This window comes from Phalacrocorax carbo, chromosome 8 (genome assembly GCF_963921805.1).
Source record: "Phalacrocorax carbo chromosome 8, bPhaCar2.1, whole genome shotgun sequence".
Lineage (NCBI taxonomy): Eukaryota > Metazoa > Chordata > Aves > Suliformes > Phalacrocoracidae > Phalacrocorax > Phalacrocorax carbo.
In genome coordinates, this window is record NC_087520.1 from 21,170,318 (window position 1) to 21,714,634 (window position 544,317).

Below are 544,317 nucleotides of genomic sequence, written 5' to 3' on the forward strand. Positions count from 1 at the left end.
CTGAACTGATGTGACTGAGGAGAAATTTCTATACGGTATCACCAAAAATTGAAAGAGCTTCCTAGCAGATAACTGCAAAGCAGATAAACAAGTTTGTGGCTGAAATTTCTATAACACACTGCTCACTTGGCAATATTTATCTCTCCAGCCAAACCTTCTTCAGAATGGCTCTTTTGAATGGATGCCACATTGTCCATACAGGGCATCAAGAAATAAAATTGCTGCTTCTTTCAATAAGGAAATACAATAAAAGTTTGGGAATAATGGAATTAAGTATTAGAGGGGACTTATGTTATTTAATGCCTTCTTGCTTTGGAGGCAATGTAAAATGGAAAATATCAGCTGAAAACTTGGGAGGACATTATCTAAGCTGTAGTTCTTTATAATGCACACATCTGCATTTAAGTGCTACTGCTGCATTTTCTCACAGTACTGATTTTCAAAAATAAGCTCCACCCTCTTGCCCTGAAATCAGATTTTCAGAAACACCCAACCAACTTTTGAAAACGAGTTATAGACCTTGTCTTTGATAGCTCTGAAAATTCCTGCTTTGTATTGCTAGTTTCTGAAGTTGCTTTTACATATGCCTATGAGCACAATTATTTTTCTTTTAACGTGGATATATTATCTCCTTTAATACCCAGCATATGAGGCATGATTGTGTAAAAGTTTTTGTGCATATGCAGGAGAGGCAGGATTCCTTTCTCCGGCTTCTGAAGTCTGGGACACAGAGATCTGCAACTAAGCCTGTTTGGCAGGAATGAGGCAACCTCAAAAGAGGAAAAAGTTGTTTTCTTTTTGCTGACTTTCTGATGAGCTTTCTCTTATGGTCAACAGTACCTTTTTTGAATAATAGAATCTTCAAAAAAAGAGACTGTATTTGAAAAGAATGTTTGTAAAGTATGCGTGACAACTAATCATAGAATGATAGAATAGTTAAGGTTGGAAAAGACCCTTAAGATCACCGAGTCCAACCGCTAACCTAATCCTTCCTAATTAAGAGCATTGGAACAGCTCTCTAATGCAGTCTCTTCCTATCATATAAAGGGCAGGTTTTCTTTAACGTTGGATGAGATTAAGCAACCACAGGGAGGATGCGAGTCATATAGGCTGTCTATGAAAAACCAAGAGGGGCTTTTCCCCTAGTCAACACAAGGTTGCAAGAGGAAAACACCATCAGTGGGCTGTTGTAACACCCCTTTCCCAATAAAGAGAAATATTTCCCAAATACTTTTGCTGGCTTGCGATTGCAGTACTCACAAATAGAAGATAGGCTCAAAACATTTGGGGATAAAAGTGCCAAATTCTACTAACTGCATGCTGGATTTTATAGTGCTGTCTTACCTCTGGTTTGTTTCTTGTCTAAGATATGTCTTTTAACAAGGAAGTTCACCTCCTCTATAAGAATGCCTACATATTCCCACTGTAGTATGATATGTATAAAATAATACGAAAGTATAGGCCTGCCTCGGAGGGCTTGATACAGATAAGTATACAGTAGTTCATCTCTAGTATGCTGAACCACCTGAATATCTTGAAATCTGTGCTGGGAAAGGACTCGGCATCATTCTTTCTGTCTTTTATGACCCAATATGCCTTTCAGCTATTCTCCCAACAAAAGGAATAAATAATTATCCTGTTTCTCCCTAGTTTCAAAATGTGTTCACATCCCCTGGATACCTTATGTTATGGATACAGGCAAGGGCTACTTACCAAAGCGTAGGCTAAATCATGAGCACGTTTTGACTTCGCAGAAGATGTCTAGGGCAGAAATGTAGCACTAATGTTAACAGTGGTGACAGTTTCATTCACTAATGAAATGCAGCAATAAAAGAATAAATGAGGCTTTCAAACCATGAACAGTGGCTTTAGGTTTTATGAGGTATAATTAATGGCTGTATATTGTAATAAATACATTCCTGTTGTGTTTATCATATATGCAGATTCCTCTTTTTAAGACAGGGTAGTCAACAGCTTTTCACACAGTATCTTTTTCAGAGTACCATTACAAAACAGGCAAAATGTGTATCTTTTCCAAGAATAGCATGATGCACTCAGTTAATAGAAATTGGGTGTTTTAAACCATATGCAAATGGCAAAGAAAATATTGTTTAATGACATTGTCCCTCTGAACTTCCTGATGATAAAAGTTATCAAATTGCATCCCAGCCTCTACAGAGAGTATGTCAGACCCGCTTTTGTTGCAAAGAGAATCTGATTTTTCAAGAGCTTCCTGATGACAGTGTGAATGATACCATTTTAATTTGCAACGTATTGTTCACTTCACACTTTCATCAAACATCAGAAATCTTGAAACCTTTCTTAGACATATTCTTCCATAGTTTTATGCGAGAGGTGCAAAGGTTTTCACACTTCGTTTATTGCTTCACATTTCAGAAATTTTGACACGAGCTTGTGAAATAATGTGAGTACTGCCTCTAACCTCCTGTGCTAACACCAGTTTACACATTTCTTATCTCAAATCTTAAAGGGCTGTCTAGCTGACATGTTTCTGTATGGCTAAGTTACCTTTGCTATAAATAGATAGTAGTTTAATCATTTATATGTTGCTTGTCTTGTTTTTTCCAAATGCAGAAGTTCAGGAATTGAGATACCTAGACATGTTTTAGCTTTTTGCCTGTCTCTTGAGACCATAGTGGCTCTACTGGAAGGTCAGAGAAGAGTGACACATGTTTGGACTGTGGGAAGGAGTGCCCTTCCTAAAAGTAAGAATAAGATAAGTAATGATTCATTATAATTTCCTATAAAGGAATATATATCTGTGGTTGTGGGAACCTTGGGGGGCATCTAAATAAGGAGGGAGAAGACTTCTCCTAGGCTAGATTGTCCAATGTTTTCTCCCTGGAAAACCACGTGGGAGTTACAGATGGGAAAAATGTGTGTGCCCTGATGAGAGCTGCCCTCAGTACATCTGTCAGTAATGGAACAGAAAGAAAGAGGGAAAATAGTTTCTTGAAACTGAGGCTTTTTAAACTGTTGAGTAGGACTCCATGGGAATGATGGTAGTAGCATTAATTGACTGCAACTGCACAAAAGACTGGACAATGAGATGCTAAAATCTTACGCTGCTATCATTATATAGCAATAGAGGGAAATTGTCGTCGATATTCCTCTGTATGACTTCCTCCAGGCTCCCTCCCACTAACTGAGCTTTGTCGTTTTAAGGACATAGAGGGGTTCTTTTTATCCCTAGTTTCCAAGTCAGACAAGTGCTGAGCTGAAGCACAGCCACATGTTTTCCCTGTATTTCTCATTATGTTGCACCATGAGCAGTTGCAGTGTAACTGAGAATAACACATCTTTCTGCAGCCATGGCTGGTGTTTCTCTGGTGTTTCTGACCTCGTCCTGTGCAAAGTCTCAATATCCCAGTCAGAAATAAAGCAGACCACTGGAACACGCTGATTCCTTTTAAAGGAAAGCATTTCTGAAGCAGCTGTCAAAGGGGAGCTTAGGCAAAACAGCAATAGCTTTAATGTGCCAGCACTGGGATTAGCAGTAGTTGTAATCTCTATGCTGAAATGGAGGAGATGGCAAATCCCAAAAGTAATGTTGTTGGAAATGCCTGCATCACCTTGATCTTTCCCTTTCAGTATGTGTGTTGCTGTAGCTTCACTAGCTGGATGGAGGAAAACCAGTCACTTCAGTAAATGTATGTTGAAAAAAATCACACTTCCTGGGTTTTTTCAGTATTTCTGTAAAAACATAAATGAGTGTGCCCATGTAAGATATTCTAGAATTGCAGAAAAATGATTTTATGAAGCTCTTTTAGAAAGATTGGGACAGATGCATTAGATTATATTGCTAGAGGAATGCAATATTTTTTATGGATTTCCTACCATACAGAAAGCAACTTGTATAACACATCAAAGTGCCAGTAAGTAGGAATATTCCTGTAAGCAGTTGGCTGAATTATATAAAATTGTTATTTTACAGAAGGACACATCTTTGAGTTCTTTATTCTTTCCTGATTCCTAACATTGATGGCAAGTTTAGGCTCCTTCTTATTCTTACTGATCTGAGATAATTATTATATTTGCTTCTGCTATCTTTTCATTACCAGCACTGAAATTCATATCAAGAAAGCCATTAGCTTGCTGATTTGGTTATTCATCCAGCTACATAATTTCCTCCCAGTATAACAGTTGCTTTGTTTTGTATGGTTTATGTTATGAAGTCTCTACATCTCCTGTGACACATTTAATTGCACGGAGGCACCACTTGGCCTCTCTCTTCATGGGTATGGCACTGTTTATGACCACTGCCTTTCAAAGAAAGCCATGAGGAGAGGGGTGATTTCCAAACTGAATAAAACTAAGTTATTCTGTCATTGATTTATACACTAAGTGAATAGTTAAAGATGGGGTGGGGAGAGGCCCTATCTTGAATGTTGGACTTGCCTAATTGTGATTTGTGAAGCTGTAGAAAAAGTTTCCCAGGGGAAGTTGTGGAAGACATGCTACTATTTATGTGTAAAGATGCCTTAATTAATCTTGTCTTCTTTCATTTTTAGTAATATGCCTGAAAATATGGGGTTTTTTATTTGTAATTTCTAAGGACTTTCAGCCTATCTTGATGTACCTCAGACACAGAAAGAAAGTGGTCCTCTGGCAGGTTGTGTGTAACTCATATATGTAGCTCTGTTATGGGTAACTTATATATATAACGTGATTAAAGACATATGTAGTACAGTGTGTATCTAAGCCACTAAAGACAACCATTCTTCTATTCACTGTTCAGACCTTAATTTATGATGTCGCCAAAATCAGCTAGAGAGCTTACTGCTCAGAACAAGGTGGCAAAATTGTCCAGCCTTTAACTAGCAAACATGAGCTGCATTGTTTCACCATAGCATTTTCACTGAGTGATGTCTGTGCCTTTTTTTGGTAACTACCAACAACTGAATTGTCTTTTCATTGTAAAATCTTTCAGCACCACAGACTAAAAATTATACTGTAAGGAAGTGCTGGCTTTAAGATAGTTTGTGTTGAATATCATTTTGATTTGAGTCAAAGTACTCATTCATTTGGGCATTGGCAGAGTAGCTAACATGGACTACAGGAGGTCCTGTCTATGGATTAAAAGACAAGTTTATTCAGTTCTGCATGAAGCCATTCAGAGCTTTTTGTTGTGTGTGTTTATGTAACATTCAGATGACTGATTTTCCTCAGTAAACAAGCACCAAGTGCACTAAATCCAGACACAAGGAAGTCTGTCAACATGTCTGCTGTCCTTCCAGTCCTTTCTCATCTTAGGACTTTAAATCTGGTAACTTATGAAGATCTTATGGTTCCTGAAATCCAAGACTTCTAAAAACATTGTCTGTTATAGCTGGGAAGCTATAGAAGGCTTTCCTTCAGTTCTCCAAGCCAGTACTTCATATTTCTTATTGTGTCTAGGTGTCTTTTTCCTAGCTCTTCACATGCAATAAAACAGAATAAACTAAATGCCATTACATCATGCTAAGAGACAGCTGCTTGTTGGTGTCTTCTCCCAGGGTTCTCACTAGTCATAAAGGAAGCCTTAATTTTCCTCCCCTGCCTATCAGCATAACGCTCCCATACACAATGCTCGAGGATCACCAAGGAACACAGCACAAAAGCAGAGTGAAGGAGAGCCTGATGCTCAGGTTTAGGTTCAACACACCTTCATCTGTACCATTGGATCCTGCAGACCTGCTACTTTTATTGACACTCAGCAAGCTCTGGAGATCAGTCTGGTTAGTTACCTTGCTGCTGACTGTCCTTGTGGTCCTACATGAACTTGACCTTCATGGATCAAAAATACATTACTATTTTTTTTAAGTACATATAAGCCCATTATCACAATGGTAGATGCTTTACCTTGCAGTTGCTCATCTTTCAACAGGTGAGTAAAATTTTTGCAAACACAGCAAAGGCATCTAGAAACAAGAAATAAATGCTGAAATTCCAGTCTGTGGAGCACAGCACAAGTAACGGCAAGTTCTGTTAAAAACTCCTTTCACTTGCTTGTTGTGGTATTTACCTTCCCTTGCCTCTTCCCAGCAATTCATAGTTTCAACATTCAGTGTCAGGATAACGTGACATTAAGTCTAGATTCATTAAGTATTGGGACTTAAACTTGTATCAACCGAGCCAGTATTTCCAAGTTTCTGATAGGCATAAATTATCCATTCTTGACATTGTAGAGGATCCCCAGGCACTGCTGAGCAACCCGAACTCTGCATTCAAAGTTTTTGAGCAGCTAGTGAGTAATAGTGCACAAACAAAACTTGTTTGCCGATGAAACAACACACTTCAGATGTGTTAGTGAAATTTAGTGCAGTATATTTTTCCCCTTCCAAGACTCAAACACATACATATTTTTAAATATGATTAAGTTTTTTTTCAAATGAAGTCATATACTGCAGACAGTAAAAGGTAGGCTTTTTGGAAGAGGAAGCTGGAAACCATAGAGAAACAAAGGATTCACTGGTAATAAAGGTATAAATAATTTCAAAGGTTTAATGTATTTGAAATGTGTTTATTTAGACTTGTAGAAACTCATACAGATATTCTCAATCTTTCAAAAACAGTTGCTGTTAAACAAAGTTTAACCCAATTCTTCAATTAATTCATCTAAATAACTATTGTCAAAGTTTAAATAATATTTTTTCCTCTATATTTCCCACAGTCTGAGGGAAGTGGGTTCAGTTCACATGTCTTGTTTAGTGGAACTTGAAGTAGCACCAGTGGCCAGTGCCTTTTTTTTGTTTGCTTTTTCACATTTAGTGCCTTGTTGTTGTAAGGCAGCTCCCAGTCCTCTAACTCCTGCTGTTGGATTGAGATTTTGCTGCATTTAGACTGAACATAATAGCATATACACCTGCACTGCTAGAGCCTAAGCATCTTGCACACTGGATCACAGTTACAGCTGCAGATGTGTGAACAAGTCAGAAGACAAGTGTTCAATGATAATAGGATTAGTATTGGGAGATTTAATTCCTTTATCTCTCCAACCAATAAAACATCCATTGTTTTACTGTTGGCTGGCATTTTCCATTCAAATCAGATTTCTGTGGAGACTTTGGAAAACTGTTACCTGAGTGTAAATGAGATTAAGCTGATGCTGCAGTTCTTTATTATCTGAGCTATTAAGATTCAACACCTGAACTGGTCCCTTGGTAAGTAAGTGTGAATAGAGAAAGTATTGTAAGAAAGTCAGACATTTGAAGAAAAATGTCTGAATAGATTTGGTGGCAGTTTATGACTGAGGAAAATGATACAGAATTTGTGACAGAAAAGCCATTGTTCACCTCTGTTAAATTGGCTTTATCTATATTAGTTTGTTGTTATAACACACAGAAAATAGATTTGGGATTTTTTTTCCCCTGAGATAGAAATAGATTTTTCCATATTGAAGATTCTGTTCTACCTTTTATTCTGTGCATTTTCTGCAGAAAGTGCTGAGCTTGAGGACTGAACACGTAATGCATTGAAATAGGAGTATTGTTTGCTGTTTTAAACCTCTGCTAGCAAGACATGAAGTGAATTTTCTACCAGAATGGAATTGGTTTTCAGTCCCTGTCGTGCATTTGTCTTTCAGCCTGACATCCCTGCTGTGAATGGCTTTGTCTGTTGACTCTGCTTTGCACCGTTGGCGGCGACTAGGAGCTCGGAGTCCTGCCCAGTCTCTATCAGAATCGACACCACTGCTGTTTTCTGTCAGAGACAAACCAAAACTCAACTTAAACAAATGGAGGATTGTGTTTCCCAACAATGGAAGACAGTGGAAAGACTGGAAACAAGCTTCTACATTTTATTCTGGAAACAGGATACAGACCACAAAATACACGTGGTTCACTTTTTTGCCCCAAAATCTTTTTGAGCAGTTTCACAGGTAATAAAAGTCATTCAATGATACATGAGATTTAAGAACTCTCTCTGAATCAGTGATATTTGTGGGTGATGGAGAAGGGCTGCTTTTCTAGTTGCCACATTAGTAAAATTTAATTCATGAGAAGTTGTAACTAAATGTCACTCAATTCATGCTGATGTGGGGGTTTAAAGCAAGTAAACACTAGGTATTCTTACCAAATACTACGGCCAGCTTCCTTATTTGAATGTGGGAACAGTTTTCTATGTAAAAATGTCAAGTCCTTATTTAAAAATCCCTCTGTTTATGTGTTGAATAAACCTCTATTTTTTAAGAACATGAAAAAACATTCACTGGATGTGCTGAGACACTTGTGAAATTCTGTAGATTTCAGAGGCTCATAGTTTAATTTTGGTACTTTTTTTAATGGCATGCAAGTGAGTTTGCCGACTTATAAACAGTATTTATGTATATGCAAGTGCTAGGTCAGGTTTCTTTCCAACTGCTGGTTTGAAATTATGTACACACACACACACATCCCCCAGCATAACGAATCATGTCAATAGATGCCCAGGGAAATATCATGTTCTGATAAATGATAAATGAAAGTTGAATATCCATCTCTAGCTTTGAAATTTTCATTCTGTATATTAGATTTACACATTCATAGTTTGACCTTCCATCTGTGGAATCCTTCATGGAGTCCTGATGGGAACAATTCCGTAATTCTGAGCATGTGTACCCATTCTGTTACACTGGTTTGTTTTTTAAGGTTTTTTTGGCCTTTTGTTCAATTTGCGCTTATTTTCAAGACAGAGACAGTGGGAGATCATTAAAGACATTTTAGCTCCTAAAGATAAAAGGTGTTTGCAATATGTGGAAAAATTGAGGTAGCTATAATGTTATGAAAATGTATCTCACAGGCTCTTCTAAAGAAAAGATTAACATCTCAGTTAAGCAACTGATTAATTCATTCTGGGAAAGGAAGAGGAGGGTAGACGAGTGAAATCATTAATGCTCCTTTGATAGAAAATGGGGGGTGTTCATTAACAAAAGGACACATGCTGATTTCTGACTACTTTTAATTTATTTTATGTCTTTCAGGCTGGGTAATCTTTATTTCTTCTTTCTGGTGGTTCTGAACTTGTTCCCACGAGTGGAAGTCTTCCACAGGGAGATTACTATGCTGCCACTGATTGTGGTGTTGTTTGCCAGTATGATTAAGGATGCTGTTGAAGAATATAGAAAATACCAATTTGATAAGACAATAAACTTCTCTAAAACCAGGGTATATGACAAGTAAGTAAGCTAAATCAATTATTTTTCCTTGTATCTGATGTGGTGGATATTGCTCATCTGGTTTTGCAGTAATTCCCTCACTGAGCCTTTGGAGTACATAAGTTTGGAAAAGCTGTTATAAAAGAGTTTTGTACTTCCTTTAAAAATGCCTCATTTATCTCACTTAAGTCATCCTGGTATCACTGAAGTTTTGTTTCATGTCACAGCAGTGTGTGCTGATATACAGGTTTTTATTCCAAGTTTCCAAACCAGCCTGCCAACACACACAACATCCTCTGTAGGTAGGAGGAAAAATGAAACTTATCCAAGTCTGGAAAGGATTACTGTGGCTGTTTAACAATTGGAGCAATGCCTTTCAGATGTTTCACACTAAAACCATTAATACAAAAATTAATCACCAACTACTTTCAAGGTGAAGAATAACCAGGAACTGAAAAAAATTTGTAGGACTTCCAATAAACACAGGTGATCATTACAGCACAGTTTCGCTTTGGAGATGGTACAAGACCTGCAGTAAGCTGTGATGTTTGCTCAGTACTGACTCAGAAGGAAGAAATATTTTCATGTGCAATTCTTATTGCAACATTTCAATTTCATCAGAGTTTCTTGTCCAAGTGCTAACTTGACTTGAGACTACTTAGCTTGTCACTACATAATCCAGTAGACAAGAGTTTTCATGTAAAAGAAGTTTAAATGTTTGGGTCTCTTCCTTTTTTCATCTCTCCTTAAGCCCAGGCCATAGAGGAACAATTACTGTGGTTTGTACATATCTCATTAGCTCTCTTGGAAATTAGCCCTCATCTGTGCTACATACCTCTGTGTCAGAGGCACAGGACCAATGGGGAAGAAGAAATGAGAGGCTGAAGGAGGTTACTGTGAAGAGTGGGATGCTTTGTGTGTCCAGAAGCAGGAGTTCTATCAGAGGAGAAGGGTCAGCCTGAGGGGCAATCTAGATAAACTGCTCTTCAGTTGCCCATGTCTATGTAGAATTCTGACAAATACCAAATCATGGGATTGCTTGATTTTGGGGGATGGGGTTTGTTTGTTTTGTTAATAATCCATGTTATGGGCACGGAAACAAATAGTAGATAGAAGAAGTAAAAGAGATAAATACTGTCTCTACTGAGGCTTGGAGCAATCCTCTGTTGACATCCGGGATGCAGAGCTCTGCCCATTACCTTTGAACTTCCTGGCACCTCCCAGGCTTACAACATGATTCAGAAACTCATAGAACGAACTGTGAAAATTTCGTGTATCTTCTTAGCTTTGTCGCTGCTCTGTGTTAAAACGGAGACACTTTGTGTGAGCTGATAGTTGATGCTAGGGAAATGTTCTGAATGTGGCCTCCAGGCGTATGTTAGCAGGAATAACAAAACATTCAGGATGCTTTTGTCATATGTGAGGTGCAGCCTCCCCAGCAGGCTCTAGGACCCGGTGCAGCTGAGTCAGAGTGATACCTGTCCCTAGGTAGGTGGAGGCTGGAGTCGAAGGAGAGGCAGCCCTGGGCTTCGGACACGTTAACTCTCTCTCCACCACTTGGGATTGTATCTGGATTATTGAACTCTCTTAACTTCATTGGTTTCCAACTTGAGCTTACTTTCTGAGAGGAAAACAAAATGTCAAGGAAAAGTGTTCCAGGCTGCTTCTCTAGAATGATATGGAAAAAGCATTTTTTCAAGGAAAATTGCTGCCGATGCGGTGCTCCAGACAATGAAATCCAAAATGAAGAGCTGGAGAAGAGAGGAAAAGTAAAGAAAAGAAAGAAGAAAAATGAAAATAAAAGAGTGATTATCTCCAATTTGCGCTTTGGAAGTAAGAAGTGGGAAGAAAATCCAAACAGCTACTATGACTCCAATAAAATTAAGACCACAAAATATACCATCCTGACTTTCCTCCCTAAAAATATCTATGAGCAGTTTCACCGCTTTGCCAATATTTATTTTGTGGCCATTGCACTGCTGAATTTTGTGCCAGTGGTGAATGCTTTCCAACCAGAAATTTCTGTGATCCCAATTTGTGTTATAATGGCCCTTACAGCTATTAAAGATGCTTGGGAGGACTTTCAGCGGTATAAATTAGACAAAGAAATCAATCATATGGGATGCTACATTTACAGCCGGTGAGTTTCTACAGCTTTTATTACAAAAAAGAAAAAGTTGTCTTGAGATCTTTGATCAATGACGAGGCTTTTTGTTTAAAAAAAAAAACCTGCTGGAAAAATCACAGTGATTAAGTAAAACGGATAAAAGTCATGGTGACTACATAACACCTGTTATTTGTTCTGATACAGGGAAAGAAATTTCTTTTTTTATTTAAATCTCTTTTTCAGACTAGGAAGGTAAGTTTGAGTTTCATGGTATTGAGGTGGCCTCTTAAACGTGGAGTGCAGTGAAAACAGGTGCTTAAGTAGCTACTGAGCACCTGGATTTCTAAGGAATTTTCAAGAAGGCTTCATTCTATCAGTGTGAGGTAGCACAGAACAAGATCTGTCATGGGACCTATTTGCATTCTTAGATGCCAAGAAACTTCTTAAAAATATAGTCCTTTGAACTACCTTTAATTTTATACTCCATGTTGTAGACTAGCTTTCAGTTATATTTCTTCTACTAGCCTGTATGTAAAATAAAACTGTAAAAATGCAGTTTAAAAATGGGAGATAGTAATATATACCTCTGTTCAGTCATCTCTAAATAAATTAACTACATGTGTCTGTGCTCACTTCTTCAAAACATTTCATGACCTCTTGCTTTTAGGACTTTCAGAAGTTTGAAAATTATGTTTTATTGTATCAAACCTGTTCTCTCAGCAAAGCAGAAAATGAATTCTCCCTGTTAAAATATCACCTCTGGAAGCCAGAAGAGAAGAGCAAAACTTTCCATCTCCATGAATGTTGCTTGTCATCCCTCAAATTAATCAACAGTGCTTACTATAACGTACTCTTCCACAAGCAAGATCTTGCAGAACTCTGGTTTTTATTACCCAGTGCTGTCATTTCTGTTTGTTTCTCTTGCATGTGATTGCCAGATTTTTATTCTTTTATCCTGCTGGTTAAAAAGGAAAACATTTTTAAAAAGGAAAAAAATAGACTTGCTTTGGGGGGAGCTAAACTTATCCCCACATGCAGATAATGACTTGTCAGAAACAAAATCACATGTCTCTCCTTGCCAGCTTGTCTAAAAAAGCAGATATTTTACAAGTTTCTTAACATTGTTCATTTAAGATTGCTTCTCTTTTCCACCATGAAGATTGTCAATAATTGTAGCTCTATGGGTAGGGTGGCAAAATTGCTTCTTCTGACTACCTTTGAGATTGCAGTTTAGGTCTTTTTAATCTTTTCAGTGTTGCATTAATCCATGAGGCAATTGATTATTTGTTAACACTTGTTAAAACCAGTATGAAAGAGAACAGGGGGTACAGTAGATACTAATGAATGGATGTGCACAGGAATCTTATTTAGTTCCTCTTTACATAAAGCAACAATGTTAATTTAGATCTGAAAGCCTTTTACCATGGGAACATGAGAAGTGTGGAATACATTAAAAATTGTTTTGTATAAGAGAAAAATGTCCATCACGGAATTGCAACATACGTACAGACCTACAGTCAAGTTATAGCCAAGAGTACTTTCTTATCCAGAAACTTGACACAGGCCTGACTTAAAATGGGTTATCCCATCCCATAAAAAAAAGACTTTGATCTATGAATAATTCTTGTTTAGAATCTTGTCTTTCACCAAAGTTTTATGGCCCAAAAAGGTGACGTAAAGGAAAAGAAAATGAGGGCTTCAGACTGTAGTATTCGTCCTGTCTGGAAAAATCAAGGGTAATTACAGTTGCCATCAGATCAGTAACTACAGCTTATTATATCATGAATAATTTTAATCAGGCTTCTGTAGCGCTTCAGGAAGCTGATATTTCTTGTTCTTCTTCCTTGCTTGCAAGCTTGCTTGTTCTTGCTAGCTGCAAAGTCATGGAAGAGCATGATGTCTTCAATTTTTTTCCTTATGAATCATCTGCTTTGGGTAATTTTTTAGCATAGGTGAAGGTATTTTTTAAGACACTGCAGATTTTTCTAATCTTGTGGCAGCAAAGAATTCTTTTTAATAGAGCAACTGATCTTCCATCCTAAAATGAAAAATTACTTAGATTTTAAGAGTTAATCTTGGACAGTGAAGAGCTAATCTTCCTTATTTCAGATTTCAATAACAGAACCTCTGGTTCCTGTTCCAAAAGAAATACCAAGCAGAAGAATCTTTTCCGAATGCTGAATGTTCTTCAAAACTTTCTTGAAGACTAGGGGAAATGCATTGACTTTCCCTTGCACAGAGCAAGGGAAATTGAATTTAAATAGGTTGCCCTGTAAACACATTTCTTCTAATTTTCTTTTCACAGAGATCAGCTGGAATGAGTAATCTAGTCTCTTAGTTAAATGAAGGAAAAGAAACCTCAAGTAGTGTATTTAAAGAATTTTTAATAGAGAAAATGAGAGACAATAGGTATCAAAGTGTCTTGGGGAGATGCAATAACTTAGATCTGATGTTTGATTGTGGAGATTTTAATTTCTGAACAAAAACTTCTGGAGTCATAATAGTTGTATACAAACAGTTGTGCTGTCAGAATGAATCATGCAACACCAGGCCAACAAAAAATTCCATTGTAAATGGTACAGACCTATGTTTAGTTGCCTCATTTCTCCTAGTATTCTTTAAAATATACTTTGTCTGCTTTTAAACTTTCCAAGAAATAGGGCTTCCATTACTACAAAATGTGATTGTCAAAGCATTTTCTATTATATTATGCTTTACTCTCCCTCTTTAATTACATTCAAATTCCTCAAGTGACCTGGTTTCATGCAACCCTAATTAATTATTCTTCATCCATAACATTTAATTATAATCTTCAAATATGCGTGGTTCTTATTGTGTTCATTTTGCTACGCCCAGACACCTTGTGGTCAAGATCTGTATATAGATCACTCTTTTCATCTTTCTTGTCAGTCAGCCCCTCCAAACCTACTTTGGTTACTTTTCTCTGAACTCTCTCCAGTTTGTCATTAACTTACTAACAACAGGGACCAGCACTGAATGTCATATACAAACCTGTAAGTGAATGTCAACCCAACAGTTGCTAAAAGCTATTATTTAATTTTCTTGATCTTCTATGATGTTCAAGGAACCACGTGATATGTAATTAATGTATGGCCTGGATCTGATATGCCCCTAGGATTAAGCTATAACAGGCTGTAAATACTCCATAGCATCCAGACAGGTTTTTACATCAATTTCACACTTCTGGAAGATGTAACCTAAATTTTTCCCAGTGTCTCAACAGACACTCAGCTACAAACGCAAGGACTGTGCACAGTGCAAGATGGCAGAGCAATACACTTGACTGAATGCATGTACCTCAGGTAGCAGCAGCCATAAAAACATTGTCTGAGGTATTCGGATTGAGTTTAGGTGCTTAAAATTAAGCAAATTTCTGAGACAGTGACTCAGAGAAGCCTGGTTTATATGCTTTGAATCATCCTGTGGAGCTGTCAGACAGCTAAGTCAGTCAACAGGCACCCTAAATGAGGTAGCCTGATTACTCTTTCAACAGAAAGTTCTTCTGTGATGCTTTCAAACCCTGTGATTTTCAGGTAGTTCCTACAAGCATTGATCTGCTCTTCCTCTGTAGGTCCACCAATTGTGACGTGAAAAAGTCGGGCTGGCCTTCACTGTGATTCTTTATCTGCTGAGTGTAAGGTTTTAGAACATTTAAAGATTTCTGCATCGGCACTAACTCTGGGTTAGTCCTAGAGCAGTGATATGGAAATAAGGAGAAAACAAAGGGTTCATCTCTGTGTTGCACGAAGTCAGACTGCAACAACTAAAAAGCTGTAAATGGCTTAAGCTAGCCTTACTGGTTTGAAAGTGAATTAAACTATTTCAGTCAATTGAATTTTTGTACTTCAGTGTTGTAATTTATGAGGCAAATATTGGATTCATTGTTTCGGAAATCTCTATGACAGCAATATACATCTGCTTGTCTACAGGTTACTGTATGTATAGTGTACTTTAATACTTAATATTTTCTTAGAATTGGGGTAACTGGGTAGTGAAGATGAAGGCTGCCTTTCTGTTTCAACCTCCTTCATATGCTGTGATCAGCTGGACCTGGTGAAGGGAGGAGAGATTGCATCTCCCCTGGATGCTCCCCATCTCTGGGAGAGCAGTAAGGGTTGGCCAGGAACGCAATGGCTACCAGAAGTCTGTGGCATCTGGAAGATGGCAGAGAAGGGCAGGGAGCATACCTGAAAAGAGGAATTAACCTACTGTCACATCTCAGAGGTGAAGAGAAAAAAAAGACAACTTTTCTCTGGACCCAGGAAACATCATATACAGCTCATTCAACCCAGGGTGAACCTGAAATTTTGTAGAATAGAAGGGAGGAGGAGAGGACAATACCATCCTGCCAAGGGCACAGTAAGAAAAAAAGAGATTTGTTGCCAATGCTTTCATTTAAAGTCTTGTTCAGCAGCACTGAGTTTTTACTTGTTAAAGAGCCTTTTCTTTCTGCTTTATTAGTTTTGTTTTCTAACAAAGCATAACTTTAAAGACTAGGAGCCTGCTGGAGGCTTCAGTGGGTTCATTTTGTACACCAAGAAAGAGAGACTCGAAAGACTGTGGCCCACTTGACATCCAACCACGTTCTCTCAGGCCAAATTGCAATCAATTTTCCTGGACATAGCAATATCAAGGCCTCAGTGGTGCCTCCTCTGAATGGTGCATGAATTTCATCACTGGAGGCTGAAGGTCTCCTGAAGACCTCCCACTCTTGCATGGCTGAATGTGCATTCCTATGGCAGCCACAAAGCATGAACTTTGATCAGTTGAAACATGAATTACATCTTATAAAAGTAGCAATATGAATAAGTTACAATGACTGCAGGATTATTATGTGCTATGGTATTATTGCAACTCAATACCCATCAGGAGAGAACCAAATGCTTCTCCCTTGCTTAATGTCAAGCACGACTATATTTTTCCCTGTGTGGAACTATCACTGGCAGTAGGCATCCTCTGCTCTGTCTGCTCTGTCACCCACATAACTTTTGTATGTAGTTCAGGTGCTATGGAAATTTTGTACCTAGCTTAACTATGGATACCTGAATTAACAGTGGATTTTACTTCAGGCACAAACAATGCCTTCTTTTTGTGCAGCTGAGGCATTCTTCAGACTTCCAATAAGCTGAGAAAATGGCCTAAACCAACAGTACACTTGGGTTTGTTATGTCACCATGCAACTGCTTGAAATCAGTGGTACCAAAATTGTAAAAATGTGAACTTATGGTGAGCATGCCGGTTGTGTGGTGAAGAAATATGTGACATGCTGAACTGATAAATGCAAAAGAAAAATGTCAAGCTTTCAACACTCAGCTGGTCCAGGCAGCACCTGAAAGTCAGAGCAGTGAGCTTGCAGTTCTTGTCAGTCTGTGTATTGCTACAGTGAGGACCCTTGGTCTCTGTGGAAGAAAATCCATAAATACGTTACTAATGCTACCACCAAAGCAATGTGTATTGGTTTATCAGAGCTTTCTTCAAGATCTATTACCTGCCAAGACATTTAAAGCTGCTTCACAGAAAAGGTGCAATGGTTTAGCAGACAGCAGCGGAAGCTAATGACTAAAGACAAAGGGCAAATAAATGAGAACCTATGGCTCTGGCTCAGAGACCTGCAGAATCATGACCTCATGGCATTAGGTTCCATCCTAACTGTCTGAATTTTTAAAATACTATTAAAACCTAGAGACAAGCAGGTTTCTACCATGTGACCTGTAGCAAAAAAGGTCACCTAGGCTGTGGCTTCCAGAAACTTGATAAGTTAATGGGAGTCCTTAGAAACTAATCCTAATGATTAGCCGTCATTAAGTAACCGATCTCAAAGTTACCTGTTCGTTCCAGCTGGTGGCAGGCAGAATCGGAGCCACAGTTTTTTGTTCAAGACAGTTTAAAAAAAAAAAATTTCCTAAATACAATAATCAATAACTTACAAAATGAACCCAGTAAAGTCTAAGTAAATGTGTTCTCAAAATACTTTTTATTTATATTTTATTTTATTTCTGCATTTGGTACAGGTCATTATAAAATCAAGACAGAGCAAGTTAAGAAGCAAGTTAAAAGAAATCCAAAATCTTGTATATGGGCATATAACACATTTATAAAGTTCTGATACTTACTCAAAGTCTACATAAACCTGAAATGATTACAGAAGTTGAATATAGGTGTCTTTTATGATTGAGAGAATAACTTCCTTGTTAGGATGCTGTAGACATTTTTAGCACATAAAAAGGTAGAATCTGTTGCCAGCATTAAGGAATTTCAAATGCCAAACCGGTATAATTAAAGATGTAATTTATTAGACTCTAAAGAAATTTCACTGCCATTATCTTTGAAAGATGCTCATTGCTGTCTTAAAGTTTTATTCAAACACTAGGTGAGAGTTTGGGGTTATGGGGAAAGGCTGCTTGCCAATGAGGTCTTGCTACAGGACCAACCAGTGCAAAATTACATCACTCCTTGAAGCTACTGGGCTGACATCTACATCACAAAACCAACCTTCCTAGCCACTGTACTAGTAACGTGGCAGACGCCAGTGATGGATTGGCTCAGACAATATCTCTAGCTCAGAAATACTTCAGCTAAGTTGTGCTGTACTCTCACCTATGGAGAGGTTTCAGAATCAGTTCCTTTCCAGTCAAGTGGCTTCCTCAAGTCCTAAATCTGAATCTGTCAGATTTTCAAAGTTTTAAGGTAGTGTCTCCTAACCATGAGGTCATGGCCATAAAGTGGTCTTTGAAAACATTTTGTGAAGTTTTTTCCATGTAAAACCCAGTATAATATTTGATAGCATAAAAACGTGTGGGATTTTTGCTTGCAGGACTAGACTGTAAAAGGTAGGTAGCTGTGTGATTCTACCTGTTGTCTGTGTAGAACTGAGAATCTCAGAATATAAAGTAGGTGATCCTTGAGGGGGGGGCATTTTCAGATATAACCTTCTTGTGAATTTACGTATGATAAAGTAAAAATATTTGGTTTTGTCTATTCGTGACACTGATATTATTTTCTTCTAAGTGTTATAACCTAGTGGCACTTTAGGGGATGAAAGGTAGAGCAACCTATGTCTTTACTTCAAAATGCAAAGGATCCTGAGATGGAACTTGCAATAATTCAAGGAAATAATACTCACTGATCTCATTGGTTGATAAGGTACCCCTGGGTAGTAAAGTTTTCTGAAGATCTTTCTCTAAGACAATCTAGGACCCATAGACATGCTGTGGAGTACACATGAAAAATTACTTTTATTTAATCCCCTCTAAGGAACAGAACAATAATTTTTATTTGCTCCAGTTCGCCATCCCTTTGACCCAGTTTTTGTTTGAAATTTACCTTTGGTGAATCCAAGAATGTGAAATGGAATTGTTGACACAAATGCAATAATTTATTCACACTCCCCCACAATCTCCAGCCATAACAGGATTTTTTTATTACTCTTTCTTCCCAGAAATGACTTCATAAAATCTGTTTAGTTCAGGCCTTCAGGTCAGATATGATGAGTCCAATAGAAAATTCTGGCAGACTTCACTTTGACTGTTCAGAGCTGCCTCTTTTTGTCTGCACTGTCCTCTGATGGGCATTATCATGCTACCTATTATCCTGGGACAGCAAGGGAACACTTTTTAAGTGTGCTGATAAATTGCCTGGTAAAGGAGAGAATGTACTGAGAAACTTTTATCTTAGATCATGTCATTGATGTATCACAGCCCTGATGCCATGTGCTATAAGAATCAGATTTCCAGCTTTCCAGCTGTTGAAAATCACCACATCTTGTTTATTTTATTGGATAAATGTGTTTGCCCTTTTTACATGTTTCTCATCAGACCATCTTAGATTTATGAAGCTCCTCTGTTTATTTAACACCCAGAGCTTGTGCTATGAACTTTAATCACTGAACAGAAAATGGGCAGTGTTCCCAGTTACAGGAAATGCTAAAAGGAAACTGCTTCATTTGAAAAATCTTGCTAGGCAACTGGGCCAGTGCTGCTGGGGGTGCACAGGTTCCTTGTGAAGTACTTTTCTTCCTTTCATCCATTGGTAATTCTCTACAAAGCTGTAGAAAACCTTTGTACTGTGGGAAATTGTTAATCTTACAGCTCCAGCTGAATAGTTCTTTCAGGGAAAGAAAATGTGTTTCTTTACCAAATTCAATGCTTGTTGGGAGAGAGGGACAGTTTGTTCAGCTGAACGCAGGTTTGGGATTCTACCAACTCCTGAACTCTAGACCCTGTGCTAAGTAAGACTTTTCCTCTGATCTGAAAGAGGTCATTTGGCTTTTCTGACTCCCTGTCTCCTCTGTAATTAGTGAATGGGCAGAACCTGAAGCTTTATGTGTAATGTATGTTTCATAGGGAATTATTGAAAAAAAAATTTACAAATCTGTGATTTCTGTGGATTATTTTTGTTAACCTGGTTTCTTTTGGCTGATGTGGGAGACAGCCAGCTGGGCAAGGCCCTTCTGTAGCATTTTGTAAGCAGAAAAATTCAGAAGTGTGTTCTATAAACTTCAGAATTGTGCAAGAGTTGATGTACAGAGAGGTAGGATTGCCCTGCAGAAGTAATTGCAAATAGGTAATGTGACGTGTATAACAAAGCATTGTCATAGCAAACATTATATGCAAACTATACACGTCATCCAAATGTCTAGGACAGAAAGACGAGCCATCTGCTTGCTTTAAACTGCTTCTGTACTCTCATTTTTATGTTTTAAACAAACAAATTAACAAATGTCAAACCCAGAAAGTGTTTGACATGGGAAGGACTCATAGTTACTCAGTTGATTTGCTATATTAACATTAGAATCTACTTCGTAGAGCAATACTCAACATCTACTTACTTAAATACTTTTCAAGTAGAAATTGATCTGGGTTTTTTTTAAATGCACAGCAACATCAAATTAACTTAGAACAAACCTCTGTTCTTCAGTGGGGTCTTTTATATCTGTTGCTGAGCAAAAGAAAAAAGGACATGCAGATAAGTAGAGTCAGACAGAAGAAGAAAGAAGAATGAAAATTTCAGGAATTAAAAATTAATGTAAGAAGGAAAAATTATTGCTACAATACCATTATTTAGTAAGTGCCTCACATCTAACATGAAAGGGATTTAAATAGTTAGGTTGTGGGAGGATTTGGGTGTTATTTTTTGAATAAAAAGTGGTTACCACTGGGAAATGGACAGAATTTAACTGTGTGCATAAACTTTGCAGGAAGCTGTTATTTCCATTGTTTTACAGAGAACGGTATCAGCCAAGTGCAAGGGATTGCCTGACAGCATTGTGGCTGGCTCTCTTTTACAGGAGACCAGAAAATTAGGTTAGCAGGAAGTAGCCTTTAGCCTGACTCTGCAGCAATGCTTGGATGTGTGCTTTGAACTGTAGCAAAACATGTTATCTCTTATATCCTGGTCCCCTTCTCATGATACAAACACTTAATTGAAAGGCAGTATTCTTCAGGCAATAGATGAGGATGATTAAAAACTTAAACAAAAATGAGACTCTGAGTCATTACACAAAGCCTTTTACTGTCCATCTGGAAAAGTATCATGAGCATTTTCCCTCCTACAGAGTAAGACATAAGATGATTTAATTATTCATGTTGAAAAAATAATTTCCTTTCAAAGCATTAGAGGAACTGGGCCATTGTTGCCCATGCAGTTTTCTTATTAACTAATTTTAAACCTTATTGTGCAGTTTTCAGTCTGTTTAGTTGATTAAGAGCAGTTGAAGGATCAATTATTGACAAGATAATGTCAAAAAAGGTTTGTTATTTCCTGAACCATTGAGCACAAGTTTGGAGATGAAATAGTAATTTCTTTTCCTTGAACCCCATCTCTCTTGTTTGGCTGTGTTTTAGGTTTGGGTTTGTTTCTCTTTGGGTTGTTTTTGGTTTATTTTTAATTTAGAAGCTCTTTGTTTCTTATCTTAATTTTTTCCACGAAACTTGGGCTTTAGATGCATTTTCTGGCTTAACGTTAAGAGCTCATTTGTCTGCTGTTCTACCTCTTGAAGTTCTTTCTGTGGGCTAAGCTCAAAATTTGTAATTACCTTTTGAGAGTTATAAACCAGAGAGGCCAGAAACAAGTGTAGCTGAGATAGCAGTTAGTTTCTTTCAGGATCTATATGTTGTTGTTGGAAAGTGTCTAAGAAACAGTCACATAGTCAAAAACAATTAATTTTTTTTGGTGAAATGTCTAAATTTCTTGAATAAGATACTTTAAAACACCTGTGTTAGTCAGAACAACTCTCTGTCCTTCGCTGTGGAGACTATAGGATTGATGCTAAAATGAAAAAGGACTTTTGTTACAGTCTCTTTTTTACTCCAGGTAAAGATTTTATCTGAATGTGATATATGATAAAGTGATTCTGTGAAAGTATCTAAATCATTAAGTTCTAGCTGTTTTGCTGTGCCTTTTAAAAAGAAATCTAGTGATGTGCCACCACCCCCCATTTTATATTTTTGAAGCCCCACTAACCAGGAGGCCTGCCTTCCTAATGTCACTAGTCACCTTTGATATGTTTTTAATGTAACAGGGAAGAACATGCTTATGTTGAGAGATGCTGGAAAGATGTCCGAGTGGGGGATTTTGTGCAGCTGCAGTGTAACGAGACCATCCCAGCTGATATCCTACTGCTGTACTCCTCTGATCAGAACGGGATCTGTCACTTGGAAACTGCCAACCTTGATGGGGAGACCAACCTTAAACAACGACAAGTCATGATGGGGTTCTCCAGCCAGGTGAGTCTGCTGAAAAAGCAGCCCGTGCAGTGCAGTGTTAGTCTGGGCGCATTCCTACACCAGCTCCAGCCATGAAGTGCACCAGTTCCAAAGGGCTGGTTGTGCTGATACAGCTCTGAAAGCGTCTTGCTGTTGGAGCTAACACGCTGTACAGAAAGCAGCAGTTTGTCCTAAAAGATTTTTTTTTTTTAATTCTGGCACAGGGGTGGCTCTATAAAAAGGCTGACTATCTCAGGCAGTAGCTGTTTGCAGCAAACTGCATCAGCGCATGCTTAAGCAACAACACAGAGTATCACCGTTCAGGACTGCAGCAAATCTTTCCTGTGTATAAGCCATCCATACCCCACAGGTTGTCACAGGGCACAGCACTTCCCAAAGCAAAGCCACTACTACTGAGTGAATTATTTCTGCATAGAAATTGGAAGACAGCTCATAACCTCTCTTCCAAACTGGCTGCAGGCTTCCTTATGGGTTTTGCTTCCCAGTTGCAGCTGACATACCATTGCTCATTTGCTAAGCAGGTACACGTATGGCAGTTCAACTGGAAATTGTTCTAAGGCATGCTAAGTTGTAATGAAATAATGGAATCTTTTCTAGGAATATAATAAGCAATTGAATAGGAACTCAAGGTAAATTAAAATGCAGAAGGTAAGTAAAACTGATATGTTTGATATCAGTTTGATTGTTAGCAGAGATTCAGGTTGAATGCTTAAAATCACTACTTTTTTTCCATAGGCCATAAAATTTCCTTTTTACAAACACTTTACCAGTATATTCTCTTGATTCTTGTTTGAGAAACCTGAAGCAAACAAGAAAATATGTCTTAAGGAGAGTTGTTCTTGTTACATTTTGTGCTGGGTTTGGCTGGGGTAGAGTTAATTTTATCCACAGTAGCTAGTATGGGGCTGTGTTTTGGATTTGTGCTGGAAACAGTGTTGATAACCCAGGGATGTCTTCGGTCCTGCTGAGCAGGGCTTACACAGAGCCAAGGCCTTTCCTGCCCCTCACCCCACCCCACCCACGAGGGGCTGGGGGGCACAAGGGATTGGGAGGGGACACAGCCAGGACAGCTGACCCCAGCTGACCCAAGGGGTGTCCCACACCATATGGTGTCACGCTCAGCATATAGAGCTGGGGAAGAAGGAGGATGAAGGGGGATGTTTGGAGTGATGGCGTTTGTCTTCCCAAGTCACCGTTACGTGTGATGGAGCCCTGCTTTCCTGGAGACGGCTGAACGCCCGCCTGCCCGTGGGAAGGAGTGAATGGATTCCTTGTCTTGCTTTGCTGGTGTGCACAGCTGTTGCTTTCCCTATTAAACTATCTCCACCCATGAGTCTTCTCACTTTTACTCTTCTGATTCTCTCCCCCATCCCACCGCAGAGGAAGTGAGTGAGCAGCTGGGTGGGGCTGAGTTGCTGCTGGGGTCAAACCGTGACACATTTTTAAGTGTCTTTTCAAACACAGCAGGGCAGTTTTTCAAATAACACAGAACGCGTTTAAGGAGTTGTAGCATGTGAAGAGGAATATTTTGTTCCACTGGAATCACTCCAGCAGACAGGAAATCCAAAAGCCTCCCAGGTAATTCTAGGAATTACATCCATTTATTTAGCCATAGTAGCAGTGCCATTAGGAAGAACTTTTGGGTTATTGGTGGGTGCCAGTGAGCAACTAGATTTATTAAATAAAAGTGCTCCGTTTCCACGGCTAGTTATGGTAAGGTACGGTACTCCAGTGTTACTTGCTCTTTGTTCAAATAGAAATCACTCTGCAAGCACAATTAAGGGCTTTCTCAGGTTGTAGATGTCATAGTATACAGCATACATTTTTCAGTGCTTTCCAATGATTATTAGGGAGAGGGTTTTTTCCCTGAGAAACACTGAAAATTTTTAATATGTAGAGATTTAGCAAAAACAATAAAATGCTTACTTAAATAGAAATAAATGTTGCATTTTTGTCACATAGTCATCGTTTACACATTAGGTTTTATATTTTTGCTTTTAGAGGAAAACAGAGTGCTCTACTATCATACAAAATGCAAACTTTTGCCTCAGTCATTTTTATGAGGAAGTCTGTCTTTAAATCAGAAAATTCCTGCATGCCAAATTATGCTTCAGACTGACTATTCATGGTTATTTCCTTTAGACTTTGAGTTGTTGTTTAGATAAGCTGTATGCCCGGAAGTGTTTATACTTATGAAGTCTGGTTATACTGGCAGAGTGAAATGCAGGACTGACCATGGTGACAGCCAGTGCTCAGGAAGGTCTGAGCTTAAATAGTCAACAACTGTATTACCCCATTATTTTAATGTATTAGTGTAAACAAAATAGTGTGCTAAATATCAGATGTACAGGTTTTAGTGTGCCACCTTCTTCCTTGTTCTTTGAGCTTTCTTTAGTCGTGTGAATTATGTGCTGCATAATACTTACTCAGATTTAATTGTGTCTATAAAGTGTGACTCTTTAAGGAGGGAGGAAATATGTATGAACTGGGATTAGGTCTTTGGTTTAGGATATGCTTAGGAATATTGAATTCACCTACCTGTAAAAGACTGAGGAAGGATTTTTTTTTTTCCTTTCATGCCATTTTCTAACTTGAGTTTTCAAATGTAAAATTCTTGTCATCAAAAGAAAAAAAATTTGAGAAAAGCATCATCCTTCTCTATCCCTAATAGGAAGCTTATTAGGTTTCTTCATTAGTAATGACCCCTCCAGGTGCCTTTTGCATCTTCCTGTTCTCCTGCTGTACAAATATTTCTAATACAACCAAATATGTACTGATTTTCCTGTTGAGTTTACTGAGTTGAACAAGATTCAGTGAAGGTAAACGGTATCTCTTAAAAGAGATTCTAAAAATATTGAGCCACAAGGGTCAGAAGCTATACAAAATGCCCATATATTCATCAAGCTTTTTTATTTCTTCCAACCTTTTTTATTAGATCAGATTGTCTACTTGCTTGTACTTAGATATTATATATATTTTTTTAAAAAAATGTATTCCTCAGGGAAAAAGAAAAGAATAGGAGAGAGAAAATAGTGGAAGAATTAAAGCACAATGAACAAAAAATTGAGACTTGAGGACTGGCGGTGTAAAGAATTCCTCTTTCAGTCTGGCAAAGATTTTGTGAATTCCAATGATCTCTGGAAGTCTCTTGCTGTAGAAAAAGGGGTAGGGAGGCCCAGCAGAAGACTTGATTTCTAGCTTTTCTAATGGGAGGAGTTTGGATTAAAGTGAGTTTCCGTTCTTTTAAAGATTTTATGGCACAACAATAATGATTCTCTTTCCCATTTCTCACATCCTTTTTTTATTACATTTTCTTAATCTAAACTCAGTGTCTTGTGTTTTCAGTTAAGGAAAAGGCACCACTTACAGCAGTCAGGTACCTCTCATGCTATCTGCTTTCCAGACTGTCCAAAACCCAAGCCTGTTCCCTTGAACACAGGGGAAATCAAGCAAAATTGTGCGTCTTAGTTCAGCTCCAAGCAATTTTTGAGTGACCACTTAGCCTGAAAGTGCTTGTTTCTCCCACCAGTTTGGACTTTTCCAAGTCTTTTCCAAGTCTTTTCCAAGTCTCTTTTCCAAGCCTTCCCTCTTTTGGTTGTGTGTGTTTGTTCATTATGGGTTTGGAGGTGTTTTTTGCTATTAGTCTTGCGCTTAGTCTTATTTGAATGAGATACATTGATTCAAATGTGTTGGCTCTTATTTTATGATTATGCCATCCTGGCCAGTAATATAATTCTTGTAACATATTTCAAAGTCCTGAAAAAACCTGAAATTGTTTTTGTTTGAGCTTGCTTTTGGTCGAAGGCTGTTTTGGTTTCATAAATAATTCGAACTGTTTGTTACATTCATTTTAAATGAAGACGGATGTTTTCACTAATTGGCATCTGTGATGTCTTGTCCAATACACAGCATTATTTTTCACTTAATTTAAGCAGTTGTTAATCTAAGAGGTGAAATTCTCAGATCTTTACTCAGCCCCTCTGGAGCTTTGCTTCAGGCTGAATGAGCTAAACTCCCTCTGCCTCTCATTGCAGGCCAAGTGCTCCAGTCCCCAACTGATGGCCTATATTTAGCTGCTGTTATTGTTTAACATTTCAAGTACTCATTGTATTTGACACTCATTCTTAGTGTGTTTCCTCTTGCAGAATACTTTCTTTGAACCCGAATTTTTCCAAAGCACCATCATCTGTGAAGTGCCTAACAATGATCTCAATAAATTCAAAGGGTACATGTAAGTATTTGTTATCCATTAATGTGTTTCATATCTGAGCTTTAATATTCCTCTTGCAGGAACTGGATGAAAGGAATGCATTTTGCAGAAATTGATGGATGTCACTGTTATCTATTTCTGGATTCAGAAGTCAATATAAGATGTAGACTGGAATCTGTGCTTTGAGGCAAGGCAGGACCAAGGCTTGACACTGAATTTGCACTGTTCTCACAAGGTTTCAACTCTCTTCAGAATTCAGACATAAGCTTGTTTACCTCTGACCTGAGGGTTAGGCTAGGCTAGATTTTAAATCTAAATCCTTCCTAATGTTTAAAGATATTCAGCTGTATGGCTTTCGTTTCTTTATACTTATGGCCACAGGGAAAAGATATCCAGGACCTAACAAACAAATGTGATGTTCTTTTTACCACTAGAAAAAGCAAGCAAGCAAGAAAAATCCTACTGAATCAATGCATTAAACTAGTATTAAAAGTGCCTTTTTTTCTTTTTCCAGTGTAAACCTATACATGTGAGGAAAAAGCCATATCTTCTGCTCCTTATGTTCTTTCCTCATTAAGTAATGCTGGCACAGGCATAACAGGGAAATCTATACTAGCAAATTCAGCAGATTTAAGCCCATTCCCTAGCTACAAGGGCAATTTGTGTGGCATGGCTCACATCCTAAAATTCTCTTACCCTCTAGTACTGGGCAGCTGGTTCCCAAGGCCCTCTTCACAGCTGTTATTGGTCTATGCTGATTCCCACACCATACCAGAGTATTGTCCCAAATACCTGCTGCTCCAGACCGAATGCATCATGCCCCACGTTATGCAAATATTTAACTGTATGAATGTGCCAGCATCCCTGCCCATGGCCCAGCTTTGTTAAGTTTACTAGTAGCTAAACTAGGAGTTAATGTCTCTGCAAGAACACAGTGAGTGTGTTGCACCTGGAGTAGCTGCAGATGGCCAAATCCTCCAACATGAGTAAATCAGTGTTCTTCCCCATTAGCACTGATTTTGCTTAATCTGGTCCTGAGAATTTATGCTCTGTAAGAATGATGCCTTTAATAGCAATGCTATTTCTCCTCTACTGTGAGATCTTAAAAGGGAAAAAGAGGTCAAGTTTGTATTGATTGCTGGCTCTGGTTGCTGGCTTTGAGGACCACTGGGTATAATCTAAATTGAAGCAATCCTTCCAATTAGCCTGCTGTAATATGGCACAAGAGCACTGACATTATAGAAATGTAGGTGATATGTCACAAGAGAACACACACAAAAATACTCACCCAGGACTGGCTTCAAAATCTTCAAATCTCTCTTGATAGTCTGTAACAGAAATCTCTTTTGGAAATGCCTATTCTCTTACCTGCTTGGTGGAATATGGAATTAGCTGCCTTTCTCTCCCTGCCTCAGGGGCAGATGAAAGAATTTGCCAGTGAAAATTATTTACTAACAGTTAGTGGAGTTTCTGTCTTTGTTCTTTGAGCTATTTTGTAAACACAGATTACTGGGAGCAGGTTACATTTTTCTCCAGGAACCCTTAATAAATTATTGAGGCTCTATTGCCTTCCTGTAAAATGGTAGAAGTACTCCCTCTGCTAAAAATTATAAGAAAGAACTTAGTAGCATCCATCTGACATTCCTTCCCACAGCAAATTCTGCTCAAGGGGATGCAAGAAGGCTTCTATTAAATGAGTTCACCAAAGATGAATCTAGATTCCCAGAAAAACAGTTTTCTGACATTATTTTTTACAATTCTACCAGCTGTAGGCTGTTGGCACCTAAACCTTTTCACTTGTCTAGTTTGATGTCATGTAATCATGTGCAGCTGCACACAGACATAGGTCTGTACTTAGCTCTGAGGTAGCACCTAACTTTGCCCTTGATTTAAGTGATGCTGTAGTTTACTGGTAAATATCAAGTAGAAAGTAGCAAAAGATACATATCCTAGAAAAAAAAGTCTTTTCTTATGCTGATATTTGCATAACAAAACCAGATGGAGTGACTGAAGTGAAAAATCTCAGCTTTGGTAAGGTCTCAGGAGGAGCCTACCAGAGTATATAATAAAAACTGAGAGCAAAATTAGTTTTCTGCTTTCATTTTCAGAGGCAAGAAACAAATTGCCTGCCTGATGGAGCACTGACACCTTATAACCTCCATTAAGTTTTCATTGCTCTGTTCTGCTAGCAGAAGAATCTGGGGTGTGATAGGACATCTTCAGCCAGGATGAAAAGTCTTCCATCCAGTGTGAGAGTGAGGAAAAGACCCTCAGCCTAGAGACTGTTCAAACAAACGGAGGTTCACAAAGATGAGAAGTCCTTTAGTGGCTGAGAAAGAGACAGAGGCTCTTGCAGGGCTCAGGTGTATTCATCTGAACCTCTACCAGCAGGGGAACCCTGCTCAGCTTTCTAAAAGAATTTAATCCGAATGAAGTTGTATAAAGTATCTTGGCTTTATTTATAACATACTGAATCTGCCAGATAAGGTAGCAAGTGAAAGCTAACCTTGCTTCATATTGACATCATGATATGCACACCATGCACGTGGTCTTTAGGATACTTAGACTTCTCTGTAACTTCTTACTGGAGTCTTTACTGCAGCTGAGGGAAATACAAGTGAAATAGGGCCTTCACAGCTCCTTGATTTCGACTTGAAACTGGCATGCACATAAAAATTTTGTTTAATGCTATATTAGAACAGTAAAAGGCATTGCTTGATTTCATTTTCTTTCTTTTAGGGAGCAGCCAAATCATGAACGGGTTGGTTTTAACATTGAAAGTCTCTTGCTTCGTGGATGTACAATCAGAAATACTGAGGTTGCAATAGGAATTGTTATATATGCAGGTAATATGTACTTTCTATCTAGGTAAACACAGAATTTCTCTGTAAATATCCTTGAGTAAATATGTGTGGTCTAATATTGCACCAAAATTTGATATTTTGTTTTAAGAACTGGTTGTTCATGGGAAAATTACGTAACTTTTTGAAATAAAGGTATTACTTATCCATCTCCAAAGCCAGCAAGTCCTGCTCTTGGTCTCTGGCAAGTGACACTGTCCTTGTGCATGTCAAATACCTTGCTATCTTTGCAATCTCTTGCAAAAATATCTAGACAGGTAAAAAATTGCTAAGATGAGTTTAACTCTCAGCTCTGCAGCTCTTATTATAATACTAATTCCATTCAGCACAAAATCTACATGGCTGCCCTAAGGGAGGTCTCACTGGCTTCTCAGTGTAGAAACTGATGCAGCTGAAGATCTAGCCAGCAAAAAGAAAAATATTCACAAAGCTAAGTTGTGCCAGTGCCAGCACGTAGGAGGCAGCGAGAACAGCAGCTGGAGGGGACAGATGAGGCAGCAGCAGCACAGGTTTCTCCCGACATAGACATAGCGTGTCCATGCAACCATGAATTTCATGCAGCATAGATGTGAACCAAGCAAGACAGTGTCAGTGCCCAGACTAAATGCAGTAGTGCCAGGTTCAGGAGCAGGTCTGCTCATCTTTTACCTGTGGAGTGTTACCACTGCTTTTGCTCAGTGAACACGATTTATCACTGGCTTTGCCAGCTGTGCCCTATTCTGCTTCAGATAGAGTGTATCAGCTACCCTCTTTATTTGTAGATCAAATAAAAGTAAATTTAAACACAACAATTAATCCCATTATTGGTTATTTTTATCTTTCCAGTAATGTCACCTCTTTTGTGTCTAATCAGCAGCAAGGGGTTCAAGGGGTTCAACTTTGCAAGAGTCACTTATCTTAGATAAATCTCCATAATCCAGGTTATTTTACGTGACAACTGACTGCTTTATTTCACTCCTGCAGAAATGGATTTGAAATGACTATAGCTCCCATATGTTTCCAAAGTAGCCTTCATTTTGTGGGTCTTTCTTTGCCTGCCTTTCTGAATACCTGTAGGGGAATAGACAGGGATCGGCGACCGGAAGATTACGGGATGTGCCGGAAAGATAGACTCCTCCCCATAGGAGTGGCAGGAACAGGAACCGCAAGAGCTATATAAGCGTGTGACGCAGCTAAATAGACGGACATTTTGCATCCATCATATTGATGTCTGTGCATCACTGTCCCCAGGGTGGGTAGAGCCCTGTGTCCCGGAGGTATGCGGCCCAAGATAAGTTCTCCCGTAGAAGCATACAGCTACAAATACCACATGTAAGGATAGTGCCTACCAGACAGAGGAGGAGAACCAGAGCCAGCTCATCACTTGTTTTTTTGGAAGTAATTACTCTACAAAAAATCCTAAGGATCATCTTCTATAGAATTGGAATAACTTGTCTTCCCTTCTCCTGATAGAATTCCTATTTTTATTCCCTTTAGTCAAATTTCCCAGTATGTTCCTTTGACCACTAGCACAGATCCTAATGTGGATCTCTGTTACTGTTGCTTAAGCTGCTAGTAGCAAAGGTTGGAGTTTTAAAGTCATTCTCAAGATACGGTGTCTTTGATCTGAGTAAGTCTTCAATTAAGTTTCCAACTGACATCTTATTGTTAATGTCAGTATAAAAGTTTATTCTTTTTCTTCTAAAATTAGGCTCACTTGAGCCAGTATCAGCTTAATTTCTAGGGTTCTTTGACACTGATTATACTCTGGCTTTTAATCATGGTCTGTGACTTTTCCAGAAAAATCAAGAACAGTCACATAAGATGGCAGAGTCTCCATTTTTATAACTCTATTACTCCTCAAACTTACTTTCTAACAGAAGCCTTTGTGAAGAGTACAGCCACCACTTAATGTGATTGCTTAGCCTGTGCAGTTCTCATCTGACCCAAATATGGTTATACTTTTCATGACTACTCAAAGGATTCTACACAAAGCAATAGTGGTAATGCACAAAAACTTCATTGCAGAGTGACAGCCGACATAGTTTTCTCATTTTCATAGGACAGCAGCAAGAATTATATGCTTTTCAAATAATAAAGTACCAGAATTAAGTTTTAGATAAGCCCATCAGCGTCCATAAATAGAGAGACAAGGTACTAGTCGGGTGGTAGGTGAGGTGCTGTGTTGCACAGCGAAAGAAGGTGTGAGGATTAGAGGAGAACAAAGTAGCTTATTCCTCTCGTTTCTGATATTCTATTTCTTGCAAGGTGATAGCTGTATTACAGATGTGTCCTTTTCTTGTTGGTCAGCTGAAGTGGAAGGGAATGGTAGAGCTGATAGTTGGAAAGAGATCTCTTCCCATTTTCTTCCTGAAATAAATCCATCAACATTTCCTTGAGGATTTGCTGTGAGGGATTAGAGGTTTTTGTCATGTTTTGTTTTCATCATAAAACATTCCACTGAGCCTGACATAAAAGTGAGGAATAAGATTTGCACAGCTGCCGGAGGAACAGACATGCCGGCAGCAGTACCCTCTTCTTCTGTGTAGCTTAGTAGGTTAGAGCATTTGTTCACCAAAGGGAAGGCTTGGGTTTTTTTCTCAGTTCTGCCTGTATGGCAGTGAACATATATCTCCTGCTTCACAAGTTGTACCCTGAATACCTGACTGTGTGAAACAAGCGGGTACATACGTAAAAAAGAGTTGGAAAGGAAGGAGCACTGGTAGAATAAGGTGGTCCCACCGACATAGCTCCAGGTTGTGTAAATAATTACATATTCATTGGAACAGGAAGCCAAGAGTCTCAGCTCTCAGGTGAATGTCCTGAACATAAGGCTGGAGAGTAACTTTCTTGCTCTCTGCCTCAATTAATAATCTTTGATGTAAACCTGGAATGAATCCAGCAGGTGTGATTGAATCACACCTAACTTCCAGCTTTTGGTTCGAATCACTTCCCTAGAGAAAGTCAAAAGGTAGCTTGGAAAAACAGACCCTCACACACTTCATGCACATGCAAATGAAAACTAAATATGAGTCTGCAAGTCTGGATTTTCAGAGAAAAGGACTGTAGGAATAAACATAAAAGCTACCATTTAATATAGCAACAGATGGTACCCAGATATCTCAACTGTGGAACCACAGTTTAGATAACATTAATAGAATAGAAAAAGCAATTTCTTCTTGTCTTCTTACAGCACTCCTCTTTTCCATTACAAATATGCCAGCTCAATTCTAATTCAGGAAGTTTTAAGGGTTTGGAGGGTTTTTTATTTCTTGTCCTACTGTTTTGTTAGCACTTTACAACCACATAGTGAAAAACTAAGTAACTTTAGTGTCTTTCACTGCAGGATCTGACATGTTGGATTTTATTTAAGTTAATACAAGAAATGTGCCTAGTGGCTTCTAAATAGCTGTCGAAAAATATTCAAATATAGGTTTCGGTAATCTGTATAGCACCTAATCAAGTTGTTTGTAAAATTTGAAATATAATATTATAGGTATTTTCCTTTAAATATCAAGGACATTTGGCTTTTGAATATTTATAAAAACCTTGTGATCCTGCCGAATCTGCTGTCTTTGGGAAAGTAAAATGTATATAACAGATGAAATCTCTAATGTAATGGAGGTCTTTCATAAACCTGTATATTTAGTCTCTGAAATATTCTGCTATTCAGTCAAATGAGAATATGGGCAGTAAAATTACTGAATGAAACTAGAGGCAAATTAACATTACCCATGAGCATCCTGCTCTCATTTTGTGAGAGAAATACTTAAAAAAAACCCCAAAAACCTACAAAAAACACATAAGCATGATGATACCCATTTATGTTTTGAAGGACATGAAACTAAGGCCATGCTAAATAACAATGGTCCTCGTTACAAGCGCAGCAAGATAGAGCGACGGATCAACATGGATATTTTCTTATGTGTGGGACTCCTGTTCGTGATGTGTCTTGTTGGAGCCATAGGTATGAAGCACTGACAAAAATCTTCTGTTTCATTGCTTTTTTTCTAAACAATGGTTAAAATTGATCTTATAGACGTGAGTGATATCAGATCTAGAGCTGAGTGCTCTTGGGGTCTTTAGGCTCTTTAGGTTTTCCAATAGACAAGTTAAAATAGCAAATGTGAGCTGTTTGGATAGAAAAAAACTCAGCCATGGCTATAAATATTTCAGATAAGGCCCATCTCCACTGTAGTAAAGTGCACGTAAAGCAAGCAAGTGAAAGCCATTGGGTTAATGCATTATAGGAATCAGTACTTGCTAACTGAGGTGTGCTTCTTGAGTAGACGTTTGTTCCTTGCACATAACAACAAAAGTAAAATGATGCAGCTTTACCTTCATTTCAGTAACATCTTCCTCTGTTCAGGGGTGATGTCAGCCCAGAACACCTGATTTGTAACTCATGAGAATCATATGACTAATTCAGCCAGTTTACAACCTCCACAGCTACCTTCCTTCTCAAAAGCCCCTTTACAGGAGGCTGTGAGATGGGTTAATTGCTGAGGCAGGAACAGACTGCCTAAGAGGGCCTTGCAGCACCTCCCTTCATGTGAGCACGCTTGAATGTGGTAACCAGGGTTAGCTGACTAGAGTTTGCTAGATTGCTAACCTCAGAAACACCACCTTCACTGCACCTATTTACCTTCCAGCTCTGACTGCGACCTGTCCCAGGCAGGTCAGGTTTAACAGCATCTCCTAACCCCTAGGAAAGGGCCAAATTTGTAGCCCACTGACTTTTGAATGGGTCACTACTTTAAAGAGATAACAGAGGCTCCCATGAGCGCTTTGTGTCCAAAGCCCCCTTTCTTTTTAATTGATTCCATCTGGGTAATAACTTGCTTAGTACTACTGCTCTGAATTAGTTTTGTAGCAACAAAGTCAAATGATGTGGCCCTGTCAAGTTTTCCTGAACCTGCCCTGTGACACACCAGCCAGGCATCGGTGTAATACCATTTAAGTGAGGGCCAGCCAAAAAGATGAACAATTGAACTGGCTTAATCGCTTTTTTAATTTTGCTGCTTCATGTTGCAGTGGGCTTTTTTGGCACAGAAACGGGATTTCAGTTTGACAACTGAGCTCTGTGTGAGGGATAGAGAGAGACTCTATTTTCACTATTCCCTGGCTTCTGTCATGTAGATTTAAAGACTTGTCTTTGTCTGCTGTGTAGGGATCCTTGAGTAATAAAGTCCTTGGGGTTTAAGTGGTCTCAGATGAAAAAATCAGCATTTAAAAAACAATTTACCTACAATGGTTAAAAAAAATTAACATGTTCATAGTCTAAGTGAAACATATAAAACAGTAACAAGTCCATTAGCTTTCACCCTCTCAAAATGTCCCATAGCTCTACCATGAGTGGTTGCTTTGCAACCTTGCCTGAATGTAGGGTTCTAGGAAGAAATATCATGGGTGGATCAGTTACCAGTATTTTTCTTGTACACAGTGAAAAATTGGGGTAAGAAGTGGCTTGTAGAGCATAGTTGTCCTTGTTCATACGTGACTGTGGTCTCCAGCAGCCAGAAAGTATTGCTGAAATAATTTGAATTCCTTTGGCAGCATTTTAGTAGGCAGATGCTGCGAAGCAACGGCTTGCTTAATTGGTGCTAATAGAAGTTTATCAGAGCTGGATACGAGAAGTGGGCTAATAGAGGTTTTTGGCAGGTAAAAGGCATCTGAAACTGAGTTGCTTGTCCTAGCTCTGTGTGAAGTTTCTGATGCTGTAAATTTAGTAACATACTTGAGCAAAATTTTTCAGTAAGGGCAGTATGAAAGGTGGTAAAGTAATTGTGATGGGATATTCGTAAGTCCTGAACCGGAGGCTTCCTTGTAGTAGTATGATGATATCTACTGATATTTAAGACACAGGGGAAGAAGCAGTTTTGAGGTATGACTTAATTGAGGGGAACGTAAAAATAAGCTGCTTAGACTGAATTATAGGGGGTTTGTCAACTCTAACAAAGACAGATGGAAATCAAGAATGGTCAGGAAGGATAAGAAAGATTTCAGTTTGTCTGTATAAAGGCTATAAGGCTTCTTTCTATTAGAAAGAGGAATGGGATTCTTCAGCACTGAGGATTTTTGAAGATAGGTGGTAGAGATGGAGCCCTCCAGCAGCAAGACACAGGGCTGAGGCAGTCCTATGCAGCAAGACATAGGCCAGCAAGACAGTTCGGGCAGACCTAAGAGCCCTGGGAGACAGCTGCTAAAGGAGAGGTGACTAAAAATATCCATGACCGCTCCTTTCTTACTAGCATATCAGTTATATACGTGTGCTACAGAGCTCTGCATATACTTTGCATTCTCTAATAGATTTACAGCATTGCTTGGGGACTTGCTTTGGAAATGTTCTCTCTTTTTAATTATCACAGCTGTCCATATCGGCAAATTTCAGAAGCTTTGTCAATCACCTTCTTGCTCAGTGTATTTCAATATTGTATATAATTCCTACAGGGCATGGCATTTGGACTGGGAACTTCTCAGAGCATCCATCTTATGATGTCCCAGATGAAAATGGCAATTTTCTGTCTCCGGTTCTTGCCGGTTTCTACATGTTCTTGACAATGATAATCCTGTTGCAGGTAAAAGTCAAAAACCTCTCTGTTACCTCCAAGGAAGAAGCTATTCAAAACTGTGTATAATCACTAATGAACAATTAATATCAAATAATAGCTGTGCAGTACCTTCTTAATCCTATTTGAAAATTTTGCTAGGAGTGTTTCAAATCAACGAAGTATGAAATAATATATCAACTTTTTGCATTATTTTCTAACTGCAGATTTTTCATTCTTGCTGTTGAAACCCCGCAAGGATATAGATAGGAAGGAAGTGTATTATACCTTTAAATAACTCCAGAATTTCTAGCATATGCAATGAAGAGGTTGTTAACATCCACATGTCAGCTATTTTTTTTTTTCTGCCTAAGTCCAAAACTCCAAAATAAGAATGTAACTTAATATCTCAGGAAAACAGTGAAACAAAAATTGTCATTTTTGCCAGTGGGGAATAATAACTAGGTATGGTGCAGCTGGTTTAGGAAAGAAGCTGAATTAGAAGTAGGATGCTCATCTATCTGAGTCTGATTAAGGCTAATCGGGAGAGAACATTTTATGGGATGGGGGAAAAGAAATCACATTTGTTTTTCAGATTTCTTGGTGTAACTGCTGAGACTTAGGTGGACAGAATTTCTTTAATATAAGTGAAATGTGAAGATAACTTTCAGAGCTGCTCAGAGATTCCTTAGGGGGATTATTCTTCATTACTGAAACAGAGCATTTGTGCATCTTAAGAATTCATTATTATTTCGGGTCAGGGAAGCTAGTGGGTGGGAAGCAATTGCTTGTGAAACTTTTTTACACTAAGAGTTAGTCTGTGCTAGTGCACCCATTCGGAATTTCAGGAGGGTAAGAGCAAATATGCTCCTCAGTCCAGAAAATGTTCTTTGTAAGAGCATCTTCTGAAAGACCCAGGAATCTTGTCTTAAATTTGCCACTTAAATTTGTCCCTGTTTATCCATTGCTGTGGTGTGCCAGTTTCCCCCCCCGAACTATTATTGTTCAGTCCTATAATATGTCTCTAGAAGAACTTTTTCTCTGAAAATTGTTAGTATACCTGTGCCAGGACATTGCTGACAGAAAGCAATAAGACGCGCCTCACCCCTCACTGAGAACTTAATCTCTCTTTCAGGTTTTAATCCCCATTTCTCTTTATGTGTCCATTGAGCTAGTAAAGTTAGGCCAAATCTTCTTAATTCACAATGACATTGACCTGTATGATGAAGAAGCAGATTTGACCATACAATGCCGCGCCCTAAATATTACTGAAGATCTTGGACAAATCCAGTATATTTTCTCAGACAAAACAGGGACACTAACAGAAAACAAAATGGTATTCCGACGCTGTACTGTCGATGGAATTGAGTTTTCACATCAGGAAAATGGTGAGACACACTTTTTTATACTTGCTTTTCTCTCTGAGCAACTAAACATTATTAATTTAAATATTAATATTTAAATCTACTGAGCCCTCTGACTCGATGTAGAGCTTTGTGGATTTGTCTCCATTTTGTGAGAGACCCCTGTTATGGTTATGAAGATTCATGAAAGTGAAGGTGTTTTAAATGATTCAGAAGCCAAATGGGAAATGTTTTCAGGTTCACTCTGCAGGCATCTCAGGCTTTGCCATGCATTCAATACCCACTCAAGAGTGCAAAGAGAACATTTTCCCTTTCATTTCTAAATGAATGCCAGCCAACTTTTTATAAGCTCACTAGCGGAGCTTAGCTAGTAACTAAACTCAGTGGGTCCAAAGGTAATTACCGTAGTCTTCTGTGTGATATGAAAGGTATAGCTACACACTTTCTTGGGTCGACCCTAGCTGCGGTCTGGATCTGAAATCTCTTGACATTCGGTGCTCTGAACCTGGGGGTTTGATTCAGGCCCATTCTTGGTCACTACTTTCTCTCTCTGCATAGTGCGAAGGATTTTATTAAGCTGGCAAGCAGCTGCCAAAAAGATGTTTGTGGTCTGTGAATGAAAACATTAGCAAATCTGTGAATTACCGCATTTCACTCTCCAGATCCAGTCAACAACAAAGTGCAGCTAAAGAGACCAAGCATTACCAGAAGTCCATAAAAGTGACTTATCACTTTGCAAACACATTTTTGTTTTCTTGCCATAATAAACATTGGAGAGTGGGAGTTGCCAGACACTGAAGTGGATAGGAAAGGTTTTCTGGTACTGGCTTTTGAGATATTTTGGCTTTGGTTTAGTTTGTTTGGTTTTTTAACCAGCTAAGGAATTCCTCTTGAGCAATGGAAAAACCAGAATAAGGGGTAAGGTTTTCGTTTCTCTTTTTACAGCCAAGCGCCTGGAAACCCACAAAGAGTTGGATTTAGCTGACGAGGACTTTGCAAAACTTCAACGCTTCACTCTTCCTCCCACTAATATTGAGAGACCAGCCACTTATAAGCAGAGGACCATGAGACCTTTAAGGAGGTGCCAGAGTGCTAGAGCTCATTTTCAGGGGCATACAAGGAACAGGTCACTCGGTCGTCGGGACAGCAACCAGTCTCAGGTGGCATTCAGCAGTACCATTGTGAGTATGAGCAGACTGAGCTAACACATTTTAAGGAGTCCTTCTCTTACATTTTGGGTTGGGAAGCCAACAGGTGGACAGGAGAAATCCAAGCCCTGATGGAGCTGAGAGGGGGAAGAGGAAGACAAAGCACTGGGGTCTGTGCTTAGAGCGTGCAGGCTGCAGTTGGAGGGGAGCTAGGTAAGGGTTTGGATATCTGGGTCCTTGTATCAAAGACTCCAGCAGAAGAGTGGGGGCACACAGGTGAGTTTTTGTGATGGTTAACTGATGGGAGGAGGAGGCATGAATTTGGGGTCCAAGGATTGAGGCTGTGGTTCCTCACAGAAAGAGGCACTTTGCACAAAGGGGAATGAGCTTTTTGTATTGTTCTGGTACACTAAAATGCCAGGGAAAGTGAGGTGGGGATTCTGGGCTGGGATCATGCAAGAGGAGCTAGAGGCATGAGCCTAAGGCTTAGCTTTTCAGAAACAGGAACTGCAGGTCCTCCTACAAGATGATGGTCAGGTAGAGGGTATGGGTTTGAAGTCTCAGTTTGATTATAGCTCAGAAAGCCAAAAACTACTTCTGCTATTAACACTGCAACATACCATCTCTGTTAAACAAAGCTCAGCCACCCCTGCACTGTGCATGCAAAACTGCCAAACAGTGCCCTTGAGAGCAGTTCTAGCAGTTGTTAGTGTGTCAAGAGATAAATGTTGCATTTCTCAAGGAAAAAAAAAAAAAGCAGCACTTCTCACAAAGATAATATAATTTAAGCCAAAAAGGCTTATCAGAATAAGGTCTTAAACCCTGTAAGATCCTGAACTCTGCAAGATGCTGAAGAGCCTTGTCCCCCATCAGTAGCTAGGTGGCTTCTGCCTCACCTCAACTGCTGGCTTGAAAGTACATGTCTTCATTGCAATTCTAGGAAAATCTTAGACTCAGCTTAATTTTAGATCTGAAACTTCCCAAAATCTAACACAGCCTAATAGAGTCAGACTATTCTTTTCTCCTTGAAAGTTTTTTAACAGAAAGGCTTTTATGGACTCTAGGAGAAGGTCGAACACTTTCAAAATTAAAATTCCAGTTAAAATTAAATGCCTGGAAAACCCTTCCAAATCTTGCTTTAAAAAAAAAAATAAAATCTAATAAATAGAGAATTCTCAGAACTTTATTTTCTGCAGTTGTTGTTCTTGGCAAAGTAGTTTAAGTGCATTATAAGATCCTACTTACTTCATTCAGTTCCTCTGTCATGTAGTATATATCAGTCAGTACTCCTCCTGCTCTTGGAATACGGGGGGTTTGTCAGTTGTTATCCTAGCATTTTCCAGCCCAGTCCTCATGGGATGTTAAGAACCTCTCTGTGGGTTCTTGATAACTCATGGGTCATGACTTTTGAAGTGTGATAAAGGAATTTCTTGCCAGTGTATTTCCCTAGTTATGTTTTTTACCGCCAGGCCTCTTAGCTTTCTTCTATAAATAAACTGCCATGTTATTTTTTCTTCCCACTGCAAAAGCAATATCTGAGGAACTGGTATCACACATCTCCTTTGTAGAGGAAGATTAAGCTGCTGTCATGGAAATAACCAGCCTCAGCTGCTAATAGGTGTCGCTTTATCTGGATAAATCATTTAACCTCTATGACAAATAGGAAGATGTAGTAAAAAATGGAGATGCTTAGGTATTGCCCAGAGGCTGTCCTGTATGTTGATATCCTTCAAAGGATGCATAGTAGTATCTTTCTTTACCAGCTGAGCCCATTCCCTATTAATAAAATGGGGACAGTAAAATTGTCTGTGTCTCTCTGGTTCCTGCCCCTTGGAACTTACATAACCTTGTCTGATGCATTTGTACTTTGCTACAGATCTGGAGTGTCTTGAGTACTCCAGTTATACAGATAGTCTTGTGGGCCTGAGTGCATCTCAGTAGTCAAAGTTTCTCATGAAAAATTAATCTTTGAGCAATGTACGACACAAAGATTGCTATTTGACTTGATTAATTTAAGGCTTGCAGAACCCTTCTGGATAAATGGCTCTGTTAAAATAAAAGTATTGAAGAATTTAGTGGCAGTCAGTTATTGTCAAACATAGTCCTCATTACAAAATCGTGAGACTTGGCTTCTTCAGATCAACAAAATGCAAAAGGAAAAAAAAACTTCTTTAGATAATAAACAAAGTAAAGTCCAAAGGCCAGTAGCTGGCATTGTGAAAGTTGTTGTTGGCTTTTTTCTTAATATATGTCAAGTTTCCAAGGATTGATGTGCCAGCTGCATGAAACTACTCATGAAAACTGGTAGCCTCAGGTAATAGTAAAATTGAAGAACTTTGCACTGTTGAGAAGACACAGTGGTTTTTGGTTAAGGGTTATCACAGCATCTGTTATGAGCACCTGCTTGTCAGACCCGATGCCAATAAAAGCATTTTCAAGAAGAGGGCTGTTAATGTAATATGATCCTACAAAATGTAAAGAGTTTAACTGGAAAGTAACTGTACCAAACAAAAGATAATAATTTGCAAATGTCAAATTTATCTGTGAACAGTTTTCAAAGGCAAATTTTCTACACAGTGATCACAAAATTTACTTACTTCCAATCAGCCCTACATGAATCGGTGATAAGCAGGTCGCATATGGTGTTTTAGCACTGGAACAGGATGCCCAGAGAGGTGTGGAGTCTCCTTCTCTGCAAGTATTCAAACCCCACCTGGATGCGTTCCTGCACGCCCTGCTCTAGGTGTCCCTGCTCAAGCAGGGGGGTTGGACAAGATGATCTCCAGAGGTCCCTTCCAACTCCTACCATTCTGTGATTCTGTGATTTTAAGTGCATTCATGCAATTTGTAATTGATTGTGCCTGCCAATAAGCATGTTTGAACTTTGTCTCAGTATTCTGAGCGGCTCTGCAATTAGGAAGCTCTGCAGCTACAGAATGTGTTTCAGCTTGCCTGTTTGTGAGAGTGTTCTCTGCTTGACAAGTTTTGATGTTTTGCTGAAATCCAAGAAGCTTTTATCAATTAACATGTTCATCTCAGAGCATCTCTTGGATAGAGATGAGGTTGATGGGTTTTTCATGGCATTTGATAAGGTTAATTAAACTGGAGCCTGTGGATCCTAGAAGAATAACTAAATAGCATTGGTTGTCTTTTCTGGAGTAAAAGTAATGTAGGTATGATGCAGACCCTAACTCCTAGGGCTTACGCTCTAGTTTTGCCCTTTCCAATATTTTTGCCCATAGTCTTCATGATCCATGGTAGTTTGTGGAGCCTCCTTATGTACAGTTCATGCAGTTCATTGGAAATGATGAATCCTATGTCCAGTTACAGCTTCCAAAAATTCAGTGGCAAAGTCTATTGAGTGGGAAGCAGATTGACCAGGCCTGGAAAATGGAAAAGCAAATTCTTAGCTTATTGTCAGCAACCACATCTCTTGATAACCTTACTAAACATAAAGAGATAGAGATCCCCCTATTAACAGTTACACTTGGAAAATTAGAGACTGAGCTGAACAGATCTGTTTGAACACAAATTCAAGCTATTCCAAAAACTTATAACTGTGATTTTCTGCCAAGTCTATAGTGCTTATATTGATACCATAAAAATGTGCAAAGTCTGTGTATGTCTTAGGCTTTATGTGGAACGGAAAGGAAGAAAGAACAGTGTAGTCTTTACTTCAGAAATCTCCCAGGATAAATACAGTGACTGATTTATTCTTTTCATAAACATTTATGAGAAATCCAGAGGGAGACAGGCGTCATGGAATGGTTGAGGTGGGAAGGGACCTCCAGAGGTCGTCTGGTCCAAGTGCACCACTCACCTACAGCCAGTTACCCAGGACCGTGACCCGAGGGCTTTTTAATATCTCTGAGGGTGGTGGCTCAACAACCTCTCTGGGCAACCTGTGGCAGTGCTCTGTCACCCTCACAGTGAGGGTGATGTTCAGAGGGATCTTTCTGTGTTTCAGTTTGTACCCATTGCCTCTTGTCCTGTCACTGGACACCACTGAAAGAGCCTGGCTCTGTCCTTTTTGCAACTCCATTCAGGTATTTATATACATTAAGAAGATCCTCCCTCAGTTTTCTCTTGTCTGAGATACGCAGCTGTGGCTCTCTCAGACTTTCCTCATGTGAGAGATGCTCCAGTCCCTTAATTATATTTGTAGCCCGTCATTGGACTTTCTCCAGTATGTCCATGTCTCTCTTGTACTGAGGAGCCCAGAACTGGACACAGTACTCCAGGTGTGGTCTCACCAGTGCTGAGCAGAAGGGTAGGATCACCTCCATTGACCTGATCGTGACCACCCCCTGGGCCTGGCCATTCAGCCAGTTTTCAGTCCCCCTCACTGCCTGCTTATCAACAGCTTGTCTATGAGGATCTTACAGGGGACAATGTCAAAGGCCTTACTGAAGTCCAGGTAGAAAACATCCACTGCTTATGGACGTGTCCATATCTAAGGTATCTAATGCAATTGGAAAAAGAGCAGACTTACCTGTTCTTTCACACCTCCTGTGAAAACAGAAACTTATTTTCATCCTGCTTCTCTAGTCCTCTGGAGAGACAGCCTTCAGCCCAACTAGAGGACACCATCTCCTTTTAGAACCTAGAAGGTGGCATTGGCCAACTTACTGGTTTCTTTGGGTACCGCAAAAGGAGGCAATGCTGGTATACTTTATTAGTTTTGTTCCTTGTGGCTGCTGCAATTTCTCAGAGAGAAAAATAAAATAATGTATTATAAAACAAGAGAGCTATGGTTGACAGAAGGACTTAAGGGAACTTTAAAAGAGTAGGAAAAATATAAAATTGTAAGCAGATTTGGAACAAGAAAGAGCATTAACATTTACTCTGTCTACCTTTATGTGTTCTTAAGAATTAAGATTGTGACTGCATGTTTCCTTCTAGATATAATAATTCCAGTAAATAGTGCCTTGCTAATAAAATCATTTAATGAAGATTTCAATTGTCTTATTGTCATCAGGTTTTAGTGCCATCAAGTAGGAGAAATGCTATCAAATTGATGAGGAAATCTTAAAAACTGAATGGCATTAACCATTTTATAACATGAGTATTTTTACTAACAAAATTGCTAACATTGAAAAGGTGGTACGTTAAACTGATCATCATAATTAGTGCTGTTTTCTTTCATTTCTTTTTTTTTGCTTTTGTCTGTTTTTATATATGCTCAGGCTGGTCAATGAACAGACTTGTTTGCCTGAATTTTTGTCTCCTGAAGTTCCATAAAGCTGGAAATTCAGGTCAGCCTTGTTTTCACTAAATGTGGAAAAGAAAATGAGAAAAACTTTTCCGATAAATATTGATTTTTTTATTGTTTTTAAAACCTGTCTCTGCAGCCATAGTTGACCTGACAGTTTTCCATTTTTCCAGCAGAAAATTTTGAGTTCAGAAAGTTTCTGCTGAAGTGGAATACCTACTAGTGCGTTGTCATTTTTGGCATGAACTAGAGGCAGATATTGAGGTCATAGATGCAAAATAAATTGGGTAGGATGATGATGGATAGGAGAAGCTGAGATCCCTGTGTAATAATTCGTGGTTCCTGAGGTTCATTCTAATTGTGGCAATCCATGAGGAAGTTATATGAATAAGTGAGCAAACAGTCAATGAGTTGCTAGTCATTCATGTTTTGAACTTAATATAATTCCCAGCGTGACTGTTTTGAGAGTTGTGTCTGCACATGTGTTCTTCGCTGGAATTGTCCAGCTAAGCTATTTGGGATTACTACATGTAGCAAGCACAGTATAGGCCACAAACGCATGGTTATCTACAGTAGCTGCCTGTGGCGGGACAGTGTTGTGGAAGGGTTTCTAAAGAATGGCAGTTTTAACTTTTCAGCCTCTGATTCCTTTTAAGAGATCTGAGAAGATATCTAAAATAATCACGCTTGTCTTGGGTATGTATCAGTTTGCTAGAGAAAGGGCTGCATCTATACTTTAAACATTTCCCCATATGTGAAACAAAAAAGCATGAAAACACTGAGCCAGAGGAACCAGAGCCTCCTGCAGCAAAGAAAGTGCAGAACCTTGTTCCATCTTGGGATTTCAGTTGAGCTCTGTGCTGCAAAATGAGCAATAGATTTATTTGCAATTATTAGGATGATTTAAGAACCGCTATTCACAGTAGCAAGCAGGAGTTACAATGCAACATATTCAGCTCAGCACAACACAGCCATGAAGGTGGTTGGTTGACTTCTGTTGCATATTTACGGAATTTAGGAAAACTGTGCCAGATTGAAGGGGAGAGGGTAATAGCTGAGATGAACTAGAAAGCAGCTATATTACTTTGGCAGTTCCTTAAAGAAGGCATCCAAAACTGTTGGCTCACAGGAAGGTGTCTTTTAAATTTGGAAGCTCTTGTTAAATAAGGCCCTGAATTAAATCCAAACCAGACTCTGCTAACATGAAATTTCCATTAAAAGTAACACTCCCACAGACCTACATCAGATTAAATTGTAGGCAAGTGACATTGTTAAGTAGTTTGGCTTGCAAATTTAGGTTTGATTAGAAAGAGTGTGGTAGTAAAATTACAGTAACATATCAGGAACAAATGAAGTATGTAAGTATGTATTTATTTATTGTAAAAACTGAAAAAGAAGAGTTTGAGACGGCTTCTCTTTCTGGGTGAAAACCAAAATTACTCCGGAAACAAAAAGCGATACGGCTGTAACTAAGCCATAAGAACAACATAGTCTCTGTTGAAATAACAATCAGTTCCCACACTGAAATGGGAGATCCCAAATCCACTTCCATCTGGAACACCCTTTAATTTCAGTACTCAGCAGTTTCAAAGTTTGGAGATACAGTATAGATTATTCTTGATTTCTAGTAGATCTCGAAAGTAATAAAATTCTGAAATCATCTTCTATTTCAAGATTAATTTCCTTCTATTTTTCTAGTTCTGCAGCTTTTAGAAATGTATCTTTTTTTTCCTAGATGTTAAGTACAAAAGGCATTTACCTTTTGTAATTCTAGGTGTGAATTCAATAAGAGGAAAGAGGAAACTATCAAGTTGATAGTTCCTCCTTGGGGACAAGGGTAAATGGGAATAATCCTCATTAAGTAATTTCTCTTCCAGGAAAAAGATGTGACTCCTGATAACCGGCTGCTGAGGCGAGTGAGAGAAGCTGCCCTCCAGACTGAAACTCTTTCTTCTTTTATACATACAAAGACTTCCACAACCCTTACTGACTTTTTTCTTGCCCTAGCCATCTGTAATACAGTCCTGGTCTCCACAGCTACCGAGCCAAGACAAAGGGTAATCTAACATTAAGTATATGAGGAAAATTTAATAAGTTTCCATTTAACAACATAAAGCATTGTTCAGTGAAACCTGAAATAGTGAACAATAGTTTCCTTAGGAGTTCTTCTCTAATTCTTTTACCTTTTGTGTAATATCTACTGTTTCACTGCCTGTGTATACCCCTCCTAACATGTCTTTTTATGTTTGATAAATAGCTATGGCTGCCACAGCATCTGCACTTATTCTTTTAGATTTTATATTATATATACTGGGTTTTCTCTGATCTCCCAGTCCATTGACAAAACTATGATTCCATCTCTGCTTCAGAGGTGGAGAGACAGATAACCATCAAATTTGGATACCGACCCACCTATGACTCCTCTACTGAATTCCCCCACCACAGTTAAATGGGGAAAAAAAAAAAGTTGCTTTTCTAATTATAATCATTTAGATGCAGAAGAATATACTGAGGTTTTGAACAGTATCTTTAGTTCACGTTTATTTATTTTTAACCATAAGTTTTCTCATGTTTCTAGGTCACAGTCCCACCATCAATAAAACCTTCAGGAATCACCCTGGAGAAGATTCATCAGATGTTTCAACGGCTAAAATTAGCAAGCCTTAGTCAGTCTTTTTCATCATCTCAGTCTAGTTCAGACCTAGGCGCTAGCTTCAGTGCAAAGAACACTGAGGAGCATCTTGCTGCGCTGGATTGCTGTGACAATGATGATGTCTGCTGTGCTAGCAGTAGAGGCGATGAGTTCCAGGGCAAGTGCAGCACAGATATTGGTAGTGCTTCCTTGGATGAGGTTTTTAAATCCGTGACTAGCAGCTCGTTGCCAACAGACTTCTGTTATGAGGCTGAGAGCCCAGATGAGGCAGCACTTGTCTATGCTGCCCAGGCATATAATTTTACTTTAGTGTCCCGAACTCCTGAACAGGTGACTGTAAGGTTGCCACAAGGTACACTCATGACTTTCAATATTCTCTACACTTTGGGATTTGACTCAGTAAGGAAAAGGATGTCTGTAGTGGTGAGACACCCTTTAACCAAGGAGATTGTTGTCTACACAAAAGGAGCTGACTCTGTTATAATGGATTTGCTGGAAGACTCTGCCAAAGGTAATTAGCCAGTGAGCTGTTTCTGTTGTGTCTCCTATAAGGAAGCATAAGAAATTTGCAGTAGTCTTTTCTGCAAGAAATATTATATTTAGGCACTAGAAATATAAAGAAAAAAAAGAATAAGCTTTCTCCACTGTTATCCTTGCAGATCAGAACTAAGGTATATTTAACCTGAGTAGTTCTTAGAATAGGGAATGGTCTAATTAAAATTCACTGGCTCCACTAACCCACATGGATTGTGTACTCTGCAATAATACTGTCATAAGGGCCTGACCATTGTATTTCAGCTTGTCAGCAAGAGTGCTATAACATTAACAAACAAACAGAAAAATACAAGTAATGTTATCTTACAGGAAACAAGGATTTTTTGCAAGCTTTCAGCTTATGCACAGCCAACACTTTTGAGCTTTTAAAGGAATTGCTATTATACTGGAATCCAGTTTTCTCTAATGCCCACTCTTTTTTAATCTTAGGCCATTAGGTCTGAAATGACCTGTGCTTAAAATACAGAATCTTTTCCTTGTATTTCACAGATGACATTAGTGCAGAGAAGAGAATGAAAAGAATAAAAGAAAAAACACAAAAGCATCTGGACTGCTATGCCCGTGATGGCCTACGAACTCTGTGCATAGCTAAGAAGGTAGGAGGACATTAGCCTAATATTTTTTACAGCTTTGCTCTGTACATGTCAATAGATTTTTCTGTGATTACAATTCTTTCTGCTTCAGAGAACAAGCCAGATACAGCCCCTCTTTTTGTCCCTCTATTTGATTGCTCTGCAGTCTTTTTTTCCTTTTTTCCTCAGTGTGAGCAGATGATGGATTTTTGGTCAGCTTCAGAACATCCATTTCTGTTTCTCTTATGGTAACTCTAGCTGACCTTCTATACTCTGATTCCAAGCAAGAAATAAAGAGTCTGCAGGGGAGCCAAACTTTTTCCAGTTTTGCTTGGCATTCAGCTTTCAAAAATCTTGCCCTCAGCCTGGGTTAGTACATTTTAGCTTGATACTTTAATACAGAAGTTGTCTATGTGCAGCAAATAGGTCATATTCAAGCTCTGGAGAAATGCAGAGCAGCCCTCAGCAACTGTTTCTTCCAGTTCAGAGTTCCAGCTAAGGGATGTGTGATCAAGAGTTTCTCTAGGTGGTGTTTTTAAGTCTCAGCTGTGGGCCATTTATACAAACAGGGAGGCAGGTCTATTTTTCTCATTACTACCAGTTCTTGTAGCCTTCTCTTGGAAAAGTTTGTGTTATTTTAAAGGCAACACAGTACTTTACCAGCCTGGATAGGAGTTAAGTCTCTGTGATGCAGAATGTTAGCATTCTCTTATTTAAATTTAAAATGAGCTCTGTTTAAATTGTGTTTTGCAGGTCTTGAATGAAGATGACTTTCAAAAATGGGCCAATTTTCGTCGGGAGGCAGAAGCTGCAATTGACAACAGAGATGAGTTGTTAATGGAGACGGCACAGCATCTGGAGACCAAACTCACCTTGCTGGGTAGCTAAAGATAAGAATCATTGTGTGAAGTATCACTTGCTCTCCTGTGATATTCTTGGCTATCAGACAGACAACAGCTTATACTAATTTATACCAAAAAGTCTTCTTCTGAGATTTGGAAATCTCAGGGCTAAGGGTATACAACCCAATGACGGTGTCTGAATAAGTTTTCATGTATTTTGAGCAGCAGTAACTTTGAAAAAGTGTACTGAAGCTATCCTGTGCCAGGAGCAAAGAACATGTACATCAGCTGTTGCTGTTCCTCAGCTGACACGGTAGATAATGAACTTCCCATAATTCATTCATGTGCCTGTGATAAACATATAAAATACTATAAATTAACTTCAGTTTTGAGGACAAATTCTAAGGTAATTTTGGTAAACTGGTTTTGGTAATTAAACTGATAAAATACGGTAACTTAGACCAATGTCCACACAAGCATTTTCGGTAGTGAATTCCTGCTGGTTTTGCATTGTCATGTTTACTTTCTGCACTTTGCAAAAGGATACTTCTATTTAAAACTTACATTCATTGGCACTTGTGCATTATCCATCGCCATTGTATCTAATAACACTGCTCTGGTAAACTGCAAAGCACTTCAGTGCTTTCTTTTCTGTTTTGTTTCTAAACATTTTGTTCTTTAAGACTTTGATTTTTGGAGTTCTCCAAGTCTCATCTTTTTGTGACTACAATCTGTGCTCATACTTCATTATCCTGAATTTCTGTGATTGCAAGCTATTAGCATTATGGCTTCTCATAATCTCTGCAGTGATTTAAAAAATTAGGGTCATAACAGTAAATGTCATAAGCAGAAGCACTTAAGAGGCAATGTAGATCTTGTCAGAATCTGTTACCTTTGCCAACTCTTAAGGCTTTGTGTGCTTTCATATTTTATTTCACAAGAAGTGTTCTTTTAGCTTAAATTAATATCTGTCTTTAATGTATCACAGTTACAGCATCTTCAAACTGACCTCTAGTGGAAGGGATAAGAAAAGGAGTGTTCTAACATTCAGATGATGATTTACCATCAGGATGAGCGTTGGCATCTGCTTCTAAGTTTTCAAAAAAGAAAACTTACTGTATTGCTGCTTCTCCCTTTGATGGGTGAAGCATCTAACTGGCTGGTAGGGATAGCATTCATTTAAATAGTCAAAGTTCATATTCTCTGGTTGCTTTGATGGGACTTAATGCGATACTTTAAAAATGCATATGGTGTAATTCCTCTGCCAGTACAGTGTCATTTTGGATTATTAAGAAGAAATGAAATGCGTTGTTCTAGCAATGAGTGAAAAGAAGAGCCAGAACTTGATTGCTGACACATTCAGATCTTAATCCAAATGCAGATCCTGTGTCTGTGTGTTAATGTGCTGAACACTACCTTGGCTCAGCTCTTGAGAAATTCAGGATCACGACTGGAAGTCAAAGACCTTTTCTTAAAAAAGAAAATAGCAACATGATTTCGAAAAGAAAGAAAACTAGTTAACTAATTCTTTTCCTGTTTGCCCAGGAGCAACAGGGATTGAAGATCGGCTGCAAGATGGAGTGCCTGATGCTATTGCAGCTCTTCGAGAAGCTGGGATACAAATCTGGGTCTTGACAGGAGACAAACAGGAAACAGCAGTAAACATTGCATATTCCTGTAAACTCCTGAACCAGAGAGACACTCTCTTCACCATTAACACTGCAAATAAAGTAAGTACAGAGAGATGGAGAGACTTTGCTATCTTTCCCTTTCTTTGTGTCTTGCAGCTTGGCACTGTTTTGCTTTAGGCTGTGTTCAACACAAGAAAGCAGCCAACCAAAACCCCGCAGAGCACCAACAGCCAGAAACTCTTTAGACCACATGTAACAGGATTAAATGGAACACAGGACAGTTATGTAGAGTTTTATTCAATTAAAATACAATTAATTTTCCAAATGAAAATATTAATTTTAAAAACTTCCTGAATAGTGAGGTTTAGAATGGTAATATGCAGTTTAAGTGCCTGGTTCCTTAATAATATTGATATCTGGCTTTTCACCTTGCAAAGGAAATGTCAGTTACAATGTTATTTTAACTCCAGGTGACATCTGTAGGAAGATATTTAGAAAGTATTGTATGAATCAGTCTGGATTTAATTAAATTCAGAACTTTCCATTCACATGTTCCCTAACAGGGTTAGGCTTAATCAGAAATTCATTAGTGAACAATGTAATCCAGTATCTTTTTGTGTAAGCAGCCATCTTGCAAACCTAAATATAGTTCTTGTGGGCTGGTTAAACATACAGTCACTTTCTTGACATTCCATGGTGGCGCACGTACTGGTGTGCACAGATAATCCCTGAATTTCCATGGGCAGTAAGAAGGTCAGGCAGTCGGCAAAGCAAAGACACCCCAACATGAGGATAATCACTTCAAGGGTGCATCTGTCAGCTCCTGTGACTCACTAAACTACAGTGAACAGTCTGTGGTGCAATCAATGGCTATTCCTGAAACCATCTGAATGGCAGAGAGAAAATAGAGTCCTAACTTTCAAAGAGGGTAAATGCCATGAAGGATGGTGAAAGTAAAAGGCTTTAGAAAAGCAACCTTGGCTTTTGCAGATTGTGAAGGAAAACCGTGCCTTGCTTTCAGAAAGCAGGATGGCCGCTGCTACACACAGCCTAGCATCTCATCCCTCTGGGCATCCTGGTGGGACAGACAGCTTTGTGAGATGGGTTTAGGGGAGAGTAAGTTCAGGCTTTATGGCTAAACCAGACCCATTTGCTAAGAAGTCAGCCCTGACCATTTCTAAAGCCTAAAAACAGGGTCCAAAATGCCAGCTGTGCTGACGCCTTCTTTATTTTCTTGCTAGTGCCCTGTTACTTCCCATATAGCCCCGAGGTGCCCCAGGCAGCAGCCACTGCCCTTTTCCCAGTGTGCTGCTCTGTCCTTTTTACGCAGCGTACGCTTGTGGCCCACAGTGAGGCGAGCCTTTCCACAGGTAGAGAGGCAGCTGAGGAGGGGAGGCAGGGCTTCTTTCTGTGACTAGGCAAGTCGCTGGTCTCAGTTGCCTCAGTTTTACTCGCCACAGATGGGGGGTTACAAATACAAGCTTGCCTTTCTCTCTAAAGCTTTTGTGAGGATTAATTAAATATAGTTAAAATACTGGTTTTCTTGTGATAGGCAATTGTATAGAGCAGTCAGATGGCCTACTTTCTAACTGCTTTTGTCTGCAGTTAGTAGTTCTCCAAACAAGAATAAAATCCTATGCAAATGTCTCTCTCTCTCTTAATGTCACGGAAATAGGGAAACATGCAAAGATGATATGGAATTTGGCACAGAATACATTCCTTGCTTCAATGTGTAATTTCATTTGATACGCATATCTGCTTTAAAAGAAGGCAGAAGGAATATATTTAGGGTGGAAATTAAAAGACAGTTTCCGTCAGAGAAGTGATGCTGCAGGCAGGACCACCCTGGCTTCAGGAAACACAGGCCTGTGCTGTTACCCACAGCACCCTCTATGGCCCTTGATCCAGACTCAGATGCAAGCTGCGCACACGTGGGTGCTTGTGTGAATACATGTGGTTCAGTGGGCACTGGAGTTGTTCCACCATAACATTTAGCTCCCTCCTTTCAAAATTAAGCTGAGGACACTGCTTCTGAAAGTGTCTCCCAATGGCAGCAGTGGGGGAAAACAAATAATGCATACAAAGCTTTTAACCCATTAATTTTGCTAAAGTTAACCTGTCAACTGGCTTCTGTAGGAAGGGACTTTCATTCCCCCGTGAGCCCAGCAGCTTAATCAAACACTAAAAATTTAATATCTTCCAGGAAATAGCAACACAAGTAGGGAGTTTGGGGGATTGATTTAAAAAGGCAAGCCAAGACAAACCAGGAATTTCCACTACAATTTGTGGTTTGTTCACAGAAAGATGATGCTGCTTTGATATTTTTTAGAGGTTTTCAATATGCAGGCTAGATGCAGCTTTTTATTAGATGTCAGAGGTACATTTGATTCCAAAGCCTCCCACTTAAGTGTAATTTAAATCTTGCAAACATCCTACACATGTACCTTATGCAACATAAAGTGAAAATAACATTTTAGAACTGAATCATCACTCAATAAAGCTGACAGAAAACGTAGAAAGGGGAGTGATTAGCTCCTCAGGTATTCAGTGCCATGCCACTGAACAAGGACTTTTAGTACTAACAGGCAGCAAAATAACTTTTAGATCATTCCGGGTTTTCTGTGATAGTGGTGTGCCAATTTAAGACATCTGTATGGGAAAGGTAATAGTGCTCCCCTTAAATCTGTTTGTATCTGATACTAAGTCAATTCCAGTTGTTTGCATTTGAAGGGGGACTTCGGTCCAAAATGAGGAAAATTTGCTAAGAGGGAAAGACTTACTTTGTGTTTGAGGAAGAGTGCTGAAAAATATGAAGCTTTATTTCTGCCTTTAACTGTGACACACACCTGATTTGTGACCTGGAAAAGGCCAAACTGTCAAAGTTACTGGGTAGTTTTGAAAATCTGAATCTCTTGTTTCTCTACTGCAGTTTATTTCTGAGGAAAGTAAATGCTGCAATACCTCACATCATTCATATCAGAACTAGATTTTTTAAATCTCCTTTAGAAAAAAAAAAGGATCTTTTTTATATTTCTGTACTCTCAGCACTGCAAATACAAATATGTCCTCCTGATGTGAAGATTATTTTCCTTCCTTTTAAAATAATTTCTTACTACAGTTAACTATCTGATAAGATGCACAGAGTTTTCACTGAAGGATTTGATGACATCATTGAAATAATCTCCAATCTTATGAATTAGTGCATTTCTCAGACAGTTTTCCCTAATGTTTATCCGATAGGCTTAAACCCACTGGCATGACTATACAAACACACACTTTGTAAGCTCTGTGCTGTAAAGGGAAATGGAGATAACTATTTCTAGAACTATTTCTGTTTTCTCACAGGAAACATGTGAATCTCTCTTGAATTTAACCTTGGAAGAGGTGAGGAAGAATTATGAAGTTGAAAAACCACAGAGGAAATTTTTTGGCATTATTCCAACATCTTTCTCAGCCTCTGAGGCCCCCAGTCCCGAGTTTGGACTGGTGATTGATGGACAGACGCTGAACGTCATCTTCCAGGGGGGCCTGGAGGAGAAGTTCCTGGCACTGACGAAGCACTGCCGCTCGGTGTTGTGCTGTCGTTCCACCCCTCTTCAGAAGAGCATGGTGGTCAAGCTTGTCCGGAGGCAGCTTAAAGTGATGACCCTGTCAATAGGTATCTCCATTCTGAATCTCAGAGGAGAAAGGGGGAAGTGGGTTCTTTCTTTGTGAGTTATGGAAATATATGGAATATATCGTATGAGCTATTTCTTGTGCCTCAGATAGATACAGTGGGGAAAATAGCATTGAATACTCTTTCCTGATCAAAAACCATATCAAAGTCTTTCTTCATCTTTCACTGAGCAAATCTGGCCCCTGTTTGAACAAGATGAAGGCACTTCAAATTCAGAATCTCCCAGCAGTCCCTTTCATGCACACCAGTACAGACATATGTGTGCATTCCCTCCAGCATGCCCTCACTTTGGGCATGGAAAGCAGTCAATAGTAGTCACTTTTGTCTTTCCATAAAGCCCTTTTCCTGTCAGATTTTCCCAACTGGTGAAAACAGAATTATCCCCAGAGTGGTATTAAGCACTGACTCATTTGCTTTTTACCTCTGAATAATGTGAAATGCTTTGAGTTTCCTGCTCCACTTTTGGTAAGTGATCCCACTAAAATCCTTGCAGAATTGTTTTTTATGACTTGAAACTAAAAAATATGCCCCTGTGGACTGAACGGAAAGGGAAGAGTCTGATGTGTTTTAAAATTTCTTGCTTTGCCGAGTTCAAAATATAAGCTTTCAGCCTTCTGCTTCATTTATTTTGCATTACCAGCTAACCTAATTCCCAATCTCCACATTGAAGGCAACAACCATGGCTGTTCTTTCCATGGAAATTTGGTAATGTATTTAACATATTGCTGCAAGTTGAAATGAGCAGAATAACTTCTGAAATTGGCTTGCTACTTTGTCAACTGCAATCCAATTTGTCAGATAATTTGGAGAATTCAGTGAAGTAAGGTGCTGCAAAGCATGTTGCTGAGCATACGAGTTCGCCAAGAAGAAGTATCCAAAACAATGCAGATGTAGATGGTGTTGGGCTGTCCACGCCACCACCCAATATCAGGCTTAGTCCTGGTGGATCCAGGTCTCACGGGAAGGAGGATGTTCCAACCAAGATCAGAGCCTAGAGGTCGTGATTGCTTGATGCTGAGTATCATTTACCCTAATAAAGATGCATGGCAGTACAGAATAGCCTTTGTTTATCAGCATAGCTGGTTTTTTTTTTTTTCTTGTTCTAATATAAGCATTTTGTATTAAGCACCTTTTCTTGCACCTTTATTGTTCCCTCCTGTTTTCCCATTCTAGGTGATGGTGCAAACGATGTAAGTATGATTCAAGCAGCTGATGTTGGAATTGGAATATCTGGCCAAGAAGGCATGCAGGTATTCCTTCAGTTTATTTCCTTTCCTCTTCTGCCACGTGGTCTCTTGCTGCTTAATAAGTTTCATCTTGAGTGTCATCTTAAAAATGCAAGTTGACATCATAACCATTGTTAATATGCAGTTTGTAATTATGGGTCCAGACAAAAAAAGAGTGTTTTGAGCCAACAATTAGCATGCATGGACAATCATGTGTTTGCTCATAAGCCTGGAAAATTAGCAGATGCCTGTCCAGTGTTAGGTTAGCATCTGGTTTCTGAATCATCTCTGCTATAGCATTTCCAGGTTTTGTTGATTCCCTTGCGGTGTTTTCTGCCCCAAATTCTTTCCCACACATCCCCCTTCCTCATTCTCATAAGATGGAGAGTTCTGCAGAGGTAGAAACTTCCAACTCTTTTCTCAAGGTGATTTTTTTTTTTCTACAATATTCAATAGTAGGAAATCATTTCAATGTCCATGTTCAAATTTTGTCATATTGGGTAGGAAAAAGATATATTGTAAATTAACTTCTATTCTTTTTACCAAAGGCTGTGATGGCTAGTGACTTTGCAATATCCCGATTTAAGCATCTTAAAAAACTGCTTCTTGTCCATGGACATTGGTGTTATGCTCGCCTGGCAAAGATGGTGATTTACTTTTTCTACAAAAATGTGGTAAGATTATTAAAATTCCTGAAGTTTCCATCCTAGCAAGGGTTAAGTCCAGGGCTGGGGTTTTGGTTTGGTTTGGTTTTTTACAGGTTATACTGTCTTACTTTTTATAAAGCTACTGTTCCTGTTTCTTCACTTTGCAAGTTTATAGTATGCTACCCCCTTCTTAGTAATGTGCTGCATGAAGCATTGAGGAAAATATAGGTTCTAAATATATTTTGAAATAGCATTATTGCAGAGGGAAAAAGGACTCAAGGCTTAGTGACTTTTATACAGTAGTTCAAGAAATTCTATTAATAATACCCATGAGCCTCAAAATAAAATTTGCATAAGGAAGAGCAGATTATTAGTGTTAGAATATAGAAGATAACTCTGCACTAAGAACTGGTTGCCAGTGAAACCTCTGAATTTTTGCATTTAATTTGATAGGAACCACTTGTAAGTAATGATGAAGTCATATCTGGCATTTTTATTAAAAATTTAATGTATATGCAAATGAGCTGTGCATTGAAGAATAATGTAAAGTGGAAAAACCTGATAGCAATACAGTTTCTACAAGACTGTGCAAACAAGTCCATTTGACATGAAATACACTCTGAGCATGAAAGATTATTTACTTTGAATTCTAAGTATCTGTATTTATTTTTTTATTAATTTTGAATAAGTATTACTTCTTATCAGTGTTAAAATTTGCAGTGGAAATTAAACCTTTTTATTTTTCTTGATTGGGCATCCTTTTAGAGTTCAAAGCGTATTTATTTGCAATGAGAAACAGCTCTCCAGACCAGGATGCTGCTGTTGTATTATCTCCCCAGTGCCATTAGGGAGCAGGAGGCCTTTGATTCTGCAGGGACAAGCAGTTTGGAAAAGGATTTTAAAATCTGGTGCTCAGGGCTGTGAACAGTTTACTTAATTATTCTCTGATATTTTCTTAAAGAAACCTAATGGCTTTTAAAAAGCTATGTCACAGTGGATTGGTGTGAAGTAGACCCTTAAGATATACTGCTTTATGGAATAAAGTGCAGAGCTCTCTACTGATGGTACCTTTAACCAAATTAATGTATTCTTGAGACACTCTGTTAATAACCAATGTACCACATAAACCTTGTAGGTGGAACTATGAGAAACATAGTCCATCTATGCATCACAAGCCAAAGGGTCCAGATCAGCTGTAATAGTACAGAGGAGCGTGGGTAAAGGAAGAGGACATAAAGGCGCGGCCACAAGAAAGGTGCAGCTTCATGACTCCCACAACCTAAAGAGAAATGGAATCGCATCAGCACGAAGGATATGCTTCTGTGCGTGTGGGGAGCCACAGTTCAGCTTGTAACAGGATGCTGTGCTTGTATTTGCTTCTCCACAGAGCTACGTCAACCTGCTCTTCTGGTACCAGTTTTTCTGTGGGTTCTCAGGCAGCACAATGATAGATTACTGGCAGATGATTTTTTTCAACCTCTTGTTCACCTCAACACCCCCTCTTCTCTTTGGAGTCCTGGATAGAGATGTTTCTGCAGACACACTTCTAGCTTTGCCCGAGTTGTACAAGAATGGACAAAATTCAGAGGTATGTCTTGATTGCTGAAATAACTGCTCGATAAGCCAACGGACCACAGGGTTTTTGGTTTTGTGAGGAGCGAAGGAAGAGTTTAGACTGACTTGGAACTAAACGATGCATTTATGGTTTCTAGTTTACTGATGTCCACTAAAAGAACACATAATCATAGCTGTCAGAAGAACTCGTGAAGAACATATGACTGAAGTTGCTTCATGGAAGTGAGGCTGGGTGTTTGGTCATAGTTGGGAGATGTAAATGGGAAGGTTTATTCTGCCATTAAATATATGGAACAATCCAGTTTGGTACCAGCATGCTGTATTGTAATAAGTAAAGCGATGTGCTGGTGAACCAGCCCTGTGTTTGGTGTTTCTGATCAGAAGAAAAGATGATGGAGTAAATATGTGTGTGTGTATGCATATATGTAGACACCGTGTATAGAGAAAATTTCTCAGTGACAGCATAGGGAGAAATAAATAAAACAGGATGAGAAATGTAATGAATGAGGGTAAAATAGATTAGCTGGTCCCTGATTAAACTCTACTCAGATTTGGTGCTTTGAACAGTCTCAACCTACTGAAGAAGAAGAGCTTCTTAAAAAGATTACAGCAAAAAGTGACAAGAAAATGCAAACCCTTAAATCAATAAACAATCTGACATTTCTTTTCTACTCTGAGGTTCGGAAATATACCTGTTAATACATAAAGGATTTTGTCACAGTTCATTGTCTAGGCTGTTCCCGGCATAAACTGTTTCATTTATTTACTTCTTTTATTTCAAATAGTCAGTATTGGTAACCCTCAGAAAATATGCATGAAATATGTTTTTACCTCAAATTGCCTGTCAGGTTTAGAGAACCCATCTGACCTCTGTATGTTTGTGAGGAGCACACATATACAGACATACATACCTGGTTTTGCACATACATACAGTACAGTAGCACTTATTCCCAAATTGTCTTAACATTTTTAATAGCAAATTATGAAAATGTTAATGAGCAACATTTAAAGTGGCCTTAGTTTTAAATCACAAAATTGCAGGGTACTTAGGAATTCTTCTCTCTCCTCCTTTTTCTCCTACTTTCATTATCCTGGACTGTGATTTTTAGCACTGATGAACACTGGTGGTTCACACCGTGTTTAACAATGTTTTGGAAAACCTAGGCAAGGGAGTGCAGGATTTGAGGATTCTCTGTAGGACTTTCCATCCCTTTACTTAGGAGCTCTTGGACCTCACATAAATGTGAACTATATGTTCTTTACCATTTTGAAGAGGTCATTGTTGCTTTGGCATTTTGTTTGCATTGAAACAACAGGAGCCCAGCCTTCTGCAACTCCAATATTGTGCTCCACTCCACAGGAGCTGTGGTCCCACAGGTCACTAGATAAATTTAAATATAACAAGTAACTAAATTAAAATGGCCCCATAGAGATGTTTTGAAGGAAGGAACCTTAACAGAAAGGATTTTTCACAATTCTATAGCTCTAGGAAGATCTTCATTTGAAAAAGAATTTGAGGAATGGGGTCTTTTGGAGGGGGATGGGGCATTCATGACACTGAGATTTTAAGACCCTTAATTAACTGGCTAATCTTCGTAAGGTCTGTCTTTAGTTAACACAGAGAAAACGCCTGTTCAGAGATAAGCCTTTGGTCCAAATCAGCTGTTCAGGAGGCATTTACTCACGAAGGGAGACCAGTTAGCTATAATCAGTAGTCTAAATGGAAGAAAAACAGCAATTAAGTCTGCAGAACAGACTAGAGATGTGTGTCCCATCATAATGACCGTTATCTGTAAATTCCTGCAGATATACAAGCCGTCAACTTTTATTATTACAATGTTGGATGCCTTCTATCAGAGCCTCATTTGCTTCTTTGTACCCTATTTGGTAAGTACTGGGGTCATTAATGTTCTCATTATCCTATCCTTGTTAAAAAAAATAGAAAAATTCACTTCTGAATAGTCAGGGCTCACCACAGTCTTCCTGCCTGTTTTCCAGACGTACAAGGACTCTGACATAGATGTGTTTTCCTTTGGAAACCCCATCAATACCATCTCCCTCCTGACCATTCTCTTGCACCAGGCTCTAGAAATGAAAACGTGGGTATGTGTTTGACCTATCCTGTTCACGTGACTATTTTTCTTTTCTGAACATAGCAAACAGTGTAGACATGGCATTGTCTTTCAGAGTAATTTTCCTGAATTCTGGGTCACAAGTAACAGATGCACTGAGATTTCACAATGTGCCAGAATTCATTATTAGCCTCAGGATAATACCTTTACGTGCACAGCGACCTAATGTGCTTCTACTGTGCCTTTGGACAGGACAGTACAAAACTTTTACATACTTCAATATAAGTGGATATGTTTCTTAAAGGACACTAGTCACTGTCACTGTTGTTTATTTCCAGGTATTTCTCCTACTGCACTTTTCAGCAACGTGGACTATTGGATGCATTCTTTCCATCTGCCTTGTCTTACACCCCTGTCTTACACCCTCCTGTCAGGGTCTCACAAGCATCACCATCATTTCCTGTAATTCTGATTACAGACCCTGTTCCAGTTGGTAACGATGATTGGCAGTGTGGTGTTTTACCTCGTCTTCTCTCTGATCTACAATGCTGCCTGCGTGGTCTGCAACCCTCCCACCAACCCCTATTGGATTATGGAGAAACAGCTTTCAGATCCCACCTTCTATTTGCTGTGTCTAATTACCCCAGTCATTGCACTCTTGCCAAGGTTTGAATGATGCACTCTTCCTCACAGTTTTTATTTTGTGGATTTGTAGGCATTTGAGTGAAATAACACTAACAATGTGTATAGATATGTATGTTGGGCACATGTGTTGCACAGGGATAAGTGGTCAGTGTGGAAGTCAGATGCCTGGGTTCAACTTTCCAGTTCACAAAACATTAATTTATTCAGCTATATAACCCTAGGTAAGTCACTATATACCTACTGCTTTTGTTTTCCCATCAGGAAAATCTTTCTTGAGTGCTTCAAACTCTACCAGTACAAATCTGCTATACAGTTGTTCAATATTATAAACACAATGTTGTTGAGCTGATCAAGACTAGAAAGCAAGTCTTTGAAATATTCCTATAAGCTTTGAGAGTTACAAAAAGTATTCTGTTTCTTAAATACTCTTCAGTGGGTAAAAAGCTGGCTGGATGGCCGAGCACAGAGAGTTGTGGTGAATGGAGCTAAATCCAGTTGGCGGCCAGTCACAAGTGGCATTCCCCAGGGCTCAGGTTTGGGGCCAGTCTTGTTTAATGTCTTTATCAATGATCTGGATGAGGGGAGCAAGTGCACCCTCAGTAAGTTTCCACACGAAACCAAGTTGGGCAGGAGTGTTGATCTGCTTGAGGGTAGGAAGGCTCTGCAGAGGGACCTGGACAGGCTGGATCAATGGGCCGATGCCAGTTGTATGAGATTTAACAAAACCAAGTGCTGGGTCCTGCACTTGAGTCACAACAACCCCATGCAACGCTACAGGCTTGGAGAAGAGTGGCTGGAGAGCTGCCCGGTAGAGAAGGACCTGGGGATGTTGGCTGACAGCCAGATGAACATGAGCCAGCAGTGTGCTCAGGTGGCCAAGGCAGCCAACAGCATCCTGGCTTGTATCAGGAACAGTGTGGCCAGCAGGAGCAGGGCAGTGATCGTGCCCCTGTACTGGGCACTGGTGAGGGCGCACCTTGAATATTGTGCTCTGTTTTGGGCCCCTCACTACAAGAAGGACACTGAGTTGCTGGAGCGTGTCCAGAGAAGGGTGATGAGGCTGGTGAAGGGTCTGGAGAGCAAGTCTTAGGAGGAGCAGCTGAGGGAGCTGGGGTTGTTTAGCCTGGAGAAGAGGAGGCTGAGGGGAGACCTTATCACTGTCTACAACTACCTGAAAGGAGGTTGTAGTGAGGTGGGTGTTGGTCTCTTCTGCCAGGTCACTAGCTATAAAGCGAGAGGAAACAGCTTCAAGCTGCATCAGGTGAGGTTTGGATTGGATATTAGGAAAAATTTCTTTACTGAAAGAGTGTTCAGGCATTGGAACTGGCTGCCCAGAGAGGTGGTGGAGCCACCACCCCCAGAGGTATTTAAAAGATGTGTAGACATGGCACTTCAGGGCATGGTTTAGAAGGCATGGTGGTGTTGGGTTGATGGTTGGACTTGATGATCCTAGAGGTCTTTTCCAACCTTAATGATTCTATGATTCTACATTACAGTGCATTACTAAGCCAAATTTTAAGAACATGTTTCTATATGAAATAATTTTCTGCATCCAGAATTTTAGTTTTACTCTGTGTGACAAATCAGGTATGTTAAAGATAGCTTCAACTGAGGCTGAATAATATTTGCAGAGGGATAATTATTTTGGTAGCTTGCTGAAAAAAATTGTTTGATAAACTTAATGATTCTGTTCCTATATATGTATATGGTAACCTCACTACTTTTGGTGCTTAATAGCTTAATCTGTAAGTAGACATGCTTTGTCTGAGTTGCACCACTTATTTAAAATCTTTATTTGTGCCTGGACAATGAAAGAAACGGGTTTGTCTGACTGCCTTGTCAGACTCCTTCTCATCTTAATTGTCCTGAAGTAGTGCAGAATAGTGGTATTGCAAGAATCAGGAAAATATTTTCAGTATCTGATTTTGTAAGTGCTTTAAGACATTAGAATCTGAGCCTTAGATTTGTCTAAAAAGGAACCTGTCAAGACTAGATAATATTTTTCTTCACATTGGTATTATTTCCCCATTTGAGTTGAGATGCTCTTACGATTTCATGTTACATTATATAACTTCAGGTCAGGACAAACAACATATAGTTCAGTAAGGTCTCATGTCTTCTAGGCAGGGCATCCTTTTCCAGTCTGTTTTGCTCCTGTTGTGATTTTTGTTTTCCTATCAGCCCTCATTGACAGTGTCATTTTTGACCCTGAGCTTTCTACTGAGAGCTACATCAAACACATGGTTACAGAATCCGTATCCCTGTCTTGGGAATTCAGCAAGGTTAAGAGCATTGCTGCCTCAGCAGGATACTGAACTTACAGATTTGTATCTTGATGTCTTCAAAGTTGGAGACATGCAGTTCCTTCACGTAGGTACCCCGGATTATTTTCTGCAGAGTTTTCAGTTCACAAAATATCCAGCCCCCAGTTTCTGCTACAACTTAAGCTGTGCCAGCATATTACAGCAGTGGTGAAACCACCCTTTGTTAAAACGCACCTAATTTTAAGTTTCATTTGGTTTATCTCACCATGCTGCCTGCTCCCTATCTCCTCCAGAAACCAGTTGGAACCTTGAGATTCTGGTTTCTTCCTAAGAGGTTTTGTTCTAATCCTTGCTCTCCTTGGTTCTTCTTTTTGCTACTGCCTTCTGTGCTAGCTGACATTTCTGAAACACTGCAGGCACTTTGCGGGGCGGGGGGCTGTCTGTGCCCTGCCTGTGTGCAGGCTTTTCCTAGACTACTGACTGGCCATACTTTGCAGTGCATCCTCTATGCATCTGCAGCTCAAAACTGCCTCTGTTTTGGGACATGAATGGCACAGTGTCAGGTACTAAACCCCTTGAGGCTGAGAAGAGGAAAGGGGTCTGAATTCCATGTATGTTCATTGGCAAGGGAAGGCACTGTGTCTCTTGGAGGATTTCAACATATGAACGGGATATATTTCTGCAACTGTGGAGGGCAGACTGCAGTTTGCCAGGAAGTCCTGCAAAGGCCCAACAGGTGATTGGGTCTTGCACCCTGCACGGCTTTGGGAAGGGCAGGAGCAAGTGAAAGCAGTTCATGGGATGGAAGACATAGTTCTCTTCCTCTTCTCTGTCCTCCTGTCTCATCCACCTGCAACTTGCACAGAACATGCAGAGAGTGACTTGAGGGGAAAGTCAAAGGACAATATGACCCACAGCAGATCTACAGAGATGGACATGGGTTCTCTGTAGTTGTGCTCTTACCTGCCCAACCATAACTAGCAACTGCATGGTTCCCAGACCTGAGATGCTATGAGATTGACAGCCTGAGCACCTGCACAGTAAATATGTGTTTATCCACTCCTACTTGTGCAGATAGGCCTGAGAAATCCATTGCCTTAAAAACCCTCTCTGTACTTAGTCTAGCTTGTTAGGCTTTTTAATCTTGTAATACTTATTTATGCATACATTTAGCAGCAGGATGTGAAGAGAGCAGCTTTCTTAATGCAATTTCAAAGAGTCCCCATGTTTGTTTTCAAATGCATTTTGAGGCCATCTATGTAAAAGTCAAATCCTATTAGAAAGATGCTTTGAAAGAGACTTTGGTTTTCAGACAAAACTGACATGACTTGAAGAGAGGACGTGTGCTCTCTCACTGCACACAATATATAGTTATACAAGTTCTCCATCCTGCAAAGAGCAGGGTAGGACACATGGTTTTTACTGCTTCCTGAGCAAACCCACATGCTGAGGTTTTTAAATTTCTGGTTTTATGTTATCTATTAAATTAAGATCCCTTCTTTAGCCTGTTTTAGCAGTATAAATAGAATCTCAATCTCCTCAAATACTACATCTCTTGTTGAGATTCTGTTTATGTTTCTTGCACTGTTCAGCAATCGAGTGGTTCCGTTATAATTTATTTAGTATTTATATACATGTAGTTGACCCTATACAGGTCACGATAAGTGTATAGTTACATGTCACATTAAGATTCAGGAGTCAACTTTCATCTACTAGGAATAAGGTGTCTACCAGATGCCTGTAGAGCAATGGAAAATTAGCAACTGGATTTGTGTTATGTGATGCAGATTGTGGAAGGAACCCTCTGGTAAGACAATCCATTCTCTTCCTCTTTCATCAGGTTCTTTATTTTTGCTCTACGAGGAACCTTTGGAGCATCTCTGATTCTGAAAGCACAGCAACTAGATAAACTTCCTAAAGAGCAAAAGGATCTTGAAATCCAGAAATTGAGATTAAGAAAACAAACTACTTCTGGTGCACCTGTAGCATCATCTGCATCTAACGATGACCTTGACCAAAACGCCAGCCACTTATGTGCGTCACCATTTTTACATCCAGCAGCAGCAGCTGGGTCTCATGGGGACACAGAAAGTCAGGGACTTTCTGCCTCTGAAGTGAATCCTCCCAGGAAACGGACACCTGAAGAAGGCTACTATTTCTTTAATAGGTGGGCAGAGGAAGAATATACTGCTACAGACTCTTCAACAAGACCTTGCTCTGGCCATTACCCCCTGGTACCCAGCAGGGTAACGACTCCTGGACAGGACGGTGGCAAACTGACTAAAGATAATGCTAAAAATTTTAACCACGGAAGCCATCAGCGATCTGCAAGTGCAGTAACGCTCTGAAGAAACCTTCAGAAATGGGATCCATGGCCCATGTAGAGAAGGATACCATAGGGAAAATAAAAAGTCTATTTATACTTAACCATGATGCTCACTACAAAAGGAGAGAGAGGCATGTGGAGTAGTGCAATAACATCTCTAATATGCAGCTTTTCCTGAGTGCATATATAGTTGGGTTTGTCATTACATGACTTCTTGATCTTCCTCTCACTAGAGGTGATGCTTACTTGAGCATCACACAGTTGCTGAGAAATATACAATTTCTTTCATCAGGGAATATTTTTTTCTTTCACAGTAATGGGGAATAATTGCACTAGTGATGTTTCAATGTTATTATGCAATTGAGGTAGTAGAAAGGGAATCCATTCTGTATTAAGCCAAGTACTCTAGATTTTATTATCAAAGTCTTAAAAAGACCTTACTAACTTAAAAATTACAGTTCTGCCTGGAAAAAAATGTTACCTCCTGGTACTAAATGCAGAATAACAGCATCAGGAAGAGACTACAGAATGTTCCAGTTTTTAATACACGGACTTCATACACATAACAGTACCAGGTCTATAGTCTGATGTCCCTGAACACTAAGGTCAGTATTGTTATGCAGGTAGTGCTTTGACCTGATACTGTTAAGAAAAGGACAAATGAGTTTATGAAGTAGAAGAATGCAAATACTCAACTACAAGAACTGACAGGATAACTCAGGGATAAGTGGAGTCTACTTTTTCATACCAACAGGAGTAGAAAAATATAACAAGTCAAATTCAAGGATTTATGTTCTAGAATTTTGAAGTTGTCCCTGCTTTTTCACCTAGAAATTCAGTTTCTTCCTTCCATTCTCTAGATTATTATGTAGTGTTGCTACATTCAATCAGGTATAAATCATGCTCCTCCCCACAGTTGGTTACATTCAGCAGTTGATGGAGATCTCGATAATGGAGATTTTGACAAACAATATATGAAGGTCATTAATCACGTTGCAGTAAGTACATGGTGTAGAATGACCAAAATATGCATAATAGATTCATCCTTTGCAGTATCTCAAGGCAACAAGATGCAGAAAAAGAAACCCATTAAACATCACCATCATTACTACCTATTGCAATGCAATGAAAGGTGACTGGTATTTCTTATAGAAATGTTGACTAGTAAGACCATTTTCCAAATTTTTCTTCACAATGTGGGGTGAAATCTTAACTATGTTTTAAATTTAAGCCATCTGAACTTCTGTGAATCTACTGGTGGTTCTGATTTAAGTAGGGTTTTAGCCTTATTTATACATGCTATATTAATTTAGCTATTTACTACCTATCACAAAGTGTGATCTGTTTAATAACGTATTTAGCAAATACTAATTTAAATTCTTTGTGTTATAATAATTACTGTAACCAGTGTCTTCAAGATGTTACTTTAAAGCAACTCAGGCAAAATTGAGTAGCGTATCTGCCACTGGGATTTCTTGATCTCTCTTGAGCCACAGCAAGAGCACACATAGAACTGTACTTGTTAAAGTATTAATTGTCAGCTGTAAAGCAATTCAGAAAGAGATTTTTTGCATGATGTACAAAATGAAGGTAATTAGGCATAGCTGATGTTAATGGAGTGTGAGATTGCTCAAATGTTTGCTCACTAGCTGGGAATGGACCTTGGGTGACAAGACTTAAGATCAAACCTTTACAATTCACATCCATGTTTTTACGTTAAATGGTCCATTTACTTTGAACTTAAAGAAGGTGCCAATTTCTTATACATTTTATTACAATATGTGAAGTGTTTTTATAGTAATAAATGTAATATGGTCACAACTCGGTGTGTTGTTGAGAGGACAAAAACAGAGGCAGAGGAGTGATTCTCCTGTTGTCATCCATGAGTAGCAAACTCATGTTTTCAGGGACCACCCCTCTATTAGTAGGCCACACTATAGGAATGCTTATCACAAAAACTAGATAACAAATATGTCTGAATGTGCAAGGGGACTGAACATATATGGAAAAGAGCCAGGAGGGTTATGTTTAAGCAAATCTGGAAGATGTGTAGATGTTCCTGAATTCAAAGCCAAGAATTAATTTCCTGTTTTCTCATCACAGCTTCTGCAAAACCATTCTACCATGCACTTTGCCCTGACAGCTGGATCCTTAGGTTCAGAAATGGCATATAGTTAAGGGAGTGTCGTTTTAAGAAGGGGAATAAAGGGGACTTGCTTATGATCTCCAGCAAAATAACCCCTAAAAGCTCTATAATGATGGAGTCCCTGCTACATCAGGGGATGAAAGAAGTGGAAGACAGTGCATCTTTAAGTAGCTTCTAGGCTGTAACCAAAAATAGTTACGTCAGTTAAAAGAAAGAAAGAATCCAAATTTGCATGGCTGCCTTAAATAATTCTAAAGCTAGACCTACAACCTGTTAATTCTGTTGTGTGGTAGATGATAACAAAATGGTCCAATAGATTCTTTTACCTGGAGAGTTTGCAAAATAGAGGAAAAGCATCCCTGATCCTTGAGGAGAGAGATTAAACAACCAGAAACAAAAAGCAGCATCAGGCAGGACCTGGCCTCTGCATCCCAGCTGGGTCTGCACCTTTATAAAGCTCTCCCCTGATCGCCCTCCTCCTGGGTGACAATGCTACCATCCCTTCTCCAGAGCAGGTGCTGCCATAGTTCAGGACCTATATTCACTGCTAAACAGTGTGATCTTTTCTGTGCTCCTGGGTAAGCAGTGATCATGAACCATCTCATGTTAAAAAGATGGTGAACAGGAATTTCCCTTTGATCATGAGGTAAATTAGCTAAGATTATCAGTCCCTTTGGGAAGTAGGATCTAGAGTTAAAAAACATTATTTTTTCCAGTGAAAGTAAACTTACAGTAAGAAAGGAAGCCCACCAATGAATTTATTTACAAGAGGGGAAGTGTGTTTACTAAATGGGTAATTCAGAACTAACTGGATTTTCAAGATAGCTTTCTTTTTAATTTCAAGACATATTTAATAATACGGTCAAGATACATGTTCCATTAGTTCCAATGTGAATGCTTCACAACAGAACAGGGGTCTCACTTTTTAATGTATCTTCTGGTGATATTCAATATTTCATACATTTGGACTATAAAACACTGAAATTAATGTTTTTTGTGAAATTACTGGAATCTTTTTATTTTGATCTATGATATTATAATAATAATGGTACTGCATATGCGTATGCTATACAGAGCTATTACCTACATGTCAAACGGAAGGTGGCATCTCATACAGAGGTGAACAGGAGCTGACTTACCAGGTCTGTTGGCTGAGTAACAGGTGCAATCCTGGGCTGCTTGCACTGGTCAGAGAAGAGCCATCCTTCATGTTCTCAATAGGAACAAATTGATTGGGATTTTTTTAAAATACAAGGTGCGGGAAATGCATACACACATCTACATTTTGTTTGTGTCTGTCTTCACACAGCACAGTGGAGATGTGGTCTTTGGGAGTTATAGCTGTCTATCTGTTATCTGTTATAGATCTGTTATATCTGCTTGATATCAGCAATAACTGTTCCGTCTAGACTCCAGAATTATTCAGTTGGGATAAAGGGAGGAATTCAGTTTGTTCTCTTTTCTTATATATCTCAGAAATACAAAATTAGGTTTTAAACTATGTAGATAGGTGCGCATCATGCTCCAACACAGAAACCACTTTTCCCAAGGATGAATTGCATATATGTTGCCACTTCATTGGCTGATGCTGCGATGTTTAATTCATTTGTTTGATTGCATTTTGAGGTGGTGTGCGAGTACAGAGCTATTTGCTTTAGGGGTAAGGTGACTGCAGGCAGGATGTAGCATGATTAGGTACTTGTAAGCAGAACTGATGAGTAAAAATATAAACGTGGAGACAAGAGACTCTTGAAGATAATCATCACAGAAGGTGGGATTTAGAGAGCTGACCAAATAACACTGAAGATCTATAAAGTACTTTTGACATTGCCAGTGATTGGAACTTGCTGCAAATGTCAGTACACGAGACAACTGTGAACAGAACTTGCTGCCCAGGTTTTTAACACCTGATTATTCTCAGATACATAAACAAGACTGAGATTGAATGGAGTCTGAATCATTATTTTTCCAAAAATATCACAGCACCAGCCATCCACCATCCCCACTGCAGCTACTGAAGTACACTCCCACCTCTAGGCATACTTTGCAGGTTTCTTTCCATATTAGTGCCCAAAGAACTTGTGTGGCTATTGTGTTTTTCAGCAGGAGAACAGGCTCTATAAATGACCATCACTATAACTGAAAGGTCAAGTCTTGGCTCCACAGAAACTGAATTTTGACCTTGACTTCACAGAAACCAGGTCATTAGCTGCTGCTTTCTTATTGCCATAGGTTCAAAGCTGAATCAAAATCTTTATGGGACTGGGGAGGGGGAGCAGTTTAACACATCATTGATGCCAACCATGGGGGCTATTTCTCTGCACAGTTTATTGCCCTCATCATGCAGGTGGCACAACAGCCACGGATAATCTCTTCATCTGCTTCAGACAACCCCAACATGAAACTTGTCAGAGCTCTTGGTTATGCTTTCAGTTGTTCCAATCTTGTTCTCCATTTCACCTGCAGTCCCTGTAAGAGTTTGAAGCCAGCCAGAATGCAAAGCTGGGCTCTGAAGTTGAATGGAGGGGTTTAATAGCTGCTATGCTTGTGGTACCATGGGCTATTCCTGTGGGTCAGCAGATACTTTAGTCTTCCCGGGCATCATACTTTGCATGAGATAGTGGACATCCAAAGAACCTCAAATGGAAAGAAAGTATTATTCCCAAACACTGAAAAATATTTAAAATAAGTAGCAAATATATTGGAAGATTACTCCAAACACAGCTGGGGCCTTCCTTTTTTATGCTGGTCTTCCTCCCTGTTTTGCTAACATTGTTCTGTTTAACCCCAAACAGATCCTCTAGGGAACTCCTGTACATTTATTGGGTTTATTCAAAAAAGGACAAACATAAATCAGTAGGCTGCAGGCAGGTCAGTAGAGCTTATTATAAATCAGCTAGATTCAGCTGAAATTTTATTAGAGCCTATCTGTTCTGTTAATACTTTAATTCTAAAGTCTTTTGCTAGGAAGAAAAAACACCTATATATGCTCAATCTGAATGGTTCCTCTTTCACAATGCTTAGGCAGGTTGTGGCCAGCAATGTCATGGTCTAAATCAAGATTTGAAGAGGCGAGCAGGTTCTTCATTCTGTTACTGTGTATACAGGATAGAGTAGGAGGTGGCCTAGTAAGTACCAAGACCGGGAGTGCACTGTAATCATAAAGGAAGAACATGAACATGTCCAAGACCTTCTGAAGATTTCCAAACAAAATTCTTAAACTACTTTCAAGTAGTGTTCAGATGTCACTCGGGGCTTCAAATGTCTATCTAGCATGTTTTGAGTAAAATGAATAAAGTATGCATCCATGTATGTTCTCAGGTAAGTGTGGAGGACTGTGAAGAATGGCTCCGCACTTGTAGTAGGCTAAAACGATCTTGCTTTTAATCGTGTTTTGAGAGGAAGTAATGCTGTAAAGATTCAAGTACGATTTCTCAAAAATTTTGAATGTATATAAATTATGGGAATCTGTTCTTAAGATCCTTTGCTCCTTTTCATAATCTTCAATTTCACAGTAAGAAGGGAATATAGTCCAGAGACATCAAAGAGCCAGAATTGTGCTTGCAGCTATTAGTTCTCAGATAAAAAAAAAAATAAAAAATTTACAGCCCAAAGAAATCTAACTCTCCAGCACCTTTCAATAAAGGAGTCCAAGCACACTCCAAATAAATATTTTAAATCCCAATACTGATTTGGAAGGCCTCTTATTTAAAAGAAATATTCTGGCACCACATGTGCATTTGACTTGCATTCATTTAAAATTTATACTGAACTGCAGTTTCTTGAGATTACTCCACATAACTGGTTATTTGTGATATAGTTTCACAGAAATGTAAGACAGTAGAGCATCTCAAGAGACAATATGGTCCCTTTGCAGTAAGAAGTTACAGACAATCTACATCAACTATAAAAGAAAAAGAAAACAAACCTGCAAGAAATGAGATTAGCACTTCAGTGGGGCTTGCTTGAAAAGACCCTGCTTACTGGACTTTTGAAGATTCATCTACTATCCATCACTGAAATAAAGCTTTTCTTCTACTGTATAGAAATGTATCACAATAATGGTATGGATCTAGAGCAAGCTCATATGCTGTGATAAATGACAAGACTTCCATGGTGTTCAAAGCATTATCAGAATCCATTTCATACCTCATCTGTTATTATAAGCATAAAATGTGCAAATGTTCTCCACTGCTGTAAATGTCAGCATGCTGGGGGCAAATGCTTTGATTTTCTATCAGCAAATAATCTTAAATTATATAGTGTTTAATCACGCTTAGTGAGAGTGATGAACTTTAAAGAACAAGTTTCTTTCAAACCACTCCATCTTCAGTTCTCCTGGAAATGGACATCATCATTTATAAAACCCTGAAGATAACACCCCAGCCTCGCAGCTTCATGGTGGTTCAAGGCTGATGGTAGAGCACTAAAATACAAAACCATTTAGACATCAACATTATTTTGATTGAGGCAATCAGGTATTTAAGCATAGAATTTGAAAGTTAACTTTCAAAATCAGAACCCTCATATATAATAATTCCAACATCTTTTGGGACAGTGAAGTTATTTGCATTTATAGCAGAGTCTACGTTACCTGGTATGACACAACCTCAAAACTGTTAATTCCTAAATAAAGTAGTTGCATTTACCAGGCCAGATTGTACGTGGTTGGAAGGTAGGAGTGCTCCGCTGGAGTAACTGGAGGTCTGTGGCTTTGTATGTGTGGAGCATCTCACCTACACTCGCCTCCTGCTCTTTCTGAAAGGAAAGGTGCAGTTAAAGGTATGGGTGCAATACATAGAGGGCACTTTTACAGGGGGTAAGAGAATATAAATCTTCAAATCCCAAAGACATAGTGAAAGGTAATACCGCTAGTATCTTAGCAACCAGAGAAATTAAAAGACAAGCTGTAAAGGGAAATCAGCTACAGCCCATCTTTAGGATGAGAGCTGTAGGATCTCTGTTTTATATTTATTGTGTGTTTCTGAAACTGGGTTTTTAATCACAGTGCCTGGAAATAGATTATTGTTTTGTTGGAGGGCTTCGTCATTTTTGGTTTCTGCTGAGGGGAGATACATTTTTTACATTTGGATCAGTAATCACTAATTTATTAAAGCAATTTCATTAGCACATACTAGACTTGAAGGGCAGGCTGGAAGCAGCAGTAGAATTCTCTTTTGAAAGAAGGGGTGGAGGGAGCGTCCCGCCACCTGCTGGGGCCGATGGCAAAGCCTCCGCTGTGTTCAATGGCACGGAGAGGTCCTGTGTGTACTAAGAAACAGGAAAGTCTTTGATATTTTCACTTTTTTCTAATTAAATTGGCTCCAGTCACTACCCTGCAGTCTAGATTTTCTGGATTTCTGTGTCACCCCCAGTATATGGAAATTAATAATTTTCTTCTAAATCAACTGAAATAGAAACATATATTTCATAGGAGTCGTGGTTTATGGCAAAAGTGTTATCACTATGCAGAATTAATATGAGATCTGTCCACTTTCAAAACATCACCTTTCCATCCAATGCTTTTGGTATAAAAATGCAGAAATCTTGAAGCAAAATAGAATTTGCAGAGTTAGTCAAATACTAAGATAATAGCTATATATAAATGTCAGTACATTAAAGCTTTGTTGCTTTTTTTATTGTAAGAGTTTCAGCACCTATTGCTTGCTATATTTCCTATCATCATTAACCTTCATGATAATAGCCACAAACATCAAAAGTTTAAAAACTATTTTGTTGAAAGTATGTCCTTAGATATTCTGTATTTGTTACATATATTAATGTTTTATTCTCATACTGGGAAGTTACAATCACCTTAAAAAAAGCAGAAAATAGGTTAAGGTGCAAATTAGTTGTGTTGATAAAAAGCAGATAGAGTAAACGGTTTACGGGAAAACCTCTGTTTTGCAATTTATTTAGATCTGCTGTTCAATAATAAATGAAAATACTTTTAAAGGTTGATAAGGGATAGGAGATTATTCAGACTCCCCTATATGCTCACATTCAAAAAATATTTTGTCTGCTTAATACTGTTCATCTAGCTCTAATCAATTGTTTGTCAGCATTGAAAAGGCTGTTTCAGCTCACAAAAGGCAAACAGAATTTATTACTAAAGTACTGTTATTAGTTTGTGTATAGTTCTTTCTTTGTTAAGCCACTAATAGTTCAACTCTGCTAAATAATCAGATATTTGGGAAGTGGAAAGTGAACAATTTGCCTGTATTTCTGAAAATGAAACTATACATAAGTGGTTTTAAACAACTTTCAGTAAGACTTCAGTTCTATGTATTGAAACTCTACCTGTCACCAATAGCAAGATCTTATAGGTCTTGTTACTTACTGAACATCCATCCCTCTCCAGGCCTTTTGGGGCCTTTTGTTTTGTTACGTGACTTGGAGCTTACTCAAGGGCATTTTTTAATTAGTATCTTGAGGTTAAGAAGTCACTTGCTGGCTACTCAGGCTTTCCTGAACCAGGCCCTAGGGGTGGTCTTCCCTCAGTGCAGAGGTCCCAGGGTCAGAAAGATCAGGTGCCAGTAACAAAATGGCTAATGCTAAAACAGAAGGAAACTAGACTTTGGGAAGTGTGTGTTTTTCCAGACCTAACTGTGCAACAGATCATTTAATAGTTTCTCCCTCTGCAACAACATTCTTAAACAAGAACAAAATACCCTAACACAACCAGGGTTGCCAGCTGACATCCCCAAAGTGGGGTCTGGCTGTGGGCAGCTCTCGTATAGGAAAATAAACTGCTGCTTCAGGGTTCATCTGTTGCTGGTGCCACTCCGTAAAGCTGACAGAGATAAATACCTTCCAGAAACTGGGGAGCAGTCTCTCTGTGGGTGCTCTCCTAGTCCGTAAGTGGAAATAATAATCTTTTGCCCTATCTGGTACAAGTGTTACGAGAATAAGCATGCTTTAGGTCATCAGTGGCTGGGATGCTGTCAGAAGTGGGGGAGTTGGAAGAGAGGAGGAAATGTTGGTGCCATATGTAGAGAGAACCCAGATCAGATTCATCAGGAGAAATCCCTGCTATTGTACAGTGGTTCCTTGCAACCTTACAGGAACTAACAGCAATTATTTCAAAGAGATATCTGAACAGATTCATGAAGTGCAAGTTTTAAGCTTTATTAATTTCAATAGTTAACACCTCAGAAAATAAATCGCAATTAGCCTCTTGTGCAAGTACAAATATTTATCATTACTACTTTGTGTCCTGCCAGTCTACCAGCTGATATCCATGGCATTCAAATTCCTTTAAGTCTTGCCAGTCAATATTAATGAGACACTAAATACTCAGATTACACCTGTCCACTAGAGTAAATTGACTAGTTTATTGTCTTCACAGTCTTTTGAAGAGTGATAAGCACCAGCTTTGAACAAATTCCTGGAGAAGTTTTCTTGATTATAGCCTTTGAATCTGTTCTGGGAGGTGGCTGACAGCTGTCCTTTCTGGTTTGGAAACAATCAAATTAGACTGCTAACAGATGATGCTAGCCAGAGAAAAAGCTATGCGATGAAATAGCAGGTGATGTCTCGATCCCTTTATTTGAAATGTAAGGCAAAGATTGGCAGGAGAAATTAGTAGGAGAGATAATGCTGTGATAATACCTGGAGACCCCTTAATAGCAGAGGGTTTGCTGCTCAGTATTACTTGAGATGTTCCTAATATAGAAGACAAAATTTTCATTTGAAATAATTCTCCTGAGTTTCCACTTAAGGCAACAGCAAGTAAGCAAGGGGCATAATTCAAACTAGTGTGATCTGGCACTCCTGCGGATGCTCCTCTCTCTTCCAGGGAATCTGTGAAGAGTCCTGTTTTTCAGGTATGAAGTAATGAGCATTTGGGGTGGCAACCTCAGCCCTGTCATGAAAGGTACTAAAGGTCTTTTTCTTCTGGAATCGGCTGTGAAAGGAGATGTCCATTAATTGAGGGTTTGAATTGTAAAATAATGAGAAATATTTCCTGTCCTTTTTAGTACTGTCCAGGTGCCTTATTTTTTTCCCCAGCAAGAATGACTTCCTGAAGGTTTCTGCTGCACCCACAAACACAGATTTTTTTTCCGTGCTCGTCTACGCTGGGAACAATCCCACGCTTTCCAGAAAGGGAATTCTCATCAGGCAGCTGGATGGGCAGCAGCAGTGTTACAAAGGGTTTCACCTTGGCCAGAAGCTAGGTGCTTTTATTTTTGTGTGTGTATACATATATATATACATATGTAACATCTATATATTTATATAATGAATGGATAGAAAAAAAAAAGGCTGCATAAGGAGGTTTGATAACCCCAAATAAATGTCAGATAAGCCATGCTGAGCCCACAGCACAGTTTCTCTGGACTCACACTCAGCTACAACCTTCTCCATGAGCACTGAGAGAGCCCTGCTGCTTCCCAAGCCAGGGCCTGCCAGAGGGGAGGGAAAACAAGGTAGGAACTTCAAAGGTGGCCTTGCAGTGGCCATAAACAAGGGATCCTTTTTTGTGAACATAGGTGTTCTCAGAGGGAAAGATGCTACCAAGTTTTGCACCTTGCTCTAAATTTTTACAGGTTTCTCTTTCTGGGTCACTGTTGCTTGCATGGATGCAGTCCAACTTTATATAAGCTTTGTGAAATGAGCTCTCTCCTCATTAATTTTTCACTTGCAATCCCCATCCATTTCTTTTCCTTTGCCTTCTGTTTCTTCTGCTTGGATGTTTTCCTTCTGCTTCTTATTTCTGAAGGAGATATCTAGACATGAAAAGCAAGAATAGAACAGAGATGAGCTAATTAGCAGCTGCTTTAAACTATAGTTTACCCTGCACAGGAACACATCTCAAATCAACACCAATTTGGATCACAAAAATGTTGGTAGAGAGAACAAGGCCAAAGCCTTGAAAGCCCATTGACAGCCCCTTTTCAAACTCACAATTTTGCTGCACAGGAGCCCCACTGAGAGACATTTCCCAGCTCCATAGGTTCCTGCTTGCAGGAAAATTGTTAGAAACACATTTCTCACCAATTCCATGTAAGTGGAAATACCCTGTGAACACTCTAAGTCAATGTAGCATCGTTACTATTTCAAAACAGGGAGGAAAGAAATCAGGAAATGTTTTAAGAAAAAAAAGAAGAGAAGAAAGACAATTATGTAAAAAAAATAAAAGGGTGTTTGCTGTTTTTATCCTCTTTGTCTGCCATAAAGCTCTAATATTAGCTTATTATGTTTCCAGCTACTGGGAAGGAGCCAGAAAAAAAAAAATGCTTGTTCTGATTAAGGATCTGTATTGTCAGAACTGACTCCTGTGTCCTGGGTTCACAAGTACATCCATACACACGTATGTCCCTGGTTTGGATGCAAGACTTCGGCTCTACTGTACGCGTGGGTTTTCAACTAGTCTTCATGAGTGTGAAGGAGTGGTACATAGACAACGCATTCTTCAGATCAGTTGTACTCCGTTTCAGAGCAGGCAGGAAAACAAGAAATAAGCTACATCTTTGATAAATGCAATTCAGGTTAGAAGTTGTGAAAATGTTTTTTTTCTGGATCAGTCTATGAATATTGTTGCTTATGCAAATACATGGCTTTGCTCTGATTTCCATGAAAGCAACATGGAAAGATTTGCATTGACTTTATGAACTAGTTTAGTTATGAGCTAAATCATAACTGATGAAAAGTGTAATTTGAGCATGTTTGCAGTTCATAACAAGCCTACAACGATATGCAAAAAAAAAAAAGAAAGCCTTTATCAAAATGAAAGCAGGATGTTTGGTTGAAGTCAGTGCATCAACATTAGGAGCTCTCATTTGTTCATCAGACTGAGGTATGACAGTGTCACCTAGCAACTTTTGAAAGGCATTCATATTTGACTGTGCTGAACTCTATAGAAAAACCTATAAATAAATTAATTTACAAATTAGTACTTTTTGTGAGTGTCAAAGGCATCACATTTACATTAAAAAATTAACACTATACAGGTGGAAAGGAACCAAAATATCATTTCCATCCTGGCAGTTAAGCAGTGGGAGGTTTTAAACTGAGTAATCATGAAATATTGTAACCCTGGGAAGCAAAGTTGTGCATTTCCAATATCCCTGCTTCGAAATATATATACATGCATACCCATAAGAATTATATATATATATATATGTATGCAGGTATCTATGTATGCTATTTTAGATAAATTCCATGGTTTTCCAGCTACTTAGGTTAACAAAGGAGAAAGATTAATCCATTAAGTTTTGCCCATACTCTTTAATACCTCCTAATACATACAATTCCTTATTCTTCAGTAAGTTCATAGCCTCCCCTGCCCTGTCAGCCCACCTGAAGATCGAGGCAGGGAGCACCATGGTGGTCTGTAGTGTTAAAATTCAGTAACATCCTCTTGACTGACTGCTGCCAGAGCTGCCTGGATGGAGCAGATAATTCTCTGTATATGGAAGAGCTTAGCCAAAATTAACAGGTGTGAAGATCAGCAGAACTTAGGCTGATTTTGGCTGCTGGATCAGCTGTGGTGGGGATCATGTCAACCAGCCAGTCTCTTTGGTCTCTGAATTAAAATTAGGAAAAGGCAGAATTAATAAAAGGTAAATTAGGCCTAATAATTTGTAAGGGGGAGTCTTGAGTAGTCCAACATCAGAGGGGCAGGGTCTAGGCTCTCCGCTGCACAGCTGACAAGATGAAGTGTCCTTTGCGGTGATTTTCTAGGTTGGGTTTGAATTATTAAAATCTTTCACAGAAATAAAAAAAATTAGACAGGGAACTTTCCTAAGAATTATCAGACATGTAATGCCTGAGTGCATTTGCTAAAAGTAATGGAAAGAGAAGTTGCAAATACTCTAGAAAAAGAGACAAGGAGGTACGTATTGCATTGCATTGTCTGGCTATTTGTGATATTTTCTCTTTACCTACATGGCCTCTGTGGGTGAATTAGTTGGTCCCTGCATGTGCACTCACCATTGCAGTTACTGGTTGTCTCAGTTTACGCTTCCAGCCACTCATTGCCCTCCAGGTCACACAAAGGGACTTCAACAAGGTGGGGGAAAGAGCAGGTGCTAATGGGATCCGCCTGCAGGCTTGTCTGAACAGGCTAATCCAAAATAAGTCTAAGCAGCCTAACAGTGCTTTAAATGAAATCTGACCCTGGAAAAGAGGAATCAGTTTGTGTTCAAAAAAATAAAAAGTTTAATAGCAGCAAGACTGGAAAAAACATTTTACAGGGATTAATTAATGGCTGTATTACAAAACCTGCCCTTTCTGTTTTCCTCCTGTGACCCTTGGGCTTAACCTGTGCTGAAACTGAGAATCGGCAGCCAGGTTGGATACCTGGCTGTTTGAACGCAGAACAGCTCCTCTGGGCTCAGCAGGACCTGTCATTTCTGCCCTTTGTAGGCACAAGTGAGACTTTTGCTGCTTTTTTTTTTTTTTTTTTTTTTGCCATAAATGCATCCCCAGGTTGATAGAGGGGCAAACGACTCCCACGTGCTCCCTTCCTTGGCGTGGTGCTGGTTAGCCAATGGAGAGGGGGAAGGTTAGCCAGGCAGGGCAGCCCAATGCCTACCTACATACCAAAAGCCAGACAAGCACCAGCTTTATTTCTGTTAGATTTAATTTCTTGATCCTTAAGGACACCTTATTTGTACATCTAAGGGTCAGGCAGGTATCACTGGCTATTTGGGCACCAACCAACTTCTTTTCTGTGCATGGATAAACACAGGTCCCAGTCACACATGGTTTTTCCTTCCTGCCCAAGTATAAGAGGAAAAGGCTCCCAATTTCCTGGACAAAGCTGCCAGTGGTGACAGCCAGAAAGTCTGGCCCTGAAGGACACAGGACAAATCATATTAAAATAACATAGTGAGACTTTCTTCTGCTTCTGGGAGGACTCTGGTTTCTTCAGCCTCCAAAAGAACCGATGGCAGCTGGATGACCTAAAAGCCTGGCTGGCAGTCAGGCAGCCTTTAGTGCTTACTGACCCAGGACAAACAGATGTTTTGTTAAACATCATTGGTACAGCCAGTCCTCTTTCAGCGACCTGAAATAAATGTCAAATTTTATGATTTCTGCTCCAGCCTTTGGAGGTTGATGGCACTGGGCTCATACTGCTCATGCAGGGAGGAGACCATCTCGCCCATGCCCCACTCTGCACGGCCCCAGGGAGCCTCAGGATCAGAAGAGAAAGGAGCAAGAAAAAGAAAGGACGGACTGAAGAGCCGATTCCTCAGCAGGAGAACAACATGCTGTGTTTTACGGTGTAGTTGTGGGATGTGGTACTCTGATGTGCCCCAGTAGGTAAGCATGGGCTGTGTTGAATGCAGCTGGGAGAGCGAGCTCAAGCTCGCAGCAGGACTTTTTCAGAGCAAGCTGCCTCTGACAGCAGCTTGAGGAATCACAAAAAAAGTCACTGGCTGCTCATGCCCAGGCTCACTGTGCAGGAGTAACGTGGCTTTACACACACATGTAAACCCCCCAGGCTGCTCCGCGGTTCCTCCCTTCCGCAGGAAGGGCTGGCAGGATCAGGCTTGTAGGGCAGCAGATTTTACTCCCAGATTCACTCAACAAACTTAATTGAGGATACTGACTATTCCATGAGTGTTATATCAGTTTCATTTCTGTCTTCGTCAGTCTTTCTTACCTCAGCTGAGTGTTGAGCAGAGCTGAGACACCAAGTTCAGCACAGAGCTGCAGGTTTGCAGGGCATGCTGGCGTGCGGGCGCTCCTGCGTGCCAGGCCTGCAAAGTGGGGTAAAGGTGGCAGTGTCTATGGCTGTCTCATACAAGAAAAAAGCACTGTTGCTAACACAGTGGTTAAATATGATTTTTTTTTTTCACCTAAGGAAAATATATTATGTGCCACAAGGACTGACACCGATGTATACACACCTATTTATGCTGCAAAGTTCCCATAGCTTCACAAAAAAAAAATTTTATTGAGCAGTTTTTCTCTTCATTGCCTATATAACAAACATATATAAAGACTGATGGTAATTAAAAACTATCTAATTCTGGCATTGCTACTCCACAGGCTAGGATGAAACCAAACCAGATCAGAGAGGCAGTTCATGCTCACCATGATGCTTTCTCTCTCCCTGTTCTGTCCTCAGCTCCCTTCCAGACGCAGGATATTCTTCATTAGAGAGAATGAGCAACTCATTTTGTCCTAAAGTCAGCGAGCAATGCAGATTGCAGTGCAAAGAACTGAACAGCAAAAGCCTTGCTGCCTCAAAACAGAGTGCAATAAAGGGTGAAGTTCCCCAGAGGTGTTGAGGTTTTTCTGTTATCTTTTTGTGCTCTCTGTAGGCAGGAGCAGCCTGGGACGGAGCAGAGGGCACCAGAACAAAGTGGTTTGCGACAGCCAGTAACAGAGGGCTCCCCTTGGGATGGCCAAGAGCACAACATGGGATCCAACAAAAGAAACAGTGAAAAGCACTGTTTGTTTGATTTTTTTTTTCTGACTAATTAATCACTGGGGGAATCTATCTGTATGGCATTTGATCTGGCTTTCCAGAGTTTTCTGTGCCACCTCCTATCTGTAATAGAGAGTATCTCTTCCCTGAGTTTTTTCTTAAGTAAGCTTTCCCTTTCTCTTCACCCCTCCTTTCACTGACAAAATAAAATAGTCTTCTACTTTTTTTATCACTACATTTCTCCACAGCTACTGGAGAAAAGTGACGTTGAAGCAAAGCTGTAACTCCAATGGAAGTTTTGATTTCTTCATCAAAGGGAGGCTCCAATTCAGGAAACAAATGGCTTCATTTTGGAGGAAAAGAGTTTGATTTGTTTTATAAATACTTCACAACCCATAGGCTGATGAGGTGATGACCTTCAGTTTAATATTTTCTCTCAAGGTTATGTCATAGCACCAGGTGATTTCATCTCATCAACAGAAGAGGCAAGTGTGCAGAGACATTACAGAATTGATAAAATCATCGCTGGTGGGTGGAAAACCAGGGGAACACCCTGAAATACGCCTACCTGACTGCACAGTGAGGTACCTCTGTGAGCTGATGTGCACCAGCTGTGCGGTGGGAATGGAGGTGGCTGGAAGGCAAAGAAAGCCTGACCTGCCTTTGTCACCAGGCGTTGTGTGCACAACAGCAACAGAAAATCAGTTTCTGTTCTAAATGCCTACAAACTCTTTCTATTAATCAAATCAATGTAAATTATGTAATTCAGATGACTGGCAGCTGTAATGGGCTGTATGAAGATACTCTGCCAGCTTAAGTAGAATTGGGAACACAATGAACTCTCAGAGCTGGAGAAACATCTCACAGCTGAGGTTAAAAGCACAGGGAGCTGACAAATCCCCATTGAGTACCTCTGGACTAACAGTGGTGGGGTGGTTAACGGGTCTTTACAAAGAAGCCTTGCTATTGATGCATCTCCACTTCTGCTCCCTCAAAGCAGGGCTGTACTTGTAGCCATCTAGTGGCTCATATCAATTCGTGATCCCTGATAAAGTTGGCTGCAGTGGTGAAAAAGGCTACTCCCTTGCATGCCAGATAAATCCATCACCTAAAATTAAGCATATGTGGTCTGGAGGGTCCTGCCTGCAAGCTTACTCACAGTGTGTCTGCTAACATGCTGACATTGCATTTCCATCCAGAGTTACAGATAGAATCATCATAGAATCATTAAGGTTGGAAAAGGCCTCTAGGATCATCAAGTCCAACCGTCAACCCAACACCACAGTGTCTCCTAAACCATGCCCTGAATCAGGCATCAGATTGCGTGCTGGAGTTGCAGTCAGGTAACACAGCAGTGGAGGAGAGTCGCCAGTGAAAATCCCCAGAGAAGGAGTTTCTCCTCGCAGCTATTCCTGCTCTTACATACACGCCTGTCTGATTCCTCTCTGGGCAAAGGCACACACACTGATTTAAGCTGCCAATGACGACAATCAAGGTCATCCTTTGACTTTTACTTGAAATGGGCTATGTGCGCTTTAAGCTATTTATAACCCACACAGAGGTATTCCTCTGCTTAATCAGTCTCCTGAGGGTGAGTCACACTGTGGATGGGTTGAGCTTCTACCAGGCACCAGAGGAAGAGCAGCTACTCTGGCTCCCATGTCCCTCCACCTCGCTGCCCATGCACCTTGAGGCATAGGAGTAAAGGTCTTCTGGAAGCACTGCACCTCCCAGGCAGGAGCAACCACCACCAGGGTTTAACACCAGGGCAGATGGAGGTGGAGGTGGCTGTTTAAGGCATTGGCTGAGGTGGGAGATGAGGCAGGCAGGACTGAATGCAACACCAGCTCAAAAGAAAGGTGAATACAGCTGTATGCTGTAAGCAATCCTTTTGTCCTTGCAGAGAGGACTCCCACTGTGTTCTGCATTTGGTAACTTCTGGGGATGAAAAACTGTGGGAAAACAGTATTTTATGCCAGAGAGTAATTGCTTCTTTAGCCACTGTCCTCACCATGTACCATGAAGTGCAGAGATGAAGTCTGTTCCCTGGGCCACTCAGGGCAGTGACTGTGATCCCCTGAAGTCTTGTTTTACTCAAATCTTTTTGACTCAAGGACCATCCAAGGGGTGCGTCTTCAATTCTAACATCCCAATATTGAGTTCAAGTGAAATGTCAGCCTGTATTTTACAGACCTCATACACGGTGCAAGGACACACAGCACAGTTTCCCAGGGGCTCTGCAACGGAGTAAGAAAAACACTTTAAAGGCAAGAAATTATATTGAGTTCTCGTACTCCAAATTAGATTAGCATTTTCATGTTGTTTAATTAGTTAGTTGCAGGGGGGTTTGTACACCAGTTTATAATGTTGGGAAAGTGTATTTTATGGCACTGCACATACTACAAACAATAAATAGTGAAATGTAGATGTTGCCACTAATTGCAATATTTTAAGTGAAGAGGAAAACACTCTGCTTTGCTTTTCATTAGGTTTATTACAAGCAGACAGAAAAATAAAAATGTACTTCTTTTAAGTAAATCCCATCTGCAATATATTTCTATACCATGCCCAAAATATAGATATATTTCTACATCTAGTGCAGAATACTTCTGCAGGCCGCTATGCTCCTGCGTTATTTTCTTTATGGTGGAAATCCTCTCAGTACAGTGAAGGTAACTGTACCTTCACTGGCAATGGTTGTATTGCAGAGTGGTTCTGACATGAAGCTGCCCCCAGCCTGTTTCAATCGACCTCTCAGGCCTGTTTCAGGCTAGAGGTGCTCTTGGCCTGACAGCGGGAGTGCTCAGCAAATGTCTGCCTGTATGCCCCGTCTGTATGTCACTCGGCACTCTTGGACAAGCAGTGAGACTGGCACACTGTGGGCTGGAGACAGAACTATATAATGACTTGCTGAACCATGCACATGCAAGTTCTATCATTACCTGAGTGGCGTGAAAGCAGTAAACACTGCAGGAAGCAAGCCAAAAACACCCATTGCCTCTTTACAGCTAGCGTCTCAGCACAACCAGGGATTTTCTTCCTTTTGTGAAAAAAAAAAAGATAAGTCCAAGTGAAATAACCCCTAAGACTAGCTAATATACTTTTTCTGTTCCCATTTGGTGTTTCCAAAGTACAAAAGATGCCACTGTAAATGCCTAACGCCTGAGGAATTAGGCCACATTTGTCACTGTTTACTGATGTATAATTTGCATACACAAGTTTACTTCCAGCAGCAGGGTTACAACAAATGTAAAGTAAGAGGCTTAGTTTGGTGTCAGACCGTTGCGAGAGTTATTTATGCCCTGGGACCAGCGGCTGGCAGACGGGCATCACTGTTGGGAGGAGGACGAGCCAGCTCCCAGGCACTCCTGGCATCAGGTCTTCTCATTAACAGAAGCCTTTAAGCTCAGCCCAAGGGCAGAAAATCAGGACATGCTGCATTCGTGACAGCTGAACCACCCCTCAGTCGAAGAGGGTGGGACCTTCCCCCTTTCACTGAGGCAGTTTAAGCCTCTCAGAAACATCTAGTCAAAAAGATGTTGCTGCAGTACAACCCGCAGCAGCTTTTCTGCTCTAATGGGATTCCCCACCTCGCCCTCACCAACTAGTCAAGCAGGCACTGACACCTTCCTCTCTGGTTTAATGTGAGTGGTACTTATCAAAAGGAAAACTGCTGCAAAGGAGCCTCCTCAACTCCACACCCCACCCCCACCCCCCCATTTGCAATGCAACAGGAAATCAAAAATTAATAAAATTACCCATCACTGCTTTTTTTAGTGGGGAATTTTAAATCTAAACTCTCGTATCCACTATTCCTTCCAGACCGAGTTTAAAGCACGCCCAAAGGCTAAAGCCATGCCTGAAGCCACCTTCAGGTGGTGACAGACTGATGGGCTCCATGTTCCTGCACATGAACGTCAGGCACTATGGGGAAGGGAGGCATGTGGCTGTCATCATCTCCTCTTATTGCAGTTGTACTATTGGTTCATTTCTAAATCAAGCAGAATCAAAACCTGGAAATTTAGGGGAAAAAATGTTTATTTCGTCTTTTGCTTTCTTTTCTCCTTAGTTTTTGTTCTTAGGGAAGGAGATGGGGAATGGGAGGGAATTAGTTTGTTGTACTTTCACATAGAGTAAACCATTTTAATTTGCTTTAACCAGCTGCCTCTGAAATCTTGGGGGTGGTTGCAATGCTTGGGAGCACTGAGCTTTCACTCAGCACGGCAGAGGCACATGTGGACATTTCTCCTCCCCTGGTCCCCCCACCTCCAAGACATGGGCAGCCACATGCCAAGCCCAAGCACCCCAACTAGTCCCAGTGCCAGCACGAGGTCCCGCGTGTGGAGCCACGAGCTCCGCTGGCGAGCTCCGGTGTGGGCACGCGGGGACCCAGCCTTCAGCACCACTCACCCAGTACCAGCTTCTCCTGGAGGTCAGCCCTCCCAAATTGCCACGCAGCAACCTGCACACAAAATAATTAGCTTACGGATACTTTCTTTTTTCTTTTTAAGAAATCTCATAGTATTCTAGGTAGCCCTACTTGTCTCGAATTATTAATTTTGCGCCAGTTAAACGAAAGCTGATAAAACAGAAACTGCTGTAAGACCCAGAAAAAAAATAGGTTATGTAACCTCTTTTTTATTTATTTAGCAGAATATCAAAGTTGTTTCTTATCATTCTTCAGGTACATTGTGCTCAGGAATAAATTAAACTGTCTATTCAACAAAAAGGAGACCTGCTTTTTCTACTGCTAATTTTCTCTCTCTTTCTCAATTCTCAGTCTATTATTAGGGAAAAAAATAACAAGCTTAGCTGAAGCCAGAGGAGCCCTTCCAGCTTTGCGCAGTCACACCATGCCATTACTTCACGTAATCCAAGTGGTCCATCTATTGGTCTGTGACCGATATGACAAGCACCAAAGTCAAAAGTACAATGATGTTTTTCTTTACATAATTACTTGCTGATGTTGACAAATGGAGTGACAGCTGTGCCCTTTTTAGGGCAAGATTTGTGCAGAAATCAAAGTCATGTAAATAATTTCCCTGGATGTGGGTTTTTTCCCCTCTCCTGCTCCTCGCTGCTCTGCACCCAGAGCCCCGGCTGCGTGCCGAGCTCCTGGGGAGCAGCCGCGCTGGCGGGAGCTGCAGATGGGCCCCGCTCTCCTGGGTGCCAGATCCTGCTCCCGACGGTTTCTGCCATGCCTTGAATTGCTTCCACTGCGAAGATGATTGGGTTGAGGTTTTTTTAATAAATTGTGATGGGAAGAGCAGACAGAGACCTCTACACCCCAAAACTGAGAGGGGGCAAGGAAGGAGGACAAGGGGGAGGGTAGCTGGAGCGAGAGAGATACCTCTTGCAAAATACAGTGGGGCTTTAGGTTTTATGGGTTACGGCCCCTTCCAGATTTACCTTCTCCAGCACCGAGCCTGGCCAGCACAGCAAGGTGAGCAGCATCCAGCAACCTCTGGCTGTCATTTGCAGGCAAATCTTGGTGCTCCCATGGGGCTGGGTCTCTGCTGGAAACATCTGGCAAGGCAAAACAGATACTGTCGGGGAGTGGGGTTTGGGGTTCAGGCAAGAGGTCACCCGGGGCCACAGGCTGAGCAGTCTGCCCTCCCTTCTCCACTTCCCCTGGTCCCACCACACCCCTGAGCCACTGGTGGCTGGTGCATAAGAACACTGTCAGTTCCCCACCACACGTGACAAGCATAAAAGTACAAAAAAACCCTAAGAAAAAAGACCTCCGCTCCTTAAAGAGTTCCTGGAAAGCAGGGCAGGGGTTCCAGAAACCATGCTGCAATTCTGGGGGTGGCAGCGGCATGGGCAAAGGTGACTTGCTCAAGGTCACCAACCCAACAGTCACTGGTGGTTGCAGCCACTACAAATTTAATGTAATGTCTACCTCTTCTGGAGTCATTTTACTGCTTCATTTTACCCAGAGGGTGACAGTGTCTTGAGCCACCTACACAGGCATGAGGAGGAGCCAGGCGCTCCTTAGGGGCAGGTTGCTGGGTCATACGGTTTCCTAAGCACACAAGGATGGTGATGCCCACGGTTTTGGCTAACACCAAAGAGCGCAGCAAAGCAAGTCAATCAGAGAAGGAAAGGGCAGCAGGGTGTATGGGCACGTGTGGGTGTACGGGCATGTGTGCGTGCATGTACACATATGGGAGGGTGGTGAATCATCTCCCTGTGCATGCTGTGAAGGGCAGGTCTATCCCATGATCAATATCAATCCTTTCTTTTTTTTTTTTTTTTTTACAAATGGCAACAAAACTGTGAACACAGGTAAGTAGGTCTATCCCGTGACATTGCACTGCACTGCAAATATGTAAGTGCTAAAATAACTAAGAAGAACCTGACCCAGCAAATAGATGAGCAATTCCTGAAAGGCACCAAGGTTCAGCTCCTGTGCTAATGCATTAATTGTCTATGTTAATCTCAATTAGGCACAAAAGTCTATACTTATTAAAATTGTCAGCTTTCTATTTTATGTGTGTAAGGACAAGAAAGCAGCCAAGTAAATGTGTGAGAGACACTGCTGAGGGAAAGCACAAAGTACACGGGGACAAAAGACTTTTTGTCTCTTTTTTTTATTATTTTAAAAAGGCTAGTGTGGCATCAGGGCTCCTGAGTATGACAAGAACCTTTCTGCCATTGCGTGCCATCATGCTAGTCAAGAAACAGCAGAGATAAGGTGCCATGCAGGTCTCACCAACCTGCCACCTCCAGGTCATCGGTCCAACAGTAAGCTGGAGGAAAGGTGGTGTGTAATGGTGAGAGCAGGGGAATGAAGAGAAACTGAAGCAGGGAGGGGGGACCTGGAGCACAAGGCAGGTGGCAAAAATAAAGCCAAATTGCTAAGGAAGGAAAGGAGGCATGGGAGAGGCCTGTTGTTTCTCAGCCCGAGCTAAATGATACCAGGAAATTTTACCCAGTGTATAGCAATGAAACTTTAGAGGTCAGAAACATTTTCTCTATGTGTCTGTAGGTGTTTACGTGTGCTTTGGTGCATCAATGCAGCTGGAACTGGCACTAACAGGTAGTGATTTGTTTCATCTTATTTTCACTATGACTTTCTTGTCCTACTTCTTCTGCTTCACACCTGCTGGTCTGAAAATGGCAGTTCACCAGTGCAGATTTCACCATCAGCTTTGGTAGTTATCACGTTTGTGCTTATATAAAGGCTATAAAAGACTTCAGTTCTGTTTAAATCAAAAATAAGATCAATCCTTTCTTTTCTTTTCTTTTTTTTTTTTTTACAAATGGCAACAAAGCTGTGAACACAGGTAGGAAAATAATTGATGCATTCTAAGAAACTGTCAGGTGTGAAAAATGTTGACAGCTCAACAACCCTATTAATGCTAGGAGAAGGTGTTAGACAGCAGATTTATGTAGCAGCACCAACACAGCATAAGATATATATGACTGAAATTAAGACAACAAAATTCTGTGCAACTACTCCACAGTTTTTTCTTCTAGAAGCAGCGCTGCAACACATGATCTGAAACCCAGCAGCTGATGGGGGATATGTGGGAGGTCCACCTAGACAGAGACCCTCATCAGTAATAAGTACCCCCTGGGCATTCCCACAGCACTATCGGGACCACAGCTGCAGGAGGCAATAAAAGGGCAGAGCTATCTTTTTGCCCTTCCTCCACATCTCTGTTGCTAGCTCATTTGCTCAGTAGATGAGATAGAGGTTTAAATTTTTTCCCCAATTCAGGAGCTTCCCGTCTCCTGCCTTAGGCACTCTGTCCTGCCCAGAGGCTGGTCTAGGTGCCGACAACACTGAGGGGAGAGTCAGTGCCCTTCTCCCCTGTTACCAGCCATGCATATGGTTGGCCAGGTCCATACCCTCCCTTTGCATCATCCCAAAGACAGGTGGGTCCCTGTAGCCACGCTCCTTTGTGAAGCTGACCGTGAATACTCCCAAAAAACCTGGTCCTATTTGTTTTCCAGTATTTGTAACCAGTCTTGAAGAGCTGAGGGCACTTTTCAAATACTAGCTATGCTATTTTGGTGCCCCCACAGGAGTTGGTTTCAGTGATTTCCTCTTTCCCGCTCCCCACCCCTCAACACTGTGCAGTGTCCTGCCCTGAGCAGGTCCAGGAAAAAGACCCCCTTTTTCCATTCAGCTGTGGGTAAGGCCACTGAAGGGTATCTGCCGTGTTTGTCTTTGAAAAGACCACAACAGACCATTGTTCAAAGCACCTTGACAAAAAACCAAATGTTTCTATAATAGCCTGAGTTTTTTTGTCTTAATCAAAACCAAAACAAAACCCCTGAAATGCATCAATTTCCCATTAGAACTGGAAATGCTCTGACATCCTACAATATTGCCTTTGCATTTCACTGTTCTGCTGGCATTTCAGAAGTTTCAAATGAAAAATTAGCTTTCAAAAAGTAGGATCTTCTTGATTAGAAAAACTTGTTGAAACTGTAATGGAAAGATCAGAACAACTTCATTAGTCTTCATTAAATAAAATAAATGTTATTTCTATTCCCTTCACATACAATCATATATTACAACTATTAATATTGCAGAGATGTTTCTTTTGTCCCAGAATTTAATGTATAAAGCTGCAAACTTCCTTGCATGAAAAACAACTTACGAACACTAGAATGATGCGCAGTTCATCTTTTTTACATTCATTAATTTTCTGTAAATAGAGCACAGTCGCTTTGCATTGTTTGCGCTAATGGAAAGCTCAGAGCAGTTTACCCTGTTACTACTTATCATTTATTTGGGTGATAATTTTAAAAAGCTTTTAAATTAAAATGATAAAGATGGTTAGGGGGAAAGATATAGCCTTTCAGAATGATTCAAGTATGATAGATTATCCCAGCAAAAAAGATAGTTCTCATTTAAGAGACATGCCAGGGCTGGCTGCACATCTCAAGCAATTTTTCAAGCCCCCCACCTCGTGTTAGGCATCTTGCCCAAAGCCATTTTGGAGCATAATTGCACCAGCCTCCTGCTCATTCCCCCCGCCAGGGGCTCAGCCTCATCCAACCAGTCCCTGGGCACCTGCCAACACGCCAGGGTGGCTTTGCCCTGGTGCCTGGGCTGTGACAAGTGACCCACCGCGACTCTGCTCCGCGGCTTGGGGTGACCGGCAGCCGCCACCAGTGAGGGGCTGGTGACACTTATGACTGAACCCACCATAGCCTTCGGCCTCACCAGGTCCCCGGCCACTGCTCAGAGCAGGAATCAGGGCAGTAGGAGTTGGCACAAGGTATAGCTCCTGGCATATTTGGTCCCGTATTTGCACCCCCTGTGCACACTGTCCAATACGCATGTTCTCATCGTGAAAAATACCCATATTTGTGATGGGGACGCTCTAACCAACATACTTGAGGGAAGGAGGGTCCCCTGGTCCCTTGGCTGGCACCATTCTGCAGCACTCAACCAGACAGACACCTTCCAACCCTAGATTTAATACCTTTTCCCCCCTAGATTTTATAATTATGAAACAACAAACAATACTTTTGAAATTCAAGATCTAGTTGCATTCCCATTGGTCCTTGGAGCCCTCCACCCCCTGAACCAACGCAGCAGAGCAAGCCAGGCAGGGTGCCCACACTGCCCTGAGCCAGGGAGAGGACACTGCCAGTGGGGGCTGTAGTGCTGGGTGTCACCCAGCAATCTTGGGGTTTGCGCCAGGCTGTTAAAAGGAGACAATCAGCTTCACAGTGAGCTGTGCCCTTGAGTAAAGTCAGCCTGGAGAAAGTAAGTGACTGCCTCTGGTAGCTGAATAATGATGGTCCATTATAAGGCAGAAGGTGTGGTCAGCATTCCTGACCCCAGCAGCTTTCCAGGTACTCTCTCCTGGTGTTGTGGAGCTAACGTGTAGCTGAGGGAGCTCACTGATTATACCCAAAATACCTCTGTTCCCCCTATCAGCCTTATGAGCTTACCAAGTCTCCCAGCTCTGCACCCTGTTTGCATCAGGTGTCCGTGGGAGATTTTCAGCCATGCAGTGCTGGCAACATAAAAGCAATTGTGACACAGGCTGTGTGAGTGCCCTTCTGGGAATTGCTCCTCAGCTGAGGTTTACAGAAATTAAAAAAACAAAAGAGACATATCAGCCCAGGCACTTTTTGAAGAGGGAAGGTTGCTTAAACTACTGGAAGTAGTGATGGCATGAGTCAGTTCAGCACACGGCAAGGCAGGGGAGCATGTTTTGCCGTGGGCAGGAGCAAAGCTGTACAGGTTGGTCTAACCTAGATTAGAAATACTTTTGTTTGTTTGTTTGGAGATGAGTGTGACAGACAGTAGCAGGTTTGGCATGTTGACTCTCCTACTAGCATCTCCCTCTGTTCCTACAAGGGCTTCGGTTGCCCGCCAGAGCAATTTGGGGTGGGTAGGAAAACCTGGCCAGCTCTGGGGAATGATTTAATTTCCCCTCACTAATCTGGTTAGGGGCCCTGAGACAAGGAGGATGAGCAAAAGCAGGAACAACTAGAATAGTTGCCCATAGAGGCAGCTTACCTGTTTCTGCTGACTTTGGAAGGAGCCTAAAAGCCTGGTTGTTTAACTTAGACACAGAATATGGGGGTCTAAAAAAAATAAATAAAAAGCAGCCAATATTCCCATTCTCCAAGACCTCCCCATGTATATACATCAGAAAACAAGCTGCCTGTGTTAGCGCATCCTTGCTACTAGATTCAAATCAGGTGCCTTCACTCAAGATGCAGAAGTGAGGACCCCTGCCAGCCCTCTTCTGACTTGCAGCCTCCTCACCTGAGGCTGATGGAGCAGAACTGCAGTGTACGGATGGCCACACACAGAGGAAAGTAAGTCCAAAACATCATTGCATTTAATTTGGGTCTTATGCCTCTCTCAGTATACTTTACTTATTCATTTTTCCAAGCATTTCCTGCCCATTAACAGGGACACCTTGCTCTGATAAAGCCAGCCAGATCACTCATCTAAATTTATGTCAGCTATCCATCAGCATTTGTTATCTTATTACCATGCTTATATTATTATTGCAGCTTAGCCTGGCAATTACTTACTAACAAAAAAAAAAAACAATTCCAGCAGACAACCCAAACAAGTCTCATTTAACAAAATATCTTCTGTTTTCCTTTTTTGCCCACTAATACATGCAAGACTGCTGTAATTTCCTCTGGGTAATAGGATTGTTTTGACTAAGCTTCTCAGGCCTGTATTTCCCTGCTTGCATTTTTGCAAAATTTAATAATAAACATTTTTTTACAATATTAATCCAGACAGTAGCGTGTTCCCTTTTCATCTCTAGATGCTGGGAGAAGAGGTAGGCTTTTGCTAACCTGAAACAAGTAACACCAAACAGCGCACAGGCAGCTGAGGAAGATTCTTTATACTTACATTAGCTTCCAAAGACATGGGTCATTGCAGCATCTGGATGCTGAGAATGCCTCCATGCATCGTGTAACCAGGGAGGCACCACAGTAAACTGTAAACCTAATGTAAATTTACCGTACAGCCATTTTGCAAACCATTATTCTGTGAGCTGGGCAGAGAGAGAGAAATGGGTTGCTATGCCTCTTTTTTTTTTCAGAAAACACCACACTGCCCTCAGAGTAAGGACAAGTCAGAGTTCAGTATCCAATATTTCTAAATCCAACCCCTTTTACTCCTCATTTCAGCAGATTTAATAGTGTACTTCCTCAGAAAAAAATGCAGAAGATACTTCCCAGGTAAGATAGTTAAGAAAGAATCAAATATTATTTGGTATTGGTTGTAAATTGAGCACTTAGGAGTGGGTTTTCCTTTCAGTATCAGATTTGGGGAATGCCATACGGCATATAAAGTGATTAAGGCTCTAAAGTGTGCACTTAAGGCCCACCCATATGAAGTTCTTGAGAATTTTGCAATGAATGGGAGAATAGGGCCTTTCATAATATAAGTAGACTATATCATGCACCGTGATAAGCTCCACAGCAAAAAAGCTGTCCAGGCATTTGCACCCCTTGGAGCCCTGAAGCCCCCTGAAGCGCAAAGGGCGCCGTCTCCTGCCCGCGCAGGCAGAGTGGGGGGACGACGTGGTGCAGGCAGAGCCGGGGGACGATGCACAGATAGCCAAACACTCTGAGTTAAGCAGTGCGATCTCCCCAGCACCCACCTTCTGCAGCCTGACAGCCTCCCAGCATGACTGTTTGCTTTATACACAGAGCGTTTGTCATTCTGGTTTTATGCTTTTTAAAATTTAGTGCGAACGACTTCATTCCAGGAGCTCCGCTCTCACACAGTCATGTCCTGCTTGCTTTCTTTTCATGGACAGCTTATAAATTCCTGAAAATAAGGAATTTTAATGGGAATGCTGATTCAGCCTGAACTTTGCTGTACCAGGACAGAGCACATTGAAAAGATAACATAAAAGGACTTTACAAACTCCATCTCTGTATGCCTGATGATTTTCTCTAGGGAACAACCTGGCACGTTATCTGACAATACCCATCCAGAGAAGCTTTCGGTTTGCCTGTGTGCTGTGCATGCTAATGAGGTCTGGAATAAACAATCCATGCAGCAAAGTGATGTATTATTTATGCACCATCACATCCATCTATATAGAAAATTGGCCCTAAATTAAAAAAGCAGGTATCAGTATTGCCTACGTGCTGGCTCCTGGGGAGAAACTTGAGGGAAGAAGGGAAAATTTCAGTAATAAGGGCTCTTTTCCTCCTATCGATGTAAACAAACAGCTTGTGCCACTGGAGCAATGTTTATGTTAGTAAATACCCTGAGGTGTTTCACAAAATCAATCCACAGAAAAAAAAATTGCCGAAGATAATAAAAATTCAGCAACTCCTCAACTCAAGCCCAGGCCTTGCTGCATGTTTGGGGCTGGGGTGAGGACAGCAATGGGTCAACTCTTTTAATTTTTCAGAGCACAGCTCATGAAACCATATCCTCCAAGCCCTGAACACCACACTGGTTACAGCTTGGTTCAATCAAATTCAAGGACAGGAGAAATTGCAGGAGGGAAAGCAAGTGGAATTGGCTGCAAGCTGCAAGAATACGTGTTTAGAGAGAACTTCTGCAGCAGAGTGAACTGGGAGGGGACCACTCATACAGAAACCAAATGACTTGGCAGGTAATTTTCCATCCTCCTCCTGTGGTTGCTTATTCTCATTGCAGCACAGCCAGGCCAGGGCATGGCAGCCTGGGAGGAAATGTCATCCCCGGCTCTGCCACCTCGAGCAGCCTCGTGCCTTGCAGCGGCTGTGATATAGAGGATAGAATTATGATTTCACTGTAAAACCAAGCAGGGTAAAGCCTTGCTTCAGTATAAGACCAGGCAGTGAATAAAGCAAGGGGATGTCTGTGATGATGGTAATTTGTGAGGCTATTATGCACCTCAGCCACCTGGTCTAGTAAAAGCAAGCAAAGGAGTCGGCTACCCTTAATTTTAACATGCAGAAAAATCCAGGCTTTGCTATAATTTTCACCTAAAGCTCACAGCGTTCCTGCAGCAGTGACATACTGTTCTTACTCCACCATCTTTCTTGTCCCCTCCCTTCTGAGCATTCAGGGCTACAGGCACGCTGGCTCCCAAGGGATGGGACTGAGCTCTAATCACTCTGTAGCTCAGTCAAACACAAATCTCTATATTTTCCTCTAGCTGCTCTTTAACTTTGCTGTCTGCTTCAAAAATCACAGTAAAGTCAAACCTCCACAGTGCAGAAAGGTTGGGCAAGTCATCAATGGCTAAGAATGACCCTGAGATCACTCTGACCTGAAGCTGCTGCTGGGTGCCCATATTTCATGATGCTCGTGGTGCCAGGAAGAGCCATGAAAATCCTAACACTCCATCCCCCAAGTCCAAACAGCCCTGCAATCCTACAGACTCTTTAAACATTGGGCTTACCACTAGTGATGTCCATGAAACTTCCTGAGCAGGTGGTCTATATATGGTATAAAACTCAGGTTAGATATTCCTGGGGGTCTGATGCAACAAACACCTGTGCCACTGGAAAGAGTTGGAAGAGAGCAGAGTGGTATGAAACAGCACTGAAGAGACTAAGTCTCCTCTGACCAAGAGGTGCCGGTGCCTCTGGAGAGCCAGCTTGGACAACTGCACCCGTTTTTGCTTGGTGCACTTCCAACTCTGTAAATCTCTGAAGGTTTCTGATCACACCCATCCTTATGAGGTTTTCAGTTAGGACATGACAAAAGGCAAGGCTGGTGCTGTTTCCAGTGGTGTTTGAAACCCCATGAGAACTCATGCCCACCAGAACTCTCTTATTACCAAACCTGGTCAGAAAACATATACTGGAGAAGAAGGGGGGTGGGGGTGAAGGTGTTGTGTTAAGGAGAAATGATCAAAACTTTCTTTTCAAACCTCAAACATGTTTTTTGTACCAGTTATGAAGATTGAAGCTGGCTTTTGTTCTATTGATTGAAAAAGGGAATGATGGGTGAAACTCGGTGGAAAGGACAGGAGTTTTTTACAGAGGTGCTCAGGTATGATTGATTCATATCACTGAGATTTAGAAGGCTAAAGAAAACCCATACAAAGGATAGGGAGGGTTTTTTAGATCTCAGACACCATCAAGGCCACAAATGCACTACTGCTTTTTGAACATGAAAAACCCACACATTGTAAGGAGCCTTTGGACTCCAGCATTTTTAGCTGAACTACTTCTACGATAGATTTTAGGTGTCCCCTCGCATTATCTGTCCCTCATTTCATCATCCTTTTCACTATAAGTTAAGAAACATAAGAAGTGGGAGACTCACAGCTTAGTATCCTGCTACTCGCTGCTCTTTGTAACATCTTCTGGGTATATTTATTCATTTAGAAAGAAACATAAAGAGACTTTTGATAGTCAGGAAAATCTAGAAAACATTCCCTGCAGTTACACAGTCCTGATCCTTAGGCCAGGTTTGTGCCAATGACTGACCAGTTCCTGACAGTCTATCAGTGTACTGGTTTGGACTGGGATAGAGTTAATTTTATCCACAGTAGCTAGTATGGGGCTGTGTTTTGCATTTCTGCTGGAAACAGTGTTGATAACCCAGGGATGTCTTCGGTCCTGCTGAGCAGGGCTTACACAGAGCCAAGGCCTTTCCTGCCCCTCACCCCACCCCACCCACGAGGGGCTGGGAGGCACAAGGGGTTGGGAGGGGACACAGCTGGGACAGCTGACCCCAGCTGACCCAAGGGGTGTCCCACACCATATGGTGTCACGCTCAGCATACAGAGCTGGGGAAGGAGGAGGAAGGGACGGACGTTGGGAGTGATGGCGTTTGTCTTCCCAAGTCACTGTTAGGTTTGATGGAGCCCTGCTTTCCTGGAGATGGCTGAACGCCTGCCTGCCCGTGGGAAGGACTGAATGAATTCCTTGTCTTGCTTTGCTTGCGTACACAGCTTCTGCTTAACCTATTAGGCTGTCTTTATCTCAGCCCATGAGTTTTCTCACTTTTACTCTTCTGATTCTCTCCCCCATCCCATTGGTGGGGGGAGTGAGTGAGCAGCTGGGTGGGGCTGAGTTGCCCCTGGGGTTAATCCACAACAATCAGCAATCAGATATGAGTCCTAACCAGATCCAGATCCTGATCACCAGCTCCAATTTTAAATTCAAATGTCCCGCAGGCTCACACCTTTATTTTTACTTTTCTTATGTGAGTGCCTTTCACTTTTGACCTAGTGTATATATCAATAAACCAGAGTTTTTCTTGGGTAGTCATTTCCCCAGCACCCTGCTAGACTCTTGTACCCACCTACATCAGCAACTGGTCCAGCAAAATCCACACTGCAGCACTGCGGCTGAGTGCCAGCAATAGCAGACATTGGCCCCCAGTGTTTGTTGATCAGCTATAGCAGGGCTGTGCAAAGGCTGCCTTTTCTTTTGGTAAGTTTTTGCAACTAGCCAAGTTTTAGGACCAGTTTGATTTTCTGCAGGTCTGCTATTTGGCTGGTCTTCCTGCCCCTCCCTTTGCCTCCTGAAGTTTTGTGCTAAAACGAGTCATACTGGGAAGCAAAAATGTTTCATAACAAGTTTGCCTAGGACTGGATTCACAAATGAGTTACACAGACAGTTCAAAAGCTATTGGTCCCTAAAACCCAGTAATTAAACCCAGTTTACAGTAAGGTGCAATTCTTGGACAAGTGAGATTAGCTGGCCTAGCTATTAGGCTGTAATCTGAAAACTGTGTTCTAGGAAAGCTGAGTGATGTTTCCACAGGAGTAATTTCTAGTGGTGACTCTTAAGTTTACCATGGCTGATCATACTGATTTCTCACAGGATTCAATGCCTCCACCACTGAGGATCCCAAAGCATTTCCCTGGTTTTTCTAAGGGGATAATAATAGCAGAACCCACTGGCCAACAGGCAATGCCACGGGCAGTGGCTTGCTACTTTTGATCCTCTCTCCAAACCAGCTCCCCTCAGATGATTGCTAACTTCCCCATTGCTCACTTTCTTTAAACTACATCCCTCAACATCAATAAAAAATCCTTGACATACGAATGCGATAAAGCTAATGACTCCAGCAAATGCCTGAGAATATGTTGATTTCCTCAGTCTCTAATAATAAAATTAAAACCTACAAGGGTTTCGTCCTTTCCAGCACATTTAGACTGTATTTCTTTTCCTATTACCTTGGCTAAGATACAAGGTGGATGATATTTAATTCAGCTAATAAGAAATCAAAAGGGGGTTGTTTTCCTGTTGCTGGCAGTCTGGGAACCACTGCAGCGCCGTGGGGAGAGCTTTCCTCTTTCTGCATCTCTGGAGAAATGCCCATGCCACAGACCCTCCGGCAGCCTCTGCTCTCCCTTTGCCAACCCCGCAGCGCTGCAGGAGCCTTTTGGGGGGGTACAGCCCCTTTGCAGGTAGGCAGCACACACCTGAAAAGGAATCACAGCCTTCCCCAAAATCTTCTGGAGAATCTAGGGAGGGGCAGCACCTGCACAGACCCCAGGGGGATGCTCGCCTCCCTGTTCCCCAAGGATACCCATCAGCCTGCCCATGCGCTTGCAGCCACTGTCAGCATCCCCCAGGAGCTCAGATCTTTCACTTCAATACTCACTTGCAGTATCTACCAGCTCTGACTATTTAAAGCAATCAGAGATTTACATCAGGAGATTTAAATATAGAAGTAATTTTGTGTAAACTCTTGCCTTTATTGCAGCTCGGAAGGGAGATGGGAGGGAAAAGCCTTTCTTTTTTTAGACTTGGCAGGAAACAAGCAGTTAAATAAGTGAATATTATAAAATGAAAATCTTAAAGTGATTACAAATATGAAAGGAGTGAATACCAAATTGAAACAGCCGTTTAATCAAGATAAAGTACAGAAATCCAGCAATTGGCCTCTTTCCATGATGCTGTAGAGCTGCACAAAGGAGGCAGCTTACTGTAGCATTACCAATCTCAGTTGCTCGCTGCTGACTGCCGATACCCCAAAGTCTTCCAACCTTTGCAGCTTTTCACATGCAAAATCCCTTCCTTATGGATCACTCTTGATGTAAAGTGGCTTTAATTATTCAAGAACTGAAATAAAGATGAAAAAGTAATTGCATTTTAATTGCTCTAATAATGGCAGGAAGCTGCACTGTGACTTAAAGACTGTAAGGTGAAGATTAAGACTGTTTTAAGATGCCTTTCCTTCAAACACTACTTCTTTGTATTTTGTGCCAGTCCTCCCTCTTTCCCTCACCCCATTATCAGTCACACTGGGTTTATTCTTAAACTCCTGAGATGGTTTGGTCTGTTAGACAGCAGTATCTACAAATTGGAGCTCTTTACCATAAGGATTTTTAAGGTTGAGGGATTTCCTTGCAATGTGCCAATACCAGACTTCTCAGGTTGAGATATTTGCTTACCCCAAGCATCTACAGTCTAGGCAATAACAGCCCTTTGGAGATGGGTGATGGCAGTGGGAGGTTGCAGCGATGAAGTTATATCGTGGGGAAATTATTGTTTAAGGGGCAGCTCCTGCTGCCTGACAGACAGCATGCCTCTGGAAGCCCCTGCCAGGAGGAAGCTTGTGTTGTTTTCCCGTTATGTGCAATCAGCACAAAAAAACCCCAGGATTTTGGAATGGGAAGGGAGGGCATTAAATACGGTTTGTTTTCTCCTCGCTATACGTTATGCTAAAGCGTAGGTGGGAACAAATCCCTTCAGCCAGCCACAGCAGTGGGAAGCAACCTCACCAGACAGCTTTTGGCAAGGAAGATTCAAGGCTTGACTGAAGATTAACAGCACTTTGGAAATTAGTGTGAAAGGTATTGCTCAATACCCATGTATCACCTCTGAATGTCTCAGTTATCACAAAGACATTTTCTCCTTCTGCATGAGGAAGCTTTCTGGTTTTGTTGCCATCTCTGTCACAACAGGAGCTTTAATTCCTCACACCAGCTTCCCACCGCAGGCCAGAGGGCTCTCTCCTACACACAGTTCCTCCTGTGACTGCACCACCCAGCACTATCCAGTCAGACAGAATAAGCTCAGGAAAGGAAAAGACGCAGGTGGAATATAGAGTGAGGCTACTGACTTGGCGTGCCAGGCACGGGCTGGAGTCAGCTCCAGATGTGAGCTGAACAATAACGAAAACCTTACACTTTCTCACCTTTTAGAGTACATGGAGAGATGTCCAAACAATTGCTTTCAGTGAATGATTTCAGGCAGTCATTACCTTCACAGAGAGAGAATAACACACATAAATACACCGGCGAGTCCATTGTGAGCAGAAAAAGGTTATCAAAACAATTTTTAAGAAACAATCTAATGTATGGGGGGAAGCGAACTTCATTCTCTGCCCCTCTCCCTCTCCCTCTTGCTATTCCTATTCTTTCTTTCAATGCTTATGATGCTCATTACAAGTTTGGTACTGATGGAGGTTACGCAGCATTTTCATATGCAGTCCAAAGAGAAGCCTTGGGGCTAGGAAGATGTTATTATTGGGGTAGTTTATTTTTGCTGGAAGAATCATTAATTCAAATTGCAAATCAAAATAGAAGCAAATTCCTCTAGTTATTAATTAACTAATTGTTCATTTAAATTGAAGTGAAAATATTGGCTGTGCCTCAGCAGGCCCCTCCTCTGTGGGTATTAGACTGCTGCAGGTTGGACAGACCCAGTTCCCACCAGGAGCAAAGCAAGAAGAGAACAGTAAATCCTTTCCAGTCCCCCCAGGTGTCCAGGAGACTTATGACCCTGGTGGTGCTCTTACCTGCACGGGCTGAGCCAAATCCTCAGTGCAAAACTCAACGTGAGGAACAGCACAACAGGTTGCTGTGGGATGAGATGAAGCTTACTGAGAAAAGATTTTGCTAAGTTAAAAGCAAGAGTAAAGTAAATACTATAGACATTCTTCAGCCCTGTGTAATGGGAATACCACCATAGGAAAGGCTGAACTGCAATTTGCATTCAAAAGTAGGAAGAAATTACTCTAGTTCGCATTTCAGTGAATGAAATTCATCTAATGAATTAGCATATGTTGCTGTGAGACAATTTCCAGTGCCAGAGGAAACCAAATTTTGGGCATATATCTTTAAAAATAAAATATTTTCTGTTTTTTTCAGAAATACTCTCAGATGTTCCTTCTTTAAAACATTGCCTCTCTTCCTCACACACCATCAGGTAGTCCTGCCCAGGGAAACCCCCAGATTCCTGTTGCAATATGGAAATTTTGTGCAGCCTCTTAACTTCTTTCTGAGCAGGGGTAAGACCGATGAAGCTGTTTGTGGGCATGTCAACAGGAATGTGCAGTTGCCCTGAGGAAAGGGGCTGGTGGGCCAGGCCAGGAGGAGGAGGGGCAGCAGCCATACAGGGGGAGCTGAAGCCCACCATGAGCAGAGGGGTTGACTGCCACATCCAGAAATGCCACCATGCTTATCCCCAGGAGGCCTGGTGCCCCTGCAAGGCAGTGATGCTTTATGCATAAAGCATTCCATAATGCTATTTATCTGGTGTACCTCCAAACTCCTCAGTAAGGAGCCAACCAGCACAGCGCCCTGGCAGCGTGGGATGCTGTGAGCTGCTCCACACTGTGAGGACCCAAAGCTGGTCCCTCCCTCCTACCCTGCTGCAGCTTCATGTTCTGCTCCTTGCAGCATAATTTTGGGACACTTGGCAGGGTTTGAATCCCACTACTAATTGGATACATCAGACCTGAATATAGCACTCAATAGACCAGAGGAAATAGGGGGGATGGTTCCAATGGCCACATGATCTCGAAAGCCCAATCCATGTCAGTGCTTCTATGTCAGATTTAGCACCCCCACAAGAAACACCTCTGCCACTGATTTAAATATGTTTTGATCACAGGCAAGATTTCCCCCTCTGCATACAGCTTAGACCCTATGGCTGACCAGAGCAACTCTGCTGGGCTGCAAAGATAAAGGTAAAACATGGCCATGTGCTGTGAGAGCCCCTGAAGTATTCTTCCTAATGCCCTTAAATGACAAACCACCTCTAGAAATTGCAACATTTTCAGGGTCACCTCAAAAAGGGGTGCTGGCACGATCTGGCACAGCTGCAAAACTGGATTTAGTCTCACAAAAACAAGCTTTCGCCCAAGGTACTTGTACTTCCTGCTCCTTCTTCAAATACAAATAAAATAAATACCTTATCATTACCATTAAAAATTCAGCACCGGTATAGTTTAGGCCATCAAACCTATTATGAGCAAAGTGCTAACATATTTTAAAGTAATGAACCAAGCACAGTATCTAACAGCGCAGCCATTGCATTGTTCTTGGCAAGTGTGGTAGAAGGATGAAATTATATTTGTGACAAGGGACATCACTCGATTTGAATATCAGCTCTATTAAACAGAAAATAGCGAATGCATCAGCTCTACAACACCTCTGATAGCATGCTGAGGAAAGTATTTGGTAGGGTCAGTAGGTAAAAACTGAGCAGAATAATCCTCCTCATTGCTGCCTTCACAGGAAGCTCCAGAAGTAATATGCATTTACAGGGAAATTTAACAGAGGCTATGGAGATTTATTCCGTGAGAGTTTTCCTTTCTTCCATGGTAGCTGTTTGGGTTTTCTTTTCAGTTTCAGATTATGAAAATGATTATTCAAAGGGGGAAATAGCATCGTGCAGATGCCACTGTGCAAACAGTAACTTTTGGAGGAGTAAAACATTATCATCAGAAAACGTGGCAATTAGATTTACAAGTGAGCAGACGGGAAAATGTGACAGCGAGAATAAAGACTAGCTCTCACGGGGTGAAGCCACCTGTAGCGCTGACATGGGCTGATTGTGCAGCCACTGCAGAGCCTCCTGCTGCACTCAGCGGCCTGTGCGCAGTCTCTGCCATTTGCAGAGGATGCAGTGGTCTGTAGCAGGGTAACCACACCAGATATGAAGTTAGCCCCAGTTTCCCCTTGGCTAAAGCTTCCTGCAGGCTATACAAAGCCTGCTCTGCTAAAGGATAGTTCAAAAGGCTGTATGTACACCAACATGCCCTAAATTCAGCTCGACCATCTTAAGAGACAATTATGTCTCTTTCTAGAGTCTTCTTCACCTCATCAGGTTTCCACTTCTAAGGCAGGGACCCTTTGAAACCCGGTTCCAATCTCAGCCTCTGCTGGTGACCCTACTGTAGAGTTCCCACAATGGCCTAAGGCCATATTATAACCAGTCCACAGACAATTTCAGTGAAGGCATAGGGGGCAATGGTTTTAAGAGAGCATCAACAAACTGCCAGTGGCCTCATTAAGCAGGGGGCACCTCAGTCCCCAGATGCACAGGGAGCAGCACATGGGCCACTATCAAAACCTGGGACACAGCACAGGCTGCTGCTGCGGGGCTTGCAGTTGGATGAGCCTCACTGCCCTGGAAAAGGAAGAGGCAGAGAGCAGGGAGGTTAATTAGTTCATACTTTTAATTATTTTGCATTCCTAATAGATGCTACAGATATAGCCCTGGAGTCTCGCTTATTGACAAGGTAAATTTATTACATGTCAAACGGGCAGGATATGCTTTCCCAGCCAGCTATGCCCACGTGCGCACAGAGTTACCACAAACTGTGTCTAACTAGGAGAAGGTACTTCAGCCTCCAAGGTTCATCCCCTCCTTTTCAGACTGACCATTAATCCAGTCTCAGACAGGCTGCTTTACACTGGACCATGATGTGCTCTATGTGTGCTTCCTTGCCTGTGTGTGTGCACTGTTGGGGTTTCTTGTTATGGCTGGAAGCAGTCATGGCTGGGTCTGACACCTTTTCTTCCTTTCTGCTCCCTCTTTGCAAAGGAGGGAAGGAGATGTTCACCGACTGTGGTGACCTGGCCTCAGGCAGAAATGCTGGTGGGCAGGAGCTGATCCCAAGCTGATGCCAAGTATCCCCCCAGGTCCTGCCAGCATCCCCCTTCCCACACTGCGCTGCCAATGCCAGCGCTGCTCCTGCCACTGTGAGACCGCAGCTCCACAGTTTTGGCCCTGATTGCCATCCTCCCAAAGCACAAGCACTTGCTTAGTTTAGAGCATGAGAGACATTTGACTGAACATAAAGAGATGCACATAAATCTGAAATTAATCCTTTCAACAAATGCCTGCAGGAACAAGCTTCTGCTTGACAGTCAGCAGGGCCTGAGGAGGCAGGCTCTGACACCCCTGACACTGTCACACACCCCCATCAGAGTTGTACCACAAAAGAATAGAGTTTATCCCCAGAAGTTAGCAGTCACCACACCAAAATGTCTCCCACATTTCCCAGTGGCCAAGGGATCGTGGTTTCTTGCAGGTTAGCCAGTGGTGCCCTGGATCGGTATTTTAGCACCAGGCAGCTGCCCCCTTCACATCATTGAGGGAGGTTAGAAATCCAACGTCAAGTGAAGAATGGTATTTCTGTTTCTTCTTGCTGTGTGAGGGGAAAGGGGAAGAGAAAGAAGAGGTGAGAGAATCAGACCTGAATGTTTCCAACAATAATTAATGGCAAATCTCAGCGGCACACACAGAGGGCTCTGTGGCATCCATGCAGAGGGGCTTGTTTGAGCCAGAAAGCTGGCCTCCAAGACTGTTGCATCAGCTGGGAATATTGATGTGATTAACAATTATTTGATTTGGAAATCAATGCAAAGGAGATGGTTTGCTTGCTTTGTCCAATTTAGTCCATGAAATACTGGCTTCAATACAGGGAGAATTTCAGCCGAAGCAGGAAGGGGATTTTGAGGATGGGTGGAATGGGGTGTGTTTGTTATTTTGTCAGACATTCGTCTGGATTCTAGCTGGTAAAAACTTGAGCATTCAATCAAATGTTTTATGTGTGTCTATAATAATCTGAACAAAGGAACAGCTGACAGCTCACGATCATTTAAAGATAGAGCAATTTCTATTTAGCAATCTTGTGGCTGCATTTTCTGTATCTACGTGCAAGGCTTCCTAATTGTTATGTGGGTTTTGTTGCAGTTTGGCTGCAAATGAAACACTATGAATTTACAGGAAACCCAACACAAACACTAAGTCTTCAAGAGGAATATTGAGAAGCCATTTTCCTGGGTCGCAGAGCAAAGAGGCTGCATACGCACAGCTATTAAAGGTTGCCAGGTATAAACTGTTGGGCTTATATTCTAACCTTAGAAGGAGTGATAATTCATCACAGATAATTTGTATTAGAAAAGAGAGAAGCATTTTTTAAACTTTAGTCACATTAAATTGTCTCTTCCACTTTAGCTCCAGGGAGCTGCTTCCACCAATAACTCCTAGGAGTGCTGCAAGAATCCCTGGGTGAAATTTTTGTGGTGTGTGCTGGGAAACAAACTAGTAAGTAACTGATAAATGGTCTCTCCTAACATGAATATGTTTTTGAAATATGTGAAAAGTTCAGCGATGAAATCCCAGACTCCATCTGAGGGTCTCATTCTGCCACATTAATTTTTCTGAGTAGCCACTTGCTCCACAGCAACTGCTGTAAAATCAACACAAGGAAGAGCAGTAAATGACACACCAGAGCTGAAAGCTTGTCATCTTACTGTTGCCCTTGAGAAAACTATCCTCCTTAAAATCAGGAGCTTTGTCAGTTATGGTGTAATTATTTCATCACTCACTGTGGGAAACTGAGGTTTTGTCCCCCCTGCCATCCCACAGATTACTCAGATTCCCACGAAATGCTTGGTCTCTTCTCCACTTAGTTACTTTGGAGCTGCAAGAGTCTCCCTGGCTTGAGCCAAGATTAGATGTCCAACATTCAGTCAGTTTCTGAGCAAGGAAAGGTGATGAAATAAAACAGCCCGACAGCCTGTTCTGTGCTGGTCCTTCCCCAGCCCGCCAGCAGCACAGGCTGGGAGAGCTGAAGGACGTGGGCTGTACCAGGCAACTCTTTTTACAGCAGGCAGAGTTGGCTGCTGATTCCCTTCCTCCCTCACAGCTTCCAAGGCAGTGCCTCTCCTTGGGTACAAATGGTGGTGATGGAGGCTGTTTGCTCTGCTGCTGGAGGCTGTGTGAGTTCTGCTGGGCAGGGCACTGAGAACTGGCTTACTCAGCGGTGCAGAAAGAAGCAGGACTGCCTGTGGGGCTTTACTGGAGTCACCAATACCTTGGATACCCTCTGCTCACAAATATCCTGGGTTTGACCTTATCCCTTTGCCATCCTTAGGACCAGCTTCTCCATAGTAGCTGTTCTCCTTAAAGACTAGAACTTCAGCCTCCTCAGAAAGTCCTCACCTTTCTGATCCAGTCTTGACCCGCTGGGAACAAAGTACATCCCTTTGACACAGGAAATCACGTCTGCAATGTTACCACCACAATTTTGGCATGTCCGTGCAGGCCTGGGCTCCTTTGACGGAGGAGTCCCACCAGCTGAAGATACTTCAGTGCCTTGAAGTAATGAACTTCAGTGCCTTGAAGACCGCCGCAGCTCTACTTTCTGTGCCAGGACACGTTTCCCCTTCAAACAGCTCAGGAAAGTTGAAATAGCTACAGACCAAAGGAAGTGCCAAAATAACAGCTTATCGAAGAAGCTCTGCTGCTTAGAACAGATTAACATATTTTACATACAAAAGCACAGAACAGAAACATCAAGTTACTCTATATTTAAACACTGGGAAATACCAACATAATCCAAAGAAACGCAGGAGAACAATCTTGCAGTGGAAAATGCCATCAGCAGTGAGGCTGAGCCCAGACTGCAGTGGTTAGCAAGCTAAAATGATTACAGCAGTTTGGGCTGTGATCACCTCAGACCTTAGAGGTTTCTCACTAACCTTTTTTCTACAACTAAATTCCTCCCACTGTAGACAATTTGAGTAGTGATTCAATTCACTGCAGTCTCCTCTGTGAGTCATTACTGAAGCAACTCTTAAACAAAGGTTAAGCATTTTAAACAAATGGCTCTACCTTTCGAGGTGGGATGCAAACCCCAGTTGGTCCCAACTAGACATTCAGACAAAAGGGACTTCAATTCTCAGCAGTGAGGTCAGTCTACATCCACTGATGCATTTTTATTTCAGCAATTCAGAGCTATTCTTCAGCATCATTGTGCAACTTTTCAGCGAGGGTCCTTATCTCTCTGTCTTATATTTGTAATATTTATTCACACAAAACAGACCTAGCTGATTTGGACAGCGGCCATAGCTTTCCAGATCCAAAACACACCCCTACCATTAATTAATTGGAGTAATTCTGCAGTACTGGCAGCAGAGACAGCTATACTCTCTCTCCTGTGCACAGAGAAGGAACATTTTTGGTGCTTCTGCGCGTTGTGGAAAGGCGACTCTACCCACGGGAGGGCAGTGCCGGGTGCATTGTTTCTATTTCTGTAATACGCTCGCCTAGCAAAGCACCTCAAGAGCTGCCTCTTCCTCTTTTATTTCACCAGTGTGGATGGAGAGCGGCAGACGCACAGTCCCAGCCCTCACAGCACTCCATACCTCCATGGTGACAGGGTCTTTCAGCCTCTGCATCCAACCTGAGCCAGCTAAAAGCTTTCTTTTGCCACATTACTGCCCCCAAAAATCTGCACCCCTAAGGACGCTCCGCACTGGGTCTGGGCTCAGATTACAGCCCTGGAGGCAATCAGCTCTGCAGCTCAGTATTAAGCTCAGCAGCTATCTAGGAGTCTACACAGGCCCAGCTGCACTTAATTCCAACACCATTTGATGATAATACCACCTCTGCCTGTAACGCAATAGCTGAGCGATAACCAAACTTTGTGTGTGTGTGAGATAAACACTATGCAGGCTCTTGGCTTGCCTATTAAGGTGTTTGCCCTGTTGTTCTTACCGACACCAGCACTGCTGACAAAAAGCAAGCAATGCATTTTAATAAATCTGGAGAGCTCTGTTTGGTTTCCCAAGTAGCTCTGCAGACAGCTTGAAGAAAGGAAGCTACACGTTCCTGCAAACCAGGCTTCTTCGGGGAAGGGGAAGGAGAAGCAGCAAATGTTTCTGAGATTCACATGAGTGAGCGTCTGTGCAAACAGACAATCCCTGAAGCAAAGGCAACCGCAGAGCTATTTTGATTAAACAAGCCTGGGATCACTGAATTTCTTCTCATGCTGAGTCCAGGAAAGGAATGGGACGAATTCCCAGTGCCAGGCAGTGGAAGTAATGGTTTTGAGACCACCCCTTTACTGACTTTACCCCTCATTCCACTACCACCTGTAAATTCTTTGCTAAAACTAATTCTCTTAAAGCAAAACACTTTGTCTCTCATAATTCCTACCTATAGAATCAAACAGCAAAGGTTCATTCTCTGTTCCCCCCCCAAAATGCCTGGAGAGACACTCAGTGACCTGCTGCCCCAGATGCCCAACCTCCAGTTTGCACCCCTTTCCCTTCCCTTAACCAAGAGCCTTATTTTTCTGAAAACTAGGGCTGCATCGACGGGCATCCCGACCCAGACTACACGGGGTTTGCCATAGCACCCGGGTTTGCCGGCGCGGGGCGGGATGGTGCAGTGCAGCGGGTCGCGGTGTGGCGTGGTGCAGAGGGGTCCGGGGGAAAGCGGGGCCATGCGGAGGGGCGCGGGGTGGAGGGATGCGGCGGCATGCGGGGCAGAGGGGTGCAGAGGGGTGCGGATAGGTGTGGGGCAGAGTGGAGGGGTGCGGGAGGGTGCGAAGGGGTGGGGGGTGATGCGGTATGGAGGGGCGCGGAGGTATGCGGAGCGGCGCGGTGCCCCCGGCCCCGGCCGGGCTCTGGGAGCCGCTGCGCGCTGCGGCCGCCGCACGGCGGGCTTTGCTGCTCCGATCCTGCCCCGGAGGCGCGGAGCCGCCCCGGCGCCGCCCCGCGGAGCCGCCAGCGGGCGGAACGCCCCGCGGTGCGCGCCCCGGGAGCCCCGCGCCCCGGGAGCCCCGCGCCCCGCGCCCCGGGAGCCCCGCGCCCCGGGAGCCCCGCGCCCCGCGCCCCGCGAGCCCCGCGCCCCGGGAGCCCCGCGCCCCGGGAGCCCCGCGCCCCGGGAGCCCCGCGGCCCGCCCCGGCGGCGGGAGGCAGAGCTCGGGAGGCTCCTATAAACATTTGGTCCGCTCAAACAAATATGCACGGTTTTGCAGTTTCTCAGCCAATTGCGAGGAGTCTGCGTCAGAGGACTAGGCTTTATCGCAAGATTTCTTGTGATAGACCCCCTCAAAAGGCGTCTACGCCACAGGGTTTTATTTAACCACAAGTTCAGAGCACTTCCCCCCGCCCCAAGGGTGCGAGCTGCAAGATTAAGGGGAAGGAGAGAAATCCCTGAAGGAAAGTAAAATCAAAGAGTAGAGCTTGCCCTGTGTCTAGCCAGGATGAAGTAAAGAAACTTTAAACACTGAGAAAATTACGGAGACTAATTTCAAAGTTACGGACCCACCAGATTTAGCTGGAGAGCTCCTATGAAATGATGGAGACTAGAGGGCCTTAAAACCCTTAATCTATTAAATTAGAGAAGGACTAGATAGGTTGGAAACATCACACTGTATCTGAATAAAGGAAGCCGGATGGGTGACAGGCAAATTTTAAAAGCCTCCTCTAAATCACAGAATGGTAGGGGTTGGAAGGGACCTCTGGAGATCATCTCATCTTGTATGTTTTTTTCAACATAAGGTATCCCACAAGAGGTTCTCCTGGCAGCTCCACCAGCCATTGGTGCAACAGGTCGGAGCAATGCCAGCAGCCACGAGCCACTCCAGCAGCAGCGGCACAACCCAGTGAGTGCTGAGGAGGTGCAGTGATTCAGTGTTTCCTTCAGTTTTTGAAAACAGCTTTCAGAAGTGCTAGCTCATGTGTTTAATTGGTTAAATCCTTCAAGTTGTGAGCTGTTGTTAGAATTTGTTTCTGTGTTTTGAGGAGCGGGGGAAAAAAGCCTCCTCCTTTTTTAAAGTGGGAAACTACAGAACAAAACAAACATTGTTGGTTCCTTTCCAAATTGCATTTTTCATACCAGTGTAGTTTTGCAGCTAAAAGCACTGAATTGCTGAAAAGAGTTAGATCTATCTACATCTTCTCATCATAAAAAGTGACTGAGAAAATTCCCATTAAAATTAAATCTAAGCAAAGGTGGATTGCCAGATGCAAGTTATATAGGGTAGATGTCCTACAGAAGCAAATTTTCCCAGCATCGTTCCCTGTCTTTGGCCTTCTAATTGTGTTCACTTTCTCCAACTGCAGAAAGAAGCCAATTTGTCTTTAAAACAGACCAACAAAACAGAAGAACATAACAAGGTACGCTGTGGCTTCTAACGTAACCTCTTGGCTGCCTCTATGCAAACTGAAGATAATATTTTTTTCTTAAGTCAGAAAGATTCGGCTCACGGTACGACTGCCTCAGTACAACATCCCGAAGTAGACAGTTTTAACGCTGTTTCAGTCCAGTAGTTTGGCGCTGGTCCTGCCGTACGGCTGGCAAGGCAGCGAAGCCCTGTGTGTGCGTGCTGCATGTGGCACGTTCCAAAAAGGTAGAGCAGCTTTAATCCTCCGGCCTGAGCAAGTTATTCTCTGCGTAAGATCCAGTGGAAGAGAGGACGGACATGACTGGATGACATCTCTGCGGCTCTGTACCCCCAGCCTCTTCCATGCTGCGCTGGTTTATAAAAGACCTCGCTGGTACTTTGCAAAGGACAGGCACACCTCAACTCACCTCATGCCTGCACGTTTGCCTCCGTGACAAAGGCATGCAGAGCCGGACGAATCCTGTGATATGTGGTTGTACTGTGATAGGGAATTTTTACAACAAAACTGCTGAAGCCTAGATCCAGCCCTGAACCCAAGCCCTGCATCTCACTGGTGTCTATTAATGCCTCTCAGCACATTGCATGGTCTAGACTAGAGGATTCCTTAAGATCCCACCCAGTCTTATTTTCTTTGATCCTTCTAATTTCTTATTGAACCAGAAAATTCCCATTCTAACAGGGATATGATTCCAGCGCCTTTTTCAGCTTTTCCAATCTCTGTTAGAGCTTCATAACCCTGAATAAGGTGTAGCTGGTTTAGCACAGTCAATGGGCTGCAAAGCTTCATCATTTAATTTAATCTCTTTTGCAGTAGCACAGTTCCCCTTCTAGAGCCCTGCCTAATAGGCATGTATTCTGTGTCCTGCCTGGTCTGATCACAGCAACAGATGTGGCATGTGGATTAGGCACTGGACGTCCATTGTGCAGGGAGGAGGGTGGAGACGATGTCAGCGATCCGAAATGCAGAATGGGAGGGCTAGGGGGTGTTGAATGTTTCACATGCTTCGCATGTTTTCTCTTAGATGTATTGTGACAAAGGTGATCAGTTAAACTCTTTTTTTCTACAGATTAGAATAAAGAAACTCAAAAATCCTCTTTGGATACCTTGATAACACCTCCTCAGCTGGCTCATTATAACCTATTGCAAGGTATTTCACTGTATGGGTCAGGAATAACCCTTGGTACAGACAAAAGTTGGCAGTGCCCAGTTTTAAACACTGTGCTAGCTAAGGAATGTGCCTGTCCACACCTCAGGCATCTTCCAGTGCAAACCAGTAGCTCCAAACCTGCCCAGGCAAAAAAAAAAAAACCAAACCCAAAAAAAAACCACAAAAAACCAGCTAGAGGCAGCTAGAGGCCAAAAACCCCATCACTAGGAGCAAAGTTCCCCACCTCAGTGCTGGGAGCTTCCTCGCAAAAAGCCCTTGCTGTTACAGCTGTAATTACATAAATCCCTTCGATGTGTTTGTGTCAAAACCATTGACCAAGAAACAGTATTAATTAGACCTAATCCACACTTCGGAGGCACCAGAACATATCATCACGACTCGAGGGGGTTTAGGGCAGCAGAGTGTATGTCTCAGCAAGGCTTCCTTAATTTTATCCTCATGATTTTGAAGGTGTGAATGCACAGAGAGAAAGAAGAGGGAAGCAAACAAAAGAAAAATAGCAGCTTTGCAAATTTAACCCTTCTGAGGTGCAGTGAGCACACAGAGTTGTCTGTGAGGTTAAAACCTACTGTGACTGTACCTAGACAAACTGAGTATTCCCTGAAAGTTGTGCCTTTGAGAAGAAACACTGAGATATCATGGAGGTACTAAATAATCTAACTGCAAACACATCTATTTGCTTGTCTTGGAGCAGGCAGACATCTGGCAACTGCATGGGCAAAGGGCTAGATAAACCACCTGGGTTATTTACTGTAGGAAGGCAAAGGCTGAGATCCCTGGCAATGCTCCAGCCCCGAGAGCCTGATCCCAACACAACTGGATGCCCTGTACCTCCACCGTGCTGCTACAAAACCAGCCGTCTGCTGGAGAGAGCAGGAGGCCAGGCACAGGCAGAAGGAGCAGGCATTTGGAGGGTGCCCCAGGTCTTAGGCTCTGAAGAGTTAAAGCAACCAGGGGAAACTTAAAGAAAAACAATAATAAAAAAAAAAAACATACAAAAAGATCTAAGCAGCAGCTCTCACAACAAAAATGCAGCTCCAAAATTAATGAGATTTTGATAAACCCCCCCTTTAAAAATTGAATATTTCCATTTTAAAATGTACAAATACTAAAATCTTCATAAATATCCTACTAAGAAACTTCTGCTGCTGTTTTAGAGTTTCAATTGAAATACAGTGCATGAAGGTTGCCATAGCTACAAGCAAATTTTTAAATAACTTTTTCATCACAGCAGCTGCAGCATCACACAGAAACGAAGGTGAAGTGGGGAAGCTGGAAGGAGTCCGACCAACTTCAAGCTCCTAATCAAGTGACTCTGAGATTTTCACAAACACAGCTTAGAAACTTTTAATGCACTTTCTGCTTTTTAAAGGAAATACTGCCCTTTGGTTTTGGCAGCACCCCAGCAAACGCTGTCAGTTCTGTATGAGATCTCAGTCAAGAGAAGAGCTTTGTTTTCGTGCTGGAAAAGATAAAAATTTCCACTGCTGAGCCCCTACCATGGTGCAAGTGCCTGGGCACTGAAGGATGTGCTGTGGCCTCGGGTCTGCTCTGAAGGGCTTTCTGCGTGAACCGGTGGATTGGCAGCAACGTGCCTAACGATGCCACAAGAGGCACAGATTTCTTTACCCAGGAAAAGCTCTTCCTTGCCTGAGCTTGCACAGAAGAACATGGAAAGGAGGAAATGTGAAAAACAAGTGGAGCTGTAAAATGTTAGCAGAAGGCTTTTGAAGCTGTGATTTAGGTGGTCCTGCCCCCGATGGTGTTTGGCGATTCGTGGGCATCAGGAGGCGTTTTCCTCTCCTGTAAGATCTCTCCCTGGCAGGAACAGACTGAGCAACAGCACAAGCAGAAAATGGACAATTCTATGCTGTGGGCATCTGTTCAGAGGAGGGCTAGGGTATGGATAGCACTGACAGCCTCCTTTATACTCAAGCCTTTCAACCAGTGATATTAACTATGGCAAAATTCCTAGAAAACTTCAAATAGATTCATTTTGTGTCCTCAGCCAAGTATGTCCCTGTGTCCCAGTCTATCAAATGAGAATAAATAAAGAATAAAATTTCTCACAGGAAAACCAAGAGATTTAACTCCAGCACAATAGTAATTGAATTGCTATCTATAGAAAGTGGAAACGCTTGGCTGGGTTCAGGGTTTTTTTCTAAACAACAAATTAATGATCATTATTTAATACTTTATTATGAATCTGAAAGAATCATCCCAGTGATTATTATTTTTGTACAAATTGGTTCATTTATCTGTGACCTGCTTCTAAGAGGTACCTCCACAGCCCAGTGGAAGTGCTGCCTGGTGCTTCGGCGGCAACACATGAAGGCTGGTGGTGCCCTGCCATCACCTGTACAACAGTGGCGTTTACAGGCAAGCAACAGATATTAAGCCACCCAGACAAATCTTCTGGGCAATGTATTTTTATTTCAAATCTGATTTTAAATTTTCCTTCACATCTTGAAATGAAACAGCTTCCTGTCGCAATGACTCTATGTTTGTTTGTTCCAAAAATCAATATGCTTTTCAACAGGCAGTAGATAAAATTTTTGCGGGGTAAAAGAGAGAGGAAAACAAAGAGGGGGAAAGTCAGAGAAAACCTTCAAAAAATAGAAAAATGAAATTTTAAAAAATCCTTTCTTGGCATAGTCTTCTAACAAATTACATTCTTTGACTAATTCCAAGTACCCAAGGAAGTGTTCAAGGCCAGGCTGAATGCGGCTTTGAGCAATCTGGTCTAGTGGAAGGTGCCCCTGCCCGTGGCAGGGGGTTGGAACTAGATGATCTTTAGTGTCCCTTCCAACCCAAACCACTCTATGATTCTATGATCCATAAGTGCTGAGGTGGTGTAAGTCCTATGTTTAGCACAGAAAAGATTTTTAAAAAAGGTAAAAAGTCCCTCCTTTTAGAAACTAGATACTTAATGGCAGCCAGAAACCTCTCAGCGAGATAACAGCACAGCCTGCTGCAGCTGGCTTTGCCCAACGCTCCCCTCCAGGTCAGCAGTGAGTGGTCAGAAAATGGAAAATAAGGATGAGCACCAGAAAGATAACCTAGCAAATGTCTTTCGTAACAACTTTAACTTAATGTGAATTTTAGAAGTGTCTCTTTGCCAGTGCAAAAGTAGGCTAGCACAGTAGAGAGAAGGAGGGATGACAGTGAACAGAGATTTCTACGCTTGAGTGCATGTACCCTGTCAAAGGGCCAGACCTTTCAGGATATCTTTAGGTACCAGCTTTTCTGATGTAGAGTTTTTTTAAAGGAAAGAAACAGAAGATTGAAAAAAGCACAACCTGCTGTATGGTTGGGCTGCCAGAAGAACAGATTGTGAGTCACTGAAAACTAGTGACCTTAGTCAGCATATTGCGACTCCATAGCTTTTAAGCCCTGCTGTTTCTTTCCCAAGGCAGATGAGAGGCTTGTCAAAGCTGTAGCTTCCATATATACACATGCACGGTCACGCTCACATTAAAATGCTATTTCTCTCAACTGTGCAGACATCAGGATTACTGAACCTGGCATAAACTCATCATTTTCCTGGAAGTAAAAAGGGTTGCTAGCCAAAGAGACGAGCTACAGTCGGCAACAGCTATCTTGTCTTGGGGTACCAAAGGGCAGCAGCGCAGAGCCATCGCTAGAGGAGTGTGCAATGCGCAGCCGCTCATTTGAAAAGGCCTGAGATCATTTGCTGAGAATAAACGCCTCTCTGCAGCCTGCGCTAACACCTCTCATCAGCATTCACTGGACAAGGCACAGTATAAAGAAGAAATGCAGAGGCTTAAAGAGATGATGATGGATGGGAGGCAGCAAAAGGGAGCAGTGCTTAATGCCACAGGGCACTTTTCTCACCTTACCTGCAATGCAAAACATGCGAACACCTACAGACCTGTTACTGCTGCAGCAGCTCCTCTCTCTCTGTCTGCCTCTGTCTGATCCCCTCTCTATGTTGCTTCACCATTTGCTTCCATTCTGCTTTTGAAGTAGTGCACAAGCCCCTCCAGCACTCATGAAGTTTGTTTTTTCCACCAGATTCAAGCACTATCTTGAAGCAGGGAGAAAACAGTCCTGGGGGATGAGCTAGGAAAAAAAAAAGGAAAGAGAAAGGAAAACAAAAAATTAAATCCCACAATACACAGGGGAGAAAAGCCAAAAAACCACAAGGGAGCTGCCCTGAGAGAGGCAGGGAGGGATCAAGGACCAAGTGGTGGGGACAGAACACCAGCCAAGGGAAGGGGAGGCAGTAAACCTCACAAAGAGCAGCTGTGGGTGACAGCGGGGCATGCTCATATCAGAAGAAGGAGGGTGTAGGTGTTTGTCCTCATTTGTTTGTTGTGAATAGTAAGCAGAAATCCACAAGTGAAGAGTAACAAGCGTGCAACAGAGTTCAGGGCTGCTTCTCCATTTTAAGTGTTTGGACTCTCAGTTTATTCATCTGCAAAATGTGTGTATAGCCTTGCTGGTCTGCCAGAGCTGTGCCGGGGGATTCAGCCCGTTGACTTATTCAGAACAAAATAGAGTAAGATCTGTGAATAAGCACCAGGAGATGGCATAGATCAGCTTGAAAAAGATATAAAGGTGGTATATCTTTTTAACAGGTGCTTTACTTGCCCAAAATCAAGTTTCAAATCTACAGCAGCACAAACAAATACAGCTGAATTCACCTGAACAATTCTGCCGAGAGGAAAAAAAGTACAATGAAAGATCAGTATTTCTCTCCAAAATGAAACATTTAGAGGACCAGATTAGAGAGATCAGTTTTGTAAGTCAAGGGACAGGAGACAATGAGAAAACCCTTCAGAAGCGATGATGTCATCAGAGTTGTGATGCTTTCACTTCTGGTGCTTGTGCACAACGCTGGTGAATTCAGTAAGGATTTGTATCAGTTAATAACACATAACATGTCGTACATCTGACAGAGCTTCGGGAAATCAGTCACTGAGTCGCTTCACCTTCAGCACCGTGGCACCGCATTACCTCGGTGTGCTGAGAGACGTGTATCCCCGTGCAGGTTGGCTGGGGTGTGAGCTGCAGGCTCGGGCATCCTGAGGGCTGCCCTGGTTACAGTGAAGTAGAACACATGTGTACTGTGAGGCAGCATAATTAGACAGACAGAAGGTACATTGGTTTGAAACCGCATGTGAAAAATACTTTCTATTCTTCTGGAAAGACACAGCACTGTCAGTAGGACAGTCTGGGACATGAAAACTTATCTGGTTTGAAGATCCCAAGAATACCCAAAAAGAAGATGCCTTGTCAGCCAGGGCAAGCAAGGTTCGAAAGTAACTACAGTAGCCTGTAGCAAAGGAAGAACACACTGAATGGCCAGTCACTGTGGGGCTGAAAGGCAGGCTTGCTTCTGCTTTCAAAATAGCTAATAATTTCAATCTGTTCTCTCTGACCCAGCAGCAACTGTAGAGCATAGAAAACACCTGGGCAGCTCTGAGAGAAAAAAAACAAACTCTGGGAACAGCTTTCCTTCACCATTTTTCACATGAACAGATATGATCAGAACATATACTTGCTCAGGACAGACATACCAACTCCTTTTTCATTACACATGGGCTGTGCGGCTGTTTTCCTATGTGCAGGCCCATCATTCATGGAGAGCTGATGCTCAAGAGCTAGACAGAAGTTTCACGACTTTCACCTAGACACAGGCAGTCCATTGGGGGAGTGACACTGGGGGAGGTTCAGCGCCATGGAGACATAGCTACCGATTATTCGGTAGCGATATCCCATTTGCAGTTCACCAAAGGTGGCGATCTGGTATGGGAATTTGTAGGGAGTGAGGAATCACACTCTGGGGGTACACATGCGCGGCTTTGGCCCGCCATGGGAACCCCCTCACCCTTCCTGCAAGTACGATCGCAGGTGCAAGCTATTGTCAGAGTAACAACAGCCCTGCATCTGTTCCCTCACTTACACGATGGTGACTTGTTCGCCCCTCCATGTTTTTAACTACTTAAGCTTAATTTGAGGTAACAACAATAGTGCTATAATTAGTTCATGACTCACTGTAGACTTTTGAGGGAAAAAAAGCATTACTTACACCACATTTTGAGGACTGCCCTGAGAGAGATGAGACTGCAAAGACCTCTGTACCAAAGATCATCTCGATTTAATCAGTGGCCGTGTGTGGTTACCACCATACACACATGGTCTTCACTGCTGCAGCACTGCCTGGAGGCTGGGCTTCATAGTGAAGGAAGTCGATGAAGATTTGCACCTTCAGCCATCTAATATCCACCACGCCGCCTGCATTAGACATCCTGTAAAACTGTTCTGTCTCTTTCTCTTCTTTTGCAGATTTTGCTAACTCTGACATCACCTCTTTCTGACAGGGATGATAGACAAAATGAAAGTAATGAAACTTCAATACTGTCCTTTGCTTTGTGTGTTTCTCCCTCTTGTTTAATGGATATTCCAGCAGCAGGAGCTGGTGGAAGTGGTGAGCTCTTCCAAGAACTATAATTTCTAGACTGGTGAGCACAATACATTTTAGAAAGCCACAAAAACTCTTCAAACCTGAGAATACAAATTTATATGAAAAGCACATCAGTATGAAGGTACGTCTGTATCCACAGGCAACAGTGATTATATCTGATTATTTTTTGTGTAAATACATTTTCAGAATAAAAGGCTCATGACAGTTTTAAGCTACTTAGCTGAACACGCTGCTCTTGCACCTGTGGGATTTTAATATTTCTATGCTTTTAAGAGCATTGCACCACAGGGATAAGATCAGTGCGTGATTCCCTTTACTGAGTTGGAAAAATGCAATTTAGGAAGGTGTTATTATTGCAAGAAAGAGGTGGAAAGCTCATTGGTAATGACAACTCTTTACATACTTCAAGACCAAATATTATGTTCCTGATGCCTGAACAAAAAATTTGAACATAGATCCTCCAAGAAGAAAAACATCAGCCTGTGACTGGAATGAATCCCCCTATAAGGGGATGCTTGTGCTGCCGAGCCTTCGAACAGCACACAGATTGCCATTGCTGATTACACTATAGAAGCTCCCTAATCCAAACACTCTGGGAGCACATTACCATCTTCAGGAAAGCAAATCTGTGTTTATGTAAGGGTGCTGGTGGCTGGTGCAAATGCATATTCTCTACAGTCACGACTGAGATTTTGTTTTTTCTGAAAATGAGTATTTGGCATAAGACAAAGCGAAATAAACTGTAACTGTATAGCAGCGGTACCAAGCAGAGGAGGTTACAGCGGATTATCAGTCGGCAAACTTGGCGTTCAGGCCAGGGAGGCCCAGGGTTTCATTGGTCTAGTGCAGCTCACCACAGCTGCCGTTAGGAGCACTGCACCACTTTGCAGTATTTGGGGACCGTTGTTCAATCAACATCTCAGGGATTTATATGTAACCTTGATAAAACCAAGAGGAAAGAACAGAGTGAATTAAACAGTGAGCAGCAACACGGAGCCTATCAGATAAGAAAAGATTCAATCACTATATAGATATTTAACATGAGAAAGCCTGGCCTTTGCTGTGAAACCTCCCTGCTAAAATGATTCACATCAGTTATTCTTTCTGTCCTCCTTGCTGCTATCACCATCCAGAAGGCACAGCGAATGATCAAGTTCTTCTTTGATCTCCTGTGTGTGTGAAGACGGAAATATCCAAGCTGAAGAACTGAGCCCCATGGGTCTGACAGCAGATTCAATTACAACCCATGGAATTCAGTTCTCAAAGCTGAGAATACATTCATCATGCAACATTCATTTTAAGGCTGTCCTGACGCACAGTGGTATCTCATACTCCTGCTTGCTCTCTCCAGTGCCTGGCCTTCTTCCAGGTGCTGTAAAACACAAGAGTGAAACCTTCACTGCAGCCAAAGCAACTCCACCCAGGCTGTAGGTCAGCTGCAGAATAATGGCTCAAGGACATATATATATTGCAAAATAGGCTATTTTATATTTTTTGTTGGCACCAGAAGCGGCTGCATGCATAGACAGAGTGTGCCCTAACACACAGCAGAATTCTTAGTAATAAAAAATGAAATTTATAGAGAAGGAGTATAACGGTATCACATTTTGCACTTTTGTGGAAGCCTCTGACAAATTCAGAGAGGTACATTATAAATTTCCTTCCCTTTTTTTTTCAATATGACGACACAGACTCAGAGGTGAAATCTTCCAGAGTCACACAGCAATCTTTATTAACAAAATAATCCATCCAGAAGCTCAAAAAAAGAAATCTGGCACTGGTGCAGCCCTTCAGAGTCGTCCGAGTCTGGGTGGCAAAAAGGCAAGCAGAAGCCTTCAGCGGTATAGCTGCACTGTTGTGCCCTGGCACAGCTTTGTCTGACGTGACAGCCTCATCCCAGTGTGACAATCTCACCCAAAGGCAGGAATTTTGGACTACAGAGAAATATTGTTCAAACACACTGAAGATCAAAGCTGACATCTCAGAGAGGAAACATCTCATCACATCTGACAAAGCTAAAAGAGGTCACAAGTTTCATTAAACTTCATACCCCAAACCTGGAATTTTTGAGAAAAATAGATTGGATAAGATGTTGAATGATATATTCACCTGGCAATTAGATGTTATGTCTGCATAGCACTATGTATAAACAGTGCTGGTTTAGTTATCACAAAACATAATTTCAGATTTATTTGGAACATTTTATACATATTTCTTTATGTTCCAGTGAGATGAAGCATCACAAAAAATCCCTTTGGGTTCAATGAAAATAAATATTTGGTCTATAATAAAAAATTTGGAGGTCAAAGGGATTTCAGATTAAATGTTTTAGCCTTAAAAACTAAATTTAAGTTAGTTTACTTAACAGAATGATTCAAAGAATGATTTCGTTTTAGTATTGCTTTTCTTAAATTACAAATAAGTATAATTTTTTTAAGTAAAGTTGTTGAGTGAAAATTAAAAAGCATAAAGGAGTTTCCAGCTTTTCTCTGAGAAAGTAGTTTGGGTCAAAGCTGCAAAATATTTCCAATTTTTTCACTAGATAAAGCCCAACTTATTCCAACCAAAAGTTTGCCCAGTCCTGGCAGGAATTGAAAGCCCCCCCCAGTAAAGCTCACCAGTCAAGCTGAAGACAGGGGTACCGGTGACTGTGCAGCCAGCACTGCGTGGATGTGAAAACCTTATTCTTTGTACAGCTTGTCCTGAAGCAATTTTCTAAATCATGTAATTTAACTAGGAACCCACCCTTAAATTTATCTCTAAAACCTTCATCTGAAATGAATGACAAATGCCGGAGAAAATTGCAGTGAATGATTCTTGATAACACCCAGTGCCACTTTTCAGCTAAATTAGTGACACACGCAGCCAAATCAGCAGCGGCTCAGCGCAGAGCGCGTTGTCTGGCAGGATATCCAGCAGCTCCGCTGCTGCGGTATCCAACAGCGTGCCCATGCCTTTATGGCTGTAATTGCTTTCTTAGGCTGTTGAGCTAGTCATCCAAACAACAGAAATTAAAAATATGCTTCTTTAACTATTTCTCTTGCTGGGAGGGAAACCTCTGAACAAACATTTTTGCAAAGTAGCCGTCTGGTGGTACCCAAGGCCAAGTTCTGTCCCACCCATCTGTCACTTGACTCCGTCAGACTTCTATTACAGGAAAGAAAAAACAAATTAACAAAAGTCACTTCTTAAGGTCCTCAAATAATACGCAACTGTATCTGCAACTCTGAAATAAGATCCCACAGCAATAAATCTTGCTTGTCTAATTTTTTTCTGATCAGAAATACTGGAGTACTGCTGCTAAGATGATCATGGTTGACATTAAGCAAGCCATTTGCCAGCAGCCTGGCCCTTCTGCAGTAATTACTCTTCGAATCTCAAGCAGGAAAGAAAAATCAAACAATCATCAAGGAAAACATGATATGGTAAAACAGAGAAAGGGTCAGAAAGAACAAAGGATGGAAGTGCCCACCCCTTGGGACATTCCGCTCACCTGTGTTAAGTGCATGGCATTTCTATAGAGTACCTGGGACTAGCTGGCAGTACCTGGATACCAGCATGGTCAGATGTGCAGCTGGGGACACCTAATTTTGGCACTCGTTAGCATTGCACAATCGGGCACACTAATGAGAGGGGAAAATATTAAATTCCCCTCCACAAAACACAGTAAATGGACCTGCAGTAGCTCTAAGGTAGCTAGCTACCCAGGCCAGATGGGCAGATTGGGGTGCAGCGTAGGGTGCTCCCCAGCCCCAGGCTGATGGGAAGCTAAACCCACCTCTCCCTCTTCCTTGGTGAGCACCTGCAGAGCTGCCACCTTCCAGGGAGATGAGCATGGAGAGCAGACATCCCCGAGACAGGGACACAGATGGATATGCTTCAAGTTTACTATCTCAGACTTGGGAACCTGCAGCACCCCCTAGGGCAGGCAGCTCTGCTCCCTCCCAAAGCCCTGGGATGGACCTGTCCCAAAGGTCTCCCCAGGGAGGAGAGCACAGCTGAGTCTCTACCAGCACAGCCAGTGTTTTAATGAAATCCCTAAAGGGCAGGAATGGGCTGGTACATCCTCATAATTCCACAGTCATTTTCAAGGTAAGTTGGCTTCAGTGGATTTTTTACTAAATAGGAGAAAAGGTCAAACTCTCTCTCAATTTGCCTGCTGAATTTAATATCATTATAGTGCATTACTTCCTTCTGGTCTTAAAAAACCATGATGCCAGTTTCAGCCGCATTCTGCTTTGACCCTTTATCAACTTCACGTGTGCCATCCTCTCTCCTTTCAGTGTCGTTCCCAAAGTGTCCCCCTCCCTCTGAGAACACATTTATTCAAGGATTAAATTCATGCATTTGCAAACAAGAAGACAGCCCATAAAATTATATTGTTCTTCCTTTGCAAGAGCAGTGAGGAGGTGAGTCTTTTCAACAGGCCATAAATCTACTTTTTGAAGAAACATTATTTTTTCCTATTCCACCAAGGTCACTTAGTACCTCATAGCTTGGAGAACTTATTACACCAGCATTAACTATTCCTACAGGACAGACACTTAATAGGCAATCATCATATAAAGATTTACTGTTACAACAAAAGGCAAACCTTTTCAGAGTGACTAAGTAATGTTAAGTGCCTGAAGACTATTCTTCCATAAGTTTCCTTTTGAATTAAATATGTTTTAAAAGGAAAAGAACATAAAGATCCTAAAGTCATCAAGTTAATGGAATGTGTAAATTCTCTGCATTTTCCTTATCATCCCCTACTTTTTGCTCTATGTTGCCATTACTACCTTTCTTCTTAATACAACATCTACGTTTGTCTGAACATACAACCAAAGAGTGAGATTTTAATGCTTCTTAACCAGTCAATGATCTGCAGCTTCACATGATATCCAGATACTATTCAAATGAGCTCATCATGGGTGGTAATTAATTAGCACCGATGGGGAACTTGAAATAAAATATGTATATGGTCACATTTCATTAGGAGCATAATGTATCTTCTTCACCCTTACTTAGTTAAATACATTTTCCCCACAGCTAGTGGAAAAATACATATCTCTCAGCTACACTAACATCTGGTTAGTTGAAACAAGAAGGCAAACTGGAAGATGAAGTCATTCTAGAGATCTTGAGATTTAAAAAAATCCAAAAACTCACAGCCAGAAAGGACCACAGTGACACCGGAGGCAGCCATACACTCGAACTCAGCAGAAGCTCTCAGGTTAAGACTGGCCGGCTGTGTCGCAGGGTGTGAGAGCTGAGGGTTTCAGAAGCGGGGCCGTGGGCTGCATGCTCTGAGAACTTGCCGAGCAGATCTCATCCATCCCCTGTGACAGCACTGCCAGGTGCAGCTGCAGACCGGCCCTGCACCACCTGTGCGTTTGCTGGTAAGGCACTGGGCAGCGAGGAACTTCTGCTCAGTGTGATGAACCCAGACCTCAACATTTAAAACCCAGACCATCAACCATCAACCTTTAAAACCATTACTTGACCTTTCTGGTCTTTTCCATTTAAAAATCCCCATTTCTTTGACTTTCCCGCATTTCTTGAACTGTTCCGCAGAGGAAGTGTCCCCACATACGCCAGCCAGGCCAGCTACTTGCCCTGTCCCCCTTGCTTTCCACAGTAATTGAAATTTCTCCCCCGACTCACTCCTCTATAGGAGCTGCATGGCATGCTGGGCCTGCCTTGTCCTCACTCAGGGTTACACCACACCACACCAAAAACAGTCAAGCCCTCTACAGATCAGGTCTTATCGCACTCCTACCCACAGCAGAACAGCTCTTCTCATGAATTAAGGAGAAGCAAGGAATTCTTGACACCATTGCTTAGGTACAAGGCAAGCACTGCCAATCTCTTAACACACCTTAAATATTGTTAAACCCTTTCACTAAAGCTAGTATGCATGTTTACAGGCAAAGAGTGCTTAAAGCTATTAATCTTTCTGTAGTCTATAAAAATCATGTTCACCACTGAAAAATCCAAGACCAAAGTTTAGGTGCAAGCTTAAAGAAAAAGCAACCCAAGCTTTGCTCTTGAGCTAAACTGCCAGTCTCCAACAGTCCACATCAGCCATAGATACCTCAGGGCTAAGCACACCCTGCTCCAAGTCACTACATCAGTGATGACTATCAGCAGTGTCAGACAAGGAACTGCCTGTAGGTATTTTCTCTCCTAAACCCTTCAAGATGTCAAATGCATCACGTCCATAGAGCCTTCAGCCTAGCAGCTACACAACAGACAATCTCATTGTCCGTCCCCCGCCCAAAAATAGTATTTTTTTTAAAAAAGTGGAATGGTTAAATTGTATTTGGAAACAAAAAAAAAAAAAAATCACATCTCATGATGAATCCGTATCAGCCCAAGCACGTATGTTGGGCCTGGCAGAAGCAAGTGCATTTGTTCCCAATATGCTTTGTGAAACTCCCAGTTATTTCCTGGATGCGTTTTTAATTTTCAGTGGGAGTTATATTTCTACTGCCAATGTCTATGTCACGAATAACAAACATTCAATTTCCTCTCCTGTAGAATTATTCCACTCTGCTTATCTGGAGGTTCAATTCTGTTCTCTCCATTTTAATCACATTTTCCAACAACACAGTACTTTGTGCAACAGGCCGTTTTCCTTCATGAAATATAAAAATGGTTGCATATTCCATTTCATTTTTTGGCCTAAAACTTACTGATGGTTTTTGCTTTTTTTCACTAACTTAAAGAAAATACATACCAGGCATAAATCTCTAGGAAAAAAATATATTTACACCCAGTTGGCCATCTATATACATAGCAGCTGATTAAAAGCGTAATATGGAAAATTGCATAATGAAAAAGTTATTTCATATTTTTTAAAAGTTCCGGCCATCAACAACAACAATAAAGACTTCTAATACTAAGCATTATTGTTAGTAATCTCTACAGCATATCCTTACAGTATAGTTACAATATAATAGAGTTTCAGTTATACTCAGAGTGAGCCATAATATGTCACAGCCCTGCAGACAATTTCAGCAAGTTTTTATATGGAAAAATACAAACATTTATGGGCTCCATAATTTTTTTAATACATATTCCCAGATGACAGGATGAAATACAGTGTAGAGGACTGTAAACAGTCTAAAACACATATTTTGCACGTTGACACAACTGCAGTAGCAGCTGTATTAACAGTGCCCAGGTGTTGTAAGAAACAGGAGGGATGGCTGGAAAGCCAGTTTTCAGCATGCTACTAAGGGTAATGAGAACTGAGAAGTTAAAAGCCCTTGCAACTCCGTGAAACTCCATCTCTCTCTCTCCTTTATAATTTCAGCAACAAATTTTTACTTTAAATGAACAAGAATTTTCATGCCAGCTGACTAATAATGAGGATGAAGTAAAAGGCCTACCTCTTCGGTATCTGATCAGCGTCCCCACGGCAGGTGTTGGAGGCGACACGCATGTGCTGTCTCCCAGCCTGTGAAAAGGCAGGCAGGGTGGTAAGATCAACTGTTCATCTGTATCAATTCCTGGTAAATATAGTGGAACGAGGTGAGCTCAAAATGACTGGTCAATTCGTATCTTTCAGATGTGATCTAAACACCCAAAAATATAGGAAAAGGGGAAAAAGTAAACGGGAGGGAGTAGATGGGAATTTCTTGTTCCCTTCCAATTTCCACATTTTCAATAATTCAAAAGAACTGGCAATGTTTCCGCTGCTGGAAGTACACAGACATTTACAGTATTTGTCACTGCATAACTCCTATACTATATATCACTAACACAACAGTTAGGCTCTGTATAAGCAGTTAAAAACCAAACAGGCAAACATCAATTAATCACCTTTTTGTAATCCTCCCATTATTTAAAAAAAAGAATGGGATGATCACACAGCAAGGAGTTTATTTGGAAAAGCACATTGTAATAAATAACTATAATGTTAGTAATCCATTAGAAGCCAGAGGTTTGGTTTGGATTTTTTTTTTCTTCAACCAGGTTCAATATGTAAATCCTTGAAATATAAAAGATTGCTGTCTTTATATTTTATATTGTAACTATATTGTAATTATTGAAAATAAAGTACTCTGTGAACAGCAAGCAAACTTTCAATACAACCATGGACTGTTTCAGTATTAATTCACTGAAATAAACCAGTGTAATATTCGAATAATGAAACAGCTCAAGGTCTGTGGAAACTGGCCGTAGTTAATTTAGACAAAGGTATATGACGGTTAATAGAGTAGTTTGAGAGCAATCGATTGTAACCCAGTTAAGGCACCCTAACCACTGCAAGCTATTTAGACAACATTACTCAGCCTGTGGGCTGTGGACCACTGCTGTCAGGCACTAGAAACCGGTCTATGAACAATCTCATTTAGAAGATTAAAAAATGCACGTCTATCCCCACACTCTTGGCAGAAAAGCACGAGTGCTGGCAGGCAGAGTCGGGAGCCAGTTTCTGGATGCTGCCAGAGACTGCCTGCAGGTGCAGACGGCTCCTTTTTGGGCATGTGGAATGGTCCAAGAATTTTGTTTCAAATGGGCTCCATTAGAAAAGGCTGAGAAACGCTGACACAGCCAGCCTGCGGGGACCTGATGCTGCCTTCCTCTGGGATACACTCCCCTCCGGTTCAGGATTTTAACCTTGTTTCCCCTGAGCTCACCGGATCTGATTTTAAAGAAAATAATTTTAGGTGTTACTTAGACTCAACATAATGACATCTAGAATATTTAGTCAAGTATGTTGACTACAACTAATGATTACAGTGAAGAGTAAAGACGGTCTTTGATGCATGCACAAACTTTTAACAGAAGATTGCCAGAGTTGCCAGTAGGGACTTGGATATCCAGTATCCACCAAAGGATTAAATGCAGCTTTGAATCATTTTATTCAGACTTCTCCTTAACAAATCCTCCCAGGAAGGTCACAGGTAGCCATCGACATATTTGAAACCTCTTTCTTGCAAAAGGGTCCCCATCGCAACCTCAGGCCCTTGTCCTGCCGTCATGGCAATCCTCAAACCCCAACTACCCCCGGGAGCTCCAGGCCTTGCTATCCAACAACACAACTGTGGATCCCTGTCCCCAAAGCAAGCTGAGATGGAGTATGGATACCTGAAATGCTGCAGAAGAGAGTAGCTGAAGCTCATGACATTAGGGAATTGGTTCAAAAATCACATACAGAATCTATTTCAATAATAAAAATTTACTTTTCTCCTTTCTTTTTTAATTATGGGAAAAGGTGGAGAATGTATTTAATTTGACCAACACAAAGACATAAAAGTATACATTTTTATCATCAAAATAATTCACATTGTTACCACCATTCCTCACAGAAAATAAAAATAATGGTTTGCACCAAAGCTGTGGCAATTAGCACTTTTCCCATCCACTAGCCAAGCATAAGAAAAATAAGGCAAAAGAAAAGCATCATTTAGCTGAACCTGGAATGATTTTTTTTTAAATTATTTTCTGAAGACAAAATACATTCATTTTAGGTACATTACAAGGTATTTTTTGGCCTAAAACAAACAAAAAAAAATCTTTCTTCTTTGCTATTATTATTGCATGAGGGCAATTAAGAAAAATAAAACAGTATTTTTAAAGAAAAAAATAAGGTTTAATTCTGAAAATGTTACAATATTTTTACTTTTTGATTATTTACCTGATACTATTTGTTGCACTCAGTTGAGCAGTCTAAACAATTTAAGTTCGTTCAAAACTGCATTTTTCAGCAAGCAAACTATTCCGAAAAAGTAGAGAGTAACTGCCTGTCCCTAATCAGCTTAATAGATGGAAGGATGGGAGCTGCCTTATCCTGCAGGCTCCAGAAGCCCATCTCTGCACCTCTCCAACCCAACGAGGAATTTGTTGGCAATTCCATCACGGAAAATTGTGGCACTTCCTCCATCCCTTTTTTCCGTACTGTAAAACAAACTTCTGGATGCCCGGATAAGCTCAGAGCACAAAGAGGAAAAAAGCCATAAATCACCTTCAAAAAAGTAAAGGATCAATGTGAAAGAAAACCAGGTATAGGCAGTCAAACCCCTCAGCTGCAATCAAACATTGTACTTTCAAAATCAGCAGCATTTGATGGGGAGAAAGAAAAAAAGTACATATATCAACTAACTCACATCCTCTCCCTGATTAAATAGTTGTTATTTACGTGGGTTAAGATACATCTTTAAAAGCAAAAATGAATACACATAAATCATAGTGCAAAGAAAAAATGAATGCACATAACGCTACCAACACCCCTTGTTGCTGAATTGCCATTGGATTCAGAATAAAGTCATAACAGCACTGGAAGGACAACAGCAAAAAAATTGCTGCCCAGTGAAGAGAAGCATTAGAAAATGTGCAGCTTCCCTGATACAACAGTATTTAAAAGTCATTCTAAATTTCTCATCGCTTTTGCATAGATATAACTCAAAATGACTTTAAACACTTGATCTTGATTCTGCTGCTGTTTACAAAGCATAAACCTATCAAAGCTGACAGAATTACTCTCGTTTAAAGCTGGAGGAATTGAGGAAGAATTTGGCATTTTGATTCAATCTTTAATGTGCAATTTACCTTTCACGTATACAAAGCATACTGGCTTTCAGGCAGAAAATAAGCATGTAATAAATCAGCTTACATTGTTTTCAGCTCTTACTCACAGTGGAATCCCCAAAATTCATTTTATTTTATCTTTTTTCCACTCTTCAGCTTTTTCTCTTTCATTTTCTTTCCTCCTCTTCAATCACCACAGGTTTGCATTTCTCATTTTCTATTTTACATCACTCCGCTTTGTTCTCTACAATGGAAAGACAGACAGACAGACAGCAGGGAGAGAGATACAGCCAGTCCAAGGTAACAATCTCGGACACCCACATTCTGGAGGATCTGTTTCTCTCTCAAAAACATTTTAACTTTATAAAGGGAAGGGAATCAAAACTCATTTGCATACGGGTTCATTCCATCTCTTCAGCTCACATGTTTATAGCTCTGGAAAGTCCCTTTCTGATTCCCTGGCTGATAAAGAGCCAGGAAAGTAATGCAACAGCGGGGAGAGGTGAGAACCGTTTTGCTGACCTTGCAAGTGGGGCTTAAATGAAGCGCTCCATTCGCCTTGCTCGGAGGACCCAACTGGGGGGTTTGGATGCTTTTTATCCTTTAGATTTCAAGGCTCAGACCATGCACTTAGAGCTAAAGACTCAAGTCAGAGAAACCCCCACTCTTGCGCAGGAGGAAGCTCTGGTCAGGCGCTCGATACTTCAGCTTCCTGTCTGTACACTCCGCGGTCTAATCTGGGGAAATCCTGAAAACATTATCAGATGCCTGATAAGCTCTTTAGCTTTCAAGTACATAGTGATTCAGTTTCAGTCAAAACCTCATTTGAATACAGTTTTAAAATCTAAATAAAAAGCGAGACCCTAATGGTAGTCTATCATCGCTGGTATCCAAAATAACGTGACTGATGTTTAAAACTGGCATAAACAAATCTACTTTTCCATACCTGCATCAGGATGCTCAGTGTCTGTAATCTGAATTTATTAAAAAGGAGTGGAATTATGTGTCTGGTTAATTAAATGCCTCTATTTATCCACAAATAAATAACGCAGCAGAAGCAACAGCACGGATTGCTTACTCCATCCCAACGTTGCTCACCGCTGACTTGAGGCAGATTGTTTCTGAGAGATGGGGATAGCTTGAAACTCTGGTGCCCACTCATCCCACGGGTTTCTCTGGTGAAGCTGGCAAGTCTGGCAATCCTTGTTTTGTTCAACCTAGACACTCATTTACCAGGCAAACCCAGTTCACAGCTATTCATCACAGGCTAACAGCAGGGTCTGCTCTTTGATCTGTGGATTTAGCCCTGGAAGAGTAAATCTCCACCACTACAGTCTGAACCCCAACATTTTCCAGTTCAGATGGGTACCAAATCAGGATTTGCCCACACAAAATCACTCCCACTCCACTGGTCTCCTTCATCTCATTCAGGCCAGGGAGCTTTTCTAGGATACATGCCAGGAGGTTCTCCTTCACACACAACTGCTGAAGATGTTGGAGAAACTCACTCCATGTACAAATCTGGAAGCAACTGGGAACGTTTTCCCAGGTATTGCAGGTCTGCAAGCAGTAAGGGCTTAATCTGCTTTCCACTCCCAGAGCATAAAACGTATCAAATGCTTTTCATGAGAGCTCTGATGTTTTCTGCTGCACTCACCCTAAGGTTTACCACAAAAACAAGCCCTTGTATGGACCAGCTACTTTGAAGAAGAGGAAAATTGGAAAGATATTTATTGTTAATAACCACATTCCTCTGAGTCAGTATAAAGGCTCGGGTTGTCCATACTCGGGGCAAAAGTATGAACCATCTTTCATTGCATCCCAAGATCTAGTTTACAGATCTCCAACTAAGCTAATACACAAGATATATTTCACAAGAACAGAGGTTCAGATGCAAAACTGAACACATCATTTTAATACCCATGTTAAACTATATAACAAGAGTAATAAAGAGATGCTGCCATGGGTCAAGTTTGGGCACGGAGGAGCAAAGACCCTAGTGATACTTATCAGTAGGGATGCTTAAATGAATTTGCCTCACTCATTGCACAGGAGGAGAGGAACAGTCATATTTCAGGCTGGGATTCGGCTGTATTTGCAGCGCTCACTGGTACAACTTTCAAAATGCATCATTGCTCCAGCCCCAGGTTTAAAAACCTCTTTGTAAAAGACACTGAACTAAATTAATCTGTACCCTGCTGACCTTGCTTGGTCATCCTTGCTAGTTCTTTAAGTAGAGATTATTCAAGTTTCCTGGGTCCCAAAAGGCAGGTTTCATTATGTGCATGTGCCACAGCTGGGTAACCTAAAGCAGAAAGTAACTAAACACAACCCAAGTCCCGTGGTGAGAGAATCCCATTTTTCAGTCCTCAGCACATCTTCCAAGCAAAAACAGAAAAGTGTTCAGTAAAGGCTAAACATTTACACAGGCCTTTAGAAAGGAAAGATGACAGGACAGGTTCTCCACTTTGCTTTGTGAAACAAAAGCAAAGACCAAAGTGGGAAAAAAAAAGAAAGCTTATACACAGTGACTGATAAGGGAAGTGACAGACAATATACTGTGCACTGCTCTTGACAGCTGACATCAGTCAGGATGGTTACTATCATCTTAGCATCTCATCTGGAAAGTTTTGACTAACTGAATTTGGTTTTTGACAGGAAGTCTAGATCTCACCCTAATTCAGTGGCTGGAATTTCTTGAGGCCATATTATGCTGGGCCAAACAAGGTAATTCTACAGCCCTGAGTGCAGCACTCTCAGACACACAATGCATGGTCATGCAGTGCTTTCTAAAGGCATTAAATCACAGCCCAGGTGCCAGTAGGTAGCTCCAGCTTCTCTGTTTATTTATTGCTGTTCACTGTATTCGGTACAAATATAAAGGGCTGGCTTCCTTCTCTCACTGGGAGGAAGGTCCTCCCAGAAGGAAGGATCTCTCCCAAGCTAGTTAAAAATCTTTACAGCAGTACAAAACATGCAGGCATCAGAGATAAATCAGGTCCTGTATATAAAATGTCTTTCACAAAAATATAGTCTTCAGAAAACACAGCAGACATAGTTACTTCCTGCATGATTTCATAAATCTTCCGTCATGCTTATAGTATTTCTTTGTGAGACAACACCACAAGTTACAAATTCCAAGAGAAGCTGGAGCTTGGGCCCATTGAAAATGTGGCAAAAGCCACATTACTTTTGAAGAAACTGCAATTTCTCCCTCAATACTGTTAAAAGCAAACTTTCACTTGGTTTCCTTTGAGAGATGAGCTCTGTGGGTCTTTTTCTACGATAGAGCCTTATAAAAAAAAAAAAAAGTAATTTTCTACTTTTGTGCATCCAGTTGTCAGGTTTCTTTAAGCTGAATTGACTTACAAATTTTATGAGGTCTCCTACTGATTTCTGTCTCATTGCTTTAATATCCAATACAACTGATTCAAGAGATTAGGCTGACAGAGAAACCTAGGAAATTCTTTATAAATCATGCACCTTTCAGAGACCACTTTGCACATTTACAAAGGCTACGGTCATATCACAAGCCAGGTGGGATTTGATTAGCCAATTCTTATTTTGCACTGTGATAGAGGTATAAATTAGGACACAGTGCTCCCACCTCTCATGCAAGAAGTGAAGAGCTGTGTCAGGCGTGCTTGGGAAGCAGAGTTGAGAGGGGATGGTAAACAGCCTTTCTGTGTACTCCTGGTGACCTGTGCGGCCTCCAAAAGCCATAGAGCTCTGCTCATGGACAGGGCTCACAAAAGAAGGAGGAACGTGCCAAGACAGGACTGCTTCAGCTACCATCCATGACATGTTTTTCTAAACTGGGAAGCATTCCCAGTAGGAAATGCCTGCAGAGGTTCATACAGAGGCATTAACCTTCCCCCCAGAGTCTGTTTGTGTACGTGAGAGCATGTACATGCACATAGTTCCTATCCTAAAGGAAGAATTTTGCTCCATAGTTACGCAGAGGGCTTGGATGCTACCAGAACAGCCCGCAACCCCTGCAGCTTTGTTCAGGGTACTGCAGGGTACTGCACAACAGCCAGATTACAGTCCTCGTGTCTTAAACCCTGCCGGAGTTATTCTAGTCAGGTTTATGATTCTCTTGATTATTTTGCTGTGGTAGGCTTTCACATCTGTGAAAGCAAGACTGTGAGAGCCAGCACAATGCAGTCAGACCCCACACAAACTACCGTGCACCCACAGATCTGCTGCTGCACCTCAGCGCTGGCCTGCAGCACCTCTGCTGCCTCGATCCTGCCTGAAAGCTTCCACCTGCCATAAGCCCTGGCCTTGTGTGCACCCTGCACTTGTGACAAGCAGCTCTCACTAAGATGAATGCAGCATTTCAATTGATAAAAAACAAAATCTACTGCTGCCCTATCAGCCAGCTTGTGTGAAAAGAAATGATGCAAAGCAGTATCAGGCAGCACAGTACCAGTTCTGTAACAAGCTTCATAGATGGCTTCACTGGATGCTCTGCAGTCAGAAGTTAAAGAAAACAGGAAGGTTTCAAATGTGTTACGAGGGCAGGAAGTGAGTCAGCCCTGAGCAGGAGGGACAGTAAACAGCAACCCCTTCCACTGCAGACACCCAGCCACAGGACATGGACACGGACGTCCAGAACTGGAGAGAGTCAACCTGAGAGCAGAGAGCACCAGCAGGGCAGGAACAGAGAGGAAAGGAGATCATTCCTTCTTCACCAACCACAGCCCAATGGAGAGAAGATTTTCTCCCTGCAGAGGACTGTCTTCTAAGCAGCTGTCCTTCTCCTTGTAGAAGCAGCCTAACCACCAAACCACCAGCTCATCCTCTCCCTGGCCAGGTACACCGAAGCCTCTTGCACAATTCTGCTCAGAAGGAGTGGCCGAGAAGAGCCCTCCAGAATAACTCGGCTGGGATCGGGATTTCAAGTCCCCTTGAGCATCTTGAAATTTGAACACCGGCCTCTCATGCACTCAGATGAGTACTGTGCTATTGGAAATAGAAACACCAACACCTCCTCCCTCAGTTGCCATCCTATTCTGCCTGCATCCTACATGAGAAGAAATTGCTCTGAAAACGCTGTCACATCAGCCTCCACGGAACAAGGAGGCCAAGGAACATCTTAGCAAGGCTTAGGCATAAATGAGACTCTAGCTGCTTGCCTAGAAACAGATGCTTATCAGAGAATTCACGTGGAGTAAACAGAGGAGCCATAAGCCATCAGTGCTACCGCAGCTCAGCAGCATTATGGCAGAAGTTCTGAGGATCTGCATTTTGGGGATAGGTACAATACAGGCCAGGTCCTTTTGTAGGTGTACCTCCAGGCACACAAATTAGATCTAAAAATAGAACCTGGGTTCTGAAGTCACACAGGCAGATTTAAAAATTATACTCTAGATATTTGACGGTATTACCCATCACACAATGTTGCATTCCCAATTGCAGTACCAGAAAATAACTCAGCCCCTCAGCCTGGAAAGTCACACAAGCACAGAGACCCTCGACTGGTAACAAATACCCACCACCCTTTGCAGGCTCCTAAATAGGGCAAAACAGTTAAAGAATAAGCTGTTCCACAGGTACTGCCTTAGGTTCCTAATATGTTGGCCTCTGTTTCAAGCATACCACTGAAGCTATTAGGAAGACAAATAATTTTTTGCTCTCTGTATTAATCGGAAAAATAGAATGCTGGTTCCAACTGAAAAAAAAAATGAAAAATCTGGAGGACAGACAGAACTGTCTGAGTGCCGGCACTAGCAAAGGTCCTTGCTCCTCTGCTTCTTCCGAGAATACTCTATAAAGCAGCAAACCACTGCAGCAACAGACTTAAGAGTCACAGCATGGTCACATACACCAGGTTGGGGAACTAGGACACAACTGAAGTAGAATATGACCTTCCTCGAGGCAATTAGATTGCAATGCAAAGCATTTCCAGATCCTTCCTAGTTTCAAAAGAAACTCAGAATAAGGCGTGGGAAGATGGGCACAGAAGAACAAAACACTTCAAAGGAAGATTTACTAACACTGAAAGAAGCTGTTGAGAACTTCTTATCTGAAAAAAAAAGGCTGGGGCAAGACTGGGTAGAAGGTAAAAAGCAAAATCCAGTGCCTGGTTGCAACTTGCAAGTTTTGAACATCTTCCAGTGGAACAATTATTCTTAGAAAATTGCTGTGCTGTTGGAAGCAATTTCCCACAGGAATGCTTCCATTTTCATTTTGATTTTATTTTTTTTTTCTCTCACGCAGGCTTTGATAGGTCAGCACACTTGTGGAACCAGGGGACATTGCATTTGCAAAAAAAAGTTTCATTCCTAAGTTTTAGAGTAAGATTTTGTAAGTCAGTTTTGGAATTAGAAGTCTTGCTTTCATAGAATGGGAAACTTTGACAATTTAAAATACCTAAAAAGAATTTATAAGCTCCTTCGCAAAATCCAGGAGATGAAACATAATAGGTTCTACTCCAAACAAAGGATCATGCAGCTGCTAAAAACAGCTCTCAATGGTTGTGTATTTTTTAAGAAGGAAGGCAATAGGCAAGGACCAGGCAATACCTAAACAGCCTTAGGAAGAAAATGGTATAGACAAAGCTTTCAAAGTGAATAGAGGTTCAGAGCAAAGAACCCATCACTCACTGTTTGCTGCTGGATATGTTTAGATGAACAGAACTTGGTACATTTCCTGAAAATAAATAGAATCCCTCAAAGAATCACAACTTACTTCTCATGCCTGGAGTTTCCACAAACTGTAGGTTGCAGAGAACCCCAACCCTGGCTAATCAGATTTTTAAAAGGAGGTTGCTACCATGCAGTGCAAAACCCTCTGAACAGGGTTTCCCAGGTTCTGGCAACATCTTTTATTTGATTAAGGAACAAGATGATAGATTAGCTAAACATGATGTTAGTTTATTGATCCCTGAAGCTGGAATGGTTTTGCTCACCTGACTTACAGAAAACTGAAGCCAAACAACAACTGATTCAAGCTTGGTTTTGTTGGTTTTCTTTTTTTTTTTTTGGTTTAGTTTGGGTTTTTTCTCTTGTTCCAAAACTGAGTCATAGAGACTTTGCAGAACGTGTACTGGAATAACAGCCAAAGAAAATATTCCTGTTGAGGAAACAGTTCTGCTGAAGGCTGATATCCCCTGATGGGGACATCCCAGCACAGACGGTGTTTGTGCTTGCTGAGTTCTGCCACACACCACAGCCCGTCCCTCTCGAGCAGAATGATTTACTGGTGCATGGAGCAGCTGTTTTATCACCACCCTGCAGAAGTACTTGCTGCTGCTCTCCAGACCCCACCAGGGACCTGTTCACAAGGACTTCTCACACCTGCCCAAGCTGCTTCGGAAGGAAGGCTGGCCACATTATTCACCCCACGGGCTGGAGAACCCTATATTGCTCTGGAGAGCAGCAAGGGCCTGCAGGGCCCTGTGGTTGCAATTTCCCTGCAACAGTCCCATGGACATCCCTTGCTGCAGGGACAGGCACATGTTGCACTGGTGTCTCTGTGGATAGCTGGGAGTTTACCAGAGAAGGAATAACAGGAATTGGACTTCATGTCCCCAGGAACTCTGCTCACTCTCCCCTGTGCTCCTGCTGAGGCACAGCTCATCTTCTCTCCATCTTCCGAGGTGTATGCTCATTCTGCAGCTGGAAAACAACACTGTGGGAAATGTGAACATTTCCAGGGATTTTTTTCTTAAACCCACTAGTATCCAGTATGCCAGCTGGCTATTTATGGAAGATTAACAGCAGCATCTTGCTTGGATGTCAGAAGAAATTTGAGGAGCAGCAGTGGAGAGAAAAGTGACAGAGAAATAGTAAAAGGCACTCTCCAGTGTTGCACAGCAATCACACTGTCACAGTTCACAAGAAAATACCATTGTCTGCGTTTTGAAGAAAGGGTCAACCTGTGCTCTTCGGGAAGAAAAGTGTGTATGTTTCAGAATCAAGGAGAATTCTCCTTCATACTGGGATCCATGTCACACACACAGAGTGCTGTGGCCATAGAAAGAAATGGCAACAGGAAACACAGGGACCCCTGCTGAGGGCTGTGGCTGCACGGCTGGCAAAGTGCATGGAGCAGCAATGTATGCAGAGGCCATGAGGCGCTGCCCCTGCCCTGCCTCTCTCAGCACTGGTCCCTACACTGCAGCTGCATCCCACAGTGGGGCTGGGGGCCCCTGTAGCAAGGGGATTTTAGGAAAAGCTAGTTTCTGCCCTCCTTTTCCTGCTCTCCAACAGCAGGCCCTCCCTCTACTGGCTCAGCTTGCAGGGAACAGCTGGCTGACAGCCAGGAAAACCCTGGCTGCCAAAAGCCTCATCCTCCCCACATCCCCACCTGCTCATCCCTGGGCTTGCTACAGGGATGCCACTTCCCATCCCCAGCTCCTTTAGCTCCCTTTACCCCTCCTCACACAAAGAGCTGTCAGTCATGTCCTTACCCCTCTCCTCTTGTATTTTCACAGCACCCACACTGAAGCCCCTCAGATGCCATTACTGAGGTCTCTGGATCCTTCCACAGCTGTCCTGTTTGATCAGTGACAGTGATAACACCCTCTCTCACCACTGAAATGTTATCCTCAGGTAACCCAAATCATGTCGTCTGCCTTTTGTCCTCATCCTTCAGAGCTCCCATCCTACCCTTTCCATTTTTACTCAGGGTTGGGCTCTGCCATCCACTGGGCACTCATTCGCATGGCAACACAGCAAGTTCAACACCTCACCAAACAGCAAACACCCTGCCGGTGACTCCGGCATCAATGCGTTTATTCATGACATTATAGGAATTATGAACAATTATCTTGGCAATATGTACAGACATGTCCATATTTAAATTCTTATTACCTCCTCTATTCACAGATGAAGCCTGGACTTATGCAACACCGAGCTCAGGATCATCACTGCAACAAGAAGGGCCCGGCTTTCCCCACAGGCAGCAGTCTGGCAGGAAGGGTCTTTCCTCCTCCTTCATGCCACCCCAGCAAAAGGCCACCCATGCAGAAGGGACGAGGTCGGTCTCTCCTGCCAGCATCAGGAGCTCCCACCTCATGGCTGTGGTGAGGACAGCCCAGTTCTCCCAGTTCCACCTCCCCAGTCTGGCCACTTCTCAGGTATGGCGAGGGGCTGCGTGTGCCAGTCGTAGTACAGCCCCTCACGTTGGTGTGGTGACATCCAGTTCTGCCTCCACTCATGAAGATCACCCCATGGGCTGTCCTGCCATACATGCAGTACCAAACCTGAGAATTTTAATCAATTTGCAAGCCACGGCAGGCAACAGGGGAAAAGGCACTGGGAAAACATCAGCTCCCACCAATACTGCTTAGCCTCACTCGCTCTGCAGAGACTGTGTGCAGCAGTTTGATTTTTGAGATCTACTACTTTTGCTACTTTGTGAAGGCCAGGGCTAAAGGTAGAGTTCCCAAGGCAGTGCTACAGCACAATTCAGAAGAATTCAAAATCCCACACAAGTGCAACACACCTCACAGGTACTGATAGTGCTAAGGCTGCAGTCCCAGAAGAAATACCCTGGAGCCACACTGCTGCTGGTGCAGCCCCCCAGCTTCTCCCAGCTCCATGCAGTATCAGGATGCCTCAGCCAGGAACTGTGATAAGGCAGGTGCTGCCCGGCACACAGGCTCTCCCTAGAGAGCTGGCAGCTGCCTCTCTGCCAGCACTAACCATCAGGCAAAAAGGCCAGACAGCGCAGGCTCCACAACAAGGGAGAAGAGCCAGGGCACTGTGGTGTGTAAGCCATGACGCTCAACAGGTCTAGAGCAAGGCAAAAAGGAGCTTGGATGTGTCCACATAAACTGCATTTATACCCCCTCCTGACTGCAGCACTTTTAAAATTCCTGACTGTTTTTACTCAGTGCTGTCTGAAAGTTTTGCTCACAGAATTTTTGTCTGAATTAGGAAAGAGCAGAAGATGCAGGATCCAGTCTCCAGGAAACACTGGAGCAGATGTCACAGGGTTATTGAGCACTCACATGAAGGTAGGGCTGAGCTGAGGCTGCAGTGCTGTAAAAGGCTGGATTTACAGTATGCACCCCAAGGGTCATTTTAAATTATGCTGTTGGTTTACCTGTGGACTGCTGGACAGAGGAAATGAGGTTACACTTACCTTCAGAGCTGCCCCAACAATGCTTTTTTTTTTTCCTGCAGGACCTTTTCTCAAGTTGGAAATATACTCTTTCCACTAAGAAAGGCCATCTGACAGTTCAGCTCCAAAAAAAGATGTTTTCACCAAGGACGCTCATGGTTCATTGTGAAAATGAAACTGAATGCCTGAATGTAAAAGGTTCTCTTCTAAATGTTTAAATGGCTCAGAAAACTATCTGTTTACCAGGGATTTTCCCTAAGAGTTATTTTGGGATTAAATATTTTCCTCAAGAAGCTACCACAGTTCTGAGCTGAAGCATGAGTGCCATCTAAACTGGGCACTGCTGCCAGAACATGTCTCAGTGGTAGGAAAATGTAATAGAGGTTTTTCTCAGGTCAGAAATGAGTGTTTTCTGGGACATTCTTTGGCTGTTTTAAGATCTATGAAGCTTACTGTGAGGGTTTTGGCTGGGATAGAGTTAATTTTTTCTACATTAGCTAGTATGGGGCTGTGTTTTGGATCTGTGCTGGAAACAGTGTTGATAACCCAGGGATGTCTTCATTCCTGCTGAGCAGGGCTTACACAGAGCCAAGGCCTTTCATGCCCCTCACCTCACCCCACCCGCAAGGGGCTGGGGGGCACAAGGGGTTGGAAAGGGACATGACCAGGACCAGCTGACCCCAACTGACCCAAGGAGTGTCCCACATCACATGGTGTCACGCTCAGCATATAGAGCTGGGGAGGAAGGGAGGGACGTTTGGAGTGATGGCATTTGTCTTCCCAAGTCACCGTTACACATGATGGAGCCCTACCTGCCCATAGGAAGGACTGAATGAATTCCTTGTCTTGCTTTGCTTGCGTACACAGCTTCTGCTTAACCTATTAGGCTGTCTTTATCTCAGCCCATGAGTTTTCTCACTTTTACTCTTCTGATTCTCTCCCCCATCCCATTGGTGGGGGGAGTGAGTGAGCAGCTGTGTAGGGCTGAGTTGCCAGCTGAGGTCAAACAACAGGTTCTTTTCAGCACCCAACACAGGGCTTGAAGCATTCAAGATAATGACAGATTTGTTGGGAATGTGCCAGATCAAATTTATAGTTATTGCTGTTTAGCTATTAATCAGCAGACTTCTGTGCTTGCCATGGGGCTTGCTTGCCACACTGTATATCAAAATCTAGTGCTTGTTAGCAGCTGCTTTTTGCTTTCACTACTTGCTGTACTGCTGTCCTGCTTATCTTACTGTGCTGTGCCTGGGAACATTTTGATAACAGCAAGGCCATGTGCCTGGGCTGGCAGACAGCCAGGGCATCGCTGATGTTTCTGTGCTGCTGTACTAGACAGGCTGAAACTCCAGTGTGAATTTGAGTCGCAGGGACTGTGACCTGTGGATGAGTCCACATGGGAGCAGAACACCCTGAAGCATCTGTGGCCATGCATAAGTCCACACCAAAGCAGGTACATCTTGAAACATCTGTGGCCATGGTTATGTCTGCTGCAGCAGGTATAGCTCTGAAGGAATTGTGGCACAAGGGCAAGTCCACACTGGAGAAGGTACACCTCAGTGTCTGTGACAGCTGTGGATAATTCTATGCTGCAGCAGGTCCACCTTGAAGCACCAGTGCCTGTGCATGAGGTTGTGTTGGAGCATCTCAAAGCCTGTGGCCATGGTTAAGCCCACAATGGAGGTACTCCCCTGGAGGGACTGCAGCCATGGGTAAGGACATGTTGGAGGAGGTTTACTTCTGAAGAGACTGTGGCTGTGGGTAAGGCCACACTGGAGCTAGAAGTTGAATTTGAGATACAAGAGAAATACAAAAATATGTCTCCGCAGACTTGTCTATCACCCTGCATTGTTCTGGCTAGTCTTTGAATCTTCAGTGTCCCATGGATAAAAAGCTTTCCTTCCTCTTTTTCAAATCCCTTTGTGTATAGCTACACCAATCATTATGCCATCTCAAAGGCAGCATCTCTAATTCCGCTTTAAGTAAATGAAAAATTACACAAGAAAAAAAATCTCCATCACCAAAACAGTACTTCTATCTTAGTCGATCTTAGAGGTCCTCAGCAACTCTTTAGGTAAGTTTAGCATCTCAGTGATATCCTTACAGACTGGATCTTAGACCTTTTTCAGGGCTATGTCATTACTAGTCATGATGAGATCAAAGTCTGATCCTATTCCTGGTTTAAGCTTTTCCAAAGATAGTATTTGGGATGGGTTCAGGTTACTTCAGACAGTGATATCAAACAGAGGACACCCCTGATGTATGCCCTTAAGCAAATAATTTAGATCTGCAGGAAAAATACTGCCTTGGAACAGTTTTTAAAGCAAATATGTATTATAGTCTCCAAGCTCTCCCCTCTTATATAGTCTTTACATGTTCTACCTGTGTGTAATCATCTCTGTTTTGTCCCTTGACTAATAGAAAGGGAAATCAATTCTACTGGAACCTCTAGCAATTCACTTAAACTGGCTATGTAATACAGAGGTACTTACAAGGTGCTTTTACCCATTGGCTACACATTTTGAGCCAAAGTGCTCAAAGGAAGTCCAGCCTGAGCCACTGAAGACCTCCAAAGGCTCCACCCTCCACACAGCTTATGGAAATAATTTGGCTACAAAAAACCAAACACAGTATCTAGAGCTAGAAGTATGCTTTCAGCTCCGTGAACCTCCCTCAGAGATTACCTCACCTGTTAGAAAAGCATAAAACACACCAGTAAGTTGTTTGCACACTCCTTTTTTCCTCCTGGCATTCTTCATAATCTGACTGCAAGAAAATACACATTAGGACCCTTTTATAACTTTACCTTCTAATTTTGTAGCTCATTCAGGCACAATGGGCCCACCATGCTTTTAACTTCTCCCAAACTGCAGTTAGAAGTAAATTTATCAATTATGCTTTTCTCATATGCTTTGCAAAATTATATGCAAACATGCTTGCACAGTCAGATCCCAACACCAGTTACTAAACATATACAGTTTACGGAAACAATATATAACTTCATTATAGATACATTGATCTGATCAGTGTCCACATCTCTTGGAGCACAGTGAGTACCACTTTGGGGCTAAAGGGACATTATTGCATTTCTGTACAGTAGTCTGCAAACACTAATAAAACTACAGTGCAACTACAAGTTACCAGATTCATGTCATTGCTAAGCCTAGAGAGACCAATTGCCTTCAGCTTCTCATTTTTGTTCTTTTTAAAAAAAGAAAGATAAAAATGCCCTTGGCTTATACACTATTCCCTGTAGTCACAGGGTAAAGGCACACTGAATTCCTTGGTGCTGACTCTTATCCTCCTTTTCACGTTAATGAAGCAATGAAACCCATTACAGATGCCTGCGCTGTGCGTGAGGTACCAAAGGCAAACATCACGCTAGAGCTGTCAGGTTGCAGGAGTGAGAAGCTGTAAGACTTGCTGTTACCATGGTGCCACCCGCTGCCAGAACATTACAAATAGGATGAATTATCTGATGTGCACTGGGTAATTTTACTCAGCCTGCTAAGAGATTATTTTTATATGAATCTCCAAGTTCTCCTTATAGAAATTCAAGTAAGGAATTGAAAAGATTCTCATAGCCAGAACTATCTGTGAGCCTATCTGTCAAAGAAGATTCTTTACAGAGTGATAACCCACTAAAAAAGTACCTGCTCTGTGTACTTGGGTACAATCCAGACTTCCCAATCACAGTACACAGTTACACTGACCTCTTAAGCCTCATTCAAACCGAGAACGAGCTGCCAAGCATTTGTTTTTGTCACAGCCATACATTTAAAATCCCAAATATCTCAGATCTTTGCAGGAAGCGTAAACTAATCAAGCAAGGAAACCAAAACGTTACAAACAGTTTTAAACAGGATTTTTGTTGTGCTGCGTAGTGCTCAGACACTGTTTTGAACTCAAGCTGCATCTATTCCTGACAATACCCCAAGAGAAAAATAGAACTGTATAAATGCAGCATAAGTTATATCAACATTAAAACAGTAAGGAAGTTGATTGTTCAGTCACCAGCAGAAGTCAGTGTTTAACACCTAACTGAAACAGCATGAACCAGTGTGAGATTCCCAGCAACCAGGCTCCCTGCATCTCAGGAAGCCAGCACTTCACGGGCTGACACCAGCTAGTTTTGCAGCTCTGATGCTAAGACAGTTGAAATTTTCTGACTAGCAGAGTGTGCTTTTGTGACTGATCTCCTCAAGCGACAGCAAACAGGAAGCTCAATCCACAGACTGAGTCTCACAGCCTAGTTCTTGTGCAAGTCACAGGAACAGGTATTTCCCTTTAACCCCAGCCAGCTGAGTTGGAACATACATGAAATAGGGAAAATAAAAGCCAGCTGAAACAAATGGATCTTTCTGACAAAGATTTATAAAGTAAAGCTTTGTAGAAGTAAAAACTTGGACCTCCATTAACCAGAAATCCCAATGAGACCAAAAGCCCCAGAAGATTTATACTACCATACGAAATAAGATTATCCCCAGTCACCTAAAATTTGGTGCTGAGAATTAACATCAAACCAAAACTGGTATGAACTTCATTCATCTGCTAGAGAGACTTCTTAACTGTGGGTTTTGTCATAGATGTTTGAAATTGGACATTAGCATTTATTTTTAATCTTTTAAGCCAAAAAGGATCATGGCCAACATTATAAAAAGCTAATCAATCTTTAGACTAATATTTAGTAATATTAGTTAGCTGTGGTGGTAGTATAAAGAAAGCTTTTTGCATTGTGTTGCTGAAATCATATTTATCCCCCATACACAAGACTCTAGCAACACTCCTGTTTTGGCTCAGAGACAGCCTACATGACAAAATGTACCTTTTTGATCTCAACTATTTACAGATAGTCTTGAAAACCTTGCCTGCTTCTTACTTTGACTGTGTTTCTTGCCAGCAGCTCTAAAAGACAGTATTGGTAGAAAATCAGGTGAAACACCCAAAAAAGGATCCTACAGAAAATGCTCCTCTGCAGCCAAAACACTTTTCACGTAGTTTTACAAAAAAAAAAGTGGGTGTGGGTGACAGAAAGGACACAAAACCTATGACTTTCCTAGACTTTGAAGGGATTTAATAATTTAAGTAAAATAAGATTACATGAGTGTGAATTCATTTAGTTTATTCTAGCATTACCACCTTATGGTCTATACTGCACCAGCATTCATTCTTGTGCAGACAGATGAGCAATATTCCCAAACCTGACTCACGCTGTACTTTCTACTCACCCGTTCCACTGTCCCTACAAGTAACAAGTTTTGGGGCTTCAAGATCAAAGTCTATCAGTACCAAGAAGCCTATCTGAACCATTTAATTATCACCTTTACAAACATTATACAAATGCTTGTCCATTTTGGTATGAAATCCTACAACTGGCAAGCACATTTGAGATGTATATATACCTGCACACATGTCAAAACATGTGGACATGGCACAAAAAGTTTCTTTCTGGAAGTTCACATAATAGATCTGGATACTTGATCACAGTGAATATTTCAAATCAACAAAAAAGATTTTACCATGATAAACATCCATAACTTATACAAAGCACTAGGTCTCTCTCCAGACAAGATGTCTGTCTGTACATACAAAGAGTTACAACCTACATTTGTGTTGATGTAGTGTCATATCATATGGTATCTTATACCATGTTATCTGGTGCTTTGCATTCCAATGACTGTTTTTACCTGTGTGGCTGCATAACAAGCAGCCACATGATGGCACTGTGTAACCAGTTTCTGTGCCTTAGTTACAGGCATTTTTCTGTAAAATTGGGCTTGGACTGTCTTCTCACAGCGCATTTGAATCAGTGAAGACAAAGAGTCAAAGGAAGATGCATTTTGTCCCTTTCTTTTATAGCCACTACTGCTTAACTCCTGTGCCTGGTAGATTATACCCATCAAACTTCAGTCTCAGCTGAGATGACCAAGTTATTTCATAATCAAAAACTATTAAAATGCAATTAAGGATCTGCCAAAACCTGAAATCTCTACACAAATTAAGAATTTGCTGTTTAGTCTGATGTTCCTTTTAATTGTTTGAATTTTCAAACCAGAGACAAAAAACAAGATAAAGACTAGCTATTGTATAATTCATTTCAATTTTTATAGTTTGGCTGATACCCTGACAACTTTGAGGAAGAAACAGAATGAATGCCTATTTTCACTTCATCGGATGTCTGATAACGCAGAAACAGCAACAGCAAATTTCTAGTCCTAACAGACTGAAGGTCAGAATTTGCAAAAGGACTATTCCCAAAAGGTCCATCTACCTCTTGATGAGTGAAAAGCATTAAAGAAACAAAACATGTCTTGAGGAAACATCCCAAACTAGGAAACAGTGAAAATGGGTATTCTCTGCTCATGCTGTTACCCTCTTCAAGACTTCATTACTTACATCATCATAGCAAGACAAAAGCATTCCCTTCAGCACCTGCAAATCAGACCACCTACTGGAAAACACAAGGGCTCCTTTGCCACCTGCATTTTTAGGCTTCCTAGAAACAGCACAAAAGGAGTATGGTTGTACATTCACATCTCGTCTTCACATGACATCAGGCTGCAGCTGTGGTACACCTCCGAGAAGCAGAACTGTGGGATGCTGCACTGACCTACACCAAGTTAACCCCATCCCTTAGCTAGAGCATCTTCATCTTTCAGTCAACCTGCAATCAAAGCATATTTCTTGTACTCCAGACACTGCTGTAAATGTGAGCTGAAAAGCTGGTCTTGCCTCTGCTTGCGGTTACGTAGTGCCATAGCGTACTAAGGCTAAATCTGGCATGGCAGTTCTTCCTGTTCAGAGCTCACGTGGATCACAGAAGCACAGAAAGCCCTTCTACCTTACTATATGACCAGAGTACAGGCACAGCATCATGATTCATATTAAAGATGAGCTAAAAGCTGAAGGCAGCTCAGACTGCTGTAATCTGACTAGATCAGTGTACTGCCCAGGAACTATAAAAACAGTTTAACTTAAGTGAAAGCTGACCACCTCTACAACTGACTTGTCTTATGCAATGAGGAACAGGAGTTGAGGCCATTACAATGCAAGACAAGATTATCAAACCTGTGTGCTTGTGACTTGAAGGATGGCATTCCACCAGGCTTTCCTCACAGAGGACGGACAGTACCCAGCAGTGAGAGCCACATAATGCTGTGACAGTTAAAAGCAGCCATCTACAGCTGCATAAGAAGCCAACATATACCATCATAGACAACCACTGTGAAGAGCAAATAAGTTCAAGAAAGGAAAGATACCAGAAGAGCCTTAGCTCTAGTACTTAATTTACACTAGTATACAGATTAGTTTTATCCATTAAACATGCAAGGGTTTAAAGTTTGATGAACAGTGAGATCAGAAGGGCCTCTTAACCCATCATAACCACAGTCTTATCAGCAGGTACTAACTCCTGGATATGCTTCACAACAGTGAATTATAGTCTTGCTTAGAAGCTTATCCAGGCTCTGTTTTAATTGCTTGTCAGATAGCCTGTTTTTCAAAGCACTATTTTACAGCCTGCATCTTTGATCTACTGAAAATAGACAACTCTAGTATTATATAATTAGATTAGCCTTTATTAAAATACAGAACTATACGAAATTTGAGCTCAGAAGCTTCAGAAAATGCATTAAAAGTCATAATTTGGAGGTGGCATGTCAATGATCTCATCCAGGGTAGCAAGGAAGTCAGCAGTTGATTGTATCAAGTCTGAAAGTTAGAAATAGAGCAAATCAGTTTCTCATGAAATTCAGAATTTATACTCTCCAACATAAGCTAGCTCCTAGTGGATTAGCCTAAGCTCTTGAATGACTAAGGGAAATATTGTTTGATTGTACAAGCCAGTTCTACCTAACTGATCAGTTAGCAATACACTGCAAGAGGTTGCTCAGCAGCATCACTTTGAGACCACTACCTGTAGTACTAGGGTTGACCAGTTAAATTCAGCTTGACTATACACCAAAAGCTGTTTGATATTAGTGTGCCATCCTGGTAATTATGACAGCAGTGGCAGTTCACCACTACAACCAGCTAGCTTCCCTCCCAAACCATTAATGAGCACTATATGTACTGAAACTCATGCTAAATTTCCACTTACTGGACTCCCATGAAATCTCTTCGATCTTCACAGGTGAAGGAACCATGTTCACACATCTGTCATATGTCTTTTCAAATACCATGAGGGGAACGCCACGCAAGTTGATATTGCTTACTTCATGCTCTTCAGGAAGATCAAAACTGTCAAAGTCTGTTTGAGAAAGACACTGCAGTTTACCAACAGTGTACAGTAGCAGTAGCCTGGGAAGCTGCAAGTTGTCCTAGATTAAATGAAGTGGGAGCAGGTCCAAAACAACACAACCCAACAGTCCCTCTTATGGCCTATTTATTTGCAGTTACACTTTAGTTGCCCATAAATTCCCACACACTAACACTTATCAAAAGACTAGACTACATAACTGTTAATATAAAGCAGGAGCTAATATTAACGTCTTTCTGATCACTGTACTAAGTCAGCTTCATCAAGCACAGCATATATGTTTCACCAGCACTGAAGCAGTCTTTTTACACACTCACTTCCACATGAACTGGATGGCTTAAGGACGCGTGCTGAAGGACTGAGACAACGTAGCCCACTGCAGATATTTTAAGAACAGCTTGAGAAGTTCCCTATTCAACTATTATATCATACAGCAGTCTCTTCAGTTACAAATTACCATCTTGGCATACACTCTTGAGATAGCTCTACTCTTCAGTGCTGCATAAGTATTCCTTAGAATACTTGTCTACTGGTTGCCCTTTAACAAATTAAGGGGCTACAACATGGTTACCTGGAAATAGTTTCCTGCAATCATAATAATGGACTCAGACCACTATCTATCTGGGGCACAGCTACTGCAGTTAGAAATATGTAAATAAGAGAAAGAGGGCATTTCAGAAGTAGCAAGCCCCCTTACATTTAAGAAAGGACTCTACAGAAATACAACACTAGCTTCTTTGCCACAATAGCTCAGCCAAAGCCTTATAACAATGTAACTCATGAAAGCCTGATGGTTCATTTTAATAATTACACCAATTGTCTTACCTCGAGGATCAAAAGGAAACATATTTTCTATTTCTGGCCAGTCTTCTTCAGCAACTGCGTTACAGCTTTCCAATCCAGCAGTATTTTCAGTAACCTTAAAAGGAAAAAGTCACATTATTTGGGCTAATGTGGTTTCTTACTGTAGTAGTTTTGCACTGGCTTTCCTGTGCTATACAGGTCTCCAGACAAGAACGCAGTCCTCAGTTATGCCTAAATTCTTAATACCTTCAACACAAATAAGCCAGAGATGGGCAAATGCTTCGGTTGAGTTGGTATAGTGCAGTACTATATATGGTGGCAGCAAATCACTGTACTAGAACATTTAGGCTCATCATGTTAAACTCCTCACACTTAACATGTAAATAAGACATTAACTCAGACTCTTTTCTCTAGAGCCACTTCTTTGCCATTAGGTATGCCCCAAGCTGTTGTACTCCTTGTGCCTATGCAGGCACACTGGTTTTGGCTAGGATAGTTATTTTTCTTCCTAGTAGCTCATATGATGCCATGTTTTGGATTTATGCTGGAAACAGCATTGATAACCCAGGGATGTTTTTGTTCCTGCTGAGCAGGGCTTGTACAGAGCCAAGGCCTTTCCTGCCCCTCACTCCACACCACCCACGAGGGGCTGGGGGGACAGAAGGGGTTGGGAGAGGACACAGCCAGGACAACTGACCCCAATTGACCCATATGGCATCATGCTCAGCAATGAAAACTGGGTGGGAAGTTTGCCAGGGCTGCCATTGCTCAGGGACTGGCAAGGCATCAGTCTACTGGTAATAAGAAATCAGTTTTGGTTTACTTTGATATTTTTAATTATTGCCTTAATCTCAACCCATAAGTTTTCTCACTTTTACCTCTCCAGTTCTCTCCCTTATCCCACTGAGGGGGGCTTAGCTGCCTGCCAGGGTTAAACAACAACAGGAGGTAAACAATGCTTTTCATTCCCCAAGTATGTTGTACTCACTTTGTTTGCAGCACAAGACTGATTTTTCTGTCTTATCTTTTCCATCTTGCTCGTGACTTCTTCAGTTCTATTCACATTTCCAAGAGCCTTTCTGACAGAGTGAGATGCGGCTGGAGATGTACTGACTTTTTTTTTAGGAAGTGGAGTGTTAACTTGTGTTCTTTCAGATAAGACTTTTGCTGGGAGAGGGCGGGGGAAGGAAAAAAGCAAGCTTTAGCACCATATAAACCCTAAAGTTTGCTTCAGTAAGTGCATGTGCTGGAAAACTAGTTGTCATAAAAATCATTGTTCACCATTTGCAAGTCAGGAACATCAACCCCATCTATGACAAACAAACAGTTATTTTAATTTTTTTTAGTAACTGATAAGCTTAGCAGAATTAGATACATAGATATAAAAATAGAAAATTATTACTGCTCAAAACAACAAAATACATTTATGCACTTCCCTTGATCCCCTGCTGGCTTAGAGCAGCATATACGCACAAGATCCTGTAGGGAATCTTAGCTGATTCTTAGTAGCACCAACTTCTCCATTCTCCTTATCAATAAAGATTAGCGTTGCCATCTTCAGGTTGATAGGACCACTGTGGAAAGTCTGTAAAAGAAAAAAGGGAATAATTCTTGACATTTATTCCACCACAGAACACTGTAAACAAACCACATTAAAGACTACATACCTGCCATGTGCTGGTCCCTCAAGGAGGGAGAACAAACCCATACTTCACACAATTTCCTAGTAGTTTAGCTACAAACCCTTAAGCCTGACAGCATTTTTAATAGGTTCATAGTCCTAAAGGAGCTTGTATGCACTGGGGAAAGTAGCAAGATCTCACTAACAATGATACACAGAAAGATCTAATACCTTTGATTTGCTTTGTCACTTCTTTATAGTGTTTAATTGTTTCCTCAGTACAAGAGGAGAATACATCTCCTAACTTAGCAATCCAGTCCTTAGCTCAGCTGGTAGCACCTCAGCAGCCAAAAGGCATGCCAGTTATTTTACCAGCAGAGCCATCTTTTCACCAGAAAAACTATTAGAGGACATCCTACATAAACAGATCAGTACTGCTTTTCAGCCCCATCTGAGACCAGAGCCCTCCCTTGCACCGTTAAGCGCAGGCAGGCAGCTCCCACCTGGAGCTTGCCACTGCCATCGCAGAAGCGGGCTAGTAATTCCTTCTTCAAGAGGACGCTGGGGAAAAACCGCTTCGAACTGGCATAGCTTGAAGTCAGAGAGAACCCCACAGCCGTAGATCCCCACGCTTTCCCTATTTGAGCCGCCCTCCGCTCACAGATTCAGAGGCCCCCGCACCCGGCTGGGCCCATGGCCCCAGCGGCCCTCCCGCCCGGCCACGCGTGCCCAGCCGGGAGCTCACCTCGGGAACCGCCGGCAGCTCCGACCGCACGAGAGGGCAGCTAAGGAAGGGCAGCCGAACCAGAACCACCCCGCCTGAAAGAGACCCACCACAGTACCTCAACCGCCGGCACGTTTTAAACCGTCTCCGCATCGCCCATTGGCCGTTTCGACCAACGCTCGCAGCCGATTGGCTCAGCGGCGCCGCTTCCGCCCCGCCTCGCCCGCCCCCCGCGGCTCCACACCGCGTTGCGATGGTGACTGCGTGGCACCGCCCCTGGCTGTGCGAGGTTCCTGGTGGGGCGGGCCTCTGGGCGGGGCCGCGGTGCATTGTGGGGCGGCGGCGGTTGTGGCGGCGACGGCGGCCTAGCCGGTACCGGGGCGGCGGCGATACGGGGAGCCGGGTGGGAGCGGGGCGACGCTTGGGCTTGGGCTTGGGCTTGGGCGGGCGCAGAGCAGCCGTCTGGGGCTTAGAGGGGGTACCCGCCCCCACGCGGGCCGGGCCCAGGCCCTGGCGGGGCGCTGCGGCCTCGCCTCCGGGGCACGGGAAGGCCCCGGCCTGTGCGTCGTGCGGGGCTCGGGGGGGGCCTTGCGGCAGCTCCGGCCTGTCCGCCGGTCCCCCCCGCCTGTGGGCGCCCGGGGACTGACAGCTCCCCCGCGCAAGCGGGGCCGAGCCCCCGGCCCCCCGCGCGGGCGGGGAGGCCCGACGGTGCGTGTCGTGGAGCTGCGGGCAGCACCGCTGCTCTTCCCTGTCGCGCGGCTTGGAGAAGAGAAATTGCGATAAAATAGGGTTTGGTTCTTTTCCCACACCAGCAGTTATTTCTGTGAAAAGACACACGTCAAGAGCGTGTAATACAGCGTTACTGATTTAACTTAATGATACAAAACCATGTTGAAGAACTGTGCTGTCAAATGGTGTTGATCTGTGAGGCTTTTTATCTTTTTTTCTAATTTCTGTTACAGAGGAAAAACCACAATGGCATCAGGGACAGTAATGAACACCACTTCTGCGGGAGGATCCAATGATGTGAACCTGGAGGAACCGAAGAAGATGACAAGGGAAGACTGGAGAAAAAAGAAGGAATTAGAAGAACAAAGGAAACTAGGAAATGCACCTGCTGAGGTGGATGAAGAAGGAAAGTAAGTTTTTGTTCTAAGGCTACTGGTTAAAAGTGTCTTTTTTCTGGTTGTGATTGCACAATAATCGCAGGGGTAATGTGCAATTTCTGTGTGATTCATTGTAGAATTAAACAGTTGAACTTTGTGAATTTGCTTGTGTAACATTCTAGTCATCCTCAGAAAACAGATGTTTTCCAAAAAAATGTAGGTTCAGTGTTTAGCTACTGTGATGTCCTGATGGTGCTGCTAAAAAGTCCAATCTGTGCAGCTGCTTACAAGTGGTGCTTTAAAAGCAACTAAAACTTAGTTCTGGGGAACTTTACTGCATACCGTTTCCATTCCCGCTCTCTTGCTTCTACAAGGCTCATTGTTTCTGAGAGGATAAATGTTACTATTTTTGTGCTCAGTAATGTTGCATAGAATAAGGTATTTGATTTGGAGTCAGGATTTTAGGTGAATTAAATGGTGACAAAATTTCAATGAAAGTTTGCATTTATCTGGTTAAATTAGAGCTTATTTTGCAACGCACTGCAACAACATTATTTTATTATCACTTCTAAAGAACTGAATTTAACGTGAGAGTTGTTTGTTTTGCTAAGTTGTTGTGGTATTTTTCCCTATGCCATGTATTTATTATACAACGTCTTTTACAGAGATATCAATCCTCATATTCCTCAGTACATATCCTCAGTACCATGGTACATAGATCCTTCTAAAAGACCTACACTAAAGCATCAGAGACCTCAGCCAGAGAAGCAGAAACAGTATAGTTCCTCTGGAGAATGGTACAAACGAGGAGTTCAGGAGGTATGCAAAATATTTTTGTCATAAAATAAAGATCAGGTTTGCTTTTGCGAGGAGATGAGAAAAGAAGCATTGACTCCCTATAAAGACATAACTCTGGTTCCATGTTTTTGAGAGGCAAAGGAGCTGGGAATTCTTACTCAGCAGGCAAGTCAGTGTTTGGTAATAATCAAAGTATGTGTTCTGGTTTTAGGTGTATCAAAAAATTAATTAGTTGTTGGGAACACGCATATGAATCTTGCACAAGTTTGTACAACGCTCTTTTTTTGTTGTTGTTTAGCATGCTGTAGCAACTAGATATCGTAAAGGAGCTTGCGAGAACTGTGGGGCATTGACACACAAAAAGAAAGACTGCATGGAGGTAAACTTGACTTTTGTTGGAGTTTTAATGGTTTTGAAAACAGCGTGAGTTCCAATCTTAGTGAAAAATAGCTATAGATAAAGCTGTTTTACAAAAGGTCACAAGTATTGAAAGGTGGCTTGAAAATTTCTAAAGAAATTGTTATGTAGGAAAAATGAAAGGAAAAAATGCTGCTATTCAGGGTTTTGCTCATCAATTCTGTTTGTGATAACTGCTGTAATAATAGGTGAAAATGTTTAGCTCTTCATGTTAATTTGCTTTAATTCAAGTGCTGCTGTGCCTGTCTTTCTGTTTCATGTCAGCTAGAAGGCATCCCCAGAAGGTGTGGTTTAATTGCTCTCTTAATTGTGGAAAATAGAGTTAGAAATTGATGGGGGTTGGAGTCAGTTGCACCACTTTAAAATACAGAAGTGAACTACTTGTGTTTATTTACAATTGACAGGCTTTTAGTGCTGAATTTAACTGGCTTTAGAAGAGCTTGACTGATGCTGTTTTTAAAGGGATATCTGAGTGAGTAACATATTTTAGTTTAATGGACTGATCCAACCATTTTTTTTCCTTTCAGAGACCCAGGAAAGTTGGAGCAAAATACACAGGCATGAATATTGCACCAGATGAACATGTGCAGCCTCAGCTGATGTTTGATTATGATGGAAAGAGAGACCGTTGGAATGGTTATAACCCAGAAGAGCACATGAAGATTGTAGAGGAATATTCCAAGGTTGATTTGGTACGTAGGTCTGCGATTTACTGGGGAAAGCTTCAGCATTTGGCTTGGCTGGGAGGAGGAATGTTTATGTGCACTGTTAATGTTAGAGTTTGTGCTGTATTCGTCATGCAAAAGCGAGGTGGATTCTGTGTTTGATAGCAATCTTCGTTTAAACTGAAAATTCAGATCAAACTGGCAACTGAGTATAGGTCTGCGCAACAAATTAAGCATCTCTCCAGATTGCTTACTTTTTAATAGACAACCTTAGAATTTATTACCCAAGATGCAGGTAGAATTGCTGGCAAGAAAGGAATTTATTATCTGGCTGTATTAAAGCTCATAAGTCTGTATCTATTTTGTAAACTCATTCATGTTATTTTACTTATGAATCATTTTTGTTACCATGATGGAGCAGCGAACTATTTGTACATGTCTCTGTGCAGATCAGCACCTTGCTGTTGCAGTTAACTTTCTATCTGTATGCACCAAATTCATGTGGATGCTATTAACTTTTGGGGGGCGGGGGGGGGGGGAAAGAGTTCACTACCTTGGCTGGATGTTAGGCCAGTTCCAAACAGTAGTTAGGTGCCTAACTAACTCCCTTCAGTGCTGGGTGCTCAATATTTTCCTATAGTGCATAGGAAATCTAGTGCTAAATGTGATCTAATCAGCGTGTATAAATGTCTCATGCAAGTGTTTAAAGGCAGAGCCAGATTCTTCTCAGTAGTATCTAGTGACAGGATAAGAAGCATTGGGCACAAATTGAAATACAAGAAGTTCTTTTTAAACATGAGAAGAGAGTGTTCTCCTGTAAGGGTGATCAAACAGTGGAACAGCGTGACCGGTAAGGCTGGGGAGTCTCCATTCTTGCAGTAGTCAAAACCTGCATAGGCACAGTCCTGCGCAGCCTGTTGTAGGCAAGTCTGCTTTGAGCAGGAGGATTGTCCTTGGTGGTCTCCAGAGGTACCTCCAGCATCAACTGTTCTGTGGTTCTGTGAGGTCAAACACATATAAATATGCACTATAAGCTACTTCAGAATTTCACTTTAGATGCCAGACTTGGGTGCTTTCTGGGTCAAACATAAATGCTTGCAGCATCGGTCATGAAGTACCATAAGCACTGATGTTCCTAAGTCGATTATGAGGACACAATAACAAAACTTGTTTGTTCTTAAACAATATTGAACTAAAATAAGCTCTCTCTTTCTTAAATTAGTATGCACATAGTAATGGTATAGCTTCATAAGCTCTAGTAAACGGTTTTATTTAACAGTATAATATAAAATAGTAAAATGGCTAGTGTATATGTAGCTTCCTTTTCTTGAAGCTCAAAAAACAATATGGTAAAGCACAGGAGTAGAGGAGAGAAGCTCTAGGCTGCTGATTTTTTACAAGCACCCAGAGAATTGAAACCTCATATTTAAGTAATAAGGAATACATTTTAAATGATACCAGTCACAAGAGATGCTTATGGTAAGTATTACTACCACTTACTATTAAAAAGAAATATTAAAACAAATGCATTTTCACAACATGCAGGCCAAACGTACGCTGAAAGCCCAGAAGCTTCAGGAAGAGTTAGCATCAGGAAAGCTGGAGCAAGTGGTAAGTAAACTAAACCCTAATTATATTTGTTTAGGCTGAATAAAAATGCCACAGGTTACTTCTTCTCTCTGATGCTTTTATTCTCTGTGTAGGGTCTGCTATTTTTTTAATGCCCCTCAGTAATTTAAAGATTTTCCTAGCACCAGCAGATCTTGTGCCATATTCAAGAATTCGAAGCTGCTGCTTTCAAATGAGAGTGGCTTTGTTTTCCCCTTGTGAGCAGAAATTTTGTGTGATTATTTTTCTTGCTAAAACTAATGACATGGATTTTTTGGTCAGAAAAACTTGTTTGCCATGTAGTAGTTTTGTTTATGTACTGGAGTGTTATTTTATATTTCAAGATTATTATGTCTGAGTAATGTTGAGGTAATGACTATTATGTGGCTGTAGATTGTTTTAGTAATGCTTAGTATAAATTTTAATAGGAAGGTATTTTCTCTCTCTTAGAACCAAACTTCTTTCCTCTTCAGTTGTTGCTATGACTATTTGCAGTGTCTCTGGTTATTTGAAGGCTGAACATATGTATTTCCCTCTGGCATGTAACTGCAGAGTTTGCATCTTCCACTAACTTCTACAAGCTCCTCTTGGAAAATTCTAATTTTGAAATGTATTTCTGATAATATTCCAAGTTTATAAAATGGGGGAAAAGTAGAGACTACTGCTGGTCAGAACGTAGGGATATTTTAGTCAATATGGTAAGAAACAAAACACTAAGCAAGAGTGCGTACAACTGGGCCTCCGTTTTCCAGAGGTTTGCATTTTGTCACTAGGTGGCAGAGTGAACTTAATCTGTAACCCAGCATAAACTGCGACGTTCTGACCTTCCCGATAGAAAAGATTCTTTCTCTTTTTGATGCCTGTTTTCACAACAAGGCAAAGCTGTTGGTTTCATATACTTAGTCCGTACAAAATGGAGCTAAGAAAAGTATGTTTTAAACATAAGAACTGTCTCTGGTGGAGGGGACTGAGACTGATCCCACTTTGCATTTGCATAGTCAGTGCTGGCCAATTTGCTGGTCAGTCTTCCAGGACTCACCATTGTTTCCATCTTTACTGCTGCAAGTATTCTCAAGTTAGAGGCTAAGCAGGTTAAAAAAATAAATTCTGGATATGTTTCTCCAGATTAAATTATGGCTTCTGATTCATGCTCTGTATTTCTGTCAGTCCTAACTAAATACTTGCATATGCATATCTTTTTTTTTTTTAAGCTTTTAGAGTTGAATTTTGGTTATATTAGATAGGAAATATTCTAGTTAAACCATTAGTCTCTAAAGGCATAGCAAGCTCTAAAAAAACAGTGACAGTTCTAGAATTTGCTCTTCTTGCAAAGGCTTGGAAATTTAGTTGGGAATACTGTGAAAAGATCTCCAACATGCATCTGTAATAGAGACACTTATAAGCTCTTTCCCAGAACATTCAAAATATAGCAGTCTTTGTGCATTCTGTGCCACAGGTAAATTGTATTTTATATCCAGCATCAAAGCTCTGCGTTGATTGCTCTTTATCTCCCTGCCATCTTTCCTCTCTCCACTATCTTGTCTTCTCTGCTGATGTGCTCTTTGTTTACTGCAGAACTCCCCAAGACACCAGTGGGGAGAAGAGGAACCAAATTCACAGACAGTAAGATGATTACCCACTGCATCACACCATGGGCAGAAAAAAGGGCCTGTAGTTAGTGGAACAGTGAAACAAGGGTGGCATAAGGGTTTCAATGTTGGGTTCCTGCCACTGGCTGCCTATTCTTTTGGACAGAGGTTGCCAGGTTTCATAGAGGGGTTTTTGGTTTTAACTCCTGTGTGTTGTCAAACCTTAGAAATGTAAGCAAATAACTAGTTTTTAATATATGGTGTATTTTGCCGAAGATAACTTCTCTTAATATCATCACAGTTAATGTTTTTGTAACTGTTTCCACATGAGGAAGTGAAAATCCTCTAACAAGAGTATTTCTGAAACCTGTTGAATGTTAGATTTTTTTACTGTTGGAATTTTTAATGAAACTACTAAAGAGAGATTCTTATACTTGTCTCTAGAGCTAATGTCCTCTTTTATTTAGATGTTTCCTATCTCTTCTCAGGAAAGAGATCATAACAGTGAAGATGAAGATGAAGATAAATATGCAGATGACATTGATATGCCTGGGCAGAACTTTGACTCTAAAAGACGTATCACAGTTCGAAACTTACGTATTCGGGAAGATATTGCAAAAGTGAGTAAAGAATTCTTTGCAGAGGTTCTTTTGGATTCATGAGAGTTAATTTCAGAAAATTGTACGCTCAATTATTAATGAGTTTGCGTATGGGTCTTGGAGTTTGGAGGTTAAGGTCTGTTCCTACTCATGTTATGACCTTGTCACAGTCATCCTTTTACACAGATACACCTTTTTAAAATGTCTAAGCTGGGGGATACAGTAGTAACTTCAGTTCTTTTAAAATCATAAATACCTAGTATCTTGTATGCTGTTTTCTTTCCCTAGTACCTGAGGAATCTAGATCCAAACTCTGCTTATTATGATCCCAAAACAAGAGCAATGAGGGAGAACCCATATGCCAATACAGGCAAGAATCCAGATGAGTAAGTTAAAACAGGGTCATGCTTGTGTATCCAACAAAACTCTGTTAAAAATGAGATTAATCGTTTTGTATTTTCTTTTACCTGTATGTTCTTTTACTAATTAATCTCTAGTCAGCTATGGATAGAAGTAGTAGTAATCATGGAAAAAAAATGTTTTATTTAGCAGCACTCTTTGTTTTAGTATATAGAGTGGTGTTTTTGTAATACTGGCCCTAAATCTTCAGGGATATGTGGACCACAGGGATATGTGTAATGATCTGTACAAGGATTAGAACACTCTACTGTATCTAGAGGTGACACCTATGAATAGTAATGATGTTTATGTAAAGTATTTCAGTAACCAAATCTTAAACTTCATCCTGTGTTCGTTTGGAGGTGTTCAGCACTGGAGACTAGCATGGAGTATCCATGGTACCTAACTCAATGCCTGAATTAGGAGCAAAAGCTCCTCATATATTAATGGAGTCTGCATGGAAAAGGTCTGAAAGCTTTGGCATTGTCTAGATAGACAACTTAATTAAAGAATGCCATAGGCTGACTTTTGGCTGCACGTAAGGCTGTCTCACTTAAAACCCGAGTCAAGCACCTGAGCTGTGACCCTGCCATGACCTGTGTAGTGCTGTGGACATACAGAGCAGACAGGCTGTGAGCAGAAACATTTATTTAGAGTACAGTAATTGGATTGGCTCACTGCCTGAAATAGAGTGGCAGTGGCTAAATGCTAGCAAATAATGCTCTTTCCACCTCTCCTTGCCCCCAGCTAGAATAATGCCAGTCCGTTCTTTTTTTGAAGATGCAGATGCTTTCACTTTCCTCCAGACCCATAATTTGACCTTTGTTGAATCTGTTGTTTCTGCTACAGCATTGCAGACTGTAAATTTTTTAGAGTGGGAGATGAAAAGCCTGGAAAATTGGATTGTTAACATTATTTGATTGTCAACCTGCGTTTTGTGTACTCATTGTGAATCTCTTCAAGGGGTGTGCAAAAGGTAACTGAGAGCTGTTGCCAGGCTTTAACCCAGTAAAATACGCTTGGTCTGGGCACGAAGAGAGATTCACAAAAAGCTGTAAATCGCTATGCTAGAGTATCACCTACCATTCATACATGTTTATCGTGCAATTAGGTCCATGCTTGACTCATGGCACTTGGTTTCCCAGACAAAGCTCTAGGTGTCTGTCATAAGATGTTTCCATATAAACATAGGCATCATGTATTTTGAGTTGCTGTCTCATACTTTCATGACTCTATGCAAAGCCTAGACTTTCATTTCACATATTGAGTTGTATGCTCCCTCCTCTCCCTCCATTCTTAACTCCCAGGGCACAAAGGAGAATTTTTATTTTCCTGTTGGTGTACTGTGGTTTTATTTAAGAGGAAATCATGTTATTTGTATGCTAAGGATCTTATTGTTCTTTTCTGCAGAGTTGGTTATGCAGGTGACAACTTTGTTCGCTACACTGGAGATACCATTTCAATGGCACAGACTCAGCGTAAGTGGGCTTGGGTTTGGTTTGGTTTTTTTTAAGGAAATGGTCTTAAAGACTTAAGTTAACAATGCTTCTTTCTTGTAAAAGAGAAATAAATCTTTTTAGATTGAGGCTTTCTTTTGAATTACTACAGAATTAAAAATGGTAATTTGAATGTCAGTTTTAGAATAAATATTGAGTGAAACCTCTTGTGTACGCAGTGTTTGCTTGGGAGGCTTATGACAAAGGCTCTGAAGTTCATCTTCAAGCAGACCCTACAAAATTAGAGCTACTTTATAAATCCTTCAAAGTGAAAAAGGAAGATTTCAAGGCACAGCAGAAAGAAAGCATCCTAGAGAAGGTAATAGACATTTGGTTTTATTTAATAAGAATTCTGTTGAATCTGAAGTCTGGGTCTTGGGGAACAAATAAGATTACTAATGCTATGTGAAAATGTATCAGTTGTTCTCAGCATCTTAGATTTAGGAAAAGATTTTTATGTCTATACACAGTATCGCATGAATTGGATTCATTATGTTTTTTAATATAGGAACCTTTGAAGATCTGCTGGCATTTCTTTGGATTATTGGGAGCTCTTCCCTTAGCTGTCAGAATTTCTCCAGTGAAAAATCTGACAGCAGTGTGTAGGAGGAGCGGGGATTTAGATTTTTTTTATTTTTTTTAAATAATACAAGTGGTTGAAAAATTCTTTTGCTGTTTAAAAGTGGTATCTTTTGTAAAATACCCAAGTAACTGTCTCCCAAAATTATTTTTAAATTTTTCTTTTCTCTTAAATGTGAAAATCAGAATTTTTGGACTCTAGTTTTGTGTGCAATCTTCTAGATAAATATCTGTCTTGTATTTTGCTACTGGTTTCTTGGACAACTGATAAAGAACAAAATAACCCATTTAGGTTCTAGCCTTGTCAGCGTTCAAGTTTGGAGGTGGACAGGAAGTACTGCTCTGGTTATACTGGAGCTTTTGGGGAAATGTATGTTTAACTACATAAAAAAGTGGGTTTCTTGCAAAATTATTATATGTCATTTCTATATGTATTTTAGTATGGAGGACAAGAACACCTAGATGCCCCGCCAGCTGAACTGCTGTTAGCTCAAACAGAAGATTACGTGGAGTACTCTAGACATGGAACAGTCATCAAAGGACAAGAGAAAGCTATTGCTTGCTCTAAATATGAAGAGGATGTAAAGATCAACAACCATACAGTAAGCCTTAGCTTATGTAAAAATTATTTAAAATGTATATTTCTTCCCATTGGAAGGGAATGAGGCATGGTAGGGTACAGTACAACATGACACAGCAGATAAATTTCTCCTGTCTCAAAACTCTGTCATCTCCTGACACTCCCTTTTCTACTAAGGAGGAATGTCAAGTTGTCGTGGTTGCATTGTGAATGGGAGGCATTGCGGTGGCAATCTTAAACTGAAGGGGAAGTCATTGTGTTTCTCTTCGACTTTGAATATGAGTTGACCACATCCTGTTGCTTTTCTCTTTTTTGAAACTGTACCTGTAAAGCTAATGTAAAGTTGCAAAAGTATTTCTCATAACTTTCCCTTCTGGACAATAGAATCATAGAATCATTAAGGTTGGAAAAGGCCTCTAAGATCATCAGATCCAACCGTCAAGCAATCCAACCAGATTGTTTGACTAATTTACTTACTAGGATATAACCTCAAGAAAAAATTGCAGCCTGCCTCTTACGGGAGTATCATTGTGGACATAACTGCTATGGTGTTTTCTTTTGCAGTGCATTTGGGGTTCATATTGGAAGGATGGCAAGTGGGGTTACAAATGCTGCCACTCGTTTGTCAAGTACTCATACTGTACAGGAGAAGCTGGGAAAGAAATTGCTGTAAGTATTGTCTTATTTAGTCACTTGGAAAGAGCTAAAAAACATTCATCTTCCCACCTAAGTTTTAGACTGTTTTGGTTTTGGCGGTTTGTGGTTTTTTGGGTTTTTTTTTTTTTGTCCTTGCCCTTGCAACTGTGCTTAGTAAATGGGTATCCTTCCTCTTGTCTTTTGTATAGAATGCTGAAGCAAGCTTACTGGAAGAGCAACCCAGGGAGGAAGAACACATAACAAAACCCAAAACACTGATGGAGGTAGGTTGTTTCCCTTTCTCGGGAAGGCATATATTTTTCCTCAGCATTTTAAGAGGTGGAAAGATACGGTAACTACAAAATTATGTAAGTCATGATGAGTCTGAAAATTATTAGACTGCATTATTAGATCATTAACATCTCCACTGAGAACTAAGCTCTCAAATAGCATTAATAGACGCTTGGGATTTAATGGCTTGAAGATTAGTAATGTTTGCACAAGTTGAATCTTTAACAGTAGCCGGTTTTCCACCTTACAGATCCACCAAGAGAAACAGAAAGAGAAGAAAAAGAAGAAGCACAAGAAGAGCTCAAATTCAGATAGCGAGGGTGAAGAGAAAAAGAAGCAAGAAAAACTTAAAAAGGTACATTATACTCTTCAGTGGTTTTGTGGCAAAAAGATCTTGAAATACGTTTTACAGCAACGTCAGTTTTATGAAGCCTGTAATGCAGTATTCTGTGGGATGTTCTTTGATGCTAATTTTGAGCTAAAGCAAATTTAAAATGCTGTTAGATGTTCTAAATTACATTCCCTTTTTCTAAGGTAAACATGCAATAAATACTTCATTTTGGAAGGCTTAGTTTAGAAGATTTAGAATGCTTCCTTTCTAGGCACCCATTACAGCTGTAGATCTATAGAAGACATTGCAGAATACAATTATTTGGGTATTGACGAAGGATGGAGAGATCAAAGGCACTGCCAAAGCTTAACTTAGCCCTTTTTATCCCAGACTTGGGCCCAGACTCATAGCTGATGCAATAAATCCATCCACCAAGCCATCTACTGACTGCTGCTGAGCAGCTCTTCCACAAGCATGGCAGCCTGCCTCTAGATATTCAGAGTGTGAAACTAATGTTGAACTATGGTTAATCAAAGCATTGTACAAATGCAGCTTCTTTTCAGTAGCAAGAAGGAGCAACAGTAGTAGTTTGAGGAATTGGATAACATGTATTTCAAAAAACCTTGGGGGGGAAAAAAAACCAAACCAACAAACAAACCCAAACCCCTAAGATGACATGCTTGCTTATCTGCTTTTGTACTTGCTGGGTCATGATTACATTTTACGTAAAGCCAAGGAGTTTCTTACTTTATTTGGATAATTGGAAAGAGATTAAAGTATCTTGTTTGCTAAATATCATATTACCATCATTTTATGTTAAACACTAAAAAACGAGCATGAAATGAAGTGTGCTGGAGGTGGGCCAGGCAGATGTGTACCGCTTATTCCAACATTCTGCCTGCTGCTTGTTCATTATACTAGAATCTAATGCAAACTTTTGTTGTTTTTTATTGCTTAACTTTCATTGTGGGTTGTCTGTTCGTTTTTTTTTTTTTCTTTGCTTTCATTTCAGGCACTAAATGCAGAAGAGGCTCGTCTTCTCCATGTTAAAGAAATCATGCAGTTAGATGAGAGGAAGAGACCGTACAACAGCCTATATGAAACCAGGGAGCCAACAGAAGAGGAAATGGAAGCCTACAGAATGAAACGTCAGAGACCTGATGATCCCATGGCCTCTTTTCTTGGACAGTAGTAATGGTGAAAATTATTCCAATACACAAGACTTTTTTTTCATACCTGTTTCCAACTTTATAGACACTTGCTTACCTTTCACATGTCTTAATAATTGCCAGACATAGCAGAGACCTTTTTTGCACCAAAGAAGTTGGTGAAAACTTCTTTCAACAGATATAAACTGTCCAATACTTACAGCAATTTTATACGTGTGTGTGTATATACATATACAGTCACAAATATATATATACAGACACACATGTGTATATATAAAATTCTATGTATATATAGAATATGTACGCCTACTCTGTAAATTCTTTATTGGGAAAGATCTGATGCTGGCTGGGATTCTAGGTTTGTTTTGGCCAGCTGATGTATCCACAGAATCATGATACACTCAGTAAAACTGACTACTCAAATGGTCAGCAGGTGTCACAACACAGAACAACAATTGTTGGGAAAAAAATTTCATACAGCTACTGAAGCCTCCTGTTTGTAAAGAGAGTTGCCTGTCACATGGCTTTAAAAGGAGAAATATCTTCTTTGTTGACAACTTTGTAGTAAGTATTTTGGAAATGTAAAGATTGTTTGCTTTGTACAGTTTTGGTTAAATTAATATAAAGATCTTAAATGCTGTCCAGCCTTTTTAATTAAGAGGGTAGAAGCTGACTGTAGAGCATTTAAATTCTAATTTTGTTTCTGCAAATGTGAACATAGAAATTTCAGCTGCAAAGATGTGAGTTCTTTGGTTTTCTGTTTGGTAACAGTATTCATCTTACCCTTCTAACTTCCAGAGTCCTGTTACATGGTGTAATTCTAAGCGTCAGGCTCTAATACCTTGTGATAATGTGAAGCAACATCTGCTTTGTGTTTGGCAATATTAGTTCCTTAAAGTGGGATTTTTCCCCTTTAATAGATACTCCCCTTTTAATAGATATTAAAAGCTGAAGAAATGGGTGAAAAACTTCACAGCATGACTTTAGAGTTGGAAGCCTTGAGAATTATTTCTATTATGGCTTAAACTGTCTTATTAAACATGGCTCTTATAACTGCATTTAATGTGGTTATATTAATGGTAGGACAAGGAAGACTCTGTAATCCTGGCTTTTCCTCTTAAAATTAGGAACCTGATTACAGTTTCCACCTTGTAAAAAATGAAGGAAGTTAAAGTTACTGGAAGAAAATGAAACAGTAGGTTACACCTGTAACATGCTGTACCTGTAATTTCCACCTGTAAAGCTGGTTTCCTCCAAATCTGCTTCCCCTTTATTTTTGTTACAGAAATACTAATTCTGAATGCAGACTTTATTTTGTAAGATTTATAAATCTGACTGTGGACTTTTATTTATAAAATTTGATTTTAAAATCCTCCTAGCACTTGCAAAAAAATGTAACCAACTAGTGAGATCAAAGATCAGGGGTAGAATTGTTAATATAACCAAGTATCAGGAAGGAAAAGCTTTAAAGAGTAGAAATCATCTTTTGCAGAAATTGCTTTTATGTTTTCACAAATTATGTGGATTTAGACAGATGGAGGGGGAAAAATATTAGGGATATAGTTTTCATTCCGCTTATACTAGTGACTCATGTTCTAGATTTCCACATCAGCTCGCCTCTTGACCTTTCTAGGTTATGGATAATTTCAAGGGAAAACTGCTCTTCTCCAGAAGCAATTACATACCATAAACATACATTCAAGTGTCATGTGTGTGATTTCACAGCCACTTTGAGGATTGAGTCTTTTAATTTAGCATACAGAAATGCTAATAATGGGAATCCTGCATTAGCCAGCAATGTAGTTCTGTATTAAAACTGTGTGTGATATTCTCACTGATGATCAGGATTTTAGGTTGAGCATTTACTGTGGTCCAGAGATCCTCTGGTATGACCTGAACACAAACTGTCCCTGGGTGACTTTTCTGAATTAGCTGAACTGTAAACTATGATTCTTCTCAGGGCTGTAACACCTGGTGTTCTGGCCAGCATACCTCCAGCTGCAGAGATACCAACTGCTGTTGTCTTGGTCAGTGCCAGGTTCAGTTTGGGGGATGATGAGGTGTCAGAATGGTCCTTGAGCTATTTAGATACCTTTCTAAAAGTAGCTAGAGACTTGAGGAGGCAATTTAGACATAACACTGAAAAGAGCAATTTAGAATGAAGAACAAATAATTCACCAGTCTAGGCAGCCTGTAAAGTTCAGATTTAAACTCTTGTTTAGTGAGTATTTTTCTTATATTCAAGAGAAAAATGGGGAGAGAATTAAGGGTACGTGTATTTTAGAAGCCAATATAACGTGCTCTCAGTGCTACAGAGAGAGATGTTTATTACAAGTGAACTCACTGAATTCCACCTTAAGCACGCTCATGTGGATGGATTTCCTTTTCCATACCTGAAGACAGGACTGCAGCTTACTTGTCCGCATGCCCTGTCTCGCTCTGCTGAGAGAGTGCCGATGGGGAAGATGGACCGGTTTCCTCTGGTGAAGCAGAAAGGCAGCTCCAGGGGAAAAAGCAATTAGTAGTGTTTTATTCAAAATGCAGTTCCTTGAGCTTGTGAATGATGCAGAGTAGATCTTGTCTGGATCAGTCTCAACTGTTAAAGGACAAATAAAGCTTAAAACATGTTGTCCTATTTATATCATAAAGGTTAAATGTTAAAGAACATTGTGGATCTGATCATGAGGATTAATTTTCCTCCATCTGCTTCCCCTCGGATTTGGCATGCAATATGACTGTGCATATCCAAAGACTGCTTCCTACTGCACAAGAAGAATTTTTCCTTTCTAAAATGCGTTTGAAACAAGTTTATAGGCTAGCTTGGACAAAAATGAACGTGCAGTGAAAATGAGCGTACTCCAGCTGAAGTTGAGAATTGTTTCTTGCACACACCAAGACAGAGCAAGGCGAGAGGAAATTCCTTAGCCCTGTAACAGACTAGTCAAATTCTCAAATCATAATGCAAGACAGACCTTCCCAGCACAGTCAGGGCAGCTTTCGCTGAATCTTGCCCTTGGCAAAGCTGAAAAATTATTTTCTCCCTTCTCAGCAATCACTTTGCCTCGTTTTTCATCCTGTTGCAGATGGGTTTTCTGAGGCGTACTGAGTCTGCAAAGCGTGCACTAGCCGGCTGAGTCGAAGAAGTTTGCATTTTTAAAACATGTAGATTAAAACATTCCCCTTTATTATTTTTTTTGTTGAGAAGTTTAGCGTCCTGTGTTATCTTTCAAGGCATGCCAGAAGGTAGTTCTTTTACTGTCTCCACATTTCTTTGTAATTGGATCTTTATGGCGTTCCTGAGTGGGTTAATGAAAAAGATGCACTGTTCGACATGAGCCTAATTGGTTTAGGCTGTTGAGATCAGAAAAAAGCAGGGATGATAGCAACTAGTTAAGGATGAAACAGAGTTCAACTTTCAGGAAAAAGGAAAAACAGAAGAGGCAGGATTTTCTGTGCTCACTAGTGCCTGGTGCAACCCAATAACTGCACTTTCCCATACCGCTTTTGGGTCTAACTTTACTCTGTTCAGGCCAAAACACCATGGTCTGAACCACGTCCAGGCAACTCCTCACTGTTCTGATAGCACTCCCGTTTGCATTCATTTTGCTGGATGCAACAAAGAAGGAGACAGAAATATCATTCTAACTTAAACTAGTTATTTTATGTGAGACAAATTTGTTCACATCTCTTAGGTGACACAACCAGAAACCCACTGGGGTAGTAGGTAGTGATGATTTTTTGCTACTGCAGAACATATTTCAGACCTTGGTGGAACGGAGAAAAAAAAATCCACTTTGCCTAAGAAAACCTTGCTCAGCGGTCGGATTAACAAACCCAACATTTCTAAGCTACAAAGTCTTAAAAGTAAGTTCAGTAGTTTCAAAGCATTTTAGAAACAGCCTCCACCCAGCCACTCGCCCGCGCTGCGTTTGGATCTAAGCGCAGTCCTTGGCCCGTTGCTCTATAACCTCGCCCCACATCTCTTAAGAGAGGGACGTTTTTTCAGACGCATTTACTTCCGTAGCACATTTGCACAATTATTTGTTCCTGATTTTTAACATAAAGCTAACAACTACAAATTTGGCTCCAACACCACCTCACAGCAGAGTTTTAACCCGTTGCTGCTCTTTACCCACAAGCTGCTCTGAGGCATGCTAGCAGTGCATCGGGGAGGCGGGTGCTGGAGCGCGAGGCCTGAGGCTGAAGTCGCCTGCTGTAGTGCCCTGTTAGCAAGGCGGCCGTCACAGGGGCATGGGTGAAGGAGAGTTCCCTCGCGATCACACCGCTCCTGGCTCTGCTCCCCTCTGCTGGGAAGGGGTTATGCCGTCAGCTGCAGGGCTGCATCAGACCTGGGCCGAGGGAAGAAAACAATGCCTTCAGCTGGCTTCTGGTTTTGCTTGGCTGTCCCTTCTTGCTTTAACAAGTCTAATGCTGGGCGTGTGCAGAACCAAAAGCACTGGGCTCCAGGTTTTAACACCAGCGAGGCAGCACAGCCCCGCAGTATATTCTGCCAGTACACTAATATTTTGTCAGTATTTTAGGAATAGCTAAAAGACCATTTTTAGCAAATTATCAATTCTCTGAGAAAAGAAAAGCCAGCTCTAGTGCAAAATTCCCTGCTTGGAAAGTGGCAGTAGGAGAGGGGATTTTACCTGTACCTATCGCTGTCTGCACAGGCTGTCACTGCTTGCACGCAATGGAAGTAGTTTTTCACAGGGGCCGCTGCTTTGCCCTGAGGGATAGCAGCACTGGACCATGACAGGGCAGTGACATCGGTTGCTGGCTTGCCTGGCTTTGGCAAACGCTGCCCATCTCCCCAGGTACTGGGACCGCTGCTGCTGCTACAGACTCCAGAAATGGGGCTGGAGTTCTTGTATTTTGGGAAATACAGGCATTTTCAGAAGAGTCTTTTCTTGTCTAACTATGTTATTAGATACCTAGGCAGGAGCCAATTGTAGCAAGTCAAAAAGATTGCTGAATATCACCTTGAATTAGGAGGTGCATGAGACAAAAGAAAAATTCCCAACCTTAACATGTCTTCTGTGCTTGCAGTGGCTCAGTGGTGCTTGGGCTGGCTTCCACTTCCCTCTTCCTAAAATAAGCTGTATTTATTTTTATCTTAATGGGTTAGGACTGCAGTTCCTAAGCAGAGCTAATGGTCTCGAGGGCATCCTTTAAATTTAAACAGAGATTTGACTCATTTTTATGGGGGCTTTTGGAGAGGGACAATCACTCTCTAAAGACTGCTCGCAGACTTCCAAACTCCTTTAAGGCAGGGCAATAACAATAACTCAACTCACCAGTCCACACTAAGCCAGGAGGCCTGTTGGGTAGAAAAACGCTTTTTCCATCCCATTAGTATCTCCCAAAAAAACCCCCAAAGCACCTACACTCGTTTTTGAAGAGAGGTACGCTTCCATTGCCATTGCCCAGTGCGATGAGAAGGCTGTATTTTCATCTGCCTCCAGCCTCTGGGTGAACTGCAGCTATTTTGGCATTTGCTGAGTCATTTTATTTGGTTACAAAGTCGTTGCTGCAGGGTTGGTATCCATAAGAGTAAAACACCATAGCACACAGAAAGCAAACGGGAAAATCCTTCCTCAGTGAGACGCAGTCCTGTCCTGCCATCCTGGGGTGGGAGCTGGCGGCCACTCACCTTTAGGCACCCGCGTTTGCACGTGCACGGGAGACAGCGGAACTACACTTGCACTTCTTACTCGGTAGGTACTGGGTGATGCACCTTCCCTTGCCACGCAAGCCGTGCGTTCCCCCAACAAGCTTTGTCTTAAGGATATGAAGCCACAGCACGTTGTGGGACCAGTACCCAGCCCGGGCGAGGCAGCACCTCCTGGGATGGCACGGGAACTACAAGGGCCAGCACGGGCAGGACAGCTTTGCTGCGGAGGAGGAACCACGGCAGCAGGCCCCAGCAGCCCATTCACGGTGGGGACCTGTACCCCCTGTCCTACACATATCCCATGGGGGTCTGCCGAGGTGGACGTCAGCCCAAGCCGGCTCCCCACACTGCAGCAATGAGCCACCTTCCCCATAATCAATGGTGAAAATCACATCAGACACAGCAGGAGGCTTTTGCTAAAAAGCAGCACAGATGGGACATGATCCCTTGTAACGGATCCCTGCAATGTCTAGCTGAAAAAAATGAACTGAGAACTGAGTCTCAGAGCTGCTCTGTTTCACTGTGAATGGGCAGTTTATTTGTTTAACAAAGTGTGCTGCCAAACATGTTCCCCAGCAGAGCTGTCTGGGACCCTGGGTGAGCTCGGCTCAGTGTTGCAGCAGAGACATATTTTCCATCTGCCTGGCAGGAGCTTCCCAGCACTGCCTCTCCTCATGCTTCCAAACTAGGTCAGGCTCTCACTGCCTTCAACACGCCATGGATCTGGGCACAAAATCACCAGTAACTGCAGCTTCCCCAATCACACCTTGAATTGCCTGTCAGGACTGCTGTTTTCAAGCATCATTTCATCCCTTGCCCATTTCATACCCATTCCAAAGCCCCGGTGCCTCAGCACTGCTGCCATGGGGCATGTTCAGGATAAGCATAAGGGCTTTTTCTTCTCACCACCTTTAGTGTCTGAGGAAACAACTTGTGGCTTCCCAGGCCAACCCGACAGGCACCCTCACAAAGCCCATGGGAAGTTTTCATCTGGTTTCATAGGAAACCTGAGGCAGGACTCGTGCATGTGCCTTGAGCCTTTTGGCTGGCTCCAGCCCCACACCTGGGCAGGAGAGGCTGTCCAAGAGAACTGGGCTCCAACAAACTTTATGGAAACAGGCAAAAAGTGAGGATTCATATTCGACTGATTACCAGAGCTGCCCCAGCGGAGAGCAGCTCTCCGAGCCTGTGTCTGGGGGTGTGCCCACCTGCACTCACCCCAATGCTTGATGGTTGCACTTGATGATCTTAGAGGTCTTTTCCAACCTAATGATTCTATGATTCTATACATGGGGGCAGTGGGGTGCAGGCAGCTCCCCATAGACATGCCATAGCTCTGCAGCCATATGGCAGCTTTTCTAAAACAGCCCCTATCCCATTGAAATTTAAGGTGATTGCGTGGGTTTGGGGAGGGGGATTGTTCTCCTGGAGATTGCTCAGTGGCAGGGAACATCAGGAAGTGGGGACACTGGCTCTGAAGGAGTTCTGTGGGACCATCAAAACAGCACGAAAACAGCCCTGTGCTTCCTTGGCCAAACACTCCCAACCCTCCCAGGAGCAGCTGAACTGATTACAGCTCACAAAGCAAACTGTATACATATTTCATTTTTACATTTTCCATTCCCACCATGTTCCAACAGCAAGTGCAGGGGAAAGCATAAAAAAAACACCCACAACAGCTCCAGTAAGGATGAAGTCTGGCAGAGTAAGGAATACTTCCAGCATACTCCCAATGAGCAGATAATCTGCACTGAACAGAAAATATTTGCTGGCTGGAGAGCAACAGGGCAGGATCTGGAGCTGTGCCACTGAGCACACACCTGTCCCAGGCCCCGTGCAGGATCCTGACCAGGGCAGAGCAGGAACCACGCACCCACAACCAGGAGCCGCAGGCTGCAGCCAGGAGGACCCACGACCCACTCTGCATGGGTGATGATGGCCCCAGGGCTATTGTTGCCCTCCCGGCAGGGTGGAGGGTCCCCCATAACCTTCCATGCTGCCAGCCCAGGCACCCATGGGGCCAGGCTCTATGCATAGGTCATCTCACAGCTCCTGTTTAGACTCTGCCCATTGCTCCCTTAAAAAGACAATTCTGGTTCATACCAACTCCAGCAGCATCACAGAGCATCCTGCAAAGTGGGGAGGGAGGGAGGGAGGGAGCGAGGGAGGGAGCGAGGGAGGGAGCGAGGGAAGGGGTGGGCAGGAGGGGGGTGGGGTCAGGAAACTCTTGAACCTCCCATTTCATTCATCTCTCTGCACCTCACAGGTGCTGTCAGGGAAGGACTGTCAATTTTGAGAGTGTAAGGCATTTGCAAATTCTGTGTTTAATGGGCTGGGATAAGCCGGGACGTCACCACTGCTCAGAGCTGTAACACCATGACTTGCTGCCACAGAGAAACAAGGGACAGGGATTTACTGCGACTCAACAATTCTGGGTTGGCAGAGCTAAAGCTGAACTCCAGCTTCAGCCACTGCTTCTAGCGTTACTGCCTTACCTTAAGCAATTGCTAAGGGGTTTGTAATTACTTTGCAAGCTTAAAACAAAATCCCAACCCTTTCCAAATACAGAAGCGTTCCTGCCCTGCCATCCCTATGGTGTTTTGTCTCACACATCCACTTGAAGCAGCGCTGAGGTACATGCAGTTTCCTCTCAAAATTCACATTTGCAAAGCCGCTGCTTCAGGATGATGTCCTTTAATTCAAGCCTGGAGAGATCAGCCATTACTTGTTTGTCTAAATTGTTTTAGAAGCGAGTTTCCACTCTTAGGACAAGATTTGCTTCCCTTGCTAAATGCTCCAGAATCAAGTGTTAAAGTTGTTCCCTAGTTTGATCTGTGTTGCTGTCTGCTTACAAATTCTGCTTGCGCAGGCAGCAGCTACAGCAGAGAGGGGCAGAATCGGTCAGAAATGACCCGGGCAACTCCTGAGCCTTTCATACAAGACTACAAGGGAGAGAGAGAAAGGGAAAAGCTCCCCAAGCATCAAGAGCTTTCCAGCCATATGTGCGTAAAATTTTCTTCCCATGCCACGTGACAAAGGAAGAGGAGCAGACCCATTACACAATAATAAAAATATGCCTTTGGCAATGTTGAGCCAAAACCTGGAGCTGCTGCGGGAAGCTAGCAATCCGCACAAACAGGAGTAAAACACTAACAAAAAGAAAGACTGAAGTCAATATTGCACACCCCTCAGAAGGATGCTGTTGTGGCAGGACGGGGCTTCAGATTTGTGCGTGACAGCGATCTGCAGCAAAACATCTGCTTAAAATTGTGTAGGTTTCCAGTGCCTGTCAAGATCTCCCTGAAGAGACCAGTCGCGGTAAGTAGATTCACTTTTCCTTTTTTTTTCCCTCTCTCCTCTTAACCTTTACTTCAAAAACTTACCAAATAAGGTCTAAATCATTGAGCACTCATGTTTCCAATGCCTGCACAGGAATCCATAAAGGCAACAGTCACCAGTTAAAAGAAATACCCCAGGAAGAAAACACCCCTCTGACTTTTGCTGGGAGCACCCACCTCATACGGCCAAAACCACAGCCTCTCCCTTCGCCCTGGTACCAACTGGCAGCTTCGGTAATGGGCCGTTAGCTCCGGGCTAGGAAAGGATTGCCACAGGTATCCCTGGCTGCCTAAAGCTGAGATGGTGATGCAGGTTCAGGCACAGAAAATGCATCACTCTCCTTTACTTCCTTTGACATTGCTTTTTGCTATAGCAGATAACAGATCAAACCCATATCTGGTATAACTACTTCACTGGCTTATATCAGAAATTAAATACATTCATTTCAGCTGCTGTAACTGGCGGCACACCTTTTTTTATCTAAATCAGCCTGTGCACTCAAGGGCTCCTTGTGCTTCCACCCCGGCGATGCCACAGGGCAACCACCAGAGCTGAGAATTGGGCTCACAGGGATAATGATTATTCTGAAGACTAATTAAGATACCTTGAGGTACACTGGAAAATGTGAAGCAGGAAGATAGCTGTATTGTTTAAGCAAGCCTTGTGTATTTAAGGAAACAGAGTAGAAAGTCACAGTTGTTTGTTTGCTGCTGGGTCCCCTCTCAGGCTACCAGACCATCCTGCTTCTGCCTCCCTCTGAGCAGCAATTCCCCCCAGACTCTCTCCGCTTCTCTCCCCTGCTGCACTTTTCATCCCTGTGGGCAAGAACAGGCCACCACCCCATGGCACAGGGTGGTGTTCCTGGCCAAAAATCACTGTCTGGCCACTGCCCATGCCACCAAACCGCCCCACCCCTGGCAAACCCTCAGGGATTTTCCTTCTGTTGGGATTTCAGCCCAGCTGCCCTGTAAGCACCAGAAAGTATAAGTGATCCTTTTCGCCTGGGGCTCACTCTTACAGGCAAAATCTTTTCTTACAGGAACACCTTTTTAATGCACATAGATCTGTAGAGTTGGTCTAGTTTTGTAACTGTGAAGTGGCTCAGGAAGCTGACCTGCAGCAGGGCTGGGATGAGGGTGGTCGCACAGGGGCTTCCAGGAGCCACATGGAGCAGCGATGTTGTGGCAGTCAAAGCTATAGGGGAGACATGGCAAGAGATGCATCCCCGCCAAGTTCCTGCCTGCGAGGCCCCTCTGGCAGCAGCAAGTCCATCCCACGCTGCAGCAGCCAGCAGAAATGGGAGCTGCAGGTCAGCTCTGAGTCCTGCAAGGAGCCCTGTGGGGCCACAGATCCTAGGGACAGAGGCTCTTGGGTGACAGGGATATGCGCTGTAGCTCCAGTGACAAGTAGCGTGTACAGAAAAGCTATTAGAGAGCGTGGGCTTGCAGTTCCCCTGCACAGATGCACCATGTGCTACAGAAGCTCATGGGATGCTCAGGTTTCAGTGTGGAGGGGCCGGGTTCAAATCCTGCTGAGCATACAAGTGTCTGCTTCAAACGGGCTGGTTAGGGCAGCTGGGGAGACGGGCAGCCCACCCACTGCTGGAATTTCACGGTCCTGAGGAAAGCTAAGCCCCCATCTCCCTTCCCCAGCCACCGCAGCAGGGACAGCGGGGCACGGGGCAGCCTCTGCCAAGGGCCCGAGCTCCAGCAGGAAGAGAAGGACCCACTGAACAACAAGAGATGACAACAAAACATCCTAAAACAGAAAAGGGGTGTCATGTAAAGGCCATGCGGCAGAGTCAGAACATCCCTTTTCAGACATATGCTTGTTTTGAGTCATTCGTTACATTTTATTACAAAATTACAGTGAAGGTTCCTAAACGTGGCTCGTTAGGAAGAGAGAAGTAAATGTTCGGCTCTGCATGTACCACACTGGCAAATCAGAGAGCTTCTGCCTTTGTTGCTTTATTTGCCCTGAGTGATTTTCTATAAAGGTGAACTCCAGACCTAAAATTCAGGAGTGAACATTTTCCAAAACTGTCCCCTTCCTGGTTTGCTTCCTGACAAGTATTCCCCAAAATTACTCAGTGGGAATCCATAGCACAGTTTTACAGACTACATTGATCCCATTGATTCAGCTGAAGGACACAGGGAATCGTTGTGTCAAACCCACCTGTCTGAGCCTCATCCTTCCACCTCAGGGCAGACACGTGCAGCATGTTTTGGAGCCTCTCTCCTCTCTCTCTGGGTGGAGGTTTGACCAGCTATGATCAGAGCATGAAGTCTCAGCCAGAACTTACCTAGCGTCTGGGAGCTCAAAGGGTCTTTTCTCCAAGACCCTTTATCTCAGAGCAACTCAGTGCTGCCCTTGTCCATCACGTGCCCACCACGAGCTGCATCATCTCCCAAGCCCAAGGGTTTGGTCTTCTTCAACCAAGCACCCTAGAAAGCACCATTGCTGCTAAATATTTCAGAAGACATCATTTCAGAGTGATTCAATGTATGGGATATTCTTAAGTGTTGGGAAGAAAAGCATTTCTGTGTGCATGAGATCTTGCCCACCACCAACAGGCTGTCACCAAGGGAGAGGCACTCTACCCGTGAAGGGCCGGAGCACCTCTGCTCTGGCCCAAGCTTGGCACAAAAATGCTTTATAACCTCAAGCTAGTCCAGGCGCTGCCCCAGGGCAGAAGCTGGGGCATGGCAGCCCTAAGGCCTGGCAGCTATGCCTATGTTGTGGACACCTGAAATAGCTTAAGTGAAGCTAGTCCACTTTCTTTTCCCGTGCTGAAATCAGTGCCTGACACTGGTGTGCTCTCCTTGGGTGCTGAGGATCTGAACATTTGCATTTCAGTGGCAGGCACAAACTGCAGCCACTACCCTGTCCCCACGCTCGGTCAGATGACAGAGGATCTCCTCTCCTCCCTAAGCAGACCTCCACCACCAGTCAGATCTCGTGACCCCCTGGGCACAGGGCACACTCCCACACAACAGGCATTGGCCATGGCCAAAAGGTCTCCAAAACCCTATTAATAAAGACATTAATTAAAGTGTCATTAGAAATGTAAGACTTCAGCATGGCCAAAACCGAGCTCGAAACCGAGCTGTATGGCCTCCAGTGCCAGGCCTGCTGCCTGTACTGCGGAGAGGAAAGATGCTGATCTGTTTCCAATTTGCTTTTTTGGAGCTCATCATGTGTTCTACATAGAGGAGCAATTTTCCTTTTAAGGTGGAACAGCATGAGGTTTGTTTTCTTTCAGAGAGGTTTCTTTAAGAGGTTATTTATAGATCCTCTTGTAAATGTGACTGCGCTTTGCATCCCACACACACTGCTGTGATGTAGGATGAAATGTTCTTGTGGAGTCATTAATTAACACTGACTTGGGAGCTGCACCAGAGCGTGGCTCTTCCCTGTCTATCCAAGTATTGATACTACAAACCTCCCAGCCACTTTTTATCCCATCAGGTCAACTACCTGGGACATCTGAAGGCAATAGAAGTAGTTATGGTAACATACCCTAAGAGAAGGAGCTGCCCTCCTGCCCTGTGCTCCCTCTTGCCTGTTACTTCTCTACATGAAGCAGTCCCAGCTTTTTTCCAGGTTATGCTCCAGCAATGACATTTTCCCTTGTCACAACTTGTTAGTGTCATCCACCTCCAGACGCCTCTCACTTCTGCCCCATTTGAGGTGGTTACTGAGAAGCAAGGGTGTAGCTTTCCTTGGGATCTCCCCAATCCACAGGCATTTGAACATTTTGTTTCCTTTTCCGTGAACTGAGAAGCTTTTATTCAACTGTCCACATTATTACTGGTTGGTGATTTCCATCTCACAGGCCATTAAACTGACACCTTTCACCAGCAGCAAACAAACTTAGGTATAAGAAAAGCAAAAGAGAGCTGAAGAACAAAATGTCTTAGCAGCCAAATCCAGCCCGGATATCTGTTTTGCATTTCCCACTCCTCTGCATGTTCTTAATTACACATATCGCAGAACTGGGGGGCTCCCACTCAGCATTAATATGTAGCATATTGCCTGCTGGATTTGGGGCATGTAATATGCATTTCCACCCCCTTCAGGAGCTGATACTAGGGTGAGAGCGCTAAGGCCAACATGAAAATTATACAGTATTTTAAGCATCTTATTTCCAGTGCAGGAGTTAAACATAACACTGTGGATATGCTAAAGCCTCCGCTATTTAACTTAATGCCAAGCAGGACCTTGCCTGACCAAAAGGCCTCAAAAGATTGAAAGGTCTGGGATATCTCAGCTCATCTTCTACTGCATCTGTGTTTAACTACAAATTTGCTTCAGCACCAAATCTTGAAGAAATATGTGACAGGCAGCTTCCTTACTTTTCATTCCTCGCTTATATTCTGTATTTTGTTAGCAGGACTTTGGGATACGATAAGAAAACCCATGCAAATGGATGATTCTTGTAAAATATTTAACCCCTTACCGTCAGGGGTAGCTGTAGGAAGGGAAAAGACTGAATTTTATAGGAGTCTTTTCCATCAAATAAAAGTGTACACCTCTTAGCCCAGGGACAGAAGTTGTATCAGAGTGACATGCAGCTAATTCCCTAAAAACAAACAAACAAACAAAAATCCTTTGGCTTTAACTTGATCTCTCCTAATCAAAGAGCTACCAAGCAAACAGTGAACCAGCTGCACATTTGTATGGGGCAGTTTTAGGATTTGTGTCTCATTTCTCCAAGAGCTACTCCAGCTACAGGAGCTGAAAGAAAGAAATTGGGGCAGGGGATGCCTTTCATCCCCCCACCAGCTTGTTCCCATATTCATACAACTGGAAAAGAGCCTGATTCCATCAGCGTCTCTCCTCAGCCCATGGTCAGTGCCCACTAGGGAGCACCAGCTCTGCCAGGGAACTGGTAGCCATGGCCACAACCTCTCACCAGCAGAGCAAAGGGAGGAGAAACTCCTCAGCCCAGGCATGGGGAGGCCGCCTGTTCTGGGGAGGGGATGGAGGAGGGCCTTTACCCATGAGTAGTGAGAAACTGATACCATAGAGGAAATTACCTTTTTTTTACTATATCTGTAACCACATGCAGAACCCAAATTCTACTTTAAGTGCTTCTAATCCCCCGAGTCTTGGGTGGGTCACACATGAAGATGGGCTTTTGTAAATCAGCCTGGTTTTGAGCATCTTCTCTAAGCTGCTGATGCATCTGAGCATTCAGGCACAGTGGAGTTACCCAGGAGCTGCACATAGAGCACGGCTATTTGCAAACAGCTCTATGCACAGACATCCAGAGGGGTATTTTACTGTACAATAACTGCTCTGTATCATTAACAGGTTCATGGGAATAGCTTTATTCCAGAAATTATTTCCTATCGCTATGTCCCCATCCATGAGCAGAGTGAGACAAGCCCAGGAGGCTCAGCCTCCCCATATGCATGAAGGCAGAGCCTGGGATGCTCCAAAAAATCCCTTGGCATTTGATGTACTTAAAGCAATGGCTTACTTTCCAGAGCCAGGAGACAAACAGCTGGGGTTTTAACAGTTACCTTCCTTCCCAAGGTTAACGTTAGTAACAAACATAAAGACTGAGCTACTACCCCTACAGAGAAGGGTAGGTCAGCAAGGCAAGGGGTTAGAAAACCACTGGTGAAGGCTGCAGTGGGGCCAGTCATAGCTGCGGGGGTGGCTGCACCCCAACACTGAGCCAGAGACTTGGTGGGTGATTTGGCTGCAGGGTGTGCAATGCCATGCAGCCAAGCTGTGATGAGGAACAGGATGTTCTCCACTAGTGAAGAGGCTCAACTCATACTGTCAGGCAAAAGACAGTAAGGACTGCCTTGGACCAAAGCCTCCGCAAGCCCCTCTTCTGAATTCAGCCCTGCATCACACAATGGGTTTTGCAACCCAGCCACAGAGCAGGTGTTACTGGGGAAGGTCACACCAAAACCCTTCTCCTTCCTCCACTCTGCTAGCCCCGAGTGGCTGCATTCTGCACCCCTCTGCCATTGCTACTTGTGTTTCGGGGGAAAGGAGGTCCAGGGAAAAAATACAAAACAAGGGACGGCCACAGATATGGATTTAGAGAAGAGCAAGTTTGAAAAAAAAATTGGTCAGACTTGGAAAACTCCATAAGCCAAATCCTTGAATTCACGTCACACTGAAACAAACAGCTCTCCCACTCTGCCAAAAAAAGCCCAATTATCTCCCATTTTCATGCAAGTCTCTACAACACACTGTCCTGGTGGAAGGGACGCAGCCGTTCCCACACATGCTGGCTATCACACATAACAGCCACGTCCCATCTCCTTTTTACAGGCTGTGCCATGATCTCTGCTGTCCTCCTCCTCTGGACTGTGCCCTGTGTGGCAAACCACATCCTCGGGGGCTTTGCCAAGGGAGTGCTGCAGGAAGGTCCCCAGCTGGCATGCAGCCTGCCAGGACCCCCTGGGCCACCCGGCCCCCCCGGTGCCCCTGGGGCTCCAGGAACAGTCGGCAGGATGGGCTTCCCAGGGAAAGATGGCAAGGATGGCAAGGATGGGGATAAAGGCGAGCATGGTGATGAAGGTAAGAGAAAAGCACTTATTAACACAACAAGAGTAAGATGTAAAAGCAGTAGCGTGACGGCCCAGTTAACAGCAACCTGTCGCCCCAGATCTGAGCCCCAAGACAGGCAACATATCATAGGAAACTCTTCCAGAAATTTCCACTCTCCTGCCTCCAACATCTCACACTTGTCAGCCTCTGCCAGGGGGTTCAGACTTGCATTATTGCCGGTAGCTTCTTAATGCTGTATGCAGTTCCTACTGGCTTCCTTTTGTTACAAAGTGAGATTTGCCCTGCTCTGATATATGCTCTCTAGATGAAACAGTGATGGTCTCTGAAGAAGTCCGGTGAAAAAATTAAGTACTTGCTCCCTGGAGCGCTCTAGCTGGGTGAGAGGCACTGCTCTGGCTGTGCTCAATCTACATCAAAGCAAACAACAACCCTTCTTTAATCCTGAGGTGGGGCTCTCCTTTAGACCCAGCCTTACAGTCAGTAAGCATCAGGACCAGCTACAGTGAGAAAACAGTCATTTCCTATTGCCACACCAGAGTGCACTCCTGATTCAGCCTAACACAAGCATGCCAAAGCTGCATCTTATGCTCTTATCCCGCCCCCAAAACAGGGAATGTGGACAATATGTTTCCACCCACAGCTACACTTAAATCTAGTCTTGCTACAGCAGGTCAAGAAACAGGGTACAAATCCCCGTGAATTTGTCTTACATCAGACACTACTGCAATCTGCACTAATCAGCAGCTTCAGCATCACTGTGGCAGCCCAACTTGTTTCCCATCTCAAGGCAATCCCTGCACCGAGTACCTTCTGGTTCATCCCCCAGCTAGGCTGGGCTTTTTACTACACTTAGAATTTTTTTATTTTTTAAACAACAGTTTCATGTTAAATGTAAAAAGTAAAAAACAAAAAGGAACAGGAGATTAAAAGTACTCCATCTGCTCAAAGCTAGGTTCCCAAAGCTTCACAAACTTGTCCTACTCCTGAAAACCCCAAACATTTAAAGCTTGTTCTTGGCTAGCTTTACAGTTAATTACTCCTTTTTCTCAAGTGAGCCAGATAATTGAACCAGCCTTTTGGTCCTTAAAAAGGACAGACCATCCTGTCACTGAGTCCCACTGTTATCACACCAACTACCTACCTAATGTGGTTAGTCAGTCCTGACAGACGTCCAGCCCCAGGTGGTATTTGATCAGGATTCTCACTAGCAAGGTTTTCCTCCTAAATGAAAATATACTGCTGCTACAATACAAACCCTTTCCACTTGCCAGGTCATCTCTTTGTCCGAAAAATTTACAAGGTTATTTATCTTCTAGGTCCACAAGGCAGAACAGGAAACCCCGGCAAGCCAGGACCAAAGGGGAAAGCAGGAGCTATTGGCAAGGCAGGCCCACGAGGGCCCAAGGGTTTAAAAGGTAATCCTGGAAAAAACGGTGCACCAGGAAAGAAAGGGCCCAAAGGGAGCAAGGGTGAGACCGGGATGCCAGGACCCTGCACCTGTAATGCCAACAAAGCCAAATCTGCATTCTCCGTGGCAGTCTCAAAGAGCTACCCAAGGGAAAGGCTGCCCATCAAATTTGACAGGATCCTGATGAATGAGGGAGGACATTACAATGTTTCCAGTGGGAAATTTATATGCAGCATCCCAGGTATTTACTACTTCACTTATGATATCACTTTGGCAAACAAACATTTGGCCATTGGCTTGGTCCACAATGGGCAGTACCGGATCAAGACTTTTGATGCCAACACTGGGAACCATGATGTTGCCTCTGGATCAACCATCCTTTCCCTGAAGCAGGAGGATGAAGTATGGCTGCAGATCTTTTACTCGGAACAAAATGGGCTCTTTTATGATCCCTATTGGACAGACAGCTTATTTACTGGCTTTCTGATATATCCTGATCAAGATTACCTCAATGAAATATAGGATGAGAAACTAGTCTGTGGGAAAAAATAGGAAATGCATGAGACCTCAGACCAGCAAAGGGTAGCCTGTACATGGACATGTGTGGGATTATCATACGATTCCACATTTTTGGCACTAACAGCCTTTATCAGCTATTTCAACATTTACTTGATGTCAGCAACTAGACCACAGGGTACCAGGACTCGCCTTTAAGCAGCCTCATGAATCTCTCAATCTCAAAGCCACCCATTACGTTTTCCATTATTATTCCAACACACCATGGACATGTAACTCAAATATTGGTGCAGAGTGCTTTATTATATTGTTATTATAAAGCATGGAGACCAACAACCATTTCCTGAAAGCTGAGCTCAGAAGTGCCATTGATGCTGGAGATTGTACCACTGTGCCTCCTCCCTCTACATCCCATAACATAATAGTAATAATCCTTGTTAATACAGTTACACTTTACCAGCTACTTAAGAGTCAGGAAATTGTCAGCTAAAGTTATAAAAGTAAAAGTAGCTTTCAGCCTCTTCAAAGAAGTACTAATAAGCAAAGGCATCCCGCCTAAATAGGAAGCGACATGAAAAGGAGAGCTCATTTTTAAGGTTACTGGTGAGGCTCCTCGTAAGACACGAGCTGTTGCACTGAGCACCACTGGTGTTTCTCAGGTTTCAGCCTCAATATGCTGGCGCTGGAGCCCTGCATCTGGTTTCAGACAAGCATTGGTAAACTGTGACCAGAGCCTAAACTGGATTCCACAACCCAAATACCTGTAGGCCTCCGAGCCACAGTGGAGGATAAACTTTGCAGATCTCAACTTTGCAGAGAAGTCTCAACTGTCAAAGACAGCATGAACCTTCACTCCAGAAACAGATTCATTAATAATCACCTTCCTTCATCCGTGCCAGCTTTCGCTGGAAGAAGATACATGTGGTGCTGTGGAGATCCTCCTCAAGGGCTTAATGCTACAGCTAGACCCTATCTTACTGCTGCTTTCCTTTTTTGATGTTGTAAATCAAATATTACAGATGTGCCAAAAATCGATGCTTTGGTTCTAAACTGAAGGGAAAAAAAACCAGAAATGTCAAAAGCTGAACTTTTGCTCAGCTGAGCTTTTTGCTTTTGCTAAGCTTAGCAATTTTTTTTCCTCCTCTGTATCAGCTAATACTGGGACATGCTCCAAAATAGCTTTATAGCAGAACTCTGCTCTGGTAATAGTGAGCAGCCACTCAGTCTGGCTGCCTTGCCCCAGGCTGTCCAACACCCCTGTAGCAGAGTCCGCTCCCTCTCTGTAGCCAGAGGGAGAGAGTCTCTTCCTTGCTATCAGAGGCACCATCTTAGTTTCCAGTCATGTTTCTCTTCTTTATCACTTGGTGAAAACTCTCATGAACTCCCAGCTCCTCTAATCCTCATATTTGGGCACTGAAGGGATATCCCATAAGAAAAAAAGGGTTGGGTTTTTTTTAAATCTTACTTCTACAAGTCAAAATATTTGCATGATTTTCATGAACTACAGGAATTATGTTATATCTTACAAGAATCTTCAAATACATTTGATAAAATAAAGCTGAACAAAAGTACTGCTGCAATAGTCTTAGTATTTATAAAAGTGGTTTCACAGAAGGTATTTCAAAGCTGTGTTACAGATTCCACAGGCACTGTTGAGTTTAGCAATGGATTTTGTAGGGGCTGGTGCCACAGGAGTATTTCACCCCTCCCAGCCCAGCAAGCTGGGAAGCGCACAGAGTTTTCTGTGCAAGAAAACCTTCAAGGTAGAAGAACAGGATCCGTTCCCCCGAAGCTGTTCGCCTAGATGGCAGGTGTCCTCTCCCTGACAGTGGTTGCTCAGATAATACATTTCTCTTTCCAAAGCTCCCTCATTTAGGGGGTCCTGGGGTGCATTTGCAGGCAGCTTCCCAAAGGCAGCAGCAGTTCGAGAGCTGCATTTCTCCCTCAGTGCCAAGCCCCACGCTCCCACCATGAGAGCCCAGGAGCCCCGCAGGGGCAAGAACCACTTTTTGCCTGGGCTGAGTTGCACAGACGTCTCTACCCAGACACAGGTTCCCCAGCAACTGTACATGTTAGGGGCAGCTCAAGGGAGGTGGTGGGACACGTGGGAGGATGTTGCCTCTCCACAACAGCACCCAAAAGGGAAATTACATAGTATAGCTTTAATTAATCCAGTAGCCTACTACTGCTAAAGACAAAGACAAAACTTCCCTCCTCAGTTCTTTCCCCTTGAATCTGTGCAATACCCATTCCCAAAAGTGGGTATTTTCAGGGTGGTGGGGTTTTATCCCATTTTTATTGTTTGGATATTATTTGTAGTCAAGTTAGTTCTCCACTTTATTATTTTTATGAGCTGAACCCACTTGGCACCAGGCAGGTACCAGAGCTGAGAGGGGATGGGAGAGCACCACAGGGAATAAGCCTCAGAAGAGGAAGGTGGAGGTGAAGCAGCCATGAGCAATTAGATCAGCTCAGCCACTCCCATCTTCCCTCATCATCTCCATAGAAGGCCCCAGCAGGGACTGTTTCCTCCCAGTATCAGCCTTCTCAGGGGCACATGAGCTGGTTTCCCCAGATGAGAAACAAGGGAAGTTATTAACTGTCTGGCAAAGCATCCTTTTTATTCTGGTGAAAAGGAAAACCTACAAATGAGTCTTTTAAGTCTGGAATATCAAAATGCAAATTATAAAGGGAACCACCGACCCCCACTGAACGCGCAGTGTGGTAGTGCTTGCTTTCAGCCAGGGGCTACGAGGACCTTCCCACAGGAGTGGCACAGGACCACGGGCTCCAGCCTGCTCCCATCCACCCTTGGGACCTGCCCCAGCCACCCCACCAGGTCACAGTGCTGCCCTCTGCACTGCACAGCTCAAACCTCAGCCATGGGCATTGCTGCCATCCAGGACTCGAAGCAATGGAAAACACAAATTAATAAAATATAGCAGGCAAGAGGGAGAGGAACAGCTTCTACAGATTGTTTAACCTCCACTGGGCTGAAGCCATTTAAAGATACCACGTATCATAAGTATTTCTGAGAAAGAGGCATGAGCATTTGAAATGATGCATGCGGGTTCCTCTTGCACAGGTTCCTCTGAAAAGGATTAATTTCCTCTTATGATGCCTTAAGAGCGACTTGCATGCTGAACAAAATGTCTCCACTCAACTCAATCCTGCAGAAGGGATCATGTCAAGCAGATGTGGACTCCCCTCCTCTCCTGGTGAGGCAGGAGGAGGGAGGGATGGGCAGCTGCCAAGATACAAGTGTGTCTGGGTCACTACAGGGCCAATTGTGGAAATATTAAAAATGGGGGAAAACCCCACACAAAACTCAAAATGACTGGGTCAGGCTTTGGAGAATTTAAAACAAACAAACAAACAAACCCCCCCACCCCCCCAAAAAAAAAACCAAAACCAAAAAACAAAACCCAACATATTCTGGCTGCTCCTGCATCTTCAGACTGCGTTTTGGTTTGTGCTGCCATTGCCTTTCAGCCAAGCAGTTATTTACTTTGTTTTTAAACTGAGATTTACATAAAGTGTCTTTATTCCAGAAACAGAACGTTTCTGGAAAACCACCAGATAAAGAGCTCTGGTTTTCCCAGCCAAGCTGTCTCAAGAGAGCACCACTCCCATGCAGGCTGCTCGCCCCAGCCCAGGCAGCTGCCTGCACCTCTGGCACGGTGGGAGAAGAGCTGGGAATAGTGGTAGCTGAGCAAGCACATGGGCAGGTGTCATCAGGGAGGCAGGAGGAACGTCCTGACTGAATGGGATGCCATCCATATCTGCCACCCTCATGCAAGATGTGTTACACCGCAGCATCCTCCTTCACCACAAGTCTCAGAGCTGCCCTTTGCACCATGTTTTGGCATAAGCGAGTCCCTCCTGCACATCCAGCATGCCAGGGTAGGGAGGCAGGGAAAGGCAGGAGCACCCACCTTCAGTGTTCGCTTAACAACAGAGAAAAGGCTCAGCTGGTTCAGCTTGTAGCTCTTCAAAGACCAGCATGAACCTGACTGTGAACACACAGGCCTGCCTGGGTCCCCTCCAAGGGTTTCCTCCACCACAGGAGCTTGCCTTCACTCCCACATCCACCCCTAATGCCATGCAGCAGCACACTCCCAGCTCAGCTGTGAAGCTGAACTGTGATTTCACACTGAGCACCCTGTGCTAACATCAGCAGGGTGGGAAGCACACAGCACTGGATGAGCCCAAGGACAACTCCTCCTGCCTGGTTCTGCTTGTGACCCCTTAAGTCAGCTTCCCAAAGCCCTTTTCCTCCCCTTCAGGGCTGGTAAACCAGGACCTCTACATTGGGGGTTTTGAGGTGGTTTTTTTGTTTGTTTGATTTTTAAACCCATACATTTCAATGCTAACAATGAAAAAAAAAAAAAGAAAAATATTTTCACTGTGGAAAATTAACATTAACCATGGACTCAAGGTACATGGAGTGTCTGGAAAGTAATGATGTGTGTCACAGCTGGAAACAAAGGGAAGGTGCCAGAGCAAGGCAGCACCTCCCCTGTGCAGCCCTGGCCATGTATTGCTGAGCCTCAGCACTTGCTGTCTGGGCAGATTAATGCCTTCAAGTCTTGATTGTGTCTTCCTTCTGGGGAGCTAAGGAGGATCCAGGTGCATTTAGAAGTCACCCTGGTTTGCCCTGCTCCCCAGGTGAGCCCACCCTCAGTTACACCAGTTGGCACTCAGCACCCCAATGCTAAAAAAAAGAAGAAAAAAAAGGGAGGGGGGAAGTATCTTTTTTCTGTTTTTCCAGATTTTGTCAATTCTGCCTCACTAAGTAGCGCCATGTCAATAAAGACTATGTTATGGCAGGCCCATGGTAACATTACACAGCCACAGCCCTGGGGGCCACAAGGCTGCTGGCACCTCTCTGCACCGTCCCTGCTGTCCCGGCTCCTGCAGGCATAGCGCTACTCCTGGCCCCTTCCCATTGCCAAGGACCATTTCTACACTTGAAACAAACTAGGTCCAACAGTAGAAACTGCAGAGGACAACACAAGCCCATGACCTGCAGGTCCCCATGCCCCACTCCCCCTGTAACGGCCTTGTCATTCCTCCCTGCACTTTTCAGGGACGGTGTGCAGGAGAGGTTGTGTCCTCTGGGTACTTGATGGGCAGGTTGAGAAGCAAAAGACCTCTATGAGTAAGAGTATGTTCACAGAGATTTGATTTCCACATAAATCACTGGCTGAGAGGAGGAATAAGGAAATGAGTACTCAGATGATGAAGGAGCGGGGATGAGGAGATGGTGTGCTTGAAGGGGAAATTCAAGGGGGCTGGCTTGTGCATCGTGCCAGTTGCAGGCACGAAGATCAGATATTCTAGGCTGCTGGGCAGCAACAGTCCCACCAGCCTCCCCCAGGGCCTCTCAGTGCCCCAAGGCAAGGCACAAGCATCCCAATTCAACCCACTGAGCATCAGCAGAAATCTGGGAATTGCAACCATTTAAAAGCTTTCAAATACAACAGGGTCTTCAAGCTACATAGAAGCGCAACAGTATTTTCCTCAGACTCTAGAGCACTACCTGTAATGGTGTTCTTCCCTTGCACTGTCACAAGCTTAGTCTCACATGGATAGACACCCAACAGCAGCTTGCTGGATTAAAGCCCTTCATACCAGCTGGGCTTAATAATCACAGCTCCTAAGGGCAGTCCTAATCCCATAACATTGTCTTTAAAAGAAAAAAAAAAAAAGTCATTCATAGCTTGCTTCTACCAAGAGCAGAGGAAAGCAGGTTGCAGCTCTCTGAACCCCCGAGCTCCACATAGAAAGGGGCAGCCAGCTCTCATTTCTGCCCACTGCAAGGGCACAGAGCTCCCATACCTCTCATCACTTTACTAATGGTTCTGTGTTAAACCCAATCCAGCTAAGTCAGTGAAGCAAGGGCACCACTCCACACATCTTACAGGATCTTCCCCTGTGTGGTTTGTTGTTTTTTTTTTTTCTGGATCAGGCCCTCACTGCTCAGCCCCACTGGTGCTGGCTTGTCCTAGGAGCAGGGCAAGCCAGTTTTGGGCACAACTCCACAAATCACATCACCCTAGTTTAACACTGCTGAAGGAAGAGGCACTGCTTACCTCTTGCTGCCTGGGGCTGTGCCTTCTCACTGCTTGCTTTGTACTGGCTTCAGATCCTTCCACAAACCAATATCACTCTCTAAAATCACAGAAAACTAAACTGGTAGAAAAACTAGGTTCAGTAAGGTATATCATATAACAAAAAAGCATGAGGAGTGACAGAGGAAGCACACAGACAGGGCAGTAGAAGCTATAGATAGACACAGAGAGCCAGATTTGATAAAGCCCATCTTTCTCATCAGCAGGAAACTATTACACTGTGTAAAAGCACTCAGATTGGCTTAAATTAGCACTCAAGCTGTTGCTAAGGCAGTCTAACTTTGGGATCCTGGTGAAATAGGAGGCACCTGGGTAGTACCAAGCTGGGCTGCTCACCTGGGGCGGGGGAGCCCTGAGGGGATGCTTGGCCCTTGCAGGTACCAGGTGGTCCCTGTTTGCACTGGCCTCCTTGCTCCTCTCCTCCTCCAGCAGCAGGTGAGGTTGAGGGATAAAGAAGCAGTTTCTTGATGCCTTCCTGACACACAGCCTCCCTGGTGTGAGCAGATGCTGCCTGTGCTATACCTGAAACTTGACTAAGAAGTCAACTTTTTCCACCTGGGCTCAACCAGGAGTGGCCCAGCTCCTTGCTGATACAGGTACAGCCTCCCCTGGCACTAGGTGCCATCTCTTTATCACCATATCCCCACTGCATTTCTTCTCCAGCTGAACCCTTTGGGCTGGCAATAACATACATGTTGCTTGAGCTGCTTTTTGGTCACTTTGTGGTTGGCATCCTTAGTTATTTTCAGCTAGCTTTAGTTGCCTGAAAGCAGTTTTATTGCCCCAGTACTTGGAATGGTAGCACTAGTGCTAAAGATGTTAACTTGCTTAGTTAAGCTGCTTTTTAAGGGAAAACCCCCTCGACGTTAACAATTTCATTGACTTACAAACTCAACTTACGTCAGTGAAGTTTTACTGTGCTTTACCCAACCATGACTTGTTAATGATGAAAGAGTAACAAAAAACCTCTCAAAGTTAATATAAACTCTATGCAAACCTAATTTGGGAATCCCCATGGTATTTTACTTTTATCTCTCTCAGTCTGTTTTTTAAAACACTTGAAAAATAAATCAACACAGTTCTGTTACAGCTAAAGCCTATATTTTAAGTCAAACTTTGCCCATTATGAGGACTTGAATGATCCCATTTGGATGGAAAATGATGTACTGTAGCTGCAGTCCATTTTTACAAGATCAGCAAGTTAATGATAAGGCCTGTGGGTTGTTTGTTTGACTATCAGACATAACAGTACTGATTCCCTGGGTATGTACATGGCCTTGCTGGCACTCCCTCCTTCAAAATAAAGCAATTCTAAGGTTCAAGGCTATGTCTGAGCTCTTATCAGGTCCAGAATTGCTGCTCTTTCTAATTTGTTACTGTGAATATTTTATGATATCAAAGACAGTGTTGGCTGAGGTTTTTTTAAAACAGGGCAGTCAATCTGAGCCCTACTAACAGCCCTGCTACAGAAAGGAGAACCTTATTCATTGTTACTTTCCATTTTTAATATCAATGTAGTTACTGAAGGAAACTTTTGATAAATCATGCTTCATTTATTTTCAAATGGAACAAGTGAAACACATGGACTGTATTCTGGAAAAATAAAATTGTTTGTCTGCAAAATTAAAACCAACATTACATGCAACAGTTTTCTATTTTGCATGGAATCTCAAGATTTTTTAAAATAATTGAGATTTTAAAAATAGAAGAGTTTTAAATCAATAGATGCTATGGACATGAGTTTCTGAAAATCTGTATCACCCTCATTATTGAAACTACTTCAAAGAACTGATACTCTTTCTTTCAAATAACACTATTGGCTTGATTTACACTGTAAAAAATAGAGAATTATCTTGATATGTATATAAAAACTGTTATAGAAAATGTATATATTATCATATGAGCCATGAACAGGCTACTTGTAAAGAAATTCTCAAATTTGTCATTCAACAAAATCCTTAAGCACGTGCTCAGTTCTAAGCAAAAAGATGAGCTAGTTCTTCCTAAGACACCTAAGTACCTTGTTTAAGGGATAACGTGATGTACTTAAAACAGGTGAAAATTGTTTCCAAGTGATGGACACTTGGTGGCAGCTTTTATCTGTAGGCTTAATAGCTGTTGCCACTTAACTTCACTGCTTCTATTTTATAGCAGGGGACGAGCCAGCAAACATGGACTATAAACAACTGGGGCATGTTTTCCCCAGAAGATTTGGTCAACAACTTCCTTTGATCACAAAAATATTTTCCCAGAAACACTAAAATCAACACAAATATTTATTTTGACTGAAGCAGGCAGATTATTTTTGTTCCTTTCCTTTAGGAAACCAACCGAGGAACAAACATTTTGTGAGGTTCTTTTGCGAATCCAAGTGCATATGACAGGAAATTTTAAAAAAAAAAAAAAAAAAAAAAAAAAAAAAACACCCCACCTATTTCTAAAAATGAGGTTTAGTTCTTTAAATGGAAAAGTTGTTACTAAGCCTGATAAACTTTCTCATTAAAATTCTTCATTCTTAATGGATCAACAGTGTGATTTGGATATAAACCAGGTTGCATGGTGATTTTTTGGCTCCTGGAATCGCTGAGGTGGAGTGCTAAGAAAGACTTGTTGAAAGATTTCAGTTCAATCTGGCAAAATATCCGCTCGACTATAAACATGGCCCTCAGAGGCCTGGGAATAAAGCTATGTGCTGCCTGACCATTTCTTGTGCCCTTTGGGTATCAAACATGGAAAGGATGGGGGTCCTTGGGCTCCCAGGACACCCAGCCTGGGAGCTTTAGCTGGGCTGAGCTCTGATGGCAAGGCATGAATCTCTGTGGCAGCACATCAGGGTCCTGCCGTGGCTGGTGCTGTGCACTGCTGTGTGACAAAGATGGGACCTAGCCCAAAGACACCAGGTGTGGGTTATGCCGGAGGTATGGAGAACGGCAGAAAGCGCATCCTCTGGTAAGCCCCAGCTCACTGTCAGCACGGACAGACTTGTTTTCTGGCACTGTGAGAGGGAAACCCTGATGCGTGGCCTGAAAGGGAGATGTGCGCCTGCCAAACCTCATGCTCGACGTAAGCAGGCACTTCTTCTACCTGTGGGTTTCTGGTAGCTTAAGATAAGACATCCTGTATTGGGAATCGTAAACCAAGGAGAAATTCAAGCTCTTGTTTTAATAGCCCGGACGTCTATTGAGCCTTCATTACTGGGAGAAGCTTTAGATTTCATTTTCTCCAGCAATTCTGCTCCCACTAGCCTTGCCAGCCCAGCTAGGAAGACAACGAAAGGCAGTGGAGCCCAGGCAGCCGCACCCGGGGGTTGCTGTTTTGCCCCGACGCCCCCTCGTTGGGCAGCTGCTGGAAGGGGTGTCCCCCATTCCCATCCCAGTCGCACCCATCCCGCGGGGCTGGGGCTGCAGGGAGTGCGCAGGGGTGCTGCAGCTGGAGGGGAGGGGGATACGGGGGGCGCAGGTGCTGCCAGCTGGTCATGAGCGCCAGTTAGCCCGGGAGCCGCCCCGCGGACGGGGGAGCAGCCTCCCGCCGCCGGGGGGGTCCGCGGGGGCGACCCGCGGAGGGGGGGCTGCGGCAGCGCCTTAAAGGTAGTAAATAAAGTGGTGGGTTGCGTCGGTGGTTGGGGGGGAGTGGGGGGGTGTTAGTGCTGCGGGGGGGCGGGCGGAAACGGCCGCGGGGCTTGGCGGACCGGCCCGGTTCGTTCCCCCACCCCCACCCCCCCGGCCGCTTTCCCAGACCTTTGTCTGGATGGGAAGAAGGATGGAGGAGCAGTGGTGGAAAGGGGAGCTGGCAGCAGACGTCCACCAGACCCTGAGGATGAAGGTTGGGTCCCACTTTGTTCCTTTCCTTTCCCCTCCTCGCCTTCCTCCCCTGCAGAGGCGGCCGGCGGAGGGAGGGCTTCCTAATGCTCGGGCTGGGGCTGGGGCAGCCCGCCTCGGGCAGGTCCCAAAGTAGAGGTCTTCCCTGTACGCTGCCTTCTGAGCGAGATTTGTTCAAAGCCAAACCTGTGAAAGCTGCGACCTAAAAACACCTGCCTGTAGCTTTTCGGTAGCTTTAATTTAGCCGGGGTGGCGATGAGGACGACTCGTTGCGCTAGATGCTGAGAGGATGCTGATCCGCGAAAAATCAGCCTGTTACAGTATCTGGAGAAATAGCGCCGCTGCTTTTCCAACATATAAATGCTAAAGTTGCAGTAAGAGATAGGACCCTGCGCCCTGGCAGACTGTAGAGGAGCTGGAGGATGTACAGACGCAGCTTGGAATGGCTTTTCTAGAAGTCAGCTTATCGTTTACCAATAAAATGTCCTGCATTAAGCAAAATAGTCCGGCCGCTGCCTGACAAACTGGCACGCCAGGTGGGCCGCCAGCTGCTCCCCGCCTTCCCCGGGCAGCCTCCCGGCTCCGGAGAAGCTCTAAATGCAGTTCGTTGGGTAACAAGAGAGAGCCCTCAAGAAACAGTAACACCCTGTGCTTGATGCAGCTTTTGTAACTTAAAAGTTACAGCTGGCGAAGTTAATGCTTTGGATGTTCTGTTCCCTTTGTTTTCTTCACAGGCCTTTAGCAATAAATTGTGTCAGGTGAGGTAATGGTTATTGGGTGTCTGCGAGGGGGTTGGTTTGCTTTTGTGTCCTCTAGCTGAGGCAGGTCCTCCTGGCCTTGTGCTGGGGGGAATGGCTGAGGGAATCCTACTGCCAGGGTCTTGAAAGGTGGGGAGAAGCTTTGGTTTGTTTATTCATTTATTTATTTTAAGTGTATCCGCTACCCTTTAATTGGCTATTTCATTCTTCAGCCTGCTTTCTGGATGCATCTGACAGCCCTAGATTGCTAAAACTTCTTTGTCTATGGCTGTTAATCTAGGCCAGCTGAAAAGACAAGAACTGTTTGAATTCAAAGAACCTGCAAAGAGAGAGAAGTGTCTGGGCTGCTCTGCTTTTGCTGCTCTGAGGAAGGTCCACAATTCTTTGTGCTTGGACAATTTTAATCCTAATTCTGCCCACCTTGCAAGAATGGCTTTTCTTTTTGAAGGAAGCACTATGTGAGAATCCGGAGTGCAAGTAGATCAAGCAAAAATAATCACAGTCCCTAAAACTACTTTGGTTCCTTTTCTTTGGTTTGTGGTTTTTGTTTTTTTTTTTTTTTTTTCCCCTCCCCAAGTAATATTCTGCAGAAACAACTCTTAAGTGTATTGCTATGGTTTGGTTTTTTTCATGACTAAAATGTCGGAATTTAACATAGAAAGTTGTGGAACTCCTTAAAAGGATCCTTCAGCAAAGTTTGGGAAGATCAGTAGTTCTGAGGTACTGAAGCCAGTTTTGGGGATGCCTACGGCTGTTGTGTAGAACAAAATAAGCTTCAGTAGCGGCATCCCGCTATAGTGTAGCACGATAGTGCATTATTAGTGTATTAGCATGTTAATACTAGAATACAGAAAATTCAGGCAATGGTACCCTCAAGCCTAAATGACCTCTTTGGTTTAAGACACTTGCTGAAGAGTCCTAGTCTGGAACATTGTGTGTCTCTGGTCTTGGGTGAGAAAAGACAGGTCTTAGTTTCAGCACATGAACCTGACAGGAAAGTCACTTAAAGATGCTTGTCAAGGACGTTGAAATGCATGTTGTAGGCTGTCCCACTTTTTTCTGAAGAACACGCTTAAAGTCTGAATTTCAGGTGATGAATAAAATGTCCCTTTTAAATAACGTAAGCCTTTTCCTAAAACACCTGAAGGACCATTAGAAACACTTTTTGCTTGTCCCCCAAAATAATTTAGACACACAAATCTAGGAGATGTATATACCTACTATGAAACAACCCAGGTTTTATGTTAACAACAGGAAAAAATGTTATGCCATTCCTCCCATCCCCCCAGCTGGATCTGGGAGTTGTTCTTAACCCCATTGAAAGTTGGTGTCCTTTGTGGCAGGCTGATGGGTATGTTCTGCACGAGAGCAGATACTGAATGCCTGTGGTGTACCTGGCTTCTAATTTGGAGAGGGCTGAAAGGCGCTGAGAGGCTTTGTGACTTCCCAAAGGCCCTAGCTCAATACGGAGGAAATCAATAGCCCCTGAATTGTCTGACCAGTAAAATATCTGTGCTGTGATTATTGGGATGTAGTGTTCAGCTTAGCAGGACTGTATTGTGTTAGTTATTGAGTGTGCTGACCTAGTGGAGCAAAATGCTTGAATTCCAAAAGTGTTACATGCATCCTTAGACTTTAAATGAGAGGTTAAAGTATTCCCCTGGATTAGGGCAGAACATTAAACCTGTTGCAAAACTGAGCCAGGAAGAAAAATCAAAATTGGAACATACTGTGTGTTTGTACTAGGAGAGTCTATCACACACCAAGCCAAGAAAAGTGCTGTGTGTTTGTGCTGATGTTTTCTGGTGCTTCAACTCCTCCTGCAGTGGCCCTACATTACTGATAATGGAAAGGTGCTGGTCGTGCCAGGCAGCTGACTTGGATGTCAAAAATGAGACCTCTCTCAGTGCTCTCTCTACTTCAACAGTCCTAAATACTCTGCAAGGGTGGAAAGCTGAGTAACAATTCAGTGTTGGGTTTTCTGTTTGTTTGGTTTTTAGAGTTGAGGAAATACTTTACTTTAGAAGGCAGTCCGAGTGTCCCAGAAACAAGTGACATCTGCTTGCTATTCTTCCCCCATTTTTGTGCTTATGTTGGGCTGTTTCCTTCCAGGATATGTTAATTTCCTGTGATTAATGAGAACTACTAGATCTGCCTGCATTTCCCTTTTTATTTGTCTCTTGTATGGCTTCTCAGAGCAGGGCCAAATTTTACTGGACTTGTTTGCAAATTTAAAAGGTTAATAATTGTAACTTGATCTTTTTTAAGGCAGTCTAGATTACTGTCTGCAGTTACTTTCAGCCATGTGAGGAGAGCTGATTCTCTCTCTGCTGAAAGCAAACAGCTCTTCTCTGTTAAACTGGTAAAAATGCCTGATGAATTTCCTCTAGTGAAAGCTCCTCCACACCTGCCTCCCACCTCATCTTGCTTTAAAGATTTTAATGAGGAAATGCTGTTTACCACCATGATGTGTTTCATTCTACTTTGACACGCAACATTTCCCTCAGCTTTGTCCATGCTGTCAGCTTGGACTAGTCTCTGAAGCAGCAATGTAATCCCTACAGGGTTTGTTGTGAAGGGCCTTTTTCTTCACTGGTCTTTGAGTACTGTCACCATAAATGCATTTCTTGCAGTTTAAAAGCATCCTGTCAGAAGTAGTGCAGGTCCTGTTATTAATTTTTTTCAAGAAAAACTTCAGTAAAAACACCTCCTCTTTCTCGTCTCCCTGCACCCAGCATGAGTCCCTTCGTTTTCTGTAGTTCTGCCAAAGCATCTGGTTTACTTGACCTGTTGGTAGTGTGAAGGTCTGAATGTAACAGGTACCGTTTATCTTTTAGCCTGTAAGACCACTCTTGTCCTTGTTATTTTAAAAACTGGTCATCCCCTTGGCGCTTAGTTAACTAAATGGTATGTTTTGTATGTTCAGATCTGACTGGCACAGCCTGAAATTCAGGTTGGTGCAGACTAGACAGTTACACACACACTGAACGGAGGGAAGGTGTTAGGGTATTGCTTAGGTGGGGCTTCTGGTTTTTGTTTTTAAAAATCTAGATGAGAACTTCAGGGGTCCCAGATACCCGCATCCAGTTTTGGGCTCTTTCCCATTTAATTTAACAGGAGGATAAAATATTAACCTTTCACTCTGTACCTTTCCAGTTTGAATCAGCTGTAAAAAAAGTAGGTATAATGGGCATTGAGGTGTATTAATATCAGGTTTTTTATCCAAGACTGGAAGCCCAGCAACAAAAGCGTAATTTGTTCACTTGACAAAAAAATAACCACACACAAAAATCTCTAGCTTTCACACCTCAGCAACAGCAGCATTACTGGTTGCTAGCTGTAGTTTGTTATAGATGGCAGCATGTGCACGGAGCTGAAAGGAACAGGTGTCCTAATAAAGTACATGGTTATTCATGATCTTGCTTTTTCCTTAAAGTTGGAATTTTGATTCTCACACTCCTTTCTCTGATCCTTCTCAGATTAGCTGCTGAACCTCTCAGTACTTTGAAGTGTGTAAGAAGGTCTTAATGAAATGCTTGATAAAATACCACAGCGGAATGTGTGAAGTAATGGATTTTCAAGCACAATACTAGTTCAACTTTCCCGCAAATTTCAAATGCCTGGGAGTGTTGTGAGGATGCTGAAGGGCAGAGTGGATTCAAGCACAAAATGCTTTTGCATACAGTTGAAATACTGAAATACTGTCTTGGTCTGCCCTGTTTTTTTTTGTATGACATTTCAGTAGTACGCCTGGACCTTAATTTACGTGTCTAAGCCCAGATCTCAAGGAATGGACCCTACCCATATCTGTAGATATTTTGAAAGACAAAGGTGAGTGGTAGGGGAAATGCATGAAGGGCACTGAACCGTCATTTGAGGTGGCCTTTATTCTAGGTAAATGGAGGTAAAATTATTGAAGGTGCTGCTGTTCTTTGAAAGAGTAAGTAAAACAACCCAGTGTAAGCTGAAGTCATTGAGTAGGTTGGAACTTGAGGTTCTGTTTTTATGTGACTGGAGTTCTGGCCTTTGTGGGAGCTGCACATGAATTTGCTGCTTCTTTTGAGTGTGCAGGAGCAGTGGTAACGGTGGAGAAAAATCTTAATTTATGGTGTTTCATTTGTGCATTGGTGGAATCATAAATCGGTAAGGGTAGCTAGCTGTTGCTCTGTCCACCTGATTGGTCACTGTTGAATGATGGGGAAAATAAAGGATATATTGCCCATGTAGCCTTCCTTGTTAGAATGTGTCTGGATCTTACATTTTCACTGGAAATAATGAGAGGAACTGTCTGACATGCTTTTTGAAATGTGGTTCTGTCAGATTTGTCTCGTACTCATACATACTGAATCCAGACATGCGAGACTGGCATTTCTCCTAGGACCTGGTTAAGACTTGCCTAAAAGAACTGAAGGTTCCTTAAATAATGGAAAACACTGTAACTTTCAAGGCTGAGAGATATGGTTACAGCAGGGCTGAAAAGAGGGGTAATAGATGATGCAGTGAATCCTAGACCATCCCTTATTGCTGTGTCACCTAACAATTATAAGTGTTGGTGTCTCTCTGTTATAAGACAGTGTGGCTCATGCTTGCACAGACAAAGCAACTGTGACTGTTTCAGAGACTTTCACTAAGCATCTCCGCTCTGCGAGGACACCTGTTCTGCTGGCCGTACCCTAAGAGCACTGCCTTGTCGTATATCTTTGCCCTGCCCTTTGAGTTTGCATGGCCAGCTCAAAAGATTAGTAAAAGCCAAATTAATCAGCTGTACTCCACTATCAGATTGTTCACAAACATGCTAACTCTTAACCTTTCTGATCGATTAATTAAACTGCAGCCAGCTGCCTAAGCACAGAAACACCTAGCAGTAAGTCTTGCGTGAGTCGTTTTGTTATGGGAAGGCATAGTGCTGCAGTCTGTGCAGGGCAGGAGGATTGTTTTTGTGTGGGAGAGAGAATAATGTGACACTAGTTGCAGAATTAAAATGGTAGCATGCTACCTAGCCTACCGCAAAGCAGCATGCGGAGTGCCCTGAATTTTCAAGCTCCTATTGAAAAAAAAATAGTGTATTATAAATTTTTCTTTGTATAACGGCTTCTTGCCTGCCTAAATAGAAGTTAGTTTTTAGTGGTTTCTCACGTGTGGTGCAGTAATAATATCTAGGAGATCAGTTTGGCACCTTTCTTCCACAGCTGGAAGATTGGTTAGAACACAAAACAGGAAGGAGTTTGTCCCTTTCAAAGAACAACTGTTAATAGCCTGCTAGATAAGCTTTCCCTTTATTTTTCATCTACGGGCATTTCTTTTTCCTGTTCTAATGGCAACAAGTTTGCAGTATTCTTACAACAGGAATTCTTAAGAATCTGTTGAGGTCACTTACATACTATTTTTCCAGAACATGCAACATACAGAGAGCCAAATGATTGCCAGAGTTACCATGGTTTTTACTACTTTTCTAACTTAAATACTTAGTAGACTTTTCCCTTTTTTAATGTATTTTAAATTTTAATGCTTTAGATAGGCATCACACAAGTGGTATCTTGGGTTTACATTCTTTCACATTGGATTAAGAAGAATCATGAAGATTTTGTTGAAACTTTAGTTGTATACCTTCACTGGGTAACTTTATTGATCGGCTGGAACTGTTTTTCAGACTTTGGGTTAGAAGCAGTGGTCAAGGTCTGTGAGCTGCCGTGGTAGCAGGGGCCATGTGATGGATCCTATTTACATATCCAGAAACAGAAGTAGATAGTATGATTAAAGAAGGATAATAATGAGAGAAATATGAAGCTCATAGTAGTAAATGGAACTTGCATCTGCATAGGCAAGCATTGTAACAGCTGTTTCAAGATGAATGGGCTTTACCGTTACCAAGTAGCTCCGGTTTGGTGTTTCTTTTTGCTCCAGAAGTGAGAAGGTAAGTTATCTGCCTCTCTGTAGAGGGTGTGGCGCTCTGGAGATGCCAGTGTGCAGCAGCTGGGTATCTTGCAACTGAGATGGCTGGTGCCAAGAGAGGAGGGCAGTAAGAAACACCAGGGCTGTTACGGGGACTCAGGAGATGTTGCATGTTTGACCCGTGGGACAGAATGGATCCCTACTGAAGTCCAAGTGCTCTGACATGGTTTAAAACCAGATTCAGTTAGCATCTCCCTGAATTTCAGAACCAGAGGCATATTTGCTACAGCATTTCATTTTCCTTGTCAAAAAGCCTGTGAGTTCTTTTAAAGTACCTTGATGAATTCCATGGTTGTTCCGAGAACTGATCATTATTAATGTGACTTATTACCATAATGTCACATCACTTGCTAACTTCTTCTACTGCTAAGTTTTTTCTCCTGACTGCTTGTCAGTTCATTACTGGCTTTATATCAGTGGGAGAACAGTTTTTCTGAAAAGAAATTGGACAGAAAGAACGTGTGTGTGTGTAATTTCTTGCTGTGTTGAGCACCAAACCATCTGATGTCGTACTCTGATGAAGAGAAATGCTGGGCAGACTGGCCTGCACCAGCTGCTGCTTCAAGGGAGCTGGAGGAATCTATCCTGTTTTGTTCCTCTCAACTTCAGTGGCTGTCTGGCTAATTCAGTTCAAATGGGCAGTGAAAGCCTAACCTTCATGTGGTTGCTCCAAAGCTTTAGTTTAAGTCTTGTTTGCCTAGTATCTCCTTTAGGGGTGGATTCTGCAGTGCATCTACTCAGCCTAGTTACAAAACCATCCGAAGCAGAGATGAACTCTTCTCTCCTGAGCTCAGGAGAGAAAGGGTGCCAGCTGAAGTGGTCAGGTGGTGAGCTGGGTCTCTGCAGTGAAGGAATGGCTGATGTGTTGAGTCTGGCTGTCTTTCAGATGTGATTGCTGAGGAAGACTTGTCATCTTTAACACCATTTTAAAATGTTTATGCTGATTCCCTTCTTTTAGAAGGTCAGGTCTTGAAGCTGGTAGGAGGTGGCAGCTTAAAAACTGTCTTTGCCCTTAAGACTGACTTGCAGTCCAAGCTTTACTTTTCAGGTTTTGAGATTAAGTGGTGATCCCTTTAAATGCCATGCTCTGCCTTTCTGGAGACTTTCTGTGGAGAGACACCCATCAATATGGTGAGCAAAGATTGTTAAGTAATTTCCGAGACACCTGTGAACCTCTTACCTGCTGCCAATTTTAGCATTTCAATGTGGCAATTGCTCGGCAGTCCAAAGCAAAGCTGTTGAAGGCAATACAAATGAACAGGTCAAAGATAACCAGAAGCAGCATATGAAAGGGCACGTCCCAGTTTCCTCTCTGTTTCTTTACTGGAGACAGAGGAAAAAATTAAGCAATGGAAAAAATTTATTTTATTCTTGGTCCCCAAAAGTCTGGCTTTTTCCATATTGCTTGTATTTGCTGATCCTGCACTGGCATTCCCAAAGCAGCAAAGATGCTTTTTTACTTAAAAGGAATAATTTTTTTTTCTCGATGAACTTATGCTAAAGAACACTGTGGGGGGTTGATGGAAAGGGGTACATACCCACAGCCGTGTTGATAACTGTAAGTCAGCTATTCAGCTCTTGCATTATTACACTGTTACCACTTGCTTTCCTTTAAAAGAAAATCTCATTTAAGACAGATCTGTCAGTGTAAAAGCAGTCCTAGTGAACTACTTATTAGCTGCTTCATGCTATGAGGTGCAGGGTAAGGCTCTTACTTATACCCTGGATCAGTTAATACCAAGGAACCAGATCTTGTGAGAAACCCCAGCACGTGGCTCTGTTCCTTCTAATGTTAATCCTGAAGTTGAACCTTGTCGTGCTGTTAAGTCTCATTATATGGAAGCCCATGTGGGTGTTTTGGTGCACAAAAAGAGAATGCCTTTCACTTATGCCCTTTACTAGTAACCAATTTTTCTAAATATAATTATATAAAAAAAAGCAGATGTTTTATTGGGAGTAACTGTCTGTGTTAAACAAGCAGCAGAATAATCCTGTTGGCTTCAATTCAGTGCTTTGGCTGATCTTTGAATTTTCTAGCGTGGTGGGCTGGGTAGGGGCTGTTCTGGCCTCTGAGCATCTGAGGTTCAGATGCAAGTCTCTGGATCTCTGCTTTCATTCTGAGCCTCTAGTGCTCACCCACTGAACTGTAACATTTAGACATGTCAGATTTTTTGACTAGTTGTATAACTGGAGTTACTGTTTATTTCTGGCACTTGTTATTGGCCTAAAAAGCAAATTTCATATTAAATATATATGCTGACCTCAGAGTATGTAGAGAGCATCGTTTTTCTGGGACACATAACTGTTGAAATGGGAAGGACATTTCACAAAATAAAACTTGAAGCTCCTACCAGTCACCTAGCAGAACAAAATATTTCAGAGGTAGAATTGCCACTTGATTGTACAACAGCATGGACTTTGTATAGACATGTTAAATAATGCCGTTATTTTAACTGATGTAAGCACTGAACTTGAAACCATTTCTGACAGAATGCTGGATACCTTAGGAACTCCTGCTCTGAACCTGTGTATGTCAGTTGTACTGACAGATTGAAATCTCTGTACATAAGGCAATCAAAAAATCAAATTTATGGGAGTTTTCTGGGTATAAAACAATGGGGGGGGGAACATGTTCCATTGTCTCCCTGCTTTATAAATTGTTACTGGTGGGAGATTTCTTTATAATCCCCCAGTGAAGGCTGTCCCAGGTTTCAGAGGGCTGTTTGCTTGTCCACAGTGTGCGTCTGTTCAGTCCAGAATGTGTGTTTTTCACTGACTTCTTAAAGAAGGCCTGGAAAGCAATCATCCGTAACAACACTCGGCGTGCTGTCTTTGTTAGCTGCTTCTCCAGTTCTGGAGCCTCCCTGGCTTCCAGGTATCTGTGCCCCTCTGAGCCTGATTGTGTAGCTTTTTTTTTCTGAGAGCTGAACCTCCTCGTGACATGTCTCCTTCCAGGCAATGAAAAGAGTGTGGGGAGCCACCGTGCTGGCTGTGCAAGGTGTTGCCTCTTCCTTCTCTAAACAGGGTAGCCCCTGCAGATCCTTCCTCTGAATCCTGATTTATTTAATAGAATTAACTGCTTTATGTACTGCTTTCTATTCTGCTATAAAACATGTCTATCTTGCAGCACTGTACTACTTCTAATTTATTGTCAAATACTTATACGTCATTTTTGTGAATTACGGAGAGATACACCTCGGTAAAATGTTTAGGTTGTGGTTTTTTTTTTAAAATCCATGCCTATCAAATATATTCAGCCCTTTTTGATTTGATTTTAGTCCAGCCATGGTAACTGCATTAGTATATGACCATGTCTAAAATGACAAAGCATCAACTTTTAGGTGGCATTAGTTGGTGGGTGTTCCCAAGGAACTTCTCTCCTTCCTGTAACTACTTTTTACATAGTGACTACAGACTTGCACTTAAAACCCTTGCATGTGAAGATCTAGCATAGGTAGATCAAAAATTTACATCATCCTGCTTTTAAAATGAGAAAGGGGCAATATCAGAAAAATGTCTTTTGCCCTTCTTGCCTATGAAACTCTGTTAAAACCTGACTTAACAGTTCAGTTTGGGTAAACAAAATTAAAAACGAGTCCTTCAGGAACAATTTTCATGGCCAAGAAGTTTGGTGTTCTGTAGAAAGCAACAGCAAGTTGTTCCTTGGTTAAACTGCAGTTTGCAGTGTTTGCCCAGGTGTTTAAGGCTTGTGAGGAAAGTGTGTGGATGACCGAAGTTAACTGACTGTCAAAACACGCAGTAATCCAGCCCTGATTTCTGTATCAATCATAGTGCTGTAGGCACTAAGTGTTTGCCATAGCAGGTGGTGGCTGTTCGTTTGGGATTCCGAACACTGAAATTATTTGTTTCAGTACCTCTTTCCTCCCTTTTTTTTTTTTCCCCCCCTTAGGAACTTAAGTTGCCTATGTATAAGGCTCAGTCACCACAGATTGGGATGCGCCGATACTTCATTGATCTCTTGACTGTCCTCAGCAACCACTTTAATCTCTGCCCTACGGCCCGGCATCTCGCTATCTATTTATTGGACCTCTTTATGGATCGCTATGATATCCCTGTCAAGCAACTGCACATCATTTCATTTGCCTGTCTTCTCCTAGCAAGTAAGTTGGCTGCTGTCTGTTAAGGCTTTTTTTTTTTCTGAACAGATGGTTGTTTTCCTTGTACAGCATGTGCTATTTTCTCTTTGTTAATTTTCCACTGACTTAAGGTAAGGCCTACTGAAGTCCAAGTCAAGACATAAAGCAGTCTGTTAATAAACTCTGTTCGACTGCATATGCTGGCATCAACGTGCAGGGAAAGTTTTGGCAACTGAAGCTGGGTCAGTGGAAGGGCACAATGAAGATCAGGGAGTGATGGGGTGGGAAGGAAGTGGCAAGACTGGGAGAGGTTAGTTCCAAGGAAGAGTTGGTAGTAGGGAGCAACGTCTGGGTAACATTCAGCCTCTCCTGGAGAGCAGTCCTTGGACAAGCTGTGCCTCTGTTCACTGGGCATAATCAGTTCCTTGCAAAGTGGAAGTTTCTTATACAGGGGCGAAAGGAAAGTTTGCTTCTCAAGGCACTTGGTGGATGTGTTGACGATACTGGAATGCATATTGCTTGTTCTGGGCTCCTATCAAATAGCTAGGCAATACTGAAGTTTCAGTATTGGCATCCATTTAGCAAATGATCTTGAACATTTGTCATTAGTGCTTTCTTGATCTTCTCTGCAGCCAGGGCTGTGCAAGTAGAGGAAAGCGAGACTGGTGCCTCAAGGAATTGCAGTCTACCCTTGCAGACTTCTGAACTCTGTTTCTAGGTTACAGAGAAACTAGCCTGCCATATGAGAGCCATGCAGAGCAATGTGCTATTGTGGACAACAAAAGTAATGCAAACTCTAGCATTAATGGCTGAAAAGTGCACATAGTCGTATTGGTTAAGGTAAAAAACACTATGGAGACCCAGAAGCTATTGAGGAAAGAAGGTGATACTAAACGTTTACCCCTCAGGACATGAGTTTGCTTCTGCTTTTCCTTGCTGGTTGTGTCTGAAGATCTTAATCTGCAGAGATAATGGTAAAATAATAAAAAGCCCAATACACTTAGTGTATTTAAGTAATGCTGTCTGTCTGACTCCAGAGAAGACAGTGAACTACATAGAGCAGTTACTGGTATTGCAAAAAAGGCCAATATTAAAATCAGAACAAAGAAGAATATAAGTGGTTGCTGTAGGTGTGGTCTTAAGGCAGCCTAAGTGACTCGGATATCACAGTTCTGCTGACATGAACCTTTGGTGAGCTCCTTCAGATTGGCAGAAAACAATCCTAGCTGAGGAAGTGTTTTCTTTATTTACCAGAGAGGTATTTTTCTGAGAGGCTGGACAAGCTTCAGGCTGGTGTAATGGAGGGGAGAGGGGCTAGGGCTGATTTGTAAATTGTTATGAAACCATTAATTTCAAACACATCAGACTGAAGTACCAAGTTCAGGAGGCCTGGAGGCTGATGCCTGCTCAGAGGTGTGCTCCTTCAGCTTTCAGAGCATCTCTCTTTCTTTTTTTGGGTAACCTCATAACTACAAAATGCCTTGCAACATTGCTAGCTTTTTGGAGTTAGGTTTTTTTCCCAAGTGCGTGGATGAGTGTTACCTCCAGGGAAAGAGAATAGAATTTTCTTTACTTGAAAGCGTCAGGTTTATCCATTCTCCTCCTCCAATTTTCCCCAGCATAAAACTGATGCTTCAACAATTCTTCTAAAACTTTTCATTTGGATTTAGAGGAAGATTTTATAGCTATAGTTTGTTTCCAGTGCTATGCAGGTAGGATGAAAACGGTACCCTCAAACTTTGTATGAATTGTCAGAGTTGGTATACTGGTAAGACTTCGGGTGGAAGCTCACTCTATGAGTCAGGAGAGCTGGGCTGCTGACTTCTGTAGCTTCTAGGACTTAAAAAGAAGCAAAAAAGCTTTCAAGATTCTCATTATGTAAATAGCTGAAGTAAAATGCAACTTTAGGCTACCTGTATGCAACTGTGAAGGAAAAGGAAATTCACAAGTAGTCCTATGATAACACTAGAGGGAAATGCTTTGCAACTTCTGCCTGTTTTTTTTTTTTTTTTTTAAAAAAAAAACAAACCACAAAACGAACAAAAAAATCCAGTTCTTAAAAGAGCAAGCCTAAGTCTAGTGAGCTAATGAGTATGAGAATCTTTATAAATTAACACTAGAGTAATGCAGTAGCATGTGCATATCCTGATCTGGAATTAAATTATCCCTTAGAGGAAGGGGAAAGGTCTAGTACTGTAAAGGCAGCTTTCCTACCAATGTGTAGAAACAAAACACTGAAAGCTGAACCAAAGAAGCTTTGGGCAAAATTAATGCCTAATTAACTTGTATAGATAGGGTTTAAAATGCAAGGGCTCAGTTTGGAGACTTTTGGGAGCATAATAAGCTTTGTTTACTGTCTGGGCCTTCTTAATGTGCAATAAGGATGCTCTTTTTTTGGTATGTGTAGTTCAAAGTGATGCAAGTCAAGTCAGGGGAAGGAACTTTATAGTAAGTGGGATTCTTGTGTTTAGTTTGTTACTTTCAAAATTATATAAATGGAAGAAAACTTGTACTGTGATTTGTTTTGTAGTAAAAGATTCTGAGTAAGTCAGAATTATTGACCTGAAGTCATCTTGAAAGTTCTCATTGTAGCAAAGAAGAATAAAATTGGTCACTTGCCTGTTACTGCAAATGCAGTCATTAGAGCTTCCCGCAAAGCATTACTGTAGCAAGTTGCATGTTTTTTCAGCCGAGGATTGCAGCAAAAGTGCTCTTCAGTCTGTGTTGCAAGATGCTTGTACTTTTAAAAAATTATATACCTTTACTGTAGAGAGCAAAAAAATCTTTTTAAAATAGTTATGGTGTTTACATCATACCAAGATGAATGTTCAATACAGAATGTCCACAATAATTGTTATAAACACATCTGGAGAAACTCTGGGTTTTCTTCCTGATTGCTTTCTTAGAATAGAGTGAGAAATTAAGGGTAGTTCATAGGCCACAAGCAAGACGAGGTGTAGTTAGAGGCAAGATTACTTATTGCCACTAATTACGGTAAGCGTGGATTTTATTGTGCCCCTCCCACCCCCAAAGAGAAGCATTTAGACACTAGTTTTGAAATGGAAGCAACAAACTCCTAAGCTAAATGCAAGTTGAGGGCGATTTTTAAGCTCAGAAATTGTTGTAAGCTTGTATTTAGTTTTGAAGTTTGCTTCGATCTCAGGTCGAAAGGATCTCAAACCTGTCCTTTTTTTTTTTTTTTTCATTGTCATCACATATTTTCAACAGCACACAACAGCAGTGCTCTCACAGCATTTCACTAGATGCCCTTTAATTAGCTGGAGCTAATGTCTCTTGCTGTATTCTAGAAATGCATTTTGACTGGTTGTTCTGTTTCCCCAGACAGGGAAACTGGATGGTGATTGTGCTTCCCACTTTGGTAATAATTGTGAAAGATACGAGGGAGTGAGAAGATAATCCTGTTCCAAATTGGACTAGCAGCCAAGTAATGTTCAGCCTGGACTTGCTGCAGTTGAGAGGAATGTGGGTGTGTGTCCCTCAAATCAGCTAGTCGTTCACTAGCTGGAAGATGTATGTTCCTTTTGCACTGTATGCGCAGTGTGATAATTGGAAAAGGCCTCTGGAAATTCCTGCCAGATAGTTTAGCTCCTTGGAACATCTATAAAAGATTTGAAGTTTACTAATATCATCAATGGTTATTATTTCCTCTGAATCCATTCTGGAAAATAATGGTAAAAATTGTTCATATTAATCTAGAGGTGAACTGAAGGCTGTTGTGGGAGGGAAGGAAAAATTGCTGGAAAAATTGAGTCAGATACTTTAGGAATGTGTTTAGAATAGTCTGTCCCTTTCACTTGCATTAAGGGAACTTTAACTTAAATCAGAATTATAAACTAAACATGATTTTGTAACACAAAAACCTGGTCCACATGGATGTTTTGGCTAGCTAGGTACACAGTTAGAAGACAGAGGACCTCCTTTTGAGGTCCAGCTGTGGTAATACAAGAGGTCATAGGGTTCCGCTACTGCAAGATCATTAGTGATGTCCAGTGGTTTTAATTGCTCAAGACAATCCGTCCGTCCCTTGTCTTGAAGCAGGCTAGTGATTGCTCAGGTTGACTGCTGTTAGGTCAGGGAGATGCTGGCTTTTGGTGAGAAGCAATGCTGGGCAGCTGGGAATTGTGGCTTTCAGGCAAGCCAGCTGGATCTGGGCAGGCCAGTTACCAGTACACCTGCAGAGAAGTCAGGATTGCTGTCTCTGCACCAGGCTATGGGCAGATGCTCGCTTTGCAAACAGATATTACTACTTTTTTCCCCCCAAAGTGCCCCAGTGCTTTGAGTAAGCTCTGATTTTTCTCTAGACAAACGTCAGCTGGCTGATGGTTTCAGTAAGTGTAATAATCTGTTTTAACCAACATTTTGCCTGAAGGGAATTGAGGAACTTTCAGTTCACCCCACCTGGCAGCTGAGAAAGCAGCCCCTTATGGAGGAGCACTGTTGAGCAGCAGCAGGTTGTAATGTTTTAAACTGCATCTTCATCAGGCAATTTACTGCAGAAGATGACTGTGATGTTTTAAGGTGCTCTAGCCCTAAGTGCCCTGTTAGAAAAAGCGATTGTGTAAAGATATCCCCTCTGCTTTAGTGCTACTTGGCTCAAATTGCCTGCTGAAAGCTGTGCAAACCATCTGCCCCGAAGTAGATGAGTTGGACTGACACAATCCATTCAGATGGTCCAGCTGCAGGAGCCGTGAACTCCGGGGAGAGAGCAAGCACCTGGGCAGTAAGTCTTAAACTGCTGCCAACTGTTTCTTTGGTGAGTTCTGTAACTGTGGTATACAGGGGCTGTACTGCTGTGGTGTATTGGCATCGTTAAAGCAGTGCAGCTTTTGCTTGTTGCTGTAAAATCCTGGCTGGGTCTTAAAAGCTGCTCCTTTCTTCCCTGAAGAGCTAATCCTCCTCAGTAGCAGGTGCTTCAGTACCTGATAAAAGCAACATCTCTCTCTGTCTCAGCCATTCAGTGGCATTGAATGTTCCAGCAATTCTAGTTCTTATGGCCTCTCTTCCTCAAGAGGGTCTGCTGCTATGGAGACATAACAGTTTTCAATTTTGAGTATTGTTTTAAGCAAAGCTAGCTTACTGTTCCGCATGTCCAGCGCTGCATTGCTTCACAGAGTACTTGGTGGTTTTCCTGGCTTTATTTTGCCCAGTTCCTTAATCAGCCAGTGGATTCTCAGCAGCTGCCTTAACTCAGGACAATAAAAGAAATTAGAGCAAGAAAAGATGCCTGTGCTAAATGGGCTGCGTTTAGGGCACGGATAGTCCTTTATCACCTAATTCCCCACTGACTGCGTGGAGCCCTTGTCAGACATCAGGCAGCTTTTCTGACTGTGCTTTGTGATCTGTTCCTCATTTGTTGTCCCACTTTCACGAGCAGGTAACTGTTCTGGCAAGGGCAGCTGAGGTACTTATTTTCAATGACAGATAATAGTGGGTGTCAGTCTGGATATAGATTAGTGCAAAACTTAGCCTGTAGTCTTACTTTTTTTAAGTTTCCCTGTTGCTGTAACATGTACAGAATATTTTCCTTAGTAATTAAACTTTACTATAGTAAGGTATGAAAAACTCAGGTGCCTTGAGCAAAGTGGTTTGCATGGGTGTGAGGTATTGTACAGACAGGTGAAAAATCCCTGACTGCTCACTTTGCAGGACACTGCAGGAAAAGGAATTAAGCAGGCTGTCTCTAAAATAGCCTTTTTCTTGCCTTGCTTAGAGGACAATTGGAAGCTGTGTTTGCATCTGGGGGTGGCATGGGAGAGTCTCATAACTCTGTTGTACCACCTTCTGCAACAATGTAGGAATAAAGAGAAGTAGTCCTTCAGCTGTGTAAGCAGCCATAGGTCTTGTCTTTATGCTGAGTTAGATGGTCTTGAGTGGTCTATCCTTTTGGATTGATTTTAATTTTTTATGGGACAAAAAGTGCTTACATTTTAATGACTCTCTAAATTGATAGTCCTTTATGTTCCTTGGTCTTCTCAAGGACTCTGAAAATGTAATGAAACTGCCTACGTGTCCTGTTTTTGTTTTGCTACCCACGCAACACCCGAGGAGGATCATCTACCCAACCGCCAGTAATCAGTCTGTGTGCTGCGTAGCTAGGTGTACTTAGTGACTTGTGCCTCCCACGGCGGATGAATCAGTTCTTCAGGGCACTTCTGATAGCAGTGATGCTCCTCTGAGACCTTTAGTTTTTTGTAGTGAAAAGCTGGTATGGATTGATAGGCTGTTTAAATAACGTGACAAATGTACCCTTTGTAACTTAAGCCTGTTCCCCGTGACAACAGGATTTACCCCGGCTTTCATTCATAGCACAAATGTGAATGTGTGACATGAAAAGCACTCACCTTGTTTTTCTGGGGGAGCATCTGTTTGTAGAATTCAGTGTGGAACAGAACGTGATCTAAAGTAACTTGGAAAATCTTTGCATCATTAATTACAGTAACACTACACACTCCTAAACATGTTCCATGCTGCCCCATTTACTTAGATTTTACAAAAAAGTTAGTCACAAATGTAAACATGCATTACATGTTCATCTTATTTTATTCATCCTATTGACCTCAGTAGGCCTCCTTGCATAAAAATTTGCAGCATCTAGATACTTCTTAAATTAAGCGTTCCTTTAAAGGCTTATGATTCTGTTACCTCAAGACAAAACTGTTTTTGAGGGCAATAGTGACAACTAAATGGTTTTATCAGTAACAGGAGCTCAGAATACAACAGCAAACTTTTAATTTGAGGTGTCTGCAGTGGCATTTCAAAAGCATGCAAATGACTCGTACACAATCCACATGAACATCAGACTGCAGACTCCAGGTGGTAATGTAGCTGAAACAGCTTTGTTTTTCTTCCCAAAGTGTAATGTTGATTAAACCAGTCAGTGTTATTTGTTTGGTCAATATTAGACTTGCAACTGTCTTCTCTCAGCCCTTCATGTTCTTGCTGCAGTTGTTTTGGAGGTCCTGGTTCAGCATGAATATGCTGTGCAGAGAATCTCAGTTTCTGGTGTAACTGAAGGAACAAAAATAGGAAAGATATCAGAATATACTATTAAATTAGGGAAATGGAAAAGGACACACTGCATTTTAAAGCCATTTTCAACCTATTATTTCCCAGCTTGCCTCTGATCTCTTTGGTCTGATAGAATGAACTCACTTTTGCCATTTTCTCCAGATTTCAATTTAAAAATAGGTGGGAAGTGCTTGGTAAACATGGAAGCAAAGTATTACTTAGGTCAAGGAGGAATTGGGAAAGGAAATATGATCAAGTTGCTTGTATGCTGCTTTGAAAAGTAGTTAATATTCAAATTTCACAGTTTATGTGAAGCAGAACTCCTGAACTGATTTCTCTCCCCCCATTTCTAACTCAGTTTTGGAGTCTGTCTTCAACTTAACTAGCTACCTTTATACTCAGTGTCTCCAATCTGCTGCAGTGTGTTGACACCAGAGGGAAATTTTTCATAGTGAGGATGGTCACCATTGGAATAATCTCCCCAGGGAAGTGGTTGACTCGGCCACGTTGGACACCTTCAAGAGTCGTCTGGGCAGGGTGCTGGGCCATCTTGTCTAGACTGCGCTCTTCCTAGGAAGGTTGGACTAGATGATCCCTGAGGTCCCTTCCAACCTGTGATTCTATGAACTAGTGTGTTGAAAAGTGGAAGGGGGGGAATTAATAAAAAACTAGTAATCTAAATTACTAGATTTTAGCTATTGTCTGTTATTTTTAACTCTAAAAGAAAAACAGTCTTGATCGAGTCAAACAGCTTTGCCCTATGTCACTACTGTGCTGATAGTCTGCTCTCCAGACTATAGTCTGGCCTTTTGAAATTCCCATGGTTGAGTGGGAAGAAAGAAGGAACTAGAACTTACGGAAGCCAGAATGACAGATCTTGTCCTTAGTTTCCTGGTCATGCAGCATACTCCTTAAATTTCTGTATCAGGCTGTGATATCTATCACCTTGTGGGGAAAAAACAAAGGGTTAACTTTTTTCTCTCAAATGTAATTTTTCTTAAACAGTTCTTAATTCAGGTGCCTTTCACTGTCAGCATGCTTACAATCCTTTCCTGTTCTGCTTCATATGATGGATGAATTTTGTTTTTCACTGTTACCATAATGCTCTTTTATAGTGAGGTGGCTGCTATATTACCTTTTAATGCATTTCATATCCATGATACGTGAACAGGCTCAAAGATGGAAAATCCGTTTTTAAATGTGTTAAAAAGACACTTAAGCTGCTAGTACAGAGAGGATTGTCAGATTTTAATACGCTGGAGACACTTTGGATGGAATTGTTATCCTAAATGGATAGCAAGATCTTACTTCCTTTTAAAATAATTTTCTAGTGCAGTACTCCTTTTAATTGTCTTCTAGACTTGATGAGAATACTCTGAGGCTGTATGACATGCTAATATCTTGTCAATTGGTCTGTGTTGGTAAAGGAGGACTCTTAGAGGCAATGGAAGGACAACTGAAGCAAGAATCAATTGTGGCATATATGGCCTCAAGAACAAAGAGGGAAAACTACTACAGAGTACTTCTAAGTAGCTATGGGTTTGGATTTTGCAGCAGGGATGTTCTTTAAGATGTACTGGAAACATTTCTGGTGACTGTTGCTAGCTCTTGAACAGGGAGTGGCTGGTAGATAAGTCACTTTTGGCTTGGTAAACCAACAGCATAAATTTTAGAAGACTTAATTGCTTTCTTAAGTTTGCAGTAAAGTAACTCTGTTGCATTATTATTGATAGCTCTAACCCTGGGAATCAAATCTGGTATTGGATGCTTTTTATGAAAGAAGGGTGAATAGAGGGAGATCATGTTTTTCTGTACAAAATGACAGCACTTTATAGCTACTTGTGAAAACTAGTCATTCTAAAGACTACTGCTGTTTCACTGTGCTGGTAAAGACAATTTAGAAACTTGTACAGCTTTGCTCAGCTATCTTGTCTCTGAAAATGTATTCTCTGTCCTAACCCCATAGGAATTATTTATGTTAATCACTTGGTTACAGTATACTTCTCCTAGCCTTTCAGTGACCTTTGCTAATGAGGCCCTCCAAGACAGGAAGGAACAAAGAGAAATTCTGAATTAGCAAGGGCAAAGGTGATGTTGCCCGAGGGTTTTTAATGTCTTCCTTTTTGTAGCATGTGCATTTAGCTTCTATACCCAAAGGAACATTTTTTTCCTCAATATTGGATCTTCCTTTGCCATATCTTCTCCACAGTACTTGCTTTCTTCACACTTGACTGAATGCCCTTCAGCAAACTGCTTCCAGTTATTGTCAGAAAAACTATCTGTAATCCTAAGGAGTTTATAATCTTGGGTAATATGTTGACCAGTCTGTTAGCTTCTTTCCTATTTGTGTCACTGTACTTCCCATCCTTCTTTAAAAAGCACCTTTTATCTTTAGGCTTCCCAGTTTTGGAGTGTTCTTTGGCTTTTGGACACCCAATCATAATGATAAACCTTATCTGAACACAATCTCTTCTGGCAGGTAAATTTGAAGAAAAAGAAGATCAAGTTCCAAAGTTGGAGCACTTAAATAACCTGGCATACATGTGCAGTGTGAATGTGGTATTGAACAAGAAAGACTTGCTTAGAATGGAAGTGCTGCTTTTGGAAAGCTTCAACTGGAACCTCTGTCTACCAACACCAGCACACTACGTTGACTACTACCTCTCTGCGTCCATTGGTGAGAATGACCTTCACAATGGTTGGCCGATCACCTCACTGACCAAAGTCAAAGCTTTTCTGGAGAAATATGTGTATTACTTCCTCAGTTTCTCAGTACAAGGTAAGAGGTTTTATAGTAGAATGATCTTCTGTTGGGCAAAAGACAAAAATCTGAACAAGATAACTGTGCAATCTGTATTATGACAAATCTTAAAGCCCTTATCTGTGCAGAATAGTTTCTCTTTGCAGTTATTTCAGATAGCAAATGGTACGGTGTCCTTTCCTTGTGCATAAATCTCTTGTCTCCCTTCAGAAGAATCTAGGGGTTTGAGATCAGTTTTTTTTTTTTCTTCAGCTTAGAACACTAATTGGAGAGACTGTCAGAAATGGGGTCTAATGTTTGATCTGCCAAATAGTATGAATTACTGCTAGCCGCAGACATGCTATTACATAGTTCAATGTATGAATCTTTTTAAACGGTATTTTTTTAGAGGGTCTGTGTGCTGCAAGACATGATGTATTTGGAATGACAGGACTTTCAGCGATTCGATTTGCAGCATCACTGCCAATATCTGCCCATGTGAGAGGCAATGAACTGCAGCATCCTCATAAGCTGGTTTCAGTACTAAAGTATTGACAACCACACACGTATTTACATAACTTTGGTTCAGCTGAGACCAGTCTACAAATTTCAGCACACTCTGTTTCATGGCTCTTTCTGAAATGAAACCATAGTGAAAGTAGTTACAAACAAGTAGGACAAAGGTCTTCAGGAAAGCTTTATCCAGTTTTTAGGAGACTTTTTCTGGTCATGAGTTAATAATCTGAGATGTGTGGAACAAAGCTGAAGATTTAATTTTGTCCTTTTCTGCCGTGTATACAGTAATAAGCTCACTGCAGTGATTAGTAAGAGTATAATCCTTGGTTTTTTTTCCTTTTGTAGATCACACTTTCCTCCATTTTCGTCCATCTCTGATTGCTGCAGCTTGTGTGTGCACCTCGCGTATCTGTATGCAGATTTCTCCTGCCTGGACCACACAGCTTGAATTGTTAACATGTTATTCCTGGGAACATCTTGCCCAATGCATTGGAATGATGCTCATGTAAGATCAGAAAAAATGTAACCTGCTTGTGCTCTTAAGAAGATGTTAATACTCTTTCTTTTTTTAGAATTTTTTAAAAGTAATTGTTTAGCTATAATTGAGTACAGTGTTACACAGGTAATCTCTATCTTCAGTTTGGGGAGAGGAATGAACGGGAAAAATCAGGTCACTTTGCAAATATTGTTAAATACAGTATTTAGTAATGTGGAATGGAGCACACAATTCAGTGTTCATTATGTTTTCTTGTACTGGTTGTCTATGTGATTGGATGGAAGCCTTTTTCCCTTTGTTTTCTCATTGTACCTGCAATATACTTGCTGCAGAGAGACACTAGCGTATCTCTAACATCAAGAATACAGTAGGGAGACATTTCAGAACTATTCTTTGTTTTTTCTCCAGTAAAGGGCACGAGTGCGATGCATCGCTACTGGTCTGGTGTGTGAGCACATACAGTCCTAACAGAAAAATTGAAAAGTTTATAGAATGATTTAGGCTGGGAGATGGTGGGCCTTGGAGATAACTTCTGAACTGCTACTTAAAGCAGGATCAACTGAAGTTAAATCAGACTGCTTAGGGTGTTGTCTAGTCAAGTTTTGACTACCTCCAAGGATGGAGACTTCCAAACCTCTCTGGACAACTTGTTCTGATGCGTCGTCATTCTCATGATAATCAGAAGTGTGAAAATGCTTCTTCCTAATATGTAACAGGAATTTCCTTTGTTCCATTGTAGCTATGCACTGCAATACTCTGCAAATACTTACACGGACTATTTTAAAATGTCCGTGTTGTGGACTTAAGGTTCCAAGATAACCAGTCCATCAGTAAAAACATACTTGTGATGCAAAATGATCCTTAAACCTGTTGCTAGTGTGTGAAGATTGCAGCAGGATAATTAGGAATTAATTTTGAAAGCAACTGAGGATTACCATATGCAGCTAGGGCCAAAAAGCTGATCAGGTAGCCTGACTGGTGAAATCTTTGGGTTATATGCAAGCTCTGAGAGCCTCTGTCTTTGTTAAATCTTACTTATAATTTGTTTCAGATATTATGAGAATGACATCAAAGAAGCCGGTAACATAAAAAAGCAAGTAACAATTCAACATCAAGAACAGGAAGCAGTGGGAAATCTGAGCCATCAAGCTGCTGCTCAAGGTCTCTTCCAGTGTTCTAGTTATCACCCTTTAGCCCAGCATTCAGCTAGTCTTGCCCAGTTCCCGTTGCCAGTGCAAGATTTGTGCTCTGCTTATCGTGACTCCTTACAGGCCCGCAGGCCCAGCGGTCTGCTTGCTGGGAGCACTGACAGCTTGCTGCACTCCTGCACAGCTCTTCATTCCAGCCTTCGCCCATCTGCCCAGACTCTGCCCATCCAAACGCCCGCTGCTGTGCAGCTGGGCCTAGGAACGGAGACTGGACACTGCATTTCCATGGCTTTTGGCAGTAGTTACTTCAGTGGTCATCACTCATATGCAGCTGGGTGTTTTGATGGATAAATATTGATGTGAGGGAAAAGGTCATATGAACAGAGCTGAAGAAGAAACTGTGTGTGTGATACAAGACGTGTATCTGCATGAAAGCCTCAAAGGAGCAGAATCCTTATGACTCCCTCATTCAGAGGGTGTTGATCTGATCCACTGATCACTGGAACCTGGGTGCCTTTCTGCCAAGGGTTGTACCTTTGGCTCTTAATGAGGGAGAGAAATAGAAATTCATTAATACACCTCACTCAATGTCACTTTGAGAGGCATCTGCATAGAAACCCTGTGGAGGTTACTTCCTTCTAGACTTCAGTTAGTGACTTGTTGGAGCTGGCTGAAGAGTTATTTCAGGCTGGAGCGTTTGTTGAATTTCTGGCCAAGTAGCAACGCACCTAGAGGATGTTGCTGGAAAACATGGAGCACACTCCTCCTGTCCCAGTGATGTGTCACTTGAACAGTGGCAGCTTATACTACTGGAAGCTTCTACTAAAATATACCAGAATTGGTATCTGTTAAATGTAGATTTCGTTTATGCAGAAATCTGTGTAGAACACTTTCCATTTTCTTTGAGCAGGAGTGATAGTTCAGGAGCAAGAATTAAAGGCAAACAAGGGCCAGAAGACTATAAAATAATTTTTTACTTAAAATACTCTTGGAATCTAAACGTGGTGCTGCTGAGTGGGACATCGCTCTGCCTTTGGTATTTAGAAACAAAACCAAAACCTTAAATCATGTCTTAATATTTAATATGCTGCTGCTTTTGAGACTGGAGATTCTTTTTAGTAAAATTGTTCATGAGCTTTATCAGGGGTTTAAGGTTACTTGAAGAAATCCTCTTGGAAAAATTCTTGAAAGTTTCACTGCCTTCAGTTATTTCATCTTTTGGGCTCAGTGACTTGTGGCAGTAGTTCAGGCTCAGGACAGAGGAACTGGTATTAATGGGGTGAAGACAGGGAACTGGTTAACTTCACTGTGAAACTGGAGCTTGATTGCAGTGCTAGACAATGCTGACTTAGTTTCTTAAATACCTTATTATCATTCTCTTGGAAAATGTAGCTGGTAAATTGAAGATATTGTTGCTTCCCTGCAATGAGACACACACCTACTGCCACATATCCAAAGGCCTCTTTTTTTTCAACTGAAGCCAGAAATGATTCAAAAAAACTGGATAGGCTTTTTAATGTTAATGCAGATATTTAGAAGAAAGGGACTTCTGTGAGTGTGAAACTTCAGTTTTAATATATGCAACCACTATTGTAAGTTTCTTGGTTTGTCCCTTCTCTGAAGGTTCTCAGGACAGCAATACAAGTAATGTGCAATATGCTTTTACTGACTTGGGGCAATATTTTCAAGTTGCATGTTGCAGTGCTGTTTTAAATTATATTTTTAGAGAATTGTTTTTAACGGTGTTCTAGGGTGGAGGGGAAAAAACTAGCCTGCATGCTAATGCGTTTGTGTAACTGTCTTTTGAATGCAACTTTGGGTATCAGGTTAATTTCTTCCATTCTGCAGGCTAGAGGAATCTTCTTGGTTTACTTTTTAAAATGCAAACTGTACATGAAAAGGCAGTACTCCTCAGAAATTAGTCTAGAAGTTCGGAGAACTTTGTTCATCTTTTATTCTCTTGGCTTTGTATTTATGTTAAACTTTATTTCCAGAAGACTTTAGTGTATCTTATGTCATTCAACAGACAGAACAACACACGTGGCAGTACTGTTCTGTGGTTTTCCTTTGTTTATCATTACCCTTATAACTTGCATCACGTGCAGTGTGATACTTTGGATCGCCATCCTGCTTAATTGTGAAAACACTTGCTAAATTCCCAATGAAAGTTTCCAGTAAAGAATACACAGCTGGAGTACCCTCTTTTTTTTTTTTTAAAAGCGGTTTTTCCTTAGCTTTTAAGAGCTAACAAAGAATATATGTCTATACCTTAAAAATACTTGACCTGAGCACTTGTAATGTTTTACGGAACAGAATAGTGGTAGGATGAATGTGATGGAAAGGCCTTACCATACAATAAATTGTGAAGGAGTAGGCAGATCAGGAACTTAGTCATTGCACAAGAAATTAGGTCCTATTCCAATAAGTTATTTATGTATATAAGGAGGTACAAAGTGGGATGAGGCAATGGCTGAAGAAACAAGAAGAAAACGCACAGAGGCAAGGTAGGGACGTAATATAAGACCGGATTGTTCCAGCTCAGGTGGCCACTGTGTCTTGGAGACTTGAAAGGCTGAACAGGAGGATGTGGTTTTATGTTTACTCTTTCTTCTGGTGACTGTACCTTCTAAGGAGGAACTGTTCACCGAGTTCTAGGTTCTGTTTGCGTCATTGTATCTGGGGTGGAGTTGGGACAGATTAAGTCCAACAGCAAACCTGAAAAGTAAAAGATTTATGGGAATCCGAGTTGGTCTAATACAGCTTCAAGGGACAGTTCTCTCCAGAACACTTTAAATGTTGGTGGCAATTCCACACATTTAATTTTCAAGTCAACACTTTTTCCCGTGCCTAACTTTTTTCTTTTGTGAAAACATACCTCCTCAGGAAAAGCAAACATAGAAGAGTTCAGCCAACCTAAAGACACTTTTCTGAAGACTCTTTGCCACAATTAGTTTTGGAGGGAGTTGCAGAGGTGCATACAAAGCTGAATTAATTTTTAAACAAATGGATGCAAAACTTCCCACCTTGCGCTTGTGCTGTTTGATGCTGTCAGTTGCAGCATATTCATTCATAGATCAGAATCTCTACATGATGATTAACTCGTATTTCCCTGGCAGACTTTGAAGAAGGAAAGGCTGCTGCAAAAGAAAATGCAGTGAAACACGGCTAGGAATACAAAATGGGGTACAGCAGTAGTTACCCCCTTACATGGGAAGATGTTGCAGATGTAACCAAACAAATGAGAAAGCCGACATTAAAATGAAAAAACTGTATTGGTGAGTCCTGACAAGAGCTGCAGGTGTTTTATTAATAAACAGATGTTTCGTAATAAAATTTAGTTTAGTGCTATTTTTTACTGAGATGTCCAGATACTAGCAAATGTGGGTCAAACACTGATGGATTCTTAGTGGTAATTTTGTGCAAGTTTTTTTCCTTTTGTCTTTTTTAAGGGGTGTTTATTTTGCTCTCTGTACTACCTTTCCAAGACAAGCCTAAATGATGTCCTCCAGTTGAAAAGACGGTAACGCTTTTCTTCCCCCGTGTGAAAGCACCCCTTACATGCTTTCTAGAGAGCCTATGTAGAAATCCCACCCTTCCTTTCAAAGCATTGTTGTCTATGTAATGGAGAGTTACTTGATCACATGTGGAATGTGAAAACAAAATGTGCTAGTTGTACAACACTAAATGTAGTTGCTTCTAGAACTGGGATTAGTGGTGGCTGGTTTCATTTTGTTTTCAAAGCAGGGAATTGCCAGGTACTAGCATCATCTTCAGAACACATTCTTGTGGGTGTGAATGGCTCAGACAAAACACCACCATCCCTTAGTTCTAGAACAAACTGTAGTTTCATGTAACGCTTGCCCAGTGTTTACTTGTGCCTATCTCTGCACGTCATTCTGTGTAGTCCGTTAAACATTGAATATGACGTGCACATTCTAAACCCAAATGTTCTAAGATGGCACGCTACTAATTGCAGAGGAGTGTACTAGCTGACTTGAAATGAAATGAGGAGTAAGCCTGAAGAGATCCCTTATTACTTCTCAGTATGACCTTGTATAACTGAAGAGGCTGAATTTCAACATCTGTTAAACAGGCAGATCTCTTGCAATTATCAAAAGAATGTTTCAAGATTGAGCGGGTTTCAGATTTGACTTGTGTTTCTCTAATTATAGTTCAGCATTATGCTTTGTCTTGGGAACAGAGTAAGTAAAATATTGCGCAATATCTGGTCATAAGATGTGTGAAGCCTGTCTTGGGTAAACTGATAGAGCCTGGATGAACCATTGTTGCAGCTGGAAAGCATACTAATCTCTGAGGAAAAACATAAAGAGTAATTTCAAGCCTTTTTTTATGTAAGATACCTGAAATGATTGGCATTATCAGTCATGTACATAGGCCTATCAGAAAATGAACTCTTGTGTGCACAAGACACGTGCCCTGGCTAGTTACTGATTAGCTTGTGAGGGGCAAGCAGCTAGGTGGATCCAGAAGGCAGGACAGCTGGAAAAAGGAGTCTGAAAGGGAAAAGCTTTGTGGACTGGGTATTGGCCAGAAGTTATTTGGAACAGTGAATCCAAAAACTGTTACACTTAATTTCTACTGTGTTCAGGAAAACAGGTTTTCACATGTACTCTATGCAAGTAACAGGATTGCATTGAGAATGTAAGACATTCCAAGTTTTCCTACAGGAGTCCGTCTGTAAAACCTTAAACCTCTAAGAATTTTGGTCGAGAGGAGATACTGATGAGGATGAGAAAACCATGATAGCTGTATGAAAGGATATTTTTCTCATGAATGATAAACTGACTTGCTCTTGTTTTCAAGCTCCTAAATTTCTGCCCTCCAACCAGCAATAGGGCAAAGACTTTCATCAGGTCTTGCATTTTGATGTATGCTTTGGGCAGAATATTGTCCTTGTCTCTAGACAGAAGCTGAACAGAGCTTCTATTAAGTAGGTGGTAGACAACATTTGAATATGCCAAGTATGTATCACATCCTGAAATACTTAGACTAAAGCAGCATCCGTCAGTGCTTTGTTGCATCTTCTGGTTTTTTGTATTCTGATTTTCTGAGTATTTGTCAGATCTTTAGGAATGGGGTAAGCATTAGTGTTGAGGGTAATGTTACCCTGAAAAACAATTCTTCATGTGTGTAATACAAAGAAAGAGAGAGAGAAAGACAATCAGCACTCTTTTTATTTGTATTGTTTGTTTTTCAGTGCATTGGAAGAGACTGGCTTTACTGCCTTAAGCAATCCTTTTGCTGGTCCTTTTGTAGACTACACCAGAAGTAGTAGAAATCTGGAATAAAGAACAAATCAAAAATTTGGTTGAGAAGTATAATTGGAGCTTCAGTGTCACAAATGAAGAGACCTGCTGACTGGCTCACAGAACCTGCGCTTTGTTATAAGACATATCTAGAAAACAAACTGAATGTCCTTGTCTACTCTTAAATACACAGCACAAAAATACTCTTACAAAAACAAGCACAACTTCTAAACAGGGGTTTAGGGATAACTTAAATGTATCCTGCGTTAGGGGTGGCGTTACCAGGGTTTTAGACAAGTGAGATAATTGTTCTCCAAAAACAATGAATGATTGACACTGCTGCTTTCAGGGAGGGTGAGACCTTTCTTGATTCACAGAATAACTTCTGGTTAGTCTCTGCTGAAGATGCACTTGGGTGTATGTAGCTGGCATAGACATAAGTCAATTCAGGAAAAGTTTTGAGACTTAGAAATAATGATACTTGACAATCCTATTTGTTTTGCAAGTTTTACTCTAGTATTGTAGTTTCAGTAATCTTCCAAAACTATGTTGCCATTTTATTGATAAAATGGGGTGCTACTTGAAATCCAACCTCTTCTGTTTTGTGGTGTGTTCATGGGTTTTGGTTTTGTTTGGTTCCCTCCCCCCCTCCCCCCCCCTTTGGTTAAGACTAAGGAAAAGGGTTCTGCAGAAATTCTGTGAGGACTTGCAGCTATGTAGTTTTCTAAGAATGAAAAAGTAAATAACTAAAGCGTGTTAGTAGTAGGTAAAAAGTTTTTAATATATTTTTCTATTTTTGAGGCATAGGCACAGTGAATGCAGTCAAAGATATGGGAAGTTGGGAAGATTCCAATTTTACAGCTATAAAACTGCATGTCTGTGCCTAAGATGCAAGATCTACATTTCAAATCTCTCAAAAATATATGATGAAAAGTTTGTTCATTGAATTCTTGGATTGAACCCACACAAAATTGTAGAAGATTATCTAGAGTGAAGGAGAAAGTTATTTAATAGTTTTGTTTTACTTTTAGATAAAGATTTTTTTCTAAATGCAAAATTTTAAGCCTGCTGCTCTAGAGGCTTGGGTTTGGTTTGTTTGTTTTATAAACTAATTTGGATATTTGAGAACTCACCTCTACTAGCTTTCCTCCAGAAATCTCTGCAGTATGATGATAATTGGGAAAATCAGCTACTATTTTCCCATCTTCCATTTTAACCGTTGCCTGTAATAGAGAAAGGTTTAACGTCTCCTGGGGTTACTGGCATTTATATTATCAGATACACTGTAAACATCTGTACACCTGATGCTTAAAATTTCTACTTTTTAAAAAGTAAAGTTCTCTATTACATGTGCAGCTTCATGAACAAGACTAAAATCCTTGTGCTTTAGTTCTTAAATATTCACAATTTAAATGGAAAAATGTTCATCTACTGATACATGCAAGTTCCATATCTACACAATAAATCAGGTTATATTCCTTCATAGCTCTAAAATGATCTGACTACAAACGATGCTTCTCATTCAGTCCTCAATGTTTTATGTGGTTCTCTTGTTTTGACGGTGAAGTAAAAGGCATGATAGTATGAGTTAATTTTGAAGTAGCATTCTCAGATCCCAATAATCTGCCCCCAATCAGCACAAAAGCCACTGTGGACAAGTGATGTGAATCTTTACTCTAGATCCTGAGTTTCACATCTCTGATTACACTAGAATTCATCTCACTCATTTAAGTACAGGTGAACATGGCTGCACAGCCTGCAGTCACACCTTTATACTATAACACGTGCCAACTGCTATGAGAGCTGCTTCTGTATGGAAATAGTATGTGGGATGGTACTCTGAAGATCACAAGTACTACAGCAGCTCAGCTGACTGCCAAAACTAGATACATAGTTCCATCACAAAATCAGTCTTGTCTGTGTAACTAGTCGGACTTGCCTATGCTTTTAGTGAAAAAGACAGATGAGACCGTCATATTTAGAGGAGAAAAATGTAACTTGCAAAATGAAGAGATGTGTGGATGTTTTTTACCAGATACAAGGAAACCACTTTACTGGTTTATGTATTGTTTAGTGACACTATACTAAAAGGCAGTGGTTTCTCTGCTGAGACTCATTTGATCTGCCTCCATCTTTGGCTACTTAATAGGCTTTGGACTGCTGAGGTGCACAGGGCCAAAAAGAAGAGAATGAAATTTGTAATATTTCAGAATTAAGTTTGCAATAAAATGACCAAGTAGAATTGTGTCTTATTCTGTTAGGGTTCTCGAAGTCAGACACATGGGTTTTTTCCCTCTCATAAGCAGAAAGGTATGACTGAAAAAGCATCCTGGAAATCATGTGATGCTATTGGTTTTCTCAGTTTGTCATAGCTCCCTGATGCAATTGCTGGTTTTCCTGTCTCTTCAGTGTATACAAAGCATTTATTCAGTAATCTATTGTAGGGCTCTGGACACCTCACAAATGCAGAGTTCAGCTGTCCCAAAGTGTCTTATACATTTCTCATATATGTAAAGGGTTAAGGTAAGCGAAACAACTGTTTTACAGCAGGCTTTGTATCAAGATTTTGTCCATGACAGGAGCAGATCATTATTGTGTAATCTTCCTTCTTGCTAGGGGCTGCTTAAGTTGCAAGTTGCTCTGTACTTCCAACAAGGAGGATACAGAGATATTTCTGCCCCCCCCCCCCCCCCCCCCCCCTCCTTCATTTCACACAGTCTCTTAAGACTCGGGCACAGGTGACTTCAAAAGGTGAGCACTGCTGACAGGCATGGGAAGAGCCAGGGACCATAGCACTCCCCTCAGAGTGCGCTGCAGTTGCTGTATGGGGCTGGACAATGACACAGCTGCCAGCCAGTGCTTCAGGGTTTTAATGAGCATTACGTTTGCTTGAGCTGCAACACCAGTAGGTGCTTGACACTCTACCCTTGCTCTTTATTAGTGTGTACATATTAGTATGTACAGCTGAAGTTCCATCTCTTTAAAATCAGGTTTAGGTATCAAGAAATGAAGGAAAAAATTATGTTTCTAAGCTATGACAGATGGAAAAAAAACCAAAACCACACTTTCAAGGACATATTCCTTATACAGACTTGATTTTCACCCTAAATTTAAAAACTACAACAGCATAGAACTGAAGAGCTAGATTAATTTACCTTGAACTTTTTACCACCCATTGTCTCCATGTCTGCTTCCTTGCCAATTGTGAATGTGTTGGTCGTGGTGTGGCCTCCTGGGAAATGCTGTGTCCAGGTAAAGTCATTTCCATTCTGTACCACCTCAGTGATTATTTTGCAATCCCTTCCCTTTTCAATCTTGTCACTGGGGAGACCTTAATCAATAGAAACACACAGTTTATCAAATCTAATAGCCTAACAGTTGTATTTGAGTTGAAGCATGCTAATGGTATGCGTGGTCTCAGACGCTGGTGTCTGAGTATCTGATTTGTTTTGGTTTTTTCTTTTTTTTTTTTACAGCCATATCAAAGCTCTGAGTTTAAATTGCTGCTATAAATGAAGATATAGAATAATCAATGCATTTGATAAAATAATAAGTTTTAGCCTTGCATTCTTTCCCCTGAGAAATTATACACAGAATAAATGTACAGATACAAAGTATATATAAATATTCCCCTGCTTAAGCTACACATGCAGGTGCCTTTGCTATATAGCTGCACATATCTATTTGCTATTGCTTTTTAAACAAATGAACACAAGCACTGACTTTATGCACACAGATCATAGTGTCCCTAAAAGATTTTACAGGGTAATCTGAAACAGGTTTGCACGGTCTTCTGAAAGCACTCACAGAAACCTGTTCCTGTATAAGATTTTTGACAAGCATTTTCATGCTGCATTTATATTCCTCATTGATGAACGCTAAGGACAGAAAAAGTGATCTTCGTGATACTGCGCTCATCTTGGCCCTTCATTCTGCTGCCACTGAAAAGGAATACTACTGTAAACCAGGACTATTTCCTGGGGCTGACAGTTGTTCTTGTAAGAATGAGAACTGAATCTCCTTGCTGAGGTGCAGAGCAATCCTACCAGTCTCAGCCCCTGTTGATCTCAGCACATTTCAGTAAAAAAAACCCCTCTTTTTAAAAACTAATTTATAACCTTTAAGACATACTTACCAATCTTCTTCACAAATTCGTCATAGTTCTCATCGCCTTCAAATTCATATTTGCCTGTGAATGCCATGTTGCCCTGGTGATGTGGCTAGTAGAGCAGAATGGCAGCTGGAACAAAAGAATGGTTAAGTGCAGATGGCTTGAGGCCCTTGTTTTTATAAACCAGCTCAAGCTGTTCAGCCCACCTATATACACACACCCCTTGGAAATATACTTTTATGATCTGTATGAGTCACTAGCAGGGATGCCATTGACCTGTATGAAAAACCAGGGTTATAATTCAACTATACATCCTTGACAATAATCTGGAGATCAGCAGAAATCAAGGACAAAAGTTTGGCTTTGATTTTAGTGCATACTTAAGAGAAGTGGTATATTTTTACTTTGAAGATTCCACTGATTTTGCAGTCAGGATGGAATAATGGTAAAATATATTATAATGAAATAGGGAGAAAAACGGTTTCAAAGCAGTGTCCTGAGATCACAGCCTTGCTCTGTTTGGAAGCATACCCTATATTAGTTAAAATATGAAAATAAGAAACAAGCTGCTCGGATTCCTAAGTAATTTTGGTAGGATATGGGCAACGACAAGATTCTGGGTAAATTATTGCACCTGTCTTACCTTTTTTCTGTGTGGAGATAAGAACTATGAAATATTTTATACTACTTGAATATATAGTACATGAGATGATTAGTCCATGGCACCATGTTCCCCCATCTTATCTAATATCAGACGACAAACAGTGTTTCATATTGCTTAGCAAATGTGCACAAAAAAGTACAAAAATTAGACTTATTTTGGAAAAGCATAGCTTTGATATATTTTACATATGATATATGTAAAATAACCATATGTTAAAAGCCAGGGAGTCTGCTGGGTAATTTAGGATGTATACAGGAGAGGTATATGCCTAATTAATCCAGTGCCACACAGAGATAGCAGGGTAGGAAATTCCCAGCTGCTATGTATTGGTATAGCTCCACTGGCTGATGATAGACCAACAACTTTTAATCTGAACAAAAACATTCCTAGGATTTATGTGAAAATGGTATCATAGATTGGAATGTCATTTTATTTCATAAAAGTAATAAATTTGGGAAGGAACTGAAAATCTACTTTCCGCTTGCTTTTATAAAAGCCTAGAGAAGCTGATCAGAAGAGCAGGACTATATCCTGGGTGATTAAAAACATGAAAAACAAAGGTCCACTAAACTTCACTACTGCTCCCCTTGGTATACTTTCAAATCAATGTGTTCTATGTAACCATTTCTGTATTTCTAATTAATAGACTTATTTGTACTCCACTCTGTTAGAGAATGAGACCAGTAATGATATGAAACTTCAGTAAAATGTTAAATATCATAAATCATGGTACATTACTGTAAAACTATACAAATATGAAGCATTGCTACATCTAACAGTTTTATTACCAATAACACTGTCTCAGAGTTCACGCAGTCACTTACACACTCCCTCAGCCTGTGCTCTAAATCCTGCATGTTGGAGAGCATAGTGTAGTTTGCAAGCTGTTCGACTGCCTTGAGAAAGAATGGTGCCTTCTACAGGTCCTCTCTTGCATGGTCACGTATGGGCTGTGTCGATGTAGCCTCACAGATTCAAGATTGGATGTAGATTATGTTTGCCAGCACTAAGCTCAAGAAGAGCTAGAAATAAGACAGCCTGTTTTGTGACATACAAAACAACAGTTTTCAACTGTTTTGTCACAGCATACCAGTGTGCACAACAACTCCTTGAATTTGTGGGGTGGGGGTGGGGGGGGTGTGTGCGTGTTAAGGTTTTATTAAACTTAAATATATTTGCTATATACACATATATGTCTAATGGCATAATATTTGTCAGGGTATGTTGCAACTGAATGAAAACAATCCTCTCTAATTTGCATTAATTTTTTATTTCACTCACTAAGCTTTCTTCTTTTATGCAAAGCCTCTGCTGTCTGTAAGTTACACAGCCTCAGGTATATAAGGTTTGAATAGGAAAACATTTCCTGTCTTAGGAAAATTTTTGCACTTTCAACACTTTTCCTTACAGGGGAAAAATGAGAGGGATTCCAGAATAACACACTGTCTGATGGGTGAAAAGTCTGAATCAGGTGAGAAGGGGATTTCTAATGGAAAATAATTTTCTGACCGGAAAAAGCTTCAGAAAATTCCAAGTCAGTTTTGTGAGAGATTATACCTGTGGACTGGAAAAGATCTTACCTAATGTTTATTAGTTGGAAATTTATATTATGTTTGGGTTTTCTTTAGCTACTTCCTCTTCTGAAGTCTGCGAGAAACTAACTTTAAAATCTTACATCTTCTTGTAAAAGAAAACATAAAACTTTCAAGTGGAGATGTAGTTTTTGAAGTTGACAACAATCCTTTTAAAACTTTTGGGTTTTTTGGCTGTATGTTCTTGGCAGGAAAGCGGTTTTCTAGAACAGATGCAGAAAGTGAACAAGAGTGAAGCATAACAAAAACACGGTCAATTTGTAAAATAAAAATGGAACAAATGTCCTAGGAATTACTGCCTTCCCACCCCTAACTCTACTCTCCCCATATTTACTCAGCTTAAATTGTACCATGCTGTGCAGTAGATGACTATATTGTGCTGGAGTTCATGACGCCACAAAAGCTATACCATCTGCTGTCTGCATGCAATTAAAAGGATGTTTCCACACTTGAAATAGAAGAGAGCCGTATACCTTCCCTCTGTGAACATTCTCCGTGTCCCGTGATTAGCATTCAAAACACAGGGGTGGGGGAGAAAAGTATGAAACTGGGGCATTCTGTTTCAATTACAAATACATAAGATTCAGAGAAGGAGGAGAAACTTGTTTCACTGCCAGCGTTTCCTCTGCACTTTCTATTTAAAAGTGTCTGTAAAATTATTCTGACTGTCCCACAATTAAATTTTTTTAAATTAAAATTCCTTCAGCTTAATCCCAAGATTGCTGAACTCAGTGACCAATTATGCAGGAGCAGACAACTGAAAAGGAAACTTTATCAGTTGGACCCGGATGCTTAGGCCCTATCTATATAAAGAAAAACACAGCATTAGCATGGAAATCAATGAAGTGGTTACACATACATAGCAGCCTCAGTTCTTTTTCCTATGGTAAAGCTAAGTAGATACCAGCTAAGCTACAACAGTGTAAATACTATGCCATTAACAGAAGCAAAACCCCTAGTAATTTCAGCCATATACAGGTTAGAAAAGAATACCATTTAGAGGGAAGTATCATCGAGCATATTTCATACATGAGAAGGCTGAAACACAGAGAAAAAGTGACCTATCAGGGCTTATGATATAGTGAATAATGATGCAGCCAGTAAGAAATCTGAAGTCCAGGCATTAACCCAGTGTCCAGAGGACGGCACATTAATTTAAACATTCTTATAATAAACAAGCCCTTAGAAGCAAATAACGAGAGCTGTGAGCAACCAATTACTTCCAACAGTCATCCCGGGAGTTTTACCCTTCCTCCACTGATGGGCTGTGAGACTCTTCACAGCTGCCTAGCTAGCACAACTGGCTGAGCAAGTCCCTAGCTAAGATTCTTGCCGTCTCCATGTGGCTCTGTGTATACCGAGAGATAAGCAGTGCCCAGCCCCAGCTGCGCTTTTGGGGAGTGGGTGACTGTCCTCAGGCCAGATGCGCACTGAAGGCCTCAGTCTTGCTCTAGGCTCTCTGTTCCAGAGAGACATGCACAACCCTGTGAAGAAGGTAAATGAACTCAAGCCATAAACTCTTCTGTTAACATAAAACTTATTGAGGGACAATACCACGAGCACAGTAACACCACATGGACCTTGGAAGATAGATCAAACTGGATAAGAAAAATGCCACAGTTCTGTGAAACAGGAAAAAGCTAATCAGATTGTATGAACAGTACTTGAGCTTTTATGTTCTCTCTCTCTCTCTCTGAAGATCAGATTATATTGATAGCTTTCTTGTGATGTGATATAAAAATGCTTACATCTACACAACTGTACAATACTAGGAGCTTGCCTGCAGCAGGAATGTGGTGGGCATAGAGCCAGTGTGTAGGACAGTAAATTACCAATGAATAACTATGTGACTGGGTGGGTCACTCTTGCTACACACTAAGTATGAGTTTATTCACCTCCAAGGAGTTGTACCCTATGCTGTACTGGAGAGCTCCAGGACAGGTTACACACAAAGTCAGTATTAATAAACGTGCTTGCTCTGCCTGGTCACTCAGGATCAGAATCAGCTTAGAACAAGTCTTCAACAAGCACGCCATCATCTGCACCTGTCTGTGCAGAGGAGTTCTTCATGTGCCTTGTGAATTTGCACCCATGTTTCTGCTCACTTATTCTGAAATAAATCCTTATTTTCATTCTTGTTTTGCTATAAATTATAATGAAATTCAATAGCGTATTGGAGAATGACAACTTCCGTTAAGCAGTCTTCCAAATACTAAGTCATGACAGCATTTATTCCAAGAATAAAGGCATGGAGGACCTCTGACTTTACTGACATTACAGTCACTTGCACAATTGCTAAGGTTAGTCATCCAAGTCCCTATCTCCTCAGGTTCAGCTAAAACCAGTATCCATTTAATGACCTTACACTTTGCATTCACCATATCCATGATTTTCCTGCCTCTTCAGAGCTGAGTGTGTGATGTTGCTTTTGCATACCTTTACAGCAGTGCTTCACCCTTAGTGGGCTGGGCACTGACATAAACGGTGCAAAGCACTCCAGAATTATCCAGAAAAAAAACAGAGACTCAATTAAACCAAAATCATCTATGTCTATCTATACATGCATTTTAAATGTGTTACGTGCACTTATTTTGTTCCAGCTACTACAATGTAGAGCCTGCACACTGCTGCAAACAACCCTGGTTATGGTATACTGCTTAACAGAACTCAGTTCAAATCCAACTGAATTAACAGCTATAACTGAGACCAGTGGAATAATAAAAGATATTTCCCTGGCACAAGGTGAGAATCATAACAGAGAAAGGCAAAAAAAAGCTTCAGGTGTAAAAGCTGAAAACAGCTTTCAGAAAGTGGCTATTATCTTCAGTGTACTTGGCACCGACTATCATTTTCAGTGGAGAAAGATGCAGCCGTTTTTTCGTAGGTCCAAGAAAACATCATGATTCTCTAGGCGACCGTGTCTGCCACCTGGTGGCCAGCTGCCAGGGCCCGGGTGCCGGGCGGCGGGTCCCGCACTGAGCCCCGACCCCACCCCGCAGCCCCTGACTGCAGCCAGAGCACGCCGGGGTCTGCAGCCAGCCCCGGGACACAGCGGAATCTCCAAATGGATCCCCTCATTCTCTAACTGCAAAAATATTCCTCCCTGAGCTGGTTATAATTGGCTCGGTAAGAGTCATATTAAGTGTATCATTTATATTTATATAATATATAAAAATATATCAGTATTTATACAAGCAACTACCTTCATATGTTTCATTTTGAGACATAGTTCTAAATAAAGATAATTAATTTCCTAAGCATTCCTTTATGACATCACTCAAATTTCATACGCTATTAGCCTTTCCTTAAACACAAATACATTTGTATTGCTAACTTGGCCACTGACAACACACAGGACTGGTCCATACAGATTTAATTAAACGTTATAGATCAGAGGCCAAATGCTGGGCCCCTGAATTCAGTGGGAATCATCTGCAGCTGAGCTAACACTTCAGCACAATTTAATGAATCTAACTTTATGTGCAAATGCTATTTGTGGCAGACTGGCATTTGTGGAACCCACAGAGCGGATTCGGCTGCCACAGCAAAACACCAGAGAGGGTGTGCATGCTTCGCTGGAGCAGCGCTGTCTTTAGGCAGAATGCAAGGAAATGGCATAACCTTACCCTGTGAGGTCAAAGGTGAGCGGGCGTTTTACATGGAATTTGTCTCACTGAGTGGGAAAAAAACCCCACACAACCCAAACCCATGCATTCACAGTTGTGCTTATCTAACTTTGAAACCTGAGTCACTGCTCTAACATCAACACATAGTAAATCTCATATTTGAACGTATAATGTCAGGACCATGGGCAGGAATCAAACTGCTAGTTACAATGAGGAGTTAAGCAGAAAAGCTCAACGCTGTATTTGAATTTATCAGAATGACGTGAGTTGTAACTGTGTGGCTGTTGTAGGCAGTAAAACTCTTGTGGAAGCTTATACCCAAAGGAAAAGTTCATCTAAAGCAAGCAGTTAATTCCCTCTGTCTCCCAAGTCAGCTACCTCTGATATGCAAACCAGCTGAGTCTTCAAATGCTGAAGGGACAGAGGCAACTCTCAGGAACCAAATCAAAGGCCTTGGAAATTTTTACTCTCAGAATTTACTTGCCACAAAGTCATAAATATAATGCTTTTGCATTCTTTTTGTCATGTCAGAGTCACCCTGCCCTTGAATGTCTCCCAGTGTGCTTTCAAGTTTATTAACCTTTCAGATGTGTTGTATAAGGCCAACTGAGATACACTCAAAGACGAAATGGAGATAAGGAAAGTAATTCCATTACTGAATGAGCTATGCTGAGTGACTATCTTTGAAGTGCTTTTAAAACTGGAATGCAACTGAACAAGGAGTACAGATTCAAAATAAAAGTAGGAACTCCCCAGTGGAAAGAAAGTTACACTTAATGATTCTTTCAGAATGAAACTTGATCGGGAAAGCTTGTAAATTCTTAAAACAGCTGTATTCGGCAATTACTCAGCAACCCTCCATAGTAAATGGCTGCTGATTATTAATTCCTTCGGTATTCAGAGTAATCATTCAGAATGAATTCAGAATGAACTCATCTGGTGTTAAGTTAATGTGTAATTTCATGGGACTCCTATTATAATGTTGCCTTATTAAGTATCCATTTAGTAGAGTACTAGGTGTTACTATTCTAAACCCATAAGCAGTAGAAAAGTAGTTACCAACAAGATGTGGCTGAATTATTGAAAAGGCGAAGTTTGCTCAGAGTCCAAGTTTTTAACAGAAATGCACCGGCCAGCTCTACAGGGCTTTTACAGGGGACACAGTAGACTCTGACCTTGCCCCAGACGTGACAATCTGATGGGTAGCACCTGCCTAACAAAAACAGGAAAGAAAGGATCCTACCAGATGCTCAGAGATAGAAACATTTGCAGAGGAGGAAGACACAGACCTTCCAAAAATTCAGTATTTCTGGGACTCCCTAAAAGATTTGATTAGTTCCTGCCAAAACACTCTATCAGGAAAACCTTTAGTCTGTTTGGATTTCCGGAAAGGTAGTTCCCAGAGGGCAAGATAGCCAAGTGATTCATTCAAGCTGTAAAAGCTGGCATAGCTTCTGTAAGAAGCGTTTGGGCCTGCTGCCCCTGAGGAGTGTTCCCAATCCCCGAGTGCTGCCTCAATGGGACTGCTGAGGTCTGTTTTGAGCAACTGAAAAGACAGAAAACTAAATCTAAGAAAAAAAGAAGTGCTTAGTTTTTCAGGTGGTTTCATCAGTTTTCAACTGATTTGGTTCTCTGGACTGCCTCAATTGCTTGGTCATGCACTGCCAGGGCAACAGGAGGTACAAGAGAGAGGGGGGGAAGATGAATGGCACCATCATCATCATCAACATGCAGCCCTTTCATTGGCCTAGCGGTGACTGCAAACTGCACGGCAGCTGAGAGCAGCCTGAGAATATGACAGCACTGCTTACATTGCCCAAGTGATTCCAGGCTGCTCTTGAGCCACCTCCTGCTTTGTGCTGGCACAACCATTTACACAGCAGTGCAGCAACTGGAGTGAGGGGCTGATTTGAATTAAAAATACCAAAGGTAAAATGAAAAGGTATTTTTCAGCTGGATCAGTGCTCTGATCCAGTCCTTCATATGATCACACAAACAGCTGTACTGGCATAATGCAAGTATTGGCATGGAGAAGGGAACAAGTAGCTGGTGGAATATCAGCACAAGGTGGCTATACCACTGAAAAATGCTTGCTGTAATCATGATTTGAATTATAACTTTATGATCTGTATTAAAAGAATAAAGAAGTCTGAACTGATAATTGCAAACAAGGTTCTGGAGAGGAAAAGCAGAATTATGCTCATGCTAATTGAGCTAGCGATGTGTTCACTGAACAGGTTTACTGAACAAATTTTCTTCAAGCTGAAGGCTCAGTATAAATTCTCTGAACTCATTATTTCCTATTGTCTCTTCAGAGCCCATCACCCAAGTAAATCAAATCAGCCCTTCTGGCCTCAGAAGCACCAAAACAAAGAATTGGGAGGGAAACCTCTGTTAGCATTTCAGTCTCTCCTAGAATTGATAGCACTCTCTACAATTTTGTGTCTTTGTTACTCTAGCAGGCAGTTTACTCCCTGGTATGTAAAAATCTTCTTTTAATTCCCAGTTTAAATTAATGCATGGTTATTCAAAGCCTGTTTGTACTTGTGCCAGCACTGCCTCTTCTTTTAAGTAGAACTTCTTTCTCTGAGTTTACTCCAAAGTGCTTTAGAGAGCAGTTACATCCTCTTTTTTGCTAGGGTAAATAAATTGGGTTAAGCCATGCCAAACTCTGTTAGACACTTCTGAAGTGACAGACTTTCTCCTCCTCTTATCATCCAAGTATTCCTCTTCACTTACTCCAATTTCAGATAATCTTTTTAGAACAGAGGTGACCAGAACCTATAACATTTTCCAGCTCAACAAGTTTCACTGATACACTCCCCACCTTTTAAACTAAGATCATTAAGAGACATACTAAAATGTTTTGGTTTTACTGTAAGACTGATACCAGCAACTTCTGGTGAATCTAATTTTTCTTTTCTTTCTTCAGGATTCTTCCCTTTAATTAGTTATACTAATGTTATCAGCTGCATCCAATTCAGTGGTAATGGAGACTCACCGCAGAAACGGGAAGCTATCTTGATGTCTAAGGTTTAGTAACGAGTACAACAGAAAACTTGAAGATTTTTGTTATGCCACTTCTGACTCATGTAATCTGAAAGTGCACAGTAAAACTAATTTTGGCTACTATTGATTTGGGTCACACAAACTGCTTCGATTTCTTTGAAACTTGGGACTTGAATCTTTGGACTAAGAGCCACTATGGAACATGTTGAACCTCAATAGTTTTAGTCTAATACAGACAACTTTTAAAAAGTTGCTAAAATGAAAGATATAATTCAACCTTCTCTGCAAAGTCTTCTGGTAAATGCAAAGTGAGTTAAAGATCCTACCTCTATATATTTCTTTGTTCCATATAATTATACTACAAGTTCCGTAACAGAAAGTAACTATAGTTCTAACAAAGTTAGTAACTGACATCCCTAAAGATAAGAATCATTACAACTACTCTTTTGGACTCTTCTGACCAAAACCCAATAGCCATCTCCCCTCTATCTACATAGTTCATGTGATGTGTTGTAAAGATTTTATTACTTGATAGTATCTATATGATTGTACTTGCTGACACATGAGAACAACTTAGCTCCAAATGGGAGCTTATCTTCAAGGTAATCTAGCCTAATTTGGAGACTTCCGTCACACGGCCATGGGCTTCTAAGCAATCCTCAGTCACCACCAAGAGGGGGGAAAAAAGGTGCATACCAGTATAAAATGAATGTGCACTGTATCTGCATTTAAAATCAGTGGGAACTAGTAGCAGGGAGGGTAACTGAAGGCAATAGGCTGTCACCACCCCACAGCAGTACCACCACCAAGAAAAAAAAAAAATCAAATTCTTTCTTAGCTACAAGGTATTTGGAAGGTATCATGCTCTGGGAGCCTCCTCTCTACAGCTATACTTACCTACAAAATTTGCATGGTAATATATTCAAATTAGGCTTAGAAGACAACAGAATGAACATGGGATGAAACCAGGACTCAGTGTTTCAGGAACTTATTCTGTTTCTGCAGTATAAACAGGAGATCTGCATGGACCCTGGTGGAAGAAGGCCTCTCGTGGTAGCTGGACAACTTGCTGAAATCAGTCCTAGAGCTTGCATTTTCATATGCACTGAGCTGGCTTGCATATTTTACAGTTATTCCTACTTCTCACATACCTCTTTCTCCAGTGCCCTATGATTGCATTCTAGCAGGCAGCATTAACCCCACTCTAATAACCACAGAATGCTTTCTACACCTAAAAAACTAAGCAACTGATGGTTTAGTGTACACAATGTTGATTTAGGCTTTCTTTGAGAAATGCTGCACAGAGCTTGGCTTTAACTAAGTCTACTAAAGTCAATAAAGAACAATATGTAACAGCATGTTTTAACTTGTTCTTTCTGTAGGAATTCTGCTAAGAGCTGCTCTATTTCTTCCCAAACAAATAATGTAATAAAACAATAAATCAGTTTTAAGTGCTATCTGCTATACAGAAGAGAGAGGTTTTCAAAATCTACAGAGATATAAGGAACACTGAAAATGAAAAGTTCTTTTAAAAAGGAAATTATAGCCAAATTATTTGCCTTTCTCAATTTTACTTGCGTTATTGGCTTACTAAGCATAGGCTACTGGATTGTAGCCCAGCGATAATAAGGAAGGAAATGGTGGTCTTCTGACAACAAACATTACTTATTAAAAGACTACCATTTAGTCTTGCAAGACAATGTAATTTGTTGTATTAATTAGGAATCTAACAGGAATTGGAGGTGTTCAGGATTTTGCAGAACTTTGTATCGTATTTGTTTAACACAAAAAGTTTTCTCACATTGGTAAGGAGTAATTTAAAAAAAGATCACATTTTGAAGCACAGGGGCATACGATTTTTCCACTTGTCTGTTTCTGCCTTATACTGTTTAAAGAAAAACTCATTAGTTTTAAGTACTCTTTCAAGGAAGCAAAAAATATATTAAGAGCTTGTGTCTTTTCCTTGTTTTCCTTTATTTTAAGGAATCAATGTGCTGAAAGAGAGTGACAGCAGACCAGAGAGGCATGTAAGGCTCTCAGATAACCCCAGCGCTATGTCTAGTCTAAATTGCCTCTGTATCCATGGCCAACCTAGTTTTATCGAATGTATAACTAAAGATGCCTCCTTAGAAAATATTTCTAACTTGCAGTGTAGATGCCAAATTACATTATCTCTGTTCAACATGCAAGCTTGTACATAGCTTATGTATAAAAAAGGTTTATATTTTTGGTTGGAATATTTTTTTACATACTATGCTGCTTCTGGATTTGTTTTTTAATCAAAGTTAATGCTGGAAGAAACACAGATATTTATTTTTAATTTGCTATAAAACGAACACATTTTTAAAATATTTGAAATGTTTGCTTCCAAATCCACTAGTGCATTATATACAAGTGCCTTTTAATAATTGTACCTTGATAGCAGTCCTACTCCCTTCACCTTTTCCCTCTATTCAGAGCATTTTCTTCAATATATTGCCGTTTACTCCATGATACCTATGATGAAAATGGCAGGCGAGCAACAGGTGCTGAGCAAGGGTTAACTTTCAGCTTCAGTAACAGTATTCCCCATTTAGAAATACAGACATGTGTTTCACAGGTCTCAAAAGAAAACTCTCTAGGTCATTCCAATAAATTGAAATACATCTTTTGATTTTGAAACAGACTGTTTCTACTGAAAATGCCAACATAATGTTTTCTTCTTTCCAACATAGATGACATTAAAAAAATAAATCTGGGTGTTTTTTTCTTAATATACTGCAATTTCATAAATTCCTTATTTTCATACATCTGTAACGTCAACATCTCTGTATCTGGATCATCAATGGTTACTGAAGCAAATACACAAAGCTGCAGAGCTAAAGAAAGGCCAAATTCCCCACTTGGCCTGCCAGGGGAACTCCTTCTACTGCAAGGGTTACTCAGAGTTCAGTATGCATGGAATAAACACAGCGTACTTTATTATGCATCCTGCTTTCCAGACTGCTGCTCCCCAGCCCTCCATCATTAAAGCAATAGTACTGTACTTCAAATACATATTATGTAGTTTGCTCCAGGTCATACGAGATGGAATTAATAACCAGAAGTCCTGATTCACTGCTGTCTGCTAAAACACTAGACATCCCTCCATCTTTTAGATATAACGGTTTCTCCAGCACATTGCCCAGTTATCTCCACAGATTTTCCTGAAATGTATTAACCTCCATCTATTGCACTTGTAAAATCCCACTGCTTTATTTGTGCACGTAAACCCCATGCACAGTTAAATTCTGCTATTCCAAATGATAACCTCAGCTGCAGTTCCTGAATCTCTGTTAAGGGGAACATTAAATTTAGATACTACTTTTTTTTTTTTTGAAGGCTCATCTGTTTTGCAGTTGACTTTTCCATATATTTTAAAATCATGTTTACTAGTTCCCTCCCATCTCCTTCATTCTCTCAGGCTTTTCCTCTTCCTCTTCTCCTGCAGCTCACCTGAAGAGAAGAGTTAGATGGAACAGACAGCTATCTGGTGATGGTGATAAGCTATTTGCTACACCCATAAACCAAACAAGCAAAGATTTTGTCTCAAAGAATGTCAAAGGCAGACAAGAGAAGCCAGTATTTGAGTGACTTTTTCTTATGTTATTGCAGTGTTTATAACGTGCTGCACCGAGAATACTGATGCAGGTTAATTGTGCAAGAACAGAAAGAGTTTGAAAATATGCGATGCAGAGGAGGATGCATTTATTTTCTTGAAATATGGGAAAAGTCAGTCTTCTTTGCATATAAGTACTTCTGGGGCTTCAGCTGTGCTTTGATGTGTATGATACAGAGTCATATCTCACTGCATATCTTATAACAATCTGAAATTGTTTGTATTTCCTTAGATACATTTAACAGGAGAAATATACTTATGTAGCAGAGAAAATACATATATATCATATGCCATTTCTTCACCACCTCCAAAACAAGCAGATCTTTGCATCTGCTTGTTCTATTAACTACTTTTATTACATCTAGCCCATAATGTCCCTCTTCCAATGGTTTTATTTGTTCTTGGGTTGGCCAGCAGTAAATTTGCTGTTAGTAAGTGAACAACACTGATGTATACTGGGAAAATTAGACTATATTGTTAACAGCTGTGATTTTATCTTAAACTCTGGAATAAGCCATATTTCTCTTAAAGCTTCCTTCTGGAATCAGAAGGAAAATCTGCAAAACACTTCAAAATCTGAACTTCCACTTGGAAATTTCTTTACTTCCTAGTACCAAACAACAGCTGTTTTCCTCCTGAATGATGAGAAAGCAGCAGGGAACAAAAAGCTAAACGGTGACAAGTTTTTAATTTTTAAGCCTCCTTCTTAACCTAAACTTGCATTTTTGAATGGCTCAGTTTGGCAACATATACCGATCACTTAACATTCTCAGGATGCTTAAAAATATGGATGTTTAGTTCAGTGACTGTATAGTGTGCCAATTTCCCGAAATTCTGGTTCCTCAGGCAGAAAATGCTATGACAAAATTTGCACAAAGTTTAAAAGCCAGTTGCATCCACCATGAATGCAGGATTCTAGTGCCCAGGATTATCCTTGTGACTCCCCTGGTGAGCATGCTGAGGTGGTTCTAAAACCAGTCTGAATTTCTGTGACTTTCTCCAGAGTAGGCATGGACTTTTCAGAGCAGCCTCTGAAAATAAGGTAGAGGCATCCGTGTCATAAGCCATGCTGCCATCTAGTGATAAAGCTTCAATTCTGCTTCTTAGCTGAATAAATGTTCAAGTATGCCACAGATGGACTTCTGTGCCAAAATCTGTGGCTTATAAGACTAGCTGCGGCTTAAGAGACAGGAGATTTGAAGAAACCAAAATACTTCAGCTCTTTCTGCATGATACCAGATCTTTTGTCCTATTTGCAAAATTCGAGACATAAGCAGATTATTAAATATATTGATTGAAAATGCTACACCGTGTTTGTTTAACAGCAAGTCTTCCACCCACCTGCAAAACTCTTTTTGCTAGAAGCACCTGATGAGATTCTGTAAACAAGCCACTATTATCTTTGCTTGAGTTTACTCACAAAAGGGGTCTGTTTGGCATCAGGTTGCCAAGGACTGCCTTGCCATACAATGTTACCTTGGTTCAAGGTGGGCTTTTGCTTTCATTGTGCTTGTTTTTTTCATTTTGCTTCTCAGTAGAATGTAGAATCCTTCATGCAGGGTAACCCATAAGAATGATTCCTGCATGCAAAGACAGGATGACAGCAAGATCAGGCTTTATCATAAAAATCCCTCTCAACTTGCTAATGCAGAGAGAAGGGTGACAAGGGCATTCTTGTATTGATTTGAACTGCAAGGTCTGTCTCTGAGGATTGAAATATAAATTTCTTCAGCCCTTTGTGATTATTAATCGCTAGTTCTTTACAGTTCTAGTACACTTTTCTCTTGAAGCTATCAATATCCTTCACAAATAATATGTTGCAAAGGCCAGAGGAGTTAGGCTAGCACTTTTCTCAAGGTCAAAGAGTGATGTCTGTGGGTCCACTACCGCTTAGCACACCTGAAAATTAGCTCTCACCTGATTGTTGAGTTTCTGTTGTGATGTGTCATGATTATGGGACCGTATTCATGGGTATGCAGGATATAAACGGCTATCCTGTTGTATTCTGGATGCTGTAAAAACAGGCAGGCTGAGACAATTGTTTGAAGAGAAATAAATATCATTTATCCTGCTCTATTCATCTTCTTTGAATGTTAGGCTTATGCAAGTTGGTGATGCTTTACATACTAATATTAACTATTTAATTACTTTCATTTTGGCAGATGGGACAGGGAAGAAACAAACATGCTGAAACAGAGAAAAGAAGATGGGAAAGAAGGCTAACATAGAGAAAAAAGTAGAGCTAATACAAAACAGGAGCAGGTCTCCCACTAAGCAATACTGGAATTGGAAATAAAACACTTCATAATTAACAGCAACTAAAGCTATACTTAAAAGGATTAAATCTCTGGTTTGCCTAAATTTTTCTGCCTAGCTGTCCTCTTGCCACCTGTGGAAATACTATACTTGAGGGTATGATACATGAGGAGAGGCTGAAAGAACTGGGTCTCTTCAGCTTGGAGAAATGAAGACAAAAAGGAGATTTACTTCATTCCACAACCACCTCATTGGAGGAAAGAGAGAAGGTAGAGTCAGGCACTTCTCAGAGGCACGGTGATAAGAGGAGGAAGAAGAGACACAACTGGGAACGTGAGAAATTCTATTAGCTATTATGTTTTTGGGTTTGGTTTGGGTTTGGTTTTTTGTTTGTTTGTTTTTTTAAAAAAAATCATGAGGCTGGTGAAATACTGGAACAGGTAGCCAGGGATGTTATGGAACCTTCATCCTTGGCACTGGTCAAGACTCAAGTAGAGATGGCCCTGACCATCTGAACTTCAAGGCAACATGCCTTTAACTAGACATGTCTAGAGTGGGGGGTGGGACTAGATGACCTCTGGAGGTCTCTTCCAACCTAAATTACGAGCCTATGACAATATATAATCTACCCTTCCTACTTTGGCCACTAAGCCAAATTTAAAATGTCCTTTCGCCACAAATGAGACTCACAACATAGTAGGAAAATACAAGCATGAAATAGATTGCGCTTCTTTGCCCCACCTCCCTCAAAAATTATACTTTGCACAAACCTGGAAAATAATTTTCAAATGTTTTAAACCACTTACAAAGTTAATTCCTTTACCAAGGGTTCAAAATAGTGCCAAACACCTTGATTTTTTTTCTTTACTACTATGCAAATGAACTTTGACAAAGTTAGTTTGCCAAAACTCTTTTCTTACTAGAAAATGCAGTAATTAAATAATGACTTAATAACAGTAATTTGGTAAGATTATAAAATTAATGCCAACTTTTGAAAATACCACAGAAATTTTTTTAAAGTATTGGAAATCTTAAAAAAGTATCCAAAAGACCATCCTCATTCGAAATATAAAAATGTTTTTCTGCAGAGGGACATCATCCCCTGAGATCATTTGTCTCAAAAGTCCTAATCTTTGTGAAAAGATGATTCACTATAAAAATACAACTCCACTGTTGTACAATGCCTTAAAGTTATTGCTATCTCCAGGGACAAGCATAGAACAACAACAAAAAAAAGTAAAATTTTGCTAATCACACATGCATGGACTGTGATACAAATTCTGAGTGCATAATATGGATTTTAAAGCCAATCTATTGGCTTTAGCCTATCTATTCTAAAAGGAATCTATTGGTTTCCACTGTTGATTTAAAAAACATCGATCTGCATTTCCATATAGCTTTTTCTACAAGTGATTTGTACTCTTCGGCCCAGTTTATACCTTGGTTTTGTGGGGTTTTTCATCTGCACTGTTGCCACACAGTGTTACTACTTGTAACCCAAGTGGCACTAGGAGCTCTTTGGCCAGAGGCATTTAGACCTTTTGTGCCCCAAATCTTCACAGCTGCATCACTGCCTCCAGCTTCCTCTCCTAGAAGAAACGTACATCGGATTATTGTTACATACTGCTATTCCTGTGCTTTCAACAAAGGCTGATCAGAGGGCTAGACAGAAGATCCATTTTCCCTCCCTTCTTCAGGCTCCTCAAAGCTGAAAAGTAGTTTGCTCAGAAAAGATGTATGGACTGTGCAGGTCCCTGCCTAGAGGAGTAATTCTTGCAGAGAAGCCAGAATCACTAGGGTGGCTATCAGCCACTGAGTGATGTTCACAAGCGTGGAAGCAGCAGGAGAGGTTTTTGTCCAGACCGTGTAATTAGGGACTGACGGAGAGCAGAAATGTAGACCGGTATGGGGAGCTGTGGTGAGAGGTTTCATGTCTCTCTATTCCTGATGAATTGATTTATATGGGGTCATCACAGCATAAAAAGTCAGAAAGAGAAATGGCTTGAACCAGCTTCATAGCATCTTGCTGCTGTGCACTGGGTAAGCTTACAAGCAGGAGACAGGCAAGCTGAGAACACAACCACTGTGGGTCCCCTCTGCTCAGTCGCTGGTAACTGGAATCACAACTAACTGAAATAGCAGTGAGCAGTGAAATCTTTTCAGTATTAATTTTCAGTCTTCTGTTTGAGAAAGAATCCTTCTCCCTCAACAACAGTATTTTTTTAAAGGTTTGCTTTTGTCTGGTCAGTGCCTTCTCTTTTAAGTCATTGTGACCTACATACAGACATGATCCAAATAAAAAATTAAAGAGAAAGAGAGCTTTATGTGACCAGAGCCAGCTCTGGAATTCCTGTGGCTTCTGTATTATTTTTTCACACAGAGTCAGATATGAGTTTATATAATTTTTGTTTGGTTGGGTTTTGTCTTCACTATCATAATGAATGTTTAAATATCTCTCCTCAAAAAAATCTAGAGTTTGCTGACTGAAGGTGACACTGATGGACACACCCTTGTAGCATTGTTATCCTGATATTAAACAAACAAAAAAAACCCCAAACAAACAAACAAAAAAGAGGCAAAAAAGCCCAGAGTTATGCCTCTGAATAAAACTCAGGACTGAGGCGAAGTTACTGTGAGTTCACACATTACAACTGAGCCACAGTTACTGATACATGGGTTCCCCTAGCTGCTTGCCAACATGCAGTACAACATGTTAGCTTAAATCATTTTCACCAAGACACTTTGATGAGGTTTGGATGGCACAAGAATTACTCTAGGGATATGGAATCCAACCCCTGCTATAACTTACATTTAAATCGAGATTGGTAGGATCATTACTACCTGATGACTGTTCATTAAGCCTGGGTGAGATAAATTTGGTAGACAGTTCAACTCCCAGTGGCTGGAGACTTGCTGCAAACTGACTTCATAGCACAAAGGTCTATTCCATTTGGAATAATTCAGGCTGTGAAGTGATCTCTGCCTGGATCACTGGCTGGAAGCAGAGCGGTACTGCTGTTCCAAAACATCCAATTCACTACCACAGCTGGCAGCATTCTGACAAACAAAAAAATAACCAAGAACTGGACTGCCCTGAAGGATCCTTTGCTTTGTGATTTGTCCCTCCAGGTCAGGGCTGTATCTCACCAGTAGAGCAAGGGACACTGTCAGTGCTCATGATACACCTGCACTCTGCGTATAGACGAAGAAGTGCAGATCCCACTGCTGCCAGTCTGTCACCTTTCACCAGCCCTACATTACTCAGCAGTTAGCAGAGAGAAACAACATGCATCTCAGCATAGTGAAGGAGAAGCAGCTGGCTAGGGGATGAAGGAATAGAAAGAAGCAATTATACTATTATGGCTATCAAACAAGCCCACATCACTCTTACTTGTGCTTGGGGGTGCAAGGCCAGCTCATATCTACCTTGCTGCTGATTGTTTTTTTGACAGAAATTGCTCCCTAAACAGTCATGTTCAGTGATTATTTGTCTCCTTCCTTCTTCCTCTGATTACAGCCAGACTGGGATATCCCTGATCCGCATAGAAATGAATATTTTAAAAGTCAGTGCTGTTCTCAAAGGGGCTTGTGCACCATTAGGTCTTCAGATTTACTGCACTAGCAAAGAACAGTGTAGTAACGAGGCAGCAGCAATAGGCTACAAATGAGGAGAAAAGAGCTAAAAGAAAAGGATTTTGTCCTGTAAAATACCTGATGGTTATTTAAAATTATCATTGAGGTTCTGCCTTTATAGAAGGAATTCTCACCAAATTCTGTAGCCACACTCATAGAGCCAATTCTATATTTTAGTAACTCTTCTTGATCCTTGGCTCAGCACGTACACTGTATTTTTCCTATGATTGTGAACAGCCGGGAAGCACTACTATCAAAAAATAAAGCATATTTAAAGATGACTTATGATGTGTTACTCTGTTATATCAAGTTCTCCCATTTTCTAGGCCTCTCCATGAGAAGTTTTCCCACAGCTAACAGCAGTTTGTGCAAAATCATAACTATTCCCTGTGGTATATGACAGTAGCACAGATTTTCCCAGAACTATTGAGAAAGCACAGTTATTAATTGCAATCTGTGTAACCCAGGCCAATAGAGTTGGCAACAAGAATGCTAATGAATGCAAGGAATTTTGTTCTCTCTGTGTAAGACGTGTCACAGACTCATAACCTGCCTTCAGAGTTTTAAGCTCACTGCCTATTTCCATGTCGTTAATTATCCTAGTCTCCCCTCAAAAGAATGTTGAAGTCCAAGCCACAGCTCAAACCTACCCCCTTCTGGGTGTATTGCTTTACAATAACTCAGAAACAATCGCGTAACATAAGGATCAGTACATTTTTCCTCCCCATTCAGAGCTGTCATACCTCTCTTCTGGCCATTCACCAGCTCTGCTAACAGAAGAGCCCTGAAATCCAGTTATATTCAACCTTGACTCACTGGGTGGACCTTGTCTCCCATTGAACCACGTAAAGCTTTGTGGTTGCTTTATGCTTGTAATGACTGTCTCCACTTGCTTAGCTCTCTGAATTGACTCATTTTTTCCATCATTTGGGAGTGATTCAAGAGCTTATTCTGGCTTGACCAGATCTGACTCACCCTGGGTGACTTCAGAAATTAGAATCAAATTGAGATTTGTGTAGAAAAAGCAAAATTATAGTCAAATTGTAACTACAGTCTCTCTACTGATGTGACAAAGAATTCCTGGCCTCCAATCTGAATGGAGAAGCAGTATTTATCTGGTCTATCGCTAGTCCAAGCTTGCATCGGTCAGCGAATTTTATTTTATTCTGAGGGAAAAATATAATGAGTATGATGAATCACTTTATGCCATAGAGGAAAAAACCCTTACAATTACAAAAATGTCACTGTACCAGAGAGAAAAAATTAAGAAACCCATTCATACATACAAACCCATCATGAAAAACCAGATAAATAGTATCAAATTTCCCCAGTTACAATGGATTAAAACAGACATCAGTGTTTTGAACTATAAAATACTACTTTGTTTTAATAGAGTGGCTTACACAAGCATTTAAAACTTTAATATTTCACACATAAGGCAATTGCAAAGTCTTTTCTATGCCTGCAAGTACAGGGTAGGCCACAGTATGAAATATGCATAAAGAGACACTGCCAGGTGAAAAACACTGGGCAAAATTCCAAGGGCTTTACTGTGTACTTGTGCAGCTCTTTGCTGGGCAAACTCCTGCTGAAATCAATGGGAATTTTGCCTGAGCAGAGAACAAGGAACGCAATACTCAAAAACAAGCAAATAAGTATTACAAAAAAGCTGGATTATTCAGAATTTAAAAAAAAATAATCCTACAATATTAAAGTCTAATGTACTACTTATGATTATACAGTTAGTGAGACTTATGCAATCTTTAGGCTTAGGCTGTGAAAATAAGTGTTTGCGTTTTTTCTGATTAGCTCCATTCTGTTCAACATTTGGTAAGATGTTACTATTGTGTGCGAGCTATCAACATTTCATAGAATCATAGAATGGTCTGGATTGGTTTCCTATTAAAAAAAAATAATAAAAATCTCCATTTAAAAAAAATAGTAATGGCTTGGATTTATGTTTGGAAAACCTTACATGCAAATCTTAAAGGAGCAGAATTTGACATGTCTACAATTTGATTGCAGCACCTCATCAGCTAAGGGTGTCAATGCCAAATGACTGCTGTCTTTACTCGTTTCAAGGACCTTAAGAACTTCCTAACTTTTTGCATGAGGACAACCTTTTAGGAAAAAAGGAGTTACTTAGAGTAACGCTAAAGTTTAGTCAGGTAGTTTTGCTTCTGGAGCCATCAGTAGTTTAGACATCTGACCTAAAATAACTGTAACTGTCTGTCTTTTTTTCTGAGAGAGACTCGGTGAAAGTAATTGGATAGCACAAGGCAACTGAATAAATACATCAATCATGTTATAACAAAAATGTATCAAATCTGAAGTTGCTCCTAAATGCCTCTTCCCCAAAGTTATGGGGGATGCTTTGTGATAACTGATAATATTCCAATTATTGAATTTTAAACAATACTAATTTTTACGTCTTTAATTCTTCATCTCAGAGAGAATAAGAGATTTTCTCCTTCCTTCTTCTGTTCCTTCCCCTGCACTGCTAAGGTATTTGGCTGCTTTAGCTTTTATGCAGAATGCTAATTGCAACTACTCCATTTTTGTTAAGAGATAGCAGGATTTAATTCTGTTAATTCTTTTGGAACAGAGACCCTTACACTGCATTGCATTCTATGATTCACCATACCTTATTTACTACAGAAATGTGTCACTTGACAGGATACACCATGAAATTCAAGTTGCATTTCAGAACATATTTGTCATTCAAATGGATGCCAAAGCAGGACAAACTGACCACATCCAGACATATACTAGATTGAAGTACAAGAACTAGTGATGGAACCTTCAGTAAATGTAACATCTAACCAACACAGTAATTAGTGACAGGGGGTGAAAGTAAATACTAAATGCCAGTGGTGCTCCAACATTAATTATCCAGACTGTAGACCTCAAAAACACAAAGAATGAGCCTTGTATGAAGTGCAGATTGCTTGGTAGCTGTGTTGCAGTTTTAAATCACTCAGTCTTTCCCCCATAATAAATAGAATGACATTGTACACTTCATTTGTTTTTCTAACAGTTTTCCCTCTCGTTTTATTCCATTAGTTAGGCTGAGCCTAAATAGAGGAATCCTATAATCTTGCAAAAAAGCAGTCATTAATATGTCCTTCCTTTTCAGAATTAAGTATCTCTATTGTGGTTTAATTTCTATATTTTTCAAACTACTATAAACTATGCTGGGAAAAAATGCATTTTTAATTCTGTTCTCAATGTTTTGCAGCCTGACTATGCCTACTAGAAGCATGAAGAAAAACCACCACACTTTTAACCAACCATTCCAATGAGTAGAAATAAATTTAGGCTGGTAAAGGTATCTTTTCCTAGTAGAGTATGTACTATTCAGTAAGGTGGTTTTAGCTGTAGTGAGGAAGGAGCTCCATCTGTTAACATAAAATGTGCCATACAGCTACATCAGCATATTCTTGGTACTGCAAACTTGGCCCTTATTCTGTGATAAGCCTCCACATGGGGAATTAGATTAGGACAATTATAGAGAAATGCAGCATAGTTACACCAACGTATTTCCTCATAAGGGTGGTGAAACAGTTGTTGAAGGCTTGCATTTTTCTTTTTATTATTTGCTAAGGGATGGGGAGAGTTTCTGTCGGACAACTCCAGAAGAGAATTTGTGTTATAAAAGGTACTAATACTGCATGGTCCTTCATATGTAATTCAAGATCAGCTATTACACAGTGAAACAACACAGTATGTTTAAATATTTTGCACTATTTTCATGCATTCTACTACCATGTAAGAACCTGTAGTACCTACTGAGCACCCCCATTCAAGTTGCCTTCCCTAAGGTGGGCATATTACTTTACTTCACAACTTCTTCTCTAGTATTTGAAACAGCCAGTAACAAAAAACTAAACTGTGGTGACATAGAGCATTTGCCTAGAAAATACAATGTTATGTGCCTTAATGACATCATTAAAACTCCTGGCCTGTAGATACTGCAAGATACTTTGTAGAAAATACCATTCAGCTTCAGTAGACTGCACACTAAGAGGGGATATTAACCAGTCAGAAAAAGACAGGGCTTTGGTACACGGTAAAAATGCAAGTGTTCCCGATAACTCCAACAAGATAAAAATTGGGTTTTTGCAGCTTTAGAATTCACTTGACCAATGGAAGAATTGCAATTGCAAAAATATGAACAACCCCACTCCAGCTTTCTGACAGAGGCACATTCAAAAAGTCCTGAACTGAGCCTTGCTGTCAGACTCCATGGGCTGTGCACAGCTCTGGAGAACTGTGTGACCTGGGTAAAAACATTCTGTAAGACAACACAGCCTTCCTGCTTAGATCTTTGTAATGCCCACCTCTATAATGCAACACTTCAAATTTCACTGACATGCTCTGAAACCCTGCTCAATGTCCCAGAATTGCCTGTCAAAACTTTTCACAGATTCCTGCTAACAAAACAACCCTCTGAATATAAACAAGAATCCAGTTCTGCACATTACGCTTTGGCAAAACTTCCATTGACTTCAATTGTCAGGTAGAACACAGACAATAATCATGACAAGCAACAAATGCAGGAGCTCAAAGGCATGATCCAGCCATCTTATCTTATGGAATGCAGTTAAAAATTAACAAACAATGTTTTGCAAATTATCAGGATTAGTTCTAATTACACTCATTTTCTGCCTTTAGAGTTGCCAGCAGATAGATACGCAGAAGTCATGGCTAAACACAGGCTGAATGACACAGTGACAGAGATGTTGTTATACCTTGGCATTTGTAACTTTATGGACTTATCTGTGACAGGACCAAGGAAAAGGATTTCTTAGAGTTTCCTTTTTGAATGTGTCACTCCCCAGTCTACATTCCCAAAACTTTTGGACAAGCAACGTTTACCATCTTGCAGATTTTTCCACTGATCACCATGTGTCCTTATCATTGACAGGATAATCAAGTCTTTTATGTTAATCATCTCTGACCTGGTTTTGTGGACCAGCTGCTGAGCACTTACGCTGACATAACAAACCACAGCGGTTTATTGATTACAGTATCAGAACCACAGCCTATTTTGATTTGGGGATGATGGAATGTTATTTCTATGGCTATAAGGCTTGAGTTAAAGGGACTCTCTGAATGAGGGCAACAATTTCCCAACCACTGACAATCAAGCACACCCTTGAAAGATAACAGAGCAAGCTCTTAGCTTGAAGGATTCTTTCTCTTGATGTGCAAACCAATTGCAGATAGCGCTTCCTCAGAGTTAGAAGTTACACGACAGACAGCCTCGCAAAAGCAATTGAAAAGTGGCCTGACTTTATCAAAGGAAGGGAATTGCCAAGGACCATGCTGGGTATCGCTGATGAGCTCTGACAGGAAGGCAGGCTAAGCCTGAATATTCCATAAATTGATCCTACCTGGAATTAGATTAGGTAACGGTAAGAAAACAAGCATATCAGATAAACATAAAGTACAGGTGATACACTTGCTTTTCCTTGTTTTGAAATACCCTTAGCACAACAGGTTCTACAACTTAAGGTCCACAAGAAAACAGAACATGAGACACTGCCAAGAATAAAGATCTTTAAGAAAACAACATGGTATATTGAAAAGAGCTAAATGGTTTAAGATCTAGAAAGAATTAGAGTGGTCAGAAGTGCAGATATCTTAGTATTTGGGATCTAATGTTCACACTGTCATGTCACTGTGTTAATGACTGAAGTTTGCAGTCTTGTGGCCAGGCTGTGTCTTTTAAGTGTTCTTACTTCAGAGAGCGCTGAAAGTCACTGCATGCCAAGCATATTTTGCTGTCAATGTGCAGGGGAATGTTTGTGTCCTGAAAGCAGTACAGCATTTTCTCCCTTGCATACTTAATGTTCATAGGGTTTTAGCAGAGAAAGGTCTCTACAACTTTAGGCTAACCAAGCCCAGTCAGACAGTGGCACAAATCCAGACTTGCATGTGACATCACAGTGTTATAGCACAGCTATCCCTTATTAGTTGAAGGAAGGTATTTCCCACCTGAAACTCCAAGTATCACACATTTCTTGATGTGAATTAAAAGCTGCTCAGCACATGGCAGAGAAATGAAGAGATTTTGTGAGATTAACTTCACTGTTAAAGATAAGGTGGGATGACAGCACTCCGCTCCAGCTGCTGAACACTATATGCACACCCCCAGGCTACTGACAAGATGGCAACAACATCCTCTCCTTGGCTAGTCCTTATTTTGGGGGAGGAGTGAAAGGGGGAGAAGGACCTTAATTTGAATTGCTAAAATTTTGTACTGTCTTCCAAAGAAAATAAGGACATAAGGACACAACTACTCTCCCCTTCCAGCCCCCTTCCCAAAAGGCTGATGGAGAGCATCTGTAGTTTATTTCCCTATATATTCCCCCTCAATATCTGTGATATTTTAAAACTAATAATAAACGTGTCAGTTTTATTAAACACTAGGGACAATTCATTATTTTTATCAAGAATGCAAAAATACACAGACTAGACAGAGACACATACAGTCTGAGCTACATTTTCAAGATCAGAAGAGCTGAAAATACTTGTGCACAATGACAGCATTTCTTGATTTGGTAAACCATGCACATCAGATGAGGCCTGAGGAAATAAAAGGGTGGATAAAAGGAAACTCTGTGGAAAGACAGAAAGAAAGAGAAATAGGTACACTAAGAAGGAACGAGAACAAATCTTCTAGCAAAATGTTACAAAAACCCCAAGAAAAATCCAGGGGGAAAAAAAGGCCTGGCATTGAAAATTGCTAACTGCAAGTTTTTATTCTAATTTTAGTCAGAGAACAGCATCTGATATAGAGAAGAAACATGCACATCAGGCACAGAGACATTAGCATACACAAATGGGCCATGACCTCTCCAACTGTTGTTAGTGCTCTTATGCGTGCATGTGCGTGTGTGTGCAGACACCATGAGGGACAAATTAATCCTCAGTGTAATCGGATTAAAAAAATCAGTGGAATTATATCAGTAATGGATATTCCCTTGAATATCATCTCTATATTGTTGGATTACATGGTGTGGGAAGAATCCTGCTCTGAGTAGCTTTCCCCTCCCCCCCAACATGAGAACTGCAGACCTCAATATCAGCTGGGATTTTTTTTTTGTTGATTTTTTTTGTTTGTTTGGTTGGTTGTTTTTTTTTGTTTGGTTGGCTTTTTGTTTCGTTGGCTGTTTTTAACTGAGAGCTTAACCAGCTGGCATGGCTAAGCTGTGTGCTACAGCTTTCAGCACTTCTGTGTGGCCTTTTTAAGTGAGGTAGAAAGGCTTGAAAAACTTGGATACCTTGTCATTTACCCCACAGCCCTCCCCTTTGAATAGTTTTGAAACTGTATCACAAGAGAGGCAGAAAGAACCAAGTTAGTGTGGAATCCTGGGCTCCACAGTGTCTCCGTTTTACGACTTTCAAAACATCAGATAGATACTAGATAGCAAACTCAAATCAAGATCCAATTACAAGCCATACATACAATTACAAGCCATTCATAGTTATGAATGGCACGTGGACAAGGTGGCAAGGATGTGAGACAAGAGTTACTCACTCTTACTCAGGTAAACTGTGAAGTCAAGGTGACTTCAAGAGGGACTGCAAAATATAAGCCCACTTTTGAAACCTACCTAGAGAACCCCAATACAAATGTGTTCTATTTTGTTGACCTTACTGGAGTGATTTGTAGCCAATCTACACATAATTGTTTCACGTAAGGCAACGCCTAGCTGGAAAGCACATGTGCCTTCATGGGCCATTTTACCAACATATACCCAATTGGTCATGTAAACCAATTAGCAAGAAAGCTGAATGTGTCAATAACTCTTAATTTAAGGAGAGAAATTAATTTGTAATTTATGGAATAACTAGATGCATCTGAAAGGCTAATTATCTGGTTACTGTGTCTTTGTCAAGGATAACATTTAGCACTTACACATCACATTCCATCCTCAAGTTATTTTTAAACATTCACTTTAATTAAACCACATTACACTTGTGTGAATGAAAAGTTATTGTCCATATTTCACAGCCAGCAAAGCCGAGGCTACAAATAAGTGACCAAGAGAAGGACACAGTGTCAGAGATGTGTTGGCAGCTGCTTGCTTCAGCTGGGAAGTACAATGGTTTCAAATGATTACTAGTCAATCTTGTTTCCTCTATTGTCCCATCTTCTTAAGCTCTGTCAACACAAAAACCTAAATGAGAACAGGCTATGCAGGATTCCCATTTCTGTAAGTAATTAAGGTCAGTATTTTACCTTTCCTGTTATTCCTATTTGACATGCGATTTATCCCCAGAGACCACAGGTAAGGAAAAGGCACACCTCAACAGCTTTAAATTCTCTTAATCTTGGGGTCAACAGAGCTTGTCTACAGATGTAGAACAACCTCAGAAACACTACTGTTTCCCCAACTAAAGAACAAAACAGTTGCTTTGACATATTATTTTAGGTAAAAGAGACTTTTGTAATTTGCTCAGAAGATTTCTATGAGAAATTCTAAATTAATTACCATGCTAACTTACCTAGACTTGAGCTTAGGCCTCCCAGTTTATCCTAGCTCCAGTGATGTCACCAGTGCATTACAGGCGATCAATAGCACACGTGTTTCAACCCACAACCTGCACCAAACCAACTAATTCTTGAATATAGCCATTAATTTGAGATGAGTGTTTTTGCAAGGAGGCAGTCAGGGATCAGGAGAGGAACAACACTACAGTTATCATCTGGGCTGGAGGATAAAACACAACACACTTATGTGTGATACAAATAGTCTTCCTGGTACTGCAGGAAAAGCCGCCTAGTTATTTGGATTACAGTGGTAGGTAAAGGTTACAACCAGGGTTGGGCCCAATTGTTCTGTGCTCCATACAAACATACAGAGAGACCTCCGTGCACCTTTCAATCTGCATTTTTGAAAGTACTTTAACTGGAGGGAAATTTTAAAAATAAAACAAACAAAACCCCAAACCAAACAAAAAACCCCCTTGGACAATATACTGCCCATATAAACATTTCCATACGTGTCAAATAAGAGTGAGACGCATTTGTGGAGCAGCCCTTGAGCTTAAGGGACACATGCTGTACATTAGTGAGTAAAGGAGCAAAGCCACCACCCACTTGTGCTGGGCACTTCCATGGAAAATAGGAGTTATTAAGGTTCTTGTAATTCATACACAAGTACATAGAAAATACTGCAGAAAAGACAGGACTGAGGAACAATAAAACAAAGACTGGTGCATAAGTTTCTTCTCATTCAGATAGTGGTAATATTAACTACCTAGCATGTTCCTAGAAATATGGGAACAAGCGAACAGTCAGAAAAAAAAACAAGCAAACAAACCTGGAAAGTACTCAGAAGTCCCAACAGGCTCTTTTACTTCAAATGCCACTCCTGCCTTAGGCATTTTTTTGTCCTTTGAACTTTTGAAGCACTACACATAAAAGTTACTTCTTATAAAGATGCTGCAGTAACCAGGAGATTTCTTGACTTGAATCAAGCAAGAAACAATTCCCAGAATAATTTCCAGGACAAGGTTTGGAAGGTCATACTGTTGGGAACAACTTTACAGTATGAAAGCTTGGATATCTATTTATACTGAACTTATTGCTGGGGTAAATCAACTCATAGTTACAGGTACCTGATCCTAAAAAGCACACATGTATCTGTAATTTTATCTTTTGTGCATTTAACATCTGAAAAAATATTTTAATTTCACAGTCTTGCAAAGCAAATCATCTGTACATCCACAAAAGCAGTTTCTTTACAGCACTCGCGTGTAAATTGATCTGTCCACACGTTGAGATGGATGCAGCTGCATGTTTGCCCTGCTTTCCTGAACTGGGCAATGGTTGGGCATAGAGCAATGTCAATCCACAACCTATTAGGCATGTTAATATCCAACTGCCTTGGCAGGAAAAGAGCTGTCCCCCTGCAAGGCCATTAATTACCGTAGCTTCATAGGCTAAGCTAATGTGACGCCATCTGAGCATGTCTATATAGAAACGCTCTGTCAACAACCACCTCCTGATGGGCTCTGTGTCCTGAAGAAGAGGCATCTTTTCAGATGCAGACAGTTATCAGAAAGGAAAGAGACTGTGATCTTCAACTCACTTTCTGTAATCATGCAATGTTCATGATCTTGGTATATGGCAAAGAGTTCTAGGCTGAATTCAGATCCGTCATGAGACACATACTCCCATGTAAAATTTTCCTGCTGTGATGTTGCTACAGCTATCCACTGATCATTTTGCTTTGATCTTAGCTCTTAACTGAAGGCCAGTGGACAAGTCTGTGTGGCAGAATGAATCAAGTATAAATTTAAAGACGATCATCTTACTCTTCCCTCCTCCTTTCTCTCTCTCTTTAAAAGAATGTAGATTATGTAAGTCAGCATTCTGTAAAGCAGTTTAAGAGCCAGTGATTGTAACAAGCAATTTAAGTGCCAGCTCATCACAAAGTTTAAAGGAGAAAAGATAATTACAAATAGCACTAAAAATTAAAAAGAATTGTATAAAGGGGACAGTGTGAATAAACAGCTCAAGAACTAAGCAAAAGAACTAAATATACTTGAGACACCTTGGTCAAATTATTTTCATTTAGAAAAAGATTATCTTGTTCAATGATTTTCCTGTATATTATTCATAGATGGCTAAGAGAAATATTTATGACAAAAGGAACAAGACAGAACAAAAGCCTAGATTAAATAAGAGCTATTAATGAGGAAGAGGTACAACTGCAGAAATAAAAGGATTCCATTTAATTGTCAAAAACAAACTGGGTCTTTGAGGCTCAGCAGACATGAACTGAAGTCAGCAATTTCAGAGAGCTGCTCGTACTAAGGCCTGCTGAGCAGCTGCCTCCAGCAGTTACCAGAACATGGTGCTGTGTACACCGCTGTCAGTGATTTGCCGTGTGATTATGGAGGAAAAACAGTTCTAAATTTTCAAAATTACCATTTGCTTTGGACATGGAGGATTTCAACAACTGATTCAAGGCTTATTTTCAAAGGCCCTAAACACCTATAAAGACACTCCATTAAATGGGTTTAATTCCTACCCTGAAGGAAGGAGGTATTTGTCCATCACACCTTTTAATATACTTTGTATTTTGATGTCAGTGCTTTAAGAGGGATATCAAAACATTTCTTATCTGCTGTGAACCCAATGCACTAACATTTATTAAGGGGAAATAACTAGAGAATTTATTCATTTGCTTTTTCATATAACAAAAAAACCAACACATCTTTAGAGGAAGGCGTATCCTGTTTCAGTCAGCAAACAAGAACGTTGCGTATAATTTAAAGGTAAATGTTCATGTATTTTAGACTAACTACATAATACCATACATAGCAGTGCATATCTTCAACACTAAAAACAATTTTGGGGAAAGGTTTAGGAATGGCACAGAATATCCTAAGAAACATTTCAACAGTACTTTCACTTAGTGTAATTTGGTCCCTTCCAAACAAAAACATTTTAAAATGGTTATGATCAAACACAAACACTTTCCAGCAGCTTACCAGATTTAATCTAGTCAGCTGAAGAACTTCATTAGACATTGTATCTTAGTCCTCCTCTGTCACGAAATGAATAATAGCAGCTTACACGGCAGTAAAATACATCCCTTTCTGAGGACTTGTAGAAGGACTTTCTCATGTAGAAGAGAAACAATGTTGAAAGTAATGGTGTTCTACTTCACGTTGGAAAGGGCTCATATCAGCTGACAGAGTAACTTACACTGGGCAATGTGTTAAAGCAGTGCTACTTAATTATATGCCCATATAATTTACAAGCCAGGTTACAAGTCCTAGATGAATTACGTAGTATATGGGCTTAGTAAAAGAAAGAAACGGAAATCAACAGGGGCAAGTAAAACTCTCAATCTTCTTTTCAACTTGCTTATCAAGGAGGTTTTTTTCCCACCTTAGTTCAGCCATAAGACAAAAGAAAACTTCTTCAATACTCAGTCTTATATCAGCTATGAAAGAAAAAACAAAGTGACAGTTACGTCCTTCTGAAAACATTTTCTTTCCACTTCCATATGAGTGATTTCCCTCCCCTCCCCTCCCAGTATGCAACATTAAGTAATTGACTGATTACTATTTTCTCACAAAATCAAACATAATCCAACTTGTGAGTAACGGTTCTGGCTGCCCTGTCCATATAGGACACTTTTTGTCCCTATCTTTGCCCCTTTATTATTATTATTAAACACAGATTTCAATATAGATGTACTCCAGATTTCAAGAGGACAGCAAACCTTCTAGATATTTCTTTACCTGCAGCAGCACAGCCTTCTTCTTAGCAACAATGAAAAGAATTACTTAACACCTAATCGACACTCTGCAAACAACTGATATTAAATCAAAATAGTCAGTGAAGAATCCTAAATGACAGATATGACATCAGATATTTTAAAGTAAGAGTAATGCAATAATGTGCTGAATCCTCTGTTAAATAATAAGCTTTAGTACTTGTAATTGGAAGTCTAATGTTTCAAGCCAAATACCAACTATTATTTGATTATTGCTTTTTCCAGGTACCCTGACATCCAATACAACTTCTTCTCCCAAAACATAGGTGACCACGAGTAAAGAGTAAACACTGTTTTCAGAGGTGCTGCCCAAATACTTCCAGCTCCCATTTTCTCATGCAAAGAAATACAGTTGCTGTGCTCACCCCATAAGAAAATCAAGTTGGATGTGGTCCGATAGAGACAACCGAACCTACAAATTATTAAAAAACTATTGATGAGTTAAAAGGAATTTGAAATACTTGGTTTACCTGGAAATTTCCAGGAAATACCTGTATACTATACCTTCTTGCTGTTCCTCTATATGAGACTTCTAATACTCGTCTTTCACAGTTCTAACGTTTTAAATTCATATTTAAAACATCTCTGCCACATATTTGACTAATACTTATTGACTTGTTTATTTGCCACAAACATTCCAAGAAGCTTTGTCACAAACAACATTCTTAGGCAAAGGAGACTGAACAGGTATTAGTGGACCAAGATGATGTATTCATAGATAAAATAATTGTATCTTAATTTAAAAGCAAGCAAACAAACAAACCACAAAGAAAAGACAGTAGTTGCATGGGTAAGAACAGAAGTGTCAGGCAATGCCAAAGGTAAGTTTCACACACATTTTTTTTCCTTTACTGTATATTTGTTTAGATGGTAATTAAGAACTTGGTTGCATTTTTCAATACCATATCCCTAATTTTTCATACCTTTAGCTATACAAATTCATCCATTTCCAAGGAGATATTCTGAAACTCACTTACATAGAAAATATTCATAAGATATATTGCATTACTTGAAATATAATTTGTAATCATTTAATTGTGCTGCAATTTAATTTTGCCAACTGGAATGATTGAAATTTAGAGATACAGAGTGTTTGGCTTTTGATAAATTAACCATTCTTTCATTTCCCTTTATTTCCTTAATACTTTTCAGACGGAAATCTAGAAATCTAGATATCTCTCCCATAAGTCTCCCAAAGCAATGAGAACTATAGTTTAGAATGTCAATTCTTACACAACCTTAGTTACAAATAGCCCCTTTCACCCTAAAGAATATCTAAATGTCCATGCATAACACACAGAATTCATTAAATTAGACATTCTTGACTGAAACTCAGGAGCTAAGAAAGGAAGACATAGATCCTAAGAAGCTGATTTATATTGGTCAAGGTATAAGGCAACATCAAATCTTGCAGAACCTGCTCTTTTTACAAATAAATCTATGGGTGATTCAGAAATATCCTGGTGATTCTAAAAAACATCATTATCGTGGCTTGATGCAGTACCTGCCAAAAAAATAGAAGAGGACTTGATAGCAGGGAATTAAAGCCAAAAAGAAGCTTCTAAACTTTTGCCTCAGATGGGAAAGTTGCTAAACTCCAACCCTGTTCCAGAGCAGAACTTAATGCATTTCACCTGCAACTTAATACCTAAGACTACTGCATTCAATTTAACCAGGGCAGTGCGGGGGTGCCCAACACAAAGACCACACCACCACAGAAAAGCAAATATCTAAGTCGTCAAGACTGATATACTAACTCTTCGGAAAAGTACCGGGAGAATTTCACTTGTTTGTGTTATAAGTCAAAGACACTACCTCCAGGAACACTCCAAGGGCTACCCCCCAATCCCTATTCTGGAACAGTTTCCTTGAAGGAATGATTTTCTTAATTCGTGGACAATTACTTTGAAAATATAGAGAGACAAAAGTGAGTTTATTCCTAGAACGGATCTTCAGGTTCAAAGAGAGCCACTCAGAAGATGAAACCTCAAGCTAAGGCTACATAACATACCGGTATTAGCAATGACTGCCCTTACAACAACTCCTGCAATTGTTTCTTCTGCTATGCAACGTAAAAGAAGTAACTCCGTAAGCAATTACAACTGGCACAACTGCAGGACTCTCCACGCCGACAGCTGTGGCACCAATAAGCATCAAGCACCTCTACTGGTGCTAGGGCAGCTTGAAGAGATTAAGCCACAGCAGCAAGGGTATCTGCGAAGGACAGTCACAGTTAAAAACCGCACTATGAACACAACAAGTCGTATGGCGCGGCCTCGCTTTGGAAAACCTTATTCAATCAGAACAGAGTATCCATAAAGGGAATTGTTCTGTGATAGTTTCTGTAAGCAAATTCTTCCACTCTGTGAGCCATTATTAAGTGTGGGTTGCTAATTTAGCACTGAATCAGGGAAAGACTGTTAATGCCCCAAGTAGTAAATCACTTGAGTATTCTGTAGGGATCTCCTAACCAAATCCAGGTGTAAGGGCCAGCCCTGCTTGCCATATCAGGACCATATTTCAATGAGTAACTGACAAGTGCTGTGCTGTAAACTTCACTGCAAAACATATAAATAAAGAATGAAAAAAGACTTGTACTCAGAAAGTTTTTGCTTTAACCTGCAACTCAAGGGGTAAAGATCTAGAGAATACAGAACAGGTACCTATTAACTAATTACCAGTAGAATGTCAAAGGAGGTGGTATCATCACAGATCATTAAGTAGGAAAGGAGCTGGAATCTAACAACCACAGATGAGATCTTTAAAAGATTGACAGTGTAAATTCTTAAATTAACATGGGAGACAAAAGTAAGGAACCTCTCTGCTAAATTAAGCTTTCAGCAACCCTATGGATTCTGAAGGCCATGACTGTGTTTCAGAGCAGTAAGTTATACCTAAAGATAAAGGAGTCTGAAGGGCTACAGCAGAATTTCACAACTAAATATCTGCACAAGACACCACTAAAAGTTTGAAGGGACACAGTTGCTTTCCCACCCCCTACCAAACCTAGGGAGCTTGATTAGAAATATTTAGACACTTTGAGAATATGTATGACTTTCCTATAAATTTATCATCTTGAAACTGAAATATAAGGTTTCACTGGCAAAAAAAAATGCAATTGTGAATGGATATGTGATCAAGGTGCAAAACAGCAGCCAGGTATGTTAGAAAGGAGCATATACAAATATTCATAACAAGGCAGAAAAATTACAATATGTACATTACAGTTAAGTCACAAAATTAGAAATAACTGACTATATCCAAATACACAAAGATTTTAATTCCCACAGGAAAGAACACCTCTGTATAGGCTACTTGAAGCAAATGGTTGCTTTTGCATTATTTTTTTTTTTACAACCTTATTTTTATGATAAAACACTGTGAGACTCCAGCTAAAAGATCACCTAAAACTTGATTAATAATATATCCTACTCTGCTCACTACAAATCATAGACAGGGAGATCTTTAAAGAGGCAGAAATAAAGAAAAAATAATTTAACATCTGAAGGAAAAGAGTTTTCAGTTTTCCTAGATCTTAAGTTCAGTAACACAGTCCCTAAGCGTGCTGCTCTTGGCACTAATAGCATCATCCAAAAAGAATACACTAGCTACAGTTCTGCTCTTTGCAAAACACAGAAAATGCAAAACACATTCTTTTAGAACAAGAAAGTTAAAATTTTCTAAAGCCATCAAGGAAAATTAATAAAAAATTGTTGAGGAAGAACATTTCTGTAAGTAACACTCAAGTCTGTTTGAAGAATGTATACAAATTATTTGATTTCTGAATGAAGTCAGAAATTGCATTACATTTCATGTGAGTCCTGAAAACATAAATATTGTTTTAGCTACAAAATTATTCAGAGAGCCAAAGGCCTTTATGCTTTCAAAAATATTTAGCCTTAGCAGTCAAAATTAAGACAAAATGAAGCTAGATGCCTCAACAGATTGGTCACATACTGTCCAGACACTTGTTAACATTTGTAGAACCTCTTGAGAATACAGCAGTACAGGTGATAATCACAATTTCAGTTTGAACTGTGAAACTAGAGTACCTGTACACTCAAATGGACAGATGGTCTTCTGAGATCACTTTAGAGCTAGCTTAGCATGCCTATCATGAGGTTTGTAGCTCCAGCAAGAAGGAACTGGAGTATTTCATAGCTGACTCAGACATAAGGCAGCTCATGTGCTGCCAGTGTGGTGTCGTAGCTTAAGAGCCTCTTGCAGGCCCACCAATACACCTCTGGGCCACAGCACTAGAGAGGCTGAATTGTCCTGACAATGCTTTTGAAAAGGACACCTTGCAAACTCTGCTCTTTGATGTCTTGGTCACATTTTAGACTAATTTTGATTTACCACGTCCCCAAGACTCAATAAAATTGATTGATCTAGCTGGGCACTACAAAATTGGATCATATAACTGAATGAATTCATTCTACACTCACAACTTTGAATACTGATAATACATAACTGTGGAAGATGACTAGCGTGTACATGTGTGGGAAAAGGACTGGCACTTGATTAACTAAGAATTAGTTATAATCAGTAAGTTACCCATTTAATAACAATGATCATGGGTTGAGAAATACTATAGGCCTAGTTTTTAGAGCATGATGAATTTATTTACACTAAAATAATATTCTTATTTATATAATTCATTTTTAATAAGTTACATGTATTCATGCAAAACTAGAGATAAGGCTTTAGATGCCAAAACATGAAACAATAATAGTATTAGCAATTTTGCATCTTCAAAGTTGTTTTATTTTATCTGAAAGGAAAAACATGTGGAGATAATGTGGACCAGTACTGACAGATGTACACAGTTCAGAGGACAGCAGAAATCGATCAGATTACAAGATAAGACATGAAGTAGTTTCAGACTCACAATTCTTTAAAATTAGAAAATAAGTGTGAGGTATGTCAGCAGTGAGCTAATGCCAGTGCTTCACCCCAAGGACTCACTTAGAGTTGCAATTTTTTTTAAGCAACCCCAACTATGGTAATTAATTTATATCAATTCTCCATATGGACATTTGATAGAGACCCAATCGTTGACTTCATTTCTTATTCACAAGAAATTTAGCATATAATTAACTTTTCAAATTGCAGTGTAGACTTTTGGGGCATGTGTGCATGCAGTGAGATTTTATAAATCCTTTAATGATCATTCATAAACCTAACAAAATGAGGTCTAAATTCTTATGGCTACAAAAATCAGTTACCAAACATTACAGGAATGACCAATTATTTTCTCCTCCTATACTGAGTTTCCGTAACAAACCAGTAATGAAGTTTCAAAACAGCTTAAATGTAATTAACAATTGTTTTAAGAGCACTACTTTCCTAACTTGTTATAAGAAGCAGTAAGCCTGCAGCATACAATCAAGACCCAATCTTTACTTGCCGTTTGTTTGCTTATGTTCCTCTGCATTACTTACATACATTGCCTTTAATTGTTTACACTTTTTCTTTTTAAACAGGAGAGCATTGAAAACAATAGCAGATCATGCCTTGCAAACATGAATAATGTTAAAATGGATTTATTAACATGGCATAAAACACATAAACCCTGACTCATGGAGGTTTTTGTGAGACCCTCAGCCCTTCCTCAGGGTCACAGGAGCAGTCAAAGAAATCTGTTGCCACTATGATTCAGACTGACGCAGGGATAAAAGTATGATGTTTCCTGTAGTACACTATTTCTTGGCATCATTGCTGAAGAGCCAGCAAAGACTGGAGCTACAGGATGTAAGTAAACCACAATCCCTTTAATGTGTGGAGTCACAGTCTCAGCAAGGCTGTTAGAACTCCAAATTGTAAATGTCTAATCTAAAATTCTTACACCCCAGTCTAGATATTAGGAAAAATATCTACTATCCTACCAAGACACTATAAACAGTCCCTATAAATCCACACACTTGTTTAGAGCTTCCATATGCCTATGCTAAGGCAGATCAGTTGTGGCATGAACAGGCGTAGTAAACTTGTCCATATCCAGCTAGCTGGGATACCAGGAACACCACAAATTCCAGCTACAAGGCAATTACCAGGGCGCAGCCTGTTCTGGAGACTGTTATCACAGGTTCACTGTTATTGGTACTTAAATTAGCTTTGAGGAAGCTGAATTTTTGTAACTATGCTGCAGTTATGCACTTTGGCTTCACTGCAACCCTGATGATACTGTGTTTATATATACTGTTCCATTACAACCTTGCTTCTTGTGTTGGCTCTTTCTTGGTTGTGCACTTCTACGAAACTTGATGCCCAGAGAATTATGTTACTGTTAAACATCATCTTCAGCTACACGCACCTTAACCCAACGCGCTTAGAACTAAAACACACATACATGCTGTGACTATTCAGTGACTTCCAGATTTCTATTCATAGTTAGTGCAACACACTCTGGTCATGGCAGAACAAATCAGTATCACTAACACTGAGCAGCGCAGGCCTTTAAACAGCCAAGTCTGCCAGACCCGATCCTCACCATGTCCCAGCTTCCGCACACACAGTCCTTTCACCCATGTATACCCATGCACACAGATACAACCATATCTACTTCTTACAGGCATCACGCAACCACATCACATCCGTTCACTCACTCAGCCCAAACTTAATAAAACTTCTTCAGTTGCCTGGCCTGCCAACATGCTGTTAACACATCTTCATAGAGCCTTGCATTTTTCCTGCCTTCAAATCAACCATTGCATTCCCTCCAATTGTATCCATTCCTCTCTTGAATTCATTGTTTCTTCTTTCCAGTTCTGTCCTTTCTGCCACTTGCTGAACACACGGAGACTTGTTTTAATCTACAGCAAGTGTGTTAGTGCAATTTGTTTCATTAAATTAATTAATTTTATCTTGGCAGTTTCTAAAGGTCCCAGGATGGAAACAAGGCCCCAACTATGCCAATCACTATGCAAACCAGCCACAAAAAGACAAACACTATCCTGAAGAGATTACAGGCTAGATTTAAAATAAACAAAGTAAATAGTGATCAAAGGAATTTGGGATAGAAAAAAATTATATAGCGAGCACTATTTTCTTAAACTTACAAGTTTCATCCTGTATCTACATGCCTACTGTTAGCATGTTTTCATTTAAGGGTTACTTATGGTATCCTATTTGTTGGCCATTAGGGTGATATATAAATGTCCTTGTTTACGTCTGTTTAAAAGCACCTTTCAACATGCAAATCATACTGCAAAAAAGCTGTTTACATTCTATTTTAAGACCCCCCCTAGTAGTTTAAACTGCTTGGGTCAAGCATATAATCTCCTCTTTTTATCTCAATGAAACAATTCAGAGCGTTAACAAGCCACACACCCAGGTTTGTTTCCCAGGTTTAGCATAAGGATTGCAGGGGGTGGGGGGACTCCAGTAGATGTGAAAGATGACAGTTAGCATTTTAATGGTAACTGTCTGCCACGAGCAACACCTTCTGAAAAGCAAGGTGGATTTCAGTAAGCATTGACCTCGCTGAAGTTTTGCAGGAGGAAATCTTCCATTTTACACCCATCCTCTACATAAGGCTGAACTTAACATAACAAAAAGCCTGCTGGGCTGAGCTATTGGATCTTAATGCCCCATCAGCTCAAGGGCTGAGCAGTCTCTTTGTATTAGTTGGCAATTTCTTGTAGGCTCAGAATTTACTGCCATCCTTGTACACCCTGGCACAGCAGCACCAGAGAAATTAATTGTGACTAACTGAACTGACCGGCTAGCACAATTAAAATCACCAACCGTACAAAGTATCTACACAAGCCATGCTGTTTTATAGCAAGGACCATGACAGTTCTGGCCTGCCCTGTGCGAAAGCTGTCCAGCAACTTTGCTTTTGCAAACGTCTATTGGAGTGCAAGTGTTTGAAGGTTTTCAAGTATAGTACTATGCCTCCTGAGTAAAAAAAGTAACAAATAATTTTAAAAATAGAATATATGACAATACATATCCCTGTACCCTGCCAGCCCTTCTAGTTAATGTGATGCCTTTTCCTCACAATCCTTGGGATGAACAAGCAGATTACTGCTAGTGTAAGGCAGTAATAAGAAAAACAGTATTTGAATAGATGATCATACCTCTAATGTGCAGAACAGTCCTGCGCACACAGAGTATGGTTTGGTCTACTGTCAAAATACAGTTGGAGTACCTCCAAGCACAGTGAAATTCTTTGCATAGGAGAGCAATGTGAAAACAGTTCTGGTGTTACGTATGAACTATCTTCACTAATATGTTTCTTTAATCTGTCCTAGGACTCATCTGAATAAGGTAAAGTTTCTGGGAAACAACTCTTCATTTTCTACATATTAATGTTGTCATAATCGCACAGAACAACAATAATGAGAGGAAAGAACAGCAGAGTCCTCCTTCCGCTCCTACAACCATTTCTCTTATGCCATTTCTCTTAGGCTTCTTCAAGATGAGAACTGTTTACAAACCCTTTGCAACTTCTGTGAACCTTCCAGAGCCACATGTGCATTCCCCTTAGCAGAACATACAGGAAAAACCCTGAAGTCTCAGAAGCAAATTGAACAGGGATAGCTTTGAAATTAAGGTAAGTCACTAGCAAGACCAATCTTCTCATTATTCTGCAGAATTCTGTCAAAGAACGTGTACAGCCTGAGGGGCGCCTAGACAATTGCCATCTTTCAAAGCATTATGGCCTCAAGATACGGAATACAGATCTTTTAGAAATATGGCCTAACAAAATTGTTTCAAAATTATTTAGGAAGTAATAGTAATGGTAGGTAGTTTTCAAAAAGCTTACCAAATCTGATTTCTTTTAAGCCACAGATCATACGCTGAATCCATCTGCTGTTTCTCTGCGCTACAGACTGACAAAGCTGCAAGCATGGCTGGAAAGAAATAAATTTGTAATTCAGTATCTACTACTCCTTCCCCCAATAAACACATTCTATTCTACCCACCCACACTACCAAACCACTGATCTAGCAGATACAGTCGTAAAGCATACAAAAATTTATTAAGCAGTTTCTTCTTTAGCAAGCACTGTCTTCTTTAGCAATTTCTTTCAGCTATAGTTCTAATGTATGTCTCCAGAAACGTGTCTAGCTGCTCCTCCTGATGTTCCCATATGTTCCTTACACACTTTACACCACCGAAAGTGCAAACATTATGTTCACCAGGCAAAGTAAACCATTATCAGATACAAAAGGAAGAGTCTTTCTGTCTGTTATGCAAGTCAAACCACTATGATCAGGACAACAGAGTAGGTTAATCATGCTATTATTACTTACTAAAATCCTACAGCTAGCAGCTTGCAAGATCATGTTTTGCTTGCATAGAATTATACATAGCTTTTTTGCTGTTACAGGAGATGATCTATTCCATGTCCTCATTTATTATTTCTGAAAAAAAAAAAAAATTCTTTACATTACTGCAGTCCTTTAACTACATACAACTCACTTTTCCTACAATGAGGAAAAAAAAGATGAGTGTAGTACCAGGCCTCAGATCTGATCAAGGATCTTTTTTCCTCACACTTCGTGCAAAAATTTCGTTAGTTCTTCATGCCCATTATTTTTAAGTTTTTTTAGCTGACAGCCCGGGGTGTACCTCTGTTTCTATTGAAAGCATACAGTTGGTAGTAACTTTGAAGCCTTCCAGTAAGTCACTAATGTGAAAGAAAAGGAATACTTTATTTCTGATGCAAATCTTATCGATTTGACTTACTACTTTTCAGAAAATCCCCTTTGTTGCTGCACAATATATATTTCTTATAACAGCACTAGGAATAAAGCCATTAATGCCCTAAGACCACTTTTCTCTGTCTACATTCGCTCCTGCTCTTCTTTCTCACCCATCCTTCCTCCTAACAAATCCCTCCTTTCTACAAAGGACTCGGCTTCCCAAAATGTGAAATCACGCATACAACGGGCTAAACCCTTTCTTTTTTCCTTAGTTTTTGTTTAGGAAATACAAGATTTCCTACCTGGGGAAAAAAAAACAAAACCGCCCCAGGGTAGGAACTGTTGATCCCACAGGAAAAAGATGCCCGATTCAGAACACCTTGCGGGGAAACACTTTTTCTCCCCTTTTCAGCACTTCACCTTTACCCGATGCACCCAGTTAATGGTACTTAATATTTCAAAGCGTTGATTTGCTTCACAAAGGACACCGGGCCCTCTGCCTTCCCCACGTTTCCCCTCCGCTCCCGCCGGGCCCCCACGCACGGGGGCAGGTAGCGCCCCAGACCCGCAGCACCCGCCGCCTCCACCCGCGGGGCGGCGGGCGCGGCGCTGCACAAGCTGGAAGGCGCAGACCGCAGCGGCCTGTCCCCCCTGGCCTCGGGGGCGCCACTCGAGGGCGAGCTATGGCTATGGCTATGGCTATGGACATACTGGCCGGCCGGCCTCCCACCCTCGCCATCTTCCCATACGCCCTCTCCTGGCCGCCCACAACACGCATGCCGGCCGCCGCGCGCCACCTTGCCTCGCGCCCCTCCTGACGGATGTTCTGCGCCGCCAATTACCAGCCTCCCGAGGGAGCGGCTCCTCCTTCCACCAATGAGGCGGCGGGGCAGCCCTAGAAGCCCAACCCCTCTATCCCGTAACGGCCTGTGAAGCACTAAGCCACACCCCTTCTTCCTCTTTCCGACTCTTCATTGAATGAAGTCCTCGGTGGCCAACGACAAGTTCCCGCTAGGCTCAACGGACTGCTCTGCTCTCCAGTAGAAGTAGAAAGCTGCCCTACGCTCACCAATGGGCTGCCGGCTGCCAGCCTAGGGGGCGGGTCCTCCCTCCCAGGCGGGCGGGGAAGGCCGTGGTTATCGATCCCGCTGCTGGAGGGAGGCGGCGGTGAAGCAGCAGAGAAAATGGCGGCCATGGCTGCGGAGGCGGCGGCGACTGCAGCGGTGCCGGGCGACGGGGGGGCCGGCGAGGCTGAGCCCGAGATGGAGCCTATCCCGGGCAGCGAGGCCGGCGCCGACCCCCTCCCCGCCGTCACCGAGGCGGTGGAGTCGGTAGTGCCGGACGGGGAGGAGGCCGACGGGGGGAAGGTTGCTCCCGGCGAGGCCGAGGAGCCGCCGCCCGTGCAGCGCGCCCGGAGCCCCGCCGGTACTCGCGAGCCAGAGGCCGAGCGGGCGGAGAAGCCACCGCCCTCACCGCCCTCCGCGCCGGTGGCGGGCTCGCCCCAAGCCGAGCAGCGGGGAGCGCCCAGCCCGCAGCCCCGGGAGGAGCCGCAGCCCTGCCCGCCGCCCGCGGGGCACCCCCAACTTCCCGAGGAGGAGCCGCAGCCCTGCCCGCCGGCTACTGGGGGCTCCGCGGAGCCGGAGCCCGGGGAGGAGCCGTCCCGGCCGGAGGAGGAGGAGCCGGATGCTGCCGATGCCGCCGCTGTCGAGCCCGAGCCCCCGGTGCCCGCGGCTCCGGCCGGGGGGGAGGCGGAGGCTCCGCTGCTGCCCGGCTCCGAGGTGCGGGTCACCCTGGATCACATCATCGAGGACGCCCTGGTGGTCTCGTTCCGGCTGGGAGAGAAGCTTTTTTCCGGGGTCCTGATGGACCTCTCTAAAAGGTGAGACGCACGGGGCAGCCGTCCCGAGCCCCCGCCCGCCCGGGGCCGGGGTCCGTCCCCGCCGAAGACCACCTGGGCTCGGGGAGTGGCCCCGGCAGGGCCCGGGGGGCGGTGGCGGGCCTTCCTTCGCCCCGGGAAGGCCCTGGGTCTGCTCGAGGGCACCGGGGCTCTGCACCCGCCTTCACTCCTGGGGAGCGGCAGCAGCGGCTCACGGGCATCTTCATCCTCCTTCTCCCTTCTAGCCGCGGGGGCGAGTGTGGCCGCCCATTCGGCGCTGCTGCCCTTAACAAGAGCAGTCCCGAGTGGGAGCGAGGGCGTGGGAGAGCCGGGAGAGGGGCGAGGGCATGGGCGCGTCCCTCCGGCTCGGGTGGGATTCACGCCGGGCCCCCAGCATCCATCTCTGCCAGGGAAAAAGGACCTGAGCTACGGATGTTGGCCTTTAGTCCAGGTTTTGTACAAGCGTGCAGACCCAGAGATCTGGTTTTCCTGTGGGCTTGTGTCACACATTGCCTAGGTAACCTTATTTTTCAGTATATACTCTTTCAGAGTAATGTTTTTCAAGCCAGGTTATTACAGTCCTGAAGTACCGTTATTAGTACTGATTGCTCCTTGTATGCAACGAATGGGGTGAAGCTTAATGGTTCTTACATTCCCTTTTGGGCGGGGGCGAGCTGTTACGTATCACAAAATAACTTAAAGCCTTATCAGACCGTGAGGTTTGGGGTTTGCTTTTTTTCATTGCCTCCCTACAGGAAGGCATCTTGGGAGGCCAGAAGTCATCAGTGATACTGTATGTCTTATAAACAATCCAACTACTATTTACAGGTGAAATACCTCTTCATCATAGTGTTTGTTTTCTAGACATATAAGAACTAGGCAAGTGCATGAGAGAAAAGTGAAATTTGGCTAGGGTTATTGCTTAAAATAATAGGTATGCAAAAGATGCAGGTTTTTCCCCCCCCAAAAAATTAAGCTGCATGTGTGGTCATATATCTTTTATCACTCCCTTTTACATTAGTAGCTATTTCATAACTTCCTATAATATCAGTATTATCGATGCTTTCCAAGGTATGAGGGACCCGCACTTTTGTCCTCAGCCTAGCTTCTTGGTTGGTTTTTGAAACAGAAGGCGTTTTCTGAAACCGACGTTACGGATAATGTCATGGAAGTAAGTTCTAAATTCGTGGGTTGTGGTTTGAAACGCAGTGTTATCAGTCTGTCTTTTGAAGGCAAGTATGGGATCTGCAAACTGTTCTTATTTCTAACGTGAAATATTAAACGTCTCAAAGCAGGCCAGAAGGCGTTACAACTCGAGGTGCAATGCTAGCTAACATCGATTCTTTTATAGGTCTGAAGTTACACCAGCAAAATGATGCTGCTGCCCCGGTGAGCAGGGTGACAAAGCATGTGCTTTTGGACTTCTAGGGTTCTGTATGTGTGAAGAAGGAAAATATCAGCTTCTCCCTTACTCCTGAAAGAGATCACATCTTACTAAACACACCCTGACCACAGACATCCCCTCGTTTGCCTGAGGTTTTCTTGTGCACTGAAGATGCTTCTGTCATGCAGGAGTTCTACTGCAGCCCTTTGCAGTAAAGGTCATCTGTAACAGGCAAACTGCTGCTTTTGAGTCCTGGCTTCAGTGGAAGCATGCATCTCAATTCCCCTGCTTTTAAGCACAGGCCCTGGGGCAGTAAGAACTGTGGAAAAGTGATATGTGAAGGCTTGTGCTGTTACTCCCAGATTTTCTTAGGCAGTGGAACAACTCATTGCTTTCTCTCCTTTCATGTGATCCTGGACTTCTTCAGAGGTGCTTTTTACATGGGAATCCAGAAAGTGAAATTTAAATTCTAAAAGCCAGGCTCTTGGGAGTGCCGGGACAAGAAGAATTGAGTTTCTAGACATAAGGTCTCTAATATTTGGCCAGTGACAAGTATTTGTAGGTGAATAGGAGTCTCTGTTCAAGTGTCTCAGAGCAGGAAATGCAGTGGTAATCCAACTCTAGAACTAGTCCAAGAACTTGCCATCTGTAAGAAATTGAAGCATTATTAGAAAACAGGTGTTACAAGAATGCCCAAGATTTAAATCTTGTTCTAGACTTCGGTGGTAAGTGACACTGGGATTTCTAGTATGGAAGATGGGTGGTTACTGAAAGCTGTCACCACTAGCTCATTCAAGTGCATGGGAATAATATTATAAATGTCCCTAATGCAAAGGGGATCAATATCTTAAGACTGCTAGTTCTTGGAAAATAAAAGTGAAATTTTCTATTAGAGCTTACTCATTCAATAGCTTCAAAAAGTGGCTGATGCATTCACTGCATGTACTAATACGGTTTTCATCGTATATTTAGAAAAGAACAATTCCTAGACCTTTTTGGGTCTTAATTTCTGCTTTCCACTCCAGGGCAATGAAGGTACCACTTCATACAGTACTAAGAGTGAGTTTTAGTGACTCTTTTAAATACCTGTCCACTGGACTCTTTAGTCTTCTCAAGTCATGTTCTGAATTACTTGAACTTCAAGGTGAAAGAAAAGCAAAAATTTCCCTATATATTTCTGGTTTTAAAGTTGGGGTTTTTTTATCTTTTGGTTGGTCTTGGTTTTCTTTTTTCCTAATTGTTTTCATTGTTGAAATGATGCACGGACATTGCATTTTATTCTTGTGGACTTTGATATTAAGTCAGTGGTGTCTGTATTAAAGGCCTGATTTCCCTTTCCTCTCCTACATTCTGTAAATAGGATGCCCATTTAGGAGCTTATAACACAAGAACACAAGCACCTCAATGTTCAGTGGACTTTATTCCTACGTTTATTTGAGGTAAGGAAGTATTTTCTCTGCCTGTACTAATGGCAGTCTTGTGTACCTGTCAGCAGCTGCACAGGAGGTTTTGAAAATCAGTAGAAAATAGGAACCCACGTCTATTGAGTCCCAAATCAACTTCTTATGCAGTAAATCATCATTTAAAGAGGGACATATCCCCCTTTGGATAGTCTGAAGGCTTATTACACAAAGTAAGAATGTGATCCTACTGTTTTACTTTATTACTACTGTTGCCATTACCCTTTAAGTGCCTTATTGCATGCTAAGGTAAGGTTCTCTTTCGAGTTTCTTGGTGTATACCTGATGGAATTGTGCTGATAGGAGAGACGGGCAATGCAGCCAACCATCAGGCAGGGAGAAGAAGGCAACCCTGTCTTATTTTGTCAAGAGTGGACAGTGGAATGCTTCATGCACAACTCTAGTTAATTTTCCATGCCATTGTACAAATTGTCATTGAAAACTACTCCTTAGGTATGGGCCTTAAAGAGGGCTTGTAAGTTTGCCTCTATCCAGCATTTGACTGTGTTTGCTTAGGGTCTGTGAGATGTTAATGCCACCTGCTGGCTCAAAATTAGCGGAAATCTTACTCTGCACCTGGAGGAAGTAGAGAGTAAGGAAATACCTGACGAATGTAGCATTTGTAAATCTTAAAATGTAGGATTAACAAGTCCTGGTTTTAGTCTGCTTTTCTGGAGAGAGGATAACTATTTCTGCTTTTTTCCCCCTTCCCAAAAATTAGGGGAAGGAGGGGGATTAAATTTGTTTTGTTGTTTTGCTAACAGTCAGGACTTGGACTTTCTATTGCTTTATCATTTGGCTAAAATTTTTCTTCTAATCCTACAGATGTGATGGATGCGTGTCTTCCTAGTTCCTTTTTCTCTAAGCTGTTTCTGTTCCAACTTGTATGTGATCATAATAGTTCTTGAGGGGGAAAAGGGGAGGAAAAAGTTCTTTTGCGACCTAAAAGCCTTAGATATCCAAAAGATGCCCAGTGTATTGCTAGTAGGCAGGTTTGGTTGTGGAAGATACCTTAACTGGGGTTTGTGGGTGATGAGGCAAGACTTCCTGCAGCAAGGTATGCATGAACTATGTGATCAAATCCTCCTCATTCTAGTAGCAGTTTTCAGTGGCAGCATTCTTCCTTGGTGACTCTTGAATCCTACCTTTCTCCCATTTTATTCATTGAACTTTCTACTGCAAAAGAATAAGGATAAATAATAAACTGTTGTGTCTATTCCCTAGTTTGTGTTGTCTTAATCTGCAGAACATCCATTAGATTTTTAAGTCATTTACATTAGCACTTCTTGAAACTTGCAGTCTGTGCACGCTCGCATTTTGTTGGTATAAACTGCACAGGGTAAATCTAGTGTGTTGTAACTATATGCACCAAGAAAGGTGGGCGAGGGGGGGAAAGGTACTCCCAAGTTGAGAAATTCATGATCTGCTGACACAAAAAGGAAACAGCAGAAGTTTTGCTTGAAAAAATGTGGCACGTTTCCCCAGCTCTTAAGTTCTCTTCTACTAATAATTTAATAAATAGGGACAACATTTGGACATTTGGTCGTCCTTGTTTGGGGAAGGTTTAAGTTCTGTAGAAGTACTGATGTTCTCTAATATGTTTTCAACAGTAAAGAAATGTCTGTTACTCAGGGTTGTGTGTGGGTTGTGTCTTGGTTTTGTGGTATGTTTGGGTTTTTTTTTTTTTAAACTTGCACTCAGTTTGCAAGGTGTTCCTACAATTCATCACCTGTTCTTTTGTTCTCTGTTGTTGTTTCTCAGATGTGTAAAGGAGTGTGGTGAAATTCTAACATTTAAGCAACAGCCATAATGCTTTTTTGATATTTGCTTTTATCTCTGGAACACTGGAGGCATAGGTGTGATGTGAGTGTGTGTGTGGTTAAGAGAGTAAATTACATATCCTTTGCATGTGACTCACAGAGATTATATTGAATGGGATAGTGTAAAATTTAGCCTGACTTAGAGGATAGGGTTGGATTAGAAGTCCTTGTGATATTGCTTTCAACCTAAATTTTTCTATGGTTTCGTAATGTTTCATCTTCTATATGAAAATAGGTTCCCTTGTGTGTCTATCTACATCCAAAACTTCATTGAGGGTTATTTGTTGTCACTTTTCAAATGCTTTCTGAAAGGCTTACTCATCTCTAAGTTTCTACTTGGAAAGTGAAAGTGGCTAACAAAACTGGACTAGCTTTTAGGATTTTGCTTGTGTAGGTATAAAGCATGTTAAAGCTGCTGCTTATACTGTAAACACTTGCCAGTCTGCTGCTGATATTGAGCTTGAGCAAGGAGTGTCCCTTTTCCCTTTCTCAAACCATTAAACCCTAATCTGTCTGGTACATAGGGCATCTGTGGATTGTGCCTCAAACTTTCCTACAGTAGTTGTAGTCTGCACCTGTTCTTGGTTGGACTGTGATGCAACAGATGATGGTTAAATTGTCCTCTTTTCTTAGGCTATGCTTTTCTGTGTTCCAATGGCATGGCTTGCCTTTGCTTTCTAAGTGTAGCTTGACTTGGCTTGGTGTTGAGAGACGGTGGAGGTGAAATTTTCAGTATGCTTTAAATATGGTTTGTTTTTTATTTACAGTGTTATGGGACTGGTGAATCCTGTCCATCTTGACACATAATTGGCTTTAAGTTCATCCATTAAATGGTATCATTCTCTTCCATGTGTATTGAGTCTGACTGTTATGAGGATGATCTTGAAGTGTGTATTCAAGGTATTTTATCTTAATGATAACTTTTTTGCAATTGTGTAACACTTCCAAATATATCAGCAAAGCATTTACTTCAAAATGCAACTGACACTTGAAACTAGTAATGCCAACAGATGTAAAAATTAAAAGATAATTTCAGTTTGAACAGACCTTCAGCTTTATAAATGTGCGAGTAAAATTGTGATAGTTAGTGGGAAGTCTAAACTTAAAGCGTTCTGTCTTTTAAAGTTTACTTTTATATCCTTGATTGAACTCCAAGTCACAGAAGACTGAAGGAAAATCTGTGAATCCACTTGTAAATCCTTTCCAATGAAAAGGTGAGGGAGGGGTACCTTACCACTTCTGTGGGGGGAAAGCAGGGATTAGGGCACCACCTGCCTACTCTTCAGGTTTATCAACTTAGAGATTCTTCTCTCTCTACCATGGATAAATTATTCAAAGTCTGGTTCAGCATCCTTACTATGTAGACTTTAGTGATTCAGTTCCTGGAAGCTGAAGTCCTTCAAAAAGCTTCTGACTTCATGGCGAGGTGTGCTGTAAGCTAATACAGCCTTTGGTATATTTGCATATTGTTTGATAACCATTAGTGGCCTTCCACTGGGGCAGTGATTGTAGTAGGAGAGCCAGATAACAGTGGTTAGGAATGATTAAAATCGGCTGCTGCCTTGGAGGCTCCTAACCAGCTTTCTTGATGTTCTTTCAAACTCAATTCTACACCTACCCTGCTCTTGTCTTTCCTCTGCTTTGAAAGTGTGCCAGAAACAAGAGCTTGGATTTTAGGCAAGTGCACCTGCTTGAAAAACACTGAGCTTAACATTGGTTAGTAAAAATCTTTGAGTATGTAAGCTTCCTGGTAGTTTGCTTAGATGTGGATTGTCACATGTTACTTAATTTGAACTATCATATCTTTAGCCAAATTTGCCTTGGTGCCAAGAGTTTGTGGTGGTGAGGCAACATCTATTCTTGCTGGTGTGTTATTTCCAAAGGGTCACTGATACTGAGGTCCTTTGCCATATTTTTAGAGATCTAAATGAAAAATGCATTTTCTAGTCTGTTTAGCCTAGTGTTACATTGCTCAGGAGGTGAATAAACCATTGGGTTGATAGTCTGGCTCTGTGTATGCTTTTTTTCCAGTAAGGTGCCTGCCCCTTGAAGTAATGTGTTCCATATCACACTTTATCACACCAAGTAAATTGTATATTAAAAATAGGTTATTGCATAATCTGTGTTTTGAATACAGGCTATTTTGAGGAGTTCTGAAATAGTTTGTGTTCCAATAGCTATGATCTAATTGTATATCACATTGAATATTATAGTTTAAACCCTCAGATACATGCATGGAATACATATACTTGGCTCAACATTATTTCAGCATATTATACTCTTGGCATTCAGAGACTTTGAACTTCTATCTACACAATAAAAGTTCAGTCAGTTGTTGCTTGTCTTGGCTTTTGCAAAACACTGAGGGTGATACTGAGTACAAGAGCAATGCATAAAAAGGCAATCGGAGATTACTGTAGTCTGATTTAGTGACAAAGATGAGTTTTGATCATCATTTACAACAGGCTTGATTGAACAGTTATCACAACATGGGAAGTTACCGTGCTCTTATGTTTATTCAGTGTGTTCACAGACAAATATGACATACTTCTGATCTGGTTTGGTGGGTTTTCTCCTTTGGCTCTTCCTGGCAGAGCAAGGTGCTTTTTCATTTTTGTTTCCTTTAATAGAGAAGTGAAAGTTAGACATTGGAGGCTAAAGATGAGAGCTTAAGACTTTATAGTAATGTAAAAACACTTTGCCCCAGGATGTATTGTTTAGATGTTTAAGTATATACAATTATGAATTTCAATGGGATTTGTTCCTCATGTGTATTTTTAAAACAATACTCTTAACTGTGCTGTTTTGCATACAAATTGAATAGTATTATGTGTTCATTGTAGTAATTCTGCTGTAGAACTCAGATTTGAAAAAAGTGTTTTTACTTTGCTTGAAGTACTTAAGTTTACATATCTGTAATACAAATCTATGTGGCTTTAAGTGACAGCCTTCCAGGTTTGATAGCCAAACAAGCTTTTACATAATTACAAAATACTCCATGGTTACCTATTCATTAACTTGCAGTTGACAAACTGTGGAAATCAAACCTGGCTGGTTTTACCATATTTCTGTCTCTGCATACCCTAGTCAGTCGAAAGCTCTTCTCAGTCTGAAGATCGCTGGACTGCCGGAATTGCTCTGATCTACCCCATTAGTCCCTTATTTAAATATAGCTCCTGATATTCCTGTTGCTCTTTGTCTTTAATGCATATTGAATTGATTTGTATAGCAGAAATATTATTGGATCCTACTGATTGTTCTGGTGACTTACAAAACTTATTGGAGGTTTCTTAAAATGGGTCTCAACCGTCCTGTCTTTTAGAGGTGCCTTTTCAAAGCAAAAAAGAGCCAGGACACGATTACAGGAGAGGAAGCTGGTAACATGGAAAACTGGTTCTAATTTCCAATAGGTATGAAGCAGCAGTGTGCTATTTTCCAGAACTGCCTTAAATTAGGTTGAAATACCTATTTCTTACTTTGGTTTTCCTAACACTTGAATTTTAGATCCCCGAGCAATGAACCCTCCTATTCCTTCAAGTGATAGTCTGAGGTAGGACTATATTATGTTGTTCATGAGTATGCTGTGCAATGAACAGCTGGAACTGATGCACAAATGTTGGGGGTTTTGTGTGTTTTTTTTTTTTTTAAGCAAACAGAAATTGGAGTATGTCTTTCCAAGAATAGCCTTTTCTGGAGGGAAGTAATATTATAGTAGGGACAGGTGACACTACAATTCTTTATAGAACTTAAACATGCAACATGTGACAAACAATATATAGGTAGTAGTCTCACTGTTGTAGCATAACTGAAACAATCTCTTTTAAGAGGTGATCTTCTACTGCCCAGTCATTGACTGACATGTGGATCAGTAGATGTCATGATACAGCTGAGTTATGTTGCCTGGATTTTTTTAACCTTTTTTTATATGGTAGCCTTTCAGTCCATCTTAGTCTCTGTAGTAGATGAACTAAGTGCTAGCTTTCACAACTTTTATGTCTAACCTACGTACACATGGCACTCCTAGCTATTTCAGACCTGTAGTTGGTGTAACAGAAATTATTGTGATTGTATGAGAAACAATTGTCTTCAAGGTCCACCAACCAGGCATATGAAAATAGGGCTTGAAATTCTGCTATATGCAGTAAATACTCGTGGTGGTCACTGTTGAACTAACTAGATGCTATGTCACGCCTTGTCTTGAATAGGTTTAAGATCACATTTTCATTCTGCTTCTTCTCATAAGAAAAATAGGCCATTCTGTGTTTTGCCTTCACTGTCTCCTGCATCATTTAATGTTTCATTCCTAGGTTTTTCTGCTATTATTCTCTCTGCTTTTCATACCATTCTTCCAAGTTGCATAACTGGAGAACTTCATTCACCAAGGAGGAAACAAGGATCATCTGAAAACTGAATGTTTATAGACGCAACCTGCTATTGGATGAGGCCAAAGACAAGACACTGTACGCTCAACTCTTGGAAGTAATATTCAGTCTCTGGGCTTACAAAATTTCTCGTACTGCAGGTGGTCTATGTCTTGACTAGTCATATCTTTATGTATTGACACATCATTTACAGGAATAGTGTCTTCATTTATTATTATGTAACTGGCACTACACAGTATCCATGAATATTCTCTAATACTACAATTCATTAATTTTTAGGTAGATGGAGCAGATTCTGTTTCATCTGTTAAATCAGTAACTTTTGTGAGCCAGACTCTCTCTTCAGAGATTGTCTGGATTAGTTTTGTGTCTTACTAAACCAGGTTTGCATCTTAGATAAAAATTCCACTTTGGCTGTCCTGTTCTTCAGCTGTTTGACCTGTGTGTTATGCAGGTGCTTGAAGGAAAAGATAGCCTGAGATGTAGAATTAATCTGCAATGCCTTTATGGTATCAGTCATATGTTAAGCTTTCTGTTAGGCTTTTGTATGCATTTGGAGTGCTAATCGTGCTGACTTTGCTTGTGAGGCAGTAGAATGAAAACCTAGGAAAAGAGAGATGAAGTACTTAGGTTCTCCAGAAGGATCCCATTTCTGTGCAGTCATCTTTATGTACTTCTTCCCTGTTCACTGCTAATAATGCTTAGTTTCCTAACATGGAGAAGAAAGGCTTGTGCATTGAACTATGGAAATGTCTCATGAAGGGCTAGGAAATGCATTTCCTGAGATAGTGAAAGGAGTTGTAAGGGATGTTCTTCTGCATGGATTTTGCTCATTTGATAGCACAATCCTGTCTAGTTTTACTTTTGTGGTGTTTGGGATTGAAAGTTGCGCAGCAGAGATCTTGCCCTGTCTTGTTCTCAACTCTTAGTGAATTAACTTTTTCCCAAATCCTGTAATCTTTATCAGGTGGTGAATGAAAGATGGGATCTGGATCTTACTGCTCTTAAAGAAGCTGAAGTTCTTGATGCAAGTAATGTTGAAAATACTGCTAACTTAAGTATTATCAGGTGATAGTTTCTTTTAAAGCCCTACTTGGAATTGCATACCTTACTCGTAATCCTTCGTGGAAGGGAGAGTGTGTGTGGCAAAGCAACTCCTTTACACCAGGTGGACTTCTGGGACTTCAGGGAGCCTAAAACTTAGTAATGTGTGAGTCTCTTGTGGTTCAATGTCAGAATGTAGGCTGGAGAAATGCCTGTATCAGCTGCTAAGTGTTTATAATTCACTGCAGCCTTCACTGCTGTGGTAGACTGCGTGTAGTTGTGCTGCTCATTTCTGGAGGGACATGTGGAATTTAACTGGAGTGGGTCCAAACCTCAGAAATGAACTTCTGTGGGGTGGTGGGATATTTTGCAGTAAAGAGCGCTCACCAGCCCACAGATAAGGACAGAACTAGTCTAGCTGCCCACCTGGGCTGCTGCCTCTGTCTCCAGAGTTCAGAGGTATGAATGTAACAGCACCTAGGTGTAGGGTAACAGCAGTGCCCATGCTGATACCAAACTACATTGTCACGTATTCAACTTCCCTTTGTTTTTATGATGACAAAATTGTTTGGTAGCCCCTTGCTTAGGTTGTCTGATGTTTCTGTTCTCCTTTGTAATGAAGTGCAAACAGGGTGGATAACTTAACCTAGGATGGGTTGTTTGCTACAATTGCAACTTTCAAGTGTAAAAAGAGGCTTAATATATAAGCAAAAGGACAAACAAGTGATGGCTTATTTTGGTGACAGTGTAAAGAATCTGCTACAGGTATGATGATGTCTTTTCAAAACCAGTTTTGGAGAAATAAAGCCAACAGGTAGGCACTTGTATAAACTGCATGCTTCTTGAAGGAGCATGAATGGCAAATATACAGGTATTCAGCATTTATCTTTAGTTGAGAGGCAACCGTAGACTGTAAATATACTTCATAGCAATCAGTTAAGAGGATGTTGTGGTTGAGCAGCTGGAGTGCAACACGAACTAGTGTTAACCTGAGGACAAACCTGGGGTACTTACTTCATTCTCCTGTCACCTGGGGTGGGATAAACGTAATGGCATTTGTTTAGCGATTCAAAATGGATGCTTTGGCAGTTGAATTACAACCTTGCCTATCCTGGTGTTACTGTGTTATGGTCTATCTATTAAAATACCATATTATATAAGCCAAACAGTAGTGTGTGTTTGGGAGCTGGAGTCAGGCAGAGCTCAAGAGCAGTGAGCAGCCTAGTGACAGCTCTGTGCAAGGCTGGTACCTCAGCTGGGAGATTGTGGAGTGGAACAGAAGGAAGGTTAAACAAGCTTTTATAATCCCTCCTGCCCTGTTCTGGGGATTGAAAGATACATTGTTGTAAAACAGATGTATTTAGTATTTGATTTTCTCTCTGGAGAAGGCAAGCATAATTCTGTGCAAACTGATAAAATGTTTCCCTTAGCAGAACCCTTTGTAGAAAGTGTTAGTTATGCGTTAGGCACCGTGCTACTTCTGTTACTGTAGGAAAGTTGAGCTAATGCCCAAGTCATACTGGGATTTTTCATTCTCGTCTTTCAGAGCTGATAAGGGTGGTGAGAAGTCCTGTGTGTGCTAAATGGGGCAGAAAAGAGATCTAGAGCTGTCTGGAGAAAAGTAGGCAAAGGTTTAAAACCTTGTTTGCTGGCAGAACAGGGAGGAATGGTTTGTACTGTGTTGAAATAAGGGTAGTTTTGCTGGAAGAGACTCAAACTAATAGGTTAGCAAGTTTTGGGCTGTAATGCATCAGATCATGGAATCACAGAATGGTTTGGGTTGGAAAAGACTTTAAAGATCATCTAGTTCCAACCCCCTGCCATGGGCAGGATCACCTTCCACTAGACCAGGTTGCTCAAAGCCCCACCCAATCTGGCCTTGAACACTTCCAGGGATGGGGCATCCACAGCTTCTGTGGGCAACCTGTTCCGGTGCCTCACCACCCTCCTAGTGAAGAACATCTTCCTTATCTATAATCTAAATCTACCCTCTTTCAGTGTGAAGCCATCGCCCCTTGTCCTGTCGCTACATGCCCTGGTAAAAAGTCCCTCTCCAGCTTTCTTGTAGGTCCCCTTCAGGTACTGGAAAGCTGCTGTAAAGTCTCCCCAGACCCTTCTCTTCTCCATAACAACCCCAGCTCTCTCAGCCTGTCCTCACAGGAGAGGTGCTCCAGCCCTTGAATCATATTTGTGGCCCTCCTGAACTCGCTCCAGCAGGTCTGTGTCCTTCTTATGTTGGGGGCTCCAGAGCTGAACGCAGCACTGCAGGTGGGGTCTCACAAGAGCAGAGAAGAAGGGCAGAATCCCCTCCCTTGACCTGCTGCCCATGCTTCTTTTGATGCCACCCAGGATACAGTTGGCCTTCTGGGCTGCAAGTGCACATTGCTGGGTCATGTTGAGCTTCTCATCAACCAACACCCCCAAGCCCTTTTCCTCAGGGCTGCTCTCAATCCTTTCTCCACCCAGCCTGTATTTGTGCTTGATGATCAAGTGCTAATCTGCTGTGGATGAAGAATGGTGATACTCTCTGTTCAATGCAAGTATTTATGCAGTGCCTGTTTGCCTTGATTAAATCTGAAACATATTCGGCCTTTTGTGCTATGCTAAAAATAGAAAAATTTTGTAAAAGTTGCTGAAGATGCCTTCTTAACATGAGTTGGCTTAGTATGGAAACTAATCTTGGATAGATTTGGAGTTGATGGGATGAGTGTGTAGTTTGTTTATAAGCATTTTCTAAAAGTACTAAGTTAATTCTTTTACTGCTGCCTCTAGGCGATGTTTTTTGTTACATTTTTCAGGGCATCTTGTTGATGAAAGAGAAACTGGTAATAAGTGAAGCTGTGTATTTTATGTTCTCTACTGACTTGGTTTTGGTGTCCTGCTTTTTCAAAGCTTACTGTAAAGCTAGGTATGAAGCTTCAATTTTCCTGGCACTCATGTCCATAATATGGACAGGTTTTCAAATGTTTTTTTAATAAATGCAGCAAAAGATCCCTCAAAACCTTTAATTTTTTTTCTCTTTAAGGTTTGGACCCCATGGAATCCCTGTGACCATATTTCCTAAAAGGGAATATAAGGATAAACCTGAAGCCATGCAGCTCCAAAGTAAACCATTCCAAGACGAGGCACAGGTGAAGTGTGAATCTAATGCTGCAGTCCCTGATGACTCTTCTCTCACACAGCCATCAGAACCTAGCATAGCTAAAAGCCTATGGACTTCTAAACCACCTCCTCTCTTTCATGAGGGAGCGCCATACCCTCCTCCTTTGTTTATCAGGGACACATACAACCAGTCAATACCTCAGCCTCCGCCCCGGAAAATTAAGCGGCCCAAGCGTAAAATGTACAGGGAGGAACCCACTTCTATCATGAATGCTATCAAACTACGACCCCGGCAGGTCTTATGTGACAAGTGCAAAAACAGTGTTGTTGCTGAAAAAAAGGAAATAAAAAAAGGTGGCAATGCAAGTGACTCTTCAAAATATGAGGATAATAAAAAACGAAGAAATGAGAGTGTGACTACTGTGAATAAAAAACTTAAGACTGACCATAAAGTGGATGGAAAAAGCCAAAATGAAAGCCAGAAAAGGAATGCTGTGGTCAAGGTTTCAAATATTGCCCACAGCAGAAGCAGAGTAGTTAAAGTTTCCGCACAAGCAAATACTTCAAAAGCGCAGTTAAATACGAAAAAAGTTCTGCAGAGCAAAAACATGGATCATGCAAAAGCTCGGGAAGTCTTGAAAATGGCCAAAGAAAAGGCACAAAAGAAGCAGAGTGCAACCTCCTCTTCCAAAAATGCACATTCAAAGGTCCACTTCACACGGCGTCTTCAGAACACCAGCTCAGGTTCTCTCCCACCCCGATTGCGTTTAAAGCCACAAAGGTATCGGAATGAAGAAAATGACTCTTCTCTCAAGACAGGACTTGAGAAAATACGGAGTGGCAAGATGGCAACTAAGCCCCAGTCTCGCTGCTCCTCCACCCGCTCAGCAGGTGAGGCCCCTTCAGAAAATCAGAGCCCCTCAGAAGGCCCTGAAGAGGCGAGCAGTGAGGTTCAGGACACAAGTGAAGTGCATGTAACTGTTGATCAGGATGACCACCAGACATTGGGCAAGAGAGGCAGCAAAAGCAATATAACGGTTTACATGACCCTTAATCAAAAGAAATCTGACTCTTCCAGTGCATCAGTTTGTAGTAGTGATAGCACAGATGATTTGAAATCTACCAACTCTGAGTGTAGCTCTACTGAAAGCTTTGATTTTCCTCCAGGCAGCATGCATGCACCTTCCTCCTCCTCCTCCTCTTCAAAGGAAGAGAAAAAGCTCAGTAATTCCTTGAAAACAGAAGTCTTTTCCAAAAACGTCTCTAAATGTGTCACACCAGATGGCAGGACCGTATGTGTAGGGGACATTGTTTGGGCCAAGATTTATGGCTTCCCTTGGTGGCCAGCCCGTATTCTTACCATAACTGTGAGCCGGAAAGATAACGGCCTTTTAGTTCGACAGGAGGCTCGTATCTCGTGGTTTGGCTCCACAACAACATCTTTTCTTGCTCTTGCACAACTATCCCCCTTTTTAGAAAGCTTCCAGTTGCGCTTTAATAAGAAGAGAAAGGGTCTTTACCGCAAGGCCGTCACAGAGGCAGCTAAGGCTGCTAAGCAGCTGACTCCCGAAGTTCGGGCCCTGCTGACACAGTTTGAAACGTGAACATGGAAAGTAAGGTAGGCAAGAAATCTGGAGGCTCCACAAAATTCCTAGCCTAGTTAGAGAACTACCATGAAGGACTTGCCAAGTCAGAAGTTGCACTCGGTTGACTGCTCTTTTTATACTAAAGTTGTTCCATTTGTAGCAGTTTCTTGACGGTTAAACAAATTGAACATGCAATCAAAATTAGCCTAAAGTGAGAACTTCAGTATTTTTCAAGTAAGAATTTTTTTTAAAGAGAAAAAACTCCTCAAACACCCGATGCATAGGAGCCATAGCCTCAGCTGAAAGGCAGCTTATTTGCAGGGAATTTTTTAGTAGTTTCTACCCAGTATATAACTAGTTGCTGTGTGGCAAAGGGTTAACACAAGGAATGAAAGTAGTACCTGTGACTTTTTTTTTTTAGGTGGCCCATCAGGGAAGTGTAGAGATGTCAGCCTTGTCTAAATGGTCTTTAAAGATGATTTTAAATAGTCTCTAATGCATTTAGTCTGGCCAGTGCAAATCGGCTCAAAGCGTGCTTCACCATCTTAAGGAGGCATGCCCCAATCCACATAGGCCAGTTTAAACAGCATTAGAAAAATTGCTGAAACTTTTAGGGAAGAAGAATTCATGTAACTTAAAGACCAGATTAAATGGGGTTTTACTGTAGTGACCACTTAAACACTCAGCCTTTCTATGCACATGGGGGCACAAATATAACACTTCAGGGTCTGAGAAGCTGAGAGGGATGCCTGTAGCTCTAAGACAAAGCTGAGAAGTTGCTCAGTATTTGGGATCAAGGGCTGTTAATGCTGCATAGGTGTGAACCATAACTTCTGGTCTTTCTTCCTGAGGAAATCTTTCAGGCCATTTGCCTGGAGGTTTAGATTAAGAGAGGCTTTGTTTTGAATGTGTAAATAATTGATTGCTGAAATTGGTCAGATTTTCTCCTGACTGGTTGTTCCTAAATTCTTAGGATACGTCCTAGTAAATTACACTTTGTGAATTGTCAGATGTGTAATTGTTGCGTTTTGGATGTATCTAACTTCATTTTTTTTAATATTTCCGTTTAAGGTATCTGTTTGCAGGTCAGAAAATGAGAATATGTAATTGTGTAATGCTCTGAAATGTAAAAAAAACAAACTGTAAATAAAATTGACTAAATCTGAATTATTTGTGTGTGTTTCTCAAAAAGCTTTGAAAAAATCCAGGATGTTAGAGTACTTCATATGTATGCCGTATTTAGAGGACACCCTTTTAAAAAGTAAATTGTCCTTTTTCACCCATTCTTAAAGATAACTGCTCGATGTAAAGTACTATGGGTATACTTCAGTCTTAATTTTGAGACGAAGCAATTATCTGTCCCTCTTGTTTCAAAACTAGCTCTGTAGAGGGCTTTCTGTAAAGTTTATCAAATTTCTCCCTTAATTAGATTTTGTTTCATATAGTTGAATGAAGACTGGATAATGTCACTTATACAGTGGGGAAATGCTTTCAGTTTTCTCCATCTATCAAAACCTAATCAGACCCACTCTCCACTGCTACTTCAGCTTTTCTTGCATGTCTTTTGCTCAATGTTGGGGCATTTTCATGCAACTGACTTCACTTTTCCCCCCCCCCCCGCTTCTAGTTCTGGTCCTTACCTGACCATGTGAATTACTGTCTCTTCTCCAGCCCACTCCTGTTTCAGCCTTGCAATGCCTTGTGAAGAATCTCTCACCGTTCATCCCAAAGCAGTTTTCATCCTGTTTTTTTCATAATTGCCCATGTAGGCAATCATGACAGATGGAAAAATTTAAGCTTAGACTGAAATTAGATTTCAAACAGACATGAAAATGGGGGTAAAGATTTAATCATCAAACCCTAAAAATGTTTTTAACTTAAATTTTGTATGTTCATGATACTGTCTGGTCTTTCCAAAGCATTCAGTTTCTTTTTACCTTTTTAAATTATTCTGTTCTGCCCGCAGAACCATTGGAAGTCTAAAGTGTAAAATACATGGCTGTTCAAATTTTCCTCATGTTTACAGTCACCTCTGCAGGTGCTAATTAAGCTTCCAAATATACGAGCTTTACCGTTGCATTCTAACAGTTACCAAAAAAAACCCGCACTGGTCAATGCTTTTTGAATGTGATAAACACACAAATTTCCTAATGTGAAAAAAAAAATTTGAAAAAAATTCCTGTTTCACTTCTGTATATTCTTTCCTGCAAACAGAAAACTATTTAAGTAAATAAGCCATACTTTGTTACTAAAGCAGACTGCTTTTTTGAAGTCAGGAACCCATACAATGTGGTTTAGATGTCTACACTAGTTCCTTGAGGTTCAGAAGCTCAAGTGAACTTCTTCTAAGTTAGTTGTTCTGAGCCAAGTAGTGGTGACATCAGTATTTATATTGTTAATTTTTCTATAAAAGACCTGGAAGCTTTGTACTCTTAGATCTTAATTTATATAAAGGTAGAATAGTACTAAAGCATAGTCAGTTTGCTCAGGTGTTCACTGGTAAGATGCAAAAGCAAAAAGTACGAGAGGGGTTTCTTTAGATTGCTTTGTTCAAAAGAACTGTTTATGAAAGGCAATTAAAGCATCTTAGTTTTGGTTTGTAGTTGATCAATCTTTTAAGAAGTTGTTCCTAAGTTTTATAGCGAATGTGCATTATCACTTCCGACTCAACAGGTCTCAACAAATACTGTTATTTTTTTGCACCACCACGTTACATCCGGTTGAAAAGATCCTATTCATACTTGTCCATGATTTTTCTTTCACTCTGAAGTAGCCAACACTCAGGATATAGCAGAGCTTACAGTTCTGGGCTGTAAATGCTGGGCTTAATGTAAAATCTGGTTACAGCAAGTAACCTTGGTTACGGCAGTATGGATGCTGCACGTAGATTAGCTTTGAAGACTTGGAAAGAGTGTAGTGCTGGTTTAGCTACAAACTGCAAGCCCCCCCTCCACTTCTATGTGTTTACCTACTCCCAGCAATGCCTACGCTTTTGAGTGTGGACCACTGTTTTTGCACTGTTGCTGCAGCTCAGAGATCTACTATCTCTGAGCTAGCGCGACAGTTTAAATGACTTATCAAATAACTCATGACAGGAGGACGCCTGTGCAGTGCCGGCATAGTGCATCTGTGTAATTAAGCTGTGCAAGTGTTGCAAGCAACCTGTGTCTTGAAGACAAACATCAGTAGAAAGAGTGACTGTTAGTTTTCTATCAGCTTAACAGAATAAATTGTAAATTATGTCTTTTTGAATTAATGAAATTCCTCAGTGTAGTTGTTGAATATGTATGGTCTCTCAATTTAGGGGGGAAAATGTGACAGGTGAGGATGACTTTCCAGTACAAACCTACTTTCCCTTTGAAGATTTTTAGCTTCAGTTAAAATGCTTTGGGAGAGAGTAGTTAGTCCAAAACTTAAAGATTTCTTTTAACAGGAGTATTTGAAGGTGTGATCGCTTCATGAGTGAAGCTAGAAGCAAATGTGAAATGCTTGTATGTCTCTGAAGTGACGTTCTGCAGGAAGTTGGACAAATATTTGTTACTTTTCTAATCAGAGTTGTAATTTAATGTCAACACTTAAATGAGATAATTATCTCTGATTATATGGTATTTTCTTGTAGGCAGTGCTATCTTTAGTTTGAAACCTACATAACTAACAGCTACCTCACTAGGAGGGGTGTGTTTAGTGGGGGTGATTTAGGCCAACTTTGCAAGGCTGAGAAGACTTATTTTTTTCAGCAAGTTGTGATTAGATTTAAGAGATAGCACATCAGTGGAAGTGAGGAATGGGGTAAGAGTTGCTTTTTGCATTGCTAGCTTTAGGTTTGCTTCTAGTCAACTCTTTTAAGTCCTGAAACTGATTTCCATTCATGTCTTCTATAAGTTCTTGCTAAAGTTGTCAGAGTAGCATAGGAACATAAATTTTGGGAAATAAATCTTAGTAGCTAACCAACCATAGCATTATCATCTGTCCTCATGCATGTTCTGTGATGTACAGTGAAAAGACAGAGCTGCCTGCTTGGCTGAAGAATTCTGGAAAAAAGGAGTCTGACAATCAGTGAAAGGCTATTTCAGTTAATCTCCTTCTTTATAACTGTATTCTAATAAATGCCTACAGGAATAAGCAAATTCAGTCAATGCAGTGGGATCACTACCTAACTTGTGGATAAAGACTGTGAGCTGGAAGTTGAGTGAGCTTGTTATGATTGAAAGGGCAGTAAGATGGCAGTATTTTGTGTCGTAAGCCATTTGGTAAAAGTGTAGGTATACTATTTAAAAACAAACTTGAAAGTGATCTTACAGTACAGAGTTTATAGTGGTTAAAGGCTGAAGTGCTTTCCGTTCTTATTTTCAGTTTACTTTTTGAGGGTATAAATAGAAAGGTCATAGGGAACTGGAAGAAAAAGAGGGGAACTTGGTGTATTGAGCTAGATGTGGTACTGGAAAGAGAACTAGGAGTTGGCTGTTGGAGAATAATATATTACTCTGCACGTTCAGGAGAAGGGAATAGTGCTCTCCAATTTTAGAGAGCTTGTAGGAGAATTTTGGTGAGATGTATGTCATTGTCCCACAGTCAACTGTTGGAACTTCGTCTAGAATCTACTTCACACTTGTGGAAATGGAGTGACTTCCTACAGGATTTTGTCAGTTTAAGCTGTGCTTACATTAAGTTTGTGCGTCTTTCTGTTTTTTTAAAGATAGGATAAAGTAGTATACCTTCTGGGGATGTAGACAGGCTATACTTGCAATAACATAATAAAATTATCCCTACACATAAAGTATCAGTAACAACAGAGGTTTTGCATAACTAACTTCCTTAAAGCTTCTTCTGACGTGACCGTAGTGATCAGAGATCATGCACGTTTAACATCAGGACAGGTCAAGGCCTGTAGCATTGAAAGCTCTTGTAGTAGCTGCCAAGCTACCTAGAGATCCATTGCATCCAAGTGTGTGAGATGTGGATTTCGTATTCAGCTTCAAATTATTCTTAATCTGCAATGGGAAGAACCTCTGTTTTGATACATGTCCATAACAATTATGATGGCAAGTTCCTATTCAACATTTAAAATACCCCAACTACCGTTCTTTGTGACAACTTTGTATTTTAGTTTGAATAGTTCCCTCCTATGGTGTTATCCTGTCAATGTATTTATAGGGTGTGGCCATTGGACTAGATAAGATGAGATCCCCTTGTAAGATGGCTTTTCTATTCCCTGCTCATTTTACTGGCATTTGCATGCACCTGTTCTAGTTTGAACTCGTCTTTCTCTGACGGCAAGACCTGTTTATGGTAATTTAGATGGGGTTTTGCTAAACTCTTATTGAACAGCTGTGGTTCTTCCCTAAGCCAGAAATATCTCTGATTATTGGGTTTTAATTGTTAGATCCTAATAGCAGCTTAGTTTCCTATGATTTGCTCATACATTTCTGTCTTTCTTCTGTAATACTTGGGATGTGTGTACCAATCCAGACTGTAAGTTAGATTAATTTATGAATTTTTTCTTAAACTGTGACACAACTGCCCTTCTGTGAACACAAGGCGGTTCCCAGGTATGGCTGTGGAGACAGTGATTTGGTGACTCGCTTGCTATCATGCTTTTCTCCTGCACAGTCGTCTTGTTGCTACCAGATTTGGCAGCTGGGGATGAGTCTCCCCAGGGCAGCACTGGCAAGCTCAGTGCCAGGTAACACCTGATGAAGGAAACTTAGATCCATGGCTCCATTTTTTTTTCCCCAAGAAAAAGCAATCAATATTCTTGGCATGGAGTAGGATAAGCAGCAGTGTGGAAAATTAATGTCATTGGTAAGACCAGGGCTTTTATACCTTAGAAGACCTGAGCCATCTTGGACATCCAACAGGCAGAAAAATGGCAGTAAGAGGTGGTCTTGTGGGCCTGGATAACCTTCCCAGGTAGTGTCTGTATGCACGGGGCTGAAAACTGTGATTTCCTGTGCTTGTACTGATGGAGATGTACAGTCTTTGATCTTCTCTACCTACCTACCTGTGGTCCGAGGGGATTATCGTAACAACACAAGCTGCAGGTGTAAGTTGGCACAGGAATCAAATCCGGGTCCCCTGTTGCAAGTTTGAATTCAGGTTTTGCTTGTTCAGTGTGTGAAGACAAATGGATATTTGGGATTTATTTGGGCTACGTGTTTGAGAAGTTGTTTTCAGAATCAGGACCCATGCATATTTTGAACAACTGTAATGCAGTTTCTATGCCAATGATTTTATTCCTTCGTCCAGAGAAGGAATAAAGGACTACTGGAACTGAGGATATTCAAGGTTTGCAAATACCTGCAGGATAGGTGCAGAGGCAAAGGGGAAACAAACTACTGTTTAGTTGCAACTAGGAGAAGAAGTAATCTTAGAATTACAGGACAGGGACTTAAGATTAGGCACTAGAATATTTATTCCAGTTGTTATAGTGAAACTCTGGGTATGGTTTGGAGAGTTGCATAGTTTTAATAATTACTGGTTTTTAAAAACAATAGATTAGACCAGCCTCTGTTAGGAATGGGTTAAATTCATCCTGCATTTGGGTATGGTGTGGAAAAGGTGATCCTGACCCTACCACAGCTCTGTTTTCTGTAATTTTGTTATTAACAATTCTGATTTTGGAAACCAGTATCTTTGTAGAAATATGCATATAACAAAGGATTCTGCCTCATGCGTCCTGTTTACAGTCATGCAGGAATCACGCTAGATGTAATGGAAGTGTGGCCTTCTAACAATAGAGTCTTAGCTTCCACGTGTGGTACAACTGCACTACATTTCCTGCCAGGGGCCTTTTCTCTGCAAAATAATGTTTCGATGACATCGTATATATAACAAGTCAACTTTAAATTAGGGTTGCTTTGTTTTGTTTGTGTGTTTTTTTTTTTAATATAGGTAGAGGTCAGTTTTCATGTTTGCTTAGTAATGGTTTTGATGTCAAATATACAATATGAATAAAAAATATTCTTGTACATGCCAGCCATGTGCTATGAATCTGTGATTTGGAAGGCATGCTGTGTTTGCACTAGCTTGTTACCATCACTAAAAGATTCTGTAACAGAAATGCAGCATAGTTCTGGTGACAGAATTGTCCTTGCCGGTTTTTAATATGTGCATAAAGGGGAAGAGGGTATTTGCTTTGTCAGTAAAGTAAGCAGATACAATTCCAAGCAAATATTTACTTAAATGCCCATTTTGCATCATTCTTTATTTAGTAATGTTTAGGATTTTTGTTTGGCTTTACAAAATGCTAGTGTTGAATTGTACTTCTGCAGTGGTTCCGAACTTTAAAGCATGTTGTGCCAGTTTTTGGTGATTAGTAGCTCTGGTGAAAAGGAACTAAATCCATAAAAACTGGATATTTTCAAATAAGTTTAGGGTTAGAACCTCAAGCTGCTCTGTACAACCTGATAAAATGCTTCAGCTGACACATAGGTATCTGTATGAATGGCATTTCATAAATAATTGTGGACTGTTTCATGTAACCTGGTTCTTTAGTCATCTAAAACTGAAGTAATCTCGATACTGATTTTAGTAAGGGGCATATTGTGTCAGCTTTTCAAAGTTGTCACCACTAAAATCAGCCCTAAAATCAGATACTAATTCATCCAAGAGCATAGGTGAATGTGATAAGGAACACGTCCTAGTACTAGGAATGGTCTAGTTATCTGCGCTTGCCTGTTGGTGGCACGTGTGGAACCTCCAGTGGAAGGTGACTGACGACAAAGTTGGGTTCTTTGGGCTGTCCGTAGTGGTCAGTTAGTAGGTACAGATTGTGATTCTGACACACAAACTTTTTTTGTTTTGGTAAAAATATCAAGAAATATGTTTGCCAGGGGTTGTAATAACAAGTGGTTGAAGTCTAAGCAATAGGAGAAGGAAATTATTATCAGGTTACTCTTACTGGTTTTGTGATGCTTATTTAACTTGGATGTCGTGAAAGACATTGAGAATGTGTTTGTGAAAGCTCCCAAATCACCCCTGATTCTCAAGTCCTTCGAGAAAAACAAGAGAGGGAAGGCTTAGTACTAAAAATAGCTCCCCCCTTTACCTTTGCTCCCAAAATAAGAAAAAAAGCAAACCTCTTCCTGTATTTTTGCTAGGGAAAATAGCAAACAACAATAACAACAAGAAACCAAGAAAACCAAACCAAAAACAAAACAACCCCAACCAAAAAAAAAAAACCAAACTGCAAACCCAAACCCATATCATAGCTGAAGGTTTTGAGCATTGAATACTTTTTGGTTGTAATATCACATTAGCAATATTTGTTTGTTTTCAGGGGAAAAAAAAAGCCTTTCCTTGAGATTTTTCAAGTGTGGAGGGATTTAGGGACCTAATCTCTTCTGATACATTGGTATGAAAAAGCTGGGTTTGCCCATGTTTTAGAAATCCTTGATAATGTGTTATACATTTCAGGGAATTAGGCATGTAAACCAAAGAATGTGCTACTGCTCTTGGTTTTCGGTGTAGTTGAGGCCCTGTTGTTGAAGATTGTTGTGGGCTATAGAGGAATGCAATGGTTCTGCTTGCTTTTTAGTAATTAGTTTTCTGGAAAAGAAGCCTATTTTAACTCTTCCTAACCAGTTAAAATTTAAATCTGAGGCAGTAAAATAACATGTGCTGTTTCTTCTGTTACGTAGTTTTGCATATAGACAAAGTGTTAGTCGCCAAAAGAAGTTGCATATATATTACTGTTATGATTTTTGAATTTGGGCTCTCTACTTTGAGCTCTGTATCTTCTCCTTCCCAGTGTGTGATGGGAGATACTGCTGGTTTTACTTTCCTTGTCCTTCCGGGTTGCCTCTTCTTCCTCTTGATGGGTGCCTGTTGCCTTTCTGCTTTTCCTTTGAAGAGAAAAACAAATACTTTCAAAGGCAGTGCTTCCCTTTAGTCCTGAGTGAATACACAGGATCCTGGAAATTTTCATATTAAAAAAATCAGAATCCACATTACAGTGCTGACTCCCAGGAAAACAGCTGCCTAAAATGCAGTTGGGTGGGGCAGATGTTCAGGACATCAGTGCTGGAAGGCCCTAAGCCTTGTCAGTGCTTGTCTTTAACATATGTGCTTACATTTATTACTGGTGGTAATTTTTATATTGATCCATAGTCTCCAGCAGTTGAATGAAACTGCTTCAAAAGAGAGTCCAGACTGCTGTGAGCATACTGTACGTCGCTGAGAGCCGTACCCTTGGAACTAGACTTTGCTACCACTGACCTGCAAATCGGGGATTTCACGATGCGGTGATTTGAACTCACTGAACGATTGATAAAACAGACAGCTTGCTGCATTCGCAAGGGTTGGGGAGTTTAATGACATGGATATTGAGCCGGCACAGGCAGCTTGCAAGTGTAGGAGCCCTGTCTGTCTGCGAGGACCCAGGGACACTTCGTCCTTTGTGGCAACTCCGCTCTTTGTACGTTTTGTTCTCTGGGTTGCTAGTCGCTGCTCCGCATGGTTCACACCAGGGAAATCCACAGGGTAAGAAACATTCCTCCACAATACAAAGAGAATAAGATATGTGGCTGCACCTGTGTGGCTGTATTTTTCAGCCTCTGTATCTGAGAAGCCCAATCTTGTATACTCCTGCCTTAAACTGTTTCTATACAAAACACTGCCATTGATCCACATAAACCAATGTAAAACCAACTGCATTTTAACTGGGCCAGTCAGACATCCCCTAAACAGTTTTCATACCAATCCTTGGTTTTTCCTCAGTGGTCTGGGCTAAGTCCACATGCTGCACTCTGAAGTCACCTTCGCTGTGACAATAGGAAGGTTCCCACAAAAAATATTTTGTATTCATTAATTTTGCCAAACGCGCAGGTAACAAGCATATGGTCAGTACAGGCTGGAATAGTGAGATTCTGCAATAGTTAGAAACACTCTTGAAATTAATGAACCTAAATTTTTTTAATCTACGTTTTACCCTGGATTTTTGCCTCCAAATCATAACGTCCAGGAAAGCAACTGGTCCATTTGCTCTTTCACCTTCTGTTGTCTCAGTTTTCTTCCATCCTATAATCACTTCAACAAAGATTATAATGCCACCGGCAAGAAGGCTTTGAATTTCAGTTTAAAGACTGTGAGCGACCAAATGGGAATGATTTTTATAATACTTGTAATAAAGACTGAGAAGCAAAATACGAAGAAACCCTAATATACTCCACAACTGTGAGTCATCTGCTTCTCTTTTAAGCAAATTTAATTGCTATAATAAAGAAATTCTTGATAGCATAACAACTGTAGTCTACATGCACAGTTTTGTGTGAAGGTACAAAGCCAAAAGAAGGCCCAATCTCATTTTTATGGTTTTTTACCAGGAGAGGAAAACTGGTGTCTCATCTGAGTTGTGTCCTAAAACAGGGAAGAACAGCTGGCGGCTTTCACATTTTAGAAAGCAAGACAAAGCTAGGGCATGGGAGAAAATGATGATTAACTGGATTTGGCTACTGGTTGTACTGCTGCAATGGCAAGTCATCTGCCTTGCTGTCACACTTGTTTGCACTTCTCAGTATGTGAAAAAATCTGCTTTATCACAGGCTGCATTGCACAATGGATGTAAAATGCTGTCAATATTGACTAGATAGCGCCCCAAGTTTCCTTTTTTAACTCTAAAATACAGAAAGGTCACCGTCACCATGAATTATAATCCACTGCTGCGGTTTCTGCTTATTCTCAGTAGTTACTTTGCCCAGCAAAATTTCATGGTATCACTCTGGCTTTGAGCACCAAGTTCTTCAGTGGGCAGTAATTGTTCACATAGGTGTCTGTATAGGTAGATACTTTGTTTTGCTGTCTGCTAGTCTGTTTGCTAGATGATGTGTAATTTCCCATTAATTCTGCTGGGGAAGTCCAGTTAAAGCTCAAAAAAAGTTGATATCTGATTTTTCTGAGTTTTTAACATCTTTTCACGGTATGCTGTTGTCTGGAAGGCCAAAGTAGCACACCCATTAAGAATTCAGGCAGGCACGGAGGTTAATTGTTTTGTTTTTTAAACCATTGTCAGTCCTTTATTCCTGTTAACTGGATTTTTTCCACCATAGGTCTCCACAAATGGCAGCATTTTACATCAGACTGGCAAGTCCTGCTGCTCCCTTATGGTGTCTGACAGACCACTGTGGATTCAGACTGGGGGCACTGAAGTTGTCAGTGAAATGGGCAGGTCTGTCTGGTTTAAGCCCTGCCTTAAGTGAAGGGCGTGCTATGCTGTCAACTAATCGTATGCAAAGCAGGTTAGGATAGAGGTAATGAGCTCCCTGTTATTTTATTTCTCTCTTCTGTTTGAACGCTTCAGATACAGCTGTTCTCCCTGAGCTAACCTGATGTCAGGATTGATGCATATTTTATTGAAAAGATCCACACTAAGTTTCTCTTTAGGCTTGCTTCTTGAAGTTTGCCTTATATGATCAGATTAAATAACTTGACAGGTATAATGTAAAGGTAAAAACCAATAAAGATAAAGGCTTTTGTCTCCTAAACGAGCGATCCTCAAACATTTTTGCTATGTGGATCACATCTTAGTAGGATCTACCTGGTGCACAGTTCATCTGCTGCCTGTGATTATAGGCATGGCTTCCTGCCTTTGCTGATGTGTAAAAGTAAAATCAGGAAAAAATTTAGTAACATTTTAGTCTTAAAAGAGGTTCAGTACCTAAAACAAGGAAGAGAATTGAAAGCATGAGCAGCAAGATCTCAGTGAAAAACTCGCAGGTGACCTATGGACCAGAGTTAGGGAGCCACTCTTCTAGGAAATGAAGTTGGTTTTATTTTTTTTTTCCTCCTTTCCAAAGCCCTGATCTGAGGAAGTAACGTTTAACAAGTGTGCTTAACGTTCAGTGCATGCCTAAGTCCGTAAGGAAATTTAAAGCACATGTTTAAAGCCAAGCAGATAGTGAACATTATTGGGAATTCTACCCCGAATATGTATTTATTACTTAGAACTGTCATGGACAGACATGGCTCTTGTATCTTTTGTTGACATGGAGAGGAGATAAGGCAGTGGGGAGAATGTACAGTTGCTGTAAAGGGAGCTTGATTTACATGCAGAAGTCATGATTCTTACTTTACTAATGTTAAAAGGTTTGATCCAGTACTATACCATTGCATTAGGTCTGGGATTAGGTATTCGATATGCATTGGCTTCAGGTTTTATAAACTGAGATTTGCTGCTGGTGAAACAGAAGACTGGACTGTAAGAGGATAAGACTAGTAGTTTCTGGAGTCACTAGGGATGGTGTGTAAACATCAGCGCGAGAAGCAAAGCTTCTGGTGCTCACTAAGGGCCTTCTGGAATCTCTCAATGGTAAGAATGGAAAAGAGCACTGTAGGAACTGACTTGGTCAGGAACACGAGTGCCAGGTTTGGAAGGATCAGACTTTTCCAAGTACTGATTCTGAAAATCACTGCTACTGCATGGATTGCTACGTTGGTAGATGAGGTGTGAAAAGTAAAACTGCCTGCCATCAGAATGAGGGAACACCTGCCTTAAAGCCAACTGGCTGTTTCCTTAGATCTAGTAGTAGTTGTACACATGTTGAACCAAATTCTTGTTTAGTTTATTCCTTTGTAGATCGCAGAAGTTTGCTGGCTAGTAATAGCATCACTGAGGCTTGAATGTGGCACTGTGGGTGTTTGGACGTACTGGCTGAACTGTCATCTAACCTTTTATGAGAATTTTGCTGTCTCTGAGTGGAGTCTGGTTCTTTGATGTACTATAAAAGCTTCTCTTTGCAAGTATCCATGGATACATGATGTTAATTTAATATTAATTTTATTTTGGAGAATTTCCTATTGGTCATATTCTTTAATACCTGATATTGGTTGTTTTGCAGCCCAGAATACTGTGGTGTTTAGTTACCTGCACCAACAGTAAGTACTGTTGAATACAGTGGAACTCTGTCCAGCATCTTTCTCCTCGTAGAGGCTCTGCAGGTCTGTCTCATGCATCTTGGAGTGGACCATAGCTAAAATAGGTTCTGAGTATCACACCCGAACGAGGACCTATTGGGTATTGCAACGAATGCCTGCTAGTCTACTGTCAGCATGTAACAGCTCAGTGCATCTTTGCCTGGATCTGTTAATTTTTATCATTAATCCTCATTGCTGCTTTTTCAACTTTCCCAAAATTTCATTCCTATTTTAATTCTACTACATTGTAGGGGATATGAAATGAATTATTTTTCTGTGTTTTATGTTGTCCTTTAGTGGCACAGTGAGCAACTGTGCAATTGAGAAACTCCATAGTTCTCTTGTGGTAGGACTGTTTTCACACATTTCTCTCTCCTACTTCTCTTTTTTTTTTTTTAATATTTCTTTTGGATATCATTCACAAGACATGTCTCTTTAGAAAAGAACTTTAGGATTTCCCTGCCCATGCTATGAGTCTCTCTCTTTAAATTCAGTTGTGTTATTCACAGTGCTGTTGCCAGTCCTGGAAAATGTATATGTACCTCTCAAATAAGCCTAGCAGTCAGAAGCTCAGCAGAATGGTAAAAGATAAAAGGAGTCCGCAAGACTGGCCTGGTCTTGTTGGAACCTCTTTTGTTCTCTGGTATGTTTTCTGAGCGAAGGTGTTGGAGCAGATGATCTCCAGAGGTGTCCTCCATCGTAGTTTATTCCAGAACAATGTTTCCTCCACACTACGCAAGAGACAGGTCAGTGCAGGCTGCCCTGGTCCTGCACTGCCCAAAATGGTTACTGCCTGGTGGTGGTCACACGCGGTGCTTGTTACTTGGGCTGCTTCTATCTGCTTTATCATCATTTTATTCCAGTTCTATGGAACAAATGGGAAAACATAAGCAGTAATGGAAAAGAAACACAATTAGCAGCTTTGTATTTCAGTGCTCTTGTGTGCACTTAGCTCTTGCACTTGGAATGGCATTACGGTGTCAGACTTAGCTTTGTATTGTGAACTACACATCATCCTATAGACTTCGTATATTAATTTCCCTCCTCTGTTAGCTGTCTTTAAAAATTGAAATTCTCTCTGGATGCTGAAATGGGATGAGATAGGACAGATTGGTAGGGTAGCTTTGCTTAAAACTCCAGTCAACTGAGGAATTCGGTCACATGTGTATGTCTCGTGATAATGGAAATTTTTTTTGTCTTCTGCGCACAATGCACAAAGCAGGTGAAGTGGTAACCTTTCTGGCCACCTCAGATTTTGCTTACTTACTTTTGCAATATCTATTGGAAGCCATTTAACCGTTTTCCCTTTCTCTCCCCTTTTCAGCTCAGAGACACTAGTCAACTGCTGTTTTTATGGAACCTCACTACACTGCCACGAAGAGCACCAGCTCATCAGGACTGAAAGAAATCTGAGACTGAGTTGTCCTATTTTTCCTCTGATATCTTCACCAAGTAGGAACATTTTTTGAAGGGGAAAGGGGGTAAAGATGTTAAAGCTCCCCCTCACACCCCGTTAGGGTATCTGTACCTAATGTACATTTTCTTTAAAATTTAAAAAGATGTTAGGAAATATTTTATAAAACTTTTTTGCAATAAATGACGCATGAAATTATTAAAGACTATATGACACTTACATGCAATGAACCACTTGAATTATTAGTATGAAGAATCACTGCAAATAACTGGGTTTTTTTGTAATGTGACAGTCACGTTTGTATGTTTTGATAGGTGCCAGTGATGGAGCCAATTGCCTGGGAAGCTGACTGTAACTTTTGAGCTTTTATTTTAATTCTTAACTTTAGCATTGCAATTTTCCATTCTATGAGGCTTAGTTAGTATTTAGTGCAGGTGTTAGCAGAGCTGTGATCTGTGATCAAAAGCATGTCCGAAACCAATTGTATTGTAAAATATGAACAGTCCTGCTATGCGAGACCAATATTTCCCACAGAGGTGATGGAAAGGACAGTGACCACAAACTCCATGTACCTCTGTATTGTGGGAAAGCTCCTTCTGTGTGAATATGGTTGCATTTTATTTACGCTATTGTAACACTTAGGGAATCGAGAATTGCTGAATAATGATAAGAAGGGCTACAACGCAGAGAGCAGCGTTTTGCTTATAATACTGTAACAAGATGGGAATCATGAATGGAGAGTGATTAAGTGGAATGGCATTTCTATTTCAAATCATGGGTTAATTTTTCCTTTTGACATAAATATTTTTCAGATAGGTAACTAGTAGAGCAAAGGTTTTATTAGTGTTTCCGATGGTTGTTGACCTGAGTTGCATTGACTTCTTTGAATAGCTGTAAATCAAAAAAAGAAGCTTAGTGGGGTTTATCCATTTTATTCCCCTTCCCCAAAGGTGTTTGATAAGACTTATTTCAGTGGAGCTTGTGAATGCTGGACACGCTGCTGAAGTATTGAGTTATTAAATATTAATTTATTCGTCACTAATTATTTGACATGTGCACATTTTCTCAGCAGTATCGTTTCTGACAAAGTTCTTAGCAGGGGATTTATTATATAACCTGGGAAGATAAATATTTGTTTTGAAGAAATGCAAATGTGCACATAATCTACTAAAAGTCAAATTTTTGTTTCTATAGAAGTGAAAAGACTTGTAGTAAACTCTTTTCCTCCTTACTAATATCCTGATTTGATTGGAGAAAATAGAGTGTCTTCGTCTAGTTCATTTAAAACAGAGATATCTTTCTGAGGGGTGTCTGTATCGGCACAGCCTGCATGTACAGAGCCTGAATTAATCACATATATTTTGAAATTAGGACACCTCTATCGTTTGGCTTGGATATTGGCACCAGGTTTACACTTGTTAAACAATTGGAGAAGTGAGAGACTGGGACAGACACCCAAATCCAGGACACGAGTATCAGCAAGGCAGTTCATGCTTCATGTTGGTTCAGTTTCTATTTTTCCGAGGTAAATTTTGAGTATAAAGCCAGAACTTGAATGCTTACTGCCTCCTTCTTAAAAAATAGCTGAATAATGCTGTACGGTAGGTTCAAATTTCATAACAAGCTACCCTTTTTTTTTTTTTTTTCTTTTTTTTTTTTTTGAGATTAATGTCTCTTCTACCATGCTTTTCCTTTTCACTAGTCAAAGAGGATCAGCCGTCTGGTCCCGTCCATGGCCTGAGATTTGACTGCAAATCAGAAAAATTAAGACATCTGTTTTGAGGAAAGGGGAAGCGATTTGATGCCGTGTTTGTGCTACCCTTTCACCTCCAGAGACCAAACCCTGATTGTATTGATAATAAATGAGGGTCTTGGCCTAATAATTTACATTTGTATATACACACACACGCACACACACAAACCCACAGAAAAAAAACCTGAAATAACAAAACCCCACAAAACCAAACAAAAAAGAAGCCACCAAACAACATGGCACAAAACAGTTTCTGCTCAGGAAAAAGGCCCAGGACTGTAATAGCAGGGTGATTGCACATTGGATTGAAAACTGATTGATGTTGTAAGTAGAAGCCAGTAGTGCCTGCCTGTGTGACATCTGACTCTTAACCAGTGCTCGTATTCTCTCACCTTCGTGAGCACTTGTGCACAGCAGCTGAAATACAAAAAATACACTTAAGAGAGATGCAGGTCTCTGCATTGGAGAATATGGGTATATAAGCAAATAGCATAAAAATAGACAAGGTAGCTAACTGTATTTGCGTTTGTTTTCACAGAAAGTATTGCAGCCATTTTGTTTGAAACCAGATTTTCATTTTGAAATGAAATTGTCAGGGAAATTCTAATGATAGAGAATTACAGTAATGTATTGCTTTTCACTTTTTTGCTTTAGTTGCTTAATATTTAAGCTTTGCTCCGTGCTACCTTCTTGTCTGTATATTGAATGGTCATTATGCCTCTTTCATTTTGTAGACTTGAATGAGGAAAATATGATTCACCCTTTAAGGTTTGCTGAGAAGTAAATGATAAAGAATGTTGTGTAACATTTATTCAAATAAAGCCTTGATTTTTTTCAGTGCTCTTTTAAAGGGAAATATGTTGAACAATGTTTTGATGTCATAACTTCCTTGTTTTATCAGTCCTTGACCCAAAAGCCTTTGTTAATTTTTTTTTTTTCTGAATTAAACAAAAGATTAAACAGAGATTACTAGTCCACTGATGGAAGTCTATCAACTGGACAAGTCTCTAACCAACCTTACCTTTCACCACAGTGGCTAAAAAAGGTACCAAGTCATGCTCTACCAGCTGGATGCTTCCCACAAGCGATAGGAAAAAACTTTTATTTTTCTTGTGTAATTAGCAAGAAAAGATTATGTGTGCATGGTAGAGACAGATGCAGAGAAGCCCTGATGGCTCTGTTCCATGGCTGCGACCAAGACACCTGAGTCCCAGTTAAAAGAGGAAGGTGGATGTCATGGGAAGAGGTTGCTGCCCTTGCAGATGCGATCCCGGCACAGTCGGTGAGTGACGAGTGAGCTGCAGAGCTGGGGGCCAGCCCAGGGCTCCCCCAGCTGTGCTGGGCAGAGCGAATTGCACTGCCAGCAGATGAACTCCATGCTGGTGCAGCAGCGGCAAGGCACAAAGCAGCTGAAACACTGAAAAGGTGCTGGGCCTTTGAATACCTGCGTGCTGCCTGCTGATCTTTGGCTGGTTTTTACTGCGATACTAACAGCTGCGGACAAGCCTGTCCATTGCAGGTAAGTGTGACTGTGTATTTCTCCATTAGGGAAGAAGTGCCTTGCACTGGTGCCCCATAGCAGGAGGAGCGAGTTGTGCTGTGACAGCTAACACCGGTACTGGAGCTCTCCACTGCAGGCACTGCGGTCAAAGGAGGGCCACGGCAGCAAGTATTTTTTCAGATGGCAGAATCTAGAGTTCTACTCTCCCATTAATAGAAGGTAGCATTTATATAGATTTTTTTTCACTTGCATTTTTATTATTTTTATTGCTGTAAAGAAAAGATATCCTAATTTTAGTTGAGATCCTAGGTTAAATAAAAAATAAGCTGCTCCGGCAAACTTGATTTCTAGGAAGTTCTTACGTCAAGGAAGCTTTTTTTTTTATGGCGCACGGTGTGCCAGGAACTAGCAGGTAATACAAAGGTACTAACCCTTTTGTAAGTAAGGTGTTTTGCTGCAGTGACCTATTGTCAATAGTCAGAAGTCTTTCCCAAAAATCAAATTAACTTCTGGAGTGCAGGGATTGTGCGCATGTACACCGTCTGTAGGGACTGAGCCTATGGCCTCTGTGATGCTTTTGAAACCAGTTGGTGCCTCCTGTAACGGTGAGCGAACATCCACATCTGTCTGTTGCTTGGAGCAGAGCTCCAGCATGTGTGTTTTTCTTTTCCTTCACAGGGTTGTTCCTTATTCTGTCCAGATTACAGAAACTCCCATCCTCTTTCTCTCGTTATTCATTCATCCTTGCAGCAGTTCCTCTTGAATTGGTTATCCTCATTAGGCTGTGGTGGAGAGGGGAAATCCTGCTGAAATGTAATTGCTCACTAATGGTTTTTCCTTTGTGACATTGTGTTGGTAGCGTCTCGCTGTGGGAGTCTGCTGGATTTGCTGCGTGACTGTGAAGCCCACAAGAGAGGTTAGCCAGACAGATTTCAGAGTTCTGCAATTACTCCATTGATTAATCTTCACTCCAGTAGTTCGGTGACAAAAGTATAAAAGTAACCCAGCCCTCAGCGATGAAGCCAGTCCTACACAATGCCGCTCAGTAATAGTGTTTACTGCTGCCCTGAAGCATCAAAAGGGTGATACTTAATGAGGGCAAAAGTGCACGGAGCAGCTGCTCAGTGCAGCTCCTGGCGCAGGGGGGTTTTGTGATAGCTTGCCAGCTAAAATGAGGGGTCAGTACAGAGAAATAAGATTTCCTTTAGGGTGAGACCAATGGGCAAATTTCGTAAGGAAATCGGGTAGATCGGTAACAGAGTGATGATGTAGTAAATGCAGACACTGTCACGTATTCATTATTTTTAAGCATTATGTGGTGAGGAGTGCAGTGGGAGGATGCAAGCAGTCACCTGCCTGAAGCCTCATCTGTGGCTGAGGAAATCAGGCGAGGGATACTCTTCCACTGCCTTTGTGATCCCTGGGCTGACGTCCCTGACTGACAGTGCCCTCCAAGGCTGCCAGGAGTGCAAGGGGCTGCCGAGATTTGCATGGTGAGGTCCTTTTTGTGCTTTTGCACTTTCTGGAAAGCTGAGAACGTCGCTAGGCTGGAATGATTCCCTGACACGTGAGGTGTGCTTGTGTGCTGCGAGGGGCACCCATAGTGCAGCAGAGAACCCAAGCCGTTTTGAAAAGCAGCTCATCCCTCTGCCCAGTCAAAGGTAAAGCAATGCTGGAATTGCCAAACACTAATGAGCGTGCAAAGAGCAGCGGGACGCAGCAGCACCAGCCGGCCTCTACACGACCGCTGGGGCAGAAACAAGCTGATGCGCATGCAGCCTGGGTATCAACCACCGCTCACCATCGGTTTTTCCTCTCTTGCTCACTTGTCCTTGCTCAAGTCTTCATAGGTGGATTTGTCGTTCTCCCTCTTCACACAGGGAGGGTGAGTGGAGTCAGGGCTTTCTGAAGGCAGCGCGCAGCGAGCTTCAGCGTGTGCTGGGCGGCAGTAGGGAAAGGATCACATTGTTTGCTGGTTCATACAGTGCTGGCTGCTGATTTTTATTCTCCTGCAGCCTGTTTTTATGATTCTGCTCCTGCTTTTCCCCTGAGTGTTTCTGTGGTCTTTGTTTTTACTCCCTTGCTGGGTTTGGAGTGCAAGCTGTGGATACTCTGTGCTGGGCAGGCTGGACACCCCTGTGGAAGTTTTTGGGCTGTTCTGAGTTTGGGGTGAATATTCAGAGCCCAGGAGGGGTGGTTCTAATTTTGAAATCCAGGTTTTCAGCTAAGAGCTCCACATCTTAAGAGCTACGGGACTGGAATTTCCAAATGTGGTTGTCTTGGTCATTAAATATTACTGAGGCTGTGCCTGCTAGAGGGCTCGTTCAAACACTGAACTGCTCTGAGCCATCAGAGGAAGGGACTGGGAGCTCCAGACTGTGAAATGGTGAATACTGGACCACGCTAAATATACGATCCCAGAAATACTAATAGGGCACAGATAGACCCAGATAAATCTCTCATGATTCACTCAGTTTGCTCTGTTTGCCTTTGGAAAGGCAACACTGCGAATGTGCTGTGAGAACAGGGGCTGGGGTAGTCGTACATCATACGCCTTTTCATTAATACTGCAAAATCATATCAGAAGCCATTGGTTGCCTCTTGGCTTAATAAACTTGCTGCTGGCTGCAAGTACTGTGGCATCAGCTGCATTTGAGCTTGGAGCAGGGATGTACAAGTACATTGGGGCACAGAGAGAACTGTCGCTTCAAGGGCAGGTTGGGGGCTATAGCTGTAGGCAGTAAATCTGTCTGCTTCCAGCCTCCTCCCTTCCCAAAATTTCCAAATACTGAAATTTTTCCTTCCTCAGGTAGAAAAGTGCCCCACGATAGAGGCCATAGCCAAACAAGGTAATGGAAATGTGTCAGTCTTCACTGAGATAAAGAAGGATGCAGTTGTCAGAAGCTGTGCTCAAATGCAATTAGGCAAGCAGAGCACACAGCCCCACGGCCTCTCCAGGGGCCTGTTTTGCCGCTTGGCACTCACCTGCACCACTCCAGGAATACACTTAGGAAGCTATTCCAGCAGCCAGGCACAAAGCTACCACCTAGACTAGATAATACCATTTCCCCCCCTCTTCCTGACATCTCACTTTACCAAGGCGTCAGTCAGCAGGGAGGGCGTTGCTCAGGAACACCGCCCGCGCCCCTGCGCTTGGGGCTGGACCGGGCCTGGGGCCGCATTTCACATGCCAGAGTTAGAAATGGAACAGAAAAACCTGCCCGACAATGCGTGTTTATCTGAGATGAACGGGCACGACTAATGCTGAGCACCTGTGGCTGGTGGAGGGTCACGTTCTCGGTCAGTGGCTGTGGGGGACCCGCACTTGTGCACCCAGAGACCAGCATCCACCCAGTCATGGCAGGGAGCTGACAGATGCGGTGCAGGCAGTACTGGGAGCCAGGACCAGAATAATGGTCTCAGTCAGGCCAGGAAAGGCAAACCTATTTCTGCTGTGTCCGCTTAAGGAATCCTGGCTTTGTAAATCATCTCGGGAACTGGCAGATGAGAATCGGGCAGGTCTGAGGACTCCACGCTGGAGTCGTAGCTGCAGATGGTGAGGTATCCAACTGGAGCGATTACCACTGAACATGCAGAATCAGAAAAAGCATGGTTTATTTTAGTTTTCAGTTGGTTTAGAACCTTTAATCTATAAAGGACTTTGCTTTGTCAGGGTAGGCTGTAATGACTCTGGCTTAATGCCACAGCAGCCAAGAGCCTGACAATTTACTGTGGTGCGGCAGACAAACAGGCTAACCAGAGCCTCTGCTGATAAAAGGTACTCCCCAGCAATTACATCCTTCTGAGCGGGAGGCTGCACAGGTTTAAGAAAAATTAAGCTGCTGAACAAGAAAATGCTGGGATTCTTCCAAACAGGGGAAGCTTGTGAATGAGTAACGTTTTAATGCTGCACATTAAATGAGCCCCTACGCATCTTTACCTACGGTTAAAAAGAGGTGGCACTTCGATATAATTGGTTCTTGGCTGCAGCAGCCGGCAACAGAGCTTGGCCGTTGCAATAATCCCTTGGGAATAACACAGCTAATTAAAGCCTGGGAACTGGTGACCAGCACCTTCTCCTTTCTCTCTGGCTCTGTGCTAATCAGAGGTAGCTAGATCTCAGGGAAGTTTTGTGCTGAAATGTGCTAACCAAGGAAGGAAGGATTTGGCATCAAAGCTGGTGCTTTATCAAATCCTAAATATCCCAATGCAATGAGCTGAGAGAGCTTTCAGATCCTGGCTTAACAGCTGGGCGGGAGGGGATCAGCAGCCCTGTGCTTACGGTAAGTCATGGGCATGATGTATGTTGGTCCCAAGGCCTCTTTTCCAAGTATTGCCTCCTGCTGCCATACTTGGGGCTGGTGTTTTGGGAGACAGATCTTATGATGTGAATGGAGAGCTGCTTTTTTTTTTCTTTCAAGACATGCTAAATCCCCCGAACCTTTGGTGAGGATGAGGGTGTTCAGCTCCTCTGAAGGCCAGGCCTTGGGACTGTCACAGTCAGAATCCAGAATTAGCTGGCAAAGCCTGCTTTCACCCAAGCAGCTTTTCCCAGAAGCTTTGTGCTGCCAGGGGTTTGGCAGAGCCCCTGTGGGTCAGGGCACCAATGTTTTATGCCCCCTTGAGGGGGCCCTGCAAGCTGAGCTCATTTTGTGGACCTGATTTTATTCTTTTCTTTTCTGGGGGAACCAATGGACTTTGTTTTACTGGGTACTCCTGATTTGGAACGGGTTGGGCTGTCGCGCATTTTATAGCTGTGCTGGGCGCGGTGCAGCCGAGCTGCCTGCCGTTCTGCCACTGAGAGTTCATTGCTTGATGGAGCCGGGTTAATTTGCTAGTGGAGATGCTGGTGCTTGAGGAGACCTGGGAGAAAGGGGAGGAGAAGGAGCGAGAGGCGAGACGGGAGGCGCTGCCGGGACGCTGGGTGGTGGCCGTGGAGTGCGCAGCTGGCACAGCTGGGCTGGGCTCTGCGGGCGGCAGCTGCAGCTGAGGGAGACCACCCATGGTTGGGGTTTAATGCTGGGGCTCGAGGGGAGGCCAGAGCGCACGGAGGTGGGCAGCAGCATGGCTGCACCACAGACGCGGGGGGAAAGGGACAGATCCGGCACAGCTCCTTGTTGAGGAGTCAAAAGGCGGGAGTGGGTGGGAAGGAGCAAGGTGGTGGCAGGAAGAGGGGACGGGGCCTCACATGCTGCCAAGGGCAGCAAAAGGGCTTCCACTGCATGGTGACAGAAATGACCCTGGGTTCGTTCTTCTGCCAGCTTGGGCACAATGCTCTGTCAGGTTTGCTCACGAGAGTATGTGGCAAGATGAGGCAGGATGAGTGTTCAGCGGAGAAACCTTCTCAGGGCACCCCGCCTCCTGCTGCAGCACAGCAATGTCAAATAAAACAAGATTTTGACACAGTGTGTGGAGCCCAGCTCTGGTAGATAGCTGTGCTTTGCTGAGGAGACTGAGACAAGGCTTTTTCTGGGGATAAGCGAACGTTTGCTTGCTCGGGAACCTGTTGGACAGACCTTAAAGCTTTATGAAACTTCCATTTTGGAATCCCTGGCGGTTGCCCACCGCCAAGCACGGTGCTGCAGAAATGCAAGCTGCAGCTACAAGGCTGGGGGCGTTACAGAGACCCGCAAGGGTCTGCTGCCAGGGATAACCACAGGAAGAAGAATGGATTCAATGACAGAGTATAGGATGCTACAGGGACCCTGTAAAGTTACTTATAAAACCTCATTGGATTCTTCCAGTCCCTTGAATAAATGAAGACAGGCTGGAAATGGCTGTACACCACTGCACACCTTGGGTTTACAGCATGGAGGGCTCCATCGTAGGGAAGGTTGTCCTGAGTGGGCCAACTGCTGTGTGTGAGCCCTGCTGGGGCAGCTAACCTGCCGGATTTTCAGTAATTCAGGTTTTGTGCTAACCCAGACACCCACCCTGACCCTTCTCCGTCCAGGTTTGATTCAGGAGGCGGAGCTGGCTTAAGTGGCGGCAGAGAAGTGGAGGGTGAAGATGGCTCTCTTGAGTATCCCGCTCCCATCACACATGAAGAGGAAGAGGTAACAAAAGTGCTATAATCTGAAATTTAGCATTGTGAATAACCTGTACAGAATTATCAGAGAGCACATAGCTGTTTCCAGTTCCTCATTCTTACTCCTAATATTCCTGTACCATAAGAATGTTTGCATAGTCTCACAACTTAGAAGAAATAATTCTATAAGCTTTAGAATATGGTAATGCAGTGGAATGACTTAAATGACTAGACTGGCAATTACTGGGTGTCGCCTATTCAGGAAGCGTAGAGTAAGTAGAGGAAGAAGCAGCAGCAATTTTAAATACTGTAGACTAAAAGGGCTACTGAGCATGTACCAATGAGCGTGAGGATTAAGCTCCGGGAACAGGAGTAATGGGCCCACCAGAAAAGAGGTGAGAGGCTTTTCAAGCACCCTTGTAACAGAAAGATAAACTGCTGGAGCCATGCTGGGCACGCTGCGTTTCCCACCATTATTTCTAGAAAGGCTTTCTAATACAAGATCCTTGGATGTTATTTTGAGCCACACTATAATGTCTAGAGACAAAAATCAGTGTACTGGAAGTTGTTGGTTGAAGACCAACAGTCTGGGTTTACCCCCAGGTCTATGCACATCTACCCACATGTAAATGTACGTGTAATTTCCTTTTCTACCCCTGCTTTAAAAAAACCTAAAACTAGAAGGAAAAAATTGAGTAAACTTGACTAGAAACAAGAAGATTAAAACCAAAATGTAAATTTCTAACATGCTAGACAAAAAACATATAAATTAAAAACCCCCTATTATATTGAGGTAATCTTTGGCTGTACAGCCAGGAAGCTCAACAGTGATATGAAGGCAAAAATTAAAAAATAAAACCAATGCATATGGGAAGATAAAACAGGTAGTTGCTATAAACTTGATGTAAGAAAATACAATCTTGATAAGGAAAGCTTAAAAAAGGACTGACTAACAAAGATAAGGATGATACAAGAGAAATTTTAATCTTTTAGGACCAAAACAGTGCTCAAAATGCGGTGGTGGCCTGTTACTGACCATAAAAGTACTGGTGTTTGGTACTTCTCAATTTGAAGCAAGTGGGATGATGTATTTACCGCTCTCTTAGTGCCCAGGTAGAACAGCAGCAGGGCAGAAAAGAAGCCTGCGTATTTCACCCAAACCAGCCAACGGGCTCACCCGCTTCACCTTTAATGTCTGCTGGGTACAGGGACTGGTCAGTGGAGCAAGAGGGCAAAGATGACAACCTGGGCAAATCGAGGCTTGTTAATCTGACATCAGGCACAGGAATCTGAAAACAGGACCAGCAATCCATTAAGAAGGAATTAAAGCAAACATGCAATTAAAATCCATCCAAAATAGACCTCGCCATTCAACCATGCTTAGTAAGTCTAATTACAAAAACAGGCCACTTGGCGTGGCAGTCTGCAGCAGAGGCAATATTTACGGATTACTATCTCCAATATAAAATAAATGATGCACACGTGGATTAAGACTGTCTCCCTGACACATCTCAGTTTGCCACTGTCCTTCAAACCTGGTTTTCCTGTTCACGTGTTCACATTTCCTGTGAGATTCTGCTTGAATCACTGCCAGACCTCCTACTAGTTGACACTTTCACCAGTAACTGAGAAGCAAATCTAAAGTGACTCCTGAAAATGCTGGTAAGAAACAGCACAATGGGAAAGCACATGGGAAAACAGATACTGCTCACTAAGCCAGGCCTGCCAAGCAAAGCGTGACTTAATTTTGCATTTAGCTGTGTTAGCACAAGTAACAAAACTTCCACAGCTGCAGGAACAGGGAGGCTGTGTCTCTACCTATCCCAGAAAATGCTGAGGGGAGATCTAAAACTTAGTTCATCCATTGCCATAGGGGTTAAGACAGCCTTTGAGGGTATAAGGAAGGAAGGAGTATGAATATCACGCCTTCTGTACAGAGGAGAAGGGAGATAAAGCTCAGTGTCAGTTCTGATGTCCCTAGATGTCAAAAATGGAAAGTCTGAGACACAAACATTATGAAAATGCTGGAGAGAATTCTTTGCAGGGAGGGACTGAAAGCAGCCCTGTCTCTTCAGCTTCTGGAGAAGCCCAGCAGGTCCCTCCGTGACTGCAAACACATTCAGGGAGAAAAGACCAGGTACTAAATGTTTTTTATTTGGCAGCCAAAGTAAGAAGGAACAAAGGCGGGGAGCTGAGGGCAGACAACTCAAAGCGGAGAGAAGGCGCATGCTTGTTACAGTAAGGGTGAGTAACTACTGGAACCAGTTAGCAAGGCACTTGTTGGTTTAAGAGCTCTTCTGTTTAAAAGATTATGTTTCATAAAACATTTTTTTCTTATTAGAGGGTGTAAGCCCAACACGTGTGACTCAGAACACCCCGGCACTGTGGTGGAGTTGTGGCCAATTACAACAGGCGGAAGCACCGATTACCTTTCTGGTGGCAGCTGCGATGACTAGTTTAGACATAAAAAACCCAACCCAAACCCTTAAAAGTAAAAAGCAAAATAAATGCAATTGGTCAGGATTTGGACAATGCAAAAGGAGTTCTTTCAGGCAATTAATTGCAATTTTTACCTGGAGGGGAACTTTCTGTAATGGCAGATAACACATTCCAGAGGTTTCTGTTCTAGCTGGAGAATGGCAATTGGAGTAGGTATGACGTGTGGATTTGGGCCCTCAGTAATGGTGAGCCCCATCTCCAGGGTCACTAACTGGCCTCTCTCACACAATGCAATTAAAATATAAACACAAGTGTGAAAAGCAAATCAGCTGCAATTCTCCAGCTTCATTTGTTCTTCCTTTCATTTTAAAACTACAGGTACATACATATCAAGCATCCAGCCGGGAGGCCGCGTGCTTATTTGATGATGTGTTTGCACAGCAGGTAGTAATTTCACAAGTTTTGCTGTATTTTCCAGGATAAGTTAACCAGCCTCCACCCAAGATGGCGTATTTGCAGCCTTCCAGCCCTTTACAGATGTGAAGCAGGAACAGAAGGGAAGGAAGAAAATTTCTCACTGACCTCATTTGTAAAACGAGTAGCAGGGGTTGCTAAAAGCCACTGCTTCCAACTTTGCCATACACTGGTAAATGACATATATGCACACAATGTGTATCGTAGGTAATAACAATATATAGAAAATGTAAAGTATTCATAGTAGCTTCAAAGTGGTTCTGCTCACATACGTTCTAAGGGTGCATATGAATGCTGCAGGTGAGCGAAACCTGGGTCACAGACTTAAGCTGCTTCCCACTCGGTGATGCAGGACTGGTGCTAGCCTTGGTAAAGGAGACAAAAGCCTGGCTGAACTCCTTTCCCCACCCTCCAGCCCCTGTGGAAAGTCAGCTACTGTAACTGCGGAGCCAGCGGACTGCCTGGCTCCAGGGGCAGACACACTGTACTGCTTTCCAGGGCCAGCCACTTTTTCCACTTTCAGGCAGCACAGAGCTTGCAACGGTGAGAACTGACACCTCCACCCAGCCCGTGCTCAACTAGGAGCTCTAGAGAAGCACGATCCAGACGTATTCGAGTGCCTCAGTTTGGGCACAAGCCAAGCTTATGACCTTCAGCCCCGGACAGCTGCTTTGAGGCAGCTTGGACACTTTTGCTCTGTAGCATTCCAGGTTTCAGGAAAGATGAACATTTACACTAGTCCCAACACTCTGCCCAACCGAATAAGCCTTCCCTGAGTCTGAAATGCTCAGTTCAAAAAGCAGAGCGGTTTTACAGCTAATTAGCTTATCTGGACCTGCCAGGCTCCTGGGCATGAGCACACCTCTCTCAGCAGCCTCCCTCACACCCCCATGGCCCTGGTGAGCTCAGCCCTCTTCCTGGGCACTGCAGCCTGACACACCCAGGCACCAGCCGGCAAACCCTGCTCCAGCGGTGCTGCAGCTGCTCTGAGGAGCAAAATCTTTCTTTAAAACCTCCCATCCATGCACCTACCCCTTTACCCAAACTTCATTAGTAAAGGAAATTGAGCCTTGCACATTAGAAACTTTACTCCAGTAAAGCATGGCATAGTTACAGTTTCAGCACATGGAAATCTTAGAAGCTATTTGCTGTTACTTAGTTAAGTGACATGTTAATTATGCAGAAAATTAAAGGCTGCACAGGCCTCACTGCAAATGAGGGCTCCTCTCCCTTTTGACAATGACATTTTAATTCCCAGAGACTTGAATACACACTCACTGCAGGCTTAAGATTGTAGTTACCTGTTTGTTTGTAAACTAAGTCAAAACTAAAAATGGAGCACGACAGAGTTAAACAACACTAGGAAAAACCCCTCCACAGCTGCAGAGACAAAACCAAAAATAAAGCACCAAGAACACCTTAGCCTGAGAAGCTATTCCTTTCAGGCATAACAGCATAAGAACTGGAGCAATAAAATTTCAGTCCTGAAGTCCACGCACAGAGACTTCCTGAAATAAATTTAAGATGACAATGAATAGCCAACTAACAGCCATCATTAACTATTTAATTAATAATGTGTTGAAATCTGTATGGAGACAACTGAAAAATCTGCCTCCAATGTAAACATTTTAGCATTGATACACAAAACAGTCAGTAGTAACTACAAAAGACACCCCTCCTCCAAACTCTGAATGAACTGCTGCAACAGTACCTATATGTATACACGCACACTTCAAAAAGCCTTCAAGGTCTAGTGCATTACAAAGATATTTTGCAATCAACTTTAACACCACTTACTTGTTTGCCATTATGGATATCCGTAATATGAATGAATCTCAGACAAGCAAGTTTAACTTTATGATACTATTACAAAGTGTGTGTGTGTGTGTGTGTGTGTGTGTGTGTATACACACACACACAGGCAAAGTTTCCTTGTTACTTTCAGGAGAAATTAATAAAAAGTAAACAAACTGTGATGTAAGAGTGGCCTGAGGTTAATTTCCTGATAATGCTATAAGACAAAAAAAAAATCAAATACTTCAAATTAATATCTTGCAAGTATCTTCTTTGTGCGTGGCTATAAGCACTTTTAAAAACAATACCACCATGGGAAGGACTCAAATAAGGCAAAAACTTCACAAACCAAGCTGACAGAATTACCAAGCCTTTATTATAAAGAAAAATTATTCCACAGAAGAGGCTGGCTTACTTCCATGCATGCTGTCACTCATATCCACCTGCTGAGTGCGGAGAAGTGCTTCTGCTAGATTCATTAATTCCCCAAGACACCATCAGGCTTTGTTCTTGGCTACAGGTGCGTGAGCATTTTGATTCAACTGAATTGCTTGCTAGAGTTTTGCTGCCAGCATTGAATGGGTCAAAATAATGAACGTGGACTGTTGGACATCAAAACACCACAAGGGAAGAAAAAAAACTGGAAGAAAAATCACGTACTGCACACTTATCACTGAATAGTCAAAAGACCTGCTTTACATCCACATTGTAAATAATTTCACAAGGAGGGAAATGAATATGCTTGAGTCTTATCTTCACATGGGGAGTGTGAAGAATGTTTGCTGAATCCTTTTATTTGTACGTGCAAGCACACGGTCACGAAGCCTGAAAGCCAGCAGAACTAGATTGAATTAATGCTATCTATTGTTGTTTGGATTTTGAACAAAATTGATGGAGTATGAACCAGTTGATGAATCCTGTTTTATCTGGAAATTTTCTGTTGACAGACCAAAGGGGCGGAGAACCAAATTCCCAAGATCCTTCAGTTTGCCTACAATGAAAAGGAGAGATAATGCATTAAGTATTAAGCAAAGGGAAAACTCCCATTGAATTATGCCCAACTATGTAGTCCAGCTCTACTAATTTAAGGTAAATACTCTGGAATTCTCTGCAGTTTGTTGAATATTTAGGCTCTTACATTAATTTAAAGAGTCCCAATTGTCCCAGTAGTTATTGTTAACTTTGGGGTTGAAAACAGATCACCGGGCTGGTTCTGAGTGGTTTGTCAGGCCGCCCTGACGAAGAGCCAGTGGCTGCAGGCAGTCACAGCTATGCGGTTACAGCTATACAGAAGCACCTCATTTCCTCAGTTATAAACTCTTGTACCTCAAGAGCTTAACAGCTCACAGCAAAGCACTGGTCTCCTCTATACTTGCACATGGATATAACCCCCATAGCTGCCAACACCCAGCTTTCTAACACAAAGTTTTCAGTTCTGGCCATTTTTGATGCAGCAACAGCTCTATGAACAATCAACAAACCAGCCAGTTTCCTTCACTACCAAAAGAAACCATGAAAGCCAAAGTTCAAACTGCTCATTTGTCATTATTAAAAATCCCTTTCTAAATGTGTATATTGATACAAGAAAAAAAAACCTGAAACAAATTCATCCTTGCAATTGTGTTTGCAAAGTAAGCAGTTCCAGCTGAAGCATACAACTTTACAGCCATTTTTCCTGCAAAAAATCTCAGCATGATGTCACGTGGCATGACATCATTAACTTAATTTCAAAACTACAGCTCTCCAGGACTAACTTACTACTGCTAAGAGCTCTAAGCAACTATTACTTAACAAGCATTGTTAAATATACATCAGGTATGACAGTTAATAAAATCTAAAGGCTTCCACCAACTTATATGCATCATACATTCTTTCGGACTCTAGAAGCACAGGTAACAACTTCAGTGTTGGCTGACCAGAAGCTAAGCCCCTGGCATGATAAGACAAGAGAGGAAGATGGTCCGTTTTCCAAGAAAAACATTCTTTTCCTCCTGGCTTCAGTGCAGAATCGTTTCCCAAAGAACAAACAGAAGTTTTGACGATTGAAGCCTACCCTAGGTTTGCATCCACAGGCAAACACCACCTTTCAAAATGCCTTCTACCTTTACTAGATCTTCCAGGGAATGGATTTTGTTTGCTGGGAGTTTTGTGCATGCACACGGTGGGGAAAAGTGACAGCAACAATAGCTGGCACACAGAAAATCCAGTGAAGCAACTGAAGTAGTAACAACCACTTAACTAAAACATGCAAATGCCACACCTATTCCTACTTGCATGTGCGTGCTTTCCACAAGCCATCTTAAGTCATGAGAAACATCTATTATTCCAGTCACCTTCACCTTTATTTCTACTTCTAAACTAACCTATTAGAATCCAACTGCAAGGTCACATGAACACTTACCATTTCATTTCTTTGCTTTCCCTAAGTTCTCTTGTTTGCAATTTTTTTTTTCCCCATGTGGATTAACAGATGAGGTGGTTGAGTGATCTGGCGAGTCACTCCAGTGAGTGGCTCAGCTACGATTAGTTTCTTTGTACTAGTTTCTTTGTGGTTTTTGGTTGTTTTTTTTTTAAGCTACACCCTGTTTAAGCTGAGGTTAACTATTAAGTTATAATTTTATACTGTATCCTCAAAGCATTTTGGTTGTAAAAGTATCAAGATGTTCATAGCATCTTTATGACTGGGATGAATAGTTGCTATTTTACTTCTAGACAAACATTTGGTCATTGCTTAGCTTCAAGTTTGCGTGAGAAGTGTCTTTGTGGAAGAATCCTGGCATAGTCTGGCATTGCTAGAGCCAGTTGTAAACAGTTCACAAGTTATCCAGGCACTGCAGCTGGCTCAGGAGCAGGCAGACGAGTCTGACTGTTTCAGGAAACTGTGAAAGGTCTTTTCTAATTGGCGTTAGCATGGTGGCTCTTTTCCGGTCATACTAGAGCCAATAAACACAGAACAACTGCCTCGGTATTCTTGCCTGTAGCTAGGCCAGCTCTTTGGAAAAGCTAAAGACTAAATGATATACTTAATACTTTATTCTTCATCTCACTGGGATTGAATAATTAAAACAATACAGTCATAGGTCACCTTCCTGTTCTATCACTTAAATCCACGTACAGCAATGCCTTTTGGTGCAGCCACATTTAATAAATTGTTAATGAAGCCGAAGAAAGCCTAGCCTTTTCCGGGAACTCAAGCCCAAAGCACTGCTCCTGCTGTCTTGGTGCACATAAACCCATCATTGTAGGGAAGCGCTATTTCCTCCTCCCCCACTCTCCTTTCATCCCTAAATTAAGATCTGTAGTTAAGTCCAACCACCCCCTCCCCCCAAAGAAAAGCTCTCTTGAAACAGAGGCTGTGCTTGAAGGGAGGAAAAAGGCATGTGGAGCTGTGACTCAGCTGCAGAGTTCTCAAACGCTCATTTGTCCCTGAGCAGGGTCACATTCTCCTCTCCCATATTTTCATAGATCTTGTTCTTTGTATTTGAGAGAGCCTATGTCTACTTTTCACCTGGAACTCGAGGATGTTAAGTTTCTTCAGCAGAGCAATATTCAGAGGTTAGCAAGAAAATTAACCAGTAAAAATCAATTTAGGGCTCAGAAGTCTGTGATTCATTACTCACCTAAACTGCAGCAAAAGGCAGATGCACAAAAAGATTCCCCACGATTTACATTAAGACAGAACAGCCAAAATTAATTGCAATAATTCTACTGTAGTTGCTAGTTTTAATGTGGTGTTTAGAAGTTGAAAAGCTATATACTGTTTGTGTTAAGAGTTGTTTTTGGGTAAAAGACAAATTTCCTGATGAGATCTCATCTTTGTATAACTTTCTGTATTACCAACAACATTTCTTGAGCAATTAGAAGAGCGAGGGCAAATCCTTTTCCCTTCCCTAAATGGTAAGTGAGGATTGAACTAAAAGTAACTGTATTAGCTCTGGTTTGAACTATTTAAAGTGACATCGCCATATGCCCCATACTGGGGCATAGCAGCTTAGTTGTAAATACAACATGCCCTTCACTATCAAAGGAAAAAAAAAAACCACACCAAAACCAAACCCAAACCCCAAACTAATTCTTTGGGCACTAAGCCTAATAAGTATCTTTGCTGATCTCAGAGCTGGAAACATCTCTTACTGGCAGAAAGGCCCAGATGACATGCTCTGATAGGCCTTCCTGTGAATCACACTGATAAGTACATTTCACTATTTTCTGGAATGCCATTCTTATTTATACCTTACACTGAAAGTCCCAATAGTTTTTAATTAGATTTGATGAACTCTGTGTGTCTAAGATGGCTTACACAGATGGGCATATGTTCCACCCCATTTTTTAATATCTATACACTTGGCTCCCGTCACCATGCAGAACACTGTGGTGTGTCACAGCCCCCAGGCTGCTGAACCTTGCTAAAACTATTCCAAACTTCCCCTCTTCTCACACCCTCTCCCCAAAGGAGCTGGTCCTAGTTATCACAATAATTGTTGTTTTTCTAAACAAGACTAGCTTGTTGCACAACAGCTGAAAATCTTTGGCTTTAAAGCCAGAGGAGAAATAAAAAAGAACACAGAAAATGGTCATTATGTGTTCACATCCTGGGCATCTCACTAAGGCAGAGGGCACTTGTGTTATGAAAATCTAACGAGTAAGAGCCATATGGATTTTAAAATCTACTTTCAAAGTGTGCTATAAGTTAAGCTTTTATTAATGTGAAACTCAGAGGTTAGTGCCTCCTGAGCAAACTTCAGTGACAGCACTAACCTGCACAGGCTGAATGGAAAATATGGAAATAATTTAAATACAAATGTCAGCTTTGGAAAAGTTAGGCCCTTGCAGAACACAGAGCCGAAGTGGGCTTGGTTTGGCAACAAAACATGTTTTCTCTAGCGACATCAACTCCATTAATCACATGCACTACCACTTGCACACAAGAATTCATAGTTAGGTAGTCTGGAAGAAAAATCCAGCCAAGAATGTGTACTCTGATTTATTTACACACAATCGCTTAAGAAGTGGTTTCAGCTTCTAACAAACTATGTGGTAATGAGCTGTAGCACTGGAAAACAGGAACCACACTTGGGACAGGAGGAAGATGCACTCCATTTCTTTTGGTTTGTTTGTACACAGCTCCAGTTTTCATGGCAGTGTTAGTGAACTGCGTATACCAGGGCTCAGTTTCTGCTGAAAGAATAAAAGCCTAGAAAAACAATGTTACTGGCCGATTCACGGACTTAGAAGAATTCAATCCAGTATCCAAACTTCAAAGGAGCCAAAGCATGGAGTGTGACGTTCTTTCTGAAGATTTTGTTGGTGATTAATTTTAGTGACAGTGCTCCTGAACCAGGTCTAGCCTGGAACTATGAGGATGCATCTGACTTGCTCTCCTGGACCAAAAAATAATCTAGGTACACCCAGACACCCTGTGAGAAGGCGAGAGGGTGAATCCTTGCACACCTGGCACTGTTTAACCAGTAGTCAGATAATCTCCTCACCGATTACCACAAGCAGTTGTCTATTCTGACACAGCACTCAGTTGGTAAAAGCATTAACAAAGTTCTTGAAAAAGAAAAGTTGAAACAGCTTAAAACAAATGTACTGTACAACAAAAACAATCCAAAGAAATCCCTTAACCACTGTGCTATATCAGGGCTGTCTTCTCTCACTCCTTCCAGAACTCCTATGTACTCCCCCTTCTTCAGTTGTAATGGTTTTTCCTTGACCTCAGACAGAACAGCAGCGTTTTGTAAACCCTGGGAGGTATTTCCTTCCCAGGCCTTCATCGTTAACATCCATGACATCACTGTTATCCCTCTTAACAAGATACGGGGATTTTTATAACACCTGAAAAATTAGCTGAGTTACTGCCCATATTCCCAACTTAAATTGTTCTATTAAGAGAACATATTATAGAAAAAATCCTCAGTTTGTATTACACTAGTGATCACAAGTAGTGCTAAAAATAAAATACCACTTACCTGATTGACACTATATAATTTTAACAATACATGTGACAATTTATATGAATCCTGTCACACGCAAAGGTGGTGGATGAACATAGGGCTGTATGCTGTACTGCCCCACTCTTAGTTTCGTTTCCCAGGCTGCTTACAACAGTAAGCATCAGCACATCTCCTTGAATACATGTAACATCATCAAGACTGGATTCCTTTCTCAAGAATCCCAATAAAAATGGCTTGAACCTGTTTCCCAAAACACCAGCTCAGTTCTGAAATCCTAACTGCTGCTGGATTAACACTTTTTAAAAAGATCACATCTAGTCTGAAATCTAGGCAAAAATTAGAGTATAGAACTAGGTTCGTAACAGCAGTTTATAAAGCTGGATTTGTTTCAGTGTAGTCCCTTGTGATTAGCGAGGCCCTTTAGACATTGGTAACAATAGTACAAAAGGAGAGTTCAAAAAAGATCAGGAATTGTTTTCATATTATTTTGTGTTGAAACCCATCCCATGTCCTACAAATGGGCACAGTCCTTCTGGAGATTTTCAGCATTTGTCATTTATTTTTAGCATTACCACACTTAACCTTCTTTATTTACGGCTTGTTCCAAGTACAATGGTGGAAACAGGATCTGATGATGTAAAGCTCTAAAGAGCCTCACTGCAACTTTACTAGGTCAAAACAGGCACAAAGCAAGAGCTAATCAGACTCCCTGCACAGCAAGGAAAAATCAGCTTCAGCATAAGCCCTTGAAACAGTCTCTTCCTCCCAAATATTAAAAAAAATTAGTCTTACAGTATGCAAGACAGGCGCAGTTTATTTAACCTAATTCTCTGCAGAGTATCAAAACACTCTTCCCCTTTCCCATCCTAAACCCTCAAGGCCTACTTGTCTTAAAATAGCATTTCATCTACTACTTGATATACCTAGAATGAGTAAACAGGTAACTATTGAAAGCTATTTCTGACACAGGTTAGGTACAGTTAATCTTATACTGTCATCTGTCCTTGCTCTTTCGTGTGGATTTTCTAAACAGTACAAATGAAAAGATTATGTAAAAATAAAAACTCATTTAAAAAAACACCAATATGTCAGGATTAACAAACCCCATTAACCAGGAGACAGCAGACCATATTGACAGCAGTCTCTTTTTGAGTAGAAGGTTCCCCCCAAAACTGTTAGTTTAACCATGACATTGTGAGCGGTGCAAGGAAGCGCTTTGTACTTAAGATTACACATGAAAGTCTTGCTTGGGCAATCTTACTTAAGTAGTTGTCCTTTTGAAATACATCAATCCAGTTAAGATATTAGCCAAGCAATACCATACAACATGATGATGGAGGCACATACAATCAAGTGAGTTATTTTAAGTTATCTTTCTACGAAGAAGTAGAGTCAATAGTATCCTTTGGTATGGAACAGTAAAACATCAAGAGACAACAAGCTAAGCGGTTAGGAAATCTAATTCCACTCCTAGCAAGGCCAGATGCCTGCTTGTAATGCTAGGTAGGTCTAATTCAGCCTCCACACAAACAAGGTAAACATGAAGACTTGGAGGTCTATAGGTTGGAAGTGCTACAAAAAGAACCAAATTTACTTCTTCAGACACAACATCAAACATGCTCAGTTACGACATAAAGGTTTAGTGCAACCCCTGTTTTATCCCTTTCATGGGAATGTTTCCTTTGAAGGTTGACTTGCAGAGAGAAAGGGCAGAGCAGTTGGTCTGTTTCAAACCATTTTCCCCTGCTTTTACATGCATTGACATTAAACTCCTTTAGAAGGTCTAGAGTATTTCTGTCTTTAAATTTCAACTAACAGCCTTTTCTGTACGGGATAATTATTTGGCTAGAACTTACTGTAGGTGAAACCAAGCAATAGAGAACTACGAAGAAATCGGGAGTGTTTTTAACACAGAAAAAGTATTTCCTTCAAGATTTACCTTCTTTAAATTTTATACAAGAGATTCTACTCATGCATTTTTATTTTTCTAGTAGACTATGAAGATTATTATGCAGATTATATGTACACGCTACTTACCTAACATTTCTTTCTTTAATTTTTCATTCCGCTCTTCAATTTGTGTAGGTAATCGCTGTGGAGAGAAATAAAAATTGGAATCAGACCAATGCTGTAGTTTAAGCTTATGAAATTTTCATACACATTCCCAGGATACACTGTTTCTGGCTTAAATGGAATCCTTATGTCAAACCACACTTTCATATTATTTTGGAAACCTGTAATTCATCTTATGACATCACTTCACATAAACAGTAAGTCAGGACTTGTAAGTGCAGGTTTCGTACAGGCATACATTTTTACTGCTGCAAAACAGGTCTGATATGTTTGCTTGGGATTTTAACTGAAAAGCTTATGGAGTTTGAGACTTACAATTACAGTGTATTTTAGCCCTACCTCCTCTGCTGCATGCATTAAATTTGGTAAGAGCATTGAGAAGACTAAGCAAGCACAGCACTTGATTTCTGAACATGAACTCAGGTGAACTGAAGTTCAGACGAACTGAAGAAAACATCCACGAAGTCAGTTCTCAGTGACATCACACTTCAGGGAAATCAGCACTGTCTTCTCGATACAAATATTTTATCAGAAGATCACTGAATTAACTGTCCATGAACTTCAGGACATAGTTTAATGAGCAGCATCTTATGACGCAATATATGGCACAGTTTTAAGGAGGACAGGGTGTTACAAATGAGGGCCTCCATTTGGCAATTGATCACAGGGAGGGAACTCCAACAGTTCATACCAAGCAAGGTGCTAGCCCAGGTAACAGTTCGTTCATGTGCTGCTTCCCTCCTGAGAACTGGCACCAGTGTTAAAACCTGTTGCGCCATCACAAACTTATCACATGTTTCTAATGAGCATTAGGTAACTGCATGATCTATGCATTCCCAATGATTTGAGATTCCCAACGGTGTTTTGCTATATGACTGTCATGATCACTTTTAATTAGTTAACAACTAGATTTACCATTACATTATTTAAATTTTGCATTTTGTATACATAAGTTAAATACAATATTAAAACAAAATATATTGTTAATTAGTCACTTTTTATACATATTTTTCAGAAGTACTCTTTCAAGCTTTTATACTATGCTTATTACTGTAAAATTCCAGCAGTTCTGCATGCAATTATATGCATAACTATGGTGTCTCCTCTTGTGGAGGTCATAGCAAGTAAGACAGATCTGCTGTAATGGTGCTATCAGTAAATTAATTACAGTTGCAGACTATGGCAACAGGTGTGGAATTCACCCGATACACTTCCCTTGTGGTAATTGGCTTCTCAACACAGTTAAAGAATTAATTTCCTAATCTTGTTCCTTCCTGTCATTTGCAGCTCCAGTCATCATGGAGAGGTTTGTCATCATCGAGGGGTTTGTCATCCTGATATCATCGCTACAGTGAAATAAGATGTTCACCTCAAGAAAAAGCCCATCGACAAGGCTGCCTGACTATTCCTCTCCTCTTAAATGCAGGATATGCTGGTGAACACAGGCAAATACAGTTCATGTCTGATAGTGATGGGTGGATAGAGAGGTGGTATACCACAGAAAAAAAAAAAAAGAAGAAAAACTAGTACTAAGGAATACAGTGCAGATATATATGGATGGCTAAGCTTGAAACCAGTCCAGGCCCTGCGTCACCACCAGTGAGCCAGATGTAATTAGCCTAGTCAGACCTCATCTGACTCCTGCTGACCCAGAGGGGCTTATTAAGTTGGGTGCAGATCTGGACCTAAGCTGCCTGCATGAAAACATGTGTGGATATCCCCAGGCTCTAAATTCCGTTTGCATTGTGGCTGCGAGATTTGCTGAGTGTTGGATGAGTTGGGCATATATAGCATGTCTCACACTGGACATCAGGCTTTAGCAGGAAATGAAGACACAAATCCTTGATCTGAAATACATAGTCCATGTTTTGTCTGTCTGAATACCACTGTTCCAAAGACTCGGCATTTCTCATTCCAGAAATGTGTTTGCAGGGTTAGTTATCTACAGAAAGGTGTCTGTAAGGGCAGCTATTTATCTGGTGTCTGTGATACTTACCTCAAAGTACACTTTCTTTTGGTAAATAAGTTTATCTGGCCTGCCAATCCCTCAAAAAGTGCATTGGAGCTAAAATTCACATAAACACACCCACTAAAAACAAAACCTAAAGATTGATACCATATAATTAAACACTTTCTAGGAAAGCATCAATAGGCATTATTTGACCACAAAACAATTTCAAACGGTTTAATTTGGCACTGAATATGTCAAAAGTAACTAAAGTGTTCTTTACTAATCTACTAGGATTTAAAAAGCTCTAGCACTGTCCTCCTAAAATATAAACAGTGCTGAAATTTTAGAGCAGCTACCAAATCAGGAGTCAAAGCAAAGAACTACTGTGTATTTAATATTCTTAAGCTGTCATTTAACAAGATCATGACATTCCCTAAAGCAGCATGTGAAATATTTTCTACATACAGGAAGGAGAAAGATTTGCTCTATCAGTGAATGAAGCTAATTTGCAGGTTTTCTTGATGTATCATTTTCATTACCACTGAGTGGGAAAAAATGCTGCGTATTTCTGCAAAGAACAATGGACTTCACCTTACAATAAAGCAAAGCTTCTTAGTCTTCTACATACTAGATACGTTAGCCACATATGTGGAGTCACCATTACAGTTGGAACTGGGTTTTTTTAAATTATGAAATGTAGAGGTTTACTATGAATATTTTAAAAAGTGAAAAATTAAGGAAACAATGAAAGTTTTACAGGAGGAGAGTTTTCGGCTTCAGTCTCAAAAGATTGCTTCTACCCTGAAACTTGACAAAGAACAGGACCACTCGGAGCAGAATGTCCTAAATCCCACTACAGGATAAATTGGGGGCATTTTGTACAAAGTGTTCTGAACCACATGTGAGCCTAAACCCTCTGCCTAGTAAAATGAGGTCAAGGAGCAGAAGGTATATGAAACAGTCAACCTCTGTACTTCCTAGGTACAAAAATTAAGAATAAATTACTGATCGTTCTAAAACACGCCTGAAAGATGGCCAGGAAGAACAGCAGCACTGTTTGTGGTTCTCTTCTAGTCCAAATATCCACTGGTTACTAAGCAAGGGCTCTTTTGTGAGGCTATTCGAGGCATACTCACTGAAAGAACCACTCACTGTGGTTTTGCAAGAGGTGTAAAGGACAGTATCTATACTTTCAGGGGGTTTCGATCAGCCAAAATATATGTATTTTAAACTCCTTAGATTCTGTACCAACTACTGACAGTGTTCCCAAGTATTACTCTGTGGAGTCCTGACTGGTAGTTCATAAAAATCTGTCTGATCTTTGCAGTTGTACTTTGTATGATGAGCTGCTGAAAATGTACTCCTTATACCGTATTTTACCAAGTAACTCGCTAGATTACAGTAGGCCTCACTGTGGACATAATCTAATGCTAAAAGACTACAAGCTACAGAAACTAAACGCCATCGTTTCCTTTAGAGATGTCAGCAGACTCCTTGGCTGAATTCCTGGATCAAATAAGCCCTAGTCTCAGCTAGTAGCCTATAAACAAGGCCAACACAAATGGTCTTTTCTAGACTGTGATGGACCCATCACATTCACTACCCATGCAGTAATGATGTTTGACAAGCTTGTAATTTATTAAGCCATTGCCAAGAGCTAGGTGATAAAGTGCTCTTCTGCTCTCCACCAGACGCATGCAACAAGCATCAGGGGGTCATTCCACAGTAAACTGACCTTGTCAGTGGGTGTTGCTGAAAGGGATGGCCCTGAGTCCTGCACTGCCTTGACCATGTTTTCTTTCCTTCTCACTAGCATTTGCAGTAGGACTTGTCTGACTGCAAAAAGCCAAGGCAATATAGAAGTATTTACTTTGGGGCTTTTTGGTTGCTGGCTTTTTTTTTTTTTTTGCTTGCTCGTTGCTGGTTTTGCCTTTAGCAGAGTTAGTCAACTGCCAGACTCATATATAGAGCCAGCCATCCCCTAGGGTCAGGCACGAGCTAGTACCAGTGCTAGCACAAGGAAAGCAACTGGACAGCTTTGTAAGCAGCAGGCAGTGAGTAGATCAGTGTTGCTGCTTTGTGAAATCATACCCTTACAGGAGTTACACAGGCGGAATATTTTTCTGCCATCAGTGCAACTGATCCAGTCCCAAAGGAAGTAATTTCAGGCAAGGCTTCTTGTCTAATATGCTATAAAAGCAGTTTCTAATCTGTCACTTACAACACCATAGTACGGAAAGGGGGGTGGGGGGGCAGGGAAATCACTACTAATGATTTATCTTCCCAAATGGAGAGTTTAAACCGTTAAACCTAAGCCTTTCAAAAAATATTTCTGCATCAACATACCCAAAGTGGTTTTAGAGATAATTTTGCAGGTGAAGCAAATTATTTTTTTTCCTTTATGGAGCAGAATACGTTGCAGGTTCACTGATGAGAAGCTGAACTAAAACAACGCCTTTGAAAATTTAACCAGATATAAATAAAGTCAAGTACTGGCATATGGATTTGGGTGCCCAACGAAGAATTACATTTTAAAACTGTACCCATTTACCTCAAAAGGGAAGCAAAGAATAGTTCAGCTGTTGTTTTCCCTGCAGAAGATGGTCAGCTCTTTCCAGGCTCTCTGGTGCTTGCAAACAATTCACTACGATGACCTGAAGCTCCAACTTTTTATCAAAGCGACCACCACTGTACTTTTTGTAGTGGCTACCTTTGATTAGCGCATGTTACTTCAAAACCACAGGCTGTCTGGCTACCTTTCTACCACATTTGTCCTTTCAACACAGCCTTCATAACCTCTTTTCAAAAAGAAGAGCAGCAAGCAGCCTGTAAGAGGAGCTTTCTGCACAAAATAAATTTCCCTTCTTGTTACCCTTGTGAAAAGACCCTCTGAACTTGTCAAACCCACAGCTATTTTCCACGCTGAGCATTAACATACTAAATATCACTAGAAAAATCACTTCCTGCTGGAATTTTACACAAAGAGTGACTTAAAACCTCAAATCAGCAGGCTGTGGCAGTGACTAAATCCCCATTGAGTAAGGATTACTTACAAGTTAGATCGGGGTTTCAGGAAGTGGTAGGGGCTTAGCTTTTTTCATCCAAGCTGACACATCCTAAAGGCCAAGGAAACTTTTAAAGCATTTCCTTATGCTTACAGAGATATGGCAAAGATTCTGCATTAATTGTTTAATCCTGAAGTATTTGTAATTTGATTGAAAGTGGACAGTGGAACAGAGTACTAAGCTGCAGAATTCCTTTTTTTTCCCCCCCGCCAAAAATGAAGTAACTGACTGAATCAGGAAAGTGCTGTTACGCTACAAGGTGCCTTTTTCTTCAAGTGAAAGGCTAAGTTTTTGAAGATTAATAGCAGACTTCAGTCACGATTCGTAAAATAACTTCGTAAAATAAAAGTGGCCAATACACACACAAGGCATAGCAAAGAACAAGAACAGAAAACAGCTAAATCAAGAAACAAAAGTATCAGCATTTCAAAGTAGCTACAAACATAAGATAAAGACTGATAGATTCCTGTCTCTGCCATTCTCAAAGTGATATAAGGAAGTCACCAAAAAAGTAATTATTTTATAATTATGCCATAAAGGAATTTGTCTGCAAGTTTACCAATTAGAAAAATAATTCTACTGAACGAAAACTAGACTCCCACTAATTAAACAGCTAGCAAGAACTGTAGTATAGGGTGCTTGCATTTCAATCTCCAAATTGAAGATCCTTATTGAAATGGTGGCTCCTAAAATGCAGCAGTGGTTCAGGCAACCTTTTCTAGGACATGCATAAATAAAATTAACAGCCTCTATCAGAAAACTAGAACAAAGTGTATGTGTGTGTGTGTGCACACGCTATTCAACAGCTAAACATGTAATTACACGTTAACAGCTTTACCAAGACAACTATGCTTTATGGACCTGAGACTTGTCATAGAAGTTGTGGCAGTGCATGTAATCTTCCTTACATAAAACCAGATGAGAAGACCACTACACTTTCAGACTAAGAAGCAAAAAGTTATCACCACTACATATGAAGCTGTCTGCATAAAGAGCATTGAATATTTAGAATAGGAAAGACAAGAGCTTGGTTTAAATTTAGGCCAAAGGATACTGAAAGGGCTTACCATGCAGGCTTCTCTGGCTTGATGAACTGAGGGGTCTTTTTCTAGGACTGCCTTATAATCTTCCAGAGCTTCATCTAGCTTTTCTGTTTTCTCATATAGTTCTGCTCTCCTCAGCAAAGCTCTAATATAGTTAGGATCTAATTCCACTGCTACAAAACAAAAACAAAACACAGTATTTTACTTGAAACATTTCTACACCCCTCAAATGACTTAAGTGTATATTAAATTCTTAATAGTTATCTTTATAACGTAGCTTAGAATCAAGCAGAGTCAGTTTAAAAGCCAAGTCATAATTCAGGAAGGCATATATCTGCCTGTGAAAATCTAATGCAAATGATGATACTCCTTTAATGTCACTATCACAGATACAACTGATTAATAATGCACAAACATTTAATTTTGCTATGCTATATATGCAGAGATTCTAAGTGACACCTCAGAAATTTTAAGGACCTGTAAGGCATTTTTGAGCTTTTGTATATTTAATAAGTGTATATTATTAGATTACAGCTAAAGTTAAATATACCTAAAGATACACATAGCAGGGAAAATAAGCATTTCCCTGCTTATCTCGGTTCAAGTTGAGCCAAACTCCCAGGGAACTACTGTTGTTCTTCTGAATTTAATATCAAGCAGTCAAAATTGGATTGGGAATCCACAAACGGTTATATTAGCCCTACAAGTTAGCAAAGGGACATACTGACATACTGACAAAATTTAAGCTTTTTTTCCTTTCCTCATTCCCTTGGCAACCATGACCACGTTTACGATGCAGTTAGGACTGAATGCTAAACTTAACAGCAACCTGCACATAGTAATTTCTCAAGTATTTCTTCATACATTTTTCATCACAGAAAGAGGGAGTATAAAAGACTACCCATTTTATAATTACTAACCCATTAAAATGGTTCTCGGGACAATTAAATCTAGGATTATCTACCTAAATATTCTAGTGTATTTCATCTACAAGGACAAAGACAATGCTACAGTCAGCACGTTGCAGGTTAGTGTGAATTGCTCTGCTGTGCTCCAAGTGTTGCATTGCAGTTTGTAAGCCAAGTCCCTGGGGAGCATCAAGCGATGGTAGGTTTAAGTCTCACTGCTGCAAAGCAGACTGATTCCCTTTCAGCCACGACAAAATTAGCAGAAGTGTTTTTCAAAATGCACCACCACAACAAAACAAACCCCTAAAGTGACAGAGACCAGCAAGAATTTCTTACCTTCCAGAATACTTCTAGCAAGTACAAACTCCTATTTACTGTACAAGCAGCACTGGCATGCAGCCATTGGATTAGTTTTCTGACTGGTAATTTAGACTTTTTTCCCCAGCTGTCATGGGGAGTTTAACAAATATTCGAGCATGGGTGAGTGGGTGGAAGCAATAAAGCAATGCACAGCTGAAATGATTTCACCAGAAGTTGCAGAGAAAAAACTATGCCAGACAAGAACAGGAGAACATAAGCCCTTGTGACAAAGCAAAAGCCTGGCATAAAAGGGACTTGATAATGCTTTTAATTCTATAAGGCCTCATGGTTCTTTGGAATCTAGGATTAAACCAAGATTTGGGGGGGAATGGCAGGTGGAAGTGGGTTTAAAGTAGTAGGTTTAAGGAAACAGCTTCCATAATAAAAAGACTTTCCTATTAAACAAGTACAAACAGCAGCCTTAATGCCGTAAGAGAACAGAAAGTAAATTATTACAGACAGGAAAAGTTTGATAGACATTTTACAAAATAAATAATACAAATAATATAAATAATTCTAGTTTCAGATGTCTTCCACCACAGCTTTTCTACAAATTCTTTAAAGACCCTTATGCCCAAATTTACAGTTCTGTAGTAAGGCATTAACTGGTGTAATTTACGTTTAAAGATCAGGCACAAGAGCAGCACACAGGGAAAAAAGCCATACCTTTGCTGCAGTCACTTAGGGCAGCTTCCATCTTGTCCTAGAACAGAAAACAGTTTTGTTATATTTAAGTCATATTTCTTGGGAAACAGATTATTTACACTTGCAAGCAAAAAGTTTTGTCTGGCATTCCAAGGAACTGGGATGTTCATGCAATCAAGGCTTTTCACACCATTGCTTCTGATGTAAAGCTCTTTACCAGTGATTAGCTTCCTCCCTGTGAAGGCTGCCAGTGTTCAAATTGCATGGCTGCCCCACTAATCAGTCTGCACTGAACAGCAAGCTACGCTCAAAAGGCTGAGTCACATCTGCAGGTCTTGGCTTAACTGAGCTACAGCTTTTCTACCTTTGTCAAATAATTAAGGAGTTGGAATAGATAGTTCCCAAGTATCCCAAATAAATTATTGTCTGTACAAGCTAAGACATTTGGAAAGCAGATACTGCTATTAGTCCTAATGCAGCTTTCTTTACAAGGGACAATGCATAAGAGTTCCAGAAGTGGTAGGGACACGATTTTAAGCGCACCCAGACAACCATAGTTAGAAGATGAGAGCCAGGTGATCTGCTTACAATAAAACAAGAAAAAAAAACCCAAGAGGCCTGAGAGAGAAATCCTATTTTCATTGAAACCAAAAGGGCCAAATAAATCAATCAATCAGGCTGTTATGTGCTTGTACTGTTGATCAAAGTAGGAGTAATCTTTCTACACCCAAGGAACTATTTTCTCCTCCATAAAACAGTAGCTGTCTCAGAGGAATGCCTCACAAGCTTTTACTGTAGTGCAAATGGGTGCAGCAGGTATGGAATAACAAACTTAATGGGGAATTTATTAATAATATGAATCTATTTTCAGAGTAATATATTGGTCTGTCAGTTCCACTGACCTATACTGGTAAGATACACTAGTTAGTGCATAGTTCTTCTTTCATCTTGGGCTCCTTTGGGGACTACTGGATTAGTTTCCCAATGCTATGACTAGTTAACATCTGTATTATGAGGAGATTTTTCAGTTTACAGCTTTCATACTTGAAAGCTTCCAGCATCTGTTATTACAGGTTTTATTCCATTTTTTTCCTTGTCTGCTCAAACAATTCAGTAGCCCAACAGCAAGTTAGATAATTCTAGCCAAAAAAAGAATAGTTTATGCTGAGTAAGAATTTATTTATTTATGCCTAAATATGGCAGAGCTGCATCTGTCTCAACACTAGAGGAAAACTGCAAGAAAGTCTGCTTTTCAGGAAGGTAAACTGAGGATATGAATTACTGTGCTATTTTTCTTTAATAATTTAATCTTAAAAACAAAGGCAAAATAGAAAGTAACTTCCCCTGAATTCTTAGTATCTCCTCTTTCTAAAGAAGTGAAGGTTTATGTTCAGACAGATTGTGTTCTATGCCTTCCCTGCTACCTAAGTGTATTGCTGATTCTGGTAACATCTGGGCATCTGCCCCTGGTCAAGGAATAGAAAATATATGAAGAAAGCTGTAGCCATTCTATCCAGACCATGCCCTACTATATAGGTCTGTCCCACCATACAGCAACTGCAAAGGAAGTAGACTAACTGAATTAATGAATAAAGCCATGGTCAGGAAGTCCTGCTTATGCCTCAAAGCATTTGAGCCAATTAAATGATAAGTATATGACAATCCAGGCTTTTAGGAAAAAAACCACTACCTAGCTCCAATTCTATACAACCCAATATATGGTCTGCATTCACTAAACATGCTTAGAGACATCTGTTCCTCATGAACTTTAAATTTCATTAGAATGAAAGAAAAATTAGTGTTTTAAACATAATGCAGCAGAGCCACTTTGAACAGCTGTTCCAACTGCAACTTGCAGGTTTGTATTCATCCTCAATAAAACTAAGTGTACCAGCATTTCTACTGGGAGCATGACAGACTGGGCAAGCTGCAAAACGTGCAAACAGCTTTATTCCTTTGCCCTCCTTTATGCAACCCTAATGACTTAGTTATTGCATTTGTCATGTAATCAATACATGGTGTTTCATAAAATAAAAAGAATATTCACCTGTTTCATTTTTGCAGCAGCTCTATTTGAAAATAAAACAGCCCTATCTTTTTGGAAGCAAGCCGGACAAATCTGCAGAGCCTTCGTGTAAGAGTCTTCTGCCTCTCCATAGTCTGCAGATGCAAGAGCAGAAAAACCAAAACATAGTATTTATTTCAAATGCCAGTACAGTCAGTGAACCACACGGCTAAGATTTCTTTGGAAACATTTCTCAATATATGATGCAAAATTAAACCAGAATCAGTAGCTGCACTCAAAGTACATTACTGAGTAGCACATAGACCAATCAAAATTGTTTTAAAATCAACACCCTTGTAAAAGCAGAAATACAGTCCTGCGCTTAATGCATGATGTGCATGTAATTCTCATCCCTGAAATTGTACCTGAGTACTAGCCTTAGAGGTACAATCTCTTTAGATCAAGAGTATCCTGATCTGAAAGGAAGCATGTGCTGAAACATATCACTGCACTGATACCTGTTCAAAGCAGCTATGGAGGTATTTTATTTGCTGCATCATTTTCAATGACTGACTTAAAGGTCAGTCACCACAAACCCATTATCACCTGAAGGTCATCCATCATCAAGTCTGGTCTAAAGCAAGGAGCAGTAGTAAATCACATGGGATTATCAAGTTATTCATTTTCTAATAAAGGTAGGGCCTTTTCACTCTTGACTCTATACTGACTCTGAACAAAGCACTCCCTGCCAGCTGACAAGTGCATCATCCTCAAAAGAGAGCAATTCTTTCTGTGCACATTAGCTGGTGACCATCCAGGTGCTCAAAGCACAGGCACATTGAAAAGGTCTGCCAAAGAATTTGTCAAGAAGCAGCTATGGATGAGACCTCACAAGATGATTCAGCTGACATTACAGGTTTGCTGCTTTCACGATCCCAGCAGTTCACTTCTGCCTGCTCTGGTGCTTGCCTGAATTGGTAAATCATTCCCCAGGAATCTTGCTCTCTTAACACACAATAAGAGACCTCCAACAGGAAGGCCACTGTCTGGTTATCATGGTACACTCCTGGAAAGGGGAAGTTACTTGTTTGTGTCCCTGCTGACTGAAGAAAGTATGAATCTGCATATCCTGGTTTCTTTGTGAATCCTCTAGCCACCAGAACATTAAATGAAAGGTGGGTGTCAAAATCACTTCCCCCTTCGTGTTTTTTAATTAAAAGCATTAGAACAGTTTTTTATTACTGACCTCAACCCTGCTGTTATGTATTAACTATGCTCAGAATGTGTCCAGTTCTGGCATAAGCTAGAAATCTACATACATCTAGTTGTTTGGGTTTTTTTTAACACATATGTGTATGTGTACATGTACATCTCTCTATATACACACATACATGTCTTTACATCTCTTGATACACATATACACATATGTATAGATATGTACATGTAAGTGCATATAGATGTACATATACATGTGTATATGTATATATAGATGTCTGTATATATACACATACACACACAAATATATTCTATAACAGATAGAGTCAGTGGATAGAAACAAACATGCAACTGTACAAAGGTATGAGAGAGCTACTGACCCACTGAGTCCTGCATCAATTTTAAGTGCACGCATTAGCAAAACTCAGAGCCACGTGGAAGCCTTTTTTTATTAGCAAAAGAAACCCTGGCACTTGGAAGGCAGTCAATTCTGTATCACGTTCTTGGATTTAAACACTTAGCTTTCATGAGAATCCTGCTTTAGTAATCCAAGTCTTTGTGATTTAAACTTAACTCTTAAGGAGGTCTGCTATCTCCGTTGCTCTCTAGAGCTGGATGAAAAATGATATAAATGATAAATCCGACAATGATAGGTGTGAGCTCTTCCTGTGGGTTATCTGCAACATCATCATGATGTCTAAGTGTTAATTTAAGATCCTGGAAGATCCATATGGTGTTAAAAGATTACCAACCCACCTCCTTTCTTGAACTGCTCATTTCCTTTCTCCTTCAGTGTTGTGCTCTCCTTTCTTCTTTTCTACAAAAGAAAAGACAGTGTCTCAAAGTATTTAATTCAAATGAACAAGTAGGTCAGCTGCAGTTCCAAATAAAGTATGAATGGAAATCAGAATAAAATATAACCTAAAGAATTTTAACTAATACCAAGATCACTTGCTTGTAGTCATCGTGACATGATATACTTTGTGTCCATGAACCACCAGAGTATAACAACAATGCAGTTAAACAAGCTTCAGTTCATGGACAATAGTATGCAGAAAGAGCATTCACAGTGAATTACATGGTTTAAAGTAATATGTTAACTTTTTACCTGGCTTTTTGCTTATCCTTTCCAACTCAGTTTAATTTCATCAGTGCAGGTCAGCGACACAGAATATATTTTAGATGTAAAGCCTCAAAAGTTTTGCTTAAAATAAATCTATCTCAGAAATCCAGAGTTACTTTCAGAGATGTACGAAGCATATTGAGCCCTGGAAACAGGTCCATGGATAATACTGCCCTGAAAGATTTCTTATGCAGAGAGTGACTAAACCATCAGATCCAGACACAGGAAGATTGTTCAGTTATACAGTGAAAATCACACATTCTGAGCAGAGTTGTGTTTTCAACCATGAATATCTTAACAGTACTCTTGGCACAAGTGAAGTTGACATGAATGCTCTTAGCCCTTGACACAGAAAACACAGGATGTCATCAAGCCATCTCTTCAACCTAGTTACTGTGGAAGCCTTCACATGCAGGCATACCTCACACAAGTAAAAACAAAGCATTCTAAGTAAGACAGTAACATCAAGAAGCAATGCTCATGTTCATAAATCATTTCTATGGTAGAAGAATGATCATTTGACCATGGATTTTGCCCCCAACACACATGCAAACACAAGGACTTAAATCAAGGTATCTATAAATTACAGATCATTGAGCAATTAAGAAGCCAACACTAGGAGAAGGAACAGTTTCCTTTCCTGCAGACTGTGTAAATCAAGGATTAATGCAATTATCAATATCGCACAGAACATCTCCTTGGAAACAGCTAAATATAGTACTCTTTGTGGAGCGCTGCACCATCTCACAGCTATGCCAAGTATCTGACAAACAATACCAAATCAGAGGTTCTCTCCTCTCGCTTTTATTGGTTTTGGAAAGTAATTTACCCGATCGTTGTCACCATCTTAGTAGATCACAATGCTCTGATAACTAAGCTCAGGGGAATGGCATTCAGTTGTCACACAGTAAAATATAATCTGACCCTTTCCATACATGCCTAGATCACTAAATTTTTTCTTATCACCTGTTAAATATATTTTCTAATATTCATTGCTCCTCACATTAAAAAAAAACCCAACATATTGGTCAGACAAAACATGCACCACTATTTAGAAATTGGATTTCCTGCAGCATGAACTGAAACCTACACAAGTCCTTCCACAACCTCACCTACACCAAGGTACACAAGGTTAGAGCTTTCTAAACACGAGCGTACAAACGTATCTGAGCACTTAAGGTACAAGCTGCATTAAAAGCACAAATTCCTTGTATATATGCAGCATTCTGCTGTTCAGCACAGGGAGTACGTAACTGCATTTGAAGGCTGGACCCAAACTTTTGAAGTGCTGCACAGAATAGCTCCAGCGAGGTCACTGCCACATGCGCAGTTGGCCCTCCAAAGAGATTTCCAAAACATCTTGAACGCATATAGAGTGGAAGATAGCACAACAGAAGTGATTTTCATATCAGTGAACAAAGCAGCCAGGTTTCAGCACAGAGCAGGTTTGGAGATGATGATCCTACTGGAAAACATGAAAGACCTACATAGACAACCCTCACTCAAGATAAGAAATCCTTGAAACACTAGCCCTACTGACTTCATTGCTCATGACCTATTTAGAACTGGCCTTTAACCACCATTAACTGATTCACTGTTGCATAAGGGAAGAGTTACAACTTTACAATAATGAAAGAATTTTATTTCATATAAAATGAGAACTGCAGCATGCTCACAGTACTCCTTATGCAGTAACCCTAAACTTGAGGAATACTGAATGAAAAGCTTTACCTGTATTATCATTATTTTGTTTCATTTTACTAAAATTATTACAAAATAGTACAATAGTACATGTTTACTCCAGTTAAGTATTAAATACTGTTAGAAAAAGTGATTTGCAGCAAGAAGGCTTCAGGAGAAAAAACTTTTTTTTTTTAATATAAAGCAAGAGGAACAAAAAAATCCAATTCTTCAGTCGTGGGATTCCTTCTCAGGTAGCCAAGAGGATTGTGACCTACAGCCTCAACAGCACAGAAGAAAGACCAAGGTGGTTGTACAGCCATGGTCACTGGGGAAACACAGGCAGATGAAAGTTCTGAGCAACTGAAGAGTGTCAGGACTCTCACGCTGTGAAGCTTATGATTCATACAACTCTCCTCCTCCAAAAGCTTGTTCCTTGGTATGTCCTCTTGCCTGAGAATCAAACTGCACGAACTTGAAGGATAGAGGACTATTAGTCACACAACTGTTACAGACACACAACTGTCAGCGGCAGTCTTGTGGTCACTGCTGACTACTTGACCAGAAAAGGTGCTGTTTAAGCATGTTTCAGAAGCCGGCAATATCACTAGGAACACTGTACATGGTTTTTGCAGCTTCCTGGAAAGCAGCAATGCAGTCCTGGTTCAAAACCAGGATTTCTGTTATAGCTTGACCAACATTTTCAACGTATCCCTGTATTATGGGTTTCAGACTGTCCTTGAAGTTCCAAACTGTACAAGTTTTTGCAGTATTTTTCAAAAAGGTAAGTGTGAGGGGTACCTCATGCATCATTCCGGATTGGCATCTGAAGTACAGCCCACAAGCGATACATAGTAGCAGACTATCCCTAAAAGCAAATTCCTCTGGCTTTCCCACAAAATGTAAAACCACATGTATTAGCACATCACATCCTAGATGTACTGCCCTTTAAAGCACACTACATATTTGTGAAATAAACAAATAGTTTTTTTCCTCCATATACACATTTCTTTAACAGAAAATCCTAACACAAAAGCAGTGGAAAGTCAACTATTTTGGTTGAATTTACATTTAACCTGAAATGACTGCTCCGATGGATGCTGTCAGAATCCATCTTCTATTAAAATTCAGGGTAAAAAAAGCCACAAACAACCAATAACTAAAGCGCTGTTGGAAGACCTAACCTCTTCACTCAGTACGCTGCATTTCCCGCTTCTATGTATAATTGCAAATTGACTGATCATCAGTTTACTGTGATCATATCAGCCCAGAATGAAACAATTGCAAGTGACTTGTCCTTGGGACAAATTTCGCACAATGTCATTTCAGTGTCCCAACCCACTTGTTTTTCAGCAAAAGATTTAAGTAGCTGCAGGGCAGGCTACCCTTTCCTCAGTGAGGGAAGTAGGTCAGACTGAACTCCTAGAATGCTCTACCTAAGGAAAAGATATCTTGACCCACTATGTTCCCTGAGACTGCTCATATATAACACTGGAATCATGCACAACTTCCAACTTACACTCCATTGTGATTTTCTGTTATTCAAAGTCAGCAAAATCATAATAAAATATGCAAAAACCAAGCCTTAGCACAAAGATGACAAATTCTGAGTGGCAGGCATTAGTTTTTGATATACAAAGTAAAAAAATTATTTTTTAAAGTCCAGAAGAAATAACTACATTTTAACTTGTAATATGATTCTTAAAGGATCCAATTAGAAGTTTTTACAAATTTTGATACTGATTTACAATTGTCCATATTCTGAAGACGTTAGGATCTTAACATAAACCTGCCTGGCAAGCAAGAGGTGATCATCTGAAGTAATGAAAAAAGACAGCTTGGCCTTCTGACAATGAAGTACAACGATCCAAAAGAGAGGCCATCAAGCAGTCTCTGGACTTCAGCTACTCTGCCAAAAAACTCAGGGTTTAAAATAAATGCATTAAAGCATTATTCTAGTGTTAGAGAAGAAAGCAACCTACGCATTTTTTCTGTTTGTTTTGGAAGTAACCGATATAATAAAAGCACTGGAAGTGAAATCCTTAAATATAGCTGGTGAGAGCTGAAGGGCAAACACCCTCAGCTTGTACTGCTTCCAACTATGCTTCCTCTGGCTGTTTCTATGCATTTGATTTGATCAATTGATTTAACTTTGCTAGGGAACTGTTCTTGGCTCCAGTTTTGTCATGAGCAGCAAATGCATACTCTCTTCTCCATAAGACTATTTATAGTGTGACAATGCACATCTGCATATCATGTACCCTTTTGTAAGTTCACCAGATAGGAGTCAATTTAAAATTACTGGGCTTCAAAGGGTGCACAATCACTGGGAATTTTAACAGATAAGGAATATAATTTTTCAGCTTCAGATACCAATTCTATTTCTAAGTCACCCATTAGTAGTCATCTGCTTCCCCCTGCAGTTTTGTGAAGCTATTGCTGTGTCATGCATTCAATAATTTGAATTTCAATTTAAGGCTGTAGTCACTCAAAAAAATCTTTTTCCAAATCTCGCTAGAGTTGTCACTTGAAAACTGTGCCAAATCTGCCCTCTACCCTCAAAAGGCAGAGTAATAAGTAAGCATTGCCAGACTCTGGCCAATCTCTGCTCACTGTAACTGGGTGGCAAAAACCCATTAGTCTTCCTACTGCCAAATCACCACCTACTCCTGAAATTGTGAGCAGCACTCCCAGAGACAATAGGTCACATCCATTCTTGACAGTGTCAGTTACCGTGCCAGACTAACTGTGACTATTCCTGAGTGACAATACATGCCATTCAGCCGCTCCTGTTCCAGAGGCCAGAGCCTCAGGCAGGGAAGAGGAGTTGTCCACTTAATCCATCACCACAGTAAATCGAAAAGGTCTCAATTTGACAGCATCAGCATCTTCCAGAGAAATGCAAAAATGAGTAAAGAGTAAAATCAGAAAGCAGCACTGAAAGATAGATGAAGGTATACTTTTTCACTCTATTGAATTGCCATCCAGCAAAAGACTTTAAGTTTAAAAATGTAACTCAAAGACCTACAAATCACACAGGGAGATTATAACTCCAGATTTTATCCAGGTTGTTCTCACCAGCACTTGGAATTAATTACTCTAGCAGATACAAAATACTTTTCAAACATCCTTCTCCAAGCTTTGATTAACTCAGAAAATAAAACAGGATGTTTTGTTCTATTTTGCAAGCCATTGGACAAGGCAGTTTTAGTCTAGCAATCCATCTTGTTCTCCAAGTTGACCAAAACAATAGCGTATTCAGTATTGGTGCTGTACAGTACACAGGATTCAGGCTATTAAAGTAGGTCATTTGACTAAGGGGATCACCGCTTATTATATTTCACAAGATTGCACTGTACCACCTTCAAAACTCTACTGTCTTGCAAGTTTTATTGCCATACAAAGTAATTTTGAACACTGATGAGAACTATTAACAAAAGATATATTCCTTATTGGTATTTGTCAGTAAGAAGTTGTACTGCTGTGCAGTCAGTTGGATTGTCTCATGTACTAATAATCTGGGGTTTTTTTGTCCAAGCACATAATTCTTTTTCGAAAAAGTTCAAGACCATCTGCAAGTGATCAACACCTGAGGACTGCTCCAAAATATTACTTGCTTTGTTGTACCCTACCTTCCAATTTGTACCTTAGCTTTTATCCTGTAAATACTATAGGAAGAGCAGCAACTTTAGTAAGGTTACTATACTGTATCAGACAGACGGAACCAGGAAAACACCAAATGCTAAAATTAATGATCACACCTGAGAAGCCATCTCAGAAAAATCCCAGATGTGTTCTACAGCCCCTGGAAAAGCAAATTCTATACAGAAACTGTAATTTATGAAAGAACAATGGGATCAACCTGAAGCATGGGGAAGGAGGGGTGGGGGTGGGGGAGCAGCTTAAAGGAAATATCTTCATTAAGACAATGTTTTCTAACACATCCTAGAACTTCTGGAGAAAACAGGGAACAAAAAATTTAAAAATTAAGAAAAAAAGAAGCTGTACTGTTTAGCCCAGAAATGAAAAAATCTCACGTATGACTCAAAAATACTATTTCTCAATGATCAGTTTCACTTAATTCTTACAGAGTTGCTAACAAAACACTAATCAAGAATCTCCTCTACCAGAGCTGTGGTCCCTGTCTTGCCGACACATTTCCTATTGTTAAAATAGAAGTTGAGCATGATCACAGCCAGCTTTAGTTCTAATGCACATGCAACAGCCCAAAGAAGGGAAATGCTTTTGAGGAATATTAAATATTTATTCTGGGTCCTTAGAGCAGCTAGAAGGGCATGTTCTATATCCAAAATAAGGGCTTACTAGGCCAGGTGCTTAAGTCCTTGCCAGACAAGGCCCATAGAACAAGACAACATCTGTCATGATGGAAGAGCATGAGGGATTCAGAATCTTGCTGCTGGATAAACTCGTAATTAATGGGTGTCCCTCCAGAAGAGGACTGGGTCAGACTGAAACAATTACCGTGTAACAGCTGTTGGGTGTCTTCTGATTAATTCTGCAGACTAGACCAACGTCAAAGCCATCACTGTCAGTGACAACTAACCAGAAAAATCTGTTTGTAATGCATCAAAAGCAATTTACTGCTTAGTGCCTCTGCTGAGGCAGCAATCAGCATGCTTTTGAAACAACAAAAATCTTATAAAGTCAATTTTGTTTCAGGCTGCGTAATTCTTGAAAAGCTCAGAGATGCAAGTCCAGGCTATATGCTACAGCTGTTTTAAGAATACTTCTTGCAGGTTTGTGTCTTAATATACTGCCAAGTTCTTATTTTACTTCATTGTGCAGAGATAACTTCTTACGGTATCAGTACTGGAAGTAATTCCTGTTGCTTAAAATCAGAAGTCTCACTGTATGGGGCTCTCGAAATATACCCGAGACAAAATACACAACCACTTGCTTCTTCACTTTGATCTCTGCAGCAGCTTCTGTGGGGGTGAGAATGCCTGCTCAGACCTGCTACCATGAAAGCTGGCACATAGGATACGCGTAAATACACAGAGCAAGGTCTAGAGTCTGTCTCTGCATTTCCAGAATAAATCAGAGATTCTCTTTTCTACAGCCTAGTTATTGGAGAACATCACTCAAAAAAAAAAGCTGCTAAAACATAACAATGGGCTTAGTTTAAAAGAAAACCCCAGAACTATTAAGGTGTAGCTCCATAAATTTTATTTGAGCAGGGCTAACATCCGTCTCTCCTTATGACTTGAGTACAGAGTTTACAGTTGGTGCCACAATCACAGTTCATGGGAAGTTTTTCTTATTTAGGCAAGTAGTCTAATTGAAGAAAATCCATCTACCCCTGTACGTCATCACAAGGCTGCCATTTGATGTCTACTTTTACCAGCACTGCCCTTGATCTAAAAATACAGCATTATTTTTCATCTGAAATCTTCCCCCTAATTGGTTCACTGCACATTCACACACAGAGGTGTGCCAGCACAATGAAGGAGGCAGCAGGGGGCTGAGAATAACTGATCAAGGACTGCCGAAGTAGCAAACACAGCACTTGCTGCTGGGTGTCTGGGCACAACCTACGCAGCCAAATAAACATGTTCTGAATATTTCTGCCTCATTTTCTCCAGCAGCAAAAAAAAATCATCATGTTGCCCTTCTTAAAAATGACCTTCTGAGTAACTGGAAGGAGGTTTAAAGTGTTTGGAAAACTCTGAATAAATGGATGTACAGCAGCTGTTTTCAGACTATTTTTTTTTCTCTTAAAGCTGCATCACATAATAGATTCTTTTCCTAATCAAAGTATATAGAACATTTAACTTTAAAAATTAAAATAAAGTTTGTAGCCATCAGTTCCAAATACTTAGAGGAAAGTTGCAGTAGCAATTCAGAAGTGACCCATGCCCATGGTTTTACTACACAGAGAACGTAAGGTGATGCAGGGTAAGATCATGCAAATAAGCTACTTCAAGAGTTATAACAACTGCTGTAAGCCTCTAATTCATCTCTAGTTTCTGGATTTCTCAAGCTTTGCTTATAAGAGATGCCAACATTATTTTGTTAGAGAAAAAAATAGCTGTATTTTAACAACTATTCTATAATCCACTCAGAAAGCTCTCTATGGAACATAAACAAAGCTCACGATACAAGTATTGCCCATCTAATATTTACGACAATACTAAGAGATACAATCCCACTGTTCCATGAGGTATAATGATAAACCAAGCTGAAAGGCATAATTACCCAATACCACTGGAAATAAACCAACACAAAGATAACTGCAGCTGCCTCCATACTTTCTCTAAGGAAATCTTTCCAGCTTTAAACAGTGATTATTTTGTACTCCATTGTACCTTTTAGTGGAGTTCCACAAAGCTGAATGCAAATAGTCAACATTCATGATTCTTTTGCTCACTTTACAGAAGGCACAAATGGATGCACAAAATTCAATTATTACCTAACATTACAACAGAAGCAAGAGCAGCGCAAAAACTAAGACACCCAATTTCCAGACCTGCTGCTCTTTCCAGAGTTTAATTCTACGACATAATTTTCCCCCAGCTTTTAGCACTTCATCTATGAAACTCTCAAGCTGCCTTCAAGTTATAGGCTGCTGCAGAAGCCTCATCATGACTCATGATGACAATGTTCCTTGGTGCACAAGCAATAAAAACAAGTAGAAAAAAGGGACTGTTTTGTCTAAGCTGAGAAAGACACAAGGGCACCATGAAAATGTTTTTTCTGTGTAGCAAGTAGGTTAAGAGAAGTTATTATTGCCCTCTGTTCAGCACCTGAGAGAATGCATTTGGAAAGTGCCCAGTTTCAGCATCCCCTCTGTACCAAAAAAACCCCAAAACTCAAACCAGACATCGACTCCCCAGAGGGAGTCCAGCAGAGGGCCCCCAAGACACTCAGGACCCTGAAGACCATGTCCTAAGCAAGCAGAGTTTGTTCAGCCTTAGAGAAAGGTGGCTCAGGGGAGACCTCATTACCAGAGAAAACGTAGATAGACTCTTCCTGAAGGTATGCAGAAGAGCCAGCAGTCACAGGTGCAAAGGAGATTCTAATTAAACAGGAGGAAAAAACTTTCCACCATGAGGGTAACTAAACACTCTAACAGGGGCCCGGAGAGGCTGTGCGATCTCCATGCTCCAAGACTTTTTGTGGCTCTGGGCAGGCTGATCTGTTCTATGTAACTTTGAGCAGGGCTTTGGACTAGATGACCTCTCCAGAGGCCCTTTTGGGACAAAGGATGCACCAAATAACCTCTTGAGACTCCCCCTCACCCACATTATTCCTTATTAGATCTCAAAGTATTACAACTGGTAAGCATTGTTATGCCATTTTACAAATGTCAAAACTGAGAGACACAGAGAGAGAGATGAAGTGATTTCCACAAGGTGAAGCAGCAAACAAATGTTACCTTTAGTCTCATTCCTACTTCAAGGAGATTATGTTCCGTGTTCCACTTCCCTGCTCATCTCATTATTGCCTTTCCACCTCAAGGAACATCTACCTTAACATGACATCTGTAGTAAAGATGAAAAACTACCTTTTTGGCTTCACTGATATATTTTGGTCAGAAATCCCACCCTACCAGCAAGGGAACTATTTGAGCCACAACTTGATTAAGTTTCTCTATACTGGTTTGTAACTACCAATAAGGATGTTTGGTTGCCTCTGGCACCTTAGCTCTGCATGTTTCTGCCCCTCATCCTCCATTTACAGCAGCTGGCATTAAGACCATGGCACAGGCAAGTTACTGCCAAGTCCCTCCCTTCTTCCAATATTTTTGGGATATGTATAGCCAGCATTTATTTACTTGAACAACACAGACACGGCTAGCCAACAGTTAAGAAAGCATGGCCCAGCTTTACCAAATCAGCTGAATTAGAAAAGATCAGCCTGCCTGTGTAAAAGAGAAATAAGCCCCTATCAAGTCACTGAAACATTAATAATATTTTAAGTACTTTTAAAAAAAATTAAATTTGACCCTTCATCTCTTCTTTTTCATCAAGTGCCTCACTTTAGAGTACTTATCTACTACAGTAGTAATTTTTTCTACTGCTCCTGTTGATTTGGGAGTTTCCAGAATAAAAACTATACAGCTATGCAATACACTATCTTCCCTTATGAAGAAATGCTTTCCCACGATGCTGCCTACTTTCTCTTGTCAGCTGCCATTCCTTACTCTGCTCTCTCCCTTCCTCTCTGTAATCAGTTACTCAATGTTACCCATGATCCAAATTAAGCAGTTAGCCTTTCAGTAAGGACTCTATTTCTTTTATTAAAATAACATCCAATTCATGCCTATAGGACTACCAAATAAAGTTTGCTGAAGTCTTCCCTTCACATCTTTCCCCCAACTGCCAAAGAATACCATAGAACTTTTCATCACAATTTTCAGTACAAGTAAGTATTCGTTTGGATAATTTAATCAGATTTTAAGAGGCTGGATCAGTTCTTTGAAACATGATCTGTTTAAGAGGCTGAGCTATATAACTTTTCAAAAATAGAGTGTTCAAATCAACAACAACAAAAAATTACAAGAGTTGTACGTTGGGACACATAGTTTAATATCTTTACTTAGTAGCTTATAGGGGAGTAAAGTTGAAGAAAATTGGGGGGATCCAGAAATCAGTAGAAAGCCTTCCACCATTTGCTATGAGAATATAATTACCAGTAGAAATCACTGTATGACTTAAATGAACAGAGTCTAATCCTGAAAGTGATTTAATAAGTTTTCTCAAAATTAGAAAAAAATAAAGTTCTATCTTTTTTTCTAACTACTTGATGACAACAATATGCCAGAACCCTGAAAACTAACTGCTGTCACATGACACCACTGAGTATCAAAAAAACCTGGTTCACACAGACTTACAAGGGAGTAAACACTGTTACAGAGGCTGTTGGACTTCCCCCAAGACCTTTTTGTTACTCCCTCCAATATTATCCAGTTTGTTACTCAAACATTTTGTCCAATGTAACCACACTGAAAGTAAACAAAACCACACGTCTAATCTATAGGGATACTTTCAAATGTAATCCCAATTAGTCGTATTACATAAACTAGCCTTTCAGACATGAAATGTGCCCCGAGTTTTGGAAAAGCACCTTGCAGCTAATCAGGTGGAAACAATGAATCCATACAACTAAATAACAAGAAAAAGGGAGATTTTTGTTTCTTATAATCTGAGCCACAGTAACTTTACACAGTGGTGAAGGCACACAAAAATCTGCAATGGAATGTGATCATCAAGGAAAGCTAACAAAAATATTTGTTACCTAAAAGGAGAAATTAAGAATAGTAAAACGAGACACATTAAGAGAGTTTTAAATACCCATTATCATGACAGCCACAGACCATTCAGAAACACGGCACTGAAAATGTATCTTTTTACATTCAACATTGGATTACCTGTTTTTCTTCCTCTGGCATATCTTTTTCTAGTTCTAGTAAATATTCTTCATCCAGTTCTGTCTGCCTCCTTGAGCTATTCTCATCATTCTGTAAATTCCCTTCATCATCCAGCACAGGCTCTTTTGCCTCAAAGGAGTCATGACAGTCATGGAAACACTCATCTGCTGTTGTGGGATCTTTGGCTGAAGATGGTGCACGTCCACTCTCAGTAGTTTTGGGATTCTGTGCATCTTTGGGGCCAGTCTCCAAAGACTTCGGATCAGAAAGCTTTAAGTGACCAAGTAATTCTTCAGGTGGACTTGCTTCTTTAAACTCTTCCATGTTGGACTCCTTGGAGGGGTTAGTTTTTTAGAAATGAGAAGGAAACAACCCTCGATAAGTATGATATAAATGCCTTGTCAGCAAACGAATCTCTAGAGTACTTAAAAGTACTCCTGGCATCACCTGAGGGAAACTATTACACCTCACGGGGATGGGGGAAAAGCAGAGAAAGCAACTCAAACATGCTGCTTCTACAGGCTACCCCGGGACGTGGGCCCAGCGCACTGTTCCCATAAACGAGTCAGCCCACAAGCTCCCGCTCCCACGGCCTGCGGGGCACGGCACCAAGCGGCTGCAACATGCCCTGCGCAGCGGGACTGGAGCCACGTACACTCGCGTGCCCGCAGGCCCGGGCACCCCTCGCCCACTCCGGCCCCTGCCGGCCGGCTAGCCCGCCGCCCCCCGGGCCCCGCTCGCACCCCCGGGTCACCCCCGGCCCGGGCCGGGCCCAGCCAGGCCCCAGGCGGCCGTTCTCGGCTCTGACAGCGCAGCCCTATCCCGCCCCCGAGATAAGGGGCCGGACGCCCCAAAACAACACCGCCGCCGCCACCGTCGTCTCCCCACCAGCCCAGAGCGGCCCCGCCGGCCGCCGCCCCTCACCCCGCACCCCGCAGCCGCTTCCTGCCGCCCACAGCCAATCGGGGGAGGCCGCGCGCGGGCCGACGGGAGTTGCAGTCTCGCGAGGGCGCGGGGCGGGGGCGGGGGCGGGGCGAGGCGAGGGCGGGGCTGGGCGGTGAGTGGGGCGGGAAGGGGTGCTGGGGAGGGAGAGCGGGAGGTGCTTCGGCCTCTGTCCCCGCGAGGGTGCCCTTGCACAGCCCTTCCGCACGCCTGGAAGCGGGTCTCTTGTGGCTCTTTGGGCTCAGTGCAAGGTCAGACGTTGCCCCTGTGGTAGCTTTGGGGCAGGCTCGTGTTACCTGGGCGGGGTAGCTCCGAGGGTGCTGGGAGGCTGGGGCTGCTGCCCCAGGCGCTGCTCGAGCGACCAGGTGCAAGGAGAGCGAGGGGAAGGCCCTGGGGCCGTGGAGCCCTGCTCCAGTTCTCCCCATGCGCCGTAGGGGCGCAGCTCTGGCTCGCCAGGAAGCAGTTTAGGGGTGGGGGGGTCTGTGGTAAGTGCAGCACAGGGCACAGCTAGGGATGGTGCAGGTGGACAGTGGGAGAAGTGCTGTCTTGGGCAAGCACCACCTGGCTTGAAAAGATAAATCAGGATGAAAATGTGATCAGCTGAGGGAAAAACCTGATAAGATACCAGAGGAAAGTCTTGGTAGGTGGGCAAAAGGAGGAGTTGTGTCAGCAATGTTGGTTCAGGTTCTGTTGCCTGCACTACTTTAGCCTACTGGTTTGTTTATTTAGCAAGTAACTGTTTATGGTGTGTGATAGCTGTGTCACTTCTAAGCTGCCATGAGTTGGCTGTCTCCAGTATGGAGACAGTTTTGGTTTTTCTATTTTAGTGACATGTGAAAAGTGAGTTCTATTTAATTAAACACTGGAATAAAACTCCCTTTCTTCTTGTTTTGTATGCACTCCTTGTGTACCCCACAAATGTTAATCCCCAAATTTTGATACAGACCTGAATTTTCAGAAGTTTTGAAGTCAAAGGCATATGAAGAAATGCCTTTTTTAATGGAAAATCACTGCACCAAGTCCTGAGGCAGTTAAGGTCTATTCTTACGAGGTTTTTCCTTGCTCTAAAGAGTTTTTCAGTAAGCAAGTCCTGATGAAAGATAAAGTTAAAAATGTTCCTCTAAATGAGTCTTCGATGCTCTAATTTAAGAAACCCCTTTCCAATATCAAAACCCAACAACAACCAAAAAGCCCCTGCACTATATATGCTGCTCCAGATTTGGGTCAGGTGAAATCTGTTCTGTTCAGCAGGATGTGTCAAGGATTATCCTTGGAGAACATGGGCTGTTAGAAACAGAAGGTAATCGATCTTTTATTGAAAGGGTGATTCTCCCCCTTCTTGCCTCTCATCCTGTGGGGAAACGTGCTGACTGTTAAGGCTGTATCAGCTCTTTTGGAGTTACCAGCCACCATTTGAAAACACCAAGACAGTATTATATCAGGCAGAACTCTGTCTGTGGGCTGAAGTGTATCTATTCCACGTGAAGGTGTGGAGGAGGCGTGTCCTTAGAAATATTTTGAGATGCATCCTGTCTTCTGAAGTACTTCTAACTGACATCACCAGGCTTTGATTCAAGCCTGAAGAGCCTGTGGGATGTCTGGCGTTTTAAAGTTGGGGTAGAAATTGAAGATTTGGATGCCAGATTCATTTTTGGTCTTAATTTGTTTGATCACTGCTTCTAAATGAACATTTCTGATGATGGAGTCTGTTGTTGCCAGAGACGAATGTGGGTATTGAGGAGAGATTGGAACACCTTCAGTAAGTTGGCAAGAGCACGGCTAGTTACAGTGAAAGCAAACAGGAGCTCTATGACTGGTTCTTCTTCCTCTCTCTCTGGATAAAAAAAGTAGATTCAGCATTCTGCAGCATCCCAGCTGCAATGATTTAGCCCTCAAAAATGTGCCTTTCTGCTGTTCTGCTAGCACTGTGTAATTTATTCTGACTTACAGAAAATATTTCTGAACCTTCATGTTGTCATGTCATTTGAAAAGGGAGAAGGAAATTACAGCTGTGGTACAAAATCAATCCATGCAGTTTTGAATTTGCTGAAATGCTATTTAAATCTCCTCTGGCTCTGCAAAGAGCACAGGGGTTTGGATAAGTTACGGTGTTTCATCCCCAGGAGGAATTGAACTGGCAAGAATAATACTGGACATCAGGGGTCAGCAACCCATCCAGGGTGGTGTGCTAGCCTTTATTTTCCAAAACTTTTCCAAAAGTGAGTTTATTTGCCAGCAAAAACTCTACAGGAATTAGATCTGCTCAGAAGTTTTGAGCTGCTGCTCGTCAGTGGCAAGATACTACCTTGCCTCCACGTGAGGCAAGGGTGTCTAGCTCTCACACAGCTCCAAACTTAGTGGGAGCCAGGACTAGGAATGTTTGCTTTTCAGTAATGCCATGGTTCCCAATTCTCGTCCCTGGCCAGCCCTGTTGAACACCATCCAAAATCCATCTGCTGCCTTTGGCTCCTATCCTATGGGGTTACTATTCCAAAATGAATAACACTTTTTACTTATAATCACTTTTTAAAATGGAGTTGATGAAACATACCATCTTATTGACTTCATAGGAGAAAGTGTGAGAAAAATTAGCAAATTTTACAATGTAAGTTTTATGCCTGTGCCTTCTCTGATCTGGAGACACTCTGGGGCTCCCTGACTTTATAACTGGAGTCTATTCAGCATTTTGTTTCTCCTAACACAACATAGGGGAAAAGATGCAAATTCCCAGAACCCCAGTTCCCTGCTCTCATTTAAGGGTGATTATGCCCTTATGAATCTTTACCTTAGATCTAGCAAGAAGGGCAAGGATTTCCCATGGTCCCACTTTATTGAAGATGAGGATGTCCCCAGGTGTCCTTTTTAGCAGAGTGACCTTTAAGCCTCATGGCTGCTCTTTAGGATTGTTGGTTCCCCCTGAGCAAGCTGCAGTTCAGTGAAAGTCTCTGAATCTCTCTCCTGTGGAAGACCTCCTCAGTGCACTACAAAGTAAAATCCAAAAGGCTTCGCTGTAGTCAGGGAACAGACACCCTCCAGGAGAACCAGAGGCTCTGCCCACCCTCAGGGGATCAGCCCTCCAGCTGGCAAATGCAGAGGCAGAGACTTTCCAACCCCTCATGAGGTGTCAGCACAACACGTATGACTTCTGTCTTTCAGGTTCCCAAGCACTGACTTACTGTTTGTATGTCTCACTTTCTCTTCTTTACACTGTAACTTTCATTATGGCAGTTCATGGGTTATTTTATGTTTGGAAAATACAAGAGCAAGTTGTCTTCTAGTATTTTCAAACATATACATCTTCATAAGAAACACCCTGGAGGTTATAGGGCCACGGCCAGTTTTTACCACTAAATCTTACTTGTTCAAACACAGAACGTGTTATTGCTTTACTCAGTCTTTTAGAACCTCGAAGTCATTGCTGTAAATGGAAGTGTAGGAACAGCTGAATATTGTATATATACAAAAAATGAAAACCCGGTATTGTGGGATATCTGGAAAGCCAAGGACATGTAGTGAACAATCCAGACTCAGACTATGTGGACTTGATCTGCCTGTAAAGAAGAAGGCCTCAAGGATGTCGCAGAGGTCAACTGCGGTTTTAGAGGCATGAAGCAAGCAGGAAAAGGGGAAGTAACCACTGACTAGTGGAACTAAAAGCAGGATATGGGCAGATCAAGCTGTACGTGTGGATTAAGGGTATAAACGAATCAGAATATAGCTAACAGCGCGTGGCCAAACACAGCTAACCAATTAACAATAGACTTGTGCGTGATAAGGTGGTTAAAGAGCTATATTAACCGTGATGTGTCTGCAATACATTGACATCTGCTTGATCATATTGATCGTGTGCTGTGTCCGTGACTTCCGCGTCGACAAGTGGCGCCCGAACAGGGACCCTCAGACCGGAGTTGGATTTTCTGACGGAACCGAAGACGGAGGGTGCGGAAGCCGGCCGTAGGTGAGTGCTGCCCCAGCACTCGGGAAGACACTAGCGCAAGAGATTAGGTCTCGCCCTGATCAGGCGGGCGGCCGGGGAGGAAATGGGGCCCACCATGAAAAAAGAAGAGTCAGCGGTGGTTAAGCTCCTCCAACATATCCTCTCAATGAGAGGGCTGAGTTATGACTCGTCTACCCTGAAGGCTTTGCTGTTTTGGGCAAAGGGAAAGGACTTGTTCCCCACAGTTGGAGCCACCTTTGATGTTCAACATGGGAAAAAATAGGGGCAGAGCTGTGGGAAGAAATAAGTAAAGGATCCAGGGAGGCGAGCAAATTCTCCACAGTGTGGAGATTGATTAATGAAACATTGAAAAGCATGAGGGGTGAACAGCAAGCCAAGGTGTCTGCATTTGCGGCTTTGACTCCAGTTGGCGGGTCTGCCTCTGCAACCAGCATGCTGTTCTTGGGTCCAACGATCCCTGCCGCAACCCCAGCTCGCGCTGCGGCGTTGGTCCGAATCCCAGCGGGAACTGCAGCCACAGTCCCCACCGCCACGCATGTACCGGCACCAGAGAAAAAAGCTGCAGAAGATTTTCTACCACCACCAGATGCGCCACAGTCGGACAGCCCTCAGATTTATGATGATGCCGATCCACCATCCTGACCCTCTTCACCGGCGTCGACCACTTCACTTTATCCTCCCTTGCCACCTTCTTCTCCACCATCACTTTGCGAAGAGGAGGAGGAGAGAGCAAACGGTTTGGGGGATGCACAATTGCAGGAATTGGTAAAAAGGCTGGAAACTTTAGAGGCTTGCCTAGGGGCGCTGCCGGAAAAGTCACCAGCCTCTCTGTCTGTGCCATGCCCCGGACCATCGGGGCCTAACCCATTCGTCCCAAATGAAACACCGGGTAGGACCAGTGCTCTTGCACCAACTCCAGCGCCGCCAGCGTCGGCGGTATTTTGGCAAGGGTTGCTAGCAGGGGGGGCCGGGGACCCATCCATGCAATGGAAAGGGGTGATTTGAGATGCCATGATGGAAGGGCAGTTTTTGCCAATGGCATTTCCAGTTGTAGTAGATAATAATGGGAGAGGGGTGTGGGAAGCGTTGGATTGGAATATATTGAAGGAGGCCAAAAGTGCTGTTACTCAATATGGGTTAAAATCACCATATACTCAGTCCGTGTTACAACACATTTTTTCTTCACAGTTATTAACTCCTTATGACTCTAGGATGATTGTCTGGATGCTGCTGCCACCCTCGCAGCAGCTACAATTTTTCCAGCATTGGCAGACTGCCTGCGGTAAGGCAGCTTCGACACCTCGACAGCAGGGTGATCCTCTGTTTGGTGTACAGGCTCAGATGCTAATGGGAGCAGGGCCTTTTATGCGACCTGATTGGCAGGCACAATTTGCTACCAAGGTGTTGCAATTGAGCCAAGAGTTAGCGTATAAAGCTCTTACTAACGTGCATGATGAGAATACCAGACCTGCCTTTACCGCGGTAAAGCGGGGGCCCACAGAGTCGTATGGGAAGTTTATCGATCACTTGCATGCTGCAATTATGGCTCACCCGGATATGGACAAGAGCATGAAAGTAAAATTCCTAGATATGCTCGCTTTTGATAATACTAATGAAAAGACTAAAAGAACACTTAGCGTGTTGCCGAGGGGATCCAACACAGGACAGTTGTTGGAGGCCGCTAAGCAAATGTTAGAACAAGAAAAAGCTACAGTTATGGCCGCAACTGTGGGTGCGGCAGTTAAGCCATTGGTCTCAAAAAAGCAGGGAGGAAAACAGGACAAGAAGTGCTTTAATTGCGGAAAGCTAGGTCATTTTAAGAAAGAATGTAGGAGTCCAGTTAGCGCTGAGGGGCGAGGAAACAAGTGGTGTACAAATTGCAAGAAAGGCAACCATGACACTCAGGAATGTCGGAGATCGGGAAACAAGGCACCGAGCGCGCCGCACCCGCGCGTGACGACACAAGTGCAGAGTGCTTGGACCGCTGCGCCACTGCCACATCGGCAGCGCCGGAGTGGGCCTGGCAACAGCAGTAGACATGACTTTAACAACATCAGAGGTTCAGTTAATTGATTCAGACCAACAAGGACCGTTAGGGCATGGGCTAAGTGCATTGCTTATAGGCCGTTCCTCAATGTCTCAAAAAGGTATATTTATAGTACCAGGGCTCATTGATGCAGATTGCTGTGGAACCATAAAAATTATGGTATACACCCTAATGCCACCGCTCACCATACCAGCACAATCAAAGATAGCTCAATTTTGCACATGTGTTCCTAAGGCACAATCGGTCATGCATGGCCATGGAGGTTTTGGGTCCACCGGTGTGCTAAATGTGTTATTAGCGATCGATATCGCCAGGGGAAAACCAGAAGAAAAGGTGACAATTACACACCAAAATGGGCAATCCTTGGTGCTGTCGATGCTAATTGATACAGGGGCAGATGTAACCATCATCCCCACAACAAAGTGGCCCTATAACTGGCCATTGGCACCAGCAGCTACCAGTGTGGTGGGGGTTGGAGGTGCACAGTGCACAATGATCAGTAAATCTCCAGTGTCATTTAGCTTTGAAGATGGTACGACAGTTACCACAAGGCCATATGTAATGCACCTGTCTATAGCTCTCGTAGGTCAAGACATATTGTCCCAAATGGGAGCCCAGCTTGTAACCCAGCATTTTTAGGAGCGGCCACGGTTAAGCAGCCCATTTTAAAACTCACCTGGACCACGATGACACCAGTGTGGGTAGACCAGTGGCCGCTAAAGCAGGAGAGGCTGCAAATTTTACAGGACTTAGTAAACGAACAATTAGAAGCCGGTCATATCGTGCCTTCTACAAGCCCTTGGGACGCTCCCGTTTTTACCATTCCAAAAAAATCCGGAAGATGGCGACTACTGCACGATTTATGAGCAGTGAACGCTGTTATGGAGGACATGGGGGCACTACAGCCAGGATTACCTTCCCCTGTAATGATCCCTGAGAACTGGGATTTGCTTATCATTGATTTAAAAGATTGTTTCTTTACTATTCCCTTGCATCCGGAAGATGCAGAAAAATTTGCATTTACGGTACCGGCAATTAACAAACAAGAGCCGGCGAAAAGGTATCAATGGGTGGTGTTACCTCAGGGCATGAAGTACTCACCTACATTGTGTCAAAATTTTGTGGCATGGGCTCTACAGCCATTCCGAAAGCAACATCCATCCTTACTAATTTTTCACTATATGGATGACATATTGATTGCTGGTGAGAAGATAGATTCGGAAGGAACATTACAAAAGTTAGTAAAAACCTGAGTGCCCAAAGGGCTTAAAATAGCCCCGGAAAAGGTGCAGCGCCGAGGTCCATGGCAGTATTTGGGCTGGACAATTACCGGAAGTACAGTCCGACCACAGACAATTGAACTTAAAACAGACATTAAGACCCTCTCAGATGTTCAAAAGTTGATGAGAGATATTCAGTTGGTAAGAGATGTTAGTGGAATCACTAATGATGATTTAGTCCCATTAATGCCCCTATTAGGAACCACGACCGAAGCCTACGAACAACGAAGCCTATCACTGGAACAGAAACAGGCGTTAGAACAGATTGTGGAAAAAATTCTAACAGCTACTCTACAGAGAAAAATTACTACTTTGCCTTTGCAGTTTTTGATTGTTAATTCGTCGCCCAAACAAAAGCATTTAGTAGGACTCATAATGCAATTAGATGAACAGCACATCAATATTTTGGAATGGGTGTTCTTTTCTTATCAACCCAAAAATACAGTTTGTACACGGGTTGAGCTGTTAGCTAACATAATTGTTAAAGGCAGAAGAAGGATTTTGGAGTTATCAGGACAAGAGCCCGCAACGATGTTTATACCTATAGCACAGAGCTATTTGGATTGGCTCTTAGCAACCTCAGAGACAATCCAACTCGCTCTTGCCAAGTATCCAGGTACGGTTACTAATAATTATCCATCAGCCAAAATTTTATCACTATTGCAAAACCAGGAATTTGAGGAAATCCCTCACAGGTCAGAAGTACCAGGGGAAGGACTCACAGTATTCACCAATGCTGAAGAGAATCAAAACGAGCTGCTATTGCTTGGCACAGCAACAACCAGTGGCATCATCAGCTTCTTACGGGCCACGCCACAGACTCTTTGCAGACACTCGAACTGAGAGCAGTGTTGAGGGTTTTTCAACGCTGGCCTGACGACCCTTTAAATGTAGTCTCAGACTCACTCTATGTGGTGGGAACAGTACAGTGCTTGGAACGCGCTATGATCAGAACTCTAAAAAATAACACCTTGTATATGTTATTGATGCAGCTTTTGTTTTTCTTGAATCAACGCAGAAAACCCTATTTTGTGACACACATTCGCAGCCATCAGTTTGATCAAGGCTTGTCTGTCGGAAACAACGTAGCAGACAAACTAGTTGCTACTGCTTGGAAAAATCACAATGTCAACCTGTTTGAGCAGGCCCGTTTGTCTCATGAATTTTTACATCAATCTGCAAAGGTGTTAGCGAAACAGTTTAACTTAAAGCTGTCAGATGCGTGAGGCATCGTGCAACCGTGTCCTGCTTGCCAAAAACTGGGATTTGGTCTAGGTCTTGGGGTAAATCCTCAGGGCTTAGGAGCCTTGCAATTATGGCAAATGGACGTCACTCATATTACAGAATTTGGTCGTCAAAAGTATGTGCATGTCAGCATGGATACTTATTCACATGCGTTGTGGGCCACTGCTCAAACAGGAGAATCAGCCAAACACGTTGTGAGGCATATGCATGCGGCCGTTGCTGCTTTAGGAACTCCTCAGGAAATAAAAACGGATAATGTCCCTGCATATATTTCACAAACATTCAAACGCTTTTGCCAATTGTGGGGCGTTTGCAGAGTAACTGGCATACCCCACCCCCCTACAGGACAGGCCATTGTGGAACGTGCGCGTGCTACCTTGAAATCGCTGTTGCAAAAACAAAAGGGGGGAGAACTGGCTCCTTCTGAACGTCTTGCAAAAGCGATTTACGTTCTAAACTATTTGAGGCTCACAGGAGACCACGACTCTCCTCCAATTGTAGTTCACCATCTGTCATTGCAATCTGGACTACAAAAAGCTGACTCGGTAAAAGTACAGTATTGAGATTTAAAAACTGGGGAATGGAAGGGTCCCGCAGAAGTAAAAATGACCGGTCAAGGTTATGTTTGTGTTTTGACAGATGAAGGTCCACGGCGGGTGCCTAGCCGCTGGGTGAAACCATGGAGAGAAGATCCGGGACATCAACGGTCGTTGCCTTGATGCATTTCCTCCTATCACTCCTCTCCATTGTTGATCTCGGCCGCTTGTGGATTTCGGTGCAACCACGTCAAAATGTCTGGGTGACGCTTGCAAATAATATGGGACAGAGTTCGTTGTGTCTAGCTGCGGCAAATGCGGGCAACCCATTTACGACATGCCTGGTAGTGATTCTGATAGGTGATCGGGAGTGGGAGCGCCTTGCCAGAGTCTTCCTGTCCCAGGTTTAGTAAATGATTCAAAGACAGCAGTTGATAATTGGATGGCTGGATCCCATACTTACCAATAGCTCCATTAGAACCTCAAGAGATAGATATATTAGGAAGTGTTACAGCACATGCTTGTTTGTATTTTAATTATACTGGGAAAAATCGAACCACAATAATACAGTCACTATCTCCAATGTTACAGGTATTTAACAATGATTCCTTATGGTGTAATTACATGACAAGAAACTTATCGCATTCCAGCAACGCCCCCCTGCAGTTACCCGCAGGGACGTTTTTACTCTGTGGTGATAGGGCTTGGCCTGCCATCCCATCACACACGGTTGGGGGCCCTTGCACATTGGGTCATCTTACCTTATTGACCCCAAACACTTCAATGATTCTGAATATTACAAAACAGTACAAGAGGTTGAGAAGAAGCATCGACAAATATTCGGAAGGATGTAATTCAGATTTAGATTTCTGGCAAGCAGATAAGACAGTCATAGCTGCATTTTTAGCCCCAGGCGTAGCTGCAGCACAGAGCCTTGCCACGCTTAACAAACTAGGACGCTGGCTAGCGAAACAGAACAATGCCACAACGCTAGCGCTTAGTGGGCTTTTAACTGAAGTAGATTCGGTACGGCATGCGACTTTACAAAATCGTGCAGCCCTAGATTTCTTGTTATTAGCCCAAGGTCATGGGTGTGAGGAGTTAGAAGGTATGTGTTGTATGAACCTTACAGATAGCTCCAATTCAATTTACCAGCAACTAGATTGACTTAAGAAGCTAACCAATGAGTTAAAAAACTAGCTCTCTAGGTCTTGATTCATGGTTGACTGGGTTAGGTATCTCAGGATGGGTAAGAGATTTAATTACCCACGGGCTTGTGTTATTATTAGGATTATTATTAACTGTGCTACTATTAGGATGTGTCTTTAAGTGTTTCATGAAAGCAGTAGAGCGCATGATGACTGGAGTCTGGATTGCTCAAAAACAAAAAGGGGGATTTGTGGGATATCTGGAAAGCCAAGGACATGTAGTGAACAATCCAGACTCAGACTATGTGGACTTGATCTGCCTGTAAAGAAGAAGGCCTCAAGGATGTCGCAGAGGTCAACTGCGGTTTTAGAGGCATGAAGCAAGCAGGAAAAGGGGAAGTAACCACTGACTAGTGGAACTAAAAGCAGGATATGGGCAGATCAAGCTGTACATGTGGATTAAGGGTATAAACGAATCAGAATATAGCTAACAGCGCGTGGCCAAACACAGCTAACCAATTAACAATAGACTTGTGCGTGATAAGGTGGTTAAAGAGCTATATTAACCGTGATGTGTCTGCAATACATTGACATCTGCTTGATCATATTGATCGTGTGCTGTGTCCGTGACTTCCGCATCGACACGGTATCATTTGTTTAATCCTCTTGGTGATAAGGGATTTTTCAGAGCCCTGATATTTGTTTAAGTGGACACCTGTTGAAAAAATCAAGACCATATAATCCTGAATAAGTAGATATGTGTGGATAAGAGTTCAGTGATAGAAGTCTTGGCTTGTATCATTGAGATTTACTCTGTGTTTTGAATGGGCTGACCTCTCTGGGTAAGCACGCAGCAGAATCCAGGGTCACCGAGTACCTCAGGTGGAGCACTTTAATACTACAGCACTTTTATTGAGCCACGCATAAGCTGAAGAGGTAAAGTCAGAGAAAGAATCTCTACCTCAGGACTTTCCTCCAACAAGAAATTCTTTACCCTGGCAATTTTTTTCCTGTTTCTTCCCGAACCCACAGCGTGATGATGGTGGTATTATCTGTCATGATCAACAGGCTCAAGTACAAGGGCATGTGCCAAAATAAAAGCTGGGGGAAGGAAAGAATGTTGTGTAGGCTCTAGCTTTTTCAGTAGTGCTGAGAGAAACATAGAGAGGACCAATGTGAAAGAAGATTTATATTCTTTTGTTCTCATATGGAAGTTTCCTACTACATTGTATACAGATAGCTTTTTCTTACCACTTTTGAGATAAACTTAGACTTTGCCTACCTTTTATAACTATTAATACTCCCCTGATGAACATTTCATGTATATATATGGCAGGAATATGTGGATTTTCCCATATAACTTTGAGATGATCCTAAACTTGTTTAGCCTCACAGACTATTCTGGTTTCATACAATATTAAAGTGTTAAGGTATTTCAAATCTGAGCCTGAAGGGACGTTTAAATTTTGCCAGCAGACGGAACCAAAACCCTGGGTTCAAACAGCCAGAGACTAACAGGATATGCATTTGAATTTCACAGTCTTTAGACATTCTTAAATACTAATATTTGCAGCAGAAGATTCACAAGGTAGAGCCAATGTGAGGCCCACAAACCAAGCAATGTGTATGCATGCTTGTTTTTCACAGAACATCTAAGCTTTGCAGGAGGAGCACAGCAGGACTAGAGCAAATTGGGGTTATGAATTCTGCATATGAAAAGGATCTTGCCTCTCTAACCTGTTTCGGGCTTGCTCTGTTGCCCACCTGAGTGCAGCTCCTCTCAATTACATGCTGCACTGGGATCCCTTGGCTGGACCCTCTATTTTTACCCAGTCATGAAAGCAGGAGTCTTTGTTGTTGGGTGAAAATGGCTGATTTACACTCAAGCTTAGAAAATATCTGTTGCTGGTAACTCCTGATGTATTTTAAAAGTATGCATTCCTTGAGAAAAAATCAGGCTTATGCTGCTTAAGACAGGACTAATGTAAATGAACAGGCATAGAACAAGCATTTGTGGGTGTTGAGGTGCTTCAAGCTACGCTGGGTGCAGTACTCGTACCACACCAACTGTTGCACTCACAGTTAGGGCGCAGACAGGCGGACTGGCATGCGCTGCAGCTGAGTGCAATTTGTACTGCTGCTAAAACTTGGCATTCTGGAAAATAGCTTCTCTTTTTTTTTTATTATTGTTATGGTAAACTCAGGTGTTTTGCACAAGAGGTGAATGCTTTTAGAAATGAAGACTGAATTAAAGAGTTTCTACTAAAAGAATACATGTTATATCTGGAAGCTTTCAGTCACAGGAAGTGGTGCTTTTCACAGCTTTCTGTTTTTTTATAGGTTCCAGTCCCAAGTTGCCTGAACGGCATTCTCTCTTTTTTAAGATAAGATAGAACAAAACTTAAAGACACGTGAATTTCTATGGAAACCAAATTGCCACTTTATGTACTTTAAGGAGAGGATTTTTAAAGGCATCTGCAGGATTTAAGTAGTTGCCTTCTTCCTCTGTAAGCTTGCCAATCAGCTTTACTTCATGAATTTTACTGTAAAAAAGAAAGTTTTGACAAAACAAACTGAGCTTTGGGAACTCATCACTCCTGGAAGAGACTTAATTGAAACTGAAGATTGGTTATCTAAGTTCTTTTGCTGCCTTAGGAAAAAGTCCTCCTGATTTACTATTACAGAGGCTGAATTTGTAGCGTGTAAAATCCAGGGAACTCTTAGCTGGATTAAAGTATTTGTGAATCTCATCCGGAATAGAAATCCAATAGATGGCGATGTTGTATTTTCAAAGCTGGGCCCCCATTCCTTTCCTTTTAAAACTCATCCAGTTCTTACTGAAGTCGGGGCTGAACCTCCCCTGTCCTACAACAGTGCAAGACTGGACTTTAAGCTAGCTGGAAAAAGAGAGGTGAACTGTTCCATCCAGCCAGAATTACTTCAGGCTCCAGAGCATATGCTAAATTTACTTTTTGGGACAGCTTTTTTTGATCTTCACAGTGAAGAAACCAAAGATCAACAAATCAAACAAATTAAAAATAATTACCATTTTCCAGAGGTCATATAAAGTTCAGGTTCTTTGCTAGAATTAAACATTTGCACACGAGTCTCAGTGGAATCAAATTATTTTGCTTCCCAAGGAACATTTTAAAGGAAATTGTGAAATAGGCAATTAAAGACTTTTTAATCGCAGCTATAAATTAAAGTTTTACTACGTCTGCTTTTTAGGTTGACTTATTAAAGAAATCGTGAAGGTTTCTTATTAATTTTGACCATCCATTCCCTTTTTCTCCATGTCTTGGCTGGAGTCCTATAAAGATTATGGGAGTTACGAGATAGGGAGTGTGTTCTTCATTAGTCAAGCTAATATATTTTGACATAAGAAATTTCCACTAATACCACCATATTTCCTTTCCCTGTCACCTTCCACTTACCTGAGTGCCCCTATCCCAGTATTTTTTCAAGTCTTCCATTGTCTTCATCAGTTTGACTCAAGTTCACAGTGTATAAAATAAGGGTCTAACCTTTTAATTAAGACTATTCTTTGCCTAAATCACTGTTGCCATATTTTGTAAATGAATTTGTCTTGTTTGAGCTCAAAACTATACCAGTTCACATCATTATTGTGTCTAAAGCAGGTTATGCCATACTGAAGTCACTAATTCATCTGGCGGGATCATGTGCCCCACCAGTGACTTTCATTTGCGGCATGCTGCTTCTCACGGTGGTTTCAGACTCACACCCTCAATGATGCCAATGGAAAAGCAAAGTCACCAAGACACACTTGTAATCTCTGTGGAGTTCACTGGTCACAGGAATAAATAAAAAATGCAACTTTAGCATTATGCCAGTGCTTGAGTAAAATCAGCAATAAGCGTATCATTGTCAATGACTAAAAAGCAGAAAAATTTGTTTCAGATTACCCTTCTTAGATCTGTGTACTCAAATTTGAATGTGCTATTCCTAAAATTATGGACGTTCTAGGAGAAAAAGTCAAAGCATAGATCACAACTGAGTATAAATTGGACCTAATGTTATGCTTTTACAGCCTGTCCTATCGGGCAAATGGGAGCATGTGGCTTAGCTGCTTCTGGGCTACAAGTGTGCTGACGAGCTAGTCAGCAGGTACAGGCTCAGTAGCCAGCAGGCTTTGAAATTGGTCAAGGGACAGACTTATAAAGGTCTTCTCCTGAGAGGAGGCGCTAATTTGGGTCCCTTCCCTCTATTCATCCAGAAAATTTTATAACACAGAATTGATTATCTTTCTTAATTTAACTTCTTGTTCAGTTTGGTAGAAATCAGTTCAAAGGCTAATAAGAGGATAGGGAAGGAACCTGACGGATGGACAGACAGAATAATTCTGTGAGCCTCATTTCTTTATATTACCCAGGTAAAGATTCATGCAAGTTAATGAGCAATATGTTATTTGCAAACTTTTCTATACATTCATATATTCATCTACACTTAATGGTGAAAGCAGCTTTGCATAATATATTGGAATAAGGTCTCTGTTCCTGACTCCAGAATTTTCTATTAATAGGCTAAACCACATCTATTTTTACATCTAGATTTCATTCTCTCTTTCCCAGAAAATGTTACACACTGTCCAATATATATGAACTTTGTTGATGCCTTTCAAACGTCATGCTTGTTCTCAGCCGGCTGGCACAAATATCTCTACACAGGCAGGAGAATGGAGTAAAAAATTTCCTTATGCTTTACCACAGAAAGCATGGTTAATGATGCTTTGATTACTATGTGTTCAGAGAGAAATTTCTCTTCCATTTCATAGACAAACCAATAATTACACATCCCAAGAGAATAATGAGGGAGTTTAGAGCTGTTTGCCTGTGTAAGTATACAAACCTAAAATAGTAAGTAATGGAGAGAGAGTGCTTAAGAAGATATATAATTTCTGTCTGTTTATAATGTCAGCTGAGCAGATGGCTCCAGTGAGCCGCTTATATGTAAAATACCTGTTCCCCTTTCTTCTGTGAGCCTTTGGAGGTTTTCTTTTATACTTAACATACTTGCAGAATGCTCTACATAGGTCTGCTAGAAAGTGTTAAACTCTTGTAAAACCAGTATATGGAAAAATAGTTGATAAAATAAAAAATATGCCTGCATAAATAAGGGTTATCTAGCGTGATAATGAAGACAACAAGTTACTGTTGTCTATGGATTGTGTGCAATGCATGGAAAGAGTTGAGTGTTTGACAATGGGATCTAACACAGACTACCTGGGAGAACCTAAGCTGAAGGCTGCCTGCTGGCATGTACTAGGGCATTGCTGGGAGGACAGAAGGCATCCTGAAACCCTGCCTTGTCCAAGGACCTTGCTGGATGCTGCAGGAAGGTATCTCCAAATACTTGGGATCCACAGCCTCAATATATCTGCTGCGAGTAGGCAATTTCAACTGTTCTTTGGAAGGTAGAGTAAAGCTCACTCTTTTCAAAAAAACAGAAGAGGCCCAACAGTTTCAGATGGCAATTGGCAAAGCAGTCATTCTGTAAGAGGGACTCGTGGGTTCAATTTTCTCTTTACTCAGGGAATTGCCTTAAACCCTGGAGAAAAAAGTTTTGCTGGATGTTCCCTGTAGAAGCCATGCCACTATATAGCTGGGACCGCAAGATGCCTTGTGCAAGGGGGAGGGAATGTCATGCACAGTGCTGTGCATGGCCATCTGAAAGGAAGGAGTACTGTTCTCGCTCCTTGCACTGTCTCTGCCGATTATTATACAGCCTGGAGGTGAAACATAGAAACAGTTGTTAAGGCAGAGGCTGGAATTTTCCTAAGTTAGTGCCCTGACCAGTGTGTTACTGCTTCAGGTGTTTTTACTGATATTGGGAATCATGACTTACCTTTTGCACAAATAACATGCTTCACAAGGAAGGTAACTAGGACCCCTTCCCATCCCAGAAAGTCATAGTGGGTGGAAACGTCTTCTGGTTCCATTAAAGTGACTTAAACTAGCATGATGTGTCTTCATATTATGAAGTATTTCCTTTTGGCCCCTTAGGATGAAAGTGGTGTTTCTTTGTGTGATACATCATCCCGGCGATGCCATGTTCTGCGCTGCGAAGTGTGTGAGCCATAGAATTGCCAGCAAGGTTTGGAAAAAAGGTAAGCATACCTGTTGTTGAATGTATCAAACCAGGATCCAGTTTATTCTTGTGGGAATGAGCTGGTTAGTCTGTGGCCACTAACAGGAATAAGCAGTTGTTAGTACACCAATACTTTCATACCATAGCTGCTGTGGATTATCATCTGCTGTGTGGTGCAATTTTATGCTCATTTGTATCAGGTAAAAGTCAAGCACAGAGAGCACAGAGAGCAGAGAGAGCAGAGAGAATGTCTATTGAATAGAAAGTTGCTATTTTTATGTTTTCCAAACTAGAACTGCAGTTTATGATATTAATGTCCCCTCTTCTCTCCCTGTCATATTTGGAAAGATAATAGGAAACTGCATTTCCAACGAGTAAAGAATGTTTCTAGAGTCTCAGTCTCATTCAGCTGGATTGATTTTACCATAACTCTTTTCAAAAATATGAAGTACTTGTGATAGCTGAGTGCATTGAAGCCTAATGGGTTTAATTTATGTGCAGCTGGGCTGTAACAATACTCTGTGAGCCATTACAGCTGTGCTTCTCAACTGAATAGCTTTGTACGAGCCCCTGGTTAGCGATTAAGCTCCACACAGTAGCTTAACCTGGAGAAGTTTGCAGTGTTTTATGAACACCTTCTGTGCTAAATGGCAGCAACTCCTCTTTGGAGGCAAATCTATTTGCCCACAAAGTGGGTGCATCAGAACGTCTGTTAATATGCACCAAAAATAAGCATGACGGAGTATAGTTGCATCTGGTAGGCCACTGCTGTGTGCCAGTCGCCATTGCGCTAGATTATGGGTATTCTGCTTGCCAAATTAAGTTTGGCTGTGCTAAAAAAATGGGCTAATATGGGCTTGTCCCACAAGGTTTGATGATGATGCCCTGACCCAAATAGTTTTTCCTTTAAAGGAAAACATTGCAACAAATGAAGGACTTACAAAGGGAAGAGGGTGATTTGTGTGGCCTCATTTGGGCTGGCTTTGCCTGGTGGAGGTTGCAGAAGATTCCAGTAATAAAAATGAAGACATTTAGAATAGATTTGTCCTGGAGAAGTCAAGTAGCCTTGCAAGGGTTTCATATTTTAAGGTGGCATATCAGACTTTCTCCTCTGTAATCTTTGCGGTCCCTCCTTCAGATCCATGTATTTTCTTTTTCATTTTCACAATCAGTTTTATTGCCCGGACCTTTATTGAAGCTGTAGCTGGAGATGAAGTAGGTGTCATTGGCAGCTTATGAGCAGATATGACATGACTCTTTTGAGGTCTTAAGTAGTTCAGCATATTTGAATGGACAGGACACCACTGATACAGTGTGGCTTAGTATAGGAACAGGCTGTACGGGACCCTACAAAAATGGGGGTTCATGAGATGGAAAGTAAAAAGCTTAGAAGAAGAGCAGTTGTTTATTTGTTTCTGGGAAGTCCTGTAATATCATGCGTGGCTATGGAGAGCCTGGCAGGGCAAGATATGTGCATGACCTGGGAAAAAACTTGGAGAAGAGAAATGTATCTTGCAGAAGTATTAGGAATCCTTCCCTCTTATATTTGTTACAGTTACAAGTTGTAGGCGCTCCAGTCTTAAAATTTAATTGGGTAGTGATTAAGAAAGAGACACAGTTTGTTAAAATGGTTATCTGAAGTAAAAATCAAGTGTTGCCTGAATTTGTTCTCACTTCTTTCTATTATTCCTGTTTGCTGTGATGGAGCCTACAGTTTGTCATTCCTTCATCTGTCTGATGCTAGGGATTGTATGAGACAATCCCTTAGGATGTGGCCTAATGAATATGCTAACTAAAATGGGCCTGATACAAATATCTGTCTTAGAAATGGCACAGTATATTTGTTTTGATTGCCTGTGATTGTTTCCAACTTCTTGTTTTCCAACGTGGTGAATAAACTTTTTTCCCCTTCTCATTTTCCCTAGTATCAGAAATCCCGAAGCAGAAATTCTCTTAGTTTCCTGTTTCCTTGGCAAGGCAGCATAACCTAATCATGTCCTGAGGGAGGTTGCCCTTAACATGCTTGCAGGACATGGGCTCAAGGAAAGGGAAGCATTACAGGGTAGAGATCCTGTGGCTCTTGAGCCACCTATGTTTTGCATGCAGTTCAAATGTGCCTCCCACGCTAGGCAGGACACAGGAAGAGCAGCAGTGCTGGGCCTGGCTGTGAGAGAATGCAAGATGGCAGGGGTGGAAGAGTCCGTGTTGCTGTCCCTGCAGAGTCCAGCAGCCTTCCCAGCTCAAATGCACAGAAGAGCAATATAACTCTTAGGGAAAAATATTACTGTCTGCCTGTGGAATGCCTCCTCTTCTCCACTCTTTAAGGCTTATGGGACATGTGTCTTGGGGTTTTTGGCTCTCTGAGGATTTTAGTATACGATTTGTAAGGTTAGAGGCACTGGGTATTCCATATGGCATGGACTAGCATGATGTTAATGCATATCTTCTCCTCCTGATCAGTTACAATGTTCAGAGAAAGCTGGTTTTTTCAGTACTGGAATGGCTGAAATTCCCTTTTCATAGATTTAAAAAAAACCCAACAAAACAGTAAGGGAACTTTCCTTGCAGTTTTTGTAAAAATATACAAAGATGATAAGTACTCATAGGTCATTTCAGTATGGGATAAAAGCTTATCTGATCTCATAGGGAGTTAGAGAATTACATCATTGTTTGAAAAGCTTAAATGATAATCAGAGATCACACAGTCTTTGTTAGGACTAGAAACTAATTAAAAGAATGATCAGTCTCTGAGAGCTACATAGTTAAAGGCTCTGGAGTGATGGAATGCTATTTATTCAGAAATTTTGCAGTATCACTTGGAAATTCTCAAATATGGATAACATTACTTGCATTTACTTCACACTATACAAGTTGTGTGTGACTCAAAATGTAGCTGAAGTGTGCTGTCAGGTGGTTAAACAGATTTATTTCCAATTAACAGTAATTTTGAAGAAGCTTTACAATACCCAAAAGTGTTTGACAGACTACTCTATGTTCCCTCCAAAAATGATAACAATAGGTTAGAAATGCAGTTCTCTGCCATTTAGAGGCCCAAAGAGAATAGCTTCATGCTAGTATATCACAGCTAGATAGAATATTCTGTATGGCAACCTCAATCTATGAGCATGAAGAGTTTGTTTATCTGTTTTATAATACTTTTAAATTTTATAAGCATTGTTCTTTTAAGAGGAAATTACAGCCTTCCCCACAATCAAAATGGAATTATTAAAAGAGGAGATTGGCCATAACTTCAAGCAGGATAAGACTCGAAATATACTTCTGTGGTTCTCACTGTAACATATGACCATGGGAAGACCTTGGAACATGACTTTCCTATCATTGCTTACTGAGCTGGGGGATATTTCATCTAACCACAAGCCACATCCATCCCTGTCAACTTAATGAGAATACACATTTGAGGAAACAAAAGGAAATGGCCCTCCCTTGGGACCTGGCGTTGTTAAATTGTCCGTAAGTGTTTTTAGTACATCTGTTTATGGTTCATTCTCTGTTTCAAGCTTTTAAAAAAAAGTCTCAAAAATTCCTAATAAGGAAAGTCTTGGTTGAAGGAAGGAGTAAATACCAATTTTCATGGTTTGTACTATTTCATGTAAAAACCCCGGTCATTAGTTTCATGATTCTCTTAATCACAAGAGAGAAAACAACTTCCAAACATGACCTAAAATGTCCTAGAAGATACTCTCAGGAATTCTGTTACAGAACTGTATGACTGAGCTGAAAAATATTAATGACAGTGAAACTTACACTACACCATTGTTTTGACCCTTTCTCTTCTTATGTGAGTGGCAAAGTACAAACCTCTATACGAGCAATAATATTTTCAAAGTATGCTGAAAGAACCAGGGGCTCAGCATGTTTGTCCTAGGGCTGGTTTTTGGCCTCCAGCGGTCAATGCTCTTTTGTGCTGTGTCCACGACACTGTTTATGAGGTATTTGGGGTGATTTATGAGTGTTGCCTTTAGAAATCAGATCCTCTGGTAGCCTGTATGTTTACAGGACACTTACTAATGTGCTGAAATGTAGATTGTGAGCTCTCATCATTGCTGGTATTTTCAAACTTTCAAAAAAGAACATGAAGGATGGAGGAGTTACATATGCTGGTGATAAGGGAATCACAGAAGGGAAGTAACTGCAGAGATATTCAAGAGCACCCTCGGAGTTACAATGGCACACTTAGCTGCTACGAGTGTTTTATTTTGAAGAGAAAATTGTGATGAGGGAACTTGGCTGAATTCCAGTCCTGTAGTAATAGGTGCAAGTGTTTAAATTGTTGCGAAATTACTTTAATCTTTGACATTGTTTTCCACTTCTAAAGTGCTAATGTACAGTGAAGTACAACAACAAGAATTTACAGGCAAAATCAGCGGCAACTAGTACCCTGGAGAGGTACAAACAACAGTGCATTGCTCACTTCCACTCTCAGGCATCCATACATGCGGCTGGCACACACGGACACACACACACATTCATACATATTTCCCCTGCCCGCCCCCATATTTATACATTCTTTCTATATACATATATGTTTGGCTGTTCCACAGCACTTCCACGACAGCTAGATAATTGGACGTGCACTTCCCTGGGTTTACGCGGCGCCTTCCCTGCATTCTGTTCTTGGTTCACTGGCCTCTCTGGCAGTTGACTGGGAATATTGTTAGCCCCTACGCTTTGCTGCTCTTGTGACATAGATTGGCCCGTTCCTTACCGGCTTCCTCCTATATATACTGAGAAACTGTGCAAAGGTCCATTTCTTCACCTGGAGAAAGGTCAAAGAGGTTAGTGTACAAAGAGAACAGACTGTTTAGAACCTGTTCACTCCAGCGTCATGTTCGCTCTACAGTCGGTTTTGCCATTCAGTGTGTCAGAGATGGCCTCATGGTCCCTGTTGCTGGAAGCTTGGCTGCCAACAGGAACGTGTCCATTGCGCTCTGGTAAGAGATTGAAGGTAAAGAATTGGCATGGGTCCTTTTGTCTGCTGTCTTCCTGTAAGGGGCTCAGGAAAGAGCTGGAGTTTTTCCATTCCTGGAATGTGCACATCTCCATATGTGGGTGAGTGATTTTGCTCAGGTAGCCGGGGCTGGGAGATGCTGAAGATAATGTTCTCTGACTGCCACTGAGGAAACTCCCACTGTCTTCCAGAGAATCCTTCCTAGGGTGTTCAAAGGAGCACCGATTCCAGTTTCTGTAGCTGTAGGCCCACCACCCCAGCTGCTTTCGACGGTGGCACTGACATTTTAGGATCTGTATAAAAGCCCTCTTGAACTCTTTGCTTGAGCAAGGGTAGATGATTGGATTCAAGCAGCTGTTAAAGTAACCAAGCCAAAAAATCACCTTGAAGATCGTTTCAGGGGGCTTCAGAGCCGAAAACAGAGATCCTGTCCAGAAGATACAAGCAGAGACAATATCTGAGATAATTGGCTTGCCTGCCTTTAGGAAGGGTAAATGTCCCACCGGATCACTGTTAGAATCTGTTTATTAAAAATCCTTAGTGCGTGTTGCTTTCATTTTTGGTCTTTTGGTAACAAAATGCTATTTTTATTACTTTTAAAGCTAATAAGGAAATGCTTTCCACCATTTGAAAACTAAAGGAGCACATAATTAATGTAGAATTAAAAATTAAAAAGTAGACCTTGTGTTTATATGTACACATCTGTTGCACTAACATCTATTGATCCCAATGGAAGATCAAACTTCCACTGGCCAGGCTGTTGCACAATGCACACATGGAATAAAGTTGTGCCTTCTTCAAAGAGCTTTCAAATGTCATTTTTGAAGAAAAAGACCTAACTGTCCCAGGCTTCCTGGAAGGGGCATGTTCAGACATGCCTTATAATTTCTAATACATTCTCTGGCAGCTTCTAAACAGGACCACATTTATCTAGATTATTATGATAGTACAAACCTCTTGAAACCTGAAGTTAATTGTGGTACTTCCCATATCCCAGGCATTCATAAGGATGGTGTAACCCAAACAAAGAGGTTATTTTATGAATACTTCCTCTTCCGTTCACAACCAAATAATTTCCCTAAAGAGGCTGCCCAAATAAAAAACTCATACTGGGAAATCCATTTCATGTACTTTTAGCATTAAAAATATGCAATTGATCAGCTAAATTTAGCAAATGAGGCTTTATAAAAGAATGTATGACATTTTTTAAGCAAAAGAGGCATTCAACAGTTATCCAGCTGGGAAAACACCTTTTTGTCTGGCTAAAGTAATCAAAGAGCAGGCATTCAGGGGAAAATTCTTATTTCAAGAACTGGAGTTAGATTTGAAGAGTTTTTCAAATGGAAGGTGACACTCAAGCCTGAATGTCACAGCTCTGAGAAGGGTGACCTTTTACACCGGAGTGCTTTCAGATTCCCTGGGCTGTGAAAGCAACTGAGTCAGCTGTGACTGTCAGGATGCCTTAGTGGGGAGGGGTATGATTCTAGGCATATTTCCCATCTCATAGCAATGTAGAGTCCATGGCTTGGGCCTCAAAACTACGCAAAAGCACTTCCTAGCTTCTTGGGTAAATAGCTCATCTGTGCCACAGCCGACACTGCTGTATAACTGGGTGACGATGCTGGCCTGGTGCTGACTATAGGGGTCTGAGTCTCCTTAGCTCACTAGAAAGCCAAGGGGCGGTAAGTATGGATCATTCCTCACACATCCACTGCCCTCCTCAGTGTGTCAGCTAGTCCTTGGGCTGGCTCAGAAGAGAAAATAAGATGCTGAGATGGCATCAGCTATCTGGAAAGACTCTTCCTCCCCCTCACTTGGGCAGTAGGAGTCAGGAAAGCTCCTGTGAATCCAGAAGAATAGATTTTTTTTCCCCTGGCAGAGTTTAGGAACAGTGCTGGCTAGCACTGTAGCTCTACCTATTGCCTCGGACCTAAGCAGCTCGCTAGCCCTTAAGGTTAAAACAGAGGTTTTAAGTTACAAGGTTCATAGTATTTCTTTCCTGGCTCTGCACTTTACTGACTTTTTCTCCATGAGCAAGACCCTTGTAAGTTAAACCCATGTTCCTTATACTTTGTTGCTGCTAATGATGTGCAGGGTTTGACAAATGCTTCTTCTGTCCATCTGATGGGGCTCCTACATCTGTCCTGACTGATACTGCCAAAAGTGCAGAGTGCAACCTGTCTAACATCAGAGAAACTACGAATTATATTTGATGAATTTCCAACAGATAAATCAAATCGATGCAAGCACTTACACTGTGTCTTGTGAGTGTTACATACTCTTTGATGAAAGATTCAGCAACAATTCGTGTGGTTCTATGGAATAAGCAATTGAATGGGTGTCAAACTCTTCTAAAGCTTTAGGAAAAGTTCATCTAATTTTATAACTGCAGCCAAGATGAGAAAGATGCACCAAAACCTCCCATATGCACAGCTGCAAACCTTTTTAGGATTCATTTTGTAAATCATTATTGCAAATATTTTCCCTTCAGTTTAGGGAAAAAATAAGCTTTGTGACTTTACAAAACAAGCACAAAGCATGATTATGTACAACCAGGAAATTTTTGGAGCTGATAATGAAAAATTTCTGGAACTCCTTTAAAATATAAAGGATTTTTAGCTCTTAAAGCCCAGTAGACCTCTTGAAGTGGCTAAACAGCTCCCATTTTTTCTGATGTGTGAATGTTGAACAATCAGCGTGAGTTCTTCCAGATCAGCTCATTTGCCTTCTCTCATACTGTAACAATTGAAAATCTACAGGATATTCCTCTACCAGATTTAAATATTTTTAGGCAGGTTAAATATGGACAGAGTAAATGCTATGGTATAGTTTTCAATAAAAGAAAGAAAAATATTAAGGAAATTTGCTGACAAATTTTGTGAAATTCCCTAAGGATAAATAAAATGAGCTAAGCTATAGAGAAGACAACTGGGAACTGTTGCAGATAAATGAGCTGTGCCTGTGAAACCTATATTGCACATGAACCAATTATAACTACATACAGTAAAAATTAAGAGAACAAGTAGGGGAAAAGGTAAAAAGCTGAGTGCTGAAAAATGGCTAATCTTTGCAAACTGCTTCAAGAAATATGTGTTCCTTAGGAAAAAAAGGGTAAGGAGCTTATGCTTGTCTTTCATGTTAATCTATTTTTCAAATGCCATTTGAAAAAAATGACAGCACGCCATTTTCAGCAGCCACAGCAAAGCATTTTCAAAGCTCTTCTATATTAAAGTGCAGCAGCACGAAAGAGCAGAGAATTTTCTCATAGCAGCCCTGACTGACGGAGGCACCTTGTGTCAGGCCTGATTCTAGAAAAATCACCAAGCTCTGATCGATCATTAAAAAGCTGTCATGACCCTTGCTGAGTCATTAACCGAAAATCTGGAAATAGATCAGTTTGGAAAGCTATGTTGTGGTGTGATTAAAAATAAAGATCAGCATTTGACTGCAATAGTAGAGAGGTTTTGAGTAAGGGGTTCAGGAATAAGTCTCAAGGAGTTAAAGAAAACACTGATCATTAAACACTACTTCATTTCCCACTTTTTCCTGGTTCTGCAAACAGCATCATGCAAGTGTTGCTTGACTCTTAAATTACACACAAACTAGTAGATTAAGTTTTCACAAGAAAGTGAGGAAGTATGCTTTTCTGAACAAGGAACATTCATTTGGTAAATAAGCCATTGATTTCTAGACCGGTGTGTTAATTGCTCTAGCTTTGGACTGAGGTATTAGAACTGGATAGAATTCTTCTTAACTCCTCTACCCTTCTTAATATCTATCTATCTGTCTGTCTGTCTGTCTATCTATCTATCTATCTATCTATCTATCTATCTATCTATCTATCTATCTATCTATCTATGCGCAACTGCTCTGAGCAGAGATGTATTTCATAAATGAGTTTTGTCTGTGGTATAATGCACTATTACTTCCTAGTTTTTTAAAAAATCAGGTGGCGGATGATTATTCCGAGAAGGCCCTAGGAATAAGAGGTCATTGCAGTCCTGGTGAGAATAAGTTCATATATAGGAGCATGACTCATTTGCTCTCAGATGGCGCTTTTCATGTGTCAGTCATCCTGACTTTGTGCCGTCCTCTGGGTTTTACCAGTGGGCAATCTGAGCTGAGGGAAGGTAAAAGCAATCAGCTGAAGGTCATGTGTTTAGTAATTTTCACCGTTAAGAAAGTTTTTGTTTTACCAGGAAGAGAACCATGAGATCTGGCATGACCCTCGCAACTGCTAGAACTCACAGTAGGTGGTAGAGTGCACTCAGGAGGTGTGTTTGGTGGCTCCTGCTACCTTTGCCACCACTCAAGAAACAGCAACACTCAATAATATTTTCTGAGATTAACAGAAACTGGTTGATGCACGTGATCAGATACATTGCTGGCCCTGCAGAGGCTATATGTGACAGCTACATGATCGTAGCAATGCTCCACCTATGAAGGGACCCACGGCTAAGGAAGGGATCCTCCACCACCAAAAGCTACAGATGGTCTGAAATGCAGTTTTGTAATACAACTTTCATCATGGTGAAGGAAAAAGGACTGAGGAGACACATGACAATTCATCCTTAAAAACTTAAAAGTTACCTGCAAAGAAGGACATGAAATTATTTTCCATGTCCACGGTGGCAAATATATGAAATACAGTGATTTGAACTGCAGCAAGACAAACTGAGATTATGGACTGGGAAACACTTTCTGCCTTCCAAGACAGAAAAATTCTGGAACCTATTGCCTAAGAAGGGTGTAAAAATCCAACCCGGGAGGCTCTTAAAAACAGAGTAGACACATATTACTGATTTATGTATAGCTGATCCAGCCTTTGGGCTGGAGGATGCCCTAAATGACCTCTTCAGATTCCTTCTAGTCTTACTTTCTCTGATTAACTCTGCAGAAAGTAACTGTTCATCAGGAAAACTTTATGGCTTAAGTTTTGGCAGCCCAGTAGAGTTTTGCATTTGCAATACTGGAATCCCACTGACACTGTAGTCTTAGATCCTCGTGGTAAATATATCAATTATTTAGGTTGAGGATTAACTGTTAGAAAAATGGAACGTCCGAGACAGAGACTTATTTGGACACCTATGGTCTTCGGGGCTTTGGAAAGTTGCTGAGTTTTGGTATTCAGTCCCTCTTCACTGGGTAGAATCCCAGCCTGAGTTTTCTACAGAGAGAGAAGAAAAGCTGTTCTTTGTGATCCAGAAGGTGGTTTAGATGGATGTTGCTATACATGCCGTGTACTTCTAAATATAGTTTAATTTGGTGACTATTAGGCAAAGCTACACTGCCTTTCACCATATAAAGATATGAAAAATATTTTTATTAGCTTGTATATTTTTAACATTACCCTTTTCCCTACCTTATTCTTGGAATTAACAACAATACCTTTTATTTAGCTGCAGACATACTTTACCTCATAATTAACCTGTCAGGAGCAAACAACTGTAGGCTATTTTGGTACCTTGATAAAATGATAAAGCTAAGCCTACTAGACATACTCTCTAAACATCAGACTAATATTTCCTCCCCTAATCTCCAACTGCTTTCCCATTGCAGTCTGATAAACAGATTAAATATTTTCCCGTACTGATTTAGATTGCTTTCAGAAATGGCTGGAAAATTTTGAATATGGTTATCTCCTCAGTGATTTATTTGTGGTGGGGGTAGCCAGAGTGACTCCCCTACTCAAACTGATCACTCTCCTGATGCTTCATGTTAAAGCTTCATTCTAAGGGAATGTAGATTTTCTATTATCTTTTATTTTTCTGCACTAAACTCTGTGATTTATTAAACACAGCACCACAGTCTTACCTCTGATTGCACCCTTGACACCAGTGAAGTTTTTGCAAAGCCTGTGTCCAGCACAAATGGAGAACAGGAAATATTTCAGAAACTCAATCAACTCGATCAGTTCTGATTGGGTTTTGATAATTAGTTTAACCAGCTGTGCTCCCCAGGCATGATAGAATTATTGAATCACCGAATGGTAGGGGTTGGAAGGGACCTCTGGAGATCATCTCATCCACCCCCCTGCTTGAGCAGGCACACCTAGAGCAGGGGGCACAGGAACACATCCAGGCAGGTTTTGGATGTCTCCAGGGAAGGAGACTCCACAACCCCTCTGGGCAGCCTGTGCCACTGCTCTGCCACCCTCACAGGAAGGAAGTTTTTTCTCATGTTTAGGTAGAACTTCCTGTGTTACAACTTGTGCCCATTGCCCCTTGTCCGGTCACTGGGCACCACTGAAAAGAGCCTAGTCCCATCATCCTGACACCCACCCTTTATATTTATAAGTATTGACAGGATCTCCCCTCAGTCTTCTCTTGTCCAGGCTGAACAAAACGAGGTCTCTCAGACTTTCCTCATAAGGGAGATTTCCAGCCCCCTGATCATCTTGGTAGCTCTCTGCTGGACTGGCTCAAGCCGTTCCCTGTGCTGCTTAAACTGGGGGACCCAGAACAGGACACAGCACTCCAAATGTGGTCTCACTAGGGCAGAGTAGAGAGGGAGGATAACCTCTCTTTACCTGCTGGCCACACTCCTTTTAATGCACCCCAGGATACTGTTGGCCTTCTTGGCCACAAGGGCACAGTGCTGGTTCACAGGGTCAGCTTGTTGTCCACCAGCACTGGAGGGTCCTTCTCAACAGAGCTGCTTTCCAGCAGGTCAGCCCCCAGCCTGTACTGGTGCATGGAGTTGTTCCTTCCATAGAGTGGATTTGGAATTAGAAAGAATTTAATTTTTTCTTTATATAAGATATCAAGATATCTTCTCTTGTTAGATCTTGTCAATCAAAAACTTGTCCTGTTTTAAGATAAAGAAAAATATATTCTTTATATAAAAATATAAGGAATTGGAAATATACTGAGCAACAGCAAATATAATAAAAAGAAGTGTTTTATTTAGTAAAAGCTAATTTCATTTAGGGTCTGACTGGTTCTTTGTAATGAATGCTTTATTACACAGAAATTAAGTAAAGCACCCTTAATGAAATTAGGGAACATTGTGGGAAACAATTTGCCATATTAATTGTCTTCACATACTCTGCAGAATATCTGGCCAGAATATCACTGATAAAATTCAGAGTCCACTGGAGTCAGTGGGCATCTTTGAAAGCCCTTTTAAAGGCTCATAAAGACTTCAGCAGACTTTGGAAGAATCCTTAAAATAGCAGGGTGAGCAGCAGGAAAATCTGGACTGGCTTAATCCCAATACTCTTAATCAAGGAAAACTCTTCACTGAAGGAGGTTTTGATGTAGCCCTCTGCAGTGGAGCAGCACGCGCGCGCGCGCACACACTACTCTCTCATATTCTTTCCTGCTCTGTTATTTTTCTTCCATCTAAATGTCTGCTCCTTTCCTACCTCTCACAACTGACCATTGTATTCATACAGAAAGGAGGGTGGAAAAGGTAAGACCTTCTACTTAAGGATCCTTAATATAATAGTTGGCGAGCTTCTTGACAAAAGGGTAATACACAGGACATACTTGATTTTCCACTTCCACTTGATGGAAGAAAGAACTTAGCATCAAAGTTAGACCTGCCAGTGCAACCAACCAACCGGACAAAACCCCCAAAACTGCTTCTAGGAAAAGGGAGAAAATGTGCTGCTCCAGTTGTATGCATATGCAAAGAGATCAGATACCATAGTAATTAGCTAGAGTTTAAATCTGAAAAATAACATATAAGATCATGTTTATGAGCTAAAACTTTTACAATTGCCTTCGATCTCTCAGTGCCGTTCTGCTCTGGGTGCTGCTTCCAGCCACGCAGAGGAAATAAACAACTGTATATAAGCGACCAACAGTTGTTTGTGATGACAGTCATTTGTGAAATATCACCAGGCCCCATTGTGTGGCTATATTTGCTCCCTTCATCCTTCATGCAAGGAATATATATATATTTATACATGATGGGTCTGAAAGCCAAGAACTTAACAGAATTACAGAATTACTGCAGTGAGAAGGGATGTTACGGGGTCTCTTGTTCAGCCCCCAGCTCAAAGCAGGGCCAACACTGCATTAGGTCCCCTGAAGCCTTCCTGCCTCCAGGCTGAAGAAGCCCAATGCTTTCACCCTCTCCTCACACAACATGCTCCACCCTCATGGTCGTTTTGGTTGCCTCCACTGGACTCAATCCAGTTTATCATTGCCTTCCCCTGCCTGGATGTAGCGCTCAAGACACAGTCTAAGGAGCGCTGAGTAGAAGAGCATAATCACTTCACTCTGTCTACTGGCTCCATTCCTGTTGTACAGCCCAGTATGCTGCAGCTTGTATCCGATAAGGGCATTTGAATAGTTTTACGTCCTATGTTAATGTTTGTGCAAGTCATCTTCATGGGAGAGGGTATTGTGTGTGTGTGTATTTTCAAGAATGCCATGTATTTATTATTTGTCCCTGGTGGGAGTAAAATGTTAAACTATTAATGATTTTTTAATCTAAAATTAACCACATTCTCCTTTACAGTCGGCCTTCTCTTTATTATCTCTGCTTTTCCTTTTTCCATCCAGGCATGTTCATTTTCCAGTTACTTATTTGTTTTCTTCGTCTTAATTTTTAAATATTTATTTCCACTCTCCTTATGTCTTATTTAGTTTTTAGCTCCAACTGTTAATCTCTTTTCTAATAACTTTATGTTGTGATAATTGACTTTCTGTTAATTAAACATCAATTTTTAATAAGTTGCATGTTTGATACCAATTAAGTATCAAAATTACTCATAGAACCATCAGTTCTGATCAGAATCAAGTATTTGGTACTTAGATTACATAATAGTTGGGCAGAAGCACTGTGAATTTCCTGGATTTAAGAGAAAAAGTCTCTAGTTTTGGGTTGTCAGGTGCTATGTTTTCTGCCCGTTACAAAAAATTACATTTCAAAATCTTCTAAAACCAGTTTAACTTAGACGAGAGCCAACCTAGGGTGACTGTATGTTCCTGTTTAATGGTACAAATGCAATATTTGTTTTTCTTGAAACAAAATGGTCTGGAGTTGTTTAAGTGCTTTTCTGTGTGTCAGTTGGTATTCCAGTAACAGAGAACTAGCTACAATAAAATACGTCATAAAAAAGTAATGGGGTAGAAGGAGACCTTCACTGCACAGGTTTTTGTCATTGTCTTAAGATTAAAGAAAAGCCATAAAATTTGAAACTACTTGCCTCTATTCATAACAAGTAGAAAATGAAGCGTTTCAAAACTTGAAACACTGAGTGGGGGTATTCTGGAGAGAAAACCACCTTCTCTTTTGAATCCCATAAAATAGATATAGTTAGAGAATTGGCAGGAAGTATTTGGAAAGTTTGTTATTGGGTCTGGTCAAATTTAATTAGTTAAGGTAACCTTGGAAGGCAAATATATCCTCCTTCATTCAGAGGTGAGAATTACTCCATTTTGGTGCAGACTGGAGTAATTCTGACTGAAGTTAAATCTGAACTTTTCAACATCCTCCAAAAGAGAAAATTCCAATATTTTAAAAATCACTGTAGTGATGAAAAGCATTGCATAATACAAAATGATAACAAATGAGTTCTGAAACATGAAAAACAGGAAGCTTCAATAATATCAAACCCTGTCTCTCATTCTGTTCTCGAGAAGACAACTTTTGCAAAAATTAGTATTGTTTTGCAAGAAATTTGTCTTATGATGGAACTCAGCCTTCCTCTGAAAAGTGATTTGATCAAATTTGGAATGAGGTCAGCTAGAAACCTTCCCAGTGCTGGGCAGTAGATGGCTGCTGATGGCCTGGCTGGGAATCTCCGCTTCTCCCCTGCAGTTCACACTGCAGCCGTAACTGCTGGTAGCTGCTAATGTCTGAGTTATGGCCACTTCTTAATGAACAGGGAAAGCTCAAACGTTACATGTGTATAGCTAGTAAAATTCTCCCTGCAAAAGTAATAAACTGTCTCTGACCAGAGCTGTTATGAGTATGAGTTTAGAGAATGCGGAAAGGATGTGTTCATCTTTTATTTGAGCTTTCTGCAGTCCTTTCTACCACATGCTTAGCCAAGTCAGCATGCCAAGGTTTTAAAGCTAATTGGATTTCTAAAGCTCCTGATTTCTTTCCTTCCAGCATTCAGTGTTTGTTTACATTCCCCCAGACTTATTTAATATAGGAAGAAACCCCACAGTTTACAAACAGTAGAGGATGAAATAGAGAGTATGGTTATAAAATAAAGAGTTGATCAAGCCGGGAGGGACTGCAGGCCTTCTGGAGGAGAGGGTTAGGATAACAGTGAAAAAAGATCTTGAGAAATAGGAAGCGCATCCAAAATCAACAAAATAAAATTCAGTAAAGAAAATGAAAGGAAAGATGGTTAAATTATAACTACTACAAACCAGTAGTGATGGCTAGCATCTGGTTATGGCTCTCAAGCATTTTGGTGTCTCTGTGGGATGCCTTGGGGTGCATACCCCAGTGGTGCCCGGGCTGCCAGGCTGGGGGCCACCACAGGAATCACAGTAACCTCGCAGTCACCAACACGCTGCAGAGCCGCACTCCTGCGTTTGTGGGTAACTTTTGTGTGTGTGCTGGGGGGGGAGCACTTTGCTGTTGAGGGAGGAGAAATATCAAATAAGGGATAACTGACTAAAGAATGATATTGCAGAAGATAATGTGAGAGAAACAGAAATACAAATACAACGCTGTTGCAAGTACAGCAGTTCTCATTCTTCATTGTATTAATAGGTATGTTACATATATGTGCAAGGATCTAGGCCAGCAATTAAGAAAAGTGTCCTGGTTGTGAGGAATTTACATCCTAGAACTGACTGCCTATAGCAGTTGTGGGATTCTCTTTGCTGGAGCCTTCTGGCCCTACGGTGAGCAAATACTCGTGAGGGGTGATGAAGGTATCGTTCAACCAGTCCTCAGCCCTTGTGTCTTTCATTTCCCTGTTTTGCAGTTGAGTTAAGGAATTCACACAAAGAAATCTCCCCCAACTGTCCTGGCAGGGTAAAAGTGGTTTATACTCATTCCGCCATCCAATTCAAACAGGGAAATAAAAGTCTGCAAACCAACACATTATTGGTATTAACCAAACTCCTGCCAATCTAAGGCCTGATTCTGTGTAGACAAGTTCTTAAGCAGGCAAATGAAGGTAGAAGACAGACACAAATGCAGAATCTGACCATAAAGAGTACTTTCCCCTATGGGTATGTTCATGAGTAAGAGCAAAGCCTAACATTTTCCTTGCTGTCTTATAGGCTGAGAAAGGTTATCGTTTCTATTTTCTTATCCTAATTAAAATCCACAACTTCTTATCATCCACACTAACTCTCTCTGATAAAGGCTGCCTCATATTTCAGATGAACAAATCTCTTCTATAAGACCTGTATGAACTTTATTCATGATGGCTCAAATTTGAGAGCCTTTTAAAGGCTCCAGAAACAGAGACCCATCTAGAATGGCCACAATAAAACCAGGACTTTACCTCCCTTGAAGCTTTGCTGATGGAAGTTGTAGCACAGATACAGATCTTTTTACTAAAACCCAGGGTTGCTACACCTTCTTAAGCAACTTTGTACAAGCAATTGCAACTGTACAAGCAATTACAAAGCAGAGTAGCTATATTTGCATTTTTAAAGGGACAGTGCCTAGGTATTTAACCACAGAACTACTAACGTTGGCACTCCTGCTATGGTGAGATTGTCTCTGGTAGGTGAAACATAAGAGATAATATCTCATATCCAGAGATCCTGCTCTGGTCTGCAGCCCATGACTGTCGTTCCTACAGTGTCATACGAAAGATGATGTTGATGCTTAAAGCACTGAGAGTTGAAAACTATTTTTAAAAACTTACAGTACAACAGACCATTTGCAACTTGGTATTTAGAAGAGCAATAGGAAAGACAAACAGGAGCTTTATTTGCCCAGCCCAGAAAGAAAAAGAAAGAGGAAATCTGTAGTTAAAAAAGAACGATGAAAAAAAGCAACAGGATTAAAGCTTTTCATGCCCCATCCATAGTTGTCATATTAGCAAAAATTCTGGGTATGTCTTGAATAACAAAATGTGGAGATACAAGATATGGAAAATACATGAGACATGGAAAAATTCCATCAAGCACTTACATTTTTGACACAAACCGTGTATATCCTTGTATATACTAGTCTACCACCTCTCAGTCCAGAATAGCTATGATGACTTACACCATGGAGAGAATTCACTTGTGTTTAAATTGTGTGGCCCTCACATAAATATGATAAAATCAAGATCAATTTTAGTAAGAATCTTGCTCAGTACTCTAAAACTGACAGTAGATAGGGGCATAAAACATTATATTATTGTTGTTGTTACTATTTTGTCCAAAAGAGTTACAGACTTTTGCAGCTTGCTAACTAGAAAGAATATGGGCCAAGCTTATGCTTGTTTTGCAAAGGATTAGCTGATTAAGGGAGTCTAGAAAAGCTAATCTAAGTCTGCTGACATTTCATTTATTATGCTTAAATATCTTCAATTACTGGGCATGCTTTGGTGTCTTTTTCTCCCCTTCTCACTTCTGACTTATAACTGAGGCAATCTGTCTTGGACATCGTTGGTAAGTAATAGGACTTTAGCATGGAATTGAATAACACAGCTACAAAGGTATCATATGAACTTCCATTACATTTTCCTCTTTTTGTTACTCAGAGACTTATGGTTATTGCTTTTCAGTTTCTAGGTATCACTTGAAAGCCCATCAAAATAGCTAAAATCTTGCAATGGGCTGTGGGGAGTGGCTTTAGTGAAGATACTAAAACACTCATCACTTTTTGTGTATGTCTGTATTTCACAGATAGGTACACTGAAGAACATGCAGCTGAGGTCCTGAGGTATGGCCTCAATGCTTTAGGGCCATATGCACATGTGTAACTTTATGCAATTGTAACTTTATGCAAAGTTACAATATGTAACTTTATGCATCATGACGGCCAACCTGAGTAACAGCACATGTATTTGCAAGTGCCTTTGGCATAAGGACCTTGTGTCCACTGCCTTGCTGGATGCTGGGCGCTGAAAGCAGTGTTTTCTCTGAAATGACCATTTCTCTCCTGTCCTTGATTTCAGTAGTGTTGAGATTTCCTATTGCTGCCCAGTGGCTCAGTCCTTAATTTGTTTTTCCTTGGAGCTTCCAGATCACCTGAGCTAGAAGCTGCTGCCATCCCTGAACTTGAAGAGTCACCATGAGTCTATTTCTTTGTATTCACATTTTTCTGTATTGCTTTGTGCATTTGCTTTTGTAAGACCATGCACTTTAGGATTTCCCTTTGTTCCTCTGACCTGCAAATCAAAAGCCTATATAGAAAGTACCCAGTCCTTCAGAATTTGTGCAGTTTTGTCTGCTTTGATAACAAATAACTTTGTTCTAAAAAATAGAAGTTTGTAAGTAACTGGTAATTGGCATCCTTTGCAAAACAAAAGGCTTAAACTAGGACTTAAGGGAGGCTATTTTAGTAGCAAAATGAATCATCCTGAAATAATCTAGTCCTCTGTGTGTGACAAAACATACTGCACTGGTCAAGAAATGCCCTTATGACGTTTAGTTTTACAGGAATTGGCTAGAAAGGAGGAGGAGCAGGTTGCTGCTGTCACCTGTGCAATCGAACGTTATACCAGAGGCTGACCTGCAAGTGGGCAGAGGGTCAGATTGCCACACATATGATTAACTTGTCCAAATTCTGTATAACTATTAACTTAAGGGCATCAAATCTAGAGAGCTAGGCCAGTTAGAGAGGGGAAGGGGGGGGTCAAGACCAAAATGAGATGAAATACAAACCAGGCTTAAAGCCTCGCAGAAAGTAGAACCCAGTAGCTTTGACAGCACTGGACCCAATACCTTGACCTTGAAGTGTTTCCCATGGGAAACTAAGTGGCCATGCTATCCTTGGTGCAGAGATGCAGAGGATGGCCTGATGTAACATAAATCTACATACAGTACATTTTATTTTAAGACTAATTTTCTGTTGGCTGACCTGTAGCATACAGGATATTTTTATATTCTTTTTTGTTATTTTATAGAGAGGTTTCAAAGGCTTCGTATATAAGGATAGGCAAAACAGTTGTACCTTCATTATGAGGCTCTTGCAACCTTATCCCACTGCCAGTTAAGTTTCAAGAATTTTGTTTCTGACTTCAGTGGGTAAGATCACAGGTTTTGTGAGAGCAGGGGGAGTTAGTCTCTGAACTGGGAGGTGACTAATGCTCTGCTAATCTCCACTGGAGTTAAGAAATAGGCTGGAGAAGTTAATCTGCTTTGGTTAAAGTGGTGGAGGTGGTAAATTTTCTCTTTGCACTGAGTGTGTGTGTTGTGGGAGGTCTGAGTCTGGGAGAAGACTGGCAAGCACCGTCTGATACCTCATTTAACAGTAATGAGACTAACCTTTTACCTAGTAGCCAGGGAGAAACATATGATCCTTCATTTTGGATTCATTTTTTTAATAAAGGTATTGGAATAAAATTGGATATTCCTTTGTTTAAGGGAGGGAGTTTTAATGAGTGTTACCTTATTTCTGCAGGGCTCTAGTCTTTAGATAAAAATAATATTTTTTACTCAGCATTTTTCAGCAATGCATATTCAATACAGTCCTGATGCCTAAGAAAGGATTTGTATGAAGGGGAAGAAAAGAAACATTTATTTTCGAGAAACAAGATATTTACTCTTCAAAGCTGAGTCACTGAATTTATGGCACAAGAAGTTGTCTCAAGGACACATATGTCTTCATTTTAAGCTGTACCACAAATAATTTTGAGTGGCAAGACAGCTCTTTACAAAGCCATGCAGCATTTATGAATGTCTGGAACAAGGATGTTCTATAGCTCTATTGCTATCTGGAAGGAGTATCTGATAGCTGCTGGAATAAAAACAAATTGCTCACATGATTCTCTTCGATACCAGTTTTGCTGCATCATCAGGTGCTTAGCATTAAAGGCAGCATGGTTCAGTCCTACAAAAAAAGATTGTGGGTCGTTCTTCATGCTGATCGTTTCATCATGCTCAGTACATCATAGTGTCAGTGCTGTAATGCCTCCCTGTAGCTGTGTACAGAGCTCTGTCAGGGAGCTTTGCTTGCAAAGCCTTTTGATTCTTGCTTAAAAAACACTCTGTAAGTGTTAATATTATTCATTTTCCTTTGTCATGGAATATTTATTCAAGCAATATCCCTGCTTTCAGCACCACATCGGTTCCCACTATATATCTGCCACCTGATGCAATAATCCTTTGTCTGAGATATCAAAGTGGGTAGCTGCAGAATATATTGAAATGCCAGAGTGGAAGAATTATAATTTTGTCTGGGAAACTAGTAGAAGAGCTGAGAACACTTTTAACATGAAGGAAACTCCTCTACATATAAGCAGATTTGTTAAGGTTTTGGGGTGTTGCAGAAATTACTTTTACCGACTTGTCAAATGCTTTGTGGTTGGATCCTCAAAAGTCTGGAGATGCTCTGCTAATGCCATTCTGCAGAGTCTTGGCATTACTGAGGGAAACAGGGAGCAAAAAAAATAGTAGAGATGTGGATGTGAGCATATGATTTGGGTTAATGGTGCAAACATAAGGTGTGAAAAATACAGGCTAAGGAAGAAGCCTATCCTTCCAGTATAGACAAGGTAAGTACCTAGTCTGGACTCAGTTGCAGAAAAGTATGGCAGTTTGCAGTCCAGCACTGATGGGCAAGTGGGTTGTGATTAAAGCAGCCCAGGGCACCTACGGAGAGTTTTGTTAATCATCAGTATCTTTTGGATTCTACGGTTTGCCTATCACTGAAATTGATTTCATACCACTGTGTGCTTTTTGTGAGGGTTCTCAATAGCATTTCATTTGATTTTATAACTTCAAGACGTAAAGCAAAAGGTTTCTAGTATGAAGAATGCAGCACACAGCAAGCACCTGAAGAAGCCTTTCTCCACTGCTCTACCATCTCCTCCAGTTAAGAATGGACACATTATGCATGTCAGGAAAAAGTCTTTTCCCCACCTGTTTTAGTAAGCAATGCCTTAGTCATGCCTAGCGTCATTAATTAACTTTGCAATGATACACAGAGGTGAAAAATGCAAGGTTCTGGACTGTGCTGGATAAATTAAAAAAAGAAATCAGGGACAAGGAACAAACCCAGCCCTATTCTTAGTCAGCAAAACAAAGGGAAAGTACCTGCTGTTTAAAAATATTTGGATACTGTATTGGACACTATGTATACTTCTCCCCCTCCCCGCTTTCTCAGCTGTCAGATAAGAGCTGGGCCCCTGAAAGGGTTTCTAGACAGAGGACAGGAGAGCCAGCAGTCTGTATTGCAATGCCAAGATGCTGATTTTTTTCACTCTTCTGACACAGTGGCAACTCTTCATGAACCTCAGCTCTGCGGAGTGCTCACAGCGCTGCAGCGAGTGCGTTGGGGGTTCTAGGCGCTCAGCCCTTGTCAGGCCAGAGCCCACAGCAGTGGGTTTAGCCCTGCAGCCCACCCAGCACCTCTGCCAGCACACAGTGTGCTGTGGTGGAGGCTCTCAGCCTCTCACCTCATATGCCTTGGACACAATTTATGTGAGAGATAAAATCGTATTGTGACAAGCCATAAATTCTCCACTCAGGCGTCTTAAGCAACAACTTATTAAACCTCCCAGGAAAGACAGGAGTTTTGAAATAACTTCTCAAAGGGAAAACTGACACTCCTTCAAGAAACTTAATTGTTTCTCACATTGCTTCTGCCCAGTGACCATAATATTTTTAATGGACTGGTCTGCTTCTGTGTTCGTTGAACAGCGTCGGCAGCTATACTGGCTTCTGCTACCGAAGGATATGCTCTACTGCATTCACGTTTGCTTTTTTCCTCCAAAGTTCTTTCAATAATTCAAAATCAAGGAGGAAATCTACTTTATCAGGGACTTATGATGACCTACTAGCTACATATCTATTATTACTACTGGTACCAGCTGGTGAAAATATATTTCTGCCCACAGGTATGTATTTTTGCAGCATTTGGAAACTTGCTCTGTGTTATAAATTTTCTTTAAGAGCCAGCACAAGGACTTAAACTTCAGTACCCAAAGAGAACTTTGCTCACAATTTTCCTTCTGTTTGGAATTTTTAACATCTTTAACATTAGCTGTATGCAGATCTTGAATCGTAAAGATTTTTAAGTTTATGATACAATAAGCTAGAGGTTATAAAGTTGCCCTTTAATAGCTTAAGTAGTTGTCTTGCAGTACAGATTTTACACATTCACTGAAAGTACAATTTTATAACACTTCACCAGGACCAGGTTGCTGAACTCAGTTTAGTTTTCTACAAGTGTCTAAAAATATTCGCTTACCACTCAGTTAGAAATGTTTTGGTAGGGTAACTAAGTAAACACGAATACAGAACATTAATAAAGGCTTTTTCTCCCTTTCCTTTTTCCACCTCTTTCCATATGTAGGCTGCCAGATTGTCTGTGTCTCAGAGAAATGAATTTTGGACAGATATTTTTGAAAGCTTAGTAATTCGATGTCTTGAGATATTCCACTTCAGAGGTGGTGCTAGTATTAAAGACAACACAAGCAAATTTCACAAGGACTTGCGAACACAGAGCAACGTGTTAAGGCTACATCAGATGCACATACATAACATTTTCAAGTTGAAAGTGAACAAAGTGTCTGCCAAAAGCTCACATGGCAATCTCCCGCAGTGCCTGAGCTAAGACCTGTTGACACCAGCGAGAACCTTTCTGTGGGGATCAGTGGGCTTCCCGTGTTTGCTCTTGGGATTTGATCAGTGGTGTCTGAACTGAGAACTAGGACTTTTTCAGCTTCCCAAAGCTCAGGGGAGTTTTGTACCTCACCGTTAGATCAGGTTCATTTCCATTTAAGATGCCTAATAATGCCAGAAGACCTGCTGCGTTATAGACCGAACATCCAACAGTAAACTAAAACAAGAACATTTCAGTACTGAAACCTTTGTGTTCTTATCTAGGATTTTTGTTAAAGCATCCTTTAAAAATGTTTCTGAAACCTAATTAAATTCACACAAAGACCTTAAAGGGGGATTTATATATAAACCCTGAAGATATTTTCCCCTGATTTGACACCTGCCCCACCACTGAGAAGAACTACCAGACGGGCAGGCTTTCTGCAGGCTGAACACTTTACAAAGTTTCAGCATGAGTCTTTGAAAAAGCCAACATCAGAAGTAAATTACTTTCACTTCCCTTCCTTTCATCCATTCACTGCAGTTCTCAAAATGATACCTACTTATCATTCATCTCATTTTTTTTCTACTATATTTTTGTAGTAAACAACTACCCCTCTTCCTTCCCCTCCCCTGGCAATCCCTTGATCACCAACTTACCTAGTGGCAGAACAATGAAGAAAGGTAGCCAGCACAAGATAAACATGCCAACCACAATTCCCAGCGTCTTGGCTGCCTTCTTTTCTCTAGAGAATTTAAAAAGTTTGAAAGCTAAGGAATTCCTGGGATTGTGACCCTTGGATTTGGTGCTGTTTAATGTGTCCTCCTGAATGTTCCTGTAATGAATCCGTAAAGTCAGCTCCTTGGAGTTAGACATTTCTTTCATAACCCCAGCTTCCAGATTTTTAGTAGTCCTTTTTGCCACTATGTAGACCCGACAGTACATCACGAGGATGACGATTAAAGGAATGTAAAATGATCCCAAGGAAGAAAACAAAGCATAGAAGGGTTCTTCAGTGATACGGCACTCTTTGTCATCCTTGGGCGCTGGTTCTTTCCAGCCCAAAAGGGGCCCAATAGAAATCACCATGGAAAGGACCCAGACACCTAGGAGAGCTAAAATTGCCCTTCTTCTTGTTACCAAAGTTGGATACTGGAGAGAGTAGCGTACCCCTATATATCTATCTATAGAAATTGCACATAGACTTAAAATAGAAGCTGTACAGCATAGCACATCAACTGCTGCCCAGATATCACAAAATATCCTCCCCAAAACCCAGTAGCCAAGGATTTCCAGTGTAGCAGAGAATGGAAGGACAGTAAAACTCAGCAACAAATCTGCTATTGCAAGGTTAATTATGAAATAGTTTGTAGGGATTCTTAAATGTCTATTGCAAGCAACAGAGAGAATTACCAAGATATTACCTATAATAGCAAAGAGTATAAAGGCACCTAGGATAAGCCCCACAATTATCGCCCTACTGATGTCCAAGGCAGGTGAATCCAGACTGCTTGCTGTCTCATTGGAGTTGTTTGCAGAAAGATTGCCATTATTTAGTGCAGAGACTTTCAGATATCCAGGAGTTGATGAATTGGATTTATCACCAAGGTAGGTATTCATCTTAAAAATCATCCTCCATAGCAAGTTATGACTGGATCCTGTGCACAACACGCAGATGGTTTACGTTCCGTTGAAAGTTATCTTTCTACCCAAGAAGTTGCTGCAAAACCCCAGCCAGTTTTAGATTGAGAACTCATCTTCCCAGCAAGCTGTCAGCTACAAGCATGTAAAACTTGCACAGCGTGAAGTCCTCTGAAGCCCGTCAGAAACAATACACTGTTCAAACTTGCTTAATTTCTCATACAAACTCATTTAAACAGAAATTAGCAGCCAGAAGTCTTGGTTGGAGCTCGAAAGTAGCTGTTTTGATCAGGATGTCTCTGAAATGAAAGACAGGTTTACTGATTTCCCTCGTGCATTGTGTTTCTTCTGGAAGGGTGCCCCAATGTAGCTGCAGTGACATGCGTCTCCAAGAAGGGTTTGTCAGCATTTAGGCAGCTCTGCATGAACTGGCTGCCTGTGCTCGCGCTGCCTGTGCTGTGACATCACCGCGGCCGGCCCCGTCACAGCGCTAGGGGGCAATGCAGTTCAAGTTAAAACTTCCGTATCAAAGTCTGAAAGCTAAACAAATGGAACATATCAATCTTAATTAAAGCTTTGCTACATAAATCTGGATTGGAAACCTTTAAAAAAACAGTTTTATTATCTGAGAAATATACGCCTGGTGGGATGCGGTGAAAAAAGCAATTTCAGTACTAAATGATCTAGCACCCTTTGCCTTTTGCTCACCAGGGAAATGTATTTGAGTTTGTTTTGTAATCAAAATGAATCACATGCCATTCTGGAGAACAAGCCATCTCCCACATTCTAAGAACAAATAGGTAGGTTCCAAAAATCTCTGGTTTACTCATAGATTCAGTGTTTAATGATGGCATAAAACCATACATGGAGTAGTTTGTTTCTAATTGTAAACTTGCTGTTAATAACAAAAAAGTAACAGATTATCAAAATCAAACTCTCTGTTACCAGACACATCTGTGGCTTCATCTCCTCTTTTCTACCTAGATAACTTTTCTAAGCGTAGGTGCATGGAGAATCCCAGACTTGACGAGAGCTGAGCACCCCCACCCACAGCCAAAGCAGAGGCAGTGGAAAGTAGTGACCAGTCTTTTCAAGGCAGTTTTTATGCTTAGGTATCTTTCTATATCTTTGCTAAGGGCTGTGAGATCACCGAGAGTGCTGTTAGCTCATTGTAGCTCTGGGAAGACATACAGTATCCTATAAAGTAAAAAATAAGTAACAACTGATTTTTTTTATATTTAATAGCCTTTAACGTTGAAAACAGTTCTTTCTTGGTTTCTTCATTTTCTGTAGCTTTGGGTCACCAGGTGGGGAGAAATCTCAGATCTTTGTAGCTCAGTGCCATTAAAAACAAAAAGTAAAACATTAGCTGAACATAAAACTGCCAAAATACTATTCTCAACTTTCTGTCATCAGATTATGTCCTACAGCTGTTGTCTGCAGTACTCTGGGTTACTGTATATTGATTTTCCTGTTACAAAATGTACTGTGTTTAAAATAAAAGGTTCATTTTTAATAAGGCAGTTATGGCTGAAAGTTGCAGCTAAGTGCTGGTTTTAAGGACAAATGATGTAAACAAAAGCTTGGGTTGAATTTTATTTGAGGAGGGCATGGCAGATGTTTGTATAGCCCTTCCCAACAGCAGGGACTATAGCAAAGCACTATCATTCAAAAACTTTTCTTTGAAACATTTACAAGAATGCCACAATAACATGTCATGGAGTCACTGAAGGGAAGAGGAAGAAACACTCAATTTATGAGCTTAGCCTCAGCTTTTCTGTCTCTGCTCTCCAAGGCAACGCTTTCATGGCTAGTAAAAGCAGTTAGCAGCCTTTGATTTTGGACATACATCCTTCCCACTTACCATTCTTGCTGGACTCCACATAACTGCTCGCGGTTTTGTTTGTGATTTCTGATTTTGTTTCTCTGCCTTGTCTGTTTAAATTGTGAATTCTTCAGGCTAGAGGTTCTCTCCTGTTGTGAAGGTGCAGACACAGCTGTCGGGAGGTGTGATTACAGCTGTCTGCGGCCAGGGCGTCTGACGCTATGTCACTCTCAGTGCAGTTGCAGCAGCGCAGAGGGCTTGCTGGGCATCCTGGTGGGATTGCATAGCCTACAGTGAAGCCTGCATCTTCCCATTCCTGGTGCTTGAGCTAAACTGATGAAAGCTAGTTTGATTAGCTCATTAGGTCCAGACATAACCGTGTTTCAGCCTTTGGCATGTCAGAAAATATGATCACTGCAAAATGTGGAGAGGTTGGATAAGAAAACATCACTGAGGGAGTAAACTGGTCTACTTCGGTTTTTTAGCTGGCAACATGTCCCATGCCCAGCCTGCAAAGAATAAGAGAGTGGCCTGTAACTGCTCCCTGGCTTCGGCCACACAACATTAGGATTTTGTGGCCCTGAGGAATGGGATCTTTCAATAGCCCTTCAACAGCCCCTTCCAGGAGTCAGCTGGTTCCAGCTGGCTGGCAAGGTCCAGGACATCATGCCAACAACAGTGGCAGGAAAGGGCAGAAGGGAAGGGAATAAGGATTCTAACTGGTAGTGGCTGTACTAAAACACAGGTTTCTTTGCTCAGTATCTTTAGCAGGCAGGAGGACTGGGACCAGCCTGTTTCCCTTAATAGTGCTGCTTCCTGTGCCCCTCTAGATGAAACAACAGACAGAAAAGCCCTGTTCTAGGGGACAAAGAAGACAAAGCTACTGCTCATCTCTTACAGCCCTACTGAGAAGTCTGATGTGTTTTCCCATCTCTGTTTAGCAGTCTGTGTAATAATGTACTGGCTGAATAGTCATGACGCTCAGCTGATTAATGTTCACAGATTGCTTTGAGATCTTCAGTGGCAGGTGCTATAATAAAGCAGAGTGTATTGAAATCAGACATGAACGCTAACTATTTACCTGCCTTTGGATGAATGATAGAATAGGTACCATGAAAAATAGACTACTTTTTCTGCCAAGTTCAAGGCAGCACTTCAAGCTAGTGCAATCAAAAACACCTGATCAGAGAAATGCAGATCATATTCATTGCAGAGTTACTTTCATTCCAATGAATCATAGTTTCAATGAAAAAGTAAATTTAATAGCCTGGAGATTCTACTCAATATTATTTCAATAATGATGTACAGCAAGACAGGATGCCCTTTAGCTATTCAATGTACTTCTGAGAGCTTGCTGAAACAGCAGGAGACTGGGTAGAGAACATACATTTGAGGAAACGTGGAGGACATCTTCATATGTTCTTAGACTAGTTCAAGATTTGAAATATGCTGAACTTTTAAAATAAATGTTGTTGTATTAGAAAAACGATGCAAAAGGAGGCCTATTGCCATGGCTCAGCTTTGTAAAGAGCTGTGTTCCTTTTATTCTACTTTTACAAAGTGACGTTAAAAATATGTATTGAGGGTTTGATCTGATTTCAGAAACGCAGCAGAAGCACTTTCAGAGCACTTTTGCAACACTGGTAAATAAGAATACAACCTGCTCCTAATTGGGCATGGGAGTATGAACTGAGAGAGAATTTAAATCAGTGTATCTACACATAGTTTTATATAATTCCTTTTAATTCTTTGATTTCATTAGAAACCCTGACAACTCAAAGAAATAAAAACAGATATGACTGAAGAAAAACAAGGATATAGTGTCAGAAATAGTTAGGCTTATTCACTCTGGCTTGCACAGTATCATGAACATGCTATCGTGTTTGATACAAGTGTTCTTGTCATACCAGCACAAACCAGAAAGCCTTCCTCCCATGAAAGAGGTATGAAAAGCAAGAAGCAGTGAGGAGGGCATTGGGCGCAGCTGTAGAAATATCTCACTTCTCTGCCACTGTCTCTGATGCTAAAACATTCCCAAGAAGTGGAGTGAGGAGGTGCGCTTGGGGAAGGTTTTTTGGATGAGCATGGGTGGGTATGTAGACCCATGTGATGCAGAAAATGTATCTGCAGCTCAGAGAAAATGTGCAACACTGATTGTTCGGCACTAGATTATTTTCTTCATAATACAGCTTCTTTGTAGATGGTGTCAGTCATTAAGAATACACTGATAAAAAGATTAAACTCTTGTCTGTTTTTGTTAGAAATGTCAATGTTGCTTACCTAGCTACACTTATTTTGTTGCTTGTTTTATTAACTGCAGACAGTGCAAAATGTTTCTACTGTTTTGGCATAAGTGTTTTATCTGAACTTGTCTTTCTTTCTCGAAAACAACACTTAAAATCCACAGACAGTGTGATCCACAAAATTCTTCCTTTCATTATCCGTTACTGCACGTCTTTGTCCTTCATAGAAAATGTCTTTGGCTTAGACAGAGTTGTGAAAAATTTCCACAGATATTGGAAATACACAGGATTATAATTTCCTTACATTTCGTGGTTAAGCATAAGCTAATTTCTGTTGAAGGTGTTCACGCACCCCCTGAACCTCAGGAAAAGGTCAACTTCCATGATGAGAAAAGAAAAAAAATGCATTTAAAATGCTAATTTTCAGTTGTCCGGTATTGATGTTTAAAAACTTGTGGGTTTATTTTCAGAGTAAAAAACAATTATCATAAGATTATATTAAAAGCTAAGGTTATTAGCTTGAACTTGCCAAAAGAAGATTGCAAACATTTGCAATTTCGAATAATCTTTTCTTCTGCTGTGACTGTAATTTTTATGTAAATAGATCTTAAAGAGCATTTTCTAAGTAAAATGTAGTCAATTAACTAAAATTCTATGCTTTTTATGTTGGCACTGGCTCTTAAATCCCCTTCCAGATTTAGGTTTTTCAGGCCCATTTCCCATGCCAAAACATGTTTTCTCTCACAGTCCTTTAGCTCTCCTTTTTTTGCTAGAGCTGTGTGAAAGACCCCCAGAATTACCAATTACTGATATAGGCCCCATCTCAGAAACAGACTTCATGAGGATGATGTCAGCTGAACTTTTTTGGGCAGAGGGTAACGGAGTATGTGTTTAGGTCTGGTAGAAAATTAGTACTTGGAAGTCTGGAAAAGGTATGTCCCTGCCTTAAAGAGAGAGAAAATAACACAGCCTCTCTCTCTCCAGCAGTGGGAGGAACAAGTGCATGTCTCTGTGTTTAGTTTTCAGCTTAAAAATTGCTTGGGAAGCTGATGAGATGCTGTCAATCTTTACAAAAATGTCACTGAGCAATTAAATAAAAAAAGAAGAAACAGGCATGCCAGTGTGGAATTCACAGCACTGCAAAATACATCCCCTCTAAAGATGAATCTAGGTGTTAGAGGTCTCTGAGACAGGTTGGGGGGATGCTGCTCTTTTAATGTAAATGGTACTTCATTGGAAACTGTGGGGCGGGTTTGGTGCACAGGCTTGCCTTACCAGCATTGCAGGGGTGCACTGAAGGGAGGAGCTTTAGGCAGAGAGATACTGTTTTGTGTCCTCTGCTCCGAGACTCTTACCTGTCTTTCAAAGTACACAGTTTGCAAGCAAACACTGCACTGAACAGAGGCACAAAAAGCAAAGGCAGGGGAAGGACCTGCTAATCTCAGCAGGCTCCAGGATCTCTTTTCCTTTCTGTGTATCACAGTATCACTGCAGCATCGAGGAAGCACAGATGACTGCAAGCTGTTTCATCCTCCGCAAAACAAAACACGAGTAATGAGGTGCTACATCTGAGTCTCTCTGTCTTTTCTCTGTGCTTTATCTAAACTCTGCATTATTTTCAGTTTATCTGCCTCCATGTTTTGACCACATAGTCCGTGACCATTTGCTCTCTTTTGCCACCTGCCCTCTGCTCCCTGGAGTCCGGGAGGAAGGAGGGGGCAGAGCACCACTACTCAGAAGACGGTCTCTTATAATCTTCCTGATGTTCCAGTAGCAACTCTAGCCTTCACACTCTCCTGCTACAAAAACAAAGCTTGCTTAGCCAGTAGCACTGATGAACAGCTATAAACACGCTCCTTCAGGCTGCTTGAATTAGGTCACTGGGTTGCTGATCTTCAAAGAAAACAAGCCTTCAATGCTTCTCCCTGCTCCAAGGTAATATTATTGGCATCTTCCCAGGAGAGGGAAAAAACTGCCTGAGAAGTAACTATCACAGAGTTAGATAAATATATTTAAAAAAAAAATCACCAGAGAATGAGGAAAAAAGTGAGAGCTCATGAAATCCTGAATTTTCTTCATGGTCTGCTGGCAAGGTAGCGTACAGGATATAATTTTCTAATTCTTTATGACCCTCTTATCAATTCACACAGACAACTTATTTTCTACCTGCGGTTGCACTGGGACTATCAGTGAAACAAAACACATGGTTCTATCCTGTAACATCCCCTATTGCAAAAAAAAAAACCCCAACCTAAAATGTTTCTACAGTAACAATCACTCATGTTGTTCTTTTATAAATTGCAGGTCTCTTCTTAAGCATTTCCACCTACTGGCATTGAACAATAGCACATTTCTGGGAGCATAAAAAGGAATTCTTGTGGTGGAGGAAAATTTCATTTTATTGAGTCTCCTGTGACTTTTTCCAGGAAGTCATGCTGGCTTGGAACTGATTGCAAACTATGGGGAGAACACAGAGCTATTGGAAGACAATATTAGCTGACAAGATTTTCTGGCAAATCATAATGCAGTAAAAAAGAAATCTAAGTTACTCATATGAAGCGTGGGATATTGTTACTAAAAATAAAAAAAAGCCACGAAGCTGTATTTGACACATATGCAGGATTATAGTGTTGTACTCATTTTTTGTGTGAATGCAGAACAGTGAAAATCTGTCGTGGAATATCAATGTAAAGGTGCATGCAAAAAAGCTCTGTGCTTGGTGAGCTGGTGCTGTAGAGCTGCTGCCCCTGCACTGTATGTGCTGCTGCTCTGTACAACGCGTAGTCTTGATTGGTTTCCTCTTTCCTTCTCTATCTAGAAATTTGGCCACTTAGTCGCTGTTATTCTGCAGTGTGGCTAACCAGAACAACATGGATTAAAGCCATAAATGCAGAAGGAGAAAAGGAAACTTTTCAAAAGGTTTTCCTGTGCCCTCTCAATCGTTGCTTGAAATATGTATGCCTTGTAGAAAAAACAGCCTCCACCCCAAAATAGAGACCATAGTCCTTACTAACTATGCCTTGAAATTTAAAGGGCTAGAAAGGAAAATGCGTGTTAGATTCAGGAATCTCTCTCTAATTCCACGAGACTGTATTAGTTAGATCATTCACCTTCTCAAACCTCTGAGGTAATCTAAGAATTCTCAGCTGGGCTGTGGGAGATGAAAGTGAGGTAGTTTAGTCTTCAGGAGCCATTTTCACAGGGATCAAACGGCAGATACATAAACTAAATAGCTTTATTTAAGGCCATGGACTTGCCATGGCAAATACTAATGGCTAATTGGCAGTGCAGGATACCCAGTGCTCCCTGTAATTAATTTCGAATAATGGTTTATGAGTTCGCTGACCAGAAGTCCTATTTTATTTCCTTCTCTTCTAATCTGTCATCCTTCATTAACAGCCTGATTTCCCCCCAGTCCTAGCTGTGACCTTTTAAAGTATGTTTAGATTCTTCCATAAACCTATTGATTTGTAAGCTAAGAATCACTCTAAGATCCAGCAGATTCTAAGCTCCAGCAGTCTAAACATTATATACTACAAAGTTTGGCATGGTGCAGGTGCCTGAAAGAACTGGCTGTAAGTCAGTTGCCAGCCTATGACAGACACCACTTGGCATGCAAGTGACTGAAAAGCTTGGGCCATTTGAAGGACTCACACTTTAAATAAAACACAGCAGAACATAGAATAAGTATTCTTTGAGAAAGTTATTACAGAAAGAATTATTTTGTCTTTGGTGAGTTTAGTGAGCCAAAGTGTGCTGGTCGGTCATGGCTGGCCTGTGGCCCATCTGCTGTGAGAACCTGGCAGAAGCTGTCCAAAAGAAAGTTACAAGGCTGTGCTGAATGGCACTGAGGAAAGAAGATTTCTTCCTGATCCCAGCTGGCAATGAGTCCTAAACCGCGGTGAAATCTTTGACATGTGCAGTCTTTTAGAATTTTCATCCAATTAGGGGACATTTCTGGGAACGAGATGATTTTCAATGCTTGTGTTTTGCATGGGCTGAGTGCTAGCTTGCTCAGCCCAACAGTGGAACAGCTGTGATAGCTGACATAGGCCGCTGCTTCTCCCAGATAGGCTCTTTAGCCTGAACACTGACCTCCTGGAGATGTCTGTGTGGCTTCTCGGCCAGAGGTGGCTAGAGCCTGGCCAAGGTGAAGTATGAGTGGCGTCAGACAGGTCTGTCCATGCCTGCTCAGAAGTCACCATGTTAAATGCTATCACCACTTATTTAGAAAGTTGCCACACTCTATCTGAACTGTTCTGCAAGACTCTCAGCACCTTCCCCTCTCATTAAGTCTTACTGGTGAACAAGAGAGCTTGTTGGATGCTATTCTGGACTTCCTAGGTAAAGCAGCTGAATTGCAGTGGTGAGGCAGGAGAAGGATACCAGGCTCTCCTGAAAGAATCCTTTCCTTTCCTACGCATTTAAGCTTTTTCATAGCTTGACTCTTTTAAAATAGGATTACAGTGGAATGAACTTAAGGTTTTAATCTCCATATTATAGTCTGCTCTAAATCACAAAAATTAAAATTAATACAGATTGCACAGTCTTTTTTTTTAAAAGGCACATGGCTGGATATATTTATTTACATTAAATAAACTACTCTTCATTTAAAATATTTAACGTGACATTAAAAGGACAGTAATTAAATGTTGAAAAGAGAAAAACATTTTAAACACAACACATAACTCATGTTACTCACTGTCATAAAATAACGTTGTGCCAAGAGCTGTGCAAGATTAGAAGTAGCTTAGACATTTATGTGGCTAACAAAACAATCACTGATAAACTAGCTAAGATGACTGCAGTGTTATAAATCTCCATGCCTCAAGAAATAAACTTGAAGGTAAATTCAGGCTGGATAGAAGCTTCTCATACTGGCAGATTATGTCATAAGTAATTAGTCTCATTTCTGTGCCTTCTTCTGAATCATTTCTTCATTCTAATAATTAGGTGCTGAGCCTAGAGTAATATTTTTAACGGAACAGAAATGTGGCTGGGAAAGATTTTTCAGAGCTACCTAGTCTGGCTCAATGCTGTACCTGCGCTGTGTGGGAGTTGTGCTGTCTTGATATTTTTGACCTTCATCTTTAAGGACCAGAATACCTTCTTGGCCCATAGAAACTTCTGGAAGCTTCTGATCTGTGCACAGGACCCTCCCTGATCTGTGCACAAGAGCCAGGATTGCTTCTGAGCCTGATGATGGCCCTTCCTTTGTTTTTAAATATCCAGATGGTTTATTCTGCCTCTAGCAGGTCATAGCAATTTGGGTCCCAAAGTACTGGGGCATTTGAAATCTAAACCTGAATTTTACAGGTTGGGACATTTTTGTGAAAGACCAATGTTTCCTTTTTAAAATAACATAAACTTATTTTTCATCTCTCCATTTCATAAGTTCTGATCACGGTGTACACAGTACTCCATTACATCTTTATGACATTCAGAATTCACAATTGCAGCATAAATATCTTATTGCCAGTAAGTGGATGGGGACTCACTGCTGCTAAACATTGAAATTCATCTTGCTGTGGTGATAAACCAACCCATTCTGATGTTTTGCCTTGATGAAAATGCCTGGGAGAGTCAGTGGCTGAGTTTTATGTGTGCCTTAAAATATGGACCCTAGATCTTCATTCAAAGAAATCGATGTGAATTTATCATCTAATTTGATCTGTTCCTTTTCATAAATTGGTATTTAGCTATATTGCAGGATATCTTGATAGGAATCAAGGCTTTTTTTTTTTATTCTTGAAGTATTTTTGACTTCTAGATTTGTTAAAATATGGATATCTCTGAGAAAAGGATGCAAGTCTAGGCTTCCTGTCTTATTGCTTCTCTGCTCCAGCTAAAACTCCTAGAGAAGCTGGAAACTTGTATTTCTCCTCCATATCTCAATAATTATCCGGCCTTTCCTTTGCTGAACTCACTGCAAGAAAAATGATAATGTTAAATGGCAGAATTGCTTGGAGAAGGATTGCAAATGAATAGAAGGCTTCTTTGGTCCAGTGTTGAAAACATTAAGATAAAGACATAAAGGACAAAGAGGAGCTCTTTACTATACAAGGAGAGAATGACAGAAAGAGAACTTTTTAGCAAACAGAGCAAAAAGAGCCGCAACGACTACTTCTTTAATATCGTCAAATGTGCCGCTCCTAATAGTCTGTTAATCTAAGCAGGAGGAAGGAAGTTTTGCACCACCACTAGTCTGGAACCTGCTGAGGGAAACTCTCTTTTGTGTCTTTTCTTATATGGACAATTAAAGACTCCTTTTTAAGTAATGAATTAAGATACTCCCTCTTCCATCATAGTTTATTAAGCCTGGCTTGTGGGCCAGGTGTTTCAAGTGTTACAGATTCTCCTCCTTTGCAATAGCATTTTGAATGCATATAAACATCTCATAATACTTTAAAATATGCACTAGTAGTTTCACACCACTCAGAGTAAATAAAAACAGTGCATGCTACTCTGTCTTTTAGAGATGAGTCTAAGAGGAGAAATAAATGAAATTTTCAGTATTATCCACTGCATGAGCGACAGCTGAGCACTCAGTAGCTGGAACACATACTTACAGGTGGAACTGTGAGAACTTCAGGGAAAATAATTAGAGTTTGGTTTGTATTTCCTGTTAAAATGAGCATGGAACTCTTCTTTGAATTAATGTTAAATATTCGTGAATCTGCTACTTTTTGCATATTTTGTTCTTGTGAGAAGCCATGAAAATCTATAACCACTCTTTATTTCTCTGGAGGAAAATTAGGTGAAAGAAAACATCCATTTCTTGTCTTTTTCCTGTCAAGATCTGGAATGATTATATCTACTATTAAAGCAACTGGGAAAGACCTAATTCTATTTAATTCTAATGAAGTGTACATTAGATATAAAAGTGAACTGCATGTTGTCTAATAGTTGACAGTAGTATAAGAGAACAACAAGAACAGCTTTATTTTGTAGAACCTAAATAATCTCTGCTGTTTTCGTATTCCTGTGATTTAACAGAGGGACATGTGAGATCTGGCTGCTGCTTACCCACACACGTCCTGTGGCAGTCCAAATCAGGAGAGTGCAGATGGTTTTACAATCATTGCATAAAGGGGTTCAAGCCAGGAAAATAGCTGGATCCCTCCATACTGCAAAGGAGAGAAAGAAGAAAACGAACAAACCACCTTTGCAGGTCTCACTTTGATTATTTAACCATTTTGACAGGTGCCTAAGCAGTCTAAATGTTTATTATGGATTGCACAGGTTTTTTGTGCCGACCAGAGCATTGTCCAGATTTGTTAGACATATTTTGGAGTCGGAAGCATTCACCATTACAAGGAGTTTATGCTCAATAATCCTTTTTAGCATCAGCAACTAAAACCAGGCAGCAACAAGAAATACTCTCCAGCAGGAGAAGGATGATCTGTATATTGTCAAGAAGCATGAACAATGCTCCAATTTCCAACTCTGGCTAAAGCCACTAAGCAGGAGGGCTGGCTCCTGGGAGCACCCTGACTCTGTGTCCCAGGGCCTCTGAAGGCTCATCACTGGGCCAGTTGCCTGAAGCATTCAAGGGCTAAACGCAGATTGTATAGCAGGACAGGGAAGGAAAGATGATGGAATTCAAGCTATTAAGAACTTTCTAGCCTGTAATGAGCACCTTGACTATAACCTGGAGGTTTACTGGCAGCAGTGTAGAGCTTAGTGTAGAGCAGAGACTGTAGTTCAGTAGCACTCTAGATTCCTCACAGCACTATCAATAATTTATTAAAGGTAAACACAGTTATTGATCTGTCGTTTTCTTACAAAAACAATGTATAGCTGTAACACCAGGGATACAAGGTAAGGGCCTTTTCCTGAAAATGCCTGTAACTGCACAGAATCACAGAATCACAGAACGGTAGGGGTTGGAAGGGACCTCTGGAGATCATCTTGTCTAACCCCCCTGCTCGAGCAGGTACACCTGGAGCAGGGGGCACAGGAATGCATGCGCCCTTTTCAGTCCTCATATCTGCATGTATATCTACTTTTAGATTCACTTACCTAAAGCAAAGCCATGTGGTGCTGCAGAATGCAGCTGCTTCAAGCTACTGCTTAACTGAGATAAGAATTATGATTTTCATGGAAATCACATTTTTTTACACGCTCATTGCAAGAGATATTCTTGAAACTGTCAAAAGTTACTGTAAGTCAGAAATAAAAGTGAGCTACAGGCAGCAGTTTTGACCCATCAGGAATAGTGTCACTTCCAGAGAGTTTTTGCAAGACCATTCTACAAGCTATCCCCCATCAGCATCGGGCAATGCACGATCCACAGCCAGCCATAACCACCTGTCCTGGAGAATATCTCATTATCTGCTGGTGTTTGGTGTAGAGTTAATGACAAAGGAGGACTATGAGTAACTGTGTCTGGGGAAAGATCAGAGAAGTACCTGAGAGCTCTGTGAGTGAAACTGTCTGCATGAATCTGTCAGAAGTATGTGGAGGGACATAGAATGGGAGTCTTTCGGAAAAGCTGAAGGCACCAATGGGTACCGTACATTGCAAAGTATGAAAAAGAACCAGGCACGTGATAGCATCCTCAGAAATCCGTGTTTTGAGATATTGCCAATGATTTCTGGTCCCTGAGTTTTTTAATTATACAAAATACATGTTTTGAACAAATAGGAAATTATCCTTTAGAAATAATCTGTTGATGAGCTGATATATGGGGTATCTTTTGGCCAATTTGTGTCCCCACCAAGCAGTGCTTCTGCAGACTTTGTTCATTCCAAGTCTATTACTCGGGTTAATATTTGTTGTAATTAAGAATGACATTCCTGACCCAAGCACTGTACATATCCATTGGAAAAAACAGTTCAATAGGGAGTCGACTAGCTTACAAGTTAGTGATGCCAAATGAAGTCATTAGACATGTCAGTCAGTCTGGCACCACTGTTCTGATTAGCAACTTTCCTTTTTTGGGTAGGAATCACCCAACATCTCTGTGGCTTAAGGAGATTTAGCTGTAACCAGACACTACTCCAGAAGTCTCTGTTTAGAAAAATAACTCACCTTTGTTTAAGGACATCTAAGGAAAGAGCATTCTGACCTACTTCTGACAGGAAGCTACTCACAGCTTCTTTCCTTCTGACCTTTTGGAATGAGCATGAACATTTGCCTGTGATGAAGATTATGGAAGAAAATATGTATGAGAATGAGTCACTGAAATTTTTGTTCAGAAGGCAAGATCCAGGATCCCAAGAGATCTTTATTTATAGCCTAAGCAAACTCAATGGAGAGTTGCAGGAGGACAAATGAAACTGTAGAAGAAGCTAAAGTAATGAATAATGATAATTCAAATATGCTATTTCCATCACAAGTTAAATGAGCACGTTATGGTAGCAAAAGTGCAAAAAAGCTAAGACAGTTTTAATTCTGTGGAGCCCTGCAAGACTTTTTGGAATACAAGTTGGAGGAAAGGTTTCATTTCACCTGTTGCCTTTATCTCCATCTAAGCAGTGCAGTAGATGTCTAGAATAGAAACAGCTACAGATCTGGAGAGCATTCAGAATAACGCTATGGTCTGCATCTCATCTTTGTGTCTGTCTATCTTCAGTCCTACCACCTCAGTGTGATATTACCATAAATGTATTGAAATATATTCAGGGACAAAAAGTATTTACAATTTCAAGGATAAAATCAGACTGCCTCAATGTAACATGTCTGCCACTCTCATCTTGACTGTGATCATAAAGTAACTGCAGCCAGAAAATAGATCCTGGACTTCTCCAGAGCTGATGGAGGAAAGTTCTTGTCATCCATGTTATTTAATGAAAACAAAGACTCACATGATTTTATGCGAAAAATATGCCTGTGTATATATATATGTAACAGAAAGGCACTATCAAGTTAACAGCAGTACAATGTACATGAAGAATATCACAAATGTCACAACACCATCCCTCAGCCTTTGGGCTGCGACCTCTTCTGCTCAGACTAATTCTCTGATACACCCCACCCCTAGGATCTTGTGTGGAGAAGCAGCGGTCCTACTGGGAAGAGCACTGGCCTGAACTTCAGGAGATGGTAGGTGTAGTCTGAGCTCTTCTAGTGGGTTATGGAGTGGATTTAGACAAGTCATGCACTCTCCCAGTGCCTGAGTTTCTCTACCTTTCACAAGGAAATTATGTTGCCTGTCTTTCCAGTAAAATACCTTCAGACATTTAGCTGAAAAGCAATGCTATTACTAGCTGGGAGGAAAATGTAATTCTGTGATCACCCAAGCTTTCCCCCTTCCCACATGCATCTATATTCAGACCTACTTTATTACAACTGTGATTTTCTTCTGTTTATACTTACAATCATGATTCCTGTGTCTCTGCTTCTGCTAGACTGAATTTTTCACAGAGCCTCTGTAGCCTTTTACGCATACTAATAGGGTGAGTGCCTGTTCGTCTGTTGTGTGACTCTGAGGCTATTACAGAGAGAAATAACATCCATGTTTAAAAATAAATGAGAAACTGAGAACTTTAGTGATGTACCTGTCTCTGTGATGTCCTTCAGTCTTGGAAAAAGGAGCAGTTGGAAATATAACGTGGGTCTTTTTGGTGGTGGATGGATCGGCTGCAGCGTATGCTCTTGCTGGCTGTAGCAGGAGTATTTTTGGAATGGATGAAGGGGTGATTCTCTTGCCTTGCTTTGCACGTCACTGTGATCTCAGTGCTGCCGAATATATGGTGCGTCTCAAACTGCAAGTCTCGCTTGCAGCAGCTGCATGATGAATGTAAACTGCCACTAGAAGAAATGAAGGTAACTCCCAAGTAGGGGATAACAGCTATTTTTTTTCACAGTTGATTGCTGGATTGTACCGTAAGAGGTTTCCATATGTCTGAAACTTAAACTGTGTCTCTGGTGAGCAAATATTTTAGAGATGTTGATCAGAATTTTCCAGTGAAACAGATTTTCATGACAAATTCTTTGAAACCTTTACAAATTCTTTTAAATCCTTTGTAATCCAAACTTTCCATAGGAACAGGGGGATTTTGCTAAACTTCCACTTACTGTTATGTGGCAGGGTGGAAGTTTTGATCAGTATCAGAGAGATAAAGGCCCATCATGAGATAGCTCCGTGATGAAGTTATTGATCTGAATTATGGGTAAGCCTGCATTCAAATGCCTCTTCTACCTCTCTCAAAGTTGGACATCCAACTGCTCACCCGTATGGCTCTCATATTTCACTTCTTTCCCATGGCTGTCAAGAGATTTTCCTTCCATCAGTTTTCTCCTTTTTGCCTGCCTGCTCCTGGCTGGCACCGTTCTTTGAATGCTTTCAGTTGGGTACCTGCTGGCAGATTCACTCTCCAGCATGCTTGCAGAAGGATTAGATAGATGTTGGAGTGGCAAGTGGAAAAGGGGCAGCTCAGCATTTAGCTGTATCTAGAGCAGGGTGGAAACTAGGGCTTTTTTTTCCCTTTTAGACTGAAGAAATCACAGAGCTTAGTTAATAGCTAGATGTCTGCAGGAGTATGGGAAGGTGTGTACTGGAAAGGAGCTGTTGGGGACTTCCAGAGATGGTGGAGGCTGGTGATCTGTGCTCAGGGCAAGGGTTGGAGTGGAGGTCACTGCTAGTGCTCAGTGCCGGAAGGTTGCCAGGATTGTCCTGATGTGTCTGTGGTATTTTGAGAAAGAGCTGCTGCCCACAAGTGAGGCAAAGCCATGGGCTGTGGAGGGCACTGAGAGGAAGCAACGGGGCAGAGGGGACTGTAATGGGTGAAGCCTACAGGGAAGGAGGCTTAGAAACTCCCACTGCAGGGTAATGCTTACTCCTCCCGTGGGAAACTTCAGGTCGGCAGTTAACGTGTCTTGCTGTTGCTGAGAGTCTAACAACTACGCTCCTAATATCATATAATCATAGAATCGTTAAGGTTGGAAAAGACCCTTAAGATCATCGAGTCCGACTGCTAACCTATCACTGCCAAGTCCACCACTAAACCATATCCTCAAGCGTCAAGTCTACCCTTCTTAGAGAATCAGTGTGAGCTTACAGAATCCAGTGTGAGCTTCCATCACCCATTAAACGATGGCCCAGACACCATTCCTGCAGTAGCAAGGGAAGCCCCAGAGGAAGCAACTGTGATCATGTGTTCAGCAAATAAAAGCAGTGGGGTATTTGTCTGAAAAGTTCCTTATTATAAATGGAGAAGTAGAAAGCAGAAACACTGAATAATTTGCAGATCCATGTCTGAACTTACATTAAAAAACAGTAACATAAAGGACCATTAAATATTGTACAATGAACCTGATTGATTTTGAGATTTTTGGTAAGTTATAATAAGGAACCTCATTAAATTTTCTTTACTTAAGGCATATTCCAATGTTCTGAAGCTTTGCATCTCCCAAGTTCTTATTTGCCGTTATTAGTCAAGACTCTGAAAGTATTTTGGGAATGGTAAGAACAATATATTCACAAAACATACATCTTCAATAAATATTTGTGAGACTGGTTTTTTTATTCATGCAAGTGAAGAAAGCCAAATTAAACATATTCTGAATATATAGGACTGCATTAGCCTGAAGTTATTACAGCTTTAGAAAGGAAGCAATATACAGGGACACAGACAGGAACAGAGGCTCATAGGATAGCATTATAGACTTACTTCAATTGGCTTCTTATTTATTCTCTTCAGCTGAAATTACAAGTAACGATACTTTGGCAATATTCTCCTTGTTGGCATTTATTCAGAATTGGACTGATTAAACTGCTAAGATGAGTGCTGGAGGTCTCAGTCTAATTACAAGTTACTGCTCTTCCCTGTTTGGCAAGTGAGCGAAAGTTTAGCTGAAAGGCTGCAGCTGTTTGCTGAGCTGCTGTCCACGTGGACATGGAGATCCAGAGCTGTGGCAGTGATGATTTAGAGCAGTCTGACCCAAAATTATCTTCCGAAAATGACAAGATGTGGCTTCAGTTCCTGGCATTCTCACAAAGAGCAGTACAATTCCATAGTGTTAATTTTGCTTTGAGATGTAGAGTTGTATTTAGAGAAGTTATGCCAGAGCCTGTGTATTCCTTAATCTTGGGGTTATGGACACTCATCACAAAATGTATTCTTTGTCTTTCTTAGGACTTCTCTAAATGCACAGTTTAACTCCAGGTTTCCAGGTAAAATGTAGGCCCTGTAAGTAAATAGCAATTTATTGGAATTAATGTTTTAATTTATTGAACAAAAAGAACTAAAGGGGTCAGAAAGAAAATGTTTCACTGCAGAACTTTTTTTATGAGCCATTTCATTTTTGCTGAGATGCTGTTATTATACTAATTTCAGTGGTTTTTCTTCCTTTTATATATAGCCACACTTTCAGTAAAACAGACTCAGCCTTCATTTTAGAAGACAGAAAGCTTTCTTATACTTCTTTGATCTTTTGTATGCTAGCTGAAAACACTTTCATAGGAAAAATGGATCTTATTAGCGTACTTGTGTGTCTTAAAAGAAAATAGTTTCCAATAGTAAATGGATTTTGCTGATTTATTTGAAAATAAGGGGTTTAATCCTAAATATATGAACTTAATTAATTAGACACACTATCTTCAACTAAATAATTGGCCTGGTTACTGTTCTACTTATAATTCTTATCTCTCCATACCCTAAAAATACTTCAGTATAACAGTTACATGGAAAATGCATTTTAAGGAGAAAGGTGTGGTTGTTACTCGTTAACTGCTTCTCTTGTCTCCTTATCTAGAAAAAGCAAGTTTGGTTAGTAGAATGAGGGTAAGCTCCACGGTATTAATAACCATAAATGACAGAGTTTTTTAACAACTGGTAGTAGATAATAAAGCTATTTTATGGCTATCGTTCATGTCATACTGAAGTCTGCTTTATTCTTTTATTCTTTATTGCCACTTGTGTGAGTGCAATTGGCTAGCTGCAGCAGTGTTTATTAAATATAGCAGGTACAGATCCTACCAATAAAATATTTTTAAAAACTGTATTAGACAAACTAAAGAACATGGTGGTATAATTTTTATTATATGCAAACTTCGCATTCTGACTACGGTCACCTTCTTTACAGCTTCCTAAACTGGAAGCATCCTTTTTCAGAGAGTGGTTTTGGAACTTGTGTTGTTCATCTTTCTGTGCCCATCAATAAGGAGATGCAATGTTTTATTTGTATGTGATAATTTCAATATTGCTTCTAAATACCACATAGATAGGTTAAAAGAAGAAAAAAATCTGTATGAATGAATGAACCAGTGGTCCTCCGTGTTCCTGTTCTTATAGATGTCAAGGAAATGGGATCATGCCATGTGAAAGTATATAGGATAGTCAGTGTAAAGAATTGCAAGCAACATTCAGATGTAACATTATACTGCGCCATATATAGGGTAGCTTCTTTTCTGTATCTCAAAATGCTTTCAGTTTAATTTTGCGGTGCAGCATTTAATGAATACTGGAAGTCTGTTCCCTATCCTGTCACTCTGTTCCATCATCCCTGCTAAGTTTTTGTTACTGAGTTTATCCTTTCATCCTCCAACAGATATACATATATATTTCCTGCCTCCTAGGCTTAGATGAATATATGCAAAGCATTCTTAGAATAGGAGCAACACTAGAATTTCATGTCATAATATTTATTTTTGTTAAGCATTATGCCATCTGTCCCATGTCTTTATGGAGGTTTAAGCAATGCTGACATGCTGTGTCATATGTAGACATGCTGTTGACCTACTTGCTTTGACAGAAACAGAAATTATACTAGACTGGATATCTCCAAAGTGGTCTGCTTCACTTGCGTTCATCCAAAGGATATGATGCAGACTGCTTTTTGCTTGTTTTGTTAATGAGCCATCCCACATTTCAGAGGGTTTTGCTAAGCATGCTACTTGAATCTAGCTTGGGGATTCAGCTGATTGACCCGTAGAGCTGCTGAGAAAGGCCAGCCAAATAGAAGAAGTATTTTCAAGAGCTTTGCCAATGCCGCTGGGAGAGGTGCCCTGCAAAGACACGTGGATTTCTGATTCACAGGCTTCTGAGATATAAATGTAGCACTTCTGATACAGAACATCTGGATGGAGAAGAGCTTGGCGTCTTCATAGGTCAGTGCCCTGAAGGACATGATCCTCTGAAAATGTCACCTATGTCTCATCCTGAGCAGTACCCGTTCCCATGACCTGCCTGTATGTGTCTAGGCCAGATCAGGGTGTGCCAAACTTCACAGCTACTGAAGAAAAAATACGAGCCGCTCAGTCTGAGCCTGAGCCTAAGCCTGAGCACACTGATGTCATGGCAGCCAACAAAATCAGATGCACTTTGAATGAAATCATCAAAGCAATGCAACTTATGCTACAACTGGGAGAGCCAGAAGTATGGAGTCGTTGAGGCCATGATGGCTTTCTGAGGTCATGTGGAAAGGCTGGCAGAAACTGAGGTTATTTAAGAACTGGTGCCAAAAAAAAAAAACCCGACAGTGTCATTTCAACCCTCTGTTCTTGTAACTTACAAACTGTCTCTTTCTTCCTTTCCTAAAGCTTCAAACTCTATTTAATGAAATTAGTTCAAGTTTATTACCCCCCTGAGGTTGAACTTTTCCAGACATTGTTTCATTCGTGTGTTTTACCCGTTCTGTGCTGTAATGACTACTGTTTTCTTTCCTATAACTTCAGGCAAGTCATGGCTACATCAAGCTGGTTTAATACAGCAGTGATTTACGTTTGATGAGGAGACTGCTGGTGCAACTCACAGCTTGAGTACTGCTATTTCTACAGACTTATGGTTCTGATTCATCATTCTCCTCCACTTTTTAGTCAGGCATTTAAGGATTGAATAATGAGTATGATGGGGTTTTACTTAGATGAGTTTTCAGCAGACTTATAGCAGATATTTTGACAGAGGTAGGGATGCCCTGGGTTACACCTAATAGCAATTTAATGAACATTTTATTAAAATAAACTTAGTTAATGTTTTGTGGTTACATGGACCAGTAACTGTCTACAAATTCGCAGTCAGGATATCTTAAAGTTCATTGCAAATTTCCTCTTCCTAGAATAGGATTTTCTTTCTCAGCACCATGACATAAGGCCAGAAGGATACAAATGCAGTCAAATGCTTGTTTTACAATTGAGAATTTAGCACAGAATTTCAGCCAATTGTGAGGAATAACATTTGGCATCTACTGTTGATCAGTTAAGAATGATAAATGAAATTTCAGCACATTGAAATCTTGTGCCGATGCCAAGACAGTATCTGGGAAAAGTGAAAAAGATTCCAAGATTTGGGACTTTCAGAAAATGACACAAGAGTCAGAGGCAGACAGTATATTGGCGATGCAGGACTACAGTTTGGTGGAAGGGTATATTTTTCCCCTCTCTAAACAGAGGTGCCCAGGTTGTGCTCAGACTCTGTCCAGTGTCTGGTCTGGACTGGGTCTCCCAAAGCAGCTGAGCCAACTGACAGCTGAGCTACTGGCTGCCCTTCGTCTTGAGGACTCTCCAAAGCAGGCCTGCAATGGGGGCGTGGGAAAGAGTAGCCCATGAAAACTCCTTTGGTGTCCCACAAATTTTGCAGTGCTGGCTTCTTTGCCAAGGGCACAAGGCGCTGCCTCTAGCACATAACTAGATCTGTATCTGTCAGCAGAGTGGATTATGCTGTTGCACGTGCTCATGTGCATCCCCAGGTACCTTCAGGATAGGCTGGGTGGCCAATCCTTGCCATACAGTTAGTCACCAGGGCTCTCCAGCCACCTTCCTGAGGCAGTGCTACAGCACATTCTCAGCTTCTAAATGTCTCACAGTCTTGGTTATAGAAGTATTCTTGCAAAATGATTTATTTTTAAAGGGTTTCCTAACATCTCCATTTGCAGATGAGGCTTGACATTCAGCAGGGTGAAAAGCCCTTGCATCTTTCCACCTTCTAGGAAGTTCTGGTTTGGCTGTGTTGCTAACAGTAAAAAAATCACAAATACGCTTCTCTCACTTGAGATTTCCAGGACAATATTAGCAGGCTGATAACTACAAACACTGAAACTAGGCACAGACTTTGGTCCCCTTCCCCTGAAGTCAGCAGCAGTTGCAGTGAGGGGTATAAGGACAGAGGAAGCCCAGTCCTGATTTAGATAGTCTTACCAGCAGTGTACACCCATTATTTTCCCAGCCTCCCACTTTTGCACTGGGGCACAACACCTGAAGTCGGCGTTCCTAGGAAGAACAAAGTAAGGAGGGTGAGGTGGGATGAATTTTCCCTTTAATGTACCTGTGTTGCATTTGCAGCTCCAGCAGTCATAGTACGAGTTGTCAGTCTATCACACTCGCACAGCAGCAATTACATTTACTTTTAGCATATACCCTTGTCTCCTTCAATTTTCAAAATGAGTGAAGGAAGAAAGAAAAAGTTAGCTCCAGCTTCAGTACCTGTCGTGTTTCTAACCTTTAGGAGTTTGACTTTGCAACTGAAATTAATTTAATTTAAATTTGATTTTCAGTGTATATGTGATATGCTGAGGAAAAGTAGACTACTAATTATCATGAAGGACTTGAGTCAGATCTGGGATCAAACCTGTAGCCTGAACTATGAAGCTATTTGCAGCTGTGAGGAAAGGCACCACATTTCTCTGCACTTCAGTTTAGTAGACATTAAACATCCACATCAAAGGATGTGAAGTGAAGCTCTCAGAGTGTGAGAACATCCTCATATTTCGTGCTGATGCTGCTGGTAATGAAAATAAGGGGCTGAGAGTGACAGCAAGAAATGGGATTCTTTTCTACATGTAACAAGAAACTGAGGAGAGGGCTGAGAGCAGCACTCGCTGTTGTTCCCACATGCAGTTTTTACATCTTCAAAATGCATAACAGCACCACAGATGAGACTTCAGCCAATGTTTCTAAAGGGAGTGTAATAAAAAAAAGGAATTGAGAAGGTGGTAGCAAGCACTGGAAGGGAAAAGCAAGAGTTTGGAAGGCTACAAGCACTCCTGGCTCACACCACAGCCCAGTGGTCAGGGATTAGGAAAGATTTTCCTCAGATTCACTCCACCTGAGGAGCCAATTAACAGTCTGGCACCTGAGGTGGTGGTAGCTGTTGTCAGGCTGAATTTGGGGCTGGGTGGATGTGTTCTTTCATGGGGAAGGGTAAGTCTTATCTCCTTTTGATATTCTGATTTGAGAGCACTGCATATATTCAAGGTGTTTTACGTGTTACAGATGTAGGTCTTATAAAGTCAGTCTGACTTTATGTAGGTGCTGTGTTCAGAAAGACTCTTCCCTGGGATAACCGATGCTGGAGAGGATGATTATGAGCTACTGTAATGCCTACTGCAGGCAGCAGAGAGACTTACTGGCTTTGCGGGGCCTGAGCTAGTGTGGATAGGACAAGTCTGCAGCAGGAAGCTTGCTAGTTTTCAAAGCTATCAAGGAATGTTTTCAAAGCTATCAAGAAATGTAAACAGGGTGGTTTGTTTTTGGTTTTTTTTTGTTTTTTTTTTTTTTTACTAATTTGTTGCTGCTGTGCTAGAACCTTCTATGTAGTGTCTGCTGTTCCTGCGTGTGTTTGCCATGAGTCTTACAAACCATGCCTAAAATGACAAAATCCCAGGGACCAGCAGTGCCTAGGTTTTTTTAAAGAAATCTAAGTGGAAGAAGGCAAAACTCCTAACCCTGTTCCTGTTTGTGGCTCAGAGTTATTGGATATTTCTTCTTTGTCCAGCAGTGCTGTCTGCTCTCAGGCTGGCTTTATTTGAATGAATAAAATCCTTGGAGATTAAAATACTATAAAAATTCTGTATAAAATTGGGAGGCTATGTGGGAGAAAGGATACAACTAGAGGTGGATTAATAGTACAAGTAAATAGCTCTAGGCAGCACATGTCAGTCATTTCCTTTGGGATCTGCTCGACCCTTGTTGACTAGGAAGAGAAGCTGGCTTTGGCCTATAAACCCACAGATATCTCATGACCTTTGTGGAAGTTCATTGCCTAAATGGATCCAGTGGCATCAAGGGACCTACAGAAGCTTTACTGATGATGGGCTTCCATGGACTGCTGCTTCCAAACCTTCACCCGTGGGCAGAGAGAGGGCTCACTGCTTATGATGGGGATCGCAGTTCCATTTTATTTTTCACTGTGATTTTGACAGAGTTGAATAGGAAAATAATCTGTGAGCTTGCTAAAACATTCAGGTTCAATGCAAATATGTCTAAGAGAGAAACTTCGCAGTTTTATCACATACAAACTATGTTGCGTCTAACAAATCCGAAAAAGAGTAAAATACCTGCTTTTAAAATTCAGCTGTATTTGAAACTCTTCTGGTCATTACAAGGAAATAGTGAGTACTCTTACCCTTTTCTTTACCCAAACTTGAATAAGATATTAGAGGGTTAGCTGCCAGAAATAATTCTGGGCACATAAGGAAGTCACCTGAAGAGTAAAAAAATTTTTTTTAAGCCATCGTTTCACTAGGCGTTTCCTTATTGCTATATCTGCTGCCATGATTAACCTGAGGTATGAGTCTGACCTTGTTCTTCCAACAGCTGAAAGCAGCTAGAGTGTCTTTGCTTTGTTTTAGTGCAGATCAGTGCAGACTTCTGCTGGAGCACGTCTCTAATGTGAGGTACGGTCATTGAAATGGTTTCAACTTGCGTCTGTGGAAACATATTTATTTTTATATCTCCTGACCTGTGGGAAAATATTATTTTGAATATCAGGATGAGGTCATGGGACTGGATGGGGGAAAACATCATAGAAAGTATTAGTTTGGTTTTTAAACTAATCAAGATATATTATTCAATATTCTGAGTCAGATGTGTTATGACTATGCTAGCTTTTCTAAATAAGCTACTTATAGAAATACAAAATCTAGTAGAAAAGATTTATTGGCAAAGAACCATGTGAACACTTATTTGCTCTTGTCTTCGTAGACCCTAATTTATCTTCTCCAAAGAATGAAACAGTTTAAGCCACTAGGAACAATGCTAGTTAACAGGCTCAAAACATGGGCGTTTATTATGAGATATTACTAGCAAGACTGTTTTTTTTTTACACCATTGTTACATCAACTTTAGGGTTCTTAGTCTATGCTAAGAGTATATCATCACAGACATGTCTTGTTTCAAGCAAGGATGCTTCTACAGCTATAGGAGCCACTGAGTTCACTATTTTTCCATAAATCTACTGACTTACATATAATTTTTTGAAAGGGAAGAATATAAGGCAATCAACAACACAGCAAATAGAATCCATCTTCTCCCAGGAGAGATAGGATCCTTCCAAAATGTTTGTAATAGCACTAGAAATCATTTGGTTTCTGTAGCTAAGCTGTTTTCAATACCAGACAATAGAAAACCCATCTTTTACGATGATGAAACAGTTTTCCATAATAGTTTAGTATTAAGGATGGTGCTGTCATCTGCCACTGAAACTATTAAACAAGTTTTACTGACTTTCAGGCAAAAACAGTGGAGTTGCAACATGTGCCAGTCACAGTAAAAGCTTTTCTGAAGCCTGCTGAGTGCATTGAGCTGTCAGAAAAATCAGTTGTTGTTCACAGCCTAACATTTGGCAGAGAGCACACTACAAAGTGGTCAGAATCCAGTTTCAGTAAGGGACTATCAAAGCAGTTTATCTTTCTTCCAAAAGTATAAGATGACAGCTGAGCTACCAAAGGACTTGCATTAGCATCCAGAAGCCAAGAAAACTTCTCGCCATGTTTTGTTCTTTGAGCTGATATTCCAGGGAAAGGTAACCAACAGCTATCGATAGTGTTTGAATGCCTTTTCATTGGCTGCAAGGTAAGATGCTCACTGTGAAGAGGGGACAAACTTTCACGCATGTAATTTCAGCCTTGTGTCAGGCCGATATGCTGGTGAAGAACTGTAAACATGGACGTGTAAACTCAATAAGTATAGCAGACTTGCTTGGAATTGCTGCGTTCAGAAGGAACAATTTCTGTCTCCTTCCACATAAAATTCCATGTAAAATCTATCCAACTCAAGGGCTGTTTTTTCTTCTTGATATTTTTTTCTGAAATTATAGCATTACTAAGAAGAGAGAGCTAGTCTTGGGAATATATTAAAATCTAGGTGAAGTAAGAAAGTTTAAGACAGCTAGACCTATTGAAGAAATCCCAACAAAACAAACATAATTTGGTCAGCACTGCATCTCTGTTAGAGGCCTTTGTGGACATAAACCCTACTGAAATGAATTCTTTCTGAACAGGGTTAGCCTTAGCATATTCTTCCAGGCATTCAGGAGCCATTGGTCAGCTGGTAGGTGTGACAGTAGGAGTAATGGCTCTGTGTGTCGCAAAATCAATCCCAGGACAGCTATACAATGCTGCTACGGTTTGACTTGGGCTTCTCCTTGGGAGCCCTCTCTGCAGAAGTTGGTTGTGCCTGATTCCTCCAAGGCAACCTCTGCCTTGCTCCAAGTGAGGGGATGCTGGACAGAAGGACAGATTTGCTTTTTTGGGGGAGCAAGGGATGAGGAAGGAGAAAGCCCTGGGAGGCATGGAGGGCTCCCATGAACATCGCTGGCTCTTTGGTGAGTGAGGTCCTGCCTTAGCTGTGTGCACTTGTGGATCAGTAAAACAGGGACACACATAGTACCAAAGTGGGGCAATATTTTCCACCCACTTTCAGTGGCTTTTGGACCATGTACCACTCCTCATGTTTTCATTGGTGAAGAAATTAAAGGTGCTGACATGCAATGTTCCCCTTAAAACATTTTTTGGCTCAATGAGGACTTTCAGACAAGTTTGCATCATTTTATTCCAAAAGTTGTATCACTCAAGAGTCTTATTCCTCAAGAAATTGCAACAAAACTCTTCAAAACAGACCTGTGCTAACTTGTCTATCAATGCCCCTGTTTGTTTCTTGTCTCTTTGATTGGTGTGTTTGCTAGCTTCTGAACTATCCATCTCACAGACCAGATTTTCTAGCGTATTGATACAGGAGCTAAACACAAATCCTAAGCTGTGTTGTGCAGCATGGTTAACTGGGGGTTGTATTATTTACTATAACTTTCTTTTATTCATGGCTGAGAAAGAGATTGGGAGAGGAAGTTTTTTTTTCTCCCCTGAACATGAATGTGTTTTCCAATATTATTTTAACAATGGACTGTGAATCAATATTTCCATCAATAGTCACAAGAATAACATTAAGGTGATTTTGTTATTCATAAAGAAACACATTAGCCTTTTGTGGCCCTGCACCATAATGAGTTTCACATTTTTGTGTTTGTCTTTCAGGTAGTTAACATCAGTGTGGAAAGTCTTACAAGACTGAATTCCTGTATTCATATATAATTTGCTATCTTTAGTCTATGTAACTATGGGATGATTCTTCTTAAAAAATGACAGACCGACTTTGTTATAACCAGGAAAATAAAATGTTTTACTTAGTTTCTGTGTATACACCTCTTTCTTCTTGGAGGTTCAGGTTGGAGCATTGAGTTTTCTGATAGCTAGGATTAACTTGTCAGTTGGAAACACAAACAAGGATGCATTCGTGTTTTATAAAAGTAGTGATCTAAAATTCCTTTTTATATATACGGGACTGAATCTTCTGTTGAGCAGATTCAATTCGAAAATGCAACTGTTTCCTGAAGAACACACAGGAGATCAAATGGTGCCTGACGTGGAGGAGAACATGAGAGATCTACCTCAGCGGACTGAGGTGATTCACTAAAAGCCAGCAAATTTTAGCTTGCTTTCTTGGCAAAGCAGAGAAATCTAGCTCTATTTGCTCTTGCACCTGGGAGCTGCTCCTGGATTTCCTCCCGTCAGAACTGCCTGCCCTTCCCTCCCATGAGCTGGGAAAGGCTCTCAGTCCACTTCTGCAGCCTGAGCTTTTGTGGGCTACAGGAAAATTTATTTACTGAACCAGAGGGAGGCTGGCAAAGATAGCCTACTGCTGTCAGTCTTTACTGGGGTTGTTTACTGGGGAAATGAAAACAGATCTTCGCTGCAGCAAATCTGATGAGCTGAAGATAAGGAAGAGTATTAGTCATTATCACTTATATTTGAAAAAAAGAGTAGTTCCCTGAGAAATTGCTTTGCTTTCAGCATTAACGCTACCATTGTGTTGTTATTTTTGCAGCCAGTGTTAAGACCATGGAGTTTTACCAGGCCTGTTAATGCAGTGGTCTCTCTTGTAAAGGGAAGACTTGATCAATATACATTTCACAGAAAAAAATAGCAGGATAATCATCTTAGAAAAACTTGGTTGGGTAAAGTATTTTATCCAAGTCTTTTTATTAAAGAAAAAAACCCTTACTATAAAAATTAGCTTAAATTTTGAATAACTGTAAGGAAAGAAATGTTACCAGCATTCCCTTTTCTGGAGGAACCACCCATATTATTTAATTTCAGAGCAGTTTTACATTCCAGCAACTGGGATTTAATTGCTATCTCATTTTCTAATTCATTTTAATAACTTTAATTATAATTTCCTTCAGTGGTCAATGCTTTGGACACTTCATATAATTATAAGGAATTGCTATGTGATTTTGCATTAATGAATATTCACCGATTATAGGATTTTCAATATCTTTTATTATTAAAATGTTCCAACCAGAATAAAATTCAATGATAGCATAAAGACAGAGTACAGGGCTATCATTTTTTGGGGTGACTGAATAAATGAGAAGATCAAATTGTTTTTCAGCTTCATATCTGTTTCAGGAGGAAGATGGACAGATCAGTGGTCTGTTTTGCTTGGTGAAATGGAAAACATGAAAACAGTAAAACAGATATTAATTAGAAATGGGCTCAAACACAAGAATGAGACTTGAATTTTAAACATATCGAATTGCAGGGAAATGAATAGTTTTTTCATTAATCCTCTGGATTCAGATAAAGAGGGGGAGGAAAAATGAGAGTGAGGAATTTAAGTCTGAGTATGGTTCAGCAGTTCTTGGCAGTGAAAGCTTGGCTCAGCCCCCTGTGTTTATTTCTGAATAGAAACAATAATTGATATTTCTCCAGTTGCACAACTGTTCTGCATCACTATGCTGTGCGAGTCAGGGTAGCAGAGCACAGCTCAATACACTGAAGTGTACATAAGTACACTTACGATAATTCTTGAGGTACTTACATTGCTGCTTTTCCTTTTGGTGCTATGAAATGAGCTAAAACTATATTTAGAAAGAAGTCTGAAATGGCAAAGTAAGCCTCTGTTAAAGTTGCTGGAAGTTGCTGGGGCTTGTTTTGGTCTGTGGTTGTTTTTTGTTTTGTTTTAATGTATGGGAGGTCGGGAATGATATATTGGTTAGATTTGCTTATCTTAATCACTAGCCTCCATTATATCTCATGGGTATTTCATATTGCGTGGGTGAAGTTTTGTTTGTTTAAAATCCCTAAATAAGTAAAAAGTCTAAATTTGTCAAACTGCAAAGAGAATAACCAACAACACTGGGAAGAGCAGTGAAAACTGAGGTTCTCAGAGATTTCTTCTTAGCGTTTGGCCTTGGGAGTGTTGAAAATGGCATTCTTCATACTAACTCAGGTTTGCTAAGCAGAGCTGAAGTTTTCTTTCTGGAAACCATCAACTAGGTTTCAATTTCTTCTTTTCCAAAGCACGTCTTCTTTTTAGTCATGGTTCCATGAAAGAGTAACTGTTCTAATTGGTATGAATTGTGAATACAACTATATCTGTTCGAAGTTATGAACATGAGTTTACCTGGTTGTTGTATTTTGTGAAAATGGAAGGTCTGCACTGTGAGAAAACGCTTATAAATCTGAGGTGGTTTCCCTATCTAAATATTGAATGTGTGCTCTGTGTTAGTTTCATCAGTGGTTGTTTTTCAAATGGTCAGAAGTTCAGCTAACACTGTAGCAGATCCTACAGATAACTTGTTGGCGCTGCGATCATCTTGTGCTAAAGTTTATGGCTCCCTCATGTCATTCAGGAACTGTGTTTTCCAAGTTGTAGTGGAATACCAACAAACCCAAATATGTCAGAAACAAAGTTTGGCATGTACTGTGAAAGGGTGTGAGAACAAAGTTATGGTTTCATGAGAACAAGTGTTCTGTTATGAAATGAAGATAAATAATGAGAACAAACATTGCATTAAAAAAAAAAAGAGGATTTAATGAGCTGGAATTGTAGTCAGTCCCAGGGAAAGCATTTTCTCCCCCCAGTTTTTTATAATCTATTCATTGCTAGTAAATGACTACTTGAAAGCATTACCCAAATTTATATCTGACTTCTTGCAAGCACGTACTAAATTGACACTTGTTAGATCACATACTGCACTTTGCTTAAAATAGATTTCAGGTTTGTGTGGAAATTTACAGCTAATTTCCAGCCAGAATGGTTGTTCTTTTTTATAAAGTGTTACGATTATAATTACAGGCATGCGTTTATAAAGTCATGATCTTTCTGATGAGGTTAACATTCCATTAATGGAAACTCAGTTATATCAACTTTTCCCATTCCATTCTCAAATGTGTACCAGTTTGCTCAAAGAGTTTTCAGGGAGGAGACCACCATTCCTGGTTGGTCCCCACTTTCTGGGACAGAGAGTATTGGACTTCTGTGAGGAAAGCTTGTTTTGTAATGCTTCTGTGTTGGTGCTGACCTAGGAGCATCCACATTCCAGATGAATTACTGCAATGAGCTGCTGAATCTTGTTGCAATTTGGTTTTCATTAACACTATGCTCTGGTTTAGAAGAAAACCAGAGAAAATTAGGGTCCAGTTCTTATCTCTCTGAAATACAGAGGAGATCAGCTTCAGAGGAGTCAGCTGTGGACTCTTCTTTACCTCAGGGGGTGTTTGGGTTGTCTCTTGTCCCTTTTGTTTGCTTGATCTCTTCAGAGTGACAGGAGGGGAGCCCTTTACAGCAGCTCTCAAACAGCGGCTGTTCAGCTTGCTCTCTTTGAAAAACATCTTGTGTTTCATAGAATCATAGTTTTAATGGGCAGATGGACAATTAAATCATTGAGTCCAACCTCCAGCCTAACACTGGCTGTAGAAATTCATCTGCGTTCAGATCATCAGTCCCCTAAGCAATAAAATGCTTGTTTTACAACTTGGGTAAGGAAACAAAACATACTTTGCTTTAGTGAAAGCATCTGTGTGACCAGTCTATTTGTAAGACTGATTTATGGAGCCTATTCACACTTGCCATCGTCTCGCAGACACCAGCCACCTTCTGGCTCATGATACCATGGAGAGGCATAAATCTGGCATAAATTGTTCTGGTCCACTGAAAAACCACCACCTTGGGCAGGAAGCTTCCTTTTGTCTCAGCTGGTGAGAGTGTAGTGTTTGGCTGTTAGACGAAAACCTGTAAGAAGTTTCAGCTCTGAGTGCCTCAGCTGGGACCGCAGCAAGCAAGCTACCAGCACAGCTCTGCGAGCGGAGAGCACTGCTTTCCCCGGCTCAGGCGCCGGCGCACAGGAGCTGCCGGGCAGGCTGGCAGTGGCGGTACTTCTAGCACCCAGCTCGCCCTGCAGGAGGATATTAACAGTTGTTCATGAGTTGAAGCAACAGAAAGCATGTGCACAAAGCTTGGAAATTTAATACTAGAAGAAAAATTTGAAGCTGTTAAGGAAGAGAGTCTGCTTCAGCCAAACTGATATCCTTTACTGAACTAATAAACACTGTTTACTACAAATTAGAGCCCTAGCACAGGGAGAGAGCGGGGTATAATTGCATACCACTAGTCACTGAAAGACTATCTCAGCATCGAAGCGAGCTGATAATTTTCTTTTTCAGCTAAATATAAATATTTCTGCCAAAGTAAGACTTTTACTCATCACTCATGAATTTACAGTATCTTAGCAAAGGGACGGAATGTACTGCAGTGGCTGACAAGCAAATAGTTTCATAAATAACCCTCTTGACACATGTGAGATGTTAACATTTTTTGAGGTTTAGGCAGGGTTTGGGGCAACAGAGAATTTAGTTGTGTGTTTTAGTTTTAAGGCAACCAAGTCTTTTATTTTACCTCTCACCAATGGGTAGAGTATTTCTGTTGGCTTCTCTGGTCTTTCCTCCTTCCAAGCAAGCATTCTACAATGACTGACATCTGGCTGTAGGTGAGAGTAACCAAAACATGTATTATTTAATTTCAGTAGGACAGCTATTATTTGATGGATAATGTAATGTGATTATGAAACAGGGAATATACCATGAGCTGCAATTAACATTAACAGTTGTTTGGTGTCTTTGTGCCATAATTCTAGATATATAATATATGCATAGAAATCTACCATAGATGAAGTAGAGTAAGAGTGTTCTTTAACTGAAAAAAATGAGTCAGGCCCTGTGCTACAAATCTTGTGATCTAAGAGGTGTGGAGACAAAACACATATTTGTTGTAGAAGACCTGGAGTGAACTGTCAAGAAAATGCCTGTAGCAAAAGACTAATAAAACAAGGTATATGAGCTTGGAGTGGCATCCTTGGTCAGACAAGAAACTGAAGGTTACTCCAAGGGCTCTGGGTTTAAAAAACAAAACAAAACAAAAGACAAGAGGAAAGAGCTGAAAGGGTAGGGTGACAAAGTGGCAAGGAATTTGCACAATGCACACACCTATGGTGCAAAAGGAAGACACCAGTCTTTGGTGAGGCCTTGACATTAAAAAACTGTTTACATTTGGATGCTTATCTGACCTGGAGGCGGCAAGGTAGGGTAGAAGCTAGAAGTGCTATCCGAATCATCTTGGAGAGACACAGTCTGAGTATCTCCCTGTGGCAGCATGCTGCCCAGGCTGGGTCCCTGGGTGAGAGGAGGCAGCCTGTGGTGGGATGTACTGCTCCCAAGATGCCCAGGAGGAAAGCCTTCATCCATGAGAAGGAGGGGTGAACACTATGCAACTTAAGCTTCAGTGTGGTGCTGGTGATGAACCTCAGTGAAAACTACTGACTTTTGTTTGACAAAATTAGCTTTCAGGAGACAATTACTTGCTTTTCAGGCAGCTTTTCAATGGCAGCAAAAGTCACGTATTTCATATAGAGTAGATGCTTTTGAAGAAGAATTCTTTGGTTTATGAATATCCAAGAATATAATTTCCCTTGAGAACCAATTTTTAAATTGTCTCTGCTAAAGCTTCAACAGACTTTCAAAGGCTTACCTTTCTCCCTTTTCATTTAACAATCAGATGAGACTTAGAGCCCCTTCTAATCATTAGTTATTATACAGAAGTGCCTATCAATGATCTCTGTCTTCTTCAGGCCAGTGACTATTTCTTTTATTGAAGAAATGTCAATCAATACAGTTCAATGAAGCAGTAGCGATATGTCCAGCAACACCAGGGAAAAACCCACCTATTTGATAGTTTAAAAAGAAATATCTGAGCACCCATTGCACAGCCAGTGCCGGCAAGGTACAGAAATTACAGGGAGGGAGTTGACTTTAAATGGTGCCTCTGCACACACGAAGGCTACACATAGGTACATGGTCTCCCCAGCTTTCCCCACCAGCTACTCTGCAGGCAGCTAAAGATACTATTCTGTTCGTGGTGTTGTGTGCTTCTGACTTCGCCATCCCTCGTGACTGTCTCCAGTGACACTTTAGACCTCTTTTTTTTCCAGTCTTTGTTTGGGCTTTTTGATTGTTTGCGGGGTTTGTTTGAGTTTTTTTTGGCATGTGTTGTTTTTGCTTCTCAGCTAGGTTTATCTATTGTTTACTTTTCTTTTTTGGCTTTTAAGATGCAGTTGTTTTCTCCTTAGCTATTTTTAGAAGGTCTGTTGTAGTCTGATTCAAAAGAAATAATCTGTGTCTCTGTATTAGGAGCTTTCTCAGCCCCTTTTAATGACAGAATAGTGCATATCAACAATTTTTGAATGACCACGTGATCATCCCACGAGAACTGGAATAGAACAAAATGTCTTAGTGAAATGAATTTTTTGGAATTTAATCACCAGCTGCATACTGTAGATCAGCGAGGGTGCATGTTCTTTTAAGCTGCAAAAGTTAATTACACTAATAAGACTGGCTCTGCTTCCAGCTGCAGGAATCAGCTCAGCTGACAGTGGCTGTTTGGCCTGTTGTGCTGCTGGTTTTTACCAGAGGGAATGCTCATCAAAAGGCAAAGCATAGTTCAGGGACTGTGTACTAAACAACATAAATAAGAAATGGGAAATGAAACTACAAGTTCAAAAATATAAGACCACAATCCAGGAACCAGAGAGACAAAGTAACTAAAAGAGAAAAAAGTGTGTGACTGAGTACATATTGTCTATATGTGGCCAGATTTTTTAAGGGTTCATGTTACAGTTATTAAACAACTACAACCTTGCAGAGTGAAAAGAGAGAATAGTCCAGTTAGGAAACACAAGAAGCTATTAACTATTTAATACTAAAACCACACAGTGGTTGCCAGAAGGAGCAGGAAAATCTTTATTCTGATGTGTGATGTGTACGGTATGCTACGTGTGGGCATGGTGACAAGAGGTATTTGGTCCATCCAGTATTGATGAGACAAGAAAACCTCCCCCAGCTCAATTCAAATAAAGAGTAAAGTGAAATCTGTTCCTCCTCCTCTCCACATATGCTGATGCAAGTAGTTAACAGTCTTCCATGGGACTATGGTCTGCCTGGAGATGCAGTCAAATTGGGAGCAGGTGGAGCTTTTACACCAAGCTCTTCTATTCCCTCTCTGCACACTGTGCTGTCCATGCAGTGGTCTATAATGAAGGCGATTCTGCCTGTTGCCTGCCTTGTCTGCAGGCTGCCAGGGAAGTCTTTGCAAGAGGAGGCCTTGGTCAGCACGCCATGTCTTGCTGCTTTTCCTTCTGTGAGTGTGTGCACAGAGTCCCTCTGCTGTACGAGTCCCCACAAGGGCAGCAACAGCAGCTCTTCCCAAGGGCTCGAGCAGAAGGGAAGTGACAGACTTGTCCTGACGTGTCTCATATCCTCCCAAAACACACATAATGGCTTCAGTCATTGGAACCCGTCTCTTGTTTGTGTCTCTCTAAATATCCTGAGATTTGCTCTGCGCAATCTATAAGTAAATGTGGCTTCGAGAATGATAGCTGTGTTTATGAAGCAATTTTTACTAGACCACAATGTTCATGATGTAATAGAAAGCCACCCTGTCACAATTTGTTTCTGATCCATATCGTACTAAGAATATATTGAAATAATGATGTGTGTTGCTGCACACAAGCTAAAGTTGTGCTGATAGTGCTCCTGGGACGGAATAGTCTTCCTCTGCCCATCCTGCTCCTGCTATTCCTTTCCTAAGCATCTGCTCTGGCCTGTTGCTGGGAGATGCTGAATGCAGTGGACCTCTAGGCGCTCTCATTATGGCGGTCCTTCTGGCCAAGTCATCTATGTCCCTGTTACAGATCTATTTTGTGGTGCTGGACAAGCATCCCAATAGCAGAGTGCATGACAAAGCCTAAAAAGGAGAGGTGGAAGAGGAGAGGGATGGAATTTGGAGGTGCAGGTGGAGATTGAAGCATAGTGGCAGCCTGCTCTGAGGGAGGGCTGAATAGCACAGGGGTCTGGGTCAGAGCCTCAGCAGGGAAGCATGTGGGCACTTGCCCACCACCTTCGCACTGGCCGGTGTTGCCAGCTACTGAGCAGTAAATTCTAAGAAAAAAGGAACAAAACAAGAAATCTCCTCAGATCACTCTACGTGAACGTGATTAACAAAATGTGCATGAAATCTTACTATTTCTTCAGATAAATTCTTAGGTTTCAGAGTTTATATTTAAAGTCACGAGGTCACCAATTATATGCCGTTCCAAGAACACATAACATATTTTCCAAACCAAATACCTTTTTTGGTATTGCCCTTCTAAAACCTTGACAACTAGAATAACAATGTCATTTGAACTGAGTGACAGCTGGACATAGGGAAGAAGGGAGGGTGCATTGGAGTGGAGGACTCCTAGAACTGAGTGGAATGTTTTACTGTCATTGGCATACAGCAGGGAGATGATGTACTTCTGCGAATGAAAAAACTTTAGAGAAGCTTTCTTGAGCCTGTCTGCTTGTATGTCCCACCTCCTGTAATGCAGGAAAAGCTCTGTTTACAACAACATAAACTGGCTTCTTTAAGTGATGCAAATTGCTTTGAAACTGCTGAGCACTGTTACACCACATTGTGCAAAAGACCTTCACCAGCCCTTCCTGACAGCTTATCGTTTTACATTTCGGCAAACACATCTTGTCTTGAAATTACCTAGTGCCTTGTAAATACCGTTAATATACAAAGGGTCACATTTTGCTTTTGGATGACTCTGAGTTACAATTCCATTAAGAAGCAGAGGATAGCAAGTTGCATTTAGATAGGTGCACATTTTCCTTTTTGTAAGTTCTACAGAGCCAGGCAAGAAATTGCCAGTGATAAAAGTCAAGAACTGAAGCCTTGCTGTTCATACACGCATACCATAAATAATAATAGGTTTCCTCCATAAGTTCCTATATTAACCATAATAGCTTCTGTAAGTGCCTTGCAATGACAGAATGAAAGATACTCCTCTTAGCGCACTGACTACCCACATCGAAGTTCAGTGTGCCCAGGTAAACTTCCTTCTCTGTGTGTTCCTGCATTGTGCAGTGAACGTAACTCTTAACTCTGTTGCTATGGCTGCGTCTGTGATAGCATGTTAAAAGGTCCCAGAAGTGATACTGGTGCCTTCATCTGAGACCATTCGTCCTGCCTTTTCGTCACCCTCCCAAGGCCTCCATCAGGGCTGCGCCAGCTGGCGTGTCGTAGTGAAAGACACCTGAAGGAGGGGGTAGCTGGTGAACAACTCATAGGATGTAGGTGGATTAAATGTAATCACTCCTGTGAATGCAAAGGAATCTTTTTATCAACTTACAGTTGCAGCTCGTAATTCAACTTATTATCTGTGGAAGCACAGTGATTTCAATTTCAGTATGAAGTGCAATACTGAACCCAAATTACTGTCTCAGCTGCAATAGATGGGATTTATACTTCTCATTTTAAATCCCTTTTTGGATTTTTGTATGCAAGAAATTGACATTACCAGAAAATTAATATTTCTGGGTTTATTTTTTTTAAGTGAACAGAATTAACCTAAGTCAGAGTGACCTCTCAAGGTGGCTGAAGTCAGCCACATGCAATCCATAGCATTCACCTTGGGAGGAGTCCCACCAAAGAGCCATGCTCGGAGCCCAGCCACTGGGGTGAGAATCACCCCATCGCAACCTGCAGGAGTAGAGGTGTCCTTTACAGTGTGTCTCCTCATTGCTTGTAGACAGTGCCCATGTGATGAACTGATTGTAGAACTTGAGATAACCAACATTAAATGGATGAATCTGACTTCCAAAGTAAAAAGCTGTAGGCTCGCTTTTAACCATGCTTTTTTCTGTTGTTGGCCAGTCATCCTAGACTCATAGAATCATAGAATCATTAAGGCTGGAAAGGACCTCTAAGATGACATTGTGGGAGCTTCCCTTAAGTTTCAACATAACAATAGATTTTATAGGAAAGCATGTATTACAGCCATAGTTGGCTATATCTTAGGGGAGAAATAGTAAACAAATCAATAATTAGTTAAGACAGTCTAATTGAGGCAGTGTTGCTAAAGTCTGTTATTTTTATGTACAACTTGATGAACATCTTCTGGGCGTGACCAGGATGTGCCGTACATACCAAGGTGATGTACGTCTTGGGTGCTATGTGGAATTTCTTGGGACGAATGAATTTAGCCAGTGTCTTCAGTGTGCTCCTATGTGTCACATCAGGCTGTTTTGATGTGGTAACTTCCAAGCTGTATTTAACCTCCCTGGTCTTCTATGATTTCAGAAACATGTAATATTCAAGCAGGCCAGAGCATTCGTTTTACATGTCATTCGGATGTGTGTTGGTGGGCTCTCACTTACCGTTACGGTTTATGGTTCAGAGTCCCTGGTTAGAAAGGCTCTGTGTACTGATAGGGCTCAACGTGCTTCCATCTCTAGCTGTGCAAAGCACAAAGGTCAGTGGCACAGGAATGGTGGCTATGCACAAAGGGACCAATATGATCAAATGCAACAAAACAGATTCGGTTTTGGAAACTGCTAGATTCCCAGTCAGTGCAGTGCCCACCAACGGGAGGGAAACTTCTAGACACAAATATCCACATAGGGTTGAATTTTTTCTCAAACACATATAGAAAGTTATGTACCCAGCATCAAAAGTCAGTCTTGAAATTTTGTTGTCAATTTTATGCATTTTTCAGGATAATTCCAGAAAGGATTATGTTGGTAGATGTAAGGTAACGTGGGGTATAAACTGAGAGATTTCTCTCCAAGGTTTCACTTGTATGGTATCAGCTAGAAGGCAAAAGAGGAGAGAATGATTAAAAAGCTGTGTTTGCTAGATAACTGCAGAAGTATTTGTCCTACCATGCAGAGGATATAAAGCAGAAAACCACCTTTTTCAGCTCGAAAAAGACCAACCTAAGTTGAATCAGTTCAATTATTTCAGCTCAGTCTACAATAAAAAGTGGTTCATATCTTAGAATTACAATTACATGGTAATGTGAATTGAAATTTATCTCCTTATTAATGCAATATAGCAAATAAAATATGAAAACCAACAACGCATCAGTGTTTGAGACTTGATTCTGGGAATTTGAAAAAACATTTAGCAACAATGGATCTTTAAACATTATCTGGCTTGATTTTTTAATTGTAATATAGTGGCTTGAACTGAAAATTTATAAGATTGATTTTGTTATTTGAGAGCTTGCAATCCTGATATAGCAGCTAGTTCTATAATACATGAAGAGTCTCTCACATTGGGAAATACTTCTCATAACTGACTTACTGGATCCCAAAATAAAGGGACACTTTGTGCTAATTACTGAGTGTTTACATTAACAATGCCAAACCCATGCGCTGAAAAGTGAGTTCAGAGCCCAGAAAATTCACAAAATGAACTTTAAAGTCATACAGATCAAGAAAACAACATAGGACCTTTTTTGCTTTGCCTTTTTTGGAACCTTAGGGTGTAAGGCTCTTAGTGTTTTCAAACCTTTTGCCACAAACATGTGGCCTAGAAACTTTCTTTTCAACTACTGCTGGCTTTCTTGCATAATTACACAACTGAGTCCTTAAGGGGTTACTGTGCAACTTGCAAGAAAATAACTAGATTTGGCACCACAGTCAATGCAGACACATACATCATTAATCCAAGGAAGCTCAGGACTGGTTGTGTCAATAACATCCAGACCCCGACCGTATTATTTTTAGTTGCCTTTTAAACATCATGGGGCCAGAGCAGAAAGGAGGTGGGATAAGGAGACAAGACAGCTGCGAAATAGGCTTTCTAAGTGATAGCCTGCTGCCAAGCTGGGAGACAGCCCAGTCCACAGCATTAGTTAACCAGGAGTGGACAGGCTCTGAGCGCAGGGTGCCAGGACATGGCAGAGGGGGAGGCTGGAGAAAGCACAAACATGAACATAAGGATAATGAAAAATAACCCATGAAGTACTTGGACAGATGCTTTGAATGTCAGTTTGGCCTAGAGATACTGTGAAGAATAATTGCACGTGCCACCACATGTACACCCTCACCAGTCATGACACCAGTCAACACACCCTTCTGATCACACAGCTATGCGTTCCCATTCAGTTAAAGCAGTCTTGTCTGACAGCTGTCCCACAACTTCATTTTCATTCCTCAAACTTATGGCAAGGTTTGTGTGGAAGGTAAGTGATAGTATAGATACAATAATTACTGATCAGTAAGTGGATTCTTTGAAAAAGTGGATTACTTTCTTCCCTTTCCTTACTGTGTTTGTGCTTCTAAGGTGCTGGCTTTTCTCAGCATGTAAAATACATTATGAGGAAGAAAAATTCTTGTAGTACTGTGAGCCTGCCCTGAAGGAGGAATAGAAAGCTACCAAAACATTACAAATGCAGATTCAAGGGCCAGGAGAACGAAGAGACACCTGAACTACATGGCACTTGAGAAAGACCTGGCAAATATCAAATTTAATAGTACATGAAATTGAGGCTGAACACAGATACAAAAATGGTAGAAGAGCTTCTGTCTTTTCTTTCTCATTCTTTCAAGAAAAATTAAATACCCCCAAGAAGTAAGAGAAAACGCAAATTTTCCAGCAGATTATAGTACATAAACAGGCACGTCATTAAAATTTCATATCGAGTAACTGTTAGATATGGGGTGTATAAAGTCATCCAAGATAGCAGAAGTTTGCCAGGAAATCTAACTATTGAAATTTCTGTAGCTGTATAATTATCCAGTTATCTTTGTTTGTATTGGATCATGGATAAACAATTAATTTAATATTGTCTGTAATATTTTTTGTGCTGTGTACATGTGCACAAAATTTCAAGATAACTAAAAAAAAAGCACCTTTAAGCATAAATTGTACAGCCAGTAAAATGTAATTAGCAACAACTTGTCAACCAGCAGTACATTTTGCCAAAAAGCGGTATGCTGTTGTTAAAGTATTTTATTAAACTATCCCATCGCTTTAGAGATAAAACCTAAAAAAATCCCCAAATGAAAACAATTAGATTCTGTTCACAGATGTTTTTCCTGCTGACCAAAACTGCCTTAGTTTATCTCCATTAGATAGGTATTAGGATGATTTGGTTTTTTTTCTTCCCTACCCTTAACACGTTTTGGGATGTGGGCTGGTAGTTTGTCGCTGACTTGTTTGGCCGCAGGCCTGATACAGGTAGCTCGTAGCTCGGGAGCGAGGGGCCATCCCCTTGCGAGGCTGGTGGGACTTGCGGAATCAGTGCCTATACACAGAACTGCATATTCAAAATGAGCTTTCATTGGCACTTACGCAGTTGTTTTAAACATTAGTTTGGAAAATGTTCCTTTCACTAAGTGAATTTGTCTCAGCTATGATGGACGGAAGATGCATTTTGAAAAGATAAATCAGAAATTTAAAAATTAAGGTTACACAAAGAGGTTTCTGCACATCCACAGCAGTATGAAGAGAGTGGGGACACCGATCAAATTAATTTCTTCCATAAAATTAAATTTTACAAACTGGAATTTTGAAAACCTGCAAATGCAAGTGTAAGGAAATAACTAAATTATATATAATAATGAAAAGAATTGGATGGCCTAATTAGGATAGAAAAATCCTACTTTAATTGCATGCTATTGTATGCTCAGGTTCCACTCAACTTACATACCACGCAGGATGCTGCTAGGAAGTTTGACCGTTACGTGTTTTTAGCACGTGGTTGGGAGAGTTGTCCATGAGCCCCAGGTGTTTTTCAAGAGCAGAATTTTATGCACCTTGGCCTTTTCCAGAGAAGAAGTGACTTCTGGTCATTACAGTTTAGCAGCTTATTTCAAGCACATAAACTATCAGACATTTACAGGGAATCTAGAAAATCCAGTTCTATCATCAATATTAAATACATGTATTTGTACTTCAAGGTACAGTATTTTTAGGTCAGGTATGTAAGATGCTTGTAATGGCACATTCAGTCTACATTTAAATGAAAATTGTGTATGTAAGTAACGGAATAACAGCAACAAAAGCAGTGAAGTCTAACCTTGTCATGTAAAACTTTGAAGATAGCACCATAATGGGTAACAATTCTTACACTTACTGTATGATAATGTCTGGGAATCTGTGTCAGCTTTAGAAATCCTGGACAAATTGATATGCGTGACTTGTGAAGCAGAAGATATGCCTTGGAAATGTGATGGTTTGAATGCTCTTAGATATTGTAATTTCTTTTCTGTTTTATAATAAAACTGCCGAACACCTGGAAAATTTAATCATTGCAGAAACACTTTGATGTGTGACACTGGCAGACTGAGACTTGTTCCTGCTGAATCAATAGCAAAATCAGGCTTCTGTTGTATGTTTTTTACAATGGACTAGTTAAATCAAGGCCAAGCTAAACCCGCTCTGTCTCTGTGGCAGCCTTCCCTAAGTTAAGGGAATTTGGAAAGGGGACCTCATTGGCTGGATGCACTGATACTCTCCTGAGTGATATTTCAAGGTAGATCCTCAATATGAGATAGCATGACGCGCGCGTCCTGAAGTGGCTTTTACAGAATACTTTAATTACTGAATACGTTGCCTATTAAATAGCCAGTGCAAGGGAACAGGAATGCTACTTAATCACAAAACATCTTAAACAGGAACAGTGTCTGCTCGTTTCCCCTTTTTTGACTGCTGGCTAAAAAAAAAAATAAATCCCAATAGCACTTCTGTCAGCATAATTAGTTTATATACTGAGCTACTGAACTGCATAAACTGAATTTATAGTAATGTACAACACAATAGCATGGACAGTAGATTGATTTTGTTCGTTTTTTTTTAATTTGAGTGGCACAATATCCCCTTGCAGCCATATGGGCTACAAGTTTTTTCCAAGAACTCCTTGGTTAGGCAGTGTTTTGGAAGACAGTACTGCTTATCTGCCGAAAGGAAAGCGGTTGCAACACTGAAATGGCAGCTAGTTTGTGACCAGTGATAACCGCCAACATAAAGAATTGCAGAAAACCTGCTTCTGCCATTTTCAATCTTTACTGCTTAGGGAGCAGCAAGAACCTGGCTGGAAGTAGTACCTTGTGGTCACAGAAGAAAGGTAGGTTCTTAAAATGCTTTAGTAGAAATTACGCAGTGATTGTGTCCTGTGGGATCCCTTGGGTCTCAGCCTGCTCCTGGCGCTGCCTGCTCAGAGAAACGTTTGCCAGGCTGGCTGCACTGCAGAGCACAAACTGGCCTCAACTTCAGTCTAGTGACTCAGAAGAGAGATGTGTCCTTCATAAGTGCCCCAGGGGTTATTTCAAATATGGAGAAGCTTCCTCACTTGCTACTGTTCTTATCTTGTACCACTATCACTAATACTAAATGAAATACCGTTGCTGCAGAGGTATAGCACAGGGCGTGACAGAGAACTGAAATGACATGTGGCTATGTCTGGGTCAGGCCCCATCAGGAAGCAGTCAGCTGTGCTTGTGTGTGTTAAGTGAGGACAACTATTAGCATGCCTTCCTCATTGCCTGCCCACCACAGATTTTCTTCAATCTACGTGGTATGCCAACCACAAGCAGAAAGATCTGGGTAGGCTGGAAGTTCTGGTCCCCACTATACAAAAAGGATGTGGACAGGCTGGAAGGGGTCCAGAGAAGGGCCACCAAGATGACCAAAGGACTGGGAAGCTGCCATACGAGGATAGGCTGGGAGAACTGGGTTTGTTCAGCCTTGAGAAAAGGAGGCTCAGAGGGGATCTCATCACCATGTACTAGTACTTGAGGGGCAGCTACAAAGGAGATGGAGACTCCCTTTTTACATGGAGTTACGTGGAGAGGACAAGGAGGAATGGACACAAGTTGCTCTTGGGGAGATTCCAATTGGACACGAGGGGAAAATTTTTCACAGTGAGGACAGTCACCATCGGAATAATCTTCCCAGGGAAGTGGTTGACTCGGCCACGTTGGACACCTTCAAGAGTCGTCTGGACAGGGTGCTGGGCCATCTTGTCTAGACTGTGCTCTTCCTAGAAAGGTTGGACTAGACGATCCCTGAGGTCCCTTCCAACCTGTGATTTTGTGATTCAATCTACATTTCACAATCCTTCAGAAAATCTCCCTGATGAGGGTGATGATGACAATTTTTAAACCTTGGCAGTGTTTCCTTTTACAACTGCAAATATTGGCAAGTGCCTTAACCCTTCAGTCTGGACCTGATGGTACTATGGAAGATACAGACTCAGGCATGAAAAAGAACTTTCTTGCCTCAGAAAGGTATCAGTTTGGTTACTGAGGTCAGCAGCTATTAGAAATAAATTAAATCAAGGACTGAGAAGGATCAGAAAGCAATGAAATCGAGGTTCATCTTCTAAAGATGTTTGACAGTGAATCACATTTTCTTAGGTTTACAAAGGTTGTCAAGTTATAGCTATTATTCGCTACATGTGGTTCCTATAATGCAAGTGAAATACAATTTCCTGATAACGTAGGAACTCTGCTGCTTTCCTGCTCGATGGGTTTTGATTCCACTTCCGCTTATGATTCCTGATGTTTGACTTGTTTAAACACATCTCCTTGGACTGCCAAATCTGGCTGTGCCTCTTTCTTTTGGGGAGAAATCCAGTACTTCAGAGCAATTTTTCTGTAGCCAGCACTTTTTCCTCTCATGGGTTCTTGTGGCAGACCTTTCTGTGCTGAGCGAACAAGAGGTAGGATTTTGTCCAGAGGAGGGTTATTTGGGATTCTTGGAAGAAACTTGATTTCCTTAAACCTAAATTTCCTGAAGAGAAAGGGTGGATCCAGTTCCCCGTGCAGTTCTGCAGCAGCCTGTCTTGGCCCTTGCACTGGGTTTAGCTTCAGGCCCTTTCAATAGAAAGACACGTAAAGTGCTCTCCTGCGAAGTGGTGTAAAAGCTGCATATGCACAACTAAGGTAAAGGAGAGAAAGAGTGAAGCTTGTATCTAGTGTTGCTTAGGGATCATTCATAGGGAAAAGGAAGAAAGTAACAGACATTGCATTCACAGCTGATGTGAGTCTTTAATGGATTTTCTCCCACAAGTTTTTCAATTACATTTCAACCTATGCAAACTTCTGGCATCTGCAGCATCCCATGGCAAGGAATTCAAGCTTGTGGTATGAAGAAGTATAGTAATTTTGAATCCGCTATTTGCTAGTTTTGCTAGATGCTTCCTCATTCCTGTTTTGGAAGATCCAGTCTGTAATCATTCTTGCTTTACTCCCTCCATGCCACTCATGATGACCAGCTCCTTGTAGCTCATTCCTTGAGCTTTTCCAGGCTGAGGGCTCCTAGTCTGTGTAAACGTTCCTTCTACAGAAGATCCATAATGTTCAGCAGCAGCTGTCTTGCCAAAGAGGCAGGAGGAGGACCGCACAAGAAGTGTTAGTCCGTAACAAAATCCCAGCCAAGGGATGGGGTTTGAGTTTCTATGCTCAAATCTTTACACATGATTCTTCAGTACATGCACTCACCAAACCTTCATTTTAAAGTTGCCCGGGTTCAGGGCAATCATTCTTGTTTTACTTTCCTGGCTGAGAAATAACTGGCAAGAGTGACATAGCCTATCAGAAAATGCAAGTCTGTTAAAATGCACGGTCCTCAAAATGATTACAAAAATCAATTTTGGTGGAAAATTTGCAGGGAAAAAAATCAATCCAAATGTAATGACTTCAAGTTAAACACCCCAAGGTTTTAATATGCTAGTGCCAATTGAGCCTTAGCTACAGCTATGCACTGGTACTGTTCACAAAAATTATTGAAGATAAAAATATTGCTGCAACTTATTAACATTTCCATAAAGCTACAGCTTAATTTAACAGTGTGTCCAAATTCAGTCTAATTTTGCAAAGCAAAGCTGTATTTTATAAGGCTGGAAACATTGCTTTTTCATGAAAATTAGTGTGACTAGGTGTCTCAGCTATTGAGGTGGCTTTGGAAATTTTAGATGTCTTTTTCTAATAATAAATTATTAATAAAGTTTAGCTGAAAGATGTTTACAGCCTCAGAAATGACTACACTAACACAAATGAGCTATATTTAAAAAGATGCAAAAGATGAAGTATAAAAAGGAAATAACACCATGGCTAAGCATTACATTTATTGATTTCATGGCAAATTAATAGGTCTTTCAATTCCCTGTTTTATGTTAATGAGTGCTTTTTCCACTATGATTCCAGTGTCCTGGGTATTTAACTTTATAATGTTAATAAAACATTTTTAAAACAGTTATCCCTTTGCTTTATTTTCATTCTGCCATGGCCCAATCCCAGTATGTTGTCTAGTGCTTAAATACTTACTGATGAGTGAGTTCTTTGCTTTCAAAACAAGGTCATTTGCAATTAAATGCTAAGGCAAAAAAGGGTTAAATATTTCTGTCTCATGTTTCTTTTTTTTTTTGTTGTTGTTGATGTTTTCAGAGAAATCTGGGCTGGAACAGAAAGACCAGGAACTTGAGAGACTGCGTACTGCAGAACAGCTGGGACCATATGCTGCCCTCCGTCTTGGGTAAGCTCTTCTTGCACTGATACAGCAGCCCACTGACGACTTGTGAACATGCAGTACCAAACACTACTTTTTGCTTCTTAATCGGTTTCTTTCAACACCTCTTCAGTCAGTCTTGTGTCTGTAGAGAACATAGACTGCCTGGCAAATTGTGTTGTTCAATGCTTTACCAACATGCTTCAAGCATAATTCAGTGATTTATGAAAAAATTATCTATTTAAAGTTGAGTTAGTGATCAAAATATAGAACAGGAAGCATCTCAGTGATGCAAACAGTTGACATGGAAACTTGCTCAGGCCAACAACTATTATTTTCCACCAAATCTTTCAAAAATCAAAAATGTTTAATGTCATGAACAGCAAATACTTGAGTGCTGCTCTTGAGAAAGCATCCAGCATTTTTCTTTCCTATGAAGAGGATTTTGAGTATTTGGAGCTCAGTCCTCTGCTGGTGGCAGCGAAGGGATTTTCTGCCATTTAAGTCAAATTGATCTTTAGGAAGCCCCAGCACTGCTTTGTAGATTGTACCTTCTGCTGTAGTTACAGAAATATGTAAAACCTGCAGCAAACAGTATGTTTTCTAAGGAGAATTAGAAGCACCAATTTTTGTGGCACTTATGTCAAGCTAAACACTGTATATGCGGACTTCAAACTAAAAACCAACACGAGAAAACAGGTATTGTGAAGACTCTGACTGTATCCATGCATCAGTTTTTACTGTGAAGCTAAACATTACAGACAGTCAAAAATATGGTCCATAATCTGGTAGTTAGGAACCGCTTGTGCTAAACATGCCTCTGCATGTAGGCAAGGACCCTGTTATTTGCTGGCTATTTACAAGGGGGCTGATAAGTAGTTTTCCCAATTCTGTGCTCAAGGCACCCCAGTGAACTTTCCCACATAATGAAAGTGGTGACCTCCAGCACATATTTCACTACATTTCTAAGCCATCTCAGAGTGCAATTTCCTAATGTCAGCTGTAGCACAAAGATCCCGTGACATTGAATGTGATGTGTGATGCACTGAGCTATACCTTCTGCTCATTGCCAGTTTGAAAGGGCAGTAGGATGGATTCCTGCACCTCCTCTCTTTGAAGCAAAGGGTGTCCCTCTCTCCTGCCTGCAGTCACAAACCTGTTTCTGTTAGCCCCAATGTGGACGCTAGACAAGAGTAAATTTGTCTTGTGAAATACCAGCCCCACTTGAGCTCAGGTGTTTTATCTCCAGAAATATTCTGTATTTAAATATTGCATGCTGGTACTAACTAAATCTTAGTCTAAATCTTCCCACTTTCACTTCTTTTATTTCCCAACCACCCATATAACACAATATTGACCAAAACACCCTTTGAATATGCTGCTTTGCTCAGTGTGATTGCCAGTGGGCAGGGTCTGCACTGGCCTAGCCTCGCTGTTCCACTGTGTGCTAGATAATAACAAGTAACTTTCCTACCAAGAGCGCAGACCAAACACAGAAAAATGATCTATGGAAGAAGATCAAAGGTGGAAGAATAAATCAACTTTTAGTAAAGACTCTGACAATATTCCAGATTGCTGCCCTAAAACAGTCAATGACAGAGAAAGAACACACATTTTGAAGGCAAAAAAGTCACAGTGTGAGCACAAACTGAATTACACACATCCTGTCAAGTTAATCTGATTGTACCTTGCACTGTTTACAAAATTGCAGGGGAGGATACTCAAATATGACCAATTTCCATGAAAAAGTTTGTAAATTAAGCATTATGAAATATTTATTGTAGTTCTTATCAATTTTCAAAGATACTAAGAGGTAACAGCAGGTGTTGTGGAAACCTCTGTCACCTCATCATGGTCATTTCTAATAAAAAATATTTCAGTGAGACGCTCCACTACTTCTAACTCCCCCACAGCCTCAGGACTGAGGTGCTCTTTTTGGGTCACTGTGCTGCATTGTTTTTCTTGAGTGTCACACAGAAAACATGCCAGGCAGGGGTTAAGAGAAATGGGTACATCTCTTGCTGAAAGGTGCAGACCCCAAGCACATTTCTGACATATCTTACATACATAGCTGCATAGGTCACTCATTCAAAAGTTGTTTTCAGTATAAATCTAAAAACCAGGGAATGCTAACTCTTCTTAATTTTAACTGTAACTCAATGAACCTTAATTAGGACAGCCTGTTGGGGGGTACTGCCATTTTTTACAAGCTAGTTAAAACAAAATAAGCTGCTATCCCGTAAACAACCGTGTTCTGGGAATTTCAGGATGTCTGATGACGGTTGTATCTTCATTACCCCTGGGGTGGCATCACTCAATTAGATACAAAGCTGAGCTCATAAGAGGGAACATAAAGAGTTTTCCATATCGTCCTTTATTGTTTTCTCACATCTGGGTCAGCACGGAATTAAAAACAAGATCATTGTGCCGTCGTTTTCAACAAAGGAAGCATATTGTGCACATATTATTCTGGTTATCTAATGGAAAAGGTTTGGAGTCGATGGCTTGTTTTATTCCCCACAGCCCATCCAGCTGTCTCAGAATTTCAGCACGACCAGACACAACATCCAAAGCTTTGACTTATTAATATATTTGATATGAGTAAGGATATAATTGTACTAAAACTGATCAATACGAGTTTGAAAAAGCAGTGAACCCTCATGCTTCATGGTATAAATTATGTTTCAGGAAGAAGATAATTGTCCATTTACACCTTTCTCTCTAGTAACATAATAGTTTTATCAGCTTGCATATTATGAAAAAGATATTTTAGAACTAAGCATTCTTCCTCACCACTTCTTGCTCCATCAGATAGTAAGTATTATCCTGAAAGTAAAAGCTAAGCGAAGGCTTAGAGTCCATGATTCACTCTCTACAAGCGCGACAGAAAGTTGAGATATAACTTTGCCAGTGATTCCAGAAGGACTTGTGTAACCTTTGGCTCAAATAAAATGTTGGTTTTCCCCTCCTCAATTGTGTAATAAATACAGGATCAAGAAGTGAAGAAATGCAAATAATGTTATCGGTGACAGTAATGAGACCCTGAAACAACTTCTGAGAGATCTGGTAGTGTCTTGTCTTAAAAGGCTCTTAATTACAAATCGATGTCTGTCTATAGTCATAAATTAATCTCCAGTCTGCCGAGCTCTGGTCAGGAATTACTGGATAAAATACAATGAACTTGACTGGGCTGGATATGAGTGTATGATCTGAATAGTATTTCCTATTTTTAAAATTTCTGAGGCAATATGTACCCAAAGGAGGTTTACATATTAACAAAATTACCACTGAAGGTGTTTCACAACCAGTGAGAGGTAACCCTCAAAGGGCAGAATAAAAGGTAATTGGCTCTGGAAGAAGGAGTCACCCTAAGTTGTGTTTCACTCTAAAGCAGAAAAAATGTCACCCTCCTTATCCTCCCACCATCTATCTCAAGGTTAGCTATTTTCTGTTAATGTCTAAAGTCAAGCACAAAAATGAATCTGGCAGCTTTATCATTTTTGTCAGTTGCACATGAGCTTATTCTTTCTTTTATAGTAAATAATAGGGCATAGGGTCACCAGAAAACTTGGCTTTGAAGAAGTTCAGTCATCAGAGGAGATACACAAATATTGCCTTAGAGGAAAGCCCCCAAGACAGGGACAGAAGCCAAAATCTCTGCATTCTTCCTGGCATATTTGTTCACAGTCTTAATTTAGTTAAATCTAATGGGATTCATGAATGATCAATCAGATAAGCCTCTACATACCTATAGCCCCATTTGAAAGTGCTTTTTGTAATTAATTTTCTAAAATAAGTGTACTTAATTTACACACTATTTACTCCACTTCCCTCTTGTCTAATGAAGTAAAAAATATAACTTGAGCTCAAATGATCTTGCCAGTCATTGTAACTATTTCTTTACCTGCTTTTCTGATAAAAGATTTTTATTGGGCTTTTCTTCATAAATCTTCCTATTTGGTCTTTGGTTTAGCTCTTTGGCTTAACCTTGCTGGTTGCCAGCTTGGGGAAGCATGAAATAACAACTAGTCTGTTGCACCTGGAACTGGAAGCACCTGTCGTTACTGCAGAGAGCTCTCCCTTTGTTTAATGTTAGCCTTCAAGGACTGAGCAGAGCGTATAATATGAAATTATCTATATGCACAAGTTGATTAAGCTTTATTTGGATATTCTTCTGTTAAGCAGTTTGCTAATTTGCATATTAATGTTACATTAATTAAAAGAAGTCTGCTGCCCACTAAACCCCTCATTAAATGCTCAGTTTGCTCATCTGATAAATGCCTGTTTTCTCCAGGTCTCCTAACACAGATATATCTGGAACATGCAGTGCTCTTGTGAAAGGCAGAAGGCTGAATAAAGCTAGAGACTGTCATTGCCAAGGTAAGCCGCAGCTGGTAATTCAGCTTCCTACAGGTGCCTGCCAAGACATCCCAGCACCTGAGCTTCTCCCTGCTCATAGTTACAGTGCTGCTCCACTCTTCCAGAAGCATTGTATTTTCTCTTTTACTGAGATGTGCACACACATACAACTCCTCACAATTGACATTTAAATTAGAATGTTTTGCCCAGAGAGGAAGGAGAATCTCCATTCTCGGTGACATTCACACCTGAAACAGGCATGACCCTGAGAAATGTGCTCTGACCTTGAAGCCAGGTGTAACATTAAGGCTTGTCCTGCTTTGAGTGGGGGGTTGGACCAGAGACATCCAGAGCTTCTTTCCAGCTGAAATTATGCAGTGATTCTCTAACAGTGGCACTTCTGTATTTGTTCCGGGCAAGGCAACTTTGCTTCTATGATATGAGCAACTGTTGCTTTAACAATGTATTTTCTTCTGGGTAGTCCCACCTCTCTCTGAAATACCTTATTTGTGTTCTGGAAAAGTGGCCTTTTATAGGTTTTGAGGAGCCTGGATTCATTGCAAGCAATGCCATGTGCTACATTTTAGAAAATATATCCCTGGCACAAAATTCACAGTTAATTGTATTTGCCAAATACAAGATGAACTCTGTATCTGAATATTGTAGAGGTTTTTTCCACTCTTTCCAACTTCGCAATTTCTGTGGCTTTAGTTATTAGTAGACATAGCTTGTTTATAGATGCTGTCTTCTAGGAAATGTACAACAACAAACAGCCCCCTGCTCTCCCCTGCCCTTGTCCTCAGATGCCTCAGTTAATATTCAAAATATTTCCGTTCCCTGAAGCACATACTTTTTTTCATCCACCGTTACAGCCAGTGAAAGAATTTTCCCCTCCCACTCTCAGAGTGGTTTTGAGTATTCACAAATGACAGTTACAGCATGTTTTGGATTAAAGCAAAGTATGTCCTGCTATTCTTTAGATGCTTTAAATGTTTCTGCAGAAATTATGTATTAATCTGCATACAGAGAAAGGCTGAAAATACTTTTCATGTCAGATTTAGCTGTTTGTGTGTGTGCACGTGCATTTAACATAAAATAATGTACTATGACAGAAGCACCCTACTTCAGAGTTGAAGAAGGCAATCTATGATAATTAAGGAAGCAATTTTTTTTAATTGCCAAAACTATTTCCAGAACTACTTGTTAGAGATATTGCATTTTACTTAATTTATGTTGTTAAAACTGAAATACTTTAGAATAAATTCGTTTCTTCATTTAACATAATACTTGAACAATCAGAAGCATTATTAATGATGACTTTTAAATATAAACATTTACTGGTTAAGTAGTTAGTGGTTAAAGGACTAAGAAATAAAATAATTCCATGAATATTATAGAGATCTAACTCTACTTTTCTGGTGTTACTGTCTCTGAGGGAACAGGAGTTGCTATGAAAAATGCTTTGGCCACAGTCCTGTCACAATGGGATGAATGTTATAAATATATAAAATGTTTCAGAAAGTATCACTTTTCTGTCCATTTTATTTTTGCTGCTGAAATCTGACTAATATTCTGAATTTAATTTTACATCTCAAAACTTTACTGTTCTGTAATTTCCTGATGGGCAGTGCTGCTCCAGACTTCATGAGGTAAAAAATGTCACCACTCAAAGGTTTGCTGTCAAAAATCTTACTTTCATCTTCCAAGCAGAAAGATGAAATAAAATGTAAATAGAGCATGGCCTTTGTTGTACAACAATGTGGAATATCCCACCTCCTTGGTTGTGATGTTTAGCTCCATGTTTGCACAGTCCTTTGGAGCACGACTTGTGCAGCCTCAGGAGGGAAAGCCAACTGCTGCGCACTCACAGGGGAGAGCCCCTCCGCTCCTCGCCAGCATGCTACCTTGACGGTGTGGAGATTGTGGTCAGCACTGAGAAATTAGAGTCACGGCTTTTGGTTTTCTTCTGTCATGAGTTCCAGGGTGGTCCAGCCCAATCAGTGCATCCATCTGTAAAATAACCATTCTGGTAGAAACAAACTGCAGCACATGAGACAAGTGTCCTTTTCCTGACAGATTGTTTCAAGATCACCAGCTTTAGTATTTTCTGCTGCCTTCCTATATTGCTTTATTTTCTGGTAGAAGAGTGAGTTGCAAAGATAAAGACCATAACAGAAGGCTTGTACCATACTCATCCCTTGTACTTTAGGTGAGGTTTATGAAGATCCCAGGTCTTCAGCTGTGTTTACAAAGTAGGGCTTTACTGGGGAGAAGCTGAGGGAACTTCTATTATTTTATTAACACTTTGTGGAGCAGTACAAGCTCTCTCTGCACAGAGCAGGAAACTGGCCACACGACTGCAGGGATGCTTTATACTCAGTTTAGAGCTGCCTATATCCCATATTTACACACAAGCACAGCACTGGCTGATGCCTGCTTTCTGAAACTATGTGAGGCAAAGTTGAAGCTGACATGTGGGACCTCCTGTCTCTCCAGCCAGATTTGTCTGTCACACTTACTCTAAATTTAAGATATGGGTTTATAGAATGCAAAAGGAAGAATCAGAAATGCTGGCATTAAGTTAAGCGGCAGAACTTCTTGTGTTTATTTTTAGTTTGAAAAAGTGGAATTTCTTTTCCATATGCTGAAGTTCCTCTGTCAGAGCCCAGCTGGTAATGTGTACATTTTCAAAAACTTAGTGAACAAGTAAATGTTAGCCGTGCTTAGATGGACCTTTGGCTTAGCTTCTGACCCTTTTGTGGTTATTTCTGGCAAGAAAATTCCATAGAATAATAAGCAGTGGGACTAAAACGTAGAGAATAACCATGTCCTGTGTTGATAGAAGTTCTCTTGGAAGGCTTTTCCCAAAGGAGGCCTTCCTTTTAGGCTACACTTCACTGTCTGTCACCTCCTGTAAGCCAAACCCAAGAGGCAGCTCTGCTGCACCTGTGAACCTCTGCCTACCAAAGCCAGCAGGCTCTCAGCATTTCTTTTAGCTTCCTTCATCAGTGACACCTGCCAGATTCAGAAGGCAACAACGTGCTGCTTTTCAGAGTCCCAGGACTCTAGTGCCTCTGAGCCAAAGCATATATTTGCTCAGAATCACAGATGCCTCCTGACTTTATTTCAGCCCAAAATGAAGACAGTAGTCCCAGAAGACCTTTAAAGAAGTTTTGTGAAATGTGATAGGAATAGCACAGTACAGTGAAGCGTGTAATGGACATAGCTGATCTTTGGCCTGCTTACTTTTCAGTCTCTGGGAGGATATCGGTACATAAACACTGTGTTGTGCTCCTTGCCAGCAGCAAATATTCACCTTAAGAAGAATTAATCATGAGCCTCCTGTACGAGGGAGATGTTGAACATAGAGATTTATGGTGGAATTCATCTCCTCTAACTTGAGGTATATGTCATGTATACATCAGCTCTGAGCTCTTTGTCTGGGTTATTCTCACTGGCAAACCAGTGGGATGATTCCTCTCCTCCTACAGTAGAAGTCTAAAATATTGAATGAATTGCCCTGTAGGAATGCCAGTTTCTCGCCTCTGATACTGAAGGGAGTCTAGACAGCTAACTTGGATGTTGACATCTGTTTGTGAGCTTCTAAATAAGGACCAGATGAATGGGCTGTCAGTGTGGAGATATACCAGCTGTTACTGGCAGAACTGAAGACAGCCAAGAATTTAACCTTTAAATTTAGAGGTCTGTTATAGCTCTGTAGGCTATATATTTAAAAAATCATGCCAGAAAAAGCATTATCATGTGGACATGAAATGTTCATTACCTAAGTGTCTGAAAAAAAAAAAATCCAGTTATGTTTTCGTGATATATTCCCAGTGTGATCAAATGTATTTAGGCTTTGGTACATCTCACTTTTAGAGGTTAAGCAATAAGCTAGCCATACTATATTTCAATGAGAAATAGATGCTAATCTGGTGATTAGTGACTAGTTATACTGTATTCTTCTTTTTCACCTGAAACCCCCTGAAATATAGCATTTTTTTTTTATTTTAAAAAAAGCAGCTCTTCCATAACTGCTCCTATTCAATACTGTATGTTCAAAATTTAGCTGCCAAACCACAATCCAGTTAAGGTCTGAAAATTGCATTAGTGAAGGTACTTTTTAATACAATGACAGTGTAGTTTGGTTCTCCTGTTTCCTTAATCGTTCAGCCCAAGTTTTGATCTTAGCCTGGTTACACCTCTGACAATATAAAGCCTGATCTACAGTTTTTGCAGTTCTTTACTATGTTATTAGTATGGAAAGCTACACATTTTCACTCTTTCAATACAAGAGACATTTGTAGACTGGCTAACAAAGTTTCTCAACTCTAGAGAATGATTTTGCTGAGAATATGATGAGAGGAAATTAATCCTGGATAAAATGCAGGTCTGAGTTCTGAGATCTTAATTGTCCCCACCTTATCTGGTCCAGCACCATGCAAATATCACTCATTAATGACACAGCTTTGAATTTCTGCACTGTTTCCATCTTTTTATATCTTGGGACTTTATATCCCATTTATATTGTAATTTTATTAGAAAAGGCTGATGGCCAGATCTTGTTAAAGGAATGAAGGTGATAACTATTCCTCCTTGTTTATTGTATCTGCTTCTGATGCATTTATATGAGAGGTGAAAGGAAAGTAGAATAAAGCATTCCAGATAAATTTTTAATATATAGCTTTATGATTCTGCAATAGCAAGTACATAACAAGGCTTTGTGAAATAGTCTCTGTTACCTTCCCAGCCTGTAACTGCCCAGTGCTACAGATTTGTGCTCAAGAAAAACATTTTTGCCGCTTTAAATGTTATCTAACTTCAGGTCATGCTATTTATTAAGCAGTAGCCAAATCCTCAAAACAGTTTTGTGGATTTCAGCAGAGTAACTTCTGTTGTGGGGTGCTATGGAAACGATTAAGGAAGGTTTCATAGAGCCAACTTCTCACAGTAATTTCACTGGAAAAAAAGAAAGGAAAGAAGCAGTGAACTTTTCTGCATAATTCCCACTTGTTGGCCATACTATAGTACAAACATTTCCATTAATAGCACTTTTATAGATTTTGAAATTAAAACATTGAATCTGAACATCAGTCCCTGCTAAAAGGAAATCCCCAGCCCCATTGCAGGTTTTTCTGCATACGCCTGTGTGAAGGACACATATTTTGGGACTGACTTTTGTGCTCTTCACTTTGACACTGAACTTTCCATGGAGAGCATTTGTTTTGCCCTTCCCATCCCACACATCCTACACCCGTGATCACCAACACCTAACCCATAGCACACCACAGATGATACAGTGTTTTTCTGCCAGCCTCAGTTTCAGAACTTTATTTCCCTTGACATGAGCAAGCCTAGAGGGTCTCCCAGGATGCTCTCTGCAAACTATATGCTAGTAATTACTGCCTTAAGTGCTCTGAAGGCAACCCAACCTGCTGAGGAATGGGCTGTGTGCAATGGATCTCCAACCAGAAACGTTTGTCTGTCTCAAGGGTAACGCTTGTGATAGAGGACGTGGTTTTATCATATGGCTTGCAGCTGTTGATTTATTCTAACTAGGGACTTAGGGTGAATAATCCTCTCTATTTGCCTAATACCAAATCATACTGGTGTGAGAGCTGGGGAAGGGAACGAGAAAAATGCTGGATGCCTGTTTAATTATATTCCTGTTCTTATCTACTTTTCATCCATTGGTCTCCATGCAATTCACAAAATAGGCCAGTAATGCTACCTCAACTTCCCTGCGTCTCAGTGGCAAAACAGTGCTATGAGTAGATGTAAAACACAGAATCTCGACCCCCAGGCAACTACCCTATCTGTGCTAGTATTTTGAGAAGGTCTTATTAGCCAGCATTTTTTTGAATTTTCTCAGTGTTTGGTAGTACATACAGATTCTTTTTGGCTTGTTTGTTTTAAATACAGATGTCACTTTAAATTAGAGTAAGAGTAAATAAGGGCAAGGCAGTAGAATTCCCATATAAAAGAAAAAATAAACAAAAGGGCATTGTTTTATCTTTAAAAATGTTTGCTTCTCCCCTCCTTCCTCTCTCTTGAACTTAAAATATCCAGCTATAATTATATATCCTCCTTTTAAAGTAGGGAGCTATATTCTCAGGATTGGAGGGGCCAAGAGGCAAAGCCAGGATGGGAGAGCATAGCTTTCTCTGAGCCCTGTGGTGGGAACCACGATACTGCCTTTGCTCCAATCTCTTCAGGCAGTTTCCCAGCAGGATACCGAGCTATTTGTACACACCCTGATGAACAACTAGATTCTATATGCTAAATTAATTTTAATACATTCTATAAATTTAATTTAAAGGCACATGTATGCAATTAAAGAATTCTTCACCATCTTGGACCTTCTTTTATGACCTTTATTCACCATCCACCTCCTTCTTGGTTTTCCCTAAATCTCCTGCTCTTTTCTCTTGCTGCTCTTTTATAAACAGGAAGGGTTAAATGAGTATCTCCTGTGACTCTTGTACATCAAGGGTTCTGACAGGGCTTGTACCTTTTTCACTGGGTAAGAAGGGGATGGTTTCTGCAGAGCTCTCTGCTCCCTCATGCTTTGCAGTGGGCACCCCAGACTTCCTCCTTTGTCCGGCACCCTGCAAAGGGGGGATTTCCGTGCTGGTGGTCACTGCTGCTCCATGACAGGGGAGGCAGAGTACAGTGCTCGTGCAGCAGATCTTCACCATTTAATTTGTTGAAGGATGAAGGCTCTTGCAATGGGACCTCGATCCAGGCTGATGCTCCAGGTCTGTTATGTCAATCTCTCTCTCAAGACCTTGACAAGCATCCTGGTAAGAAGCAGATTACCTGTTAGAAATGTATAGTTTAGATACCACTCTATTTTCGCTCCTTGGACTGTACATGTCTTACTGTTTTCGTGACTTTACATCCTATAGTTGCACCTAAATTAAGTGTGAATCATAAGAGGTCAAACTACAGCTCATGACCTCTTCACCCTCCTAGCAAGTGACTGTTAGATTCTGGAAGAGATCAGGAAAGGCCTGGGTGGGTAAATGCATGACTATAGCATCCTGGCAAAACCTCCTCCTGCTTGGCACCAGATACCCCAGCAAACCAAAGGCAGAGTGGGCACCTGTGTACGTTGCAGCTTGCTTGGGGTAGGAATGCCGGCCTGCCACCCAGGGCAAGAATTCCTGCAGAGTGCACGGTGCTGAGAGCAGACAGGTCAACCTACTGGGCTCATCCTGCTGGGTCCCAGCCTTAACTTCTGGCTTTCTCAGGAACAGGGAACTAAGCAGGACTAACAGCATCTGCTGTGAGCTTGCAGCCCAGAAAGCCAACCGTATCCTGGGCTGTATCAAAAGCAGTGTGGCCAGCAGGTTGAGGGAGGTGATTCTGCCCTCCTACTCTGCTCTGGTGAGACCCCACCTGCAGTGCTGTGTCCAGCTCTGGAGCCCTCAACACAAGAAGGACATGGACCTGTTGGAGCAGGCCCAGAGGAGGCCACAAAAATGATCCGAGGGCTGGAGCACCTCTCCTACAAGGACAGGCTGGGAGAGTTGGGGTTGTTCAGCCTGGAGAAGAGAAGGCTGTGGCAAGACCTTATTGCTGCCTTCTAGTACTTAAAGGGGGACTGTAGGAAAGATGGGGCAACCTCGTTAGCAAGGCCTATTTTGACAGGACAAGGGGTAATGGTTTTAAACTAAAGGAGGGTAGATTTAGACTGGATATAAGGAAAAAAATTTAAAATTAGGGTGGTGAAACACTGGCACAGGTTGCCCAGAGAGATTGTAGAGGCCACATCCCTAGAAACATTCCAGGTCAGGCTGGACGGGGCTCTGAGCAACGTGGTCTAGTTGAAGATGTCCCTGCTCAAGGCAGGGGGGGTTGGACTAGATGACCTCTAAAGGTCCCTTCCAACCCAAACCATCCTATGATTCTATGATGGTAGGATTCATAAATCCCTCTGAGGTCTTGAAAGAAGCAGCAGCTGCATTCAACTCTCCTTACTCCCCTCCCAACTACATATTAAAGAGGGTCTGCATAGTGTCACTGCAACAGTGGAACTTCTGGACTTCCAGGTCTGTACTTTGTAGCTGCCTCACAGCATAACAACACTCAGGCTTCAGTGCCTTTTGACTGTGGCTGTGTGCCTCTAAGACATGAAAAACAGTCTGTGAAATATTTGCAGCTGTGCAACTACAACTGCATACACACATTCCTATGCATGCAACCAGCAAATAAACAAGATGGGTGAAAACAAACCTGATAAACAAAAACAGAAAATATATTTTTACTTCCTTATAAAATGAGTACCATGATGCTGATGCTGCACGAGACAAATGATAGATTTTTTTTTCTTCAGAGAGGTTTTTTTTAATAGGAAGAAGTTGAGAAACATTCCTTTTTGGCAGGCTTTAAGGAATTCTAGCTCCAGGTTCTGAGGCAGACCCAGGAGTCCTGTTAATACTTGGTTTTACAGCCTTTGTTTGAGAAAGTATCCTAATTTCAGAACACACATAGGCAATGTAATAATTAATAAAATAAGTTCATATATTCTTGGCGCACTCAGCCAGCATAGTATAGTTGTCCTAAAAGGATACAAACACCAGTGTGAAAATGAAAACCTGCTGCTGATTTTAGTTAATTCTGGATCTTCTGTATTTTTTCTTTTTATTTGTATCTACAAAAAGTTGGTAATATGAGGGCAGTAGCATCAATTAACAGTTTAGTTGGAGTTGCAAAATTTGCCTAATTGGAAAGGCTATAGTCCAATGATCTTCAAATTAATAAGTTCTATTTCAAATTAATTCCAACCAGCAGAAAGTTGTGTGGCATCTTTCAGCATGACAAAATCTCTAAACACAAAATATGTACATATCTCTCTGATGGGAGAGGAAAATGAGGAGCCAGATAGATACGTTGGTGTAGAAATCAGAGTAACGCAATGAAATCAAAAGAGTCACTGCTGATTTACAAAGTGTAGCTCAGAACAGACTTTGCCCTTGTCGTGGTTTAGCGGCAGCTCAGCCCCACACAGTCGCTCGCTCACTCCCCCACCAGTAGATGGGGGAGAGAATCAGGAGGGTAACGCTCGTGGGTTGGGATAAGAACAGTTTAATAATTAAAATTAAAAGAAAACAACAGTAGAAATGCAATGTAAAGGGGAACAACGAGAATTAAAAGAAAACAACAGTAGAAATGCAATGTAAAGGAGAACAACGAGAGGCGCAAAGCCCCGGGGGGGGGGGGTGGGGGGAAGGGAGGGGAGAGGGGGAACGAACCGCCGGAACACACTGCCCGCGCCGCAGCCGCGCGCCGCCCGCTGACCCGACGCCGCGCCGCCTCCGTGCTCCCTGCAACTGCCCCCACCTCAATATATTGGTCATGGTGTCACATGGTATGGAATGAACCTGCCATTGGCCAGTCGGGGTCAGCCGCCCCCACCATGGCCCTGCCCCTCCCAGCCCCCCCCCCCGCCACGCGGCAGAGCGCGGGAAGCTGGAAAGGTAGCTGACCCCCACAGTGAGGAGAATTAACCCCTTCTCAGCCAAAACCAGCACATTCTCCACCCCTTATTCCATACCATTTACACCATGCCCAGGTCCCATATGATGCAATACAACCATACCAACCACCACCCCTCCCCTTCCCATCCTTTAACATAATACACAGACATCATTCCCTTAGTTCATGGACCTTCCCTGTACAATGTCCATTAAAAATGTCCATTGAGTTCATCCAGTCCATGACTCTGGGCTCCATCTGTTGTATCAGTCTTTCCGGGTGGGAGAGATGGTGTGTGGCGTTGGGTCGCTGCATACCGAGTCAGTCATCGTTCCATCACTGCTGCACGGCTTGTTTCATAGTTGATCTTCCATAGGTTGGGAGGCTCGTACTCTGGTATCATTGGTACAACACAGAGGTGACACACAGTATTATATAGCAGTTCACATTGTGCCATTCAGTTCATTGACTGTTTTCACCCAAAATCAAATCCCCTTGAGGCACACATCGGATTTCTCCATCCTCCCGCATCACCCACCAAGTACACCCAGGTCCTCGAGCAAAAGCAATCCCACGAATGGGTTTGCCTTTGCCGGAGGCAGGAAGAACCCAGACTGTTTTGCCCAGCATACTTTTTGTGTGCACTACAGGGACTCTATCCCCTTCCACAGTACGTAAGGATTCTGACTGGGCAGGGCCAGCTCGGTTGGCAGATCCCCTCGTGTTGACTAACCACGTGGCTTTTGCTAAATGTGTATCCCAGTGCTTGAATGTTCCACCCCCCATTGCTCTCAGTGTAGTTTTTAACAGTCCATTGTACCGTTCAATTTTCCCAGAGGCTGGTGCGTGATAGGGGATGTGATACACCCACTCAATGCCATGCTCTTTGGCCCAGATGTCTATGAGGCTATTTCGGAAATGAGTCCCGTTGTCTGACTCAATTCTCTCTGGGGTGCCATGTCGCCACAGGACTTGTTTCTCAAGGCCCAGGATAGTGTTCCGGGCAGTGGCGTGGGGGACAGGATATGTTTCCAGCCAGCCAGTCGTTGTTTCTACCATTGTAAGCACATGGCGCTTGCCTTGGCGGGTCTGTGGGAGTGTGATATAGTCAATTTGCCAGGCCTCCCCATATTTATATTTCAGCCATCGTCCCCCATACCACAGAGGCTTTACCCGCTTCGCTTGCTTGATTGCAGCGCATGTGTCACATTCGTGGATAACCTGTGCAATAATATCCATGGTCAAGTCCACCCCTCGATCACGAGCCCACCTGTATGTTGCATCTCTCCCTTGATGACCTGAGGTGTCATGGGCCCACCGAGCTAGAAATAGTTCACCCTTATGCTGCCAGTCCAGATCCACCTCAGCCACTTCAATCTTGGCAGCCTGATCTACCTGCTGGTTGTTCCGATGTTCTTCAGTGGCCCGACTCTTGGGAACGTGAGCATCCACATGACGTACCTTTACAACCAGGTTCTCTACCCGGGCAGCAATATCTTGCCACAGTGCGGCAGCCCAGATGGGTTTGCCTCTGCGCTGCCAGTTGCTTTGCTTCCATTGCTGCAGCCAGCCCCACAAGGCATTTGCCACCATCCAGGAGTCAGTATAGAGATAGAGCACTGGCCACTTTTCCCGTTCAGCGATGTCTAAGGCCAGCTGGATGGCCTTTACCTCTGCAAACTGGCTCGATTCACCTTCTCCTTCAGCAGTTTCTGCTACTTGTCGTGTAGGACTCCATACAGCAGCCTTCCATCTCCGGTGCTTTCCCACAAGGCGACAGGACCCATCAGTGAACAGGGCGTATTGCTTCTCATTTTCTGGCAGTTGGTTATACAGTGGGGCTTCTTCAGCACGTGTCACCTCCTCCTCTGGTGATAATCCAAAATCTTTGCCTTCTGGCCAGTCCATAATCACTTCCAAGATTCCTGGGCGACTGGGGTTTCCTACTCGAGCCCGCTGGGTAATCAGTGCAACCCATTTACTCCACGTAGCATCAGTTGCATGGTGTGTAGAGGGGATGTTTCCTTTGAACATCCAGCCCAGCACTGGCAGTCGGGGTGCCAGGAGCAACTGTGCTTCAGTACCAACCACTTCTGAAGCAGCTCGAACCCCTTCATATGCTGCCAATATCTCTTTTTCAGTTGGAGTATAGCGGGCTTCGGACCCTCTGTATCCCCGACTCCAAAACCCTAGGGGTCGACCCCGGGTCTCCCCTGGTGCTTTCTGCCAGAGGCTCCAGGTAGGGCCATTCTCCCCGGCTGCAGTGTAGAGCACATTTTTTACATCTTGTCCTGCCCGGACTGGCCCAAGAGCTACTGCATGGACTATTTCTCGTTTAATCTGTTCAAAGGCTTGTCGTTGCTCAGGGCCCCATTTGAAATCATTCTTTTTCCGGGTCACTTGATAGAGAGGGCTTACAATCAGACTGTAATTTGGAATATGCATTCTCCAAAAACCCACAACGCCCAAGAAAGCTTGTGTTTCCTTTTTGCTAGTTGGTGGAGACATGGCTGCTATTTTGTTGATCACATCCATTGGAATATGACGACGACCATCTTGCCATTTGATTCCTAAGAACTGGATTTCTCGTGCAGGTCCCTTCACCTTACTTTGTTTTATGGCAAAACCAGCTTTCAGAAGGATTTGGACTATTTTCTCTCCTTTCTCAAAAACTTCTTCCGCTGTGCTGCCCCACACAATGATGTCATCAATGTACTGAAGGTGTTCTGGAGCTTCTCCCTGTTCCAGTACAGTCTGAATCAGTCCATGGCAAATGGTAGGACTGTGTTTCCACCCCTGGGGCAGTCGATTCCAGGTATACTGGACGCCCCTCCATGTGAAAGCAAACTGTGGCCTGCACTCTGCTGCCAGAGGGATTGAGAAGAATGCATTAGCAATATCAATTGTGGCATACCACTTGGCCGCCTTTGACTCCAGTTCGTATTGAAGTTCTAGCATGTCTGGCACGGCAGCACTCAACGGTGGAGTGACTTCATTCAGGCCACGATAGTCTACTGTTAGTCTCCACTCTCCATTAGACTTCCGGACTGGCCATATGGGACTGTTAAAGGGTGAGTGGGTCTTACTGATGACTCCTTGGCTCCTCAGTTGGTGAATGAGTTTATGGATGGGGATCAGAGAGTCTCTGTTGGTGCGATATTGCCGCCGGTGCACTGTTGTGGTGGCGACTGGCACCTGTTGTTCTTTGACCTTCAGCAACCCCACCACAGAAGGGTCCTTTGAGAGACCGGGCAAGGTAGACAGCTGTTCAGTTTCCTCCGTCTCCAAGGCAGCTACACCAAAAGCCCACTTGTAACCTTTTGGGTCCTTGAAATACCCTTTCCTGAGGTAGTCTATGCCAAGGATGCACGGAGCCTCTGGGCCAGTCACAATGGGGTGCTTCTGCCACTCATTGCCAGTTAGGCTCACTTCGGCCTCCAATACAGTTAGCTCTTGGGATCCCCCTGTCACTCCAGCAATGCTGATGGGTTCTGCCCCTATATAGTTCGATGGCATTAAGGTGCACTGTGCGCCGGTGTCCACTAAAGCTTTATACTCCTGTGGGTCGGACGTGCCAGGCCATCGGATCCACACAGTCCAGTAAGCCCGGTTATCCCTTTCCTCCACCCGGCTGGAGGCAGGGCCCCTCTAGTCCTGATCATGGCAGTCACAACTCACTTCCTGCAAATGTGAATCAGGAGTCCCTCTATTACACTTAGAAATAAAATCTGCACTTCTACTCCTCTGTCTGGGGACTTGTTCACTGGAAATTGGAGCAGCAGCTTTCCTGGAAGAGCCCCCCTGAGTGACTGTTCTTCCTTGCAGTTCATGCACTCGTGCCTGTAGGGTCGAGGTAGGCTTGCCATCCCACCTCATCATGTCCTCTCCGTGGTCACGCAGGTAGAACCATAGGGTGGCCCGTGGTGTGTATCCCCTTCTTTGAGCCAAAGGACGCTTATTCCTAACAGCTGAGACACTGCTCTGTCGAGGTGGGGAGTAGGACAGATCTTCTTTGAGTTGCTGGACCTCTTGGGATAGTTTCTCCACAGCAGAGACAAGCGAGGAAGAGATATTTGTGTCGTAATCTCGGAGTCTATCTATCACCTCTGCCACCGTTGGTGTCTCGTCATCTTTCCAGGACATCACTGCCAATGAGTTTGCATGCGAAGATGGTGCGCTCCGTACAAACTTCCGCCACATGGGTCGTGTGCACTCGGCTTCATCTGGATCTTTGGATGACCGTTGATCATCCAGGTCACCATAAATCACCTCAAACACAGCTAATTCCCTTAGATACTGGATGCCTTTCTCCATAGTTGTCCATTTTCCTGGGCGATATGTAACATCTTCTTTAAAGGGATACCTTTCCTTCACTCCAGACAGGAGTCGCCTCCAGAGGCTGAGGGCTTGTGGCTTTTTTCCTATTGCTTTGTCAACGCCCCCTTCCCCAGAAAGGGATCCCAATTGTTTGGCTTCTTTTCCCTCTAGTTCCAGGCTACTGGCCCCATTATCCCAGCATCGGAGCAGCCAGGTGACAATGTGCTCACCTGAACGACGGCTATAATCTTTTCGCATATCTCGCAACTCGCTTAAGGACAGGGATCGGGTGGTCTCTATTTCATTTATTACTTCTCCCTCCTCTCCCCGCGATGGCCCTGGTTCTTCATCATCCCGTTCTAAACGAGTTGATGTCCGCTTCCAATATTTTGTCTTGTGTATGGGGGCAACTGATACTGGTACGGGTTTATTTTCTGAGCTAGCTCCGGTACTTGTTGTGGGGGTTTGAGTGGCTGCAGTGCCTGTCGTCCGGGCTGGATTGTCTACAGTGCCAGTCACTTTGCATTTCAATCCAGAGACATTCTCTTCCCCCTGGGGGCATTGAATGCTGTTGAGCAGGGCTCGGTATGCATGGGCCAGACCCCAGCATGTTGCAGTTATCTGTGTCTCTCTGGAGTTCCCAGCGTAACAACATACTTTCTCCAAATATTCTACTAGTTTTTTAGGATTCTGCACTTGTTCGGGGGTGAAACTCCAAAACACTGGGGGTGCCCACTGCCCTAGGTATTTGCCCATGCTATCCCACATGCCCTGCCACTCGTAACTATCAAGCCTCGGGGCAGATTTCTGGGTGATATTCTTAAGTTGCTTAGTCAAAACCAAAACAACCTGCCCAAAAACTAACAATAAGTGCACCTTAACCACCCAAGGATGTTCAAGATACAAAGACGTTGTTGTAACAAAGGCACAGACATCATAGAACAAAGTTGCAAAGGTATTATTCTGTATTTCCTCCATATAAAATCTCTCAGGGGAGGAGGTATAATTGCTAATTGCCTCAACAAGGTGGTATCCAAAGTACAGTAACGGTTTCAGCAAAAACCCCAAATACCAGATAAAACTGAAAACGAGTGTTTGTATAACAAATCTTGTAGGCAAAACATTACTAATCACAGCAGAACACAGCAGACTCAACAAACCAACACCAATCTGTAACACCAACTGCAAAAAGGACAACATGGTGCTGTGACCAGCAGCTGTTGTTATCTCCAACCCTTGAGCCCCACGTTGGGCGCCAAAAAGACTGTCGTGGTTTAGCCGGCAGCTCAGCCCCACACAGTCGCTCGCTCACTCCCCCACCAGTAGATGGGGGAGAGAATCAGGAGGGTAACGCTCGTGGGTTGGGATAAGAACAGTTTAATAATTAAAATTAAAAGAAAACAACAGTAGAAATGCAATGTAAAGGGGAACAACGAGAATTAAAAGAAAACAACAGTAGAAATGCAATGTAAAGGAGAACAACGAGAGGCGCAAAGCCCCGGGGGGGGGGGGTGGGGGGAAGGGAGGGGAGAGGGGGAACGAACCGCCGGAACACACTGCCCGCGCCGCAGCCGCGCGCCGCCCGCCGACCCGACGCCGCGCCGCCTCCGTGCTCCCTGCAACTGCCCCCACCTCAATATATTGGTCATGGTGTCACATGGTATGGAATGAACCTGCCATTGGCCAGTCGGGGTCAGCCGCCCCCACCATGGCCCTGCCCCTCCCAGCCCCCCCCCCCGCCACGCGGCAGAGCGCGGGAAGCTGGAAAGGTAGCTGACCCCCACAGTGAGGAGAATTAACCCCTTCTCAGCCAAAACCAGCACAGCCCTGAAGTGCTTTCCTCCTTGGCCATTTGTCATCTCCTTTGAAGCTATTTGATGGAATCTGGAGTGGGCTGTAGTAGTAGTTCAAAAAACATATGGTATGGCAACAAGATAGAATTGAAGCACCATTTTGGGGAGACCTGCATGAATCAGTCATGCTTATAAGAAATATATATAGAGAGAAATCTCCTTCCAAGGAGATTTCTGTGGAGACCATACGAAGTACTTAACAGACTGTCTGAAAAAAATCCTGACACTACAGCCTGCAGAAAGAGGTTCCTTGAGCCAGAATAATTCTGCAGATTCCAATAGAGAATGGTTTTCCTCTGGTCAACCTACTTCAAGTGTCCAGGTGCTGGTTCATATTCCAGATTAATAAACTTATTATTTAATTGTGATGAGCTTATTTTCTAGGCATCCAGTTTTTGTAATATAACATAATGTGGAATGATGAAGAGACAATCATTGTTATTAAGTGTTTCAGTTTATAAGACACAATACTGCCAAGCCTCAAAGACCAAACTGAAGACATAACTCACACATCTTAATGTTGTAAGCTGAAGGACATTGAATACAGCAGACTGATAAGAGAGACAAGATCCAAACAAGGGTCCCACTCTGGAAAACAGTCCTCCATCCGTACTGGAACATTGAACTACAGTTGCAGAAGGAAGGTGGTCTCAGCTGGTATCCTGCAGCGACTAGATCCTCAGCAGTGCTATATATACTAGAGATTTTGTCAACACCTTAAACCCCTTTGGCAAAAGCACCGAGTAAAAGTTCAGGTTTGTGTTTCCCAGCTATGTTGTGATGGGGTTAACCATAGAAAAAAGGATGGTGAGATCAGTTCTTCAGTCAATTGGGAAATTTTAGGAGATAACTGAGGGAATACAAAAGCTTCTCAAACACCAGTAAATGTCTTAAAAGCATTTTCATGTAAAGGAATTAAAGACATTTTATCATGAAAGCATGTTATTTTGGTTACCTTTGGGCATATGTATCATTTATATATGAAATCATAGTCCAATAATGGTTGATCTTCAGGAAAGATATGTGATTTTAGAGAATTAACAAAGAGTGATCAAAACCCTCAATATGCCCCACTAAGAGATAAGAGAGACAGAAGCAAAGACTGTAAAAAGTGTGTCCATTGTCACCCTCTATGATGGAGCCAGAGACAGGCTGGCTTTTCCAGCTGTGTTTAAACCAGGAGACCTTTATCTGAACATGAGGGCTGGGAGGCAGTAGAGCACCCCCTGAGGCACAGTCCTCGTAAAAGTGCCTGGAGTTGTCCTAAGTATTGCTTTGGTCTGCACAGGCTGGAAGAGTGAACCACCACCCCCCAGGGGGAAATCTGAACAGAAGCAGAGTGGGCACTGCTACTCTGCACTTTTTATCCTGTGGTGATTATTTTGGTCTCCTCAAGCTTGCATCAGTTGTCTACTCTTGGCTAAATACCCATTCATCATTTTATTACTCTGAAATCAATGCATCTCAATATAAAGCCTTATAAGCTTTAAATGGTCCAAAATTAGTATGTGTAGTGGACAGAGGCCAATCAATCAAACAACAAAAATTAATCTGTCTTGTAAAGAGTAGCCTGCAGATCAATTCCTTGTGTGAGCTGAGCCAAGGTATTGACTGAGCTGTGGGAACAGATGATGGACCTAAAAGTTCTGCAAATTAAATTATTTAAATTAGTACTGTAAGTGTTAAATCAATGCTAGGCAGAACAAGAGGTGATGTGTTCTGCTGTTTATCCTAAAATTAAATCTGGACAGCTGTTGAACAGTGCTGATTTTCATAGATTTACAGTTTTCTGGGCCAGTATGCCGTCCTGTTCCAGTCTTGTATTGTTTTTTTATTCACTAATTTGGAACCTAATTGTAATCAGTGTGATTAGGGATAGATGGCTTCAAAGATTTTTCTATAGGTCACAGAGAAAGAGAAAGAAGAGGTGATTTGAGTTGTGTGATTCAGTCCATGAAAAATGACCAAAATTAGTACCTCTTTTGGGAATATCAGTGGAGCAGCACTCAAGGATCTTGAAGAAGTCTTCATTTGCATGAGCTCACAGACAAGGGTATAGCATTTTATTCACTCAGGGTGCATATGTGCCCTTGAGTAATCTTGGTACATATGTAGCTTTTGGGAGGCACACAAGAATTTGGTTTCCCCTGTGATTGATCTAAATCCTTAAATCTAAAAATGAGGTGGGAAAAAAAAGTAGTATGGTAATAGAGATGTCTTCCAGTCTTCGTTATTTTCCAGGTGCAAAACAGCAATTTCCAATACCTGGAAGCAATAATTGGAACAAAAACTGAAAAAATGTTACGTTACATGACCCTCCTTCACAGCTGTAAGGCTGTCACCAAATGCACCTGCTTCCCCACCTGATGTCATATTTGCATTCATGTTTCCTAGGAAATAATTCAGCTGATGAAAAATATTGTTTTCTGGGCTGAGAAACAGGTTCATACCCCAGCAGAGGTTTGATTGAGGCTTGTGGTTGGGGATGCTGAATGTTCGGATTGCTCTTAACAGAATTACTGTGTCATAATAGTATTTGTGACTTTCCTACTTTTTCCTTTTTCCACAATAAATGTTGATCTTGTATATGAAGTTACAGAACAAAAAAGGTGTCAGAACAGCTGGAAAACAGTGGCTGGAGAGTTGTGGTCAAGCAGTGAGCTGGGGAGGTGGCTCAGGGAGGCACCGTGTAGGGGACTGTGTTCAGACAGCCTCCGAGTCTGTGGTGAGGGCTTGGGGTCCTTCTGCTCATGACGGCCGCTGTGATTTCTGATGCAGATGGTTATTCATAGCCCTCAATAAATCAGGAAGCAAGAAAACAAACCTGATTGAATACCAAAATACCGCAAGGAATATTGGCAAGTGGAGACTCTCAGTCTCCTCTTTAATCTTTTTCTCTAAGGCACTGTGTTCTGGGCTGGGTGGGCTCCTGATTTCACCCTGTGCCCTGGTTCCTAAGAGTTCACTAGGATCTCATGAAAACACATGAAACTCTGAATGAAAAAGGCCCTGGGTAATAGAGTAAACATATTTTCACTCGTTCTTTTCTCTCCTAAATAAATGTTTCTCTTCTCCAGCAGCTGGAAGTCAACCATCTCCTTGAAAGAGCCACACTTAATTTAGCAGAAAACACTGCATTTTTTTCAACTACGAAGATATTTTCTCAATGGATCCTGAAGATATGATACTGTTTCATCTCTCCTATCTGTTTTCTTGAGAGGGTAGAAAGTAGTTCAGCTGAACAGCAGCAACTTAAAAAACAAAAGCTGTTATGTGTGTTCCTTTATGTGTACATATATTTGTATGTATGTGCACTATGGTTCACCTTGATCTAGGTAACCATATAAACTGTGGTCATTTTCTGGCGCTAGCTGCAGATGCTGAGGTGATTTGGGGTGAAATTCTTTGCTGAATCTTGCTATTGCTATCATAACACTAACGTTAAACCACATGGAAACTTCTAAGATCAATAAAAATTTCCAGACTGCCTTCAGGGCAACGTATCATGTTTACAGCTGCACCATTGCAGCCATTGCTGTAATTCAGGTACTACATTTTCAAGTCTTCCTGAAAAACACATATAATTTTATGACATTTAATCTCAGAACATTAATGGAAAGGCTTATATAATAAAAATATATTTGCAAGCAACAACAATTAGCCTAGCAGTAACAGCTAGGTGAGGAAAGCTGTGGACTGAGAACAGAAAGAGCTGTTATGTTTATTACAGTGTCCAATAAATCATTTACAGCAATAACCAATTACCTGATTATTTCCAGTGTCTGCTCTTCAATTAATAGAGTGAATATGCACCTTTAAAGAAAAAAGATGTAATTTCTCCTGATGCATTAGATTTTTGTTCCAGCCTAGAGATAAGATAATATGTATGGCTTTTGTTCTTGGTCATTAGACTGGAGTCCATTGCTAGCTCTGGGGTCTTTCACACTGCTTTACTGGGGGTGGGTGGGATTATTTGTACTCTGCAACCAGTGACATTTTGTAACACATTTAATATAGATTTCAAACTTTAAAGCTTTCAAGCGTAAGATGGAAGGGACCATGGGAGCAGACTGGGGTAATACTCCCTCTGTGGAGCTCCACTGCAGCTGTAGCAAGAGAATACAACAGAAGTAATCCAATTCACCTCCTTTTATTGGTTGTTCTGATGTCTTCTCTTCATTGCCAGCGAGCTTCTTATATGTGTGAATGCTCACAAAAAGTAAACTTGACTCTAATATTCAAGTTATGAATTATGAGACCATAGGCTCCCAAATACTTTTTATTTCATGTGTATGTATAGTACAGTAATTTTATGTATAAATGCAGGGAAAGTAAGATTCACGTTCATAAAACTTGGGGCAGTCAGGCAGGGAACACAGCCAGTATCGGGGGAGTTAGCTGCCCAGCGTGAGGTCCTGTTTTGGACGGGGGACCTGATGAGGGGTGTGCTGGGAATGCCAACCTCAGGGGCTCAACTCCTGGTGCTGGCACAGAAACTGCTCAGCACTGAGAGGCGTGCTCTAAGGGAAGCCTCCGAAGCAGGGTTCTTGGATGGTGATAGCAGGGAACGTTAAGGAACATTCTTCATGAAGCAATGAATCATGGGGACACCTGGATGGAGAAAATGGATACAGATTGGTTGTTAATCTCTATGGAGATCTGCAGATGGAAATTGCTATGCAATTGCTAAGAATAGCTGTGTGAACTATAAAAGATTCTTGCCTTGCAATCAAAGCACGATTTCTTCTGGAAAATTTCTAGGTAATGTATTGCTCACGCACTGAGTCCATTCTTTTCCTAAAGTGGTGCAATGAAAAAGGCAGATGAACTATTGTGGAACCACCAAGTCAGGAGTTCTCATCCTGAGCTCCAAGGTCAAATATCTAAAAATTGAGAAACCCCAGGGAGTGTATGTTCCTGACAGAAATTTGCAAAATAAATGAGAACTGTTTTGCTTTTATTTGAACAAGTATATTATTCAGGCATCTTTTTTATGTTATTCCTTTTATGCATATAGGATGCATATGCTTCAACAGGTTCTATTTTACACTAAACAAAGATAACGTGCCACAACTTTTACCTAGTTTTAAACTATTTACTGTGCTTAATTTATCTTAAATTTTTTTTGGTGTGATATTAATGAAAAAATCAAAAACTACAAAAAAGCAGCAGGAGTGATATAAAAGTTTTAATATGCAGTTTTATAGACCTTTTTATGCCTGGAGCACTAAAGAAATGCACAAGTAAAGTACAAAGTGTGAATTTCAAAAGGTGCTCTCTAATATCAGCACTGAATCCAGGATTCAATCAGCTTGACTGTGCAACAGTTCATCAGACACTTGATGCCAATCAGTGTTAGCTGTGCTTTAATAGTCAAGATTATAACTGATCAAATTTTAAATTTTGATTATTTTATAGATGAAAAGGTAATATCTACTTTGAAAAATCAGCAAGTACATTAGTTTTTACTAACAAGAGGGATGTTTTAAATTCCCTAGCTTTGAAATAATCCTGGGTTTATGAGAACTAATACTGACGAATCTTAGTGCAAAAGAGGACAAGTGCTTATGGGAATTTTTGCTCGATTTTTTGCTATTTTTACATGTGTAAATGTTCCAGGATTTAACACTTGGGAAGACCCAGTATATGGAACCTTAGTACAGACCATAAGTATAGTTAATTTCATATTGAGGAAAACCTGCAAATATATTAATCCTCAGAAAAAATAAGATCAACATAAGAATTTGTGTTAACAAACCACTTTTCAGAGCGTTTCCTGGAGCTATTGCAGTGAAACATCATTGTTATTCAGTAGCACAGTGTGGGTGGAGAGCAACAAGCTGAAAGGACCTGTTGATTATTGATTATGCATTTCACTCAAACATAGAAATTTGCTTTCTTCCAGAGTGGTGTAATTACACACTATGTGTTATGATGAGCTTTTCACTTCCGTTACATTTCCACCTCTATTCAGTGCTCCAGTGCTGTCACTGTGTTGCCAGGACAGAAGGGAGGAGATCCTTGTCTCAGAGGTTGTTTTCTGCTTCAGCGAGATGAAACTGAGCTGCACTGAAAGCTGTAAACAATATCCATCAGAAAGTCCACTTTCAAGCCCCAGCTTTCCATCGGTCCCTGCCCTCCTGTCTGATAACTCTCTTTTGCTGCTTCAATAGGAGGAGATAAAACTTGAGGTTTTAGCAGCTTAGCAAAGAGTAAAGCTAGGCCAAGTGTGTGAAGTTTGGGTGCACATGTGGCAGGGAGCCTCCTCTGTTCAAGAAGGGTTAGGATTAACCTTGTTTTGACCTAACAGAAATGTAGGGGATAGCTGTGTAGTTCACGTTGAATACCATCTTCTGAAGTTACTGTAGGTCTTCTGATAAAGACTCACCCTTTTATTCCTCAGGCCACTAGTCTGCTGAGGATCTGACAGGAAAAGCTCAGACCAGTACCAACGTGGGCCAGGCTGAGTTTTCATTGTGGAGAAAAGGCCTGAAGGTCATTCATGTTCTGAAATGGCTCTAGTAAGATTTAGTATTCTGAGTAAGTGCAATTGTGATCCTAGCACAGGGATAATTGGACAGTAAAAGGCATGGAAAGGAATAATACATGTGGCTTTTTCAGTAGAGTTCAGATGGATAACAGAATACAACAGCACACTTGAATTTTTCTACAAAAATTACTTTCTGTGGAATTGTCTTCATCCACCTTCCTGCTAAAGAATTAACTTTTCCAGTTTTTATTAGTAAAAAGCAATGATTTTAAATGGAACAGTAAGAAATGAACTTCATTGGAATTTTCACAAACCAGTCTTCTGCCATTTTCTAACTTTAATTTTCTGCTCAATATTTGTCCCTCAGTTTTTTTTTTCCCCTCTACTTTAGGTTGGATCAGTAAGGAGTTCTTGCACACTGAGATTTTCAATAGTGTTTAGCTGTTAGGATCATAAACGAAAATCAGCTGGTCTTTTAAAATCCCAGGTTTGCTTGTTTTCAGTGTGCAGTAAGGAAACCTAATATATTTACTGCTGATGTGGATAGGTCGGCAAGTGGGAAGGAAAACTATAAGGCTGAGAATTTATCAACAAGAAAAGACTAAACACATGCAGTGAAAGCCAGGGGATCTGCAGAAATAGCTGCACAGGCTAATATGAAACAACCAAGTGCAAGATTAACTAGTAAGTGTCAAGGGCCATTCTACCTTTGAAAGAGTTTTGATATGGGAATTTCTCATGCAAATAATTTGCTAGTATTCACATGTGGATCTGCTTTCTCAGCTTCTAAATTTTTTTTTTTTTTTTTTGGTTTGTACTCCTGCTATGTTTACAGGGCTAGTGTGCCTAAGAGAGGATAAACTCAATTCTGTCTTGGGTTTCTCAAACAGGTTTGCTTATGAGAATCTGTCAAGCACACCCATGTGTGCACAACCTAAGTGAAGAATTGAATAAGAGAAATAACTAAAGGTAATGGAGGAAATGAAAAGGTAAAGGGAATGAAACCACAGCATGTTCCAGTGGATTGAATTCAGAGAGTGACAAGGCTGAAATCCTGGGCAGGTGATATACTGATCCTGTGGGAGCTGGCAGCCAAAATCCCTCTGGTGCCTTTCAGTCTAATATTTTCTCTCTGTATTCTCTTCCAAGCTATGCTGTTACCTTGCTTTGCAATTGCAGGTAGCCTTTGCTGAGGTAACTCAGAGGCCAAGTTACCATGCATGTGTGCAGATCTGCCTGGTCACAAGCTCTGAGCATGACAGTCAGTCTTCTGACTGCAACCTCATATCTGTCATCTGTCCCTCTCCAGGACCCTATAGCTGGCACCTGGTCCACTGAATGCTGTACCCCAGGCAGCGTGGCGTTGTAAGCACCATGGCCCTTACCCATCTTACATACTGACGTGCTGAGGCATGCATACCATTCAATCCCAAATGCTGGTGCCTGTCCATCACATCACCCTGCTGCATTCTAATCGTCAGGATGCCAATGCTGTAAATGCTCTGTAGGCATATCCATAACATAAAATGATGATGAATGTCAGCAAAGCATAGAAGGACCTGGCAACCTGAAAAGCCAGCTGTCCTGCAGCTCTGTAAGCCCTTTACTAAGACAGCTGGCTTTCATATGTGTCTTAGAGCTGTTGACTAGGAGCACTGTGATCCATAACAGCCCCCAGGTGATTAGGGAAGAGTCACTGTAAAATAGCCCGATCTCGATTCATCGGCAGTATCAACAGAAATAGTAAGAGAAGGGAAAAAGCTTGCTTGGTATGCTTCTATTTCTGGTATTTGCTATTCTGATTTATGATTAATAACACAGACATTTCGGCTGCATATCTGTGAAAAGCTTCCCGACAATAGGAGACTTCAGAAATTGTCCGCTAGACTAAGTGCTAGAACTTTATAATTTATGATGTCTTTATCTCATTTTGGATAAAATAGTAGTAAATATAATGTAGAAAAAATCCTGCAAGAGCAAGAGTCTAGATTAATTGACTTAAAGGAGAGAAGTTCATTGCCTTGAAAGTTCTTTCCAACTCTAATTTCTATACACTGAGGAGGGTGACAGATAACACTTCAGGAAAACTGCATTTTTATTGTCTCTAGTGATTAAATGTTTCTGTTGTTCAAAGTAATTCTTATATTCAGTGGATATGCTTAGCTGTATAGTAGCAAGCCATCTATAAGCAATAGCAGATATATAACTACCCTGACTCCTGTGCGGAATGAAAAACAGAGGGTAAATTCTTCAAGTCATGGGTGTTTATCTTGTAAAACAAGATAAACATTTTAAGGATGGGCCAACATGCATAATACATTAATCTTCTGCCTTTGGCAGAACTTAGTGCATTTATGTGATATTTTCTGTTTAATGACTTTCATCAATTCCTTTCACTGTTGATCAGAAGAGGAACGCAATAATTTAGAAAACTAGCTTGCCTTTTTTTTTTTTTTTTTTTGACAAATGATAGTGGAATTCTTCTCATATTTAGGATATGTCTACACTGATAGACAGGCAGCCGTATATTGCTAAGGCTTGACATGTGAGCTACGTCATGTGCTTTACCTAGCCTAATGGCTTTTCTGTGAGAGGTCCCAGGTCCTAAGTACCTGCATCCACCTCATACCTCTTAAAAATTGCTTGATGTTTATCTTTCAGAGCTTATGCCATTGATAGCAGACTTTTATGAATTGCTTTCTGGTACATTTTGGGACAGCCTGTTTGTCCTCATATAATTTTTTCAGCCCAAAATACTGGCATCATGAGAAAGCTGTGAGGTAACCAACAAGAGATGGAGACAGAAAGCTCTTCTAGAGGTAGTCAAGCTGAGGGTCAGCACTGATTCAGATTTGGAGATACTCTGGACTCATGACAGAGTGGAAGAGATGTGTCACATGCTACTGGTAACTCTAGAGTAAGAAAAATGGTCCAACGTGATCTAACTGTAGCCTTCTCCGCCACAGCATGAGAAATACTGACCCCAGAGCGTCTTCACAAGTTCACTGGCCTGTGTAGATCTGTGCCAGAAGCTTGTTCCCACCTTTGCTATCAGGAACTACAATTCCTGCACAGAATTAGCTTTCTTTTTCATGACCATGTCCCAGGTGTGGTAGAGATCAGGAAAGCTATTGAAAAGTGATCACAATTCAAATAGAAATTATAAACTCAGCTCACCCAGACTGATGCTGAACTGCTTTGCAGAGAAGGAAGAAGAAAAATACTGGACTTTGCTAGTGAGAACTTTGCGGCTTTACCGCTGTTGAAATTGCAGTCTGCTACTGACAATTCTGCCAAAAAAGCCTCTTGTAACACAGGTCCTGTAGCAGAGATCAGCATAGTCAGCACAGGATTTTGATGACCTTCCACTTCAGCAAATGTTGCTCCACCAAAAGGTCCAAGTAACTCATAACTAATTAATCATCGTGTTCAGAAGAACTTACTTATTAGGCTTTAATCCATTAACACAATGTTTATGTGGAAAATAAAAGACCATGAGGAAGCAAAGCATTTTAAATCTTAATCTCCTGGGAACTGTGTTATTGTATAATGTTAGTAAGAACTGCTCAGGCAATAAGCAAAACATGCTTACTATTTGGCTAAGGGTGATTTTTTCCCTTCTTTCTGCCTTTCATTAACACATGAGTGAGTGGGTTCCTGAGGCTAGAGAGGTAGGAGTGAGGGGGAACAACTGGATGCATGAGCCTCCGATATGGTGTCTTCCCATAAGCAAAACTGTTCATTCTGTTCTAGAAGGTCTCTGTCTGCTTTTTCATTGAACCAGATTTGAAATTGGCTTTTACATCCATACTTAGAAATGCAAGTATAGATTTTCCAGCCTAGCTTTACAGAAGGTTTTAGGCTTTCCTCACTAAATATATAGGTCAAAATTTTCAGTGGTAGTAGCTTACATATAAATGTTTTTAAAAACATACATTCATTCAGATTCATTCTTCGGTCCAATAGATGGAGGCAAATATTTTGGCTTTTAGCCAGATGAGAGTTTTCAAAAGGTTTTGACAGTTTCATCCAGATGGCTCTGGAATTACCCCTCCCACTACCAAAATCTAAGGCAAAACATCTGTCGTTTTGGAAAAAAATCAGCAACATTATGCCAAAGTTGGTTAGGAACCTGGAAAATTGGATTTTGGTGTACTAATTTGTTCAAATTTTGTAGTCATAACAGTGACTAGGATTGGGTGGGAGAGTAGGGACATGAGCGGTGCTGTAATTTTGATAATGCACTAGCATCAATATCACTTCCTCACTGCAAAAAGAAGGTCTCAGGTCTGTCTGCAGTGTAGTTCACAGCAAAAGTGATACTGAGGTTTGTCCTTTGGCTGGAACAGATGTTTTCTTTTTGACTCCAGATTCTGAGTCATCAAGAATCTGCCTTGAATTAGACAAACTCAGATTGGAGCAGTCCTGCATAACTTCACACACAGTGTTGTGGTCCTGGTAGTTTATCCACCCTCTAATTAATTGTAATCAGTGGGTCCAGTCCCACTTCTGGTTATCTGTGTATCACAAATGAATGCAAAAGGCAGTTTGTGCAATGGGGCCAAGAAAGGGAACTGGAGTACTGTAGTCAGCTATCCCTCTTCATGCTCTTCTACAGTGCTCAAGTTTTGCAGAGGTTAAGGCCACATTTATATAGCAGCACAGGTTCCATGGCAATGCATTGCTGATTTTCTGTGTTGAGATGCAGTAAATAGTTTGAATCAGATACAGCAGGACTGCAAAAGCTGTACACAATTTGACAATCTCACCTTGGCAGGTTGGTCATCTTGGGTAAGTAGTCTAGCAGTTTCATTGGTATAATGTAGACCAGGTGTGTAATTTTTGCTGGATGGCATACTAACAACATTCTCCAGAAGGGCAGAGGGAGAAGTAAAAAGAGTGATGAGGTTTTCAGTCAGTTTTGGTAGTTTTTAAAGGAGGTGGGATCAGAGGGTACAAAGCAGCATAAACAATTCACCCTAGGGAAGTACTCTTCAATTTTTTACTTCAGTCATTAAGATAATTTAATTGGTATCTGTTAAAGATAGCCTGAAAGAATGACGTGCAGTAAGAGATACGCTGCACCATACCTGGCATCGACATGTGCCACAACCAGAACTAAGCATGAAGAAGTTCTACTGTTTTTTACCCCATAGGCTCTGCATAGAACCGGGTGTATACAGAACCACATGCTGGAGCAGTTCCTGTGCGTTGCAGTTCCTGTGATGCTTTTGAAACATGCTACTAATGACTGTAGAAATCAATTTGTAATATAGGGTCATATGTAAATTTCATAAGGTAGAACATTTCTCGAACAGACTTTCCTATTGCTTTTGTAGTTCATGTTTTGTTTTGGGAATTTTTTCTTTTAGTTTTCCGGCTGTAGGAAAGAAGAATATTGGGGAATCAGTGCTGTTCAAATGTTGTCAAAATTCAAAATATCATAGAATCATTAAGGTTGGAAAAGACCTCTAAGATCATCAAGCCCAACTGTCAACCCAACTCTACCATGCTTTCTAAACCATGTCCCAAAAGTGCCCTCTCTACACATTTTTTGAACACCTCCAGGGATGGTGACTCCACCACCTCTCTGCACAGCCTGTTCCAATGCCTGACCAGTAAAGAAAATTTTCCTAATATCCAATCTAAACCTCACCTGACGTAGCTTGAGGCCATTTCCTCTCGTCCTATCACTAGTGACTTGGGAGAAGAGGCCAACACCCACCTCACTGCAACCTCCTTTCAGGTAGTTGTAGAGAGTGATAAGGTCTCCCCTTGGCCTCCTTTTCTCCAGGCTAAACAACCCCAGCTCCCCCAGCTGCTCCTCACAAGACTTATGAAAATATTGTTCCCCCTCTCTAGACCTCACTAGGTCTTACCTAGGCACTACGTTTTAGTGGCAAAGTACTTTACAGGTATTATTAAGTTTGTCCTCACAACCTCGCCTGAACAGACATCCTTACATCATCCTTCTTTAGAAGAGATGATCACAGAGAACTTAAGCAAGCTGTATAATTTATATATTGTATACCATTACATATCTAGGATTAGCATTCAGGAATTTCTTGTTCCTAGTTTGAGACAACTAGGACACATGAAGTGAAAAACATAGTTTGCAAAATATTAACCAAGTTTTAATTGAACAGCAGTAGGTATTGTTCCTATATTCCAATGCTTCACACTTTGGATAATATTTAACAGCATTCCTGAGAAGTTGCATGTTACTGCCTCCCATCAAAACTTTAAGATATGTTTTTGTAATGGTGAGGAGAGATGACTACATAAAAGAGTATGCTGCAAAGTGCTTAGCCATGTGGAGGTGGAGCTCAGTCCAGGTTTTTCTGAGTCAGTCACTGGCTATGGTTTCTTTCTTTGGCAGTTACGGCTGAGGGGAATCCTAGTGTGACAGAAATGAACCCTTAGCAGCTGACAGTAGGTTTTGCGTTGACCCGTTTCCAAATGTTTGTGTTTCTGCTGGTTGTCACCATAGCATTCAGGTTCACTGAGAAGCCAGATGAGTAATTTGGCAGAACTGGCAGGAATTTATTCTCCTCTGTGATCTATCCACTCAATAGAAGTTTGTGTTGAGTATCCCACCAACTCCAGTGGGCTTGCATTGAGGGATGTATGGAGTCTGAGTGTCATTGCTGATACGCATCTCTCATCTTACTGGTATAATGTTGACTTTTTCCATTCCAATAAACAAAACTTGCACTGAGCCATCATTTATTGTATCTTGTAAAATTTGATCAGATAAATGTTCTGGTCAAGGATCAAATCAGATCTTGAAAAAGCAGGATGTCAAGTATATCCTTTCCAACCACATGTTAAGGTCATAGGTTGTATTAGAATACAAGGAAAATATGTTTTCCATGAATAGCACAAGGGAACTTCAGCTTTAGGTTTTTTTGAAATTCCACAAACAATTGCACACTAAATACTGTACAAAACCATGATTGTCTTTCTGAACCCAAAAGGCCAAATTTAGATTTTGCAGTTGATATAAGTTCTAGTTGGCATTTAGAAAAGCAATTGGGCAGCAGAACTGAACTGCTTTAACATCACCTGCGTCCCTAAGACAGTGATATTCAGGTTTATTCTCCCAGGGTAGAGGAGAGGAGGTCTCCTCTGCATACTGTTCTTTCCTGACAGTTCCTGAAGGACTTGCTAGCAACCAAAGAGTTCAGTAGACTCATTGCCAATATTATAACTGCTCCCTGGGTGGATTGTGCCGAGTAAACCCATGAAAAGTTTGTGTGAGCCAAAAATTGTATCTTATGAGCAGTTCCAGGGGAAACTGGATTATAACATCTTAGTACTTGTGAGGCTGGTGCAGTCTTTCCATAAATCCATGAGTGGAGAATATTATCTTCTTCATTTCCTAACATTGAGTCCTTATAGTTGCTGCTGTGTTAGAAGGAACTGTGCCTTCTTGCATTGAAAAGGTTGAAAGACGCTGGAGGGAGAAAAGTTGTTGAGGATCCAAGTGAGCTTGGTCAACATGATATTGTATTTTCTCCTTTTGGTCCTTTTGGTGGCTGACCCTGCCTGGATGCCAGCTGCCACCAAAGCTGCTCTGTCACTCCCCTCCTCAGCTGGTCAGGGAAGAGAAAGTAAAATGAAAGGCTCGTGGGTTGAGATAAGGACAGGGAGAGATCACTCAGCAGTTACTGTCATGGGTAAAACAGGCTTGACTTGGGGAAATTAATTTAATTTATTATGAATCAAAATCAGAGTAGGATAATGAGAAAATAAAAACTAAATCCTAAAACACCTTCCCCCCACCCCTCACTTCTTCCCAGGCTTAACTTTACTCCAAATTTTCTCTACCTCCTCCCCTCCAGTGGCACAGGAGGACAAGGAATGGGGGTTGTGGTCAGTTCATCATACATTGTCTCTGACTGTCTTTCCTCCTCAGGGGAGGACTCCTCACACTCTTCCCCTGCTCCAGCCTGAGGTCCCTCCAACAGGAGACAGTCCTCCACCAACTTCTCCAATGTGAGTCCTTCCCACAGGCTGCAGTTCTTCACAAACTGCTCCAGCATGGGTCCCTTCCACAGGGTGCTGCAGTCCTTCAGGAACAGCCTGCTCCAGTGTGGATCCCCTGTGGGACCACAAGTCCTGCCAGGAGCCTGCTCCAACGTGGGTTTCCCATGGGGTCACAGCCTCCTTCAGGTGCATCCACCTGCTCTGGTGTGGGGTCCTCCATGGGCTGCATGTGGATATTTGCTCCACCATGGACCTCCATGGGCTGCAGGGTGACAGCCTGCCTCACCAGGGTCTTCACCATGGGCTGCAGGGGAATCTCTGCTCCCGTGCCTGGAGCACCTCCTGCGCCCTTGGTGTCTGCAGGGCTGTTTTTTTCATATTTTCACTCTTCTCTTCTGACTCCTGCTGGTGTTGTGCAGCAACTTTTTTCCCTTCTCAAATACATTATCCAGCTACAACTGTCGCTCATGAGCTCAGCCTTGGCCAGCAGCGGGTCTCTCTCGGAGCTGGCTGACCTTGGCTCTGTCAGGCATGGGGGCTGAAGCTTCTAGCAGCTTCTCACAGAATCCACCCCTGCACCCCGCCACTCCCAAAACCTTGACACGCAAAGTCAGTGCAGTCCTCTCTACTTAAACAAAGGACTGATAAAATAACTCCTTGTGATCACTAGCTGGGCAGCAGCATGACTTACACTCAAGGCTGAGAGGGCAAACTAGACCATGCTTCCTTTTTTTTTTTTAGTGTTAAAGCTTATTAAGGAGAGTCCAGAAGTAACATTCTGGCCCCTTGTCTGCTTGCCCTCGTAGGTAGCGCAGGCTGGAGGAACTGTTGGTAAAGTGATTGTTCTTTTACACATTTCTGTTAAAGCTTTTCTCGTTCTCTTCTCTTTGATTTCTCAGAGAAACAAACACGTAAATGCAGGCCAGCTGTTTTTTGTCATGTTCAGGCAACTTTGAAGGTGGTCTTGTCAGCACAGTTGCTGGTTGGTGCCTGCTGGTAGCCTGGAGCCTTCCCCTCCGGCCTCCCCCCTCAGCTCCACTGTGGGTTTCACATGTGCGACTTGTAACAGATGAGGGCTGTTGTTATGAAGTACAGAAAGTTCGTACAACAGTTACATAGCCTTTGAAGCAATACTGCCTTTGGTTTGCTACACGTTTGGGGTTCTGATTTTTAAAAGGAAAACTTTTGGAATTAATAATAGTAATAATAATAGTATTCAGCTGGAAAATGCTATCTCTGACTGAACTATGATCGTAGTCTGACCTAGCCAGACATATTCAACAACTGTAGCATCAGATTACTAAGTAACAACACTCAAGATCAGTCTTAGGCTAAAAAGAATTTATTTCCATATAGCTCTTCTTACTACTCCTTTCCCGCTTCCTCAAGTTAGTCCATGAGAAAATAGAAAATCAAATTAAAATGGGTTATAAAGGTGGAGGCACAGCTGTGACTGCTTTTGAAAAATCAGTCAAACCATTCTTGCAAACTCTAAGATTTTTATGACTGGAGAAAATCCTTCCACAGATCTCAGATCAATTCTGATCATATGTGATATTTCATTACTAGTATGGTCAAAACAGGAACCAGGAATGAATTCATGTGACAACTTCTGTCTTCCAGCTGCTGTGGGATGAAAAATAAAATCTGGAGCAAAGTCAGCAGTTAATAAATGGTACAAAATTCAGGTTGGGAACCCAAATTCCTGTTCTAGTTGCCTGGCATCACCTTTCACTGCTATGGAAAGGAATATGATAATGGTCCTCTTTATCTGCTTTTGCATTTATTGGTATTAAGAAACTGGAATTGACCAAAGCTTCATAACTGCCTTCAAAATCCAGTTACGATGGAATGATCTTCCAGGAATGTTACTTTGAAGAAAAACAATCCAAGCTCTGATAATGAAGAGCATAGTTGCTGCTCTGGAGCATATTACTATTAAACTAGAAACACGAGTGAAAAAAAGCAAAGACCTATTGCTCTGACAGCGTGGCAGGTGACTGCCAGTTTACCGACAAATAAAACCAAAGGGTTAGGTGAATATCCTCCTAAGTGATGCTGTATTTCAGTAGCATTTTCTATTTAAGCTTTTGCAGCACTTTACAAACATTAATGAATTTATAGTCTCACCAGGCCCCACATTTTGCTTATATAACAAGGTATCATAAAGCAGGCATACTGCACACACTCCTGCTTAAAGGTTCCAGACCTACAGTGCACCTTTCCTGGAGGTAGCCCTTATAGCGCAACATCCCTATCCTCCACATGACAAAGAGGGAAAATGTAGCACGAAGGATCAAGCTCTAGTATTGTTTTAATCACAGATAGAGATACCCTTTTCTCTTCAAAGAAACAAAATCAATTGCTCTCTTATGGTCAAGACAGACAAGATCGTTCCCACCCCTAGAAAACCATGTGCAGTGATACTTGTTGATTTTAGCCTACATTTTATGAAACAAAGGAAAAAGGTAGCTCAGCACAGCCGTTCTCTAAATTTTTTTCCTAAGAAGCTAACCCCAGAGGGTCTGGCTCTGTCAGAACAGGCCATCTGACAGAGGTCTGTTCCTGGCATTTAATCGCAGGGCATCCCTCTTCCCATCTTTGAGCTTCACAGCAGTTGGAAGGAGAGAATAGAACAAATGTCTTTAGGAGAAGGAATTAAAAATCATAGAAGTGTATGTTTTTCAAGAAAGCAGTAACATAAGAATGGCCAGACAGCCACAGGACAGTTAATGGAATTAAATGTTAACTGAATTTAAAATGGAAACATAAAAATAAATGCTTGTTGTGCAATGTATGATTAACTCTGGGAACTCACTGCCACAAATATTTATTGGAGCACACTGCAAAGTACAGGTCTATAAATAAAAAAAAAAAGCTGCATTAATAGAAGAAATATGCTATATATGATAACATAAACTGTAGAATTCATGCCAGAGTAACATAAAATTATTACAAGTTAGGAAATATCTGCCCATCAAGCTGTTGTTGGTTTTTAAAAGACAGAGGCATTTTCATGCCTCTTTAAGCTGCCCACTGGGACTTATCTAAGATCCTCTCCCATGAAGGAAGCTGTTGAAGGTTGCTGAGCTTATAGTTGTTGGAGGAACCAGAACAAAGATGGTCCTAGTCCACTTGCAGCCAGTACTGCCAGTTCATACATGCATGCAGGTCTTGTGGGTTCCTCCTCACTAAAGCAGAAGTTCTCCCTGCTAAGTAACCAGGCTGGAATAATGTATGAAGTTAACATGCCTCAACAGACATTGCTGTTTGGGGCTTTTCCTTATTACTCAAAGTATATCTTATCACAAATGTATCAAATGCCAGCGGGAATGATTTTTCAGGGAGCAGAAGAGAAGACAGGGAGGTACACACCAGAAAATGTATGCCATCTTCCCCTTTTCTGTACGCTAGGTAGATATGTTCCTGGATGGGGAATTATTGTCTTTGCTACTTGAAGGAAAACAAAAAAGCAAAGCCCAAATAAGGTAAGACTGCAACAACAACAAAAAGCACACAAATTCTCAGTGGTGAAACACTGCATCAGAGTGAGAGAGTGAAAATTATAGCTTTTAACATTTCCCAGGAGATACATAGCTTGGAGATTGTACTTTCAAAACATGACATACTCTGGTGACCTGAATAATATGACTAGCTAAAACAAACTCCTTGCTTCTACAACTGGAAATTTCCTGTGGCATTTTACAAGCAGCGATAGTTGTGTGTGGCCTTTCACAAAGGAGGATACAAAACCAGAGCCAGGTCACACATTAGCACTGCACTCAGACAGCTTATTCATCAAATATTTGGCTGGGCTGTAAACGCCTCTTCATTACATACACAGATTAATACTGAGAAGTGATGGGAAGGCTGAGTTCAGGTCTCTCACCTCTAGCCACCACTTATCTAACCATCTTTCAGCATGAAAAGCTAACACAAACATGCTATTCTTTGCCAGAGGCCGCAGAAGTTTTAATGAAAATGTAAGATGGACCCATATTGAATCAACAGCTTGAAGAGGAGTTGAAGTGTTGTCTTCCCAAGGGTTGGACACTGCTTATTCTATCCTGGCTGTTTAGAGAGTGCTTTGAGTACTCTAGATGAGGAGGACGTGGCAAGCAAACTGCTTATTTTAAAATTATGTGTCTTGGAAGTTGAAAGGCCTAAACCACGAGTGTAAGGGGTCCAGTAAAGTTTGATATCACAGGATTTCCCAGGTGGGCAAAATCTTCATTAAATCATCCCAGAAATCTTTACCATCTTCATAGAATCATAGAATTGTTTGGGTTGGAAGAGACTTTAAAGATCACCTAGTTCCAACCCCCTGCCATGGGCAGGAACACCTTCCACTAGACCAGGTTGCTCAAAGCCCCATCCAATGTGGCCTTGAACACTTCCAGGGATGGGGCATCCACAGCTTCTGTGGGAAACCTGTTCTGGTGCCTCACCACCCTCCTAGTGAGGAACATCTTCCTTATCTGTAATCTAAATCTACCCTCTTTCAGTGTGAAGCCATCGCCCCTTGTCCTGTCGCTACATGCCCTGGTAAAAAGTCCCTCTCCAGCTTTCTTGTAGGTCCTCTTCAGATACTGGAAGGCTACTGTAAGGTCTTCCTGCAGCCTTCTCCAGGCTGAACAACCCCAGCTCTCTCAGCCTGTCCTCACAGGAGAGGTGCTCCAGCCCTTGAATCATCTTTGTGGCCCTCCTGAACTCACTCCAACAGGTCTGTGTCCTTCTTATGTTGGGGGCTCCAGAGCTGAACGCAGCACTGCAGGTGGGGTCTTACAAGAGTAGAGAAAAGGGGCTGAATCCCCTCCCTCGACCTGCTGCCCATGCTTCTTTTGATGCCACCCAGGATACAGTTGGCCTTCTGGGCTGCAAGTGCACATTGCCGGGTCATGTTGAGCTTCTCATCAGCCAACACCCCCAAGCCCTTTTCCTCAGGGCTGCTCTCAATCCTTTCTCCACCCAGCCTGTATTTGTGCTTGGGATTGCCCCAACCGATGTGCAGGACCTTGCACTTGGCCTTGTTGAACTTCATGAGGTTCACTTAGTTTGGTTTCAATCTGCTGCTTTCCAGCTACTAAAGCTAAGGTGAATTCAAACCTTGTCTACCCTGATCTTTCACTTAACCTGTGTTTTGTATCAGGTCCACCATGAAGGACGTGGAAAGGAAAGAGAATATGTAGTTTGAGAGTCTATAATTATAATGTAAATACTATTTAACATTCACAAGACTATCTATGTGTGGGAAAGAATATTTGCCCTTTAAATGTACGACGTTGAATTAATGGCATCAAGCTTTATGAGCTGGCTTAATATGCCTGTGCTCTTTCTGGATATTGCTGCTTTCATATTGCAAGCATCACACAGACACACAGAGGCAGATGTCTGTGCCTTGCCTTGAGTGCAGAGAATATCAGTGTGAGAGAGATGCTGCCAAGATGTGCAATAAAACCACAGTACACAATTTCTCACACATCAACACTACTGTTAATTAAGATAACTTGCAAACCTGGGTGGGAAGTGGGGTGTTGTGGTTTTTTTTTTTGGCTCTACTCTTTATAAAGAAAAAAAAAAGGCACGTGGGGATTTCCATTTTCCTAAAAGAACAGAGTTTGCCCAACTGCTGTTACACAGCTTTCAGGCTGAGAACAGTAGTGGTGGAGCAGGAGAATCTGTCAGTTTGAGTGATCAACTACTGGGAGTTTTTTTCTCTTAGTCTTCTTGAAGTAGTAATATTTCTCATATTCTCCAATTCTGAGGCATGCTGCTCTCTTCCCAGACCCAGATTGATTGGTGTGCGCTGTTAGATCCAAGTACATACTGCTTGAATACTGGCCAAGTTCACTTCCAAGAGACTGACTTTTCAATCTTGATCAAATGACTCAGCGAACTTCCATGCTGTGGCAAATCTGTTTCCTAACTAAGGACAACAGAAGGACAGCTTGTATTCAGCTGATGTGATTTGCACCCCATGCAACACTAACAACCTTCAGGGTGGTATTTACTCTGGGTATAGACTGTGGAGTACAATAAGACAGTCTTTCTCATTTTGTTCTTCCGTGCCAAGCGAGCAGCAGCCCGGGGGGCTTGCGATCTGCTTGCTCACCTTTGCTCACTGACTGATGAACATATGATTGCCCAATTAGTACCATATGTAGGGAACATAAAAGGAAGAAACAAGGCAGATAATGTAATTTCTTTCATTTAGGAAGCAAAATAAAATGGAATTAGACCCACAGCATTGGTGTGAAAATATACAGGAAGGAGCACTAGAAAGTGTTAGTTGAACAATGTTACACTTTGCAGAGAGCTTTATTAGATGGAGAAAAATTTATTAGTGAAATCTTTCAAAGAAAGAATTTAAAACAGAATACAGTTGGTTTGGAAAAGGCAAGATTTTAAACGTTTAAAAACAAAGCATCAATTTCTAAACCTAATTGAAGACGTAACAGGACACATGTTGTTGAATACTAGAATAAAATTGCACTGTATAATCAGAGAAGAAGAAAGCCAGAAGCACCATTCCTCAGGAACAACTGCAGAGAAAGCTAGCGCTCCAGGTTAAATGGAGTAGTTCAGGGAAGATCAAAGCCTGGACTGGAAGCAAGGGATGACATTTGCACAAAAGGCTACTCTGAGGTGCTCTGTGCACAGGGACACTGGTCTACTCACAAAACCCCTTACACTTTATATTGGTCTAATTGCTTCATGTTTATATTAATCAATTATTTCATTGCAGTTCTGTTCTTCATCCTGCTTACCTCTCCTTCCTCTTTCATTCTGCTCTTCCTGTGAAAGCCAGATAGTTTATGAGCAGGAAGAAGCTATATACTTATGGAAGGTAATTCTTGCAAAAGCTTCAATATTCTTAGCAGTTAAAGAATGTTTAAAATGCCAACTTCTCAGTCTTCTGAGGTGGTATGACCCCTGGATAGATGAAAGAAAATAAGAAATTTGACTGACTCGTGCAAAGACACCCTGCTCATCCCCTGAACTCCCCCAAGGATTTCTGGCTTGTGCTTGAAGTGGCTTAGAGTTGTAGGACGGCAACTTGTGAGCAAAATCCCAAATGAGTACAAAATGAGGCTTACAAATAACCTTTTCTTCCAGCTTGTCTTCAATTTTTTCTCTCTAGTATCAATGAAGCTGAGACAGTACTGTGTACAAGATATATAGTATAAGAGAATAATAAATGCTGATTGTGAAACAATTGCTAAATACAGATAATACCAATACCAATACTTTCACAGATGAAAGCCAAAAGGAAAAGGTCATTTAAATGCAGACAGCTGAATGAAAATTTTCAGTCCCATATCTGCATTTAAAAATTACATCATTACTGATTTTTTTCTGCTTTATTTTTGTTTTATGCAAATAAATGACTTGTTTTTTATTTGGCACAGTAATCAACATAAAACCAGGAGAGACCTAAATTCAAGAAATATGGGAGTTTGCAAAAGATTTTAAATAGTAGAAAATGATGGAGAAATATCAAAGGCAAAAAAGCATGACAGCTTCCTCCATGGAGCCAATGCGTCGTTCAAACCCTACTGAAGTCTTAGAGCATGACAATACTCATGATTTCTATCATCTTTATTTTTAATTTATTGCTCTTTTGTGGGCATCCACTGGGATGAGAAACAGAAACATAAAAAAAATTCTGAGGGACACTGGAAGAAAGCTTGGCTCAAGAAAGTCCACTTTCAAAAAATGTTCATGTCAGGACTGCCGGTCGTAGAAGGCTCATGGCAATGCCTGACTCTCTGAATACTTCTGTAAACTGAGACCTTAAGCATATACTTTATGAATGTCTTCAAAGGGAAACTTTACAAATTAAAATCCATTTAGCACTTCTTGACATTTTGTTTTAATAATGCTACAAGGAAATATAAATTCCAAATCATGGAACAATTTAAATTATTTCTATATTGTCTGCTGGGCTGCAGACAATATGGAAATGGGAAATTTTAAGGGGAAATGTTTTCCCCTTAAAATTGTTTCTTATTTTTCCTCTTTCTATCTTTCTTGCAGTAGGTACTGCTGCAAAACCATTAATCTGAATAACTGGCTAATATTCTCATTCATTGACAAGTGAATGAACTGATGTTTATTTCAAGCTAATATATTCTAGTTTCAATCTAACATATTCTATACTTCAGTTGTGATCAGGGGAAAAACCCCCAATCAATCAAACTAAAACAAGGAAATGTCTTCTGGCTAGAATAAGTAGATATTTATGCCCGTATTGTCTCTAGAGTTCCTTGCCTCTGACTTGTTTCATTAACCTATCTTTAATTTTCATCTGTTGAGACATTTTTACTGAGTTAGAGCTAAAGAAAATAAGTACATTTTAAGAACGTCTTGATATTATTTTTGGTCTGTTTTCATAGTGGTCAAAACAGCTATAAAAGTTTTATAATCTTTGTTATGTTTATACCAAACATTTCTTTTTCTTAGAATTAATGCATTCTGCAGTATTCCGCACTGAGGGTGTTGGTTTTCTACTGTCCTGTTGTATTTCTGCAAGGAGAATTATAGCTCAGCACTGCCTAGGACAGACCCTTAAGTCTTTATCAGATGCATAGATGGCCTAAGGAAGACTTAGGAAATGTATTATTTCATGTCAATACCTTCACACAGAATCACAGAATCACAGGTTGGAAGGGACCTCAGGGATCTTCACATTCAGTTTCAGCTGGTACCAGGCTGTGGTGAAATCAAGGCCATACATATACAGTTTCTTACAATATCAGGAGTGACTTTTTCCCTGAGAAAGGTGCTCTGCTTGCAGTGGGGACAGAGCTGCAGGTGCACCACGGCCATCCTCACCCACCCCGTGGGACACAAGCCGTCCTCTGTCACTCAGGCTGCAAATCCTTATTGGTGCATTTTAACAGATGACTAGAAAATTCCAGTCTTTTATAATTATATTTATATTTATGGTTATTATCATAATAATGATAGTTACTTATAATGAGCAAGCCCTGGATCCAAATATTCCAATTTCAATTTGCAGTCTTCCTTCAACCTGCCTACGTTCACATCCAGATTTTAGGCACAAACCTCTGTGTCTCTGACGAACAGACACTGAAACACTGAGCTGAGTAAACCTACAATTTCTAGGCCATTCAGTGGTTCCTATCAGGATTTCACGGCTCAGAGCCCCGTCTGGTTTCCACACAGCAAAGCACAGAAAGAAAAATTTATGAAGTTGACATTTAATTTGCTTTTTCTAAATTATTCCTTTCTGCTTAAAACTTTGAAAAAAAAAATCTACTACATTTGCTTTGTTAAACAAAATTGGGAAATAAATATGATTTTTTCAATCTGTTTTTTTAAGAATGTATTCTCAAACGGAGTGCAACATCTTGTGCTAAAATACCCAATTTTAGCAGAATCTCTCCATGAGACCATTTGACATTGTTTCTTCATTTTCTGTGAGCAATAGATAGCAACGAAAAACTTGACAAAATTTACATATATGTATTTTATTATTTTCTTGTACAGCAGGCAAATATGTGACACCATTGTCAAGAAGATACATCTATTCAAGTGTAGAGGTAGCATGGATTGTAGCACAAATTGTTTTAAAGAGCAAGGAGGTTACTGAACTGTCATAACACGTTTGCGTGTGTACCCTACCAGACCGCTCACTTAATGATAATGAATAAATGCGTTCTGAGGAAAATCTTATCCTGACCCCAGTACACCCACTTGTGATTGTTAAACCACCGAGCACGACACCTCACTGATGCTGCACTTTGCTTCATGTTAGTAAAGAAATGTCTTTACTAACCATGGGATACCTGAGCTATTAGTGAATGACAGTGGAGTGGAATTGTAATGGGGCTTTGTGTTGGGCTAACAGGTTTTGCTTCTGTTCACCTCACTGGTCTTGGGTTTAGGATTCATCCACAGAATCACAGAATCACAGGTTGGAAGGGACCTCAGGGATCATCTAGTCCAACCTTCCTAGGAAGAGCGCAGTCTAGACAAGGTGGCCCAGCACCCTGCCCAGACGACTCTTGAAGGTGTCCAACGTGGCCGAGTCAACCACTTCCCTGGGAAGATTATTCCGATGGTGACTGTCCTCACTGTGAAAAATTTTCCCCTCGTGTCCAATTGGAAACTCCCCAAGAGCAACTTGTGTCCATTCCCCCTTGTTCTCTCCACGTGACTCCATGTGAAAAGAGAGTCTCCATCTTCTTTGTAGCTGCCCCTCAAGTACTAGTACATGGTGATGAGATCCCCTCTAAGCCTCCTTTTCTCAAGGCTGAACAAACCCAGCTCTCCCAGCCTACCCTCATATGGCAGCTTCCCAGTCCTTTGATCATCTTGGTGGCCCTTCTCTGGACCCCTTCCAGCCTGTCTGCATCCTTTTTGTATAGCAGGGGCCAGAACTGTACACAGTACCCCAGGTGTGGCCTGACAAGCGCTGAGTAGAGTGGAATAATGACTTCTTTATCTCTGCTGGCGATGCCCTTTTTGATGTAACCCAGCATCCTGTTGGCCTTCTTGGCTGCAGCAGCACACTGTTCGCTCATGTTGAGCTTTCTGTCCACCAGGACCCCCATTGTCAGGGCAGACCCCTAGTTTTTAAGAGGCTTCATGTGAAGAGGCAACAAAGAGATAAAAGTTGGAGGTAGCAGTTACTGAGATACACATAGAAAGGCTAAAACTCTGAGGATGTTCTGGGGTACGACCATTCTGGATTGCAAAGCACTGCAGGTGGTGCAGCACATCAGAGGCTGGAGTCCCCAGCTGGTAAGGGGAGTAGTAAGTGTGGGAATGGCGTTAAAAAGCACAAGCAACAGGGAAGAAGGGAGAGGCAAAAAATGAATTAGACATCCTGATTTCCATCTTGGCCAAAGTGGGCTTCAAACAGGCATGTTTGTACCTAACCAGTCTTTCCATATCCTCCATTAGCTTGTTCAAAACCAGGTGATGATTATAAAAATAAGCAGTGGCATTAACAACTGCTTGTGATTATCTTGCTCTCTGATTCCTAGGCTGGCCACAGATGGGACTCCTGCACATGTATGCTTTAAAACATGATTTTGGGCAGGGCTGTGGCTTGAGGTAAGGAACAAGCTTTACTGCTTTTGGCTTCTGCTGAGCCTTACCGTCGTCTTGGCAGCTTGACTGCAACTCGGCTGCAGAAAGCTGTGACTTTCAGCCTGCTTTTGTAAGATGGAAAAATAGCTATTGTGTCTGAGGTTTCGTTTTCTCTGTATTATCCCTCACATTTTTAAAGCACTCTTCCTCAACTAATTTATAGGATGGATAATTTAATCTGAGAGTTGAGTAAACGTGCTGAAATATAGCCTACACTGCACTCATGTGAAAACTTATTTTGTTTTGTTTGCTCCGATTCTGTTCCCTTCAAAGAAAATAGTAATTTTCACTGAAAGTACATGAGGAGATTTTTATACAGAAAGAGAGTATATTTAATGTGTTCCTTTTTTAGAAAGTGAAGATGAAAAATTCATTTAGCACTTTTAGGAAATTACTCAGTTTTCATCTGCCATATGTCCTCAACCCATGGAAAAGTCTTACAGACAAATATCTTTTTTTTCTTTCCAATGTGGTCTGCTATATAAAAAAAGACAATATTAGAAAAGCAGAAAACAGTAAACTAAATTACATAATTGACAGAAAATTGCCTAATTTTCTCTGCAGAGAGAATTTATAACTTTATGACTTTATAATTTATAGCAGATACAATATTTATAAGTAATGGGAATATAAAATGGATCGTATTCACATGAATATACTTACGGCATAGCTCAAATATTTAATGTTTGGATACTTACAGCACCCTTCTGAGGTAGGGAAGTGCTATTGTGTTATCCTTACAAATGGGAACAAAGAATTTAAAAGGTGCTTGCTGAAGGCCAGAGGAGTCTTTTACAACAAGAAATTATGTCCCTAATTAGAGATGAAGACTCACATTGTAACCACTGGCCTTCTCTTGATTGTTTCAGTGTGGTAATAATTGTCTGTTTAAAAGGATCTTGAACCACACCTGAGTGGAACAAATTATATGGAAATTATATTAAATATTTAGTAATTAAAAACTGTAACAATCCAATCAGCCCCGTCCCTAAAGGGCAGATATCACAGTGAGAAATCTTTCAAAAGGTCTCCATGATACTTACATACACGTGTGTGTGAACTGAAAACAATCTCCCCTTTTTCATTAGTAGGGCATGCAGTAGGGTAGGTAGAGATAAGAGGGACTGTAAGGATTTAATCATGTTACCTGATTTGATAATCTCTTACATCCAAAAAAAAAGGCAGAGGAGAAATGGGGGAAAAAAGTACATCTGACTCATTTCTCAGTCATTACTTAGCCACTTCTGAATCAGGGTGGTATTTATCAAGTGCCACTGGCACTCCCTTTCCTCAGTCATCTTTTCTGGTGCTGCCTGCTATTGCATACAAAAAGTATTTAATGGGTTTCCTCCTTTCTCTCACTCGTCCTGGCTTCTGGTGCCACAAATGACTCCTGAATCTGATGCTCAGTTCTTTATCTCCCAACATCTGACACTCATGTTTCTTTCTTCTGTGTTTTCTCTTTTTGTTCTTTTTGCTAATGTTTCCATGTGTCAATAAAGTCCAGCACAGCTCACAGAAGCAACAGACTCCTTCCTTTACTGAAACATAATGTGGATATAAGCTGGATATAATTATAAGCTGGGTTATCTCAGTTTACAATAACAAGCCACCCCATTTGATGAAGAAGTGATGTCTCTGTTCTGCCTAGAACACGTGTAACTGCAGCAACTGGCTTTGGCTGGTCGGTGCCATAGGTGGACAGAAGTAAACATCTTCCAGCAATATGGGGAGGGGGGGAATACTTGCTTTCCTGAGAAAAGCAGCATTAGAAAAATGGGTTTTGTGGAGTAGATATTTAAAATGTAAATTAATTAGCCATTTCATTGAGAACTTGGTTCCTTCTCAAACTGTCAGAAGTTCTTGTCTTTTAATTGCTTTCTGCATCTCCAGCCCAATGTCCCGCATGCTTTAGCTGGAAACCTAGCAGAGTTATATCCGTGGGCAATGGACTAAGCAGAGACTGGCTGATTTGGTTTAGCGGCTCTGCAGACAGCTCATGTCAAAGATGGGTTGGATGTCACCACCCTCTGGTCATAAGAACCAGCTGCTGCAGACCTTGGGCCAAAAAAAAGACGAGAGGGTAGCAAACACAGGTAGAAAGAAAATAGAAATGAAAGTTAGATGAGGATAATTGGCTGCATTAACTCAGATCTACTGTCCTAGAAGATATCAGCTTATAGGCAGCTTCACTATCATGCCTTAAGCTGGCACTAATCCCAGAAGAATCCTGAATGTTTGGAGCTAAATGGTTAGTATTTATTAGGCTTTAAAAATCTATTATAATTGTCATCCAACAAGAGCTTGTTGGAAGTGTGGGGCTGAATACAATTCTCTGCTGATATGTCTATGGTTTGTGAGTATGATTTTCCTGCAGATGGTTTCATTCATACAAATAGCTTAAAATGAATTAAAATGATTTAATAACTTCCTAACTGAGCTATGCAATGTTTCTACTCCTGCACTGTGACCGAAGGCATCCCAGCCCTACAATGATGCTAACTTTGAGCAGCTCACCCAGGGAATAAAACTTAGACCCTTCTGAATAAAATGCATCTCATGTAGCTACCTTATGATAGCCATGAAGGGGGCATGGAGGAATCCATGCTATTTATAAGCATATAGCCACAAACACATATTTTTTAGATCGATGTTACTTGTGATAAACACAGTGTAAAGGGGAGTTGGGCTGGATAAAATAAAAACTGACTATTTGTGAGAATTAGCAGTACCATATCAGTAGAGAAAGCAAGTAAATGGAAGAATAGGGATGAAGGCAGAGCCACGGGCGCTGCTCAGCGCCCCACACTGCTTTACCATGACTGCGCTTTAATTCTGCTTTGCAGTGACCTCTAGGGACAAAAGAGCAGATCAGTCTCTGCTGAGAGCATTAACGGGGAGAGTGATAGCACGTTCTGAATGGAAATTCTATTCACTGAGCTGAGGTTGCCGTTTCTCACCAGGCTCCCCTAGCATCCGCGGTAGAAAAGGCAGGGGTGTATTTGTGAGAGTGGATCACGATTTATAGGCTGGGCGGGGACTTCTGCCAAATGTTTCTTCTCTTAGAAGCCACTGTGAACTGACATAGCATGAAAGAAGGCAGTAACCGATGAGTCTCAGGACAGAGATTGTTCACCTGACTGAGAACAAACTTGATAATTTTTCTCAGAAAGTTATTTCTTCGGCTGAAACTACCCAGCATTACAAGTGGATTGAATTCCCAAAGGTCAGACAGCTGTTTTCCTCCTAGGACTTTTGGCTAGTGTTAGGAGCAAGGCAGAATAGTCAAGTTATAAATACACTCTTTGGCTTAGAGTTTGTGACAGGTGCCATGTCATTTCTTATCCAAGCAGGAGGAACCAAAGCCTCTGCTCACTCTGGAGAATCATGAAAGACCCATGGCATCTTCAAGATCTGCACAGCTAGAATTGTGGCCATTCTGAGTGGTTCACACTTAGGTTGTGATCAGTCACTCTAGCACGTTCCCAGTGAGAGGTTACCTATGGAGAGGCAAATCACAGCTGCAATATTTCACCTGCTTTTTGTATAAGTGACAATGTGTAAAATTCCTGATATCAATATATGTCACAGAAGGATCAAAGAAATCAGAGAACTTGGTAGTTATAAGATAGTTCCCCAAATTTATTCAGAATATTCGGCGTATAAAAAGTTTCACCACCTTTATAGCTGAGCGGTTCTCAGGATATGTCCATATGTGACAGGCTGGATTTATATGAATAAATTACTTTGCAAAAAAAGACCCAACCCAATAAAATAAGTGTCAGCCATATAGAAAAAAAAAGCCCTTTATGAAATCAGTTCCATATCTTTTGGGCTAGATGCCTATTACAGGCATACATAGACAGGCCCCAGGAAGAAATTACAGACAGCAATTGTAGAACTTCACAAGTAAGCAAAGGCTGGTTGGGTAGTTCTACTTTTTGGGGGAACTTTTGGAGAAAGGAGCCAGTTCACAGGGAATATTCAGGTTTCTACCAGTACCATTGAACTGAAGAAGCATGACTGAAGCCCAGGGATGTAGTGGTCAGAAAGCCATGCAAAAAAGGACCAGATAGATGCAAGTGACAAAAACGAGGAGGATACGCTTGGATAAGTTTGAAGTGAGCCTAGTAGCCAAGGCCAAATAGCTTCAGTTTGTGCTTTGGTTACTATCCTGAGTAGTTTGAATCTTCTGCATTTACTGAGTGTCACTGTCTTCTTCAAAATCCTGTTTTGACATCAGCAGTGAGGAAATTCAATATTTCCTCTTGCAGCAGCATTTAAAAATTCAAGTGTGTGAAAAACTCCAAAGCAAATAACCACTGAGGTCTCTTATTCTGAGCTACTTGTGCGACTTTTAAGATAACTGTTTCCCTTTTTGACAGCCGAACTGGAGGGTTATCGACACAACTCACTATCAGTATTGTTTTTTCCCCAGTAGTGGAATCAGAAGATAAAGCAACTGATGGCCTGTTATCCTTCTCTCTCACTTCCAGCTATCTGGAGGCGATCACAGGGCCAGCCTTGACCCACTGCCAGTAAGACAATAAATCTCTTTGAGGCTCATCCCCCTTTGCGATTTCTGATACAGCCTGAATTAGTCTTGGTAAAAATATGATGAAAACAACCTTTTTTTACAGGATTCTGGTAAGTTCCTCTTCCAGATCCAGCTGAAACCAAGAAAATTACAATAAAGCCAGGCCTTAGTAGATTTGAGGTTTAAGCAAAAAAGGTTTTTATCTCTTCCCGCATTACGCAAACCAGCTTGGTGTAAACGCGGCTTAACCGCCAGCAGCACTCAGTCGGCGAGGAGCGCAGCGGCGGCAGGGGCAGGCCCCGCGGCTCCGCGCTAGGCCGGGGCAGGCCAGGCGGCTCCCCGTACCCGAGAAGCCCGGGGCTGAGCAGCGGGACCCGCCAGGAGCCGGCAGCTCTCGCGAGCGAGGCTGACGCGGCGTGGGGCGTTGCAGAAGCAACGGCGGGAGATTTAAACGGCCCCCAGGGAGCGCGAGCGGCCAGGGCGTGGCGCGGCAGCTCGCGCAGGAGGGACGCCGCAGCCCGCTTGTAGGTCCACAGCTCAGGCAAGTGCTTTGGTCTCGGGCGAAATGCTGGGCACTCGCCTCAGAGCTAAAACCACTGTTCGTTCAGCAAAACCCCCCGAGATGTCAGACACATCCACCCAGACGGGTCTGGTAAGAAAGGACACGCCAGTACAGGCAGCGGGTTGTGGCAATTGCCCAAACCCCTCTCCTGACGATAAGGTAGGTACCTGCCCGAGGTGTGCACAGGTCGATGACCTGTTACGTCAGGTGGCCGAACTGCAGGAAACGGTTAAGAGGCTGCGCAGTATTAGAGGAGCTGAGGCAGAGATAGACCGGTGGCTTCAGAATCATGTTCCTGTGGCAGACACCACCGAGAATGAGGCACCGTGGACCCTGGTGACTCACAGAAGCAGGATTCCACATCAGCCTGCACCCTCCACCATCACAACCAGAAACAGATATGAAGCCTTAACGACTGAGGACGCCCATGAGCAAGGTCTGCAAAGTCCCCTGCAAGGGGAAACTGTACCAGCAACATACAGTGGACGTCATAAAAAGAAACGAGTGCTCGTGGTGGGTGACTCTCTGTTGAAGGGTACTGAGGCACCCATCTGCCGACCTGACAGGGAGTCATGAGAGGTATGCTGCCTCCCAGGAGCCAAGGTCCAAGACGTTGCTGAGAGGGTGCCACAACTCATTGGGAAATCGACTACTATCCTCTATTACGATTTCATGTAGGCATGAACAACACTGGGAGCCATAATCTGGATAAGATTAAGGAAGATTTTTGAGCACTGGGGGAGCAAGTGAAAAGCACTGGCGCCCAGGTGATATTCTCTTCCATTTTGCCAGTTTGAGGGAAGGGAGCAGCCAGAAACAGGTTCATAATGTATATCAACTCCTGGCTACGTGGCTGGTGCCACCGTGAGGGGTTTTGTTTTTTATGACAATGGGATGTTGCTCAATGACAACAACATGCTAGGGTGAGACGGAATCCATCTGTCTAAAAGGGGTAAGGGAATCTTCAGCAGTAGGCTGGCTTACTTGGTGAGGTGGGCTTTAAACTGAAGGACTTGGGGGGTGGGATCTGTTTTGAAAACACTCACACCAGCACGTCCAACAGGGGAGTAAGTCCGGCCAAGCAGCGTGGTGATAAAGGTTCCTTAGCTGTCTCCCAAGAGATGAAACAGAAGAGTAATCACCTCAAGTGTAGGTATACAAATGCACACAGTCTAGGTAACAAACAGGAGGAACTGGAGCTCCGTGCCCACTCAGAAGGGTACGACATCATAGGAGTAACTGAAACATGGTGGGACAATTCCAATGACTGGGGGATCGCAATGGACAGTTACGGGCTCTTTTGTAAGGACAGGCAGGGTATAAGAGGTGGAGGAGTCGCACTCTACATCAAGGAACACCTTGAATGTATCAACGTCAACTATGGTGATTGCGACTGCTCTATCGAATGCCTCTGGGTTAAAGTCAAAGGGGTCGTCTCCAAGCAGGACGTCACCGTGGGCATCTGCTATCGACCCCCTAACCACGATGATTAAGTCGACGAAGAGATATTTGGGGCACTCAAGCAAGCTTCCGACCAACAGAACCTGGTCCTGATGGGGGACTTCAACTACCCAGACATCTGCTGGAAGAACAATACGGCAGCTCGCATGTCATCCACCAAGTTCCTGGAATGCATGGAGGACTGTTTCCTGATACAAATGTTAGATGTGCCAGCCAGGAAGGAGGCGCTGCTGGACTTGCTATTCACAAACCGAGAAAGCCTGCTTTGTAATATCTTGGTTAGTGATAGCCTTGGCTGCAGTGACCACAATATTGTGGAGTTCGGGATCCTGCTGAGTGTGCTGAAGGTCAGCTCCAAGACAAGGGTTCTGGGTTTTAGAAGAGCAAACTCCAGTTCACTCAGGGCTCAGTTGGGAGGGATTGGATGGGAAGCTTCCATGGAAGACAAAGGAGCTAGTGAGTGCTGGGAATTCTTCAAGAACTCTCTACTGGAAGCACAAAGCTAATTTATCCCCTACAAAGGAAAGGGAAGTAAGTGGAGCAAGAGGCCCCCTTGGCTCAACCATGACCTCCTGGGTCTACTCAAATCCAAAAGGGAAGCATACCAGAGATGGAGAAGTGGAGGATTATCCATCGAGAGCTACAAGGCCACTGCCAGAGCGTGCAGAGATGCGGTTAGAAAAGCAAAAGCCCAGCTCGAATTGAAACTGGCTGTAGACGTGAAAAATAACAAGAAAGGGTTCTTCAGACATGTCAGCCATAGGCAGAAAAAGAAGGAAAGCATAGCCCCACTGTTAAATGGAAAAGGAGAGTCAATCACCAACGATGCAGAAAAGGCAGAGGTCCTCAGCACTTTCTTCACCTCTGTCTTTACCAGCACTTTTGGGTCCCAGGCTTTGGGAACAAAATTGCTGATTGATCCAAGCACCGACCCACCATCAGTGAAGGAAGAGTTAGTATATGAATTACTACAGGAGCTTGACCCCTACAAATCATTGGGCCCTGATGCCATCCACCCAAGGGTGTTGAGAGAGCTGGCTGACATCATCGCCAGGCCACTCTCCACAATCTTTGAGAAGTCGTGGAGGACGGGGGGTGTCCCAGAGGACTGGAGGAAGGCAAATGTTACCCCTATCTACAAGAAAGGCTCGAGGGAGGATCCAGGTAACTATAGGCCCATCAGTCTTAATTCAATCCCTGGGAAAGTTATGGAACGAATCCTCCTGGGGGCCATCACAAGTCAAATGAAGCACATGATTGGGAAAAGCCAACATGGCTTCACTAAAGGCAGATCTTGCTTGACAAACCTGGTAGCCTTCTATGACAAAGTGACTTGCCTGGTTGACATGGGGCATGCAGTGGACATTGTCTACCTGGACGTCTCCAAGGCCTTTGATACAGTCCCCCACAGTCTCCTCCTGGAGAAATTGATGTGTTACGGCCTAGACAAGTGGTCTGTGCAGTGGGTGGGGAACTGGCTGACGGGCCGCACCCAAAGGGTGGTGATAAATAGCTCCTTTTCCAAGTGGCAACCTGTCACTAGTGGGGTCCCCCAGGGATCGATATTGGGCCCAATGTTACTCAATATCTTTATAAGTGATCTGGATACTGGCATCAAGTGTAGCCTGATGAAGTTTGCAGATGACACCAAACTGAGTGGGGAAGTAGACCTCCAGAAGGGAGAGCTGCTCTGCAGGAAGACCTGGATAGGCTGGAAGAGTGGGCCAGCAAGAACCTTATGAAGTTCAACAAGGACAAGTGTAAGGTCATGCACCTGGGAAAACATAATCTGGGAGTGCAGCACAGGCTGGGATCCACCTGGCTGGAGAGCAGCTCTGTGGAAAGGGACCTGGGGGTCCTGGTGGACAGAAAGCTCAACATGAGTGAACAGTGTGCTGCTGCAGCCAAGAAGGCCAACAGGATGCTGGGTTGCATCAAAAAGGGCATTGCCAGCAGAGAGAAAGAAGTCATTATTCCACTCTACTCAGCGCTTGTCAGGCCACACCTGGGGTACTGTGTACAGTTCTGGTCCCCGCTATACAAAAAGGATGCAGACAGGCTGGAAGGGGTCCAGAGAAGGGCCACCAAGATGATCAAAGGACTGGGAAGCTGCCATATGAGGGTAGGCTGGGAGAACTGGGTTTGTTCAGCCTTGCAAAAAGGAGGCTTCGAGGGGATCTCATCTCCATGTACTAGTACTTGAGGGGCAGCTACAAAGAAGATGGAGACTCTCTTTTTACATGGAGTCACGTGGAGAGGACAAGGGGGAATGGACACAAGTTGCTCTTGGGGAGTTTCCAATTGGACACGAGGGGAAAATTTTTCACAGTGAGGACAGTCACCATCGGAATAATCTTCCCAGGGAAGTGGTTGACTCGGCCACGTTGGACACCTTCAAGAGTCGTCTGGGCAGGGTGCTGGGCCATCTTGTCTAGACTGCGCTCTTCCTAGGAAGGTTGGACTAGATGATCCCTGAGGTCCCTTCCAACCTGTGATTCTGTGAGGTCATCTATAAAATAAGTCAGTTTATACACCTAAATTTAAGCATACACTTAAGTACTTTGGTATACTGAGACCCAGACAATTACACTACTTACCGCTTTTGATTGATTCCTAAATTGTGAGCTGGACATGTCACTGCTCAGATTTTTCCCCCTTCTCTGTTGTGATTGAGTATCTCCACTGATTCTCGTCACCTGATTATTTCCTAATTCTGTTAGGAAAAGTAACCTGTTAGATCATCTAAAGTGTTTTGCTTTTACCAGGATAACCACCTCTGCAATCATTTTAAGTCTTATCAGGATTTGGCAAGATCAACACTACACAAGTCCTTTCCCTTTCTCCATTTAAAAAAGTGTAATTTAAAGATAAATTGCTCTGACTATACTACCTCTTTCCCTCTAGCTTTTCCTTTCTTCCCCATTTCCAGTTTTGAACTGGCTTTTCCAAGCCTTTCTTGTCTTGATTTTGCTAGTATCTGCAAATCGAATGGATCACCTTTCCACTTATTTCACAAATTTAGTGTAGTTCTCTTATAACTGTACTGGTTTTTTAGGGGAAACCATGATAAGAATGAAATCAAACACAAAATTTGCCCTTGAGATCCAGAACTGCAGACCCTTATGAATACTTAAAAATGAAAAATTAAAAAAGAGGATCTTTAGTCATAGGAGGGCTGACATACCAACACACTTCTACTGCATTTGAAAATCAAAGAACCCTTATTTAGACTAGATAGACTAGACTAGACTAGAATCTTTTTAGTTGGAAGGAACCCAGAACAATCATGTGGTCCAACTACTTGACCAGTTCAGGGCTGACCAGAAGTTGAAGCATGTTATTAAGGCCATTGTCCAAATGCTCCTTAAATACTGACAGGCTTGGGGCATTGGCCACCTCCCTACAAAGCCTGTTCCAGTGTTTGATGATCCTCTCTGTAAAGAAAGGCTTTCTGATGTCCAGTCCAAACCTCCTCTGGCGCAGCCCTGAACCATTCCCAGGTGTCCTTTCGCCTTAGTCTCCCAATCTTTCTGTGGAGGCAGAGGAAGCAACTGGATAAGTTTAGGGCCAAATTGCCCCCTTGGTTCAGCCCTGTGAAGATGGCAGTGAAATGTAATACCTGTACTGTAAGGCTTTGTAATAAAAATAACAAATAGTATGGCCTTTCCCAGCTATTCACATGGGAGGGACAAGACTGAATCAAACTCTAAGGGACTCTTTTCCTTTCTGTGTCATTGGGCACCAATGAAAAGAGTCTAGTCCCATTGCCCTGACACCCACCCTTTATATATAAAAGTATTGATGAGATCCCCCCTCAGTCTTCTCTTGTCCAGGCTGAACAAACCCAGGTCTCTCAGCCTTTCCTCATAAGGGAGATGCTCCAGTCCCCTGATCATCTCGGCAGCTCTCCACTGGACTGGCTCAAGCAGTTCCCTGTCCTTCTTAAACTGGGGGACCCAGAACTGGGCACAGCACTCCAGATGTGGTCTCACTAGGGCAGAGTAGAGAGGGAGGATAACCTCTCTCGACCTGCTGGCCACATTCCTTGTAATGCAGCCCAGGATACTGTTGGCCTTCTTGGCCACAAGGGCACATTGCTGGCTCATGGTCAGCTTGTTGTCCACCAGCACTCCCAGGTCCTTCTCAGCAGAGCCACTTTCCAGTAGTTCAGCCCCCAGCCTGTACTGGTGCATGGGGTTGTTCCTCCCCAGGTGCAGGACCTTGCACTTGCTCTTGTTGAATTTCCTCTGGTTCCCCTCGGCCCAGCTCTCCACGCTGTCCAGGTCTCGCTGGATGGCAGCACAGCCTTCTGGTGTATCAGCCACTCCTCCCAGCTTGGTATCATCAGTGAACTTGCTGAGGTTACGCTCTATCCCATCATCCAGGTCACTGATGAATATGTTGAAAAGGACTGGACCCAGCACAGACCCCTGGGGAACACTGCTAGTGACAGGCCTCCAACCAGACTCTTCCTTATTGGTCACGACGGTCTGAGCTCTGTTGTTCAGCCAGTTCTCAATCCACCTCACTGTCCACTCATCCAACCCACATTTCCTTAGCTTGCCTGTGAAGATGTAATGGGAGACAGTGTCAAATGCCTTACTGAGGTTGAGATAGACAACATCCACTGCCTTCCCTTCATCGGCCCAGCCAGTCACATCCTGGTGTGTACGTCATGGCCCAGTGCCATACATCAGAATATCACAGTTACCACAAAATTAGTGACAGAATTAGCAATGACCTGTGGGGAGTTTGATTTCAGGTGACTTGCTCAGCAGCTATCCCTTCTGTCCTTTCAGGCAGGTCACTGACTCACTCCGTGACTTCCCGTGGCTCCAACAAGAAGTCAGAATTCTGCACACAACAGTGCTTTGCTACGCAGCTGATTTATCCCTCAAAGTTCACCCTGGGCAGTGGTTGAGACAGGTCCTCCACCAACATAATACACAATCAAGTAATTAAGGACTGTATTGTAACGCATAAACATAAGATGGCTAATTTAATGTCCATCAGACAATAATAGCCTTGCTTTTGGCACCTTTATGAATAATCTGGTAACATTGCTTCCAGTAGTTTCATATAAAATACACGCACCCATCACAAACATTATGATTCCTACAGACCATCTCTAGAAGCTGTCTTCCATCAGAGTTCTCTCTCTGAAGGTGCCCCATGACACCAGTTTCAGCCCTGAGGTGGTTTCTGATGGATCATTGATGACTGCTCCTCCATCTGTTGCACTTCCACAAATGACAGCGTGACATGATGATTCACCAACATCCATCTTAGAAGATGGCAAAAGATGTGTTTTAAAAGCCACAAAAATGTTATTTTTATATTTATTCAGGATAATATCTTCTATATGTGTTTATTACAGCTGCAAGGGGGAGGCTATTAGCTATTCTATAGCTTCCCGTATTGGATGCTTGGGTCTTATTTGGATTCCAATATGCATCAGCCACAGAGGAATACCAGTTTTATGCTGGCTGCTATAGTCTCTAAATGCCATCATGCCAGGACCTTTGAAGTTCATTATGTTTTCTCTATTCCCTCCTAGACCTGTCACATTCATATGCTGGAGCTAATAATATAAAGTGAGCATATGGAGAGCCCTTCTTTTCTGTGTCAGCAGCAGCAGTGATTCAGTCTCTTACCACAACAAGCTGCTTTTGGCAGTGAAGGGTTTGTAAGCAAATGCAGTTTACAGGTTGTCTCATCCAGTGATGAGAAGTAGAGTTTTACTGCCTAATCTTCCCCATAAAGTCACATTTTCCCCAAACCATCTCTCCTCTCCCATGATCTCATTTCTCCCCCACTTCTAACACTTAATGATGTTTGTCTTCTTCATAAAACAGGAGCAACTCCAGCTCCTCATTTGTGACTGGACAAGGCATAATGGCTTAGAGCAAGGGAAGAAATTCCCTCATGAGGCTGCAATGTCATTTTGTTGTATGTGGAACAGTTACTCTCAAAGGCCTCTGCATAGCAGATGGATCATCAGTCTAATTTCCCGTAGTTCCTACCTTCTTAGCTTTTTCATGGCAATTAGCAAAGTGGTATCACTACCTACAGACTAAGAAAGGAAGCTGATATGTTCATGAAATGGAACCATGTATCTATTTGCACTATTAGGTATATTCTCCTGCCAGGTGTCCATACTGCCAAGCCAACTGATTTAATCATAAGCACTGCACTCAGCCTGGATTTCTGTGTGATCTCTCCTATCCTTCAGCCATTTCCTTCTTTACTGAAAAGTGTAGCAGTTCCCTTACTGTACCTCAGAAGATGGCCTGGCAGTGTTCCTCAGACCTGCACAGCCTGGATAAGCACACATCAAGAATTATTCTTGTAGGCATTTATAAGCAATAATAACCTTGCCATCAAATGGCAACCTGAAACACTGCTGTTTCAGTGCTCTGAGTACTCTCAGCTGTTACTTGCAGTGGGTCTGCCCTGATGCTAACTGACATTGGAAGAAAGGCTTTCAGAAGTTGTAGTGGGTTGAGATAAATGCAGCACGGACTTGTGATAGATCAGTATCTCCACGGATTTACTTTGTGGTGGTCTCTTTGAATATTCAGATTTGTAAAAAATTATATCAAACAGAAATTGCTTAACTCATTCCAGAAGCATCTTCAGCTCCTGAAATTATTTCCCAGTTGTAACTCTGTTCAATGAATTTCAATAGAAAAGAGGAGAGAGAAGCCTATTGTGAATGGTGGGGCTAGTACCCCTAGAAAGTTCACTGGAAATTATTCACGCCATTTGCACTTGTTTTGCTTCAATTTCCTGCTGATAAATGCATTCGCCAGCCATTCAGTTAAGGAGGAGATGATGACACCTTATTCAGGTAACACCCCTAACTGTGATTAACAAAGATATACTTAAAACACAGCATGCCTACCCAGTCAACATGTGCTTCCTTTGGTCTACAGCTTTCATTTACACTTCATATAATTTAGAAAAGGCAATATACTGCTAAGTTAACAGCAGTATCATCAGTGCAATTGAATGTTTTGACTGGGAGGTGTTCTTTCTTCCAGCAGATGAGCTTGCTTTTGCTTTGACAGTTATTTTTCTGTAGAAGACTGTAAACCAGTGATTGTTCAACTGTGCTGAATTAGATAAGTGACATTTTTCACTATCTTGAAAATACGCAGCTTTCGCAATTCTCCTTTTTTCATGATGCTAATCTATGTGCCATATCTGCATGATTAAGCCTTTTCCAGATGTAATTCCCACTCTTTTGCTCTAGGGTTGTGAAAATGTGAGGTTCGTGGCTTATTGCAATTATCAGTAGTAATACTGTTCACTCCTGAAGTACCTGCTTCCTACATTGCTATCTTTCCAAGCCTTGTTAGAAAATTCCCTGAAACTGTGAGTGGTTCTGCATTCAGCGAGGGAGGGCAGAGCCGGCATCCCCAGTCACTGCATCAGTTGTAGGGGCTGAGGAACACCTTGGGCTCTGGGGGAGCTCTGAGGTAGCTACTTCATCCATGGCACTTTCAGGCCTGCTCTTCCTCAGCAAGGTGTAAGCCAACAGAAATGGTGGGTGTAAGAAATGGAGAGCAAGAGGCCAGCTCAGGCTCTTCAAATTGTCTTTCAGAGGACCTTTCTTCTAGCACAGCCTGTGGAGGGAAACATGGAAGTTAGTCACCATAACTCAGCCATATAAGGCATTTAACTCCTCAAAGTACCTTCTGTATAAAATCAATATAGTAAAGTCTACTACTGAATGAGATACAGTTTCCAGCTGTTGTTCTTTTTAGGATAAAATTTCTGCTCTGGATTGCATTGTATTGTTGATCAAAAGAGAAACTAGGGGCAAGTTCTTCCCCAGAGAGCATTTACAGCGATCGCTGAAGAAAGTGTGATGCCAGGATTCCCCAGATGGCAGTATGCGTGCTTACCGATCTCCTTGGGAAGGCTGCTCTGAATGTACCATACCTACAACAAGCACAAGAAAAATCCTTACAGCAAATTACAGAATTTCTATTTACTTAATTTGTGTGTGCACCCAAACCCAATGAAAACTCATCTTTCACACTGTATTAATCAAAACCCTAAACAGGCGCACGCTTGCCGAGCTGGCTCAGCCCTCAACCTTCCCGTCTAAGTATTACAGAATGGGAAACTCACAATTTCAGCTCTCCCTTAGTCTCAGTCGTGATAGAAACTCTGTACTTAGTGCTGTGAATGATGCTTAGTACCATGTTGAGGCATGCCAGAACTGCAGATCCTGTCACATCTGATCACAGCCTGCCCTGAAGCCAGCTGCTGTGACTTACACAATTGCTAAAACAATCAGAAGGGGAAGGAAGCTGATATTTTTTTAACTGATACAAGCAATTGCCACTTGCTCAGAATAAGTGGAAAGTTTTAAAGACATTGAAAATATCAAGGATTCAACATGTGCCAGGAAACACTCACACAGTGCCCTTTCATAAAAGTTAGTCTTTCGTAGTAGTAAATGGATATGTTGATGCTTTGGAGAGAGCTTCTCTCTGGACAGCATTCATCTCTCTGGATAAGAACATACACTGCTACTAAGGTAATAAAGAAGTGTTTTCTGTAAAGGTCCCAACATCCCTGTGGACAACTGCTTAAGGTCAGTATTTCCCCAAATGTTGTCTTTCCAGTCAATAAGTGTCAGTGTTCCCACCAATGCAGCTTCATCCCATGTCACATTCTGCATTGTTTAGTCCTCAGCAAGTAAAACTAATTTGTGAGTTCCTTGCACATACTCACACTTAATAAAATTTATCCCACTGCCTGCAGATGCTCTGTGCTGTATCCCTGCTCTTCAAATATCCCTACTAGTCAGGTTTCCTGGCAGACAGGCACTGTTTATTCAAAGAAAATCATAGCCTGCGGCATAGAAATCTAGACAAATTAAATGCTCAGAAATGGCTTCAAACAGTAATCTATTTCTAGGACCACTTAATCATTTTAGAAGAATAACAAGAGAAATGCTGATGGTGCTAAAGCTGTGAATGGGCCATTGTCATGGTTTGACCCCAGCAGCAACTCAGCCTCACACAGCTGCTCGCTCACTCCCTCCGGTGGGATGGGGGAGAGAATCAGAAGAGTAAAAGTAAGAAAATTTGTGGGCTGAGATAAAGACATTTTAATAGGGAAAGCAACAGCTGTGCACACCAGCAAAACAAGACAAGGAATTCATTCAGTCCTTCCCGTGGGCAGGCGGGTGTTCAGCCATCTCCAGGAAAGCAGGGCTCCATCATGCATAACGGTGACTTGGGAAGACAAATGCCATCACTCCCAACAACTCCCCCTTCCTCCTTCTTCCCCAGCTCTATATGCTGAGCATGATGCCATATGGTGTGGGACACTCCTTGGGTCAGTTGGGGTCAGCTGTCCTGGCTGTGTCCCCTCCCAACCCCTGGTATCCCCCAGCCCCTCGTGGGTGGGGTGGGGTGAGGGGCAGGAAAGGCCTTGGCTCTGTGTAAGCCCTGCTCAGCAGGAATGAAACCATCCCTGGTTTATCAACACTGTTTCCAGCACGAATCCAAAACACAGCCCCATACCAGGTAATATGGAGAAAATTAACTCTACCCCAGCCAAACCGAGCAGAGTCATAAAGCTTCATCCCATGGAAATGGCTTCTCCACTAGTGCAGGGCAGGTATAGCCGGCTTCAACAGCTCTAGGTAGTTGTAACCACCAGGGGCAGAGGCTAAAGCCATGCAAGGGTGTCTGATGCATAGATAACAGTGAGAAGCAGGAAATCCTTCATTAGCTCCAGTCACTTAAATCAGAACCTGAGCTTTTACATTAAATGCTTCATTCACTCCCTGAGGTGTTTGTCCCTGGGCTGGAGGAAGCATCTCAGGTAGCAGTGGCTGTTGAAGCAGGAATGGGAGTGTGCTGGAGATTGGGTGCCTTTGTAGGAGTTTCTTTTCACTATCACATGCCTAAGGTTGGGAGAAAAGGCTTCAGGGCCTATGCGGTAAAAGAATGCCTCTAATTCGTATGAAATATAGCCTTTCCCTGCCGCAGCCTCCATCCCCCTTTGAATGGCAGTGAGGTGGGAACAAAGGCAGGTGGGCCTTCATACAGTGATACATCAAGGAAATTATCCTCCTGTAAACCCAGGCGAGGGCTGATATGTGTTGGGACCAGTATTGCACCTATCTTCTCTAGACATACCACACACATCTAACAAATGGAACTTTAAGCAGCTATGAAGAGAATTGTCCAGACACCAGCACTGCCTCCATTAGGTCCTTCAGTGCTAACTCCATCAGGAGTGTGTTGGGACAGATAAGAATTCATTTCCATATGTGTGCAATCCAGTCATATAGTGCTGCTGGCAGAAAATTCAACTCAATAAGCTAAAAATATTATTTCTCTCCTCAAACAAGTTCAATCAGAAGATGAAATTGGGGACTGTAACTAATGACTTTGTTTACTTTAAAGGGGCAGTCTTGAGCTTGTTGCCTCTCTCTACAAAACCTGGCCTCAAAGTGCTGCAAGGGGTTTACAGTGAGCGAGATCCCCCAGAACTTCTGCCCAAAAAGCCTCTCTGCCAGCACATAGCTGGAAGCGCTGTTTAATGTATAATCCTGCTAGCCAGCGTCAGTTAGGAATTTCTTGACCTCTGGGACAACCTTCATTAAAATAATTAAAAATATAAATCTTCAGCAAGAAATGGAAGGTCTGGGGAAATGGTCCATGCTGGATTGCTATTAAGAGTCTCTTCCGCTCAGTTGTTTCTCAGTAATCTCAGAGGAGAGCTGCAATAAGACATGCTACCTCAGTTTCATGTCCCAGCAATTAACTTCCTGACTAACAGCAAAGACTCTTCCGGCTCAAATGGCTGCAACTGGCAAAGTATAAGCAAAACCCCTCAAACTCCGCAGACTGCTCCTCATCCCGTAGCTTCATGAGCCAAGCTGCAATAATTTGCAGTTTATATAGTAAATACCTAAAATGTAATAACCCTAGAACTTGAAGGGAACCAGCCAGCTGCAGAGAAGTTTGGATCATTTGTTTTGAAAACATGATCTCACTAGCCATTTTTCCCCCCAGATCTTCAAAATGATTTGTTGGAAGTCTGGGAATTAGGTTAGGATGTTAAATAATTCTCACAAAAGGAAAGATAAGCTTGTTGGTGAATGTAGGCATGTTGGGTGCCGAAAGGGAGAAATCACAATACTCTGTATGTTTGGGCCAAGCCACCAAGCAGCAAAGGCCATTACATTATTGAAGAGCTGGGTACACTTCCACACTCAAGTTTGTACCTTCATCCACTCTCCATAGGAGGTATCTTGCTACTGTGTTTTCAGCAATTGCTGAAGAACACATTCCTTGGACCTGTTCTTCCTCTGAGGAGAGAGGTCCTTCCTTTTGACTATAAGAGCTATGTACCCTTTTCACTATGGGCACGGCACCTTTAACTGATACTCAGAAACCCTTTTTGGCTGGAGCCTTTTTGGTTTAAAGCCTTTGCACCTGCTTCTTCTTAGAAGACCAGAATAATATGTGAACCTCTGGAAGAATTTGTCTCTATTGATTAAAAGGGAGTGGGGGATAAATCCTGAGTGCATTTCCCCCACTGAGGTCAGAAGTAAGGAAAAGTTTCCAAAGAGCAGAGGGACTAGAAGGACTAGCCAGCAGAAGGAAGGCAAAAAGAATATCCAAAATTATGCCACTTGCTCCATGACAGTTTACTCTTTGAAGGAAACCTCTCTTTGGTCAAACTGTGAGCGATCCATGGCTTAGCAGAGTGGAATGAATGCCTTGTTTCCTCATGTTCCCCAAAGATGCTCTGTTCAAACCAATTTCTGCCAAAATCTCACAGCTATCTGTTTTGCCTGAAAATTTATTGCTGTATTTTTGGAAGTCCCAGGAGTGGGGTGGAGTGTTACAGTTTGAGTTATCTTCAGTGCTGCCACTGGGAATGCCAAGGAATACTATGGTGCTCCACCTGTCTGAATTTCAGAGGGAATAAATATAAAATTCCCTTGGGTGCAATTAAACCCTCAGGTTTCAATCACATGGAACTGATTCTCTTGCTTAATGACAGTTTATGCGTTGGCATTGTCTCAGAAAGTTTTTCAGAGGTAGCTTGTCTCATTTTCCTTTCCATTCTTCCCCAGAAAGGTAGAAATAAAAGCATGCTTGTGTTTCTCTGTGTCCTTGTTGCTCTGCTTCACCCAAGAAAGAGATAGGAGCAAGGATGTTTCTTCATGTAGCTCCCTGGGTAAGACAGAGCAGCCTTAAAGCTGTTCTAGTTAGCACAAAGCTGACCAAGAAAAGGCAAAACAGAGCCTCAGCCTCTGCACTGAAACACCCTGGGGCAGCAAAAAATGCTTCAGGGAAGATTTTCATGAATTACTGTGATGAGCAGAAAGTTCTCTTGTGCTGGTGCATTCCCTGAGAGTAACTTCCACTGGGTTAGATGTCTTTTTCATGCAAATGAAGTGGTATATGGGAATCAGAGTTCTATAATGTTTCCTCATTAGTCTTTCGATAAATGCACAAAGCTATGAAGTCGACATCTGAAAGTGTGTGTTTTTTCTCACTTGCTAATAATACTCAGTGATCAATTCCTCTGTCAGAAAGAAGCAATTGTCCATTTCCCTAGGAAGCATTAAAAGCCCCAGAGAAAGTCCTTATCTGGTTAAATAGCTCCCCATGAGTCAGGTACTCTCTTCTCTTTTCTTGAAAATAAAGAGAGAACTTGTTCAGAATTGGTAGCTAGTTCTGTAGGAAAGGGAGAGACCTATAGGAGGAAAGAGGTAGTTTCCATTATCTGGACTAGAGCAATAATCTCAGATGGATTAGTAAAATCCAGCAGTTGCTATCCCCAAAGGACAGAACTGCTGAAAGGTCTCTTGACTGCTGGTCCAATGCCAAGGAAGAAAAACACTTTTCATGCAGTGCCATTCAGCAAAACTGACAGTGTAGTGTGAGGGAAGGCCAAAGATGAATGATAATATCCCAAGATATACAACCCACTTGGAGCTGTTGAATCCCCCCCGCAAGGAAACAGTGGAAAGCTCTTTCTGCTTATTCCAGTTGATGTAGTTCTGCTCTTCATCTTTTTCCTCAAAAGCTGTGTTTTACTTTAAGGCAAAATCGCAGGAACTGGATGTGGTGATAAGCAATTCCTCTGCACTCCTTCTCCTTGGGCTCATTTAACTTGCTTGTTTTTATCTTCCTTTGCTTGTGTTAGCCTCAAAAGGAGCAAATATTGTCATTTTTTAATTTCCTCACATGTATACACAGGCATACATACACTCTCTTCAAAAACAACACAAGCAGCTTGGATTTTAGTGACAGAAATTGTGATGAACTTAGAATGGCAGAAACTGGCTTTCTGCTTGGATACAGTTACGATGGCTTGGCAGAGCCCTAACACATTGTGGGGTTCTGCTTCTGTACTGTCTCCACGGTGACATATTTCTGATCAGGAGCAGTTATTATATGCTATAACATTCTCCCTAATAGTTTCCTTATTCTTCACCAGCTCGTGCAGACTATTTTTCCCCATCCTATTTTATTGGAAAGTCTTTAAACTATTCCTAGTCACATGAGAAAATAGTTGTCTGCGTATTTTGGGCATTGAAGTAAAAAGTGATCTACATTCTTCCATCTCTTCATTAACCCATACCCTCATTTTAGGGTCATACAAGGACTGTTCGCTCTGTCCTTTCTTCATCTGCTGTTTATGAGGTAGTCTGAAATCGCTATTTCAGTGAAGACTGCTGATACCACTTGGAAAGCATAACTAACACGTGATGCTTCCCTAGCAGCAGATCTTGAGCTGATCTGCCACCGCCCCAGTGATACTCGTGCAGGTCTGCCCTCTTAAAGCCTTTGTACAGTCATGGCTTAGTAAGTGCAGACTCTGTACTTGGAAAGTTTTATATATGTTTGCATGAGGTGGACCGTGAAACTGAAACCTATTGGGCTTTTGTGCATTGTAAAGGAGAGGAGCACGTTTCTTGTCATGGCGAAGAAATGGCCCAGATAAAGGCTTGGGGTGATAAGTGGGATTTTATCTATCTGTGTGACTTTAACCTAGAAAGACTACTTCCATATTAGACCCCTGTGAAGCAGTTCTAGCAGAGTTCCTGTCAACACATGCAACCTGTAACGTCTTTTTATGCAGCCTCACTGCCTCTTTGGTTCACTTCCTCAATACAAACTCCTTACTAACTACAGATCTCCAGAGACATCACCCTACAAGGGAAACGAGTTGCATCAAAGCAGCAGATATGAAGTTTTAAAAAATGCAAAATCCTGGGATCCAGGGCAGTGCTCATGCTTCTTGGCACAGCTGGACAAAAGCACCAAGGGAAGGTAGAGATCGAAGTTGAAATTCTGATCAATGCCTGAAGGTGGAGAAGGAACTGGCAGCAGTTGGCTGCACCATACCAACTGACAGGAAGGGCATGCAATGAGGATAATGGTGGGAGATATCATCCATTGAGCATATTTGCCAGCAACAACCATTACTGGAAGGATTCACATACCTATCATAATTTGCCATCCTTTGCAGCAGGGGCAGGGCATATAGGTAGATGTCTTCTGGACAGATATATATAGCTAGATGCAGTCATGGTTTTGGATGATGGCTTTCTTCATAGCTTCAACAAGAATTTGCAGTCACATTGCTTAAGTCCATTAATAACTCTTCCTCTTTCCCAGGACCTCTCCTCTCCTGCTGTTAGCTAACATTTTGCTACAAAATTTTAAGAAGCAAATGCCACTTTGGTCTGACAATATGATTTATTTGCTCTGTACACCCACAACAAACACGTGCAGTGCTTGCCTGTCTACAGGAGATGCTTTTTCAAGGTATCTGTTGACTCTCTCACTAATCAACCACAGGTTACTAAATACTTTACATTCGGGGAACTTTCTGCTTGTTGGAATCCCAGTTCCACAAAGCCTTCTGGTGTCGTCACCTCCACACACAAGGGACCACAGATAGCCAAAACCAAAGAAGTGATTTTCTGTCAAGAAATGAAACAGAGCTGTAGCTTTTCCAGGCTTACTCAGAACTTAAACATTTTTTTCTACTAAATAAAATTGTGTTCAAATGATGTTAGAATAATTTATGTTCATCATTACTGTGCTATAAATAAAAAGAGCTGTACCCAGGGCTCTGGCCAAGTGACATGGCTCTGATAGTGTTACTACAGTTCCTCCTGGCATCGGAATGGAATGGCTGGGATTGCACTGGCTGGGATTGCACCAGCTGGGACAGAGACCATGGTTCAGAATAAATACAGACCATCTATCTATATCAGAGGGTCATGATTAGGCCTGCTTAGCAGTTGATTAAATGATTCCTGTGGGCTGTGATGCATATTCAGAGCCACTCAGAAAATGAGGGGTAATCATCACACTCAAAGTTTTTATGAAACAGTGAAGAAAGAAGATTTTGCCTAACATTTCCCTCACCAAAAAGATTGATTTCTCTACAGGAACCCCAAAGTACTGGAATATTTTGATAAAACCTGCAGCGTTCTTGTTGCCAGAAATGTTGCTGAGTACCTCCTCCATGTAGCACACTCCTGCACAGCTGCAGAAATCAGCTTGCAGAGAAGTGGATCATCTACCTTGGCTCAGCACAGCTGCCCTCAGTAAGAGGAGGGACAGCCATATCTTGGAGTGCCTGATCACACTCTAGCCTAACTTTCCACACAGAAGTAACTCCTCTTCACTTCAACACAGGCAATGTCATCCTTCACCTCTAAAACCTACCTTTGTTTTCCTCAAACCAGAATTAAAAGCAACAACCAAACAAATATGCATTTAAATAAATACATATGCATTTAAATAAATAGATATGCACTTAAACCAGTGGGAATTAAAATTCTGTTCATGCTGCCTGAATGCTATTACTGTGACCACCATGAAAGCGCTGCTCAGATCTCATAAAACACACTAAGGTCAGAATCCAGTGTCAACATTATATGTTGTTTTACTCATGTAGAAGTTGTCCATGTTCAAATACAAGCTAGAGCTCTGCTGTCACTGCCCGCTGCTGATCTGAAGGCCTGAGGCAGTGAATAATGCCCTGGCACTGTCAGCTGACGTTATACTGTGTGGGGAATAATCTCACGCTTCATTACGCCGTCCTACATGGGTGCAGTACTGGCAGACTGAAGGACATGATTAAAAGTGCTGGCTGAGCAATCTGGTGCAGTCTGGCACATCTTGTATTCCTTGTTCAGCAGCTAACTAAACTAGCATCTTCACTGGGATCTGGCAAGACTGCCTTTTGCTGTTCTGATAAAGTGAGCTACAGCTATTGAAAGAGAGAAAGAAAAGGATTTTAAAACCAGTGTGGTTTCTTTGCACACTTAGATGCAAGCCACATAGTTTAGAACAGAATGCTCTGCAAATGTATGTTTCTGTAGCTCCAAATAGTCACAGAATCACAGAATGGCAGGGGTTGGAAGGGGCCTCTGGAGATCGTCTTGTCCAAACCCCTGCTTGAGCAGGCACACCCAGAGCAAGGGGCACAGGACCACGCCAGGTGGGTTTTGAATGTCTCCAGGGAAAGAGACTCCACACCGTCCTTGGGCAGCCTGTTCCACTGTACAGTGTAGTACTTCATTCTTAATGACAGGTAGCAAGGTAAGAAAAATTAAATTGAACTTTTCTGCTACAAATTCACCAATAAATTATCTTCAGTGGATGCTGTACTCTTTCTGTGTGCCTAATTGTGGATACTAAATTTCCGCTCTGACTGGAATTTATGCAAGTCTTCCACTATGGAATCTGAGTTTCAAAGTAAAAAGTAGGGAAAGTATCTGCAGTTTTTCCACTGTGAAGTATCTTGTCAAGTCCAATGTTATTTTTATCAGCTGGATCTTCCTAGAGCGAAAGTGGCACTTCCCCCTTTCTTTAAATTTTCTTTTTCCGTTTTCCCATGTCTCATGAAATAGTCACTTATTCACAAAGTGGGGAGGAGATGAAAAATGCTTTAAAAACTGAAAGATGCTAAGCATTTTGAATGTTTTATTAAAATCTGCTAAATGCTGAGGTCTCATAGTCCCAACTGCATTAATAGAAAACAAAGATGCTCTGAAAATGAAGCCATTTATCTTCCATTTGTTTATTCTAGCCTGTCTTTCAACTGAGAAACAAACAAAAAAAAAGGTTGGAAACCTATGATCACCAGTGGAATGGAAATTCCCTATTTTGACCAATTTTAATCATGCTTAACCATGTAAGCAATGGTACCAAAATTCAGTGTGTTCATATACCAAGCTTGACAATGTTTGATTTAAGTCTGTGCATAAATGTTTTGCTAGATTAAGGTGTATCTCAGGAGAGTATTTACCCTTGCAGTTAAACTAGTTGACTCAGCTGCATTCACTGGAACTCATATTCATAATCCCTCCTCCACAAATCTCACACCATCCGCTGAAAGTTCAGTGTTCAGCTCCTGTTCCTTCTCATTTTACAAGGATTTCACTTTTGTGATCTAGCCTTTAAGTATAATTGAATCATTCTCATTTCAGGACATTATTTTGTATGGAAAAACAGATTATCAAATTCAGAGAGTCTGACAAAATTTCAAAGCATATGCAATGCAGTGTGTGATTAAATCGGGACGGTGTTCCCTCATCCCTACCCGCTGGACTGTGCCTAAGGGCTGTTTGCTAATTGCTAGCAGGACTTTGAAATGAAGAGCACTTGAGGACTGCACAGGACACAGCAGTTCAAACAGCACATTTAACCCTAGGAAATCAGATTAATGCCTGCTGGTGGGAGAGCCTGTTTTTCCTCCATCTTTTCTCATTGTCAACTTGGAAAACCACTTTCTTAGTTCTGTATATGCTCTGAGTCATGCCTCCATAATCCAGAGTAACCAAGATGAGAGAGGCCAGCTACTCTCTAGTCTCACAGCTGGTTGGCTGGTGCCTGAGGCTCCCTGTAAAATGATACTATCAGAGAAGGGTCAAGAGCAAAACATTTTCTCTTACAAAATCAAAAATTCATTTGGCCTCTATGACAGATGGCTCTTCCCACAATTTGGCAATAGTTCACTATAGCTAAAAATAACTATAAAAAAAAAAGAAAGAAAAATCAATACGTAAAATGCACATGGCTTCTGTGGCAATGATATATAGCCCTTAAATACAGATAAGAACTGCATTGCAGCTAGTAGTGTTGTAATTTTTTTCTACTAAAATAAGAATTGCAAAATGCTAACTTAGGAGGAAAAGCTGTATTGCTTTGCCTATGTTGGGGCATTCAACCAGTCATCTGCAGCTCACTTTTTGCAAAAAGTGAAATTTTTGGAGGCGTGAATGTATTAAAAGAGAGTGTTGATGGCTGCCATACCTGGGGATTTCAGTGCCACCAGCATAACTACAAAATGGACATGACAAGCTTGCAAATCTTGCCATGCTCACTTGGACCAGTCCTGCATGTAGGCAGAGGCTCTCCTTCAGTGTCCATTCCCATTCACCTGGTAACTGTGGTTGTCTGCCTCAATGCACATAGTTCATTTAGAATCATATAATCATGAAACAATTTTAGTTAAAGGGACTTTCATGGAGGTCTTACGGTCCAACCTCTGCTGAGAGCAGGTCAACTTCCAAGCTAGATCAGGATGATTACGGATTTATCCAGATGACTTTTGAATTATCTTCAAGGACAGAGATGACACAGTGTCTCCAGGGAACCTGTTCCAGTGTTTAACCATCCTGTAAAGGAATGTTGTCCTTATATCTATCTGGAACGATACCTTGCTGCACCTTGTGTCCATTCACTCTTGTTCTCTCACTGTGCACCTTTGAGGAGAGTCTTGCTCTGTCTTCTCTAACACCTTCCCCTAGGTTAGCAGGGGTGTGGGGATAGTTGACTAAATAGTTGCTAGAATTATAAACATCTGAAGACTGAGATGAAATCATGCTCATTAGAGGCATTTTGGATTCTGGAATCCATCCTCTCAAAGAGCCCAAGAGTTGGGACTTCAGTTGCAACATAAAACTTTGTGATCTCAAGGATTTTGCCAAAGAGTGAAGAGTGTGCAGTGATGATTTGCTGGCAAGCTGCCTTTTGTGCCAGCATGAGGCATGTGCCTGACTGCTGTGATGGAGATCACTTCTGTGAGGGACTTATAATTTCAACAGTGTTTCTGAAAAATACCACCTGTCCTTTCCCCAGAAGTCTCTTCTCAGCATACTTGGTAACAAAAAATTAATTATGAAAATAATGAGCAAGCATCAGACTTACTTGTCTTGAATAAAAACCAAGACATTGAGACTTAGAAGATCTGGGTCCCTCGACTAGGCATTTTGGTTAACCTATGGCAGGACTTACTGTCCCATGCAGTGCGAGAACAACTCAGAGACACCTCTGATGTCTGCACAGCATGCCATCCATGTACAGATACCAGCTTGGGTCCCAAAAACAGTGTCGCCACATGATTTTATGGCTGGGATAATAACCTGAGAGCACAGCCAAATGCCCTGTCTAGAGAGCTGATCTGCCACAGCTTTGCCACTTCCAGTTCTGGACGTAATGAATACTGCTGTTGAACAAATGCCAGTAAACAGCAAGTGAAGCTTTGGCATGCCAAATCAACTCATTTATTAAACAAACCCCAAAATAAAAAATATGACAACATGTAAACCCACAATGGAACCTTTTCATAACCAGTGAAATATTTTCACATATACAAAAATAAAATTAATCTCTGCTTCACTTGATTGACAACATTCATAATTTCTGCAAAGAAAACACTTATTGTTTCTCATTACAAAATAGATGGTAATTTCACAGACATCTGCCTACAAATAAGATTATATCTGAAGATCCTCAAAATGGCTTATGCACTAGACTGGAAATTAGAAATAGCTCTGAAGTGTTTGTAATACAAAGTAAGGAACACTGGATCATTAGAAACAGTGGGACGTGAGAAAATGCCAGAGGAATTCTACTCTGCCTTCTCTTCATGCTGTAAGTTAAAGATTTATTTGGTGGCATTGCCCCTTCCATTAGCTTTGCCTGTTTGCAGGAGGCAGTTTTGTCAAAGGGGGGTCTCCAGAGAATACTTCAGTCATGTTGTCTTCACACAGAAAAAATGTGCTTCAGAGGGAGAGGACATTGGAAAAGAACTTGTGGCTAATGGAAAGCTATGGGAAGTACAAGGATATCTTTGCCAGCTTTGGACAAGTCTCCAGGAGACAGTGTTAATACCAAACTTCTTAATTCTTCACTAATACAGGACAACAGATGAGGTACTGAAAAATCTGAGCACCTGAATTTAGAGGTTACCAAGTAGCTTACCTACAATGGCACGCCAAGGAGTTCAACCAAAGGCATCTCAAAAAGAAAAGAAAAAAAAATCATTAAAGAGAAAAAACATCATTTTCCATAAGAAAAGGGTTATGATGCTATTCAGTCCTCCTGTGATGTCCTCCCAGGTCTAATACATAGGCTCCCGGCTACTTGCCCTCTGCCTGTGTCACCGACACACCTCCAGCAGAGGAAGGCACACTACAATGCAGCAGCATCGTGACAAACAACAAAAGCCAAGCAAAACAACAGCCGTATCAATCCACCAGCTCAGTGTCTTGCCTCGGCAAGGGACAAAACCAAATAACTAGAGAAGAAAATACAAGCAATCTGCAAGCTCATGTTCACACCTTGCCATCTGCTTAGATGTTGCAGATCACTCTTTGAAAGTGGGGAACTTCATTTGGAGCTGTGAGATGCTTAATCACTCCTCTGTACCTTAGGAACTCTCTGTATTTCCAATGCATTGACCATTAGCCCTTCCTGACTCTCTGCTGTGATGTACAAAGCAGGGCTATTAATGACCATTCTCAACGATATGTCTTCCCTATAATATAACATAATATTAAGGCATCCTGACTCTTTGCTCCCACTGTTGTCTTCTGCTCACTGTAATAAAAATGCTGTTAGTCAGTCCTTTTCTCTAGGGAGAAGAGGTGCTAACACAGAGAAGGTGATTTATAGAAGACAAATGAGAAATGTTGAATAAATATCTCATTTAGGGCCTGACTGTGCTATTGCTATTCATGAAGAATAGTTGCTTACTCCCATCAGGACCTGCTCTTGGATTGGCCTTGACTTAGTTCTTGGCCTTAGCAAAGGCTGCAGAAAAGGCCCTTAAAAAGTAATGGATTTTCAGCAACATACGTGTTAAGCAAAACATCAAAACAGCTGACCTTAGCACAATAGCCCATTCCGCATTGCGGCAGGGAGAGCTTCCCTGGGCAAGGCCAGCAGCTCTTGTACAAGGCACAGGACAGGTCTTAGCTGTCAGTCTTAGTTCAGCCACCTGCTAGATAGTTCACTGTGTGGCTTGGCATCTCAAGAAGCAATATAACAACTAAAAATGTGAAAAGGAAAATTACATTAGCTGATGAACCTAACGTTTTTTTCTAATGCAGCCTGAGTCATTATTGCAGTTAGTAAGCCATATCTTACTGCTTTAGTCAAATGATTGCTACCATCATATATTCCCTTAAATCTATCACTATTCGAGGATGAATGCTGGAAATTCAGGCTCCTCATTATCCTCAAATGCCTCTGCTTTAGGTCAAAAGAGAAACACTACTTTTTTTTTTTTTTTTCTAAGCCATGAAACTGGGAAAGTTTTTCAAATACCAAATGCTGTTGCGGCAACTCTCATAGCCAGAGAACCAGCCAGACATCCATTTCATGGTTTTCCTGAAGGCAATGAGGCTGTGAAATACTCAGGGAAATGCAAAGCCCACCTTGCAAGATGAGGCTAGGACATCAACCCCAATGTTAATAGAGCTCACACACTTCTGCAAGGATGAAGATGAGTCTACGTCAAGCAAGAGACCCTGGGCATGTGGCCTGGAAAACATGTGGGTATGTCATACTGGGTTGTATCACTGCACTGTTGTATATACTCATTACTGACTCATCTCTAATAACACTTTGCTGGTACATCCTGGTTTTGTTGTAAGACATATTAGCAGTCAACAGTCTTTGATTGCTGTGAAATTTTGGTGAGTAATTTGGAAGGGATGCCCCCAGGACTTTACACCACTTTTATAAAATTTCATCAGCTGCATAAGGCTCATTTAGGGAATCCCCAGTAATCTCCTGTCTCATCACCGTTTATTTTCACATTTATTGAGATTGTCTCCATCTTTAAACCACCTTCCCCATTGTTTAGGACTGTGCCTTTTTTTTTTTTCTTTTTTCTTCTTTTGCATTTCTGAGGCTTTCTCCCACCTTTTACAGGTCACTCACAAAATTTTTACTTCTCCCAAAAGTCCAAGAATTCACCTCCCTGCCCGCCACAACACAGACAAAACTATTTACTATGAATGAAGCAGGATAAGACAGGAACATACATCTGCCAATGGCAGACTCTTCCTTATGGTAAATGGAAAAGGGTTTAGCTATCCTACGCTTACTGTGGGATGGTATAGGACATGATCCTGAATTTGGGCAATTACTTACAGCTGCTTTCCAGCCATACTTTTATTTATGCACAAGAAATCATTGGCAGGTCCATACCCATGGTTCCTCTACCTACGCTATGGGAATTACAGCACTGACCCTCCTAGTACCATGCTGCAGCACTAAAGCACGAAACTACTGACTTCAAAACACCACACTAATCTACACTGTGAATTTCCTGGCCTTGGTGGTTACTTAATGCTATTTATGAATGTTTACGCCTGTATTTAATTTCCTGTGGTGCTTGAAGTCCTTCTCTGAGACTTGCAAAAATGGCATCATATATTTCCCAGGGAACCTTTTGTTCAGCATAAATAAAACATTATGCAGCAGCTTCAATTTCCTGATACTTCAACATAAAACTTTTCTAAAATGCTAGATCCAGGGCAGCTGTAGGAGCAAAACAACATGTTGCTGAGGAGATTTCAGAGTCCAGTTTGTGCACTGAGTTCACTTAAACACCTTGATGCTCATGTGTTTCTTAAAGCTGCACCTTTAAGTGCAGTGTTAGGAAGCAGGGAAGTTATATAAAGCAAAAGTTGGGAAGGAAAACAATCAGAGCAGTGGCATTGTGTATGAATGGGGGGAAGCAGGCAACATAAGTATTAGAAAGGAGAGACAGAAGGAAGCAGCCAGGATGTCAGAAGTGTTTTGACTCCTTGGGTAAAGAAAAACATACTGATCTGCAAAATGTTTTGGAGAAGATTTGAGCAGGTAGAGCTCAAAAGAGACATGGACCAAAGACTGAGCCAACGAGTTGTTAAAAAGGTTTTCAATTTATTGTAGACTTAAAAAAAGAACAAGCCTTTTTTAACAGTGTGATTTTTTGTTTCCTCTGCTGCTACTCTGCTGTGACTAAAGAAGTTTTTAATCTCATCTTCTCAGTCTTCCTAGAGCCACAGCTGTGGGCTATGACAAAAAACAGTCTGTTTTCATGAAAATACCTGTGACTGGAATGAGGGGCAAGGAAGGACTTACAAAGGCTGTGAGAGAAAGCCCCAATTAGTGCATTTGCTAATTCATTGCACTTTCATTTTTTTAATTAGCAAACATGATGGAAAGAAGAAAAGCCAACAATACAGGCCACATCGTTGGATACTATAAACACCAATTTACACTAGCTAAGATTCTGGCCCCCTGATACTCCAAGGGGAAAGATACTTGTTTGCTATTTGGTTTGATATAAGTAGCAATTACCCCCTGGTTGCTGAGCTGAATTTTAGAGTTATGAGGCAAATTACTCGAGCAGGCACATTCCAAGTTATCTGTCATGCAACACCCTTTGTGCAGAGCTGCAAATTATCACTAACTGTGCATTAAAATAATATCTTTTCATTTTAGTCATACTGTACCAACTGCATATATACTTTCCCCTTCATGAAAGAATTCTGCTTTCCTGTCAGATGGGCTGCTCAACAAATCAGTCACCTAAATAGCACCCTAGACAGGTGAAAAAGCACAATGAATCCTTCCTTAAGGAGAAAAAATATGCTAATTTTCAGATCAAAGGGGGACCACTGGTCACAACTAATAATCTCTATATATTAATGAGGAAATTTTACTCCTGTTGGCATTCAGAGCTGAGGTAACTGGCTCCAAATGAACTCAGTTCCTTCCAAGCAGAGTGTTTGTTAATTTGGACAAAATAAGCAGGACACCACTGGGGTTTATTTCCCCATAGCTGTTCAGTGCTTCATGCAGTAGCTGTGAGACCGCACTGTATGACTGAGCCATCTGGACACATGTTTCAAAACTCTCACTTCAGAGTAACATTCATGCAGGTTTTTCCAAATCTCTCTAGAGCTTGTCCAAACAGAGAAGCTTTGTGCAAGGGAGTAGGCTGGACTGCACATCAGAGTACCCTTGTTTACTGGTAAATCCCACACAAGGACCAGTGCAGGAGCACCTCTTTGAAGGATAAATGCGTTAATCTTTCTCAGTCCTCCTTGCCAATAAAATTAGGTGTAAATGACTTATTGACATAGTCACTAGCAGACTGCCTGCCTGAAATGCTTTCCTATTCTTAGATGGAAGCTGCTCTATAAAATAAAAATATTTTTTACTTAGGCGACAAAATATGTTTTCATAATAATTAGTTCAGTAGAAATATCCTCATGCTATTCACTCAGTGAAAAACCAGAAAGACCAGTAGCTTGAAATTTTCTTAAAAATTACTCTGGCCAGAAAAGGAGTTAGAAATTGTATGTGATGAACCACATAATTCTGACTGTTTTAGTCTTAAGGGAAAAAAAATACAGGGCCACATCTGGATATTGATGGAACTATGCTGATGATGCCATGGCAGAATGTTGCATTTTTCATCCTTTCATTCCCACTGTGCTTGTTTATTCACATAAAAACGTGGAATAGCTTAGATAAAAATGCAGCTGAAACACATAATGAAGGCAGCAGCCATTTTCTTAAATCCACCAGAAGAGCTATTCCTGAATGAGATCTGTGGAGCTGAAAGCCCTGCCTGGCACTCAAGATATGACCCAAGTCATCAGAAAAGCAATTTTGTCCTTTGGCGATGGTCATAAATGGAAACACAGGGTATTGTGACTGAATATAAGGGGGGAAAATAGTTATTAGAGCAATTAAGCACAGGATCACATTGCCCAGAGAGGCCGTAGAGCCTCTGGCCTTGGAGGCTACTTTGCCTTGTCTGAGCAAAAACCTAAGCAATCTGATCTGAAGTCAGTATTGACCCCACTTTGAGCAGGAAGCTGGACCTGAGACCTTATGTGGGACCTTCCCACCACAATGATTATCTAATGCTATCAGGCATGAACAATCTTTGGTGTTTGTATTTGTGTTTAAAAATAGAGCCAGAGAAAATGGGTAATTCCTCCACTGAGAATTTAGAGTATCTTAATATAGTTCTTAAAATTTGTATTCAACAGTTTCAACATTTTGCCTAGATGAAAGCAAACACTGAGGATATCCTATCATGTACCCATTTAAGTTTTTGGGTTTTTTTTCCCTATACGCTTTTGCCTCAAGGAAGGAAAAGGAACATCTGTTCATTTGGCTACAGTTAAGGATTTAAATCTTCCCAGTCTTGAGGAGCGCTTCATAAACAAAGTCTGAGATCACTGGCTGTTCCCACAAAATTGTTTGTGTGAGCAGGCTAAGATGGTTGCAACAGCAGCAGCACTGAGCCTGCCGTGCAGTAGTAAGAAAACCTGCAGCAGCGTTCAGTCGGTGGCTTCAGAGGTTTGCCTTCTAGATAATGAGGGGTCTGGGGACATTCAGGACTATAATTCAGCCCTAGATCCAGTTTTTTGTTCTACAAGGAGATTCCAAATTTCAGACACACTCACAGACATACAAGAATTGTCATTCTCCAGTCAGCAGTTGGCTGTGTAAGAAAAGGGAATACAGACTGGTTGGCATTTGTGTCTCATCTATCTTCTGAGTCTTCCAGGATGAATTTGGTTACTCTGATGTAGGTAAATTACAGCAAAGCTGCATACAACCCCCTCTGAGCTGCCCCGTGACATACAACACAGGCGTTGATTGTACACAGGGGCAAGAGGCCACTGCCCCATCCATCCCCTCCCCACCTCCTGCTACACGCCTGGCAAAGCTGCCCCAGCCCGTGGCTCCTGTTGATAGGCTGCATCTGCCAACTCTTTTTGGAGGGGGCCAGTGGGGTTTAATGTCGTAGAGGCAGCTTCAACAAATTTACATGTCTCCTTTAAATACTGGACACAGAAAATACCAGAACTGTTTCCTGGATTCCCAGTTCTGAAAATGGGGCTTGAAACAAAATGACGTTAATGCCTCTTGTGCTCAAACAGTTGCATTCATCATCATCTCTGGGTTCAGGCAGAGGATGTAACTACTTTTCCAATGTGATTTGGGAAGACAGTGGGGTAGTGCAGAAGAAATAAATTGTCTCTGGATCTTTGGAGGCTTTGCTTCACAGAGGAGGCAATCTGAGTCCCCTCCACAAGCAACCCAGGAGAAAAATACTCAGAACCCTCTTTAGCAAAGACAATTCCTGGGTTTCAATGAATGATTATTTAATCATCAAAATCAGCAGGACTGCTGATTTTTGTGGGCAATTAAACACTTCAGACCTCATTATGTCTGGCAGAGAGTTCTTGAGGAGTCCAGTGCCAATGGCTCAGGACCAGCTGCCCCAGGCCTGGGAAAGACTGTGGATGTTATCTACCTGGACTTTAGCAAAGCCTTTGACACTGTCTCCCACAGCATCCACCCAGAGAAGCTGGCAGCTCATGGCTTAGACATGGCTTTGCTGGATGCCCGAGCCCAGAGAGCTGTGGTGAATGGAGCTAACTCCAGTTGGCGGCCAGTCACGAGCAGGGTTCGCCAGGGCTCAGTTTTGGGGCCAACCTTGTTTACTATCTCTACCCTGGATGAGGAGATCGAGTGTGCCCTCGCCAAGTTGGGTGGGAGTGTTGATCTGCTCAAGGGTAGGAAGGCTCTGCAGAGGGATCTGGACAGGCTGGATCGATGGCTGAGGCCAATTGTATGAGGATTAACAAGGCCAAGTGCCGGGTCCTGCACTTGGGTCACAACAACCCCATGCAACGCTGCAGGCTTGCGGAGGAGTGGCTGGAGAGCTGCCTGTGGGGAGGAGGACCTGTGGGTGTTGGTTGACAGCCAGCTGGACATGAGCCAGCAGTGTGCCCAGGTGGCCAAGAAGGCCAACAGCATCCCGGCTTGTATCAGGAATAGTGTGGCCAGCAGGAGCAGGGCAGTGATCGTGCCCCTGTACTGGGCACTGGTGAGGCCACACCTTGAATATTGTGTTCAGTTTTGGGCCCCTTCGGTACAAGAGCAACATTGAGTTGCTGGAGCATGTCCAGAGAAGGGCAACAAATCTGGTGAAGGGTCTTTTGAGAAGTGGCTGAGGGAACTGGGGTTGTTTAGCCTGGAGAGGAGGAGGCTGAGGGGAGACCTTTTCACTCTCTACAACTACCTGACAGGAGGCTGTAGTGAGGTGGGTGTTGGTCTCTTCTCCCGAGTTACTAGTGATAGGACGAGAGGAAATGGCCTCAAGCTACGTCAGGGGAGGTTTAGATTGGATATTAGGAAAAATTTCTTTACTGAAAAAGTGTTCAGGCATTGGAACAGGCTGTGCAGAGAGGTGGTGGAGTCACCATCCCTGGAGGTGTTCAAAAAATGTGTAGACATGGCGTTTTTGGGACATGGTTTAGGTTAGGTTTAGGTGTTGGGTTGACGGTTGGACTTGATGATCTTAGAGGTCTTTTCCAACCTTAATGATTCTCTGACACCATTTCTGTTCCCTTAGTTTTTAGACGTCATGATCATGTCTACAGGAACAAAACCACATTTGACCACAGAGGCACTGCCCACAAAATGGTACTAAATTTCCTTCTTTGTTTTATGACCACAAAGGGTTGTCCCAGAAAATGACTGTAAAACCAGCCTGGACCTACCTCCCAGGTAGGTTAAATTGCCACCATCCTCTTTTTCCATTTTCAGCTGCCTCATCCTGCCATAATGTCATTGTCACCAAATACCTCTCTCGCATCACTGTCCCAAATGTGCCCTTTTTTAAAATTTCTATCACTAATTGCTTAACACCAGCTTTTGTAATCTGTATTTTGCCAGCTAACTGAGGATTCTTTGGAAATCAGAGTTAGGAGGACTGTTAAAGACAGGGTAGACAAGACCCTGCCTCTAGCTATGCTTTCATTTCCCATTGGCTCCAGTGGGGCCAGGATGCCACCTTTGATGTCTGAGAATTAAGTACCTACAAGGCATTTTAAAATCTGGGTTGTTGATCCTAAGTGCAGTAAATCCATGGGTATACAAAGAGATGTTGTTTGGACTGAAAATTCATGAAAAGCAGTCACACTTGGAATTTTCTTCCTCACTGAAAAGAATATGACATTTTCTTTTAGCCCTAGCCAGGTGAATGCCATGATTTCTAATCAATCTGGTACACAGTCAGTTTAACCAGTTGTTTTGGGGTGACTCGTTCTGTGCATGCAGAGGTGCTGTAGGGCCATCCCAGTGCTGTTTTTCTTTCCTCAACTAGCAGGCTGAAGACACTGTCAGGGTTTCCCAAAAGACAGTGTCTGGACAGTGTGAATCAAGTTCCTCATATGTGAAATTAAAGCCAGTGGCGTTTTTCTCATCAGGGAGCTATCTGGTGTGCATCATGAATGTAAGGTAGGTGCAACCCTGATCAGGTATCAGGAGACAGGATCGAGACTGGGAATTAAAAAGCTGTCTTTCTTTGCTTCAAAGCTGATGGGGAAAAAAGCTTAAAGGATGAAGACAGTAATCAATCCTGGGAATGTGCTCTGTGGACTTTGGAGAAGTGAGAGTAATTATGCTCTCTAATCTCTTCCTGAAGCCCTTAGCAGTGTGTGACCAGATATTAAATGAGTAATTCAGGAAGAGAGAACATAAAGTAACCATATAAACAAATATTAGGTTTAGTGAGTTTTCTTCTTTTAAAGTTTCTTATTTCTCAGCATGTGGAGCCAGCTACATACCTTCAAACCAGCATCTGCTAAGGCCTTGTCTTGCCTTATGCTGAAATCCCCAAAAGGGATCTTTGGTCCCAGCTTTCGCCTTCGATGCCTGCCTGTAAGGTTCACAACTGCAGCTGCCACTGCTGCAGTTCTGCAGGGCTTGCGGACCCTCACTTGGGCCTGCTGGGGTGGACTGTGATGGGTGAGGCTGGGGCCCGCAGGAGTACCAGCGCTGCGGGTACCGGTGCCTCTGTGCTTGCATCAGCTCCCAGCTGGGGATGGCCAGGCTGTGAGCCTGGGTGCACTGAGCACACCACGCAGCAGCTGAGAAATGCGCTGGACTTCTTCACTTGTATTCCTAATCCAGACAGAGAGCCCAGATATGCCCTTTATAGACTGAGTTACTTTCCCAGCAGCACTGACCTCAGTGTTTACATTTTTGAACAAAACTCTAAATCTCTTTTATTGTCGCCTGAGAGGCAGAAAAAAGCATCTGTGATTATTGCACACATATTCTAAAAGACAATCACTATCATTCACACTGACCAGGGGCTTTCCCATGCATGCTGCTACAAGCGTTTTCCCTCGGGCCCACACATCTTTTGGGTCAGCAGAGGAGGAAGAACCCTATCTTTCCTCTAGCACATTTCACGCTTCCCCTTGCTGTTGTGTTTTCCTGCTTCTCTGAAAAGGGAACAGCCTTTCCTCTTCACATATCTTAGTCTTCAGTAGTCTAAAGTCATCACTAGCCCTGATCCTCCCATGTTGTTATTTATTCCTGTGTAGAATAAACCATGTTTGAAACAGAAGGGAGACTCTCAGGGTGTTCTATGACACAGGTATGATATAGAAAACAATTCATAATCATGGTAAAGAATCTGATGATATGACGTTATCCATGAAGATATGAAAGATAAATGTTTATACACTAATGAGAAAAAATTAATTATTCAAAAGAAAGCACAGTTGGCTTGGGGAAAGATGAGAGGCCTCTGATGAACCCTTACTATCCACTATTTCCAGTTGAACCTGGGAATTTCTCAGTGGAAATTGTTTCATCAGAAAAGAAAAATTTTTCTAAACCAAAACATCACACATAAAAAAGAGGAAACAGACTAATTTTTTGACTTAGAAAAAATAAAAACATTAAAAAAATTTAAAGGTGAAAATTTTTTACCTGCAAAAATTTTACTTGCAAAAACATCTCCTGTACCTAGGCTAGTAGTAATAGTAAAAATATTAAAAATTAAGAAGAGAGGCATTGGAAGATAAAAGCTTTCTAACATTCCAAAAGAAAACAATAGTTTTATTTTCACCTGGGCATTGTACTTTTTTTTTTTTTTCCACATTTCATTCTGGTTTCAGTTAGGACAAATTTTGTAGATGCTTGCAAGTTTTCAAAGGCTAGGAAAATCCATTTCAGTTGCAACAACTAGTAGCCAATTAATTATAAAGTGATCCTTTCCAAGAGAATACCAAAGTGCAAGTTCAGTAATCAAAGAACATTATTTCCTTAGCCTGTGCCAGAATAACACTCCTGGACTTTTTACCTAAAAAACCACCCATTCTTTCTGAAAAAGTCAAAAAAAACAACAAAAAGCCACCATGTATCTCACTATGAGTTGGCAACTGGGAAAGGAGATAATAATTGCATGCTTCAGTAATAACATCAGTAATATTCAGTAATAACATCAGTAATAACAGTTTTACTGTTTGTTACTTCCAACATTTTCATTGAAAATACTGATGATACAAGCCAGGTCCCACCTGTCCCTGGGGACCAGCATGAGCTGGAGTTGCCACCTTTTGCTGTCTTTCAGATGGTTGGTGGTCCACAGACTGTAGATGAAGGAAGCTTTTGCTTCTGTTTGTACTCCTTTATCACACAGTTTCCCCTCCTCTGATACAGGTAAGACAGACTCACCCTTGTTGCTTTGAGTTACTGCTCCCCTTCCCAGAAAAGTTGTGCATCGTTTGGCTGTCACGGAGTTGAGAAAGTCCCTCTCGTGGTGGTAACTGTAAGCAACCATGAACCACATCCCTCACTTCCCCAGTGTGAGGCAGAAAACTCTCCGCTCCAAGACAAGCCTTGTCTACAGGTGCAAAGATTACATACTCTGATGTACTCCTGAAGACAGCTGCTGCCCTTGCATTAAATTCCTTGGAGATAAAACCGAGCTAAGTTCACAGCTTTGGTGCCAAGGGAAGAAAACCTGTGTGCCAGCTAAAGAAGAAAGTGAATGGAGTAGATTCAGTGGAACACTATTAACCTCTCTTTTTTTTTTAACCAGAAATGTTTGAAATTGAGTTAATGATTCTCCTGCTGTTTTAATTTTAAATATTTCCTTTACATCACTGAAAAGAATTCAAAATTTGCACTTAGTAAATCCAGTGTGTGAAAGGTCCTTTGGGCTGGTAATAAGACTTTTGAAGTTGCAGAAATCAGTCTGTGAAAAGACATTCACTGAGTCCATTAATATGGAGTGCATCTTCAAAAGGGAAGGCTGGCTTGGCTACTGGAAAGTAATTGCTTCTCTTCCTCACATGAGACTTTGATCTTTTTTTAATCCAACCATAAACCTTACAAAGCCATTCATAGTAACTGCAATCCTTGAACAGCACACTGACCTTTCATATTTTAAAGATGTAGCCCTAAAAATAACTTCATTTTTAGAAGTAGACTCAGCATTTGCAGTGCTGCAGCACTATCAGTGTGGTTTGTCACTTCTTATTTCAAAAACTTCTCAAGATGAAGGTGGCTTCACGGAGTATGATGAGAGAAGGGCTGTTTATTTTGCCTATTTCTGTGTACTACTCCATACCTTTATTCTCTGTCATCTTATCAAAAACACCATGATCATTTCTTCCTGCCTTCAAAGATACCCTACACTTGCAACTGGGATAAGCATTAAGTGAAGGCTCTGAGAGCCGCTATTTTAGAAGAAAAACAATGCATGGAAAAGATTACTTCAAAAGCTCAAAGGCAACAGGATTCTTCTTTTCTAATTTGGGAAGTTATTAGATATGTCCTTGCTATTGTTAGTAGTGGTAGAAGCTCTGCGTGTTCAAAGACCTCTCAGATGAGGCAAAGGGACATCAGGAGGGATGCTGCTCTAGTGCTGCTAGTTCCACCGCAGGGAAGTCTCCTTTACTAGCAAAGGTTTGGTCATGGTGGAGCTGAGCTCCTGCAAAGCTCCTTCTCCCAACAGCCCAGATGTGACCTGGGTGATAAAGACTGGGGTCAAGGCAGTGTCAGGTGATGTAGCTGTTATACTCACTAATTTTAGATCTTTTCCAGCATACCCTGCAATACCTTTTTCCAACTAAACATCCCTACCACTGGGTCATCTTCCTCTCTCCAGTCTAGGAGCTGACACCATTCCTACCAAGTTTCCAAGCCTCCCTGCTATATTGATGGTTGAGATGAAAACTGACAACAGGCTAGTACAGAAATACAAGGCTTTGTTTGAAACTCTGATTAATTTCTCTCTTTGGAGTGTGGCTTAGTTTTTGGAAACTGAAAACACATGATATCAAAAGCTCAGATCATTTGTAAAATTGTATCAACCTCAGTATTCATTAACAATTTGCAAGTTGTGCAGATCCTGTATGGGCAGATATGATCAGTAAATGAGGTTTCAAGTATTTTCAGTAAAATTCTGTAGGGTTTCAAAAAGGCTGTGAATAATGCTAATTGTGAATACTTTACAGTAATGGCAATGAACAAATAATAAATTTAGTGTTGAGCAAAAGTGTACATTTCTGGACGGACCCATACAGCAATTTTTTTGTAGTGGCAAGGATTTATATAGCTGATGAAATGAAGTAGTTGTGCACAGGCAAAATGAGGAGATACAGTTTCATGTCTTGACTTTGCTAACGCAAAGCCAAGAGATATTTTGGCAAAAGCCCATGTATTTGTGTAGAAAAGGCTTTCAGAAAGAAGGTTTATATAAAATTCTCAAGGACTTTTTGCCTAGAGCTGATAATGGTTGCATTTATGGCTATTACTGTCAAGAAAGCTGCTTTCAAATCAAAATCATTTGAACATGAGGAGAAGGAGCTGAACTGAGTCCAGATGAAAGAAAGGCTGTTTTCAGCAACAAGGCACAGCAAGTATCTGCATTGGTAGACTGATAGCAAAACAGGATAGGAAATCTGCATGGACCTAATAGAGACAAATGAACACTGAATGGAGATTTATTTCTCTCAGGCGCTTCCAAAAGGAAAAGCTTCACATTACTTGCCACACATTGTACATGTCAGAGCTATTAGTGACATCCAGCTGTAGTCAGTTAGGGAGGGCCGGATACCTTATGCTGCTGATGGATCTCTGCCATTGCACACAGCCCGTCCTTTCTCACCCGCTCCCCAGGAAACCTACCACATGTCTTTGGCTTGTTTTTTCTTTTCATCTTTATAGTGCTCTTTCCTGAGTGCTAGACAACCCTGTGAAATATCTGACATAAGTACAACCAGGAGAAAACAACTACTATATTTCCAAAAGCAATAAAAGGACACATGCAGGGATGAGAGGACGGGGGAGAAAGTAGGGACATTTAAATCACCAGGTCACCTCCAGACTCAGAGAACCACTTGATCCGGGCCCCCAGTGCTCTTTGCACCCAGCCTCTCCAACACCCTGGCCACTTGCAGGCTGAGTAGAGGGAACAGCTCAATGGTTTTTGGTTGCACTCCTGAAGCAGTGGTGGTGCCTGGAGGAGCTGTGCCAGGACACGTCCTCTGCAGGGTGCATCGAGCCCTGCCAGCTGCCAGGGCTGGGCCTCAGGCTCCCACCCCTGTGCCTGAGGCCCCTAGACATGAATAACACTGCTGAAAGGGATTTAAAAAGAAAGGCTTAGGCCACTGTAATCAAAAAGCCACCTGAATGAGACCCTCTGATCAGAAAAGAAGATGTGAAAGAAAAACAGCACAAGAAAAGCCCCAGTGGCCAGTTTTTCTCCCACATCAGAAACAAGGGACAACTGAAATAAGCCATCTCAGGTACTTTCTGGTGGTTTAGGTGGTTCAAACAACCTTCCTGAAAAAAAAAAGAAACCCAAAGCCCATTGACCTTGTGGACCAAAAACCTGTGGTGTTGTTGAAATATTCCTTTTACTTGGTCTTCTCGGGTGCTCTGCTGTTTAGTTGCAATGCCCATGTCATTAAGAAAAGATGCAAACATGTCTGGAACAGGGTCTTTTTCTCCAGACTAACTAGATTTACTTGATGTCTCATAAAACAGCCTGTAATAATGCGAATTGAACTGCAGCTTTATCAGAATGACAATTTATGACTTTTCCACATGTATTTTGATATCCTCATATGAACTCTACCTAAGCCTTGGTCTTACAGGATTAAGCTATTTCTTCTATTAAAAGTTATCTGCCTGCCTTCAGGTTAGTTTATGTGCTGACTCTGTTGCCAAGAGTCAAGCTAGGCAAAGCTGAGTAATGCCTCTAGAGAAGTAATAATCATAATTTTCATCATTAGGTATTTAACTCTGTTCAAGTCTCACCTAACAGTTCAGCCATAAACCACAGCCAAAATATCCCCTGTATTTGCAAAGAAACATCCCTTGCCCTGAACGGTTTTTCTGTTACCACAGTGCAAACCATTACTATTGAATTAACTGGAATTGACAGTGCGGAACAAAGGCTGACCTGATCGTTCAGTGTGGAAAGCCAAAACTGCATTTCCTATGTTTGTTTTCACCAAGCTTTTTTCTTTTCCTTTATATGAACCAAATATCAATCCACAGTTCAGTGGCATCTTATAGTCCCCTGCTGTCATTCATAGTTCCAGTGACAGGCAACTCTGAAGGCTGTGATTTTAGCATAGGAACAGTCTTCTTAAAGCAAACAAATCTATGAATTGAAGGGACATGTAAGATTCAGACAAGAAGTTGCCTTGGAAAAAAGCAGTAGACTAAACTGATTCTATGCAAAATTAAAACAGTCCTCCCCCCTGACTACAGCAAAAAGAAAATGCAATGCATGAAAAACAAGTTACAGAAAGATGGGAAAACATGTCACCATGTGGCTACAGCAATACATATTAATCCTAAGCAGTGATGATTCAGATGGAGACAACAGCCTGTATGAGTTAGAAAAGTTTTATCTGAATACATCTAAAATAGGAAAAAGATAATTAAATGCAAATAACAAGGAAATTAAGTGAGAGAGAGCAAAATCATCTGATCACATCCGAACTTTGGGGATATTTAAACCAATTACAAATCTCTGGACTGAGTCCAGCTTCATAGTTAAATCATAAATCTTCACAGGTCCAGAGAAGAAGAAAATTAAGACATTCTGAAATTTTGGGCAGAAAAAAAAAGAAAGAAACGTACCCAATTCAAAGGAAATTTCAAAAACCCAAATCTAAACTGTCAGCCAGACAAATAAATTATTATAGGTTAGCAGATAACCAGGATTATAGAAGTGCCATTTTTTAGCAGATCTGTGGACATGTCCTCTACCCTTGCACCGAAGAGTTGGACAAAAATTATCATTGAACTATAATCCTAAAATGGCAAAACCACTCTAAATGAAAAATATTTCTCGTTTACTCACTTCCAGCATAAGAATAGTTTTAGTTTGAACTACCTCACTGAAGGTTCTCGCACAACCTTTGCACAAAGAAAGCATCAAGCACCCCAGAGATGCTTCCTACCATATCCTTCCTCCCCATCCACCTGAGAGTACTGAGGGAGCTGGCAGAGGAGCTCGCCAAGCCACTCTCCCTCATTTATCACCAGACCTGGTTAACAGGGGAGGTGCCAGATGACTGGAGGCTTGCTGATGTGATGCCCATCTACAAGAAGGGCTGGAAGGAGGATCCGGGAACTACAGGCTGGTCAGCCTGACCTTGGTACCAGGGAAGGTTATGGAGAGGTTCATCTTGAGTGACCTCACTAGGCAAATGCAGGACAACCAGGGGATGAGGCCCAGTCAGCATGGCTTCATGAAAGGCAGGTCCTGCCTTAGCAACCTGATTTCCTCCTAGGACCAGGTGACCCACCTAGTTGATGTTATCTACCTGGACTTTAGCAAAGCCTTTGACACTGTCTCCCACAGCATCCGCCCAGAGAAGCTGGCAGCTCATGGCTTAGACATGGCTTTGCTGGATAAAAAACTAGCTGGATGCCCGAGCCCAGAGAGCTGTGGTGAATGGCGCTAACTCCAGTTGGCGGCCAGTCACGAGCAGGGTTCGCCAGGGCTCAGTTTTGGGGCCAACCTTGTTTACTATCTTTACCCTGGATGAGGAGATCGAGTGTGCCCTCGCCAAGTTGGGTGGGAGTGTTGATCTGCTCAAGGGTAGGAAGGCTCTGCAGAGGGATCTGGACAGGCTGGATCGATGGGCTGAGGCCAATTGTATGAGGATTAACAAGGCCAAGTGCCGGGTCCTGCACTTGGGTCACAACAACCCCATGCAACGCTGCAGGCTCAGGGAGGAGTGGCTGGAGAGCTGCCTGTGGGGAGGAGGACCTGTGGGTGTTGGTTGACAGCCGGCTGAACACAAGCCAGCAGTGTGCCCAGGTGGCCAAGAAGGCCAACAGCATCCCGGCTTGTATCAGGAATAGTGTGGCCAGCAGGAGCAGGGCAGTGATCGTGCCCCTGTACTGGGCACTGGTGAGGCCACACCTTGAATATTGTGTTCAGTTTTGGGCCCCTTCGGTACAAGAGCAACATTGAGTTGCTGGAGCATGTCCAGAGAAGGGCAACAAATCTGGTGAAGGGTCTTTTGAGAAGTGGCTGAGGGAACTGGGGTTGTTTAGCCTGGAGAGGAGGAGGCTGAGGGGAGACCTTTTCACTCTCTACAACTACCTGACAGGAGGCTGTAGTGAGGTGGGTGTTGGTCTCTTCTCCCGAGTTACTAGTGATAGGACGAGAGGAAATGGCCTCAAGCTGCATCAGGGGAGGTTTAGATTGGATATTAGGAAAAATTTCTTTACTGAAAAAGTGTTCAGGCATTGGAACAGGCTGTGCAGAGAGGTGGTGGAGTCACCATCCCTGGAGGTGTTCAAAAAATGTGTAGGTTTAGGAGGCCTGGTGGTGTTGGGTTGACGGTTGGACTTGATGATCTTAGAGGTCTTTTCCAACCTTAATGATTCTATGATTCTATGATTCCATATGTCATAGAGGAATAACCCAAACCTCACAGAATAGATAAAAGCCTTCCTTTTTGGAATGTTCTCATACTAACTTGCTGCATTCAAACAAGAAAAAGAAAGAGAAACCTAGTTACTTTTTTCAAAGCTGTATGCCCATATTTGTACAGAGATGAGTGTTGGTAGCTGTGGCAGTTTAGGTTTCAGTGGTTGTGTGCAACACACAGAAGCAATGCCAGTGGCCATTTATCCAGATGCTGCTGCATGCAACAGCCCTGTACCTCTGCACACACGAGTCTGAACCAGCACAGCTGACGCAAGAGACTGACAACCTTGGCACAGGGCAGGTTAATGCCATACAAGGCTATGACAGGGAGTTGATTTAATTTGGTGGGGTTTCCTATGTGCAGGTTCTCAGATTTTACTTCGAGTTAGTTCTGCACATTGAATCATCATTACCATCAGCTCAAACTGCTGCAAAATACTCTTGTGTTTCAGTGCAGCCAGGTAAATTAGGGAATGATGTATTGGCAATGAACATTTCATTATTCACGTCACTTATAGTTAATCACAGTCATCCTATATATGAGTAAAGATGTAATAAATATCATAGGATGCATCAAATATACTGCAGAAATATTAATCCCAAATACTGATGAGTTTCTTGCGTGAGTTTTTGTCTGATATGCAAAGGTTTAATGAAATATGAGAGTACCTTCCTAACAAGGGATCAGATACTTTTCTATTTTTGAACATAATATTTAGTATTTTCAGTGTTTTGTTAGGATAAACCTACACATCAGACATGCAGAGGGAAAGGAAATAAAATATATGGCTTTGCTCATCTACTTCTACACAAAATATCATAGCCCAGGCATTTGCAAGCAGTACAGGCACAAATGGTGTTCTCTTGGTTTGGGAAGGTGTTTGCTGCCTCATGAAGCAGGAAGCCCATCTGGCTGCTCAAAGATTGTGGAGGAATTTGGATCCTGAGTACCCGGCCTTCAGGAAACATAAGGGGCTGGGTTTCCTATGCCAGCATAGCTACATCATTTCCCTTTCTTTTCTCTCTGTGTCTGCACATTTCTCCAGGCCTGTAGCCATGAGGAGAAAGCAGGGAGCAGCATGGCAAGACAGAGCACTAGCTTCCAGAAGGAAATCCTGCAGAAAACCCACAATGGAAAGATCACATTCTGTCTTCGACCCTTTTCTGCTGAATGGGCTCTTCCTCCAGCAAGCACTGAGCCGCAGTAGTGGAAGGCAGTACCTTTTCATGTCCTATTCCTGTTTCACCTGGCTCAGAGATAGGTCTGAAAACTCTGGGTAGATAATAACATTCTGGTTTCTATCTCTCAGAAAGTTCATATTGACCAAAGGAAGAAACTTTTTTTAAATATTGACTCCACTGTTTCACTGTCACAAAGGAATCTCTAGGATTCTCTTAAGGAAAATAAAGGAGAAAAAACTTTTGGGACTGAATTTAACCAAAGACCATGTTGCAGTGCAGTGACAAGAGAACACGTCACTGGTACACAGTCTCCCAGCTGTGTCACTGCAAACCTTCAACTGATGAGACTACAAGAGCAACAGAAGTACAGACTCTTGAACTGCCTGGAGTGAAGTGGAGATTTGGGAAAGCTCCTGGGAAACTCAGCCTCCAATTTGCCATTGATGGCAAATTCCTGACTTAGAGGAAAAATTGCCAGGATCCATGGTAGGTACTAATAACTGCAGCAGATGAAATCCTTAAACCCTGGGAGGCAAGGTCTCGTAGTCCAAAAGGCCCCTACTACAGTGGATGCTGCTGTTCTTTCTAGAAAGACCCATGGCTATCCTCCATGAAACATCCCCATGCACATATCACACAGAATCACAGACTCACAGGTTGGAAGGGACCTCAGGGATCATCTAGTCCAACCTTCCTAGGAAGAGCGCAGTCTAGACAAGATGGCCCAGCACCCTGCCCAGACGACTCCTGAAGGTGTCCAGCGTGGCCGAGTCAACCACTTCCCTGGGAAGATTATTCCAATGGTGACTGTCCTCACTGTGAATAATTTTCCCCTCGTGTCCAATTGGAAACTCCCCAAGAGCAACTTGTGTCCATTCCCCCTTGTTCTCTCCATGTGACTCCATGTAAAAAGAGAGTCTCCATCTTCTTTGTAGCTGCCCCTCAAGTACTGGTACATGGAGATGAGATCCCCTCGAAGCCTCCTTTTTGCAAGGCTGAACAAACCCAGTTCTCCCAGCCTATCCTCATAGGGCAGGCTTCCCAGTCCTTTGATCATCTTGGTGGCCCTTCTCTGGACCCCTTCCAGCCTGTCTGCATCCTTTTTGTATAGCAGGGACCAGAACTGTACACAGTACTCCAGGTGTGGCCTGACAAGCGCTGAGTAGAGTGGAATAATGACTTCTTTATCTCTGCTGGCAATGCCCTTTTTGATGCAACCCAGCATCCTGTTGGCCTTCTTGGCCGCAGCAGCACACTGTTCGCTCATGTTGAGCTTTCTGTCCACCAGGACCCCCAGGTCCCTTTCCACAGAGCTGCTCTCCAGCCAGGTGGATCCCAGCCCGTGCTGCACTCCCAGATTATGTTTTCCCAGGTGCATGACCTTACACTTGTCCTTGTTGAACTTCATAAGGTTCTTGCTGGCCCACTCTTCCAGCCTATCCAGGTCTTCCTGCAGAGCAGCTCTCCCTTCTGGAGTGTCTACTTCCCCACTCAACTTGGTATCATCAGCAAACTTCATCAGGCTACACTTGATGCCAGTATCCAGATCACTTATAAAGATATTGAGTAACATTGGGCCCAATATCGATCCCTGGGGGACCCCACTAGTGACAGGTTGCCACTTGGAAAAGGAGCTATTTATCACCACCCTTTGGGTGCGGCCCGTCAGCCAGTTCCCCACCCACTGCACAGACCACTTGTCTAGGCCGTAACACATCAATTTCTCCAGGAGGAGACTGTGGGGGACTGTATCAAAGGCCTTGGAGACGTCCAGGTAGACAATGTCCACTGCCTGCCCCATGTCAACCAGGCAAGTCACTTTGTCATAGAAGGCCACCGCGTTTGTCAAGCAAGATCTGCCTTTAGTGAAGCCATGTTGGCTTTTCCCAATCATGTGCTTCATTTGACTTGTGATGGCCCCCAGGAGGATTCGTTCCATAACTTTCCCAGGGATTGAATTAAGACTGATGGGCCTATAGTTACCTGGATCCTCCCTCGAGCCTTTCTTGTAGATAGGGGTAACATTTGCCTTCCTCCAGTCCTCTGGGACACCCCCCGTCCTCCACGACTTCTCGAAGATTGTGGAGAGTGGCCTGGCGATGATGTCAGCCAGCTCTCTCAACACCCTTGGGTGGATGGCATCAGGGCCCAATGATTTGTAGGGGTCAAGCTCCTGTAGTAATTCATATACTAACTCTTCCTTCACTGATAGTCGGTCGGTGCTTGGATCAATCAGCAATTTTGTTCCCAAAGCCTGGGACCCAACAGGGCTGGTAAAGACAGAGGTGAAGAAAGTGCTGAGGACCTCTGCCTTTTCTGCATCGTTGGTGATTGAACTCTCCTTTTCCATTTAACAGTGGGGCTATGCTTTCCTTCTTTTTCTGCCTATGGCTGACATGTCTGAAGAACCCTTTCTTGTTATTTTTCACGTCTACAGCCAGTTTCAATTCGAGCTGGGCTTTTGCTTTTCTAACCGCATCTCTGCACGCTCTGGCAGTGCCCTTGTAGCTCTCGATGGATAATCCTCCACTTCTCCATCTCTGGTATGCTTCCCTTTTGGATTTGAGTAGACCCAGGAGGTCATGGTTGAGCCAAGGGGGCCTCTTGCTCCACTTACTTCCCTTTCCTTTGTAGGGGATAAATTAGCTTTGTGCTTCCAGTAGAGAGTTCTTGAAGAATTCCCAGCACTCACTAGCTCCTTTGTCTTCCATGGAAGCTTCCCATCCAATCCCTCCCAACTGAGCCCTGAGTGAACTGGAGTTTGCTCTTCTAAAATCCAGAACCCTTGTCTTGGAGCTGACCTTCAGCACACTCAGCAGGATCCCGAACTCCACAATATTGTGGTCACTGCAGCCAAGGCTATCACTAACCAAGATATTACAAAGCAGGCTTTCTCGGTTTGTGAATAGCAAGTCCAGCAGCGCCTCCTTCCTGGCTGGCACATCTAACATTTGTATCAGGAAACAGTCCTCCATGCATTCCAGGAACTTGGTGGATGACATGCGAGCTGCCGTATTGTTCTTCCAGCAGGTGTCTGGGTAGTTGAAGTCCCCCATCAGGACCAGGTTCTGTTGGTCAGAAGCTTGCTTTAGTGCCCCAAATATCTCTTCGTCGACTTAATCATCGTGGTTAGGGGGTCGATAGCAGATGCCCACGGTGACGTCCTGCTTGGAGACGACCCCTTTGACTTTAACCCAGAGGCATTCGATAGAGCAGTCGCAATCACCATAGTTGACTTTGATACATTCAAGGTGTTCCTTGATGTAGAGTGCGACTCCTCCACCTCTTATACCCTGCCTGTCCTTACAAAAGAGCCCGTAACTGTCCATTGCGATCCCCCAGTCATTGGAGTTGTCCCACCATGTTTCAGTTACTCCTATGATGTCGTACCCTTCTGAGTGGGCACGGAGCTCCAGTTCCTCCTGTTTGTTACCTAGACTGTGTGCATTTGTATACCTACACTTGAGGTGATTACTCTTCTGTTTCACATCTTGGGAGACAGCTAAGGAACCTTTATCTCCACACTGCTTGGCCTGACTTATTCCCCCGTTGGACGTGCTGGTGTGAGCGTTTTCGCAACGGATCCCACCTCCCAAGTCCTTCAGTTTAAAGCCCACCTCACCAAGTAAGCCAGAGCCTGTCTGAGCTATTCTATAATTAATCTCAGCAATATTAACTTAAGAATAAATTTATGCCAACTATGTAACTAAATGTAGATTCTACGGTCCACAGCAACAGACAACTGTTTAATTTTCAGTGTTTATGATAGAGAAATGGCTAGGCCCTGAAGAGTTAATACATCTATTTTGCTTCTTGCTTGCACTGAAAACCAGATCAGCAGTATTATTACATTCTCTAAATCATCCCAGAGAGACAGCAACAATCTTGTGTAAGAAATTTCCTAACTGGCTGCTTGAGGACAAGTTAACTCTTACTTCAACTCTGTTACCTTTGAGGATGTTTTCCCCACAATGACTTTGATCTTTAATGAACAATGTAGAGTGGAATCAGGAGGAAAAAAATAAAAAGTACCCATTTGACCTGTGCTGCTTGAAGCTGCAGCTATAAAATATATCTTTTTTAAAAAAAATATATTTTGGGAAGATCCATCCAATCTAACTTGAGTCTAAACGACAAAGTTATCTCAGCTTCCCTGTAGGAAGAGACAGGACATTCACTCTATCCCAAAACACACCCATAAGGTGGAATAAACTTCTCTTCCCCTCTACAGACCCAATGACTGTCCCGCTAACTAACATCAGAGGAGATGCAGTTGGTTTCCTGACAAGGAAGGGCCGTTTTGTTTTACTCTGGTTTTGTCATCACTTTCTGGTTAAAAAAAAAAAAAAAGTAATATTCCTCAGCTTTAAGACTGTTTCCTTTTATTTTCTTAAAGTTTAGCTGATGAGTTGCAATGAGTCTTTGTTTCTGAGGAGTAATGGTTTGGGTGTAGAGTATCTTTGAGATATTCTACAGAAACCCATTTTCTGTAGCAGCACACTTTTCAGCAGCATATAACCATGAAGGAGACTTGTTGGTTCTCCTCATGAAGCAAAGCTGTCACTGGGTTCTATACTTGTAAGAAATCATGGCAAGGAGTTGCTCCCGTCCTGCCCAGTTAATAAACATGATATCTAAGAGAGACTTTAATGAAAGTTTGATAAGCATTGGAAGATTTACTTCTTTGCCTGTCTCTGGGTTTGATGGTTCTCTGGAACAGAAATACCAGTTTCATAATTCACACACCTCTTAAGCACAATAAATATTTTCCTTAATCTTAAAAAGCTGGGGGGAGGGAGGATTGTGTTGCTTGGTTTTCAGTTTTGAGGTTTTTTATTTATAAATGTCTTGTCTTTTTTGAAAAGTTTGTGGATGAGGAGGTTGAAATGAGTTAAAATGAATATTTACATAAGTTTGATTCAGTAGTCAGCTTGTTGCTTTTTGTCGCCCTCCATCCCTCACAAAGACTACAGGCTTTATTGCTCTACAGTGTTTTCAGATCTTTGCAGCCCTCACCCTGTCCCTGACTAGTTTATTAGGATTTTAAGATTTTGCTTTCCCAGAGGCAGGTTGCAAAGGTCCTTGTCCATCTAATACTGAAAGGGTTCACAGTTCCCACAAGAGGACATAACAAACCTGCTCTCCTGTTATTTATGGAGAAAAACTGATCAGTCAGGACATGCCTGCGTCCTCTCCGAGCACATTCACAAATCCTAAGGGGCATTTAAACACAAGCATAAATATAAAAATACCTGCACCAGGTGGTCCTTATTCATGGCATGCCACTTGTCATTCTTGACTTTGAAAGCTTTAGTTGGCAGTTCAGTGAGCACCATTTATCCTGTGTGACTCTGTAATAATGAACAGCCAATACTGAAAAACACAACGATTGAAATTTGTCCTCCAAAACAACTCAGTTAAAAACAAAAAACATGCTCCTTTTACTTGAGACACCCCAAAATGGGAGGAAATAAAAGGATACATTGAAAAATATTATTATTAATATAAGCAATGGAGTATACTGTAATAAAATAATTCCAAATCATACTTGATCAAAGGCTTAAAAATGCTTTACCCTGATGCTTGTGCTGACTATATTCTTCTTAGCTTGAAAAATAAAAAAAAGTTTTCCTTTCCAGTTATAAATAGATTTTCAGTAGTAACTAGAGTGGAATAGAGACAAATAATGTGGATGGGGGGTTTTACAGTTAAGTGCTTTTGAAAATCTGAGTAATTGTTGATCTTCTGGTGTATTTAAAATTCTCATTTTTTAAATTAGTTTTATTGAACTATTGAAGTATGTGGTGGGACAATGCTGAAGTGTGTGAGCTACGACTACTGCAGGAGAACGCATACTTGTTAAATTTACAAGCTCTGAGTATACTTTGAGGCAAATTTTGTTATGGTGAAGGTATCTCTTGATCTTTCATGCTAAAGTCTACACTTGGGAGTGACTTAACTTGACCAGACTTCTTTAAACAAGTGTAGCAGATGAGAATCTACATGCTTTGAGCATGCATTTCTTATAAAGCGTGATTCCACATGTTTTCAGGGTATCTCTCACCTGTGGTCTGTCATAATTCTCTCAGAAGAGGAGCAGCTTATTATTAATTTGTGTCTATTTCCACACAGGAAATCTCTTAGGATTTGACCGCAGGAGGAGCCATATGATCGTTGGAGTAAAGCGTCAGGAGCTGTCAGGCAAAATAACGCTGGCTGTATATAGCAGCTTTACTGCAAAATCTTGGACACCTTTCACATACCAGACTCTGGACACCCAAACTGTGGAATAGTCTTTTGATGTCAGGGGACGACAAGGTAAGGCAGCATGTGCACAGCTCGAGGTGTGGGGGCCATTAGTGGGATCTGGTGGGTGCCTTCCAGTCTGGAATAAGAAAACCTGTGTGGCAAATTTCAGAGTCCAAATGGAGACAGAATATAAGGGAAGGTTCAAAGCAAGCATCAGATTTGGCTGCACCTGGAGCAGACTCTCTCCCCCACTATCACTACACTGCCTGTGTACACCCCAGAGATTAAGCTGTTAGGGTCCTAGAGACAGGCGGTATGAAATATCCTCTTCCTTTCCCAGTGTTCACACTTTTTCCCATCCTCACCACAAAGCCATCACCCAATAGCCTACAGACCTTTCTTGGGCATGAGAAGTAGGTCTTGGACTCCCAGGGACAAAAAGCAAATCTATTGATGACAAGCTTAGATTTGATAATAAGGCTACAGGTCTGCATACTGCGGACCCAAGCCTACCTATACAGGCAGCAAAGTTCACTGTATATGCTGTTGAGCTCAGTTAGTTTCTTCCTGAAACAAAGCAAAGGCAACTTATCTGAAATTGTGATCACAGCATTTATTTTCATAATGTCTTATTAAAGTATTGCTATAATACATGGATGTCTTTTCATGCCAGTGCCTTTAATCTGAATCCAATACAGGTTAGTCAGGTGTGGGATTCACAGACATTTTTGATCAGCTCACAGCTTTCAGTACTGACCCAATTGACATAAGCTGTATCTGTAAATTCATTTGCACTGAATAAATGAAAAGGTGGAAAAACTGGGGAAATTAAATCCCAGCAAAATCAAACAGCTTGCATAGTATAGTGCCTAGAACATTTTGTATTGGCCTTGTGCATCAAGATTTGAGAATGTAACAGCTATTGCATGTCATTCAGTAATTTCCTGTAAAAGTCAGTGCAAAGGCATTTATCCCCAAAGAACTTGCAGAAACCTTTGTTCTTAAGTCACTTGAAAGTAGAGAAGACCATGCACTTCAGATTACAAACTCTGTAAATAAGCTGTGTAGTGTAGTCTGTAGCCCTGACCCAGTCTTTGGTATCTGGGAAACATCCCGTGGCCCTTCCATACAGCCTGTAAAAGTCACTGTGAAGTTCCCAGGACTTTTGGTTGCATTTGTTTAGGCCAAAATAGGATGGTCTTTTCTAACTTTACTTTCTGTGATTCCATTAGAAAAATGTCATTTCTCACTCATAAGGCCAAATTTCCATTAAGCCAAATTTCACTTTCACTTTGGAAAAACAGCAGCTTCAGGGGAATTTGGGCTCACCTGCCTGAGAGCAACACTGATACTAACTTTTAGCAGCTGCCTTCAAGGCTTCCACATTCATTAGAGTTTACAAATCATTTCCTTTGTTAAGGTAGCTTTTTAAGTAGAGAAACTGCCAGATCATACTCCTCCTTCTCCCAAGTACATCTTCCTTTGTACAAGTGTGTCTTTACCCTTAGCTGTGGCTCTGCCATGTCGCCTTAGTATAGGCAGCATCAGCTCTTTACTGTGACCAAGAAATCTTAGAAAATAACTGAACAAATTTTGTGACTAAAATCTGAACTTTTTCTAACTTGTGGAAACAAGCCATAGCTCAAGTTGGAGGGCGTTAAGTTCCCTTTTTCCTTATCTTATATTACCCTCTAGTGGCTGAGCCCTTGAGCATCAGCATCTGAAGTAAACACAGGAAGTTAACTGGAGGTTTTCATGCATTGTTCTTTAATTGACCATACATGACCTCTAAATTTCCAATACGTTTTACCTTTTTAAAAAAAACTTTTTTCAAAATAATAGAAAACTTGCAAAAATAATCCAAATCAGTATATCTTTGAAGGAAATGAATGTGAGAAACAGTAACTTCTTGCCAAAGCAGAAAAAATGGTCTTCAACACTGACCAATAGAGAACTGCAGTAGGAAGATAAAAATAGATCCTAAAAATGGATAAAGGTCTATTTTTATCTTCCCTGACATCCTTCTGGACTACATAAGGAAAGAGAAAAGCGAAGAGGCAATGAGTTTCAATATTAAATACTTAGGAAAGGAGGAGTATACTAAAAACTTCCATTTTTACTTGTGGTTGTCATACAATCATTCAAGGTTCCTAGGGAATAAAACTGTCTTAAATTTCAGCTTCTATATCTAATTTCAAATTCTTTGAAGGGATTTATATAAATAAATTGAAAATACATTCATCTCAAAGGATTAGCCAATGTAATCATTAAAAAGTCTTGCATTGTTGAGTTTGTTCATTCTCAGTTATCATTCTAAATTTATGGAAGAGTCAGGACAGTGTGTCTATTATTATTAACAAATTAACTGACTCTCTTTAGCTTAATTCCAGTTCAAGGAATAAAATAAATCTCAGGGCAATCAGGTAACTTTTCACACTTTCGTTATTTGCAAAGGAACAGAGAGATTCAGATGCATATTTCCTTCAGAACAATTACATTAAATTTCCTATTTCTCTGACTTTGGTTACATTCAAAATGTTCAGCGAGTACTCATGATGTGCTGTTTGCACTGTCATGGTAATGAGTTGTGTGATATTAGCTCTGTTCTGGCAGAATGACTTACGTAAATAACCAATGTGATTCTAGTTATGAATACAAGAACAGAACATTCAATTTGAAATTGCTTTGTTTCAGTGTGATTCTATTGTTTATTGTAACTAACAGAAACAATTCAATCAAATTTGCATAACTGCCCAATAGTTAGACATTTCACATGTTATATTTAATGGCACTGTTTTCCTCTAGCAAATCTTTCCAGAAGAATTATATAGCAAAGCAAACTCAGCAGGCATCCTTGATGAAGACTTTTCAAATAAACATATAATATTATGTGAAATTCATTCAGGATATATTGGAGCTCAGAACTCCAAGCATATGAATATTTTTGAAACGCAGAACAGTCCCCAGAATATGATCAGATCAACAGTCGTTTGTAACTGGAACAAAATATACAGAATGTTTCCCACCACCCCTCAGGCCTAGTATATGGAACGGTCCTAAAGACCAAGTTGTGGGATTTTTCTTTTTTGCTGCTCTCAAAATGAGGGCAGCTGCCCAAAAGAGCATCCTCCCCATCCATGGAACTTCACTGTAGTAAAAACCAAGTATCGTTGGGGATGTTTGATGCCTTGCAATTCCAAACAGCTGGGTACTGCGAAACCCCAGAGAAAATAAATGACACCCAAATACCAGCACAACACAAATGTAATGTGCACCCCAGTGGGTTTGCTATCTGCAAACATCAGGCCAGTTGCATCCCATGCCCTGAGTCTGTGTTTATTCTGTGCCACAGACTTTCTCCAGTACGGAGACATGGAGCTCCCCTGCATGCACACAGCAATACCACCTCTCCTCTTCCCTCTGGACTGTGCTGCAACCTGTCACCTGGTGCAGATGTGTCAGGGATCCACACTCCAGGCCTCCACTTGGCCCCACACCCCAAGAGAACCAGGTGAAAGACACATTCCTCAGGCTCTGTTGTTTCTTCCCACCTGCAAATGCATTCCTCTAGTGGTAATACACTCCTTGGGTTTCCCCAGACATATTATCTTTATCTACCTACACATTTTTCTAGTCAAACATCAGAATTTTAGCTATTTGCCCAGATTCAAAGAATGAGTAAGTGCTACTTTTTGTACTCATTTTTTCATCTGAGCAATCCTAGGTGGCAATTCAGCACTTCTAGATGAGTTGAATCTGGCAGTAACGCTGCTAGCAGCACTTGTGCTAACCATACTGATATTCAGGGCCATGTAACTATGACGGAGGAACTTCTCTTGTTCATCCCCTCCTTGACAAAGACCAGTCTGTGGGAGGTTGCTCTGTCATTGCCCACTCCCCCGAAGACAGTGCTTTTGCTAAGGTGTTTCTGGAGCTACTGCAGGGAACCAGTGCACCCTGCCCTGGCTGACAGTTTATTGCAGAGTGCAGTGGTCTGGAACCAGAAGGGGAATTTCCAGTACCCTCTGTTGTACAACAGCAGTTCTGCTACTTCCATTTTCAAGTGTCCTGTTATCGTTAGTACTTTTTAAGTCCTTTGTCAGCAGGACATGATGCTAATAGTAGAAGTATTAGTGCTGGCAAAACAAGGCTGGTTTTAATATCAGGTTTAAAAGACCTGAACATGAGGAAAGCAAGTGAGGAATCATGTCAACCTCAGTTTACACTTCTTAAACTTACAGAGAGAGACCCAAGGTCAGTCTGGACTGAAAAAAGCCTCCCAGGATCAAGTTACAGTGCTGAGAAATTAGGGTGAACCTGGCCGTGTCATGCTTGGTCTGGAATTAAACAGACACCATCTCTTGTAGCACCTGTGGGATGGCCCATCCTATGCTGTGCACATACGCAAAGACTGATCTTCCAAAACTGAAAAGCACACTCTAAGTCTAGCCACGGAAGACAAGATTCACAGTTCAAAGTTCCTGAGACACTCTGCATGTCAGAGATTCAAATCTTCCAAGGAGTCTATATGTCATAGCTTGTACTTATCTCTTAAGCTTTCTTCCATTTTAGGTAGTTTTATTGTGCTGCTTGTGCGGAATAACCAAGCAAGAGAACAAAGAGGTTTCTGGCTTTATTTGGCACTTCCCAGGCAAATGCCACATAGTCATTAAATGCTCCCTGCCTGTATCCTCCTCTCCTTCCTCATGCCTAACCAGGTGCCTGACCACATTAAGTAAAGAGTCCTAAAAAATGATCGAGCTTCTCACATACCTCTTTATCACACATCTTAGCTTTCCCAGTATGTCACGAGAGATCAATTAATTCTCCTGAGTTAAGAATAAAGTCACACCCTCACTAGGATCTTAAGATGAGGTTTTCTGTGTCCTTTACCTCAAGCTGATAGCTTGTATGAAAACAAAGCATCTCAGCTTCTTATTGCAAAGAATGATCACAACATATTTTGAATAGAGCAATATCTGACGCCTTTTTGTATGTTAAAGGCAGCAAACTTCCAGGACTGTTGAGAATATGAAACTGCTGACAATATCATCATAAGGCTCAAACTTTTCCACCCACAACAAGGCCAGCCAGTGCCAATATAGAAGAGGCCTGAACTCTGTTTTTACTATCCCTCTTGATTTCAGCCTTAGAGAGAGTGAGGGAATGACCACTCAAGTTACATAATCTGATGCCTTTAGGACCACCGAGTTTAGATTCTGATTATGAGACCATTTTCATACCCTTGGTGCAATTTCAGTGAAGACTAACATTTCTTAGAAACCGAATTATTTTTTTAGCAAAATCCATTCACTTTTAATCACATTATATCCTATCTTGCCTTTCTTTGAATTGTATGAAGACTCTGCATTGCTATCCTCCTTCCAAGGTTCAGGATAACAGGATACAGGTGCTCACAGCTAATTCCTAGTAGAAACACCTTCTGAAACACACCCTTTTCGTCAGAAGGTATAAATTACTGTGGTGCTGAGCTCTGTAAGGTAAAGAAAAGCTTGGTGTGGGGAAAGGAGGTTGTTTTGGTTGTAGGGATGTTGCTGGAACATGGGTCAGGAATGGAAGGTTTGGGCTTTCTGACTCTTCTGTATTGATATGAGGTCTGAAACTCATTAAAATGTAGCCATTGAATGGTGGAACAAGACATTATTTTTCACATAGGAGAGATGGAGCCTTAATTTCCGGAAGGTGGGTACTACATGAGTAATAATTATTTCCTTTTGGGCACAAATGCATTTACCTGACAGAATGTGGATGATTTTCTTGCTGCTTAGTAGATTCAGAAACAGTGTCTGAAGAGAATCAGAAAGTCAGATTCAAGCATCCATGCCTGCCTGACACCTTGATCAAAATTCAGTGCTTGTACAAGCTGCAGAGAGATTCTCCTGTGCCAGCTGCTGTATCTGACTGCCTAATGAAATATAACCATGGTACAAAACCTTCTAGAGTTGAGTGCATAACAACATTTTAGTAAGGTAGAAAAAATTTCAAACCTTCTAGCTCAGTTGGTGGTTGGGCAGATTTGGAGTAACCCATGATAATGCATGATATTCTGATTTCTACTTAAGACAATCTTGGACTAAATTACAGAATCACAGAATGGTAGGGGTTGGAAGGGACCTCTTGAGATAATTTTGTCCAACCTCCCTGCTTGAGCAGGCACACCTAGAGCAAGGGGCATGGGAACACATCCAGGTGGGTTTTCAATGTCTCCAGGGAAGGAGACTCCACAACCCCTCTGGGCAGCCTGTGCCACTGCTCTGTCACCCTCACAGGAAAGAAGTTTTTTCTCACATTTAGGTGGAACTTCCGGTGCTCCAACTTGTGCCCATTGCCCCTTGTCCGGTCATTGGGCACCACCCTTTATATTTAAAAGTATTGATGAGATCCCCCCTCAGTCTTCTCTTGTCCAGGCTGAACAAACCCAAGCCTCTCAGCCTTTCCTCATAAGGAAAATGCTCCAGCCCCCTGATCATCTCAGCAGCTCTCCACTGGACTGGCTCAAGCAGTTCCCTGTCCTTCTTAAATTGGGGGGCCCAGAACTGGACACAGCACTCCAAATGTGGTCTCACTAGGGCAGAGTAGAGAGGGAGGATAACCTCTCTCGACCTGCTGGCCACATTCCTTGTAATGCAGCCCAGGATACTGTTGGCCTTCTTGGCCACAAGGGCACATTGCTGGCTCAGGGTCAGCTTGTTGTCCACCAGCACTGCAAGGTCCTTCTCAGCAGAGCCACTTTCCAGTAGTTCAGCCCCCAGCCTGTACTGGTGCATGGGGTTGTTCCTCCCCAAGTGCAGGACCTTGCACTTGCTCCTGTTGAATTTCCTCAGGTTCCCCTGGGCCCAGCTCTCCAGCCTGTCCAGGTCTCGCTGGATGGCAGCAGAGTCTTCTGGTGTATCAGCCACTCCTCCCAGCTTGGTATCATCAGTGAACTTGCTGAGGTTACGCTCTATCCCTTCATCCAGGTCACCGATGACTATGTTGAACAGGACTGGACCCAGCACAGACCCCTGGGGAACACCACTAGTGACAGGCCTCCATCCAGACTCTGCCCCATTGATCACGACCCTCTGAGCTCTGTTGTTCAGCCAGTTCTCAATCCACCTCACTGTCCACTCATCCAACCCACACTTCCTTAGCTTGCCTGTGAGGGTGCTATGGGAGACAGTGTCGAATGCCTTACTGAAGCTGAGATAAACAAAATTGTTAGAGCCGCTATAAAAAATACAGGAAAGCAAGGTATTGCCTGGAAATGGGAATATCTATCAACCCTTTGAGAAATCTCTAAGAAACAGAGGCAATAGTAAGGCTTGTTTTGGCTTCACTGTTTTCTTCTGCCCTTGGGAAGTGTACCAGTTTGATTTTTAGGCTGTACTTCCAAACTGGGTATGTGCAAACAGATAAGCCTGGCTGGATTTAAACACGGTAAGAAGCAAGAGAAGATTTAAGGGAGCAAATGTACCCACTGGCAATGCTCTTCTCGCTTCCCTTATCTACTTCATGTAAGATAGGAATGCCAATAACATGAAGTAAATTAGACTTTAATTAAATACCCTGTTAAATAAAAAATTCTAGTATTTTAAAGCTGTTTTGGGTCATTACACCTACTAATCAAAGGATGCTAGGGGTAGGGAGGATGTGTAATGCCAGTGTCTGAACCCTGTGGGACCCACAAAGAAAGCAATATTGAGGCTGAAGACTGTGGTTCAGAACACACTGTGCATTGGAGAATCACCTCTAAGGTGGGAAATCTTATGGCACAAAATCTGACTTCTGAGGGCTAAGAAGCTTAGATCTTATTTCGCTATCTGTATTTGGAACACTTCTCCACAAAAACGAAGAAGCCTTTTTCAATGAAAAGGGTACCTTTCTCATAATGCTTTGAGGAAAATATGGAATTTCTGTTCAACTCAGAATGATGATACCATTCCTCAATTCTAAATACGGGTTTGCATGTGTGTGTGGTTTTGTTGTGGTTTTTTTTTTTTCTCAAACCACACTGCTGTTGTCAAAACTGTCTAACTCTCAAAGGCTACAGAGAAGATATTGCAGAACTGAGAATCTGATTTGGGAATACTATGTCAGTGGTGTTCTGACAGCGTTTGAACAAGGGGATCCACAAAACAGCTCTTTTCTAGCAGCACTGAAACCTGCAGGGAAACTCGTGGGTATGTGTTTGCCAAGATGAGAGATAAAGGTTGAGATTCACAGTAAGAAGATTGTAGAGTTTGTAATATGCTTGTGGTATGTTTGTGATACGCTGCTGTTGTTGCGTGGGTGATTAAAAACATCAAACAACTTCTAATACAGTGCAACATAGTGGTTTGGAAAGCAAATAAGGTTGGATTTTTCTTTTTGCATTTTTTTAACCAGAGCGATAAATTGTCTCTGAACTGGTATCAGAAATGTAGGGAGACACCCCCCTGCTATGCCATACTTGACCATGTTCATAACAAGCCCTCTCAGATGAAAAATAACAAAATCAAAAGTTAAGGAAGACTTCTATTCATGGGGCACAGTTTAACATCAAAATCACCACCACTGAGGTGTAACTCAAAGGTCTGAGGCTGCCATTTCTTTTATCCAGGACCTGAGCTGCATGGGGACATGCCTGACCTGCTGTAGGAGCATCTTCAAGCCAACCCAGCCAGGTGCTCACAGCCTCTGTGGGGCAGCCACACACAGCACGCAGCAGGCAGAGTGCCCCAACCCATTTACTTCTGACCTCAAAAAGTCTATCCTGCTTTCAACTACCCCACCCCAGCCTCCAAGACCTCTGTTTTGGGGAGAGAGGATAGTATTTGTTCTGTCCATGTACCATCCCAGTTAATGAGGAAAGTCTCTGGAAGAATGAGGAGATGCTGGTTTTGCCAGCATTTTGATTTATTCCCTCTATAACCTCTAAAGTTTAGAGAAACCAAGTTAAGAATATATTTTGCCCACATATTTGCTGTTAAGCCAATTAATGGGATGAGGATCAGAGAGGACTTTTCAGTGGGATCTGGTAAAGGACTTTGGGAGTTTCTTTTGCTTTTTTCTGGCAGCAAGAGATGTGGTCCTTTTTTTTCAGGTGTTTCATCTCAGAAATCCCCTGGAAGCAGAGACACTCATTATACTCAATATAATGCCCTTGGTCTTTCCCGCTGTGTTACTGTGAGACACTAGTTTTGTAACCTTCAATTTTAAAGGTATTTAGAGGAGCATTTAATGGCTTGGGAAGGGGCTGCTCAGGGGATGCTTCGGAGTAAACATCTCTTGTGCAGTTCTGATGATGGGAAATTGATCTTGGTGATTCAGGTGTCTCTTCCAATTTAGTAGGTATTTCTTTTTAAAGAAAAACTGTCTCAAAGAGATGTCTCAAAGGGAATAAATTTCTTTGTGGTTTTCTTTTCATTCTTCAACAGGGCAAAAAATATGGACGTATGAACTCTTTGACCATTACTGAAATACGTGGTCTTTCTTTTCAAAGTGTCAGCTACTTTTTTGTTTTTTAAACTTGAATCTAGCAATTAAGGGCATTATATTCACACACGGGGAAAATGAAAGAGGAAGAAAAGAGAATTGCCCCAGTGAGTTTCCCCATTTCATACCCCTATTAGTCTTGTAAGAGGTCTCCTGATGTCATGGGAATGAAGCTACCATTGACATTTTCCACCCACTCCTGAGATAGGAAGTCCAGTGTATAAGAAGTGCATTGCTTTCTGAAATACTCCGTTCTTTAATGACTTTTGTTCTTATTGAAGCAAGAGGCTAGAATGCTTATGAAGACAGACAAACAGCACAGAATAAATGGTTACAGACACTGAGAAGCAGCTATGGTATTTCACATTGCTGTGTGCCTTCAAACACTGTGCTTTCCATGTCACTGAGGGGAGCTCACGTCCATAGTTATTCTGGCATCAGCTTCATCCCTGCAAATTCTCTTTTCTGAGACACAGTAATAAGCTGAAGAGGACCAGAGGGGTGCTAAGGCATGGAGTGGAGGGTCTCCTCCACTGAGGAGTGGGAGCCACCTCTGTAGCAGAATGGCTATGAGGAATTTGGATGGCTGCAAGCTGTTTGCAGCCATCATCAGGCTCTGCAGGAGAGCAACGTTACCTCCTCCTGCAACCTTAGGGTAAATCTGTGAGATTGCTTCAGCTCACCTAGCAGCACACTGCTGCAAAACAGCAGTCCTGCTTCCCTCCATGTTTGCCACTAGTTCGGAACCACATGCTTTTGGTTCTGGGCTGTGGAGTTAATCAGCCTCTGCTGAAAGTAAAGGAGCTGGCTGATGGGTGAGGGAGAGCAGTATTTCCAGGATCTAGGACTTGTAAGTACACCTGGAGAAAAGCAGCGTCTCTCATGTTTTGGCTTTGGGTCCTGGAAGCCCTTTGACTCTGGGCAATTGCCTGGGCCACGGAGGATCCCCAGGGTCATAGCACAGCACTGCCTTGGGGACATGTGCCTTGGGAATGGGCACAGCTAACCAGAGGTGTCTGATTCAGCCAAAAAGCATGAACTGGGTACAAGGAGAAATAACAAAAGGGAAGTAGACTGAAGAAAAGAATTGACTATACGTTTTTTAGGAATCTTTTTTGGAGTTCATTAATTCTAAGGTGAATTGTGAGCAAGTTAATTGTCTTGCAAGTGAGATCACACTTGATATGAATCTTTAACGGGGATTTATCTATCAGAAAGTGGACTGGAACTACTCAAACTTTCGATAAAGCTACCCATTAAGGATCAGTGGCTTTCAGTCACTGTAGATTAAGGTTGGAAGTAAATTTCTGATTCATAGGTAAAAGATTTGTTGTCACCCTCTCTGTTGGAAATTCTTTATACAATTTCTTTCCCATTTTTAAGTCATTTAACTAAACAGAGAAGAAACCTTGTAATTAAAGCACATGGCAGAAGAAAATCATGTGTGTTTGTGTTACTTTAGTCAGGTAACTTAATCTTTCAGTACATTAATTTCTCAATATCAAACACCATGGTAATCCACACTGAGACCTTGTGAGTTCCATAGGAATAGTCATGACTATCAGTGTGAAATTATTGAAGGGAAGGTACAAATGCTTAAATAATATTAAAATCATGAAGGCAGTTCCAAAATACTAAGCTGAAAGCAGAAGCTGCATCAGGTAACATTTTCTGCTGTGATTTAGTTGCACTGTTCTTGGTGGCCTGAACTTTGACACTCCCATTGCTTTGAGCATACCTGAATGTCATACTCCACTTTTAAAAAATACGGATTACAGCAATATATTTCACTTATTAAAAAAACAAAACAAAACAAATCAAAACAAAAAAACAAACAACACACAACAAAAAATCCCCAAAACTACTTTCACACTGTTATTTGCTTATTTGCTTTCCCAAATGTGGATACAGAGCTAAATCCAGCTGATGGCTGGTCACAAGCGGTGTTCCCCAGGGCTCAGTTTTGCAGCCAGCCTTGTTTAATATTTTTAACAATGATCTGGACGAGGAGATCGAGTCCACCCTCAGTAATTTGCAGATGACACCAAGTTGGACGGGAGAGTCAATCTGCTCGAGGGTAGGAAGGCTCTGCACAAGGACCTGAACAGGCTGGATCGATGGCTGAGGCCAATTGTATGAGGATTAACAAGGCCAAGTGCTGGGTCCTGCACTTGGGTCACAACAACCCCATGCAATGCTACAGGCTCAGGGAGGAGTGGCTGGAGAGCTGCCTGTGGGGAGGAGGACCTGTGGGTGTTGGTTGACAGCCGGCTGAACACAAGCCAGCAGTGTGCCCAGGTGGCCAAGAAGGCCAACAGCATCCCGGCTTGTATCAGGAATAGTGTGGCCAGCAGGAGCAGGGAGGTGATCGTGCCCCTGTACTGGGCACTGGTGAGGCCACACCTTGAATATTGTGTTCAGTTTTGGGCCCCTTTGGTACAAGAGCAACATTTAGTTGCTGGAGCATGTCCAGAGAAGGGCAACAAATCTGGTGAAGGGTCTTTTGAGAAGTGGCTGAGGGAGCTGGGGTTGTTTAGCCTGGAGAAGAGGAGGCTGAGGGGAGACCTTTTCACTCTCTACAACTACCTGACAGGAGGCTGTAGCGAGGTGGGTGTTGGTCTCTTCTCTCAAGTTACTAGTGATAGAATGAGAGGAAACAGCTTCAAGCTGCATCAGGGGAGGTTTAGATTGGATATTAGGAAAAATTTCTCTACTGAAAGTGTTCAGGCATTGGCACAGGCTGCTGAGAGCGGTGGTGGAGTCACCATCCCTGGAGATGTTCAGAAAACATGTAGACATGGCACTTTTGGGACATGGTTTAGGAGGCATGATGGTGTTGGGTTGATGTCTGGACTTCATGATCTTAGAAATCTTTTCCAACCTTAATGATTCTATGATTCTATGATTACCTAATACAGCTCAAAATCAAATTACCTTGTATTTTTTTCTACTTAAAATACCTGCACATGGTTCTTGTGCAAGATCATCCTTTTTCCTTACATTTTCCTTTTCTTCCTTTCCTTCTCTCCTTTCCAGTACTCTCATCACTTTTGCCTTTTTTTCCAAAAACACATATGCAAGAGAAAATCACAATGTAGTGGCTGTTTCCAGTAAATTATGTTCACTAATAATAGCCTCTGTTCTTCACATTTAATTTGCCTAGCCAGTAGCATTATGTCGCTGAGAAGTAGGAGAAAAAGGGTTTTGATGCAGAGACCAGTATAACCCTTAGTATAGACTACTGCGTGCCCTTTGCAGGGTTGTCCAAATCTAAATCACTTGTTCAGGACAGGTTCCTGATTTTTGTTATACCAGTTCAATTTGCATTAGTTCTCTTGTTCTGAAGCTGGCAAAGCTTTCAGCTTGAACAATTCTTCATTTCCCATAATCAGATCTTTTTGTAAAAACCATTGGCAGGATTTGGTTTTGATATCATCTTATGTCATTGCATACTTGCATTGGTCATATGGGCTTTGTTGGCACACCAGAAGTGAGACTTGTAGTCACATTGGAAAATACGTTAGTTGCCCAATTTGAATGTCACAAATACATTTGAAGTTTCTGATTCTAGCAGTCTGATGCCAGAGTAGTCTCAAAAATGTTAATGAGCTCTGGGTTTAGTGAATATGTTCACAATGTTCAACTAAACTGCAGTTTCTGTTGGGATTTTTTGAAAATCACTGAGCTTTGGGAATTCAGGATCTGGTTTAAACACTGTGTAGGACTCCTTGATAAAAAAAGCACAGGAACCAAAGCCTACAATTAAACACAAGGAAAGGTTAAAGTTGGGTATAAAATGCAAACTGGAATGTACAAACTCTACTCAACACATAATTCAAGTCAGGCATTTCATGCAGCTTTATTTTTATTACCTTCAAAGCAGATGAGCTTCTCCTGAAAGGCACTTGAGGGAAGTGAGCATGAAGGGAAAGGAAAGGGATAAAACTCAATGTCGCTGGGAATTTCAGTTCAGCAGTAAGTCTGGAGAATGAAACTCAGCTTGTCTGTGATGAGAAGGATGTGGAGGGGAGAGGGTAATAGGAACTAGCAGGTAAGGAAGGCAGCTGGGACGCTGCCGAAGAGAGAGGAGGGGGACAGGGTGGAGGGTGTGGCGCGGAAGGCCAGGAGGGAATGATGTCAACCACAGTCCACAGCTGTTAGAGCAGCTTCTTGGCAGAAATAAATGAGGGACCTGGGGCTTCTGCAGGTCAGTGTGACTCCACTGCCAGCAAAGAGGGACCAAACCTATTACTCAAAGTATGTGCCTCATCCCATGCCACTTACACAGGTGGCCCTCCCTAGCTCTCACCATGTCTGCCTCTACCTCATTTGTGGGTGTCCAAAGGCTCCTGATGGCCTATAGAGTGGCAATGTGACATGACACAGAGGGACTTCTGTATTTCCAGTTTTGTTTTGTTTTTTGTAAGTACTGAAAAGTACTGACAGAATAGCCACAAAAAAATTACTGAAATCACAAGTTGATTACTAAGATGTGTGTAAAAGCCAAAAAGAATAACTTCCATTAGAAGGCTGGTAGTGTGGATATGGGAGGGGATGAAAATCAAACACCTCTACAACTGGTTTAAGTGCCACACAAGAAACTTGCATCAGAGTATCCATACTCTTCTGTCAAATCAGAAATTCTATTGAAAAAAATAATCTTCATCATTTATTACGATATTTCATTTTGCGAACAGCTAAGCACTGATTAGTATTTTTAAAATGTGTCCACTTAGCTTTTCTTCTTATCTGGCAGCACCTGGAGTATGAAATTAAAATCCTCCTTGCTTGTATTTAATCTCCACCGAGCTATCAGAAATTCCTTAATTCCTACTGCCATTTCACAAGTCACATCTGTAAATACAAGGAGTGAAATACTGACCCAGTGAAATGAACACAAGTTTTTTTCATGCTGAGTTAAATATTCTCTTATTTAAATGGAGCAGAGATATAACTTCTATTCTTAAGCACCTAGAAACCATCAGCCAAATCCTGACTCCAAAAAAGTCAGTGTAAAGTCACCGTTCATAGTTACATGACTGTACCGACATGAAAGTTACGTGACACAAGAATTGATTGGTTGATGCCCAATATAACATGGTAGGATTTTATGTCCAAGAAAAGCATTAAAATTGATATTTGAAAATATCTCAGAAAATTAAGAGATTCAGCTGCTTTATCATTATTTTTAATGGTGATATTGGTTTTTCACAGTGTGGGAGATTTTTGTGTAGAATATGGTAATTAAAATTGTAAAGAGCAGCTGATCAACTCGTCAGCAGGACAAGATATGTAGAAAATATTGGCATAGTTGAAGAGAAATAGCATGTTCTGCACTTTAAGGATGCTATCTCTGTAAATCTGTTTACAGTGTCAGGAGGTGCTTGGGTTTTAGTGTTGTTTTTAAATAATGCATAAGGTTTATTTCTTACGTAATGTTTCGTTTTTCCACTGAATTTTGAGTTTGGCCTTCAAACCCACTGAAAAGACACAAATCGGACACCACACAGCTCTATTCCACTGGCAGGACATCATGACAACACGGCAGCACTGTTGAGTTTCAGCGTATGAGTTTGCATCAGAGCTTACAGGTTCTTTCCCTGATGTACAGAAAAATGAAGTTCGCAGAGCTGTGCTTACAGAGGCAGGTAAAACCCTTCTCCACCAACTTATAGGCAGGCACAGTTCCCCTGCCAGATGACTTTTGAAGATGCTAATCACTGAAATCACAGCTTTTCTGGTCTTTATGTTATTCACTGGATCAAATTACCCTCCTGTTCCCAGCAAATGTGTTTTCTTCCCTTTATTCACTGGATCTGAAGGTCTTGAAATTTCTTTCTTTCTCTCTCTCCATCCTCCAGCTGGTAGCTACAAGGAGATACCCTTCACTGTATCAGTTGGCCCACTGTGACAGCAGTATCCATGGCTCGGTTTTCATGGTCTTGGGATATGATCTTCTACAGACCTGTTACTTTTGGCTCTGAAGATGATTTGGAAATAGAAACACCATTGACTCAAGTAAGAAAGCCTGGCAAATTTCTCATACTTTTTCCCATACAACAACATTTCTGTCTCTTTGTGAGAGAGACGTGGCAGGTATATGAGAGGAGGAACAGTTCAGGGTGAGGATTTCCAAGTTTCTTTGCACTCTTCTTTTAGTTTGAGAGGTTGCATTGCATGAACTTTATCAGAGACATTGGAGAGGAGGGGAAAATTTGTGTACACACGCGCATGTGTCTCTGTGTGTGTGTGAACCCACCACTTTGCTGATAAGTCCAACGACTGTGCTGCTCTTGGTTCTCAAATGACCGCTACAACAGCTCACTTTCCTGTGACAATAAGGACCCAGTTTCAGGCTTCTTGGTTTTGAGGTTAAGTTAGGTCTTACAAACAGTTCGGGGGGAAGTACTACATCGAATTCAGACTTACGTCTTCTTTGAAAGGCTTACTATTTTATTACATAATAGAGAGCTCCACTTCTGACTCATTGTATTGCTTTTTTTCCCCTAATATGTAAATGAAACCACAGAGTTGTTTTGACTGCCGCTGGTTATTACATCCCTAGATAACCCGCCAGCAACTGGAAGCTTTGCTGAAGCCGAGGAGGCTATGCAAATTAGTGACTGCGTACTCCACCTCTGGCTGCTCTCAGAAGGAAACAGCAAAGTTTTTAACATAACAAAACTGTCTTAGTATTTCAAAACTGAAAATTAGAACTGTTGAGGGGGAGAAATTGTGAATGCATGAGAAAAGGTCACTATTTTGAAATAATGTTCAGTACATTGCAATGACCTCAAATAATACACAGGTAGTCCTGAATGGCTGGTTTCAATCTGAAGCTCTCGTATCTTGTGATGAGTGAGAAGGTGGGCATGAGCAGCACAAACCTATGCTATGCTCCTAGAGGAATTTGCAGGGAATACTCAAAGTACTCTCAGTGGGCAGAGATGCAACGTACTGAACGTTATTTCAAAACAGCGACTTTTTTCTCATGCTGAGAAGGGGGAGGCTGTGGCCCCCACTTATTGGCTGGAGCATATGAAGGATACCATCGGAGCAGTGGGGTTGTCCTGCACTCTGAGCTGAATGCACATGGGACACCCACATCCAGCCAGCGTTGCTATCTGCTTCTGCAGTGAGCACCTCCTTAGACTTGTTCTCTCTGTTGTTTCTTTGGGTGGTTTGGGTGGGTTTTTTTTTCCTTTGACATGCTTCAGCTTCATTGGGCTTGATACAACAATATTTCTTTACTTTCTGAGGCAGGGAAATCACTCTCGGTGAAAATAATCAACTTCTTGCAAATTAAGAGGTTCCAAGAAAGATAAAATGAATCTGAGGAACTGGCATTTCAGTCTGTCATTATGTGGCTCTTTTCATATAGACTTTTTTTTCACTGAAGAGCATGGAGTACACTGCACCATGAAAATGGCCAGTATAAGAGAAAAAACATGGGAAAAAAGGGAAGCCTGAGGGCTTCTTCTGGATATTCATTTTTAAATGTCAGCCAAAGTTATTGTTATCCTATGCAAAAAGATCAGGAAAAAAGGTAAAAATCTGTGCTTTCTCTGACAAAACCAATAGGCCTGGTGAGAAGGAAGCAGCGGCTGCTCCCAGAACTGTTGTCTTGATGTTTCCTGCCCAGAAATCCCAAAGCCCTTACTACATCTGTAATGAAACAGGTGTCTCTGCCTTAATGTGATTGCAGCTGTGCTGGGGACTCTTATGTGTTCTGCACTGCAAGATCAGGAGCGGGGAGGACTGATTCCTGACGGACCAGTGCGAGGCAGTACCTGGGAGAACAGCGCTGATGAGAAGAGGGGGCCTCAGGCAGACAAAGCCATGCTGCCGTGCACCACACAGATGCCACGAAGGTCCCTCCTGGTGGCCAGGGGCCAGGGCCATCACTCGCCGATGCTCCGCACTCACCCTCCAGCCCTTGTGCAGCAACACGCTGCACAATTACTGCAACCTTTTACACTTCCAAGCCATATGCACCTTTCAGTTGTTTCTGACTAAGAAAATGTTGGAGTTACCTGGCCTTCTCAAGACAAAAAATGTTGCTGAAACTCAAAGTGGTTTATTTTCAGTGAAATGATGAAGGAGAATTGAATTTTCTTTTATACCAAATGTTCCATTATCACAAAAAGACATCAGTATGGGGAAAAGGGATCCAAAAATCTGGGAAGAATTTTTAATCAAAACTAATCAAGAAAGGCTGCAACCACAGGCAAAATGCCTTACAGTGCTTTTTATTAGTGTGGTCTTTTAAAAGTCCCTAAGGCTGAGATTCCCCAAAACTAGGTTTTGAAATTTTGCTTTAAATTCTTCTACTTTTTCTTTCTTTCTGTTTTCTTCTTTGTTTCTCTGATTTTCTTTCTTTGTTTCTTTCTCTCTTCCTCTCACCTACCCCCACTCTGCTCAAATCTATCAAGACAACTTGCTGAGTGCCTAATGTTTTCCTAATAATTATAGTCAGATTTTAAACTGATTCCAAAGAAATCTAAAGTCATTCTTATCTCCGTATGGCCATTTCAGCTCCCACAAACTGCCCAAACCTAAACTGATTTGAACAAATTTTAGCACTTTTTTCCTTTTTGCATAGCACAAACATTTATAAAGAATAGCTTTCTAACAGATAGATGGAAACTTGCAAAACACCACAGCCCGAGCATCCCTAGGAAGTTTAAACTATGGGATATTGTTTAAACAATGGGATATTCCCTACTCTTCTGCCCTGTCCGTGTGAGCAATGCCAGCGAAATCCTACAGGGATTTCAGGTCGGATTCTCAGCCTGTGGGAGCCATGCTGGCATAGGTCTGCAGTATCACTGTGCCTGTTCAGCTCATGTAAGATTCTGGTCTTTTGTTTCCTTTTCTGCAAGTGGTAGTTTCTCCCAGTTGAGCTGACATGATTCATAACAGCCAAGCCAAGCATCAAAGAGTGGCAGTAGCACCAGCTGGGATGGCTTTCGCCATGACTGAGGCCAGCAGGAATGTGAACTTTTATGCCAGGATGGGGTAGGACATAGTCTCTGGTCTGAAGGAGGTAGTAAGCGTCAAAGGCTACCAGATGTTATGGGTAGCACCTTGCACCATCCCGGGGTTTCTGTAATATCTCAGATGCAGGAACCCTTCCACATGGTTGTGGGGCTGTTCTAAGCCTCCAAATGAAAGTCAGTGACAGGGAAGGGCAGCTGGCAGAAGTTGTAACTTCACTCTCAGTGATGGGCACAGTGCCTTCTCCTACAGAGAGGATCTTTCATCAGAATTTTCTAACTTTAAGCAAAGGGGATTTTTTTTTTTTGCTTTAACTTTGACCAGGATTCCCTCTTCAACTGAAAAAATCAGTTCTTTTAAGAGGAATAGCTTTAAATTTTCCTTCCCAAATGCAGATATGCTCAAGTTATTTGTGAGGGATATTAAACATATTTGCATTCTGCTGGATTTCAACACTAGTAATACTGTTTTTTATTGTATAAAATGAGAAGTGGAGGTAGACATTCTCTAGGGCAAATCCTCATGGCTAAGTATTTCAACAACGAATAGTGATAACAGATGTGACCTATATACAGCTACACACAATGTTATCTGCTGATGCCTGGTCCACATCATATGGTTTTATATGTTCTGTTAATGGTAATGTACCTATGTCTTCTCTACCACATTTCTGCCTTGCTTGCTAGGAATTCTGATTCAGGTCGTAGCAAAAACCTGAGCACTACTGAATATGTCAGATGGGACCTTTCTCCCAAAAGATGTCTCTGGCTCATCTATGAATGCAGACAGAAGGTACATCAGCAGTACAGCAGGAGATAACGTAACCTGCGCTGTCTTGGCAAAAATCAAGGCTATTTAGTCAAATCTGCATTTCTCTCCCCATCTTTCCTTGTCTGTAGATTTGTTATATGTAAAGCTGCAGCACAAGTGAATGAACTTCTCTCTCACCTGCTCAGTCACAGGCATTCAAAAGAGATATTTGTGCATAAGACAGTATAAAGTTTCTGGGGTTCTTTTCTCCTCATTTCTATTTCTTTGTTTTCATGAACAATTAACTGTAAGGAAAGGCAATGCAAATGTAGTCCCCTACAATTAAATGGTAATTATAGCATTGTCACAATGGAAATTTATGGCTGCTAGGGATTTTAGCTTTGATGAATCTGTTCTCAAACCCATGGCCATGCCCAGTCACCTCGCTTCGAGCAGTTGTGAATAAACTTTGCCCTCAGTTATTTATAACTCTGCTGCAGACGGGAAGGTTCCTGTTTTCTTGAAACAACACACTTTGTTGCAGAGTTGACTTCTGTGCAAAGTTGTGTGGTGACTCCAGGAATATGGCTGCCTTCGCAGCACATCCTGTGGCGTTTCTGCAAGCTAGCTTATGGAGCAGTGCCAGGCTCGTGGTGCCAACCACAGCCTGCAACCTGACTGGCCCTTTCAGCCAACATGAAGTTCCCTGCAGATCCAGATGGAAGTGTCCTTCCATGAGGCTGCTCACCGCAGTTAAGCGGTATGTTCATTAAATTCAGCTGGTTGGAAAAAAAAACCCAAAACAAAAAACCAACAACCCAGCAGAAGGTAGCAGTTACCATACGAAGAGCACTATGTGATGTATATTGTTCTGCAAAATTTCCATTCCATCCAATGTATCTACAACGTTAAGCTGCCTATACTGAACTGCATTCTGCAATAAAAGCACTTTTCTGCTGAAATCTCTAAATATGACTGACATCTTGTTTGCTTTGGGCAAACAACAGTTCCTTTGATAAAGAGATGTATTGTTATGATTGTCAGACTAAAGCTCTCTGAAGTGATTCTTGCTCTCACATATTAATTATAGGTGGAGGGAATTGAAACAGAACATCTAAACCTGATATTATTATTACATATACAAACAAGCACTGCATAGAAATATTAACGTTTATCTTCTGAGGCAGTCAGGCATGTGCTTATAGAAGAGATTCCGCAATGCAGGGCTTTCTCCTGCTGTTTCTCACTTGCCTTAGAAATTCCATAACTAATTGGAAGGCAGTACAGCTTTGCCTCACATATTACAGGAATTTACATTGTGGAAAGTCACAAATGCAAGCCAACTCTTTGCTCAGTCAACAGAAGTCAGAGAAATAAACAGTGAATATTAGGTGTAATGTTTTCATATGGTGTTTCTTGCAGTAGCTGATACCACGGAAAGGAAGTAATGTCATTTGTGGCTGGAACCCACATTTGACTGACTTTCTAGTGCCGGGGAAAGGTTTGGTGGAGCTAGGAAGAAACTCCAAGTGCGTTTGTTACATCGATACCTATTGTGTAACTTCATTTAGCTTTGCACAGAGGAATTGAATTTTTGCTTTGAGTACTCCAAGGAGTGTCCTAGGGGATTTTGCCTATAGAAAGAGGCAACAGAAAAATCCAATTAAAGATGTAAAGGTAAAAATGGAGTGATGCACTTTTGGCTCAAATAGCTTATAAAGTCAAGTGGAATTTGGGAGCCAATGATTCCTTATGCTCTGCAGCTCTGCTCTGTGGGGCTGGAGATGAAATTTAATTTCCATCCTGTTCATTCGTTCTCCAGCTAGATAGAGTGAGGACTGCCCCCCAGAAAACACAGTTAAGCTTCAGGGAAGAGCAGAGTTAGGAAATGACACAGGAGAGTCAGCAATCACTGTGTGATAGCTGCAGGTGTTATTTATTTACTTAACAGGATAGCATCCTCTTCTCCCCATAATCTAGAAGCCCCTGGTTTCATTACCTTCATACTTTCTGCCTATAATGAGAGCCGAAGCCAGCAAAGACTCTCCTCTTCTGGCACAGGATCAAACGAGCTCTCATATGTGCAAAAAGCGGTTAGTTTTAACTTGAATTAAGTATCAATAGTCAGCTCACAACTCTGAAGAGCCTTGTGTATAGGATCACAAAAAAAAAGGCACTGGGTTACATTCTTGGCAAAAACCAACCCTAAGTACAAATCCATGAATGTTTTAAATGTGAAGCATTTCCTTTCCTTTTTTTTTGCTATGTCTCCTCAGACAAATTTAAGAGCTCTCATTCCTCCTCAGGTCCAGGAATTTACTGACGTTGGTCAATAATTTAATCTGTGTGACAGATGCTTCATCTACGGACCTGTTGTGGTGCATTTACTCAGGATGATGTCAGAGCCAAGGGAGGAGCAAGAGAGCACAATTCCCAGTATGAGCAACTCCAGGCACATCCTCATACTCCATGGCATGAGGGTAAGCAGAAATGAATGTGTTCACTCTGTGCAAGCAGTTTCATCATTCTTTTGGGAAAGTCCTTAGTGGAAGTTCCCTCATGCAAGGCTTTCTCCTCACTTTGACACTTAAATTGCTGAATGATAAGTTATTGACCAACCAGTACTGTCCCCTGAATGAGGAACCCTGAACAGATTCACACCCAGAGTCTCAAAAGACCCCATAATGACAAGAAGAGCTGTGTGTCTGCTTTTGCTTTGCTCAAAAAGAAACATAAGCAGTCACCTTCTTCCCTGTTTTGCCTTGTCTGTGCCCCAGTCCAGTTACGTTGCTTGCAGGCAGTAAGAACTGAAGGACAGTGATCACTCTGCTCCTCACCTCTCTGCATCTGGGCAGCTCAGGCAGTACACATCTGCTCCTTGGATGACGCAGCTTGATCTTAACATCGTCACTCTCCTGCTCTCTTCCTTGCATCTGAACACAGGAGCCATACCAGCTGGCTCAGTGTTCACCTTCTTAGCTGGTGGGCTGATGTTGTATCCCCTAAAAGTAGCTTTTTTTAAGAAACTGCAAAAAAATGGCAATAACACCACCACTGACAATGTCTGTTAGTCCCATTGCTGTTAAGTCCTGAGACGAGACATTGCAATGTGCTTTGATGTGTCCTGTGCCATACATAGTCACAAAGACACAGCACACTGCAGTGGAACTATCCTCTTGGTTTTTTACCCTACCACAGTGTTTGGGGTCAGGTAGATGTTCAGATCTTCCGAGGTTGAAATTGGGAGTAAACCCCAGGATTTCTCAGAAATTTTTGAAGAAATAATAATAAAAAAAGATTACATTCTTCTGTTTCTTCATTTCCAGTCACATTTCTATCATTCTAGCATCTGTATATGTAACACTGTTGAGTACGACTCTGACCACCATATGGATCAGTCAGCAGCTGAAGATGAAAAAACTGTCCGTGGGTACCACTGTGTGCTTGGTCTTAACTAGCCTACAATTCTTCCCTCTGTTCTCTCTTACTGTTTGAGATGGGATATTGAGTTCAGCTGGCCTTTGGCCTGATCTGGGCCATACATTCTTATTCCTTGCTTCCTATTTTACTTCCCCCCCCCCCCGCCCCCTTAATTAGAAACCTAAGAACTGATCAGAACTGTTAAACCATGAACTAGTTATAAAAATGTTGCATGATAAAACAAAATCTATTAGCAAGAGAGTAACTTCTACAGGATCCAGAACTGAGTCAGAGATCCAGACTCTGTGCGTGTCCATATGGGCTCAAAAATCTGCCATTGCTGCATTCTTGTGATCACAAGGACTGTCCAGTTGCCTGTCCCCTGTAGTTTGTTGAACCTAGGTGCAAATGAGGTAGTGAATTTTTGGGGCACAAAATGTAATGAAAGCCGCAGGCCATACAGCACACAATAGGGAAAAAAGCAGTGGGCACAACCAGCAGCTAAGTCACTTGCACCCAGTACAAAACTGCCATTCAGTTGTCTTGACCAGAAACAACCTATTCCTGGTCAGGAGTGGTGGTGGCCAACACTGGCAAGCTCAGGACAGGGACCATAGAGAGATGCAACTCCAGATTGTCATCACTATTCTCTTCTTACAGCTGGCATGTCGGCACCCATACCTGCCCCTCTATGTTGAACGCGAAGCCTTCTGCAAAGATTTCATTCAGAAATGTGTGGTGGTGAGAAATGGAGTTGCTGTGGTTAGGTATGAAACAATCTAATTCCCATTATTTTTCTAACAGTCTGGCCATGCAACTGGGAATGAGACAGACAAAACATAGCTAAAAAACCAAAGACTCTTTCTTATATCTCTTTCCTATGCCTGTTTAATTACTTTGGGCTACAGAGACATCCTATTAGTGATAAAAGAAATTTTATAAAGACTTCCCCCTTTCAAACAAAACCAAGGTAAATTCAGTTAACTGATTTGTATCATAACATTGTAACAACAAGGACTGTTCAGCAGCTTAAAAATTGACAAAGAAAGCTGATCCTGTTGAAAAGAGAGAAAAAAATTATGGATCTCCTGGTATATGGCTACAATTAATAACTCTGTAATAAAGGACAATTTTTCAGGGACAATAATTTTAAAAAGTACAAAAATGTAATACAAAATTACAGCCCAATGCAGTACTACAGAAATTGTGGTTTTGCACTGAAAGAAAAAGAAATGATGCTGTAAAAATAACCTTTTGGGCTTCCATTTTTTAAAATTTACACAGAAATGCATTGAGAAATTATTGAAATGTTTGTATGCTCCCTATAGAGTTCAGATCTACTCTGAACACCTTTTCAACGGACAAAGTTAAGAAACATGAATTCTGTTGCACACTTCCAGCTTGAGCTCATGTATTGCTGGTCTCCCTAGTGGTTTGCTGCATGATTAACTATATGAAACTAACTACACAGAGAGAACAGCACATATTAGTTTTCTGTCCTTTAAATTCTATGATATATGACTCAAGTGGATATTGAAAACCTGGGTTTCACATTTCTTCAAATTTTCCAGTGGAATTTCAAATGTCTGTTGAGAATTTTAAATTACTGTGGTGACCTTACTCTTTTAAAAACTCATTTATAAGAATCTTCAATGGGCCGTGGGCCAGTTTGCAAACCTCTCACATACAGAATATATTAAAAAAGCCTAACGCATGCATTCATTCCCTAAATAAGCCAGAGGATAGACCTAGGTGTCCTGCTCAGCTCTTCGAGAAGGCAGGCAGCATGCTTCAGGTCTGATCATGATCCATTGGAAAAGAGTGGAAATTTTTCCTGTCCTTGAGTCCAGCGGTTCCAGGTGGTTTCAGCCAAAGCCTGCGCACATGGGGCAACCTTTCTGCAGGCACCTTGGTCAGACTCAGAGAAGTCTGAAAGATGTTTTCCTGTCTAAGCATTGTAACTTTAGTACCCAAGAGGGTTTTTTGTGATGTCTATGCTGAAACACCCATTGTATTAGAGGGAGAATGATTAAGCCTGTACTGTTTCTACTTTAAACAAGGAACATTCCATTTTTTCCACTGTACAAACTCTGTATAAATTCACATTAATCCAAATTTGTCTTCTATCAGGAAAAGAAAATAAAAGCCAAAAAAAAAAAGGCTTTTCTTTCAGCTTTCTTTTAAGAGCATGTTGCAAAGTTCCAGAAACTGCTCACAGATTACTTTACCTTTTGCAGTTTATTAACATAAAAGCTATGTAAAG

The 544,317-nt window shown here is 41.6% G+C and overlaps 9 protein-coding genes and 3 long non-coding RNA genes across 28 annotated transcripts; 7 read left to right on the forward strand and 5 right to left on the reverse strand.

Moving 5' to 3' along the window:
• Positions 1-7,604: 7,604 nt before the first annotated feature.
• On the forward strand, positions 7,605-64,013 carry ATP10B (ATPase phospholipid transporting 10B (putative)). Its single transcript, XM_064458167.1, has 22 exons — positions 7,605-7,879; positions 8,960-9,154; positions 21,781-21,985; positions 26,131-26,216; positions 28,935-29,041; positions 32,871-33,002; positions 35,486-35,613; positions 36,719-36,971; positions 37,893-38,128; positions 45,185-45,364; positions 45,886-46,471; positions 47,005-47,111; positions 47,841-47,967; positions 49,475-49,659; positions 52,906-53,218; positions 54,410-54,486; positions 55,011-55,136; positions 56,497-56,697; positions 58,491-58,571; positions 58,683-58,787; positions 59,235-59,422; positions 63,506-64,013. Exons 1-22 carry the CDS (start codon positions 7,605-7,607, stop codon positions 64,011-64,013), a joined length of 4,401 nt encoding a protein of 1,466 aa, XP_064314237.1.
• A 36,044-nt stretch (positions 64,014-100,057) lies between these two features.
• Positions 100,058-126,666, reverse strand: LOC135314735 (uncharacterized). Of its 4 annotated transcripts, none has more exons than XR_010374211.1 (5): positions 126,358-126,666; positions 123,106-123,173; positions 115,334-117,101; positions 113,171-114,338; positions 100,058-104,385 (listed from the first exon to the last, which is right to left on the reverse strand). It is a non-coding gene; the product is annotated as an uncharacterized LOC135314735 (long non-coding RNA). The 4 variants fall into 4 exon arrangements; XR_010374213.1 differs by having other exon boundaries at positions 100,058-102,331; positions 104,134-104,385; positions 113,171-117,101; XR_010374212.1 differs by having other exon boundaries at positions 100,058-103,378; positions 104,134-104,385; positions 113,171-117,101.
• A 17,215-nt stretch (positions 126,667-143,881) lies between these two features.
• PTTG1 (PTTG1 regulator of sister chromatid separation, securin) lies at positions 143,882-147,907 on the reverse strand. Its single transcript, XM_064458973.1, has 6 exons — positions 147,755-147,907; positions 146,862-146,973; positions 146,377-146,555; positions 145,410-145,503; positions 144,426-144,575; positions 143,882-144,037 (listed from the first exon to the last, which is right to left on the reverse strand). Exons 1-6 carry the CDS (start codon positions 147,884-147,886, stop codon positions 143,958-143,960), a joined length of 747 nt encoding a protein of 248 aa, XP_064315043.1. The 5' UTR covers positions 147,887-147,907; the 3' UTR covers positions 143,882-143,957.
• A 64-nt stretch (positions 147,908-147,971) lies between these two features.
• On the forward strand, positions 147,972-160,635 carry SLU7 (SLU7 homolog, splicing factor). Its single transcript, XM_064458971.1, has 16 exons — positions 147,972-148,105; positions 148,696-148,872; positions 149,505-149,658; positions 149,936-150,016; positions 150,582-150,746; positions 152,265-152,330; positions 153,903-153,950; positions 154,405-154,536; positions 154,804-154,901; positions 156,325-156,392; positions 156,590-156,729; positions 157,430-157,591; positions 158,134-158,238; positions 158,415-158,489; positions 158,747-158,851; positions 159,840-160,635. The coding sequence occupies exons 1-16, from the start codon at positions 147,987-147,989 to the stop codon at positions 160,017-160,019; spliced, it is 1,875 nt and encodes a 624-aa protein (XP_064315041.1). The 5' UTR covers positions 147,972-147,986; the 3' UTR covers positions 160,020-160,635.
• A 7,734-nt stretch (positions 160,636-168,369) lies between these two features.
• Positions 168,370-179,044, forward strand: C1QTNF2 (C1q and TNF related 2). Its single transcript, XM_009502277.2, has 3 exons — positions 168,370-168,991; positions 175,310-175,558; positions 176,866-179,044. Exons 2-3 carry the CDS (start codon positions 175,318-175,320, stop codon positions 177,477-177,479), a joined length of 855 nt encoding a protein of 284 aa, XP_009500572.1. The 5' UTR covers positions 168,370-168,991; positions 175,310-175,317; the 3' UTR covers positions 177,480-179,044.
• Positions 179,045-187,363: 8,319 nt separating this feature from the next.
• Positions 187,364-213,496, forward strand: CCNJL (cyclin J like). The gene is made up of 5 exons (XM_064458974.1): positions 187,364-187,429; positions 198,046-198,256; positions 207,741-208,040; positions 208,863-209,022; positions 210,065-213,496. Exons 1-5 carry the CDS (start codon positions 187,367-187,369, stop codon positions 210,510-210,512), a joined length of 1,182 nt encoding a protein of 393 aa, XP_064315044.1. The 5' UTR covers positions 187,364-187,366; the 3' UTR covers positions 210,513-213,496.
• A 1,842-nt stretch (positions 213,497-215,338) lies between these two features.
• Positions 215,339-261,563, reverse strand: FABP6 (fatty acid binding protein 6). Of its 11 annotated transcripts, XM_064458980.1 has the most exons (9): positions 260,715-260,821; positions 259,035-259,122; positions 233,985-234,079; positions 233,544-233,647; positions 221,784-221,998; positions 219,564-219,668; positions 218,584-218,759; positions 216,562-216,651; positions 215,339-215,461 (listed from the first exon to the last, which is right to left on the reverse strand). In XM_064458980.1, the coding sequence occupies exons 6-9, from the start codon at positions 219,628-219,630 to the stop codon at positions 215,408-215,410; spliced, it is 387 nt and encodes a 128-aa protein (XP_064315050.1). In that variant the 5' UTR covers positions 219,631-219,668; positions 221,784-221,998; positions 233,544-233,647; positions 233,985-234,079; positions 259,035-259,122; positions 260,715-260,821; the 3' UTR covers positions 215,339-215,407. The 11 variants fall into 11 exon arrangements, with proteins under 11 accessions (XP_064315050.1, XP_064315051.1, XP_064315055.1 ...); XM_064458981.1 differs by lacking the exon at positions 233,985-234,079; XM_064458985.1 differs by lacking the exon at positions 221,784-221,998.
• PWWP2A (PWWP domain containing 2A) lies at positions 260,897-290,947 on the forward strand. Of its 2 annotated transcripts, XM_064458976.1 has the most exons (3): positions 260,897-261,796; positions 274,909-275,876; positions 290,805-290,947. In XM_064458976.1, the coding sequence occupies exons 1-3, from the start codon at positions 261,102-261,104 to the stop codon at positions 290,816-290,818; spliced, it is 1,677 nt and encodes a 558-aa protein (XP_064315046.1). In that variant the 5' UTR covers positions 260,897-261,101; the 3' UTR covers positions 290,819-290,947. The 2 variants fall into 2 exon arrangements, with proteins under 2 accessions (XP_064315046.1, XP_064315045.1); XM_064458975.1 differs by lacking the exon at positions 290,805-290,947 and having other exon boundaries at positions 274,909-277,738.
• A 9,131-nt stretch (positions 290,948-300,078) lies between these two features.
• LOC135314736 (uncharacterized) lies at positions 300,079-305,033 on the forward strand. Its single transcript, XR_010374214.1, has 3 exons — positions 300,079-300,204; positions 302,339-302,420; positions 303,094-305,033. It is a non-coding gene; the product is annotated as an uncharacterized LOC135314736 (long non-coding RNA).
• Positions 305,034-305,237: 204 nt separating this feature from the next.
• TTC1 (tetratricopeptide repeat domain 1) lies at positions 305,238-337,300 on the reverse strand. Of its 3 annotated transcripts, none has more exons than XM_064458991.1 (8): positions 337,231-337,300; positions 336,300-336,632; positions 324,862-324,922; positions 322,933-323,045; positions 320,907-320,943; positions 318,997-319,145; positions 312,878-312,932; positions 305,238-305,874 (listed from the first exon to the last, which is right to left on the reverse strand). In XM_064458991.1, the coding sequence occupies exons 2-8, from the start codon at positions 336,621-336,623 to the stop codon at positions 305,741-305,743; spliced, it is 873 nt and encodes a 290-aa protein (XP_064315061.1). In that variant the 5' UTR covers positions 336,624-336,632; positions 337,231-337,300; the 3' UTR covers positions 305,238-305,740. The 3 variants fall into 3 exon arrangements, with proteins under 3 accessions (XP_064315061.1, XP_064315059.1, XP_064315060.1); XM_064458989.1 differs by having other exon boundaries at positions 337,224-337,284; XM_064458990.1 differs by lacking the exon at positions 337,231-337,300 and adding an exon at positions 337,188-337,222.
• Positions 337,301-337,421: 121 nt separating this feature from the next.
• LOC135314737 (uncharacterized) lies at positions 337,422-371,797 on the forward strand. Its single transcript, XR_010374215.1, has 3 exons — positions 337,422-337,492; positions 353,476-353,579; positions 371,636-371,797. It is a non-coding gene; the product is annotated as an uncharacterized LOC135314737 (long non-coding RNA).
• Positions 356,467-378,241, reverse strand: ADRA1B (adrenoceptor alpha 1B). Its single transcript, XM_009514105.2, has 2 exons — positions 376,826-378,241; positions 356,467-358,956 (listed from the first exon to the last, which is right to left on the reverse strand). Exons 1-2 carry the CDS (start codon positions 377,796-377,798, stop codon positions 358,394-358,396), a joined length of 1,536 nt encoding a protein of 511 aa, XP_009512400.1. The 5' UTR covers positions 377,799-378,241; the 3' UTR covers positions 356,467-358,393.
• Positions 378,242-544,317: the final 166,076 nt, after the last annotated feature.

What these genes read in the sequence shown, in the direction of transcription:
- ATP10B (XM_064458167.1), top strand. Translation starts at nt 7,605, where the DNA reads ATGGCTTTGTCTGTTGACTCTGCTTTGCACCGTTGGCGGCGACTAGGA. An exon ending in GTTTTCACATCAGGAAAATG is followed by an intron (nt 36,972 to 37,892) that starts GTGAGACACACT and finishes CTCTTTTTACAG; the next exon opens with CCAAGCGCCTGGAAACCCAC. An exon ending in CTGGCCAAGAAGGCATGCAG is followed by an intron (nt 54,487 to 55,010) that starts GTATTCCTTCAG and finishes TTTTTACCAAAG; the next exon opens with GCTGTGATGGCTAGTGACTT.
- PTTG1 (XM_064458973.1), bottom strand. Translation starts at nt 147,886, where the DNA reads ATGCGGAGACGGTTTAAAACGTGCCGGCGGTTGAGGTACTGTGGTGGG. An exon ending in AAGATTCCCTACAGGATCTT is followed by an intron (nt 146,556 to 146,861) that starts GTGCGTATATGC and finishes GCCCTCTCCCAG; the next exon opens with CAAAAGTCTTATCTGAAAGA. An exon ending in AGTCTTGTGCTGCAAACAAA is followed by an intron (nt 145,504 to 146,376) that starts GTGAGTACAACA and finishes TTTCCTTTTAAG; the next exon opens with GTTACTGAAAATACTGCTGG.
- SLU7 (XM_064458971.1), top strand. Translation starts at nt 147,987, where the DNA reads ATGGTGACTGCGTGGCACCGCCCCTGGCTGTGCGAGGTTCCTGGTGGG. An exon ending in GAGGTGGATGAAGAAGGAAA is followed by an intron (nt 148,873 to 149,504) that starts GTAAGTTTTTGT and finishes CGTCTTTTACAG; the next exon opens with AGATATCAATCCTCATATTC. An exon ending in ACAGGCAAGAATCCAGATGA is followed by an intron (nt 154,902 to 156,324) that starts GTAAGTTAAAAC and finishes TCTTTTCTGCAG; the next exon opens with AGTTGGTTATGCAGGTGACA.
- C1QTNF2 (XM_009502277.2), top strand. Translation starts at nt 175,318, where the DNA reads ATGATCTCTGCTGTCCTCCTCCTCTGGACTGTGCCCTGTGTGGCAAAC. An exon ending in AGGCGAGCATGGTGATGAAG is followed by an intron (nt 175,559 to 176,865) that starts GTAAGAGAAAAG and finishes TTTATCTTCTAG; the next exon opens with GTCCACAAGGCAGAACAGGA.
- CCNJL (XM_064458974.1), top strand. Translation starts at nt 187,367, where the DNA reads ATGGAGGAGCAGTGGTGGAAAGGGGAGCTGGCAGCAGACGTCCACCAG. An exon ending in TGCCTGTCTTCTCCTAGCAA is followed by an intron (nt 198,257 to 207,740) that starts GTAAGTTGGCTG and finishes CTCTTCTGGCAG; the next exon opens with GTAAATTTGAAGAAAAAGAA. An exon ending in TGCATTGGAATGATGCTCAT is followed by an intron (nt 209,023 to 210,064) that starts GTAAGATCAGAA and finishes AATTTGTTTCAG; the next exon opens with ATATTATGAGAATGACATCA.
- FABP6 (XM_064458984.1), bottom strand. Translation starts at nt 219,630, where the DNA reads ATGGCATTCACAGGCAAATATGAATTTGAAGGCGATGAGAACTATGAC. An exon ending in CGAATTTGTGAAGAAGATTG is followed by an intron (nt 218,760 to 219,563) that starts GTAAGTATGTCT and finishes CTATTGATTAAG; the next exon opens with GTCTCCCCAGTGACAAGATT. An exon ending in CTGGAGGAAAGCTAGTAGAG is followed by an intron (nt 215,462 to 216,561) that starts GTGAGTTCTCAA and finishes TCTTTATTCCAG; the next exon opens with ATTTCTACTACTTCTGGTGT.
- PWWP2A (XM_064458975.1), top strand. Translation starts at nt 261,102, where the DNA reads ATGGCGGCCATGGCTGCGGAGGCGGCGGCGACTGCAGCGGTGCCGGGC. An exon ending in CTGATGGACCTCTCTAAAAG is followed by an intron (nt 261,797 to 274,908) that starts GTGAGACGCACG and finishes TTTCTCTTTAAG; the next exon opens with GTTTGGACCCCATGGAATCC.
- TTC1 (XM_064458991.1), bottom strand. Translation starts at nt 336,623, where the DNA reads ATGGAAGAGTTTAAAGAAGCAAGTCCACCTGAAGAATTACTTGGTCAC. An exon ending in CTGCTGCAAAAATGAAACAG is followed by an intron (nt 320,944 to 322,932) that starts GTGAATATTCTT and finishes TTTCTGTTCTAG; the next exon opens with GACAAGATGGAAGCTGCCCT. An exon ending in AAGCCAGAGAAGCCTGCATG is followed by an intron (nt 312,933 to 318,996) that starts GTAAGCCCTTTC and finishes TTCTCTCCACAG; the next exon opens with CGATTACCTACACAAATTGA.
- ADRA1B (XM_009514105.2), bottom strand. Translation starts at nt 377,798, where the DNA reads ATGATTTTTAAGATGAATACCTACCTTGGTGATAAATCCAATTCATCA. An exon ending in CTTCATTGTTCTGCCACTAG is followed by an intron (nt 358,957 to 376,825) that starts GTAAGTTGGTGA and finishes TCTTCTGGACAG; the next exon opens with GATCTCTGTTTTCGGCTCTG.